Source organism: Miniopterus natalensis, chromosome 2, assembly GCF_054644295.1.
Source record: "Miniopterus natalensis isolate mMinNat1 chromosome 2, mMinNat1.hap1, whole genome shotgun sequence".
NCBI lineage: Eukaryota > Metazoa > Chordata > Mammalia > Chiroptera > Miniopteridae > Miniopterus > Miniopterus natalensis.
The window spans coordinates 163,273,959-163,850,674 of record NC_142082.1 but is presented as its reverse complement, the minus strand read 5'-3'; the positions used below and the strand labels follow the sequence as shown (position 1 = coordinate 163,850,674).

General features: G+C 42.0%; 1 protein-coding gene and 1 pseudogene across 1 annotated transcript; one reads left to right on the top strand and one right to left on the bottom strand.

The window, feature by feature from the left end:
- Nucleotides 1-99,586: 99,586 nt before the first annotated feature.
- Nucleotides 99,587-493,964, bottom strand: GRIN2B (glutamate ionotropic receptor NMDA type subunit 2B). The gene is made up of 14 exons (XM_087814778.1): nucleotides 493,700-493,964; nucleotides 492,245-492,682; nucleotides 378,860-379,288; nucleotides 273,438-274,036; nucleotides 203,379-203,493; nucleotides 147,884-148,086; nucleotides 146,846-147,017; nucleotides 146,380-146,533; nucleotides 142,765-142,890; nucleotides 140,065-140,294; nucleotides 108,669-108,829; nucleotides 106,524-106,711; nucleotides 103,829-104,067; nucleotides 99,587-101,443 (listed from the first exon to the last, which is right to left on the bottom strand). The coding sequence occupies exons 3-14, from the start codon at nucleotides 379,268-379,270 to the stop codon at nucleotides 99,587-99,589; spliced, it is 4,455 nt and encodes a 1,484-aa protein (XP_087670904.1). The 5' UTR covers nucleotides 379,271-379,288; nucleotides 492,245-492,682; nucleotides 493,700-493,964.
- LOC107525314 (small ribosomal subunit protein uS8 pseudogene) lies at nucleotides 177,870-178,250 on the top strand (annotated as a pseudogene).
- Nucleotides 493,965-576,716: the final 82,752 nt, after the last annotated feature.

The following is a 576,716-nucleotide window of genomic DNA, read 5'->3' as shown; positions in this document are numbered from 1 at the left end:
TTTAGTTGCCAGACCTCCTTAGTTTCTTTATTGACCTTGACATTCTCTCAGAGTACAGGCAATTTCGTAGAGTGTCACACAATTTTGGGTTGTCTGCTGTTTTCTCAGGAGTAAATTCAGGCCAGGCAGGAGTATCACTTTGGCAGGCCCATGGTGTCAGTTTGTTCCAATACTGGTGATGTTAAATCTGATTGTTTGGTTAAGGTGGCAGCTGCCAGTTTTCTGCTTAAGTTACATTTTCTTTCTTTGTAACTAATAAGTAATTTATGGGTAAATAGTTTGAGGATACGGAAATATCCTGTCTTTTGTCAAACTTTAACCCATTAGTTTTAACATCCATTGATTTTTTCTAACTCCTTTCTTTCTTCTATGTTTACTCACTGGAACTCTTTTTAGGAAATATTTATATCGGTAAAAACTTATGAATTCTTATTTTAGTCAATGGATCATAATCAGTTGTTCCTTTTGATGTTCACATTGACCTGATTTGGCCAGTGGGAGCTAATCTGAGCTGGCTTCTGTTTTCTTTTGCTGTCTCTCTACAATTCCTTGAAAAAAATATATATTTTCTTATGGAACAAGATGTCCCAGGCTCATCTTGTCCTTTCTTTGACTGAAATCAGCCTTTCTCCAGGGAACTCTGGTTCCTTTAAATGGAGAATGGTCATTAGAAACCAGGATCTGGGTTCTACATACATTTAGTGCTCCTGGTGTATCCTTGTTTCTAGGCTTTCTCTGGGCACAGAGCTAGAATATATACACATATAACAGAAAAGATGGATTCATAAACACATAGGTGGTAATGTGCCACAGGACACATTCTTTCTCCTCTTTTTTTGTATGTATGATTCTCTTCTCCAACAGTAAGAAACCTGGCTTATATTTACTGATTTTTTTCAAGCCTAAACAGAAAATAGTTTCAGAATTCCTAACCTGTACCACTGCTAAAACTAAATTTACTAATTAGAGTTCAAAATTTGTTTATATATTTTTTCAGGTAAAATATACAAACAGTGCAACACAGAGATATTGAATGTATAATTCATTAAGTGTTGACAAATGAATATATTTATATATATATTTCATACATTATGTATCCATCACTTCAGAAAATTCTCTCCTGCTCTTTCCCAGTCAATACTGCCATGTCCTACAGGCAACTATTTATTTTTATTTTTATTATTTACCAAAGATTAGTTTTGCCATTCTAGAACTTCATGTAAATGGAATAATAAAGATGTATTCTTTCATTTTTTAACTCAGAATAATATTTGTGAGAATCATCCATGTTGTGTGTCTCAGTAATCCATTCCTTTTCCTTGCTGAGTTGCATTCCATTGTAGGAATATACATCAATTTGTTTATTCATTTTCCTGTGGGTGGACGTTTGGCTTGATTGCGAATATTATAAATAATGCTGCTACGAAGAGTCATGTATGAACCTTTTTGTGGACATATACTTTCATCTCTTGGAGTGGGATTGCTGGATCATAGGGTAGGTAGGAGAGATTGCATTTTCCAAATGTGGTCATGAGAATGCCTTTAGTCCCACACATTCTTCTTCAGCCTTGCCTCTTCTCTATCAAGAGGTAGGGTCTGTGTCTTCATTACTTGAATCTGGGCAGAGGTGTGTGACAGCAAAACCAAAAGACACCATATGACACCATATGACTTCCAAGGCTAGATTATGAGACACCATGCACTGCCCATGTGTATTTCCCTTTTCTTAAGGATCACAGTCCTGTGCTTCTTAGTTTGCAGTGCTTGAAAGAAGTTGCTTTATGTATTTTTCTCTCATGGGTCAAATATGTATAAATATATACACTGACCTACTGGACAGCTACAACCAAATCGCTCCAAATCTGAACTGAAAATCTTTTTTGCTCCCAAAATGTTTTGGGTCCTATATTTTCTTTTCCTATAGGTAGGATCATCATCCAGGAATCTGAGATTTACCCTAGACCTTTCTTTTTCCTTAATTAATTGATAAGTCCAATTGATTTTATCTCCTCAAACCATCTTCTATGATTTATTGTGTCTATCTCCTTTGACCTTTACCATTGGTCACCTGGACTGTGACAATTCATCTAACTGCTGTCCTTGCCCCATTTCAAATCCCTCAAAGACATTCTCCAGAATGCTGCTATAGTGACCCATTAGAGTGTAAATCTAACCAACTCATCAAAATAAAATCCACATATACAATGGTCCTTCATGATCTGCCCCTGAATTATCTTTCTGGTCTCTCTCCTTCCTTTCACCCAAATGCTATAATCATCTTCATTTTTTTCATCTTCTAGCCCATCAGTGTTCCACAATAGTCCTCTAAATCCATCGTTAATGTCACCTCCTCTGTGAAGTCTTCCCCAACCCCTTCTCTGAAGACACAATAACCTTCAAATTTCTTGCCTGCTTGCATTTCTATTGTGGCACATATCACACTGTATATATTCATCATTTTATTCATTTATCCCGATCTACCAGATTGTGGCTTCCCAAATGGTGGACATTTTTTCCTTACCTCTTTTTGTCACTATTTTTCAGTGCCTGGTATGGTACCAGTCCATAGAGAGTGCTCATTCAGGTTTTTGGTGGTTGCTGCTAAAGTAGAGTGCTACTTCAAATACTGCTGTTCTACAATAATTAGAAACTGGAAATTCCAGCTTCATAAAATGAAAGTCACTGAATGGCGAAGAAGATCTGAAGGCTGCTTATGAGCCTTTTATGTGCTTTTTTATTAGGTCTGAGTACCTCCTAATTCATTAATAATGAGGAAAAGGAAGAACCCTGGCAGGGTTTGTTTTTTAAAAAAATCTAAAATCATGATTATATCAGGATACTTTTTCCAAAAATATTTTCTGTGTAAAACACAATTAGAGTTTGTCAGTACAATCAGTGTTCAGGAAATGACTTGGGTCTTGACCTAGTCCATGAAAATGGACTCATGGCGCCGCGTGGCCTGGGGAGCCCACTCACCGTCCTCATGCATTTTCCTGATAAAGAGTGGACTCATGCTCCAGGTGGAAAAGGGTGCATCTCCACATCTCAGCGTGTGCAAAACAGATTCCTCAGATTCCCTCTCAACCTGGCCCCTTCTGGGTAGCCTATTTTTGTTAATGGCATTGCCATCCTCCCTGCCACCCAGGCTCAAAATCTCCCCGTTATCTTTGCTTTTCTCTCCTTCCCTCCCATGCCCCACCCCCAACCTGTCTGTTGTCAATACTTCCTTCCTATTATCTCTCATGTCTGTCCCCTCCTCTGTTCCCATCGCTGCTGCCCTAATTCGGTGCTTATTACCTCTTGCCAGGACTGCAGCAATAACATCCCAAATGGTCTCTCCGCCTCACTCAATCAGCCTCACAGATCGGGTTAATCTGCCTGCAGCACGACTTCATCACGTCCTAACCTTGCTTCAAACCTTTCAGCAGCTCCTCTATTCCCTGCAGGATCAAGTCCACATTCATCCAAGGTGTGGCCTTTGCAACATGATTTCTCATTACTCCTTTCATGCTCCCTCTGCTTCAACTCAATCAAACTACTTCTCTATTCACTCACTCATTCATTTATTCGATTGCTATATATTGAACCACTGGACAAGGCACTGAGGACACAGACACTAAAGGCAGCACTTCTGATCTCCAGCAGCTTACCTGTCTGCCCTCTGGGCAATTAAACTTTCTGTCCTGACCACATGGAACACTCTTTTCCTCCACCCCACATCTACACCTGCTCAAGTTCCACCCATGCCTCAATGCCTCCTTTCCCCTGACTCAAATATCACCTTCTTCCTGAGGCCTCCTGCCCTCCGCCTCTTTCTCCAAGCTGGAGGAAATGAATTCCTCCTCTCAAAAGTTATGGCACACCACCTGCATTCTCTGAGGGCTCTGTCTCATTTTCCACTGAAAACTATATGTTCCTGAGGGAAGGCCCTGGGTCAGTTTCACCTCTGCATTGGAAAGAACATTCAATACAGTGCTATACAAGTATTAATTACTCAATTAAATATAGTTGAGTGAACCAGTCTCTTAGAGATGCACCGTGTAAGTGAGGCCTCCCTGAGTCGTAGATTTTAAAATTGGGAAATAATTCTTTTCTGTTCTTTGCTCCTAACTGTCAAATTTTCACTGCCGGTGCTTTGTGTCCCGGGCATAGTGCCCAAAGCCATGTGGACTGGAGAAAGTGCAGAGCTCTTGCTGGGTTCCTTAAGAAGCCTCCTGACTTTGCTTTCCTGGGCTGTGCTGGTTCCAAGCCATGTGGTGGCTTGGTTCCTCGGCGACCTAGATGATGCAGGGCTTACTCAGCCTTCTCCTGGGGGCATGGTGGCCTCAGCCTCATGGGGCTCTCTGCACCAGTACTGGATGGCGAAGGCAAGACTGTCTTAGAGCCAGGAGATGGTGCACAGTGGGGCCTGGGTAGATGCTCCAGCCTTTTGTGCAGGGCAAAGGGCCACTGTTGGCTGGCCAGAGCCACAAGCTGCAGTTGCTTCAGGGCATTCCAGAGCCCAGCAGGTCCCCAGTGAGAATCAGAGCCAGGGGAACAGCATGCTGGAAGGGGACCCAAGCTAAGTTTAGGGCTTCTGAGGGGTGAGGGAAATTCACTGGCTTCATCAGTAGCTCCCCAGGGATGAAGAACTCAGTTCACACCCCTTGCACTGATGGAACCTCTCTGACCTGGTCCCGGCTACTTTCTCACTCAGCACCCACATCCCTGGGCACAGCTTCAGTTGCCCTCATAACGGGCCACTCACGGTCACTCAAGCACACCCTGCTCATTCATGGCCCTGGGTCTTTGCCTAAATTGAGATCCTCCTGCTGCCTGCTCCATTCTCGGCCTGTTCACATCCTCTGCCTTCAAAGCCCTGCTCCAATGCCACATCCACTCAGACTCTGAACCTCAGTTGGAATGTGTCCCTTCTTCCTCTACCTTTAGCACTTATTTCATTGTGCTCTTATAGGCAAGACAGATGGTTGTTGATCAGTCTCCTTCAGTGGATTATATGATCCTTTGAAACAGGCACATCTTATTCATATGTGCACCCAAAATTCTATCACAGCTCCCAAAACACAGCAGGAGCCCTGCAGATAACTGACAAACGGTTAAGTGGATACAAAACTTCATCATGCTGTTCAATGGGATTAATATGCTTCCAGATGCTTTTTCTACTTTGCAGAAGAGCCAGGCAAAAAAGAACGCCCACTTTCCCTGGCGCATCTTGCCCAGGCCCTGGCCCCAAGGGTGTTTTCTGTTCTATTTAATGCAGGGCCCTCAATCAGATGTACATGGTTAGGTCCCCACTCAGTGACACAGTGCATTCCCTAGGTCTAAGACCCAACCGTGAGTTGTCTCTCTTCCCCGACTCCTGCATCTCATCCCTCCCTCTGACAGTTTGGGGCTCGCCTGGTCCCCTCACTGATTTCTTTGGACTTGGTAATCATCAGCAGGTAAGTGAAGTGTAGCTTTGCTTGGAGAGAGAAGGAGGGCAGGCTCCCAGTCCCCAGGGATAGGCAAGAACACAGAGAAATAAGACATTGCACTCAGTCCTTTCTGTCTGCCTTTCAATCATCTCCCTTGACTCACACATTTTCAAAGTGTTCAGAGCCCTTATTATCTATCCAGTGTGAGGATATCATGCTGCACCTTCTCACACAGCTTCCATACCTCAGCACATTTATCTCCTTCCAGGAAAAACTGCAAATTTCTTGAAGGAGAGAATGGTGTCCTACAATATTTTAGTATCCATAACACAATATTAACCATATCCTCACTGTGAACATTGCTGAATTTTACAAATTAAGCATCTGCATGAGTCACAGCCATCAAAGTGAAACACAATAGTCAGTAATTAAAATGTCTTCATTGCAATATTATCTATAACAAGACATAACTGGAAATAACTTAATGCCCAACAATGAGGTGCAAGACTCAGTAAGCGATGGTGCATCACTGTGAAGGGATATATGTGGTTATTAAAATAGCAATTATAATGTCTATGGAGCAATATGGAAAATATGATAAACTGGTAACTGATGAAAGAAGGTTGAAAAAATAGCCTAAAACCATGATTATAACTATCACTGTGCATTACAGCAAACATGGAAAGGTGATATGCAAAAATGAACCTGGTATTGAGTGATTTTTAAAAATGTCTTTAAGGTTGTGGTTATGCCATCTTTCGAATAAAAATTTAGGTATAAATATAAAATATATATAAATCATTTTGCTTGAAGTTTAGGGCCATTAGGAGTGAGAAGTCCATTTGGCAAAGGAACAGAAAGTGCAAAAAGGTGACTAATTAATGCCAATGTTCATTATATCTATACTTTTACCAAATGAATCTTGATAATGATGGTGATGGTACTGATAAAAGAAGCTTCTTTGGTCTCTTGTAATCTGCAAATCAGTATGAAAACTGAAGAAAATCATGGGGCCCTATTAAAAATATGCCAACTAATAAACTCAGGAATTTCAGGGAAGAGTGCTAATTCGACCTTGAGAACAACTGGTCCCTGACCATGTGGTACATCAAGACAGAGGGAGAGGAACAGTAGACAGAAATATTGGAAGGCTGGGTTGTAGTCCCAGTTCTGGAAATGTCACAACCTAAATAGGTAATTTCCTTCAACCAGCTGGTCAGCCAAAACCATTCAACACAGACACAGTGAGTTCCTACTGGGTGGCAGCAGCGAGCTCAGCGTCGAGCCGTCCTCGGTTTCTGACAGAGCAAGTTTACAGGGAGAGCGGGAGGGTAAAATGGAATAATGTATGTAGAGGCTGTGGAAAAGCGGCACTAAATAAATGTGGGCGATTATTAAGAAACATGGAAGCATAGCTGGTCTGGTGAGTGCCACAGTGCTAACAGCTGATTCAGATCTAACCAAAATTGAGACAATCAGTGACTAACAAAGCTGGGAAAAACAAAGCCCTGATTGAAATGGGCTGCAGCTGACTTTTGCAAGCTTCCCAGATGGACTAATTTGGGTTCTCAGAGCGAAATGTTTTACCTCCATCAGCGCACTGATCACCCTGCCTAGGGCACAGCTCTAGCCTGTGCACCTGCCTCCTCTCCTAAACTGTCACCTCGCCCCCAAGAACTGCTTAATAAAGGTTTGAGGTTTGTTAAATCTGAAGTCTCTCTCTCTCTTTTTCTCTCTCTCTCCTCATATGTGTGTGTATGTGTGTGTGTGTGTGTGTGAGAGCGAGAGATTGAGAGAGAGAGAGAGAGAGAGAGAATTTTCAATCTGGATGAATAATTTCTGACCTAACACCCAGGATGGGCAGGATTTTCTCTCTGAGCTAGCTACTTAACACCCTCTTGAAAGATACAAAATACCTTTAGAAGGATTTTTAAAAGGACTTTAGTCTTTTCCTGAATACAGTCCCCCTTCTCATCTGGGTGGAAATGAGATGAGGTAGTTTAATACCTCACTGAGGAAATGGGGAGGGGATAGAAAGGATCATACAAGCAGCAGAGAAGAAAAAGAAATTGACAAGAAACAGTGAGAAAGGCAGTCCAGCCCAAGCAACACACAATCTCTGGAGGTGAGGCACTGACCCTTCTCTGCACCTTCTCTCTCGTCCTCTCTCTGAGAAGTGTGGCAACAGGGAGCTGAAGGTGGTAGGTAGCTGGGGTCAGATCCTTAGACCCTCCTTCCCTGAGATAAAGGGCTCAGGAATATTATTCAGAGCTAAGGAGGTTCGATTTATTACATGAATAACAACTCCAGTTCTTTATTGCTGAGTCACTTATTGGCATGTTGGTCATTGAGAGCTTGTCATTCTCATTGCAGTGCCACAGTTAGCATCATGTAGGGGCAGAAGCAGATGGGTGTCAACTGCAGAGGCCTGTCAGCACCTCCTCAGTTCATCCACTACTCTGCATGTGTCTAAGTGCGCAAGGAGGTTCATTCACCACCTGGATGATGAGTCTGTAGAGGCTTTAGTTTTTAAAAGTATAAATTCCAAATAAGGATCATATTACTATTAATAGAGCTCATTAATTGATGGCTTATGATGTTGAGATAGAGTGTCAAGATTTGCTGCTGTAAATTCTGTAGGATCACAACATTTATAAGTTGCAGAGTGAGGATTCAGTTCCTAAGCATGGAACTATGAACTTGATAGAAATTGAGCATATTGAATATTTATTTACCCAGTTGGCAGATATTGTAGAAAAGTTCTGGGCCAGGCATTAGAAGGGATATAAAAAATTCTATATCCTGGTTCTAGTTCTCACCAAGCTTCAGGCTCGTAATACTCACTAAAGTAATGGATCAAGACTACATTTTCCACCAGCACTGTCACCAGCACTATGACCATCACCACCAGAGCCCTGCCAGCATTACTAGCACCCAGCGCGCTGGCCATCATCTCCACCATCACTGATGCAAAAAAAACTCCACACAAAACTACAAACAAAAAACAAAACACACACATTTGTGACATGTCCATTGTTTGTACATGGCCATGTGGCATTTCTCCAAAGTGGCAGCTGGGCCATGGCCGGGGCACGCTGAAGGGTTAGGTGGTGCCTGAGTGAAGGTGACATGTGACAAACTCTACTCTTAGCCTTGAGCAGCCTGCAGATGACAGTCTCCCGGGAGCTATCGATCCAGGACAGAACTCTGTGCTTGCAGAATGGGAAATGAGCATGGTTTACATAATGTCTTAGGAGTTGATGGCTGAGGCTTCAATCTCCCTTTCTGAGAGCCCATCTGTGCTGACTTCTCTCTTCTTGATCAAAGTTCCCACCAACCTGCCTCAAAGGGGGCCCTATCACATCAGGCAGCGCCTCACCTCTGCAAAACTAGAGGAGATGCTGAATGTACTCAGGCACTATGTCATGCCAACTGTAACTTCTTGAAATGCAAAAAACCCCCACATAAAACAAACAAACAAACAAACAAAAAACAAGGGGCAAATACAGAACCAGAAAGAAAAAGTGAGTCAGAATCTATGATGGGAGTTTATATATAAACAAATTTCATGTACACGGGCACATTCTTCAGATTCACTTATATTCATTATATCACCTTAATCACAGAGCCATGTGAAATCACTCTTTCAAGCATATGAAATCACTTCCCTTCCCATCTCCATGCCCTAGCTCATTCTCTGTCTATAGCCTGGTATGCCCTTCCTCTGAGTCTGCATGTCCAAATACTGCTTGTTATGAACTGGATTGTTTCTCCCCCAAAATACCGAAGTCCTAAAACCTAGTACCTTTGAATGTGACGTTATTTAGAAATTAGGTCTTTGCAAATGATTATGATGAGGCCATTGGGATGGATCCTAATACATTATGTCCTTATAAACATGGGAAATTAGGACTCATACATCACATACAGAGGGATGCTGTGAAAATCCAGGGAAGGTGTCATCTATAAGCCACAGAATGCCTGAGACCACCAGAAGCTAGGAGAGAGGCCTGGAAGATTCTGCCTCACGGGCCCCAGAAGGAACCAACCCTGACAACACCTGGATTTGGACTTCCAGCCTCCAAACTGTGAGATTATACATTGCTGTTTTAAGCCACCCCATTTTTAGTGCTTTGTTATAGCAGCCCTTGGAAACTAGTACATGAATCAAACCTCAGGACCAAGTTTCTTCCTATAGAACATCTTCTCTGAGTGTAGCACCTCCTGGCATTTTACACTCAATCATAACCGTTTGTAGACTGACCTGCTGTTTGACCCTTTCTTGATGAATGGCACCACACTAGACTCTGTGGCGATACAAATGTGGCATGGTTTCACTCTCAAGATTCTTCTAATGTTTGTGCATGACTACACATAAACTATGTGTGTAGCTATATGGCAGGATGGAAAGGTGTGAGACTGATTTAAGAAAATCTGAGAAGACGGGAACAGTCACAGGGAAGGTCTTATGGAGGAGCGGGAGGCGAAGTGACTCAGGTAAAGGTCATTTCCTTCTCCTTGACAGCACAGGGGACCCACTAATAATGTGATAGCCCCTGCCTTAAGTGGCCTTGAGGGTCAGAGTAGGTGCTCAGGGGTTCTGGGATGCCACTGACAGGCAGGAAGATGTAGGTGAGAGAATCCTAGGCAGTTTGTATGTGTTACTTCCCCTTCTGGAGACTTGTCTGATACCAACATGGGATTATGAAAAAGCTAAGTTTCAGAACAGGCCTGGGCAGTTCTTGCATAAAGACTGTGGAAGCTACATATAGCACCCATCACTTTTTCTTTGCTGCAGTGGAAACTCCACCATCAGAGCCTGGGCTGGGATGTGGAAAGTGGTATTGGCCATGACTGGCCCTCCAGCTAGTAGTGAATCCCATGGACATTTGTCATCAAGAGCTTTGTGATCCTCAAGAATCTGCCTTGGTCCATTTTCTAGTGTCAGAAACTTAGAATGTCCCAGGACTTGTCCATATGGAATAAAATGTAGACTGTGACAAGCATCACAAATGGGAAGGAAACTCATAAGAAGCAGAGACAAGAGCACTCCCAGTTGGTTGGCGGGGGAAGCAGGGAGGGTTGGAGGAACAGCGCCCCTTGTTTGCCAGGCTTTTCCTGGTGACCCTGTCCATCACAGAGCAAGTCCCTGCCCTACCCTCCAATACCAATAACTTAGAAAGCACAGGTGTCAGCATACTAGCAATATCCCTGTGGCTGTCACTGTCATGAAGATGCCCCCTAGTTGACCTTTCAAACAAGCCCGCTAACTCCTCCATGAAGCCATCCTTGATAATCTCAGGCAGAGCTAATGGCTTCACCCTGGCATTTTAACTCCTGTCATTTTGCCTTATATTTTAATTAAATGTTGATTGCAGCCCCCAGATATAAGTGCCTTTAGGCAAAGAAATATGTCCAATTCCTGCTCTTATCATATAAAGGCTGGCATAGTCCCATTTGTTCAATAAGAGTGGGAAAATAAGTCAACTGATACCTATTTATTGTGTGCCTATTAAGTGTTAGGCATTGCATTATGCTCTGGAGACCATTACTTTGAACATAAAACTATCAACTGATGAAATAACATCTGCTCTTATTTGTGACCCTATTTCTCTTCAGCCTCCAGGTCCCTAACATGACTTACTGACCGCATCTGTGGACTTGTGTCCCACTTGAGAAAAGGTACCTAAGATGCTCCATGATTGTCCTGGGCGTTGCCTCAATGTATAGGTCTGCTGGCTGTGATGATGCCTCCCTTATACCTGTGGTCAGAACAACTTGGGATGTCTGGGATGTCTGTCTGTCCCTTGCTTGTCCAGATCCCTGGTTCCCAAATGCTCACTTGAGATTTGCTTTCTCACATTGGCTAGACTTCCTTGACTTCTGTCTTCTCACCTAACTATGGCCTGAGCTCGACCTTGACCATTGGCTCTCAAATGTCCCCTTGAGTCTTGCTCACTAGAAGTCTTGTCTCACCATCAGCCCTGCATTTCCAGTCTTTATGACACACATCTGCCCTCAGGCATGTCTTCTTGTAAGAAGAAAGGAAGGACACAATTATAAATACATATTCCAATATAAGTGTACTTGACTATTGAAATAATAATGTCTTATAAAATCAAATAGAAGAAAAAAAATGAGAACACTCAGGAAGAATAACATGAGGGAAATTGGAGTTAAATGTTCTAAGGTTTTTATACTATCTGTAATAAACATCAGGGCATTGATTAATTTAAAAATTTTATGCATTAACTATGAATGTTGCAATTTCAGGGTAAATACTAAAATAATAGAAACAGAGTATATAACTCCCAACTAATAGAAGAAAAACATCAATTATAAAAACAAATACATCTAAAAGAAGGCAATAAAGAAAAGAAAAAATATGAAAAGTAGTTCAAATATAAGCACAAAATAAGATGGTAGATTTTTTTAACCCCAAAATATTAGAACTTACAAAAATTTAAATGGAGTAAGGTCTCCAGTAAAAACAAAAACAATGATAAAAACCCAAATGTTTTCTGACTATATTATATATGATTTATATTCCTGTACATAATATTTTTAGAAGACACAGCTAAGACAAAAGGATGCAAAGGGGGAAAGACAAAAGGATGGAAAATGATAGCAGACAAATACTCATCAACAGGTAGTTTAGAAGGGTTTAGGCAGTGAAAGAAAAATATCACATGATCTCGCTTATACGTGGAATCTAAAGAACTTAATAAACTGATGAGCAGAATAGATTCAATGACATGGAAGCATAGTTGAGACTGATGAATGTCAGAGGGATGGAGGGGGGCGAGGGGGTGGAGGGGGAGAGAGTAACCAAAGAATTTATATGCATCTATGCACAACCCAAGGACATGGACAATGGTGGGGAGAGTGACTGGGGAGGGGGAAGGGACGGGGGGGAACGGGGCATTGGGGAGAAAAAGGGACATCTGTAATACTTTAAACAAAAATAAAAATTAAATAAAAAAATAGACTAAATATTACTAGGAATAAAGAGTGTAATTTCACAATGACGTATTTTAATTAACAAAAATATTACAATTTAAATATGTAAAAATATTAAAAAAATAAGGCTTCAGAATATATAAAGTAAAACTGACAGAAGTACAAGAGGAAAAAAAGTAACAGAGTGGGAGATTTGAATATATCTCTCTCAATCATAGATAAATCTTGCAGAAAAAGTCTTTTGACAGAAGATTTAAACCAGACAAAAAATTTGACCTAATGAATGGATATAGAACATTGTTTCAAAAACTGCAGAATAAGGATATGAAAACATATTCTTTTCAGCCACACAATAATATTTATGAGAATCAACTATTTCTGGGCCTTGAGTCAATCTCAACAAATTTTAGTAAAATAAAATCATATGGGTCATGATCGTCAATAAAAATTCAATTAAGCTAGAAATACAAAACAAAAATTAACTAGAATATTCCAGTGTGACTGGGAATTTAGATACACACTTCTAACTAATCAAAAAGTGTGGTGAAAAAAGAAAATATAGTATTAATCAGAACATATTTTGAACTAAACAATTGTGAAAATGCTATTTAAAATTTGAGACATACAGCCAGTGGTGTGCTAGAGCTCACTTGTATGCTCACAAGAACTGACTGTTAAATATTCAGAAACATTTTCAGCTGAGAGTTAACCCACTAGCATCTTGAAATCAGTCATAGTGGAGTACTTACAACACAGATATGGAATTGGCACACTACAAATGAAAACTTTTCCTTTTTCTTGATCTTTCCCCCCCCCTTTTTTTTTGCAAGTTATTTGCCGGGAAGCCAAGAGATATAGTTAAAACATTATAAAGATAGATTAGAAAAAAAGAAAGGCTGCAAATTTCAACTTCAGAAACTAGGAAAAACAAAGGAATATAAAATCAAAGGAAGTTGAAGAAAGCAATTAAGAAGATAAATTAATGAAATAGAAAACTATCATACAAAATAGATTATAATAAAGAGAATGAACAGAACCAAAAGTTGGTTCTTTGAAAATATAAATAAAATTGACAGAACTCTGGTGAGACTGATCAAGAAAATAAAGAGGAAACTCACAAATAATAAACACCAGGAATAAAATAGTGGACATTTACTACTGATACAGCACACATTAAAATGATTATAATGGGCTATATGAAAAACTCAGTGTCAATATGTTTGAAAATAAATACAAAATGTATACATTCCTGGAAAAATTATAACATACAAATTTCTTCTCACGAAGAAATAAGAATTTTGAATCTTATTTTAACTAGTAAAACAAAAACAAAACTTTTTGTCCAGAACACTCTATGTCCAGATAATTTTACCAACAAGTTCTATAAGTGTTCAAGGGAGAAATATTTCTAATTTATATTCATTCCTTCAGACAACAGGATAAAAGGGCAAATCCTCCATTAGCCTTTATGACTTTACCTGGAATCTTGATTCTAACACTTAACAAAGGCAAAATGAGAAAGGAAAATTAGAGCCCAGTCTCACTCATGAATGTAAGTGCCAAACGAATAGTAGCCAATTCCAGCAATATACATAAAAAGTACATCATGACTAATTTGGGTTTATCTTGGGAATGTAAGATTAGTGTAACTTTGGGAAAGCAACCTATATAATTCACTACATTAACAGAAAAAAATGAGAAAACAAATGTCAATGCAAAGGAAATATTTGGGAAAAGTCAATATTCATTCATGATAAAACTATCAAAATAGGAATAGGATAAAATTTCCTTAATTTTACAAAGCGCATCTATTCCAATCTTATTGCAAACATCAAACTAAATGCTGAAACTTCAGGAGTTCTCATTTGAAAATTTGGAAGAAGAAAAGAATTCCCACTGTTGCTACTTCTATTCAGCCTTGTCCTAGAGTTCCTTGTCAGCTCAATAAAACAATAAAAAGAAATAAAAGATACAAGAATTGCAAAGTGGGGAAAAATAACTGTCACTATTCACAGATGATATAATTACGTGTAGAAAACTCAAAGGGATTTATTGAGCGATTATTATAATAATCACTAGGGTTTGGCATGGCTGTAGTATTCACATGCAATACTTAAAACAATAAATTTAATTCAATAATCGAGCAACAAATTGAAAATGAAATAAAAGAGCTACCATTCATAATAACATAAAACACATAAAACAAGACAATGTCCTTAGAAATAAAGCTAACAAAATATTTATGTCCAAGACATCTACGGAGAAAATTATTAAGTGTTACTGAGAAACGTTAAAAAAGAAAACTAAGTGGCGAGATACACTAAGTTTATAAATCAGACTAGATGTCACTCATCCTTGAATTGTTATAAATTTAATGCAAACCCAAGCAAAACCTCATGAATTTGTTTGATATATATTCCTTTTTACCTGGCAGGCTGATTTTAAAATTTATATGGCTATACAAAGGGTTAATAAGACTATCTACGGCACTCTTGAAGAAGAACTCACTGGTTATACCAGTGTGAAAAGCATTTTTTTATTTAAAATTTTTATTTTTAATATGTCTTTATTGATTTCAGAGAGAGGAAGTGAGAGGGAGAGAGAGAGAGATAGAAAACCTCAATGATGAGGGAGTCATTGATCGGCCGCCTCCTGCACGCCCCTGACTGGGGATCGAGCCCGCAACCCGGGCATGTGCCCTGACCGGGAATCAAACCCCGATCGATCTCCTGGATCCTAGATTGATGCTCAACCGCTGAGCCACACCCGACCACGCGGGAAAAGCATTTTAAAAGATTTTTAAAGAAATTGCTAGGAAAGTTAGGTATCCACATGGAAAAAAATGAAGTTGGATCTTTACCTTGTGTTATACTAAAAGAGTTGATTTCAGTGATTAAAAGGCTACAGGTGGAAGAAAAAATCAATAAGGAAAGATATTGGCATGATCTTTGGGGATTTCCTAAATGAGACAAAAAACCACTAACTACCAAAAATTTTTTATAATTCTTTTCTACATCAAAATTACGACAGTCTCTTTATCAAATGGCAACATTAATATGCTAAAAGTATAAACCACAGAGTGGGAGAAAATATTTGCAACATACATAACAAACAACAGACTAATATTCTAAATATGTAAAGAATTCTCCCAAATCACTAAGAAAAGGCAGAGAACTCAATAGAAAAAATGAGTAAAAGTCTAAAACAGGTATTTCACAGAAAGGAAAGATGGTTGTCACTAAATAGAAGATTTCTAATCAGTGAAAACAAATACGACGACGGTGGAATTCCTTCCATACCCACCTGATGGGCAAAAGTTTGCAGAGTCCGATAATGAAGAGGTGATACACATTGGGATCTCTTTCTGACTGCTGATGAGAGTATAAGTTGCTGCAACCACTTGGGAATCAGTTTGGCATTATTAAATATATGACCCAGAAAATATACATGCCCTGGTAGATTTTGTTCATAAGTGCAACAAGTTTGATACAACCCAAGTACCCACTGGGAACAGAACAGCTGGTTGCTTTGTAGCTTATTCACACAGTGGAACACTAACTACACAGGTGTATGGAAGAAGCTCACAAGCACAATGCCAGAGGACAGAACATGGACAGAACGGTTCCATCTATTCAAACATCAAGAACGGGAAGGAAAACTTCATTGTTTAGAGTTTGTATACGTGAGAGGTGAAACCACAAAAGAAAGACAAAGGAATTAGGACCATAAAAGTCAGCATGGAGGTCACCTCTAAAAAGAAAGGGCGAAATTGTCATTAGGAAGAGCCCAAGAGATTGTCTGTGATGCTGGCGGTCTTCCTTTTCTTGTCTTGGGTGGTGGACATGTGGGTGTTCTCTTTATTGTATTCATGTATATGTTAAACTGTATATATGTGTCTATGTGCTTTTCTTCACCACTTTTTTAAAATAAGGAAGGAAGATAAAATGATCATCACTGAATGGCAGTTTGCATTCACCGATCGCTGTGGAAGGCACTTGACCCACAGAAGTTGCTGAATGGCCTGGCTAAGCTTCCTAGTGAGGAGTACATGGGAAATACTCAAGACACCCAGAGTCTAAGACTTTTGGAGAGAATGGCTAGAGTAGGCTTTTTCATTTATCTTTCCAGCCTCTCTTGCAACAGTTCTTGGCGCCAAGCATTCACTTAACAAGCATGGACTGAGCACCACCTGTGTGCCAGGCACTGTGCTAGATGCTGGGATACAGAACCCAATAATATGTGGGCTTCAAAGAGTTGACCACCCAGAGAGGAGATGCAGGAGGACATCAATGTTTGCAGGAGGGGCAGGCTAGTCTCCAGGTGGGGATGGAGTGAGGGGTGGGGGGTCTTCAGCAGGGACATCTTCCCAGAAGAGATGACTCCTAAGCTCTGTTATAGACTATAATTGTCAGACAAATGTGGATTAGTGAAGAATGATTCAGGAGGAAGGATGACATGTGGATAAGTGAGAAACTAAAGCTGTGTTCTAGAAACAACTAACAGTTCTGGATGTGTTGAGTGTATATGTAGGGTCAATCTTATAACAAGGATTATAAGAGCATTTTTGGCATGTCACAATTATGGGTTAATTACATTATATATTTTCAGCTTTATGAGCCCTTAGAAGGAATATCTTGGAGGTGTAAAAATCAATAATAAAATCAGCATAATTTTACTATATACAAAACCAGTGCTGGACTGGCAAATAGGGGAAGTAGGATGTGGGAGAGTAAGATAAAAACTATTTCTTGCCTGGCTGGGCGTGGCTCAGCAGTTGAGCATCGACCTAGGATCCAGGAGATTGAGGTTCGATCCCTGGTCAGGGCACATGCCCAGGTTGTGGGCTCAGTGCCCAGTCAGGGGTGTGCAGGAGGCAGCCAGTCAATGACAACTCTCTCATCATTGATGTTTCTCTCTCTCTCTCCCTCTCCCTTCCTCTCTCTAATCAATGAAGATATTTTTTTTAAAAAAAAGAAAAGTGAAGATTGAATTTAAAAAAAAACCCAAACTATTTCTTTTGGGGCCCACAAACTATGACTGTGGTAATAGTGGTTTATATTTATATAGATTTTTTTAAATTTTTAAACCTTTTCACAAATATTTCATTTGACTTGAGAAGAGCCCTGACAAGGGGTTTTGCCTGATGGTTCTGCCTGTGACTGACGCCATGTCCAGCATTGGCAAGACATCTCTGTCCTGCGCTACTGACCCCTATTCCAGATTCATTAAAAAAAACAAAAAAAAAAAACAAAACAAAACAAAACAAAACAGATTCATTAGAGGACAGGGGACCATGAGACACTGTCCCTCATGCAGGGTTACCACAGGGACTGAAATAAAGTGGTTTAGCCCCTCAGGACCTGGATTTTCCCTTGGGTAAAATTGCTTTGAAATTCTTAGCTGGAAGTTTTGGTGTGTGTGTTTTTTTTAATAAGGAGTTATTACCAACCCAGTACCGTAGTAATAAAAAAGTGTAATCGAGGCTGAGTGAGCCACAAAAAAAGGTACCACATGAGATATTCCTTGATTACCCAGAAACGAAAGACTGGAGGTATGTAATGCCTTCTACTAGCAGCATGGTATCGTGAAAATAGCCCTGAGTTTGGAGAAAAAAGGTGTGGTTTTAGCATTGGCTTGATCATTTCTTAGCTGTGTGGCTTTAGGAAAATTATTAAACCTCTCGGAGTCTCAATTTTCTCACCTGTAAAATGGGGATGATAACTTTTGCCCCTCTCAGTGATTGCAGCATGAAATGAGATTAGTACGTGTGAAAGGTGTTTCAGGCTGAAAACCAGCTTGTCTCAAACCAGGAAACTAGTCCTGTTGTTGTTTACTGTTGTGACTTAGCCCTTTAGTAGGATCTGCTCTAGGTCTATTGTCAGGCAGTTTATTTTGAATTGTTTTGTCTCCTGCAAGGTAGCTCTATATTCTATCAAATGGCAAATCGCTATGTTGTTTCTTTGTTGTTTGACACTTAGTTCATCAACCAAATAGTTTGTTTATTAAATATTTCAGAGTCTCTTAGCATTTCAAAAGAATATTTTTAAACATTAGCTACGAAAAAGAACAAAAGGAGATAGAAGCACAACTGCAAATTTTTCTAGGCTCAGTAGTTAACTACTGAATTACACATATATATAGGCAGAGATGAAGAACAGAATTCATTTGGTTAAGAACAGAAATAGGAATACTCTATAAACTCCCTAATCCCTGCCTGCCTTGGTAGTTAATTTTACATACATAATTTCACCCACATGAAAGCCAGGTATGAAATGGACAGTTCCCAAGGAAAGCTTTTATCCTAAGGAGTAGTTCTGACGACGGCTCTTCCTCAATATGATAGTCCTGTTATAAGACATATGGCGACAGGAATTCCCAAAGCTTTGAAAACTGGAAACAAGGAGGTTCTAACTGACTGTGAATTCTAGTTCTAGACTTCTCTTTTCTTTTGTAATGTTACAGCCCCACTGTGTTCTGGTTCTAGAGGACATTTGATTAAAAGGTTATTTTTAGCCAATACATAATTTCCTGCACTAAAATTCAAACACCCAAGGGGCCAGCTTAGGCTTGTAGCTGTGTGATGCTGTTGCCACTCGTGTCCAACACAGTCTGAGCGAGAGGGAGACGGGGATGGGCAGGGGAAGAGCCACACACACAGTGTGCCCCCCAGGCTTGAGAAATGAGGTCAGAGCCCCAGTCTCCAAATATAGCACCTTCCTTGTTGTTCACCACAGTGCATAACCCCATGTGTGGGAATCTCCCATCCAAGTGACATCTTTTGCAGGGTGGGGACCGGCCCTGGAGAGGGGCTATAGCCCAGATGCCCGGCATAGGGCAGGTTGTAGGGAGAGAGGAGGCAGTGAGTTCCTGCCTTGTTGGGCACAGGCCGAAATGTGTTGCGATATGACTCAGAGAGTGTGCTGCCCAGGACACCACATGTAGTTGCAGCTCTGTGTCAGCCTCAGGCCCCACTCCCTCGTGGCTTTAGAAGCTGTGTGGGATCACCACTCCTCATGTCAGATCAAAGTCCTCATTACACTGACCTCTCATCATTAACGCATGCTTTCAAAGAGACACTGGCCCAGTTGGCAGGGACCCAAAAGTCTGTTGTCTGCTAAGTTTGAGTAATGAAGAGTTCTTTCTGGCTAACTTAGATTAATACAGGCTTAGATTAATCTATTAATAGCAGTTTATCATCTATAGCGTTAGTATATTTCCAGTTTTCAAGGGATTGAAATGTATTTTTTCTTCACTTACTGTGTTTCTAGCATTTAGGTTTATATATTAAAGATGTTGAAAATCTAGTTGGTAAACAATCAAAAACACATGAAACAATTAAAAGGCTTGACCATGAGGGAAACTGGGATTCAAAGAAAATAGCAACGATGGAGGAAGTTATGGTCAGAGGTCATTTTCTGGAGGAGGTGAGGTATCCTGGGCTTTGAAGGACCAGCAAGAATTACCTTGGTGTGAGCGAGAACAAACAGGAAGAGCGGGGGAGTGAGAATGAGAGCATAGTTAATACCAAAACAAGAGAGAAAATAATTAATCTTTGTTTGCCTGCTCAGAAGGCTTTACAGAGCTCCATGATCCTCCTAGATCTCAATGGGCAATGTGCACAAGCATTGACTGACAGAGTGCACCAGCTGATTCTCGGGACTCCTTTCAGAGACATGAAAACTAATGTATTTTTAAAAATCAAATAAAAGAAACTTTATCTTTTGGGCTAATGAAAGGAGCAGAGTATATGCATCTGGTCGAGGAACCAGCCTCTTATCCCCAGAGCCATCCTCACTCACTTGGTAGCCATGGGTCACACAGGAAATCACTTTCTGCGATTGCCTGAAAAATGGAACTAATAACAAGCCCCCTTGTGTGTAAATAAAACTGCATTAGGGACAAGCACTATGCATATTCTTCCTTATACTCTCTGAAAGAAAAGATTAAAATAGTTTCAAAGAATTATGATGATGATTACACATGCCTGGTGACTAGGGGCTGATTTTTCAATTCATTGATTTCATAAGTCCTTCCTGTTGTCTTAGAATTCAAAGGGACATTCCCATTGGAATTAGAATCAGAAGAGGCTAATTTACTGGAGAAATCGTGGGCTTTGGAATCAGAAAGGCTTGGCCTTGAATCCCAGATCACTCACTTACTACCTGCATCATCTTTCCTTCCTAAAGAAATATGTATTAAACTCTTTTTCTGTGTCCTAATAAATTAAGTTCTTGGAGCCTCAGTTTCTCAACAATAAAATAAAGATTAAAGTATAAATCTCTTAAGGTTCTGATAATGTTTGGCATACAGTATACCTTTCATTTATATTAGTTCCCCTCCTTCAATGAATGAATGAGGGAATTCATTATTAATTTAATAAGACATGGCTACTTAAAGAAGATGAAAGTATGTGGTAGCAGGAAAGACATGGCGAGGCCTGATAATGCAGCTTGTGTTGAAGATGCGATATAAATGAGCTGAGCGTGTCTGGAAGGACAGAAGGGAGTTTAAGGGACTGGGGCCACAGTGGTTGAATGGGGAATGTGGGTCCTGGTCTGTGGCTGTTGTCAGTGACCCATAAGCAAACAGGGTCATATGAGGTAACGTGAGAAGGTGTCCCAAGGCAAACTTTGTCTTGTTTATAACTTAGTCTAACATTGGCTTTTGGGGGAAGATACATGCAGGCACCCACCTTTTCCTCTACTCCTCCATTGAAGAAATGCTCATTGCCCTCCTTCCCCGTGTCAGGCATTTTCCTAGTGGGGGGGACGCAACCAGAGAGCTCACGGAAGAGTGGAGGAGAGAGGCAAGTGCAGAGGCCGTCATAAATCATTGTGCTGAATACTAGACGGTGATAGGACATGGGCCTGAGTACTCCCAGAGGGGCCCTCAAAAGCAGGTGTTGGCCCTGGATTTGCAGTCACCAGCCATGGTCTCTTAGGGAACAGGACAAATCCACTCTCCATGTCCCCTTTGCCCTCTAGCTTGTTGGTCTGAGAATCAATTGAAATCATGTACTTAAAAGGTCCTTGGAATCTGTATTATGCCTTATAATGTACATTCTAATATGTTCGTCACCCATGAATCCATCATCTTATATTATCCCACCAGACCTGACCATCGTTTTAATTTTTCTGTAATGAATAGTAGCCGACATGAAGGTTTTATTGTCAGCCCTGTCTTTCCTGTGTCTTGATGTAGCTTCTTTTTTGATGTGAGCCTCTGTAACCCTTATCTTCTAGTTCTTTCTCCCAATGTGGTTATGTCCGTACCTGCGTGTCCTGTGTCAGCTGGAATTTTAGGGAAAACTAATAAGGGTTTAAACTGTCTTTGGAATGGGGTCCAGGGACTGATCATTAATGAGGAAAAGACTAAGGCATGAAGATTAGAGGGGGGAGTCGCACGTCACAGAAAGATCATGGTAAGAGCATGGAGGGTGGGGTTTAACAGCACGAAAGGAATGGAGATGGAAATAAAAGCGAGAGGAATAGAATGAGCTGAGAGCCATAGGCGGAGGAAGAAACAGATGCAGCCCTCCGGCTGGCGGAGAGGAGAAAAAGGTGCCTCCCATTTTAAACAGCTTATCTTTTCTCTTCTATCTGCAGTATTTCTGCTGATGTCTGAATAGAGGGAAAAATGTATGTGTGTGCATGTGTGCTTGTTAATAACAGTCATCTATTTATAGGCCTTAAATTATACACCATGAAAGCCTCTCTGACACAAGATGTGTTATTTAGCTGCCAGAAGGAAAAGTTAAAGAAAAGAATGGGGGAGGGGCTTCTAGAGATCTTCCTTCCTTCTCACTGTCTCTGTCTATCTCTTCTTATGATTAATGACAGCTCTCAACTCTGTTTTGAAGCCAAACACCAAAGAGGTGAAGAGATTATGGAAGATCTTCCTCTAAGAGGAGGGGCCTCCATGGTTTCTTAGGAGTGACATGACCCCCAGATCATATTATTTTCCAGTTTAATCTGAAGGGAGATTAAAGGGCATTGTTTCCAAATGTCTTATGTTTCAGAGGATGAGACTGAGGCCCAAAGGGTTGTCCTGCCCAAGGCCACCTGGTGAGCTGGAGCCAGAGGAGTGCAGCTAGTGCCCTCTTTCTACCAGGATGCCCCCAAACCATCACTCCTATTTTCAACTTGTTCTCACACTCATATATGAGACAAGAATGTTCATCTTTCCAGAAAACTGTCCGAATCCCCTAATGACCTCAAGATGACCTTGCCGTAAAGAGGCTTCCTATCCTTGGTTCTAACTCCATAGTCAGAAGGGAGTGGTTAAGAACATGGTTGTTAAAGCTGGGTCTTCCATTTACTGTGTGACTTCAAGTAAGCTCCTCAATCTTCATATCTCAGTTTCCTCAAGAGTAAAATGAGGATATTAACAGAACCTCTCTCGAGGGATTATTGAGAAGATTGAGCGAGGTAATAGATGTAAAGTATTTATCAAAGGGTTGGATCCTTAATAATATATTGTTTTCACTATTGTCATATATTAGGTGGCTTAAAAAAACTAATACTTTAAGAATAAGAGCTTCAAATGCGATCCTCAAATGCAGTGGCCACCCCTTTTAAAGGACCTTCACATGCAGAATGACAGAGATGATGCCCAGCTAGTAGCCTATCAAGTCTTATTGAAGATATTAGTGACAAAGAAGAAAGACAGTGGGGGAGGGGGGTCACTGGAGGAAGGGGCAAGAGGCAGTCAGTGAGTATTAGAGGAGAAGCTGGGCCTCTCCATTTGACAGAAAAGAACCCAGGCCTCTATTTCCCTCTCTCTACAGGCTATGGGGAACTCCTATGTTATGCCAGGAAACATAGTTCTGTGGCCTGAAATACCTTCCGCATCTCACATACCAGCCCTCCAACCTTCCTCTATATAAAGTTTGGCCTATGCTTAAGTTATCAATCACCTTTTGCTAGAGAGTTAACATTTTATTTTATGAAATGTTTATGACTATTATTTTATTGGATTCAATGACTCGTCCATGATATGAGAGCAGATTATGATTGCTGCTTGCAGAGAAGTCAAATGTTTTTCCCAGGATCCTGTGTTTGGTAATTCACCTCCTAAGTTCTAAGGAAGTACAGGGATCTCCCTATTATATCACCAGGCTCGTTTATAATACCTTTAACCTTTTTTTCACTCTCATACTCACGCTTTTAAACATCACCAAAGCATTACATATTAAGAATTTATGACTTAGGGTTAAGCTAAACAATGTAGTTTCATCTTTTTTTCCCCCTAGGGGACCACAGGTCCTAAAAATCAAGTCTGAGAAGATGAATTAAGGGAGGTATAAATGAAGTCTAATATTAAAATCTAGCTTCTAAGCAAAACATCCCATCTGACATCCGTTGTAAACAATATAAGGATAGGGTTATTATCTTATATATTTTATCTCCTATAATACTTATGATGATTCTCTGAATTTAGTAGGGTTTCAACATGTGAAATAAATGAAACTGATGAAAAAGATCTTACCACTGGTGGGAGATAAGGTAGGGGATCCGCTGATATAGGCAGGAAAGTTAACAACATTGTTATCTCTAATTCTCGAAACAGCCCTGAGAGGTAGGTATTGTTTCTATTATATAGTTGGGGAAACTGAGGCTCAGAGAGGTTAAATAATCTGTCTAACTCACTAAGTATGTATGAGGCAGAAAAGGAATCTAGAATTCTCTAGGTTTGCATGCTCTCATGTGGCTCCACCACCATCAAGCCTCTGCCTTTCATCACATTGGTTCTAGTGCCGAACCTTGGCTCCCAAAATGCATTTCTCTCCATTGGTAGAACCAGAGCCATTCTTTCTCTCTCTCTCTCTCTCTCTCCCTCTCTCTTTCTCTCTCTCTGTGTGTGTGTGTATCAGTATGTGCTCAAAGAGACCTAGCTGAGAGTCCCTTCTGCAGCCTCAGTAGGGGATGCCATTGGCAGGCTGAGAGTTGGTAGGGCCTGCGTGGGAGCTACTTTTGGGAGAGCTTGAAAAGTGGGAGGGGGAATCTTCCGTTACTAAGCAAGGATCTTAGAGCTGTTGTCAAGGAAGAATCCCAGGCCTTCCATAAAAGGAGGGCCTCCCTTCTCCTGCTGGCAGCATGGGCTGCCTAGAGCAGTGAGTCTGACAATTTCCCTAGCCCACCTATACTCTGGCAGCTTTGGAAAGAATGTCCCAGGGGTTGGGGGCAGGCAGAAGCGACCTGGATGTTAATAGGTGGGACCTTTGCTTAAATGGATCTGGCAGAGAACATCATGGGAGGCAGGCTTGGCAAAGTACCACCTTCGAGCTCATCAGTAGAGCCATGTGACAGGTCTCCTGCTCTCCAATCTCATTCTCTCTGATCCATCTTCCAGGATCTACCTAGGAGATTTTCCAATTTGCCACAGTTTTGCCTAAATGTCCTTCAATGATCCCCTATCACTATTGGGTAACACCCACCTTATTTTGCCTGCAAGAAAAGGGTTGTTTCTCCCCCCACCTCCCTACCCCCAGTTTGACCTTTGCCTGTTTTATCGGCCCTTCATACCAGTAGCACCTTGGCCATTCCTAAGTGCTGTCTGCCTCAAAGCAGAGCAAGTTTTCTTGTGCCTCTGTGCCTTTGCACATGCTATTTCCTGTCTGGTGCTCCACCCTCCACACACGTACCCAAAACCCTTATTAGCCTGGAAGACACACTCAGAGATTTAGCACAAGCATTTTAAATCAAGTCCAGGGGCAGCTCTCCCATCAACTTGGCACCTCTTGGCAGCACTACCTCCTTTCTGAGCTCCTAACCTGGCACAACCCTGGAGGAGCTAGACTTGGAAGAGAGGTGAAATGATATGCTCCCAGTTTAGACTCAGCCCCTCTACTCCAGAACTGCTCATGGAAAACACAAGGTACCAGGGTAGAATCCCCCAACGTCTCCCTCCTAGCCTGTGTGGGCTGACATAACAAAGACACCCCAGACCGGGTGGCTGACAAACAACAGAAATTTATTTCTCACAGTTCTGGGGGCTGGCAGTCCAAGATCAAGGTGCTGGCAGATTCAGTGTCTGGTGAAACCCTCTTCATGTTCATAGATCACCATCTTGTCAATGCGTCTTCACGTGGCCCAAGGGTATGAGGGAACTCTCTGGGGTCTCTCTTTTTAGGGCACTAATTCCATTCATGAGGGCTCTACCCGCATGACCTAATCACCCCCAAGGTTTCCATCTCCAAATTCCATTGGGCATTAGGACTTACCATGTGAAATTTGGGGGCACACATTCAGTATATAACACTCCCTTCCCTCACCTCACCCCGAGTTTCCTGGGGAGGGCAGAAGTTATGAGATTTAAAGCAAGTTTGAGATCCAAGTTTTAAGCTCAAGTGATTGTTTCATACCCAAGAATGATAAACACACTCAAGATGTTACTAAGGAAAGAGAAAAGGAGATTGGAAGATGGTGTGTATCTGCAGGGTTGAGACATCCCCCAAACTGGCCACCCTTGATTCTCATTTCTGATTTGGACCAACTGACCATTCCTCTGGCTCTTCCACCAAGAAGGCACAAACAGCTGCGTGTACAACAGGCATACTTGTAAGGCTGCTGAGTCATCGCAAGCCTCCGCCATAGGTTTCCCTGTGGTATCACTCACGACAAGGGAACACCTGTGCTGACTGAAGTGTCTTCATTATCTCACGAAGTCGTCTCAGCCACCTGAGGTTTTTTTTATGATGCCCATTTGTGCTGATGAGGCTGAGAGTTATACAGTTTGCCCACGGTCACAAAGCTAGCGAATTCTGAGGCTGTCATGAAAGGCACATCTGGTTCCCAGGCCTATACTCTCTTCACTACACCACTGCTAAATTCAGGTCAAAAGAAGCATTTATCAAGTGCCTGCTGTGTACAGGCATTTGTACAGGAAATGCAGATGAAGAATGCTCAGTTATCCCTTGGTGCAGCTCACATGACCCTGGAGCAGGCAAGCAACAGAGAAAACATGCGATGTGTGTGGGAAAGACAGTGGTGGGAGCACAGAGGAGGGACGCTTATACCTACCACAAAAGGATGATGCCCGAATAAAGAGCTGAGTTTTAAGATGAGTTGATGCAGGTAAGGGGGTTGGGGAAGGAGATGCTTTGCAGTGGGAGATGACCAAGGAAATCAGGTTTGGTCATTCCACAGGTCAGATCGGGCGGCCTGGCTGCAATTTCGCCTCGCCCCTCCTGCTCTGAGGACACTATCTTGGGTTTGCACTTTAGTCTCAATCTCGCCATGCTTGGGGTTTCTATATTGCAACCTCTATCTCAGAGCAGGGAACAGAGCACACTGTCCAGAAGAAGAGTAAAGTATGCTCTGGGAGCGATGCCGGTGGAAAGGATTATGCTAAGAAGCAACAGGCCCATTTCCTAGATCCTAAAAACTGAGCCACATACATGAATGCTTGTTGCACCTGCCAGAAGGTGAGTCCTGCAAGGTGCTATGGGAGGAATGCACACGACCAGGTGATGAGACTGTGCTTGAAGTCTGCGTTAGGATAACAGCTGATGGAGGAAGTGGCTGGGCATGTCTCTTTAGCAAAAGCTCTATGTAATTAGAGCTAGATTTGCTCAGTGATGTTTGGGTTTTACAGCTACCCACTTACAGCTATAAAAAGGCTTTGCTTTAAAAGTTTCTGCAGGAAAAATTACTTTTTTTTTTAAATTAAAAGGTTGAATTTCTCTAGTCTTTAAACTGTTTTTCCCACTGAAACAATTGTTCCTGTGATACACCTTCTGAATTCAAGGTTTCTCATCCACATGAGTAAAATATTATAATTGAAGAGACTTTACAGGATAGAGCCCAGTTCTGAAATAGCTTACAGACTCGTTGAGAAGACAAGAGACACATGAAATCATTAAAACTGACTAGTGCTATTCACTAAGTGCCAGGGCAGGAACACTCTCGTCTTCTAATCACCTGTAGGCCCATTGAACGTGGTATTTCCCACATGGGGCATTGAACCAGTTTCCAGGGTGTGGCCTGGCACGACCCTTCTCTTAAGGTCACAGCCAGCTCTGAGGCGCTCACTTCCCTGGGTGGGACATGCTGCTCCTTAGGCCATCAGCACCGAGAGAACACATCACGAGAGGTTAAATAAAGGACAGTGTGTGGGGTGGAGGCAGAACAACCACAGTGCACAACTCTAGGGGGAGCCTTTCATGCAGAATAGAACACGTGGCAATTGATTCCTCCTGGGGTAGCCAATGTGGTGGCCGATTGTGGGACTGAGACAGGAGGAAGAGGGTGACGGAGGAGAGGAAGCCGACATAATTGGTTTGGGGGGAGACATTCTTTTCTATTCTCTCTTCTTTCCTGTCTCTGCCTCTCTTGGAACCTCACCAGCTGTCCCGCTTCCTGTCACCACTGCAATTTCTTCATTTACATCTCTTTCTTAACTTAGACCATCTCAGGGTCTCTCTTCTCCACGATTCCTCAGTAATCACTAATTGACTGCATTTCCCCCTAGGCTTCCATTGCTTTAGCCTTTCTTATTTCCCTCCCCCTGTACCTTTCAAATGTTGGCTAATAATTTTAGGCCTTACTACAAAAGAAAGATATAAATTGTGAATTTTCGTGCAAAAATGTGAAGCTAATCTAGTCAAGATTACCAGTAAATAACTTCTCTAGCTGAGAGAATTTCTCCCGGACACCTCCAACTCTGACTCATGTCACCTCTCTAAACCCATTCACTGGCCACTTGGGATGGTCAAGGAAACATTCAAGTGTCTAGCCCTAACTATTGTCTTCCCTCCCAAACAGGTGACCCAGGCTCTCTCTGATGGACGAAACATCCTCTCCTTTCAGGTTCCCCCGCCCTGAATCCCTTCCAATCACTCTCCCCTCTCTGTATCCATGAGACATCGCACTCCTGGACGAGCTGCTCAAAGCCACTCCCACAATTCAGTCTGCTCCTGCTGAGAGCCTCACATCTCCTGGTGCCTCCTGCTCAGGAGCATCGGTCTCACCCTCCGAAGCAGAGCCCCTTTGCCTCATGAAGTGTTTCCAAACAGCCTACTCACAAGAATCAAGGAACGCCCGAAGCCCAGATTCCAGGGCCCTGCCCAGGCCTGAGGAATCTAATGACAATGCCATAGTGAAGGATCCTGGCTTGGTTTAAGGTCACAAGGACATGGGGGGTAGGGGAGTAGCTGAGGTTGGGAAGAAGTGTTAGGAGTTGGTCTGCAGCACACTTCAAAGTCACGTCTTCCCATCTCGAGCCTTCCAGCATCAGGTTAAATTAAACTCTAGAGCTGGGGTGGAGGGAGGCCTGAGCCCAACCAAAGCCCAGCTGAATGGTTTGAGAGATCTGAATCAGCCGGAAGCAACTGCTCTTGTCCCCAGAAGCCGTGTCTCAGTTCCACCTGGCATCGCCAATTATCTGTGCCTCCGACATAGGGTGTTTTTTATTCCCTCGAAATAGAGCTATAATTAAATCCAAAATTGTCCTGGAGACTTGATAGTCATGGCAAAAGCAGAACACAGTGTCTGCAGACAAAAAACCTCTTTCAATAAAGATTAATTATTCGCAGCCCGTGTCCCAGGCCTGGACCATGTGGGGAATGAATATGAATGGGAGGGAGTACCCAGCTCAGAGGAACTGGAGGGGCTCCTTCCCTCCCCCCACAGTGCAGCCCCCCATCTTCATTCATGGCAACCTCCTTCCAAGTAACTGCTTGTTCTCTGCGGCCCTCTGGGTTGCTGGTGTTTTTGTTTTCACCCTTCAGGGTTTGAGAAATTGAAATCAGCCACAGGCGGGACTGAGAGAGGTGAGGCAGAGCAAACAGGAAACAGAAGGGGAGAATGAACCCGTGATTTGTCATTCCCACTCGATCTTTCTCCATCAAGAGTAGGAAGTCTTACTGACAGGGAACGCAGGAATTCCGCCAGCAGTGGCGCCTTATGCTTCCCGCCACCGGGGGTGGGGAGGTGGGGGTGGGGTGCAGACTCGAGGCCTCTCTCCTCAAGTTCCCACAGCGAGTGTGTCGCTGGGGGCAGCAATGGAGCTTTGAACCTGTGCCACAGAACACCCATGTGACAAAACCCACTACAGCCCCGGTCCCAGGACTTGGCCTTTCCTCTCATTCAGAACATGAGTAGGAAAGTGCAATAGGGCTTGGCAGGCTTGACTCAGGGGCTGAACATCAACCTAGGATCCAGGAGATCAAGGTTCGATTCCCAGTCAGGGCACATGCCCGGGTTGCGGGCTCGATTCCCAGTAGGGGGCGTGCAGGAGGCAGCCGATCAATGACTCTGCCATCATTGATGTTTCTATCTCTCTCTCCCCCTCTCCCTTCCTCTCTCTGAAATCAATAAAGACATATTAAAACAAACAAACAAAAAACAAATGTACAATAGGGTCAGGATAGGATGTGAACACGGACAAGCCTGCCATAGTCAGCAGAGTGAACCCAGAGGCAAGGGCGTGAAGGGAGGGGCAGTGTGGGAGGCAGCACTCTGTAAACTAGTCACCAAATTTGACCAGGAAAAAGCGAAAGGACCGGTGAAAATCAACGTAGGCAGCAGCACAGGGCTGGAAACCTTCCAATTCACCTAAAGAAGTGGTGACAGAGAAGTGGAAACCTGGAGCAGGCCACTCCACCGTTTTCTAGCATTTGCTCCTGCAGTAGATTAGGTCTTCGCCTTCCACTCTGCCTGGAGGAGGTTCCTGCCAGGCCTCGCTAAAAACTGGGATCATAATGCCTGGGGCTGCGTATGACCTAAACATGCTGAGGGACACAGAGGGTGACTCTGCAGGGTCATCAACTATAGAAAGTGACAGACAGGGGCCATGGAAGGGATGGTGGGATGTTACTGGAGATGCTCAAGTATGTGGAGGTGACCACAGTTGCCCTCCAACTCCAGGTTCTTCAAGATATTCCCAGGGACTCATGCCTTGAGTAGAAGATTGAATGAGATACTTTCTAAGCCTAAGAGTTCGTGATTCTGTTGATCCAGTCAGACTCTCTCATGTTGGGGGATTACAGAGTCTTATGTGGACTAGCACACCCTTATTTCCTGCTGAGGAGGCTCCATCTCCTCTCTCAATACCACAGGTCTCAGTGCTCAGACACGCAAACTGTACTAGTGGCACTATAGGTGGGCAGGACTCAGGCAGGCATGATAGGTCTGCCATTCATTCCATAGGGTTTTTTTTCTCCATTTCTGTTGATGTCCATTCTCCCTTCAGTGCCACCCCCACTGAACAGTTTAAAAACTTATCAAAAGCCCAGATTTTTTTTACTTGGGAAGAGGGGAGGTCTTGCTTTAGTTCAGGATGGTGAAAGTTCTGCCAAGGCTCCCTGATCCTGGAAATTAAACAATGACTGCCACTATCCCAACTTACAGTCAACATTGCATTACAGGTCCCAGCTGGGGCAATAAGACAAGAAAAGAAAGTATAAAATTGAAAAGGAACAAATAAAACTATTGTTACTTGCAGATGGCATAACAACTTAGGTAGAAAATTCCCCAAAAATCTACAGATAAACTACCTGAATTAACAAGTAAAACCAACAAATTGCTGCACTCATGATCAATGTAAAATTGTTTGTATTTAATAATTGGCAATAAATTTTTAACTGAAATCTTTTTAACAGTTACAATTTTAAAAAGCATCCAAAACATAAACTACCTTTGACTAAATCTTACAAAATTGTGCAATTCCACTATACTACATGCCATAAAACATTATTGAGGCAAAGTAAGAGACATAAACAAATGAGGAGATATATACCATGTTTTAAAAAATTTTTATTAAATTTATTGGGGTGACATTGGTTAATAAAATTATATAGCCTTCAGGTGTATAATTCTGTAATACATCATTTGTGTATTGTATTGTGTGTTCACCACCCCAAGTCAAATTTCCTTCCATCACCATTTATCCTCCCTTTAGCCTCTTCACCTCCCCTACCCCTCAGTAATCACCATACTGTTGCCTGTGTTTATGAGTTTTTTGGATGTCTTTTGTTTAATCCCTTCATTTTTTTCCACCCAGTCCCCTACCCCTCCTCCCTTCTAACAGCTGTGTCTTTTTTCTGTATCTATGAGTCTGTTTCTATTATTAGATTCCTTCCTTCCTTCCTTCCTTCCTTCCTTCCTTCCTTCCTTCCTTCCTTCCTTCCTTCCTTCCTTCCTTCCTTCCTTCCTTCTCCTCCTCCTCCTCCTCCTCCTCCTCCTCCTCCTCCTCCTCCTCCTTCTCCTTCTTCTTCTTCTTCTTTTATTCTTATTCTTATTCTTATTCTTATTCTTATTCTTATTCTTATTCTTATTATTCTTATTATTCAGACTCCTTAACATTTCTTGTAATACTGGTAACACACCCCTTCAGCTTTTTTCTTGTCTAGGAAGCTCTTTATTTCTCCTTCAATTTTAAATGATAGCCTTGCTGGGTAAAGTAGCCTTGGTTGCAGGTCCTTTCTTTTCATCATTTTGAATATTTCATGCCAATCCCTTCTGGTTTGAAACAGTTCTGTTGAGAAATCAGCTGACAGTCTTATGGGACCCTCTTCTCCTTGTAGGTAACTAACTGTCTTTCTTTTTCTGCTTTTAAGGTTCTCCCTTTGTCTTTAGCCTTTGGCATTTTAATTATGATGTGCCTTGGTGTGGGCCTCTTTGGGTTCATCTAGGTTGAGACTCTGTACTTCCTGGACTTGTGTTTCTTTTTCCTGCACCAGATTAGGGAAGTTTTCAGTCATTATTTCTTCAGATAAGTTCTCGATCTCTTGCTCTCTCTTCTCCTTCTGGTACAGGAGATATATGCCATGTTAATGTATTGTAATATTATAAAAATGTTTATTCTCCCTAAATTGATCTGTAGATTCAATATAATCATAATCAAAAGGTAAGTGTGTGTCAACAATCATAAGCAGAGGTAGGTGTGTGTCTAACCTGTAAAACTGAATCTAAAATTTATATGGCTATGCAAAAAGATGAGGAAAGGCAAGACAGTTTTGAAGAAGAACAAAGCTGGAGCCCTTACACTACTGTATATTGAGGCTTAGTATAAAGTAATATAATTAAGACACTGTGGTATTGACACAAAAATAAACAAATAGACAAATAAAACAGAATAGAGTCTAGAAATAAACCATACATATGAAGTCACTTGATTTATGACAAAGGTAACAATGCAGTGCAGTGCGGAGAAGATAATCCTTTCAGTAAATAAATGGTGCTGACTTAATCAGATATCTAAATGGGTAAAATTAGTTTTCCCCTACTTTACATCACACACAGAAATCAATTCTAGGTGGATTGTAGGTCTAAACATGAAAAGTAAAACTGCAAAGCATCTAGAAGAAAACATAGGAAAATACCTGCATAAGTTTGGTAGAGGGCAACATTTATTAGATGGGGAAAGAAAAGCACAAATCATAAAGGGGAAACATGATCAATTGGAGTTCATAAAAATTAAGGACTTGTGTTCATTAAAAATACTATTAAGAGAAATAAAATGCAAACCACAGAATGGGAGAACATATTTACACTATATTTCTATCTTTTCTATCCCAAGATATATAAAAGACCCCTATAAAGTGATAAAAATGGCAAGTGTTTACCTGAAAAAGGGGTAAAAGGCTTGAATAGTATTCCACAAGGATGTCTAAACGGCCCCTAACCATTTGAAAAGGAGCACAGCCTCAGGAGTTATGAAGGAGATGCAATTCAAAACCACAATGAGATTCCACTGTATACCACCAGAAGGCTAAGATTTAAAGCCCTGCAGTACTAAGAATTGTATGTAGAGCCATTCTTAAACACTGCAGGTAGGCGTGAACACTTATACACCACTCGTAAAGCTGTTTGCTGTTATCTACTAAAGCTAAACATAATATAATTCATAAACCAGCAGTTCACTTCTAGAAATACACATGACAAAATACAAGCCTATGGGCACCAAAAGAACATGTATATGAATATTTGTAGCATCACTATTTCCAAACTAGAAACAATCCAAATGTCCATCAACAATAGAAAGGATAAATATGTTGTACCATTCATCCAATGGAACATTACAGAAACTTTTGCTATTCACAACAATGGAAGAATCTCAAACTTAGTATTGAGCAAAAGAAGCCAGGCATAAAATCATATAAGTTCCATTTATATAAAGTAGAAAATAGGCGAACTTAACCTGTTCTACTAGAAGTCAGGATAGTGGTTACCCTTGGAGAGGTAGTAACCAGGTGAGGGTACAATAGAGCTTCTGCAGTTCCAGTAAGTTTTTATTTATTGATTTAGGTCAGTGATTTTCAATGTTTTTTTTTATCTCATGGCACACATAAACTAATTACTGAAATTCTGAGGAACACCGGAAAATATATTTTTTGCCTATGTGACAAAAACAATAGGTATAATTTTGATTCACTCACACCAGATGGCTATTGTTGTGTTGACTGCTGTCATTTTTAAAAATTTGACAACCTAAGGGGAAAGAGGTCAGTGCCCCAACTAAGAGTCAGGTAGTGCATGTTTTAAAAATTCTTGCAGTACATGGGTTGAAAATCGCTGATCTAGGCATTGGATATTCAGGGCCTGGAGTGTGTGTGTGTGGGGGGGGGTCTCTTTTTGAAAATTCATGGAGCTAAACTCATACTATTTGTACACTTCCCTGCAAGTATGTTATACTTCAATAAAGAGTTTACTTAAAAATGAAGAAAAAAAAAAAAACAACTGTTGAGGGAAGTCCTCAAAAGAGCATACTCACCTACTCACCCACGCTTAAAGGAAAAAAACAGTCAAGAAACTGAGGTTCAGGGAGGTGCAGTAACAGGTTCTGGCTAATGTCAAAAGAAGGCAGAACAGGGACCACCCACATAGTGTAGATCATTCTCACATTGTGATCATGGTGCCAGAAGTCCCACACCAAAAATTTATCCATTCCTTTGAACTTTTAAAAGCTGCCTGGAAGGCTTAGGCTTTATGCCATATTACCAGCTAACACCTCAAGGAGCTTCACTGACTGTCAGATGAGAGATGGCCCAAAATTCTTGGACATGAAATAAGCCCTGAGAGTTCTAGGCCAAGACAGGAGACTGTATGTGAATGGGCAACCATGTGGCCAGGGTCACCCTCCCTCAACCATTCAGGGCAGCCCCTTTCTATGGCTTACCAGATCAGATATTTTTTTCATTTATTTGCATTCAATAAATATTACAGAGAAGCTACTATGTATCAGCATTGTAGCAAATTTCAGATATAAACAGATAGGTGTTGCCCTTGCTCTCCTGCAGGTATATAGTCTGGTAGATTTCTAGGAGGCAGATAATCCTCAGCAGGCAAGAGCCGAGCTGGGCTTCAGTTCATAGTCTTTGGAGCCTTCACCTAACAAGTGCTGTGCAGTGGGACTGGCTGGAACCCCTCGCCTACCATCTTGTTCAAGGGGAACAGTCTTGACTGTCTCAGGATACAACTCGAAACATGAAAGTTTACTTTGAAATGGCTGAGACAAAGAGACATCCATATCTGCAAATGGATTCTAGCTAATATTATGAAATTTCCATAATCTCACTGTATGTCATAATTATAGTGTACTTGCTCTTTACTGTCATTAACCGAAAGAGGCTCTTATCAGCATATTTGTTATTACAAATGTTATGTATATAGTCACAGAAATTTGTCACTGATGCAGCAGAAGGAAGAGTAATCATATTCAGGACAGACATATTACCTACTATAAAGCACAGGACTAATTATGGGAAGAACATACCACAAACCCCGGGCTTCAGAGCCCTTCTTCACCAAGGCTCTCATGGCCACATTGGAGCCCACGGCCAATACTGCAGCCTAATTTGTCTTGGTCTTGAACAGTGAAGAGAAACCAATTATCAGAGAGAGAAATTCCATCAAAAGAGCCAGAATATACTGTGCGCATGTAGAACCCACATTTAACCACTGACATATATGCATTTGGGTTCCATTTTATTTATACATTCACTTCTTATGCTCTAATTAATACAACTTAGACATCTTTTGGTGAAAAAACAATTCCGTGGCCTTTTTCTGTAAGAAGACAAGAATGAGCTCTTTGTCTCAACAAATCATGCATCTTAGACCTCTTCAGACGGTGAAAGGAGCTGAGAAGAAAGGAGTTTGTGAAGTAACCTTGGTAAGGCACCAATGGGTCTCCAGTGACCCTCAGTCCCTGAGCTGACTCAGCAGCATCACTGGGCAAAGCTGATCACATTACTCTTTTTTCTTAGTTTAAGGCCTTCTGTCTACATCATTCCTTTAATAAATGTTCAAGGAGTTCCTTCCCTGTGTCAGACATCATGCCTATGACCACTCCACCAGGGCCCATCCTTCCAAGCCACCCTCCATTGACCACAAGGGCCATTTACACATGATCTCCAACCTAGCTCTATCCTTCCAGGCTTGCTCTCCTCCCTCTGATGCTCAGCCTGAGTCGTGTGCAAATACAAGTCTCGACGTGGGACACTCTCATTTCCCACCTTGCTCTTTCTTAGACCTCGTGCTGATTCTCACTAGCAGGTTGTTGTGCCAACAGCCCCTCAATGCATGTTTGCTAGTGTGTTCTTCACAGTGGCCAGATCCAGACACAGTTCCTTTCTCTAAGACTGTGTTAATAATATGTGCTTATGTCTTTGTTGGCAGTGTGGGCAGAACTTGGGACAGTCTGCCCTGGTAAGTCATGCCAAATCTAGATGAGACCTTGCTTAGGGGGAGTTATACATATAACCTAAGGGGCCTGCACATTGTTAAATTAGTACCTTACCAGGGCTCACTGTGTTCCTGACAACACGCCCCAATTCACAGAGAAAGAGTCCACAGCCTGTAATTCAAGAATCACCAGCAATATCATTTCTAATAACACCACCTGAGAAGTTTAATTGTCGAATCTCGAGGGGGGGGGGGGGGGAGTTGGATCAGGTGAGGTGCTTGGGGATTTCCTAAAGTACTTTGTCTTTTGATTTTTTCTGAGACAAAGAATCCCAAGCTGACTCAATGATTGGTGCAATGAGTAATGTGAAGAGACAGGGCTGTGTGCCCATTGACAGATGAAAGCAGAAAAAACTCACAGAAACAGAGTGAACCTTCCCCCAATTTCTGAGGAGAGGCCCAATACATGTCACACAGGCAGCCTTAAAGCTTAAGACAGACTCCTAAGTGCTCAGAGGAATGGTGGGGTTTGGGCTGGTAGCTATTCTCTGTACAAATTCATCTGGTGAAATTCCAAAGAAAAACAAGAATTGGGTTATACATGGACAAGGCTAGAAGACACTTAATTTTAAACTTAACCTAATCTATTATCACTATAAACAAAAGGCTACACAAGTTCTCAGACCAGATGATAGAAATAGGTATAATTTTTAGGAATGACCAAGGTCATTTAGGATACTGGAGTCTAATGCTGCATATAAATTATATAGTCAGCTTAAACACATACTAGAGACTCAAGAGCTAATAATTTTAATCTAAACTTACTCAATCACCTTAACCAAATAACCTCCAATGATAAAATTTTTCAGTTATACACGCAGAGAAAAATGTTAGCTGAGAATAATATTGACAAATAGTGATTAAGGTCCTAAGAGAGATGTGAAACAGAGGAGATTCACTGCTAGCCTCAGGAGAGAAGAAAAAGAAAGCTTTCCTACTGGACCAAGTAGGAGAACATTTACCCCCAACTGTCCTCTAAGATTATGCATGGGCTGGATGCCAGTTGCCTGCTGCAGGAAATCAAGTGAGCATTAAGAACCCAACAGAAGATGCCCAAAGCAAATATCTGGGAGGTGACTGAAAGAAAGACATTCAGCTGAGCTGGCAAGATGAGAGAAGAGTATATGAATATACATACTTGAACTCTGAAAACAGCTCTCAGCTAAAGCCCTAGATGGACTACCAAGACAGGAAGACCCCCTAGCTCTGCTTCTCCTTCTCTTGGCCCAAAGACTTGAACACTGATTGAAATGTACCGAGAGCCTGAAAGGATTATCAGTTTCCACATTCAGTGATATACGTATAATGTAATACGTAATACGTAATATTACATATATACATAAATATAAATAGACACAGCATATATATAGTTATTTATGACTTTGATTGACATTGAGGCAAAATCCACTGGGTACTGGGTCAGATTATTACATCTCATCATCGCAAAAGAATCCTTCCCTAGGCCTTGTTCCACATTCCCTCAAATACACTCCACTAAGCAAAACTCTATCCAAGCAAACTCCAGAAGCTCCCCACCAAAGTTCAACTCCCCGAAGTGTGATGGCCTCAAAAATGCCTTCTTTTAATTAGATTAACAATGGTATTAGATTAACTAGTGGCATATATATGTATAAATTTTTATTGATTAGTCTTGAGTACTAGCCACATGGAGTGATTGTTGGTGAATTCCATTTCTGGGGCATGGAAAGTTGAAGGTCAAGAAACTGCTCAAAAACTGATGGAAATGTGTTGAAAATACAGAGTATACAACTTTTTTTGTTTTTTTTTTAAATATGTCTTTATTGATTTCAGAGAGAGGAAGGGAGAGGGAGAGAGAGAGATATAAATATCAATGATGAGAGAGTCGTCATTGATCGACTGCCTCCTGCACGACCCTTACTGGTAATCGAGCCTGCAATCTGGGCATGTGCCCTGACTGGGAATAGAACCAAGATCTCCTGGATCCTAGGTCAATGCTCAACCACTGAGCCACGCCTGGCCACGCCAGAGTATACAACTTGAAGAAAGTCATAATGGCCAAAATTTGGTAAAATTCAAGCATCAAAAAGGATATTAACAGTGGATTATAATAATATACTTAAAACAAAGAATCTCTAAGTCCAGAATATTACTAAAAGTGGGGGGAGGCATAGGCTCTTCTAATACAAGAATGCCAGCTAATAGTATAGAAGGAATGATAGAATTACAATGTAAGCATTTTATTATAATCACCAAAATATGTTAGGCAAGTATCATCAATGGATGATAAAACCACTGGGTGAATGTTGTTGAAACAGGATATTCATACAGTCTCAAAGTATCACCCCACAGATGATATATTAATTACAAATGAAAATATGACACTTTGCAATGGAGAAATCCAGAAGGCACCTCCTCAACCAACTGAATGTACTCAGCATCACCAATAATGGGACGAGCTGACATTCTATGTGTCTTGATTTAATCTACTAAGGAGGTTACAACATCGCCTATGGTGTTCTTGGCAAAAATGTTTAATCTAATCATAACTAAACAATGATATAAATCTAAATTGTGCAATGATCTACAAAAGAACTGACCTGAACTCTTTAAAATGCCAATGTTTTGAAAGATTAAAAAATAGGCAGGGGACTGTTTTTGATTGAATGAGGTTATAGAGATGTATCAACTATATACAAAGTATCACCTTTAATTGGATCAAGTGAAGAATAAAAGCTCAGTTATACATGGGAGAATTGAAAAATTTAATGAGCTATACATTAGAAAATATTCTTACGTTAGTGTTAACTTTCTTGGGAATTATGCTGTTCTTAGGAAACACTTGTTAAAGTATTTAGGGGTAAATTTTAACATGACATCTGCGATTTACTTTCACATGGTTTGGTGGGGGACACGGAGGGTGTGTGGGGATGTGGAGAAGGCAAGCACACATGGCAAGATGTTAACAATTGGTAAGTCTGAGTGAAACTTAAATGAATTTTCACTGTAATATTCCTTCAATTATTTTGTAGGTTGGGTATTTTTCAAAATAAAGTTGGGGGAATTTGCTTTCAAGGCTATAGAGGAAATAGGAAGAAATAGCTCAATATAATTTATATTCTCAGGTATACTGAATGCAATAGGCTAGCAAATCGATCAAATGTGTGTGGCCAAAAGGAGGTTATTCATTCTTTTTCTTTTTTTAAATATATCTTTATTGATTTCAGAGAGAGGAAAGGAGAGGGAGAGAGAGATAGAAACATCAATGATGAGAAAGTCATTTATCGAGCCTGCAACCCAGGCATGTGCCCTGACCAGGAATTGAGCAGCGATCTCCTGGATCATAGATTGATGCTCAACCACTGAGCCATGCTGGCCAGGCTATTCATTCTTAATATTTCTTAAAAAATAATAGCTTACTTAGATATTTACACATGTACCTTGTACTATGCTAAGTGCTTTAGTCTCATTAAATTCTCACCAAAACCTTATGAGTTCGGCAGTATATTGCAGATGAGGAAACTGGGGCTCAGAGAGGTTAAGTAACGTGCCAATGTACAACAGGAAAATAAGCCAAAACACAACCATCTGCCTGAGCCCAAACTTGGCCTTCAACCTCTCCTTCACACCAACTCTGTGGCCAGTACTGGGTGCCCTCACCCTGTGTGGAAAATGAAGGAACAAGAGTTTTGTATGAATATTTGTATACATATATTCCTAGAAATAAACATGAATTTGTTAGAAATTGAGGATAAAGTCACTTAATTTTATGAAATTGAACTCTGAATACTGTAAAATGGTAGACATCAATTATGAAAAAAATTCTCAAGTTATTTAAAATTCTCTGTTACTTGGTGTTACCACTTATATTTATTATGTTAATTCAATATTCTGGTCAAGAGTTACCATAAAGCAAAAATGGGCATTTTAAAATTACTTATATAAAACTCTATCAAGCACAATAAGTCCTTTACAATAGTAGCAATTTAAATAATAAGACCATCGTTTACTGGAATGTTACTTTTAGCTTTTCAACATACATCCACAGTTATTATCCAATTTTTCATCAGTTCAAGAATGTCATTAATCTGAATGGAGTGTCAGTGTTGTAGGGATGAAGCTCTATATAAACTAATTTTATGCCCAATCAGGTTAGAAAATCTCTCAAGATTTTCTTTAAAAAATTTAGTCCTTGACTTGTGCTCTGTTTGCCTAAATATGGAGAAGACGGTGTATGCCTGGCTCTGCTGGTGAGTAGAGAATTTAGTTTTTAAGAAACCAGATAGAAGAATTTTGATAGTAAATGAAGACATTTGGCCTATGGCTGAGAAAAAGCAAATAAAAAACAATTGCAACAATTTTCAGAGAGACCTTTAGATTACCTGGAACAATGTACCCAACTCAGTGCCACTTCTGTTAACACTTTGGTAACAGGGACGTTCATGTCAAAAAACAAGAACCTCAGAAATATTTTCTTTCACCCAAGGTTATGAGATACCCGGAATCCCAACTGTATAGTACATATGGCTCAGTATGTCTAGAATTTTATGAGACCAACATTGGTAAAGTCTTTTGATGGTCATTCAATGGCAGCAGATAAACATTCTAGAAAAAGACTTGGACTATTCTGAGAGACCTCAGCGAGATTTGCAAAGTTATGATTCTTTGCTGAGATAGGCAATAGCTACCAGGACGTGGATACCTCATGCCCTATATCAAACTTACAGGAAACAATCCTGTAATGTGAAATCTCTGGCAGCATTTTCAGGGGGCAACATCCACTTCTTCCTGGTAAGACCAACAATATCTACAGGGCTATGAAACAAACAAAAAAATTGGGCTTACAATGTCATATAAACATCAGAATTTAAATTAGATGAAACAGAAAAGTGGGCAAAATCTCTCTTTGGTAATTTCTTTGTCTCCCCTCTCCAGCTCAACACCAGTAGCCAGAGCTATCTTGGTGCTCTCCAAATATGCAAAGTCCCCTGTGAGAGTAATCTCTGCCTCCTGCCCTATTAGGCAAAACCTGTGAGCTCCAATAAAGAGTAGTATTCTTTTAGCTAGTAGGAAAGCAATGGGATTAACATTATCCATAACATTGCAAGTATTTGATAGGTTTGAATTCAATAAGTTTGAATTTTTAAAAATTTTTCCTAATGAGATTAAGATGGGAAGGAGATATTTTAAGAGAGAGACTCTGGGCACTGTTGTAGGATCTACAGCTCATATGCACATAACCTCAATATAGGTGTAACTTCCCAAATTTGCCAGTCCTGCACTGGTTCATGGAATACCAAAGTAAGGCCCCAAATGCCTAGCTGGGGCCACATCAGGGCCACAATAATTTTACAGAGATTTATCAGCAACTAAGAGCGACTGTACCTAAAGGCAAATATTTTCACAAAGAGGTGAAATAACCTGGGTCTGATGAGTCGTACAATGCAGTGCCTTAGTTTATTTTCTCCAAGTCACCCACTGGGAGGCTAGTAGATCTGCACCAAGATGTTCTCTAAAAAGGTGCAGGACCCTGGTCGCTTTATCCTGAATGCTCGTCCCCAGTCCCCAATATTCCTGTGCTGATAACAATAAGGTACAAATGAACATTATGGACAGGCTGGAAGAGGGATCCGAAGCGACCAAATGGCAGAGGAGCCAGGAAGTGGTCGGGGCAGATGCGTGTCTGCCTGCTCTGCCTTGGTGATTTTAGGTGCATTTATAAACTAATGACATGTATATGAGCTTTTCTCTTCTTACTTGCGCCCTGTCCCTTACCTGCTGCTTCCTTGTATCCCTGCTCACCTCACAGTCTGGGCTGAAGGGTCTGCGCTTGGTTCAGCCCTGATGACAAAGGCCGAGTGCACCACAACAGTACTTCTAGCTCTATCAATGGTCTAGAAAGCCAGCCATGGATTCCAACCAGCTTGGCAATGCCTCGGCTGTGGCACGACACACTTGGACTTCATTTGCAATGGGCCCCTCGTTGAGCATGAAAGCTGGTTTCCTTTTCCCTGCCACAAAACCTGGCGCTCTCATTTGCCATTCATTTCAGAAACGCTCCTTAGCAGAGTCTGTCTCTAGGGAACAAGCAGCCCCTGAAACAAGGCAATGTTTCTCTGAGTCTTACTGGCAGCTGTGTGCAGGTGAAGGCAGAAAAGGCCGAGCCCGTGCGCCACACAACCTGACAGTGCAACTAAGCAACTTTCCACAAAGGCTTGAGTTGGGAATAGGGGCACTTAAGGGGATCTCCCTTGTGGCATTCACTTGGGGGAAAAAAATGTAGGCCATTTACCCACACAATGAGGCAAATGTCCTACTTGCTAAGCCTGGAGAGGTGGGTGGCACCCATATTTCTGAGAACACAGTTGGTCCCTTTGACTCCATTTCTTTCCTAGTATCACCTCTAGACAGAACCATCCTGGAATTAGAGGTCATAACCGAAGCAGTGTGAGCCAGAGTGATCTATAGGAGATAACCTGTAACATACTCAGTGAGGTTTCCTCAGCAAACGGCATCATTGACCTCACTTTTGTGCAGCCTAGAAATTCAGATTCAGTTCAGAAATCCAGGGAAACAAATGAAAGTTAGTCTCACAGTGTCATCTACTCTTAACTGTTCACTAAGAACTAGATAGGGGTTATCACAGAAAATATTGCCTATGTGGCTTATTAGCAGAATAGGTTTTGATCTCTTTTCATTGTGATGTTGTTTACCAGACTTTAAGAGAGACTTGAACACCACTCAAATTTCACATTTAATTTATAAAATATATTAAAAAGAAAAACCAACACATTGAAATGTATGAGTCATTTGTCCTGGGGCTGATACTAAGCATTAGTTGTAGAAGTAACATAAACTCCAGGATAAAATGTAAAACCCAACTAAAGATATCAAAATACTTTCCAGCACTCCTTGAGTTGGCCCCTCAGAATTACCTATATTATGGGTAGAAAGTATAGCTTCCAGCCCAGCTGGGCATGGCTCAGCAGTTGAGCATCGACCTAGGATCCAGGAGATCAGGGTTCGATTCCTGGTCAGGGCACATGCCCGGGTTGCGGGCTGCAGCCGATCAATGACTCTCTCATTATTGAAGTTTCTATCTCTCTCTCCCTCTCCCTTCCTCTCTCTCTAAAAAATCAATAAAAATATATTTAAAAAAAAGAAAGTATAGCTTCCAGTCCCTAAAATATCTGATACTCTTTATTAATTCAAATGTAAGTTTAAGAATATTAAATCCATGTAGCAACTGTCACATCCCTCCAATAAAGAGAATCAAGAGCTGAAGATATATGATTATTTCTGGGAAGGGTATTCTTTTTCCCTTTGTAAGCCTATTTTTGATTATGACCTTTGGCACCCCCGAATTATTTTGTTCAGCCCCCAAGTGAAATTGTTGAACAATCCATTGGTTTTTGGTGAATACATAAAAGAAGCACTTTTCTAATGGGGATGCTTCCCATTTTCTTGCTCTTGGTGTTTTTGAGAAATACAGGGTATCCTTCGACGGTTTTCACATATTCCTGGTTCTTAGTCCAGAATTCTGCAACCAACACATTCAAAAGCTTAGCACCAGCTTCCAGCTCCTGTTGACTCTCTGTATTATTTTACAAGTTCCTTCCTTCTTTTGCATGATCTCTGCCACCATTCAAGTCCAGATCCTCATCACTCCTCTCCTGGACAGTGGTGTCAGTCTCCTGACGCATGACTGCTCTCCAAGCATGGTAGACGTTGCTACTGTGCACCAGTGTCATGCCCCCTTGTGCTCGATGCCTCCTTGTAGTAAGGTGTGGACACATAGCTTTCCCCGGCCAATGAACTCTGAGCAGAGATAGGAACAGAGGGGCACAGTGTCTGCTGCTCCCTCTCTTTCCTGTGACGGAGTGTTAGTTATGTCATCCTAGGTTGTGGAGTCTGTGCCCATGGGGTCCTGATGCGGTGGTGGAGCCGAGGCCCTGCCAATGTGATGTAGACATGGACAGGGGTGAGAAAGAAACACTATCTGCTTATGCCACTGGGATTAGAGTTTTGTTTTGTTGTTTTGTTAGTCAGCTTAACCCAACTAATACATTCAGTCCCTTCCTCCTCAAATTATCTTTGTACCCACACCCTTGCCAGTACAATCTTCTTAAATCACAGGCCAGATTATTCCCTAATCAGAAGCCACCAGCAGCTCACCATTTACCTGCAAATATGAAATCCAAATTTCTGGCTTTCAAGAAATCATAAACTCTGTCCTTAACCCCCTTTTCCAACACTCTCACCATCCCCATGTTCCAGCCCAGGGGGAAGACTCACTGCTACCTCCAATGCTTATGTCTTGACTTGGGATGTTACCTTTGTCTGGGGTGCCTTTGCCTTAATCACATCATGTTGAAATCCTACCATCCTTTAAGCACAGGTTGAAATGGTAGGACTTTCCTGACTCCCAGAAGTGGATAAATAATGCCTCTCTTCTAAGATCCCTTAGCAAATTGTATCTCAAAAATAGATTATTTATAAATAATCTATTGCATAATGCAGCTTTTTGTGTATGTCTCACATCTCCTACTAGACTGTAAGCTACATTGGGACATTCACAGGTATTGTTACTTTTTTCCCCCAATTCCCTATAATATCAAGTTGTGTAGTTGCTCAATAAATGATTCATGAATTAAATATTAATCTTCAGGGGGTGATCATGGAGTTCAATTTTAAATACCAAATGATCATAGCTCAGTACATGACTAGAAATGTCACCTGTAGCTTGGACATGCATTTTCCTAGTAAGCCTGCAATTCTATCTCTGGGGGAGGCATTAGAGAGAACCTGATTCCCAGGACGGCCTGATTAGATGATTGGCCCAGAGTAGGGTAGATGTGTCTACCTTGCAAATAAGATTAAAAACTAGAGGAAACCCAAAGGCAATAAAAGAGAAACATATTTAAAGAACCAAAAAAGTCTTTGAAGAAAGACTTGGTGATTCTTGGTTTCAGAGGGACGGGCTATATTAAAGAAAGTCCATTTTGCCTGGGTTGTATTTCTAGAAGAGTACTTGTGACATTCTATTATAACAATAAGGATAATTATATGTTAGCACATTCTATACATCCTTCCTTCATGCTAAGTGCCCTACAGGGATTAACACCCCCAACAATCCAGTGAATGTGCTCTATTACTATTAACAGGTGTCCAGGAGGGAAATCTGTCATCTTCCAAAATCCATGCTCTTTTCACTACCCCACACTCTCTCTCTAAAAACTGAGGATTGATGTTTGATCCCCTGTACTTCTATTTATTTATTCAAAAATATTTATTAAGTGCCGGTATGTGCCAGATAAAGTACACAGTGAGGAATCATATGAAATCACGTCAGCTGACAACAAGCTTGCCTTCCAGTAACGAAATGCTGGTTTTCATATGGAATTACCCCAGCAGACAACAAGCTTGCCTTGCAGTAATAAAATGCTGGTTTTCTGAGAAAGAAATTTGGAAGGTTCTGCTAAGTAGCTAAGAATTTTGTATTTACATGTTGCAGACATTTATACTGGAGGCCATGCCTCTGATGTCGGAAATGTGTGGTAACACTCTCTCATAGCTAGGGTTTTTTCTTTTCTTTCTTTTTTTGCCATTACAATATTGTTTCATTCACTTGAGAGTTAAACTCCTAGGATTTCATCACAAACTCCACATATAAACCAATTTCACAACAGACAAAATAGGACAAGAGTACAAAATATTATATCAAATCTTCTAGCATATCATAAATTTTAAGGCATGCCATGATTTTATGTTCCAGAAAAAATGATTAAATTATGACATAATGCATTATCACATTAAATTTTTATTTAATATGTTTTAAAAGAGCTCCTTTAGCTTATTTAAATATAATTAGAATTTTTTATATTAATGATGCACACTTATACATCAAAAAGAAAACATAAGCCAAATAATCTGCTTAAGGAAATCCTAAAACTGCTACACATTGAGAATTTTACTTTTTAATATTGTTTTCAACTTTGAGTTATCAACATCTGTATTTTTTCCACACAGTGTCAGCTTCTGGGCCATCAGGATCATTGAGATGCAGAATTTCTTAAGAGATTTCTTCTGGGATTTTATTCTTAGCTGCTGTAACCCTTCTGCAAATTTTGAAAATGGTGCTTTCCCGCTTGATGTGTGTTGATTTTCGTGCTCATGTCAATGAACTGACATGACAAATCTTAATCTACTATTAGGCATCTTCTTTCCTATGTCTTAGAAAGTGTCCGGTGTTGCTTTGCAAGAAAATAAAGAATTGTGGTCATTTTTCTTTTATCAAACATTTGTTTCAATATTACCAGATTCATGTCTCACTGTTCTGTTTTTGTTCCTTCCTGTGTATACACAATAACTTTTTGTTTCAAAGCCAAATCACTGTGGTCCTCTCAGTGCACAATGAGTAACAAATAACCAATTGAAGCAGTAATGGTATAAAATAGCCAAGAGAAATTTTACACATCCACAGAGAATCAAAATGATGTCATAGGTACTGCTCGCTCCAGCCCCTACCCCCCTGGGTTTGTAAGATACCATGTTATCAGATGCCTGGTTTCAGATGTCATAAAATATGAAAAAAAAAAATTAAAAAACCAACAGCTATGCATCTTTGGATTCCAGTGACACTACGGATCAAGTTACCATCTTGTTTAACATAGAAAACTCCCCAGCTATGAGTCCTTGGAAGCAGAGACAGTGATGCCAAAAGCCTCGTGTTCCTGAAAGCAATGCTCTGTGAAGCTAAATGACTCCTCAAGTTTCATGGTAGAAGTTGAATTTAGTCACTTACTTTGAGCACTGAGAAGTGGTACTACATTCTACATTTCTGGCTTCTTTTCTGTTTTTAAACAGCTCTCACCCTTGTCACTGGATACTAGCGAATTTGTAAAGCAATAAAAGGGTATGTAATATTAGGTGTTGCTCTAAAAGATGACTTCTAGTGTTATACAATTATAGGCTTCTTATATTCATGCATTTAGTCATACATTCCAAATATGTTTCTTGAGTATCCACTGTGTGTCAGGCTTTAATGCAAAATAAACTCAAAAGCCTGCCTCATGGAGTTTCCACTACAGTGGAGGTGGGGTGAAAGGGGGAGGCAGATGGCAAACAAGTAAAACATACGCTATGCCGTATATATGCAGAGTCCATGGGAAGGACTACAGAGGGAGGGAAAGCTGAGAGGACTGAGTCTAAGGTCCTTTCAGCCCGTCACACCGGAAGGTGAGCAGCCTGGTTTGACCCCAGCAGTAGGCTGATCCCCTGGCTGCTGCTGAGTGGGCTCCAAATCCAGACAGGTGGTCACCCTGCGTCTTCTCCATAGGCCCGGACGCCGCCCCCACTTCCTGTTCTTGTACCTTTGTGACGGTTTTGAGTCTCTCCTCAGGCATGGGAACTGGTTTCGTCTCTGTCTGTCTCCCCTTCTTAACCTGCCTGCCCCTGCCCTGGCCCCCGGAGCCACGGGGAGCCGCACCTGACCTCCCGGCTGCCTCCCCATGGCTTCCGAGCACCTCCAGGCTCCAGAGCCGAGCCCTGCAGCTCACAGTCGTGGCACAGTCCCCGCAAGTCAGGCACAGCACCGAGGACCAGCTTCCGCACCTTGGTTATCTCCTGCTGAGTTCCACTTCCTCCTCAGTCAGGCAGCCCTGTTTTCACACAATCAGTATTCTTTTTCCTCTCAGGTGTTTTCTCGTGTTTCACAAAAGGCGAATAAACCGCCTCCTTGAGCTGCTGCAGCAAAGCCCGGCGTCCCCAGCGTGCTCGGCCCTGAGGGCCACCGGCTGAGCACTGCGGGGCCTCCCGCCACCCGGCTCAGCCTTCGGGCTGCGCTGAGAGAAGCTGCCTGCACGTGGACAGCGTGCTGGCCTCCCAGGGCCTCTGCTGGGCCCAGAAGAGGAGCTGACCCCTCATCCTCTGAGAAGCTCCAAGTCCTTCAGGCGAAATGACGAGCCCGCTGTGAAACTGAGTCGAAAGCATTTTTCAAATGAACAGAAGGAGCTCCGAGTTTCATCTCTCCCTGCCTGGAACCCTGTTGCACAGAAGGAAGGATGGGTTTCTCTAGATGATGGTCCCGGGGTTTCAGAGGCATGAGGAGGAGGAGGTGGGAGAAATCGAACCTGAGCGTGCATGCTGCCGGCCTGCCCTGGAATGAGCAGAGGCCGGAACAGAACTGGAAACCGGGGGTGCGCGGCTTCCCAGGGGAGCAGGCAGCTCTCCCCGCTTCCCCCGGGCTCCCTGGCTGCGGTGCAGCGCTCAGTTCAGGCTGCTCTGACAGCCCGCTGTCACTGTGCGTGCTGCAGGGAAGCACGCTGAGAGGAGGCTGCAGGCGGGGGCATTCTCAGCAGTGCAGCCAGGGGCAGCCTGCATAAGCTGGGCTGGGTCAGCACCCCGCACCCGCTCCCATTCAGGGGCAGGGCTGCAATCAGCTCCCTTTAAGCCCACGCAGCTTCAGCAGTGCTCTGCTTAGATGCAGGAGGCCTTGTGGGGAGGGTGGCAGTGGGTTGCTGAACGGGACAGGGGACGCTAAAAGGGGCAGAGGAAGCTCAGTGCCTTCAGAAAGGAAAGGAGAGGCTAGCAAGGCAAGATTTAGCTGCGTGGAGAGACAGCCTGGCTGCATGCTTCCTGCACATGGAGGGCATAGCCTTTCGGTGCAGGGTGAAGCACGCTGGTGCCCGACACTTCGTGTCTCTGCAAGGGAAGTTGTGGTATTGACCAGACTCTGATAGGAGCCTTGTGTGTTCTTAGCAGAATCTGGCCAAACAGGAGGAGACCCTGGAAGGTCTAAAATAGCGGCATCTGAAAGGTTAAGATATCAATGCTAATCAGGCTAATCTGTTGAAGGGAAAGAGGAGGCAAATATTGAAGGATTACACTGCCAGCTTCTTCAAGATTACCTGTGGCATTAGAGCTCAAGGGACTCTGTGCACCCGATACACCACTTACAAATAACAGACACAGATGCCTGATACCTGGCCACCTTATAGATGGATAAAAAGATAACCAGGAAGTTAAAACCACACCATAGCAGTATAGCCCTTAGTAAGATCCTTAATCTCCTCCATTTGAGACCAGAGCTGTGTCAGCTGTCCACTCTGCACTTCTGGCTGGGTAGAAGAGATGGGCAGAGGGAGTTTGGGAGAGCAGGTAAGCAGAGGTAGAAAAACTGGAAGGTGAGTCCATGGAAGGGGGTCAGGCAGGACTGCCAAGCCCAAGGACCAGAGTTGCCCTAAATAGATGACAAGGAGGGGATGTATTTGAGATCTAGGTCACACCTGGTGGACTAGGTTGAATAATGTCCCCCAAATTCATGTTCACATAAAACCTGTGAATGTGACCTTATTTGGCAATAGGATCTTTTCAGATTTAATTAAATTAAGATAGGGTGGGTCCTAAATTCTGTATGAGTGGTGTCCTTATAAGAACAGGAACATTTGGACACAGAGACACAGGCACCAAGACAGAAGCCACACTCCCTTACAACCTGCCTTGGAAGTGACATTCCATAACTCCTGCCATTTGCTAATGGCTACACAGACCAACTGTGTACAGAGGGAGAGACTACACAAGAATGTGAGTATCAGGAGGTGGGGATCTTTAGGGGCCTTCTTGAAGGCTGGCCACCACACCCACATACAAATATTTCCTTTGTTTCTTGAGTACGAGGTGGCAGACAGATTACTTATGAGTCTGGGAGCATGACCAACTCCACCATTTAGTTCCACCTGGAGGATTCAAGTTTTCCATTTTCCCATTAGCTAAAGGAAATAACTGCAATAGGGCTGGAAAAACAATGGCATTTTTTTATTTCTCCTTGGTCAGATGGCCTTGATTCAAGTCCTGCCTCCTTCTCTTACTAGCTGTGTGGTTTGGGCAAGTTACTCAACTTCTCTGTGCCTCACTTTTATTACATGTAAATTGGGGCTAAATTAGTACATACACCATAAATTATATGGTTTTAATGACATAATACATATAAAATGAATAGCACAACCCTAAGTGCTTCTTAAATTGTAGTTATTATGATCATTGTTGAGATATATCCTGTTTGAGGAATCAGAAAGGAAGACTGGATTACGGGGAGTGTTAAAACTGTAAATCGTCAAGGATTCTTCCCTGAATGTTCTACTGTGCTCTCTGTAGCCTCGGACATTTTAAGGCCACTGTTACTCCAAGCAAGTGTTCTTATCCTATTCTGCTCCTTCCTCTCATGAACATAAGGACATTGATTCATGTGTGTTTTGCAGGCTGAGCAAGAAGTCTTGTCCAATTGCAGCCCGACTTGTGCATCTGACTTGGTGAGGGTTATCTGCCCCGATACACGAACACCTTAAGTAAGGCTTTCAACTCAATGGAATTATTTTTTAAAGGAAACAAATTAGAAACCAATGAAGTTAATAAAATTTTGTTTAATTAAATGAAAACTCATTTATTAAATTCATTATTTTTAAATAGTCCTTTGCTGAGTTTGGGAGAGTCATATCTGCCAAATTTCAAGTAGATCAGCCCAAATGTTTTTATCTATAGCTTATTCATTAGTAAAAATACCCATACCCTGCTGTTTAAAAGCCCTTGCCAAAGTGTGTTGTGTGCTACAGATTTAAGCTCCTTGTCATTCACGTCTATGGAGACCCTAGTTATTGGATCAATGGCTTATAAACTAGTCAGCTCTGAATACTTGGTTGGACATTTCCTCATTCATATTTGCAAATCTAGAATTTGAAAGTGAGACTATCAGAAACAAGAGTAACAGGAACTCCAGGCTTGGCATTAGGAAAAAAACCAAGGTCAATTCTACAGGGGCCGAAAGAACAATGGTCAAGGATCAGTCATCTATTCTTCCTCCTGTTGCTTGAGTATGTTCTCCAGGATCCAGTGAATGGTTCTCTTGAGAATGCCTGAGAAAGGCTTTGCTTGACTGCTAATGCAGACCATCACGTCACATCTTGAGTTGAGTTTCCACGGACATTTTCAAGGCCAGCAACCATAGCCGTTCCTCAGTAAGTCATTAGAACAAAGAATCCAGAACTTCCCTTGCGTCTGGTGCTTATAGATTAAGGCAGTGCCTGGGGCAGGAATCCTTGAGTATCTTGTTAGTCTCTCAACAGCTGACCTCCTAGTGAAGAAAGCAGTGACTATTTCTCAGAAACAGAAGGTGTGGGACAGGTGGCTCAGACAATTCATGACCAAAAGATTCAGCAGTCAGGCAAGAGAAGCTCTGATAATAAACAGGATTCTTGCCCGGCCAGGCGTGGCTCAGCAGTTGAGCGTCCGCCTAGGATCCAGGCGACTGGGGTTCGATTCCTGGTCAGGGCACATGCCCGGTTGCGGGCTTGATCAATGACTCTCTCATCATTGATGTTTCTGTCTGTCTGTCTCTCTCTCCTTTCCTCTCTCTGAAATCAATAAAGATATATTTAAAAATAAAATAAAATAAAAACAGGATTCTTTGCCAACCAGTTATCTGCATTATGTACCCTTTTCTTCTCAGAGGCCCTGTGGCCTGATGTAGAGAAATTCATAATGGGAGTGGAAAATTGCCAAACTCAGCAAATTTCTCTAAGCAAATAACGATTCCAATAAAGAGTGTTCAAGTGTGCAATAAAAATAATAATGAAAATAATAATATATTATATACCTAAAGCACTTCTCATCCCCTAGTCTGCTATTTAATATGCAAAGTTCATATATTTGCATATGCCTATTGGAGAATGTGCACAGTGTCTATGGAGTACCTAAAATGATTCTACGAAACACTGTCAGTTGCTTGATTAATTTCGAAAATTTATTCATCTTGCCTATTTAAAAATTTTAATCCCAGATATCACATTAGCCTCCATCCAATCTCATCAATTTTGCCCACTTACATTTTTAGCATCAAAATTATTATCTATTAATACCATATAGATGAGTAGGAAGTTATGGGCACATTTCTTTGAGCATGTAATTTCCTACCCAGAAAGCTAAAACAAAAAGAATCTGGGGGTGGGAGCAAACAAAACATTTTGTCATGAAGGACTGATTTTACCTGACTTTTGTTATCTCTACCCAGTTTCTCTGGGGTCATTGGCTCATGAATCAGCACACACTAACCTGGCTTGATCCAAGTTTAGAAATGAAACACTAGAAACATCAAATTCTGCAGAGCTGAAGATTCCTGCAGCCACACTGACTCATGAACACAGCAAAAGAAATGTATTTGATTTGGGTTTTGGCCTTTAAATGTGCTACATTAATCTCTTTTTGGCCTCTCTTCACCTCACAGGGCTCCACTTAGGATAGCACTGTAGGAGCTGTAAAGCTCTGCAAGCTCTTTGAAGAGAAAGGCTGATTTTTGTGCAAAGCAGAGCTGTTGTTTTATTAAGGATGCCTGAGAAAATCTAACCAGGCTGCACAGAGTGACCAAGAGAGGCCACTGATGGGTTGCAGCTCAGCTCTTATGGCCCTTCCAAGATCTTTGATCCTTCTGTGAAGATCCAGGGGAAGTGGGTGTTGGGGAAGAGCAGGATGAGACCCATTAGAAGAAGAAGAGAGAAGAAATTTAGAAGAGGAGACAGTTCAGCAAGCAGTTACTGAGTTGGTGCTGGAGAGAATACTCCCTAAGTTTTCTGCCTCAAGAGGACATGCAAACAGAACATTTTAATATAATGCACTAAGTAGTATAGAGGTAGGTGTGCAGGGGAACCCTGGGAGAAGAGCATGGGGTCACTGAGGTTACCAGGGGAGGGGGTTAAAGAAGGCTTCCTGAACAACTGAAGCCCAAGCCGAGATCCAAGATGTACTGATAGGAAGAGTGGTCTAGAAAAAGTGAAAGCATCCAAGGGAACAGGAGCCTGCAGAGTATGCACTGGACATTTCTAGCACTTCATTCCTACAGGGAGTGCTGGGAAATGAGAATGGAGAGGTAAACAGGTCCAGGTCTCATGGGGCACTGCACGTCATCCTAAAACAGCTGAATGCTGTTCTGTTGGTAGTGTGGGAGCCACTGAAGGCATTCACCAGGGACACATGATGCCTGATCTGTGTTTTAGGTAAATCATTTCACAACCAGTAGATACTGAAGGCCAGCTTGCAGGTGATTGTAACAGTTCAAGAAAGAAGGGCAAAAGCCCGAACCAGGGCAGCAGTGATAGGGAGGAGACAGACTAACTTGAAGACAAAATCAATGGAATCTCATCAGTTATTTTTGGGTAGGACGACAGAGGAAAATGAGAAAGAAGTTTCTGGGACAGTGGTTTTCAAAGTGTGATAGCTGGACCAGCAGCATCAGTGTCACCCAGGAACTTGTTAGAAATGCAAATTTGGGGCCCTGTCCCAGACCTTCTGAGTCAGTTACTCCATCAGGATCTGAAGCTAGAGCCTGAGAACTGCCCACTCAAGTCTGAGAACCATCCGTTCAGAATAACCTCCAGCGTTCTGCCTTGGATTTCTGGGTAAATGAAGTTGCCATATGCGGAGTTAGGAAATACTCTAAAGGGAGCAGTGTTTTGTTTTGTTTTGTTTGGGGATGAGAAGAAGACAGGAAATTAAAGAAAGAACCAGAAGTAGGGTGATACTCAACAAGAAAAAACATAAAAAGAATTAGAGACAAAGACAGGAAGCAAGGGAAGGAAGGAGGGGGTGATTTTCAGACCCTGCTTGACGTAAGCAGTTGGCAGGGGGAAGACTTTGAAAGCTGGCTTGCTGCTCAAGAGGTAAGTAGTTAAAGGGTGAATGCAGCCTGAATGGTGAGTTAGCAATTTTTCCCCTGAATCATTACAATCTTTAAAATGTGGGTTTCCCAAACTATTCATTGTAAAGTACCCTGCTTTCTATACAATGCTTTCTATAGGCACAATTCAGCAGGACTGGATTGAGGTCTTCCTACTAGTTTGACTAAGGAGATGGAGAGAATATGTAGAAACGCAGGGCCCAGATTCACAAGGACCTGGGTCTGGGGCTCCCTTGTGCCCTGAGTGTGAGTAACACTATGTTCAGGCAACAGAGATGGTGGTTGTAGATCATGGAAAGACTTGGCCAAGGGGTCAGAAAAGCCCCTCTCACAGGGACAAGAGCCCTAGCTATTTGCCTCTAAAGTTGTCTGTCACTGTGCTGGGTTAGAGATCAAAGTACAGCCCGATGTGACCAATGGCTTAAGTTGACCTGCGAAGATGGCAGGCACGATGGAGGACGGTGGGCAGAGAGAGAAAGGGTGGTTGTCCTGCCTTGTGGAGTGCCCTGGACTGGGGTCAGAGAGGGAAGAGCCAACGCATGGGGGAGGTGGTAAAAGAAGAAAGGTCTGCCTGGATTCAACCCTACCTAACACAAAGAACAATGAAATAGCATCTTCATGCCTTTGGAATAGAGTTACTTGCCCAGGACATTCAAGTCTTAAAATAGAAGCTTAAATGCACCAAGGAGGCCACTAACTCAGTAATGACAGATGTATGGAAGCTTTTCCTTAATATAGCATCTGAAGGTAAAAGCAGCTCAGGGTAGGCACATATTTTAAGCGCTGTCCTGATACAAATCTATCATCAGTTAGCTGTGCTCTTTGACCGGCTTTTTTAGCAGCAAGAATGGTTTGTGTCGATGAATCCACATGTTTCGTGCCAACATTCCAAGCCCTTGGCTTCACAACACCATGTTCCAACCAACTGTTCCTTTCCCTGCTCCAATTTATTCTACATATCACTGCCAGATTGATTTTCGAAAGTAGGTCCCATGTCACCCTTCTGCTCCAAAACCTGCAAAGTCTCCCTCTTACCATACAAGCAAATACAAACTTTTCTACTAGGCCCAAGTATCTGAAATTCCCATCATTCATGTCTGTCTTTCCTCCAAAAGCCACAGTCAAAATGGAACTGTTATGACACCAGGGAAGGATAGCAGGGTCACTCATTAGCACCAACTAAAAATTCAACAGCTGGTACATTTAACAGATGGACAGAAAGCAGGCTCCTGGTGGACAAAGGATGGGCATTTTCAAATTAAGCTTTCTTCATACATGTAGGCAATTTTCATGATAGATGTTTCAGATGGTACATATTCATAGAGGGGGAGGAAGAAAGGAGCTCTGGACTAGAGCATGGTGTGCTGCTTAGGGCTGAGGAGATTTGATGAGCATCGTGAACAGCCTACTCTAAGGGCAGATGTGGCCTCTCCACCCATGATGGGGATGGACCAAGACACAATAGGAGGGGCCTCACAAGGCTCTGAATCCTTTTCAGTAAAGCGTGTGCAGCCTAGCTCCTTGTAAAGAGATCAAGTTCGGAATCTACCACTGCAGAAACGCCTCGTGAGGGGATGAGGCGACTCTGCTTCTCTCAGCTCCACACATACAGTTGTCCCCTCTTATCCACTGCTTTGCTTTCCACTATTTCAGTTACTTGTGGTCAACTGCAGTCCAAAAATATTAAATGGAAATTCCAGAAATAAACAATTCAAAAGATATTTTGAGAGAAAGATCACACTCACATAACTTCTATTCCTGTATATTATTTTAATTGTTCTATTTTATTATTAGTTGTTGTTAATCCCTTACTGTGCCTAATTTATAAATTAAAATTTATCACAGGTATCTATTTATGGGAAAAAAAATAGTATATATAGGGTCCCATACTATCCACAGTTTCAGGCATCCACTGGGGGCCTTGGAACATGGGGGCCTGTGGATAAGGGGGGGGACTACTGTACAATTAGTCAGCTGTTTGCAGTGGGTTCTGCATTGCCTTTCATAAATGGGCTTCCGGGCTTATTTTTGAATAACAAACATGGTAGTATCACGAAGTTGTCATGCATTTCCTTGCTAACAGGTGAACAATGAGTGCACACGTCTTGGCTCCAGGAGGAGAACAGCAGAAGCATGGTACTCTGAGAAGGCAGCACAAGATATTCCAACTTGCTGTTCCTGGTAGAGTGCTCAGTGATCTTGGTGGGTCACTTAACCAGCTTGTGCTTTAGTTTCCTCATCTGTAAATGGGAGATGGCATAATAATAGTGCTCACTGCGCATGCCTGTTGTGAAGGTTAAATGAGATAACATGTGCTAAATGCTGAGAACAGGATTTGACTGGTACTCAGTATGGCCTATGTAAGTGCTTGCCTGCGGTGGTTGCTGCTAGCATTGGTAGATAAGACTGGGTTCTGGAGTCTGGTGTTCTGGGTTCAGATTCCAGATTCCCCTTGCTGACCTTGGGCAATTACTTAAACTTTTTTCCATGTCACTGATTCTTCATTTGTAAAATAGGAATAACAATATTTTTCTCATAGGATTGCAGCGAAGTTAACTAAGTTAGGGCACTTAGAGCAGAGCTGCCTTGCCTATATTAACTCTCAAATATTCGCTATTATTCTAATTATCTTAGTCTCCTTCTAGCTCCACTACCTCTCTCTGCCACCTCCACCCCACACTCAGGTCGTTTTTTAACCTTTGGTATTGGATGTTTAGTAAGGGTCAGGTCTCCCTGAAGTCTTCCCTCCATCAAACCCATTCTGGTTCATTTCTTGATCAGTGGGTGATAGATTTAGGAAGTTATACAACCCTGGTGCTTGGATCCCACCCCAGAGACTTATTCAACTCAAATGCAGTAGGGCTTGGGCACTGATGTTTGTTTGTGTGTGTGTGTGTGTGTGTTTTAAGTTCTGTATCTTATTTTAATGTGCAGTTAGGATTGAAACCCACTATTCCAGACTGATTTAAATCAAAAGAATAGAAGGAGACGTGACATACTAGATCACTCATCAAACCCACCAAAGCCTTTCCAAAGGAAGTGATAACGGAAGCTTGAAAAGTACTCCAGACTGATTTTGGAAGAACTTGGTGGAGCTCATAAATCATCTCAAAGTACTCTAGGCTTCAGCTCATGGCCTGTGGAGATACTTACTGTGTAGCCTTGCTCAGGGGCTCTGGCATGGTGGGCAGCAGACACTACTCTACGGACATTGTCATTGAATTTATACTTTTTTAAAATCCTCACCCGAAGATATGTTCATTGATTTTAGAGCAAGAGGAAGGAAGGGAGGGAGAGAGAGAAAAAAGAGAGAAAGAGAGAAACATCGATGTGAGAGAGAAACGTAGATCAGTTGCCTGTCCTACGCGCCCCTACAACTGAGCTACAAAGGAAGGGAAAATAATTCATGTCAGAGCATTCCAGCTTCTGGATAAGAGACACAGTATTTCTTTCTATATGAAGTGGCAGCTTTCACAGTCACTATAAAGGTTTCTTTGGCTCAGGCTAAGGATTTTAACATTGTTCTATAAACTTTGGTAAAGCGATGGAGATTTGGGGTAGGAAAGCAATATGGTAACAACAGAAATTTAAGAGGATGAATGGTGGTGTGTAGAATGGACTGGATCATGGAAATAATAAGGGCAGGGACTGTCACTGGAAGACAATCAGAATTGTCTAGGTGAGAAGTACCGAGAGAGGAAAGATGGTGCCATCAGGTGAAAGGTCTGAAGTTCTGTGAGTATGATCTATCAGAGATGATGCTGGGGTTTTAAAGGAGTGGGGGAATGACACTCCTTTTAACACATCACTGGCTTCTCATAGCCCAGATTATAAAGCCCAAAAGCCATTTGTTTATCTCTTATGCAGCAAGAAATTGACTTAATCCCTAGAATGTGCTAGTTGGGGGCATTGGTGGTCGAGTGAGCAGTGAATAGACAGAAGAGGTTAGTGGGGAGGGAGGATAGACATTAAAAGTAAATACATTAGAGTTAAGTGTCATGCAGAGGATTAAAATAAACTGGAATGATAGGGTGACAAATGCCTACTTTAGATGTTGGTCATCGATGGCCTCACTGAGAATGTGGCAGTTAAGCTGAGATCTGAAGGGCAAGAAGGAGCTGGCCCTGTGATAATTGCTGAAAAAGCACTCCAGGCAGAGAACAGCAAGTATTCTTGATATAGGCATTGAGGTCTGGAAAAAGTTACAGGCAGCAATAAAGTTTAGGATAAAATCGATATGCAATGTAGGCGATGCCATGAGTCTGGGTCCCCTAGGAAGTCTCCTAGGAAGACTCTGTAGATAAAACAGAGATGGGGCATGGGACCAAGCTATTTGGCATGTCAGAATTTTGAATTGAGCACAGGAGAAAGAGTTGACATAGTTGTCTGTGAAGGAGGAGGAAATACCAGGAGAGTAGGTATCATGGAAGCTGAGAAAAGAAGGTGTTTTCAAACAGAGAAAGTGAGAAACTGTGGAACGCTAAGAAGTAATATGGAAACAGGCAACATGGGAGACACTGGCGACTTAGTCAAAAATAGTCTCAACGGAGTAGTGGGATTAGAAACCCAACAGAGGAGGGTTGAAGAAAGAACATGAGGGCAGGAAATGGAGAAAGTGACCTCAGGAAACTCTTTCAAAAAGTTTTACTATAATGTTGGGGAAAGAAATGAGAACGTCATTGATGAGGCCGTGGAGTTCAAAAGGAAGATTTGCTTTATTTCAAAGTTAAGTGGTGCTAGAGCATGCTTGTATACTGAACAGAACGACTCAGTGAAAGAGTAATTAGTGCAGAAGAGAGGGCAACGAGTTGCAGGCCTGAACTCCTTGAAGGTGAGAGCCCATGGTTCTATACCACAAGGGAAAGGCTGGCTCTGGGTGAAAGCAAGGAGAGAGGGAGAAGGGCACAGGTACTGATACTGAAAGGATGCTAAATTGCTGGAAGGGAGATAGAGTTGCTGTCCGATTGCTTTTATGTCCAAATAAAGTATGAAGCCAGGTCATTATGAAGAGTGAATAGTGAAAGAGAAAAGGGCTGAGGGTCTTTAAGGAGAGAAAGAAACACTAAGCATAGCACATATTTCCATTGAGCTTACTATGTGCCAGACAATCTACAAATGCTTTTCATCTACTAACCCATTTAATACTCATAACATTCCTATGTGGCGATTCCATTATTCACTCCATTTTAGAGATGAGGAAACTGAGGCACATTGAGATTAAATTCACACACCTAGTAAGTGACAGAACAACTGTTTGGACTGACTCTATGGACAAAGTGTGAAATAGCAATTTTGGGGATTGCAAGAGTAGAGATACCATGGTAGTGGTAAGATTGCTGATCATCAATGTTGAATGTCATCTGAAATTTGTGCTCATGAATTTAAGGTGAAACAACACAATATGTCTTTTTTTTTTTTTCAGAGTTCACCAGCTGGGGAACAGGCACAGAGTAAGCAAACAATTTGGTTTAGTCCTGGCCAGTGTGGCTCAGTTGGTTGAGCCAGCACCAAGAGGTTGCTGGTTCGATGCCCAAGTTGCGGGCTCAATCCCCAGTAGTGGGAGTGCAGGAGGCAACCAATAGATGGTTCTCTCTCATCAATATTTCTCTCTCTCCCTTTCTCTTCTCTTCTCTCTAAAATCAATAAAAACATATTCTTTAAAAAAAAAATTGGGTTTAACCAGGCTCAGGCTTTGCCTGGCAAGTTTTCTAGAGAGAGAAGAGGGCAAAGGCATTAGTGGTGTTTGTGAAGGAATGAGTATGAGGATGACGCTCAGGCACAGGTGGGATGGAGAAGACAAGGGAGTAACAGGGAGTGGGAGAAGTGGCAGGTTCTGTGGATGGGAAGCCACTCCAGGTCAAAGCTTTGCTAAGTGGCAGTGGGAGAGAAGTTGAGCTGGAAGAATGATACAAGGTGCTCGGATGTTGGACACTGGTGTTCTGGAGAAGAGGGATTATCAGTGACGACAAAGTGAAAGGCAACAAACCCAGTTCTCTCTCTTTCTATTCTTACCTCTTACTGTCCTGATAGTTACTTCATGCTGCTCTTTATATTAGCATTGCATCTCCCATCTCTCCTGGTCTGGGATATTCTTTTGTATGTTTTTTCTCATTTAAACTGTACTCATCCAAGTCCTTTCTCAACTGGCACATCCATTTTTATCCCATCTTTCCATATCCTGATGTCTTTAGCCACAAGTTATTTTCTTTTATCTCTCATGGCACTACTTATACCATTAATACAGTATTTATGTTCTTGTGTCTTAGCTACTCCACTAGGTCTTAAGAGCTCAGGGCAAGGACCATAACTACACAACTTGGTATTATGGTCCAGGCTTGGCTTAGAGACTTCCTGCCAAGAGGACCAGTACAAACCTAGAATCTAATCTCTGGAGTACAGGAATAGGTAGATGCTCCATATATATATATGTTCAATTGAACTAATGACTCAACATATTAGGATCATTTCATATTTATCACAGTAGATTTGTACTCATATATAGCTATGAACCAGCATTCATACAAATCTATGCTTTCTTCTTTATAAGGTTAATAGTTCAAGTCCAGTCTATTACTTCTTTATAGATAATAATAATATTAAAACCCATATCATTCTTACTCTATGACAAGCACTATTCCAAGTACTTTGTTTACATACTTTAACACATTTACTCCTCATAATAATGCTAAAAAGTGTTGTTATTATTATCATTTTATAGAAGAAAAAAGCAAGATTTAGAGAGGTTAAACAATTGTCCAAGGTCACCCAGAGAGTTCTCAGCAGAGTTAATTATCAATAAAATTCAATAAAGTTCATGCTCTTGACCAGTGTTTTCTAACTTTTGGACAGTGACCCATAGTAAGAAATATCACAGCATGACGTGTGAGAAATACACACACGCACACATACACACACACACACACACACACACACACACACACACACATACACACCCCTGAGAGTTTCAAAAACTAATACTTACCTTTGCTATGTGTGATGTTCTTTGGCATCTCCTGTTTGATTTTATTCTATTTTATTTCATTAGAAATGCTAGATAGGTCCTGGCTGGGTAGCTCAGTTGGTTAGAGAACCAAGGTTATGGGTTCAACCCCCAGTCAGGACACATACAAGAATCAACCAATGAATGCATAAATAAGTAGAACAACAAATCCCTGTTACTGTCTCTCTCTCTCTCCCTCTCTCTTAAGAAAAAAAAGGAAAGAAATAAATGCTAGACAGACCTCTCTAAATTGCTTTCGTAACTTACTAATGGGTTGAGACTCACAGGCTAAAACCTCTGCTCTAACCAATATGGTTTACTGTCTCCCTTGGCTGGAATCGGTGAATGACTCAGTCCTTCCCCAGTGCTCCCAAGCCACTGGCCGGTGTTTCATTTCTTTAACAAAGAAGATCCCTAACGTGTATACAGGGGAAATAACATGCACAGAGGCTGCTGTTAATTACACATGCTGAGCATAAGTTAAATGGCATATTCCCTTCTGAGTTACAAGTAACCCAGCCACGGAACAGCTGGAGGGTTAGTTAAGACAATTCTAATTGAAAAAGAAATATAATTAAGTTGAGGGAAGTCAACTGTCTCTGAGCCAAACTGCTCTCCTACCCAAGGATCTTTTCTCACTTATATCACAGTGACTGAACAACTTTCAGTAAGCAGAACCTTGAATTCAGTTTTTCTCATTCATTCCTTTGCTTAATTACTAACTTACTGACTCATTTATTCAAAAAAAGTGGAAGCTAGGCACTGTGCTTAGTTTTTACGATGGGCTTGGGGCCTACAAAGGTGTCTGGTCCCTGTCTTTAGTCATAGTGCCCAAAAGAAAAATGTGCCAGCTACTTCAGAAGGACAAAGGGAGGTGGCCACCATTGTCCCTGAAGTGAAAGGGCACAGGGAGACCTCGCAGAAGGAATGATGTTGGGACTGAGGAGTCTTGCTGATGGAAAGGATTTTATCTGGAGAGAGGAGCTGGAGAAGAGGGAGGTGGGGTGGGAAGAAAGGGGAGAAGGTTCTAATTAGAAGAATCTACTTGTGAAGGGAAGATCATGGGCCGTTCAATAAAATGAACTATAGTGGAGTGGATGGTGCTTTGGGGAGACTGATGGGACACAAGGCAGGGAAAGGGACAGAGGCTTCATGATGGATTTGTTCGATACAAGGAGTTGGGACTTCATTCTGTAGGTGACAGGGGTCTGTTAAAGAATGCTCGGTGGCTGAATGCACAGTGGAGTGTTTCAGAAAGAGTGGTGATAGGCCGTGGGGGTGGTAGGGAAGCAGGTGAGCAACACTGGGAGAGGGGAGAAGATGAGGGGTGTGTTTGAGAGCCAGTTAGCCAGCAGAGTGGACAGGAGGGAGGACTATTCAGTGTGGACAATGGCACCGGATTCTGCTGTGGGGGGCCCAGCAGATGGTAGTGCCATTGGCCAAGATAGGGGCTGTGGGAGAGGGGCAGGTAAGGGGACAAACTAATAAGTTCTATTTTAAAGAGGCTGCATTTGAAGCCACCAAGAGGTCTCCAGGTGTGGCACGTTGTTGGCAGGCAGGCAGAATTATTCTGGAGCTCAGACATAGGTCTGCTTACAGGTACAGATTTGGAAATTATAAGTTTCAGTTGGCAGTGGAAGCATTAGGTGTGAATGAGTGTGTGTGTGTGTGTGTGTGTGTGTGTGTGTGCGCAGTAAAAGTACGAGAGCTTAAGGCAGAGCCTCCCAATATTTAAGAGGTGGACTGAGAGAATAAATATATTTTCTACAAAGTTCCTGAACTATCAGCCAGAGAGGTAGGAAGGGAGACTGTCAGCGAGGGATTTTTAACAGTCAGGTAACAGAGAGGAAGCCCAGAAAGGGCTCACTGGCTTGAGCAGAGCATGTAGGTTCAGGGGTGAGACCAAGGGTAGGGAGGTGGGAGGAAGTCAGGCTGCAAGAATGGGCAGCCTAGCATTGCAGCACCTGGGAAACACACAGCTTTGTGATTGAGGAGGAGACTGGAGGCAGATTCATTCATTCAACTAATACTGATTGAACATGCACTCTATTAGGGGCATTTATCTAAGCCCTAGGGCTATATAATGAATAGCAGCAACAACAAAAGAGGAAAATCCTTCTTTTACAAAACTTACCTTCTCAGAGGACCTGAGTTTGAGTGCTGACTCTGACCCTTCTTACTTGTGTGGCCATGATAAGTTACTGAACCTGAGTTAGTCTTAGTTTACTAATCCATAAAGTGGGTATGATAATATTATCTATCTCATTGAGTACTTGTGAGAAACTAAGAAAAATAATGTAAGCCACTTGGCCAGTGTATGGCACCTAATTATCTCTGAATAAATGTTAGTATTGGCCACCTTTTCCAGAGACCTGTTTGTGGTGGGAATTAAGAGAGATCTGATTACAGCTAAAAGTGGACCCAGGACTGGGGGAGGGCATTGCTCAGCACAGGAGAGGCCTGGCTTGTTTATGTACATGGGAGAAGAATGAGCCAAGTTAGGGAGGAACATAATTTGTAGCATGAGCACAGGGAGGAGAGTGGAGGGACCGTGGGCTGCCATGGGGTGAGCAGCTACGCACAGATCTATTGCACTACCTGGAGGCTCAATCAAGTGACACAAAATGACCCCAATTTTTTAGTGAATGACCTTGCTCATGAATCCCCATGTTGCTTTATTTTTCACTATCTTCTTTTTAAAAATCTTCACTAGAGGGCATGCTTATTGAATTTAGAGAGAGGGGAAGGGAGAAAGGGAGGGGGAAAGGGGAAGGGAAGGGGAGAGGGGGAGGAGGAGAGAGGGGGAAGGGGAGAGAGGGAGAGAGGCAGAGAGGGAGATTAATGTGAGAAAAACATCTATTGGTTGCCTCCCATATGCTCCCCAGCCGGGGAACAAAGCCACAGTCCAGGTATGTGCCCTGACTTAGAATCGAGCCCATGACCTTTTGGTGTTCGGGACCTCACTCCACCCAATGTCACTCCACACTGGCCAGGGCTATTTCTCTTTATCTTCTTATCACCTATTCCTGGATCAGAGCTGCCTTGCTCACCTCGGGAATAAGACCCTCCAGTGCAGTTGGCACACTCCAAAGGAAGCAGCCCATTCCTAGGGTGACCATTCACCCCAAGGTTCCAACATGCCATTTTCATGCCAACTCGGAATCTCAGTTCTTCTTCCATTGTGTGGCCTCTTCTTGGAATTCGGGAGCAGGGGGTGTTGTAGGAGCACGTGAGCTGTGGAGTCCGACAGGCCTGAATCCCGGTTCTTTCGCCAACTAGCTGTGTAGCTGTGGGAAGGTTCCTTAACCTCTCAGAGCCTTGTTTTCTCCGTGAACATGAAAATAATAATACCGACCTCAAAGTGCTGCCAGGTGATTAAACCTGAAAACGGAAGGTACCTAACCCACTGTCTGGCACTCATTTAGTGCTGATCGATACTTGGTTTTCTCATCTCAGTTGTCCCTGAAGTATACAAGCAGTAGAAATGCCAAACACAAAGAATATTATACAGCCATTTACTTAATAGTGTCTCATCTACTAAATGGAGATAACAATAGCTACCCTCTGCCTCCAAGCATGGTGAGGACCGTCTGACAGAGGTATGTGGTTTCACATCTTTGCTAAGGCAAACGTAAAAATGCCCAAGGCTACTTCCTATCAGGTGAGAGATCTTGGTACTAAATGCAATGGGGTGAAAACTGAGGTGTGGTTCTTGGTCAAAGGCCAGATAGGAACCCTTAAAACTAAGGGACAATGTTCACCTCCAACTTCAAGCAGGGCTGTTTGCAGTCCAGACATTTCCGTGAGTGCTGACGTAGAGGCCTACACAGGCGGATGCAGTAACGCAGCGCTCTGGACACAATCATCAGCTTGTGCAATGGACCTTCCTAGACAGTGAGGTCGGTTTTGCCCCAAAACCATCAGTGTGAACGAGGCCGGGAATAAAAGTACATCCAGACAAGTCAAAGGTCAGGAGAGACATGGGCACAGCAGGCCACAAGTGAGATCTGCTCGCTTGATGTAAAGAAGGAACCCAGGACATAGACCCCTGTGGAGGTCAATGCAAGAACCCAGCAGCAGTGTGTGTCCAAGAAGCCTGGTACTGCTGCGTGGTCATCCCTCCTGTCACAGCCACACCTGCCCATCACTGGGCTGCAGGGATTTCTGCCCCTCCCTGTGGTTTCTCCATTCCTCTCTGATTTCTGTCTGCATCCAGATACTCTGTACCTGGGAATCCATCACAGGGACCAGATGTGGAAAGGCCTTAGCTAGCGAAGCTAAGCAGCCCTCCAAATGCTGTTAGCAATACAATTAACTGGTAAATGAGGACTTTTCAAAGAAACTAGGCCCTTTTTTATGTCCTAGGATGCCATCCAATAACCAGCACGCAGAGAAAGGGACCCAGGGTTTGATAACTCCAAGCTGTTGGCACTGATAATATTGATTATCTGCCACGATGGGGAGCATCTCTTAGAAGACAGTGAGGATAGAAGGGAAAAGGGAGACTGTGACATATACCATTCCTCCTTCCATCGTTCTCTCCCAGCTGTTTCCCCAGTGCACTGCACAGGTCCCGCCCCCTGAGCCTTGCATGGCCATTCCTTCTGCATAGATGCTCTCCCCAAGAGGCATCATGGCTCACTCCCTCTCTGCCCATGTGGAACCTTCTCAGGGACACCTTCCTGGCCACTCCCCCTGGACTCTCTCCCTCCTACCCTCTCTTACTTCTCTTCACAGCACTAATTACCACTGGACACACTAAATCTCTTCCCTGTTTGTTTACCATTTGTCTCCGCTGAGTGTATCTTAAGGGGAAGGGCTCTGTGTCAGGTCTGCCTGGTGCTATAGCTGCAGTAAAAGCTTGACCTGGCACATAGTAGATGCTTAAACATTTGTGAGAAAGAAGGAAAAGAAGAGCTAAAAAGGGAAAATAAAAATACAAAGAAAGCCAAAGTTGCATTGTTTTGCCCCAAACTTTCCATTTACTTTAACAAGTATTGTTTCATCTTGAGCTCCATGCTGAGACCCTGCTCACAGCCTTGAGGACAGAGCCACATTGGTGGTGGCCTCTCTCACTCAGGACCTGCCTGTAGGAAACAAGTGACCTGAGAGACATGTGGGCATCTCAGCAAGGAAGGGCCACTCATTGGGGTGACTGGAAAATGCTTCAGGGAAGAGGTGACATTTGAGGTGGTGCTTTGTGGGTTGCAGGAAGTGAGATACTGTAATTTATATGGAGTCTTCATCTCTCTCTCTGGTACAGTTTCTAAAACCCTTGCAATTTCCTAAGTGGTAAGAGATAAGGTGTCTTTTGCTGTTCACTAAAGCCCCTTTCAACCACACCTGTGTTTATGTTAACTCCTGAGTTTGGCAAAGCCCCTAGATAACCACAGGAGGAGGGCTCGTTCCAGGGCAACCAACCAGGTGGCTAGAGGGTTGGAACTTTCAGACCTACCCCACCCCCACCTCCATCTCTGAGGCGAGGAGCTGAAGGCTTAATCGGCAATGGCCAATGATTGAGTCAGTCTTGCCTACATAATGAAGCCTCCATAAAACCCTAAACAATGGTGTTTGGAGAGCTTCTGGGTTGGTGAACCTGTGGAGGTGCTGGGAGGCAGGGAGCTCAGAGGGGGCATGGAGGCTCCACAACCCTTTCCCATACCTTGCCCTGTGATCTCTTCCACCTGGCTATTTCTGAGCTGTATCCTTTTGGATAAACTGGTAATATAGTAAGTAAACTGTTTGCCCGAGTTCTGGGATCCACTCTAGCAAATTAATTGAACCCAAGGAGGCGGGGTCCTGGGAACCTTTGATTAATAGCCAGCAGCACAGGTGACCATCTGAACATGTGATTGGCATCTGAAGTTGGGGAGAGGGTAGCCTTGTGGGACTGGGCCCTTACCCTGTGACACTGAACGCTATCTCCAGGTAGATGGTGTCAGAACTGAATGAACTGTCGAACGTGCAGCTGGTGGGGAACTGCTTGCTGAGTGCAGAACCCACACGTCTGGTCACAGAATGTTCAGTGTTGTATTAGAGGAGGGACACAGGGGTGTTTCTTCCTAAACGGAGTGCAAATGGGAATATCGGAATAAAAGCTGAGCAGTATGGGGTGCGCCTAAAGAACAGTAAATAAACTGAGTGCAGGTCTTCAGCTCAGATTGTGTAAGGGAGCACTGGGTAAGGAGGGTAGAGAATGAGGCCAGACCAGCACGTCAGGGGCAGTGTTCACACGTCATCCATAGGCAGTAGGGAGCCATGGGTGGCTTGGGATGGGAAATGGCCAGGGTTGTGCTGTGTTGTCAGGTCAGGCTTGCAGGTTTGAAGAAAGAATTGGCATGAGAAGCTGTGAGGGAAGAGGATCCTTCAGGACACCACTGCCATTGTCCCGGAGAGACCTGGAGGGCCTGACCTGGACTGAGGGAGAGCAGGGGAGGCATTCAGACATTTCAGAAGCAGATTTTACAGGACTTGTTAACTGATTCACGCTGGGGGTGGGGACACAGGAAGAATAGAAAATGACCCGGGCTTTGAGCCTGAACACACAGGACAGTGAAAATGGGATATAGGGAGATAGAACTCATGCAGGTAAAGGGAGGGGGAGAATGTGGGGGGCGTTGTAGAGAACCTGTGTGCAAAGCTCCAGTCAGCTCATCTCCTGAGTTAGGAAAGCCTCGGGACTAGGATATTAAAGCAAGCACCTGTTTCCACTCTGCTCCTCCCCTTCGTGATCCTGCAGAACACCTGAGATGCAGAGCTGCCCAATTGGCTGCTCAGCCACGTGCTGAACAGAACATCCACATCAAAGTCAAAGGACTTATCACCACTCCTGAGCTCCTGGCAAGTCCCTGGACCAATGAGTGCCTCAGTTTCTCCTTTTTGCTGGAAGCGGGTAATACTGATTTTCACCAGCGCCCACTGCAGCCTTCATGTCTCAAGACAATGACTGTTATGCACTGGATTCCTAGCCTAAAGGGACTGTTGGAATCACGGTTGGTCTGTCCACACAGAGGGCCCATTATGTAAGAAGTGTTATTAAAGACCCCGCTGTGCTTTTCATAGATGAGGGAGCAGGGGTGGGTGGGGTAGCTCAGGAGCAGGCCAGATTCCAGCTAACGGAATTACTCTCCCTGTGGACGCTGCCTCGGCTGCCCTTCAGTTTCCTTTGTGACCAGCTCTCATCTTGCTGCCGGGCCTCACGGCTCGGCTCTGTTCCTGTGCCTGTGGTTCACCCCTGCCAGGCTCCATCAGGGAAGGCATTGCATTTGTAAGAGGACAGAAAGGGCACTAAGTGGGTCTAAGAGACATAGGCTGCGAAGCTCAAGGATACTGGGATGTTGCAGGGGCCTGAGCAAGGCAGGGTTATTATTTTACCTTTCTTAACCATCCAAACACGAAGCTGCCTGTGGCACCTGATCGCAAAGGCTAAGAGTGGAGCCTGTGTTGGACCTATTGGCTTTGAGTGATTGGGAAAAGAAGGGGGAGTCAGGCCGGCCCAGCCCCATGTGAATGCAGCGGCTGCTGTGAGGCGGGGGCTCACAGTGCAGTGGCTGTCACTTTCCCACAGGATGCAAGGGTGTAAAGCTCTGAGCCCTCTGCTGTGGAGATGGCAAGAGACTGTGAATATTTTGTGAACTGTAATCTGAAAACCAGGGCTCTAGTCTGACTGGCAGAGTGGCTGGGAACGTCATACAGATTGGAGGGGGCGTGGGTCCAGGCTGCACAGGGAGAGGCTAGTGTGAGAGGCGCCTGTGGTCTTCCCCGAAGCACTGACCGGTTGACATGCCTCCAGGCTCTGTTTTTATGAGCCAGCACTCCAAGGGCAAGCAGTTGGAGGGGCAAGCTGCGTGGGCCTGCGCTCACACGGAAAACATGTCCTTGAGGTCACAGGCCTGTCTGATTCTGCCACTTTGGGGAACTCCTGTCATCTTCCTTCCCAGGCCTTCTCATGCCACGGCGATGAACTTAAGCCTGAAGCATGTTAAAGACGAAAACTGAGACGGAAGAGAAGGTTCAAGTTAAAATAGAAACCTGATCCACGTCTGACATTCACCTTCATGTTGAACAGGAGAGGAAGGCTTGGCTTTCTAAGTTTTTGTTTTGTTTCATTTTGCTACTGGGAAGGGCGACTTAATCATAGGGGAGGGTGTGTGTCTGGGTCTGTATGTGGTGTCATTCTACCCTCCCTTCTGCCAGCCCTCACAGAATTGTGTAGCGAGGCATTAAGCCTTCCCCAGACTCTCTTGGGAAGTTCCCTCTCCCTAAGGGAGCCGTTGCCTCTGCCTTTCCCTTCCCTTACTCGTTCTTGCAATCCTTCCTTTAATCCCGCTTCTCTGCTCTTCACCCTGGAAGGCAGAGACCACCATGGCTCAGGGCCCTCAGAAGGGACAGCATGATGCAAGAGCTATGACACTGGGAGAAATAGGGAGCTTCACCTTCTTATAATTAGGACCGGAGTGCTTGTCACCTTGGTCAGTGTGGTGTGGGAGCATCTCAGTGGCCAAGGCTGGGTTCGGGGAAGGTAATGTGAGTTCCTGCTGTGGCTGTGTGGCATCCCAGATGCTTCCTCATTCACTTTTCTTTCCCATTTAGATAAGAATGGCCATGAGCTGTGGAACCGGGTGGGAGAGAGGGGGCTGCCACCTACAGACTCTACAGGGTGGGGCAGAGAGTTTAGAGCCTGGAGCACCAGGAGGTTATGGCAAGGCAGTGCCTCAGTGAGAATCTGGTCCATTTCTTGCCCCTCAGAAAACATCTGTACTTGTTGACTTAGCAGGATGGCGGGGGAGCGACACCGTGCAATCAGGGGCTCCAGTTCAGGCTCAGCTCTGTGGGAAACTACACCGTAGACCAGCAGAAATGTGGCAAAAGGGCAGCCCTCCCTTTGGTATTTTCTCAGGCTCCTTTGTGCAATTAAGTATCAGCACCATGACGCTGCCATGGTAAGAAGGAGAGCCGGAGCATGGTCTACGGATTCGCGCTGTTCAGTTGTTGCTGGTGGGTGTTTAGAAAGGATCTGCCGAGTTGTTTGCTTCATGTGAAGGTTTTGTAATAGTGACTAAATCAGAGACATGAGGCGGGGTGTGCATCTGTCTCTATTTGGTCCCATTTTACCTTCACTTCTGCCACATCATCCTCATTACCTTATGTTCCACGTTTTCATAAATTCCTGCAATTCCCCATGTCAATCATCATGAAAGTAGCATGGCACAGGGGAGAGGACACCGGGCTTAGAACACCTGGTATCCACCTTCTACTCACTGCATGAACTTGGAAAAGTCACTTCCCCTGTTTTCTCATCTGAAACATGATGATGAGACTCTGCCTTCCTTCCTGTCAGGGATGTTACAAGGCTGGAATGGAATTTCTCTTCCTAAGTCACTTACTTCTTTCTCTCTCTCTCCTCTCACCTACCACCCCAAGTCCAGAGTTTTTATACTCTTACATATGAGCGTGTCTGTTTCTTACTTCCATTCAGGCATGTTTTCCCTAATATGTGGTGGAGGCATTCCTCAAAATGAGTCTGTCTGAAAGGGAACCCCTTCTCTGAAGAGGTTTTCATGCATCCATTTCAGACTCACAGGCCCTTCCTTTGGAGCTGGCACCCCACACACAGGCAGCACTTTCTGGGATAAGTGACTGACTCTATATCCTTAAGTATGTCTGTGCCCTAGAAAACAACCCTGGGTTTGCTGGGGCCATGTATGACTTTTCAAGACACTGCCAAACTAAGTACAAGCATGAGAGTTCGTTGAGGGCAGGACCATTTTTCTGTTTTGCAAACTGCTGTATCTTTGACACCTAGAACAATATCTGGCATATGATAGACAATAAATATTTGAGTGAATGAATGAAAAATAATCAGAAGCAGTGGGAGCCCCGCTCTACCCGGAGAATCTTCACATAGGCCTTGCCTGGGAATCACCTCCATGGCCCCCTCCCACTGTTTGCGATCATTGTTAACTTGGAGTGGACCCACTTTATCAATATTTCCCAATAAGTTTACCCTAATTAAAAAAGACAGACAAAATAATTAAGGCTTCCTTATCTCTCCCCCACTGCCACCAGAATAACTATAGAATAAGAAAACCAATAAACATCTCCTTATATAAATTATATTATTAAACAAGCTACACAGAAAATTGATTATAAGTTATATATTATGTAACTAAGCTTATGTAAATATAATTGTCCCTATAAAGTTGTCAGGAAATAATGTCTCCTAATTATATGCAGCCTGCAAATTAATTGACTTGAATTCTCTTACCATGGTGACTTAGCAATGGAAGCAAAGCAAGAGTCCATTGTTAACTTAAAGAATTGCCTACTGAGTGATTGTTTACTGGGAAGGTGCAGCTCTGCAGAGAAGGGCTTCCACCCACGGGACTGAGGGAGGTGACAGGGAAGGGACTTCACAGTTAGAGGGGAAAGCTGCATGGCCGGGACTCAGGCACTGAGGTGAGAGCATGGCTGCTGCAGGAGCACGCCCGGCTGCACATGGAGGCGCTGGCTGGAGGCTGTTCTGGAACCATGTTAAGAGCCCGCTGCTGTGGTGTAGACGTAAGGGGCCAGCTGCATAAGAAGAAGCCTGCTTGCTGACTGAAAAAACCCTTCCTCCACCTGCCTCCCAGCGTCCCTCCAGTGCCCTCTACTGGCAGAGGCTGGCAAAGGAGAAATTAAGCTCGCAGAGACCAGCTCTAGTATCCACAGCAGGGCAAAGAAGGGTGCGTGTGGAATTTGGATGCCAAACTTACTGACACATCCCCAAAGGGGATATGGAGTTAAAAAATACTTCTGGGTTTTATGGATTCTAGCCATGAATCCTCTGTATTCACTGGGCTGTAGAAATCTATTCCATCCTCTCTCCCATCTCATGGCCATGATTTTATTCTCTGGCATTAACCAAAACCATTGTTCCCAACTCTGGCTCTGTTTTAGCATCACCCAATGGGCTTTTACAAAACACTGAATATTTAGTATCTGTATTTTGAAAATCTCCTCAGGTAACTGTAATATGCAGCCAGAGTTGAAAATCTTGGGACTCGTCAGTGGCAAGAAGGTTGCCACAAAAAGAATGGGTTGTGGGGTACTGTCAGCCTCCCAAGGCTCTGTGGGGGAAGGCTCTGGGGTGAGGCAGGTTTGTCCCACCTGAGCAACTCCAGGCAAGCTAAGAAATCTCACTAACCCTCGATTTCCTTTTCTGTAGAATGAGACATGGGGAGGGAAATAGGGTTTGTCCCAGCATTATTATGAACAACAAATGAGATAATATATGTGAACTACCTAGCACAGTGCTGGCAATTAAGTATTCAATAGATGATGTTTACAGTGACAGAGGTGGTGGCTGTTTTCACGGACAAAGACCATTTCTGCATGAATTTCTCAGAATGGCTACTCAATGTGACACTTCAGACAAGGTAGAGTATTACAGGGTCCAAAGGGACAAAATTTCCAAGACTGGTGCCTAAGTAAGTATATGTGACTAATGTTGAGTATCAGAATCAGGCAAGTGAACGCCAAGCCACTACTAGACATAATAGGATGTCGCATTTATCTGGAATAAAATAAACTGTTTATTCCAGAACAGTTTCCCATTGATAGTTTATTCTTTTCAATGCATCCATAAGGCTATTTGACTTCACGGTGAGAGTGGGCTGCACTGTGGGACCAGCTGTGCTGGTTTTGACTCTCTGGTCTTTTACTTAACAGTGTTGATATAAATTTCTAGGCCCAAGATGGAACAGCTCCTGCCCAGGGTGCCATGTCAGCAAGCCAAAACTTGGGTAACTTTCACGTCCCTGTGATGCTTTCCTTGGCCAGAAATGCAGTGCGCGTCAGCCAGTCCCTGCAGGCCACACCGACCCTGGGCTCTATACTAACTTCCGTGTTCTTTCTTTTTTGTCCTATTAAAGGCCCCTGTCCCATTGTTCAGTTCTCCAAATAGAGACCATCCATTTCTTGAAATGTTAAGTAAAGTTTGATTGTATCAACTAAATTGTCGTCTTCGATCATTTTTAACAATAATTGTGTGGCTTTGGGTAAGTTGATGAATTGTTCCAAACCTCAATAATCACATTTGTGAAATGGAGTTATTGGGAGGATTACATGAGCTAATGGGCCTGGAATATAATAGGTGCACATTAAATGACAGTCTCTTTTAGATGGAACTCTAAGGAAAACATGCCCTCTCCTCTGATGTCTGGGAGGTTTCTTGTGTATACTGGGATTAAGGAAGGATCTACCCAAATATTAAATATAATCTGGGAAAATGGCAAAAGCGAGAAAGAAAAAACTTGACATTCAAAGTGTCTGTGGTTATGTGTACCCAAATGGTGTGGATGGTCAGGTAGTGGGTCATTTTATTAGTCATTGGCAGGACCTTGGTACAAGGACTGAGAGCAGGAAGAAAAGAAAATATTGTCACTGCTTCTCCTAAACAAGAAACGCTATTTCACGGTGGAAACACAACTTTGTTGAGTATGCCGCAGCAGTGAGCAGAATGGAGCGTGCATGTGTGTGCTGAGGACAGGTGATGGGGAAGGGGAGAGTACTGCTGACTTAACTACCTCCTGAGATAAAGCAGGCAACGAAAAATGATAGGATTGTGCTAAATTCTAGAGCAGATAATATCTAGAGGGATTCAAATGTCAATATTCAAAAAGGTGTGCTAGTCTAGGCCAGCTGGGAGTGGCTCAGCGGTTGAGCATCGACCTAGGGTCCAGGAGATCAGGGTTCGATTCCCGGTCAGGGCACAGGCCCGGGTTGCGAGCTGCAGCCGAGCAATGACTCTCTCATCATTGATGTTTCTATCTCTCTCTCTCCCTCTCCCTTCCTCTCTGAAATCAATAAAGACATATTTAAAAAACAAAAACAAAAAGGTGTGCTAGTCCAAAAAAAAATCTGGTTTCCTGCTAGAACCAACCTCCAGGGCACCAGGCTCTGACCTTTGGATTAGACTATTATCTGGGGATGATACCTGGGATGCCTACTAGCCAACCAGAAAAAACCTGTGCCCTACTCTAGCAGGAGAACCTTAAAGAAGACTGAATGTGGAGGACTGAAGCCCACCTTTGGTTGTCCTGATGAAGCACCCTGTGATGTTAGAGTGGCTTCAACTGTTCAGATTATGGGGCATGTACTTGGGGGTTACCCTCTAGGATCACCCAGGAGATGGAAGGGGGCTAATTCCTAGACAGGATAAGCTTCCCTGACTGAAGGGGATAGAGAATCAGGACTCAAGCTGTGGAAGGTTGAAAAGAGAGGTACATCCTTAGAAGATGGAAGATTTTCTAAATTGTGGAGTAAATACAGGCATTCCAGTATATCCAGACACAACCACTTATAATAGGTTTATCTTTTTGGTTTTCCACCCATGATCATGGGAATAGTCATATAATGCCCATCTCAAATTTAAAATTTATGTGTGGAGGTTCCTTTAGATAGACAACTTTTCAGAGTGTCATCCTAACCACGGATTGGGGTGGTATACAGAATTAAAGAACTGGACTGCGACAGGGAATGGAGCCTTCCCTGAATTCATGCTGCAGCTCCAACTGAGGAGGGAAGAGGTCCAGGCATTCCAGAGGGCGACCATCCTGAATGAGTGGTGGTCCCCAGTGAGGCTGAGAGTGATAACAGACAACAGCTGCAGCACGGAGTTGAATTCGAAGTAAATATGAGACTCCTTTCCCCCCCACACACTGACGTTTGTAGTGGTAGTGGTTCTCATTCTGTGTATTAAGATCACCTGAGGAGGTTTCACAACGCCCAATGCCCAAGCTGCACACTAGAACAGCTCGATGAGAATTTTGGGAGAATGAGACTCAGGCATCAGCATTTTAAGAGCACCCCAGATGCCTCCAATATGCAAACAAAATCGAGAACGGCTCTAGGTAACCTTTGTCAGAGGAGGGCAGGAGGTTGACGTCTCGGCGTGGAGGTAAGACAGCTGTAGTGAACTGAAGTTAAATGATGTGTTAAACACCACAAATGACAGCTTTGGCATAATTTTTTTGGCAGGTTCCCAGAACCACCTTTCTGATATCTTCCCTTTCTCTTGGTTATTCTATATTTCTACAAGAAGTTGCTTCTTGAGAATGATTTATATTTGTGTTTGTTTTTTTAAAAAAATATATCTTTGTTGATTTCTGAGAGAGGAAAGGAGAGGGAGAGAGAGAGACAGAAACATCAATGATGAGAGAGTCATTGATCGAGCCCATAACCTGGGCATGTGCCCTGACCAGGAATCAAACCCCAGTCGCCTGGATCCTAGGTCAACGCTCAACCGCTGAGCCACGCCAGGCTGGGCGAGAACGATTTATATTTGTGAAAGGATTATTTGGGGTTTGTAAAAGGATAGGGGAAATAGTAATTAGTCAAGCCAAACGATCAGGGTAGGTGTTTGAGTGGCAGATGCTGAGAAAGTATATCAGTGCTGGAGCAACCTGGGAGGCCCATCTTTCTGAGGCAGTCAGCTGACAGGAACAGACAGGACTGAATGTCTCCTCAACTGTCATTAGACTGCTTTTGCTGACAGTCCCTTACAGTGGGACTCAGGGGCACAGGGACGTGAAGAACACAGGTGCTCTGAGCTAATTAATTTAAGAGGTCCCAGGAGGTAGGCAAGGCAAGCAGTATAAAGAGCTCACACCTGCTGCAGTCTCGAGACTTCCTACAGGGTGACCTGCTTATTTCCGTCTTTGTTTTTTGAGGCTGTCTGGTCATGATCTAAGCTTTAACTAAGTCCTTGCTGGTGTTTCCCACCAGAAATCAGATACCTGCTCTTAACTTTCCTTCCCCCTTTTAAAACCAGAGCCAAGCCCGGCCGGGCGTGACTCAGTGGTTGAGCATTGACCTAGGATCCAGGAGATCGGGGCTCGATTCCCGGTCAGGGCACATGCCCGGGTTGCGGGCTGCAGCCGATCAATGACTCTCTCATCATTGATGTTTCTAGCTCTCTCTATCCCCCTCCTTTCCTCTCTCTGAAGTCAATAAAGACATGTTTTTTAAAAAAATAAAATAAAACCAGAGCCAAGATTCGAGTGGAATTCTTATTGCCCCCAACTTTTTTTTTTTTTTTTTTAATCAAGTGTCAGAATTTTAAATCTAACCTACTGTAGAACTTTCAGATTTCTGTGAAAGCAATTGTATGGCCCAAGGACAGTTTGGGCTTTAAGGAAATATCTCCAGAAGTGGAGAGAATGAACTGTAACTCAAGAGAACTTAGGCTTTACGTCAGGGTTTGTCTACTTCCAGGGACGTTCAGGGAGAAAAAAGAGTTTTTGTTTCCAGTGCAGAGGAAAGTACAGGGGAACCATCACAGGGAATCCTGCGAGAGAACTACTCCAAAGAGCCACTGCATCACCTGGAAGGTGCCCTGAACCGGGTATCAGGACCCTGCCACACATTAGCAACCAGAGTCTCCTCAGCAGTGAGTTGGGCCCTACTAACGATTCTCTATACAAGTCCCTTCCAGTACAGTAAGTCCTCACTTAACTTCATCCATAGGTTCTCAGAAACTGCAACTTTAAGCAAAACGACACACAACAAAACCGATTTTACCACAGGCTAAGTGATACAAGAGGCAAGCTCCCACGCAGTACTTCTGGTCACATAAACATCACCAAGCTTCTAAATAAAGACCCAAAGCACTTCCAATATTAAACATTGAAATAAATGTGAGCTATACACACATTTAAGAAAGATTAATAAAAGCAAGTAAGATCATTATTTTCCAACCTGCTTATTCCAGTTCTGGGTCATGGGTGGCCGGAGCCTTGTCCTGGCAGCTCAGGGCGCAAGGTGGGAACCCACCCTGAGCAGGTGGCCTTCCTGCAGGGTGCTCACACGCACGCCCCTCAGCTGAGAACAGTTTAAATCGAACCTGTTGCCAATCCCCTCACGAACACAGCTTTGGATGTTTGAGAAAAACCTGAGTAATGGGAGAAAACCCACGCAGACATGGAGAGAAACCTGCAAACTCCACACAGACAGCGGCCCTGCTGGGAATTAATTATTTTTCCTCATGCACATTAAAATGAAACGACGTTATTGGAGGATTAAAGGAGGAGCACTTGGCTCTTAATAAAGCAGTGCTGGAATGTGCTTAATGATTTCCACTTGGAAAGCTAAATATATCTGTTATTTTTTTATTATCGGAAATATCATTTAACTTGAGTAATTTAGAAATCAAAATATAGTAAAAGAAATCATCCAGTACTAATGTATACAGTCAGTGACAGACTGGGACTAGAGAGAAAACACCATTCGGGTAAATGTAATGGCTCAAAACACAGGGTGAGGAGCCAGACCAAGGCTTCGTTGCTTGTCTTGGCTGTGCGAGGAGCTTAGTCACCTTGTTAACAGACCTGCATTACTGTTGTCCACCTGGAAGATGTGTGTGTGACTGGCTAATTCTTTTAACTGCACTGCACACTGGTTAAAATGAGGGCCAGTTTGCTTTCCTGAAACCTCTAAGCAACAGGAGAATTCATTAAAGAATAAGACAATGACCCGTTTATAAGAAATACAGAGGACAGAGGGACCTGTTAATTATTAGCATGGGGATGCCGCCAGCAAAATCTACAGGATAAAAGACTCCATTTCTTTAATAAATACGTTTCAAGGGGGGGGAAAAGAGTTGAGGGGTGAACCTACAGATTCAAAAGAAATTTAAGAAATAGCAACCAATTTATCTGGCTTACGATGAGAAAACAATTGTAAAACAGTACTATATTTGAGACAATTAGAAATTTGAGCAGAAATTAGATATTTGCTGTCAAGGAATTACTGCTAAATTTTGATGTCATAACAATACCGTAGTTACTCTAAAACAGAGCCCTTCATTTTTGGAGATGCATAGTGAAATATTTACAGATTAAATTATACAAGTATGGGATTTGCTTCAGAATAATATAGAAAGGGGAAATGGACAGGGGTGTGGCTGAAACAAGGCTCGCATATGTTGGTAATTGTCGATGCTGGGTGATGAACACACGGAGGTTCACTATACTATACCGTCTACTTTTGAATATGTTTAAATATTTTTCATGCTGAAAAAAAAAGGTAGATGACAGTTATTATGCACGAAAGAAAAATATTATGGAAACTAAGACATTACTGTAAGATCATAATCTTTTAATCTCCCCCAGCCCCTTACCAAGAGACTACAGCATCTGCTCGTGGAAACAGATTCCTGACTCAACTGGATCCGTCAGTCCAGATGACCACTGACAACTGGAAACCATTGGGAATGGAGTTTTTCCAAAACAGCATCTTGTTATAACAAGGTTTTCCAAGCCACAGTTAAGAAAGCACAAAGACACCACTCCTCAAAAAATACCCAACTCTGATTCTTGATTTTTTTTTTACCCTGATAATTTGTGGTAAGTTTCTTTATTTTTGAATATAAAGTGACAGAAATAATTTGCCATTAGAAAAGAGAAAGAATCTGACTATTTACAGCTTTTATACATCACAAAGTTTTTCTTGTTTTTATGTTGTGTCTTTTTTTAAATTCATTTTTATTTTTGTTCCTGCATCATTTGAACAAGTCCAAACTGGAAATCTATACAGCTCACAAAAAAGCCCTCCACCCAAAAGACCCCCCACCCCCACCCAACCCCATGAGAAACAAGATAAACAAAAGAATGAAATCAACTTATTTCTTTTTTTTAAGGTAAGTCATTTGCTTATATATATACTTGTGATTATTTTTTTTTCAAGTTCAAACACCAAAATCCAAGAGAGAAAGGAAAAAATAAAAAGACCCAGTCATCCGCCCCCTCCCCCCACTCCAGAATCTCAATTGATCCCTGCACGTCCAAAATAAGAAATATATATTTACAGAAAACAAAACCAAAACAAACAAACAGAAAAGAACTTGGAGGTGGATGGGCTGGGGATCTGAGAGTTAAGAGGAAGGAGAGCTGGCCCCAGGGAGGGGGTGGGATCTGGGCCTCACAGAGCCAAGGCGAGCCTGAGCCTTCTGTGTTTTCCCTGGGGAGAGTACCACACCGGGAAAGCTCTGAATGGGTCCCCTACGCCATGCTGCCTTGGGAGGGGTTGAGTCTGCAACCCAACCCCCCACTGGATTCATATTTTGTGGTTTCCATCATCACCCCCTCACACTCACTCACACGTGCACACACTCACAGGCACATACCTGTGCACCAGTCATGTGGCTAAGTATAATTATGACACTGCTGGAGCACTGTCCCCAGTCAACTGGGAGAAAAGAGATTTGCCCTTAGGGACAAGGGCTCATTGCCCTATCCAGTCCCTTCTCTGATCTCCACTGTGACCTGCCATCTAGCCCCCTGAAATGTTTCCACAGCATCAGGGTTCCTCTGAAGTATTAATGCTGGGATGGCCAGTGGGTAACAAAGTGCCTATGAAGACATGTCCCCCCCCCACTTCCTGTAAATTCCCTTAGCAAGCAGGTGCACCCAATGAACTAGGGGGGGAGGCAGCCTGAACTAGGGGAAATCTGAGGCTGAGGCAATGGAAGCCACGTTGATTTCTGTTCACCTTTGGAAGGCTGCATTCCCAGAGGTGAGGAAGCAGAGGGCATGCCAACACCATCCCTGGTCCGCTCCCCTTGCTTCCCTTCTTCTTAAATGGGCTTCTTTAGCTTCCAGTGCCTGAAGCACAGTATAGCCCCTTGAATTGGTTGCAATATCCTTCCAATACAAGAACTAAAGACGTGGCATGAGACAAGCCAGAGTGGGCACAACTTAATCTTTTGGGGGAAATGCCAGGCAGGGCATGACGAGGCACGTGGTCAGAGAAATTGAGCCAGTAGCAGCAGAGGTTGTGGTCAAGGTCATGCCCTGTTCAAGATTCTGCAGAGGCTCAGAGAAATAGCGCACTAGAAATGGTTGAACAGCTTCGGTCTTTTTTTCAAATTACGTGTTTTGGTTTTTTTGTTTGTTTGTTTTGTTTTTTTAAGAGCACAATAAATAAAATAGAATCAGCACACCCTCTGTGTGAGAAGTATGTGGAATGTTCCTGGGGTCAGACTCTAGGTTGTTCTTGTTAAATCTCCAAATGCAACACAGTGGATTTCCCCCCCTGTGTCCCTTGGCCAAATTTCTGATTTTTTCAGGCTCTTCTTAAAAGTCTTCATTTGTCCCTTTTCACGCAGCCCCACTCAAGTCCTTTTACCCCCCAACTCTCTCATGATCTTCCAACATCTTGCCCAGGGCCTTTGAAGACTTTTGATCATTTCCTTATGCTACTGTCCTACTGTTCATCTCTGTCCCAAAAGAAAATACTAAATAAAAATGATCAGTCAGAGAAAAGTTTCATTTAGCAGAACCGGGTAGAAGCAAAGCTCCTTTCCAATCCTTTTACTTTGATTTTTTAAAAAGATAAACGAGGAAAAAGGTGAACAAAGAATTGTGATTTCCCCAAGGAAACTAACTTAGTTGGGAGACTTGAAAATAGAAAGGACAAGATTTACTGTGCAAATGTGTTCTTTCCAGGGCAAATAGTCAAAATGCAGCCTCAACCCACAATCGCATTTTCTGACCTCTATGCTCGACCTACCTCAGATGGCAATAGCATTTTTAGTGGGAGTTAAGAAAATAAACATTAGGGTTGAAGAAGAGGCACCGAGTTCTGTGTGCAGCTGGTGAGACCTTCCCCCAGCACTCGCAGCCTGACAGTTTCAATCTGACAAAGAGATCATCTGGGCTGATCCAATTGTTCCCAAGTCTTGCCTGCTCCTGTCACCATGAGAAGCCCAAAACTTTCAGAATATCTCTCATCGCTTACACTGTTATCCCCAGGTGTCCAGGCACCTCTCTCACCTGTGCTCATTTCCCATCTTTTATGAACTCCCCAAATCCTTCTGTGAATCCAGTGTTCACCATCCTGACCATACATTTGACCTCCTTGCTCTCACTGAAACTTGGCCCTTCCTTGGGGATGCTCTCAGTGGCAGGCATCTCTGTCCCACATTCCCCATGCCACTGGGCCTAGAGGTGGAGTAGACACCTCCCTTGCCCCTCGTTGCCACTTTTGGACTATCTTCTCTTTCCTCTTCCTTAAAAATAAAGTCAAAACAACAATCCAATAATTTTGTGAGTCCAGCCTACAACTCAATCCCTTTCCCCTACCAGGCTTCACTAGTCCCGATTTCCTAAAAATCCTCACTTTTCTCCTCACGTAGCGTAGATTCCATGGCCAATCATAATCCCCACTTTACAGTTGCCCATAACTCCATGTCTCTTGCTGTCTTTGTTGGATTCACCTGGAAAAGCCCCAAACCTGCTTAAATCCAGCTCTCCACTCTATCTAAGCAACTGAAAAAGTAGCTGAAGAAAATTTCTTTCAAACTCATGACCATAGAAATCGCAAGTAAGTGCTTCATGCCACTTAGCATGTCTCCCACATATTCTTTGCCTTGTTACTCTCCTGTTGGATGGCTCTATGAGTAATTCACAACTTATTCTGTTCTCAAACCTCCAATACCTATTCCCCAATACTCCCTCTCAGTTGATGAAATCACTTTTGTATTTCACCACAGAATGATCGATCAGAAAAGACATACTCCCACCATCACTTTACCAATGCACTTGTATCTGTGCCCAAACATACTATCTGTCTGCTATTACTCTAACAACCTTAGTAGACTCCTAAAGCCAACCCCTCCACTTGTGCCCTGGCTCCCACCCTGCTCACTTCATCAAAAACATCACTCCAGTAAACTATCCCCTCTCCTTCAGCATCATTAATTTTCCTTCTCTATTGAATCATTCTGATCAGTATAAAACAGGCTGTTATTTCTCCCATCTTAAAAAAAAAAAAATCCCTCCTTGGACCTAACATTCTTTACCATCTACTGCTCTTTCTATATTCCCTTTACAGCCAAACTAAAAGGCTTGCCTATTCACACTGTCTTCACTGTTTCCACTCCTTCTTGAACCCACCCTATCGTGCTTTTGTCCCCACCAGTCCTCTGAAACTGCTCTTTTCCAGGTCATCAATGGAATGACCTCCACGTTTCCAGATAATCTGATTATACTCAGTAGAGACCCTGGCTTACTCTTGGTCACTCCTTCCAGTGCAGGTTCCTCCTCATCTCCTGGGGCTCAGAACGGACCCCCAGGTTCAGTCCTGGAAGCTCCCTTCTACCTGCACTCACTCCGTAGATGCAGTCTCATGGCTACAAATACCATCCAAATGCTTCTAAATTACAAACTATAATTTCAGGCTCTATCCCTTTCCTAAATTCCAGGTTCCTGTAGCCAATCAGCATTTCCATTTGGATGTTTGATGGACATACACTATAAGGCTCTCTTCCCCAATCTACTTCACTTGCGGGATTCCTATCTTATTAACAGTGACCCCAAACTTCCAGTAGCTGAGGCCAAAAGTTCTAGGATGATTCTTTTCTTGCTCTTGCTTGATATCTAATTCATCAGAAAACCTTTTAAAATATTTCCAGAATTCACCGCTTCTTACCATCTCCTCTGTTAGCACCATAGCCCAAGCCATAGTCACTGACCTGGATTATTGCAGTAGCCTCCTAACTGGTCTCGCTGCTGCCTTTTTGCCCACCCTCTCACAGTATATTCTCAATACAGCAGTCACAATGCTTCTTTTTAAATGGAGGTCGGGTCATACCACTCTCTATTCAGAACCTTCTAGTGACTTCTCACCTTGTTCTTAGCAAAAACCCAAATACTTACAATGGTGTACAAGGCTCATGGGTCAATAACACCTCTCTGACCTCACCTCTCACACTCTGTCCTCAAATATTGGCCTTCTGGCTCTTCCTCAAGTACTTCAAGCATGGGGTTTGACCACAAGACCTTTGTAATTGTTTTCTTTTCACCTGAAAAATCTTTCACATTGAAAGCCCCAGGCTCACTCCTTCATTTCTTTTAAGCCTTTGCTCAAACATTGCCTTTTCATAGAAGCCTTTCCTGTCCACCCTATAAAAAGTAACAACCCCACACACACCCATTGTAATCTCCTACTCCTTTGATCTCCCTCATTTTTCTCACAGCACTTTTCAGATGAAATATATTTATTTGTTTCTTGTCTATCCTTTCAGTATATAATCTTCATGAGGGCCTGGTTGTTCATTTTTGTATCCCTAGCATGGGGTTTCCACTCAATAAATATCAGTGCATGAATATGTCATCTCTCAAAAACATGTTCGTACACTGCAGGCCAAATCTCTCCAAAAGAGGAGTTTCAGGGAAAAAATAAAAATAATTCTAGATATTTATTCTAAACTTTAACCAAATATCTAGATGGGAAGAATAAAGCTCACCTTCTCTGCTCTCTTTTAATTTGAAGATTGTTCTTAGGCTTATTATTATTTTTTAATCATTAAAAAATGACCTGGAATCTCAGTCAATGGCTCTCTGCCCCTCTCCTTCTGCTGCCCAATTCCCAAATCCTTTGTGGATACAGTAGAATTTATAGAGACTCTAAGTATTTCAGAGGATTACTTAACATTTTAGCCTCTCTGGTTTGCTCAGAACATTTCATCTGTTGCCCTTCAATAATATTTTATGGCTTAAAAGATCATGTCTGAGTCAGTAAAGTCCATGTTAATATGCGTAGGACTCAGGATTAAATCAATCTGTAAATGCCTATTTGTAATCTAATCTACCCATTTCCTTCCTGAAGTAAATAGTAATCAGATTAGAAACCTGGTGTTTTCACTGGAGATGAGAAGATATAATTTTATTTAAAGATTTCCTCTCTCAGAAGTGACCTAACTTTGTGATCCCAAATCATTCCAAAATTGAGCAAAAGGTTCTGCAAACTCTATTCCCCAGATGTCCTTTGCTCCCCCCAGCGCCCTTGGCTTCCCAATTTAAGTAAGTGTAATCATAATGTGTCTAAGGCTCTTCCACTCAGAATAATCTTGACTGAAGAGTAGAAATCACTTGCAAGGAGCTGCCCTAAAGGTTTGTAGACAAGGTTTGGAAGAGTTATGGTGTGATGCTCATCAAGGTCCTGGAAGGAAGCCTATGCCTCTCTCCAAAGTCAGTCTGTCACCCTTTTCTGAACAGCCATCAGCAGCACAGCTTCTCCTTCTGCCCGAGCTGATAGGGAACAGCAAACATACCTCTCACAGGGTAAACCAGAGCATCTGGATGCCAGGGCCATTGCCTCTTAGCCCCATTCTGCCTTGACTTCTCCCTTCCTTGCTTCTACATTCTTCTCAGCTCTGTGAAGAGCACTTTTTAGAACAAAGCTTTCTGTCTGCTTGTCACCGAATCGGTTTCCTATTCCACCTTCTTGCTCTCATTCCAACAGAAGACACATATTAATGGTTTAAAAAAAGATCGTGCAACAACAGCTCATTGGGTGAAATATTTAGAAACACTGTGGATTTGGGGCTGTTCTATCTCCAACATGTTCAAAACGAAACCCAAGCCTCCCCCATCATGCAGAGCCTGTGCTTTGAAACAATAAAAAAGAGAAGACAGTAACAACCACAAAATGTCTCCATGCACATGACAGGCACCTCAGTCAAAGCCCTGGTGCCCACTCTCATAGGAAGTTGCTTAATATTCCACAGCACACCCCTTTCCACTAGCAAAACTGCAGACTATCACTGGAGGGCATGCACTTCCCCAGCCCTTGACCTTGAGCTGAAATATCTGGTAACAAAACCAGATGTTTGCTTGTCATTCTTTTTACCTTCTCCATCTTCCCAAGTGAAAAACAGTGAGAAACCCATGAGAAATTACTACCAAGGGTTTCTTTGAACAATCTAACAGGATAGATGATAATACAGCTTACGACATACATCCCACCTCCACAGGAAAGAAGGTGAGGCGGGAAACCAAGACTTTGAAAGGGAACCAGGAGAGCTGCCAAGAAGGCTGCAAGGTGAGGAAGAATTCCATGTAAGGAACCTGGAAGGCTATTCTCAACAATAAAACCCACTTTGCAATGGGGAAAAACATGGGTATTTTGGTCTATTTACTGTTATAACTACCATTCTTTTTGTGCAGCACCAACCACTGATATTTGTTTTGGAATCATGACTTTCCAGGAGAGGAAAAAGACAAATGCCTCAAAGAAGAGATGACTCTGGGGGAGAGACTAAGAAACCAAAAGACTATGAAGATTAAATAACATATATGGGTCCTATTTGTTCTCCATGAACTCCCAGCCCAGACTTTGCCAGTATGATATTTGACTGGGAATGGCCAGATGGAGGGGATTTCTCCATCATGTGGCAAAGAAAATTGAAAAAGTAACAAAGGAAATCACAATACAGTCATAACTACAGCAGGAGGTAGTTGTTTTGTTTTCGGTCTTATGTATCTTCCTGTCCTCCAGGCCTTATCCAAATAGGGTCATGCAGATTATTCCTTCATGTAAGTTATAGGAAGCAAGAGGCAAAGGAAAGATGTGAGCCAATGACCAAACAGACAAGCTTAGCTTGGGAAGAAATCAAGATCATAATATCAGAGGTGTTACATTCTGTCCCCAGGCTCAGTGAGAAGTTTGAGCTCATGTGGAGGCTACTGCTCAGCAGTCTTGGGCTCTAAAATGGACTTGAACTCCCTTCTGCCTTTCCATAGGACACCTAGTGCCCAGCACTAAAATCTACTCCAGATGGGAAGGTATCCTGATTTTATCTATACTATTGGCTTAGCAGTGGCTTTGGTCTTGTGCAGATAGGGATCTTTGTGAAACTGTACCTCCATGATGCTTTCCTAAACTGTTCTCTTGGCAGCTATACTTGAGGCTTGCTGTTTTCATTTCTACTATAGTCTTAAATACTAAGCCCAAGAGCTCTGTTATTTTGATTAAATTATTCTGTTATTTCGTGCCCTTAGGGTCCCCATGAATCCTGTTATTTCCCACTCCAATGAATACAGCTGTAGCATAACAGGGAGTGGTCATCTCAGGGGAAAGATGCCCCAAAGCTCTCAGCTGTTGGCCCCCTTGCTTGTCATCAAGGAACATCATGATCCAGGTATTTGTAATGACACTCATGAGAAAGATGAAGTCACCATGGGTCAAGATAGAATAGCCCTGCCCCTCTCTCTTAGCTTCCTCTGATACCATCAAGATTTCATGTGGCCTACTGGGAGGCAAAAAGAAGAGAAAGGATATTTATAATTGGCTTGATTCTAAACTTTGAGCTTCAGAAGGGTTCTAGTACCCTCCCTAACACTGTCCCCACTCATGGAAATAAAACTTAACTCTTCTCCCTGCCCATATCCTCTCCTGAAGCTGTGTTCCCAAACCAGGCTTTGGGAATGACTACGCTGTGCAGTTGATAATATAGAAGACTCCCCACTCATCCATTTAAGGACTTTTCCATCTTCCTACTTCCTCTCCTATTTTCCCTCTAGAAACAGGATGGACTGATGAAATGACAAAAAAAAAAAAAATCTGATTATGCTAGGACACTTAGAGCTCTTTCACTGCTCTTAGTATCAGCAGAATGATCTCTAAATAGAATGACCTGTGACACAAACTAAAGTTACTGCCCTCTTTGGAAAGACTATGATTACATCCTCAGCTTGATACCATTCATCAGTGAACAGGGAGATGACAAGAAAAGGTGGTTGCAGGATTCCCTGGCCCTTGGATGCTTAAAGAATTCACCATTGCAATCTTAGGGCAAAACCCAGATTTCATAAGAATTCTCAGGAGACCTTTATTAGTCTTCATAACACCCATGCCTCCCTTTCTTTGGGTTTTAGGCAAGCAATAATTATTTATTATGGGTCTGGGGAATATAGAGACTTCCTTTTGGAATTCATTTGTATGTGTGACTGCCTTATACTTCTATTTATGCTCCCAGAACTAGAATATACTAAAATCCAACTTGCTGTGTTTGAACTTGACTCAATTACATAGAGGTCTCTAGAAGATGAATCTAGGGGATGCTCCTGGAGGTGGCCTCCTCACTGTGGGCTGACCAAAACTACTGATACCTTCAGTGTATTAGGACTTTCTTTGCACACATTCCTGAAGGCTCCCTTCCCCATGTAACACTCTGGAAGAAATCCTCTGTCTTAGTTTTTCTTGAGCTTTTATTTGTGTGAGTTACATGCTACATATAAATTTTTTATTAAAAAATTTTCACAATGTCTTACCCCACAAAATTCAAAAACACATGTTATTCCACCTTCAACTTTTTTTATTACAGAAACTTTTCTACTCCTTCTGGTTTTCAAAGCTCTTGTTTTTTTCTTACTTGACTTGTTTCTGTAGACTCATGTGAAGTGTGTGTGTGTGTGTATGGGGGGAGGGGCGGTGTCTGTAAAGAAGACAACTTCCATGGGAAAGATTTGGATAAATCAGCTCACTTTCATAATTTTTCTCCAGTTAGATGATGAACACTTAGGGTGAGGTGGACAATTCAGGCACCATTACTCACTCAGTGGGCTAGGCTGAGAGTTGAAAATTCAGACACATTTTGGTTCTGCCAAGAATTTCCATATAACCTGCCAAGAATCACCTATATAATCATCAAATTTTGCTGTGCTCCAACATTTTCATATGTAAAATTAAAAGATGATCATACTTCCCTTCCCAAGGAGACCATTTTGTGGTTATGGTAAATTATTCCACATCCCCATACCAATGATTTAATTTACTCAGAATGTACCATAGGCTAAAGGTGGTGGAGGCCTAGGTGGGCTGCAGGTGATCCTAGAAACTCCCTCCTTCTTCAAGGAGGGGTAGCAGAGTCAGGCTAAAGACTGCCACCGCTCAGGGCCTTTTACGTGGGAATTAAGCTAAAACTGTTCAAGGAATGACTCCTCAAAACATTTCTATTATTCAACCTTTGACTTCTATTATGGAAAATTTTCTACTCCTTTTTTGGGTAGAAAATGCACTCCATTTCTTGTGCCTGCTACCAAGAGATAATCAATATAACTTCTCTGATCATTGAAAGTGTCCAGGAGTCTCAGGAGCAATCAGTAACAATGCTGTTCTCTTTTCTGGGATCCAAAGTACCCAGTTTTGCACAGCAGGCTCTGTCCTCTGTCATTAAAATACGGGAGTGCTGATTGTACCAGACTTGTTGGGCTCTGGTTTAAAAGCATTACATACCATATACGTGTTCAAGCTCTGTGCTTTTTCAGCTTCTCATTCTAACAGTGTGTGTGTGTGTGTGTGTGTGTGTGTGTGTGTGTGTGTGTGTGGTTTGAGCATAAGCTGCTTGAAGCTGACTCAGGTCATAGACTACCCCAAGATCCCTAAAATGAGAAACAGTAATAACAGAAGGCAAGAGATGACAAGTGAATGAGGGGAAACACAGCTTTAAGTGCCCTGGTTGACCTCCAATTGCATTCACATCAAAGAAGGGATATTTTTACTATTTTATGTTTTTATTAGTAAGAATTCTACCTGGATGTTTCTCTAGCCTCCTTGCTTCCTGCTGATGTGAAATCTTGCTACTTTCCCTGCTCCTGACCCAGGGAGAGAAAAAACAACTATATCACCCAAAGCACATATCGCCTTTCCCACCCCACTTAGGAGAGACCTCTCCACCCGCACTTAAGGTGTTGTCAAGAAGAGATGTGAGCACATGTGGATCTGAATGTGTCTAAGCAAGGGGACTGTCTATCCTTGGGAAGAATGGCTTCTGCTCCACTGTCCTCCTAGCACTGATTCATTAACATGACATCAGAAGACCACACAGATTCAGAGTAAAACAGTGACCATTGGCTGGACAACTAGATTGGTCCATCACAAAGAAAGAATGCTCCTTTCACATAAAGCCTGGATATATCTGTCAACCCTGGAGGTGTCAGTGATCCACAGCCAAAGTAGAGCAAAAGAGAAAAGACTGGTTCAATAAACTGTAATACGTCCACCCAGTTTTAAATGAACACTTTTATCTACCAAGAATGTATCCCTGTTCCTCCATAAAGTGATTGAAATGGGCAATTTGGGATCTATTTGTTAGGAGTGGGTGTGTGGAGTGTGTGTTGGGGAGATACACAAGGATGAGGGAGCTCATGGCAAAGAGATCAAATTAGATGCAGTTGTGCTGTTTGGGTGAATTTGTGGAAGCAATTTATAAGTTACTGAGAGCACAATGCCAGGAGAGGCAGAGGAATGGCCTAGTCTCTGATTTGCAGGTGGTTCTTATGTCACAGCCAAAGGAAGCATTAAAATAGCCCTTGATTTTAAAAAAATAAAATGATCAATTACAATTAAAATGTGACACTGACACTGGAAGTTAACCACACAAACTGTTCTGAATATGACTGAGGTTTCAGGTAGGCACGGTTTCTTGTTTTGTTTTGTTTTTAAATGCTCCCTCTGGAAACAGGTAATACCCATATCTAGGAGAAGCAGGCAGCCCAGCACACTCACCTTCAGTGGCCACATCTCCTAAAGCTGCATTCCTATCAGATCTGAGACTGAATCTTAATGCAAGGGGGACAGATTGAGTCATGGAGTAGTGGTTTAGAGTCTATGCATGGAGGTGGTGGGACAAGTCACACTCTCTCTGCCCAGGGCGATGATCAGGAGCTCTCTGGTGCTGTAGTTAGAAGGGCAAGGCCTGAGCACTGGTTCAGGACTGACATGTGTCCTAACTTCCTGGGGACAATCAGGACCTCATGGATGTGGCTGGATGCAGGTTCCTCACTCATTCCAAGACGTGCAGTTTTAGCTGAAGGCAGCTGTGATGTGGTTTTTGCTTTTCTGGCACTAAACATTGATCAAACAACCTCCAGTCCACATATGGGCATGAAGGTGGCCCTCAGAAAGTGATTTTTCATTTAATTTTTTTTCTCTCCTGCTGCATCTCAAGTTACAAGTGAAAATGGAAAGCAAGAATTCTATTCTCAATTGTGGCCAGGAAGTGAGCTCCAAGTTTGGGTGGGCTTTTGGTCCTTGGAAGTGACTGACGGAACAGGCAACTAGAAGGTCATCAGCCTTGGGTCTTGCTTTTTCTGAAGCTGTCCTCAAAACCATCAACCAGGTGGGAACCAGGAGACTCAGGTGCAGGCTCTTGGCTTTACTCATGACACGAAGGGAAGTGCCATTGTAGACTCCCTGTCTTTTGCTTCTTCTATCACCCCTCAACATCTACAGGTATTCATAGGCAGAAAATTCACATGGATAAAACTGCATTCAGAATATATTCTAAATTTCCCAAACTCTGCATTTCATTGGTCCAACAGAGACTTATGAATGTCTTTCTCATGAGGATAGCTGCCTTCCTACCCTTCCTCCAGCTATTATCAGACTATTTGTTTCAGGTGTATGTGTGTGTATTTCATTACACAACAATCTAGATTTTGCTCTAAAATGCTAACTCTCCCCAGAAGCAGAACTATCTAGACCTTATGGGACTTTTGAGAAGAAAAATTCTCCCTTTAGATTTACATTTTACTTTTCATTACAGTGTCTCAAAGTTGTCACATTTTGCGCCATCTTGCCAATAACAATCCCTCTACCCCCTTCCTGTCTTAATGAAGAGTGGACTTCACTTGCTTTTTTTTGAAGAGGCTTGTCAGTGCATGGAACTTATTTGAGTTCAGCTCTCCACAGTATGCTGTAACTTAGCACACAGTGGCAGAAGATGCCTCCTACAGGACAGTAACTGATAGTCAATGACTTAATGAGGTTTATCGAGGAAGGTGGCAAGAAGGGAACATTATCAGTTGCCAGCAGCAGTGAGAGGACAGTACCAGCTCCAAGAGTTTTTTAGGGGGACAAACAGACTGACACTGACTAGAAAGAACAGGAAAGTCTGCTAAGTGGAATACCAAGGGGTAGGGGAAGGGTGAATAGGGCCTAGAGAACAAGGGACAGGAAGGCCATCAGGTCAGAAGAGATGTTCTCTCCTCCACTATAATGAATCCCTTCACATTTAGGGAGAAATGAGTACTTTAGAGACTAGAATTTTAAGCCAGATCATTTGAATCCTAACCTGTTTTCATTTGAAATACACAGATCTGAACTAAAGCGCTCAATTACTTCAACTCTCATCTTCCCTTTGGAGAAGTCACCCTATAGGCGAAGCCTCAGAAAGGTTAAGAACCCACAGAAAAGGAGTATCACCAAGACAAGGTTGTGAGCAGCATAAACAGTTCCCCCATCTGGCATCTGGCCTAGCATAGACACAGATGTGGAAGGTGCCAAGCATGCAGCATCATACACTGCTCCTATCAGACCACCATACGGGGTCCATATTTATGTGATTATTGAGCCTGAATTGTGTAAGGTCCTCTGGTACTGCAAGTGCTAATAAATAAAAAAGGTTACAGATTGGGTCGAAGAGAGTTCAATCCCAGCATAAGTCGGGTTGTTAGAGACTCAGCTCGGGTAGTGAAGTGTCTGAAGACAAGCTACTCTCCAAGCATCTGAAAAGCTCCTGATACGTAACATTTAATCAATATCCTCCATGGTCTCTCCCTCTGTCACTTACTCTGTCTGCATACATGTATTCCAAGTATACTCTACTAACTATAAGACAGTCTTAGAAAAAATCCAAATTCCCACTTGAAATAATAACATGGAAATCAGGGCATGTAATGTATTGCTGTGATTCCGTGTAGGTGCAGAAATCAGGGGTAAATTCAGAGGGACTCATCCTTAGATTTTACTGCAGATCAAGTATCCTGAGGGCAAAATAAGTGACTCCTTTTCAATTATAATTTACAATAATATCACATACTTACTAGTGCCTTCGATATATAAGATGCTGTGGTAGATGCTAAGGAGATAAAAAGATGAGTAAATATATGGCCCCTGACTACAGGTTGTTTAAAATCTAGGGAGGGAGATGAGATAACCAATAACTATAAATTATGATGGTCTGTGATAGCTGTTATTAGAGAAATACAATTAAAGTATTATTAAAATGGGATTTGAAAAAGTGCCTACTTTTTTCCTGGATAAGAGATGAAGGAAGGGGAACATGGTGTTCCATTAGTTTTTTGAAGATTTGTATAGAGGGAGGCATGGGAGATAGAGAAGAAAGAATCTGGTCAGAAGTGAGAAAACAAGTCAGTACAGGAAGGTTAAAGGACAAATGCCTTACTCTTTGAATGAGGAGGAAATTCTTCCCTCCTAGACCCCACTTCTCACTTCAGCTTAATGTATGTATTTCCAACCACCTTTTGGACAACTGTGAGTCAAATTCCAAGACCATCTAGATCATCTCTGCAAACGAACGTAAGGTGGCCGAAGATTTGGAATTTATGCTCATTCAAAGGATTGCTGAAGCCGTGAAAGACAGAGATGCTGCTGCGGGAGCGTAGAGATGGGGATTAGTGTCAAACTCAGAACACCGTGGCAAGTCAATCTGAGGACACGGAGGAAGAGCAGAAACCAGCACAGGGGCGACCAGAGGGCCAGGATGAAAACCAGAATGAGCTGCTTTCCGGTTCATCTCCGCGAGGCTGAAGAGTAAGGGAAAAAAGGGGTTTGGATTTTGAAACAAGTCCATTGAAATGCTGTCACAGAGCACTTTCAGTAGAGTAGTAGGGTATAGGCCAACTTTAAAAGTCAAGTCGTGAGCACTGGATGGGAAAGTCAAAAAAGAAAGACTATCCTTTTGAGAAGTTTGGAAGTGAAAAAATAAATGGAGATAGGACATGAATTCAAGAGTCTCATTGGATTAAGAGAAGATTTGTTTTTCAAGATTGTTTCAAGATTTGCTTTTAGGGATGCTGCTAGGCCGATGTGTGGAAGAGATTAAAGATGCCACAGACAGAAGTACCACTGGCTGGAGTGGACCTTAGAAGAGGTAAGAGGGTGGTTACCAGAGACTGGGGGGGGGGGGAGATGGAAAAGATGACTGAGGGAGGACAGAAGAAATTTAAAATAGAGGGGAGAGGTCACATGAAAATTCATAAATCAGCTATCTCTTCCTAGTAGCACGGTAGAAAAGATTGCCTGTTGAAAGAGAGAAAAAATGAAAGGGAAAATGAAAAATAAATTTAACAAACACTTGGAAGGTGTGACATGGAATCAACATTGGAGAAATAAAAAGTGTTCAAGCTGGGTAGGGTTCAGGTGAGATTAAATGGGTCGACTTTGTGCTCTTCAGCATCGGTTTAAGACCTTGGAGATGGAAGGCAAGAAGAAGAGACTGCTGGTGAGAGTACGCTGACATGGGTATACACAGGATTAGACCAAAGAGGGAACTACATGAAGTCAGAGGGGCTTATGGACCAGAACAACAGAGGGAGCTTGAAGGAAGGCAGATAAGGTAGAGAAAATACAAGGTTGTGGCCAGAAAGGGAATTTCAGAGTTTTACCTCTGGGAGGTAGAATAATTCCCAAAAGAAGAGATCCAGGGCTGGCCATAATGGGAAGAGCTGAATCTCTGCAATATTTTTAAAAATAATATAATGGATAATATTGTTGATGCATACCCTGAAATCAAGAAATTAAGCCCACATGGATAAATATACTAATTTATGCACACCTATTTATACATACACACCGCATACATTTAAATATTTATACTTTTGTATTCATATCTTATATGAGTATAATACACTTAATTTTTAAATCTTTTACATTCTTCACAGCACCAGCCCAGGGGCAGAGTATGTGCTCAATAGACATTGGTTTAATTGAACTAACGTATTTAACTACACTAAAGAGCTTTTATTTTTTTCCTCTACTGCATAGCATTGGAATCTGCTCCACCTCCTAAATTACAATGCTAAAATAATTACAAATGAAGAGAGTTCAGAATTAAAGTGTGGAGACCAAATCTTTAAAGTAACAGTTTTATAATGGGCTTAGTGTCGTGCTTTTAATTGTACCTTAACTCTTAGACTGAGTTCCATTTCTCTCACCTTTGCCAAAACACAGATTCTTCCCACCAGAGTCTCAAGGCTATGGGAAATTCTACTCATTCACTCTGCTCTCCACCTTCAGTTCTCATCAGGAGTCCTCACCCTCCAACTCACACCAGCAATTATGTTTTGAAGTACCGAAACTTGCTGTGATGAGCTCTGAGATTATGCAAATGGCGACACTGGCAGAGAATGCGAATGATTTCCAACTGTCCCCACTTATTCCAGCACTGATATCCTAACTCATCACTCTTTGGGCAAAATTCCTTTTCCTTGCTTCAATATTGTAAATTAGAGGCCTCCAAACTAATCTACCTCTCCAAGGCATGGAAATAGCACTGACTTTCATTTAAGGTTTTTGGGGATTTCTTGGCCATGAGAATATACTTGAAGTTATAGGGCATGATTGAGTAGATGCGGTTGGAAAGGGAGAGATGGAGGTGGGATGTATTCTGATACTGTGATTTTATGTAATACTGGAATTCCCAAACTAGAATGGAATCCTCCATCTAGATCAGTATTAGATGTTCACAGAATGACAAATCTACGTTTTAGTGATATCCCAAATATCTGGTAGGTCTAAAAAGAATTGCCCACTGGTTAAGTAACACCTGGTAGTCCAGTAGCTCCTTAACAGTTTGTTAAGTGTGAGTTGGGATCATTGGGCACCCCCTATGGAAGCTGGGAAGTGTCATAAGACAACTCAGCTAAGTTGGAAGATTAATTGAACTGGAACAGAGAACAGATAATTACAGTAACTTTTTATCATCACAACATTAATTTAATTGATCTTTCTAGCTGACCAATCAGTAACCTGTAATGGAGGAGAAGCATCAGTCTTCCATTTTCTATTGAAAAAGTCATAGTCCTTAACCTGCGCTATAAGGTACTGAATTTAGAAATTCACAAACTACGTATTCATGTGACTGCTTATTGCAAATAGTTCCTAGCCAGGAGTCTTATTCCTGTGTCACATGAACCTTAAGTAAAAGTGGTGTAGGATGAGATGGTTTAAATGTCTTTATAACCTAGACCCTGTACCTTTACTTCTACTGCTACTCTTAGTGTTCTTTGCTCTCTCTGTCTTCTCCTGTATCATTATTTTATTCCCAGAAAAATAAATGAGAAACCTAATGTACACTAGGTGTTTCAGTGTATAAATCCCTAATATGGCTTAATATATCACCCTTCCTGGTTTCATTTAAATGACAGATGAGAGGCTCAGTGCTAAAGGAGTAAATCTGTCTGGGAAACCAGTAGTTGGAGAGGGATGGGAAATGAAAAGGGTAGGTCTCTCGGGACCTCTGAAATCACACCATGAACCACAGACCATTTGTAAGGCCAGACCCATTCCAGTATAACTACCCACTTTTAGCTGCTTCACATCCATAGAGTTCCTTGGACAGGAAGGAGAGTCTCTGACACTCAAGCAACAAAAGCAAATGCTCTACCAAAGTATTTGGCAGTCTCCTGAGCACACATTTCTTATATGGCTTTGGGCTCAGAGAGCACATAATTTATGGCCACAATACCTGGAAACGCCTGATGCATTCATCAATAGCACTGCAGTTGCATTATGTATGCACACATCTAAATCATTCCTAACACACCAAGCAGACACATACAGGGTGTCAAGCAATGACAGGGCTTTTTTTTTTTTTTTTTTTAGAGAGAGAGAGATGGGGATTAAAAAAATAAAGCGAGTTCTGGAATAGCTTTTTCCAAAGGCTATTGCCCAAACCATCTGATTATTCTGTCTATAAATCTTGAACTAACTGAACCAACTAACCAAACGAACAAACAAAAGAACCCAAAGAAACTTTAGTTCTTAAATGAGATGTGCAGGTGACCAGCACACTGCAGTTTTGGTTACATAGTTTCTTTGACTCTCATGCAGAGAATTCCCTCTTGGGCAACTTTAGATGGCCACGGGAGACTGAGTGGTAATACTCGTTTAATTATAGATGACTCCTATTTTGTCACACTACACATGCATTTTGGCACTACTGACACCACCATTTAATGGAATCATTAGGGATTTTCTCCCCCAATCACAGCATGGGTGGCCAGCGCAGGGGAATCCATATCAAGGATGTTTTCCCCATTCTGGCTGAGAAGACACAGTGACATACTTTGAAATTACAAGATCCACTATACATGCATCACTCTGAGGGGTGTGCACATTCTTGACTCGGGCACATTCAAGGGTCAGGTTATCTGAGGACAGTGGAAATGCTGAGGTTTAAGCATCCCACTGAAAGGAGTGATATAGGACCACACCCACCAACCTACTTCCAGAGTGGAAGGAAATGATACGAGGACGCAGAGATGGAAAGCATGGACTCTGAAGAAAATAGGAACACTTGCTGTTCCTGGGGGTGTCTGTGGAATCTCACAGTTTTGAATAGATTGGGTCTCTGTTCATCTGCGGAATCGATGCGGCTTACTGCTGGATTCACCCTTACGCATTTTACTGGTTTGTTATTTTGGAATGAAGTAAACACCTAGACCTTAACAATGCTCAGCCTCCTTTATGCTTTCTTGAGCAGGCCATGAATATCTTATTTGGTCCTGGTTCAAACATCCAATTGATGAGAGGTGACCAAACTGGGGCCAAAGAAGAGGTTTAGGAAAATAAAATTACTCAGCTGACAGCTTTGATGATGGAGGGTAGGAAACAAAGTAATGTAATATCTCGGGTAAATGGATTTGGAAATTTCATCCTGTGGTAAAGAGAGAGGGGCTGCCGTCATTCACAAAGCCAACAGTCCAGTGAAAGAAATTCTATTTGCCTGGCTAAGCCAAGGTCAGGTTAAAAATACCTGGCTTGAGGCAAACAGCCCCTTCTTGATGGCAGAAATGAGGGTGGGCAAATCTAAGGTCACTGTTGGCACCATCCCTTACATACCCACCCTCCTACCTCTAAAACCAACTTCTGCAACCTAAGAGAATGATGTGGCCACTGAGCTTTGAGCAGATCTGTAATCTTTCCAGAATAGCATGTGAATTTGTAAGACAGGCATCCAGTGCTACCTCCCTGTAAACAGATATTGTGTTTTAAAAAGGAGACCTAGTGGGAATTTTCTAGGTTTGCTGTCACAACTGATTTCTATGGAGGGGAGGAGGGGTCAGTGAGAGGGTTGGTGCCCAGGTACTAGGAAGAAGAGTCAGAGTGACTGAGAAGGTTGTAAAGTATCAGAGGGGGCTGCTGGGATATTCCTTAGGACTGAGCTTCCTGAAACCTCTCAGCCACACCAGGAATGACAGATTAACTTGACCTCAGTTCTTGAGAATCTTTCCTACCCTAGGTGCTGACGGGGAAAATATGGTGCTACCGGCTTGACTTTGCATGAAATGCTGGTGATCTATAGTCTACCTAGAAGATAAGAGCTGGACCCGGGGTTTGCTTAGAGCCAAACTGGACCCTGTGCTAAGTAAGCCCAGGCCAATGGGCATGAACACTTCTCACAGACCAGTAAGGCCAGTGAGGTGGGGAAGCATGGACACAAATTACTCTTCCTGACGTTTTCACCACAGCGGCCTCCGTTCGCATTCACTTGTTTCCAGACATCCTGAAGCAAAAGCCATACAAAACAACCTCCCCAATGGAAAATGAAAACCCGTAACAGAACACTTCCCCCGCTTCATTCCCATCCCCACCCCACTCCCTCAGCCCAACACCCTGAACACTCACAAGAGAACACTTTATCTATACAAAATTAATTAGAAAACAAAATATTTACATGTGAAATGAACACCATCTTGATTTCTGTCCCCAGTGGAGACCAGCAGAGCCCCCTTTGTTCTAGATTGCTGTTCGCTAGGTTAGTTGGTTTGGTTTTTTATTTGAACGGGGTGAGGTAAGAGGAAGAGCGAGGGGAGGAGCCCCTGACCTTGGACAGAGCCAGGGTGAAGCAATGTTTCTATGGCCCTTCCTCCTCCTCCTGGAGACACCTCACACCCTCTGTCCTCTCTCTCAAAGTCTTTCCTTGAATCTAAAGTAAAGCACTCCGTGCTCCTCTCTCCAAATTTGTGAGAGGTTCAGCCCCTTGCCCCCAGGTTCGTTTTAGAAAGAAAACAAAGCTTTACAAGGCCTTCGGTTGGCTTTAAAATGAAAGATACTGAGGTAAAAATCAAGGAAGAGGGTGGGGGCCGCAGTCGAGGGTGGGGAAAGAGGAAGGGTGGTGAGTCGGGGCAAACAGAAGGCAAAGAGCAGCCCTGGAGGGTGTGACTTGAAGAGACATGGCAGCTTCCTTCCAGAGGGGGATGAGCACCTTTCTGGTTTATGTGTCCTGTGTGCAACATGGAGGTCCTGCAGTCAAGCTTCCACACAGACCCGGGTTCTGTGGCTGCCACCTGGGTAAGGGGAGGGCGGCAGGACAGCGGAGCTGACCCAGAGTTTCAGGACCGGCAGTGACAAATATTCATTTCCCTTCTCAAGTTTCCGACTTCTAGTGAAAGGGGCATCACATCTGCCAGCACCCTCATTCCTGGAGTTTTTCTAGATGTCTATATTTTATTCTTGAATGGTACACTCTGGGAGAGAAAGGAGGCGTTGTTGCAGGAAGGTGGAAGGGCTTCTACGGAGGGTGTTCACACTGGGCTCAATGTCACATTCTCAGGGAGCCAGACCCAACGGGGTAGCGGGGGTGTGCCCCTCCCCTCCCCACTTCCAATCCCGTCCCTTCCCTCCGTGCCTCCTGAGCTATACTCATGAGCAAGCTCATTCCTCTTACCTGTCTGTTCCCTGTCAGCTGTGATCGATTCTGAGGGAACAAGCCTGCTCTCCTAGCTCCAGGTTAAGTAAGAAGGGATCAAAGCATTGAAAACATCCCCCTCTCTCACTTACCCTACCACAACCTACTCCTCCCTTTTTCAGAGCCTTACTTAGCTCCTCCCCGAACAAACCGTGACCAGCTGAAAGGTCCAAAGCTCAAGAGAGCTTTATGGAGTCTTTTGCTCTCTAGTGTGGGCAAAAGATCATGGCTACTTCTATTTCCCTTTAGCCTTCCTGGAAAGTTCTTGGCCAAAACCAGCTGGAAGTATTGGCAGCTGGAGAAATTCCTTTTGTACCTTGCTCTTGCTCACCACCTTTTCGTCTAGACCACACAACCTTCTCTGTCCATTACCTCCATTCTCCTCACCTGGGAAGGGCGAAGGGGCGAGACAGCCAAAATGCAGGTGACATGTGACCATCTCGGTTCGTATATAAGCCAAAACAAGCACACTGCTGAGGGACATTGAAGGAAACACGAGTCAGGGTTGCCTTGTCTGCATGTATAGGCCCCTGACTCCACGTGTGTGTAGATGACACGTGCGCCAGTGCACCTGGGCACACGTGCACACACAGCCCACCCTCTCTTGCCTCTAAGGCACTGTGAAAGATTGCCATGATGTCACCGGCTGCCGACCTTTCGCTTACTGAATGTCATGACATTGAAGCAAACACGGTTTTTGGCTTATATACCAACACAAATGGCCTCCCCGCCTCTGCTTGGCACATGATCCCCAAACAGATGCCATCAAAGCCACAAGACAAGACTTTAGCAAAGGCCTCCCTTCATTCACAGGCAAGTGTGCTAAACGGCCTTACCCGAGAGCTTTCGCTGCCCCGCCTGAACGTGCGGACGGGCTCGGGAAGGCTCTCCTGGGCGCACATGGCCTCCTTCGGCTTCTGCCGGCTTCACTCAAAGCGGGGGACAGAGTCCTTCCACGCAGGAGGAAGCTCGCCAGCAGCCCCTTCCTTTGCCCCCTCCAGGCCTCCCATCCTGAGCAGCCCACTGCGCCCTCTCCCAGGAACAGGAACGACCGGCAGAGGGGGAAGGAGGGAGCACTGGAAAGGGAGGGGAGATGGTGCTGGTCACCAGGGTTGCCCTCCGGAAAAAAAAAAAAAAAAATCAGAACTCCAGGATCCCATAAATACATTAAAACAACAAGAAAGGAGCAAATGGGAACCAAGTTCACCCCCGCCACCGCTGGCGCCGCTGCGCGCCCCTCGCCCCGCGGCCCCGCCCTCCCGTGCCCACCGCGGCCTCTCTTCCCTCTCAGACGTCAGACTCAATGCTGGACAGTTTCTCATACACATGCCCATTGCTGGAGCCATTGAAAGCCCTGGGGTTTTTGTTGTTAGGCACACAGGGGTTGGACTGGTTCCCTATACAGATGTCTTTCTGGAAACGGCCCTGCACAGCCCCGTGGAGGGCCGAGACCACCGGCTTGTTGGTGACAAGGGCGCGGAAGTCCGGCCTGGCTTTCGGCGCCCCTGGCACCGAGGGCTGCCTGAAGAAGTAGGATTTGCTGCCGTGGAGCAAGCACTGGTCGTCCCCGAAAGTGGGGATGAAAGGGTTTTGCGTGACCCGGTCGGGGTAGAGCGACTTGCTGAGCATGTAGCCGCCGCCGCCGCCGGGGTTGTTGCTGTGGTGGTGGTGGTGGTGTCCGGCAGTGGGCACTGAGGACTTGCTGTTGGCGAAGGCGCTCTCGCCGGCTGGCATCTCAAACATGTGGGCGTAGGGACTCCCCTCCACGAACCGGCCCTTGTCCTTGAGGCTCACGCTGCGCGGGGCCAGGGCGGCTTCTTCCTTCTGCAGGTCCACGAAGGTGTCGTAGGAGTGCTGCCGGCGCAGCTTGTTGCGGTTCTTCTTCTGGGCCTTGGAGTTAGTGGGGCTCTGCGGGTACTTGGCGGGGCCGGCGCCGGGCGGCGCGGCGCCCGGGGCGGCCGGCTGGTCCAGCTCCTGCAGGGAGTTGTCCTCGCTGATGTCGTACAGGTTGCCCGCCTTCTTGCAGGCCTCGCAGCGGATGCAGGCCTGCCGGCCGGGGTTCGGGCCCGCCGCCGCCGCCGCCGCGTAGTTGTGCAGCTTGGACGGGCAGCTGCGGCAGAAGCCGCCGGCCGCGCGCTCCTCCCACTCGGCGCCGCTCAGGCTCTTCTCCCAGGGCGCCGGCACCCCGCCCGCCACGCCGAGCTTGTCCCCCGCCGCGTGCTTGAGGTGCGGCCTGTTGGCGCAGGGCCCGCCCCCGCCCGCCGAGTCGCTGCGCTCCTTGTAGAGGTCGGTCAGGTCCACGTGCTCCCAGTGCGGCGAGTTCTCCTTGGGGCGGAACTGGTCCAGGTAGAAGTCGCGCAGCCCCTCCTTGTCCCGCAAGCAGCGCTTGTGGTCGGGCGAGCGCGGCCGGCGCCGGTAGGCCAGCTCGATCTCGTCCAGCTCGCGCCGCGACTTGGCGGACGCGGGCCGCTTCTTGAGGCTGTCCTTGTACTGCTGCTTGCGCCGCTTGGCCGCGTTGCCCTCGATGTTGCCGTAGGTGACCGTGTGCGTGGAGATGTCCGACACGTCGGAGCGGATGAGGTCGTCGTGGCCGCCGTAGCGGTCGCTCTTGAAGGAGAACTTGCCGTACAGGTCGCCCAGCGGGCCGTGCTTGGCGGCGGGCAGGCCGAGGTCCAGCGGCTTCTTGCCCGCGGGCCGCGGCTGCGTGGGGAAGGGCGGGTTGTCGCAGTCGTACAGCCCGTCGATGGAGCTGGCGCTGCCGATGCTGTGCGGCCGGTGGTGGTGGTGGTAGTGGTCCTGGTACACGTTGCTGTCCTTCAGCTGCAGGTTCCCGAAAGTCCTCTCCACCTCGCTGATGTAGTCGCTGAAGAGGTTCTCCTCGCACGGCGGGTTGTTGTAGGACTTGCAGTCCGAGTGCGTGAAGCTGCGGCGGTGCTCGGAGATGTCGTACACGGACGACTCGCGGCGGATGAAGTCCAGCGCGCTCTGCGGGGAGCCGTTCACGCCCGACAGGTTGGCCATGTTCTTGGCCGTGCGCAGCAGGCGCAGGATGTTGGAGTGCGTGTTGTTCATGGTGGCGGTGGGCGAGTTCATCACCGACTGGCGCTCCTCGATGGCCACCCCGTGGATGCAGCTGTAGATGCCCTGGGGAACAGGATGGGGCGGATTAGGGCTCCGGGAAGGCCAGAAAGCGACTGTGAAGAACCCCCGCGCCCCCACGGCCTCCCCGACTAATGGCAGATAAGAAAAGCCAGGGAAAACATGAAGTAGAGAGGCTCACATGCTCCTAAGAAGATGTGGCTAGAAGCTTGCGGGAGTCCTCGCCTTGCACTTTAGAAGTGTCCTATCATGAGCTAAGGGCCGGGCCTGGCTGGCTATTTGAGTGGGCACATGATGGCACCCACTGGAGCAAACAGGATAAAAATCACAAGACATGACATTCTTGCCTTGATGCCCTCATTTGCTTGCGTGGATGTTCCTTTTTATGTCCAGGTGTTCGCATCTTAAAGATGATGCCATGGTGTCAGCCAATAGCAATATATGTGTGTGTGTGTGTGTGTGTGTGTGTGTATGTATATATGTGTATATGTGTATATATGTATACGTACATATACATGTATATTGACAGCCTCCTGGAAATCAGTAGCAATGCTCCACAGATGTTGAGCCTGCTCCACCCTGGCTGGCCAGAAAGCACATTGGAGCTGGGAGCTCACAGTTGCCACTCTTTTCCAGCTCTGACAAATTTTGAGCAGCTTTTAGAATTTTGATCACCAAATAACAGCTGAGTAGTTCTCTTCTTGAGCCAAGCATGAACCAAATTCACAGAGAGAATCAGGAAGCCCTAGGGTCAAAGACAGATTTTTCTCCTGCTGTGGCCCACACAGTGGGAGGTTAAGAATTGGGACAGATACGGAGTACTAAATAGGAATAAATAATTTCCTTGTTGAATTCTCTCATTTGTTCTCTCTTTGGCTCCTGATTTTCTTCTTATACTTTCTCACTCAATCTTATCATAAATAATGAATATCTTGGCAAATTAGTATTGATCGAGAAATCCCTGTGTACAGAGCCTTAAAGAACACCACCCAGGAGAGGGAATGGGTTGGGTTCAAGTCTGAAAGTCAAGCCAAACTCCTACTCATATCTTGCTCCCTGCCTTGAAAGGTGGACAAATTTGGAACTTTCCTCCCTGTTATTTGAAGAGGAGGTTGTTTGAATTGTGTCTTTAAAAGAAGGGGAATAATTTAAAAAGGGAAGTTGTCCTGATGGATGGGCATGAGAGGAGTGAAGGTAGGAAAGAAAATGACACTAAGAGCAGAGAAGAAAGGTTTGGATGAGGTGAGCCTCACTGACCCAGAGGACACAGTGAGATAGATCTTCATGGTAAGGTTACTCTACTTTCTTTCTCAGGCCTCCTTTCTAACCCTCCGTAATTATGGCCGGGAGAAAATGCCAAACATTTGATTATGTAGAAGGGTTATGAATGGGATTCCTATTCGGGGTCACCAGCCCCATTGTTTCTGCCATCACCCTATCTAGGACCTTAGGGAAGGCCACACAAAGAAACTACATGACTCAGGGGCCACAGATTCTACCCTCCTGCTCCCATGTTATTGAATAGCCTGAACCGACTAACGGCCAGAGAGGAAATTGTTCTTTATCACTAAAATACTACAGGAAAATGAGCAAAAGATGGAGCAATTTGACAAATCCGTTTTCTTAAATAGCTCCATTTGAGCCAAAGTTGGTTATATCTGAAACCCAGATCTCTATTCAAAAAGGACATTTGAGTTCACCTCTCATGAATGAGTCCCATAACTTTATTAACAAAATCAACAGAATCCCTCCTCCTCTTTTCTTACTCTTCCCTGTGGCCTTCTGTTCATTCTCAAAACTGTTTTAAATCCTCAGTTTGGACTAGAAACATAGAAGAAGCCTAAATAAAGAACTGCTTCAGAGTTATGCTTTGCTCCAATTAAGGAAGTTTCTGGAATGTAAATTTCTTATGGGTTAGGACTTCTTTCTAAAGGTTGTTAAGTTCTTTAACTCCCCAAAACTCACGCATGGTTAAAATACAAAGAGGAACAATAAAACAACAATATGCCTTTGTCTGTTAGAATACGAGAGACATATTACATTTCTCTATCTGAATAGAAATATAATTTTGTTTAAAAATGATTAAATGATTATCACAGACTATACAGAATTAACTAATGGTGATGAAAGGTATTTGGTAAAAGGCCACATTTTTTATTTTGATAGATCTTCCAGTTCTCATTGAGAACCAAATGCCCAAACCCCACACAGAAAGCTGTTTCTTGAAGGAAGAAAAAAGTAGCATCACCTGATTTTTTTCAAACGACTTGAAATTATATCACGCAGCCCCCTGGGGAAACATACGTGATGTGGTTTCTTTTCTTTAGCAGCACGGGCTGGAGTTAGTGCCCTTCTGGGTCTCTCCACTTTGCACAGTGCTAGACTAAGCTGTCTTCTACAGGCTCCGGGCCCCTAAATCAGTCCACTTACTCTGCTGATGGAGAAGACCATGCCAGGCTTGCCGGAACAGACGCCCATAAAGCAGTGCCGGAACTGCCAATAGAAAAGGTGTTCACAGATGAAGGTGATGAGGCTGAGAGCCATGGCTGCCCCCAACATGTAGAAGACTCCTGCCATGTTATCAATGTCCAGCTGGCTGCTCATGACCTCATTCTTCTCATTGTGACAAATGCCAGTGAGCCAGAGAGCTTCCAGCTCCTCCATCTCCCCTGGAAATGGGGCAGAAAGAATAGGTAAAGAGAGAAAAGAGCAGGGGAGTAAAGACAAGGGGGAAAGAGGGGTATTGGGGAAGAGAGAAAAAACATAAGAGGCAGGGAGACATAAAGAAAGAAAATTAATAGAGAAAGTTAACAATCATTTTATTAATACCATTATATACATATAAGTATATATATATATATAAATATAATGTATATTCAACAAGTATTCATTGAAAAATTAATGATGGTACTGCAGATAATACAAAGATATGAGATATTAACTCTATTCTCCATTAACTATTCAGAGTAAATTAGTATATAAATAATCAATATGATAAGCTATATGCAGATAACAGGAGTTCAAATCAGTGAGAGTAATTTTGTGGGTGGGGTGGCCAGTAGGTGTTCATGGGGGAGATAAGACTTGGAGGTGGGAATGGCGAATGGGTGAAGTTTAATTTATACTGTATGAGAATGCACTCCAGGCAGCAGAAATAGCAGGGTCACTGGGAGGAAGGTGGGAAAACAGAAGGCTTGTTTAGGGAAAGGGATGCGGAGCAGTTCAAAGTAGAATACAAGTGGCAAAGGCAGCTGAATAGAAAAGGCTGATGCAGGACTGCTGAGCGCTTGAGCATCAGACCGAGCACTTAGCGCTTTATTCTATGGACAGTGGGGAACAACGTCATCAAACAAGTGATACAGAAAGCTGCTCTTAAACACATGTGCAAAGCCAGCTGGGTGAGCGGAGGAGAGACAGAGATCTGCAGAGGAGACCGACCGATTGCCTAGGGACCCTCAGACTCACTCGCCTTCTGTTGCAGAGGGAAGCGTAGACATTAGGAGTAAAGGGACGTCGGCATGAATAAAGTCAGACCTGCCTCCTTTTAACACTGTTCGAGGGGGCGTTGATAAACTCAACTCGTGTCAGATTTCGATAACCTTTACCCACTTCACTGGATGTAGGACTTAGAAAGGTAGAGAATCGAGGCAAATGAAGGCAACCACGCGCCCCGGAATGCATCTAATTCTAGACGAGCAACATTCTGAAAATCTCGTGAAGGAAATCGCTTGTTTGTTTCGGTTTGGGTCTGATTTGGTTAAAAATCAGAACTTTGTGTGATTTGACTAGAGCTTTGGTCACTGTTTCAAATCATCTCTACTGCTGCTCTTCCTCAGAGACAGACAGAGCTCCATTATTGCCTTTCAGTGACAGCTACGCTAAAATCTCAGAAGCGCTTACACCAAAATGTCCGGTTAACACTCCAGCTATTACCCTTCCTCTTTCCAACATTAATCAACTCATTTTTTATTCATTTCTTTGATCAAACTATGATTTTCCTAAGTAGTGGAGCAACGAACTTCACCTGGAGTCTTAAAATCCAGCTGTGCTCTCCTGCCTCTTATCTCATCCCTAATAGCAATGATTCTGCAAGAGTAATTTAGAGAACCTCTGGGCTGATGACCTGTGGGGCTAAGTAGAGTCAAGTTGCTCAACCGTAACTGAATTAACTTCTGTGAGGCTAACAGGAGGAGGAGGTCCTTTGAACAAAAAGTGAAAGGGGATGCAGAAGACATGCTATAATGAAATAGGAGATGAGATTTTCTCAAAGCAAGTTGGCTGCTTGGTCTGCTGCCAGAATGGCACTGGGGAATGCTCTATGGTGTCTGCCTCCCACCTCTTCCAGCTAAAAGAGCAAGATGGGAGAGAGGGGACAATGAGTAGAGGATTCCTCTGCCTTTTCTCTGGGCACATAAAGAGCAGAGACCTTTCCAAAGTTCCATCCACTTTGGCCACATGTGAGATGCTTGTTTGGAACATCTAATACCAGCCTCTCTTACTCCCTGGAGGTTTGATTACAGCCTGCAGTTGTGAAACATACCTCCTTGATCAACTACTTTAATATTCAGCCCCATCTTTCACCCTGTCCTGGGCTGAATTGTGTCTCCTAAATTCATCTGTTGAAACCCTAACCCCCAGTACCTTGGAATGTGGACTTTATTTGGAAATAAAGTCATTGCACACGTAATTAGTTAAGAGGAGGTCATTCTGGAATAGAGTGGGCCCCTAATCCAATGTAAATGATGCCCTTAAAAGGGGAGAAACCAGGCACATACCCATAAAGGAAAAGCATGCACACAGGGAGAAGCCACCTGAACTTGAAGGCAGAGGTGAGATAATTCTCCCTAGCAGCTCTCAGAGGAAACCAATGAACACTTTGATCTGGGACTTCTGGCCTCCAGAACTATAGGACAATGTATTTCTGTTATTTAAGCCACTCAGTTTGTGGTACTTTGTTGTGGCAGCCTTGGGAAACTAATACAGACCCCCAAATCTCATAGTGTATTGTGACATGCTTTTCTAGAAGTGCTAGAAACGCAGGGGTGAGAGGAATGGAGAAGGAAGGGCTGATGTTTTGGCCAGCCATCAGAAGAGGCCAAGAAGTCACTGTCTCTTTTTAACTCACCATCTCCGAAGAGCTGTAGGATAGCAAGGTCCACCTGGCGCTTCCACCCAGAATCTTTTTGGATGGCAATGCCATAACCAGTGGAAGCGAAGACCTTCCCGCTGCCAATGGTCACCAGCTTGCAGCCTTCATCTCTGCCTGCCATGTAGTTTAGCACTGCTGCATCATAGATGAAGGCATCCAGCTTCCTGTGCAAGAAAGAAGCAAACAAACCAAATCCAGTGGAGGAATTTTAGTACAGAACTACCTATGGGGCCATTAATATGAAGCAGCAGGGTTCCAGAAAACTATCGGGAGAATTGGTTCAAATAAAGGTTCAAGTTGGAACTCAGCCAGAACCTAAAGCCTGAATCCCAGGCTGTTCTTTATTGTGATTTCAAGTCAAAAAGAGGAGTTCTTTCCCTCCTACTGGGAATGATGAGAGTGTAAGTTAGGCCTGAAGCCAACTCATAAGCTGTGTCTGAAAGGGAGAGGAAGTAAAAAGGAATCAATAAAAATAATAACAGAAATAATGAAAAGTAACCATCACAATGATAACAACAAATAGCATGGGTTAGATTTATATAACATTTTTCATTTTCCAGTTCATTACAGTCCAGAGCAGGGATAAGTGTAGGTGTATGTGTTTCAATAGCTGTGCAATGCTATTTTTGTGGTCAGAAAGGTTTCAATATTCTGCTTTGCTGCACAAGGAAAAAGGAATAATTGAGGTGGTGGCAGCACAGGCTTGTGTTAAGAGCAAATGTGTGAAACTAACAAGAGAATGCAACCTATAGAAGAACTCAGATCCCTCAAATTCCTAAGCATATATGAGGACCTCATTTTATACAGGGGTGGGCAAAGGTAGGTTTACAGTTTTTGTATGGTAAATAATACAGTAATAAGTAAATAATAATACAAGAATAAACTATGTCTTCATGTGCTCACAACCCCCGTATATTGTGCTTTGCAAGAAGGGAATATGTAGGAAGGTGAGTAGACTAGGGCTAAGAGTGGGAACGTATAAATCAATATTTAAACCAACATGTAAGCACATTAAAGGTAAAGGAAGAAATTTAGACATAACCATATGGGTAATAGAGAGGTCTTCAAGAAAAGGGGAAAAGCATGCATTATCCCCTTTACTTGTGTAAGTAAATTTAGCTTTATTCCCCCATCAAGGAAAAAATAAGCTCTTTCTGGTATGATACGGTACACAACATATTTCAAAAAGCCCATGAGGACCCTATAAAAGGTGGCACACAAAAAAAACAAAGCTCTGTTATGATTAATAACTGTGGGTGTACCAAGGGCCAGACTACCCAACCTAGTCCCACCCCCAAGTTCAAATCCCATCTTATAAAATCTGCTCTGAGTTTATGGTGACAAGAGAGAGACATATTATAACATAACGAAATACTTAAATAACAGTACTTAGATAACCATGCACCAGGGTGGCTCTTCCAGAACGGAAGCCACCAGGAGGTCCAAGTGCTGCTAATTATCATGCAATATAGGAAATCAGCTATAGGACCCCTTGACCCCCAAACCACAACATCTTTAATGCTCAACTGTCTGTTTTATTTGACAGCTGTGGTTTCTGGAGGCCAAATGAGTAAAGAGATCAGTGTAGCTGGGGTTATGCAAGCCAGCACATTGCAGTTCATGAGCTCCTTTTAAAGAACAAATACTTTCTAGAGTATAGCGCCGGATCCAAGAAAAACCAAAAAGCCAGAACGGGGGATCAGTCAACATATTCTCACTGTTTGTTGTCTAAAAATGTTTTCTCCCTTGTCTCTGAGATACTAGAATCATCATTTTCACCTCTTAGTCCACAGGTCTTTATTTCATGCGTACCACCTGAGCCGTATCATTGACTCTTCGCTTCTACTTTTACACCTGTTTAACTCCTGTTTCATAGTGACACTGATGCAAGTAGAATATAATTTGTAAAAAAAAATACATATAAGTAAATAATAGCATAGGAATCTTTATGCACTGACCTAAAATCTACTATCAAATTTAATGTGAAAATACGTGAAGAGCAAGTGAAGTCTTCTTTGCTGTAACTTCGTATGGCACCCCAACATAGTACATCTGATTCAATGTGTGTTTAATAAATGTGAGGAAGATACCACAGACCCTGATCTTGGAAGCAGTTCTTACCCTGTTTTCAGGGAGAGCAACGCATCATCCACACCCCTCTGGTTGAACTTTCCCATGTAAGCATGCATTTCTGCGTAGTTATTGCGAATATTCCTCTCTGTGCTGCCATTGGGCACCGTCCCGAAGCGAAAAGGGGGTGAGAAGTCATTAGGTCTCTGGAACTGGAGAGACAGAAAGAGAGAGAAAGCAAATGCTTCAGAAAATGCGAAGAGATACTAAGTTAGCATTAGTGGATTTATAATGGAACGGACCCAACTATAGTTCACTAAATACACTAGTCCTCACCCAGAGCAACAATTGCTATCTAAAAGCGGACTTCAGTTCAACTCAGTTTATTACAGATTGCTGAGAGCTATTTCCCTGACTTTAATCTATAACCCCTGTGTGCTCCTTTTATGCATACTACACAATACCAGTGATGACGGAAACATGCTGTGGTGCATTAGTCACCTTTATTTCTGAACATTGTGTAAAATCTGCTTCCAGGCCTCTTATTTAGGGGCCTAAATATAGTGTCACTGCCCTATTAAGACCACAGGGCCTTGATGAGGCGAGCTACATCGTACTCCTGAAAATAATTTGTTTGGTATCAAATATGTTTTACTAAGAAATTTTCTCTTGACCTTCCCTGATGAATTTATAGTTCATATTTATCCTACATAAATTATAGGATAAATTTTAAAATCAAATACAGTTTTAATCAGGTAATTAGGTTCCTTACCTTGCTTAAGAACTGAGAGTGGCTCTCTAGTGCCTACCATAACAAAGTGAAATCTCTTGGATTTTCACCTTATGACATCAGCTTTATTTCTGGCTCTTTTCTGCAATGACTAAGTCTGTATGTTGCTCCCTGAACACATCATTTGTTCATTTGTATTTTTATAGTTGGTCCCCTCAGCACGAACTCACCTTTCTCTCTAGGTCAATTCATAGTCTTTGTCTCAAAATGTAATTCAAAGCAATTTCTCAGGAAACCTTCCATGAGTTCTTTCTTCCATTAAGTCAACCCCAAAGTGACCCATCAGTACTTGGTGTTCTTGGTTTAGAGCACTGTAATTCATACTACAAATTCCATTACTCTCTGAATGAGGTAGGTTATGAGAGCTAGTTTCTGATGTAGTCACTAAGAATTTAAGCTCCATGATTGAGACAGATATAAATTGATGACCAGCTCTGCCACTTACTACTGTGTGACCTTGTGCAAGTAACGTGAACTCTCTGTGCATCATCTCCTCACGTGTAAGAAGGAGACAATAATGTTGAGTTTTCAAGATTATTGTGAGGATTAAATGATATAATGTATAAGAAATTCTTCACACAGCACCTTGCATACAGTAAGTGCTCAATAAATAGCTCAATGAGTGTTCCTTTTATTATTTTAATTCATATTTATATTCTGTATTCCCTATCAAACTTAATGCTCTCCAAGCTTCTCATTCTATTAGTATAGCAATGAACAGATAGAATATAACCAGAGTAGCTCTGTTATTCCTTGGCATAAGAAGCGATGTAGATATTTTTAAAAGTCTTCTTGGTTTCAATACTATACACCACATACTTAGGAGATACATTTGAAAATCTAACCTGCCAACTCAGGAGTCCTCTGAACCTTTGGAGTAGCCTGGACTTAGAGCCATTCTTTCTCCTTCTTTTGATCTGAGAAGCTCAAGAGTTTCTCAGGATATGAGAGTACATGAGCCACAACATGTCACAGTACCAGGACCCATAAATGCCATCTTAATTGGTCAGAATTGGCCATAGTCAAAAGTAGAATCATGCAGTGGTATTAGGCAATCTAATGAATCAAAGATCATTACTTTCTGACTTCAAAAGCTCCAAGTCTGACATACCACTGTGCTTTTTGCCATTAAGAATTTTTGTTTAATTATTTTGAAAAGGGTTGTGATTTTTAAGTCTATAAGTCATTACAAAAGAGTCAAAGAATTTTTGAGTTGGATGAGCCACTCAAGGCTAACTAGTCCAAACCTTTAATTTTACAAACAAAGAAACTAAGGCCCAAAGAGGACAAGTAGTTTGCTTACTGTCACACAGTGGCCATGATGGCTAACATTATCGGGGACCAACTGGCTTATTAATAGTACTCCTCACTGTCTCTAGCAGATAGAAAATTTAAAAAGAACAAGGATATGCTTTGTTGAAAGAGACAGATACCAAAATGCTATGTACATCACTGTCAATTATTGAACTTCAGATATTTGAAAAAAGGTATCTTCCAAGTCAAAAGTAGAATAGATACCAGGGCAGGCAGCAACATAACAAAATAAATTCCCTTTAATCAGTAATTCTCCACTCTTCCAAGACAATGGCAACCAATGCTCACAATGACTAAGACGCTTTAGAACCCAAAGTATCTTCTGAAACATCAACGAAAGTTGAAATCATGTCCAACACAATTCAGGTATAAATTATTATAATCTAGTTTTTAGAAAATTAGCAATCCATGTAAGGTATATGAAACAACTTTTGATTAACCAAATGGAATCTGGTACCCAGAGTGCCTTACTTCCTGGAGAAGCTGGATTATGGAAAGTTTCCATACTACTCTTTAGTAACTTTATACTTTATGTTTAGATTTCTAAATGCTGTTTTATAATCATATGCCCAAATAAGTAAAAGCTAAAGAAATGATAAAGGACGTCAAATAGACAGGACAACTTTGAAAAAGAAGAACAAAGTGGGGGGACTTCTATCACCTGACCTCATGGCCTGTTATAGTACATGGCAGTGTGGCATTAGAATAGAAATAGTAAAGACATCAGCGTAACACAACAGCGTGCCCACCAACAGACCAACACATGCATGTGGCAAAGGTAATTCAGTGGAGATAGGACTGTCTTCAACAAATGGTATAGGAACAATTAGATACCCAAATGCAAAAAAAACCAGACAACAGAACTCTATTCCACACTTCACAAGGTATACAGAAATAAACTCAAAGTGGATTTTATATCTGAATATAATTCCTAAAATTATAACATTTTTAGGAGAAAAACCTTTGTTATGTTGAGTTAGACAATGATTTCTTAAATACAACACCAAAAGCACAACATGCGCACACACACACACAGGATAAACTGGACTTCATCAAATTAAGGCTTTCTCTTGAGAAACACAGGATCATGAAAAGACAGGCCAGTGACTGAGAGAAAATATTTGAAAATAAATGAAAGCAATTAAAAAACTAAAGGAATTAAAGAAGAACATAGCAAGACTCTTATCATTAAAGCACCTTCCCTAAGAAAACAATCAGAGAAACCAGGAGCCCTGGAAGAATAAGGCAGAGCCCTGTGGAAAGCAAACGATTTGGATCTGAATTTCAGCTCTGTCTCTGCTGTGTGAACATAGGCAAGTCACTTATATTCACAAAGCCCCATTTTCCTCAAAGTATTATTTTTAACGAATAATAAGATGATGTATAGGAAACCACTTAACACAATATCTGGCACATGGTGGAGTCTCAAAATTATTAACTGCTTTTATATGGATGAAATTCTAACATCTAAAATTGTCTTATGTTAGGCAATGTTCCCTAAGATTGAAAACTCTTGTTCTGTAATTTGTTCCTTAAACTAGGCCAGTCTGGGGACCAACAGGGAGGGAGTACATCGCCCCAGAATCAGCCAAAACAGAAGGAGAAGTGAGTTTGCCTTTTCCTTTGAAAATTCTTGTCCCAGCTTGGTGAGGTTTAAATAAAACACAGGTTTTTAAAAATAATCTTCCAAATAGCCAATGCTTCCAATAAATGCCCTGCAACAAAACACCCCAAGCCACGAGGCATTATGTGGCACTTCTCTAACCTGAGAGGCAGTCCATGCTCTCTGGGGTTTGAAAAAGACAAAATTTAGTACTGTCCAGACCCAGGAGTCTTAACATCCATTTAACAGGAAGGACCCCAAGAATCAATTCAGAAAAAGTTCAAACCCAATGCATCAAGGAGATCAGCATTGACTGATTTTAAAGTAATGAATTTTATACAGTACTTCTTTATTTTTTTTTAGTATTATTAAATTTATTAGGGTGACATTGGTTAATATGATTACATAGGTTTCAAGTGTATATTTCTATGATACATGATCTGTATATTGCATTGTGTGCCCATCACCCAAAGTCAAATCATCTTCTGTCACCATATAGCTAGCTGCTCCCCTTTACCCTTTATTCCCCCCTACCCCCTTCCCTCTGGGGGTTGTGAAAAGACACTCAACTTCACTACCCATTAGGGAAATGCAAATCAAAACTATAATGAGATACCACCTCACACCTATTAGAGTGGGTACTGTCAGCAAGACAAGCAATCGCAAGTGTGGGAGAGGCTGTGGAGAAAAAGGAGCCTCATTCACTGCTGGTGGGAATGTAAACGGGTGCAGCCACTATGGGAAACAGCATGGAGGTTCCTCAAAAAAATTAAGAGTAGAGTTAGCATATGACCTGGCAACCCCTCTTCTGGGCATCTACCCGAAACATTTGAAAACAATTATTCTCAAAGGTATGTGCACCCCTATGTTCATTGCAGCATTATTGACAATGGCCAAGACACGGAAACAACCAAAGTGTCCTTTGATAGGTGACTGGATAAAGAAGATGTGGTTCATATATACATTGGTATAGTACTCAGCCATAAGAAAAGATGAAACACTGCCATTTGCCACAACATGGATGGGCCTTGAGAATATCATGCTAAGTGAAATAAGTCAGTCAGAAAAAGCTAAGAACCAAATTATTTCACTCATATGTGGGATATAGAACTGAAGCTCATATGCAGTACTTCTTATGAGTCACCTGTGGCCAAAATAGGGCTTCCTTAAACTTGGAATCTGTTTCTAGAGTTACCCAGATTAGGATTGTAAAAATACAGATTTAGATAGGGAAATAAAAACACAAAAAGCAAGGTGCCGTAGGGATCAGTCCCATTTCAAGAGGAGGAAACTGAAGCCCTGAAGAGACCAAGTAAATTGTTCGAGGTCATGGGGTGAAGTAGGAGGACTTGAACCCCAGGAGCTGAGCCTTCCACTGCAGGCTCAAATGCTAGCCCACGAGCCCTACCCCTGCTTACCGGGGAGTGACGGCATATCAAATGCCAACTCCCACTCCCTCTCTGGATTCAACAGATGGCTTTCAGCATTTACTGTAAGCACACACTTGCACATGGGCAAAACAATGGATATTAAGAGAACTGTAATCTCACTTGCTCCTCTTGGAGAGCTGCAGGGAGCACAGAACCCAGCCCCTCGAGCTGTTTGGGTCATCATCTCAGCCCCCATCTTAATGACCTCAAAGTGAATTAGTCTTGGCAGTCATGCAAGGAGAAAGGTGCCAGGAGTAAAGGTCTCCGCTCCCACCCAAAGGTGATCAGACTGGAGAGCTCTGGGCTGTTATGGCTGCTGCCTTCTCCCTAGAGAGCCTCTTACACAGCCTGTTACAGAGAGAAAGGGAGAGGGGAAGAAGACAGGGGAGCGGGGATCTGCTCCATTTCATTTTATTTATTAAATAAATATGTAAACTGATTTTTCTATGTATATGGCATTATTAATTCAACACCTATGTAAGTGCTGGGAATAAGTCATATTATCTCCTTTAACTATAATAATTAAAATGCATTAATTCATTTGGCAAATATTTACCAAGCATCTATTAGCATAGATGACTGACTGTATCAGGAACTGAGGATAAAAGATGAAAAAAATATCAGAATCTGTGTTTAAGAAGTTTCCATACCAGGTTGTCAGAGATCTAAACATTAATTCAATTTTTCATTCCTTTACTTTTGCATTAATTCATTTGCCCATTCATTTATTCTTTCACTCACACAGACATTCAGCAAGTATCTATTGGCATCTACCACATATAGATACTTTTCTGGGTGCCGAGGATGCAGTGTTACAGAAGAGTAAGATCCTGCCTTCAAAGAATTCATGTTGTAAAGAAGGGGGACAGATAAGCCTGTGTGTGTGTGTTTTCATTTTTTATTTTAATGTAATGGGCTAAAGTCAGCCACAAATTCTTTGCCACTACTCACATCAAGAAGTGAGGTCTTTGTCCCCTGCCCTTGATTCTGACCTGGCCTTGGTGGCATGTTTGAACAATAGAATATGCAGAAATAACCCCCTGGGACATCTGAGGCTAGGTCATATGAAACTTTGCAGTTTCCACCTGGGCTTCTTGGAACCTCGCTTCGAGGGAAGCAGTCCACCCTCTAAGAAGTCCAACAACCCCAAGGCCACCATGCTGGAGTTGCCACATGTAGGTGCTCCTGTCCATAGTCCCAGTTGAGCCCAGCCTTCCAGCCTTTCCAGCCAGAGTACCAGACATTAGAGTGAAGTCATCTTGGACCTTTCAGCCCAGCCCAGCCACCAGCTGAACACCAAGTGGCCTCAATAGATGCCACGTGAAGTGGAAGAATCACTCAGCCAAGTTTTGCCTAAATATCTGACCCACAAAATTGTGAAATATAATGAAATGGTTCTTGCTTTCAGCCACTAAGTTGTAGTGGTTTGCTGTGCAGCCATAGATAACTGGAATACAGATAATTTCACATAGTGAAAATGAAGTGCTATGGAGAAATGGAAACAGCTATTACAGAGAAGAGAGAGTGATTGGGTTGGTAGGACAAGTTTCGACTTGCTGTCCTGAAAAGGCCTCTCCGAGAAGGTGACATCTATACAGAGACTGAAGAAGGAGAAGGAACCAGACATGCAAAGATCAGGGAATGTGTATCGGCCCAGGGAAGAGCAAACACAAAGGCCTGATCAGGGGACAAGCCTGGTGTGGCCAGGGGGCAATGAACAATGTGATGGGTGCGGAGCAACGTGCCCATTGGGCAATGGGTGCACGGAACAAAAGGCACTGTCCTGGAACAGGATCAGAGGCTGTAGCACGGGGCTAAGATTTGAAAGAAGAGCTTTCCAGTTAGACAAGAGGCGCAAAGAGGCTTCCAGATGGAGGCAACAGTCTGTGCAGACAGAACTGTGAGAGAGCCTGGGCATGATCACAGACCACGAGAGCTTGTCATTGCAAGAGCCTAATGAGGCTGAAGAGGGAGGCAGGGCTGGATCACAAAAGGAGCTGAATTCTGTACAAAGGAGTGTAGCATCCATGCTGGAAGGGATAAGAAACAGCAGGGCCTCTGGAGCCAAACTTCCTGAGATCAAATTCCAGCTCCGCTGCTTGATTGCTGTATGACCTGCAGCAACTCATTTAACTTCTCTGTGCCTACTTCCACATTTGCACAATGGGGTTAATTATAGTGCCCACCCATGCTTCATAGTATTCAACCAGTTCACCTGGGCAAAGTGTTAGCACAGTGCTTGGCACATGAAAAGTACACTATATATTAGCTATTATTATTAATGTCATCATCATCATCATCATCATCATTATAAGAAGCAACTGAAGAATTCTGGCCATGTAAAGACTGAGTTTTTGTATTAGAAAGAGCAGGTTCTGAAAACAGAACAAAAACTCTCCTAAATGTTGATGGCATCCAGGCTCTTGTACTGACCACCAGGTCCCAACAAGGTCAGTCAGAGTTAGATCCTGTGAATGACAGCACACAAATGAAAGCATCTGCACTACAATGAAGAGAGCAAGCAGATGCCTCTGCAGGTAGTTGGTTCCTCTGGAAAATGGCTCTTTTCATTTATTCAGAGTCCGATCAGCACATGCAGATTAGGATAAACCAGCACCGTGACCTTGCAGAGACCGATATGGTACATCCTGTTTGCAGGGTCCATCCGCAGGAGACACAGAATCTGGGGGCTTTTGTCTTCAAAGCTCAACAATTCAAAACATAAATATTCATTCCGTTACTCCTGGTTTTACATTCGAATCACAAAAAGAATCAATGCCCAAATGCCACTCAATTCTCCGAGGCACCCAAGAGAAAAAGTGGGGAGGCTTAGGATGCAAGGGCTGCTTTTGGCTGTGTTACCAATTATGAGGGGGTGGCAGAACGTCAGAATTCTGAAGGGACCACTCTCTCACTTGCCCAACACCCTCCTTTGTTCCCATTATTCCCACCAGTACCCTCTGTTTTCATAATGCCTTTTAATTATTGACGTACTGTTTTTATGTACAGTTCTATGACTTCTGTTATTCTATTTATCTATATACAGGGTGTCTCCCCAAAATGTATACACATTTTGAATAATTATTAATTCCAATGAGTTAAATCTGAAAAGAAACATCAATTGAGTATCAGCTGTTAAATGTGTATACGTTTTTTGGAACACCCGATATTTATTCATTCACCCATTTAAATTGTGATAAAATAAACATAACATAAAAATTACCATTTTAAATATTTTGAAGCGTACAGCTCTGTGGCATTAAGCGCAGTCACACTGTTGTGAGACCATCACTGCCACCCATCTCCAGGACTTTTCATCTTCCCCAACTGAACATGTGTTTATGAAACACTAAACCCCCATCCGTTCTATGAATTCCAACCATGCATAGAATCTTGTAACCATGACCACAATCAGGACACAAAACAGTTCCATCACCCCCAAAACTCTCTTGAGCTGCTCCTTTATAATCACCTTCCCCAGACCTATAACCTCTGATCTGTTCGCTAGCCCCATGGTTTTGTCGTTTCCAGAATGTCAAATAAATGGAATTACACAGTATGTGACCTTTTGAGATGGGCTTTTTTACTTATAAAGCCTTTGAGATGAATCCATGCTCTGCTTGTATCTGTAAGTCATTCCCTTTTATTGCTGAATAGAATTCCATTGTATGAATGTACCAGTTTGTGTATCCATTTACCCACGGAAGGACATTTAGGTTACTTTCAGTTTGGGGTAAATATGTATAGAGCAGCTATAACATTCATGTATCAGGTTTTGTGTGAATATAAGTTTTCACTTATTTAAGGTAATACCCAGGAGTGGGAGTGCTGGGTCATGTGTCCCCCACTCCACCCCACCCACCCCACAGTGCATAATGTTTTGTATTTCTTTTCTCTAGATCTTCTCAATTTTCCCATGAACTCTAAAGTAAGTACAGCAACTATTTTCTTATGATTTCTCTGCTACTCCATCTTCCCATAACAATACCCTACAGCCTAACAAGGATGCAGTAGCATGTGTGTGTGACTTCAGACTCTGAGCAATGTCTGAAGACAGGAGGAGGTGGCTGGAGGAAGTGGTCTCTCTCCTCTCCCCTCAGGATCCCTTGTTTGCCCAAAGGGGGAAGAAGGTCAGACCAGGCCACAAGCACAGACTTTCTGAAAGCTGATCTTCACTGTTCCACGGCCATAAATGCCCAGAGCAGATGGCTAAGTGGAGGTAGCCTGTACTCACATTGAAAGGGCAATTTAATGATAAAACAGTAAGTAAATGCATGAGTTATGGGTTCAAGAGATCTAAGCTCAAACCAGAGCTCCACCATTTATCTTCAGTAAGTGACTTACACTTTGAAAATGAATTTCAACAATGTCCTAGGAGGAGAAATAAGGTATAGCATTTCATTACAAATCCTCCATTTTAAAACCTGGGGCCCAGGCTAGGCACCCAGCATCCTACCAATGGGACAACCTGGCTGTAGGTGCAGCAACGGATTTGAAAGTCAGACTTACTTTCGTGAAAGTTAAAATTGGGGATGGAGGTGGGAGGAAAAATAATTATTTTTACATTTCATTGTACATTACTCACTGGAGAGAATATTGTTCAAATTCATTCAGAATAGGTGACTGAATTGTGATAACAGTAACATTACAGAATATGGTTAGAAGATACAGGTATAAAATAAAATTGCCAAAATGAACTCAGTTCCCTTCCTGGGCCCCTGGAGAACCTGATGGCATTTTTCTACTACCAGAAAGTGAGTTACCATATAGTAGGCACTCAATACCTTAGTCATTTCTGCTCCTTTCTTCTTATTATTGTTAGTGCTATGGTTGTCCACACTGGCAAACACACCTCAGTTGGCATGGGAAGAACCCTGCGCTTGGATGTGAGAAGCCTGGTAAGAATGTCTTCACAACTCTGGGTGCTGTGCTGCTGGGGAACGTGCCCCTCACTTCTCTGAGCTTAGGGTGGAGCTGGGGTTCCTATGGCAGGCTCTAGATGGGAGGAGATGATGGAAGGAATGGAACTTCCTCTTCTCCTGTCTCTAACCTCTCCTGCTGTGGCCAAAACAAGAGATTGTAGAAAAAAACACACCAGTTCTTCAGATTCTTGGAATTTAGTTAAGTACCAGTTTCCCTCATAGCAAAGCAATTATTTCTTTTATATTTTACAAAATTTGGATATATAGGCCTTAATAAATATTTCCTAAAGTATTTCATAAAATCAGATAATGGCATTATAGTTCATCCGAGTTAACTGAGCTTTGGTCCCTCAGCTAGTAGATCAAGTATTCCTATACTAATTTACTATGACATAACCTGGACCCTAAAGTCTTAGGTGTTTTGCAGAATCTTATGTCTGACCATAAAATATGTCATCAACATACACTTAATGGGTATAATCCGTGCATACATAAGTCACTGAGCTCTGTAATGAATATCTGAAATGAAATAAAGCAACAGCTATAACCCCTAAGTTACAGTTCAGTTGGAAATAACAATGAAAATATAATGACAGCAGCAGCTAACACATCTATGTTAATGTATCACACATTAAGTAACTCATCCATCTTCCCATTAACCCTATGAAGTAGGTATTATTATCTCTATTTAACAGACAAGGAAACTGATGCGGAGAGATAAGCAATTTGAATAAGGCCATAGAGCTAGAAGCTAACAGAGCAAGGATTCAAATGCAGAAGCCTCACACTTAGCTCTACAACACATCACAGAGTTCTAAGTACATAGAACAGCTGCTCAAGCAACATATATAGAATAGAAAAATCCCATGACTGAATGAGTATGCCAAGCTCCAAACGGGATGTAAGGGAAGCAGAGGCCATAGAAGTCTAGGGGAAGTGGAGATCATCATGCGAGGATGGTGATGGGGAGGCTACAGAGAGGCGCAGAGATGGAGACTGGCGGAGATGATACAAGCAGAGGTGTGGGCAGAGCACTCGGGGCAAGGGGAATGGCACAGGCTAAGATGCAGAAGGACCCAGGCACAGCGTCTTAACCGAAGTTGGAAAGAATGAACGTGGAACATAGCTGGTGCAGCGAGAAGCCATGCTGTAGAGCACGCTGAATGGTCAGGCTGGGGAAGGACGCCGTGTGCACACCACAACACTTAGGTATCATTATTCAGCTCAAGCATATGGTTTGGGGAACAGAGAAGCTGGAGCAGGGATGTTCACTGAGAAATGACTAAGGGTCCGGCTTATTTTCAGAAAAAATATAATGGGAGGAATATATGAAAAAGCCATCCAAATGGAAGCCTTGGCAGAGTCCGTTTCAGAAGAAGGCAGGAGAGGAAGTGGCAGGGCCGAGCTCATCCCCACCACCTCATCTCATAGCACTCTCCCTCACCCATCCCTCAGGGGCCTCCTCATAGTTTCCAGAAAACACCAGGCAAACTCTTGTCTTAGTCTGCTCTTCCCTCTACTTTGAAAGCCCCAGATATCCATCACTCCCCTACTAACTTCAGGTCAGACTTGATAGTCTTCTCATTGAGGCCTTCCCTCACCACACAATTTACAGTTGCAACTCCTAGGCCAACACTCACTATCTCCCTCCTCTGCTTTATTTTTTTCTGTAGCTGTTCACACCTTTTAATTGTATATAATTGCCTTTCTACCTTGTTTTCTTTGTCCCACCTCCTTTAGGATGTAGGTGATATGAAGGACAAGATCTTTGTCTGTTTTGATCACTGCTGTTTCTCTAGCAGCTAGAACAGTACCTAGCCCTTAGTAGGCTCTCGGTATGAATGAATGAATGAATGAATGAATGAATGAATGAATGAATGAATGAATGAATGAATTTAATAGCATTAATAGCACAAATGTAGATATATTTATTATATTAAAAAATAATTCAAGGTACCCTCCTTACTGGTTAATGCATAACATGCAACACACAGCTGAGCATTAATGTTTCTCAGATCTAGTGTCATTCTGTCATCCTTGGTGAATGAAGAGTTAATATGTCTTCATGCCAGCTGAGGACATCTTTCCTGGCACCTTTTCCATTTCCTTTCGAAAAATATATCAGATCTCAGATCCCAAAAGAGCTTGTCAAATTTAGGACTTGACAAAGCATATGAATATTTCTTTGGCACCAAAAATGTGACAAAGTTGGAGATCATTATGATAACATGGAGATGGAATGAAACAGAGGCTTAAGGACTAAGGCATTTGAGTTTCATCCTTAAATCATCCTGTGTGTTCCCTCAACCTACCCTTAAGGTGAGACTGTTAAAAAGATGTGTGGCTGCCACCACTCCACCCCACTGCACTGCAGACTAACCTGTGAGGGTGCAGGGATGGTTGTGGATACTTTATAAAAACTATGGGTGCTAGAAAGGAGAAATAGCCTTAAAAGAAGATTTTAAGTAAAGGGTACAGATGGATTCACCATGGAAACTGAGATTCCAGAACTTTACTACAAGCACCAACAGCTATATACAGTTTTGGGGAGAATACTGAAGCTTACTATCTGGGTTTCCATATGCAAGATGCCCCAGTGGATTATTCGTTGTTAGCATGATAACCTGAGGTTCCTATCACAGTGGCAATATCTTCAGATCATGAATCTGGAGTCGAGGTAAGACTGCCGAAGGTCTGTGCCAGGCAGGGCCTAGTGCGAGTGAGGATCCAGGAAGAGGGTGACTGGTAAACTCCTGCCTTCCTGGCAATTGATCGGATCAGTCAATTCCATACTGAGAAGTGGAAATGCCAGCATGTGCACACAGTCACATTGTGACCCATTTATAGCACAGTGGAACTTCCGGCTTTGGTCAATAAAGTCACCCTTATGTGGGGGCACTCATTCCAGCTTACAGAATGTCAGTGCTAGAAGGGAGCCTCAGGGATCCCACTGTACTAACTGCATCCCCTTCTGGGGCTCACAATGGCCCCTCACAGGAGAAGCCTCTGACAAGTCCTTTGGGGGGAAAAAATTATTTAACCTTGACACAGCATTTCTTCAACAAACTTTACCATATATATTTTTAAGACTACCCATTATGACCGTGAAATAGAGTTTGAGAGAGCTGATTGAACAAATTCCTCCCTGTGTGGAGCAGGAAGCAGAGGCCTGGACAGTTCATTGCTATCCAAGACCAAACAGACATCCTCTGTTCCTGTCCCCTCCATCCCCTCCTCTATCCAGTCACCATACATACACTGAGTGCCCACTCAGCACCAGGCACTGCACTAGAGCCAACGGCAAGGGAAGGCAGAGGCCTCCATGCCCCAGTCCTTTTGGGATCATGAAAGTCCAGTGTGCCTACATCATCCTTAATGGGACTCTAATTACAGTGCTAATTATTATTATTATAAGGTGACTGTTACAAAAGTAAGAGATCAATAACCTTATTAGTAGAGGAATGGAATTTAATTTTTCCAGTTGACTAAGGGTTAAGTCCAAAAACCCTTTTACCTTCAACCCTTCTGTTGAGAATCATTCTGAACTAATTCACACTCCTCTTTAAGGTTACCCTTCACTCAGACATATTCAATGAGCACCTGCTATGCACCATAAAACTGGGATGTGAATGCTACGCAGGCATTTAAATACAAAAGATCCTAGATGGCCCAGCTGGTGTGGCTGAGTGGTTGAGTGTTCACCTGTATACAAAGAGGTTGCCGATGAGGTTGCCAGTTCGATTCCTGGTCAGGGAAAATGCCCAGATTGTGGGCTTGATCCCCAGCAGGGGGCGTGCAGGAGGCAGCCAAACAATTTCTCTCATCGATGTTTCTATCTCCCTTTCCCTTTCCCTTCCTCTGTCACTAAAATCAATAAAAACATTTAAAAAAATAATCATACATGGTTTAAGAAATTGTGTTTAATATGTACTTACTCCAGGTAAATCTTAGAAACTGTTTTTACTTTTAATCATTCCTTAGGTAAGCTTCTTTTGTTACCATTTCTCTCTTTTCCCCTCTGAGAGTGGAAAGTGGCGCTGTGACGGTTATTCTACCTCTTGATAAATGAGTGATCGGAGAGGAGAAAGTGCTCCGTGAACACCTGGCTGACTGAGAGGCTGAGGTCTCGTTCAGAGAACAGTGCGGGCATGGCACATGGACACGTTTGGGGCCTACTGTACTCTTCTCACACGTGAGATGGGGAGCAATCGGGGGCTTCAAAGGAATCAAGGATCTTGCCAAATAAGTCCTGAAATCACTTTATAATTTAAAATTTGATAAGCTACAACAGTAGTATAGTTGGATACCCCATTTACTCAGTATTCTGTTTAAATACCTGCTCGAATTAGATGATTTAATAGCAGAAACCACAAGGTGAGCAAATTTTATCTGAGACTATGCATGTCACATATTTCTTATCTATATCACCTCTCGTCCTCTCCCTGTAACCATTAGTTACGAAACTAGCTCCCACTGTTTGACAAATTCAAATGGCTAATAAACAAAGAAAAGTGTTATACTATGAACACTATATGAATTATATAAGTGTCTTCTCATCTAACCCTTTATTCATTCATTGACTAAATGGTTAATTTATTAACTCTTTAACAAATATTTGAGCACCTATATTTGCCAAACTCTATTATAGTTACAGTGGATACATCAGTAAACAAGGACAAGAATTATTGTCCCCATGGAGGGTACAGTCTAGTAGGGAGAGACAAACACTGTAAATATGTTAACTATTAGTATGTCACACCATATAACATAATTTCCATTAATGCAAAAAAAAGAGAACAGCAGACAGGGTAGGATAAAGCTATTTTTAGGGCCCCTTCCAGATTTTAGATCAGATGCTTTAACTTTCACCATAAGATTTGTCCTGTCTCCTTTCATCTCCTACAGGTTGTCCTGAGCTTAGACTGTCTTCTAGGGATACAGCGTCACTATTCTCTGGAAACTCTTGTCTTCCACTTAAAACAAAATCCAAGGTTTGTTTCATCCCAGGGTTGGAAAAGATACTTTTTCTAGAATAAGCAAATGGATGAAGAGAGAGGATTATTGGCAGGATAGCTTGCCTATAAATTGTAACATATTTTGGAAAATAATTTAGGTGGGTCAATTCCAGTTATGTTTTTTAAATCTTTGTCTAGGTGGACATAATTAGAGAGAAATATGCATACTAATGGGGCTATTTTTTCTCAGCTCCCTGTAGGGCATTATTCAAAGGCTTCCTTAGTGAGCTCTGTGATGATTCTAAGATACCAGGCCGCTGGGTTCTTTGATGGTTTCAAATATGTGTGCCATGTTTATTTTGTCAATGAGTTATAAAGAAGTTAGTCTACTTTACAATTATTCTATAATTCTAAATCAGGAGCCAAGTAACAGAATGAGAAAAAGTCTGTAGCCAATGCCAAAGTAGGATGTAAAGAAAGAAGCGTCTCTTTATCAGAGGCCCCTCTGACGAGGCAGGTGGGATATTTGGTGAAAGGGTGGACATGAGCAGCTTGAGCTGGGAGTACGGGGGAACTTATGAAACACCCTGGGAAAGCTCTCGTTTTCTTAAATAATTAAGATGATCGGATAGAACACTTGCTCTTTAAATCTTCTTAGACACTAAATTGGATTGGATAGCTGGCCACCTGGGAAACAGAATTAAACAGCAAAACAATATGTCTAGCGTGATGAAGAGGATATTAAAAGGGTGAAGTCCATTAGGAAGCGTACAAAGCAACCCTCACAGGATGTAACTTCACGAGGCCCCAGAATAAGAAGAGACGGGAACTGGCTTTGTCAACAGCATGGTCAGAAAAGGCTGCGGACCACGAGCTGCGGGCGTGAACGACACAGCGCTGCCGTGCACAGAGCCGCCGTTTAAACGGGGAGCCTCTCCTGGGGAGCCGAGGACAACGTGGCAGGTGGGAAACGTGGTCAGGCCCTGTGCCGGTGGCAGGACTTTGTGTAGTCTCTTCTATAACCTACAAAACTCACAGCTGAAATTTGAGAAGGTTCAGAAAATAATTAAAGGACAGGGGACAACTCTTATGGTGAAAGTTTAAAAGACGGGCTCTATTTAACCCTGAAAAGAGCTCTCAAGAAAATCCCTTTGTCACTGACCCTGCCATCTTATGTTTTAAGAACCATGTCTGACTCCCTCACTGACTATGACACTGAAACCTTTTCAGCACATCTCCAGCACCTCACAGCAGGGTTTCCATGAAGTTTCAGGTAATATCGAGTGCTTAAAATTATATTCACAGTTTATCAGAAATTCAAATTTAAGTGGGCACTGTGTGTTTTTATTTGCTAAATCTGGCAACCCTACTCACAGGGTAACTAGTAACCATCCAATAAACAGTTGTTGAATTAATTGCCCTTATGTACTAAGTATTATGCTAAGTGCACAGAATATAAAAATTTAAATAAAAAGTCAGGCAGATGATACAACAGATGGCTTAATTAATCCAAAGAACTGTGGAGAGGGGCAGGATTCTGCTAGGAGGCAGAATCTAGGATGAACAAAGAGTTACTAATGGGTAGGAGGGGTTTTTGAGGAGACTATAGGTCTTCCTAATTCCAGGCCTCTCGGCCTTAGCCATGGACAGTGTGCCAGCTGCTAGGACTCCTGAGATGAACCGTGTGGTTGGGCTCTGAGCTCAGTGCTGACAGAAAGTTTAGAGAGAACGTGCTGGCACACAGTTGGTCTGATCTTTCCATCTCCTGTCTCAGTAAGTGGTGTATAGAAGCTGTTTATTAAGGTCTATCTTTTGAATGAATGAATAAAGATTAGGCGATGAGACTGAAAAGCAATGAAACTAATTATTTAGAAGAAAATATTACATTATAGTTGTCATACAGGTTTGCAGCGTAAAGCCCATTCACGTAGCATGTGTTAAGTGGGAATTGGCCTGCAGACCCTGAATGGTATGGGAAGAAAGCTCCCTGGGCTGGGCAGTGAGCTCCCTGGGCTGGGCAGTGAGCAGAAGTGCTTCAGGGACTAAAACCATTGAGTCTCAGGTTCTGCCAAACCCACATCTGACTTGACATTCTGGGAATTTTCCAAATGGCAAGGTCATTAGGGAGCCTCGGTGTTTCCTTCGTCAGTGAACAAATTATGATAGAGTGGCCATTATTTATGACAATAACAACATATTTTCTATGGTTAAACTACTTAAAATGGGCATTAATGATAAACTTAGAAATGTTATAAATTCTCTATTTCATCAATGATTTGCCGTGAAGCTAAAGCGCTTTTCTAAGTTTCCAAGAGAGGTGGAGGTAGGAGTAGTTAGGCTTACTTTTTCTAGGATTCTGAGAGGACAGACGATTCTTTGGCAATACAGACCATGCAGGCAGGAAAGACTTTAAGAGAAACCCAGTTCTGTAACTGGTCCACTCCTGGAAGAGACTGTTTGGGGGAGGGGCGAGTAGTCGTCCAATAAAAACATAATCGGAGTAATTGTTTTCTATCACAGCAATGGGTGAAAGACACAGATTTAGAAACTGTCACTGAGCTCTTACTCTGCACCTAGGAGGATGCTGAGTGCTTTCTCTCAAAAGAGCCACAAGGATGGTTGCAAAGAGGTTCCAGGTACCTGCTGACCATGGTAGATACCCTTCTTCCAGCACCCTTGGATCCAGAGCTGTTTTCAGGTAGTCTAAGCACTGAGAGTGACTCTTCCATTTTCCCTTGCACACCTTTCCAGCCCTGACATATTCACATTACTTATTCTCCCACGCCCCAACCTTTCCTAGAATCTCATTGAAACAGATATGTGCAGGGAGCAAGGGGTTGGAGTGAGGACTGCATGTGAGCTCTAGAGTAGATTAGGAGTGGTTTTGCTATGGCTTTCAAGGTACATATTAATGATAAACTGGAAAGAGCATGGGACTTGTGAGATGGAGTTAGGCACAAACCCTGGGTCTGGGGAAGGATCTGAGCCCTACCATTTAATGAGGGATTATTATGCATGGGAACAGTTTCTAAGCACTTTATGGGTATTATAAGTCTTTAATCAGCACAACCTATAATGTAAGCTACGTTTTTATCCCCATGTTATAATTAGGAAACTGAGGCACCAGAGGGGTTTAAGAACTCAGCCATATCACATATTTTAAAGTGGCTGAGTCTTAGTTTTCTCTTCTGTAAAGCAAAAGTAGCATCTGCCTAAAAGGTTTGGAAGGAGAAGTAAATAAGACAAAGATTATAAATCATCTAGCCCAGGGAATGCCACCCATGGTCACTAATGACTGGTCCACTCTCTGAGACTGTAACTATTGATGTGGTTTTACATAGCGATTACCCTGGATGAGGGCCATGGTTGCTAACACTGCAAAAGAACACCTCATACAGAGGTTAAATTATCTTTAGCTTTGGAATTACAGTTTTTAATAGGCAGGCTCCAACCTATGAACACATTGTCCTCAAGAGTTCACTTATAAATTAGCTGTTCAGAAACAGAAATACATTTCCCCAGAGAAACAATACTGTAAGTGGTTAGCTCATTAAAGGCAATTTCATCCATAAGAGAGAAGAACTTTCATATTAATATTGCTAGTTTATGTTCTGGGGACATTCATTCACTTGACATACTTCTATGATGGAGCAGGCACTGTCCTAGGAGCTGAATAGACATTTATCGAAGACACGTCTATGGCCTTAAGGAGCTTGCAGTGCAGGGAAGGAAATGGACATTTGATCAATGGTTGCAGTGGAGGATGATAGAGGTCAGCTCTGGCTGTTGTAGAAGGACAGGGCTGGGTAAATGGCGACTGGGGAGGGGCAGGAGATGGGTGATGAAGTACCATAAAAAAGGAGAAGGAATTTCCTGGCTTGGGTTCAGGGCTGGCCCTTGCACTTCACTTTCTACATTCATACCCCACTTCCCAGGCCCTTCTTCTTTCCTAAACTTCTCTCTAGGACATCCAAACCTGACAGTCTCAATTTTTCTACATGACCCATGTCCACAAAATCAAGTGCCCCATTTTTTTCTATCCAAATGGATCACAGATACAAAGACAACCTTAAAAAAATGTCTCATTGATTTGTGATTAAACCATCCCTCAATGTCCCCAAGGTATGTACATTTTAAGAAGCATATAGTTTATTTTTGGCTTTTTGTTCTTATGTAAATGCTTAAGCTAGAAGCAGAAGCACACGACAGCATTCCAAAAGTTGTGGCCCTGCAGACCAATCAGCCCAGCTTGTGGACAGCACTGGGAGCCATTTTCTTTCCCCGATCCCTCCTTCTTCACGGAACCACACAGCCCTCAGAGGCTGCAAGGATGCTGTGCCGTTCCTTTCATGTGTATACAGTAACCCATGTGGAGTGCTGGTACCAACAACGGGGGTGGGGGTGGAATGGCCACTGAAATGGGTCATCTGTATCCTGGAGGGACTCATCATGGAGCATGGATGTGTTAGGTGATGTGTGACTTCACTACACTTCAAACCAAACACTGAAGTCACAATATGTAGACTATTCAGGAGGAGCTGGAAAACTGCCCAGCTTCCCAACACCAAACTCCTCCTAGCCCTACTCCATGTCCCCAAGACCAGAGCTGCCCAGCAGAAATGCCCACACCGCTATGTGCTCTATCTGACTTGTACCATCCCCAGGAGAGAGGACCAGGGTGGCAATTACATAACTTTGTAAAAAGCCTCTTTTTGATGACTTGAGTTTGAGTCAAAGGCAAGATTGTAATTTGAATTCAAGAGGAGATTCTGAATTGGAGATTCTGAATTGGGACAAGGTAACAAGGTGAGGCAGGCAAGAGAGAAGCAAGTCCTCACAACTGTGATGACTGAGGAGTGAAATAACTCTTTCTCTGCATATAGTAGCTCCTGAACAAACAAATGGCTGAATGGTACTGGCCTTTTCCACATAAAATAATCTCATAATGTGAAGTATCAGTGTTCAATGATTTCTGCCTCTGTGTGTGCATGCCAGTGCGTGTGTGCACGCCAGAACGTGTGTGTTCACGCTCACGCTCATGTGCATGTGGATTGTTTCTGTGCGTGATGGGTCATGCTTGCCCTTGATTGCAGATATTCTGAGTATCGGTTCATTTATGGCCACACCTGACCCTATGCTTACAGATGCCCACCACATCCTGTAAAATGTTATTTATGGTTGTCAGAACACAGGGGTATGTAAAGAATCAAGCTATTCTGTCTAGACTCTTTGAACTCCAAATCATCCTGAATTTTGTTGGAGCTTAGTGGTGACCTTCGATGTCAGGGCCCAGTTCACAACAGAGAAACTGGTACTCTGGGAGCCAGCATGAAGTTGGACTCTGCCTCCATCACTACTTGAAGCCTTCTCGGCCCTCTCACCATCTTCAGATTGCTAAAGCAACTCCTCTGGCAGCAGCCTCCTATTAGCAGCCCAAAATCACTGAGGTGCTGAAGTCTGCATTGTTCTTCAGCCTTTGAATATCAATTTGCATAATGAAGTAGGTGAGAGCACCTCTTTCCCATCAGGCAGTCCTGATTGGCAGACAGAAAGGAATTTGTACATAATTGGCTGCAATTAATTTGGCTTGCTTTTATAAGGAAAAAAGGAAAAAGTAGAAAATTGCTCAGTGCTCCCGGTCAGGGCCACATCTGCACACTCTGTGGTGTGTGTGTGTTTTCAGGAATGGGTGGGTGTGTCATGTAAACGAATGTGAGTGGATAACCTTGTGTGTTCAAGTACAATTTCATTTTTTCTGGGAGCAATAAAAGGCTCACTCCCCAGAGGCTCCTCTGCCCAGGAGGTCGGTGGCTGCAGTGTCCTTTTATATCGCAATGCTGTTAGCCAGCTTGTTCAATTTGTATTTGGGGCCACTAGGAGACATCAATGGACATCACAGCATTCTTTCTTCAGTACCAGGATGACACCCAGCACAACATCTCTTTTGGACTCAGTCCAAAAAAGGCTGAGTCCCAGCCATCTCAGGGTCTGATGTCAATCAGTTCTTGCAAGAAACGGAACTGGCTTATACTTAACTCAGAACATACTGTAGTGCTAGTGATAAGCTGAGAGATGTGTGAGGAAGTTTTAAGGAATTAAGCATTTAGCATATTTAATATCAAGATGGTTTATAGACTTAAGCTACTCATGGTCTCCTTGCCAGAAGTACTTGAGAAACAATCAATACTGTTCTTGTTTTATTTTCCTCGGAAGATGAGATGGAGAGATAGAGTAGGGTGTGTTTCCCTCCTCCCCAATTCTTTCCCCTAAAGGGAAGGCTCCTGAGAGTGGCATTTTGTTCTTTCTAGCTGCATTAAGTATGTCTATTGGTTATGTCCTAGAAGAGAGGAAGCATGGCACCGGACAACATTCCACGTCTCTTGGTTCCATTCATCCCGTCAACTTTCATTAAATAAGTGGCTCTTAAATGTGCAGGAGGCCGTGAGTACAGAAATGAAGACTACAGAGCCCTTGTCGAGATACTCCCAGATTCTAGTGAACAAAAGTGTCTTCTAGGTTCCTGTGCACTCACAGCTGTAGAGAATGGTCTATGGGTCTATGGGGGTCCATAAGCACCCCTTGAGAATCCAAGAAGCCAGACCGGAGAAAGTCCCTATGGCAGGGGGCTAGGCTGGATTCTGCTGTGTCAGGCCAGTGCCTCTAGGACCATGCACCTCCTGCCTGTGTTCACGTGAAGCAGAGGGCTATAGCAGTGCACTACAGCGAGAGAGCTGTGGCTGTGGAGTCAGCTCTCCCTGGGTCGAATTCTGTTACCCTCACTTCCTAGTTGTGTGACTTTGGTGAACTTGCCTAACGCTTACATGTATCACCTCATCTGTAAAATGAGGTTAACAATACCTATCTCAAAGGGTGGGTATGAGGATTAAAAGCAGCAACAGATATGAAAAGTCTAACCATAGGTCTGGCACATAGTATACGTTCATTAAATACATCAGTAAATGTTCAGTGATAAGGGAAGAGAAAACCAAGCAGATGTGGCTCCAAGAATCCCAATGGCTATCAGCTAGCCAAGGTCATAGGCTCCACAGAAGGCCTCTCAGTGAGAACCTTGGTCTGCAGCTCCCTCAGGGCAGCTGGTCACTTACATTAGTCCCTTCAGCTCCTCTATCGAGGGACACCCCTCCAGAACAGTTCCTGTTTTGGTTGCCTCATCCGGGGCAGGAAGTCTTTTGGGCAGGGTACCTTTAAAAATACCTCCCTCTAATCCAGGCTCAGATTGACTCCCTCTGTCCCATGTGGCCTAATCTGGGCTTAAAAAACAGACTTTTCCCGCCACTGGTCAGAGTCTGGCCCACCTACTGGGTGATCTGCTCTAGCCAAGATCTGTCAGCAGCCTTGGTCTTCCCAGGTATGGGGCAAATGCCAGCCCCCCTCCATTTCAACTGCAAGAGATAAATACCACGCTCTCCAAATGGTCCCCTCAAAGCCCCTTCGGTAAGTTTCAGGGCAGTGGGAATAAGGGGGGATGTCATATCCTTCCAATAACTTCCCCCCAAGCACCAAAAGGGTTCTCAAAACCCTTTTTATACTTTTGGTTTCCTGGCTTCCTCCCAGCAGGCCCTGCTCAGGCGGCAGCTTGCACCACCTGTGCCTTTATTTCCAGCCAGGTGGGCAGAGGCCTATTTGATTTAAAAGGGTTCCCCAAATGACTGATATCAACACTCCGCTCTCCCCTACCCCTTCCTAGGCAGCCGCTCCTTCTTGCGTCCGCACAACAGAAAGAAAAACTCATACAGATTAACCCTATAATTTTTAAAGTGGGGGGCTGAGACCCTGATCTTCCTCCTCCTGGCGCTTCCTCCTGAAAGTCTAAGCACCTGAAGGAGCCGCCCGCTTGTTTTCTTCTCCCCACAAGGGCAGCTCTCAGGATCCTGTTGGCCTTAAGTTCGTGCCCTTGACACTCCAAAAAAAGCCCCGTGAACAGAACTGGAATAAAATACCCGAGGAGATGTCTAAGACAACAGTGTTTACAGAGAGTGAGTGGCCATGCGACGGCCCTCGGTGACCGTGCTGGAAGGGAAAACTTGATCTCAAATTGCAAACGAAATGGTTCGGTTTCCCCAGGCCTTAGGCACTCTCAGACCCCACTGGCCCTGGCATGCCCAGCTATGCAGAAAATTTCCAAAAATATAATAGGCTGTACACAGTCCATTGAAACACTTGTCTACTCTTCCCATCCTTACAGCAAGGAGGCATTGGGAGAGCAAAAAGGCTGAAACATCCACAAAAGCCCAGAGCCAGCCAAGGCCACAATTTTCACTGTGAATACAATTCTGACATCTCCAGATCAGACTCACTTTAGGCCTGATGGCTTTGGCCACATATAAAATTTCATAGCTGCATTAATGTGTCTCAAAGGACTCAAGCTTAGTTGTCCAGAAGTGAAACACTAATTCTTAAAAAAAAAAATCCTTAACCCACAAGCCAAGATTTAGTGAACATATAAAAACTTAGCCTCCTTGGACTAAACCACTTATTTCTAAATTTTGTTTTCAGTGGGAGAAAAAGGATGTTGAGAAACTCTCTTTTTTGATGTAAATAAACTTCAGAATGAAGAATCTGCCTTCGACAGTCAGCTAAATGGAATAGCTCTCTTTTCTTACAACCAGAGACTTGACTATGGGACTTCTGTGGCAGTCCCCAGAGCCACCTGCTCTTCCCAATCTGGGAGAGAGGGCCTGATGGGGAGAGGCCTCATAGGGAAGAAACACAGAAAAGTCCAACAAACTGGCCAGTTCAAAGAAATTCTCACTAGCTTCTACTCTCAGAGCACCTAAAGCTCAAGTGTGCATGCCATGCCATAGGTTGTGATTTTTGTTAACAAATTGTCTGTTGCCTATTGCTGGCTTTCATTTGGGGCCCAGTTCAATTCAATGCAGGTGGGGAAATTGTGAATTAATACTCATGCTAGTTTGTATAGTTACATTTAAAAACACTTTATGGCTCTAGGGAGGCTTCCATTCCTTTGATATCTTGCATAGTAACACATTTCTAAAAAGAGTTATACAGAGCAGATCGATCCCAAAATTGGGTTTTGATGTTTTTCTTCCTCCTTCCCTTACTTTTCACTTTGTTTCATTTCACAAAGATGATTCCACTAATGTCAGCAGAATGAGCCAAAACTTTCTTCTTTTTCCAGGTAAGAAAGACAACCTTCCTGAGATCCACTTTGCAAAACTTATGTTCTATGCACATGAGAAACTGGTGTTCCTTATGCAGCTCTGCAAGTACCAAGCTCTAAATCACCCAGTTATCTCATTACCTTTATGTAGTTTTGGAGGATAGAGTTGCATATGCACACACAAATATGTTGAGTGTTCATTGCTGTGTAACATGTTCATCTACACGGAGAGGACACCTGGTTGCCTTTGATGATAGAAAGTGTCACCTGTGCCTGGTAATCAACTAACGTCCCTTCCAGGTCTGTGATTTGAACAACACAGAACAATCCAGAATGTGAAAGGGGTCCATTAATAATATTTTCCCCAGAAAAGAGTTATGAAAAAAATATATCTTAAAAAACATGTCCTCAATCCCCTTTGCCAGTGACATTACTACTGAAAGGTCTGGAAGGTTGTGTGGGAAGTGTGCACACAAATAACACTACACACTGTGAGAAACAATCGTTAGTCTCAGAGTCAGAACAAAAGGGAGCACACAATGGCATTTAGGTTTTTTCCAGTCTCCCTAAAATTAATCAGCATGGAGAAGACTATTTCTGCATGTAAAACATGTCTCAGCAAATCTTCAGTGTGACGTGTAGATCAGTTCTTCCAAGCAAAGGAGATTAGTGAAAAGAGGAACTGAACCGGATCCTGCTGTAAGAAATACCCACTTTGGAAGCATGGAGCTGGGGGCTGGTGAAGGAGGCTGAGATGAGTAGAAGCACCAGAGTCAAAACGGGGCACTGAGCTCAGAGTTCAGGTTATAAAAGGAGTTGGTTTTAGTTCATGTGCTAGTTTCCTGTGGCTGCCATAACAAATCTCCGTGGTCTTAGTGGCTTAAAAACAATACACATTTATTCTCAGAGTTCTGGACACCAGAAGTCCAAAATCAAGGTGTCAGCAGGGCTGTGCTCCCTCCAGAGGCAGAAGGGCAGAATCCATTCCAGTCTCTTCCAGCTTCCAGTGGCTCCAGGCATTCCTTGTAGCCACAACAGCCCAATATCTGCTTCTGCTTTCTCATGGCCTTCTTGTCTTGTGTGTCAAATCTCTCTCTGCCTTTGTCTTATAAGGACACTTGTCACTGATTTAGCATCAATCTGTATAATCCAGGATGATCTTATCTTGAGATCCTTAACTTAATTACATCTGTAAAGTATTTTTTCTCCAAATAAGGTCCACATTCAAAGGTTCTAAGGGTCAGGATGTGTGGATGTATCATTTTGGGGGGCCACCAATCAACCTATTACAGTCCCCAACAGCATAGCAGAGCAGGGAGGTAAGGAATCCTGTGCAGGAAGTCATGAAATGTCAGAAAGCAAGAAGAGAGCAAAGTGAAGCCGGATGCTATGAAGGGGTGTACAAAAGGGAGGAAGAGGGGATTCTGGGGCCCCCTTGGGAGATAGTAGTCAATACCAGGGCATCATATCCTGGGACTGGAAGTGACCACTGCTAAGCCCCAATGGATGCTGAGCTGAGGGTAAGGATTTCCTCCTTCAGTCAAGACAGACTTAGGAATTAGGGTTCAAGAGGGCCTGTTGAAGAGACATAAGTAGTCCCATTCTCAAATAAAACTAGAGAAGTGGTGATAGCTGGCCTTGACTGACAGACATTGGCCTGGCCAAGCCCCAGGGCTTTGTTCTGGATCCATGTGATGGCGGCCACACTGGCAGGAATGAAAGAGCCTCAGGATGTGGGGCAGTGGTCCATGCACAGTGTCAGACTGGCTCTGCTAATCAAGAGACAGGGGCAGGCATCCCTTGCCCCACCTATGCATGTACTGTACCCCACATACTCCCAGGGTTTGGGGATTTTTATTTTCCTGTGACTTCCTCAAGACCTGCTCTTGGCCAGTGGTTACAAGATGACCAGTTGCTTGACAGGTCCAGACACAATGAATCACACTCTTTCATTTTGCTCAACTCCCTGGAGGTCCTGCCCAAGCCCTCATTTCTAGCTCCCCGCCTACTTAGTCATGACTGCATTTTCCCTAGTAAGTTATTTTCAGCCCACTATTGCAAGGTCTGACCAAGATGGTCTGGGCCAGGACCAGGTTGTGACAGATCAGGCTTGAGGTCAGCTGTCTCCCACTGGCTTTCAGCCTAAAGTTAATAGGGTGGAAAGCATGGCCCATTTCCTCACACATGCTCAGATACTATCCAAACATTTCAGTGTAGCTGTGGTGTAAAATGCGGATTTTCTTCCAAAATGCCTATTTACTTGTTTGCATGTTGATTAATCAAAGTCATACCCTGTCTGTATCCCAAAAGGATATGAGGGGACTTCCAGACCCTATGGGACTTCTCAGAAACTCCAAATAATCATTACCTGGAAAAGCCATGGGGTTCTCATTTAGTTGTTAGTAGGCCATCCTAATTGCACCTCCAATGACACAAGCAAAGATGCTGCCCTCATTAACTAGATAAGCACCTGTGTGACATTCTGAAGTTAATAAAGTTCTGCCAGTTCCTTACGGAAAAGAACTGCAAAATATAATATGGGTGTATGTCACATTGGTGGTAGGAATGTGTGAAGCAGGACAGAGCCACATACCCTCAGGAGCCCGATGGCCAGATAGCAGCCTCCAAGCCTCCAGCGACCTTCAAAGCCTTTGCCTCCCCTCCCTGCAGGCTTTCTTCACCCCTGACTTTATAGCTGACCCCTCTCTCTCTTACTGCCACCCCTCCCCCGCCCTCCAACAGTGCCTTAAAGCTCAGGGTCACAATAGGCCCAGACTAAAGTGAATTCCAGGGCCATTAGCTTGCCCAATTACTAGAAATCACCATTATTCTGTTTAAAGTAAAACCTCTGAAAGACTTATTATATAAAGTGCAAATGTTAAAATGCTATCTAATTATTTTGGACCTGTTAATCAGATAGCTGCGTTTCTAACTTGTTAAACTTGTCATGACAAGGTAGATGGGAGGGTAGGAAGAAGGGGGATTAACTGGAAAAGCTGTTGGTATCTGAACAGTGTGGCACACTGTCTAGGGGCTATAGGCAGCCAGGAACATCAGAAGGGCAAATTACTTAACCTCTCCAAGCTTCAGTTATCTCACGCACAGATGAAGATATTAATAGCACCAGTACATAAGGTTATCTATGGAATGTACTTGGCATTATGCCTGACTTGTAAGAGCTGAAAAAATGTCCACAGAGATATAACAGAGGCATGTTGTTAACTTTATTATTATTATCAGTAATGGTAGTAGCAGTAGAAGTAGGAATAGTAGTCTTGGTAGTGGTAGTGTGCTGTGCCCTCAGAAGGGAGGGCTGGATTAAGTGGAACTGATCCAAAAAGTAATTAAATGAGCATGTAGGGAATTAATTTAGAAAGTGGGGGCACGGGTGTCAATCGCAGTCCTTAGCTATGTCATAGCTTTGTCTGGGATTAACTACAAGGGAGATATCCTGGCAAAGTGATTTTAGAGCCAAACACACAGAGGCTCAAACCTTAGCTCTGTTACCTGATAATGTGTGACTTTAGGGAAGTCACTAAACTTCCCCGAGTCTCGGTGTCCTCATTTGTAAAGTAGAGTAATCACACCTGTATGAAGATTATACATATAACATATCTGTAACATAGTTAATGTACCCAGTGCCCAGCAAATATATCCCATCTTTCACCTGGCCAAGCTCTTTCCCCTCCACACTGTGGTTGGCAGACTGCAAAAGGAGAAATCCATCTGGATAGGTGAGAAATATGAGAATTAGCATTGTGGGCTCTTTGTTAGGAGAAGAGAGATGTCACCAGCTTCCTTACGCCGCCCTCCCACTGGGAGAGCTGATGGAATGTACAGCAGGGCTGCTACATGTTAGAACTCGCACCCACATTTAGTTACAGCAAGTAGTGGAATAATTCTGAATTCACTGATGTAATGAGCTATTGCAAAGTAGAAGTCATCCAGTAAAAAGGAGCCCAAAATAGGTTTTCATGGAGCTTTAACTCTGAACATTCTGATTTTGTACCTTAACACAAATGAGATATGAGAACATTTTTCTGCCATAAAATTGAAGATAACTCCTTTAAAATATATAAATGTATTGGCTACAAATATCTTCCCATCATAACTCTATGATATTTATCATTTGATCTGAGTTAATAAAAGATACATCATCCATGATAGTTAAGAGAAGTTTAGAAATCTTTCTCCATTTAAATGTTACTTTCATTGATGAAACTTTAATTACATTGAAAAAAATCTTCAAAATCACTTCATTTCTATTCTCAATATTATTGTTTTGATGACTTCATTCTTTTCTCTTTCATTTTCTAAATTCACAGAATGTACTTCCTCTTATGCAAAATCAGTCCCAAGATTGTTTTCTTTAGGTGTTCTGAAGTAAAAAACAAAACATTAAGAATTTTGACATTTTCAGTGTACTTTCAGAAAACTCTCTGATTTATATTACTGTTCCTGACACTGATATGCAGTTATATGTCGTTAGTTACTAAAATGTTTTCTATAATTATGTAAATTATGTTGACACTTTCCAGTAGGATGCTCACACTTTACTACTTTGTCAGTTGCAAAGTTCTGAAATGTATCAGATAACCATTTTGTAGCATTTTCAAATTAAACAGCTGCTAAAGGGTCCTGGCTCTCTTGTTGCTTTCTTTGCCTATAATGTTTAGTGCAATGTTCTGCACAAGAGGCTCTGAAGCAAATATACCCTCTCTCCCTCTCTCCTCACAGACTTTTTAAAAAAAAGGTTAACCAAGTTATGATCACTGACCTTTTGGAGCTCGTGGCCAGATAGGAGATACGGTCCAGTAGAGAACTACAGATTACTACAGTACAGTGTGGAAGACAAGTGTTATGATAAAGGTATGAATGATTGCCACGACAGATGAGAGAATGAGTAACTGCCCAGATGAGCCAAGGAAAGCTCCACAAATAAAGTGCTCTCTAATCTGGGTCTTGAAGTTCCAATAGGAGTTTGGTGAGTGAAGAAGTGAGGAGAACATCATCCTAGGCAGATGCACAGACAGAGGTGTGGTTGGGGAAAAGGCGTGGATGGTGCCTGGGATTGCAGGATGCGAGACCCTAAGCATTGGTGGTGAGACGGAAGAGCTGGAGCCCGTGAGGGAATCACCCATGAAAGCTTTGATGGCTGCATATGAAAAAATTCTTCTTTAGTCTATAAGCAGTGGAGTCACTGTAGTTCTTCAAGCAAAGAACTGACGGGATCCAACTTTTCAGATCATAACCAACGTGGTGTGGAAGACAGACAGACAGACAGGTGAAGTCTTTCTGGTTCAAGCAGCTTAGGACAATATGTCTTTCAATACCACAGAAGGGAGAACAGCTTCCCTCCATCCCAGTTATACTTAGTTCAAATAGAACATTCAGTTGCTGCTGGGCGGCCCATGAGGGTCTGAGAAAGATAAATACAGTGTCCTAAGCAATTCTCAGAGACATTTGAAGAAACAATGTGATAAATATGGTGGACTCAATGCTTTAGAGGCCAGAGCCCCAGGAAGGGCTGTTACCCACCACACCTCTCCCACGCTGTTTACTGCATGGAAACACAGTCCCGCCATACTCCACATGGGGACATGATCCACCACACCTCTGCCATATCCTGATGTGAGGACACGGTCTGCCTTCCCTCTGCCAAATCTATACGTGGGGACGTGACCTACCATGCTTCTACCACATGCACCTCCGCAACGCCACATCCCAGCATGGAGCCCTGAGGAAGCAGCTGTTTGTAGCCCCACTACTGCCCAGGTGACAGAAATAGGCACAAAAGGGAGTGGTTGTAACAGGGGGTGAAGGGAGATAATGATGAAGGAAGAATGTAGACAAAGAAACAGTGAGAAAAAGGTTTAAAAATAAATGAATAAGTGATTAAATATATGAATAAATGCATAATAAATCATGAGTTAGAAGAAGTAAAAAAATCTTAAAAATAAGGGAGAAAGAAACACAAGAGAGGAAATCGTTTTTAAAATAAGAAAGAAAAATAGAGTAGAAAGGAACACAACTCAGAAAATGAGATAATGTGAAGAGGTAAACATAGTGAATTACATATATATATATACAGACACACATATACATATATATATATATATATATATATAGACACACACACATACACCTGTGGCTTTTCATTCCCTTAAGGAGCTTATTTATCTTCCTCACATGCTTTTGAATGTTCTTGGTGAGTAGCGATGAGCAGATGGAAAAATCAGAAATGAGGCCCCAAAAAGAATATCTCCTCCTTTTCAACCTTCTCAAACCATTTGCTAAGTGTTTCAAATTATATCTTTGGGAAACCACACCCATGTGATAAGTCATTCACTGTCTGACCTAGAATAGACATCTCTCTCTATTTCATGGTTTCATCATGGTAGAAGGGATGGGAAATCAACATTTTCTAAATTTTACAGAAACAGAGAGTAGAAAATTTGCTGTAAGTACAAGTCTCCAGAATTATTTGGGGATACCCGGGAGCTTTACTGGACACTCCATAAAGGTAGCTCTTATCCCTAGTCTTGGACCACCTGGTTATCATGGTTTCAGGAGACAGAGCTCCCATGGAAACTGCGATGCTTCCAGCAGACCTAGAGAGTCAGATGTGCTTAGAATGGGTTTTGCACATCTGCACCCAGAAAAGATGGAAGCCAGCAGACACTTTCTTCCTGTCTCAACTGCAAGGGCCAGCGGGGAGGCCTGCAATTGGTATGAGGGCAGCCGATTCATCAGCACCACACAGAGCAATCAAGTTAAATAGCAGTTGCTTCTCTTCAGGACACAAGGAGAACAACCCTCCTGCTCAGCCCTGGGAACACACGAGTGTGCAGGGAAACAAAGGGAGAGCCCACAGCCAAACCCCACTGGGAGGAAAATGAAGGCCACAATGGGCCAGTGCCCTCAGTGTGGGTGCACAGAGCTGCCCTCTAATAACACACCAAAAGGCAGCCCTGTGTGGATAGGCCACCCAAGTGTATCCAACAACAAGTACCACGTACTCAGGAAGCTGCTAACACACCAAGCCCCTTATTTGCAGCCCAGGGCGTACTTATGACAACCTTTCACAAATCAGAAGGTGAATGTGAAGTACTATTATTTCAGTAGGGACACTGTTTTCTGCTCCCATTTAAGACCTCCTCCAAGTTAAGGAAACATAAGAAAGAACTGTGGATTCTAAGGATTTAGAAAAATTAACAGGTACATGAGAACTTTAAGTATGGTTCAGAATGGGATTGAGGGAAAGACAAAAGGTTTTAAGTGGTTCTCTTACCTTTTTGTCACTCAGGCCGGAAACCTGGTCCACATACTCCTCTTGGATCATGAAGGCAGCTAAGTTGGCAGTGTAGCTGGCCAGGAAGATGACAGCAAAGAAGGCCCACACTGACACCATGATCTTGGAGGTGGTCCCCTTTGGGTTCTGCACCGGGACGGAGTTGTTAAACACCAGACCCCAGAGTAACCAAATAGCTTTGCCGATGGTAAAAGACGGGCCACCTGGCTCTGAAACGCATAAAAGACAAACAGAGAAATTTAAGACAGAGTAGCTGGTGCTACTGACACCTACAAGTACACAGAGCTGGTAAGTTCCTGCTCAGAAGAGGAACACTCCAACTGAGCCCCAGCCCTTCCACAGAAAGCTTTTTAAGTTGAGAGCTTGTGTCTGTCTTCTGGGACCCCCTGGAAGGCATAAGAAAGTTCCTCAGGAGAAAAACCAGAGGCCTGGGGAGTGTGTAGGATCTTGCTCCAACTAATGGTTGTGACTCAGCCAGGGTACTGGAGGGGCCAGCTTTCTGCCCCCAAGATCAAGACCCTCAAGATCATATCAAGTCTGAATAATAAAAGCAACTAGCCCATTATCATCACACAAGCATCTCTATTCCCATTATTCTTAAAACTTATATTTATATCTATCAAGAAAGTATTTCAGCTTCCAAAAAAATCAGCAAGAACTGTGTGAGGTCTTTTTCTACCATTGCCATAGAAATTTTATTCACACTGATGCTGAATAGCTTCCAATGCACTTCATCCTGGTTTTTCTCTAGCTTCTAGCATTTAGCACTGAATGTTTCAAGGACAATTCTGACCCTACTCCAATGCCAACACTTCCCAAATGGTTTCCTACAGTAGCAGCTCCTGTGCAAAGGAATATCAGGAAGCCCAGACAGGTAGTCATAAACCCTGGGCTTGGCCACATGTCCCTGTGGGCAGGGAGGCAGGCTGCCTTTGACCTTCCTCCCTCCAACCTTCACACAGAGTGTCAAGACTTCTGCCAAGAATTTTCTTGTGACCTTACTGCTTTCTCTGCTTGGTGATGATGAAATCTTGCCTGATGCTTGGGTCTGCATGCAGCCCCTCCACTGCAGAAATGAACATCTGCCTGCACAGTTTTACAGCACATTAACAGAGGTCTTACGATACTATCTGTGATCCTACAGCATCTGCTCTGCCAACTAAATCATCAGTGACTACACATGTCGAGCCTAATATCTAACTGTGCACATACATCTGTGTGTGTGGACCTCATTTCATGGAACAGATGTGTAACTAAAAAGATGTTTATAAATCAAAGTTTTATACATTGTAAAATTCCTCAAGGAGACTTAGTATTTAAAGTGGCCCCATGTTGAATTCGTTTGTGAAGACAAAGCATCATTTGGTAAAGTGAGTAATTGTAAAGTAAGTTCTTGCTCTGAATTTTATGTCTGAATTTTTGCCTCCTTGATTTTCTTCCAGTGTAGGGGAGGGGGGCACACTAACTTTAGCTCTTGACATTGTCAACATATGTATATACTCATGTGCTTCTCAGATGTTTCACTTGTTACTAACGCCCATCAGGATGGGGAACAGGTCATGGCTTCTAGATGACCCTCTGGCACAGGCAGAAAGCCCGACTATACCATACTGTGGAAACATCCAAACTTCCACCCAGAATTCACACACCAAATGAGAAGGTAGGTCAGCACCTGGAAATACTTCGGCGCCGTGGCGGTTCACAGCATGGACTGTGAAGTCAGCAAAAGCACTAGGGAAGTTTTACAAAATACAGCAGCCTGGCACCCACTTCCAGAGATTCTTATTAAACTGTTGTGGGGTAGTTATTCTAATCTACATCAAGGTAAAGAACCACTGTTTTGAAGCATACAATGGTCTGAGCACTCTCTGGTCTTAGTGAATCAGAATATTTGAAAGTGAGGTCCATGCACCTTTGTTTTTCAAGTGTCCCATGGATAATTCTTATGTGTAGCCATGGTTAAGAACCTAAGAATCTTTCATCTTAAAGGCCTAATTCCAGGATAAAGCTCTCAAGAAAAGGTGTAATATTTTCTAACCCAGAGGTTTCAAGAAGTTTTAGAAGAGCTATTTATAAGGATCCCATGGCCCCCTTCATAAAGATAATAAACTTTTTGTGAAGTCTCAATAATGCCTCAAACACACGGACAGCCCTCACATCTCTGGCCCTAACTAGCGAGGAAACTGGACTTCCCCCAAAGTAGCTGAGGTGACAACTAGAAGGGTACAGGGGCCAGGTTATCTCCTGGCCACTGTATTGCAAACATCCAACTCCTAAACTCCTTCGCAGAGGATTAGGGCAGGACACGTGCTTTGGAGATCCTATACCTCAGGGGTGATCCTTTGGCTCTGGAGAACTCTCTCAGCTACAACTACTCTCTTAGTCTGCTCTTAGCCTAAGGTTATCAAAATAGCTTCCTCTTACATGTCCATGCAATAGATATCACCTGTCAGCTTTCCCTTCATTTTCCTGTGGGTGGAACTGGGTTTGGGGTCAGGCTTGAACCAGGGAAGGGGCATATAGATTCAAACTAACACTTTAATTGGTGACATACATGACTGAGGATTCATTTTCAGAAATGAGCAAGTTAAAGAGAAGGCAGACAGCAAATGGAAGGTACAGAGGTTCAAAATTGAGAACTAGAAAAACGCAGCAGTGCAGTGGTTGTAATGGCCTTACCTCTACCATCGGCGAGGCACCTGTTGTAACCCACAGGGCTGAAGTACTCAAAGACAAAGACGGCCACAGCTGAGACAATGAGCAGCATCACAAACATCATAACCCACACGTCAGCGCTGAAGGGCTCTGGGGAGGGAGGAAAAAACCAGTGCTGAAGGTTAAAATGAGAACAAAGAAAGTCTAATTAATTTACATATTTCTTCACTGATGTAACATGTATTTTTGGGGGAAACAAACTACAGATGCGTACATCTCTTCAGACAGCCAGGGCCTGGGCTGGGAGAAGTAAGAGGCTGTGCCTGAGCATCTCCACTTCCCTGATGGGCATGTCAAGGTTTCTTTCTTTCAAACATATGAAAAGGGCATCTTGCTTGTGAACTTTTGAGATTGTAGAGATAGTTTCTGCCATTGGACCAGTATCTGGGTCTTTCAGTAAATGGTACAACTGGAAGACATACTAGCTATAGAGTAAAGGGGTCATATTGGACTGATTCTTGGCTTATGGTGTCATCTATAATGACACCATGGAGACCTGGAAAAGCTTTCACTAATGCTTCCAAGCCTCATAGCCAAGTTCATTCTCAAAGCCTTAGTTACTATTTCCAGCTTGAATTGGTTCTGTAATAATTATGTACAACGAATAGCTTCCTTCCCTCACTTCTCTTAAACTTTCCTAGATTTACAGTTTTAACCCACTTTACTGTATATGTTTTATTAGACATTAGTAGGGTATGAGAATATATGTCAGTGTTAAAAAAATAATACATCCATATTGAATATCAGTATCTACAATAGTGGGAATTGAGCAGATGATGAGGAACATGCTTCAGCTATAATTAACCAAACAACTACAAGCTAGTCTCTATCATCAGGTCACATGGTCATGGGACAAGATCAGGCAAGAGAGCAATAATATTTCACAATGCTTTAGTTAATTTCTTTAATCACTTTTGCTGAATTCCTTCCAGTAGATCTAAATCTCTTGGGCTTAGAGGTGTCTAGAAATTGAATACTATATTCCAGGAGCAGCCTCTCTGAAGGCTTATAAAAAGGGAAATCGCTAATCTGTCCCGTGATACAATGCTCCCTCCCTCAATTGTGTCTCAAAATAGCTCTGGCCTTTTTAGCTTGTCATATCATATTGTAAATTCGTAACTAAGTGAATTAATATGATGCTTTCTCCATTTTCCAAATCATTAATAAAGATGAAGTTGAAAATGGAAAAAATAGCCGGAAATTAGAAAATATTTTCTTACTTGAAACCTTTACTTGTGAACTCCCAAGGGAATTATAAAAGCCTGGTCACTTAATCAATTTGAAAAGGACTTTGATAAGGTGCATGCCAACTGTGAAATGTAAAACCTTTCTGTGACAGCCAGAGATGGAGGCAGAATGTACAATTAATTCAAAGGCTCTGTGCAGTGGATTGGAGAACACCTCTCCCCGTTGGCTCCAATTGATTACAGTCCTACACTGATTTCACTTTTGTTTAAGATTAGGGAATAACTGAGTAAAAGTACTTTCTCTATGCTTTCTTTCTCCCCATTAGCCTAGGGAAACTTTCTGTATACAAAACAAACAAATAAACAAAAACAACCACCACCACTATATTTGTCTTTACAGTTTAGAAAGTGCTTTCCACACATATTTTATACAATCCTTGTAATGGCACTTTCATTATGGGATTACCATATTTATTTTACAGAGCAGTAAATTAAGACTCAGAGGTCAAGGCCCTTTCCAAGTTCACACTCAGAAAGCAGCAGGGCCAGGTTATGAAGTGAGGTCCACTGAGGGCAAAGGCCTGTGCTTTCCCATTGCATTATATCAAATCTTCGTCTCTGACCAGGGCATTGCAGAGCTCCAATGTGTATCAGAGCACAGGCTCTGAAGGCAGCCATATCTGGGCTTCAATCCTGGATCTCCCCGTTACTAGCTGACTGTTGGAAAATTGCTTAACCTGAGATCCAGTACTTATGCCATAAAATGAGTATAATGATAGTATCAATGACATAATGTAGTCAATGTTCGTACAATAATACCTGACACATCATATAGTAGGTGTTCAATAAATATTGGCTTCTCTCACCCTTATAATTAACTAATTGCTCTTCCTCCAAACTCTCTCTCTCTCTCTCTCTCTCTCTCTCTCTCACACACACACACACACACACACACACACACGCATGCACACACCCTGCTTAGCATTTCTATGTTATTCTAGGGCTGCCCCAATGTATCACTGACTCTTCCAGTTCAGAAGCTAAGTAAGGTTAGTTCTATGTTGACAGGGTTAGTATTAGAATGGAGTTTTGTTTGTACATCTTAATGTTCCAATTCTTTTTGTAAAGGAAAAAGCAAATAAAATACATAAAGCTGCTCTGAGGATTAATGCATACCTAGAGTGTGTGCTATGTAATAATATTTCATATAAAATTGGGAGAGCCAGAATTTGCTTCTGTGAGTAAGAAGGTTGGCTGAGAAACTTGATTAATTTATAGAAAACTTCTATGGAACCTCTAACACCACTTTGCAGTGCATTCATTGAATAACTCCCTCACCCCCCCTTGGATAGAGCTTGAAGAAATGTTAGTCACTGCTTATTCCAACATCCTCATTAAAAAAAAGTTCATGTCCCTTAGAGAGATCGTGACTTGTCCAAGGGCTTACAGCTTGTTTATGATCAAACCAGGCTTCCTGTCTCCTGGCCCAGTGTTCTGTTTTCAAGGTGACATTTTCTTTTCCAACCCCTTGCTCTCACAGCCCCTGCAAAAATATGGGATATGAGCTCACAAAAAAAGCTCATGTAATTGAAATCTTGGCTTTACCCAGTCTGATATCATATCTGAGGCTTCTGACACTTAAGCAATGCTGGAGAGTAGGGAAGCACTGAATGGAGTGGGATGGGGAGGAGAATCATATCAGCTTTATCTGACAAAGCCTCAGAAAAGTCATGTGAAAGCAGAAAAACTTTTAAGGCAGTACTGAGCTCAATTCTTGAAGAAAATTTAAAATCATTGGTATTTCACCCTGGCCAGGTAGCTCAGTTGGTTAGAGCGTGTCCGATACGACAAGGTTGCAAGGCTGTAGGTTCAATCTCTGGTCAGGGCACATACAAGAATCAATCAATGAAGGCATATAGAAGTGGAACAACAAATTGATGTTTCTCTCTCTCTTTAAATCAATAAATTTTAAAAATCATAGGTATTTCAATAATATTCACAATTAGAAATCATTAAAGCAGGAAGCTGCTTCAAAGATCAGCTAGGTGAAGTGTCTTCTTCTTTATCCTGAGTCCCAGGATAAAGCATATTTGCTCAAGGTGAAGTGATAAGTAGCAGGAATGGGACTAAAGTGGCGCCCCTGACTACCAGTCCAGCACTGTTTTCTTATAAGGTATCATGCCTTTCTCTTTGGGCGAGCAGGTGTTCTTCAGTTTTCACATTGGAGAAAAATCAATTTTGAAGTCCCCCCCAATGAAATCCTGGCTGAGCCTAGCTTCTAGCAAACCACCTCCTGACTGAAAGAGCCTGGCCATGTGCCCCTTCACTGTGCCTCATTCCCTCCACCTGCCCTTATGTCCATTTCCTTCACGCCTGCAAGCACATTACGTACCTAAGAAGGCAGAAGGTGAGACGGTCCCATTGCTGCGTGACACCATGACACTGATGCCAGTCTCTATGAAGGGCACAGAGAAGTCGACCACCTCAGATCGCTCCTCATTGATGGTGAGCGACCCCACTGCCATGTAGGCCCTCTTCATGACCACCTGGGGAGAAAGGCGCAACGCTCCAATTAGAATGCTCAGGAAGCGAAGGGACTCTCCAAGGAAAATAGCTCATGGCCCTGCCGTGGTTTCCTTTGTACAGTGAGAACAGTATATTCTACTTACTAGTTTATATTTTCTAAGATTTATAAGATGAGTGTTTTTGATATTGAAATGAAACAGTGTAAACGTGAATCTCCATTAACTAGCTGTCCTAGTCATTGAGACTAGGCAAGGCCAAAGAAACATTAGTATAGTTAACAAAAATTCTCCCAGGCCATGATCTGGAAATGACCCTTAATTCGTGACACTCACCTCTCCAATCATACCATTCCAGGTTCCGTTGATTTTCTTCCCATGCTTGCCATTGGTGACCAGGTAAAGGTCATAGGTGAACTTCACAGATTTGGAGATTTTCTTAAGGATGTCAATACAGAAGCCCTTGCAGCATTTTTTGATGTAACCTGGCTCTTCATCTGTTTTATTCCTAAGTAGTTAAAGAAACAAAAAAACAAGGCTTTATATAAGAAGCAAAATATTACCCTTTGCCATTACAACTCCAACCCCGTTCACAGCTCAGCACAATTTATATCAGACCTAAGCGAGGGAATAAGTTAGACCACAGAGCTGCAATTCTCTCATTAACTCACTGCAGCAAACTAGGTTTTCTCACAATTTCTAATCCTCCTTTGAAGTATAATATACATCAGGAAAGTGCACCTATCCTAAGGGTTTGGTTGGATGAATTTTCATACAGTGAAAGCATCTATTAAACCAGCATCCAAATCCAGACACAGAGGAGTTGCTGGCACCGTAGAGGCCCTTTTTTTTGGAGTTATAATATTTTTATTTATTTTTTGCTCAATCCCTTCACCACCCTAGCATCCCCTCACCATCACCACCAGAGCAGTCTGCCTGTTCTCTATCTATGAGTCTGCCTCAGAGGTCTCTTATGCTCCCTTTTAGGCACTTCCCACCCTCACCAAAGGGAACCATTGTCCTGATTTCTAAAATGTTTTTAAATCTCAAAATTTCAGGACGTGTTGGTTCCCCAAAACATATTTCAACACCAATGTAAACTCGAATCTCCATAAACTTGAGATTCTAGTTATTGAGACCAGGCAAGGCCAAAGGAACTTTAGTATAATTAGCAGAAATTCTCCCAGGTCATGATCTGGACAGAACCAACATCAGACCACAGGGCTGCCAGTAATCCCATTGCTCAGTGGTAACTGAAAATCAGGCAGTGCTCAATTCATTCTACACTTCAGGTCTCAGGCCAGCCAGGTGCTAATAGCTGGGTCAAATCTGACTATCCCATGCCACCCAAAGCCAATGGGGAAGGTGCCCTACTCAGAGACGATGCGTTTTTGACAGGGGACTGTGTTCCTCATGCAGGTTCCACTCAGAGGGTCCACACTCTCCACAATAACAAACGGAGCCTCCTCCAGGGTTACGATGCTCAGATGGTCATCCTCCTGTTCTTCTGTCTCAGGACACATTCGGGGCCACAAGTAGTACTTCATCTGCAGAGACTTGTCTTTCCATTTCCCCACCTGTACAGCGGTAAACAAAAGGCCCAGAAACCATTGGCAAAGACATAGCAGGCTCTGCTAGCCTCACCCAGGAAGATTTAAACAAAGGCCAACAGATGCAGGCATTGTATATAATTGAGAGAAGAATCGTCTTTAAACTATGGGTTCAAAATGAGTCTACTGTGTCCAAATCTAAGAAAGGTAATCTACTTATTTACTCACCTACTTACCAAACATTAAAAGAGGACCAACTGTGTGCCAGAACCTGCTAAGACCTGTGGCTCAAAGCATCCTTCTGTCTTTCATGAAGTTCACACTGAGTGAAGGAGTCAGAAATGTAAACAAATGTTTACAGCGCTGTGTGGTTAAGTGCTAAAACGGAAGCCTGCGCCCAGTGCTGGGAGGATGCCAGAGTTTCCCGCCCAGTGTGGCTGCTGGTTTTTTCTACTTAACTATGACAATGAACATGATAGTGAGAGCAGCAAATAGCTTTGAAAAGGTCAACAGAATGACTGAAACAAATGAGCCAGAAGGATGTGTTCGGCTTATAAGAGAGGTCCAGTGGGAAGCCATGTGGAAAGCTGGGTAGATCTGAATTGGAATAAGATGATAAGTCAGGATTAAAGAAATCTGACTCAGCTTGGCTGGGGAAGGGAGTGCGGTTGGGCTGGTGATAAATGCCACAGGTCAACACAGATATGCACCTGCTGGGCTGGGTGAAAGCCCGGGATAAATCATATAGGTCCCTCTGTGAGCTGCCACATATGGCCACGCAGGCTGTGCTCCAACTTCAGGGAGCACCATTGACACATACTCAAATGTGAAAGGCGGGTGCCCCCTGGAATCATGCTCACAGTGGCGTTGCTGCCAATCCTCAGGAGAAATGCGTGGGTTCCATTCTCTTTCAGAAGAGCCATTCATTTTTGTTTTTATAACAATCTGCATGACTGTGTTGGTGGGTTCTCGTTCTCACGCTGTCATTAAGTTTATTGAAGAAAGAGGGAACACCTTTTAATTTTCTATAACCGAACATCTTCAATTATCACAAGGAATTATGGATTGCAAGCTCTTGCATTTTCCCAATCTATAATTTCCTCCATGCAGCAATGCAAATTAAGTGCACAGGTAAGGCACTAGGACTACAAAACTACTTAATGTATTAACTCAATAAAATGTATTAAATCAAAAAGGAGCAAAAAATGGGCAGAATTTCATAAAATTTTAAGCAGGCTTAGATTAATGGGCTTAGATTTCCGTGTTCATACAAAACCAAAATCCCCTCCTTAGTTTCCACTTTTGTCTACACTTAGGTTCTATCTAGTGCCTCCCTAGGTGTGGTTTGTGCCTCCCTCCCACCTGTCTAGCGGGTGCTGCCTCCTTCTGGGCCCAGTTAGGCCTACACAGCCACTGCCCTTGTTTCACTGTGTCACTATAACACAGGCGGTGCTTGGTGTCCTGGGCCATCTTGTTTGGAATTAACCCTGCTGCTAGTTAGCCTTCTCCCAAGTGTGTGAGCCATATTTCTCTCCTGGGTTCAGAATGATACAGAACCAAGCATTTGCTTTCTTGTATATGTATAGTCTTTTCTGTACTGGTGGCCCTCATTTTCATGTAAGTCTGTCTTTCCTCATATTGCTAAGACTGCTTATTACTACAGCAGAAACGCTCAAATAGCTTCCCAGGCATATGGAGATATCAATGTCTTCTGCCTGTGGTTAGGGGAGATAGGACTTGGGGAAGAGAAGACCCTGCCCTGTGGACCCATGATGTTGGGGGACTTCCATCTCCAAGCAGCCCTTTTTACCCCACTGGCCAAAGTGATATTATTTTCTGCATATTCAGTGATGTGAAAATGGTTGGGAAGTCCAAAAATACCTATTTTTATTTATTTTTTTTCCCACTGCTATCTCTCTCCCTCACAATAGTCCCTTTGCACTTTTCCCTTTTAATTCCAAATTTATTCTCTTCATCTTTATTGCTACAACCCTAACCCCGTAGTCCAGCAGCCTGCTCTGGGATTATTGCCATTAACTTCAAACCTCACATAAGGTTCCTCCTGGAGTCCACTGTGGGCACTGCTGCCAGATAGCTCTCTTAAAACATCACTTCATCATGTGGCACCTACTCAAACATTTCAACAACCTCCCATCACCCTCAGGATTGTGTCCACACTTCTCATCTAGGTTTCTGCATTAAGCCTAATCTACCTTGATACAGTTAACTTCATTATTTTGAAACATGAACCCTTTGTTCAAGTTGGAAGAGTAAGTTGTTGGTATTGGGAGCTAACGTGGGTTCATCAGGAAGGTTTCAATAAGCCAGCTGCATTTTCTTTTCTGATAGACTTCCTATATCTGTGAAATAAAAATGCTGCAGACATAGCATTTTGGCAAAGTTTTTCATGACACCCTTATGAACATGATGAAGTATAATAAAGATGATTATATACTTTGCTAGATTTGAAAGGAGTGTAAAATCCATATAAAAAGGGGTTTTTAATGTATCAACGCCAACATTGAAAGACGTCTCTAGTGACATGTCAGGGAACTCTCTTCTCAGAAGTGGCCAGTATAGTGTTTCAGAAAACAAAATAGAAGTCATGATCATAAAACAAAGAAGACAGGCTGCATTGCAGAGTCAAGGTTGGAAGTAATATGAATTAATTGTTATAATGGAGTGAACCAAATGGAATGAAATTTAATAGTATATATACTTAAAGTCTAGCATTTAGATTTTTAGAAAGCAACTGCACAGTATTGAAAAGGAGATGCTGAAATTTACAGCAGACTATACAAGCTATTGCAACAAGTGGGCTGAGGGGAGGGCACGGATGATCCCACTCCGCTCTGTGCTCATCACACCACAGCTGGAAAACTAGGTTCTGATCCTACAATTCTATGATCTGCCGATTCTTATTTACTGTATCATGCTCATTTCCCTGACAATAACCTTTTTGTGCAGTCCCCTCTAGCATGCTCTTTCCCAACCTCCTGTCAAGCTAGCTGGATCATATCCTTGCTTCTCTTTAATGCAACTCAACCAACAACTGCACACCAATTCTGTGCCAGGCACTGGGTTATATGCTAGAGATGGCAATACCAAGTAACATTAACTGAGGGCTTAGTATGTGCTAGGCACTGAACTTATCTAGCAATCTCATTAATCATCACAGCAAATTTGTGAGATGGAGATTACTGTTTAATCTCTCATTTTACAGGTGAGAACAGAGGGTTCAATGACTTGTTCACAGTCTCAAGGTGAGTGAGTGCAGTGCCAGGAGTTGAAGCTGAAGAGCCTGGCTCCAGGGCTTGGGCTCAGACCCACCACACAGTATTGCTTCTCCGGCAATGAAAGAGTAAGACACTGTCCCTGTCCTCCAAGGACTGTCTAGTGGGGAAAGACGCTATCTATTGACAGTAATATCAAGTTAGGCTTTGGTATATATCAAGTACTCTGGGATTCAGAGTAGAAGTGATTAATTCTGAAAGGATTAGGGATAAGCTTGACAAAAATCCTTATCTTTGAGCTGGGCCTTGAAATGTAGGTGATAGCACATCAGGTGAAGAGCCAAGTTGCAGTCTTATAGCTGCTGGATGGGGAGACCACGGGTCCTTCAAACCTGAAAGATGCGATGTGTGAAGAAGAATGGTCTAGCTCAGTTCTCCTTCCCCTTAAAGGCCTGGTCACTCTGGCCAGACAATCTCTATCACTCTCAAGGGCCAATTGGATTGTACTCATCTCTTCTCAACTTGTTGGCATCAGGTTGGTAGCTTGAAACTGGCCCTGGACACCATGAAATTGGCAAACAGAACAAATCAGGGCTTCCTCTCTCCTCCCTGGCCTCCAGTTGTAAAACATCCAACAGTTCACCTCTGTCCAGAGTCACCAAATCATTCATTATTTCATGCTGTTGACTACTTTATTTAGTGACTTTTTAAATTTCAGGTGTATTGTCTCCTAAACAATTCTAAACATGGACACATTTCTAACACTCCCTGAGCCTCTGTTTCCACATCCACCAGATAAGGGAGTGATTTCTAAGGCATCTTCCGTGTAATCCCAGGATCTCTTTAGGACAGAGGCTCCCTGCTATACTTCCCTCTGATTAGAGCCCAGTAAGAAGAAACGTGTTCATAGTGGTTAATTCCTGAAGGAAGGGGAGTATCTGTTTATACAAAGAGTAGCTTGTCATAAGTCATGATTCTTTTTTGTTTCTTCATGGATTGTTGCAGTGAGAAGTCAAGTTAACAAATTCCTTGAGGATTAAAAGGAGAAACAGTTTGGGGAAAATAACCTGCTATGAATATAGAGTCACAACGCCAATACACAGGGCTCATGTTAAAGAGCATGTCTAACTACCTCATATTAGTTACCCCAACTTCTCTATGTGGCAAGACAGTTAGAAACAAGTGAACAACTAAAATTAAATAAAGTAGGAACTATTTATGTAGAAGAACAAGGTGTGTTTTAAGAAATTCTTTTAAGGGGAGGCAGCACAGTGAAAATATTACAAATGGGAAAGTTTTAAGAGTGACGAAGAACAGTAAAGAGAGAAGGAGAAGCCTGAGACAATGAAAGAAAATATCTTGATGTTTTTCTAGGATGTCTGACCCAGTGTGAATAGATAATGCTGGAAATGCAGTAGGAAATGGGGTTGACGGGAGGTCTTTCAGAGAAAATCCAATGAGAAAAACTGAATGAAGTTATAGTCACAATCACAATATGAACGGGAAAAAGACAAACCTTAAGAAATAATGAAGAAAACGGCTGCAAAGTGCCCTGAATTCCTTAGAGATGAGCACTAGACAAACATCATTACCACAAGCACATTTAACAACATCTGTCTATGAAAATGCAGTTGTCAGCCGTACTGACATTTACAAAGATCTCTTGAGGACCGAAATCATCTTTCTCAAGAGGAAAAAAAAGTCTCTGATTCGTTTTCTCAGAAAACCATGGAGTCATGTTAGGGTTTCTGGTTTGGTTCTCTCAGGACAAGCTGAGCACCTGTTCAGCGGGGACCTTCTCAGAAGGAAGTCTACTTCTCAAACCTACAGCATGCTCTTCCCTAAGCTTTCCCTTATGAAGATCCTAGAGAATTAATCTGTGCTGATTTTAGACTTGAAAGTCTCCCTTCTGCTGACAGATTTCCTCCATTTCTGGCAGTGAAACTGGCACCAGTGAGTACTCTGACAAGGCCACGCATAAAAAAAGACCACAGGGACAGGACGCCTTCCGAAAGCCCCTGCATTTGTCCGACCCTCATCATGGAGGAGAGAGAGGGGACCCCGGCAGGGCGGGGCTGCTGTGAATGCTGCCGTAGTCCTTGCACAGAGAGCAAAGGACATCCATCTCCCCGGGCTGCCTCTCATCTGCACAGAAAGTCACGTTTTAAGATCCTGGGACAAAAGCATTTATTAGAGCCTCTTTAGGCATCAAAGGTTATTTTTCAAAAATCAAAGCATTTTTGTTTCTTGCATGAGATGACATCTGGATCCAACACTAAACACTTGCTGCTTATTTTAAGCCTTCATCAGACTTTTAGGATGCAAAATTTAAAACTACATGCAGTTTCCCTGGGCAAATTGAAGGGACAGGCAGAGGCTCTGCAAGGCAGCCCGAGTAAGCCTGCATCCCAAAACAGCGTCCCCTCAGATGGCCGAGCCTGGCTGGCGGGTGCAGGTGCCGCCCGGTGCTCACACCTGAGACGCCTAACAGGACAGAAACCCGAGGACGGGAGGGCACTCCTGTCTTTCCTCCCCCAAAGCTGCACAACCCAGCTCTGTGGACTTTCAAAGGTTGGGTGTCTGATACTTCATTTTGCTCAATCTTTATTTTTCCGTATCCATCCCCCCACCCTTTGTGTGGCTACCAATTCTCTAGATTCATACAATATATATGTATGTGTGTGTGTGTGTGTGTGTGTGTGTATGCATAAAGGGATATGTATGTGTGTATATATGTATATGTTTTTCCACAATCAGATCATAACAGAAACATCTTTTCCCAACTTGCTTTTCCCACTTAAGTATACATCATGGGCATTCTTATAATTCAACAGAGGGTAGATCTAACTCCTTTTAATAGTGGCATAATAGTCCATTATAATGAATGTACCTCAGTTTATTTAGTCCTAGTCTTATTGATAAATATTTATGATATATTTTGGTATTTCCAAAGCATCATTTCCTAATAATAAAAAAGCAGAATAGGAAGATATTTGTGTTTTTAAATGTTCTTGATATTGCCAGAATGCTTTACCAAAGATGTACAGCAACTGAAATTCCTATCAGCAAAGCAGGAGAGGGCTCCTTGCTCACATTCTCACCAGCACTAGACTTTTATCACTACTAAACGTTTGCCAATCCGAGGAATAAAAAACAGTACCTAATGGCTCTCATTTTCATCTCCTTGATCGCAGTGAGCCGGAGCACCTTCGCGCATCTGTTCGCCATTTAGATTTCCTCTTTTACCCTCTGGTCACATCGCTCACCCATTTTCTATTGAGTTGTTTGTCTTTCTTATCTCTTCCTAGGGAGCTCCTGGTAGAGCATGATAGTAACACTGTACCTGTCAGATAGGCTGGAAATATTGTTTTCATTCTGAGATTTGTCTCCTGACTATTTTTGATATCTATTATGCACAAAATATTACTTTTACTTCTTTTCTTGTGAAGTAAAATGGCTTTTTATATAGAATGTTTGGTTCCCTACCTCACTTTAAAAAAAATGTTTTTACTGATTTTTTAGAGAAAAAGGAAGAGAGAGGGATGAGAGAGAGAAACATCGATGATGAGAGAGACATCGATCGGCTGCACGCCCCTTATTGGGGATCAAGCCCCCAACCCAGGCATGTGCTCTGACCAGGAATCGAACCAGTGACCTCTTGGTTCATGAGTCGATGCTCAACCACTGAGCCATGCAGGCTGGGCCTTCCTCCCTATTTAAAAAAAGATCTACTCCACTCTCAAACTGCTCTCTGTTCTTACTTGCATGTGCAGCTGTTTCTCCCGTGTGTGACAAACGTGCAGCTTTGCTTTCTGGGCGCACCGTCTTCCCTCTGCCAGCCCTTCCCATGCTTCTAAAATGCTCTGCATCCTTCTCAGCTCCTCTCAGGCCTCATCACCTCCATGATGCTGTCCTTGGTCACTGCTGCCCAGAGGAAAAGCTCTATTTGATTTGTAATAATTCTGTGGGTCAACTGCTTCCTTCGGCTCATACTAAAACGCTAGCCATAGCCGGTATAAAAATCCTGTCTCTGGCTGTCTTCGAGCACTCGGGGACAGAGACTATATTATTTTACCTTTCTGTCCCTTATACGGGCTTGAACAGGTGTGTTCTCGGTAATTATCGACTGATGTCACCAGAGGGAAAATGCATCATACCCGCCACCTCGTGTCCACTAGACACCACTCGCGTGTTCTCTCAAGAAGAGGCCGCAGGAGGCGAGGTTGGCCTCACTTCCTGCCCCTCTGCGTCCTGCCTCTTCAGCCGCCGGGACGGTACGTGGCCCCGGAGGGACTCAGGTCCGTGTGGGCGCTGTAAGTGCGATGGCACAATCCGCGGCACCTCATGGCTCACAAGGCCACTGCGCAGCCTGGTGCTCCTTCTAATCGCCGCACGCTCGTGACATTGAGAACAATTTCCATATTCAAACTTGATCCTTGACTGCCGTGGCCTATTACTGCTTCCACACGTACTGAGCTGGGGGCTGATGGCTCTGGGCACACACGCCATGCGGAGGCCCATCCACCCAGTCTCGCCTGGCACCTGTGCGACTCCCCCAGTGACACTAAGACATCGGTTGTCATCTCGGGCCTCAGCTGCTACCCCTGGCTGACCCCTGCCTCTCCAAGAGAGCCTGGGCTCCCTGGGGGCTGTGCATTCCCCACTCTGAGCGAGTGCCACTCGTTTCTCCCTCCACATCTCCTGATCTGCAGAGTGAAGGGCCGGGAAGTGGTGAGCTGGGGTAGGATCTGGTGCCAGGGACGGAAGTGGCTGATTCCCTCGGCACCAGAGAACAGGTATGGTCATTTCAGGTAACACCATGAACAGACCTGTGATGATATTAAAGTGTGGTAGCTGTAATGGGCCAGGTATGGCACATAGAATGATGGTATTTCATTGTCACTGCTTTCCCAAAAGGTAGATATTGTTATGACCACAACACAGACAAATAAAACTGAGGCTCACTGAGGAGCCAGGATTCGTCTCTGATCTGTCTGCCTCTAAAAGCTACGATTCTTTCACCATGTCTTGTGGTTAGAGAATATTTCTGGCCTCTATTCCTTACCTTACTGTGATCTGAGAGAGAAAAGTCTGTCCTAGCCCTGTAGCCTCCCATTCTCACCTCAGCCTCCCAGAAACTGAGACTGATGGCTGTGTCCAAAGGCTTCATGGCAAGTGGCAACCGAAGTCCACGTGGGAGCCAGACAGGCAGGATGGCAGCAGGTGACAGCAGGAGGCAGGGCGCTGACAAGATGTGTGGCGCTAGTGAGTTATTTCGTGTCTCTGTGCCTGGTCAATACTGGTCTTATGCAGCATGTGCTGCTTTTTCTCTCCCCTCTCCCCTCCCGGTTATGACCATTCCCCCTACTATTGAGAACATCAGTGCAAGGCCTATGTGCCCAATTTCCTCCCAGAAACATAGTTTTTTTGCTTTCAAGTGGCAAGGGAGAAATACTGAACAAACTCCAACTTCTCAAACTTTTACCTCAGTTTGTTTCAAAATGTCAGGGTAAGCTTCATGCAATTCTTTCAGTTTCGCGCATTATTTTTCCATTCAGGTGGGAAAAAAAACAGAAATCATAAGAAATAAAAAATGTTATGACCCTTCCAGATTTACCAAAGGCCTTGGGCTGAGTCCCATTGAAGGTGTTCTCTCTACATTAACTTCTCCCTAGGGCAGAATGGATGTTTCTTTTAGTTCAGAACATTTTGTAAACAGTTTGCTAAACAGACTCAGAAAGGCTAAATGATTCAACATGTCTTCCTGAAGTATCTGATGCCTTCCTCAAGGGTTTGAAACCTCCCAAGCACCAACTCCCTCCTTGTCCAGAAATACTCAGAGTCCCATTATGGGACTTAGAGCAGCTCAATTACTGAGAGCTGAGCTCAACTTTCTTTTCTGATCTACCTTCTTCCAAAAAGACCCCTCCCCTTGAAAACCAAAACTGAGTCCTGAACCATCTTCTGGAACATGCAGGATGCAGGCAGAGATCTCTTGAACTTGCTCTGAATCAACTTCCTCCCAAATCCCAGGGCTATAGACATGTTCACAACATGCCCAAGACTTCATCTTGCTCCAGAACACAGCTCGGCAGGGATGCTGACGAACTGACTGACAGATGTGGGTAGGCTCTAGGGATCTGGGCCCCAGACTTTGCTTACTGATATTACTCATCATCAGGTTATTTTCTCATTGCTCTCCACCCTCATCCTCAAATGACAAGTTGTCAGGACAGAGCAAAAGTACACAGTGTCTGACCATTCTGAATGTGACTTCCTGGATTTGAGTGCTGGATTGGCAAGGTCTTCACTAGCATTTATGTATATATGTATGAATGTATGCATGATTGCCTGTATGTATGTATGTATGTGGTATTCATTCATTCATTCATTCACTCCACTGCTTTGTTCTAATTTGTCATGTTAGTGAAGTGCATAGGCTTTAAAGTCTGAAAGGCCTAATTTGAATTCTGGCTTTGGCTGTGTGTGACTCTGGACAAGTTACCTAACCTTTTAAATTCTGTGTTGCAGATGCCTGCTGTTTTTCTACCAAACAGCCATCCTCTGTCTTGACAGCTCTAATTACTCTCTCTCCCCAGCCCCTTTCTTAGCTCAGTCTCTCCTTCTTTTGTGAACTGCTCCTTCCTCAACTCCAACCACATGGTCCTGTGGATCTGTCATGTAATTACAGCTTCCAGTCCATCCACTAACACAGCTACAGCTGAGTGGTTGAAGGGTGGGGCACCTGACCCACTGGGTGAAATCCCTGGGATTTGGGGCCTTATAACCAAAAAGAATGTTAAGTCAGCCTCATCCCAGTAACTTAAGCTATAATATGTAAAATTCAGAGGCCATGGGAAGCCACGTTTTATACCCTATGGAGGAAACTGGCCAATGGAGAGACAGAAGAATGAAGCCAGTGGCCAGAGAAAGTTATATATAAGTGAGAGTGAACAAGATAAATGGGAACATCAAAGTCCTGCCTTGTGGCTCTTCTAGAGGCTCAGCTGCATTCATGTTCTGGGTTCTGGTGAGACAATCCAGGATCCTTATAATAATGCTTTTTCCTTAAGCTAATTCAAGTTGAGTGTCTATCCTTTGTAATCAAAGCAGTCCACATAGTGCACCCTTTATCACACCTATAAATGGTAATAGATAATAATTATAACTATCTTCATGGGGTTTTGGTACAAAAGTAAATAAAATAATGCACACAGAACATTTTGTGAAATGCCTGGGATATGGTGAGCACAGAGCAAATGACAGTAGCTGTGGTGGGATCAACTTTCTATGAACGTATCAGGTACTAAGAAGTAGGTTGGGTCACCAGTGTCAGGCAAATTCCAAAGCCATTCTCTAACAAGTGCCTCCCTGCATGGAGCCAAGGCAAGGAGAGGCAGGAGGCCTCGACTCAAGTTCTCAGAGTCTTAGGTTTAGATGGGGCCATCCAGCTAGAGTTCTTGTTGTCAAGTCCAATAGTGACTTGTAGCTGCATCTCCTGCTAAGCCCCCGGGTCCCATGGGGATTACCTGGATAGTCACAGTGCCTATAGTTGCAGTCAATCTCACTCAGCAGGTCACTTGACATCTCTTGACAACTGGCTCATGTGCCAGGTCCAGTCATTTCCATTCCTTCTATCTCCCTTCCTACCTCCATGCACCCCTTCACAAATCCTTTCCCAAGATTAAGAGCTCATAACCAAAAGGTTCCTATAAGATCCATATGTAAGGGTCCCAAAGTCAAGCAAGCAATTTAAACCCGAGCAGTTTGACACCAGAGACTTTGCTTTCTGCCACTCTTCTTATTGCCTCAGATATTAGATAAGACACATTAAAAGCAGTGTCAGGCATGTGGTAATAATTCTCAACAAATGATCTAGACTAGCCAACTGTCCTATTCTCCTTAGGGCGCCCCACGTCCCTTGAGCCTGCCATAGCACCAGAGGTCCATGTTCAGAGTGGCAGGGGGATGAAAGGCATAAAATGGAAGGAGTGACACCATCTAGAAGGCTTCAAGTTATCAAGGAAGACCCTCGGGAGCCAGAGATGACCACATCGCTCCTCAAACAATGCTGACTGGACTGACCCCAGCTCACTCTACCCTTTGCCTCCTGATGAGTTTCACATCTTCCTCATGATCCTCCTCTGAATTTTAAATGTATGTAATATGTTTAAAGCCAAGGTTATCTGCAAAAATGCAGGAATCAACCTATAAATCTTAAACACACTAGGCTAGCATCTCTCTCAAGTGTATCTCAGGACACAAAGAAAAATGATGCCAATTGTTGCACATTCAGTAAACCAACCAACCCAACAAGCAAAATCAGGTCCTCCTACAAATTTTTAGGAGCTAGAAAAAACGGCCAGGCCTGGAGCAGGACCTCATCAGGTGAGATTGTGGAGAGCTGTTTTTAGCACCGCAGGGTGTTCATGCGCAAGGACCGAACAGAAAGTAATGGAAGACATTCTGAAAAAGGAACATATTGCATAAGTATAATGACAGTGTTTTCCAGACCACAAATCTGAATGTAAACGCTGATGATTGTGAATGTGTTTTCAGGGACAACTAAGCAGCACAGCAGAGAGCATGATCGCCCAGGAAATCCAAGGCACAAGGTTGTGAATATATATGAAAAGAAACAAGGCATAAACACTGAAAATACACATAAAAATTACTGAGGCAACAAGGGAACACAAAGAGAAGAGGTCAAAGTCATTGAAAATACATCATAATTTAAAAAGACTAGACCAAGAGAAAAGAAAAAAATCATAAGACGTGATGTGTGTTCAAAAAGGTACCTCGTAGAAGTCATAGAATTCAGATCTCGCTAAAGCCATGCAAAAGAGCACTGAATCTCTAATAACACTCACTCTAAGACTGTCTGATGTCTACCACTTCTCCTTAGCCAGAAAAGATCAATTTTGTAGACAAGCATATCTGTTAAGTATGTAGAAAATCATTTTTCTGGAATATTCTGGACTACCCTATTCCAAACTAAGATTACCAAGTCATTTCCTCTTTTCACTGAAATTCCTTCCCTCAGTTTTGGAGGGTAGAAATGGCAGGAAAGGATCTCATGCTGGCTTCAATACTCAGATATTCTATCTCTTGCCTGGATTTTTGGATTACTACTAATTGGCTTCCCCACCTCCAGTTTTATCTTTCTCCAGTTCATCTTCCACTTGGTCCCAAGAGACATCTTTTCAAAATACAGATCTGACCCCATCTTGAGCCCTCTCAGAGCCTGTCAGTGCCTTCTCATTCACCTACAGAATAGTATCCAACCTCCTGGGAGAGTATACATTTGTTCCCCACACTTTCCCTTTACTCCCCTCCCTCTCTCCTTCTCTCTCTTCCTCCCTCCCTCCTTCTCTCCCTCCCTCCTTCCCTCGCTTCTCCCTCAGCCCCCCATCTCTTCTCTCCCTCTCACTCTCTTGCCTTTCTGCTTTCTTTTTGTCTCATCTCTTTAGGATTCCTAGACTTTAACTGATAACGACACACACACCATGCTGTTTATTCCCTGAGTGCCTTTACTTATGTTGGAATTCCCTATTTTAAATCCGTACTGGTCTAGATGACATCCACTCAGCTTTTGAGATGCAGCTCATATAGGGTCTATTCAAGAAGCCTTTCCTCACTACACCCCAGGCTGGGCCAAGGATTTAGGTGTCCTCCTTTGATACTCCCCAAATACCTTGTGCATACCTCAGTCACTGAGCTTGCCATTGTATACTATATTTAATTATGCATTTAGCCTCCTCCAGTAGACTATGAGTTCTCAACAGCAGGGGCTGGATGTTATTTTTCTGTATCCCCAAGTGCCAAGCATAGGGAATAGTACCATGGTGGGTACTCAGCACATGTTAGTTAAACAAAGGAATCAGTGGGATTTCAAAAGGAGAACATGTTCTTGGCAGATAATAGATCATTGTGATTCTATTAAGACTAGCTAATATTTGTTGAGCATTTACTATGTGTTTGTCAGGAACCATGCTAAGCAATGCACAAGCATTATCAAATTTAATGATCAGAATAGTCTTATAAGGTAGATATTATTTTTGTACCCATTGACAGTAGGTTATATTAGTGGTACCCAATGAATCATATAACCCAATATCCATGCCCTTGTGACTTATACTGACCAACAGGATAGCAAAAAAATGTGTCATATGTAGAGGCTTGATGAGTGACAGTGCAATGGACCCTGCCTTCCTGGAATGCTGCTCGCAACTTTGAAAAAGCTTTGGCCATCCCCTTTGAAGATGAGAAAACATGTAGATGAGGCCCAGCTGATAGCCAATGCCAGCAGCTAGACACATGAGTGAGACCATTCTGGATCACGCACCCTTGGTTGAGTCACCAGAAGACTGCAGCAGATGAGTGACCCCATGTGAGATCAACCCAAGAACCGCCCAGCTTATCCCACCTCAAACTGCTGACTCAAAGAATCATGAGTAACAATATGGTAGTGGTTTCAAGCCCCTAAGTTTTGAGGTGGTTATTACATAGAAGAGATTAACTAAAATATATCCGCCTTAGGAAAAGGCTACACATACTGGGCCAAACTGAGGAAGGAGATAAGTAAGAAGGAAGACAAATAGAGATAGAATTAAAAGACAAAATAGCACCACGTTCTTTAGAGCCTTTTAATGTAAGTAAGCACAGTGCTGACGTAAGTCCTTAATTGCAGTACTGCTGAAACAGTGCTAAACACAGAGCTGGAGGTTCTGGAGCTCAGGCCCGGCCCTACCACTGACAAGCTCTGTGAATGTGACAGATAACTTCACCTCTTGGAATCAGAGTTTGTTTATCAGCAAAATGGAGAGATACGTATGTATGTATTTATATATGTATATATGTAAGCATGTACGTATATATATTTTACTACTACTAGGCGAATCAAATGTATATCACACCATCCAAATGTAAGTATTAATGTTATTGATATTAGTTAATAAGTTTGGGCTACAACAAATACTAACAATTTACCTATAAACCAACAAAAGCTAGTGGGACAGTGAGGGAGGATGTTACAGAATGGGAAATCCAGAAGATAAACGGTTTCCATGTCTCCATGTGTCAGATAATGTTTCTCTAGTAGCTATTTCAACACCTTTAGCTTCAGTGCTATCTCATTACTTTCTTTTATAAGATGCTCCTGGGATATCCTGAGTAACTCTCCCCAACCCCCACCTCCCCCACCCCACCCCCACCCCGGTGTCTATAATCTACTTTCACACCACCCATTAAAGGTCAGGGGAATATCTGTTCTCAAAACAAAACTAGTAAGCCAGGAATGCGAAGGCCAGGTCAGGCTCAGCCTCTAACCAGCATGGGACCACGTCCCCAACCTTGATGAGCCTGACTCTCCTATCTGTAAACTACAATGTAACAACATTTATCAAAACTCCCCATTGGGGTTCATGAGTGACACATCACACTGCATGTGGCAGTATCTTGAAAAGGGAAGTGTCTACTCCCTGCACGAAGTCAAGGTAGTATAAGTGCTCCCATTTAGCAAAAAACACCCAGTAATCAAAGGTGCTTATTTCTTTAGTGGTATTTATACTGACGATGTGCCAGACACTGGGCTAAGTGGTAGGTTTTGCAGGAGAAAAATGGGGAATGACATTTTGAGATGTGAGGCAATTTGCCTGTGGTCACATAATTAATAAATGGCTAAATTGGATTCAAACCCTTATCTGCCTCCCTCCAAAGTCTAGGCTTCCTGTACGATGCTGGGAGGCCTCCAAATGGAACCTCCTCAGCCCGTCGGAGAGCAAATTTATTGGCCAGGTAGTTTACTATTAAATGGGGTCACCAGCTTGTGGCTAAAAAAACAGATGATGAAAAAAGTGCTGGAGGAGAAAATGTCTGTTTACAAATACAGCTTAATTAATTAGTCAACTCAGATGAGGCCGAAGAGGCGGGTTTCCAGGTGCCTGACATGGAGAATTAATTAGCAGAAAAGCACCAGTCCCCGGCCTGGGATTCCTGTCCAGACACATGGTAGAATTAAATTACTAAATTTCCTCAGTGCCCCTCACCTTACCTAAACTGCCCCTCAACTTAACTAAAGTCATCTTATTGGGAGGAAAACAACAACAACCTAAAACAAAACTAAGATCTTATTGAAAATGACAGCTGAACTGAACAGGATCCACCAATGAAGGCTTCAAGTGCAGTCCAGAAAAGAAGGTAAAGATGTTTCCAGTGCTTCTAGCTCAAGTTACAAAGGGCCAGAATAAAATTAAAGTGAAGTTAGGTTATACCCCACTCACACTTGGGAGTTACAAATGTGTACCCCCTGAGCTAAATGCAGCAGGAAACCAAGCAACACTGGCGTTCCTACCCCCAAAGCCCCCCACCTCCCCTCCCTCTGGTGGCAGTGGAAGGGCCCGGGAAAGCCAAAGCGTCCACAGTCTGCCTCGGTTTTCCCATTCCTTTTGCTTCTTTAAAGGCTGAAAGGCTAGGAAATAGAGAAGTCCTCTCACCTGAGTTACTTGCTATAGATATGAAGTACATGCAAAATCTGTAGGCATCACCACGAACCGTGGTTGGGCCAATCGAAGAGAATGAAGTTCTCTGAGCCAGTGCTGAAAGAAATGTGTGCCACTCTAGCTCTCGTGTGACTGTGCAGCAAAGTCACTTTCCAGAAAGGGCACCTTCTCTGCTTCCACAGTCAACATATTTTGGGGGCCCTAAAAGCGATCCTAATTTTTTTTTTAATTCTCACCTGAGGATATTTTTTCCATTGCGTTTTAGAGAGTGGAAGGAAGAAAGGGGAGGGGAGGGGAGAGAAATGTCAATGTGAGAGAGACACATCGACTGGTTTCCTCCTGTACGCACCCTGAGAGGGGGCAGGGAGCAAACCCACAACCCAGGTATGTGCCCCTGACCAGGAATCAAAGCTGTGACCCTTTGGTCTGCGGGCTGACGCTCTAACCACTGAGCCAACCCGGCCGGGGCTGTTGTGTATGTTTCTATCAGTGAATTTCCACGCAGGCTACAGTTGTTTGGGACCTGTCCTCTGCCTAATTAAGCAGAGGAAGTTAATGAGGTATGAAGTGACTTTGTGCCACATGGTAAAGAGAATACAATGTGCACAGAGAGAAGCAAGTGAGGGGTCAGGGCAAAGAGCCAAGTGAGACCGGATAGCTGGGGGCTGGGGGCTGGGGTGGGGCAGAGGGTGGAGAGACAGCAGATCTGGAAGTGAGCTAGACTCTCAATGGTTTTCCAACCAGACTCCACACTAGAATCACCTGTAAAGCTGCTAAAATGCTCATTTCTGGGCCCTGTGCCAGACCAGTTATGTTAGACTCTCCAAGCAGGATGTAGTATGAACAACAGATTTGGAGGGATTTATTTGGTGATTCTAACGGGCAGCAAGACTGAGGACCATTTGTATTCATCTACAGCGATCTCTTCATTTTACTAGTGGGGAAATGAGGGAACGAATTTGGAGACACAAAAGACAGACCGTGAGACAATGGAGTTAGGTGACATTTCACCAAATTGCCCTGGGCAAATCTACTCTTGATTTGAAGCTCCCAGCTGGCTTTATGGGAAGGGAGACCTCACCGCAGGGGTCCTTCATCTCGCAGGGCTGTCTCACTGTGCATGTCCGTAGATTCCTTCATCAACATGGAGGGATGCTGAGGGGTTTAGACCCATGGTGCTCGCAGTGTGGTCCTAAGACCAGCAGCATCGGCATCCCTGGGGAACTTGTTAGAAATGCAAATTCTCAGGCTTCCCTCCAGACCCACTAAATCAGCAACTGTGGGGGTGGAACCCAGAAATCTGGGTTTTCACAAGCCCGATGTTCTCCAAAGTTTGAGAAGCACTGGTGTAAACCACCATTTTTCAATAGTGGGTCTTCAGAGACAGGGCGCAGACTGGGAGGTCCACAGAAAAAGGAGCTTCATGAGGACACTGGCCTCTGCATCTGAAGGTGAAGGCCGGCAGGGTCCCTTGGAGTAGCCAAGAACCACAGGGTCAAAACCATCTACAATGAGGATTTTAATATTTACCGTGCATCACCTGCCTGACCTGAAGCTAGTTGGTGGAAATAAAATGCCTTTCATTCCCTTAAAGAGATCTGGTGCCAAACTGACAAATTCCTGCTTTGAAAAAGTTCCCATTTTTTCCTGCAATGGGGGTTTATTCGGTACCCTACCTGATATTAACTTAAATATTCCTACCATCAACTCTTGATTATGCCTGAGATAATAAGAAAGATACATAGAACAGTAAAACAGATAATCAGCATTTTGTGTGCCTGCAGAATATAGTCACAACTCATACCCAGGCAGTGCCACAAGCACCCACCCCCAAACCCACCCCCACCTGCTTCTCACCCTCCCTTGGCTCAGGGCCCTTCTCGGCGCCTACCACACAGCTGTCGACAAGAGGAATGTGCCAAAACGATGAGATGAGAGAGTGGGTCACAGCAGATAATCCATTTATGGATAGCAAAAAATGCATGTCACACTTCGCTGACCATGTCAGTTCTGAGCTGCTGTACACACATAAGAGATCCTCTCTACTCAAGACAGATTTCAAGGCAAAACGAAAAACCCGTATGATTTGGCCATGTTCCTAACTCACGTCTTAACTCACCCTGGAATAAAAGGTAGAAATCAATTCTCTGACCAGTAACTACTATGTGTCCTGTGTCGGGCTCTGTGGGAGGCCTGCAGGGGGCACAGAAAGCACTGACCGATTCTGCTTTCGAGATGCTTATAATCAAATGGAGAAAAAAGAAATATACATATTGAAAGGCAACTTATAACGTCTGGTGTATTCATATGTCAGGCTACCTGCTGTAAAATGTATGATGATTCCAACACAATAGAATTTCATTTCCAGCTAATGAAACTGCATGAGGTTGGCAGGGCAGCCTCCTTCATGCAGTTATTTGGGGACCCAGGCCAATGGAGAATCGGTCCCCATGGAGGTGTCCCCATTCCAGCGACCCAGAGACAAAGGGGTGTAGCCAAGCTTGTGTGCAGTGCTTTATGGGCCAGGCCTGAAAGTGACACCTGTCACTTCTGCTCACATCGTATTGGCTATGCCTACTTGTAAAAGAAGGCTGGAAAACAGAGTCCAGCAAACACATTTTGGTCGATAGCTACAGTCTCTGCCATAGTAGGCACGGTTGGGGAGGGTATGTGAGGCATAGGGGAAAGTCAGTTATCGTGTTTCATTGTTTCCCACGATCACATATTACTTCTGTAATTTCTGAAAATCCTACTATCTGTGCTTATATACTCCTTGATTTTTCCTTGAGTTCTATGGAACACTAGGCAGTACAGTCCACTCCAGACATGGGTGTTATTGGGGGGTTATGGAAAATTTCAGCAAGAGAGGGGCAAAAACTTCAAATGATGCTCCTTTGGCCTCTTTTTGTCCCACATTTTAGCCAATAACTCACCGGTTAATACCAACTCATGAAAACCCCTGTGGTGCTAGCATCACAGGAAGTGATCGATTTTATTCCGCTGCCGGGACAGAGGGAGGATCCAGTAAGGCAGGACACCAGCTGCTGTACTGAGTGCGGATATTTGTTCTGGGATCTGATGGGCTGTTATTGGTAAAAGGAGGTTTAAAAGAATTAGAGAATGTAGAGGAGTATGGAGAGATTTCTCTTCACACTGAGAGGAGCAGGATGGTGAAACAAAGTCAGGAGCACTAAAGAGGGGCTGGAAATGGAGAGGGGGCCATTTGCATTTTCCCTCTTTTCTATAAAGAAGGGGACTCAAAAGACCCTCTTTAAGAGCTCCCTCTGGGTGACAAATAGTTACCTACCTCAATATCCCCCCACTACCCTACCAGCACTCTCCCAGACATTTTATTAGTTCAGGGAGGAGCAGAGGAAGCTGGAAAAGCATCACGCATCTGGACTTACAACCCTCCTGCTGCTTTTATGCAAAGATAATTTTCTAATTGGGATCGACATTCAGTGTCTGTTGGAAACAACAGATAAAAGTAGTAATCAAAAGGTTGAGTGTGAGCACAGAAGGTTGAGCAAATGTGTGAACCTGGGATCTATAACTTGGTGCCTGAATCTAGCCATTTGCTTGCTTTAAGCAAGACATTCCACTTCATTTAGGTAGTTAGCAGCAGTGAGGAAATGAGTATGCGTCTGGGTTCCCGCACATTATGTTGGAAGAGGTATTGTACACCTCTGGCATTTTATGGTGGAGGCAGAAGCTCAGGAACTTTCATGCACTGACACCTGTAATTAGAATGCAAGTTTTGTTCTTTAATCCATTCCTTCATTCAGTCACTCAACAAATATTTTTATATCCCCACTGGAAGAAAGGCACTTTTCTGGGTGCTAGGGATAGAAATGAACAATCCAGTCCCTGCCCTCCAGAAATTAAGAGTCTAGTGTGGGAGAAAGGGAATAAGAAGATATATATTAAAATGTCAGCTAGAGAGAGCTGCTATTAAGAAAACTAAACATGGGGCGGGGGGAAGAGATGGTGTGTGATTTACTCCGGGTGGTCAGCGAAGTCTTCCCTAAGGAGGTGACAGGGGAACAGAGACTTGAATGAGGAGAGAGTCATGTGAGTATGTGAAGGAGGATTTCAGGCAGAAGACTCTGCAAAGGCAAAGGTCTCGCGATGGGACCTTCCTTGGAGTGTGTGAGGAACCGCAAGTCAGCCAGTAAGGCTGGAGGTGGGAATCTGAGGGAAGAGCGGCAGGAAATGAATCTGGAGAGGGAGGGAGGAGACACACCATATAGTAAGGCTTTGAATCGTTTGTGTTTGCTGAAAGCCATCACATGGTTTTGAGTAAATAACTGACATGAACTGTTATGCTTTGAAAGTAGCACTTTGGCTGCTGCTACATGGAGAACTGCCTATGAGGAGCAAGAGTAGATGCAGAAGGTGAGTGAGGAGATGGTGGTGACTTTGTCCATCATGGTAGCAACAGAGGAAGCATGAATTGGGTGACTTCAGGATATATTTGGAAGGTAGAGATGACAGAATTTGCTGATGAATTTTATATTGAGTGGAGAGAAAAAGATGACTCTGAGGTTTGGAACCTGAGTCACTGGGTGAATCAGGTGGTGCCATCTACTGAGACCCTGTACAGAGCAGTGATTAGACTGTGGCCAATGAGGACACAGATGCCAGGTGGTCTGAGATTGATGCACAGATATGCTACTAATGAGCCCTGTAACCTCAGGCAAGTTCACTCTGTATCTCAGTTTTATCCTTTGTGAAAGGGGTTATTAATACTATCTACCTCATAGGGTCATTATGAAGATAAAAGAAGTTAATAAATGTAAAGCACTTAGAACAGGGTATAGGAAGGGCTCAGTAAATATGGGCTAAAATGAGTAACATGGAGGGTAGGGGCAGACCTGCAGAGAAAATCAAGAGCTTGATTTGGAATGGGTTAAGTCTGAATTGCCTATCCAACATCCCAGTTGAAATGTCAATGAGCAGATGGCCATTAGTGTCTAAATTCAGGTGAGAGTTCCACACTAGAGATAACATTTTGGGAGATATCCACACCTAGAAGATTTTGCAAATAAAGGGATTGGATAGTATAATCTTGCCCTTATTGAGCAAGTACAGACAACGAACAAGAAATAAATGTGTTCTGGAAGCTAAGAAGAAAAGGCAGGGTGGCAAAGCAAGGTAAAGAGGAGCTGACTTAGACTTGAGGGACAGCTAAGGCTTCCTTTCCATTCATAATTATGCTCACAGCTCCTCTTTGTATATTTCTAGTCTTAACACTCATGGTCCATACTGAGCAGGTTAAAAAATGTGAGTATAGAAAAGGACAATAAGAAATTAATTGTGCACTGTGTACATTTCCTTTCAGAAAACATCAGTTGGTCTTCTTACATGAGGTGTTCTGTCTTCAGTAAAGTTTTGGTATCTACCAGTGAAAGGAAATGTCAGAATTTCCATACATTTTGCTTTTTCAGAATGCAAAGAAATAATGCATGGCTTAGTCAGCATTTTCTCAAAATGATAACAATAATCATGACATAGGGTCTTACCTAAGCTAACAAATCATTATCCTTCCTAACCTAAGTGTAAACAGACCCCTGATGAAGACGTGTTCTTTGCTGTTCAGGACATCAGACCAGTGATATATATAGAGAGAAGTTGGATATATTAAGATGCCTACCCGTAGATTCCACCAAATATTTTTTTAATATATTTTTATTGATTTCAGAGAGAGGAAGGGAGAGGGATAGAGAAATAGAAACATCAACGATGAGAGTCATTGATCGGGCTGCCTCTTGCACGCCCCCTGCCAGGGATTGAACCCGAAACCCACACATGTGCCCTGACCGGGAATCAAACAGCAATCTCCTGGGTCATAGGTCAATACTCAACTGCTGAGCCACGGTGGCTGGGCAATATTTTGACAATCTTTTTCCTTTACCTTCTACTTTGTGTGCCAAATAAGTAAAGTCCACGTTGCATCAGTAAACTGAAACAGAGCTAGGCCAAAATGATGTCACTGACCTGTAAACAAGTGTGCAGGTCTGACTGGCAAAGGGGATTTAAAAGACATAAGATTGGATTTCCCACTGAAGTAGAAAGGAAGGTTTCTACTCTTCAGAAAGACCTGCTGTCATCTTTCCACTGTCCCAGATGGTGAAAGTTATGCACTCCTTGACCTGAGCCAAAGACAATATAAAAGAAAACAAAGAGACATATAAGATCAGCTCAAAGAAACTGAGCAAAAGCCCATTTCCAGTGGCTTTAAATACAGAAGATACAACTTCCCAGACGAGGATACTTCCCCTGACCATGTTTTCTACACTCTGCTCTACAAGGTAACTAAAAAACCTTGTAAGAGACTCGTCCAAGGTATCCCATAATACCTGGACATGACAGTAATATACTTAAAGGACTTTGAATTTTTTTTTTGCAAGGAATAAACCCAGGCCAAGATATGTCCATACACATGCTTAAGTGCATGCTGAATGACATGGGTGAACAAGTACACACAGGCAGAATGTTAGTAGCAGAGGCAATCACTGGGCACCAACCACTCATCTGAGGGAAAGTAACATCTGGGGAAAAGCTGTGCCTTCCTTCTTAAGAGAGTCAGAATTGGTGTTCATAGTTTTCAATTTGGCCCTCAGTCAAAAGCACAAGAACAGGTCTTTTTAATTTGCAAGTTAAACACATCTCCAGAGTGTAGAACTCCATCTCCATTTATGGGAGGGCACTTGAACTCTCATTTCAAAATGGTCTGTCTTAATAATGTAAGAATCAGAGCACAGATGTCAGCCTTTAACGCTGAAGAGCCACTTGGCAAGTGTGGATGGACGATCTTTTAGCAAGTCACAACCCTCAGAGAACTGTGAACTCCTAGTGACCTCAGTACAACAAGCACCATCCTATCCCCTGCTATAAAATGGAAATGGGTCTAAATTTTCTGGACATAGGACATTACCCCTCTTCTTACCCCAATTACCCTACTCTTGGCTCCTGCACTTATGACAGCCCATGGTGAAGATGAGGCATTCTCTTCACCTTCGCTGTACCCCGTGGGAAGGAAAAAGAAAGTGAAAGATAACATGTATGGAATACCTCCCATCTCCCAAGCCCTGAGGAAGGTCTACACACACAGCAAGATAAGTTATATTTTCTCCACTACACTGAGTGGGGAACGATGCCCAGGGTCATCGAGCCAATAAGTTGCAGTGTCAAGATTGAAACCCAGTTGTCTCCCCCAAGCCACGTGCTTTCCAGGGAAACAGTCTGGTTCGATCATGCCTAGCCTGCAAAAGGTCCTAGCAAAATTTCAGGAACAGTGCTTCTTGATTCATACACTGTGGCAACCAGTCAGTAGCACACCCTAGTGCAACTAATGTCTTGGACAGAGCATAAAAATGAAAAGATTCTGCAGTGGTAGATGCAGTAAAAGCTGTCACGGTGTTCACACATTGAGGAGGTCTGTTCTGCTACCGGATAAATTTTGCCGTTTTCAGCAGTCAACGTTAATAGCCTTTTCATACCTGAAGACCATTAACAGGTCACTTCTCAATGTTCAATCTTCCATTTTCTTTAAAGTTCCCACGTGTGCTCCATTTACTGCCCCTTTAATCATTCCCTTGTTACCCAATAGCCACTCACCAGATTCTCTTTAATTTCTGTGAATTCTGCAATTCTCAAGGAGACCCAGCACTCCAGGAAGATTGGAAAAGTACAGTATGTCTTGGAAGAAGGATGTCTCGGTCAACACTCAGAACGCTCTTGTCAGAAGCATACTGTGTCCTCTGCTGGGGTTTCACAATTCCTCTCCTTCCTTTCACTGCAGCCTTTTATTTCCTCTGTTTCTCACCTATTGCTCCCTGCCTTTGTTCCTTCCTGTCTTTCCTTTTACCCTGCCTCTACTCACTTTCTCTTTCACCTTCCTCTCCCTTTTACTTCTTAAATTTCCCACGGCCTTTTCCTCACCTCTCCACCTCTTATTCTTCATATTTTCTTCCTCCGTTATATTTTTAGAGGCAAATTATTTGAGTTGAAGTCACACAACCCTGGCTCAAATGCTAGTTCTTCCACTTAGAGTGTCCTTAGATGAGTAACCATCCTGCTCCTTCCCTCAGCCTTCCCATCCATAAAATATAGATGTCAACTGTATTTATGTTTAGATCTGAATACTAAATGAGATAACCTGTATAAATCAGTCCAGAGCTTTGTATGGAAGTAGGACATCAAAAAATCATAGGCAAAACCCCTACTTCCGTCCTGTCTCTTGTCCTGCTGTTGTTAATCCTATTTTCTCTCTGTGACTCCCCATAGCTGTTGTGTCTGGTCCTGGCTCAGCATCCAGCCCATGCACCCTCACTATGTTACAGTCTTTGAATGAATTCATCTCATGGCCTATGCTTCTCTAGTCCACCTTTATGCGGAAATAGACATTACAGCATTTGGGATGTAGACAAAATGTTCAAGCTCAAAATGTTCTGTGACATACTGATTTTAAGGAATGATCATAACAACAAGACAGGGTAGGGCAAATGCGGTCTACAGTTGTGAGTACGTGAAACACAGAGTTTATTCCTGTATTATTATTTATTAATTATTGTATTATTTTCCATACAAACAACTATAAACCTACTTTTGCCATATCCTCTATTTAATACTTCTGGACCATTCTGAACTATCTATTAAGAATTAAGAGCTTAGGGCCAAGAAATGGCCAGGTTGCCCTGTACCTCCAGGAACCAAAAGTGGACTGAGAAGGAGCCTATCTAGTCAGTAAGGATCACACTTGTTACCTACCCAGCCAGCCAGAAGATAATGAAGTTTGTTTTAATTGAAAGTTAAAAAAATTTCTGAGCAATATTAACTACTCTCTCTTATACCATATTACTTTTTGGTAGGCATAATTCTATCGTAAGGAAACTATTCAAGAGGTAAACCTTCCACAGAAACTTCCGTAGCTCTCCTTACCATAAAATTTAGGACTCCAAATATATACATTGACTTGCTTTGTCACAAAGAGCATCCTTTGCTATGTAACTGCCTCATGTTACTTTGAAGTCACTGTAACCCACATCTCTTTTGGTAGTTCTCAGCCTGACCTGCCATTTCCATGTTTCAGTCTTTTCTTGTCTTTATTTCCTCTGAGTTTTCGACTTCCTTTTGCCCTTGTCTTTACTGAACTTCATCCTGTTAGTTTCTGATTACTTGTCCAATTTGTTGAGGTCATTTCCAATTCTAATTGCATCCCCCAAGGCTTTAGCCTTCGCTTTAAATTCAGTCTCGTCTATGAACTTAATGAGGATGCTGTTGCGGCATCCTAGTCATTGATGACAATCTTAACTAGAAGTGGATCCAGAGCCCAGCCCTGTGCAACACTATTTTTATGTGTTTACTTGTCAAAATAAATGTCTGTGCAGGTGTTTTTAATATAGTTCAGTTTTGAAAATATAGGCCTCTCTCTTCAGAATCTGGAATCACCCAGGTAGAATTTGTGACATTTTTGGCAATTCAAGGTTGTAGCTCCATACAAATAAAATTAAGTAGCCAAAGTCATTGCTCAAAAATGTAACATTCTTTTTTAAAAAAAAAAAAAAAATCTCACTATTTTGAATGTAAAAGTCAGTACCTATTTTCACCTTTCTTCCCTGGGAATCACTCATATGTACACTATGCCCCACTGAGGGGGCCCTGGGAGGGGAGGGCAAGGCCCTGGCTTTTAGTTCCATCTCTGCCAGTCAGATATGACCATGGATGAGTCACCTTTGTAAATGAGGGGTCTAATCAGATGACCACAAATGTGCCTTCCAGACCTGAGAGGCTGTGATTCTCTCTTGATTAAAAACCTAATTATTCTCAGTAGCAAATTACTACATGCACTCTTTATTATAAGCTTTTCCCATGACACATATATAATATAACTTTGAACATATTTAAGAAGTAAGCGTTAGACTAGCTCTGCACAGTCTAGAATTTATTTGCCAAAAAAAATACATATTTATTTGCTTATGTACTCCTTCTCCATGCATTCTCACATATTTAAATGCTAGCTATGTGCAAGTTGCTCTGATGCATGTCATTTCCCTGTGATATCACTAACAACCAATATTCTGTTTCAGAATCCTCACTTGAAAAGTGAGGGAACTGAGGCCCAGGCTGGTTTCAGTAACTGCCCAGGGTCATAGAGCTTGCTTGTGGCAGAGTTGGAGCTTGAACTTGGGTTTCTGGGCACAGAGTTCTGAGCTCTTTCCATATGGCACGTACCCCTGGCCAACTAACTTATAATTCAAACAGAATAGCATAAGCTATAAAAGAAAATACTATCAATTATATCAACAATCAACTAAAGTGCCTGGTCACACAATGAAGGGCCATCTCTGTTTTCAATAATGAAGGACCATCAGCTCTGCCCCTGGAGACAAAAGTAATTCTAAATTTTCTTATACTGGGGCTATGTAAATAATTTTCTTTATGAAATATAAAAAGGCTATTTTCCAAAGATACTTGGCTCTAAGTCTGAAAAATAATCATAATTTTTCACAAAAATAGACAATTTCCTCCTTCTCTTGCATTTACTGTTCCTCCTCCTCCGTCTTATTTTTTTCTTTCCCCCAAGCCTTAATTTTTCATTTTCTTTCCCACTCGATTCTGGATTAGGCCTCCAGGTAGGAGGAATGATGTCAACAGCCCCCTTCCCTGACCTTCCTCGACATTTCTTCCCTCCAATTCACTGATTCCCTTGAATTTTCCTGCAAGGCAAGTTCTACACAAACAACTGTTTCAACAGCAGGGAAAAAAGGGGCAGAATCTGAAGACCTAGTGGAGGAATCTGGGGAAGAATAAAAAGAAGGACATATATTTGAGACAACGATTAGAAGAAACTCAAGAGCATCATTTCACCTCAGAAATGTGTTTAAGTTAACAAAATAAGACACTGAACGCTTTTTTTTTTCTTTTTTAACCCCCCTTCCCAGACTGTGCTCATTAATAAACAAGGGAGCAGTTTTCAGCAGCTACTACATGGAACAAAAACACAAGAACCTGATACAGCAGCAAATCATAGGGGGTTAAGGATCAGAAGCTCCTCTTCCCAAAATTACAAAAAAAGGACCCAAAGAGATATATGTAATGTTTCTAATGACACGCTTATGAACAGAGCCATCTGCCCTCTCCTTGCTGAGCTCTGCCTTTATTATGCGTTTTCCTGTCTCCAGCTCTAGCCATTGTCTTTGCCTCCGCTTCAGTCTCCTCAGACCACCTGCCTCCGTGTGTCTTCCAGAGAGCAAGACAGGAATGGATGGGTTTTTTACATATGTTTTACATACATTATCTCATGCAATCCTCACTGTAACTGACTGTGGGTGATGTTACTAAGGTTACTACTACTTTGTATAATCTCCTCCCTTATGACTTGTTTCTAATCAATATTATAAGGCAAAGATGATAGGGTGCCACTCCTTTGATTAGGTTATGCTAATAGCAATGGAGATGTGATTATCACTCCCATGATTGTGTTATTTTACAACATTTCTTAAGAACCTAGAGGGAGAAATTCTCCTACTGGCCTTGAAAAAGCAAACAGCCATGTCATCCACTGCATATGGAAAGGGCCACATGGCCAGGAGCTCAATGTGGCCTCTAGTCAATGTCCAGTAAGAAGTCAAATGACTACAAGCAAGTGAATTCTGCCAACAAAGCAGAATAAGCTTGGAAAAGAAGTCTTTCTCACCCATGCCTCCAGGTGAGAACTCAGCACGGCTGACCCTTTCATTGCAACCTCGTAGGACTCTGAGTCGAATATTCAGTTAAAGACATGCCTGAGCTCCTGCCCCGCAGAAACTGTGAGATGATAAATGTGCACTCTTAAAGCCACCAGGTTTGTGGAACTTTGTTATGCAGCAATAGGAAACTAATACAATTGTTATCTCTATTTCATGGAAGAGGAAAGCAAGCTTTGGAGAATGTAAGTGTACCAGCTTGGGAGAATTTAAGTGACTTTGTTCAAGGTCCTATAACTTAAGTCGTTTTAAAGCTCAAAGGTCAAATACTCTCCAATACACTATGTTGCCTTTCCACACTTCCCTTCTCATTACCTGACATTACTCATGAGATATTACCAGGCATTGGTTACAATATGACTCCGGGCTCTTACGACCTATAATGTACATGGTCTTGAAGTTAAAAATGAAAGAATTGGAGTCATGTGGTCCTCAGCCCATCCCCCTCCATGATCATCATGTTGAAGAAGGCTGCCCACTCCTCACCCCTGAAAGACAGGAGGGAGGAGAGGAAAAAGGCAAAGTAGAATAGAGGGAGCCGCCTGACTACTATTGGAGAGAGGTTCCCACCCATTCAAAAGGGAAATTAAAGGACTGTGTCCCCAAAAAGAACTGCACCACCTAGGACAAAGTCCTGAGGATACAATAATAAGCCTCCCACCAGGAATACAGAGAGAGAAGCCTGGAACTGACTAATAAGGTTCCACACTTTGGGGTGATGCTGGGCAGCAATGAACCCTGCAGCTCTGCTTCAATACAGTTGGGTTGGGCTGGGTGAAAGAACGCTGGCAGCAGGCTAACTTTGAGCTTGAAAGTCAAGGAGCACTGGTTCAGATATCTTAGGGGCTGTTTGCCTGATATGGATTATAAAACCTGAAATTTCATTAGTTAGGCTGGCTGGGCCTGTCAGCTGTTGGGCAGAGTTGGACTGTTACTTTATATGTGCCTCAGTTAAATTACTGAAATGGTAATACACTAGGTGTATCGAAATTTTGACATGCCGCATTACATGGGAGCATATTCAGGAAGTAGCATAAACCTGAGCTCTATCTAGTCCATCATAATGCTCAATTTCTAAAGCACAGCTTCAGAAACAACTCAACAAACAGTTGAGAACCTAATGCATGCCAGGCCCAGGGCTGAGTGCTAGGAGGAAAACAGGTGAAATATAGGCCTCAGCTTCCCAGAGTCTAAAATCTTACAACACAGAGAAGCATGTACATCAGTAACTAAGCAGCCTTCCAGACATTTGGACAAGACCAGCAGGCAGGTGGGAAAGGCCTAAGAGAAAGACTGTCATTTGCTGTAAGAAGTTCTAGAATTTCCAGTTCCCTCCCACTGCTACGAAGAAAACAGCTTCTCCTTTGATGAAAAACCTTATTGTAGTTACCGCCTATGATAACAGGTCCAGTTGAAAAGGGGTATGAGATTGATGGACACGTTTCAACTTTATCATCTTCACCTTTCAAGTAAAAGGCATGTATAGACAGGGCAGAATGAGGACCTTAGAATACAGATATCACATCCTGCCCTGAAGGATCCTGCGATCTAGTTAAAGAAAACTAAATTACATGCTAAATTAAATACCTAAGAGGCACAGGAGATGTAGGAGCCTTCTTGTTGCATCTCCCTTAAAGTCCAGTATCTCCTTTAACTTATTAGGGTATTGGTTTTAACATTTATACCTTGCGTGGTTGGCATTGCAAGGGAGGGAAGGAGCAAAGGAAGGGGTAAGAAGAAATCACCTGGGAAAAACAGCGCGATAGTGAAAAATACTAGCTTTCAAACACTGGTTTGAATCTGGGCTCTACAACTAATTTCCTTGTGTGATCTTGGGCAAGTTACCTACTATCTCTGATCTCAGTTTCCTCATTTGGACCTAGCCAGATGGTTGTGAAAAACAAGTAAAATGATATATGCAAAGCATAAATGTGGTCTGCAGACAGTGAACACTCAAAGGTTATTTTTTGAAGGAAGGAACGAAGGCAAGAAGGCAGGCAGAGAAGACAGAAAATTGAAGGAGGAGCACTGGCTTTTCCTCAACTCTCCTATTTTCCTTTATTATTTTAAGGCTTTCCTCTGAAACGTCTCTGATTTATCTCCCTTCTTCCTCTTGTAATAGGAGACCTACTAGTGCTGAGGACTGATTGCTCATGGCTTCTAGGGGCAGTTCCTTAGGATTAGAGGTGCTTAGTGGGGGGAAATGCCCCCCAAAATAAAAAACCATGGTGAAATATGTTTGGAGAAATGTTACAGAAAAATTAAACAATTTTCTTTACTATAAGAATTTTTAGGCCCTCTTTCCTCCATCTTTCCATGCCGTCATAATGGTGCGCATAAACATCCTGGCTGACGCTCTCAAGAGTATCAACAATGCCCAAAAGAGAGGCAAAAGCCAGGTTCTTATTAGGCCATGCTCCAAAGTCATCGTCTGGTTTCTAACTGTGATGATGAAGCATGGCTGCACTGGAAAATTTGAAATTACTGATGACCACAGAGCTGGGAAAATTGTTGTGAACTTTATATGCCAGTTAAACAATTGTGGAGTAATCAGCCCCAGATTTGATGTGCAACTCAAAGATCTATAAAAAAAGCAGAAAAAACCTGCTTCCATCCATCAGTTTGGTTTCATTGTACTGATAACCTCAGCTGGCATCATGGACCATGAAGAGGCAAGAGGAGGGAAAATCCTGGGATTCAGTTTTTAGGGATGTAATACATATGTGCAAATAAAATGCCTCCGTGAAAAAATAAAAAGAATTTTGACTATATTTTTCTAATGTGCATTTAAAGTCTTTCAGATGATAATATAGTAGTTATCTTGCAAGTTAACTTGCAAGAAACCAATTTTTCATAGTGGATCACATGAGGCTCGGGTTCCATGGCATACCTCTTGAGGAATACTGATGTAAATCAAATAGCATACCAGTAGGCACCAAGCTGTCTGTCTGAAGGGACAATGTCCCCAGAAGAGGCTGTTGGGGAAATAATCTGCAAGAAGAGCCCCATGTTCCCCATTAGTTAAACTGCATGAATTATTCAAACCTCTCTGTCCCTCTGTTTTCTCATTTGTAAAATAAGAGGTTGAAGATACATATTCTAAGTACCCTTCTAGCTCTAATAGTTTAACACTTCCATGTGGGCATGAACTACATATTCAGGATTCAACAACTGTACCCATTCCTATGTTCCTTCTTAGCTAACCAGCAATTCACTTCAAGGAAGCCTTCATGGTGTTCCTGAGCACCCACCACAAGCTGTGCTCTGTGATAGATGTTCCACACTCTTCAGGTTCTTTCAACTGATTACTAATGCAAGGACTCTCCTTATGAACAACATAGAAATGGAAAGAAATCACTTTGGACCGGCAGTCAAGACTTTCCAGAGTCTAGCCAATTTATGTTCTTCATCTCTCAATATCCTATGCCAACCTTGGGCACTCACTCCTTCTACCCCTCCATGGAAGCTCTCCTCCTGTTCGTTTATGCTACTCCTCTTCTCATTATGCCCCATCCACGTGCTTTCCTCCTTCTTTCACAGCCTTACCCTGCCTGCAATCCCCTACCTCCTCCCCTGTCAACATAAATTCCATTCTTTCTTAAGGACACCAGTCAGATCACAAGAAATCTTCCCTTATCACATAGGAGGGGGCCCCTCTCTCTCACTTAAAATTCAACAGACCCTAATATGTGCACTTTTCCTAAGAAGACAGAAAATTCCTTTTACATGATATTGATTTATCTTCCAATGAAATCTTAAGAACTAGAGATTTAGGTCTATCAGCTACCCCTTTTTTCCTCTAGAGTTTAAACAAGGAAGTGTATTCCATAGCTATCAAATTAGCAAACGGAGCAAAAGTGCTACTTCATTCAGTTCATTAACTCCCAATCCACTCCCTTGATTCCACAGATATACCCAGTCTCTTTCTCAGTGAGGTTTTCTTTTACTACTTATCTAAAACTTTAACACCCTCCCTGCAATATTTCATACTTCCTTCCTTGCTTTATTTTTATCTCTTGAACATTTATCTCTATCTAACATGCTATAAAATTTACTTTGTTCTAATGATTTCTGTCTCTCCAGATAGGATGCATACTACATAAGAGTAAAGATTTTTGTCTTTTTTGTTTGTTACTGAATCTTAGTACGAGAGTACTGAGTAAGGGCCTGATGTATAATATTGCTTAATAAACATTTTTTGAGTGAATAAATTAATACATAGAATGCCATTTAACCTAAAGGGCTTAATATGGCCTCTTACTCTCTGCTCTTTTATTTCTCAAATATATCCAGTAAGATGAGGTCTTTCCACTAAGTGAGAGGAAAGTCCAGTCTGAAACATATCCACCAGTGCCAGAGGAAAGAGAATGCGGGAGACAGCAAGAAGGTCTGTTCATCTGAAGAACCTAGACCCAAGCTGGCCTAGACTTCCTGACCCAAGGGAGGGACAGAACCCCAGGCCAGGATGGCATGTGATAGAAAAGAGAAAGAATGACAAGGTCTGATTTCCTTACAGGAGAAAGGGCAATATGGATCCAGAAGTATGAGAAGGAACCAGACAGTACTCAGGCAGAAGCACAGGTCTTTAACAGTGACTCTGTCCTCTGTTAAAAACAGGGCATGTGATTAATAAAATTAGTCATCAATCATGTGTGAACAGATGAATCTCCTACACCTTTCCAATAATCCAGTGGGGAGAGGAACCTAGGAAGAATTTTAAGTTCTTCTGAGGGAAAGATAAAAATCAGGAGAAGGGGAAGAAAAATATCCCAATGCAGACTTCTTCAAGAAATGGCAATAGTAGTTTTATATTCTCCAAAAGCCAAACATATAATGGTGGTTCAATGAATGTTAGCTGCTTAGTTGGCTAGTGTTGATTTTATAGGCATTTGTACAAATTCTGGGACTAAATTAGAGGCCAGCATAAAGTCCATCTGTTTCATTGGTCTTTAGAATCTACTGCTGGTTTTCCTGTTGGCCTCGCATTGACCCCAAGCTCCTTAATATAAACTCTTCCTAACGCTTTCCTAACCATGCTGGGAACTGTTCTACATCAGAAGTTGTTTCAGAATGCTAGTAGATAAAGTAGCGCACAGCTCATGCAAAATCTCCATAAGGTTAAGGTGGACCCATGGTGCTCTATGACCTGATATTTGTATGATCCTGTTATTTAACCTCTGCAGATCTCAGTTTCCTCATCTATAAAATTGGAATAATATTTACTCAATGTAAAGTCATGTGGATTAATTGAGAAAATGTAAGATTTCCTTTATTCATTCATTTAACATTTAGTGAACCTTTACCATGTTCCAGGCTGCATTATACACTAACGATATAGATGAAAAACTCAGTTCCTACTCTTCAGGAACTCAGAGTCAGGAGAAAAGAGACATGTAAAAATGAGCAAGTACAGCAAGTGTGATAGTGTATGGATGAAGGTATGTGTCAGTTGGTTCAGGAACATACACACTCGGTTTCTAATCTAGCCTGCAGGGAGGTCAGGAAAAGCTCACCAAAGCTGGCAACATCTAAACTGAGCCTTGAAGAGTCATTAAGAGTAGCCAAGTGGAAAAGGTGAGAAGTAGGATGAGGAAAAGTTGCCTCTTCTAGACAAAGAGAAAAGCATATGTAAGTGCAGGGTGGTAAGAGTATGGTAGATTCAGAGAACCATGATCAGCTTCCTATAGACAGAAATTTGGGTTTAAGTTGAGGAGCGAGAGAAAATGAGAATGAAGATGCAGGCAGAATTCTGCAGCCAGAAGATAAAAATCAAAGCTCCTTGGTGTGGTTTTTGAGTTTTTATCTTGGTGTCACTGGAGAGCTATTGCAGGGTTTTAGTTAGGGAACTGACATGAATAATTTTATGTTCTAGGAGGATCCCTCTGACACTGTGTGAAAGATAGATTGGAATAGGGCTAGATCATGGTCAGGGGAAGGAGGCAATTGCAATAATGCACATAATAAATGACAAAGGCAATAAGAGAGGAAATAAAGAGAAATAGGTACATACAAGAGAGATAAATGAGAAAGAGGAATCATCTAGAATGACTCCCAGGTTTCTACTTTGGAAAACTGGATAGATGGTGGTGCCAAGGTTAATACAAGGAAAGAATAACATTGGAAAGAGAAAGGAGAAGATGGGAGTCTAGTTTTGAGTTTGGTGAGCTTGGGGTCTCCTTGGGACATAAAAGTGAAGATTTTAAGAAGGTGGTTGGGCACATAAGTCCAGGGCTCAGGAGAAAAATCTGGATATAGAGATTTGGAAATCATCACTTTTCAGCATGGGTTGTCCATAAAGTCTGTGTAGATAGGTCTTTGAGAAGATCAAGAGTGGAACCCTGGAGCACACCAATAAATAAGGGCAGGCAGAGTGAGAGGAAGGATAAAAAGAAGGAGAGACAAATAAAACAGAGAGCACATTGCCAGAAAATAAACAGGGGTCACTTGTGTCAACTATCAAAGAGAGATCAGAAAGGTAGTAAGTCAGTTTCTTGGCCTGAGAGCTAGGATGTCACAGTGACACTAAGAAGGGCAATGATAATGGAAGCACATCGCACAGTGTTAACAGACAACTTCCATTCTGCTTATCACGTATATACAGCGTGACTTCATAGTAACCATTTTAACTAAGCTTGCCTCTTAAGACTTTTTTTAAATTTTAAATTTAAAATATTATTATATTGTGGTAAGAATACTTAACATGAGATCAAGCCCTTTAACACATTTTTAAGGCTTAATACAGTATTGTTAACTATAGGTACAGTGTTGTACAGCAGATCTCTGGGGTTTATTCATCCAGCATGACAGAAACTTTATGCCCAATGACTAGCAACCTCTCGTTTCCCACTACCCCCCAAGCCCTGGAAGCCACCATTCCACTTTTTGAATCTATGAATTTGACTATTTTCGATATCTCATATAAGTGGAATCCTGTAATGTTTGTCCTTCTGTAACTGGCTTATTTCACTTAGCATATGTCCTCCAGGTTCATCCCTATTGTTGAATATTGCAGAAATTCCTTCTTTCTTAAAGTTGAATAATAATCCATTGTTTCCAGAAAGCATGTCTTCATCCACTTACAGTGGCAAATGGTGTCTATAACCATTAATTGGTTATCGTTCCCCTTTTCTGCAATATAAGCCCATGTATGGTTCCTTTACACCAGAATTTCTATTTGTTGAGCCAGACACAGGACTAAGTATCTGATTTTGTCAAAATTCACCCAAAAAAATGGTTGTACAGCTCTGCTACCTTCCTCCTAAACTGCCCCCTGACTCTCAAAAAAATGTAAGAGCTGTACTTGTGTTTCCAGTACTTTCCTTTTATAACCCCAAAGCAGAGGAATGCCATACTAGTCATGGGGTTGCTGAATAGCCCTCACTGCTGGAGGGGCTCAATGGGAATCCTCAGGTAAAAGGCAATATAGAGAAGATAGATGTTATTTCTGGAATTATCATGATGAAAGAGGTAATGAGAAGCTCCCAGCAGGGCTAGATAGAGAGATGAACAAGAAGGTGGCAGGAGAAAGAAAAGTTTCCCTGGTGTCTTTGCAAAGAAGCTGTAGGAAAACACTTAGAATGTGTGAATATTGAGACGTCAGAAACTGAAGAATGAAAGTCCTCGGCAATGGTTAACTAATCCCATGTGCTTGTTTGTATATAAAAGACCAAAGTGAGACTCTTGACATAAAGCATATCTTCTAAGAAATCTGTCGCTGCCTCACAGACACAGAGAACAGGCTGATAGTTGCCAGAGAGGAGGAGGGTTGTGGGACTGGGTGAAAAAGGTGAAGGGATTGAGAAGTACAGATCGGTAGTTATAAAACAGTCACAGGGGTGTAAAGTACAGCCTAGGGAATATGGACAATAATATTGTGATAACTAGGCATGGTGCCAGGTGGGTACCAGAAATATCGGGGGGAACACTTTGTGAAGTATATGATTATCTAACCACTGTGCTGTCCACCTGAAACTAAGACAACATATAAACTGTTGTTAAAAAATAAAATTAAAGTAAATAAATAAAAATAAATCTGTTGCTGATGCTTTATACCTGCTACTCTCTGCTTAAACTTTCAGATAATAGCCTTCCAGGGTGATGCCAATTCGAGGATGTACAGGGCGTTCTTAGCACTGGCTCCCCCAAATTGCCTGCTGCCAGTGAGTCAACTGGTTCTGTTTCTGACAGTTTATTTTTGTTTGCTCCGAGTTCTTGTATGCAAGTGCTCACTCTGTTCTCTTTTGTAGTTGACACTGCTGAAAGCTCTGGAGTCCAGCTCTGGCCACCCTGCTGGGTGGGGTGTGCTGCACTTCTGGGCTGGGAGTGTCCAGACAAATCAGGCCCTGACATCTCTGTCCACCTACTGGAGTGGCAATTATGAGGAAGTAAAGCTATATTTGCCTCCAGTTCTGCAAAGCCCAGTCAGAGGCGTAAGAACAGTGCTCAGGGTGAGGAATGACATTAGGCCTCAAATTCCGACCACTTCCCTTAGTCTACAAATTAGAGAAACAGGGGCTCCCAAGGAGGGTAGGAACAATAAGAAACAATATTTCCACTGAAGAAATGGAACTGAAACTGTCAGGCTTCCATAGCCTCCTCCACTACCCCACTGAGCAAAAGAAATAAATTAGTAATAGCCTAAATAAGGCCACTTTTTTACTTGTTCAGTTGCACTACACTTTTGAGACAAGCAGAGAGACTAGAAATTAATGGGGAGTCCCTCGCATATCATTTTGAGGGAGTCACCATACAAACAAGTAAGAGCACCGGGCACAAGATATCCGAGGTATTCAAATGCCACATAACACACACTTCTCTTTCTGTGTACCAGCAAAACTGTGGGCCAGATGCCACGGCTTTGCTCGGGCTTGATCTTCTAACCTGCCTCGGCTCAGAACAGAACCGCAAATCCCTGACCAGCGGTGACTATACTCAACGCCTGAGGCAAAAGCAAAAAAGCTGACAAACAGTGATCATGAGGCTTGAATTTCAGAGCAGCAACGGAAAGGGAAGCGGGGGGGACACTTAGGAGCTAGTGTGCATGGTCCACACTGCACCCCAAGAGAATGGGCAGGGGACCAGACTTTTTCCTGTGCTACTACGTTCAGTGGCATGCCGTGGTCGACAGAGTCTCTGGAATCTGACTGCACAGTCTACATCCTGGCTCCTCTACCTCCTAGCTGCGTGACCTTCAGAAAACCACTAAACCTCTCTGGGCCTCATGATTTGTTTGTTTGTTTGTTCATCTTAAATACCGACATCATAAGGATGTTATAAAGATTAATGTGAGTTAATACAAGTAACCTTCTTAGGATAGTGCCTGACTTATAAACACTGAGCTATTGTAAAAGTGATACGTAGCTCCCACTAACACTTCATTATCTGTCAGCCAGGGTTCCTACTGCTTTAAAGAATCCTCTAAGGAAAAGGTACAAACTAGGGTTTTGACTCCCTAAATCTTCTGAGGCCTTTCTTTCCATTTCTCCTGCTTTCTGCCCTGGGTAGAGTTCTCACAGTTCCTTGCCCCTTTTGAGAAATTTCCCCCTTTTTTCTTCATTTCTCTTGGAGTATCTTTCCTTTTCCTAATTTCTCTCTTTCTCTCTCCATCTATCTATCTATGAATTTTCCCTCACACTCCTTTCTAGGAGAACAAAATCCAGCACATTGTAGGCACTAATTAAAGATGTGTTAGACAAATGGTAAAGAAAAGCATGAATATACAATTTAGCCCTGGAATACAATAATGACTTCAAATTATAAAAAGGAAAGAACAAAGCCTTATAAATCATTTCTAATTTTGAAGAAAGGGATTACGGAGAAAGATATAAATGATCATTTGTAAAACAACATCCAGAAACACAGAATAAAAAAATAATAAGAGCCCTGGCTAGTGTGGCTCAGTTGGTTGGAGCATCGTCTCATGCACTGGAAGGTTGCGGGTTCAATTCCCAGTCAGGGCACATACCCATGTTGTGGGTTCGATCCCTGGTCAGGGAATGTACTGGAAGCAACCAATGGATGTTTCTCTCTCATACTAACGTTTCCCTCTCTTTCCTCTATTTCTCTTCCTCCCCTCTCTAGAATTAATGAAAACATATTATTGGGTGAGGATTTTTTAAAAATAATAATAAGAGGCTGCTTTACGGTGGGAACTTTGGTGGTCTTTGTGTGTGCAACTGACACAGTGTCTGACTCCAATCACCAATGTCTCTTTCATGAAGGGGACACAAATGATACAACTGCATAAGGCAAACACAGTCGAAGGTTCCTCTCTGATTGCTCAGTAGCAAGGTCCAAAGAAGGCTGCTCTAGATTGTCAGTACTGCAAATTACTGGAGAGGCAACAGAAGCGTGACTAGAAAAATTCAACCTTCCTTCCTAGCCCCCTTCCTCGAAGGTAGCTGTTAGTAAAGCCCACAGAGCCAAATGACTGAACTGCCCCACCTACAAAATAAAGTTCTAAAAATAAGTAATTCCTATAACTAATTAATGAATAAACAGTTGTCACTAAAAATATGCCATAGCCAGAACAGTGTGGCAAATCCAAAAGTATACTTGAAACCACAGATTGTCTGAACTAGGAGGGACCTTACAGATTTAATGTAACCCTCGTGTTCATATATATCGAAACTGAAGCTCAGGGTTATTAAGTGATTTGCCCAAGGTCTTCCAGTAGGTTGATGGCAGAGCCAAGACTTGATAGGCCAAGGGGAATGGACTCCCTGTTTCTCCAATACTAGAACCAAATTGAGTACAGACGTCCTGCCTGAGTCAAGCAGCAGCAAGGAGAGGCAGAACAGAGCGAGCAGGAAAGGGGCCTGGGAACATCCCTGCCAGCAGACTCGTTACAAAGATTCAGTGAAAGTTGAGTCTAGGACTGAAAAAGCAACCCGAAGAGGAAATGGAGCAACAAGACCCACCAGGCAAACGGCTTGCTGTCCTGGAGTGAGCGGTTATTAAAATGGTGTCCTGGGGAATTGAGGATATTCCAAGAATTAGTTCTAAAGGGCCAAATAGGCTTTTCATGTTCTAAAAACTGCTTGAGCTCTCCCTCGTGAAGAAGGGCCCAGGCGCTCATCTATTATTGAGCAGGTTTAAAATGGCACTTAGGAAGGAGCACCAGGAGACAGATTTGCAACTACAACATCAGTCCCAGGAGAGCTGTGCTTGCTTCGAAAAGGAGCAGAGTTCATGTTCAGCGATACGGGACGAGCCAACACAGGCAGTGTCCTGGCATTCTCCAAAACACCTGTTGGTGTCTGTCTGCCCTTCAGCAGTTCCCGGGAAGTAAACGATACGGAGGGCAAATGCCAACAATAACAGACCTTCCTGTTGTCAACACACGCAGATCAATGAGCCATGGCCAAGATTCTGCACCTTGTGCAGGGGGTAGGGGCTGGGTGAGGGATTTTGTAACATACACATACATACGCAGCTTCTAAATAATGGAATAATATATAGCACTAAAAACTGTGTGATAAATAGATGAACAGAAATAGATAATTAGATAGATAGATACATATTTAATGATATATTTATATTTTTATATTTTAATGATACATATTTATAATGTACCATTCACAACATATTGTTAAAGGGAAATGTAGATTACCAAAAAGTATGTATAATGTCATCTCAATTTTATAAAAATATGCCTTTATATTTGTAAAGCACATTTATAATAGATAAGACCATAAAAGAAAAGAGACTGGAGTGATAGGAACCAAAATGTAAACAGAAATTATCCCTGCATGGTAGAATTTGAGGTGATTTTAATTTCTTCTTTATGCTATTCTCTACTTTATTAGCATTTCCTTAATGACAAAGTACTATACTTTTGGAATCAGACACAAATGAATAATAATTATTACATAAAAGCGAGGTTTATTACTCCAGATGGAACAGGAGTCCTCTGGTTCTGAAAAATAGAGCCTCATAACTTGGTGTGCGATACATTTAAAACCACAGTCTAAGGCATTTCGCTCCTCTAAGATCTTACATTTAAATACAGTATTTTAAGTAGCCAATAATTGATCTGGAGAATAAAAATATAGGTGGGGGCCTTTGGGGTCATCTTGGTAGCTGCCTACCAGTCATATTCTACCCTGTGTTATTTTACCTGTTTAACTTTCCTAAGAAGGCAAATTTCTTGAGAACAAGGTGTCTTGTGCACCTTTATTTCCTCTTAGCACCTAGCACAGGGTCCTTCATTCAGAAGCCCATCAGGATGTGTTTCTTGAACTGAACTAAAGCTGACTGATAAAAGATGTGATAACTCTAGATACAAGAAACAAAAGCGATGCCTTCTTCCAGTGGACTTTGAGATTTTGCTTTTACGTGGAAAGCAGAAACACCAGTGGGGATCAGAGAAGAAAGGCTTATCTGAGCTTTGCAGGGCAGAAGAAAACACTATATTCTCATGATTGTTCTTTGGATATAGGAAGTTCCATTCTGAGATGCAGTGTTTCTAACTTCTGGAGAGGGTGGGAATCTAAAATATTCCGCGTCTCCAGAATGGAACGAGACTGAGCACTTAGTTAGCATTTGCTTAAAGATAAAGGTGCGCATGCCATTACTTTCATTATTAACTCTCCTTTCCATCTGTCCTGAGTGCTCAAAATCTCATCTGAGTGCGGCTCTTTTTCTTGGACTTCAGCCTCCTCTCTTCTTGACTCTGCTGTTTCTTTCTCTCCGCTTTAATTTAATCAGATTGGTGTGCCTGGCATCATCCTGTGCTCTCTCTCCACTCAGGCTCTGTCACTCTCTCCTTAATTGCTATCAGCAATCAGTTTTCTGTTCTTAAGACGTGACATTTGTCCTGCCTTCATTTCTAATTTCAGTCTCTCCTATTCCGCACATCTCTCCTTCCATTTGCCCACCCCCTTTCCTTCATTTCCCTGCTCTCTGGCTGAGGTTTTCGTCTGCTGAAGCCTTCCCTTTTCTTTGCCAGGAAAATGCCCTTCACTCACTCAAATTCCCCTTGAAAGCTCGCGCCTATGCACCCTTCCCAGGATATTCCTTTACTAACGAGTAATTTGTTACTTTGTGAAGAAAACAGAGAAATTCACACCTTCCGTATGCCTAAGACCTTAAGGCATTAAAAGTTTATATTTCTGTATTTCACTGACAAATAAAAAGCCCCTTGACAGGTGGACTGGGGGATTGGGCATACTGCAGAGCTGAGGCATGAAGACGGCACTCAGAGCTCCCAGCTGTCTCCTAGAGGCTCCACGGTGAACTGCAGCGAGCCATCAAAAGGTAGCTCCACAAACACCTACCTCCCTGTGCCGGGATGCACTCATTTCCAAGGTATACATTTTACATTTTAAGCAAGGACTGAATCTTTCTGAACTCATCGCTATCCTGGGAGTTGTAAATTCCAATGTCTATAGGAACCAGGCAGAGGATTAACTGAAGGGATGGGGCACCTGGGGCTGTGTTGAACTGGAGAGCATGTGCTCCATCCAAAGGGAGCAATGCCGCCCCCCGGCCCCAGCAGAACGGGGGCCAGTGTCGTGGCCACTCTCCCGGTTTGCAGAGACTCCAGAAATGTGCAGTTCTAATGGAATCTCTAAACTTTTAAGTGCTAAGTGACAATTTAATCTTAAGTATATCTCTCTTAGGCCACACAGAACGTGTCTATGACCCAAAAGCAGTTTGGGGGCTGTTGTTCATGACCTCTCCTAAGCATCCCCACCAGGTCCTCACACTGTGACCACAGGGTCAAGTGGGGACAAATGAGAAGGTGAAATAATTGCCACAATAGCTACAAATGAATGTCACGCTCACTGAGAACAGCAGGTTGGGTAGGTAACTTACTAAATGCAGTTCTTATTAAACACTGAGAGTTAATGCTTCTTCATTTTTTGGAAAAAATTAAATATAAATATTGGAATGTTAATAGCCTGATGTGTCAAATTAGAAAAATTCACACTCCCATGTTCTAAAACCTAGCAGAAATAAAACTAAAAAGGAAGGTAAAATATACACACATTTCCCCTGTGGCTCAGAAGTGGGTCTGTAGTCTCTCTATAAAGTATATGTAAACAGTACCTACATAAAGTTTAAGCAGAGAACCTATGGAAATAATTTGAAAACTTTTTGCTATAAGTTACCAGTTAAAATTTTAACAGCAGCCACTGAACCAAGTCTTTAGAAATGTAACTGGAAACTCATTTAAAACAATAAAGCCATTTCCAAAAGCCCCTGTAGGGCTGGCATCCCGTGGTTGGGAGCCACCATGTCCCATCTTACTACCTAACAGCACTTGGTGTTATCTGAAATGACATTTATTTATTTGTTGATATGTTTGTTGTCTGATTCTCCTTGAGGGCAGAAAACTTGTTGGTCTTGTTCAGTACTATTCCCCCAACACCCAGAACAGTGCCTAGCACTTCGCAGGGGCTCAGGAGATACTTGCTGAATGAATAAACCCAGACAGTTGGCCTAACATCAGAGAGTTTCTACAGCCATTGCCGAAGACCACAGGTAATTCAGGATCTCCTGGAATGAATGGGGCAGGCTTTAACTCTTTCTTGCTGGGCTTCTGGCTCTGTTCTCCACTTTTGGAGGGATAAAGATTCAGTTTTATTTCGAAGTTAATGGCTGGAAAATAACATGAGAACAGAGAACAATGACAGAGTGGCAGTCTTAAATATCCATTAAACAGATACTTCTCCTTCTGAAAAGGAAATGACTGTGATAAACTATGCCTGCATTTTATAGGTCAAAACTCAGACTGTTGGCCCTCAACCCTAGAGCTTCTGGGGTGGGACCTGAGAATTGACTTTTCATATAAATTCCTGGGTGATGCTGATGCTGTTGGTCCAGGGACCACACTTTGAGAACCACTGTTGAAAACTGTAAAACACTCTTCACGTGTCAACTGTGACTATCACTCTCCATTTCACCGCCATCCCCTTTAAATTCAACCCTGATGATGACATATCTTTTGACATAAACCATTTTCCCTTGTGGAAGGAATTCCTTTCATGGTTGTGGGCCAGTCTGCTCGCCACACAATAAGGAAGCCAATAAAGGGGAGACTGGCCGTTCTTTATTTTCAACCACAAAGTTGTGGTTTATTAGAATGAAACAAACCCAAGGAGATCAGATGGCACAAGGACACATGACAAGGCTTCGAAAACTGTCATTACTGCTTAATGTGTGCTTGGTTGTTCCTTAATGGTTACTGAGAACCCACAATGTGCTAAATCTGAGCTGAGGCTTTTAATTCCCTGACTTCTGGGGGATGGGTCCAGGCACAGACTGCTGTGCTGTTTCGTAGACTTTGACATTATTTTCTTATTATAAGACTTAATTTTTTAAAATCCCTGTGCAAAAAGTTGTTCAAAGATAAAGGAAGAAAGCTTGTTTATTGCCAATTTATCACCAAACACAAGAATTCTATTTGCCGTTTCCTTGTTCCTTTCTTTTATTTTCATTTTTTAAAAGTGGAAGGGGTTTTATTTGAGTTATATATAATTGTCATTTCTTCTCTCGCTCCTTCTTTTTAGTAGCTGAGGCCAAACAAATCTTGTTCTGTTGTGTGGTCATTTTCCTCCACTTTCTTATTTATAGATACAATTTTGATTGTATTATCATTGGTTTAAAATACGTTCAAGTGAGCTAACTGAACAAGCCAAGACATGCAGGCACAAAAGTACAAGGTGTTAGGGAAGGGTTAGTTGTAATTACATGGGGCATTATGCTAAATGCAGAGAGATGAAGGGGCATGAAGATGGGAGCGTAGGTTTGAAGGCCATGTGTTGAGAGCCAGGGTTGGAAGCACACTTTGCCCTGTGGAAGCATTTCCCAAATTTCACTCATTCAATACCACTATAACAATTTTTTCCATACCTGTGTACCACCTACACCATTTTTTTCCCATATATCTTTATTGATTTCAGAGAGAGGAAGGGAGAGGGAGAGAGAGAGAAACATCAATGATGAGAGAGTCAATGATCAGCTGCCTCCTGCACGCCCCCCACTGGGGACTGAGCCCACAACCCGGGCATGGGCCCTGACCGGGAATCAAACCGCGATCTTCCGGGTCATAGGTCAATGCTCAACCGCTGAGCCATGCCGGGGAGGCCTACCTGCACTATTTTTAACTTAATACATGAAGTAACTTTCCTTTAAAAATGCATTTATTAAAAACATTCATATTACTGTAAATGTGAGATGTGACACTAGCCAAAGACCAAAAATAACTATAAAAATAAATAGATGGTTATTTAAATAAAAAAAATACTCATCCGTCTTAAATTAACTCATGTACCACAGTGAAACCCACAATCACTCTTGGGGAGATAAGGAAGTGGCAGTGAGCAATCACAGATCAGTGTTCCTATTTGTTGAGTTTTGCTCCTACTTTACATAATAAACATACAAATGAACCTTCATCTAGTTTTATGAGATCCCCAAATTCCTCTCCCTTAGCTAGTTGAGTTCACAAAATATTTGATTCGTATTTTATGAAAAACAAAGTTAAAATTTCACATCCCTCTCCTACTGAGATTTAAGGACTATTTTGTAGGTCAGCTATTTTAAATCCCCCCTGGTGTTTCCACATTTCTCTGCACCTCCAGCAGATGTCTGATCAACGGGGCTGTGTGGCTACAGTGGCACTGCTGTGGTGGGTGCATTTCAGAGGAGCTTTAAGGCAGAAGATAACTCTTTCTTAGAAAATCCTCTCTGCAATCAGGACCTAGACAGCTGCTTCTGTAGGTAGTTATGGCCTTTGTTATTGAAAGAAAGGTGTTCTCTCCTCACAGTGTGAGGAGATAGGTTCTTGTTCTCAACTGAAAAGAGAGGCTGTGTGTGTGTGTGTGTGTGTGTGTGTGTGTGTGTGTGTGTGTGTGGAGGTAGAGGGATGTAAGGGATACAGAAAAGCTTTTTCTGTTGGCCTTATGTTTCTTGCCTCTCTCTCTCCTTCCCTCCTTTTTTCATTTTTGTTAATCTCAGGAAAATGTTACACTGAAACAGCCAGTAACAATCTGGGCTAACTACTCCCCTTGCCCCAAGGACCATTTCTTGATACTTAAAAACTCTTAAGTGATGGGGCCCACATGTTTCCATGGTGTGATGTCTTCCAGTCTGCAAACTTATTCCCACTGATGATGCTGTCCTTTGACCCTGTTAGTCTGGTATGAGTAGTGCTCTCATACTCTGCATTAAGGCACAAAGTATACTGGACTTGAGTGGAGTAAGACATAAATGACTCTACCCAGCTCTGCCCCTCCTTAGCTGAGTGAATTTCAGCAAACCATGGGACTTCTCTGAGCCTCAGTTCACTTTTTTGTACAAGTATTTCTCAAAGATAGGGATCGAAATAAAATCATATATGCTAAAGTTCTTCATAAACCATATTGCTAATAAGGTGTTACATAAATGTCAGATGTGCTAAGGACCAAATCTTCCTAAAATCCCTTAATCCCAGGCTAGACTCTTCTAGAAATTGTATATCTTTCCCAGTTCCTATCAGGAAAATAGAATTTTTTCACTGTTCTAAAAAGAGAATGCTAAAGTAGCCTAAATATCCACCAAAAATTCTACCTGAAAGCTGGTATTCTGTTCCTTTGCCAGAAAGCTCCCCTTCCTATGGGATGAATGAAGAAAAATGACATACATTATTACAAGAACAGCCAAAGATGATGATCTTAGAAGATACCCTACACCAAACCCTTGAAGAAGAAGACTGAAAGGATGCGGAGAGGAGCCCGGCGTGAACAGGGAATGCTGTGCCCCTGGGAAGTACGGCAGAAAAGAATGGTTTCCTTCACCTAAGGCCTCTCCCTCTCCCCGACCACTGCCTTCTGCGTGTGCCCTTCTCTTCATTTGCCTCCCCAGGGTCACACTTTCCCTCTCACCATTCCCCTGGTGCAGATTCACTTTAAGTTTAAGCCTTCAGAACATTTGCTGACAGAGCTAGGACTGGAAATGCCTGCAGAACCATGAGTGGGACGTCCTTACTCATGTAAGGGCAGCCGACACCTGGATCCTGGATGGACCACAGGAGCGAGGTGAGAGCTCCCGAGCCATCTTAAGGTTCTCTCTCTATCATGAACATGATTTATATAAGTGTAGATATAATAGATAAATGAACTAAAATGTTCACCAAATTATGAACAGAAATAATTCTAATAGAGGAAATAATAAAATTACCCCAAATAATCTGAGTTCTATGGCTATTCTGGGAGATTTGTATCCGTGTTTTTATTAATAGCTTTAATTCTTAAAGACAATTTATTGTCTTAAGTGGCCAACACTTCCTTTCAAATCTTGTACTGCAGGCCTATTAGCAGAGTTAACATGCCAAGGTCGGAGCCTCTCTCCCTGTGTACATGAATTACTTTTACCCTGTTCCTGGCCAGCTCTCATAAATAGGGATTATAGAGAGAGACTGTGCATGGACTAGTAAAAATCTATCATCACTGTAGGAAAAACTCACAACAGATCTCCTGGTACTAGGTCAATAGAGGCTTGCTTATATATGAAGGACACTCAGATATTATACTTTAATGGAAAACTTCAGATCTCAGAGAAAGTCAATATGCTAGTAATATATGCACAAAGTAGCTTTATAATGGGGAATACATAAGGGTATGAAAAGATTAGTACCCTGTCATAAAGTCCCAGGCAGTCCTTTTTTAAAAATATGTTGTTATTGATTTTATTTTTTTATTTTTTATTATTTTTAATTTATCTTTATTGTTGAAAGTATTGTGTTTTTATTGATTTGAGAGAAAGAGAGATAGAAAGATCAATACATGACCATTGATCGGCTGTATCCAATACACCCCCTGCTGGGGACTGAGCCGGCAACCTGGGCATGTGTCCTGACTGGGAATCGAACCAGTGACCTCCTGGTGCATGGGTTGATGCTCAACCACTGCACAACACTGGCTGGTGGGATGTGAGTTAGCCAGGTGCCATTTCCACTGCTGAAAGAAGGGGATTGCTCTCCCCTCTTCCTGGGTCACTTGTGACAGAAAGAACAGAAATAGCACCATGGTTAGCATTGCTCAGTTGGTTAAGCATCATCCTGTGCACCAAGAGGCTGCTGGTCTGAATCCTGGTCAGGGCACATGCCCAGGTTTCAGGCTCAATCCCCAGGAGGGGGTGTGCAGGAGGCAGCCGATCAATGTTTCGTTCTCACATTGTTGTTTCTCTCTTTCTCTCCCTCTTTCTAAAAATCAATTAAAAAATCTTAAAAAAAGATAGCTTAAGAAAAGTCAAATACTCTTAAAAAAAACAAACAAAACAGAAATAGCACTAGAAAGATCACACCAAGCCTGAGCCCTACCAGTTTCTTGGGGACACGGGCCTAAATTTTACAAGCCTCTAACCCTCAAGAAAATAGTCCCAGGATGATGAGAATTGCAGACACAGAACACATAGCCAGTCCCACTCTCTGTGTGATGTAAATACCAAAGAGAAAATATTGTGATCAGCAAAGTTAGAGGACAGCACATCCAATCAGAAGATCAAAAAGAGAAAACCCTCCGTGACTCCTTAAATTCTAGGAATCACAGAGGAGAGCCTTCCCCACTGACTGCTTATGTGTCCACTGGTTGTTAGTGAATGGATATAACCCAAGCAATTATCAAATGAAGGACTGTCATTTTTAACACTTAGGGATATTAGACAACAAAGAAAGAGGCCAAACCTTGTTACCTTGAAAAGCAGTCTTATGGCATCAAAGCTGGACTATCGAAAACTCTGAAACTGCTTTCCTATGAGAACCAGAGCCTCTATTTAACACACATATGAATGTCTAATCATGAGGGATTTGCTTAAGGAAGGATGGTCTACCCTAATAATGTACTATTAGGTAGTCATTCAGTTTCACACTTTTGGATAAGGTTAATAAAAGAGGAAAATGTCTACCATATCACAGTAAGAGAAAAAAGATTGCAAACTGTTCACATACAGGGTGCGGCAAAAGTAGTTCTACAGCTGTTCATATGGAAAATAATACAATAATTAATAAATAATAATACAAAAGTAAACTCAATGTTTCACATACTCACAACTGTAGACCTACTTTTGCCCCAGCCTGTATTATGTTCCTGGTTCTATTGCATCACATTGTATTCATACATAAACACAACATGCACAGAAAAAAAGAACTGGTAAGGATTAGAATGAATATAAATGCTAATTCTTTGTAGGTAACTTATTTTATCTTTCATAATGCCTTTAATAAGCATCAATTACCTTTATAGTAAGAATATCATAAATGTGTTTTAACCGGTACATTAACACAAGTGTCCTCTAACCTCTACACTACTATTTCTTTCAATACCACCCCTGAAAAAACATTATCACCCTTGACTTAGAAAGATGGTTCAGAGGACTCAGGAGCCAACCATAGATAACTGTCACAAAATAGAAATCTCAATAAAATTTAAACAAGATGGATGGAAGCCATATTCTGGCTCTGAAGACACTTTCCTCTTTATTGTGTTTCGTTAAGCCAAGGTCAAGCCAACACTTTGGTCTCTAGGTTCAATTCTGTTTTTTCTCCCTATCAGCATGTGCAGATTTTGAAAGTAGAGTCAACCAATATTATCTTGTTGTTTTATCCCGTCATTCAGTTCCTGATGAGAGCAAAAGACAACGACCAGCCTTCCTGAATTATATTCCCTCACTACATCTTGCTCTTTGAATTATTTTACAAACGTACCTGGGGGCAGAAGCTGTACTTTGTGGATTAAGCCCAACAGCGGTGTTGAGAGCTTGTGAGTTAAGGGCACACCTCCTACTCCCAGGGGTGGGCCTTCCAATGGTCTCCTTATGGAACCCCAGCACCAGTGCAGGCAAAGAGGATGGGCTTGGCTCTTAGAGCTCAGGAAACAAGAAGAATGGGACACTTGGATGTGAGAACCTATGATAACCACAACTCGGAAAGAGAGCCAAAAATATGTAATCCAGTAGCCCTGTCTATAAGCCACTGTCATAAAGAAAATGTTTATTAGCAGAGTCTTTACTTACCAAGCAATATGAAAGATCTACCCAATTATTACTCCATATCAAATAATAACATTTAAAAGTCAGCCTAGGGTATAGAAATGTTAAGTGTTACAAATAAGCATTTTTCTCCTTGCAATGTCCTCTCCCCCCGCCCTCAGACACTAGGAAACTACAATATTACTCTGGTGGTGGCAATGCTTGGCTCATGGTAGATGCTCAAAAATTATGTATATAAGGGAAGGAGAGAGGAGGGGAGGGGAGGGGAGGGGAGGGGAGGGGAGGGGAGGGGAGGGGAGGGGAGGGGAGGGGAGGGGAGGGGAGGGGAGGGGAGGGGAGGGGAGGGGAGGGGAGAGGGAAGGAAAGGAGGAAGGAAAACTCTCAGTGCCATGTAGTCAGCACATTGGTTTCTGGGTGGGACTGTACATTACAGAGTGATGGGAACATACCCAACTTTTAGGACTTCCTGCGTCATCCCTCATGTTGTCAACAGTTCTGATACTCAACACTTCTCTCTATTAAAAGATTCTCCCTATAGCTAATATAGATCCTCTCTGCTTGATCTTAAGCCCACTTACTCTGGTTCTGTCTCAGAGGAGAAAGTGAAGAGCTGATCCCAACATTTGGAACAATAATTCTTCATACATTTAAAAAGAGTAAGTCATCACCTTAGTGCGTTTTCTTCTTCCCCTTAACGACTCCAATTCCCACAGCCTTTCTCCATGGATCCTGTTTTCTAATCCTTTAATCCAATGATGCATATTAGTGCTCGGTTCTAAGTCAGCAAAAATAGCATGTTGTCAAATGGCAGTACCAAGAGATCCAGAACAAACACCCCTAGCATGAGGAGCTTCTGTCTCACCTCCTCAGACATCTCTGTAGAGTCTGGAGAGAGCAGGGTTTCCCAGGCCTCTTTTTTGAGGCTGGGACGTGAAGCACAGCTTGTACAGATGTGTTTGGGCCATCACCACACACTTACTGGCCTATTTTATAGTCTCCCCCTGTGCTGGGCACAGACATATAGTGGAAAATCGAGCAGATGTGGTTCCTGTGTTCATGAGCAGTCTGCCTGTTTGTATTTGAGTCACTGTGCATGTGTGTCTGTGTCTGTGTCTGTGTCTGTGTGTGTGCACACATGTAGGCATGAGAAGATGGAGAGGCTGTTTTATTTTGTCAGTCAACAGCTTTCAAGTGGAATATGTCATAGCAGTGATTGTCTTCTGTTGTATTATCACCAAATGGGTCATTCTAGTCCTTAAGTGCTAGTATCACAGAGCATCCATACCTGGAGTTAGGGCTGTCTCCTGGATATTGCAAGCCTAAAATGATAACCCGGGCTTGGGAGGCCCAAAGAATGACCCAGACATGATCTATGGAGTGAAGGCCGTCTCCTGGTAGCTGAGGGAGGGAAGAGGGAGTGGGCTGATAAAGTACACATCATGCCCCTTTGGGGAGAAGACAAGCAGCGATGTAAACCATACATATCCTCCTGTGATTCTGGCCCAGGCGGTCCCTTCAAGGCCTGTTTACGTCTTACAGCCTGAAAATGCACCATCATCATTTCTTGATGTCATTACTCAGAACACACCCCCACTGCATTTCATTTTTATTACCCCCATTTTAGGAACGATTAAATGGAAGCAGAGAGCAGTAGCAATGAAGCAAATCATGAGAGGCTCTGATAAAGACAGAAGCCTGAATGCTTGCTGGAACTGCTTCTCCGTGCCAGACTATTTTTAATGCAAGTTTATGCGGCTGTCCCCCAGTCACAGATGAACCTACTCTGTATACAATTATTTTCACCATTCCAACTCTCTGTGCTATGCCTGCATGTATACGTGTGTGTGCGTGTGCGTGAGTGTGCATGCATGCATTCCCTTTTAAATGTTCTTCTCCACATTCTTACATGCCAGAGAGATGTACTGGCTTTCTGTGAAATAATTCTGATCTAGAGATCTCTTGGCTATGCTAGCCCCACCCCCATGCCTCCTTAGTGGCTACTTATATAGTACCTATTAAAGGTTCACAAGAGCAGGTACTACTTGTTTAAAAAAAAGGTTAATGAGTCAATGCATAAAATTTGTATATGCTCAGAATATCTTCAGAGCAAATACACAAGACATTGGCAATAATAATAGCTCTGGGAGGGGCCTGGAGGAACCAAGAATCACAGATGACAAGAAGACATTCTTTTCTCACCCTTTGACTTTTTTTTATACCATTTGACTTTATACCATGTGCAAATATTACCTTAAAAACTGCACAAGGAGGGTGGGTACCACCAATTGATAGTTGCTGGATACTGGCTGTATTTCAATCACTGTTACCTGTTGTCTTACTGTAAAATCTCCTTTAATCTTTACAACAACCTTACATAAAACCCTATTTTACAAACTGGAAACCGGCTCAGGTAATGTTGGTCGCTCGGTTTGCACAGCTGATAAATAGTAACATGGACTCGGCTCTTTCTGATTTCCAAAGCCATGCTCAGTCCCAGAGACTATGTTGCCTGGACTTTAAGTGTTTTGAAAGAAACCACATTTATACTACAGTAGCTCTGGGACGACTTTTGAAAACCCTCAAGGAATACTGTGAAATCCCACCCCGATTCACACCAACAGCTCAGTGAGCCTTCCCGGATCTGCTTGCTGACGCTGTTCAGGCCGCCCCCGGGCTGCGCGTGCACACTGCAGGCCGCCCGGGGACCTCTGCCCGCACCAGCCCGCACCCAGCCCGCCCTCACGCTCCGTCCAGTAAGCCACGCTGCCTGAACGGGAGACTCGCAGGAGGAAGCCAAGCGGCTGGTCAATATTCTAACCCTCCTAAGCGTACGGATTCGTCATGTATTTAACAATTATCTCTCGAGTGTCCGCTCTTCTTCGTAAGAACTACAGGAAGCAAGAACAAGGTCCTTGTCCCCACGGAGTGTTCATCCTGGCGTGAAGAGACAAGCAATAAACAAACAGCGGGCAAAAAAAGCAAACATCAGATAATAACTATACTGCAGAAAATGAAATAGGCTATTGTGATAGAGTGACCGGGCGGCCACTTTATCTCGGGTCAGCAGGGATGGCCTTCTGAGGAGGTGATATTTAGCTAAATGGCAAGAATGATAACTATGCCTTGGGACCTACTATCCTTAAAAACAGACTCTGGTTCCTTTTGCTATGCTCCAGCTCTCACTCGATTTTAACTCCAAGTGCCTATTTACTTACAGTGTTAATTTGTAATCCCAGAAGTTAGAGCTGGAAAGGACCCTACAAATCTTCTTAATCACATGCCATGATTTTAGACACAAGGAAAGAAAGTTCTAGAAAAGTGAAAAGAGCAGGTCACACAGCCAGTTAGGAGCATGACTGAGAGTCTGGTCTCTTAGCCCATGTTTCTTCCACAAATCTAGATTTTTTTCTTGCTTATATTCTTCTTCTTTTTTTCCTTTTCATTGAATTTATTGCAGTGACATGGGTTACAATTATATAAGTTTCAGGTGCACAAACCTACAACACATCATCTGCACACTTTCACCATCCCAAGTTATCTTGTGTCAACTTCCTCACTACAGAATCCTACCCTGGTGTCTGCCTCTCTGGAGTCTACAGACACTAAGTTTTTCCCTGGACCACAAGGGGTTACCTGCTGGAGTGGTATTAGGAATCCTGAGAATGCAGAGGGTGCTGGGGCCAGGGTAACAGTGGGAGAAAAGATACAACTCCCCACAGTGCAATTTCACCACATCTCACACATGCTCTGGAGCTGTGCCTGGCTCCTGCCACCCCTTCCTGCCCACAAGTGAGCCCTAACAAGGGCTCCCAAGTTTAGAAGCTGCGTGGCTCAGTGAACACAGAAGATGTCTCTTCAGCAGTGTTCCTTGATTTTTTTTGTTGTTGTTAATTCTCACCTGAGGTTATTTTTCCCATTGATTTTTAGAGAGAATGGAAAGGAAGGAGGGGAGAGGGAGAGAGGGAAAGAGACATCAATGTGAAAGAGATACATTGATTGGTTGCCTTCCACAGGTGCCCCGCCAGGGCAGAAGATCAAATCTGCAGCCCAAGCATGCGCCCTTGACTGGGAATCAAACCTGAGACCCTTTGTTCTGTGGGCTGACACTTTACCCACTGAGCAAAACTGGCCAGGGCATGTTCCCTTATTTAACCAAGTTGATATGAAAATGGTCTATTCTATGATTTCAACCTTTTCCAAAATCCTTTCCGAAAAGATTAACCACAGAGTTTCTTTAAATAATAAGTTCTCTTTAAAAAATAAGTTCCTTTAAATAATAAGTTACAAAAAGATTAACCATAGAATTTCTCTAAATAATAAGTTAGTACATTTAAAGTATGATCTATGAAAACTCAGCCTACATAAAGATCTAATTTCCCACCACAAAAAAACAACAAAAAAACACACACACACAAAAAAACCAACCAGCTACTGTTCCAAGGGCAATGGCATAAACTTGGATTCTTAATGATGGATTTTAGACTTGTATTATGTAATGGTTCTCATTCATTCGACACATATTTATTGAACTGCTCTATGCAACACACTCTTCCAGGTTGCTGAGGACACAAGAAAAATCACAGCCTCTGCCCTCCGGAAGCCTACACACATACAGCCCTAACACAGGCAGATGTGATGAGTGATACAGAGGTATGGACAAAAGCTACAGGGACAAGGGAGTGAGAGATTCAATTTCGGTCCAAGATCAGGGAAGGAGGCAGCAACATTTTAATTGGGTTTCAATACATGGTTATGATTTGTATAATTATACAATTCATCCCAGGAAAATAAAACATCATGACATGCTGTACACGCAGGGGCACACTCTCAGGACAGAGAGGGGTCCAATACAGCTTGATGGTGAGGAGGAAACAAAGAAAAAGAGAAAGGAGTTGGGAAGGTAGTCCAGAGCCTTGAACGCAAGAATAAAGCTTGGACCCAAGCCATAAGCCACAGAAGCTTTGAGAGGGTTTGGGGCAGAAAAAACCATAATCAGAATTGTGCCTTAGGAAGCCTGTTCTACAGCCACGTTTAAGGACTGATCCGAATGGACAAAGGTGGCATCAAGGACACAGAGGCACATCACACGGTTCCTGGGTCATAGAAAAATTAAGGAATACACTCAAGAGCTAGAATGTATTCATTTGGAGGGAGGGGATCCAAATTCCAGAGAAAAGGGTCTAGTTTTGGAAAGGGGTGGGGCCTGCAAACCTCAGATTCCAGCCTCAGAAAGAGAAGTCAGCACAAGTGACAGTAAGTGGTGTCTCTTTAAAAAAGGACAGTGTGAGATGCCCCATACTTGAGACAGTAATCATGAGTCTACCACAAAAAGCTACCCCAGCTGGGCATCTTCTGATCCATGCCTGAAGCCTCAGTTATTAATAACCCCTCTTCTGGAGATGTACAGAAGTGCCTGTTATACATGAGGGTCCCAGCACACTCCTTAAATTATTTTGTCTCTACAGCGGCAGTAAAAAGCAGCTTGATTGGAATGAAGAGCAGGAGCCCAGGGAACAACCATTTCTGAACAAATGATAATGCAGAGGAGGAGGGCAATTTTAATCAAGAGCACCAGGGATAGTGTAAGCCTTCTACTGTGCCTCGAAACGAGGAACGACATGACAGATGGAGGTCTTTCAACTTGAAGAATAAGGTCCTAGGTTCCACTGCCTGAGCCACTTAAGCCCAGTTTCACAGGTGGGCAGTCACATAATACCTGCCCAGGGCTCTCTGTGATAAGACTGTGAATTTAGAGTTTATCTCTGGCCTCTTTTGCTGGCTACTCTCGCTAGAAATATTTGTTTCCATCCTAGTCAGAGTCATGCTGACATCTTAAAGCCTGCTCTCAGCCAACTGGTCCATGGGGTCTGTAGAAATTGCCTTAAATCAATGCTTCCCAACGTGTTTCACAGAATGTGAATTTCAGGAACAAAGGAGTGTTGTGTTAAAATAATTTTGGGAAATGCCAAATTAAATAAGATGAAATATGTTTCTTTGCTATAAGATATTTCTGAACTTTCAAATGCTAATATGTTCTGAGAATCTCTCAGAATGAGAAAGAGTAGGTAGAATCTTCCAACCTTGTTTACCTGCAGAATCATTTTTCAGCAAAGCATCTGGTGGAACCAGTGCCCTGCAGAACACACTCAGGATCATTTGTACTTAACTAGGAATCAGGAACAATAACAAAAGTGAATACCTATAGAGTGTTTACTATGTGCCAGACACCTTTTTAAGTCTTTTACATAATAATATATTAGTCCTCATAACAACTCTGTGATATTGGTGCTGTTATTATTCCCATTTTATAGATGAGGAAGTGGAGGCACAAGTAGTTAAGACATCTGTACAAGGTTCTAAGTTGACAAGTTAGTGAGCAAGGGAATGGGGAGTTAAACCTTGGCCATCTGGCCCCTACAGAAATTAATTCTTAATGGTAGAATTTCAGACACTGTGACCAGCTGTCAGTGGGAGTAAATCCATACTTCCTGCTCATAAATTAGGCCTCCCCAGGGTACCGTGTAGGACATGACTTCTAAATTGTGCCACTGATACGGTTTCTTCACCAAATTGTGTTATATTGTACATGCATAATCTTCCATTAAAACAAAGTCATGATTCAGACAGCACCATAACCAATAAAAATGGCAATACATAAAGAAAATAATCGTTTGATTAACCAACGTAGCAAGAAAATGAAGCTGCAAGTCTGAGAAATGGCTTCTTCTGTCTTTTCAAAGTACCAATTTCTTGCTCCATGCCTCACACACCAACACCACGGAACTGTTTTCATTTAATGTATTGCAAAGTTTCCCATCCCTCCCCCTCCAGTGTGCTTGAGAATTGCCAAAGACATGTCCTACCCTCTCCCACTTCCTCTCCTTGTTCAGAAGGATTATCACCAGTTTCGGGTGCATCTGGTAGCCATCTTCACTGAAGGACAGATTTCTCCCCTCAAAAGTGACATTGATCAGATACCTGTGAAGATAAAAGAAAAGTTAAAAGTAAGAAGAAGGTATGTCAAGAATAAGATAGCTAGGAAGACAGAGAGAAAGGTGGATGGAGATAGACTCGTAGATGCACAGATACCATGTGAAACGTGGCACCCCTCAAACTCCCATTTGATTACTCACTAGAGTCATCAGGTTTTCACCTAATAAGAATAATATGAGAAGATAACATAATCATTTAAAATAAGCGTGCCGAGTTTGAGTTTAGTCTGTAGCTATGACTTTGAGGAAATTACTTAGCCTTTTGAACAACACTCTTTCCCTAGCTACCAAAAAAACCCAACGGAGTAATAAAGAAACCCACTTTATAAGTTTATAAGGCTTAAATGAGATAACTTGCCACGAAGCCTGGTGCACAGTAAACCCTCATTGTGTTAACAATTTTTTTTTTAAGTGGTGGATCAAAGGACAGAGTTGGTAGAAACAAGAAAAGAAAGTGGGAGTGTACCAAGGCAACTTTCTGCTAAGAACGGTGGGCTATTGGAGCTTAGGGTCTCTCCCCATCCCAGAGATGTGCATAGGCTTTGAACTCTTGCTAAGATCCTGCCTAGCCCATACTTCTAAGAGCTGAGAGATGAGTCCAGCAGTCAGAGATCTGGTTCCCCAAATGCATTCTGGGAATCAGGGCTATTGCACTGTGCATAGTGAACAGAAAATAGTGGGACAGATGGGGAACCAGGGGGTGGCATTTCATAGAAAGGTCTAGGCACAGGTTCATAAATTAGCAGAAACTCTGGAAATAACTAGAATCAGGCCAATGAAATTGTCTCCTTCCACGACACCTGCACCTCCCGCTCACCCCTTCTACCCTGTTGGCTGCTCTTTTCTGATGAGGAGTTCTCTCATTGGGAATTCCCACAGGAACGCTCATTACAACCAAATCAGTGCAACTGTGCTGGCAGTCCTTAATGTCTCTTTTACCATAATGGCCCAAGGAATCAATAATGATTAGCTCTGTGTCCACAGACATGCTACTCTGGAGCCTCAGCCTGATGGTATCCTGGCATTGCCGTGAAGGTTCTAAAGGGTTTCAGAGATGTGACCAACGGTGATTTCCTAGTACTACATTGAGGGGGAAAAGAAATAAAGCATCAGGAGGCAGCTTAAGGGTCCCTCTTTTAAGTCTTCTCATTCAATGAAACTGTGAAATTCTTCTTTGATTCTTCCAGGTAACATCAGATTAAGCAACAAGGTCGCTAGGATGTACATCCTTTAGGCAGAGATAAAGATGACCAGGCATCATGAGCCAAACACTCATGGACCACTTCTCACTTCTAGGGCTGCCTGGGATTTTTAAGCCTCTCATTCTCTGGTCTTGTTTAGCTTCACAAATGCAACCATGAAGAACTCTTAAGATCTCAGAGTAGAGATCCTTAGAATCTCAGAATTCAAAGAAACCTACATAATCAACTAGTACACCACTTCTCACAGTTTGTACTTCCCCTTGATACAGCATCATAAAATTGGGCCTCTCAGCTCTTCTTGAATACTCCCGCTGATGGGGAGCTTATCACTCTACCCTCCACCCTCAAGGTAACCATCTCACTGCTGCCCTGCAGGCCCTTGATATTGGTCTCCTCTTTAGATATTATACAATCTCGGTCTAATCCTTCTCTAACATGAGAGCTTTTTAAGTATTTGGAGACATTTATCATGTATCCCTTATAAAATAAATTTTAATCTTTGAAGAAATCTTCAGCTCATTTAAGTTGTATAATTTTAACTAGATAGATAAGAAAACTGAAGTACAGAGAGGTCGAATTATTTGCCCAATGTTCCACAGCTAATTGGGAGCAGAAATGACATTTTAAGCCACATTCCAGTTCTAAGTCCTCTCTGCTATACCACCCTGATTCCCATCTGCCACATCGAGTTTACTATCCCTAGTTCCTTCATGTAGTTGTCATATGCTATGGCTTTGAGTCCCTCCCATTATCCCCTTGGCTGCTCTCTCTGGACACCGCCAATCGATAGAAGTGTAGCATCCCTAATTCAGCCCAGCGCTCCATGTGGCATGCATCCTCTCCATACCCTGCAAGGCTCCTCGTCGCTCACTCAGTGATGCTTGCTCAAGCCCATCACTAGTTAGAAGACAACAGTCATGTCTCCTATAGTTTTCAACAATTTCAGCACTCCAATCAAATCCCTATATCATTCATTTCAGGGAATATAATTACAAAGGTATAAAATGAAATATTTTAAACAAACAAACCAGAATTTTAGTACCCGTCATAATTAACTCGGAAAATACACCGTTAATCCAACAATACTGCATTGCTTAGAATAATTTCTAGAAGTCTTCATAGAAGGTTGATGAGACACACAAAATATTTAGTCTCATCTCTTTTTTGGAAGAAAGCAAGAAAGGGGGAGAGGGAGAAGGAAAGAAGAAAGGGAGGGAAAGAGGAAGAGAGAGAGAAGGGAGGGAAGGAGAATGGGAGGGGGAGAGAGGGAAAGAGGGAGGGAGAGAGAGAAATTATCTCCATGGTTCTGAATAACTCTGACTTTATCTAAACCACCATTAATATTTAAAAGAAAGTGTCCACTTCAGAAGGCAATTATAAAAGCGAAGTTCAAGAAATAATTTAAGTAATAGGCAGCATGAATGGACTAAGTATATAGCCTCTCATGATAATTTCTTTGAAGGGGACAGAACTGAATTCGGTGTATAAGTTTAGAAGTTCAAACTTTGAGAAAATAAACCACACTAATGGGCAATGCATTAGTTAAATTTCTTTAGTTATTTCTGCTTCAGATCCTCCTGATTTTCCTTATAAATTTTTCTCTTTCTGGGATATTCACCTTCTTCCAGCTCTATAGGTTCATTTTAATTTACCTAGGCACTTCTCACATATTTTACACTAATCAACAATATTTAAACGTCTTTATGACAATATAGAAAATATTCTTCTCCAAAGTATCCTTTAATCATTAATACCCTTTAGCACTACTTAGATTAATCATTCACATTTTGTTTTTTCTGAGTAATTCCCTCTAACATGCCAACATTTAGTTATTAGTGAGGAGCTTGCAAATATCCACCCGCCTTGAGCAAGGATGCCCTTTGAACAGCAGAACAAACCATCCATTTGTCGGTAATGAAAGTGTGAAAAAATAATTGGGAGTGTGGTCACTTCTAGACATGTGACCTTGGCACCTGAAACTCAGGTTTTCCTTTTTAAAATGGAAACACCGTTTTTTATCTCCAGTTTGATAGGCTATTGCAAGGATCACATGAAATAGTGAATTTTAAAAAGTATATAAAATATGATATACATATAAGCTTATATAATAAAAAAAATTCAGAAAAAGAATATATTAGCATGACTTGACTACTTGCCTCATTTTGGACCTCAGGAAAAGTGTGACGATGACAGTTAACAAGACTCAATTATAAATGGAACACAATGGAGGAATGGAGATCACATTCCACATTTGAAGGATAAACTAGGTCAAGTGGTGATATTAATCAATTTAACTTCTGTAAGACATGAAATTCCCCAACTACCTTTGGCTCTGACTACATTTTGTCAATTCTGAATATTACTTAAAACCTTAAAGCTTCCATGTGTAAATCCTTGCTAAAGGGTTAAACTGTAAGTTTTAGAGATGCCACCACTATTATGTTTTATTTTAAATATGCTATCCTCAAGTATGCAATCAGAAAACGTAGCTTCAGGTGGCAGCCAAATTCAGAAACTCTGCCCATAAGACCAATCCCCTGAAAGCTCATCAAGGTTTGGTATATAAAAAACATTGCTCGATTTGCCTCTGGGATAGAGTTTGACCCCCAAGAAACCTGATGGCCTGTCTCATAAAGTTCTAATATTACACAAATCTCAGATTGCCAGAACTAGGAGAAAACTTAAAAATTACCCACTGAGAATTCTCATTTTAGAAAGGAGAAAACAGGTCCTAAGATGCTACCTTACTTTCCAAGGTAAACTTGACCTGCCTGTTCAGGACTGGAGTTCAAGTCTTCTGATTTTCAGTTCAGGGTTCTTTTTGCTGCATCACTACGTGAAGTCAAATCAGGTTTGAAGGGCCCTGGATGTGCATTTTAGCATTCTCCTATCACATATGCCCTGGACGAGGTAGATCCCTAATACGGACTGCATAAAATAAAATCCATCTCATGTCCTGCTAGACTCCTGCTTATTAAGAGCCTCAGAACCCCGATGGGCTCAGAGCCAATATCTTTGCTTTTTATGGCCAAAGTCATACTCCAGTGGGTTTAATGGGGTCAAGCTGAGGTAGAAAGCCCATGTGCCTCTTTGACTTTGACCATGACACTCAGACTCATCCACTGCACCACAATGATACCTAAAGCAATGATTTAGCAGTATGCCCTGCGTGGGAGGCCTCCCAAAGAGCTCAGACAGAATTTTCCCAGCAAACCAAGAGCCTTGGCACCATCAACTCTCATCATGCCCTCCATATTTTTAGAAGGCACTAGATTTCTGTTGTTGTTGTCAGTGTCTGTTAATGTAGTAATAAGAGGAATAAGTCACTTATCTCATCCAATCCTTTTATTTTCAGATAAAGCAAATGATGTCCAGAAGGGTTCTGTGGCTTTGCTGGAGGCAGGATCCAGGTGTCCTCACCCCCCAGTGCCGCACTCTGTCCACTCACCACCATGCCTCAAAAATGGTGAAACTTTTCGTCGCTCTCAGTTTCCATTCTCCAGTTATTAGGAGCAAAGTAATAAAGGAACCCAGTTCCCAGGCAGGAGACTTGAATTCTTGAGCCTCGTTTATAATTTTCTAGCTCAGAAAATTTACGACTCTGAAACTGAGCCTTCGGCTCCCTCACCTATAAAATACCATCGTACCTGCCTGATGAGGGATGATCAGAGATGCTCCTTTGACATGCTCTCTGTCTCTATATTTCATTCGATTAATACTGTTACTATTGCATTATTAAACCCCATCGCCTGAATCGTAAAACCACAAACCTTTCAAACAGTCTTTCTCTGGTCTCCTTTTAGAAATCATTCTTTTTGCTCTGGCCGGGTGGCTCGGTTGGTTAGAGCATCACCTCATACACCAAAAGGTTACAGATTCGATTCCCGGTCAGGGCACAAACCCAGGCTGCAGGTTCCAACACCGGCTGAGGTGCGTTCGGGAGGCAATGGATTGAGGTTTCTCTCTCACGTCCATGTGTCTCTCTCTCTCTCTCTCTGTCCCTTCCTCTCTCTCTAAAATCAATTTTAAAAAAACATATTCTTGGGTGAAGATTAAAAAAAGATTACTATTCTTGTGTACATGTTTTCTCTTGAAAAAGTAGAAACAATTTCCTGCAGGATTGGAAATAATGGACTTTAAATCATTTAAAATCTCCCTAATTAGAGACCAGTACTGGGGGAAAGAGGTAAAGATATTTAAAAATTAGATGTTTAATGTTACAGTTTAGTAAACTACGTAGAAATTTCTGGCTTCTACCCCAACTTAAAAATTCACAATTATTAAAATGAACCCAAAACGACCAATCCAGTATAAAGTGGTCACTGCAGCAGGCCACATTCAGGGAACAGCTCTCCTCTAGACTTACCGATGGGCTCTTCTGGATCAAACCCAGAAGAAATATCTCATTAGTAAGATATCATACACTCAAATGACTGACATTGGCAATGCCTCAAAATGCTGGTAGAAAGAAAATAAGGAGAAAAAGAAACAAACAAGTCACTTGAAGAGGACAGGAATGCAGGATGCACCACACTCTCCACCATCACCACCACCAGGAGCAGCAGCAGTGGGTGCAGCGAGGGATTTAAGGACAGGGTGCGGCAGTCAGACCACCTCTGTTCAAATCCTAGATCCGCAAGCTCCGAAGTTATGTGACAGTGTTTTTAAGGCACATGAATTATTCTTGCCAACAACAGTTTTCTTCTTAAGAAAGAGGGATTTGCATAAGTTTTAAAGGTTTCCTTTGACATATAATGTCATATAAAGAAACATTAAATCATCCTGTTGTACAAAATAATTCTAAATAAGTTTTCTAAGCTGTCAAATGCAGTCCTTTCCTCTTATTTTTGCAAGTGATACCTAGTAGAGAACCTCAGGAAAAACTAATTTAAAGAGCAGATTGTGATATTAAGTTATAATTACTGGAGGCAGGTTAAAAATAACCTGCCTGTGTCTTCCAGTGGATTAAAACTCTTCTCTGAAATAGTATTTATATCATTAATTTATTTTGGTATAAAATAATTCTTTGCAAATCATAAAAGGTTCAAGCTTGGGCTAGTCCACATCTTAGTTATTTAAATTCTAAATTCATAGTGTTAAATTAATGAAATATTAAAATATTTTGAAGACTGACACTTAAATTTAATATATTTCCTCTCTCCTGCTGGTGGTGAGATTGTGATTTGGCCCGTTAGCAGTCTAGGCTGAACTGCTGAAATCTGAGGGGCAAATGGTGATGTGTCCATTCACCATCTATTACGAGGAAAAAGTCTTCTCATGACCCTACGCCTAACAATGAAACATTTCTGAGAGTTGTAACCTGGATTCTGTTTCATGACTGAATGAATTACTTTTATCTGAAATGCAAGAACATAGAGAAGTATTGTGGGGAACTGCCCAACAGTCTCTGCTTGACTGTAAGAAGGTAGAATACATTAACCTTCCTTCAGAAAGATGTTAAATCAATGAGCATTCTGGGTGGCCCTGCCACCAGCTGTGATGGCCTCATATCTACCTATCTTCACCCTTTCACCAAATGGGATCAGTATGGCAGGTCGTGGCCAGGGAACAGTGGTCCTCTGAGCTTACCTTTTAGGTATCAACCCTAAAAGCTTGTTCTCATTAGTAAGATATTTACTACACTCGACTGAGTGTATGTATTAAACCAACACACACCAACAACGGGCAGTGTAGTAGGGTGCATAAGAGCAAGGACACTGTACTCAGATGACCTCTGCGTGAGTCCTTCATCCACCCACTCTGAAGCTGTGTTGTCTTACAAGTCATTTAACTTCTCTTTGCCTCAGTTTCTTCACCATAAAAATGTGAATAATCATAGTACCTACATCATAGGATAGTTGTGAGGATTAAATGATTCTCTATACAGAGTCCTTTGAACTGCACTTATCTGCACCTGTACTTAATGAGCCTTATGTTTTAGCTGTTGTTGTTGCTGTTATTGTGATTACCTTTCATTTTTTAATATATCACCTGGATATGAGAGAATGCTAGAGTTTGCAGGAACTTTTGGATCACAGCCTAACCTTTCATATTTAGAGCTGAACACACTGAGGCCTGGGGAGATGCTGCCAACTCCTTAGTACATTAAATTCAAGTCTCCTGATTCCTGGACCTCTGTTTTTCCATAATACAGTAGCTCCCCATCCCTTGCCCCATTATCTGTGGTTTTGCTTTCTGTGGTTTCAGTTACCCATGGTCAACTGAAGTCCAAAATAGTAAATGGAAAATTCCAGAAATACACAATTCATACGTTTTAAATTACATACAATTCTCAGCATCATGATGAGATCTCGCACCATCCTGCTCCATCCTGCCCAGGGTTATGAGTTGTCCCTTTGTCCAGCATATCCACAAGCTACACATGCTCTCCTCCCCACCCATTAGTTATGCACAGCAGCTGCCTCAGTTATCAGGTAGACTGTCCTGGTATTACAGGGCTTGTGTTCAGGTAACACTTATTTTACTTAATAATGGCCCTCAAAGCCATTCACATAACTTTTATTACAGTATATTGTTATAGCTGTTCTATTATTAGTTGTTGTTAATCTCTTACTGTGCTTAATTTATAAATTAAACTTTATCATAGGTATGTGTATATAGGAAAAAACATAATATATATAGGGTTCAGTACTATCCACGGTTTTAGGCATCCATTGGGGGTCTTGAAATGCATCCCTTGCAGATGAGGGGGGACTACGGAACCCCCAAGCCAGCACATGTCCCCTCATCCCCACAATATTCCAAACTACTAAGGCTTTGGGGAACATTTATTTTTTCTACTATGATTAGTGACCTCTGTAAGGTATTTTGCAGTGGGGAATCACTTAATCATACTACTTCAATATAAAGTTTACTTCCCGAGGAAGGCAAAAGATGAGCTCATACCCCCATCATTTTAGTCTAGAATAAATGACTTCTCAAAATGACCCATTCTGACCCCCAGAGCCCAGCTTTAAACACTATGTAATTCTCTTTAAAATTCCTTTGGAGGGGGCACACTCATCTTGCGTGTTCCTTAGAGAACTGGCAATGCCACATTTTTATGCCAATTAATCAGGTGTGCTGAACATCAAAGCTGTTTCTCATTCTGGGAATTCAGTAATGAGAAAGAAATCCTCCTGTCCTCACCCACAGTCCTCAGTCACCTCTGCTGTGAGCAAGACCTGCCAAGGTGCTACGGGACACCCACTTTTTAGAGGCAGTTAGGCAGCTGAAACTCCCCAATGGGAAGGAACCAAGTGACTCTTCTGGATAATGTTATTGCCACTGGATTTTTTTCTTTTAAGTTCATATTTCCATGCTATACATAAGTTAAAATCACTTTCTTTTTGAAAAGCACTGAATAAAATTCCTATTCTTTTCCATGGGTTAGGTGCCCAATACATTGCAATATGGCCCAGAGTAGTACCCAGACTCAGTGGTGAGCCCTTCCCAGAGAAAATGCCATAGCAGTTCCAAGGCTAGCTGATCACTAAGTACACTGCTATTTCTTTTTTATGCCTACGAATGATTTAAGGTGAAGATTTGCCTTTCTGACACCCATTTTAGCTCACGAGCTGGCAAAGCTACTCAGGGGCTGAGCCAACACCAGCCAAACAATGACTGGCAAAGATTTCTCTAGGACATTCAACTCTGCCTGGAGCCTCTTCCTTCTGTAAGCTTTCAGACTTATTGAAAGAAACCCTGAGCATAGACAGGGTGGCGCAGAGGTAGGTTTACAGTTGTTCATATGGAAAATAACACAATAATTGATAAATAACAATACAAGAATAAACTCTGCATTTTGTGTACTCACAACTGTAAACCTACTTTTGCCCCACCCTGTATACCCAAGAAACCCTTGGTCTAGAATTCACAGTGACCTGAGCATGATATCAAGAGATACAAATAAGGAGGCTTTTCTCTCCCTTTTCACCTTTTTCTAATTTCCTCAATTTGTTCTTCCCTGTACTGGAGCCCCTCTCTACTCTCTCTTATACCTTAGGCAGTCAACAAAATCAATGCATTGGCAATATCTCCATATTCACACCTCCTACACCCTCTGCAGCTACCGTATGCTTAATTTCACAGCTCCCTCCAACAGCTCTACTACAGGGTAGCAAAAGAGGTGAACAAATGAATTAGTGAGGTGGCTTCGGTTACAAGCACTGAGAATAGATGTTATGAGGAATTAACATTCATGGAAAAGGGGGTTATAATTTAGTCTTCCAGTCATGGTTGTCAGGGGATTTCTAGAAGTAATTCTATTGAATGTAGGGTCAAAAGAAGAAGGATATTCCAGAGACAGGGGATAGTTTCCAATAAACAGAGGACTCAGGATCCCTGGGTGAAGATTATGTCTTTGGGGGAGATGGGTGTCCCATAACTACATCATGCAACAGATGCAAGACAAAGAGTGGTGGAGGCTGATGACTCATTCAAAGACACATCTCTGTCTTCAAAAAACCCAGACATGAACCACAGTTGCCACAAAAATAAATCCCTTTCACATAGAAAATAAAATGATTTCTTGAGTCTAGGGTCCAAGGAAAGAGCAGCAAAACACAACACAGCATCCCAGCTGCAAAGTGGAATATAATATGGGTGCAGAGAAAGTGGTCAGGAAAGTTAGCAATGAGGAGTTTGTTAATGTGGCTCCTGTAGCATGGTCTGGAGAACAGCTTTCTGGGGCTAAAGGTCAGTGGGGGGGCCCATCCCTAAAAGTATGGCTGGGTTTGAAGATGCAGGAAATGTATACTAGTCAGTAGTAAAAGGGATATCACAGGCCTGAAAACAGTGAGATGAAATGTATTTAATCAAAAAGAATACACCAAGATGGAAACCATAATGGGCAGGCGCTGGTCAAACAACTTTCTGTGTTTCTTGAGTTTTTGTTTAAGTGTTGCCCTAAAATCACAATGGTTAGAACAGAGAGGTCGGGGGGTAGGGGGGGGATCAAACATGCTTGCTTATTTATTTATTTAATTTTAGTTAGTTACTTAGTTAAAGACATCTGTTGGTCTTTTCCAGTATCTAAAGTGGGCTTGGCCCTTGAGTCAGGTTTTAAAGCAAGGTGAGAGCAAGAGTGTTTCAAACCAAGCTCATTTCTCTCTTACCTCATCCTCAACTTGCACCAACTGCACCTTCCCAGGGAAGCTGAAAGAGACGTGTAATCGTCTCTTCCTGCTGTACCGTGTGGGGGACAGAACTCTGCTGTTCCTTCTTTGTCAGGGAATCCTAGCTCTTTCTCTCTCTCTGTAGGTTGATGTTTCCATGGAAACATGATATTTAATGTTTCTGAAATTACTGTGCATTTATACCATTAACTCTTTGTTGACCAGGGCAGGTCACAAAGAGATTTGTTTTCCAACCTGTGAAAACGAATTCCATTTTCTACCTCTTTTTACTGCAATTACTTTTTTAAAAAAGTAATTGACACCTCATGCCCCAATTTCCTCACCAGAGCTCACTCCTTTTGCCTCTATCACTCTATGGAAACTGTTCTTACAATGCATGTCATCAATAATCAAGGCAAAGTCAACAAAAATAAAATTAGTAGCCTTTGCGTCATCAGCATCCTCCTTGACATTACAGAGCTTCTAAGAGCCGACACTCTCAAGTTTTCAGCAACCCTCCTTTACCTTGTGTATTTGTTGTTTAAAGTTGGATAATTTTTGGTTCTCCTTTTCCATCCATTTTCACTTGAAACTCCCTAATTTCAGGGCCAAGACTCAGTTTTTCGCTCCTGCTCTCTCCCTCTGAGACTCATTCACAGCCATATAGCATCAACAACCACCTGCACACCAAGGCCTCCAAAATCTCTGTCAAAGGCCCATCTCTCTCCTGACCTTCAGTGTGATATATCTGATTAGACCATTCTACCTGAATGTTCTGATAGCAGGTCAATTTTAACATGGCCCAGACCAAGCCGGGTTGCTTTGTCTTTTGGCAATAAGCCACCACTGTTAGAGCTTTAAAATTCTGGCATAGAGCTGACTTCTTCCTCTCGGTTATAATTTCACCTTTACAATGTGAAGGAAAAGAATAAGCTGGCTGCTCTTATGAACTGCATTCTAACAACTAGTCAAATCAGTTAAGATGGCAGCTGTAGTTTGGCATTATGTAAAAAATAAGCTGATTGATATTTTCCCCCCTTTCCAGAGTTTTGACTCCCCGAGGTAAATATATCTCCTAGCTTTCTGGCCTATAAGCAATGTGAAACTTCTTGGAAGTCATATTTCTGCTCTGGGTCACTCAATTAAAAAAACAAACAACAAAATCCTCTAGCAATGTTACCATTTATCAAGCACATGCCAAGCTCTGTTCTGGATGTTTTGCATTATTTTAAATCCTCACAGCAGTGCTGTAAAATAATAGATCATATTAAAATGAACGCCCAAGGTTGGTGGCATTGGGAGTTGATCCCATTCAATTCCGAGTGATTATAAAACCCATATTCCTTCTACTGCTTCACACTAAGAATAATGTCAAGAGAAGTAGTGGTCAGCAGAGAGAGAAATAAAGAAGTCTGAAACTTCTAACATGGTAGAAATAAAATCTAAATCAAGATCTGAATGGCTCTGGAGCCTGGGCTCTCGATCATTGTTTATACCCCCAACCAGCAGTCCATCATTTGCTCTTAACTATAAGGGAGGTCTACAGGGAAGGAGGCTAAACACATAGGCTCCCTACAGACCCAAGAAAGACCTAGAGGCACACTGGTGGTCAGGAGACATGTTCATAGAATTACAGCAGAACCCCTGTCTCTAAGAGCTGTTGATCTGTCATATTTCATGAGCACTACCCCAAAAAGGTGAAGAAACTGAATTAATTTGCCTTATAAGAAAACAGGAGACAAGTCACAAAGCAGAAAGCTTGACTCAACTTATAGAGGAATTAATTCTCAGATCACGCTCTGGAAGGAAGTCAGTTATAAAAGTCTAGGACTATATTCTTTGAGTTCTTGTTAAAAGCAGGCAACAAGAGCTAGAATATTTATTTGGCTCAGTGAAGACTGGAAAAAAGTTTATTCTGGTTTGGCACAGAATATCCAAGCTCTCTCTGGACTTAAAATACAGTATCGAAGTATTTCTTTGGAGCTACAATCAACTCTCAATTACCCTCAATAAGGGGGGCAGAACCATACTTATGGACAATCAAATACATAGATGATTCTTGGTACTTATCTTGCTGATCTCTTCATGAGTTTACTCTGTAGAACACCCCCTTCCTCTGGAAATGCTTTCATTCCAGGTCCCATCACACTACATTATCTCAGCTTTTCTCCTTCATCTATGATTTACCTCCATTACCTTCTTTGCTGGATGCTTTTATTTATCTTTTCCCTTATTTGAGGTTTCTTAGGAAATTCAGCACAGACTTGTTCATTTCAGCCATTCTCAGGAGACCAGCTCTTCCTCAAAGCGGGCGAGTCCCAATTCTGTGCCTGCAGTCCTGACTTCGGCTTTCTCACGCCCCGTTCCCATCCCACGTTGGGCATTTCTACTTGTATTTCCCCCCGTTACAAACTTAGTACTGGACATGGATTTGCTTTATCTTTCCCTTCAAAATAGATGACTTTCAAATTCCCTCTCTCATTGAATTAATATTCACCAAGCATTTGGAATGGTGCTCAGCACATAGTAGGGACTCAGTAAATATTTAGCTTTATTCCTTTAATTTTGAAATTTCTTAGGTATCTCTGACATCTTCTTTGTCTTAGTTTCCCATGTCTAACAATTCCTCCCAAACATTCCTGTTTTTTACAAAATAATTATTGCATTTGTCCCTTCCTTTGTACTCACACAACCCTCATCCTAGACCAGGCCTTTATTCACATCATACCCAGATGCCTGCGACAGCCCCTTCTGGGCCATCTGCCTTATAGCAGTTGCCCTCTACATTCCAAATACCACTTGCACTTCATCTCATTATAAGACTTCTCAGTGCTATGTGCCTATTGTTCAAAAATCTCTAAGATTTATCTAGAGTGAAAACCTGCTCTTAGTCAAGGCCTTCTACATCCTGGCCCCATCTCTGTTTGGCGTTCGCTTGTCCTCTAAGGAATCCTTGCTGAAGACAAGTGGTTTCTTCACGGTCCACTGAACATTACTTGCACTTTCCTGTGTCTTCCATTTTCTCTCAGTTGAGTGTAATCCAAATTTTGCTTATGCTTATGAACTCAGATCAAAGTTTAGCCTTTCTCTACACCCTCTTGACCATTCAAAGCCCCTTTCTCCATCTCTCTTCCTGTGCTTTCAAGCCTCCAGTCTACATTTCAGCATTTCATTTATTGTTGACCTGGCCTTTTTGTTACTTAATGTATGTATGTGTGTGTTCCTTGTCCTCTGTGCTAGATAATATGCTGTTGGAAGGTAAGAATCAAATCTTGTCCTTCTATTTTCCTTTACAGAATACAAATTAATGCCTTGCTTGTGGTAAGTACTCAGTAAATGCTTACTGATTTGTTTGGAACTTCCAGGAGACTAGTCTTGAAAGCCTCTCCTCTGCTTTCTCACTTCCCACCCCCACATCCACCCCCTTCTGTGTCACTCTCCCTCTCTCTCCTCTCCCTCTCTTATACACACACACACACACACACAATTGACACTGTGTACTGATACCAGCATTACCTATTAATTCCCTGTGGAAGAAAGTAACTCCTTCAATAACTGATTTTTCAAAATAATAACCTCTAAAGAATATAGACCTATAATCTTTCTCTTTTTTCTAAAATCTATGAAACAAAAAGTTGGGCTGACTTCACTCTTACAAGGCCCTTTTAAAATTACTCCCCCTTTCAAAGTTCTTGGCATTATATTATCCATAAAAATATGTCTGTCTGTGAGAATCATGCAACTTACACAAATCTTATTCTGTAAGAAAGAAAAAGAAAGAAAACCTCTTGATATTGGCATTGCCAATAATGATTTTTTTTTAGTTTGAAAAATAAAAACATTGATGAATTCTGAAATATATGTAAAAATAATATTTAGACGTTTTCTACCCATGTAAATTCACTTTGTAAGTTTAGAAACACAGAAAAACAAAACTCATTTTGCTTATAACACTGAAATAAGAATGTCTTTTAAAAAGAAACCAGAAAAATTGGGTGAATTAATTTGTTACTTGCTTTCTAGGGTTTTTCAATTTTTGAGAAAAATTAAAATATGCTCAGGGGAGAGGAAGATAGTTTTCTTTCAATGTTCACGTGGTTAGGCACGCACAAAATCCCTTCCTCACTCCTCCCCACTCCCCAGCTCCCCCATCACCACAGCAAGAGCAGAAGAGAAAGTCAGGGTGAACATCAGATATTCACACTAAGATCTTGTCTTCATTTGGCCCAACTCTTGATAACTCATCATATCAATATCTACAGAGACGCCTATGGGTTAGTGCACATTATGAACAATGGGATTATTTCATGGATGGGAAATTAAGAGCTGAGGATAGTTCAGACTTTCTCCTTTGTAAATAACATGAGGACACAAAAAAATAGTCCAGGTGGAAATCAGAAAGGTGTGGTTAATAAGTATCTCTGGACCTCAGCAAAGGTTTCATCCCTGTGAAAACAGAGGGAAGTTAATTTGATTAACAGTTGCCTCAGTTCCCTCAAATTCTTGAGCATCCTGGCATAATTTAGAGGAATATAGCATTTGGGTGAATTGTCTTCTCTCTCTTCCAATTACTACCAGGTTGTTCTGATTATATGAAGTTAAGGCACATCCAGTGTGACTAGGCGAGAGAAGCAAAACAGCTTGAAGAAATACAGTGTTTGATGTTTTCTATTACAAAGGGGGTTAGGGTGGGTGTACAAAACTGGAGAGAAATTAAGAGAGGCAGAGAAGATGAAACAGCATGCAGCATGCTGTATAACATTTCCATGGCAACCACAGTACATGCACAGGGAACTGCCAAAATAAGTCAAGATCCAAGATCCAAGTAAGTAGGTGTTGGTGGAAAGGGGAGATAAGAACTCGGCAATGGACAGAAAGCTCCTAGAAGGGATTTTTTATCTTTGCAAGTTTAACTCTTCCTCCCTTTCCTTTTTCTAACCATACTCAAAGCTCCAGTTTAAGTGCGAATGCAACTCAAGTGTGGCTGCTGCCAAACTCAAATTTTATCCAGGAGTGTCTTGGGATGATAGGCACGAGGCTTAAGGGCCCCTAGTAAAGCCAAAAGAGAAAAATCCTGAGAGAGGTAAATAATTTTCCTGTAGCCAGTAGCTTGATTTCCCAACTTTTTCCAGCAATCTGCACAGGAAAAAAAAACCAAAAAAAAAACCAGATTTGTTTTCATTTTTCAGGTGGCTTAAGGAGGGGAAATAACATTGATGGAAATATTGTCGGGCATGTAAAGATAAGTACAAAGTTTCCGCATCAGTGGTCTAGGCTGCCTGCCCATTGGTGCTGTAACATGGGCAGAAGCCTGTTTGTAGACATAGTCAATATGTCTCTGGAAAGATTAGATGTTTGGAAAGATCTTTTCCTGAGATATCCAAAATCACCCAGCAAATAATGTATAGTCCTTCCTTCATACCTTTAGGGGTTGCATATAAGAATCAACAAGAAAGTCAGGACTTTTGTGTCTTCCCACCACATGCATGTTAGATGGGCTTCCCTACAGAGGTTCACACCCGGAGGCTGGGCTGGGTCTCTGACACTTGGGGAGCCTGTTAAAAATAAGGATCCCTGGACCACACCTCAGAGATAGGTATTCAATAGACCTGGGAGAGGGCCTGTGAATATGGTGGTTGTTCTGTGTAGACAGGTGTGGAAACCAGCAATGAAGCACACTCTCCTCTTCCTGCTCTCTGGTGACTCTCCTACTTTCTGTCTCACAGGAGAGTGGAGAGGTGGTGAGCCTCCCCTCACTCCCAGGAGTGCCAGAATGATCAAGCCTGGCAGACAGTTGCCCCTTGCATGCCCACCGGGCCAGAAAAGTGTTATTCTGCAGTAAAATATGAGTCGGAAGCCAGCACTGGTCGCCAACTATTCCTGTCTGGTAGACTTTGCTCTTAGGATCGCTCACCTATAAGTGTTGGGGGAGGGGAGAAAGGCAAACTAGGGAGAAAGATAGCAGCATCCTTTACACTTGTGGGCTTAGACAGCAGTGAGATTAGTTAGGTCTTAAAGTAAAAGAACAGCAAAATTTTGAATGAGAAATCAAAGCCTTATTTTTTATTTTCCTACTGATCCACAGCGGTACTTCCCTGAATTACAACCTGCCAGAAAAATCACGGAAGGTTCAAGGGCACCCTTGATATCACTTACCTCAAAGCTCAATTCTCTTACCTTTCAGAAACACTGCCTTTCTTCTGATTCAGATTTATGGGACAAACATGAAGAATAGCTTCCCAAGCTAACTAAGCAATGTCTATAAAAAAGTAAAATTTACTAGGTGAAGCATCTCCAAGAGCAATGCCAAGTTTGCGCAACATATGATCATCGAACCCTATTATAGGTCAGGCACTGTGACTAGTCATTAAAGTTGAGGTCAGTCTGATTTCCAAATTATTCTTTTTTAACCTGCCATGCTAACTCTTTCCCACAGTTTGGGGCGCAAACACAAATGTATATTAAAAATTAATGCTGTTGACCACATGTCTACTGTCCCTCTCTATTTCAATCTCCAAGTAGGCACCATGAACACATGGAACTAACATGAGAAAAAACAAATGCTCTCCTCTGAGAAGATCTGAGAAACTTCTCCATTCCCTTTTCCAGGGGTGGAGAAGTGGGGAAAGTAAAGAAAGTCTTTCCATGAGTTAAGTAAAGGATTATCTATCATACATAAATTATATATATATATCTTTGCCTTTCCTTTTATTCCTCTCTTTTCAAAAGACTTACACATGCCTTCTACTTGAAGAATGAAGAGGGTTTAAAGTAATGTCAAGCACAAGGAACTGCCCCAGCCAGTTTGGCTCAGAGCGTCGGCCTGGGGACTGAAGGGTCCCAGGTTCGATTCAGCCAAGGGCACATACCTTGGTTGCAGACTCAATCCCCGGCCCTGGTCGGGGACTGTGCAGGAGGCGACCAATCAATATGTCTCTCTCACATTGATGTTTCTCTCTCCCTCTCCCTTCCACTCTCTCTGAAAAGCAATGGAAAAAATGTCCTCAGGTGAGGATTTAAAAAAAAAAGGCACGGAACAAGGAGCCTGCAAAGGGATCCCTAAGGTTTCCACATTGTCCCACTCAGCTCACCAAGAGGAGACGACAGACAAGAAATAAGCATTTATTAAGAAAATAAAAGAACCTATATTTTCTGAGTGTGTCCCAACAGTCATATATAGAGTCAGGCTAGGAAATGTGTAGCACTTCTACTTAGCTGTCCGTCCTTCCCTCCTCTCTGCCTTTCCAAATACTGGCCTGACACTGTCATATCTCTCAGGAACATAATGTAGCAATAAGTACCCAATAAGGGGCACTGCTGAGGAGAGGAACACCCCACAAATATGACCTATTAAGTACTCTAACAACCTCATGAGAAACTGAGAGCACAGGGGACACAGAGAAGCTGTGTGGGGGAGGAGCATAGGGCTTCACAAGGGGGAGCTATTTTAGCTGGGTCTGAAAGAATGAGCAGTTGACTGAGCAGAGAAGAGAGAGGTGAAGCTATAGTTGCAGGATAGGCTGGAGAAAAGGGAATCAGGCCCCTGGAGCAGGGAAACACAGTGGAAGTTTTAAGTGAGAAAAGAGAGACAGGGCCATTTGTGAATGTCTGGAGCACGATGCTTTATCCCAGCAATTTTCAATCTTTTTCATCCCATGGCACACATAAACTAATTACTCTGCGGCACACCAAAAAATATATTTTTTGCCGATCTGACAAAAATAATGAGTATAATTTTGATTCATTCACACTGGATGGCTCTTGTTGTGTTGGCTGTTGTCATTTATTTATTTGACAATCTAAGGAGAAAGAGGTCAGTGCCCCTGACTAAATAGTTAGGAACTGCATGTTTTAAAAATTCTTGCGGCATGTGGCTTGAAAAGCACTGCTATATCCCCATGAATAAGTATCCAAGAAAAGTTTTCAAACAGGGAAGATAAGTTATCCAATTAGTTTTTCTAATTAATTTTTTTGTTAAGAAAAATACTGCTTGGCATGAGGACAAGTTAAAGGGCTCCTAGTCTAGATAAGAGAAACAATTTGAATTTGAAACATAGCGTTAGAAACGTTGATTGAAAGCTGGAGGACAGTCTAAGAGACTATTGTGAACAAAGTGGGCAGTTATGGAGTGTGAAATGCAGTGGATATAACTGCATAAATTGCTCCCTCTCATAACAGGGAGGAGAGGTGTAGCTCTGAATTCTGCATGACACCTTGCATTTATGACCTTTCTTATTTAACTACAACCTCCTTAAGATTTCAAGGTTGGTGGTGAACTAACTAGTTCTTATTAAAACTGGAAGAGGAAGGAGAAGGAATGGATAAGTCACGAAGGAAAGGGAGCTTGGAGCATTAATAAAGACCCAGAGGGGTGCAGCAGAACTATTCTGTATGTCGGAAGATCATGCTGGCAGGAGGGCACAGAACGACCTGAGGGAGCCAGCATCCCACAGGTAAGCTTTGACATGTCTGGCAAGTTACTTAATATTCTGGAAGCCCTCCTTTCTCCAGGTCTGAGAATTCTGGTTCCTTTCACCTGTCTTCACTATTCTTGCTCAGGCCCCCCTCAAAGCCACTGCCACCTCTTTCACGTGGTGGGATATAAGATTACATGCTTTTTCCAAAGTCCACACCCTGACCTCCTTTCAAATGTTATCATGCAGAAATAGCTGTGCATATCACTTGAAAAAGATGCCCAGGTGATTCTAGGCTCTATCCCACCACACAGTTGCACCCCCACTGAAAACTTCCACTTGAATGTGTGCCTGACCTATGCTGACTGAGAAGAAAGACTGCACACCAATTTGGCATTTCAATGAACTCATAGGGACTCAGGCTCCCTCTCATTACAGCATCATATTACAGGGCCATGTTTAAGTCATGGCTCACTGCGATTCTCGGCTCTATTGGCAGTCCCCTTCCATCCTGTTTTTCTGCAAGTCAACTCTTCATTATCAGCACTGATGGAGGACAGACAGGGAGGGCATACGTAACCAAACCGACAGAGAACTCCAAGCCTTATCGGAGGCAAAGGGTTCAAAATCCTCCCCCACAGAGCCTTCTGCAGAGCTCCTGTGATAAAGCAAAACTTGACACTGCTTCAGCTTTTCTCTTTGCTCCTCCACACCTGCTGATGGGAGTCCTAACAAGCTGCAGAATGACTGAATCTCAGCAGGAGGCAAAAGGGTGAAAAGCAAAAGACCTAGAAACTTCACAAAGTGGATAATCAGTGACTGAATGATGGGCTCTTGGAAAATCAGGCCCTGGTTGATGAGGCTTATCCCAACCCCCCCCCCCCCCCCAAACGCAACGAAGACAAATCATCAAGCAAGTTTGCTCCAAGATGTAAATTCTGAGTTGCCATGAATTACTCACATAACTCAGGAGAGAGGCAAAGAATGAGAAAAGCCTCAATTTTCACTTCTTAAATGTGCAACCATAACCTTAAAACTCATCCAATTCAGGAAGCAGCTTGTTTCTAAATGTGATGATAAAAAACAGTCTATTGAGTCTATCAGGGCTTCTGACACACTCACAGATGGTGCAATTAACATCTAGCTGAGCCCAGGTTCCTACCCTTTTCCCCCTTGTTACTCTACTAGCTTTGGGTAATGCCTGATTGCATCTTTCCTTTTGTTCCAGCCCATGTTTTCTCTTCTGTGGGCGCTGCAGTCAGTAGGGGGACTTAACTGCATTGGACAGTGAATGACATTCTGAGAACAAGAAGTAGAGTGGGGAGGTCCAGCTCCCATGCTCCAAGTTTTTCCCCCAAGATTGCATTTAGGGTGGAATGTTGTCTTCCATAAAAGAGATCTGAAGCAAATATGGCCAATGTTAACATCCATTAAATCTGTGCAGAGGAAGCCTGGTGTCTGAGATGGTATTTTCTGTACTTTCCTAGACATTGAAAGAATCTCACATTTTAAAAATGTTTCACCGTATGGAACAAAAAAGACAGCTAGGCTGTACCAACTCTATTGTTTTGTAGATAAAGAAGAGAATGTTGAGCCTAAGAAATGCATTTGCCTAAGTTCTATGGTGTTTACTACTAGTGGAAACTAAGACGCTTCCATGCCCAATTTAACAAGTGCTTTTGAAATATGCACCAAAGTTAACAGACGAGATTCACTTTCTCATCTCACATGTAGGATGATAATAGGCTCCACCCACTCTTTCCCATTAGGTATGTGACAGTCCTATATGGGAGCCTGGGACGTTATTCAGATGTAACTACAGCTGCACAGAACAGGGCCATTTCTTCCAGCTTCAGCGTTTAGCTGGAGGTCACCTCCCCACGTCACTACCAGCCTTGCTCCTGGGTTTACAGGCAATGAGTGCACGACGCGCGCTGCCAAGGATGCACATGCACACTGTTCTGACCTGGTGCAGCCCGACACGGGAGGAAGTCATTTTACCTTCGGAATGTCTCAGATTCCCAACAAATTCCTACCTTGTGGGAACAATGTAACCCCCCAAAAGGAGAGTCCCTATAGAAAGCAAACATCAGGAAAATGATTCCTCTGTGGAGACACACAAACATTAGCTGACGGTATTGTTTTGATAACATGATTCTACTTTTGTAGACAACAAAATGACATCTGTGTCTATATAAAGAAAATATATTTATGATATAATTTTAAAGCCTGGAAGAAAATACTGCAAAATATAACAGTATTATTTCTCTGTGTGATAAAAATCTTTGTATTCTTCTTATGCTTATATAAATTCCTGAATGTTTCTATAATGTACATGTATTACTTTTATATACAAAAAAATGTATATTTTAAAAACCAAAATATCTACCTTGGTCATCTGCACAGAATATTACATTGCAAATAAAAATTATTATTGTAATATGTAGACACTTGGCAAAATGTCCGTACATCAAAATGTTGGCGGAAAAATATAATGAAAAATTTGGTGTTTGTGCTGTGATGGCAATCGTATAAAAATATGTAGGCTCTAGTCAAAGGTTACTATAAAATAAAAATACTTGTGTTATGGTGGTGGAAATATAAACTAATTTTTTCTTGTTTTCAATGTTCCTATTGCCTCTATCTATATCTATCTATCTATCTATCTATCTATCTATCTATCTATCTATCTATCTATCTATCTATTATCTATCTATCTATCTATCTAAACTATTATCATTTTTAAAAAACGGAATCAGTACCATAGCTTTTAGTCAGTCATTAGAGACTAGAATCAAATGTCTCAAGAAATGAAGGTAAGTTGGCTCTGAGAGGTAAACTAGTAAAATTCAACTTATCATGTCAGATATGGGCTTACATAAGACAAGGAGTAAACAGTAGAGTTAAGAAGACCTAAGCTCATACCCTACCTGTGGGGCAGCACTTACTATGCAGACCTGGGGCCAGCTGGCCTCTTAGAGGTCCCTCTCCTCAAAAACTTACCAGTGTGGCAGTGTGCTAAGGACTATGGACAGAGTAGCACATATATACTGTCTGGCACTAATAGGTAATTATTTAAAGGTTGCTACCAGGGTCTCCTAAATCTGAGTAGGGTAAGCAAAACCTGGACCACTTATCAAGATAATTTTAATGGTATAAGGAGTATGCAAAAGAATCAAACCAATTAACATATACAACTTGTTTAACAGGAATCTCTGAAGAAAGATTTGATTGACAAGAAAACTTCCTGTCTGAAACCTGTAAAAGAAGAACAAATGTACATGAAGAACCAATGACTTCTCTACCACTGTAGATGTGACAAATTCACTTAGAAGAACATAAAACAAAACAAATTTTTGTCCAAATACATTAGGCAGGTAACACTATAGCCGAGATGAATACATCACAACTTTAGTGACACCAGCCCCTCTGACCTCATAATCCACTCCTTTTTCTGTTTCTAAATGTACCAGGGAATCTTCTTATAACTGAGCAGTGACAGCATAACCTAGTGTTTCAATAGGAGCTCCTCCAAGAGCAGCAATATGCTGTCTGCCTGGGGGGGGGAGGAGGTTAGCACACTGGGACTTTGCTTAAAGCATCATCTGCATAGTAAGTACACTGGTTTTACTTAGATTGCATGTTGATTTGCCAGGTTTGGAAGGGGAAGCGATGGGAATTTCAAGAAAGCCAAATACCATTCCCCTCCTCTAGGCTTATGTAATTTGGCTGTGAAAATTTTCTACAAGGGAGAGAATATAATGAACAATCAACTTCAGTATCAAATCTTTTTAATAGATATTTTTCAGTGAACATTTGGAATTCATTAAAATTGGCTACAAGTTCTTTATCACTTCTGCCATCAAGAAGTAGTTTATTTCTTATACCCCACTCCCTCTCTAAATCTAGGTTAGGTCTGTGACTGCTTTGACCAGGAGAATACAGCAGAAGTGACACTGCCAAATGAAACCAGCCACCATGCTTTGAAGAAGCTCAAGTAGCCAGGGTGCAAGGCTACATGAAGAGAATTGAGTCCTGGTTACTCCCAAATGACAGTCAGCACCAGTTAGCCAGCCACATGAGCCACCTTAGAATGAGATCCTGAAGCTCTAGTCAAACACTCTAACTGATGCCACTTGGAGCTAAAATAAGCTGCTCCTACCAAATCATTTCCAGACGGCAAAACTGTTAATGAAATAATTGTTGTTACTTTAAACCAGAAAGTTTGGAGGTGATTTGTTATGGAACCACTGATAATGGAAACTATATTAGTAACTGGCACCTGGTTTATACTTCACTCCCTTATGAGGTTGATTAGGATGGGTTATTGCCCTGATTCCAACCAACTCTGAGGGAAATAGCAAAATTGAGGTTGAGAGTCTAAAAATTCACAGGTCATCATAAACCTGTCAAAGTAATAACTTCCATTCATGTTCTGTTCAAGTACCCCACTGGCTTCCCTCTATAATATCTGCGTTCATTTAACTAATATCAAGCAACTATTATGTGGTAGACTCTGGGGATTCAGTGGCAAACAAAATAGACACAGTTACTGCCATCATCAGGTTCTCAGTCTAGTAAACATCTAAGTTCATCTCACCAACTGCAGCAGCAGCACCTGCTCTAACTGAATTTACAACTACATTCCTCAGGCCAGGTCACAATGGAGGTTCTGCTTTGGTGAAAGTTAGCCTACCACAAGAAGCCCAGGCTGCACAGCTAAAATGCACATTGAACTGCTGTCACCAGTTCCTCTGGCTTTTCCTCAAGCTCAGCATTCAAAGATCCGGGCAAGAACTCTACCCATCCTCCAGAACGCAACCACAGTTCAGTGGTCTGTGGGCGAAAGACAAGTGCAAAGCAAACCAGAGGTTTACAGGAGCTGTGAGAAGAATCCTTGAAGCCTCCTGAAAATTCACATGAAACTTCTTTACCAGGTAAGTATAGAGTCTTTGCTATACAAACCAATACTGGTCAACTCAAACCCCAAGATTTTTTTTTCAATTTGAATAATCTCAGCAATAACAGAATTGCGGCAATTTACCAACAAATAATCACATGAATTAAGATTTGTATAATGAGTGTTTTATAATTCATGGATCTCTTTCATGTGTGTCATAGTTCTTCCATTATTCTCAGGAACTACTTCCCACAGGACCTTATCCCCACCCCTCCTCAACTGCTAGCATCACATCCAGAATAACAGAATTATAATTGTTAAAATGTCTATAATTTTACTACTTCAAGAGTATGTTCCCCAATATCTTTCCTTTGCAGAGGGAATCCCAAGGTATTTAGTTTTTATTTGATAACTTTGTGTCCTGGTAACAATCAAAAATGCCTAGAGCCAAGAAGAGCGTCATCATATGACAAAACAGCCAGAGCATGCACATGACATCTGTTTGCTCCGAGATCTAGCAGTTTCCTGGTCTGCTCTATGCTCTTGACTTCAGTACATCAGAAATGTCTCTGCATCAAGGATAGATGAAAAGATCTAGAATAGAAATCATCATAAGTGGCTATAAACTAAACCAAGAAGCACAGTGTTAAATGAACACTGTGATTTGAACACAGGAATAGATCTGATTAATCTACCCTCCACAGGGGTCCACACATCATTATCACAAGTCTATCCATCCCTGGGAGGCAGCTCCATTATAAACCAGGGATTCAGCTCACTTCCAAGGCCCCATAAGGAGGAATCCCACAAGAATTAAAGGACAGCTTCCCATGTTCTCATAAACACAGGAGACCACAGGCCAGCTTTAAGACTTTGAAGTACACCTTATGGATTCTCATCTCTTTCCTTTCTACTCTCTCATGCCCTAGCCTTCCTGGTTCCTCTTTTTACCTAGTTTGATGTCCTACGTTATTTCAGGGTGCCCAAAGTTTCTGTATTCAGAAACTTTGCTCCTCCTTTCCTGTCATATCACGTAATCAAAATTCCCATTCCTTAAAGCTAAGGTCTCAGTCAAACTAGGAAGAAAGCAACCTACATGCTACTAATGCACACAATGGTGAAGTAATATTGCTCGTAAGTATGCAGGAAGGGCATTTTACAAACTTAGGAGGGTCATCATAGTATGAATATTGTCCATTAGTATTTTCACTGCAAATTTCCGGCACATGGCAATATAGTGTTTTGAGGAATGGATAAACTTCTTCCAATTTGCCCAAAGGTAACTTGTGGGATAAAATATTCTGTGAATCACTGATAAATCTTTATCTTCCTGGGGGGGGGCTATTATTTTAAACAAATTTCTATTTGGGCAGAACTTTTAGGAAGAGATTTCGTGCAGTGGGTGGGCTTTTTTTTTAAGTGATCCTATACACATAAGGCCAGCTAGAGGAAGAGGAAAGAAAGGCTGAGGCCTCCAAACCCCTCCCTTCTTTAATTGAAACAGTGGGTCTCTTCCTGTGTGCCCACTCTTTGTATTTGTGTTACTCCTAAAATTCTGTTGTTACCTCACGACTTTATATTTTTTATTATTCACATACTACATGTTCACTGTGGCAAATCAGAAAATGCAGTTAAGAAAATAATTTCACTTTCCAGAGTAACCACATTATTATTTTAGAAATTTTCTCAGATTTTTTGCAAGCATAAATATGTAAATGCAATAAAAAATATATCACATACACAACTGCTCTCACCTGTTTTCACTTAATATTTTCATTTCTTTCTCTACACACGCACATAAGAAATATGTAATATAATATTTCTATAACTCACACTATTTCTTTAAATAATTAACCAAAATTTAATGAATTTCCTCATAAGGAAATTGAAGACGTTTTCAATTTACAAAAACTAGATAATCACCCTCCTATGCATATCTTTGTGTAGTTAATCTTTTCTTTATTTTGAGTAAGGTTGACCAGACCATCCCTTTGACTTTAATCAATTTACTCCCAGCTGCCTCTTCCCACCCAGAGAACACATACACACTTATATAAATGGACACAAATATGCCCTTAATTCTGCACATCCCTTACACCATCACTTCCATTCACAATCACATTCAGATTCATATAGAAATCCACTGAGTATACAGGTTCATGTGTCCACTTGTCTCTGTCATCCGAATAGATGGGGGGCTGGGATGAATGAAGATGGGAGTGGGTTAGGAAAGGCATTCTGAAGGGCTGGGAGAAAGGAAAGTCAGGTCGAGATTCATCAGAGACATAAGAAAGTAATAATGGGGTTATGAGGGTGGCATCTCCAGTTATGGGGAAAGAAAAAGATATTACAGCCATCAGCTAGGACTGATATGATGTTGAGGCTGGGAGGCTGGCAGTGATATTCATGCTCCAAGGGTACGATGTGGTCAGGAGGATTTGAGCCACATAGGAAGCCACATGATAAGCTTGCATAGCCAAGGCTGGAGCAACAAGAAAACAGCCTCAGAGAGGTCCTGAAGGAGAACTGAATACTAGATGAGAAAAAGAAAGAATGGAGAAGAGCCCAGGCTGATGAAGAGAGACAGGATCTGATCCCTGTGAGCCACGTTGCTCAAATGGCCAATCCCTGCACGTGTTGCTGCTACCCAGCATCTCTCCATGACTCAAACCAAATCCAGACACAACCAACAGATATTTTTTACTCTGCACTCACCTGTTTTCAGAAATATGCCCTAATAATGTCTGCAGCATCACAGTCCATCTTGGTTATCACAGCATCCCCCAGTGCCATCCCAACCCCTGAGAATTATCCACACACCCACCTAATATAGTTCCCTCATCTCTCTAAATCCTGCTGGCACTGTCTCCAAGTGAACTCCTTCCCTGCCACTTACATCTTTCACTCCACATATCTCCACAAGCTTTCTTCTTTCTATTCATTTCCATCTCTGTGTCTCTTTTAAATGGTGATAAAACAGTATGTGCCTCATAACACCATGCCCACCAGTATTCCAAAGAAATGCAGATATACCACAATGATATTAAGTCTGGAGTCACCAACCACCCTACCTAAAACCTGGTTCTTACCGTCAGTCATTTTTATTTTCACCAAAAATGGCCCATGAGCATCTTCCCATTGCAAGTCATCAGTGAGAACTCCCAAAGTTATTATGCACTCAGTTCTGTTCACTATAGCAGTTATTTTAAAATAATGCAGAGGAACTCAAAAATTCAGAGAACTTTAATAAAGATAGCCAAAAATATGAAAATAAACCCTTTGATGAAGTGTGAAAAACTGGAATTGTTTAGTCTAAAGGAGGGGTAGAAAGGTGATGAGATTTTGTCTTCAAGCTCATGAAGTGTTGTCATTAGCGGGGCAGTAATCATTTGCTATACATGCCCACAGTGGATAAAACAGTAGCGAATAAATTAAATTACATCAAGAAGGATTTCAATTAGACATAAGAAAGAACCTTCTAGCTTTTTCATTACTAAAATGAACTACTTCGGGGAGTAGTTCAGTCTCCATCTCTAGAGCACTGCAAGGAGACAATAAACAACTCTATCTTGGTGAGCTTCGGAAATCATCAACCCATAGGCACAATGACCTCTAGAGGTCCCTTCAACTATTTGATTTGATGACTTTCACAGTATTTACTGGTACCTCATTCATCACATAAATATATTAGAACTGGCAAAAGACTGAGGATCAATAAGGCTGAGGAAAAGTGGGGATTAGAAGCAGAATTAACTACTGAATAGACAGCAGAAGTGCCATCCTCCAATACCATCATATTATAGCGCTGTCAAGATCAAAAGAAAAATGCATAAACTCATACTTTCCCAGCAGGAGACTAAATGGTTAGAAATGAAATAAAGTTTCTTCTAATGACCTAAGCAGAACTCAATTAGTAGAGAAAATAGAAAAGGTCAAAGTAGACTCATATTTAACCATATTTTCCAGTACATCAACATGCCTCCCATGGATCTAAAGCTCAGCTTTATGCTGTACTGCTTCATGGATAGCAGCATTCCCCAAAGAAGTCTCAAGTGATTCTTCCCCTAGCCGAAGCTTAGAATCCCCACCCCTAACATCCACGTCTGACCACCGAAGTCCTGACCACCTTGAATATCCCAGCTCAGATGCCACCTTCTCTATGAAGACTTACCAAATCCCCCAAGCCAAAATACACATCTCCTTCATACATCACTGCATTTGTATCTGTGTCACTGTATCCATCAGAGCTCTGTGATCCCTGCTTGCCTCAGCTCCAGATAGCCACAGAGACAAGACACTGGCAGTCAACTACAGTAAGAAGTAGTTGACTCTTCCTAGGCTCAGACAGCTTCCATGGCTGTCTTCTTTCCCTTTGATGCAGGCTCCTTTCCCCTCCTTCTCAGGAAATTCCAACACATTCATTAGTCCTTGTAAAACCTCTTTGCTCAAGCCTGGCTATAGAGTGGAAATCAGTCTCTCCAACCCTCCATTTCTTGTTGTCCATGAAGGCCAGAATCAAGTTATGGTCTGTTTAAAGGTCTTTTTCTTGATCACTAGGGGCTTACACCTAAGTGGACATAAATTTTTAAAACACAAGATTATAATAAAAATGAAAATGTTCTTATGGTTTTGTTTTGGCTCCTTAGTCTCCATTCCCTTCTGAGACGGTAAATGGAAATCACATTTTGCTTTCATCCCAGAACCTACCAAATATCAACCCTGTCACCTCGCACCCTATTCATGAAGGTTTTGCAGTCTCTTTTTCATCCTAGAGAGATTCATTCAAAGGAGGACAGCAGATCTACCCCAGCATCAGATGACATCTCAGATCTCCATACTAGACAACACCCAGCTAAGTAGGTCTCCTCACTCGCTGAAGGATATATTTTAAACAATGGCCTGTAGCTTTGGAGAAGAAGCATTCAGCCCCCTTTCAATATTCAATCCCTACATCCTTTCCCTGAATTCAACAGCTATGATGCCAAAGAGTAATAAAGAGAGCTGACGGTACTCATAGAGATGTCCATTTGTTATACATTTATATAACGTATAAGACATTAACAGCATCTTCCCATTGTCTTTAGAATATTGTGGGAGTCTAAAGAAAAGTTGAAGAGTATTCTGTCAATGAGCAGTTAATTCAAGGCAGTCAAGGCATATTTTCTGAACACTTACCAGGCTTCTTGTGTCAGTGCACAGCAATCATAAAGTCTGCAATTGTCATTTAACACAGATTTGATGCTGGGCATGGTCTAGATGGAGAATGTAAGGGTGTATAAAATATGGATGCCTGGTGGACAGCAGAATGAAAAAAAAATGGACTAATGTAGGTTTTTGGAAATGTTATTGGGGATATTTCTATTCAATACCTGAACAAATGAAAGAGATAAAAACCTTTGGTTGAGAAGTGGTGCATTGAGAATTATTAAAAGCTGAAATATTAAGCAGGGCTATTGGGCAATAATGCATGAGAGGAGCAGGCTTCTTGGTTTCCCACAGAGCTCTGGTAGAGAGTTGCCCTGCTATGGATCCAAGCTGAGTTTCCAAGCAAGGCTAGAAGCTTGATGGACGTGGTGTTTTGGTCAGCAGGCACCAAGGAAGTCACAGGCTTTATGCAGTAGGAGTAAGGTAGAGCAAGCTGTGACTCAGCAGACAGAGCGCTGTGTCAAACTTAGCCCAGCTATCCTGGACAAAAAGGTCAACAGAGCAAAAATGATAAGGCTGCCAATTTACCATGAAAATTGGCTTGGGAACTGAGCTGGCAGTTATAAGATTCTCTTTGACAGGTTGGGGAGAAGAGTCTATGTGCTCCCATTCCCCCCACATTTCCCCATAATTTTTATCCTGTTACCCTTAAAACAGCTCTGGGAGGGTAGATATTATTATGCCCATTTTATGGAGAGAACTGGGCTTAACCTGAGGAAGGTTAAGAAAAGTCACATATAAAGCTCATCTAACTTCAAAGCCCATGATATCATCCTTTTCCCTTTGAAAATAATTTTCTTTAACAAAAAAGATACTTTCATTTGTCATCTGTTTACATAAAACCAATTGCCTCATGAAATGAGCATAACCTTTGGTTATTCTTTTTACTCTAAATTTTGTTATCTTTATTGTTTCTGCATTTGAAAAGGAGTGGAAAGGAAATATGGAATCTGAATCTATGGGGAGGGGCTGTTGAGCATACACCATCTGCTAAATACTTTACATATTTTATTTTCTCCTACAAAGTAAATATAATTTCCCTTTTACACAGAAGACACAATACACACACAGAGATGTTAATCAACATGTACAAAGTCACAAATACTGGTTATTCTATCGTCTTCTTGTAAAACTATTCAGTGTCAACTAGTGTAGTCTTCCTTGTTTATTAGTTTCTTTTTCATTCATTTCAAAATATTTGTTGAACGTCTCTCATATTTCAGTTTTGGACACTGTGCTAAGTACTTAGGATACATTGATAATATAATAGAGATCCTTGCCCTGTGAAGCTTAAATTATAGTGGTGGTAACCAGACATTAAATGATAAACCTAGGGTCATAAATGAACAAGTGGGCTTTCTTTTATCTTTTGAAATTTAAGCTTGTTGGTTCTAGTTCCAGGTAGAATGTACTGTTCACATGCCAACTTTTCTCTCCCAATTCACACAACTATAAAACCTGGAGAGAATTCATAAAACAGCCATTTGAGGCCTCTGAATCACTCATTGACAGGCAGATTGGTAAGAACACCAGCATTCAGAGTACCACCGTACTACTGGCTTTAAACAAGTCTAAGAATCTCATAACATAATATTTCAAATACCTAGAATACAATCCAAAATTACTCAGCATACATAAAACCATGAAAATCTCAACTCGTTTGGGGAAAGACAACCAATAAACACCAATAATGGGATGACACACATGTCGGAATTATTGGATAAAGATTTTAAAGCAGCTATTATAAAAATACTCAAACAAGCAATCATAAATACTCTTGAAACAAATGTTAAAATAGAAAGTAAATTAAAATTTTATAACTGAAAAATATAATAGCCAAAATAAAAAAATACCTATCGAATAGACTCAGTGATCAGAATATTGATGGCAGAGGAAAGAGTCAGTGACTTAAAGGTAACAAGAGAGGTTGGGCAGTACTTGTTCCTTGGAGCTCTAAGTATTACACCAGATTCATGGGGCAACATAAATACCTTCCTCTAATCTTTGAAGTTCTGAGAACTAAAACTCTAGTTTTAAGAATAATAGCTATTCCTGTACCTATTATTTCAATGCAGTTCTTTCAGCCCTCCAATTTCCTATATTACATTCCCTGTGGACTAAAACATTCATACATTTATGGTGAAATGATATAACCACTTTGAAAAATGGTTTGGCCATATCTTAAAAAGTTAAATATATACCTATCCTATGACTTAACGATTCTACTTCTGGGTACTTACCCAAGAGAAATGAAAACATGTCCACAAAAGAATATGAACAAAAATATTTAAAACATTTCTATTCATAATAGCCAAAATCTGGAAACAACCCAAATTTTCATCAATATAAAACAACAAATTCTAGTATATTCACACAATGGACTATTATGTAGCTTTAAAAAGGAACACATATTGATAAATGCAACAACATGGATGAACCTCAAAACATTATATTGAACAAAGGAAGTCTGACACAAAATAATACATATTGTATAATTGCATTTATATGAAGTTCTAAAACAGGCATAATTAATCTTTGGGAAATAAATCAGATAGTGGTTACCTTTAAGGGTTATAAGAGGGGATTGACTGAAAAGAGGCATGAGGCAACATTTGATGACATGGGTTAACCCATGAAAGCATTTGCCAAAACTCACTGAATACATACCTAAAATATATGTTGAAATATCTAGTGTGCTTTGTTTACATTATAATTTTATCTTTCAAGGATATTTCAGAGTCTCTTAACATCAGATCAAGCCAATCTTTTCTATCAGCTTTTGAAATATCTTTCCATAAAGTACAAGTCATATGTTTTTTAACTTCAAAATTTTAAACCCTAATCTAATATGGTCAATATTTCCTAAGGTTCCAGTAACCTTCCCATCTTCAAACAGTTCTTGGACATAGCTTCTCTTGGTGCTTAATTAAAATTCAGAATATGTTACAGTATAAGTATTTCTTCATTTCAATGTAGCTCATTTCAATAATATTCGCTGAGCTTATCTGCATGCAAGGCAAGGTGCTAAGCAATATATGAAATCCAAGACAGATCGCATATAGTCTTCCCTTTCAAGATGCCTATCATGTAGAGTAAGGTAATGAAACACCAAACAACTAAAACAGATAGAATATAAATAATTTTTAAAAGCATAACAGGCAACAGGGAGTCAATAAGACATGAAACTTTTACAATACATTTGAAGAATGTTGGACCTTTCTTAACATCCTTGGTTAAAAGCCATTCCAAGTTAATAACATGACTTTTTTTACTCCCATTCCTCATCCATTTGATATGTTACTTTTATGGTCCTAGCAAACATAATTAGCAGGCTTTGATGATTTCATTGCACCAAACCTCCACTCCCATTAGCCCTAGTAATTTTAGCAAGTGATCTTCAAAGAGCACTGACCTTAGTGGCTTAAACCTCACATATTCACGAGGTTCCCAATTACACAAGACAGCCAGTGTGATTTCCCCCTAAAGAAGCACCAACTTCTTTCCAAAAAAATAATAAGATGTAATTGTCCTGAAAATTATCTAGGCAGAAATCAGTATTCATATTTTGCCAAAGAAAGAGCAGCCATAAAATACCTCTTTCCTAGGAATGAGCCATCAGTGTTTCTAACATATTCCTAACAGAACAAGAAATTGCGTGCGTCAATATCTCAATATCTCATTTCACATGTAAACGAAAATTCTGTAGGTGAAAACTCAGTATCTGGTTGTAGTTCTGCCTTGTTTGTTTCTTTGTTTGTTTTATATCAGTCTCACCACTGCTTAAGAAATAAAGTAGGGAGAGGGTGGGACAAAAGTTGGCACTCTACAGTTTCCATGTGTGGAAACCTGGCTTTTTAAGATCTTTCCTTCTTCTGAACAAATGCTTGCCATCATTACCAATAACACAGGGCTGTCAGGCTGCCTGGCTGTAGAACAATGCAGAGTGTTTAAGATGCTCTGTCACTAGTGTTTTGTAAGGATATTTTTTTCCTTCCTCTGAAGAACTCATTCTTACTGCTCCTTTGTGACCTAAAGGGTATGTAATTTTTAGTTTCTGTCTAGCATTGACAAGGTGGGTATTGTTTCTAGCCCTATATTCCAAAAGCAAAATCCCCCAAACTGCAACTCAGAAATGAAATTAGATTTCTAAAAATGGACCCTACATCACTCAACCGAAGTCTGTCTCTCAGAACGTGGGTGGGAGTAAGATTCTCTCCTTCCCGTTGTCCCTCCCCACCCATCACTGTTGATGGATAAGAGATGTCAGCTTGCCAAGTCTTATTGGGTGATACTTGATGTAAGTCCACACCAAGGAGGTAAAGATCTGTTTGCAGTCAGCTCTTTTAATAAGTCCCCACAAACAGGAGGAAAGCAGGTCTATTCAGTAAGATGCTTTCTTCTGATACGGTGCAGGGGAAAAACAGTCCAAGACAGAAGCTTGATATGGAGGAGAGTTTTAAACAAAAAACAGTTCTTTTGTTAGAGAAACTGTGGAGAAATAGTTTCCCTAGGGATTTTGTGATTCTAAGAAATATTGTTTCTGTGCTTATGATTTAAACCTGATCTAGACTCCAAGCTCTTTGAAAAGGAGGTCATATCTCCTCTGTAAAATGCATCCATTCCACAGAGTTCTGCTGGGTTCTAAGCATGCTGTGGGCTCTGAACTTTAATGAATAATATTGATGCTGGGTCTTAATCACAAGCTCAAGGGAAAACTCTAGCAGGGTACCCAGCCTTCCACCTATCCCAAAAAGGATATGGGAGACTGAGAAGATCAAATGTTCTGAGAATATATTTTATGAAACAAAGCACCTAATTCTTTAGAGAACCACAGTAAAGAGTTTTGCCAAGGGATTTCAGAATTCTAAGAAATATGTCTATGCATTATAACCACATTATTAAGATAAATTAGGTACCAAATGCCTGAAGACAGTGGTCCAAATCTTCCTATTCATAGTGCCTAGTGCATTGTTGGAGTTTCATGGGCCTTACAGATGATGGTGGTGGTGGTGGTTGTGGTGGAGGCTGTGATGGGGATAGTAATGAGGAAGACAGTGGTGCTTGCTAACAAGACTAAGCCAAAATTTTACAAAATAACCTAACAGGTTATTCTGAACTATTCTGAAAATAATTATTATGTATGTGTTCATTCATTCATTTTTTTTCCAAAGCCTCTCAGTTATCATCATCCATGTCATATTCCTTTCTCCTAAAATAATACTAATATGGCAGAAAGTAAATTCCCAGAATCTAGCTAACAGCATTTAAGTTAAACTTATTCATTGCTAGACTGAGAAATAGGGTTTTTTTCTGGTTGGAATCAATAAAATAATAACTCAAAGTTCTTAATAATATCAGGCTTTTTAGGGATTGTCTTGCATAGAAAGTTAAAGAATTATCTCCAATCCTCACCCTCTAGGACAAGTAGTATGCAATAAACACTTAGCAAATGTTTAAAATAAATGAATGCATGCTTGTAAAATGAATGAATAAATACATGACTGAGTATATTAATAAATGGTTCCTGGAACTGTATTTCTTTGATTATTAGAATATTTACTTATTGTACATATTTTAAGAAATGTGGGGCTTACGTTCTGAAAGAATGATCTCAGGGAACCTAACTCTGATCTTTCAAATAAACAACTACAGATTATCTGATCTCCAGAAGCATACTGCAAAATATGACCCCCTGATGACAAAGCAAAACAGACTGCTCACAATGATGTCATAAGAGCAAGTTCTTTTTTTTAAGCCATTATAATATTTCATGTCAATTTATACAGACTTTGAACCTGAAAATTTGTAGAAGTAAAAGAATTTGACCCCTCTGCAAAGTGGTGACAAAAGGTGTGTTTCTTCCCATATTTGCTTTCTTCCTTCAGAATATTTATTCCCAAATAATTACACAATCTATAATGATCTGAGTCCAAAATGACTGAGCTAACAGTCACAAAATTCTTTCTGTAGGATTAAAGAAATGCACCCTAAACCCGGCCAGCATGGCTCAGCAGTTGAGCATCGACCTAGGATCCAGGTGATAGCTGTTGGATTCCCAGTCAGGGCACATGCCCGGGCTGCAGGCTCGATCCCCAGTGGGAGGCATGCAGGAGGCAGCCGATCAATGACTCTCTCATCACTGAGGTTGCTCTCTCTCTCTCCCTCTCCCTTCCTCTCTCTGAATTCAATAAAGACATATTTTTTTAAAATGCACCCTAAAACTAAAGTATCAATAAATAGTTGGTGAGCTAAACCATCACCAGGTTGAAAAATCTTTGGGGATAATAATGTATCTAATTTATCTCTGTATCTACAGAAAACCTAATATAAAATTTTGAATGAAACTTCTTCTTAATGAATGAGTACTGATTAAATGCAGAAGTGTGACTAGGGTGATGCAACGGGCAATAAATACTGAGCAAGTTTAGTGACAGGAGAGCACAGTGTGGAAGGTGAAGTCAGAGCTGACTTCATGGAGGACAGAGGGCTTAAATAATATATTGAAATAAATGGCCGTGCCATGATCTTAGCTCTCAGGGTCCATAGCAGTCTCACAGTGGCACCTTATCCAAGATTTTCTTGATGTTCAATGTCTCACTCTTTCAGAGGGACCGTGGCTAACTAGGCCATGGATTTCACTGTCCCAGTGGACCATGGCAGATGACATATGAGATGTTTCCGAAGACAATGCAGCAAGAAGCATCACCATATAAGAGACTGATGCTGTTTTTATTCAAGAAGGGCAAAAGACAGGTGTATAAGATGAAGGCGAAAAAGAAATGGAGAGAGAGAAATGCTTTCAATGAAAGAAATGCTCTCTCTCCCCCAATTGCAGTTGAAGGATTAATCTGTCCTTTGGAGGTGAATGCCATAATATTCTTCAGGAGAGCACAAAATAAGGAGATTTAGAACTGTCAACTACCCCTGCCATTCTACTCCTGTCCTGTCCGCACATCTTGGGGTTAGTTCTACAGTCTTTGGTCTTTGTGACTGAGAAAGTCCTTCTGTTCATCATCTCTGTACACTGTGCCTACCCTGTTGTGACTAAACTTCTGATGGCTTGGTTATTCTATCATAAGAATAAGAACTATGGAATACTACTAAGTTTTGTGCAACCACATGAAATAAGAAGAGTGGATTCTCAACAGAAGGGGGAACAAAGAGGACTAGCATTTCCTACCCAATAAGTGTTTTATGCTTTATATTAGTTATCTATCTATTCACTCAATCATCGCAGAAACCATAAAAATTAGGCATTAATATCTCCTTTTTACAATTGGTAAAGCCAAGGTGTAGATAGTTTTATAGAAATTAATATTTTTTATTAAATGTATTGGGGTGACATTGGATAATGGGATCATACAGGTTTCAAGTGCACATTTCTATGATATGAGATCTGTATATTGCATTGTGTGCCCAACACCAAAAGTCAAACCATCTTCCCATACAAATTAAATAGTTAGGTCTCCTGGGGTTCTTAACCAGGTCTGGCTGACTCCAAAATATACCACAGTTTAGAAAACAAGCAGCACAGAGCAATTGCAGGTTTTAAAACAAAATTTTGATTTGAAATAAAAGCAAGGCAGTGCAAGAAGAAAGAAAAGATAAACTGCACCAAAACTCAGAAAGCCCTGCTTGGAATATTATCTCTATCACCAACCACTGGACAAATGACTCTGTTAGCCACAGTTTTCTCTTCTATACAATGGCATAGTAACAATGCGCAACAACATTGTGTCACAAATCCAGTGTTGTGGTATCTCTGTGAATGCACCCAATTCTGTGGCTGGGACAGGAGGGCTCCTGGCACAGAATCTGCACTCAGCAAATATTTGTAGGATGATAATGAAGTAAAAGTCAGGAAACCCACAAGCACCATCTCCTTTATGCCAAACCATGACAGATGGTCGACTTATTCTTCAGGATTTCCAGCGCCTCCACCAGCCTCAGACCACTCTACCTATGCCTTCACTGTCATAAGTCAAAAGCGAAAAATACAGAAGCAGTGGAACTAGAGGTGAAAGCTCAGCCTGGGGATGAGATGAGTAGGGGATTCAAAGTGGAAACAGTCTCTTCTTTTTTCTGCAAATCACAATATCTTTTTTTCTTTGTCCCCTGAGGTAGCTTCCCCCATGGCCACAATTTCCTTTAGAAGAAACAAACAAACTCCAGAGGGAGCACAGGGGCTTGAGGGCAGACACTGAGGCCCAGCCCTCAACCACTTTCTGCCCATTTTTTGTGTAACATCTTTCCCCTCTCCATCCTCCATGATCTCCTTCGTCTCTTTTGTGTGTGTGTGTGTGTGTGTGTGTGTGTGTGTGTATTTTTACTGATTTCAGAGAGAGGAAGGGAGAGAGAGATAGAAACGTCAATGAGAGAGAGTCATTGATCAGCTGCCTCCCGCACGCCCCCTGTTGGGGATCGAGCCCGCAACCCAGGCATGTGCCCTGACCCGGAATCTTCTGGATCCTAGGTTGATGCTCAACCGCTGAGCCACCCCCAGCCGGGCTCCTCTGTCTCTTGAATCTAAAATCTACAATTTTAAGGAGGAAAGCCTTTTGCCCGTCATGGTCATGGGCAACTAGCTTCCTCTTAGGCTTGACATGGTCACCCCAGCCTCTTCTGGGACTCCCCCTGAACACACCCACATCCATACCCACACACACCCACACCCACACACACGCATGCACGCACACCCGCACCCTCTCTCTACCCCCTCGCCGGGATTCGGCTGCAGTCACCGCAGGACGGTGCAGAGGGCGTGGGAGAACTTCAGCTCCCAGAACAGCACCTCGGTTGCCGGCCTGCCGCACGCAGTGCTGCTCCTTCTCCTCCTTCCCCCCCTTTTAAGGTGAGGAGACAAAGTCTCTCAGGCCGATCATTCAAGAAATTCAACTAAGAGTATTTTAAGGAGAGAATCACAACTGTGAAAGTCCACACAAGCGTTCACGTGCTAGGGAGGAAGTTCCAAGGAAAAGGGCAAACTCCTGGACCGAGGCAGCTTCACAGATGAATGGGTGGGGCGGGGGACATGCAGGGAGTTGTCGCTGGCTTATGCCCAAATGTAAATTGCTTGCTTTGCCCTACAGCAGTTTACGGTATTGGGAAGCTTCTCCAGGATGCTCCTGTGGGACTGCAGATGATAGAAATGTAAATAAGAGAAACTATAACGCTGCCTCACGCAGCAGCTCCTAAAGAGCATCTGGAAGGCCCTTCAGTCAATCACGCGACTTCCCAGGTGGGCAAACTCTGTCGCGGGGTTAAGCTTAGTAGAGATGAGAAAGTTCATTCACCACAGGGCTATCACTGAGTATGTGGTTTGGGTGTATTTAATTTTTTAAAACGGCACAATTACTGGTTCCCTTCAGCTATCAGTGGAAACACAAAAGAGAAAATATGCCTCACGCACAATGACTAAAGATGTCCTTACTACCACGGCTCCCATTCTAAAATATGCAAGAGCATTGCCCCCACCTACTCAGACACATGTGAAGTCTCAGCTAAGTCATGGTGTTGGCTGGAGGCCACCATCCACCCACCCACACACCTGCTCTCACACAGATCTTCCCCCACAGCCCCTCTGACACTGAGATCACATACACACACTCACCTCCACCCATTAGCACTCACCCCTTCCATTTCCAGAGGCCAGAAGCTGACCTCAGCCCACCACCCAACAGCAGAGGCTGCTGATCCTGCATACAACCCAACGGTCCTCCCTCCCTCCTGCACACTGATCCTCCCCTTCCCGAATCAATCCCTGTATAAATATGTGTACGGGGCACTCTGTCACCAATGTGTTGGCTTCTCCCCATTTGGATGAACTCAAGTGCAGGCCTACCCCTTATCTTACTGACCCACACTAATCAGACAGTACCAGTAAAGCACTCCTGTACTTCACTGTAAATTCCAAAGCATGGACATAGTTTCTGTTCAGAAAAAATGTTGAAATACACCAATAAATTTTAACAAATATTCGTTCTGTATGGAACCTCAGCCAAGGGAAGCCCTTACTAACAACCAAGACGACAGTTTGCCTCCATGTCACTGCAAGAAGCTACACAGGAACACCGAACAGACCATCACTGTACAGTGTGCGGGGATTTCAGTAAAACCATGCCAACATTCCTATTCACTGTCACAGGGTTTCCTTTCCACGCGTAAAAAACCTGTGATAAGCCCAAAACATAGATATCAAATTCACACCACTGCTTTTGACATCTTTACCTCACATCTGTTTCAGAAATCCATTCTCATGCTAACCTGTCCCTTTTGAAATGTCTGAAAGGTCGCTCTCTTAGGGCCACAGAGCAGGAGGCAATCCTTTTGTTATTTCATGTAAATGGCAGGCAATCACTCTTGCTATCTGAGGCTCCTGCCCATTGAGATGCTGCAGCCTCTGCTTGCAAGCACCCAAATTGGTGAATTGTAGCACTACTTTCTGAGCTGGGGGAGACCTCCAGTTCAGCTCCCTTCTGCACCTTTGAATGGATAGAAGGGACCATTAATCCAAACCACCGGTTCCCATGTGAAGCCAGGAAAGAGCCAGCCACAGGGATGATGTAACTCATTTACAGTGTGGGGGAAGAAGTGACAAAAAAAGAAAAGAAAGAAAGACAAGCCTGAGTCTCAGTCCCTGGGACTAATGGAGACATAGGTAATGTCGAGAGAGCCTGTTTTTGTCTAAGTTAAAAAATGACCTTCTCATGTCAATAATCCCTTGACTTATTTCACTTCCCAGGCACCTGTGGCCTGGCATCTGTCACAGGGCATCTGGCTCCTCGGTCCTGGCATATTTAATCAAGCAGTTTCTTTTCTTGCATCCTCCATACAAAATGGCATGCCCTTTCTAGCACTGTGTCAGACTGTCTACCCAGTGAACAGGACTTACTGGGATGGGAAAGGAGTGGCACTAATGTCCCTGAGAAATAAAATTAACTAGGGTCAAAAGTCACCCTGAATGTCTTTAAGGAAGGCATTTAATTCAGGGCAGAATTATTTCCTTGTGAATGTTCACCAACAGTACATTAAGCTAAGGTTCCTGCTGTTGTCAGAAAGAAAGTTGGTGAAGAAAACTAAAGCCCCTGATTCCCTTCCTTCCACCAGCAGATTTCTGAAGGGCTAGGAAAACCTAGGGTAAGCCCTCAACCTTATGGCAATTCTATCACCACTCTTCAAAGACACTTCATCCCCTGAAGTTTGTTTTGGTAATGTACTAAACAAATAGATTTAAAAAATGAACAGCTTACTCAGAGTAAGGGCTCCCCGAATTTCCACATAGGAAGAGCCTGGGGTGGGGTGGGAAGCATCAGTCTGGTCATAAGGAGCAAGACTAAAGTATTTATCTTAAAGTTGCTCTTGCTAATTATGCATAATTTTTACCCACTTGCTCTTTAACATATATTGTCTGATACGTATTCGAATAAGTGCTACAGAAACAGATATAAGCAAATCAGACATGGACCACAGACTCATGATACTTAAGTCTAAAGAGACAGACAGATAATAAATAAACAACCCCCATAAAACTGAGACAATGTACTTAATGATAGCAGCTATTTGAAGAATTAGAGCCATACAATAGAGAGTGAACATGGTGGGCAGGGAAAGGTCACTCTGAGCAATTAACAGTTAAGCTGAGCTCTCAGTGAGAAGAGTGAGCTGGCTAAATGACTATACCAAGAGGAGGCCGCGTGTGCAAGAATCCTGAGGCAAAGAAGCTGGACACATTTGAGGAAAAGGAAGCTGAGGGAGCTGGAACACATCAACCAAAGAAAGAGTAACGGACCAAGTACAGTGGGTAAGGTGTTGGATTTTTAACACCTTATTATATGTGTGACAGGAGGTCATGGGAGGATTTTTAAATGACATCATCTGATTTTTTTTTTTTCTTTTTAAAATTCATTCTGGATGCTGTGTGGAGAGGGTGACTAGGAGTCTCTTGCAGTAATCCAGGAAAAGGGTGCTGGCACCTTGGATGGGGAGGTTGGTGGGAAGGAGAGCAGATCCATTTATATGATGAGAAGGCAGGCTCAGCAGCTGCTGCTTATGTTTGGATGTGGGAGTGAGAAAAAGTAGTAGTTTAAGGAAACCTCGAGCAAAGTGATGAACTTGGCTGCCCATTTACTGATGTGGAAGACTAAAGAGAGAGCAATTTGAAAGGGGAGAGGGATTTCTATTTTGGCCATGTGAAGTTTTAGGTGTATTCCAGACACAGTAAAGAAATGTCTGGTAGGTAACTAGCCTAGTTTAGAGTTCTGAGAAGTGGTCCGAGTTGAAGACGAATATTTGAAAGTCATTGTGTATAGAGGACATGTAAAGCCATCAACTAGATGAAGTCACCTGGGAAACCTGTGTAAATAACAATAATACTAATAATAATGAGAATAATAATAATAAGGGAGCCCCAATAGGGCCCTTTGGACAGCTAACATTTAGAGGCTGGGAGGAAAAATGGAGCTAGCAAAGAAGACTGAGAGGAACTAGCCATTAAGATGGTAGGAAAATCACAAGGGTAGCTTCATGAAAAGCAAGAAAAGAAAGTATTTCAATAAGAGCTATCACTTGCGATCAAATGTTGCAGAGAGGACAAGATTGACAATGGATTGACTACTGTACTTGGCAACACAGTGATCACTGGTGACTCTGGCAAGAGCCTCAAGGGCCATTCTATTAATGTGGTATGAATGGAAACCCAAATGGAATGAATTAGGAGAGCATGGGAGGGCAGGAAGCTGAGAAAATGATTACAGACAACTCTTTCAAGAAGTTTTGCTATTTTTGTTGTTGTTGTTAATCCTCACCTGAGGATATTTATTTCCCATTAATTCTTAGAGAGAGTGAAAGGGAAGGAGGGAGGGGGAGAGAGAGGAACATCGATGTGAGAGAGACACATCAATTGGTTGCCTCCTGCATGCGCCCTGACCAGGGCTGGAAATCAAACCTGCAACCCAGGTAAGTGCTTTTGACTGACAATCCATCCCACGACCCTTCGGTGCACGGGCTGGCACTCTAACCACTAAGCAACATCAGCGAGGGCAAGAAGTTTTGCTATTAAGGGGACAGAAAAAATGAGGAGGTAGGGAGAGTCAGATATATGATCAAGAATTTTTGGTTTTGTTTTATTTTAATGTAGGAGGTATTTTAACTTTTTGTGGCTTGTGAAAATGGTAGAGAGGGAGAAATAACAAAGCCCTTGAGAAAACAAAAGGCTGGAATCCAGAATTTAAGAGATCTGAATTCAAGCTCTTTTGCTTTCTCAGTGACTTTGCTTTCTGTAAAGGGTTAGTCTCTAATAGACAGAGGGATGCTATCCACTTTCGCTGAGATGAAGGCAGAAGGCATGGATACTAATGCAGCTAGGCTGGTAGATCAGGAAGTTCCAGGCACAATAATTCCATTATCTCAATGAACGATGAGGCAGAATTACCAGCAGAAAGTGCTAGTTAGAGAAAGGGGAGATGCCATAGATTTAAAGTGAGAAGAAAGAGCGTGCAGTGATTTTGGAATGGAAGAACGTTAACTTGGTATGAAGCACGGCAGAAGGGCTGGGCAGGACAAGTCACAACTTGAGACCTGCGGCTTTGTCATCATGGTTGTGACTTCCCAGCTTGGAGGAGAAACTGCAGGTGTTCGACTGCTTCGAGTCAGGCATGAAATAGGCAGTTTGTTTAATGGGCTGTGCATCAGGCACCGCTTGGTGCACCACTTCCAATCCGCTCACCTGCCCTGCTCTTCAGTCATGGAAGTGGGGACCATTTGTGCTCCAGCTTCAGCCAGCTTCCTGCAGCACCTCCTCCTCGCAGGCACATCCTGACCTGCTGTGGCTTCTTGCCCTGGGGCTTCTCTGCTGCCCTGATGTGCTACATTAGTCAAGGAACTGCTATATGCAACCAGGAAGTGTGGGAAAGTCAATGGGAGCCTATAAATAAATACTTTTTCCTTTTATTTTTCAGCACAGTCCTAAGGCACATTTTTTAAAGACTCCTGAGAGGATTCTGGCAGGGTAAAGGACCACCTGCCCTCAGCAATACTCAAATCAATAATGTATGATTGCATCAACTTTCTCTCCTTCCCTGTCTCAGCCTTCTGGTCCCTAATTACTGCCTCCTGGAATCATTAAAAACACACACACACACAACTACCTACATATAAGTCTTTCCCCAAGGCTCTGCCTTTAAGGGAGCTCAAGGCAAGATCACTGGTATCGGGGATGGCTCCCGATGGATTCGTGGCATTCACAAAGCCCCTGCTGCTGGGGTAAGCGCGCAGGGGTAACTGCTGGCACGCTAGCGGCACAAACACTAAGGCTCTCACCGGTGGCGGCCTGGGATGAGGTGGAGGTGGAGGGTGCGGTGCCGGGTTGTATGATGGCCCCAGTATTGAGCAACGTGTGGGCAGTGGACTGGCTCTGTCAACATATCTGTAAGTCTTAAAGAAACTGGGAGCGTCGAGTCAGCCAACTATCCACTCAAGGTATTCTGTGAAATCTAGAAAGCCTTCCGGGCCATGGGTGGTTTTTTGTTTTTGTTTGTTTGTTTGTTTATTTTCCTTTTTATTTTGTTTTCACCCAAGGATACGTTTTTACTGATTTGAGAGAGAGGAGAGAGACATTGATGTGAGAGAGAAACATCAATCAACCCGTAGCTTCCCGTACGTACCCCGACCAGTGAACAAACCCGCAACCTAGGTATGTGCCCTGACAGGGAACAGAACCCGAAACCTTTTGGTGCATGGGACAATGTTCCAACCAACTGAGCCACCCGGCCAGCACCAGGCCATGTTTAAGGAGACTTACATCTCCTGTAGCCATAGGGAAGGCTACTAAAAATCAGACCCAAGAACTAACTGCAAGAGTAGCAGTGTTGTAAGAGACTAAATGCACAACCTTGGAATGTCCCCTATGTGAAAATTCTATAGGAAAAGAATAGGACCCTGAGACCCACATGGGGACACTTGAGTGGACAGTGAGGGAGGATTTTCCTGAAGCCTTAGAAGGCAAGAGAAGTTCTTCATCCCTCCCACCCCCCCCATTGCCAGAAGAAGGAAACCTGACAGGGACTCTACCTTTCGATAGGACTTCTGTCCTCCCAGATATGTGCTCCTGTCTCCCTACATCCCCTCTAGGCCAAAAACTAGAGTCAGGTCATGCATAAGCACAGCTGGAAAACACAGCTCCTAGGTGGGGACGGATAGCTAGGAGGAGAGCTTCCATACTTCAGGAACTGCAATGGAAAGGCCAGGCTAATACAGATCTCCAGAAAGCAGGGAGCACGTGTGGGAGTGGATATGGGGGAGTTAGAGTGGGGAAGAGTGGGACATAGCATTTACTGGCAGGACAGCACTTTTTTGTGAATTGAGGGTCAAGGTCCTGGCAGAGACTCCTCGAGGCACTCCTACTACGCCCTGGCTGGTGACCTAGTGAATGACGTATTAGATAATGGCATGATTTTCACAAAATATTGAAAAAGGGGTCAAAAGATTAGGGAGGGAGGTATGTTAAACTGGAAGGACTATGTGAAACTGAGCACTGACTATCTGACTCTGTCCTGAGATGCATTTCATAAGGCTCTCCCAGAAAGTGATGGTGGGATCAAGCAGCAGCCACCCACAGGAGTTATCCGCTCCACAAAAGCTTTTTTTAGTGGCTTTCCCTCCTTCCCTCTCACTCTTCTAGTCCCTAATTTCTGCTCCCAAAGATTGTCTGCCACATAAACTCCTTGCACAAAAGCTCAGACAGGTTGCTCCTGAGGAGCAGAAATTAAGGCAAGTTAAAGAATGCTGAGACTGCTCCTGGCGCTACCATTAACCTTAAAAATCACTGCTTGATGCTTCTACTCTAGTTTCTAGGACACAGTGGGTCCTCAAGAAGATAATAATTTCTTCTTTCCTTTCTCCTCCCTTCACCTGAATCAGTAAATTCAGGTGGCCGTTAAGGGCAAACAACTCCTTGAGATGGAACAATAATGCACATATATCAGTTGCAACCTCTTTTGTTCTGTGCCTACCAAAGCCCCTTCTGAACCCGCTCTTCCTTGGGCATGACTCTCTTTCTCATTTTCTAGAACACTGTTTTCCTCCCTTGTCACTACTAGCCTCAGGATAAATCCCCTGGAGAAATCAGACCCCCTTCTGGGGAAATCAAAGGCAGATCAGGAATTAGTACCAGACTATCACTTTGAAGCCAAGGGAAAAAGGAAGAATGACAGGAAGCAGGGCGGGAGGGGAAGGGTAAAGGAGGGTGGGCAGGTGAGAGGGGAGGGGAGGGGAGGGGAAGGTAAGGCAGGGCAGTGGGAGTGCTGTAGCTGAGTTCACACACTTTACTTTATTCAGTCATCACAACAGGCTTGCAAGGTGTTCTTGTGTCACACAGATGAGGAAGCCAAGGCTTAGGATCTCTGTTTTAAACAATTGATTCTTAAGCTAACCTGGCAGCTAGGAGTTGCAGGTTGTACCACAGCATGAGCAAGAGACAGGGCTTGATAAAGAATGAAGGAAACCAAGGTCAGATACACAGACACCTTTAGGCTTCTGCCTCCTTAGAGTGTGGATTTATTTGCATATACCAATTTAGGGGGGAACTTCATAGAACTGGAATGCAGGCAGCCAGAATATTTTCTTTTTGTCTCTTAATTTTGACAATTAACAGTCACGAAACAAATACATATGGAACAATTTCCAAGGAAGAGCGATTAAAGGCTTTTGGGGAGAAGCACCAACTTTTCTGGACCACACATTGTGACAGTGGCAGGATGAGGGAGCCCAGAACCAGGGCAGCTGCATGAATGGGACCAGGCGGAGGGAGCAAGCCAGGTGCTGTTAACTACAAAATGAACTTGACAATGACACCCCAGGCAACTGGACCAGGCCCAGGTTTCCTGCATATCTTCAGTTGTTCCGCTTTGTTTCTGGAAGGTCCAGAGCATTACACCACCTCCCTTTGCTTTCCTACTAAGATCTTTGATCCTGAATTTCCACCTGTATCAATGAAACGGCTAATTTCTTATTATACTATATCCTTTCCCCAAGTTTCCCGCTGAAGTCATCATAACTCTTAGCCATTTCAGCATTCTTCCCTTAAACCAGCCCCTTTGTAGGTTATACATTCCTTCTCTATGTCCAGTAATAACTAAGCCTCAAAGGCTTCCTCCCTAGGGCGGAAGGGACCAATTTTTTTTTTAACTCAAGAAACAATTATAGGGCATTTACCCTAAGCCACACCTGTTTAATCACTTAAAATTATTAACTTATTTAATACTCCTAACAATTCTACGTTAGGTTCTGTAGTTGTATAGTTAGCTATTATCCCAGTTTTTTTCATATAAGGAAAATGAGGCTCAAAAAGATTAAATAACTTGCTTCAGGTCGCAACTAGAAAGTGGCAGAGCCATGATTTGAACCAGGCAGTTGGGCTCCAAATTCTGTGCTCTTAACCATAGGGACCATTTAATACTTTCCCTTCATTGTACACAGGAGAAAACTAAGACACCAAGAAGCTAAGTGGACCGTGTAAGGATAAGGTAGAGTGTGGACCAGTATGCAGGTCTTCCAATTTCCAGTTCAGTGTTTTTATTGCTATAGACAGATCATGGCCATGGTTCCAGAAAGCAGTCTTCACCCCTGGGCTGCATTTCAATGGTGGTTCCCCATGAATTCTTCAAATGATCTGTTGATTTACAAAATCAAAGTAGATATTGAATTACCAAGGTTGTATAGAAAAACATTTGGGATTGTCAGGATCTACACACGTAGTCCTTTGGGGCTTTAGAATGAGCGGCCCAGGTTCTAGGGCCTCCTTATGAGCTGTGAGGCCATGTTCCCTCACCTCTCTGAAAAGTCTAGTTGGTATATGGGAGGGGAGTGCCCTGCAAACTGTAAGAAGCATCTAAATCCTGTTATTACAATAATGATGATGATGAGCCCTGTTAAAAACACACAGTCTTAGCTATTGTTTCTGCAGAGTTGGTGAAATAGTGACAAGGATACCGGCTCAGATGGTCATTGTTTCTCAAAGTGGGAGGACCAGATGCTGAGATCACTGCTGGGTAGAGAAAACTATGGGTAAAAAAACTAGGAGATGCAAACCACATTCCTGTTATTAACATCTCAGGATAACAGCTCTGTGGGACAAAATGTAAGGCTGTTAATAATGGAGAAACTGGGGGGTGGGGTCATAGAAACATACCTCCAAATGTTCCCCTTTTTCTGGGCACCGAGACACATGCCTTCACCTACTTTTTCACATCAGCCCTTACTGTGCATCACAGGCAAACCTCATGCGAAACGATCGTATTTGACATTTCAGCTGTTTTCTCAGCCACCTCTTCACTGGAGATCGTAAGCCCTTCAGCAGCAGTCTTTTATCTCAGTATTTACAAAGCAAGTGGCATGCTAGCACTCAGCAAATGGTGACTGAATAGTGAATGAGTGAAGGAATAAATGATTTTTCAACATCCTTGAATTGCAACCATTTTGCTTTCATTCAGGAGCCCAGGACTAGGGCTGTCCTCTAAGTAGCCCTCTCAGGATTGTGTTTTGAGCAGGACTAAAACTGGGAGGCAGAAGTCACTGCAATTTTTAGAAAGTGGGAAGAGATATTGAAGGCTGGAACTTTCTAAAATAGTTCTCCAACATTTCATCACCCAACCACCAAAAGGTGCCCACAATTCCTATGCATTAGAATTTTTTTCTATACATATTAAAAAATTAAAAATTAAACAAAATTTTAAAAATCTCAAGCCAGCATTTTTTCTTCTGGCACTTTAATCCCTAAGGAGACACTCAGAGAGCTGTAGTATTTAGATTCAAAGATGAGTTTAAGAAAGGGAGTGTGGAAAAAAGGCCCAAAACGGGATGTCAACTCATGCATTTTTTGTGTGTGCATCAATATTGAGAATATTGAGAATTCCTTAATAGCAGGAAGCAAGTGTAAATTTGGTAGATCTCCATAGCCCCTAGCATTGGCTATGTACACAGCAAATGCCCAATAAATTGGATGGACAGAATATAATTTTCTATTGCCAGCATTACCAACAGTCATCTATAAACTAGTGTAGTTCTGGTCAGAATGTCAAAGTAACCTACCGCTTTCTTACCCATGAATTCTCTCTCTGGACTTTTCTTTGCAAAAAACTGGTACCTACTTATTTTTAGTTCTTTATTCAGTCATTTAAAAGAAAAACCTGTCTCCCTCATCATCGAATACTAAAATGCTCTACATACACAAGTGTCTTCTCACACAAATCAAACAACATAATACAATGGTATTTTCATTCAGGGCATTGTGTCTCCATCTGAGAAAGAGATGAAGTCAGAGGTGTAGTTAAGAGTCTAAGACAGATGTTTTGCTTTTTTCTGTCATTTACTTGGCACTAGCTACTCTGTGCTTCAAAACAAGAAACCAAAATATGCTAACAATAACCTAACATTCACTCCCTGCGTGGGGGTGGGGCTGGGGCCTAATGTAAATTAGTCCCTGTGAGTCAAGTCATCTATCATAATTCTTTGTCCCGAACAATGCACTGCCATCCCTACAGCTGCATCTGGCTGTTCAGGTCACCTTTCCCCATGTCCAAACTTATCCTCAGAGACCTTTATTTCTTCTGTCCCTCCCATTTCTGTGTAGTTCTCTGCCTGCCCTAGCTTTTGAATGATGGAGGCTTCCAAGGTCAGATCATTCTTGGGCTGGGAAGAGCCGATTCATGGAGGGACAGTCTTGGAGGCGGAGGAGGAAGGAAAAGCTATTAGGGAGGAAGCTGGGGGAAGATGGAGAGAGAGGATTGTGGCCAGTGACTTATCAGAGGACAAGAAAGATGGGAGAAGCACAATAGAATATGCAGAAAAGACTCTTTCCCAGATCCCTAGCTCACTGCAGAACTTTGAGAAAAGCAATAGCTGAAGTGATGGAGAGCGGGTTTGGGAAAGTAATCCTCTGGCCTATGACAGGATTCAGTTTGTTACTGAAGGGAAATAACCTACGAGACAAGAGGGAGACAGAAAGAAACCAGGAGTAGGGTGGGCGTGACAAAAAGGAAGACATATGGGGAGGGGGGTGGGAGGAGAAGGGCGAGGAGGAGAGAACATGGTATGCAGCGGGAGCGCTGTTGGAAACATAAGAACCGCCCCCAGAAAGAAAATGCCAGCATCTCTGGGCAGAATCTAAACTGTCAGCACATGCATCTTGGCTCTCAGAAATACACACTTTCTCTTTTTCTCTCAGGATGGCTCTCCATTCCGACAGCGGCGGGGCCCTTCAGGCCGAGAGACTAGGAGCTTCACCCCTCGGTCAGCAGCCTCCCAGGCCCTTCCTCGGCGTCGCATCCACGTGCTCTCACCGTGCTTTAGGCAAACCCCTCCTGGGAGCCCGCGGCGGGAAGGGACAGGAACAAATAACTCCACATTTCACAGAGATTTCAGTCCTACAGGACCACAGGGAAAGAAATCTGTCCCTCTTGGAAAGGATAACATACAATGTTTAATGCTTACACTTCCTAAACACAGTTTTCTATTTCATTCTAGCCATTAGTGTCGATACGGGCAGAAACATATTTCTGGATAGTAGTTTTGTGGGACAAAACTACTTTAAAAAAAAAACACAAAAAACAAGTAAAAGAAGATAACAGCAACAAAAACAATTAGCATGTTTTCTGAGCGCTTTCTTGGTATCAGGTTCTGATAAACACTGCTTACGTTGGCATTTCACCAGCGTGAAAACAAGAGGGCACCTTTACTGTTACCTTTGTTTTTATAGATGAAGATGTAAGCTCAGGAAGGTTAGGTAACTTGGCCACGGACACTCAGTTAACAAGCATGGGGATGTTGAGAGACCCCTCTGGCTTCCATATTGGGCAGAGGGCCCAAATTTTACTTTACCAACAGTATTAAGGTCCTTCCCCACCAACCTTTCCAACATCTGGTAATAGGGAGCAAAAACGGTTGAATCCTTCCCTTCTCTTTAATTTTTTCCCTATGCTGTATAAAAATAATAATAAAATGATTTTAAAAATTAGGTAACTGACCTGAATAATCAAAAAACTAAACAATCAATCCTTGATCAATGATAGTTAATGGTATAAAAGAAGAAATAAAAGATATGCATGGTTACCAATGCCTGCCCTCTCTACTACATTTGACACTATTTATCCCCTTTCCTTCCTTAAACATCACTTCCTTTGGCTTCAAACACCTGCCCCTTACAGAGCTGACCACTACAGTCTTCCTCCCTGTCTCCTCCAGGGCTGTGGCCTTTGCTGAATATTCTGTCCCCTCCAACTGTACTGGGTGTTCAAGGTTCAGTCTACATGTCACTTTACTTTTCTCTATATATTCTTCTCCTGGGAGAACTGATCTTTTCTCAGCTGGTCACTGACGGTTGTACCAACACTACACTGATGAATTTCAAATCCGTAACTTCATATTCTGCACTGTACAGTAGGCGCTTCAGACATCCTCACTAACATGGCCAACCCTTATCTCAGAATTTAATGCTTCTTCTGTGAAAAACATGTTCCCACTTAAACTTCTCAATTTCTATTGATCCATCACCATCTTTTCCATTTCAAAACCTAAAATCCAGCCATAACTCTTTTATTTTCTGTATTACCTCTGTATAGGACATCACCAGATCCTAAAGAAATATCCTTCAAAATTCTCTTGCAATACTTGAGACCACCAAAATTCTGGCCCTTGTCACCTTGCATTTGGAGTAGGTCTCACTTTTCTTCCCACCTTGTGTCACTCTTCCCCATTCTCTTTGATAGTGGTACAAGATTAATCTTCTTAAAATACCCATTTCATCAAGTCTTTCCTATGGTTACCTCCCAGGATAAACTCAAATGACATTAATATAGTTGTCAAGGCTTTCCATGACCATGGTTAGCAGTGACACTCATCAGCCTCAGCCAGGGATTCAAGAACTAAATAGACTGTTCCACAGACAGAAGATTCCAAAGCACAAAGACATATTAGTGATGTCTATTTCAACTCCTTTGTAGAAACATAACATATACTAGCTCAAAGTTGATGTAAGCCTATCTTTTACTGCTGCATGCTCTTTAGCACATTTTTTAAAGGAGATTTGGACAGAATAAATGACTTGACTAAGGTTGCACAATTAGATGCCAACTCCCAATATGGTACCTCTCCAACTATAACATGTTGCCTTTTAAAAAACAACCCTGTCTCACTGTAACCCCACATTTATTTCCCACTACTTATCTATAATTCCATTCAGATTAAGTTGATCCCAATACAACCCTCATATGAACATTCATTGTCAAGTGTCAAGTCCGAATCTTTGTTCATGCTATCACTCCCACTTAGAGAAACGCCACCTTAGACCTCTACATTCTTCATTCTTTGAAGTCTAGGTCAAGTTTCACTACCTCCAGTCTCTCCGTGATGTTTCGAAGCTGCCACTTCAGCCTACACAGACAGCAATCCTTGACTGTGGGCTATGAATTGCACTAACCATTTGAAGCACTTATTCATATTCTGTCCCATACTTCTACTCAATATTTTTGTGTCCAGGCTTTGCTTCTCCAGCTAAACTCAAGTTCTGAGGAATAGTAGAACATGTCGTTTCTGTTTTATTGTCCTTCACACCAAGAACAGCCCTGTGCACAGAGCAAATGCTGCACTATTTATTGAAAACATAAAGAATCAAAGAATAGAGCCTGAAACAAAGTCTTAAATAGATAATCCAAAGACCCAGAGGAAATCAAGTCCATAGATAATTCAGAGCTTAATTTATAATTAGCTTATGTTAATTCACTCATTCAACAAATATTTATCGAGTACCTGCTCCGAGCCAATTAAAACGCTAAAACTAAAATGCAATGGTGAGTAAAACAGACACATTGCTGCCAACATGGAGCTAACAGTCTAGTCAGAGGAAGATACAAACATTAAACAAATAATCACACGTTGCGTCTGCGTGTGTGTGCGTGTAATTTCACTAGGCCTGTAGGAAAGGGGGGGGGGGGGAAGAGCAGATTTTAAATATATTTTGCCATAGAACCAGTAAAATCAGAAAATTGATTAGGTAAAGGGAGTGAGGGAGAGAAAAGAAAACAAGATGACTTGCAAATTTCTGATGCATGCAACCAGAAGGATAACAGTGACGCTTTCCTAAAATGGAGAAACGTAGTGAAGGGCAAGGTTTATGGAATCATATCATGAAAATTCAACGTTGGGCATGCTGAACCATTCCATTAGGAGAACCCTATCAAATAAAAGTTGACAAGAAGAAGTTTGAGGCTCACATCCTGACTTTTATCCTGTTTATCTTCAGGTGGTGTTTCTGAAAACGTGAATGCTCTACCAAAAACTGGGCCTGAGAAGAGGAAAAAGGATCAAAGAGCTCGGCCCAGAACTGGGTAACTGGACTGGGAATAACTGCAGGTTAGTGTTCGTCGAGAAACACTAAAATGTAAAATAAATCTTTTCAAAGGAAATCAAATCTGACCCTTTTATTTCCCTGTATTAAGTGAATCAAAAGCTTGGCGAAATGAAAAACTAAAACCTACCTGATAAAGGATGGCTTCTGGTGTTTGTACATCCATCTGAAAGGCAGGCTGAACAAAGAGGCCCTAGCTCTTCATTCTCCTTCTGACGTTTGGTCAGCTGCTGTGTAAGAGTGTGCTAGGAATGAGGCCAAGGTTCTGAATTCAAAACCTACTCAAGCTACCTCAGTGCTCATAGGGTTGGGAGGGAACGCAAAAGTTCAATACCTCATACAATAAAGAATCAAAAAATTTCAGAATCAGAAGGAACATGGGGCTCATCTCTTCCAAATTACTTCCAAGCAAGCATCTCTTCTAAGATATTATTTTACAGATGAGAAAATGAAAGTCTTACAGGGTAAAAGGACCTATAACACAGCTAACAGTAACAAAGCTAGAAACAGAACCATGCTCTCTGCCCCCCAGTAGAGTTCCCCTTCCACTCTACACAGAGAGAGTATGCCTAGGAAAGAAGACCCTTTGGAACGTAATTTGAGAACCAGCTTTGAGATCAGTACTTTGATATTCAGGGAGGATGACTGCCATGCTAAGTTTCAATATGGATAAAGGAAGTTCCCCTGGGTCCTTAATCACATGAATGAAATGTTCCAAGTGATACTTGAAAAATACAAACCTGATAAATGGGTAAGATAATATTTGTGATATTAAAGATGAGGGACACAGAGCAGCTAATATAGAAATCTAGACACAAGCTAACAAAGACTGTGACTACGGAAGTAGAGAGGAGAGAATGACTTAACTTAGGGGCACTGTGTAAGAATTGCTGGAGTTCTGACTATGTATAAAAGCAGTGAAGAACAGTAAGGAATCATTTCCAAGTACATTGCTGGTTATAAGGCAAAAAAGACCATGTGAGCCCTAACTGGTTTGGCTTAGCAGGTAAAGCATCGGCCCACCAACTGAAGGGTCCTGGGTTCGATTCAGTGGAGGGCATGTACATTGGTTGCAGGCTCAATCCCCAGCCTGGTCAGGGTACGTGTGGGAGGCAACCAATCAATGTGTCTCTCTCATGTCAATGTTTCTCTCTCCTTCCCTCTCTCTCCCTCCCTCTCTCTCTCTCTCCCCTACTCTCTCTGAAAAGCAATGGAAAAAATATTCTCAAGTGAGGATTAAAAAAAAAAAAATCATATAAGCACTCTCTGCACATAAAGCAAATCTGGGAAACTGGTTTGAAACCTACATTTTACTGCCAATGAATCAGAAAAATCACCTTCACACATGAAGGATAGCATATTTAATGTTTTAAAGAATAATCACTGTTCTATTCCACATGCCTGAATCCCACCTTTCATCTTTATTGACTCACTCAGATTTTCATTCAATAAAACATGTGTGAGTCTTCTGTGCAATGAGTCTTGAGATGGCTACAAAAGTGAATGAGATATTCCCAGCCTTAGATGCTCCCAGATATGCTTTTAATTTAAACTGTTTGCACATCTAAGTCTTATAATGGAGGTATGAACGCAGGCTATGCAAGCACAAAGACGGGAATTACTAATTCTGCCTAGAATTGTTAGAGAAGGCTTCATAGAGGAGGCAACACTGAGCTAGATTGTAAAGGGCATTCATGTGTTCACCAGGGGAACTGAAAGAGGAACCCATGCAGAGGCATGGAGTAGTAAAAGAAATGGTCGTATTTAGGGAAGCCAGCCATGACCTTTGATATTACCATATGACAAACAGTGTATATATTAGGGCAAGGTGAGGAGTTGGAAGAGAGGGGCAGATAAGACAAGCTCAGTCATGAAAGTTAGGCCCAATTATTCAAGGGTCTTTTATGGCTTGCTGATCAGTGGATACAAGAAAGCCATCAGAGATTTGCGGGAAAATTTCTGCTCTAGATATTCAATTCCTTATTTTTGTGCAGCATATTGAAATCTTATTTAATTCAATAAGGCATGTGTTACAATTTCCTCCTGATCCCCAACTTAATTTGAGAAAGACTATTAAGCCACTTTGAGGTCTTCAATGACAATGTCTTCATCTAAAAAGTACAGATAGACGCCAAGGCGTCGGATGTTTCATCATCCGGTGCAACCACCAGACACCAGCTTCCTGGAAGATGCTTGCCGGGGCCCTTGTCATGCTTTTGGAACTGATATCTGATCACGCCCTGATCCTTTCTCCTTTGTGAAGGAAAGCACAATATGTTTGCAGAACCTTGAGCACACGCCCCTTCAGGGAGACCCCCTCTTCACCCCTGAATTAGATTCACAGAGGCAGGGTTTTCATTTTCCCATCAGTGCATGACGCTGTGCTAGGCATAGTGTTCTCCTGCCGAATGCCGTCCCTCCTTCGGCAGCAATGGGCCAGTGCAGCCTGGACCAACGGCATGCTGTGGGGGCTCTGTGATCGGGGCTCAGTGCCTAGGCTTTAGAGAATCCTGCCCTAGCCTTCTTTATTTCTTAAGTGCCCCTTTTCCCTCAGATATGCTCTGTTCCTTCTTTACATCTCTTGTCAATTTCCTTTTTTACAGACATATTTCTTTGCTGCTTACTAATAACCAGAGTGACTCACTCGACAGCTGGTACAACCAAGTGTGGAGAAGTAGGATCCTTTCCCAGTGCTCAGAAGGAATGGAGAGACAGGCTTTTTTTTTTTTTTTTTTTTTGAAAGAAAAAATAAGCCTCACAATCTGAAGCACGTGTCCCTGCCAGGGCTGACAGACTTAGCATGTGTGTCCTTTACACGGGACCCAAAAGATTTCAAAGACTGAATCAAATGCTGTACTTGCTTTCTTTTCCCACTTTCCAATCTTACCTTTGAAATAGAAAAAGAAATAAATCTCACTCTTCCTGACACTGAGATATATGAACTATCATCTCCCACAGAAAAGGGAAGAAAAAAAACACCAGGCAGCCACTCAACTCTCAGATATACCCTTGGCTGCTCCAGGAGAGCATGTGATTCTTCTAGGTCACCCCTTTGAGCCAATGTGTGAGCATGAGCACGGTGAGGAGCGCTGGGGAGATTAACCACGTGCCCCTTCCCCCTGGCCGCCTGGTTCTTAAGACAATACTGAGCAGACAGGATGGAATGAAGTCACTATCACTTCAGGAAAGATGAAAACAATGCCAGCAATGGAAAGGAAATCCCTGTAAAGTACAAGGGACAATAAGAATGGCTATGGCTCTCAGTCACTAAGAGTCACAGGTTTGCACTATAGTAGCTACACCTTCTTTCATCTACCTTTCACCTCCAGACCCCAATATTATTTTGCGTGCCCCTGATGTAAAATCTAGAAAAATTTATATGTACTTAAAAACAAACAACTAAATACATAATCCCTTTACAGCACCAGTCATTGACAAATGCAAAATAAGGATTTGACTGCCTGCACAAGACATTTTCACTTCAACTGGAGGAGCCAGCTCAATATTAGAACATGCCTGATTGAGCCCAAAAGAGGAACACACATGGTATGACAATTGATAAGTGCTTCTTTATAGCAACTAGCTCCTCCCTCATGTTATGCTCTTGGTGAGCAAATGCCAGAAAGCTCCATGTAATAGCCCAGATCTGGAACCTGAAGTTTGGGGAAGAACAAAAGTGTTATGGATTCACTCCCCCAGCTCACTCAAGGAAGCCCAAGTCTGATGGCCTTATAGTACCTTCATGCTAAGTGTGTGAGAGATGGTTGGGGGTGGAAGACAGGGGTTAGAGGCAATGATAACAATCACCTAATAATCACATACCTGGTAAATGTGTCTGGAGACTGTCATGGTTCTCTTGTACAAATCACAAAAAGCATTAACAATAATGTAGTGTTTTCTTCTCTCCTTATTATTGCTTTGGACAAACTTAACGTTTCCTGTGCCATGCAAAGTCTTTAATCAGATAGATGGCATTCCTCTAGTCTGAAAAATTATGACCTCCCTTAATACAATTCCAAAGCGATGCCTTGGCCTAGCTTTCTTGTTTGCTCATAGCAGTCAGAACAGCAATAATGCCACACATTATGAAATCACCTGCAAACTCCTGCCAGAACATTGTCAAGCCCGACTCAATTGGTCTCCCTAAAGGAGGTCTCTCCCAGACTTCAGGGAAGAGCGGTAGGATCAAGATGACCCACCATAATGTTCTTACTTTGGCCCTCACTCTGTGTCTTCCTGATTCTAGACCCTGTTTTTCCTTTCATTCTGTAACACTTTAGGGAACAATTCCATTAAGTGTAATAACAGTGTAGTAATACAAAGAACATCATTTCCTAGTGCTAATAACTTTCATTTTAAAACCACTGTGTGCTCCAAAATTTAGCAAAGCATAGATTTCTCAGCAAGGCCAGCAAACATTGAATCTGAAGTTTCAAGATCTGTTTTTTGGGGGTCAGTAATCAGTCTATGTACTGGGGAATTAAAATGCCATTTAAAGTCAGATTTCTTTTGATGCCCATGCTGCCAGCTTTACTGATAGAAATTCATCTCTGCATAGAATAGACACGTAGAGTGTCAGCAAAAGGACTAAAATCCATATTAGAACATCATGTCCACCTGCAAGAGGGTCACCACTGATGAAATGACCACATCCTGTACTCACTCCAGAATCTGAATGGCATAGCGCTAACAGGGATCACAGTTTTGAGACTTGACATCAGGAGAGAATCAAAGGAAGGAATTCTTTCATTAGCACCAAGTTCAAATTTATGCAAATGATATCATTGCCCTTCACTGTATTCTGGTCATTGGGGCCACAAAAATAACATAAGAGTTGAGAACAGTGCTTTGCAACCCTGGCTGCCCTTTAGAATCAACTTGGGAACTTTCAATACATGTCTGTTTCCACGCCCTAATCCCCTTCCTGTCCAACTAAATCTGAATTTGGTAGGGTGGGACCTTGAGATCTGTATATAGTTTCTTAAGGCTTCCCAGGAAATTCTAACACACAGTCAGGACTGAGAAGCACTGACACAGGGAACTCAAAACACAGGGAACTAAAGACAGTACTGGAGTGGGTCACACATCAACACTTCCTGAGGCTGTGGAATCAGCATCAGGTGATACATTTGAGAAGACTCTTTTATCTGAAGAAGGAAAATGTTAGCTTCTGATGATCACAGCAGACATATTTTATCTGAATTACTTCATTTGCCATCACACCTCCACCACCCAGTTTCCCTGCTGTCTCTCAGTGTTTATGGGGTACAGGTCTCGTTTCCACAGCAAGAACTCCTGGAGAGTTGACCATAGTTTTGAGCACACAGTAAGTACCAACTGGTTTGTCACTCATGGCCGATGAGAAAGATTCTGCAAAAAGCTGATCACTTGGAGAGAATAGCTCATTGCACACACAAGTGTTCAACGTCGCTAGTATGGGTTAATTTTGGAATTGGGCTGAATAGTCCAAGAGGGAAGAACTTCCCTAAGGATTGAGCCACTAGAGGCCGCTCTGAGTCAGATCCTTGCTAAATCATGTTCAGAAGTGAAATCACATCAAAGGGAAAGAAAGGCTGCAGAGTGGCGCTGGGAGTCATGGCAACACCACGGTGCCTATTTTTAAACTTGTTGGTGAGTGAGCACACAAAGTGCATGTGTATGCACGTGGGAGAGGAAATGCTGATGTATTTCAAACGAATATTCTTTTATGAGGTTTTTTGAGTTCGCAGGTGGCTAATAATCTGCAACAATGAGATCACAAAGAATTGAGCCAGAATCGACTATATTGGAACTGTTCTTTCCTCCTTAAACCCACTGTCTTGTTCTCTAGCAGAAGGGACCCTCCATGGTCTTCTGTCAGAAGCACTAGGAAATTCGGAAATTCTGCCCTTGGTTTCTTAGGCTCATTCTGCTAGCCTCTTAGGCAATTCACTTTGGGTTACAAGAAAAATAAGTCCAAACCAGCAAATTAAAAGAATTTTCTGTGGATGCCACACTCTGCATGAAGCCAATTAAATGTATGATGTGTATTGTCTGTATGCCCAGCGTCTAACACAGGGGTGAGTACCTAATAGGAATCAAAATACCGACTGAATGCGTCACTAAGTCAACTACCAGTGAATGTAACATGGTGAGGTACAGAAAAGCGGCCTCACATGTCACATTTGTTTTACTCCCAATGGCACTGTTTTTACTTCTCTCCAATCTCTGGCAGAGTATCAGCCCTAAACAAATCCAAACTTATCTGACCTGTCACAAAAGAACAGTGGCCCTGTTCGACCTTTGTAAATCATGACAAAGACCAAGGTCCTGTTTTGTTTTATTATTATAAAACATTATTTTCAATGTCTCCATAACCTCCAGGAGCCTCAGCAGATTTTAGAACAGAAAGTCTGCTCTCACATCCATTCCAAGGACTTTCAGGTTTGCAAAGGCTGTAAGTGGTTGTTTTTCCCCATGTAAGCTAAAGGATTTTGGAATGTACAGGAATAAAATAAGAAAAAATAATCACCTTTTCCAATCAGAAGAGGAAGCATAAGAGAGATTACAGCAGGGCCAGTAACTAGAAATGAGATACACTTCAGGACGTAGGGGAAGTGAAGAGGCTCAGTCTGGGACACCCCTAACATGTATGCACCAGATGCTGCTCCCGGGCTGGGTTTATCATGGCTTCAGGACAAGAATTCAGCGCAGAGACTAAGAAAAGAAACTCTTTATTACAAAACCACTTTGTCCACAGGTTAATAATGTCTTCATACACATCAGTCATGCCTAACTGACTCAGCCTCCTCAGCTACAGAGATAGTTCTCAGGAGGATGGGCAACGGGGGCAAGAGTACACCCATAAAGCCTTGGGGTTGAAACCCAACTTTATCTGTACGTAAAGTAGGCAAGTGACTTAACCTTTCTGGATCTCAGTTTCTTCCTCTGAAAAATGGCAGTAATACTGCCTCTGGACAGTACTTTTGAGATTAAAGGCAATATATAAAGAACTTGGCACATAGTACTCACTTAATAACCTTTCTGAAGTAAATTTTCTAAATTGCTGAAGCTTAGTGTTTTTAAGTACCATGCTTTTTTTTTAATATATAAGAAGCATTTTGAGTGGAAAATTTCAGCAAGTTATTATGGAGTTCTCTGACTTCTTAAACCAAAGATAGTCAATAAAATTTAAGCTCTTATTGACGACCTACCAATGACTATGCTACTTTGCTATACAGGGATGTTTTAAAGGGGATATATGCCTTCGGGGAGTATATGGAACTTTGCCCCAAATGGTCTTAGACAAGCGTTCCCTTCAAGGTCTTCTGCTAGGTTTTTCTAGTACTTTCTGCACTTTACCTTTTTGTTGTTGTTGTTGTTATTTCTTAATGCTGTCAGTTTGCCTACCGAATTCTCATCATGTTTGTTATTTCTAAGCTGTTGTCATCTGGAAAATCAGATAAGCAAGTATCTTAGACACTACTGGCTGCCTACCAAAGATATGGCCTTCACTCTCTCTAGGTAACAGAATTTTTATTTTTAACTGCCCCAGTCAAAAACTAAAATAATCTTCCCAGCTTCCCTTGCAGCTAGCTGTGGCCATGGAATGATTTCTAACCAACAGCTATAAGCAGTGTGCAATTTCTGGATAATCTTCTTAAAAGCAAAAGTGCTTATCTTCCTTTCTTTCTAACTTCAATCTGCTGCTTGACACTGCACTTCTACAGCTGTCTTGGACTTGGGGGTGAAGGCCATATCTTATAAACAAAAAAGTAGAAAGCTAGCGGAAGTCTGGGTCAGGCAGGTACCATGCCAGCTCTAGACAGACCACCTAAATCTGCTTATGCATCATGTTGAAACTGGGTTACTGATGCTCTATGCCATATCTAATCCAACTCTCCACAAACTTCTTAGAAATATGTATAAAATTCAAGTAGATGAACTCTGAGTTAAAATAAACTACATTTACTTTAGGACAAAAATTTTATGTCAGTACTTTTTGTTCAAAGCCTTTGTCTGCTTTCTCCGTGGTTTGTGGTTATGTTCCAGATACATCAGACTGTTAAACAGGTAACCTCTCCTCTTCCAGGTAAAAAAAAGAAGTCTGTGTGTGAACACACATGAGATGTGGTTACAGAGCAATGAGAATAATGATCCTGTGTAGCCTCGGGATCACTGACAATTTTAAGTCATAGTCTATAACACACACACACACACACACACACACACACACACACACCCCTGGCTTTTCCTCTACATTCAATAAAGAGAGAAAAACTGACATATTGAAATCTATGAACTAAAATCTATTGTGCTATTTTTGCCTAAATAAAAGTTCCTAGATTGTTGTTCAAGGAGAGGGAAAATGGTTGTACGTATCTGGAAAAGCTGTTGGGAAAATTAAAGGAAGGAAGAATCCAAGTGTTCTCTGTTGGTATCCAGAGTCAATCCGTGCAGTGAATAGCAGTCCTCACAGGTTCATTGTAATGATCCAGTGAGATGACAGACATGAGGATTCCCTGTATGAAAATGCTCACTTTTTACAATTATTAATTCTAATAATTACTAATTCTAATAATGAACAACTTGAAGTTTCTGATCATCAGGATTTATGTCAAAAGCTAAATGTATGTTGACACATATCCTCATCTGGACTGCACCTGTGATCCTTTTTAGGGAATTCTGCAAAAGACCACTTAGGATGAAGATGATATTGTTTTACAACATGATATGATATTCAGTGTGGCTCCCATGGCTATTTCCATTGCTTTGTCACAGAAAACATTTCCTTTAGAAAAAGAAGACATTAGGGATTCTTGAAAGTATATAGAACCACTTGACTACTGCATCTACCTCCCTTGCCCAAACAATACATGTGATGCGGTTATTTAGCAACTATCCTTAAAGTTATCAAGACTTTAAAAGTGGAATCAGATTGGAAGGAAATACCTTGTTGATATTCACCAAAGCTAATTCCAGACGAGCCATTTTAAAGGCTTCCTCCCAACTTTTATCCCACACTCAACTTTTCTTATGCCATCAAATTTAATATGGAAAAGTGCCTTATCCAGTTCTTTCAATAATGCTTTACTCCGGCTGACAGATGCAAATGTGCATACATAAAGATGTGCTGTATGGACATATAATACATGCACATGTAAGTATGTGTATGTGCAAGAATCCCACGTGTGGTCATTTATGAACACAGAAAGCTAAAGGAAGGGAAGCTTTAAATGAAAGCTGGTGAGAAGAAAAGATGGGCAGCAAAAGATCAATGAACATAACACCCTATAGGGAAAGAGATGGCAAAGAAGAAAGAGAAAGGTGGGGGGCGGTGTGAATCAGTAATGAATGAGGGAAAGGAAAAGCCTGAGCGGCGGCGAGGGAGGCAGTAGGCAGCCCCCGGCCGGCTGCTGCTGCTGGAAGCTGGACAAGAGCGAACAGATTTCAGCAGTGGGGAGCTCTAATCTGTCAGCAGCAGTTCCTTCATGTGTGACCAGCCAGCCCAGCTTGGGGACCAGTGCCAGTCTGGGCGCACTAACCCCACCAGGGCTCCCGGAAGAGAATGCGCCACTGATCACAGCCTGAAAGTCAAGGGCAGGTTCCTCTGCCCAGCTCCTGCTCACCCTCTCACCAGCTTCTACGTGTGCGTCTGTCTGCAGTGCTGGTTCAGATCCCTTAGCAACCACTTCTGAAAACCAGGCAGGCTGAACACCCTGCTTCTTCTAAATCCTTATCAGCCACATCAGGTCCCGGAGATTTCTCCCAGCAGATGACCACCTATGCGCCCCTGACACATCCATGGAGAGGAAACAAAGAGACAGGCTCAAACCATTATTTATTTCAAATATGTGAGGTCCTATATATAGATGCAAAAGCCAGAACACCATCTCTGGTCTCAAGAAGCTCCTGTCAGTTAAGCTGACCTTGGTCGGCTGCGGTCTAGCCCTCGCTCAGGCTTCCGGCCCATGTCAGTAACCACACATGACAGCACTCTAGCTTTCTGGCAACTCGCCCCCATTCTTACCCCCACCCAGCCAGCCTTTATCTTCTGGTGGGGAGAGCGAGCAGATGGAGAAATGATCCCACTCAATTCCTAAATAACACCACCTTCAATTCCCATTAACTGAAACTGCACCCTTGCCTGGGTAAGAACCAAGGGAGCAAGAATCATGGGGACATTGCCAGGCCAGGGCAAAGGTTAACCGGAAAGCCCTGGCTGCCTGCCAGTCCTTCTGAGGACACAGTCAAGCAGCTAAGAGGCAGCATGCTCTGTGAAGAGCACTGCTCCTGCCATAAGGACACCTGGGTTCTGTGCCCGTCCAGCCTCTAATAGATGAGTGACCACTCTGAGATTTTGTTTTCACATTTATAAAATCCATTCATCACTCTATCGTCTGTTCTGTGAGAATCCATGTACTGAAAGGGATGGATAATATGAGCAGCAAGGACTCTTCCAACTCTAATGCTCTGATATTAAGGGAAGCTGGGATTTCTTCAAAGCTTGGCTAATGCGCACACAGTAAGGAGCTGACATCCAGGTCCCCCAGGCGGATCCAGGCATCATCACACAGCCTAAGCTGGGGGGGCTCTGGGCCTCAGGTTTCCTAGAAACATATAAAATGGGGATAATGATTCCTATCTTCACTTATGCTTTTATCTGACAGATATTTATCAAGATTACACAATCTATCAGTCACTGTGCTGGGAACACAGAGGTTAAAAGAAGTCCTGTTCTCAGAGCTTGAATTCAACCAAGAGGAGTGAGACAGCAAAATACGTAAAAATAAAATATATGCAGTACGTCAGATAAGAGCTACAGAAAAAATAAAGCAGGAGATGGGATACGGAATGCTTGGGAGGGTGGGAAGTGCAAATTACCCTTTTAAACAGGTAATCAGGAAATCCTGAGGACATTTGCATGGATTAAGATTTTCGCAAGGATCAAATTAGATCACTCACAATGCTGGTGTGCAGTTGACACTCAGAAAGGCAACCAATCCCGGAGTTAATAACTTCCTCACACTGACAACGGGGTGGCTTCTGAGCGCATACCTCATGACCCTCTTCTTAACCCTTACCGTCGCCACCAACCCATGTCCTTTGTGACCTGTCTGCTTTGTCCACTGAGCGTCATTGATCTACTCTGATCTTGCCTCTGTCCTCGAGACCATCCTATTCCTACAGTGTACCACCTGTGTCTTCTCTCCCAGCACTAAATGCATCTCCCTCCACCCAAAAAATTGTCTTCTGTCATCCTTTTCCCATTCACTTCCCCCCTTTGTCTCCTGCCCTCTCCTCCAAATTGTAAATAGTTTTTTGAAGGAAGAAGAAGCAGATGTAAAAGAGTGGGGGGGAGTGGAAGAGAAGGGACACAGGGCAAAGAAAGGGAAAAGAAGCGCCGAATATGCACGGCTAAGTTTTAAATTCGACAATTCGGCCACAGGATTAAATAGCAATTAGGGAAAGAACCATGTAGGGCTCTCAGTGTTAAGTTAAACACTGAGAACACTCTTCACAGGTTCGAATGTAAGGGAAAGAAGCAAAGATCACTTACAGAAGTGACCATCTATATATCTGATATGAAAAAGTGAAAGGCTGGAAGAAAACAAGAGTTTGAAGATCCTCACACTCCGTCATTCTTCCATGAACAGCTAAAGCTTGCTTTGCCTGAATTACAATGAGCATTGAACATGTCTTTTAGGATAGTTATTAGATTCTCTAGTTATTTCCTCAATTTATATCTCCTTCTGTAGAGCAGATGAAGTCTCTCTCTGTATACACAGGTGTTTCTTCACATTTCATATGAAAACGTAGCTTTCCTTAGATCCCAGTGGACTTCTTTAGTCAGATGAAGGGCCACTATGCCTGATGTTCCACTTATAATTATGCACTTACAGAGCCTTTGACTGAGTCACACATGTAAATTGTATTTAGTTCACCTACAGTACATATTTGTCTTACCATAAATCTGTCTATGCTGGTCACTCCATGAACATTTAATAACCACCAGAGATGGGTACTAACCAAGCAGCTTTGCCCATAGTGTCTAAAAATTTATGGACTCAATTCTTCATTTGTTTCTTAACTTCTTAGCATTTTCCAGGCCAAGAGAGTCAAGAGGGCATCCCACGGGTGCAGTCCAGCTAATACAAACGTTCCAAGGAGGGGAGTCTGCTCAAGGTTAAAGGAAGATCTGTTCATTGCAGCTCTTTTAATAAGAACCTAGAAAGCACCTTTCTTCACATCAGTTATCGCCATCTCTCAAAAGCTAGGCCAGGAAGAGGATTCTGGCCTTTTGAGATGGCAACTTTAATGAAGAAGGAAGAACTAGGATGGGTGGGTGCAAAACATATGTTGAGTAGGAAAACTGAGGACACTGGGGAAAAATAATTAGGCAAGATTCATAAGAGGTATGCTATGTTGAAATCCAGCCATTTCAAAGAGCATCTGCTTTTTCTACAAGTTTAAAAGTATGAAAAGTAGTAACACTATATCCTCAGGACAGAAGAGAGCCTAGAGGTGAGTGGCAGGTGTGCCATCACCCGAGTGACAGAAACAGACCAACTGAGTATTAGAGAGCACGTTGAAAAGGAAAATAACCATTAACTACCCCCACCCCACGAGGTGATAAAGGAAAAATACAGACGTGTGTCTACTAATAGCTAACAATTCTGCTCTAGCTCCAGGAGATAAGGAAGGGTTTAGACAACTGGCCTACTCTCAACACTTTCAGATCATCTGGCACCAAAAGGTTTTCAGACTTTTCTCAGGGACTAAGAAGGTCCTTACTTGGAAAATGCATGGCATTAGAAATTCTCTAACTCTTTCAATCAAATAAAGTTCCCAGTTGGAATAAAACTCTCTCAGCCTGCCTTAGGCTATGGTATAGGGCAGTGATTTTCAACCAGTGTGCCGCAAGAATTTTTAAAACACACAATACCTGACTATTTAGTCAGGGGCACTGACCTCTTTTCTCTTAGACTGTCAAATAAAAAAATGACAACAGCCAAACACAACAGTAGCCGTCTGGTGTGAAAGATCAAAATTATACCATTTTTTTTTTTTTCAAATTGACAAAAATATGTACTTCTTGGTGTGCCACAGAATTTTAGTAATTAGTTTAAGTGTGCCATGAGATGAAAAAGGTGAAATCACTGGTATAGGACACTGTAGTACATTTACTAATAAAGCATAAATGAAAGTCACAGAGTTCCAACAGAAAATTAATTATTAGTGTTCAAAATAGGGTTGTCATATTTAGCAAAGAATACAGGAACTTTGTTAAATTCGAATTTCAGATAAACAACAAATTATCTTTTAGTATCAGCATGTCCCAGACAATATTTGTGACAGATGCTTAAAAAAAATGATCCGTTGTTTATCTGAAATTCAAATTCAACTGGTTTCTGTATTTGTCTTACTACTCAGGTAAAAAGATTTGTCCAGCAGCCTAAAGCCTATTTGCAGATAGTCAGAGAGTCTATAGCTGAAGGAGCTTCAAGGAGCTAAGAAGAAGTCAGTAAGGAATTTGGATTGGCACATGATAAAGTTTATTTACTAGGGAACTAAAATAGTTCATTTTAAGGATCCACTCTGAGAATGTTTGTCATTTAAAAAATTTCTTCCTTCAGTAACAAGTGAATCCCTTCAAATATGCATCTCTTTTTGGCATTCAAGGATATCACAGAACCTCTTGTCCCTGTTCCCTAAGTCTAGACTTAAGAGTTTGCCTCACATGAAAAGAAAGCCATAGTCTGGTCAGGAATAAAGGAGGGTTTCACCTCCCCTTATAATGCTTCTGGGCAGGACAGGGCCTGGTAATGCTGCTGGGTGTCCAGAAGATAAGAGGACAACCCTTTCCTAACTCTGTATTCCTGGTGTCTTCCTAGGGCTGGGTCACTCCCAGAGGGGCCTTCCTCCCACTGCTGTGGCAGAGATGAGCAGCAGGCCAACAGAGGGCCATCCTCACAAAACAACCAACCATTTGCAACAATTTTATTTTGCAAAGATTTCCTGCTGCTGCTAAATGGTGTGCTGCTTGGTTTCTTATTTAAAAGAGTGACCCTAGTGAGACTGGAGCTCCGAAGGGAGGAAGAGTGTGCTTTCAGACCAGGATAAGTAGAAGGAAGGACTGAGGGCTTAATTGAATCCCACTGATGATTTTGAGCGTTGTGCCCGGTGATAACAGCTCAGACTTTGAGGAGGGTGCCTTCTTGTCCCCATTAGTCAACCCCAATCCTTTCTGGATCCTGATAGAAAAATATATTAATATATTTCCAAGAGAGGCTAGGGATTGGATTCAAGGATCATGAGAAGCTGCATTTGGGAGGAGAGGAAGGAAAAGACAATGAAGATGAGCGAGGGATGCAGGGATATGGACAGGGAAACGGCCAAGAGAAGATGTCCCACAGAGTTAGACACAGAATTCTAGAGAAATCATGGGACTGGGGCAGAAGAGAAAGTTCACAGAGGAAATGTCTTAGTGGAAAAGTATGTTGGTAAGTCTGAAGACACTTTTTACACTGTATCCTTGGGAGATCGAGTGAAGGTGGACTTTTTCTCTCAGCTCCACACTGGTCCTGGAGGGATTTGTGAATAGTGTGCAATCCCTGTTCCTTTTAAGACTGCTATACTTAGAAGATGGAAGTGGGCATCTGTGGCTATCTTGACAATAACCCCTAAGGAAGGAGTACAGAGAACCTAGGAAGGCTACCTTCCAGAGTGGCCATAAGAGATGGTAACCAAGGTTCAAACCAACTGTGGTTTTAAAGATACAGTGGTTAGAGGCCAGGCTTGAGAAAAAACATTTACATCTAATGTAAAGTAAGCCAGATGGGAAATAATAATACCTGCAGATCCCTGTTTTCCCAGAGGAAGTTTTAAGATAAAAGCAGGTACTCCTGGACCATATTTATGGACTTTAAAGTAACACCCACTTAATTTCCTTGTGTTGTTCAGCAAAGGCTTTAGTTTCAATATTCCTCCATAGTTAACCTTTTTTTGAAAATGAACTAACACTTGGTAAAATAATCTAAATCAGATTTAAATTTAACACCAAAACCAGGGGGAGAAAACATGAATGTACAGAACAGAATGAATAGTGGGTTATTAAAGGAACTCTCTATTATCTTGCAAAGGGGAGCAGAATGAGAAAGCTCCTGGAGGGAAGTATGCACTGGACAGCTCAGCATCTTGGAGGATGTCGCTCCAAGGGTCTTCCCTGAGACAAACACTGTGCTAGGATTGGGGGGCATAGAAATGAGTAAGACAGAAAGGTCACTGCTTTCTCAGAATTACTGGGGAGAGAGATAATAAAGCATGTAATTATAACAGTCTGAAGAGTGGCTTTATTGTTAAAGCACAAGATGCATTAAAGGCTTATTACAGGGTGATATTAGTCCAGGGTTTGGGAAAGCCTTCCCAGTGGAAGCGATGCCAAGAATGAAACCTGAATGAAGGGCTTGAGACAGGTAAAGGAGCATCTGCATTTGTGTACTGGCGGGAAGGGATTACGCAGCGCACACTGGCTGCAGGTGAGGGCGGACATGGTGTTCTCAAAGAGCTAAAGTAAGTTCAGTATTGCGGGAATGCGGCGTTTAAGGCAGAGAGTAGCATGCGGCAGTTTTGGAGAGACAGGCGGGCCCATGCTGTGGAAGACTTGGCGAACCATATTAAGGAGATGGGACTTTGTTACAGGGGCAATAAAGACCTATTGAAAGGCAGTGAGTAGGAGACTGATGGCATCACATTTTCATTTTAGATCACTCTGGCTGCAATGTAAATTGAAAAGAAGCAGAACTGAGAGCCAGGAGATATTGAAGAGGCCCTGCAGCAATGCAGGTGAGAAGAGGTGGACTGGGATATGGCACAGAGATGCAAATAAGTGGGAGTACTCCAGGGGCAACCCCACAGAAAAATGCTTGACTGGCTATTAGGTGTCAGGGATACAGAATCAGGGGCATTGGAAATTTTTATTATGGGAAACTGGGTAATAGGATGTAGCCTTTATAGGTGGTGCAGATTTGGCTAGAATAGGTGGGAGGAGAAAACCATCAGCTTTGGATATGGTGCGTTCTAAAGAAACATATCTAGTAACAGTTAGAGATACTGACCTGGGGCTCAAGTGAGAGATTGCAGCCAGATATATCAATTTGGGGGTAGTTTACAGACATTAACTGTATCCTTGGTAACGGATATGAAAAGAAGAGGGCCTAGGACAGAGCCCTGAGAAGCACTAATATCCAAAGATGTGTAAAGGAAGTAAAAGAGTGTGCCAAGGAGCCTGAGACAGAATTACCAGAGGGAGGAAGAAAACCAAGCCAGTCAATACCAAGCAAGCAGTGATAACGAGGGATGGCAGAAAGAGCCAAGTTCAAGGTGGGAGAAGATGTGGACTGGAGCACAGATACAGCTACATTAATACTAGTTTTAGTTTCAACTCTGAATTTAGAAGCCTAACTGAGAGGCAACAGTCCAACTCCTTTCCAGAAGTTAAACAAGGATAAGTAGGAACACATTCAGCCTCCACTAAATGTATGTCGACCTCCCCACAGTACACTTTCTCAGATCTTATTTCTTAAGCTGAATGGTGGGGACCTGAGCACGTACTGAGTTTTTCTGAATACCTTGCTATATGTCTAATATAGTTGTTAAATTTAAAACGGATGCCCAAAACATTGTTGAGGAAAAGAAAGTCAGGTTATTGAAAAGCATATATACATTTCCATTAACGTAAAATTATAGATTTGTATCCACATAGGTTTCCATGCACAGGGAGCTGTCTAGAAAGATGCTCACTAATTCTTTCAACAATGATTATTTCTCATTAGTCAGATTTAAGGTCATTTTTATTTTCTTCTTTGTGCTCTTCTATATTGTTCCGATTTTTACAACATGCATATGTAGCAGTTTTATACAAATAACTAAAATATAAATGCACCCTATAGAATTTCCTGCCCCACACGGTCACATGATTACCCCTTTGAGGATACTCTGCAATTATGGCTGGGCTATGAGGTGAGGTCAGAGAAGCAGAATTCCACCCTTATCTTCTTACTGAATAAACAAGACTGAGAGCAGCCATAAAAGCTGCCTCTACAGCAGCATCCTCACTCTTAAAGGCAGAGAGAGGAGAGGCAAAAGAGAGAAAAACCAAGGGAAGCATCCTGTTCATGTGCCTACCCACCCATATAACCTACTCTCCACTTCCTCCCGGCACTGCAAAGGGAGATCAGTGGGCTGGTCCCCCCTCCTTTCTGTGCCTGTGGTGTCTTTCCGAGTGATCACGTACATGATGACCAGAGAGGGTTCGACTCCCCATGAGCCTCCCACCTGCAGTGTGACTTTGGACAATTTATACCTATAAGCCTTACTCCGTTGTACTGTAAAATGGAAACAAATTTTAAAACCTGTTTACTAGAGTTGTTGCTTTGAGGATTAAATGAGGTAAAAACTGCAATATGCTTAGAGTAACTCCCAGCGCATATTAAGTGCTCAATAAGTGGGAGCTGTTTTGTATTTCTCAGAACGAGCGCACAGCCACAGCACGCTTCAGACCCGAAACACTCACACTGTCACGAACAACGGCCATCCCAGTGGCCAGCCTTCAGCCTGTGGCCTCCTGAACTGCTCTTCCCACTCTTTCCACGTGCCCAGCCCAGCCCTGGAAGCTGAACCCCGCCCCCGCCGACAGCGTGCCCGCTGCCACACTCACCTATTCAGCATGTTGGACTGGTAGATCCGCTTCTCGTGGGTGTTGTAGCAGCTGCTCTTGGGCTCCGGGATGAAGCTGTGCTCAGACAGCATGTCGGAAGCAGCGGTGGTGATTATGGCAATTCCATCCCTCACTCTGGCAGGGAGGCCATAGTCCCATTCATCATAGGACACTGAGATGAGCCCCGTGGGGAACTCCGAGGGCACCGTGTCCGTATCCCCTGCCACCAGACTAGGCACAATCCACGTGTAGCCGCAGCCGGTCAGCCCTACTGAGTTAGCGACTTCGAAGATGTAGGTGGCCTCTTCCTTAGTACAGTAAAGAAGAATGATGGGACTTTGAAGTTTCTTGAGCTGGTTCTGAATCTTAGAATCTCCATCATCCAGGGACATGTCCAGCAAGAGGACTTCCTCCAACTCCCAGCCCACAAAGCTATTCTCAATGGTGCTGCGAATCTTGTTCACAAAGTCCTGGTAGCCAGGGAAGTAGGTGGTGACGATAGAAAAGATGTACCAGTCATACTCTTCCATGATGTTGAGCATTACGGAGGCTTGCTGTTCAATCGATGGGCCAAACTGGAAGAACATGGAAGACTCATCCTAGAATAGTAAGAATGTAAAGAGAGAGAGAAAGAGAAATCAAACCAAAGATGGCAAGGGAAATTTTGAACCAATTGAATAGAAATGTTTGTGTCCATTATTTACCTTTTCACATAATGCCTTTCTAATTGAATATGTTTCAGCTGCAAACACTTGTAATACCTTTCTTCCCAAAGCTATCTCCTAGAGCCAGAGAAATTCTACATAGGTCTACACACACTCCTTGTCTGAAATCTCTGGGGCTACTGCCAGAGCCCAAGACAGCTTCCTAAGAATCTAATACGCTAATATTTCTATAGTAAAACATATGGAGAGTTTCATAAAGTGGGGTAAAGACTCTAAATGGCCTCATGCCAGTTCAGGTCAGGTTTTACTCTCCAAGAAATCATGCAAACACACGCGCACGCGCAGGCACACACACTTTCCATTTCTCAAGCCCTTCGGACTCTTAGTTGTGGATGCATATTACTCAGTCGGAGTGAACAATCCGAAATGCCATCAAGCTACAGGCAAACCTACCTATAAAGGGGGTGTAGGCACACTGGCCCAGCAGGTGGGCGGGATTCGGTATGCATATTAGGGTATGTACAGTACAAGATTTCATCGGTATATTTTCTATAAAGGTATATCTATTAAATTAAAGCACAATTAGTTTTATCTCTGTCTTCTACTCTGACAATGAGGTATGCAAGTTAGAGTAAGGCTCAAACAATATCTAAGCCACAAGTTAGAATAACTTGTATTCAAGCCCAGATGTGACTAAGCTTTATTTTAGAGCAACTTACAGAAGAGCATTCTTTCTCTTGCATGCATGATGCCCCAGGTCTTGGTCTGACCTCTGCATCACACACATAAGCCTCTGTCAGTTCTGAGCATCTTCTGCTTCTGCCCTCTTTTGAGGAAGGAGCCATTTTTAATTTCTCCCACCTGAAGTTGTGTTTCTCTTGCTGTTCTGAGATGCCACACCCTGCATTTTATCTCCACCTTCCAGCTAGAAGAATCCGAAAGCACAACATGAAGACCCTTGTCCATCTCTCAAGGTCCATTCTCCCCTGACATCATGCAGGGTGGTGGCATCCCTTTTCTTGGTCAGTGTGCTTATCTTCTATCTGATGGTTCATCTCCACTTTATAACAGTCAGGGCTAACAAAACCGTCTTTGTCAAAGTGGCAGTTCCTTTTTAATCTCCCAGACTAGAGCTTCAAAATACAGTGACAATCGACCAGGCTTTTAAACAGATTATACAGTTATTTCTTAGATCAGGAGCATATTGTGGTACAGGGGAGAGATTGCTGAGAGTCCTGGAGGCACCCACTATTGAAAAAAATGCAGCTGGTGTCCAAAGACACTGGTTCAGCAATGAAAGCTGCCAGCCCCTCTGCTCTGCCAGAGCTCCTGTTGCTTTGTGTGGCTTGGACTTTTCACAATTCCCACAGGCTATCCAGAAGGAAACAGTAGATGCTTAGTCATTGGGGATGAGTCTTTCTGAAAAGGGTAAAATGATTTTATCATGGCTTCCTCCCCTGGCTTAAACATGCAAAGAGGAGCCCCGCAGGACTATGCAACTCAGAAATGTAAAGAGGGTGGGGCACCAAGAATGGCTGGGCGGGGGAGTGGGAATAATTTGGAATAAAATAACGATTTCATGTGTGCCTATTGCAAACTGCAGCCAACCCCCTCTCCCGATTTTCTCCCGCTGCAATACAGGTTTTGCTTTTCCAGTGAAGTGGACCTTGTCCTTAGGTTATAGGCTGTAGTGGGGATCCAAAACAACAGTGTTTAATTATTCCAAGACTTGTCAGGGACTTACAGAGATCCACAACCACAGGACAGGAAGGCAAGTGACAGAACAACCCTCCCAGAATGACTATCACTTAAATAAATAGCCATTTGTTTTTCTTGTTGTACATCCAGCTCAAGGGATTTTGGGTGATTCTCTGAGACATATTTTCAGTTGAGTTTTCACAGTAGATATATAACAAAGTGACAAAGGCTTCCAAAAAATCCTTAAAATGTACAGGCTCAGGATGAAAGGGACCCCACTTGTAAAAAGTTTACCCATTCTATGATAAATGAACATGTCTTATCACAAGGACTTTCTTGAACACCCACATAGTTCCATCTACAGTGAAAACACAGCTGGTTCAAATACTTATGGAGAGGTAGCCGTGAGAGTAAACCCATGGAGGTCCATTGTAAATGAGCCTGTGCTAATGATATTGAATTTAAAAGAAAACCAATCTATTATATAAGCAACCTGACCCTCTCCTCTCTTAGTCTTCTGTTAAAACTCTCTCACAATTATAAATGAACTCCTAAGAAACTGCCAGCGACTATGTGAAGAAAGCCAATGCGTGGGGAAAGTAAGAAAAGAGAAAAAATAACACAGCTCCATCTCACCCCTATCATGTCCTCATCTTACTTCTAATTCCATCATCCCTAAATCACCCCTTTCCTGGCTCCTCCGCTCCCATCAATGTCCAGTTCCACCACTTTATCTTGACAATCTTCACTAAATAAGAGTGCCTTATTATCACAATTTTATCTGTGGCATCAAGAGGAGGTTAATGAAGCCAAACGGAAATTAAGAGACAGAGTTATAGCCCGGGCAAATGTTTCCTGGTATAATGAGTGGTCCCATGTTATTAATTTAGTTGACACACCAATCTGGTGTATGGTAATCGGGAATGGGACAGCTCTTTTTCAACAAAGCTTTGGGCTAACTATAACTTGCAAGCAGTGACAGGCTTTGCAAATTATGGCCATAGCCACAAATCAAAGAGTGATCTTCATGTGTGTGTGGTGTGGAAAGAACTGGTGGCCACACATCCATCCTTGCAGTCACCCAGCATGCATTATGATCACCACGAGAAGTGTCATCTTCTAGGATGAAGGACAGGGACATTGTTCAGCATGCAGCTTACTATATGTTTCCCCACTTACATTTTATCTCCCAATATCATTACAAAACGGTGATGTGCAGGAGTCCTTGGAGCAGTCTCCTTCTCCTAATAAAGAGTCCCAGTCACATTTTTTGCATGAATGTACTTCTTCAACTTGCCTTGAGAGCACCTTTAAAGCATTCCTATAGAAAGGGCCACCATGACTGAGATGAGCAATTGGCACAGGAAAGGCTCAATTGTACATTAGACCTCATCAGTCTACAATCATTATTTCTAACCCCCATCACATAGGTGTTCATGGTGTTTGGCTGCTAATAAGAAACAAAAAAACAGGTACTTTTTCATTGTATTACCTGTTCTCAGAAAATAACTGTCAAAAGAGTTAGCAGTGCATGATATTCTTCTTTTGCTTCACCCAGAGCCCCTACAGACCCACTTCAGAAATAAAGGATTCACTACTCCAGCTGCTGAGAGCACCCTGGCAATAGGTTTCAGCCGTCAGTGACTTTGGGGATTGTGTAAGCAAAAGAGAACCATCTTGCCCAAAGTCATGCCCTCTGGCTGGAGTAAACTGGCCCAATGACTGGTTGTCATGGAATTAAAGACCTGGTCTTTGCTCTAACTCTGGACAGCTCTGAAGGATCAGTCTATCTTCAGAACTCCCAACAGGGTTGGCTGGAATTTCCATTAAAACCACTTCCTACCTCTACTTCTCCCCTCTGCCCACTCCTGCTCAGTCTTCCCTTCCCTTTCACAGCACTGATCTCAAGAGCACTCCCCAACAAACCACCTGTACACCAACCTCATTCTCAGAGTCTGCTTCCCAGGCAACCCAACCTGAGACTATTCACTTCCCTCTTTATCAATATGGGAAGAGAAGACTTAAAAGAGAGCATAATATCTATTTTCAAATACAGAAATGACCTATGTGGTAAAAATGTAAGGCTTTGACCATTAGCACCAGAGGGGGAAACTGGGAATAATGAGTAGAAATATTAGAAGGCACTATTTGTCTCAATATAAGAAGTGGATTTGCAACAACTATAGCTATTTAAAATGGAATTGGCCTTATAACGTAGCGAGGTCTCTGTAGCTATAAGCATGCAAACAGAGCAAGCTGGATTATCATCTGGAAAAGGGATTCTCCCCAGCACTGTCTGGAAAACATCATGCTCATCTTTAAGATCTAGTTCAGATGGCAGCTTTTTATGCATACTGGTTTTTCTAACTTTCCCAAGTCAAGTTTTCTTTCCCCTGTGCTTTCACAGTATTTTGTATGTGCATCTATCATAACACTTATCACACAGGAAGCATATATGCCTGCTTCCTCCCACTAAAAATATATGTTCCTCAAGAGAAGGAATTATGCCTTATTCACTTCTGGATCCTTAGGTGGCATATGAAAAAAAAAAAAAAAAAGGTGTATTTGTTGTATTAATATTATAGAAAGATTCCTTTGTTAGGTGGGAGATTAACTGAAATGACCTTGTCAGGCTCATCTGGTTCCAAAGTTCTATGCTGATGGTACATAACTACTTCATAAAAACACAGAAGGCCTGAATAGTTATATATTAACTGCATTTGTATAAAATGTGAGGGATTCTCCTTGGAGCCAGCCAGAGAGCAGAAAATGCTCCTGGCCACTCCTCTACTCTTCTCTGCAGCAAAGCCCTTAAAAGCATCATCTGTACTCACTTCCTCCAGTTCCTCTTCTCCCATTCTCTCTTACACTAACTCCCACCAGACTTTCGACCCCACTACTCCACTAATACTCCTCTTGTGAAAGGCAAGGTGACCCTGATATTGCCAACTCCAGCATCCATCTGCAGTCACCCTTACCTACAAGCATTTGACATGGCTGATCCATCACTGGCTTCCTTCCCTTGGCTTCCAGGGTTCCAAATTTCTTGACTCTCCTCCTACCTTACTGGCTGCTGTTCCTCTGTCTCCTTTGCTGGTTTCTCCTCTTTCTTCCGTGCTCTTGAAGCCAGAGTGCCCCAGGGTCAATCCCTGGTCCTCATGTCGTCTCTATCAACATTCACCTCCTCAGAGATCCCACTCAGTCTCCTGATTTAAATTCTATTTATAAGTCAACCACTTTCACGCTTCTTTCTCCATAACTTCAGACTTTTATATCAAACTGCCTATTCTACATGTCCACTCAGATATCTTTAGAAAGATCTCCAACATTTCCAAACAGCTCAGCCTTTCCCATTGCAGTTAAAGGCAACTCTATCCTTCTAGTTCCGACTCCTCTCTTTCTCTGGAACCCTCTATCCAGTCAGTAAACCTTGACTGCTGATCTTCAGAGTGTATCTAGAATACCACCTTTCTTCACCAGCTCTGATGAGCCACCACCATCCCTCACCCAGTCCCTACAAGAGCCTCCGAACCGCCCTCCCTGCCTCAGCCCCAGCCCCCTACAGTCTATGCTCAACAAAGAAGCAAGATGATCCTTTTAAAACTTAAACCATAAGGCGTTATTCTCTACCTTAATGGCTGCCCAATTCACTAAAAAGAAAAGCCAACACCCTTGATTTGGACTCCCATTGCCCCCCAGAGCGCACATTTTCCCAGTCTCCTACACTCTGCTCCATGCAGCTGACCTCTCTTGAACATCCTCACTTTCCTGCTCCAGGTTTTTATTCTAGCAAGTTCCTCCCCCTGAAGCACTCTTCCTCCAGCTACTCAGGTATCCTCAGGGGTTACCCAAGCACCTGTTTCAAGTCTATGCTAAAACTCCACCTTCTCAACGAAGTCCAATCCTGACCCTGCAGTGGAATAGTAATACGTGCCTGATCCCCCTTAACCTGCTCCACTTTTTCTTGTGGCCATAGTAGTTATCACCACCTAACAGACCACCTGAGTACTTATTTCATATATTTAGTATGAACATCTTCCCAACTAGAGCTTAATCCCCAGAGGGCAGGGATCATCATTTGTTTGTTCATTACTCTATTTCAGCACCCAGGATGGGGCCTGGCTCATGGTGGGCTCTCAGTAGATATTTGTTGAATTAAATAATGTGGTAATTGATGTTGCAACCAGATAATCCTCAAATCTGATTTATCTTTGTTGGCTACTCAATTGAGATTATATTTTTCTGGTATCATAAAGCTTTTCACATTATTCAAATGTTAGTACTTTGTAACACCATAGGAATTATGATCCTGCTAGGACATCAATGTAGTTTTAGGTTAAATAAATCTGGTTCTCCTTCCAGTCTCTCCTCTTAGTACCTGAGTAAAGAAAATCCTTCTGTTTTCCTTCTAACTTCAGTTAAAGGAGGATCTGTGTGTCTGACTCAAGGCTAGAACTGCTAGGCTTTTGCTGAGAACTTTCTCCACTGCCACCAGGAGGCAAGTGTGGAAATGATGAGGTGAGCTATCCTAAGGGAAGTCCTGGGGATTTCTTTTTTAACTCTCCCACACTGAGCACAGAGTAGAAGCAGAATATGGGAGACAAAATCTCTTTCCTCTCCCAAAACAAGGAAAGGATTTTCCCTACCCACTTAATTCCAAGAGACTCCCTTTGTGGTGACTATAAATTCTGATTCCACACTATCATTTTTTCAGGTGACTGAGGCTGGTGTGAGCTATGGAGGCTGGTTTTGAATCATGTCTGAGTTTTGCAAGATAGAGAAAACGCCTGATATTCTCCAGCCTCATCATTAATCAGAAATATCACGACTGAAACGCTCAGTGGAAGCTTAATGGTGAAGAATCATGATCTTTCCTGCCTGTTAAATGCCAGACCCATTTAAAAAAAAAAAACAACAAAAAAAACCTTTGAATACAAAGGAGAACACATTGAGTTTTCAAAAGCCTATGCACAGAAATTCAAGCAGATTAGGCTAGTTTAAGAGCCATTCTGGATGACTAAACAACTCCCGGCAGAAGCCAGCATTCTTTTCATATTTGTTCTTTTGGAAGATAATTTTGCTTTCTCCTTGAATTTTGCCCCATTTTCCTTGCTGACTGAGTCTCCCTTTTGGATGTGCTTCAATCACCAACTTTCAGCCACAGCTGAGAAAAACTAAAGGTATTCACTTTGAGAATGCCTACAAGGCTCTTGCTATTCTGGGACTCAGTGACAATTTTACAGCAAGAAGAAAGCTTGTAAGCAACAGAGAGGGCAATGAGAGGGGAAGACTAGAAAGGCAGATCCCCTCTCCGTAGGATACCCAAATGAATTGCAGAATTAAAGTCCAGGAACAAAGGGCCTAGAAAATACCAAGAGAACTTCTGGAAGGTGCTTGTGCTCCTCTGTAAGGTACTGGGACTGCCAAAACCCTAACAAGGCTATTTCATCTCATCTTAAATTAAATGGCCTGCTCCATTATGCATATCAAAACAACTCTCAGACGGATTGACTTGTATTTTCATTAAGAGGTTCTTTTCTATAAAACAGCAAGCTGTCAAGTTCAGCAACAATCAAGTTCTGTGACTGAATAAATATACTTATAAATAAACACAAGGGAAGAAGGCAGAACAGAGAGAGCTGAATAAAATGAAATGAGTAGAGAAAAATAATGTAAAAATGAAACTAATGGTATTAATTAGGCAGTAGGGTTGTCAATATCGGATCAAATTTATTTAGACAAGTTTACAAAGTCAAGTGTGTTCAACACTAATATACATCTGGGCATTTATAAGATAAAAAAAGCCATCATAAAACTAAGCCATATTATTTAGGGAAAACAAAACATTTTTTACTATGTGTGAACTACCAAATCCAAAACTGTTTATGCCATCAGAATCTTCCCATTGAACTGAAGCCGAGAGGGTAGTGTTTACAGAAGAACTGTGATAATTATTAAAGAACAGGGTTAAGTACAAGCCCGTGTTGGTACTTGATGTACTAGCCACATTTTTCAAAGTAGAGATGTTCATATTTGTCTCAAATAAATTAACATTCCCTTCTCTTCATACGTATCTGATCAGAACATCACGTTCATATACCAATGGGAATAGAGAAGTGGGGAGGTGCCAGGAGAGGGAGAGCGTAGAAAAGGCATTTTATATTTGATCAAGCTACGAGTGCTAGCACCTCATTTGTTGCTAAAAATAACAAAGCACTGTTTCTAGATACTGATTAATAGACATAGGTCTCTGGAAAACAAAGATCTCTTTGTCCTTCCATCCCTGCTCCATACAGACAGACGAAGCATCACCGAACTTACAGTTTGGATCAATCGTGCTCATTTGGCCTGGGTTAACAAGCCATTGTTTTCAATGGCAAAAAGAAGTTTTTTGAGAAAGCTTTTCTCACCAAACATCCAGGGGTCGGTTTTCCTAAGTCCCTGAATTGGAAAACTGATTACCACTTCCTCACAGAGAGCGAAGTATGGCTGTTGACAATCAATGAGTCTTTGAATGTATTCACATCTCCCAAACCAATTTTGGTCCTCTGGCTAAAAGAGGCAATGCATTTTGAAGGGCTCCAGAAATGAAAATAAAATTGCATTCAGGCAGATTAAAAAATATGTATATATATCTTCAACAGTTTGTTAGCACCTGCCTGTCTTGGCCTCATTTGACTGTAGAACTTAAAACTGGCATGCCCTCCAATCTTTAAACAGGGACTGGCTAGGACTCACCAACAACATGTAAAGCTGTGTGGGCTACTCTAAGCCCAGTATTTGATGTACTTGCTGCCAGCCTGGCTGGTGCAAACATGCTCACCCAGAACCCTTCCTTCCTAACAGCCTCGCCATGTGCCCAATCCAAAGGACTAAGTTTATTCCTCATGTCCTGAGTTTCATTCCATCTCTACTGGATGGAGAGCCCTACTCAGAACTTCTATTTTGCACAGTCCCTGACAAACTGCTAATACCCTGATGCTGGACCCTGCTCCCTGTAACTGCAGACGCCAACTGAGATCTGACACCCCTTTCCTGCCCTTAACTGTGAGATGATTAGCACATTATTAGTATCAACAGGTTTATGTTGTTTTGTCCACTATTATATTAAACCCCTGCATACTCCACCAATCTGAATCACACCCAGTGGGTTGTTTGGTTAAAATTGGCTTCTCGAAGCTTGCTGGGCCCCGCCCTGTGGCAGGCAGCCTCGTGGCAAGGTTCAGTCCAGTCCTCCCAGCCTTCTGACCCTCCCCAGACTCACTGTTCAGATACAGGTATGTCTGGCCTCAATAAAATGAAAACAGTGTCCAGTATTTGATTGGTTGCATCTAAGTTTGTTTAAGATTTTCTTTGTTCATTTTATGCTGAAAATCACTGCGCTTTTCCAGAATTATTAAACTCTTATTTTTGCTGTGCCTCATTTATGACTGCTGTTTATTAGCACTAAAAATGAATCTTCAAGAGTTCAGAGCTCCCACAGCTTACCCTTTGATTTCTTTCCCTGATGCCCTGGGGTCATGGGTATGTGAAGCCTCATTGAAAGTAGAACACAATCTACTAGAACTGATACCCAGCTCCTAGCCTGATACAGGCAGAATCACACTAAAACTATTTTTCTTATCATATAATTTTGACTGTATTCCTAGAAAACAGCATATTCCTTTCTTTATCCACACACAGAAGGAATAGTTGGTTTAGAAGGCACAGGATACGGGGGATCAAGCTTCTCACACAGTCACAGCACTCTCTCTGGCCCAGCCTGTCCCCTCTGACTTAGCAACACCAACCCTGCCAACACTCCCGGGAAGCACCTTGTCACTGCTGTCACCAGCACTGCAGCCCAGGTTCAGGCTTCTTCTTTCTTTGTCTCCCTTCCTCACAGTCCTAGTTTCACAGATAAAGACCCCACTGGAGTGGCCTGACTGGCCTATACTCTTAGCCCAACCAGTGTTTCCATTCTCCCTTCTGGGGCCTTGGGGAACTGAACTGCTGTCAATATCTCAACCTGAGTCTGGAAGATGGACAAGCAGGGATGAGCAGCAGCCATCACTCAAGGGAGGCATCGATAGTTGGCAGGATCTTTCCTGCAAATAAGAACTTGACAAGGGATGGCCCATTTATTCATTTCTATTTTGAAGTTTGTTTATGTATTTGTTTTTAAACCACACTCAGTGGGCTCCCACATTTCTACAGTTCACAGAATTTCACTTCAATACTTTGCTCTGACGGAAGCACGCAAGCAGAAAAAAGAGCCCTTTAAAGAAAATGCCAATTGGCATTTCAAACACAAAGCAGCTCAGAGCTTATCCTTTCACCCATCCTCATCAGGCTCTCTGGAGGACAGAGCTATGTTACAACCAGATGTAGCATTTATTAATCTCTAATCTGGATCCCTTACAGCGGGGCCCCTGCCTACAGATGAATCATCGCAGACAAGTATGAGTCTTAGACACAGTCTCATTATCTTTAGAACTGGTAGTAAAAACTCACCTGAAGCGATCAGACTCACACTGGCTGGCTGTGAATCCTGATCTATGCTAACGGAACAGAATGGAGGTAACCTTCTGGCTCAGCAATGACATATTGATGTTAATCGGTTACTGCTGAAAAGTGCCCATACATTGATCTTTCATAAGCACAGTTTAAACTCTTAGATAATGGCAGCTCAAGAGCTCAAAGAATTGACATTAATCAGAGTGTCTTGAGACAACACTAGCCCAGCTCATAATAGGACCATGATTAAACCAGTTTGGGAGAATGTGAGGTGGAACTAGATTATTTCCAAGTCCTCAAAGAAAATTCCACAGTTTTTCTCAGTTACATAGGCCAATGAGTCCAACAATCCTGACTTTCAGAAACCCTTCCCTATGTGTATCTTGATCCCATTATGCTGCAGATTAAGCCCTTTGGCCCTCAAAATATTTATGGAACTAAACCAAACTGATGTCAAGATGGATGATGGTTGTCATAATCTTGTGTGAAACAACCCCCCTTTATTTCTCATTTAGTATGGTTCGTATCACAATAGTGAGTTGCTTATAGTATACTAGGTTCTATACATGCATTGTCAGTTGATTCTCATATCCCTATGAAATAAACCCTATTACTCTCTCCATTTCACCAATAGAGAAAGTGGGCCTTAGAGAAGTTAAGTAACTCACCTAGGGTCACTGCTGGTTTGAGAATCTAGCTCCGTCTGACCTCAGAGTGCAAGCACTCAACCAGTGTGCCACACATCCTCGAGCTTCCTTTGGTCACTGCCATAGCTCTCATCTGAACCAACTCCAACTCCAGTTTTAATTGTGAACCACAGGATGATCACAGTCATCTAGTAAAAGTCGAAGCCCTGCCTAGTAGTACAGTTTATTTTCATGAGTTCCTTAAGCTTCACTCCTATGCACCAGTCCACTAGCACACTGGCACTGCTCACCAGTGATGGACTTGGTACATGTTGCTACCCTACAGTATTCTTCTATTGGACATCATACCTCTAGTCCTTTATAATCTTATTGATTCTTTGCTAATCAATCAAATATTTATTAAATGCCTATCAGGTGCTATAGAAGATAGAGATGAAGTATAAGTCATCATCCTCATCCTTAGGGTGAGCTAACTGGAAAATAAGACCAAATTATGCAAAATAATTTATGACTATTTTAAGTTAAATGATAGCATGAGGTTTAGGATATGTGTCATAGAAATGATGCAAATGAAGGGCAGTATGGCTGGGCAACTATAGTTTTAAAGCTTCTTTCTACTTATCTCTTTCTTTGCTAGTTCTCCCACCAGTTCCATTCAGTGAGCAAATGAAGCAACCATGCATTTCAATCCAAATACCAGACTGTGGATAGAAATATAAGTGATACAGGTCTTGAACTCAGCCTTATATGTGTCCTCAGGTGGACAATGAGCCTCTGATGCCCACTATCTCAGGCATTTCACAGTCTAAATGAAATTATATATAAATATTTCTCCTTGATCTACCCAGCCTTTCATTTTCATCTCAAAGGATTAGATTAGTAGGACAGGACTGTCCTTTATGAAGTCAGACTACCCAGTTAAAAAACCCTTCTCTTCAAGTGATTGCAAATTGATTTTGTTAAGATTTCTTTTCTGTGTTCCTTCAGAAAAAGCTAAGGGAATGATCATTCCTAGTCTTTCCCTTCTCTCAATGTATTTGATTTCTTTACACCAGCCTTTTTCCTCTGGCCCTCCAACAGTTTTCAATAACTGGTTAGGAGATCAATCATTTTTGTGCTCCTTGTATAGAGATGACCTGGGATTGCGATGTAAATCCAAGCAACTCACAAAAGTTGCTTGATGCCAAATTTTCTTCAGTTCAATTTATTAGTCTTCGTGCTCCATTTATTTAAAAATACATAGACGACTACCTATATGCTATCAGTTCTCAAAACTGCCTCCATGTCTTTTAAAGAAGCATAATGTTCTCTCTCTCTCTTATTTTCTTACTGATAAATCAAAGGTATATTTTAAGATCTGCTTTTATTCTTGGCCCCATGAAATTAAATGACTATATAGTAGCAATGAACTCCCTGAGTATTAACACAATTTCTCACCTTTTGCCAAAAAAAGAGTCTGAACCAGAGGTGATTCCAGGTATAAATGGGGCGGGACACAATGTCCATGTCTGTATGTTGATGCCTATGTTGGTTACATATATAACAACTTATTAGCAAGTTACTAGAAATAAGCAGTTTAGTTTGCAAGTTATGTTCACACACACACAAAAAGAAGAATGTCTTGGCTTATAAGGATATATCTTCTTGTATTCATAATTCTGAGTTCCACATGGTGCAAAGATTATCCAAATTATCTAGACAAAGTCACAAAAGACCTCCTACCAAGGAACTCCATCAAATAAGTCACTTTGTTACAGTAAATTCTTAATTTTCACATCTTTGGTGATGAAGGGTAAGTTCCTCTCTCCTTAATTCTCTCAACTTCTTAATTCTTTTCTGCTGTAAGGAAGAATCACTCCCAGGTGTGCCTCTCATTTCCGTCACATAAAGGCCAAGATTCTCCTGTTTTGGCCACAGTAAGTCTTCAGATGCCAAATTGGCTTCATTTATTACATATGTTCTAGAAGAGCATTTCCATATTGCTCGGGGAATGACTTCTAAAGGTAGAATCAGTTAAGCTTCCTTCTTTGATATGTCAACTGCTCATATCTATTGTGCCCAATTTTTTTTTTTAGATTAACCTCCCCTGCCCACAGGCTCAGCCCCTCTTTGCACAGCACAGGTACTGTTAACCACAAGTAGGTACCTGAACAGAGCAGCCCGTCCTTAAACTGGCCAGTGCCTGAGCTCTGGGCTGATTAGAAAAAAGAGCTCAGTTCACCAAATCTCTCTCAGGAACCTGAACCCAAAACAATGAAAGAATGGGCAGGTCTTTCATCTAGAATGTGAAATTGACTGGGTGCCATGACAAACCAATGTCATGAGCACTCTGACACAATGATAAAACAGAAGCTATGGGATGCAGAGGAAGTCCAAAGTAGAAATCTTCAGATGCACAGGGAAAGTGGAAGGACTTTAAAATACAGACCAAGATATCCTAGAGAGAGACCAGCCCTGGGGGGGGAGGGGGGCTTAGTCCCTCCTCAGAGCTTTCCAGCTCTCTCCATACACATCCTCTTAATAACTTGCCTGGTATTTTGTTTCTGTTTTGTGGTTTGTTTATTTGTTTGCTTGTTTGCTCCTACCAATTAAAAGAGCCTAATAAAAATTAAAAGGCTACCATGAGTTACTGTTTTCTTGCTTTATAGCATCATCCTTGGAATTTACAGCTTCCTGTTTTCATGAGGGAAAGTCTTAGATGACTTGCACCTTGGGTCTCAGCCAGGCTGAGCCCCTGGCCTGAGACTACTGAAGCAAAAGGTGGCTGCACAGAGTTCCTTTCAGTAATACAAAGTCATTCACACAAGACCCTCTCCACCGAGGCCCTTCTCTTATTCCCATTCAGTTTTCATCCACCAAATGACTGCAACATTCATTCAAGCGTGGCCTTCTGTCAAGCAGTCCTGAAGATGGATGGCGAGCTGGCTGCATTGATACCCAGGACTTTGGACACACCTTCCCAAGCTCTCAGGCACATCCCTGAAAGGGCAAGATTACACACTGGCAGTAGGCCTCCTTCTGTCCTTTCATCTAGCCAGAACTCCTATTTATTCAGCACTTAACACCCGGCTAACGCACAGAACTGGGCACAGCAAGTAGGTACAATTTACTTGGTGATAAAGGCAAATCATTTACTTGATGATTTACAGATTACCTGAAGAAAAAGCCTGTTTGCTTTAGCAAGCTGTGTAACATATGCTAAAAAATCACATCCCTTTTACAGGCAAATGTGCCCCGAAATAAAAAATAATAATGATAAAGCTGGTGGATGATGTCAGGTACCTCCGACTGTACGCGGACTGCACGTGTACAGTGAGAAATGGGGAGCAGAGCCACGTAACTCACAGTAATGAGACGGCGGCTTCCATGTGCTCGAGGCCCCGGAGCCCACGCCAGCCTCTGGCAGGCCCTGAGGAAGTTGTTCTGCAGCGTGAGGCCATCCTCCAACAGTTCAGCAAGTGAGTTGTTTATTTTCTCTAAACTCCTGTTTTGTTTGAATTTCTGCTCATCTAAATGTGGCTCCTGCCTTCTAAAAATTTTAACTATTTCTCATTTTCCACAGAAATAAAATTTCTCCCGTCTTGTTCTGCTGTTTCAAGTGCTTTATCAATATGCCCTGAAAGAAGCCAAATTCATCCCAGTCCTCAGCTTTTCCAAGTTGCACATAAAGCTGATCTGCACTCAGTTCAAATTGCTTCCCATAGTCTTAAGAATTTAGGATGGAGAAGCTGGCTCCAACCGGCAAAGTAAGAGTTCTGTTTCCTCCGAATTGCCGAGCATTTCACTGACCTATCTGGCCTCCAGAAGAACTTAATGTGCCTGAATATAAAAAGGTAAAATATTAAGTTCACTCTCTGTAAAACGGTGGCTGAGTAGTTGTCAAAAGGTTAGTTTCTAGAATATTTAATGTATTTCACTGTAATTTGGTATGTGGGAGGAGGTTACATAAAATTATTTGTTAGTATTAAGATTAAAGGTCAAATAAAAATTAAGTTAGCTCTTGAGATTAGCATCTCAACACAAACCAAACACTCCCCCCATTTTAACCACACACAGAGGTAGATCTGTTATTGATTCCCGAGAATAATGGTCTAAAGAAATTCTGTGATGGTTTCTGTCTAATAAGAATGAGGGGCACCAACCTCTAGACAATTCTGCTAACTTTTACTCACTGAGATTCATCCTCAGGTGCCTCAACTTTCTTTGTGATTTTTGATAACTTGTTTCCTGTAGCTACTTCATAATGGCCTCCAAGTGAAAATCTAAAATTTAGATTTTCCTCTTTATAAACTTAAAGGGTTTCAAAAGAAAGATTTACAAGATAGCACAGCAGTAAGTACAAAAAAAAAAAGGGAGAAGAAGCATACTCTGTCTACAAAGAAGAACTGGATTTGGAATCAAATTCTAATTCAAATCTGAACACTTCGAGGTTTGATTTTTAGACAAATTATTTAACTTATCGAAGCCTTATTTTTCTCTAGAAAGCAAAAGTGCTTATTCTTCATTTCTATAGTTGTAAAGAGGATCAGAAGAGAAAATAATATGAAAATGCCCAATCCAGTGCCCGGTACACAGTAAATCTCAGATTCACTAAGTGTGAATCTGCTTATCACATATTATGGCCAAAAATATTAGCAAGGAAACATCATATCTCATACATATTTACAAACTGGAAAGTTGACAAATTCATCATCATTTTTATGGTCCTCACTGTATAAGAATCAGATTTATTTGATCAAACATAGCTTTCAAGTTTGACTGGACCTTCAATACAACCCAGAACAGTATGGGAGCATGGGGCTCTCAAGTTGTCTCCTTCTGAGTATGTGAGAACATTCTATTTTCTCAGGTCTTGACATGGGTCCCACTAATTTTTCTCTGACAAAATGTCATTCACTCAACTGAATGGTTGTTACAGTTTCAAGACCAAGAAACATAGTCTTGCCTCTTTCTCCTTTCTTACTGTCCAGTCATCTGTCTGAAGAACATTCACCAACTCAGCATTACATCAATATCTCAGTATTGATGATACTGCTTTTTCTGTTTCATAAAAGTCATCTTCTTCAGCTACTGTTCCCAGCTACCATCCAGTCTCAGAAGCTAGAGCTTCCACTGGGTCTGTTTGGCAAGTGCCATTTTGATGGCTCTTTACCATCAAGCTACCTTACTTTAGCAGATACAATTCCTCTTCATTATGTTAAGGAAAACTAATCTTTTCTTTCCATGTAACAATTATATATTTCATCTAGGCTAGCCCCAATCTGAGTTTCCCAAATTTAGGAATATCATTAGTTTTTGGCTCTTTTGCACTTAATGGTTTGCTCTGGGCATTAAAAAAGACTAAAACTACCTACTTCTCATTCTAATTTATGGCCCCTGCTCAGGCCACTAGCCCCACCCACTTCTCTTAGTTCTATTTGATGACTCATCAGCCATTGTGTACCCACTGAAGTATCCATCTAATGTCAGCTAATCAAAATCCTAGGATATGAAATTCTCTAGGTACACATGCAGAATATGCAAAATAATTCTTACTGAGAAAGAAGCAGTATTTAAATCATGTCTGCACAGAGTAAATACCTAAACTAAGAGCAAAAAGTGGTAAGGCAGAAATAATAAACTAAAATTCTAAATATCTGAATCACTTAACACACAGTACATTTCTATCACAGGTAACAAAGCAGCCTTGAAACAGAATTTTTTTCCATTTACAAATAAAATATCTTCATAGATCTACAAAAATAATCACATTTTCCTATGCTATTCTTCAACATCAAAGCCACCCTCAGCTCTCTAAACATATTCTCATTTAGCAAAATCTCAACCTGTATTCTTATCTATACCACTCAATGGTCAAATACATGCTCTAAGATGCATTCTCTGGGAGGGCCTAGTTATACCATGATTACAGCTGTGGGTGAATTTCATACTCAAACACTCTTAAACAACTAGAGTCCTTGGGTGTTAGGTTGGAAGGGATGGTTAGAACTTCAGAAGTGATCAGTGCTCACCCAAAGACTCACAGACACAGACTTGGTAAGTTCCTTCCAATCCAGCCATGTAGAAACTATAAAGCTCTATTAAGGAGACAGTTTTTCTCTATTTAGAGGTCTACATTTTCCTTGATTTTCCCAAATTTGATTTTTATATTATCTGAAATAGCTAGTTGTGGCTCATGCATGCACACACTTGCAATATATTTTATGTGCATGTGCAAGAAAGGCAGAAGGGAGTCAACACAGAAAGATCTAGATATACAGAGTACCTATCTATTAAATACACACAGGGAGGGTCATGGTGGCATGGAAAATAACATAGTTCAGTAAAAGAAGTTGTTAGCTGCTTCTTCATTAAGGTAGACACAGAGAAAGACTGGAAAAGAAATCTGCCTCTTCCCAGAAACTCCCAAAAGAAAACAAATACCTTCTTCCCTGGGAGAGAAGTAATAGAAGACTTTAGGAGTATAACAAAAGTATGTCTCTTGTTATGGACAATAGTGATCACTGGAGGAGTGGGGAGGGGGGCAGGAAGGAATCAAGGATTCTGTTGGGAGAAAAGAGACTGATGCCCCCAAACTCCTTCGAAATTACTAGAAACTCTTCTGTAGACTCATATAGGAAAGGGAAATGGGTGGCTCATTCCATGACACAATGGGAAATCTGCGATGTGAACCCAGCTCCACAAAAGGAACTAGAGGTCATGGAGGAGGACCAGTGTCGACACAGCCTCAGATTGAATCTGGAAATCCCTCCGGACGTACATACTGGAACACTGTCCTGTCATGAGAACAGTGGGTGAGCAAATGAATGTAACCGGAAACATCACAAGCCCAAGGCAATCTGGGGGGGGAAAAGCCAGGGTCTATTTATAGATAGCTCAGACTCCCAGTTCTCTCTCCATCTGAGGTTTAGAAATCAGGCTGATCCATATCTTAAATAAACTCTTAGAATTCTTGAATAATCTAGCATGGATATTAGAAAGACATTCAGAGGGTGAAATTGCTTTTCCTGCTAATATAGGTAGATGGGAGCTTTTTAACAGTAAATTAAAAGCAGAAACAAATCAAAGGTGTAACCCTTATTTTTACCAAGCTGATTACTGGTACAAATGAGTACAAAATCGGTTACACACATTAAAGATAGAACTGCTGCCCGGCTGGGCATGGCTCAGCGGTTGAGCATCAACCTAGGATCCAGGAGATCGAGGTTTGATTCGCAGTCAGGGCGCATGCCCGGAGTACGGGCTCAATCTCCAGTCGAGGTCATGCAGGAAGCAGCCGATCAATGACTCTCTCTCATCATTGATATTTCTTTCTCTCTCTCACCCTCTCCCTTCCTCTCTCTGAAGTCAATAAAGATATATTTTAAAAATTAAAAAAAAAAAAAAGAACTGCTCTGGGTCCAATTTGGTTAATTTTTCTAGGAGTTTTTTATCCAAAAGTGGGAAAAAAAGTGTAATAAGGTGAAAGGTGAACATCCAGATAGTTAATTAAAGCTCATTTGCCCAATACTCAGAAAACAATGTGGTTCCAAGCCAACTTTATCAGAGATGCTCAACCAGGGATGGGAAGTAGGAGTAATACGAATGGGGATAGTGGCTTTGCTCAGTCTAGAACAGACATTTAATCTGCTCTTTCAGGCCTTAACTGGAGTATTGGGACATAGCAAAAGGGATTAACACCCTCTGGGTTACTAATCTTGCCCAGTAAAACGCCCAAAGTAAGAGTTAATATAAATGGGCCATAACACTGCAGAGCTTTTTACTAAAGTCGTTTTGTTTGCATCAAGGGCTCTAGTTGGGGGACATGTTTGATGAATAGCCTAGCCTTATATACTTACCTCTAAAAACATAGCATGCATTTAATCACTTCTGAGCATGCACAGCATGCAAGACCTGTCCTAGGCAGTAAGGAAGATGCAAAAACAATGGGAGTTTATAGTTCTGACACTTAGAATATACGAGTGACAATAATGCAAAACATAATGTAATTGCCACAAAATGAATGAAAAAATGTTATGGGGCTTAGAAATAGAAAGAATCGCACATGATCAGGAATCAGAACACTCTCATAGAGAAGTAAGATTATGGCGGTGGTGGCAGGGGTGGTGGTGGTGATTATTATTGCCAGGTACTAAAAAGGTAAGAGGCCAACTGAAGTGTTGGGAGCAGTTCAAAGAGAAGTGAGGAGTTGGTTCTGAGGACAACAAAGGTTTAATTACACTATTCCTTCAGCAGATATTTATCAAACACCTAAATAACACCAGACACTGGGTTTGGAGGATGGATACAGAGACAGAAGATTCTTGCCTAAGCTTTCACGGGATCTAGCAGGGGAGCAAAAGGTAAACAGAAAAAACATACAATAGGTTAGCACTATACTGCATTGCAGCATGGGGCGGGGGGCGGTGGTTAAGAGCAGGAGCTCTGTGGTAAGACTGTCTAGGTTGGAAAGGACTTTACCACCTTCGGCCTGTTTGTTACCTTAGACTAGTTACTGAGCCTCCCTGGGTCACTAAAATGTATAAGTAATGCACCTGTCTCACAGGTAAATGAGATGATGTCTGTGGAGTACTTAATGTAGTGGTGGATACAGAGTAAACGCTCAGGAAATAGTATACATACATTTGTTTCCCTTCTCTGTCTGCACATCTGATGTCACAAAGACAGTCTCTCACAAGTAGAATTGGGGAAACATCGGTCCAGAACATTAACTTTTTAAAGTCATTAATACATATTTACACATTGTTTTCCCAAAATGCCACATCATTTCACACTCTTGTAGCTGTGTAAGAAAGTGCCGATCTCACTACACTCCATAGTTAATATATTCTTTAAAGTTTTGCCAATTTGGATGGCGAGAAATGTAATGTCATCGTTGTATTAATTTCCATATCTTTCATTATGGTGAGGCTAAACATTTCTAATGTTTATTAGCCACATGTATTTTTTCATCTCATTGTGAAAATGGGAAAACTGGGAATTCTGGTTGCCAAGTTTGGACTTAAACAGGTAGGAAATGTGAAGTCCTTGAAAATTACTGAGAGGGAACAAATTAATACAAGCTTATACTACAGTGCGCATGTGCTATTTCATTTCTTGTCATTTTGTTGGAAAAGAATTAAAACTAACTAGATTAAAACTAGTGAAAGTTTGTGGTTTTATTGGAGCAGGAGTTAACAGGCATTAAACTAGAGCAAATAAAATGAACAGAAAACCTGAGGATAGAAAGATGAACAGGGAATGAAATAAAGAGAAAAATAAAAGACAATGCGAGCAACATGATTATCAAAGCAAGGAATGGAGGTGGCAGATGAGACTCTCAAACCTTCTTAAAGTCAACATGCTCAGTTTTGTATGCTTTCATCCCCCCACCTGTGTACTTGAACAAATATGCTTTAGTTGTCCTGCTTGTTCTGCAAAATGTTTGATGATGTGGAGGGGGCGGGGGAAGGTAAGAATGGAAGGAGAGAGCAAGGGCACACTAATGGGAGTCCCAAAGGGGCACTGTTCCCAAAGCGAGGATCACCCTGAGCCCCATTCCATTAACCTGGTGGCCCTGTCTCGCCCTGACCTGGAAGGGAAAAAAGAACCTGAGTGAGAACAGCTTCTGGGTGTGGACGCTTCGGCCCCAGTCACCTTTGGAATGCCCCGTTTGGGTTCTAAGAACAGAAAGTCAACACAGAGACAGCAGAGAGTGAAAAACGAGACCAAGAATAGGAAGGAACTGGAGCCAAGAGCCTCCTCCCACCAACTTCGTTACAAACACTCTTTCTCAAGAGTGATCACCTACCAACCGCTCGTCTACAGCCTGGTCACTGAATAGTCTCCACCCCTCTGGACTTGTCTTCCGCGCCCACGCCAGCCACCTCACGTGTGCAGGAGCCGGCAGGGAAGGCGAGTCAGGATGGGGAGAGGAAGGGTGGCAGGAGGAAGAGGTCGGGGGAGTCCCGAGCCCGCTGCCTCCAACTGCTGCACAGCACCCCGCCCTCTGCAGGACAAAAAGTCAGGGCCGCGCGATCCGCCGCTGGGATAAAAGGCCCCAAAGAAGAGAAGGGGCCACGTCATTTGGCATCTTTCCATCACTAGCACCTGGGGTGATTCCTCCTCCAAAGCCCGGGGATTCATTAGCCTTTCTCCTTTGCTCCCCTTCCAAAGAACACTGATATGCAGAACCTACGCAACGGGCATTTAGGGTGCTAAGTATGTGCGTGTAGCCCACATGTCAGCTGGTGCCCTCTACTCCTGGGCAGTCCCACTGATTTTGGTCCAAATAGCAATTCTTAAGACTGACACAGTCAAAAATCTTTCCTAAATGTTTTGCAGCTTGTCTGTTACTTTCTCTTGGTCTCTCTCCGAGTACTTATGTTTGCCCTGATTGTCTGCTACTGTTCTACCCAAATAATTGAAATTTGAAGTCCAGCCATAACTGGTTTTTACATAAAGAGAAAAATCCATCTGTCCATCTATCCTGTGGGCTTAGAAATTTTGCATGTGATTTGGGTGGGGGCCACATTACTGATGTAGTGAACCTGAACCATCTCCATGGCTCTTGCGCACCCTTGGTCTTCCCCTTCTTCCTTCTTGAAGACTTTAGAAAGATGATGGATGGATGGATGGATGGATGGATGGATGGATGGATGGATGGATGGATGGATACAGATGTGGATGGATGGATGTAGATATACAGGTATATGTTTTTATACCTTCCTCATGCAATTCTTCTTATATCAAGCAGAACATTTTCCCCACTCTGAAGTCCCTCAAACTCAGTTTCCACCCAAGGTGGATTTTTCAAATGGTTTCTTCTGAAGAATATGTTACTCTCTCTGAAAAGTATTCTGGAAAATACAACTCTCTCTGTTCATATTACATGATGGTGCAAATTATATGAAATTAGAGAAGTTACAAATTATAGTTTCACTTAGGCATAGATAATGTACAAAATATTTAACAACTGGTAACTCTGCCAGCCAAGCAGAACTGACGGGCTGGAGCAGGGCTCAGGCCTGCTCTGCTGGGCATGAGCCCTTTAGGTGCTAGCTTTGTGGGAAAGCCTGGAGGAAAGGCTGGGTGCACTCACCAGCTCAGAGCAGCCACTATTTACCAACCGGCATGGAAGTACAGTTGACCCTTGAACAATGAAGGGTTAGGGGTGCTGACCCCCTGCACAATCAAAATTCCAAGTATGACTTTTGATGCCCCAAAAATTTTACCTAGAGTTGTCCCTTGGTGCCCTCGGAGCATAGATTCTAGGACTCCCCATGGACACTAAAATCTGTGAATGCTCAAGCCCCTTATATAAAATGGGACAATGCATACAGTCTGCCCTTTGTATCCATTTTTCCAACTATGGAAAAAATGCTGTTTTCAATCCATGGTTGGCTGAATCCATGGATGTGAAACTGGGGGAATATAAAAGGCCAACCATTGATTTATTGAAAAAAATCCATGTATAAGTGGACCCATGCAATTCAAACCCCTGTTGTTCAAGGGTCAACTATAGTGTAACAACTCTGCAACCACACTGGCGTTTGCCAGCCAAACCTTACTTAGTCTGTCTGGTGGCTCATCAGGAATGACTTTACTGATCCCACTCACTTAACTAAAAACACTGTTCTGTCCCTCCTCAGCCCACCTTGTGAAATCACCTGAAGCCCATTCTTTTAGGTCATCCTCCCCTTTAGTTGATGTTTCATTTCTGGTTTTTGTTTTGGTCCAACGTCAATGCTCTGAGATTTTTGTGGGTCTCAAGAAAGCCAGTTCCTTATTGACCAAATACTTTTTCTTAATTTCAGGGAGAAATTAATGACTGCAAAGTTGCCCAGAAAGGGCTCTGTGACCTTTCCAGGTTCCAGATATAACAAACCCTATAAACAGCTTCCTTTCCCTACATGACCCAACTCAACTCACCAAACCACTCTGTTTGGTAACTTTCTTCATTGCTTTTTAACTTTATGGATGTTGCCAAAACTGAAGTTTGCTTGTCTATTTGTTTTCAAATAAGCAGTTAATCTCTAGAATAGCACTATCAACAGAAATAGAGTATGAGCCACTTACGTAATTTTTAATTGTCTAGTAAACACATTAAAATAAGTAAAAAGATTTAGGTAAACATAATTTTTATATTTTATTAAATTCAATATATCCAAAATATTATTTTAATGTGTAATCAATATAAAAATTATTAATAGGCCCTGGCCTGGTGGTTCAGTTAGTTGGAGCATCGTCCTATACACCAAAAAGGCTACGGTTTGATTCCTGGTCAGGGCACACACGTAGGTTGCAGGTTCTATCTCCACTCAGGGCGCACATGAGAGGCAGTCCATCAATGTTTCTCTCTCACATGAATGTCTATCTGTCTCTCTCTCCTTCACTCTCTCTCTTTCTCTATCCCTACCTCTCTCTCTAAAAATCAATGAAAACATATCCTCAGGTGAGGATTAAAAGAACATCCTTTTGTTCATATGAAGTCTTCAGTTCCCAGTGTATATTTTGTACTTATAACACATCTCAATGCAGACCAGTCACATTTATAGTGCTTAATTGTCACAAGTGGCCAATGGCTACAATACTAGACACAGCAGCTCCAGAGCCAGACTGCCTAACTCAGCTACTTACAGCTCTCCCACTTCTTAGCAGTTTGATCTTGGGTATATAATCTCTCTGTGCCTCAGTTTCTCCTCTCCCAAAAGCTGATAGTAACAGTATACACCTCATAAGATTGTTATGAGAATTCAGTGAGCAGGCACAACTCCTGGAACATGGTAAGGTTTAAGTAAATGTTAGCTATTGTTATCACCAGGATTATTTAGCTATTTCTTTTCCCAATACTGTTATCCATTTTCTAACTTTTTATTCAATATCCAAAAGAACTGATGTTGTCACATCAAGAAACCTCTTTCTAGGAACTTGTTACCCAGCCACTGCCTTTACTTGGTGGAGAAATAATGACCTAGAACAGTCCCATGTCCTTAACTAATTAGATAATGCCTATCCCGGGCTAGACAGACCAAAAGCAACACACAAAGGTGAATTTGCCAAGTACAGCCCAAGTGCAGACACAGTAAGAAGCACAATTTTTATCTACCTGGTATCTAATTTCTTATTCACCAAAGAGCTATTTTTTAAAAACTAGTCTTCTCATTTATGTAAGCAGCTTCTATCTCTGTGCCTGAATTCTAGCCAGTACTTCATAAAGGTTCAGCCAGAGACAAGCATTCACCGTGACTTACCCTCCCAAATATTGCAGAATGTTATTTATGTGGCCTTTAAGCAGGTGCATATCCATCCCCAGCCATGGCCTCATTTCAACCACAAGAAACAGCAGATGCACCATGGCTCCCAAAACTCCTTTATAAACAACCCTAGATGCTAGGAGAACTGGAAATATTAAAGACTGGAGAGTGGGAATTAATGGATAGATGTAGAGTGGTGGGAAGGAAATCTAAAGAACCCAGTCTATTAAAGGTAAAATTATTAAAAGAGAGCAAGAATTTATAAAGCTACATGGGAGGAGAATTTATAAAGAACAAAGTCAAGAATCAGAAATAATCTAAGAGCAAAAATATTTTCAGAGCTACATTGTATAATACTATCTATAGAGGAAAATAAAATTTTTAGGGCTCAGAGAAGGCGTTGTAAGAGCAGGTTTCACCAAGAAATATATGTTTGCATAGGTAAGTGCATGGTGCATGAAACTTGCAAAAGAGGAGAGAAAAACAAGGGAAGCAATTTTGTACACATAGTATATGCCTAAACTTTATTTTTCTCAGGAAGGAATATTTTCTGATCACATATGTGGCCAAATATTTCAGCAGGAGGCTCAACAAAGACCCTTATGAAATCTTGGTGAAAAGATGGAAAAAGAACTTAAAGGGAGCTCTCTGCTGGATAACCAAAGGATTCTGACCAAGCCCTGTTTTATTCGGCATTTTTATCAACAACATGGAAAGAGTTCAACAAATTTACAAAATGTGCACATGACAGAAAGCTGGGAAGAACAGCGAAGGTGTCGGAGGGAAAGATCAAACTTAAAAAATATATGGGAAGGCTAGAAAGATGAAATCAGCCTAAAGAAATGATACTGAACTGGGTTAAATTTAATACCAATCGCACAAGGAGAGCATGGGGAAGGCTTGGCTTACTTTGGATCTTAGATAATTGTAGACTTGGGAAGACAGGCTGCCAAAGTAGCTAATGCAAACTTAACCTACTTTAACAGAAGGCTATCATGTCTAACAAGGGAGATGATAATTCTGTTGTATTCAACAGTAAACAGAACACAATGAAAAACTGATCACTGGTAGCTTGATCAAATGCCCAGCATGAAATATCTGATAATCACTGAATTGGAGTACCAGTTGGAGAAATTTAGGCTGCTTAGTTTGAAGGAAACTCAAGAACTGCCCAAGAGTCATCATAATGTACCTGGAGGCAGTCACATGAAGGAAAACATAGTTAAAAATAAAACCAGAGGATAGAATATGACTCTCACAATGGCAGTTGCAGCACAGTAGGTTTTGTCTCACTATAAAGAAAACCTTTCACAACCTGAATGGAGTGGATTCTCTTGGCCATCCAAGTAAGTTCCCTGTCACCAGAAATGTTTCAGCAGAAAGAGTCTCGGGGCCACATGTCAGGGATTCCTGTGCTGAGTGAGATATTGAACTAAATGACCTCTAAGGTTCACTCTAAGACCCTGTTAATCTAGTATCTGTGTAATAAAATATAGACAAAGTGAGTCAATTCTTCTGACACTATAACATAAATCTGAGGTGACTACACATACACACCCCATCATTGAGTACGTGTGTTATTACTAGAGTCAAACCTTAGCTCTTCAGTGTCTGTAGATCAATTGTGTCAACAGAGCTATGTGCTGGAGTTTGAGCTAGTGAGGTTGAACATAAAACAGGATCAGAATTTATTTGACTTGATGAAATAGGCTTCACTTTTTCTATAATTAGAAAACATAGGTCAATCAGCAGGCCTGTCGAGGGAAGGAAACAGACTACAAAGAAAAATGAACAGTTTTCAGTTCTTCTTCCTATGCTGGTGACACAGAGAAAAAGACAGGGCTGCTCAAGGTCCTCCCCACCCCCCTCTCTCTCTCTCCTGGAAGCAACCAGAGATTAGGCTTCTGTGGCTGTCAACATTTCTAAGCAGCTTGAGAGCAAACGCTCCTCTTCTATATCTGGGTGATCTTTGCCATTGAGGTTAAGAATAGTAATATACCTTTTCTCCTCTCAGAGAATAAATTTGTCATACTGTAAGATATCACTTTTGTCTTTGAGTTGAAGCTACAATGAAATACAGAAAGATTTCTAGATTATTTCTCAGCTCTTCTGGTTTTAAAACAGGTGATCCAGTATGGCTCCATTTCTGACAATAACATAATGAGACTTATTTCTTGCAGATCTGACAAAAGAACTGTCACTACTTTATAGTTCCACTTTGTACATCTGCTGTGAGCTATCTTTCATTTTGGTGAATCAAACTTAGGAGGCTCTGCTCTAGACCCAAGTCACCTATATATTTTCACGCCCCACCGCACTCTAGCTTCATCTTAGCTCTCCACTAAAGGTCAAACCTGTAGCTCAGTAGTAGGTTGGGAACTCTGAAGGTAGAGATATAGGTAGGAATCCATCCTTTAGTCTGCAGAGATGGGGAGGAGCTGTCCTGTCTTCATAGGAAGGGGCATATACTGTGTGAGGAATCAGAGCTCTCCCACATTTAAAGAGTACCAGTGATTTGACCAAGGCCACTGTTGTTTGCAAAAGAAACCAAATTACTCCAAAGACCAAGTAGAAAAATTTTTAAATGCTACTAATATACAAAAACTATAATTTATATACTCAAGGTTAAGTTAACATAATATAAAGATCAAAAATAGGAATAGCTTCACTTCACTCAATGCCTTTACTGAAAATTCATTTAGGTCTCCAATAATCAAAAGGGCAGGATAATGAAAAATAGAAGGGCTCCTACACCAGGGATAAAGAACGAAATAAATTGGTGATTCCACGCATACCTACTTTTGCTTATAAGCAACAGGATTCCCTATGTAATGAGTTGCAAACATTCTACCAATCCCTAAAATATAGTACAAGAGGAATACTAACATGAATAGATTTTTAGAAAACCAGAAACAGTAGGGTGAAATGTAGCCCTTTGTTCCAAGCAATAGGTAGAGTTAGGTGGGTGTTAACAGAGAAATATTTCAAAAGCTAAAACACCATGGTATAAAGACGGCATGCAGGATTTAGGCACAAAAATCTGGGGCACATGGACAAAGGTATCTGACTGAGGACTGAATATTCAGAGAGGCTGATGAAGGATTTGGGCTATTCCATGAGATAAAATATGTTTCATTGTAATGAAGCAAATGATCCAAGAAAAGGAGTGAAATAAGATTATTTTTAATAAACAAAGAAGCCTACTCCAAGCACCAAAACTCTAGAACCTACCTGCTGACCAGACTTGGTATAGATCAGCTCAAAAACTAGGAGAGGCGGAGTCTGAGGGTTCCAAGTCTTTGTTGAAGGTCGGGGAAGGCAGGAATGAACGTATAACTAGTACAGAACATATCCCTTTGTGTCCTAGCTAGCTAGCTAGGTGTTTGTCTCCCTACTTAATAGGGAAGCTTCCTGGAGGCAAAAAAAAAAAAAAGTCTGGAATAGTGACTCAGATATAGTAAGTGCTCAATAAATATTTGTCATGTGAATAAATCGTTCAATATGAGCTGTCCCCATGTGACAGACTACATATGCTCATGGTTTTGATCTATAGCCTCCCTGGATTAACTTCTTTGCAATGTGACTCCGTAGTTCCTCCCATCAAGAGGTATAGTCTATTTTCCTACCCCTGGAAATGAACTTGCCTAGTGACTCATTTTGGCCAATATGATGTGGTAGATTGTCAGTGTGCGAGTTTCAAGCTTAGGCCTCAAGAGGCTTTGCACACTTTTGTTTTCTCTCTTGGAAACCTGTCATAATTTGATAAGCCCAGGTTAGCCTGATGGAGGGTGAGGGGCCACATGGTGAAAAGCCCAGCTGTCCCAACTGAGGTCATCCTAAACCAGCCCATAGCCAGCCAACACTCAAACATGAGAGAACTCAGCCAAGATGTGCAGAGAAACCAGCCCATCCAAAGCCTACCACAGATACATGAGTGAGTTCAGCTAAGACCAGAAGAACTCTCCAGTTGACTCCAAGGGTCATGAGAAATAAAAATGGTTGCTGTTTTAAGCCACTAAGTTCTGGATACTGTATTAACACAAAAATAGCAAACTGACAAACTTCACTTAATGTTGCTTTTATGTTCTTTATTACTGACCTTGTTTTTAAATGTTATGCTGTTTTTTAACTTCTAATAATTTAATTCAAAATAAATTGCAAAAAACTCATCATAAATTCAATAATAATTTATATCTAAATGTGTCCTTTCTCTTTTCCCTTTACTTGCCACTACTTCTCTAAGTCCTCATTTATGCCTCAGTTTTTCTACCAAAATCAATCCCTGACGGTCTTCAAGCACCCATCCTTGTTCTAACCCATCTGTATAATATATGAGTTATCATCATAAAGCATGTATGATCATGTCACTCCCCTCCTCAAAAAGTTTAAACCTTTCACATGTGCACTGAACAGGATAAAATGCAAACCACTCATAAGGCCAATCACACCTGTCACATTTTCACCCAAATTCCCCTTCCCAGTCTGGCCTCACACCACAATCCCCCATGCCTTATGACCCAGCCACACCAGCCTGCCTCCACCATTCACCAAACATGTCTCCTATTTCTCCACCTTTATATTTCTGTCCAATTTGTTTCATATGCTTGCAGTTTCCCATCAATGAAAATCCCATTCAGCTGTCATATTGGTGTGAGATTTATTGGGATGATCACTTAGTAAGTTATGTAACGTCTAATCACACCTGAAACTAATATAATAATGTATGTCAAGTGTAATTAAAAAATAAAAATGATTATTTAAAAATCTCATTCAAAGCCACTCACTCTAGGAAGCGATTCTAATCTTCTACTGTATTTTTGTGTAATAAAAATGAAATACTAACAATACCACCACCAATAATATTTATTAAGCATGTACTATGAGCCAGTACTATGTTAAGCACTCTGTGCATTCTCTTTTAATTACACATCAACCCTATGGCATAGCTATTACTACTATTCATGTTATAGATGAGCCAACTGAGATTCAAAATGGTAACCAGTCCAGCATCAAATATCTATTAAGTAGCCAACTAAAATGTGAATCTAGGTCTTCAGGAGTAAATACATACTATGCTACATCATGTTTTAATTCGAATTTCCCATATTTATTTTAACAAATTAAACTAGAGCACAACGTAGTTCAATGACGTGCCCAAGGCCACAGTTATCAGCAGTACTAGATCATGAATCAAATATCTGAATCCTCCAAAATTATGCTAATTTTGTGCCACCCAGGAAAATATCATTGCTGAGAGTTTTGCCTTTGCCCATTTTTGTCCTTTAGAATGCCTAAACCAAACCTAGCAAGTAAATTTCATTTTCTCCTGCTACTGTAATCATCCAAGCTATTCAGCCAAGACTCCAAGACTAAAGGAAGAAATTACATCTAACACCAAATAAATATTTGGCTTCATTTGAATTCAAATGTCAGGAAAAGTCTACCTAGTAACCCTTTTAATATACAACTGAACTGAATTTCCCCTATTCTCAACTGTGTTCAATTCACTTGGGACCACATATGTAGAACTGATGCCTCAAACATGCTAATCTCATTCTGACCTCTTTCATGGACTTGTCTCCCGAAGAACGCCACAGAGCTGAACTCACGTGCTTTTGAAGAACCGCACTCCCATAAAATGTCAACCAGTGCAGTCCCTAGTCCTGGTGGACACACTTACACACAAGAAAGCAGGCCCGCAGTTGGCCTGTGTTTATTAGTTTCAGACGTTAGGGGCAAAGAAAGGAACCGTGAACCAGGAATGGACCAGATTTGCCCACAAGTATCAGGGATGGGAGAAAAGGGAAAAGAAAAAAAAGCGAGCAAACCCTGGTTGAATACAATCCCAGGTGAACCGTGTAAGCTTAGAAATAGCTCTTTCACTAACTCAAAGGGGAAGCGAGGGAAACTGACACAGCTTGTTTTGCCGCTGCGCCCGCGGCCGCTCCCTCGCTTTGTCGATTCAGCGGCTCGGTGTGGGGGCATCGCGGAGAGCAGCAGGGGCTGCAGGGGGAGCTGGAGAAAGGGCCTATTCAAGGGCCCTTAGTCCTCCCAGTTTGAGACTCTCCACAAAAGAGACACAACAAATGCGGACTTCAAAGGGGAAAAGAAAAGACTGCAGTGATCCACCTCCTCCGAGGAACCTTTGATAGACAGCTCTTCCCTGCTGCTTTATGTTCATCCTCTCCCTCCCCAAATTCTCATTCATCTGAGCGGTGTTATTTTTAAGACCTATAAAAACAGGCATAACAAGTAACTGGATGAAACACGGGGTCAGGCCTAACCGAGGCCTGGAAAAGTATCTATCCACTATTATTTGGAAAACTTTCTTGAGTTTATGAGAAGCCCCTTGGATAAAAGCTGAATTCCTCACTGCTTACACGAATTATCTCACATGTATCACAAGAAAAGGTAAAGATTCTATTTTATACAATCTAGGAGAGAGGGAGGTAATACAAGTAAGACGGGTCTTTGTTGCTAGGAATGCCCTTAAATAGAAAAGAAGTCTTTGAACTCTAGGGCTGTGCATCTACCTGCCAGAAACATCTGCATTATTTCAGATGTTCTTTCATCAAAGGCTGACTTAGTGACATTGCTTCAGCCCCTGCCCCCCCCACTGCACAATGCTTATTAGCACCTTTGCCAAAGGGCAGTCAGCACCAATTAAATAAAACACAAATAATAGCCAATTCAGTTAGAAAAAGATCTCATGGGGGAAAAGAGTAAGAAATACGAGCTTTTGTGACATTTGCAAATTATCTAAGGATTTCATATATCCTATTAGTCTCCTAAAGCTTATTACTAAGACTTCTACACAGTTGAAGATACAATTTAGGCTAGTGGGAGTAACCTTTTTAAATAAGATGCAAGCATCCTTTTATTTGCTCTAGATAGGAAAGAAAAGGGGAAGGTGGACAACAGGCATAAACATGAAACCCACATTTCTAAGAATAAAGATCTCACCTTCTTTACCTCACTAACTAGGTTGGTCAGTCCTCAATCTACAAATACATCACATTCCAAAAAAATTAACTCTAAAGTTATCACATAGAATCCCAAAACCATTCTCCAAATGACCCAATGTAATAAGTGGTGATGGCAATCTCAGGCCAGCCTGAAAATAGCAACTTATCTTATTACACTACAAAGAGTCTCGCCCCAGGCCTGTCTGAGCTATAAGCCCATGGAGCCCCCTTGAATCTTAAGTCCTCTTTGGACTAATAGCCTGACATCTCAGAGCCAAAGGAGGTGAAGGGAAGGAAAAAATATCAGGTTGCCTCTGGGTCATGACTGTGGCAGTTTGGTAGCTGGAAAGAGGTTCAGCTGGGAGAAGCGAAATGATAATATTTCTCCCAAAGTCAGGAGACATCAGAGGGAGCAAGATGGTATGTGATGAAGCTTTCTACTTTGTTCCTAAGAAAAGATGCTGAGTTTAGAGGACAGAACTGGACTCTTGGAACATTAGGAAGACCATTATAGTGTTCAAAAATGTTAACTGTGTAGGAAAGCAAAATTTGTACCCCAAAATGTGTTTCTTTGGCAAGGGAAACAGTTCCAGCTGAAAACAATCAAGGCTCAAAAGGCCCAGGAAGAACCTTTGGGCTTCCTTCTAACTGCCTAAAAGAATTTAGATAGAGGACCTGCTCCAGGAAGAGAGCTATCATCACAGGTAACTATAGTTGAATATGAACTAGTGTGTGATAGGGAAGAACCCAGTGAGACCTGTTTGGTCAAAGTCCTTTCTGTGTCCCACTGTTCTGTATGGCCCAGCAAACATTTGTTTACCAAACATTAACTCTTTCCACCTTCCTGTGAATTGCCTTACTTTCCTTTGAGGTTCCAAACTTCCACCTCCCTCTCCTAGGTCTAGAATGACATATATACCTCGTTTTGCCTGTCTTTGGAATCTTTCTCATTTTCCCATATGTATGCAATTACATTGGTCTTTTCTCCTGTTAATCTGTCTCATATCAATTTAATTCTTAGACCAGCCAGAAGAACTTAGAAGGGTAAGTTGTTTTCCCCCCTTACAATTACAAATATAACTATTTTCAGCCAATATAACTATTAAAATACTAACACATTTCTCTCATTTCTACAAATTATAACCATTATATACTAATTTTAGAAAGGTACAATTTAAAAATCTAGGTATAAAGACCTTATCAATACACTCAACTCTTGCCAGGAATTTTCCAGAACCATCAAGTTTCTGCACTTAAAAGCACCTTGGAAGTCATCTACCCCAACACCTTCATTTTTAAAATGAGGTCACAGAGGGATGGAAAAATTGAGTGATTTCCAGAAGGCACTCCAGCTACTTAGACACAAATCACCTGGTGCCCACTGGAAACACTATTTCATGTGCCTCTTCTAAAACTTTGGTTTCTCTTCTTTGAGGAGCCTTTAATTTCTCTGTATTGATGCTTCCTGCGAGAGTTAAACCCTGCTCCCAGACGGAGAGGTTGTTTATCCGAGGGAAGGTATTAATAGCTTCATCCCAGCATCTCCCTTTGAACTCCGAGGACTCTGCTGGAACTCACTTGGCTGCCAGTAGAGACCATTCTCCTTTTGTCTGAGGAAGGCCGTCCTTGGCCCTGACCATCGGGCCTTTTGCTCTCACTGCCTCCAAGCAAGTGGAAGATAAAACTGACAACAGAGCAATACAGCTCCTGCAAATGTTGAACTCACTTAATTTGCTGACCAACTGATTAATAGCTCATCTCCACATTTCAAGTTAGTCCCAGCTAAACCTCTAGCACTTCTTGCCAAAGGCTTCTTAAAAAGTGTCTTGATTTCCCCTCTATATACGCTTAAAGTCCTCATTAAACAAGAGAGAATGTTTTTAAAACCATCAAACAGTGTTTTATCCATAGCCCTGCATGCCGAACTCATATTCAACAACAGCCTCTATAACCAGGGTAACAAGATAAACCACTGCAATAATGGTATCTAGTAATTGAGATCTTAAGTGGCAATAACTGGAAAGGATGTTACTATTGAACAAAGTGTGTGCCTTCCTTCCACATGCCAGCAGAAAGATTTTAGAAGACGCTCAGAGTAGCTCAGAGGACAAAGGGTGCTACTGCTTAGGGTGCTCCCCTGGGCCTATTCATCTCAATCTCAAGAAGCCCTAAAATGAAGAACATTTTGATGGTAAATACCTTGGTGTGAAACTTGGGTGTCAGCCAAGATCAGCTTTTTAGCTGCTCTGAATATTTGGAGAAATTGTCTAACCACCATTAGCCTGAGTTTCCTCAGTGGTAAACTGATAATAATGGTGCCCTGGCACAAGAATGAAATGATTCAGGGCTGTGTATTAGAATTTGAAAAAGCAATGAGTACAAAAAGTAAGTGCTCAATAAATGTTAGCTGCTCTTCTTTTTAAAATCTGATTTAAAAGGATATCTTTCAGCATTCCCTAAAACCAGCGGTATCGATTGAAATTAACTTGCTATTACCATCACCCAGAAGTAAAATCAGGGAGAGGGGCCACAGTGGCGGTTGGGGAGGCTGTAAGTGGGAGAAGCAATCTTTCTCTTTTCCAGAAGAACTCCTTCCGTCTTCAGGCCACAAAGCTTCTGATGCAATGCATTTACGTGCACAACTGTTTCTTTTTTCTAAAGGGTGGAGGGACACTGGAACACACGACCGTAGAGGTGAGGCAAATCAGAAGAGTTTCATGTCAGTAAGCTTGTCATGAGTTTAAAGCATGAAGACACCTCATCACTGTCTTCACAGAGCCCTGATACACTTGATACTTCAGTTACCAGCTGGGGACAGCTCCGCACTTGAGACTTCTGCCCAGCTTTCAAACTTCTGAACTCACATGGAACTGAGGATGCAAAGTACTGTCTAGTCCAGGAGCAAAGCTATCCTCGACTCTACTAGCTTCCACCTCCCATCCATCACAGTACAGTCCCTCTGCAGTAAATCCCTCTAACCTTCAGCTTGCAGGGCCTTTGGTTCCTTGTATAATATCCCTGCAGGGACCTGCCCCCTCAGCATCACCCCCAACTTTCTGTACCAACCTTTGACCCTCCTCTATCTTCCTGTCTCCTCTGGTCCTGGCTCCTCGGGCCTCACTGTCCTACTCACCCCTACTTACCCCCAAGCCTTTCTGATATGATCTCTCTCTGAGCTCATTATCTCCACTTTCCTTGAATACCAGATTCATTTAAAAAGGGGAAAATGACCTTCATTTTTAACACTGTTCCCTAATCACAAGTCCTCCTGAACCAGATGAAGAAGTTTTTATTTCCCTTTAGAAAGATCCAAATACATATGTGCAGTAAAGGACAGCACCAGCCTGCCCACAGAAGTCCCTCATTATTTTTTCCGTAATTTTCAGGGCTATTACTTTTTATAATATTCATCTCCCATGAACAATCTGTGGAGAATTATTTTTTTCTTTCTTTTTTTTGGGGGGGGGGTGGCATGGTCACTTCCCATTGATGCTGGGAAGTGATTTTACAAAATATGTAGTAGGAACCCTGGGCCTAGAAAAGATGCCAGCTCCTGTTGTTCAAGCTGGTCAAGTGAAGTTAGAACAATTATTAGGGCCCAAGTCAGTGCTGCAAGCAGGTTGGGCAATACTAGAGTTGAGGTAAGGACTCAGAGAGAGACCTTCGGCAGAGCAAAGCCAGAGGTTGGTGTTGGAGCAGGATGGCAAGGCTGGAGCTCTGCCCCAGGGACAGAACAACAGCTCCAAGAGGGCACAGGGGATAGAGCCTGGGCTCCACGTCAGGGAAAGGAGAAGGCGGCTAGGGGAGCCCTACATAGCAGCTCTAGGAAAAAATGACGGTGCGGAGAGAATGAGGAGACTCCACGGAACCTGCTCGTGACAGCCGCGTTAACATTCCACCTCTTCTGAAAGAGTCACGGAATTTTTAATGACAAGGTGAACCGCAGACTGTAGCGTGAACCGTATACTACACTCCCTTTCTTATTAGGGGCCTATAATTTTCTTACAGTTGTCCGAGTTAACCATAAGAATACCACTCTCTATTACTTTTTCATTTTCTCAACAGCTTTGTGAGGTGGGAGTTTTTCACTGAAATGTTCAGATGAGGCAACTGAAGCTCAGGGACGCTAAGGGCCCCCCCCCGGGCCTGTAGGGCTGGGAGGAGTGGGAGCTGCGATGAGAAGGCGCGCTGACTCCGTGGCTACTCTCTCCCGTGAGCCTCAGCTGCCCTCCCACCCGACGGCAGAGTCTGCCACCTCCTGAGGGACGGCACTGGCCTGGCACCGTGAGGCCACGTCCCGCGGTGAGCAGGCCCTGGCGTTTTCAGTGCTGGGTATGTCCTGGAAACTGAAGGGGTGGGCTCTGCAGAAGCCTGTGTTCCTGAGAAATAAAGGAGCAGCCTGCGGGAGAATGTGGCACAAGGAAAGAGGGAGTCAGGAAAGGGCAGTCCACTAACAAAGCTATGGCCCCCGAGGCAGGAGCGGTGTAGGAGCCGCCATGATGCCACCGCTCAGACCCCTTCCCAGCCTCACCTGTGGGTCCCTCGGGGAATGGCGAAGAGGAGATCTAAGTACACACTGAAAACCTGTTTCATTCAGACCTTGGGAAGAGTTTATGTCACATTCAGCTTTGGTATCGTGAATGACAGACGTGATGGGGAAGAGGCATCTTCCTCCAGATACGTCACACAGACCAAGGTGAAGCGTCAGCATCATGAAGGCTCAGTGCCCCTGAGGAACGTGCCCGGCGGGAAACCGTGAGAGCCGGAGGGACACTGTGGTGTCAGTGGGGGAAGACAACATGCAAAAAACAGAGGAAGTGACAGTGAAGCCAAGGGAAAGCCCAAAGCCCACCGAAGCGGCAGCCACGCCCAGCAAACATGGCACCGGACTGCTTGCGAGCCTGTGACACACCTGCAGATGACGACCTTGTGAGGGACTGTGGCCTTCAATGAGCAGGAGGAAGCAAGTGCCAGTGTGGTTTGGACTCGTGCTGATACTACCCGCGCGCAAAGCGGAGGGGCCTGGGAAAATCAGCGTTCCATGTAATATCCCTAACTGCATTCGTGACATCTATAATACAGCCTAATCCCAAGGTGGGCCTGAATATTCTGGATCAAGCTATTAAACTCGCTCATCTTCAGTCCTCAAGAACATTTCAGGGCACACTTGTCCTCCAACCAAAAATGTTTGGGACCCTCCCTCCTTTCCAAACAGAATGCACTTGGCACTGAGGACCTTGCAAATGTGGTTGTTTTCCTCACACTCTTCTTTGGCCCACATTTTCTTATTTGAATCCACTCTTCATAAATTCCCAAAGGACTCTGGTTACCTAGCCTCGGCACCTCCCCTCACTGACAACCACAGGCTGGATAAGCCCTTTCTGACCTTGGCTTTCTCCGTGGTTTGGCCCCTTATTTGAATGGAGTGTCCCAATGGGGCTCTTCAAAACCTGTCTCAGCAGCTGAGCACAATCAGTAAGTTCCTCTTCACATCAGACCTTTGGGGAGGTAGAAATGGAGAGGGGGAGGTTTTTAATTCCTTCGAAGTCTATGTCTTCAATTCCTTAATGAAAGTGGGAAAAAGATGAAGCAAAGGAAAGGAGAGTAGTTTACATACTTATATGTTCCTAAGTAAGGACCCCTTCTGTTTCTACGGCAACAGGCCAGTAGATGCCTCTACAGCAGCTGGTCCATTTCAGTGCATCTGCAAAGGAACCTCTCTACTAAATTAAACACTGAGCTAGGATGAGCTATCACCAGAAGAAACTATCATCCCTCAGCAAATACCATTATTGTGACGCCTCCCCCTTCCGAACCCAAGAGGTCACAAAGATTCGGTGACATCCAGGAAAATAAAATATTTTTGCATTGGTACAGCTCCCACAAGAAATTCCTCTATAATAGTCTGACAGAGATATCGTTTTTCTCATGAAGTTGTTCAAGACAATTGAGTAATCAGAAGAAATGAGGCTAAAAATAAATAATGTTATCCATGGAGTGGGAAGATATAATTCAGCAAAATGCTGGCAAGTGCTTCTCTACTCGCCAAGCCTCAGAATACACAAGTGCCCTTTTCTGCTCAGCCGTGACAAGCTAATTCAGGTTCTGTCCTCCCAGGAGGTGATCACTGAGTCCAGATGGACACTAAGCCGCCTCGTCGTCCTGGGCACAGAAGCCAGACTGCCCTGCAGGTACGCACTCCAGTCTCCACTGCCAGCTCGCCTGGCCAGGAGCAGAGCCGCCCCACGCCTCGAGCCAGCTCCTGGGACGGCTGAGTAAGGCCACAGAGCCCTAGAATTCCTTAGGCCAGTCAGATGTTTCTGGACTTAAAGGAGCAATTAGAACTCAGCTCTGCTCACCCACCAGAATTCGAAATGACTGTAGTACATAATCATGACATAGAACGAAGAGAATAACATTAACAGAAGCAAGTGCTGCTTAGTATAAAGAATCTGAGCCAATATGAGGTGAGCAGAGAAAAAAATCTAGGCACATTTAGTGGATATTAAGCTAACTGAGTTAGTGATGTAACAAGGTAAGAAAATGTTATATCGGGATATCTGTATTTATCATCATTAAAGCATGGGTTAGATCTTTTCAAAAAATTAGGTTGGTGCAGTGGCAAAAAAGAAAAAGAAAATTGTTTTTACACTCAGAAGAACTGGATTTGACCTTGCTATGTACTTCTGCTATGCCCCCAGCATAAACTCTCTGAACCTCAGTTTTCCCACCTATAAGATGAACATAACAATACACAACTCATTAGGTTTTTATAAGAATTTAATGAGATGATGCATATAAAGTATTTTCCAATACACAGCAAGGAGTAAGAGTTCAGTGAATGTTAGCTATTAATGGCACGTTTATTTCTGATATTGCCAAAGAAAGATAAATGGAAATGGAGACCTTCTTGGGGCACAATAAATGCTTTAAATGTTGTAAAATATGTCCTTTTCTGAAAACTTGACCAACTACAGACCCATGAAACTAAGGACCAGAACCTCAGGCTTTTAGTCCCTACCCCATTCCCTGAGGCTCTGACTAGCTGAGCCAGATCCTTGGCTTTCTCTCTCTTTAACTTCACTTTGTCAGTGGAGGAAATAGGGCCAAAGGGGAGCATAATTGTGACCACGGGGCACAGGCATGGGTCGACTGCAGCTGGGCTTGCAAATGACCAGACAAGCCCTTCCCCAATTCAGAAAAGCTTTTAAGGACAATTTGAAATTGAAATGTCCATTAACCTTGAAAGCAGGCAATTAGTAATGCAAATATTAAGTCACCTTATAAAGCAAAAAAAAAAAAAAAAAAAGGATCAACTTATTTAAAAACCCTCTGTGAGATAAACAGGCTTTTTGAAGCAGTCCGGTTTCTCCCATTTGGTCAGCTACACCTTCCCATCCATCACTCTACCACATGATTGGACATTTCCCCTGCAGGCTTGGAAGCATGAACAGGAAAGACCTGAAGGTCCACCCAGTCCAAACTCCTCATTTTAACAGATGAGGAACTGAGACTTGAAGAAACTAAGGTGTTTTCCAAGATACAAATTTAGTGGCAAAACTGGGACAAAAGACCCTAGTTTTCCTAATTATCTATCATATCTGCCTTGTTCACTGGCTCCTCAAAGATTTTAGTATGATAAGGCATCTGATGCCTTCACTTTTCTCTATTTGGACAGTAAACTCCCTAAAGGGGGATACAGCATCCAGATTTTGTATTTCTCACTTGCAGACATAAATAGATGATTAAAAATATGTATAAGCTCGGCTGGTGTGGCTCAGTGGTTGAGTGTTGACTCATGAACCAGGAGGTCACAGCTCGATTCCTGGTCAGGGCACATGCCCGGGCTGCAGGCTTGATCCCCAGGAAGGGGTGTGCAGGAGGCAGCCGATCAATGACTCTCATCATTGGTGTTTCTATCTCTCGCTCCCTCTCCCTTCCTCTCTCTGAAATCCATAAAAACATTAAAATATATATATATGTTATCAATTGTACATTTCCTAAAATGACAGTGAAAAGTAGAGAAACCAGTTCCCATTTAGGCGAGGATTGGTTTAGTCTGCTGCACTCATGTTAGGCATAATTATACTAATAATTTTGAAAAATCCCTAATGGTTCTCAGACTATGGGTAGGACCTGTCTAGACATTTTCAAATAAGCTCAGCATCATACAGGTAGGTAGAAAACTATATATTTTGAGTAAAGTGACAAATGATTGGTCTCAATCTCATAGAGGATTAAAAGCTATTAAATAAACTGAAATGAGAGTTTTATGATACAGAGGTAATGTCCTTATATAATGGGTATAAAACTCTAAAAAAAAATGACTTGGTATGCTCTTTATTCTTAGAAATCTTATAAAATAATGCTGTGCAATTTGAATGATTTAGTTGGATAGATGCCCTCCTGTGATCCTTTTTGTCTTCTCTTACTTTCTGCTACTTTATTACAATAATTTAGCAATACTTAATTCCTTATTATCATCATATCTCCTACCTGCAATAACTTTCAGGTTTCAGTTTGTAAAAAGTCTCTCTACCTACTCAAACACATCCAACTCTTCTTTTAAGTCACAGCTGTGATTCAGAAAGTCTGGGGTGGAGCCCAAGATTTTACATTTCTAACAAGTTCCCTTAAAATATTGATGCTATAACCAACTACACCCAACCTTGACCTGAGATGTCTCCCTGTATTCCCAGGGTGACTACTGTGACTTGGGATGTATCTCTAATTACCAAGGCATGTCTAACCAAGTCCTTAATAGAACACATGTGTTGACTTTAACCCACTATGTCTACCTAGTAACCCATGTTATTCCTAATTCATCCCCCTTCCTCAGTAACCTCTCTACTAAAATGTTTTAAATGCTTTTTGTGTGTTTATTTTTAAATGAATATTTGAGCCCTGGCTGGATGACTCAGTTGTTTGGAGTATTGTCCCATACATTAAACGGTTGCAGGTTCAATTCCTGGTCAGGACACATATGGGAGGCAACGGATCGATGTTTCTCTCTCACATCAATGTTTCTCTCTCTCCCTCTCTCTCTAAAAATCAATAAAAACATATCCTCGGCTGAGGATTAAAAAATTAATTAAATTAAATAGAATGATTATATGATAGCAATGTTATGAAAAAGAACGAATGGTGTCTTTCATTCATTCAGTTAAAAAATATATCAGTTTTACAACATGGCATGCATCATACCCGCCCCTCGGGATTCAAAGATGAAAAATACACAATCTTGTTTGGAGACAGATATCCCAGTCCCACAATTTACTAGGTGGTTGATTTTCAGAAAATGATTAAATCTGTTTGTGTTAGTTTTTTTCTTTTATAAAATGAGGATGGTGATGGCCATCTCACATGGTAGTGTAAGTACAAAATAGAACTACATATGTGAATGCACAACATACTCCAAAATATACTATAAAAATATCTGATGTGCTCCTTATTATCTGTTCAGGCTCCCCTCTTATACTGTAAACTGCCTTAAGAATTATCACCTTGTCTTTTCTACCTACACTAAGAGTTCAGCATAGTTCCTCACACTTTATGGAATTTAAATTCTCTTTCATTAAATGTCTTAACTGTTTTATTCCCATCCTTGGATAAGGAGTACATCCTAGAACATCTCAACAGGAAAAAACTGAACCAGATGGATATTAGGACATGTATTAATATGCCAGAAAACCTCAATTTTTAACAGTTTATCATTCGAATATTAAGGTCTGCTTTGAATATAACAAGTTACTTCATTTCTAGCCCCTTTCTTCCATTGATTTCAGAACAATCACTGGCACTCAATAAATATTTATTGAATGACTGAATTAGTGGGTTTGACATTTGTTAAATCTAAGAAAATATTGACAAACTTGAGAACTAGAGCCAGAATTGTAGCCTTTCTTTGCTTCATGAACAACTTCATCAGCTGGGGTCAGGGCAGCCACCCCATCACATCCCTGGAAGCTGTCTGAGTTCTTTATACTGTGCCTTGGAAGCACCCATGATTTATACACCTGTTCCTTAAGAATCGGTGGCACTCAGGTAGTTGACATTAATTAGCCCTTCCCACTCCAGCCCCCCACCCCCGGGGCCAAAAGCTAAAGCAGACCAAACACATTCCCCCCTGAGGGTGGCGGAGGGTGAGGGACGGTTGGCAGAGCAGGAGAGGAATCTGAGGCATTAGCCTTTGTTCACCCTGCCTCTTTTGCTCTGGAATGACGCTGTGCTTACATTTCTAGGGACTGTCAATCCAGCACCAAATCCACTTAGGCGGAGGTATAGTCACCGTGAGGCTGAGTCCAAATGCCTTCAGATCATAGGGCACCTGAGAGATTGCTAAACCGTGATCTCAGGGTAGAACCCTAAAGCATCTCTCGCCCATTGCCTCCTTCTCCAGGTGCTGTTCCTGCTGCCAGCGCAGACAAGATTAACAAGAAGGTTATATTTAAACTTCCAAGAGGCGCTGCTGTGCCATTATGGGTCTATTTAAAATCCTCCAGGCAGCTGCAGTACATAATAACAAATCAGCAGGAGAGAGGGAGGAAAGGGAGGAGAAGGCAAGGAGGAGGGAAGGTGGTCAGGAGCGTCCTGAATTGTCTCTTCAAGAAATTGACTGTCAAAAGATGGCAGGGGTGCAGGCAAGTTAAAGATGCCCCCCATGGTGAGAGAGCTGGTGAGAGAATGCCTCAGGAGAAAGTACTAAGCAGGGATAGGGAAGGTACTTAGGATCCTAGTACAAAAATCTGCCAGACCTGAGAACTTGCTGCTTGCCTGGAAGATGTCACCTCTGGAATACTCTGTTTCTCCCAGGGGACCCTACTGAACAATACAAGCCTTTCATTCAATGTCGATGAAAGATCAGCATCAGAATATAAAGAGTTCTGATAACAGGAACACAAAGCAGCTCCCTCAGACCAACCAATGCATGCCATTTTACTCTTCCGACTGCAACAGGGCTTACCTGCAGCTGGGCTCAATTTGACCTTGAAGACCCACCCCACTTTCTGCTGCCTTTTTAGCCTCTACTTGCCTTCTCCCATCAAAGTGCTGTGGGTACAATGGTATGTTTACAATATTCACTGAACACAATAGCATACATTTTCTTATCCCAGCTCTATCTTTATTGATGGTATTTGTTAACCTTAGTTTGACTCACATTATCCAAACATCTAATCATTTTTATCATTCATGTCTAAAGTTGCTCCGAAGTTGCCCTGGCAGGGTGGCTCAGTTGGTTAGAGTATCGCCTCATACATCAAAAGGTTCTGGGTTCAATCCTGGGTTGGGGGGCATATGGGAAGCAATGGATCAATGTTTTTCTCTCACATCAATGTGTGTGTGTGTCTCTCCCCCTTCTCTCTCTAAAATTTAAAAAAAAAAAAATTCTCAGGTGCGGATTTAAAAATATATATTTAAAAAATAAATAAATAAAAATAAAGTTGCTTCAAAGTTATTAGTATTTCTCATGATTTTTCTTCATGTACCAGTTTATTTAAATCTCCACTAATTGTCTAAAGTATCACTCTATGCCCACTCCTGGGGCTTCCATATGGTATAAACATCTCTGGAGTCATAAGCACAGAAATCACAAGATGAAACCAACATGGTATTCCTGGGCATCACATTCTTAAAATAAAATAAAAAACGTTATTATCTAATTAATTGTGCTCCTATGGATGACCAAACTGGATGTCACAGGTTCAAAAAGCATTCACCATGAACTTAAACCACAAGACTTGCAAGTCCACAATGATCCAATAAACCAAGTAAATGACAAAAATTCACTTGGTACTGCATAGACATATTTTAAATGGCTTGTTATATTCTAATGTAAATATGTACTTAAATGATGTAAGATGGTAAGGTCTCTATATATTATTTATCTCAGAGAGAATATTCTAGTAGGTTGGCAAATGTTAACAGTTTATACAAATTAAGAATGTATTCCTCAAGGAACTTTATCTCCTTTTTCTTTTGTTTCTGGTTGAATGCCTAAAATAAGTGGGAGATTTATAAAACTATGTGTCCCTACTAAGGTAACAATCAGCAAACAATACATACAATTTGTAATAAACCAAAATCTGCCATATCAACATATACTTATTGATGGCAAATACAGATTCAGAATTAAGTTCTATATAAAAAGTGTAATCAATGTTTATTAAGCACATGTGGAATATATTGTGCAACTATCACCAACATCAAGGACTGTATAAAACAGCCTGACATAATATGTTCAGAACCCAATCTGTGACCCATATATCAAAACTCTGTAGGAATCTATAAACAATTTATCTAGTGTCAATGTCTTTCCTTCTTTTCATTCCTATAACTTTTCCTGTAAATATGGGGAGCTAAAAAGACATCCAAGAAAGAAAGCAGAAAGCAAGAGAATACCACCAGGAGGTGTTACACAACCAGGTCCAACCTCTCAAATGACTAAAGGGACAGAGGACTTTGTGACAACATGCCAGTGAAGCATGTAGAAATGGCTCCACTATCCAGTATGAAACAAATGGTCTTGGCCAAATGAAAGTGACCTTTTCAATAATAAATACAGCACAGATCCTTTATACTCCAAAGAGTTCTTTCTGGCCCTGCTGGTGTGGCTTAGTGGACTGAGCGTCATCCCATGCACCAAGAGGTCACCGGTTTGATTCTGGGTCAGGGCAATCTCATCAATGTTTCTGTCTCTTTTTCTCTCTCCCCCTTTCTCTCTCTCTAAAAAATCAATAAAAACATACATATATTAAAAAAAAAGAAATGATAAGAATGAGATTATGTGGCTGTGGGGCTTTAAAAAAGAAAAGAGTTCCTGCTGGGTCAGATTATGAATGAGGAAATCAGATATAACAATTTCAGGGTGTCAGACAAGAAAAACATTGACAAAACAAGAGAAATGTAGCCCTGTTGACAAGCTGTCCCTCATTCAGGCTTTACCTGAACCTGTACTGACCACTCTGCCCATGATCAGAATTCCTGCCCTCTTTACTCACTACCTTACATGTTATCTACCTTCGGTTGGAATAAGCCTTTTCGTCTGGTCCTGGCAGCAGCTCTGCACTCTGCTCAGGAGCATGGCTTAGACTTGCTGACTGCGCTGAGTCTGGGTGAGCGTGTGGGGAGGGCTCACTCGGCTCATTTTCATATACCATCCACCCTTCCACTTGCTCGACCCATCTATTCACTAATACCTACTAGATGCTTACTGAGTCCTTCTTAGGCTGGGTGCTCAGGACAGAAAAAAATAAGATATGATGCTCCCCTGAAGGAGCTTGAAGTCTAGCTGAAGAAGCAAACATGTAAACAAAGAGTAATACTTAAAATCAAAATCATGAAGACAGACACAGGGGGACAAAAGAGCTGCCACTCAAAAGTACCTACCAGAACAACAGACAATTCATAAAAGCAAAGTAAAAAGCAAGTGGCTAATAAGCATAATTTAAAAGTTCAACCTCACTAATAAATCAACTAAATAGAAATTTAAATGATAACATTTTACCTTCTTAAATATGCAAAAAAATTTTTTTCTTCATTGCATATGATGCAATGGATACTCTTCATACGTACACACATATACTGTACAAGCACACATACTAGTTTAAAATATCTGGAGATCAATTTGATAATATACACCCAAAGCCAAAAAAATACTGATATTATTTGACCAAGTAAATCCAGTTCTACAAATTTATACTAAAGAAATAATTAAGGATAAACAAAAAGATTTATCTACAAGGATATCCATCATTATATTATTAGTAAAATCCTTCCATTTGAAAATAATGTAAAGTGCTGAACAATAGAGAATTAAATTGCAGAATTCTATGTAGTCATTTAGAAATTATGTAGAAGGATGTTTTGACAGGAAAGAACGATCATTCATATAAATAAATAGAAAAGACTGATACAAAACAGTATGCATGGTGTGACCCCATTTTTATTTTACATAACACACACTGAGAGACGTTTATAGTGCCACTATCTGGGGAGATGATGTCTGTTTTAATTTTTCCCTTGTCTCCCAATTTTTCACTGCTGTGCATATATTGCTTTTGTAATAAAAAAATAATTAAAGTTGTACTTAATTTCAGAAGAAAATAAAGTTCATGTCCTGTGCTAGGCACTGGGCTAAGTGCGCTCTGTTCATACACCATCTGATTTTCACGGTCTTGCAGAGGATGGCAGATTAAGTGACTCACCTAGTCCAGATAACTGGTAACTAGAAGAGTTGAGATTAGAAACCATATTCCAAAACCCACATTTCCCTCCCTGTTGGCTAGTCCATAATACTTGTTCTCTAAAATTAAGGCTTTTTTCAATCAATCTTACGATGACGTATAAAAAAAATTCTTTATTTATAAACCAAAACAAAACATATTTTTAAACCAAAGCAAAAACTGAAATAAAATGTGGGGGATTGTGAACAGGTACAAAAATACTTTTTAAAGGTTTCTTTTGCTTTGTATCTGAGTACACAGCAAAGCACCCTAAAACCTACAGTGAGAGAGGAAGGGGGTAGGGACTGTGGGGGGCCAAAAACCAAGACACACTCATGAGGGAAGAAAATTCACACGGGATTACCCGCAGCCAAGTCTCAACTGAGGGAGAAAGCAAACCCACACGGGCCTCACCTGTCTGCCTGGGAACCTGCGCTTAATGTTTGTCCCGACCAGTCACTTATGTCCCTGCTTCCGTGCAAAGTACAGTGCATAGAACGACATCGTGCTCAGTATGAACTGTCATTTCACTAAGCGCTTTACTCATTACTTACCCATTTTCATCTCTCTCTGAACCTGCCAAATTATATCTTTTCGCTGGAACATGCAATCAAGTATGAACCTGTCAGACTTTTGCCTCTTCTTTCTAATCTCACTGTATCTTGAGCTTTCTTCAGATTCTTTCTGTTAGGAGACGTTATATTTAGATAAGGCATCTTAAATAGTTGCTTCGGTCCTCAATAGCCTATTCCGTCCAACCTACATTGCGCATTACTTAGATTTTGTTAAATTGATTTTCAGTGTCTGCTGTGATCGCATCCCAGGAAAATCAGCGCTTCGTTAGTGTTCGGGGTCTTTGTTCCTAAACTTTTTAGTTTTATATATGCGTATGCCTTTCAGGCTCTCCACAGTCATTTAGGGCTCTGGTCTACTCACACCTATTGTTGAGTCCTTTCTCGTCAACCCTTCAACACAAATTCAAAGAAAGACTCCTGAATTCCTCTTTCTTGAAAATGACTGCACTTCATTCTTGGCCATGCTGGTGCTTCCACCTAGACTGCCTCCTCTTTGCCTCTGTCCTTACCCATGGAAACCCGTGGAATTCAAATGCCACCTCCTTCAGAGTGCTTTCTCCGATCACACTAATTAAAATTTCCCTCTGCATTCATACATGACACTTAGTTTTACAGCTCCTGCAGTGTTCACACAGAGATTTATGTATATGCTCTCAGATATTTCTTACCTCCAATAAATTCCAGACTCTGTGAGGTCGTGTAGAGTGTCTTGAACCAATAATGCCTTGCCCATAATAGGCACTCAATAAATATTTTTAAATGAATAAACAAATGATGTTTCTCTAAGATACTGGTCGTAAGGGCTAGAGCTCACGTGCACAGTGGTGTCTCAATCCACGAGCACCTGGCTGTGCTAACCTAGAGTTCATGGATTTACAGGACATTAAGATCCCCTCTCTCTTTCCTCAACACACACAGCCTTTCTTCTTGGCTGTGAGTTTCAGTCTCTTCTGGCCTTGATTTCATTTCCCCTATATACATTTTATTTAGGGGTCAATTTATTTCACTGTTTACTATTTATTTAGTACTTTGTGTCTGGGAAGAGCATTACATACATTTGTTAGTTCTTCTGTGAGGCAGATCAGTATTAGCATCTTCATTTTACAGTTAAGAAACTGAAGCCCGGAAAGATTCAGCAACTCACAGAGGATCAAAGGCAATGTCAATGTTAAAACAGACAGCTCTTTAGCTTCTTGCCCACCGATTCACCCACCTGCCACATTTCCCACCAGAAACCAGGGCTCATGGATCAGCATAAAATAACCTCATAACCTAAACAAGACTGGATGTAAGAAAGCCTGAACTAGGTAAGAATTCCAACTAGGTATCCCCAAATACAAGATTGGTGTATTTTTTTCTTCCTTGAAAGTAATCCTCTTCAATTCTAACTACAGCACAAGAGAAAAAAAGATGCTTGAATCCCCATTGTAAGGTGTTTCCTTTTCTAAGAAACATTAAGCATTCAGGTTATTATCATATATTATTAAAGATCAAAAAACATCCAGTTCAAACTCTAATTTGAACAACACAACCTGTCACTTAAATGTACTAAAAATGCCTTGCAAACAATAATACTATATACAAATACAGGGTCTATCGCTGTCATCGTTTATTTCCCTGCAAATCCTGAGATTGCTTAACCTTCTTAACTTTCTGTCCTGAAATTGTGCTTGGTATTAATGAACGGGCACAAGTTCCTTAACATTTCTGGGGCTGTTTTAAGAAAAGAGGCTGGTGGATTGGAGGTTGCTATGGAATTCTTCTGCCCAAACATGCAACGACTGTATGAATCTACATTCCCCAACTGAAACACTTCAGGTCGGCGAGTCATTGTGCAGATAACTGCATGAACTGATTCACACCACTTCTAATAAGAGGCCCTGGGAGAATTCCAGTCCCTTTTCCGCATTTGTTCATATTTCACTTGATGCGATGCCCTTTCCCTCCCTCTCGGCTTCCCTCCTCTCCCCTCTGGCCACAGTCACCTTGCCTCCCCTCTCCAGTCCCAGTAAGTAAGCTTTACTAGGCCAGGATAGAGTCTCACCACAGCAAAATTTGCCTCAATTTCAATCAGCAACACAGAGGGGGAAGATGTCCAAACGTCTAAATTAAGCTGCTTGATTACGGAAATTAATCTTGTCATTTAGCATCCCTGTTCTGCAGAACGAGGCCTTTGATTAGTCTCCTTGTTTCAGAATATTACAAGCAGACGTGTATTAAGCAGAAGGCATTTTTTTGTAGTCAGACAAGTGAGAGGGAAAGTAAAAATGCCAAGAGGCTCCTGAAAAAGGGCACCAAGTCGAGGACCCTCAGCCCGCTTCCTCACCCATGTCCTCCCGGCAAGACTGCCACGGAATCAGGGCTTCAAGCAGTTCACCCAGCTCCAGGCTGCTCCTCTTGTTACAGGGTAGGAGAGGGGCTCGCAGAAGTGGGGTTCTTGGGGTACCACTGGAATAAGCATTTCCAGAGGCCCCTGAGATACAGTAGAAAGATTTATTTCCATGGAATTACAGCCCTGGGTTTCCAGAGTCCCATTTCCCTTGGTCCAGTCATAAAAGAAGTATAGCTGGGGTTCCAGTAGAGCTAATCAGAGCCAGTGTCCAGAGTTCCCTTTCCACGTTGGGGCCGGGCCCAGTCCAGCATCAGGCTAGCTTTTACCTTGTGTTTCCTGCTGTAGCCCATTAGTCCATTGCGTGTGGGGTCAGCATGGCCATGGTCCTTAGAGGCGAATGCAAGAAAGCAGGAGCAAAAGAGGCCCACCAGCCAAGAGTCAAGCACAACGAGAGCCCAGGAGGGGGAACTCCTTTGTTTAGGGGACTATGTATCCCCAAATGTTCACTCGCTTGCAGTGGCCACGCCCATTCTCTGTTCCCAGGTGTGACTGACAGAGAAGTAGTACCTTCCCTATGTCACCCCAACTTTACTGGGCATATGTCTAACTTCCCTATATGATTCCCTGGGGAATACAAAATTGCAGCTTCCTGGTAAAGCTGCCCAAATGACATGCCTATCATGTCTGGCCTTTGTTCCTTTTCTATTATTAATAACTAGCTAATTACAACGATATCATTCTGATGGGGAGATTAAGAAACAGAAAGATAATGTATAATATGTTATCCTTTAAGTATTATTGCAATGAGCCTCTTGACCTAGTCAGAAATGACTATGGATGACTTTATACACTGTAAAGATAAAAAAATCAAAAGTGTGGAAAACTTGCTACCTTTATAGGACCATCACTGCAGAGGCTCTTAATTGTGTTAGTGTCTAGATTTAGAAAGCCATAAAGACTATCTGTGCGATTTGGGGGGTAGGGGCATAGTGATCATTCTGTCTTCCCATCATGTGCATCAGCATCTTTGAACTTAGAAGGTGTGCTACCTGGCAGAGGGCAACTTGTTTAGTAGATCATGTTCCAAATTTCAGAGCTTCTGGGCTCACTTTGAGTTTGGTAGCAGGAGGGAGTTAGGACTGACCTGCTCCCAATTCCCACAACATTCTGTCAGAAGGGCTTTTTCTAGTGCTGATAGCCTGACCCACCCTCCTCCAAAAGAAGCCCAGCATGGAGCAGTGGGGCAGTTGAGTGCAGAAGCCCAGGATTTCACTAGACTGGAATAGGAGCCTAGGCTACCAGCAGCCAGTAGATAAAATGGTGCTAGGAGACAACCATTCACCGAAACATAACAGCTTGACAACAGAAGTCTTGCTTTTTCAGTTGGATCCTAATTTTTCCTTAGAAAAAGAACAAAAAGAATATAATCTGAGTGATGATTGATGATCTAGGAGATGTATAGTAATTAAAGTTATGAACAGACCAGAAATGCAGAAAAATAACTCCAGAACAGGATTTCTGAACCTTGGCACTATTGGCATTTGGGGAAAAATAATTCATTTATTAATTTGGGGGCTGCCCTGTGTACTGTAGGATGCTAAGCAGCATCCCTGGCTTCTACCCACAAGATGCTAGGAGCACTCTCTACCCCAACTTGTAACAACAAAAATCTCACCAGATGTTTCCAAATGTCACCTTGGCACAAAGTCACCTTCCATTGAGAACCACTGCTCTTAAATAATACCAGTCTCAGAAAATCCAATTTCCTGACTTTACCAAATAAGCTCATCATGTCCTTCAACTATAAGACATAGCATGATGTGGTAGGAAGGCCATGAAGTTTGTAGACCAAGAGGCCTATGATCAAGTCTCAGCCACTACATACTAGTGTGTGGCCATGACTGAGGCATATCATCTCTCTGAACTTTAGTGTCCTCAATTGTAAAATGAGAATAATAAGAATTTTATTGCAGAGTTTTTGTAAGGATTAAAACAGATAATAATATATGCCTGACATCTGGCTATATAGGAGATATTTAAAAATAGTGACAATTATTATTACTCAAAATCCTAAAATCCTAATCTCAGAGGGAACCACATGCCAAAGGTAAAGAAAAAGCTCATAAGGTAAAACATCAGCCACCTTAGCTGGTCACCATGAAGGTTTGTTTAAAAAGGGTTTAAGGAGGGAAAGAAGAGAGAAGTAAGCAAGGCCCACCAGCAGATGAGCTAGCTCCTCAAAGGCGGGAGTCGGTTACGATGCAGTCGTACTATAGGAATACTGAAGCAATGAGTAAACCCACCTAATTTGGCCGCCTATTCCACTGCTTGTGCCCCCATCTCCACCACCTAATATCCATCCAGCACTGCGTACTCTTAACAACGTAAAGCCCTCTACTTCCCTCTCTACACACTTAGAATTTGATCCAGGCATCTCGGTCTGGTCTGTGGGGCCCAGTCTACCTCCCCGACCGCATTCGCTGCCCCCTCCCCTGCTCTGCTCCAGCCAAGAGGTCTTCTCACTCTTTTTCCAACTGCCGAACTCATCCTCACTTCAGGGTTTCTCTGTTTATGGTTCTCTTAACCTAGAAAGCTCCTGGTTCCTTCTCATCCCTCAGGTCTTGCTCAAAAGCCATCTCTTCGAAGAGACTTTCCTTACCCATCTTCTCTAGGTGAACCCCCCCATCCTCCATTATTCTTTATGCTCTATCTTGCTCTACTTTCTCCAAAATACTTAATTCTGTCACAAACTATACTGTTGTGTTGTCTGTTTTCTGTCTGTCCCCATCGTGAAAATGTAAGTTTCAGCAAAGCAGGGATTCTGTCTTGTCCAGCCCATAGCCCCAAGGTCTAGCCTACAATGGGCACTCAGTGCATATTTGTTGAATAAATGTAGTTGAATGAACACATGGTCATTCTAAAGGATTTTCTCACTGGAGTGTGGAGCCTGTGCACTTTCCCAGCAGCCTGCCTCCCTTCACACTGGCCCTTGAGAAGCAAAATAATCCCCATTACTGCTGAATGAACAGTCAGTTTGTATGTCATTATCCCATTCTGGGCTGTAAGAACCTGAAAGGCAAATTCTGTTTGCTTTCTAAGAGTTTTTATTTTCCTGATGCCTTGTACAGTGGCTGGCACACAGTAAACACTCAAAAATGTTGATTGCTCCAACTATCAGATGAATCGGAGGAATAAAAAATAACACTATTTCTCTGCTCTGTCAGTATATCCAAATCCTGCGCCATTTGCTCATACTGTGTGAGAAGAGGGTCCTGGGAAGCACCTCTTTCCCAGCACCCCTAAAACATCGCCACAGACACCCCTAAAACATCGCCACAGACACGAGTCTCCCAATGGGTAGGGAAGCTTGACTACATGAAATGGATTAAGGTACCTACGGACAACAAAACATTAGCTACTTGTCACAATGAGGTGATTTGTCAGATCTAGCAGTAAGATTTATTCATCTAATCATTAGCCATTGCCATCCAAGGTAACGAGCCATAAACAGCAGACTAACTTCAGTAAATGGACACTGGCCATGTATAACTGGGGAAGGAGATAATGAGGAACATGTTGGAAGAAAAATAGAGCTGGCAGTATAAAAGCCAAACCCTCCCTGTTGCCCCTTCCCATTCTGCAACACACAGGCTCTACTTACAGATAACCCAGTCTTGTAAAAAAAAATTGTATATATATATATATTCAGTACTGCCATGGAAACATCAAGGAAGAGTCTCCCTATGCGTGCACAGTACCATTCTGGACACTATTACTTACCTGAGTTCTACAAGAGGCATTTTCCATCATAAGATAGTATAATCTAAGCTTAATATATGAAGCTGCAAGATCTGGGAACTAACACACTAGCCTGATTGTAGAGCAGAGAGTGGATAAGCACACTAAGCCTTCTGGTTTGGAATTGGGCACAGAGGCCATCTCTGAATGCAGATAAGGAACAGGGAAGACATAAGGAAAATACATGAATATGGAGTGGAGATGCTAAACCTGAGGCTCATGAACTGGCCTCAAAGGGATCCAGGAATTTCCTGAAACTGGGGGTAAGATTTGATATGTAGGTACTTTTCTGAATACAGGGTGTACAGCTTTCCTTAGATTCTTTAAAGGCTCCATGATCCATGGTCACTGTTTTATAGAAGTCTTAACAGACAAAAGCAAGTATGCCCTGTGACTCTTAAGATATAGTAGCGTTCATAGTTAAAGTTAAATTTTTCAGTTAGTCAATCTATCCAACCATAAATATCAATTCAACAAATATTTGCTAGGCCCCAAACTGTGTGTAAGACCCTGTAGCACCATTTCTAGAGGTCTGCCTAACAGAAAAAATTGCAAGACTATGTTAGCATTCTTTTCTTCTATGAGGGAACAAAATTCTTAGCAAAATGATGATGGAAATAACCTCTGGGGTCAGGCACTTGTACTGAATTTTATTCACCTATTACATTGCATTTCCCACTACTTACTCTTCCCAATTTCTATTTTTACCTGTACATACCTTCTTTTCTTTTTTTCTTTTTTTCACTTTTCCTCTCTTATCTACTACTGAATCTATTTCAACATTGAACATTTTCCACAAGCAAAATTCTGCTATAGTACTTTGCATTCAATAAAAGAGTATAAAATCCAACAAATAAAAAGTGCAAATGAAATAAAGAAGTCTGTGTTTCTCTCTATTAAATCTGAGGCAGCTGCAAGAAATTAAATCACAATGTCTGAGAGACATGGAAGTGAGAAAGCAAACTAAGAAAATTAATAGTAAGATAGATATGTTGATCAGGGTGTTCATCATGGACACCTGGATTTAAAACCATGAAACCATTTGCATTAGAAATGGAAAGATAATGGACTTGCCCTTAAAGTGGCCACTGTGGAGAACAGTAAAGGCGTTTCTTGAAGCATAGAAAACTGGGATCCGGACTATAATGAGGTAAGCGATTGAGAAGTTTTGGGAAATTTTATGTAAAACTGGAAATCAAGAAAAGTAAAGACCAAGCAATAAAGCTATTTAAAGAGTCATCCATTTGAATACCGAATATAAGAATTATGATGTAAGGATAGAATGAGAGTGGGCAAAAATGAGAGCCAGATGGCAAAGCAAGCATGTGAGAATATTGTAGATCCCAAACATTACTACACTCCTGGGGCTCTGGGTATCAGGAATCTGGGTATCTGAGGACACAAAGTTTGGAGGCAGAAATAACAACAGCACCAGCAACAAGAGTAATAATAATAATAACTAAACTTAATGAGTACCTATTTGCTGGTGCTTTTCACATATTCTTATCCTAATGACCAGTCGAGAAGGTTCCATAACAAATGAGGAAAATGAAGGTCAGAAAGAATAAGGCACCTGCCAGAGGTCATATATAGGACTTAGACCCAAGCCTGCCTAGCTCCAAAGTGTTAATTCATTCAATAAGGTGTACAGTAAATGTAGTAAAGAATTTAGAATGCATTCCTCTTTTGAAGTGAGTACATCCAAGTCAGTAAAGATGTGTCCAATCTCACAGAACAGGTAATGACATCTTCTCGAGATGTTTTCTGTTTTTTCTCAGCTTTGATTTAATTAAGCTGTAGTGCCTCGCCTTTTAGGATATTTGAAAATTACAAGGCTGACAGTGTTTCTGCTTCTATCTACATGTGTTCTCATGATCCATCGGCTGACTCAGAGTCAAAAATGATGGAACATGTCACCACTTCAGGATTCCCTAAAATGGCTCCTTTCAGATGAAATAAGAAACCTACCATAGATAAATAGTCCTAAGAAAGGAGACAGCAGAGATACAGAGCTGAGTTCAAAAATTTGAGGTTCTAGAACCTTAATGCCTAAAGTACAAAACTCTTTCAAAAGATGATAGCAAATGACAGCTTTCCTCTTCTGCACAGTCCTCAGGGTGCGCTAACTCTCAGCTAGAGGGACCATAAGGAGAGCAAAGAGCCAGGTCAGACCTCAGACGTCACAGTTAGCCATTAGGACTGGCTGAGATGGCCGGCAAAGGAGAGAATTTCTACAAGGCAAGTGTTTCTTTTTTTAATGTGATGCTTATTTTATATGTTCTGGGATTTGTGACCAATTTCACTGTGGCCATTAACAGTTACAAAACAGCCACAAGGCTTAGCACCCAAGAGGAGAACTAATGAATTTCAGTGAATAGCCAGAGCCTCCCCCAGGTCGCCCCACCTCTCCTCTACCATTACAGATATTCATAAGGAAGTTTCCGTTCTCCCAACCTCCTTTTTCTCCCATGGCCAATTTCCTCTCTGCCTTGCAGCACTGGCCAGTAGAACTTCGGGTGATGACAGGAATGTTCTCTACTTATGCTGTCCAAGATGATAGCCACTAGCCACATGCAACTATTGAGCACTCGAAATATGGCTCATACTACTAAGGAATTGAATTTTTAATTTTATTTAACTAATTGGAAGTTGAAATAGCCACATGTGGCTAATGACTACTGTGTTGGTGGTCACTGTAGAAACCGAGAAGGCCTGGACTCTTATTTTTTAGTTCCTCCTGTCTCTGAACATTATTTTCTACTCGTCTGTTAACTTTCACCTCTCTGATTTTTTAAAATCTATCTTTAAATGTCAATCTTGTTTTTCTAAGTCTTTTTATGCTGTACCCTTTATCTTAGGTTAAAGCCTATAAACTTGCCCTTTTACAGGTCAAACGCAGTAGACTGCCAGAAGTCTCATATGGTTCAGCCTATATAACATATCTTAGGCTTCTTTGGTGTGACTGATCCATGGCACAGTGTCATGCACAACAGAACCAGCCGTGGTTAAATGAATAAAAAAAGGATGAATGAGTGAACAAACAAATGAACCAATATTGATTGAATAAATGAGGGATAATGTTAGGTGGGCAGCAAATATTTAAGCATCACTCAAGGTACCTTTCCTCAGATCAATGAGCAAATATAGTGATATTGATGTTAAACCATAAGGCAAAAATCTCTCAAACAAAAAACACATGACAGGAATATGTTTCAGCACTGAATCTAATATTAGGAACCATTCAGAACAGAGAATAAATGTGTGTGTGTGTGTGTGTGTGTGTGTGTGTGTGTATGAACTTCTGACACCATAAGAGTAAAACAAACCCTGAGTATCCAGGAATTCACAAATTCCTTGAGTGGAAAATGATAAAAAATTATTAAGGGTGGGTTGTTTATTGAGGAGGGAAATGGAGTCATTAGAGAAGGGAGATTTGGGAATATATACTACAGAAATTTAAAGATATTGTAGAAAAGATGTATTCACAATCTAGTAATGGTCCTTTGAGAATGTTTCTGTGTAATATGAAAGCTGGAGAAGTAAAAAGAAAATCTCCTGTTTTTAAAGTCTGACAAAACAAGCTGTCATTGCAAACCACCTTACCGGGTGGTGTCCATTAAAGCCCACTATGCCTATCTTTGAAGTGGAAAAGTGGATTAAAATACTCATGTATTTTCTGTCTCCCCTTCTAAAAATGTGCCTGTAAATGTTAGCATTTTTTCTTCTGTTACTTGTATTCATGGGCTTCATCTGACGTCATTCCTTATACAATCATCTTTCCATTAAAAGAACACAAGCAGGTGATAATTGAATGCATAAATCAACAGCCTATGTCAGGAGGCCCAACACACATACAAACACACACACAAACACACACACACAACTGCAGTTCTCCATGTATGAAATGATGTCACCAGCCCGCTGCCAGGAGTGTACATACTCGAGAGGCACTGACAGAGTGAAGATGAATTATCAGTGGTCTTTCATCTGGTCACCATTTGTGATACTGAGCACACATCCAAGTCATATCAAGGATAAGACCACCATGTGTTCTTTTTTTGTTGTTCTTTTTTTTTAATATATCTTTATTGCTTTCAGAGAGAGGAAAGGAGATGGAGAGAGAAAGGCAGAAACATCAATGATGAGAGTCATTGATTGGCTGCAGCCCGCAACCCGGGCATGTGCCCTGACCGGGAGTCAAACCCTGATCGCCTAGATCCTAGGTCAACGCTCAACCACTGAGCCATGCCCGGCCGGGCCACCATGTGTTCTTAATATAAGAACTGTTTGGTCCCAAAAGGGTCAGCCACTGCACCCTTAGTCCTACAGATTCTGGGGGGAAAAATTGTTACAAGGAGCTGGCACCTATAATACTATGGGATTTGACAATGCAATAAAATGAAACCCAGAAAAATGGATGTATATGGAAATTACAACTGATATACAGTAAAACTAATTTTTCTCTCCATCCTACTGGAAAATGCACAGAAGATTTAAAGTTTAGAGTTTTTACCAGGGTTCGGAAGTGGGCTCCTATTTTTTTTCCATTTCCCCCCACTTACAAGAGACCAGAACGATAGGTTACAATGAGGTCAAGACGATAAAGTCCCAGTTCAGAAAAGACAGCAGCATGCTTTTCTGGAGCCCATGCCATATGAAGCATGGAAATTCTACTCTGGGAAGGAGTGAGCGGCAGAACCTGGTTTCCATAGCACTGCCATGGAAACCGCTCTCTGTGGCTGCCTCCGGCCCTCTGAAACTGAAGCATCTCTTCCCTTTCCCTCTCACACCCACCTCCGTATCACATGCCCCGCACCCCTCACAAATGATTAAAGGGCACGTTGAGAAAGTAGAGCCCTAGCCAGGCATTTTCCTGTTTATATTAATATACATCAATGTCCTTGAGAGAAGAGAAAAAAAATCATGTTTCTTCCTCTTTTATTGGGGGTGGGAGGGAGGTGGCGAATAAAGAAGAGAAAAATAAAAATATAAAGGCCAATAACCCTAAACCTGAAATTGCAAACATAAAAATCTTGCCAAATAGTATATTAAAGAGATAAGCCTACTAATCCCATGCATGGATTCTTTTACTGTCTTTCGTCTTCCTGGGATGCCATTATACAAATATGAAGAATTTCATTAACTATTAGAATGTACAAGCAGCTCTTCCCTAATCTTTATCATTGGTGGTCAATTGGAGGTTTGGTCAAAATTTGTTTTATCGGTTTCCAGTTCTTGGTCATGATTTTGAAAGTAGAATAAAAGTTTGGAAATAGCTTAGAATCAGGTAGAAAATTCCAACAGAAGAAAGCACGGGTTATTTAGCAAGCTTTGATCCCCGGTGCCTCTTTCTCCAGTCCCTCCAAGGGGTGAGTGACAGCCAGCCAGCGGTGCACTGGTCCGGAATCTAGCTCTGCAACGTGCACTCTAGCCGAGCTGGAGCCATGCCCACTGACTGGGAGCAAGGGAAAGGTCAGGAAGCCTGTTAGCCAACAGATGCCCGGGAACTTGACAGGGCACATGAGAAAGGCTCCTGGTGCTGCCAGAGAACTGCAGCTAGCCCCTCAGAGTCCCACTCCTGTTTTCAGTTCTTTCTCTACCTGATAGAATGAACTTGGGACACATGTAATGCACAAATGCACAAAAGCACTACACCTGAGAAGAACCTGAAGCTTCAGTTGCTGGTTAAGCTGTTGAAAGAAAACATAATAAAAGGAGGGCTTCACAATTGCTGATTAGAAAAAGGTTGTTATTTTTTAGCCATAACCTGATGATGGGTAGAGAGTAAATAAAGCCCACATATAAAAGCAAAGTGGATTACAGTCAGTCCATGAGTTCCCAGCAGCTCAGGAAGGGGCTCTTCCAGGGCAAACACTAAACTGCTCTGTGGCTGTATTTCCATACCTGAAAATCCTCCTCTGCTCGCCTTCCTGAGTACTGTGCAATGGAAAGCAAAGCTGGATCAGTCAGGCAGACAAGGGGGAGGAAAATAAGACAGGAGCTCTGAATTATTCATTTTTATTTTTATATTGTAGTGGCAATTGTTACAGTTTTTGTTTCTCCTGGATGTCAAAATTGTAAAAAGGGGACTGAATAATTCAGCATGACTCAGGAAAATATAAATGGAGTACTGTCTGGGCAGTGAATGCTATGAAACAGATACATTTTGTCGTTATTCTTAACATTTGTATGAGGCACTGGTTTACAGTTTAATTAACAACCTACGACGCCTCTAATAAATATGATAAATTCTGTAAAGCATTTCAGTGCTCTGAACAGGAAAGAGACTGCATATTCCCACTCCCTTCACATTTACCAAAGGGCAGGAAGGAGCAAGGGACCCAGTGGGAAAGAAAAGGGGACATGCTGGAACCAAAGGCCGTTCCAGGAGACGTCAGAGCCCACACATGCCAGAGGCACATTTCTGGGTATTAATTTATGCCCTGGTTGTTTGAGCACTTGTCTAAGCTCTGCATGCAATTTTATTTCATACTGCTGTAAGCCTAGAGGCAAGGCAGGATTTATTTTTAAAAGGGGGTGTTATTTTAGTCTAAGAGTCTAAGGTGAGTTGGGGAAACATAGAAAGTGTAAATTTCTCAATTTTCCTAGAGAATGAGGAGCCAAGACTCCAACCCAAACCTCATGTACTTAAATCTATTTTTTTTATTACATCTGCTTCACAGAGTCCAGGAATGGTGCTTGAGGGAACCAACTAAAAAGTGAGTGAAGAGGGGAGAGGGGAAAGTTGATTTGAGAAAATTCATTACCTAAAGACTGCCAGGCCTCAACCTTCCATCAAAGACCGAACCATCGTGACACACCCCACCCCCAGGACTATTCCAAGTCCTTCTTTGGACCCTCCCTCAGGGTCTCACACGAGAGGAGTTGTTGGCACTTTGGACAGACAATTCTTCATCATGCAGGGCTCAGCCTTACACTACAGACTGCCTCGCAGCTCTGGCCCCTATCTATCAAGTGAGAGTAACACTCAGCAGTCATTATAACCTCTAAAAAACACATTCACGTATTTCCAAAACCACCATGGGCATATTATGGGCACGATTGTGTCCTTCTAAAATTCACATGTCGAAGCCCTCATCCCAGTACTTTAGAATGTGACTATTTGGAGATATGCCTTAGAGAGGTGATAAAGTTAAAATTAGGTCATTAGAGCGGGCCCTAATCTAATCTGAACAGTGTTCTTTTAAGAGAATATTTGGACACACAGAGACACCAGAGGCACGCACAGAGGAAAGATCATGTGAGGGCATAGCACGAAGGCAGCCACCTGTAAGACAAGGAGAAGAGGCCACAGGAGAAGTCAAAACTGCAGACACCTTGATCTTGGTCTTCTAACCTCTAGAACTTTGATTTTTTTTTTTTAATTTTTGTTGCCCGGCCAGGTGTGGCTCAGCGGTAGACCACTGACCTAGGATCCAGGAGATCACAGTTCGATTCCCAGTCAGGGCACATGCCCGGGTTATGGGCTCGATCCCCAGTTGGGGGTGTGCAGGAGGCAGCCGATCAATGACTCTCATCACTGATGTTTCTCTCTCTCTCCCTCTCCCTTTCTCTCTCTGAAATCAATAAAGATTTGTTTTTTTTAAATTTGTTGTTTAGGCCACCCAGTCAGTGGTATTTATTATAGCAGTCCGAGCAAACTAATACAGAGGATAATGCTACCTCTGGTTGGGAAACAAAACAAGGTTCTATGCATCTTCAAAACTCAACTCCCACCTATCTTGTTCAAAAGCCTTTATTAATCTCTGAAAGGAAATATAAATGTACAATCCTTTACCTAAAACTCTAGGAGAAGAATGTACTTGATAATTTAATTCAGATTTAGCCCAGCCAGGGTGGCTCAGTAGTTGAGCATCAACCTATGAACCAGGAGATCAAGGCTGGATTCCCAGTCAGGGCACATGCCCTGGTTGCGGGCTTGATCTCCAGTGGGGGGTGTGCAGGAGGCAACCGATCAATGACTCTGTCTCATCATTGATATTTCTCTCTCTCTTTGCCTCTCTCTTTCTCTCTCTGAAACAATTTTTAAAAACCATATTTTAAAAAGTAATATGGTGGCACATCATCCTAGATAACATTAACATTTCTCTGTCAAAACAAAAAAATAGAAACACTTTTATGATTTAATTAAGACCATAAGTAGCTTCACATCACTTTAGGTCAGATTTTGCTGCCAAATGAATTCACATTCAGTTTTTAACAATAATTGAACTACAAAAAAATGTCTGGTTTATTAGAATTTGTTGGATTTCTTAGTTGCAATTAAGCGATTGTAGGCTCAGTCGATCTCCCTTAACAGAATGAAATCCAGAGCTTCTGGAGTTGAGAATTAAATAGAGATTCTTCTGGTGAACAGGAGAATCCAATAAGCAACATAAACTTCCTGCCTTGAGGTTTCACCTTCCTCACTGGAATCTCCCATTTAGCCCTGTGTGTACTTCACTCCTTAAGTCTCCAGCCCAAATTTGAATACAGCCTCTCTCTTAGAGAGTTCTTATCTCTAATACAATAAGCAAGGATTTCCCAAAAGACTTTGCTAAATCACAAGGGCTAACAAAGGGGAAACAGAGTTACTCTGACCCTACTCTGGGTAGCTAGCTCTCAGAGGCCTACAGTCACCAATATACTCCACATGAGCCACAAGAGAAAAGAGGAAACAAGGTCCATAGCCAAGTACCTAGTGCTATCCTAAGCCTCACCACCTAGGGACACAGTCCTATATACTTTGAACCATCTGTTTTCAAAACCTAGAAAAAGATCCCTTCTCTAGTCTACAATAAAGTAGAAAAGTTGTCATTCGCCTACCCTTATACCCACCCACCCTTGCTCAAATATTTATACAATAAATTTTTATTAAGCACCTGGTAGGTTCCTTATCTCAACTACATGAGAGGGACACAACCATGAGTTAAACACTGAATTTACCTTCATGGAGCTTCTTAGATGCCTTTTTTTTTCTCCCATATTCCAACAGCACACATTGCTTACCTCTACTATAGTACGCACTGCATTACATTTTAATTGTTAAATGTCAACTTTTCTTACTAACCTTCGAGTTCATTGTGGAAAGGAGCCATGTCCTACACATTTCTCAAGTATTTTGCACAATGGTTGGCCTATTTAGGGGGCCAGATAAATGTTGATTCAATTAATGAATAAATAAACTGGGTTGAGGATGAGAACTTGGTGACTAAATATTATCCATTCTATCTTTTAGTTACCTAAAAGGAAATCCTTCTTTCTCTTTTTCCCCATTGCTATGCCTTTACTATCTCTTGACTGATTACTCAACAGCTTGATAATTGGTCTCCCTGTCCACAGAAATTCACCTTCCATATTGCCACCAAGGAGAGCTTTCTAAAATAGAAATTTGATCATTCCTCCTTTTCTAGTTTTTGAGAATAGAAATCAGATCATCCCACTGCCCACAGGATAGGGTCACACACATGGCCCTTCACAATCCAGCCCAACTTATGTTATTTTGTTTCTTCTTGTTTGTTTTTATCCAGTCTCCTTCCACTTCCTACCATGGAATATTTGCCCCATTTACCCAAGACTATTCAATGGTCCTTACATACACCCTGCTCTTTCACCTCTGTCCCTCTGCCCATGCTGTCGTTCCATTTTTTTGTAATGTTTTATTTTTGCCCCTCTTTCTCACCTCTGCTCCCTACCTCAAATCACCTCTCCACTGGAAAAACTCCTTGTCCTGGGCCCAGCTCAAGTGTCATTTCTTACATGGAGCTTCTCTCACTCCTCAAGCAAAATCATCCTCTTTCAATGAAACCAGGCAAAGAGTAAGGAAGGGAAGGCTCTATCCATCCCTTATACACTTGGTCATGCAGCATATACCTGATGAAGGTCATTCCTGGACTCAAACTTGAATTTTGAAATTCATTCCTCTGCCCTTAAGAGGATGTTGTTATAAAATGCAAATATCTGAAAGATGCATCACATAGAAAGGCTAACCTGATGATCAGTTCATTGTTATCAAGGATTTGTTAATGGCTCCTGAGCAACAGAAATGGACTGGTGCCAGGGAAGAAAGCAGACTTCAGAAAGGAAGAAAGATGCTACATGCATGAAAAGAAACATAAAAACAAACTTTCTTGTTTTATCATTTGCCCGTGATCAATCCTGGCCCCTACAACAACTTCGAGTTTGTTATGGAAAGGAGCCATGAGACCTTTGATTACTTAATCGTTTAACAAAAATTTAGTACAAGCCACTGTGAAATGCTCCCTTGGAGCTATCTACAACTAAGATATGGCCACTCTCCTCAAACAGCTTGCAATCAAGAGAACTACTGGATTCACAAGAATTGCAAGCCTACCACCCTCTTCAGAGCCAGATTTTCTCCACCAACCCAATTTAAAATGAAGGAAATATATTCCTTGGAGTTTCTAGCCATTCCTGTCTTGATTATACAGAATAACTAAGGGAGGCAATGAAGCAGTAAGGAGCTGCCCATACACATTGTCAATCCTAAGTATGAAATATGTCTTAACTCTTGTATGTATAAGATAACAAGTGAAATGAACATCAAGGAATGAGATTCAAAGAAACTGACTTTGCTCTGTCTCGCTATTTCACTTTCTGTATTGTATTTCTTAAAGGGCTGGACCAAAAGTCTAATGCATTATCAACACAGGAGCTTCAGAGGGGAATTTGGATGTACAAAAAGGTGGGGGGAGAGTTCTATGAAAAAAATTATGGAACCGCACTTGTAATATATTTGGTTAAAAATAATGGTACCACCTTTCTAATATATTTGGTCAAAAGAAGCCAATCTGACAGATTCTGAAAGACGTCTATGAGGCAGTGCTCCCCTTTCAGTCATTTAAACAGCAGTCAAAGCTCTAAATGGATCAGGCCCTGGAGGATGATTGTAAGAGTTATAAATAAGTACACAGCCCATGCACTTTTGACCTATTTGGTAAAATAAAGTTTGCCCATGAGGAAACATAATTAAAATATGACAGAATCAGATAAAGGTTGATGAGGTGAATAGCTAAAAAATGGAAGTATGGAGTAATATTATAAACTTTTATTTATCGAGAAGATTCTGTGTGTCAAATAGTTTACTACATGCCTATTAGGTCCATTACCATATAAAATCACTGTGGTAGAAGTCCTCTTATCTGAAAAGATCAGGATAAATAGAATGTCATATTTTAGGCTAAAATATATAAATGTGCAGCTACTTGCTAATCTTCTGATACAGAGACAAAGCCTTTTTTGAAAATGTTTCTATTGATTTTGAGAGAGAAAGGGAGAGAGATAGAGAGAAACATCGATCATCTGCCTCCTGTACGCCCCCTACTAGTGACAGAGCCCACAACCTGGGCGTGTGCCCTCACCAGGAATTGAACCAGTGACTTCTTGGTTCCTGGGTTGACGCTCAACCACTGAGCAACACCAGCCAGACCAGAGACAAAGCCTTTTCTTTGATTATTGATTTGATGACTGGAGTTCCAATCTTTTTCACATAAATGACACCCAAAGTATATAATCTACAATTTCTGATTTCAGTTCCTTAAAGATACCTATAAAGGTCGAGGGTCATGTCTTTTTCCGTATGGATATCCAATTGTTCCAGCACTTTTCACTGAAAAGCCTTTCTCCATTGAATTAACCTGGAATGTTTAACAAAAATCAACTGAACAGCCCAGCTCGTGTGGCTCTCAGTGGTTAAGCGTTGACCCGGGAACCAAGAGGTCATTAGTTCAATTCCTGGTCAGGGTGCATGCCCGAGTTGCGGGCTCAATCCCCAGTAGGGGGTGTACAAGAGGCAGCCAATCCATGATGTTTCTCTCTCATCTATGTTTCTATCCCTCTCCCTTCCTCTCTCTAAAAATAAAAAATATATATATTTAAAAAATCAACTGAACATATAAGTATAGGTCCATTCATGAACCCACTTTGTTCCATATCTATCTGTATGTCAATAGCACACTATCTTTATTATTGTAGCTTTACAGTGAGTTTTGAAATCAAGTAGCTTAAGTCCTCCAACTTTTCTCTTTCTCAAAATATTGACAGTACTCTTAATCCTTTGTATTTCCATAAACTTTTTATAATAACGTGTCAATTTCTACCCAAAAAAATCCCACTGGGATTTTGATTGAGATTTAGATTAATCTAAAGATTATGATGAAGAGAAATGAATCTTAAAGTATTGAATATTTTGATCCACGAGTACAGTACATGTTTCCATTTACCTAGGTCTTCCATTGTTCTGAACAATGCTTCATAGTTTTCAGGGTAGAGGTCTTACACAATATTTTATTACATTTTCTCTAAGTATTTCATGTTTTCATTGCTATTGCAAATAGTGTTTTATTTAAATTTCTTAGATTCCCAATTGTTCTCTGATAATATATAAAAACATAATTGATTCTTGTATATAGATTTTGAATCCTGTGACCTTGCTAAATCCATTTGTTTGTTCTAATGATACTATGTATATTTTTTAGAATTTTCTACGTAGAAGACCACATCATATGCAAAGAATGACACTTTTGCTTTTCTTTTTTATTTCTTTTTCATTATTTATTGAATATGCTGCAACTCCTGGTACAATGCTAAGTAGAAACAGTATGAGTAGACATCCTTGCCTTATTTCCATTATTAGTAGAAAAACATTAATTCTTTCACCATTAAGTATGATACTATCTATAGGTTTGTCATACATGTTTACTAAGTTGAGGAAATTTCTTTATACTCTCGGTTTGTTGAGAGTTTTTATCATGAACAAATGTTGAATTTTGTCAAAGTGTTTTTCAGCATCTATTAAGATGATCATATGGGTTTTCTCTTTTTCTATCAATATAGTATATTACAATGATTTTCAAATGTTAAAACAATATAGCATTCCTGGAATAAACATTTATTAAACATGATATATTATCCTTTTTATATCTTGTTAGATTTTTATTTGCTAAATATTTTGCTCCTATGTTCATGAGGAATATTAGTATATAGTATTCTTCTAATATCTTGTATCATTTGGTACCAAGGAATATTGGTTATAGGTTCAAAATATTTCCTGATTGCCCTTGTGATTTCTTTTTTGAGCCATCTATTATTTAGAAGTTTATTATTTAATTTTCAAAATTTGCTTATTTCTCCAGAAACAGTTCTGTTTAATTCTGATGTGGTCACTGAATATATTTTATAAGACTTCAGTCCATTTAAGTTTATTGAGACTTGTTTCATGGCCCAGAATATTGTCTACCTTGGTAAAATATTTTATATGTACTAGAAAAGAATGTATTTTCTACCATTATTGAATGACATATTCTATAATCAACTAGGTCAAGGTGGTAGATAAGTCACCTATACCTTAAATACGTTTTGCTGCCTGGCTGACACGGCTCAGCAGATGAGCATGGACCTATGATCCAGGAGATCACAGTTCAATTCCTGGTCAGGGCACATGCCCAGGTTATGGACTTGATCCCCAATAGGGGGCGTGCAGGAGGCAGCCGATCAATGACTCTCTAATCACTGATGTTTCTATCTCTCTCTCTCCCTCTCCCTCTCTCAGAAATCAATAAAGATATATTAAATATATATATATGTTTTGCCATACTTCTTTTATAAATGACTGAAGAGGAGTATTGAAATCTCATATCATAAATGTAGTTCTGTTTACTTCCCTTTTCTATCAGTGTTCCATCAGTTTTTGCTTCATGTATTTTGAAGTGATTAGGTACACACACATTTAGGATTGTTACATCCTCTTGAAAAAAATGGGCCCTTTTTCAGTATGTAGTATTCCTCTTCACACCTAGTAATATTACTTGTCCTAAAGTCTATTTTGTCTGATATTAGTATAGCCCATTCAGATTTTTTTTTTATTAGAACTTGTATAGTATATCTTGTTTCATCTTTTTATTTTTGATTTATCTAAATATTTATATTTAAATTGGGTTTCTTATAGATAGCATATAGTTGACTCTTAGATTTTATCCAATCTGACAATTTTACATTTAGTATTATTATTAATATTTTGGGCTCTAAATCTACCATTTTGCTATTTGTTTTCTATTTTTTTATGTCTATTCTTTGTTTCTTTTTTGTTTTTGCTTTTTCTTGGATTGACTGCTTTTTATAATGCCGTGTTATCTCCACCATTGGCTTATTAGCTATATTCTTTGTCATTGTTTTGAAGGTTTCTTTAGGATTTATAACGTACGTCTTTAAATTATTACACTCTTTCTTCAAATCATGTTATATCACTACACAAACAGTATAAGAAGCTCAGTAGTAACTTTCACCCTTCCTCTCCATTCTTAGGGCTCTTGTTATAGTATTTTTAATTTCAATATATATTATAAACTCCATAACACACTGTTATTATTTTTGCTTTAGACAATCAAATATACTTTTAAATGTTTATGAATTCCCACATATTTACTATTTATAATGTTCTTAATTCTGTTGTCTAGATCCAAATTTCAATCTGATACCATTTTCTTTTGTCTGAAGAACTTTCTTTAATATCTCTTAGAAACAAGTACCACTGATTAATTACCTCAGCTTTTGTTTCTGTAAAAGTCATTATTTTACCTTCATATTTAAAAGATATTTTTGCTGTATATAGGATTCTTAGTTGATGTTTTTCTTTCAGTATTTTAAAGGCATTGATCTATTTCTCCTGGCTTGCATACTTCTGATGAGAAATTTGCTGTCACTCTTATTTGCTCTTCTGAACTTAATATGCCTTTATTCTCTGGTCGTTTCTAAGATTTTTCTCTTTATCACTTGTTTTCAGAAATTTTATTATGATGTGCCTTACTGTGGTTTTCTTCTTGTTTTTTTTCTGTTCAAGCTTTATTGAAATTCTTGAATCTGTGGATTTATGACTTTCATAAGTTATATTAATTAAATAGTTTCATATAGTTTTCATCAACTGTGGAATTCTATTTTAGGCATTAATTCTTTCAATTTTTTTTTTTATTTGCCTCTCTCTTCTAGGCCTCAAATTACATACAATTTGTACTGAATGATATGATCATACAAGTTACTGAAATTTTTTGTATTTTTCTGTCAGTTTTCTCTCTGCTTCCTCTTGAATAGTTTCTATTGCCATGTCTTCCAGTGCCTTGATATTTTATTACAATGTCTATTCTACTGTTAATCCCACCCAGTTTATTTTTTAATTCAAATATTAAGGATTTTCCCCCCCTTTCAATTCCATTGGGTCCTTTAAATATACCTTCCATTTTTCTTCCTCACTATGTTCATGCCTTCCTTTACATCGTTGAACATATTTATAATAGCTCTTTTAGTATCCTTTACTTATATTTTGAACATCTTGTTATTTCTACATATGTTTCTACTGTTTTATTGTGGGAGTTTTTTCCTGTTTATAGGTCATATTTTCCCATTATGTATGTGTGTGTACAGTAATTATTAAAATTCTTTAAAAATGTAGGCCTTTTTCTAGCAAGAAGTTACTTGTAGGTTAATTTGTTTCTTTTTATGGCATTCCTGAATAACCTTTATTTTAGCACTAATTTAACCCCACTTCTAAGACATGGCCCTTCTGAGATCTCTATTGAATGCCCCATGTATTCAATGAAGTTTTTCCACTCTGGCTTAAGGGAACTAGAATGATCCCTGACCCTGTGGGAGTTCTGAGAATTTTTCTTTTTATGGCTCCTTGATAACTGTTATTTCCTCAGAGGTTGTTCTTGTCCAGTCTCATGTAGTTTCACCTCAAATATGCACAAATTGATATTTGGACAAATACTCAAGAGAAACCTTATGCATATCTTTGGAGCTCTTTCTCATTTTGGATATTCTGCCCCACAAAAATCTTGCTCAGCCTCCAAAAAGTCTGACTCAGTGAGACTGCTGAACTTGGTGTAGGTTACTCTTCCCTGTGCCTCAGGTCTGGAATTATCTTCAGGTAAATAGCCTAGGATAACGTCATTCCCCTTTCTCAGAAATAACAGTCCTGTGCTGCTTGTTTTCCAATGTCTAATATTAGCTGCTTCTTTTTCTCCTTTACAATTTTCTAGTTATTTATGGTGGGAGGGTAGTTCCAGATTGTTTTACTCCCTAATGGCTGGAAGTGAAAGTCTCATACTTTTTTAAATTTTTAATATTAAATCAGTTCCTATTGTCTCTGCTTATAACTTTCAATGGCTTTATATTACATGTGGAATAAAATCCAAAGTTTTCACCATGTTCTATAAGGATATACATAATCTGATGCCTGTCTTTTCTTCTGGCCTCGACCCTTATAATTGTTGTTTTGTTTACTATGTTCCAGCCACATCTGTCTTCTCTACAGTTCCACCTCAGAGACCCTTTCATTGCTGTTAACTCTTCTAGGATATACCTACCACAGATCTTCACTTAGGTTGCCCCTTGTCATCTAATCTCAGTTCAAGCTTTACCTCCTCAGTAATATCTTCAATGATGCCATCTAAACAAGCTACTCCCTCAGTCATTCTACATTAAGATTCCATTTCATTTCTTTTATAGAACTTATCACTATCTAAAATTATTGTGTTTATTGATGATGTGTTTATTATCTGACCATCTCCAAGATTTTGACATGTGAACTCCATTAGACTTGAGACCTGTTAATTCATCCCTGAATATCCACCACCTAGAAGAGTGCTTCTATGTACTACAATAAGTATTTGTTGAATTAATATTATTCATTTTTAATTAGAATTTAGAACACAAAGAAAGGCTTGTGGTCTAGAAAGAAGAGAAAAGACAGGAAGAAAATAAAGCACTAAAGGATGCTGAAATCCTTTCTCTCTAATTGTTCTTTCAATACTCCCACTCCTGCTTTATTATCTGCAGTCCTGGCCTACAGATAAATTTGAGAAGACGTAGTGATGATGCAGATTTTACAAAGTTTTGGTTGGTTGAATATTTGAGATTTATCTTTATCCAAATTAAAATTGGAATCCTCTGTGATGTCAGTCTCTAAGAGGGAGATGTGGGAGGTAAGAGAACACCAGCCCTGGCAAGTCCACCTGTTCAGATTTCAGAAATCTTTCTCTTTGTTTCTCACATGAGAATATCCCTAAATTTAGTAGAAGAATAGGAAGATCATCTTTACAGAAGTAGCTGTCCCATGCTTATACTATGGAGTTCTTGTGACATAGCTCCCCATCGTAAAGAAAGGAGCTACTTCAAATAAAGTGTCCCCCCTCTCCTCTTCCCAATATGCTGTGAGAAGGTAAAGGAGTGAGAAAGTGGTGTTGTGTGCTGGTGGTGAGGGGTTGAGGTGGGGGATGAGACAAGAGTATGTATGACAGTTCTAATTCACTCTACAAAGCACCTGAAACCCACTATCTGGCCAACAGAGATGGTGACTCTGTCATTGTTTCATCAAAAAATGTCTGAGGTCTGTCAATAAGCCAGAGTCCTTTTAAACTCCTACATACAAGATATTTGACAAAAGGAGAAGCCCTTGTAAAGGAAAGTATCTAATATAAGGGATTATAACTCGGGGAGAGGTCTAAAATCAAAGCAGGACAAAGTAAGTAAACTCACTCTTATACCTTCTATTATGATCAAATCATATTATTTTTGTGACTTGGATTATAACTTATTAATACCATCAGTGCTACAAAAAATGAAATAAGTAAGGTTAACTTACTCATGCTTGTACCTTAAGGAATAAGTTTGTTTTGTTTGTTTGGTTTTTTATACATGGCTTCTAGCATTATGATGCTATAAAATACCCAAAGATACCATTTCTTTCATTTCTTTTTTTTAAATATGTATTTATTGATTTCAGAGAGAGGAAGAGAAAGAGAGAGAGAAACATCAATGATGAGAGTCATTGATCAGCTGCCTCTTGCACGCCCCCTGCTGGGGATCAAGCCCACAACCCAGGCATGTGCCCTGACCAGGAATCAAACCTCGATCTCCTGGATCATATAGGTCGATGCTCAGCTGCTGAGCCATGCCAGCCGGGCCATTTCTTTCATTTTTTAATAGAAATGAGAGTTGTAGAGAAACTACAGCGAATATAATTGAAGAGAAAAAACAAATGCTCTAATCTTCTCTGGAGCAAATACAAACATTAGCTCATCTTCACAAGACCATATCAAAGGAAGAAAGAAAAAATGTTTAAATATATATGTAATATATGTTATATATTATATGTAATATATTGTTATATATCATATGTAATATGTACTACATACCATATATATATATATCAAACATTACATATACATTACATATTATATCTCCCCCCCAAGTTAAGCCTCGGGATAGTCTCACCCTACAGAGTGAAAGCCTCTTCGCTTTTGAGGGAGGCTTAAATAAATGTCCCTCTTTTCTTTTTTCTTTCTTTTCAAGAGGAGGAGAAATGAGACCTGGTAGGGAAGTCCTAATGCATTTGCATATAACATTGTGGTCATCACCACCTCTGCATCCATGCATCACAACTATATAGTGAAAAACATAGGTAAGTTAATTTTCTGGTTCCCTATCAAACCAGTGCAAGTAAATTCTAAATAATTCCAAATGACAATGTCAGAGGTGGGAGAGTTCTGTGTTTACTAATTGCTGGGGATCCTCTCTTCTAGATCAGGAGCCGACACCTCTTCTGGCCACTGGATATGCCATTTCAGGCCCAAAAGACATGAAAGCACAGAAGAGGTGAGCAAAGCCAAGGGCAGAGAGAGCTGAAGCTAGCATTATGCTGAAGCACAGCAACACTCAATAAATATGATAGATTTAAAGGGACTGAAATTGAGTAGGATAAAGTGAACAAACTGGGAACAAGCAAAGAGAGGAGAAAGGAGAAAAAGAGGCTTACGTGGGGAAACCCCCACAATTCGCTCTAGACCCAGTCAAGCAGGCCAATATTATAAGCCCCTGTCTCTGCACAAGGCCAGGCAAGGCCAGGCTATTTCCTTGGTTAAATATTTTTTGTCTTTTTTCTTACTCAACCTTATAAAGACTGTGTGCTGACATATCCAGAAACAAAAAGTAATCAGGCTGGGCTTAAGAGAAACAAGTCAGCAGGCCCAAAATAAATTCAATAAGCAATACTCTGCTTTTCATTAGATTTTTACAAGGTTTTCAGGGGAATCTGCCTTTATAGGAGAAGGCTTTCATGCATCTGTCCCCAAAATACATGCTTCTATTTATAGAGGTGGGCTATTTTTCTGATAGAGTGACATTTTTCTTGTTAGTTTATTTTTATTTGTTTGCCCAGTAGAAGCAGAGGAACAAACTTAAAGAAAGGTAGTGTTTGCAAATGAAAAGGGAGTCCATAAAAATGTAGCAATTTCCCTAAGACCTCTATGTTTCTTTTTTTATAAATATTTATCCTTGTAAGAGGAACAATATCTAGTAATTGGGGAATTATAAAGAATATAAAGAACACTTAAAACATCTGTACTACTTTCATTCAGACATAATAACTTACTGCTTTTAGTGTCTATAGAGCAACCTTTTTTAAACACTCGTATCTTCACAGCATACTCATTTTTACAAACAATCACCACACTGGCTATTGTATATCCACTACTGGATAAAACCTTCAGATTGCACACTCCCATCACTACAGGATATAACTTTCTAGAGTGTAAGGTCTATCTTATTTATACTGTCCTTAGTCTCTAAAACAGCATCCTAACTAAGTAGGAACTCAATAAGCATTTGTTGACTAATTATTACAACCTACTTTTTTCATTTATTTATAGAATATGACATTTTCCCATTTATTTAGATATTTTTTTCTTCTATAATGTCACTTTTAGTGGGTTTATCCTTCATGCCACAATGTAATTTAAGCAGTCCATCACTGAACATATAAAAATGTTTCAAATTACTTACTATGATAAATAATATTGTGATGACCATCTTTCAGACAAACCTTTGGCAATGTCATAGGATCAGTTTCTTTAAGTAGAATAGCTGGAATGAGTATACATATTTTTGAGGCTTTTATGGCCAAACTGTCTTCCACAAAGGTCATTCCAATTTACATTTTTACCCTGAACTTATGAGAGTGTCTATTTCCCCATACTCTCACCAACTCTTAGTATTTTAATTTTAAAAACTTGTCACTCTGATGGATAAAATATAGTATCTCATTATGTAAAAATTTGGATTTTTTGCTGTCAGTGCTACTGAGCTTTCTGTATTCTTCTGCAAGGTTCGAAAATGTGCCGCTTCCCAAAGAATAAAGTCAAGTCTCCACTTTATCGTCTTTGTCATCTGTTACTACCCCACATCTCACAAGAGAGCCAGGATGGAGAGCTGCCGGCCCTCCCTGGCATGCCACGTCTTGTATGTAGCCTCTGCCCTTCCTTCTGCCTGTTTCCCCTCCACTCCATCCCCACTTACAGAAAGCCTACCCATCCTTCAAGGCCCTTCTTCAAAAATAATGCTTTTATCCGCTCAAGTAGCACTCATGAAGAGGTTCCTTGCTGTTCTCCACCAGCTGTGGTCTCTCCATCACAGAACTCTGAAAACACTCCGCAGGTAATGACCATCTCCTGTTCTGTGTTGTAGTTCCTTGTATCCTTGATTTCCGGCTCCAGCCACACTGGCCTTCTTCTGACTCTAATACTTGACCTCATATGCACCCTCCTCCAACATGGCCATTGCACATGCCATTTCCTCTGTCTGGAATGCTCTTTTCTCCTCTCTGTGTCCACTTAGTAACTTGTAACAAATGGTAGGTGTCAACATGAGACCTATGGAAACAACATCCTTACAACTAAAGAGACCCTAAAGGCCCCACCACACTCCATCCCCACTCCATTACACAGGTGAAGAAATAAGGTCCTGACAAAGCAGCTATCAGACCCTCCCTACATCCCTGGGAGTCCTTCCTAATGGAAATCATAAGGAAAAACAAACAAACAAACAAACAAAAAGCATGGTCATTCTAGTGATGTTTCCTCAATGCAATCAAAATTTTGTTATTTGAAGGCTCACTACCTTTTGTTATACTTGCTCCCACTGCCCACAGGCAAAGGCAAGAACAAGCAGTTAGATGAAAACATAGCTTCCCTATTTGATAATGTCTAGAACTAGAAAAAACCCTCCATGGGAAGTTCCATCAGCAGCTTTAGGTCAAGTTCCAGAAGCAAATAAAAATGCCAAGGCTTGTTTCCTTCAGGCTTACCATGAAGAGCATCATCTTTTGACCTTAGTGTGACCACAGCAGCACTTATTTCCCTCTCCTTGCCCTCACATTAGCCACCCTGACACTACCTATGTTCCCATCTTCTTACCTCCATCTGCTGGTAGACCTTGGCCCTGTGACAGCTCCCACCTATTTACCTGGTTAATTGTCTCATGTTCTCCCTTCACCTCTTTCACAGGTCAAGGAATGGTCATGTTTCATGAGGACCTCCCATTTTCTAAAAGTGATATGCAGGGAAGGGAGGGGAAGGTTTGAACTAACAAAATCTGAGAATTATGTTCCCCTTTTCTCCAAGGATTTCAGATATGGCTACTTTATAACCAAGTGTGTAGAAGCCATGATTACAACCTTCCAAAGCCAATCACCATCTAAGGCAGTAAACCTCAACTTCAGTTTTACATTATAATCACCCAGAGAGCATTCCCCCAAAATTACATCAGACTTTCCGTGGGCGGGATCCAGGCATCTGCATTTTTCACCCCCCAGGTGATTCTAAAGTGCACCTCTGCCTAAGCATGGCCCAAAGGAACTTTTTCTAATTGACCTTCACATGCCAAGGACAGAGCACCAGGAATAAAAGTGAGAGAAGAGAGTTTAATCTTTCTCTTTCCTTGTTCTCTTTCTTCCCCTATTTTCATCACAAACTGTAATTCAAATGGCTCAAAGAGGTAAGGAAGAGCTATCTATAACCTATGGAGCAGAAAAATTCTGGAGGAAAAAAACGCCTCCATCTACCCACCCAATTTTTTTTAATTTTTTTTTAGGCACTGACCAGCTTCTGTCCTTAAACTCAGATTATAGAGCTTTCTTGATTTTAAGCTCCTATTTTCCTAGGACCCTAAAATGAGTTGTAAAGGAAAAGACAAGGTGCCCGCACCTTTGTTTATGATATGTGCACACCCCTAAATCAGGGGTGGGGAACCTTTTTTCTGCCACGGGCCACTTGGATATTTATAACATCATTCGCAGGCAATACAAAATTATCAACTTAAAAATTAGCCTGCTATATTTGGTCAAACATTTCATTAACTCACCCCTAATGTGATGGCTGGAACTGTGGTTGCCTTGGCAGGGCCAGGCCAAACGATTTCTCGGCCCTTTTAGGGCCCGCGAGCCGGACGTTCCCCACCCCTGCCCTAAATGATTATGCCTAGGAAGATGGTCCTGAGAAATAATACTTAACATCCAAGCTACAGCTATCTCTTCCTTACCTCTTTCCATTCACAACAGGTTTTCATATAAAACAGAAGCTCATTTGCTATTAGTCCCACCCAGACAGAAGAGCAGTCGGAGCAAACCTAGCAGAAAAGTCTTCCTAAACACCATCAAAATGGCACCTGCAGTCTAGCCGGGTGTGGCTCAGTGGTTGAGCATCAACCTAGGATCCAGGTGATCAGGGTTCGATTCCCCGTCAGGGCACATGCCCAGGTTGCGGGCTCGATCCCCAGTCGGGGGCGTGCAGGAGGCAGCCGATCAATGACTCTCTCATCACTGATGTTTCTATCTCTCTCTCCCTTCCTCTCTCTGAAATCAATAAAGATATTTTTTTTTTTTTAAAATGGCACCTGCACAAACACAGCCCCGCATGGAGAGGGATGGGGGGGGCTGTTCAGGAAAGTGTCTCCTTAAGATGAGGACCTATCCAGTTCTGGGGACAGGTACTTAAATTAGCATTCTGGGGGAGAAAGAAAGACAAGGATTTAAAGAAGTAAAGGAGTTGAGTGAGAAAGAAAACATACCACATTTAAAAAAAAAAAAAGGCAGCAGGAATATGTCCTAATTTGGAGAAACAGGCCACATTACCATGGCAACTCTGAATCTCCACAAGGCAGCCAGGCATGTCTTCAAACATCATGTGAAATAGTTCAGCTATGAAGAGGAAGAAGGGTAGAGGGGCTCTGAGAGAGAAAGAAGAGGCCTGAAGCCTGCCGTGGGCCACGGCCGGGCTGCCCGAGGCCTGCCCATTCTTCACGGGAGGCTTCAGACGGTGAAGCGAAGGTTCTGAACTGGGCCTCTCCTCTCTGATTTGGGCAGGTTGCGGACCGTATTTGCATACCGTTAACCTGTATCTTAAGATTGTCCCAAAGGCATGTAGATGCTAAACTAACCCAGTACTTCTCAACCTTCTTCCTCAGCACCCCTGCCCCAGGGTCAAGGCTGCCTGCTGCGTTCAGACCCCCTCCCGGGACCCCTCAGGGGACTGTGATCTTGAGCCAAAGAGGCAGGGGACCCGGCACCTCCGAGTGATGAGAACAATAATTTGGCCACATCTGTAGCCCACTCCACTGGCTGGGAGTTCTGACCTAAATTTAAAACAAAACGAAACAAAAAAAAAAAACTCATTTCATTTATAAACAAGTTTAAAAGCCACCTGGAAACCATGCCTAAGTGAAGTTATACCATGTGTGGTGCTTTGGGATCAAGCCAGTTATGACAGGAATTCAGGAAACAGTTTAATGAGTAGCTCTGAACCTTTGGAAAATATGAATAAGAATGTAAAACTGTTCTCCCATCTGGAACATTAATTACTCAAATTATGCACTTAATGTTCAGCATTTATTTTACCTTGCAACTAATTCTCAACCATATTGCCTCCCACGCTACTTTGCGTCCTCTCCTTTTAAAAAGTCTCTTCGGGTCCCTCCTCTGCCTGTTCCCAGTCGTCCTCCGACAGCAGAGTGGACAGGGCGGCTCCTGCAGGCGAGGGGCGAGCGGCCTGTGCCCCACGCCCGCCCACAGGCCAAGGTGGGAGCCGTGTGCGTCACACGTAACCTGCCGAGAGTGCACTTTCCTCTTAGCTTAACAACAACAAAAACGCAAAGGCAGATGTATATTGTTATCCCCAGGCTTACCCTCTCTCCTGTTTTTGTTACATCACATCATTCTCTCAAGATCTGTTCTCAGCCTATGAAGCTGAAATGGCCACTTGCTCTCCTGGGCTCTGTCACAAAGTCTTCTGCTCCATGTACATCCCACAGCCCAAAATGGGCCCCATCTCATCTTCTGTGGCCTCGCCTCAAGGCAGAGGCCTTGAAGGCCTTAGGTGGACTCACTAGATCCCAAGATGAAGGAAACCATGCCTCCCCCACCATGAGAACCCTCCCTCCACCCTACCCCTCCACCCCAGAACATGCCTTCTCCGAGACATGCCCTCCTCCTCCACTTTACACGGGCATGGCCTGGCTCTAGCCACAATCCCCGGAGCCTAAATCTCTCCACTTGCACAATAACCTCCACCTCTCAGGACTGTCGCGAGGACTGAATGAGACACAGGTGGAGGAGTGAGGTCCTGACCCATTTGCAGGCTGACATTCAAAGGGTTCCCATCTGCCAAGCACTATAAGCCATTTCCTTCTCTGTCAACCCCACAAGGTTGGTATTATTACCCTAACTTAAAATGAGGAGCCCAGGGTTGAGAGGCTGTGTAATTGCCTAAATTGCAACAGCTAGGAGTAGGCAGAACCCGGTTTTGACTTTCAAAGTCACTGCTCAACCACCACCCTCCTCTCAATGGTGGCTCGGGATTTCCACATAGAGGGGCGTAGAGGGGCGCGGGGCTGGCAGTCTGGTTGGAAGGCAGGGCCTGCGAGTATGCCGGGGATATGTACTTCACAGCAAACAGTGTCTGCATTTATTACGTATGTTTATTTGGGGTAAGTTATTTGGGGGTGAGGGGCATAGCTGATGGAAATCTGTGAAGGGGCGACAGGCTGACCCCAGTCTCTCTCGGTGCTGCCACGAACACACTGCCTTTCTCATACATGTGAGTAAATATTTGTGTAATAGAAAGCCCACCGTGTATTCCTTGATTGCAATTCCGCTTTTTCTCCAGCTGGATCTCCATGAATTGCCACAGATTTAAAGATTTAGGAGGATGCAAGAGGAAAGCGAAACCATTCACTTTTATGAAAATTAAACAAGGGGAAGGCTGCCTATCGGAGGGATGAGAATAGGAAAGAATGAGATGAATGTCAAATGCAAAACAAAGAGGAAATTCAGAAGTGCTTAACAAACTCACTACTTAAAATTCCACTTAGAACCAAGCCTGGAACACAGCCAGCACCTGTGTGGTCCATTTTCCACCCTTAAAGCCCCTGATATTCCCTCAGGTGCCTCACTCTCCTAGGAAAAAGCTCCCAGTCCAAGTCCACCTGATCCAGAGAACCCCCATATCAGGAACTCCGCAGTCCCCCAGACCTCAGACGGTTCTCACCAGACCCTATTCTTCCTTTCTTGCCTTCCCAGCTCTCTCTCCACTCCTGAGTTGAACTGAACTGCATTTTTAAACTAATTGAATTATCCACGCATTGTTTCATCACAGTACTCGAACGGCCCTGTGTGATTACACTGCCACCCGTTGGCCTCCACCTCCTGTGAGATTCCTGTCTTTCTCTCCTCCCCCTTACCTATTCCCCTCCTGTCACCTTGTTAAGAATTAATAGGGTCAAAACACTCTTTCAACCAGTAGTCACTGATGATCAGGCATGACACAGGAAAATGTCTAACATGGCCTCAACGCTGCTTAACAGACAAGACGTGGAGGGGGGAGTGGATGGAGAAGCCAGATGTTCCCCTCAGGAGATGGGCGTATTTCAGGGGAGTCATATGAAGGGAATTGCCAGCTTGATCTTGGCACCCTTCAATGTTATTCGAGGGACCCCAGCACTCACATACTCTCCACAACCTGACATACTAGGAGGCACCCCTCTGGGGAGCTCATTGAATCTGCAGTCATTTAGTGAGGCCCCAATGCCTGGGCCACTTTTTTGTCAGCCTTTCACCCATCCACTCTGCCAACGTGTGGCAGGAAAGGTGCCATCAAGGACTCTGTGCGTAACGTTTACTCATTGCCCCCTGAGGTGAAGTCAGCTTTGGCAAGGTGAAGCACACACGTGCAAAATGGTGAATGAATCTACAAAAGCCCCAGCAAAAAATCCAGCAGTTTCCACAGTAGCCTGATTTTCCATCCTTTAAAATTAAGTATATGGCATGATATGCACAGACACCCATGAACCAAGGGAGACAGATTAGAGAAGAGCTCAGAAGTAACTGAGCGACAGTGATGGGCCCAGGAGCAGCTTTGCCATGATTTAGTCACACAGGGGAAAGGTGTGGGCTAGACCCGTTTCCAGATGATGGAAATCAGAAAGTGGTTCAGCCAGGTAAAATATAACCACGCGTATAGTCATCACGGCAAAAACCCCCGAGTCTTTTTCAATTCTTTCTAATAAGAGTAATAATATCTAACCCTTGTAGAGTGCTTGGCACTTAACAAAGCATTCTCGTGTATATTACCTTGTTTTAATTATTACATCATTCGTTATGATTTATGAACAAAGAAACCTTGGCTCAGAGATATTCAGTGATCTGCCCAAGGTCATGCAGCTGGCAAGAAGCAGAGCCAAGCGGAACACCCAGGTGTCAGACACAGGTCTTGTGACAACATGCCTCTGATTTATGCCACTGTTGTCCACTCTCCTCAGAGAAATAAGGACAGGCAAAATAAAAGCCTAAAAACCAAGAATAATGTGCTTACTAAAAGCCACCCAACGGCATCAATTAGCTATTGAAAATTCACCTTCTTTAGTGAGTAACAACCAGGACAAAGTTTTGACTTTATTGAATGAACCAGTATAGCTCATTCAATGAACATAAAACATCTCTGTAATAGAAAATCTGAAATGAATTGGGAGGGATCTGCATGTGTGTATATATTTATATTATATAGAAATCCTGGAATATTTTTGTACCTGAATCTATGTAATAAATGTTTCTCCCACCTCGCCAAAGAAAGAACGCACTTGTCCTCTCATAAAGCACCAAACGGCTTGCAGCTCAGTGGCGAGGTGTGTTCCACTTCAGCTCCAAGAGGACACTCCGCTGCTCCCGCAGTGCACAGTGCATGGCTCTTTCATTCAGACCTCTCAGCTCTGCCCGCTGCACCGCCCGCTGCACCCCCCGCGTCACTGGGCCCACCTTCGCTCCCTCGGCACCTGTTCATTTGGTAAGCATCGAGGCATTCTAGAAGAATACAGCTGGAAAGGAAATCAAGGTCATGGCATTGGAAAGGATAAAGGAACCAGCAGGATAAGACAGGTAGAGAATTCCAGGGCTAAGGAAAGCGCCTTGGACACTTCTTCTGCACTGGGAAGTGGCAGAGAGTGAGTGCGTCAGTGCAGGGGCCAGAGACGCCTGGTTAAGTCTCAGCTGTACCTCTTTCCTGATGTGCAACCTTGGCAACCGTTTAATATTTCTTGGCCTGTTTCCTCCTGTATAAACTGTGGGTAATAATATGTCACAGGGTAAGAGTAAACTCAAAGTGATATAATTAAGGTAATATGTTAAACAATATAGTATAATTAAATAATATAATCAGATGTAGTAAAATAAAATATAAAGCACTCAGAAAAGTACCTGTTCAGTTCAAATGAGATCATTTCCCACCTCTGCCTACAAATCACTGGGTATTTCTTAGTTGATTTAATTTTAAAATAATACTATATAGCTGACTTTTATCTTTGATATGCTATATCTTCAGTTTTTTGTGGAGGGTTTCCCTCTCTGAGACTTGAATTATTTGCCCTATCATATTTTACACATTTCTAAAAAAGTAAATCTATGAGTAACACCTTGATTCTTTAGGGGCCAGAAGCAGGAAGTAAAGGAAAACCATCCCTCACTATAAGTATGACATAATACCCTATATCCAGGGGTTTATTAAGACATTATAGTTTCTTCTTTTTATTAATAGGTATTGGAGCAGCATGTGATGACCCTACATCAATGAGCTGATATAATGTTAACTCAAAGCAAAGAAACATTTTTCTTGGCCTAAGCTACCTAGTTGTGGGTAAATGGAAAGTTACTGTTGGGTTGTCTGAACAGTGAAGATAACTTGGTGAGCCCCAGGGGATATGATTCTCATCTTATGCATGAGGAAAGCTGGACTCAGTGGATGAAAAGACTTGTCCTAGAGCACACAGCCGGCCATGACAGCCAGAACTCTGACCCAAGATGTCTAACTCGCAGATAAACCCTTTCTTCTCTACACCACAATTTTAAAATAATCTTCCAACCAGAAAGCTGTGTACAGATTGTATTTTCTCCGATTATTGATGAATATGTCACACGGGACAGAAATAGAAGGCTTGCTGAAGAGAAGACAGAGTACATCGATCACTACCCCCGTCCCTGGACCTCATCTGTGAGTCACTGAAGGGAATTATGATATCCCGGGAACCTCCATGCAACACTCTCAGTTGTACTGCAGTTTCTGTCAGCTAGCTGAAAGGATATCAGCAGAGCCCCAACCTGTCAGGCTCCAGACCAGCAGTTCAGGGCACGCAGCTGGAGCCACAGCTCCTAGGAGTAATCTCCTTGGTAAAGCTGCTCTGGCCACAATATCTGCACCAGTGCTTCCCAGACACTGGTCCATGGATCAGTGACAATCCATGATAAAGTTATCATGGGCCCACACAGAGATGAGAAAAATAAGAAGAGTGCAGTGGTTGTTGATACAGCTAAATGTATTCAATTTAAAGGAGTCTGACCTTTATTTTCTACTTTTGTTTAGTTTTTAATGTCCGTTTCCTTCTTTTTTATTAAAAATAAAATGTGGTATAGGGCTTTTAAATGCCTTTGACTGGGAGAATAAAAACTCGCCAAGCTACATCATGTTACCACTGCCATCACCATCAAACAATTAGTTTGCAAATCAAGAAACCAGGAAACCTTCTCTAAGCAGTGGTCACCAGAGGCTCCGTGCCTGGAAGCACTGAAATCTCCGCTGAGACTGAAGCACGCCCGGTAGAAGGAGGGACTATCACTGCAAAAGTCCAAGGACCTGAGGGAGCTTCGTAAAGCCACAGTCCAACATGACACTCACCATTCGAGTATATTCTAAATTCAGTCACGTTGAATTTGCATTGTACTATATATGAGATTTTGTTTGCACTTCTTTGCTTCATTTTTCAGCCAACTAACATTGGTGGTAACCACTTACTAAGTGCCAACATCTATATCAGCAGTTTTACATACATTATTTTTTCTTAGTCTTGTGCAGCAAGCCTTTAAAGGGTTCAAGGTTACTATGCCTGATTTTTGTAGCTCACTGCTACACACTTCTCATGCTGGCCTCTCAGGTCTTAGTTTCTCAAACTCAGTCTTCCTCACCTAATTCCTGTGCCATTTTGTCCTTTGGTGAAGCATTCTGCATGTTACTACTGATTAAAATCCTGCCTATGTCCATGCATTTCCTCAACTTCACTATTGTACTCTCAGTGATAATGGATACTCGATTATATTTACTGAATGAATAAATTAATCCTAGACCACTTTCCAAGAAGCTAATCTTTAGATAATTCAATAAAATTATCAAAATGTTAACACTTTTTGTGAAGATCGACCTCAAAAGAAAGCTAGCTCCTATAGTTCATTATGGAAATAGAGTCAAAGTGAGGTCTAGGGAAGTGATGGGTTTTCACCAGCAAAAATAATTAAGAGAATTACAATAAGATAACACATAAAGTTCTTAAATATAGCAAGTGTTCCATAAATGGTAACCTCCTTCTTTTTCCAATGCCTCTTCTGATTGGTTACTCATAGGAAAGCTGGGGTGATTTATTTTTCCTTTTTTAGAAAATCTGCTTTTTTGCAGTAACACACTGTTTTTTAAAAAAACTATATAGTATCAACACAGGGCCAAATAAAAACACCTTGAAAACACCATTTCATCATGTTACATTCTCCAGAATATATACACACACACACTCTCTCTCTCTCCCCCCTAAAATTTTGGTTGATATCAGATTGCTCATTACTCTGAGTATAACCTTCCAGCTAACCGGGTGCATATCAAATACTTCTAGGGGTCATTCACATCTGATTCAGTTTTTAAATTTTTCCAGTTTTTCATGGCTGATCAAAAGTTTCTTCAAAATAAAGATTAAATATACTTTTTTCCTCTTAAACTGTCTGTACTTTCAGGCTTTCATTGTACATTAAATCAGTGTGACAGGACTTTTAGGAACACTAGGAATGCTACTAGAAAGCGAGCACTATTTAACTCTAAGAACACCTTGTAGTTAATAAGTATTAAACAGCCAGACAACATCGATTAGGGCTAGAAGCACCAATATCCTGAGTCATACAGATTATTATGTCTGTTTTTGAAAGAGGCATTTTTTAAAGATAATGGGTACAAGTTGCAAATCTATCAAGATCCTATCATTTGCTAAGTCCAACACAACTCAGATTTTTATAATTCATTCACAGCAGATCACCAAATCTCTCTGAAATGTGTCATGTTATATTGGCGTACACAGCTCATTCTGTTTGTGCCTATGTTTGCTATTTTCACTGCTCAGTGTAAAATGATGTTTAATATCCATTTTAAAGCCAATGTTATCAAATATATTTTAGCCTACATTCAACAATTCTGGAGTAGGCCAAAAACCGAGTACATTTTCTCCTCATTATCACCTCAGTAAGAGCGCCTTGCCAGGATCTGGCTAGGAGGCTTATATCTGACAAAGCTTAATGAAGTGTTAATGAAAGGAAAATGTCCCGACACTCTCTGGGCTTTATTCAAAATAAGTTTACGTGGACCCTGGTAAAAAGCTTTAATAGTGGCTCTTTTACTCTCTAGGAGAAGGCAGGTAAGGTGAGAGGTTATAGACTTGGGCTTACCATCTTTTGCTTGAATAGTGTTGCTTTTTGCTCACTAATGTTGAGTTTTAATTCTCGTGTCCTTATTTAAAAATTCCTCTGTATGAGTCTTTACCTATGAATTCCCATCCTAGCTGCCTGCCCAACCTTTCTAATATGTCTAGGTTCTTCATATAGACTTAATACAGCCATAGCCTCCTTTTCTGCCCTATAGGTAACTTCTTGAGCTTCTCCAGTCCCATCTGAGCTCTTCCATCAACTTAAATCTCATCAGCCAAGGTCTACAAAGAATTTCTCTGCAATCTGACTTCCCTGTCCTGACCTGACACCATAGATTGTTCATTGCCATGAAACACTCTTCAGTTTGATTTACCTGGTTCTCTTCTCTTGTAGATTAGTGGCCAGAAGACCTAGACTCTAGTCATAGACCTGCCACTTATACTTTCTTGGTCTTTGATATGTCATTTAACTTCTCAGAGTCTTAGTTTTTTATATGGACAATGGGAAAGATAATTACAATTACCTTCATTTTTCAGAGAGACAATCTAAGAGTCTAGTTCCCATCTTGCACAATTAAATTATCAAATTAAGACAAAGTACATAAATTCACTTTAAAAATTGCCAAACATCATAGAAATTAAGATTTGGTTATACTTTTTTTATCTCCAACCACATGTACTGTGGAGTTTCTAATCTCTCTCATGCTTTCCCTCTCTGTTCTTTCTGGAAGCCTCCCTGCTCTTCCAGTATGAATCCCCAGGAGCATACAAATTCCCTCACATACTTGAGTCCTTCTGAACTCAGTATCTCAGTTAGAGGGATGCTTCAAGATGAGAAGTAAAAGGAGTAATCTCAGGGCACCATTTTTGGAGAAAAGGAAAGACCTGTCTGTAGCCTGTAGATAGTTGGGAGACACCAGTTTCTAAAGCTTTCTTTGATCACTGAAGAGTCTCAACCAGATAGAATTTACTTTATCCAGATTTGCTTTCCACCTGCCTGCTTGTCATTTTCATAAATTCATACAACAACCAATATATAGGGCTTGTACCTTAAAATAGTCCAAAAATTCACTCAATGATATTTACTTTTATCAATATTTGACAGATTTATTAATGTACTTTAAATCAGTTATTTCATAGCACATTTAGTGCAGATACAAGAGAACTAGGTTTTAAAAGAAGTCATTCCCTCTGCCCCATCCTAATTTCAATTTGCTCTTGTCATTCACCTCTAGTCAAGAGAGGAGAGAGATGGCAATTCATGATATCATATTATCTGTAAGACTGTAAAGTACTGGACAGAACTGGTATTTTGTTAAGGTGAAAGTCCTACCAGAAGCTGACCTGGTAATCTGGAAAATTAGGCCAACTCCAGGAGAGAACTAAGGTGTGACTTCAGGCAAGTCACTTAATCTTCCTTGGCCTCAGTGTCTTCTACCATGAAACAAGGCCATAGCACTAGCCTCTGAGATCCCTTCCAGGCCAAATGGTCTTTGACACAGTAGAGCAAGGTAACACATTCATTGGACTTCTGTTAAGAGGTAAGGCCTGGGATGGGGTGAGGATGAGAACAAAGTGCTCCTTTTCAGGAACCCCAATCCCTTCTTCACTGCATGTAGAGAGCTACAACATTCTCTTTGTATGCCAAACCTCAAAATTTGTGACAAAGGATGTAGTTTAAAAACTCAAAATTTGACAACATGTTTTCACACTGTGCCCCTGTTCCTCATTTGCTTTGATTATTTATAATCTACTCATGCTGACTCCTGTACCTTTCTTTGCCTTCCCCCTAGTCAATTGCTCACCTCCCCTTCAATCCACACCTTCTCTGCTTAGGCATCATATCAGAAACTTCTAGAATGGATTAGCTACAAAAGTTCATTAGTACAAACTTTCCATGATGGTCTCCCACATCTTAATTATCAACTTGGCTCTTCCTCATCTGATTTCTGTGCCATTTTCTCCATTACTGAAGTATTCTTCATGTTATAAATCCCAATCCCTTCATTTTTCAGATGAAAGTGAAACTAAGAGAGATTAAGGGACCTGACCAGTCAAATAGCTCTGGTTGGTTATAAAGCAAGGATGAGTACCAGGCTTCCTGACTCTGTAGTTCAGTCTAGGCTCTTTCTACCATAACCCCAATTGCTATTAAATGAATATTTCCATTCAATCTCATGGAGTAGCCAGAAGGGGAAGAAAGTCTCTCCCCACCACCACCACAAAAATGAACACTAGTATTCCATCCCTATACTGCCTATATGATCCAAAATATTTTTTTTTTAAAAATTAGCCCTATCTCTTTCCTTAATTCTGATATTGCTGACATGTGTCTCTCATTTTATATAACCATAGCTGTATATAATTGCCTATTGTGTTGGGTGTTTTTTTCAGTTCTTTCACAAATGAGATTAAATCTCCTATAGACACTTTACATCTGCATCCCCACCTCAAACCCACTCAAACCAACCCTTTCCATCCTATCAAATATTCCTGCTTATATGCTCCAACTCCACCGTCATCTAGTCCAGACAGTGCTATTAGGATCTATGTTTAAAAAGTAATTAAATCATTTCTGTAATTATTCTCTCATGCTTATAAATAATTAAGAGCTGCACATTCTCCCAGAACCACCAAGGGCCCAGGAACAGTGAATGACAGGGGGAAATGGATCAGGAAACATGCCTTGGGAAGGAAGTGAAAATTCAGTCAGAGGCTGATAAAGGAGAAAGCAAGAAACTAAGAATGAGTGACAGCAAAGAGTCATAAAAATGTTTAGAGAAGCACAAACTAGGAAGAGAAGAGGGAAGAAGAGGGGAGGCATGGAGAGGAGAGAAAGAGGAGAGGAGAGAAAAGGAGGGGCTGGATTTCTAGAGGCATTGGTAAAAATAAAAGGACTCTTACGCACCAAAACAGGGTAACGGAACAGACCTAGTAACTGAAGAGGGAGCGAAAGGAGTACAGACAGAGGGAGGCTGAAAGAAACCAAACCTGTGTTGCAGCTGTTATTGTTACTCCATCCATGAAATGGAGGGAACTAGCAGGGTCCTACAGAGCTAGGACATATACCCTTAACTGGCCCCATCAAAGGCCAGCTCTAACCAACTGAACCACGTGCCGCAGACTAGAAAGCTAGTGTCCGACAGCCTCGAAAGTCAAGAGCAGACCACCTGGGAACTTTTAACTATGCCAGGCCCAAAGGTAGGCCACTGAGGGACCTGGGCACTGACAGGATGAAGCATGAGGACGGCTGCGTGTACCACATAGAATGTAAGTCACGGGGAAGAGCGGGTCACAGGAGACAGGGGAGGGGACACGGTGAGAGGAGGGCAGAGAAACACGAACCAGAAACGAGATGATGGGGAGCAGTGAGCAGAGACAGAGGGAACAGAGGACAGAGAGGAGAAATCAGAGAATCTAAGAGGGAGAAACAAAGAAGGACACAGACCCAGGCAGCTAAGAGTTCTTCGTTCAGAAAGCAGGATTTGAGCCCCCTCTGTTCATATGGAAAAGTAAAGCAGTCTAGAGTCCATTGATCAATCTGGAAATCCCATTCCTACTGGATTCTCTTCTACTCCCAGAAGGAGCTCCATGAGGCCTTCTGCCTGGATAGCCGTAATACTCTCCAAGGCTCCAGAGCAGGTCCTGTGCTGTCCCCTGCTCAGGGAGGAATAACTGCCACCTTTCTCAAATGGCTGCCCTTTACTGATTCAGTTCACAGCAAGGTCTCCCAGTGAACCCTAACCTCAAGCTAGGACTGATGAGGCTCCCTGTGAATGGCATGATTTGGGGGAGTCAGGAAACTACCTTCTGTTTTAAATATATATTTCCCTTATGGCCTAACGTGATATCTGAAATTCCACCAGTACAAATTTCTTCCTCTGAGTTAAAATATAAATGTCCTTGGAGGGGGTCAAACAGTTGCTCTTGTCTTATTTAGATTCTGGCAAAGACTTCGTTTTATAGATTGTCTCCCAGTTTGAAGTGAAACAGGGGCCTGTAAGAAGGACATATTGGGGCACTACATGGAAGACAGACCCAGGATTGAATCACACAGTGTTTCTTGGGGAAGCTCCATCGGTGGGTAATGCACAGAGTAGGGAGCAGTCAGTCAAGAGGCAGAAAAAGAGCACCGGACGACTAAAGGACATGGCAGTTGTCAAATGGGAGCGAGCAAGATGCGGAAAGGGAATTTTTTAAATGATTAAAAATACATTCTTTTCCAATTGCATAACTTTTCCCTGGGCTAATCATAGAGATCAGGATGGCAAAGGTGCCCAGGGCAGCTACTTGGAAGTCCCAGAAACACAGAAAAAAATCCTATTCAAGTCCTAATGCTAACTCCCAGCAGGCACAAAACCAGCTCCAGATATTTGCAACTCTTAGAAGTTCAGAGGCCCCTACTGTAGTGACTAGGAGCAACTGGATCAAAGGGAGCACAAGAGTGGGATATGCTGAAGGAAGAGGAAGAGCCCTTCCATTAGAGCATGTAGAGAGTTAGACTTGCGTCCGAATCCCCCTCTCTGCTTAACAGGCTCATTTTCTAATAATCACTGAACTTGTCTCCAAAAAGAACAGGAGCCCGGCCGGGCCTGGCTCAGCGGTTGAGCATCGACCTAGGATCCAGGAGGTCACTGTTCGATTCCCGGTCAGGGCACATGTCCGGGTTGCGGGCTCGATCCCCAGTCGGGGGCGTGCAGGAGGCAGCCGATCAATGACTCTCTCATCACTGATGTTTCTATCTCTCTGTCCCTCTCCCTTCCTCTCTCTGAAGTCAATAAAGATATATTTTTTTTAAAAAAAAAAAAGAATAGGAAAGATACCATCACCACTTTATGCTAGGTCCCTCTCATTGAGCTTCCGCTTGGACACAGAAACTACAGGGCAAATGGGAGAACTCACAGAACCCCAAAGGCTCCATTACTTTTCCTGGTAAAATTAGCCCCCAATTTAGTCTTAGAGAGTAATAGTGATGAGAAACCAAGGCGTTCACCAGAAAAGTGTTCCTGTCTCAGCCTCTGATACAGACGGGCCAGCTGTCTCTGGGAAAAGGTATGGCAGGGGAGCCTGAGGAGAACCCGACTCCAGCCGCTGCCCTCATTCTCTTCCCAGCAGAGCAGCCTTGTCTTGGGTCCTGCTGCTCAGCCTGTGCCCATATTTGGCCTGAGGAAAGCTTCCAGGGGCCACGTAAGAACAACTGGAGCTGCTGCTCTTTCTGCCTTTGGTCAACCTCAGCTGATGTTATCTGAGCCATTCCCCACTCCTCTCCTGCCCAGTTCTGAGAATTGTGCACTCACACTTTCTGCCCAAATTCCCATATCCCTGGGCTCCAACCCCAGGATACAAGACCTTCTTTCTTGCTTTCAGTATCAATTTTGGCTCCTAGAACCAGCCATCCAGAGTAGGACACCCCCCTGTGATCTCCATTCAGAGGGGCTGGGGTGGGAAGGGCTGGCAGAGATTCCAGGCAAGCAGCCAGCCAGGGCCAAGGGGGAGAGAGTTATTCACAGGATCACAGATGTTAGAGATAAAAAGAACTTGCGAAAACACATCTCACTCATCCATCCCACCTTGCAATGTAGGCCCTTTTCCAAGAGCATATGGCATATTCCCATCTGATTTCAAAGGATCTATCATTACCAACAAATATGTACCGAGTGTGCCTTGTGTGCTCTGTGCTGTCCCAATCATGAGGAGGAGACAGAGGGGCCTTCTTCCTTTGAAAGGGCTCTCACACTGCAAGATAAAGTTGCCTCTCACATGCATTGCCCCAGGCCATCCAGATATCTGTCCCTCTACCCTGACATGGAAAACTTTCACACCTGAATACCTGCTTGCACAAAAAAACAGTTCTCTGATCATCTGGTCACTGGGGAAACTGACAGGGAGAGTAGGTGCTGAAGGTCCAGCAACAACAGGGGTATGGGGCTGAGGAAGAGGCCAGTTGAAGCAGCTTTTGGGTACCACCTCTAGGTGGTCACGGCAACGACAGTTACAGCTGACTATTCAGGAAGTAGGAAGAGACAGTGTATTCCCAGAGCTACAGTCACCCAGGACAGTGAGGCAAAGATACTATTCCTTCTTTGTCAACTTCTCATCTTCTGAGATGGAATCTTGGATTGACGTATAACTGATTTCACCTTCTCCTGATATACAATAAGCTAGAAAAAAATATCTCCCTAATCCCAGAAATGTGACTGAAGAGTTTGATCTGATCCAGGAGACAAATCCCAGGGCATCCACCTGAAAGTGGGGGGGAGCTTGAGGGGGTCAGGTCCACTCTTGGACCTGGGGAAGGAACTGGAGCTTCTGTGCAGCTTCAGTCCAGGCCCCACCAGACTGGGAATCAGCCCCGCAGTTTTGCTCACCCCCATGTGTCCTCTTCAAATGCTCTTTCCCTTTTCACTTCTTGTCTCTCATCTCACTCTCTTTTGTCCTTCAGAGCTGTTCTCTTGTGCTGAATATTTAGGTCCTACTCAAGATCCACTGGGGGAGGGGGAATCCACTTCACTCAAGTCCAGCTGGCTGCTGTTTGGACAGTTGGGCTATTCCCTTCCCAGGCTAAGCAAGATGTCCCAAGAAGACTGTGAAAATGAAAGTGATCAAGAGAAAGCACAGCATACTGCTGAGGTCCATGGGTGTTATTGTCATCACACAAGGGGTCCCAACAGCAAGAATGTGGCCAGTTACTTTCCTTTTCAATCCTCAGCTTCTTCATCTGTAAAAGGAGATAATACCCCTACTGCCTGCATCCTGGACTCCTTCGAGAGTTACACTGGCTAAAGGCAGGTAAAGCAATATCCCACATAAAGTGTAGCACTAACACGTAGAGGGCACTTGCGTTTTTTTAAGAGGGTAATAGAATGGACCTGACTAATTCTGGAATTCCAGATCTAGCCTGCCCTGATCTCTCAGTAACTAGGAAAAATTCAGGATTGAAAAGACACCCAGAAGAGCATGTTAACTGATTCTAGACCAACTCTTATCCTGCATCCAACTGAAAGTCAGAGGCAAGACGGTCCTTGAAGCTAACATCTGATGGTTGATTGTGCTCATCTCCAATTCTACGGCCTCTACTTGTCACTGTCGCACTGCCCCCTCCCTTCTGTTTTCCTTCGCTCTCCTCCTCATCATGGCATTTAGCTTCTTCCCATCTTTCTCCTACTCCTTTTCTCCTTCTCAATCATTATTAAGCAGCCACATGAGTACAGTGCATCGGGGACCATAAAAAGAAAGCCCAACAGATAGATCCTCAGAATCCCTTGCGGGAACTCTGTGAAAACAGCAAGTACTGGGGCTTTACTCCAAACCTATGAAATCAGAATCCTTGGGAATGGGACCAGAGGAGATATATAGAGATATATCAATATATAGATATACATATATATATATATGTGTGTATATTTTTTTAAATAAAAATTTTAAACTCCACTGTCAATTCTAAGGTCCACTCAATTTAAGAACCACTACCATACAACCCAACTATAGAAACTATATCAAGCTCATTTCCCCCTTTCTTGATGTTTTCAAACCCCTTCATTCTTATCACCCCTCAACTTATTATCTCATGCAGCTTTATTTTTTGAGAATTTACAATATTTGCTTTTGCCCAAGCAATGAGAACATTGGAATGGTAAAGGAATGAAAGGCAAAGGGGTTGGAGGGAGCTGAAAGTATTATACCGAAATGGACCTATGAAGGCAAAAGAAGAAAGAATGCCGCTGGAAGGCAGTGGGGATGCCGATAAGCAGACGGAGCAGGAGGGGGCGGGCGGCCACAGCACACACAGCCCGCGTGGACGGGCCACAGTGAAGCCTGGCTTCCCGTGGAGTCTGTTGTCCTGGCAACGTGATACTGAAAGGTTGAAGGCTGCTGCTCGCTACAGCTCTGGGCCACATGTTGTCAAGGCAACAGAATACATCAAGACACATGATGGCAGGCCACGAGGACCTGGGGGGTGCCAGGGATCTTCAGTCCAAGGCACGCTACACGCTGGCTGTGCCATTCCACTACCTCCCACTGTCAATGCCCACGCCCCTCACCCCAAAATCTTATCCCTGTGCCATCTTCTCAACGCCATCACCCCCATTTGGAAAGAGGGGAAATCGTAACAGGCTGCCACTACGTAGACAGAAGTCTAGGAACTGGCCATAGGACTAGTACATGGGAATTCCAAGAACTCAAAAGGAGAGGCAGCTATTTAGTTAGAATAATGCCAATCATATTGTTTCTACCTTCCTATATTGCTTTGCTAATTTGTTTTCAGTTTATAAACAAATTTTGTAAAAACAACAAAATTTAAACATTGTATAGTTCATAGACATAGCAAAAGGAAATGATGCCTGATTCAAGAGGAATCTGTATTTCAATACTACTAGAAATAACAATAGCAGCCATGTACTCAAAACCAGGTATGTGCCTGAAAGAGTAATGAGTCCCTTAAAGGTTATTTCATTTGATCTCATAATAGTGCTTCAAGGTTGGTGTGTATTAACCCCATCATAGACACGAGGAAAAAACAGACCACACAAGTCACACAACATGGCAAGAGGTCACCCAGCTTCTGAAAGGTGGAGCCAAGAGTCAAAATGGCTCCAAGGTATATATTCCATCCACTGTACTAACTGCTGCCATCTAAAAATATGCTAAATCAAGTTACATCATTCCCTTCTAGGATGAAATTTTAAAATATCCAACTCTGTGCAAGACTCTCAGGTCCCACCTGATCTGCCCTAGAGTACCTTTCCACCTTACTTTCTGTCATTGCCCACATTGCCCACCACCTTCCAACTCTACTGAACTTCCTACTACTCATCAAAAACAAACAAAAAAACATATATTCAAGGCCTTCACATCTGCTGTTTTCTCTGCCAAAATGCTGCTGCTCTTCAGGTCTTCACACATCATCATCCTTCTCATCAAACAAATCTCAAGTGCTACCTCCTCTGAGACTGTCCCAACAGCCCTTCCTTAGAGTGCACAACACGCCTTCCTGCTCTTTTTAGTAAAGCATTTACCACCACCTCAAATAATATTGTTTAATTTATGTTCCTGTGTTGTCAGTCAAGGCACCACGAGGACATGCCTCTTACATTGACTAAATCTCCAGGGCCTTACGCAGTTCCTGACACCCAGGACATGTATAATAAATATTTTTTGAATAAATGAATAAGTAAATGAGAAAGAATATTGTTTGCCACAGAAAGTTTCAAAATCTCTTGCTACTACCTCTGGAAACTTCATTGCATTGATTAAGTTAGTTGGTAATATCTTGCTGATTAGCATGTCAGATAATTTGCATATTTTGTCTTTTGAAACTTTAAAAACAAAACAAAACACCTTTATTTCTGCTTCCTCCTTTGAAAGAAGGCTAATAAAGTCGAGATTATCACTGGCCCCCGAGTGCTTTGCATGAAAGAAATTGTGTCCTGCTACCTCAGGCTGCACTCCTAACGTGAGCTAGCCCCTTGGCCACGTCTGCCTGCTAGAAAGTATACATGAGCGTTGCAACGAGATGAGTGTCAAGTTGCTGATTGCTGGTATCGGGCAGGGGTGCAGAAGGAAAAGGTTATGAGGGCAGAAGCCTAGAGATAAGGAATGTATGTGCCTATAACCAGAGAGGAATCCTACCATCCATTTTATTTGAGATTAAAATACTTTACTCTTAATTGCAACTGACACCTGCTGCCCTGGAATAATTAATCCATCCACACATTTAATAAATATGTATTAAGGGCTCACTATGTGCTTAGCTATATGCCAGGATCTGGGAGTACAAAAATGAAAAAGACATAGTCCCTGCCCTTATGAAACTTGTAGTCTAGTGGGACAGACAGCTGGTAAATAACCTATTATGATTAATTTTGGTGGTGACAAGAACTCTGAAAAGTACAGAATGAAAGGAGCTAAAAGGAAAACAAGCAGGAGTTCTGAGTTGAGAGCAAATAAGAAGGATACCCTGACAACATGAGGGCTCTGGATCGGGGGGCAGCCTCAGGTGAGAGGCACCATCCTGGGCACTGGAAAGGAGAGAAGTACCAACAACGACATGTGAACACACACATACACATGCATATGCACACAAAACAAAGAATCAAAAACAAAACAAGGAGAGAAAAGTGCAGAAAGCGAAGAACTAGCCCTAAAGACAGACTTCACTGCCTGGTAGTTCCACCAAGGCCTCAGTGGTAGGACAGCTACACAGAACATTAGCAGAACATTAACACCTCACCTCTCAGCATGTCCCAGGCCTGGGAGGGATGAGAATGTCAGAGTGCCACCTTTGGAGAGAGCTCCCAAAGAGCATGCCCAAGTACCACAGAACCCGGGGACTTTAGATCCTATTGTTGACAGCTTGTGTTTCTTTTTACATCACCCTCCTCGCTCATTCATTCATCCAGTGGAAACCTACTGAATACCTCCCACAGACAGGCGCACACTTACTGATTCCTACTCTCTGCCAGGTCTTTCCTATGCACTTTTAATAACTTTACTTAATAACCTTAAGAAAGAATCAACTTTTATCACTACCTTATAGATGAGGAACCTAAGGCTCAGAGAAGTTAAGTAATTTGCCAAAGGACACACAGTAAATGGTGGATCCCGGAAACAACCTAGGCAGTGAGATCCCAGAGATCCTCCTCTTAACTGTGGTGTGTGTATTACTTTCCTAGGGCTGCCATAGCAAATTGCCACACACGTGGTGGCTTCATACAACAGAAGTATATTATCTCACAGTTCTCGAGGTCAGAAGCCTGAAATCAAGGTTGGTAGGTCACGTTCCCTCTAAAACCTCTAAGGGACAATCTTTCATTGCTTCTTCTAGCTTTTGGTGGCTTCCTCTGCCTCTCTTTATAAGGACTTCTTTATGTCTTCTCCTCTTCGATCTCTCCCTCTCTTTTTTTAATCATCACCCAAGGATATGTTTAGAGAGAGGAAGGGAGAGAGAGAAAAACATTGATGTATGAGAGAAACATCAATCGGCTGCCTCCAGTACGCAGCCCAGGTATGCGCCCTGACCGGGAATCAAACTTGAAGCTTCTTTGCGCATGGGACAATGCTCCAACCAACTGAGCCATAGGGGCAGGGTGCCTACTGTTCTATCTACCATAAGGACATTTGTCATTGGATTTAAGGCCCACCCAGCTAATCCAAGATGATCTCATCTTAAGATCCTTAACTTAATTCCATCTTCAAAGACCCTTTTTCCAAATAAGGTCACATTCACAGGTTCTAGGAGTTGGGACATAGACATATCTTTTTTTTTTTTTTTTGGTGGGGGGGTAACATTTAGCTTACTGTGTTTATAGAGAGAGCACAGTTGAATAATTGTTAATTGTTTAATAAAAGTTAGCTATTACTATGCTCCCAATACTACGGTATGTGATGGTAACAGAAAAATCAGTAAATCATCGCCCTGGCCCATAATGAGTCTATTGAATACCAAGTGAGACAGATAGGTAAACAAGACAATTACAATAAAAGCATAAGTAGGGCACAGGTGAAGTGCAAACATAGAAAGAGAAAAGAAAGAAAGAAAGAAAGAAAGAAAGAAAGAAAGAAAGAAAGAAAGAAAGAAAGAAAGAAAGAAAGAAAGAAAGAAAGAAAGAAAGAAAGAAAGAAAGAAAGAAAGAAAGAAAGAAAGAAAGAAAGAAAGAAAGAAAGAAAGAAAGAGAGGGAGAGAGAGAGAGAAAGGAAGGAGGGAGGGAGGGAGGGAGGAAAAGAGAGAGAAAGAGAGAAAGAGAGAGAGAGAGAGAGGGAGGGAGGGAGGGAGGGAGGAAGGAAGATAAATTCTGTGACGATGAGAGTCAGAAAAGGTTTCACGGAAGTGCCATGACCTCTCTCCAAAAGAGAGTAGGTGCTTGTGGGTGGACAAGAGAGGATATTCTAAGGAGAGGAAGTAGCACACACAAAATCACAGGATATAAAACGGCCAGGACCATTCAGGGAGCTGTAAATAACTTTGTGTGACTTGACATTGCTGTTCAAGGGCGGGGAAGTTAAGAGAAAATCCTGGAGAGGTGGCCTGGGACCAGATCAAAGAGGAAGTCATATTCCAAGCTGTGGGAAGCCAGTGCAGCGTTTTCAGTGAAAGTGTCGCAATCAGACTTGATTTTCTAAAGAAACACACAGGTAAACTGCCATGCAGAAACAAAAGAAGTGCAGCACTGAGGTCATGGGAGTGCAAGGGGGGTGGGGGTGGGAGCTAACGAGGCTTCCTTCCTGGGTGGGTGACCCTTGTGAGGGGAAAGGAGTGGTCTGGGTGGACCCCAGGCTGGTTCCCTACTCCCTTCCTAGAACTCCCTCTTGGTTTCTATAAATGCCCCCCTTTCCTTGTTCTTCTGGTTCTCTTCTTATCTCTCTAATAATTCCATCTTAGCTCCTTTATTGTCTCCACTTCCTCTGGCCCTCCCTCAAATGGTGGGGTTTGACTTTTATGGCTTAGAATAAAAAATTAGGTTTTGTCCTTGACACACTTTTCTCCTCAGCCCACGTGTCAGCTCTGAGCCACCTCACCCACCCTCCTTGCTTCGACTACCCTCTCCCTGCTAATGAGGCTCACGTCTACATTTCCAGCCCAAATCACCCTCTTTCCTCCAGCCCCAAACCCAGCTGCTTACTAGACATTTCCACTTCCATGACCCACCCATATTCTAAATTCCACTCTTTCTCATTCCCACTGTCACCCAACTTGTGACAAACATAATTACTCTTGTCATCAAAATTGCTGGAATAGCACTAAAAGGGTCAACAGTGTTCAGTGCTGCAGGAGGTCAAGAAAGACTTGAAAAGTCCATTGGATTTGGCGTTTTATAGAAAGTGAGGGAAGGGGCAGTGAAAGCGGCAATTCCAGGCTACTTTTAAAGGAGCTGAACTGTGAAAAGAAGGAGAGAGAGGAGGGAGAACCCGCGTCAAGGAGAGCTTTTATCATTTATTCACTGAGAGAGACCTGAGCATGTTCAATGAGGGCAAATTGGTATTTCGGGTAAACTATTCTTGACTGCTAAGTACTATCACACACATTGCAGGCCACTTAGCATGCCTGGTCTTCAGGTTCTAAGTGCCAGTAGCACACACACACACAGGCACACATGCAAAACCAGTCAGTATGAGAACAAAAAAACTCCCCCAATACATTTCTAAACATCTCCTGTGGACCACTAAGCTAGGGAGAACATGCCAGCAGGGAGGCATAAATTGGCAATTACGGGGAAAAAGTAAAAAACTGATGAACTGAGGTCCAAGTTCTGGAGGACATGTGAGGAGACTGGGCCAAGGGCACAAAAGCAGGCTTTGGTGTGAGTCAGGACAAATGACAGATGAGAGATGTCTGGGATTTAGAATTGCACGAATATTGGTTGAATTCCCAAGCCATCACTTACTTTCTTTGAGAAACACTGCTGACTAACCCCAAAGCTGACCCCAACCCTTGCCCACTTCCCACCTCCACCAGAAAGCCTCGCACCCCTTCCCCCACCTACCCAGGGTTGGCTACTAACACTGGGCTCATGCGATCAAGGGATCAAGGATATGGGGAAGACTTTTCCTGATCTACTACCCACCCCCAGGCTTTTCCTTCTTTGAGTGTTGACAGGATGCCTAGAGCTAGGGCAGAATATTGCAACCAGGACAAAAATGCCGAGAGAGTCCCAGAGGTCAAGCCTGACATCACTGCTTCACTGAACCACCCCCAGCAGTCTGTCTCCAGGCGCCTTGTTCTGAGATAAATCACCTCTTTGTTTAGGCCACTGTAAATGAATCACCACCTAAAGGTCTTGGGCAAGACACTTAACCTCTCTGATCTACAATTTCCTCATCTGTAAAATGGAGGCAAAACACATGGCTTGTAAATTCAACGAAAGAATTAAATGAAATAGCATATGTAAAGTAAGCTCATGTAAGGACTAGCTTAGAGCTTGACAAAAGTAAATGATCAATCAATTTTACTTCTCTTTCTCATTGTAACCTCATACCAGCCCATGATAATTTGGGTGGGGTTTTTTTGTCCCTGTGAAATAGAATTGCATCAATAAACTCTTTTTGTCCTCAAAAAAAAAAAAAAGAAATAAAAATTGGCTTTCATATTACTCTCATGCATGCTGGACCCTTAAAATCAAATCTAATTTTTTGAGGTTTTATTTTTTTCCTTGTTATTGAATATATTGGGGGTGACACTGGTTAACAAAATAATACAGGTTTCGGGTGCACAATTCTACAACACTATCTGTACACTGTATTGTGTGTTCACAACTCCAAGTCAAGTCTCTGTCCATCATCAGTTATTCCCCCCATGCCCTCCTCCCCTCCCTACATCTCCTCGTCCCCCACCACATTGTTGTTCCTGTCCGTGAGTTTTTTCTCTTTTATTTCTTTTTAGCTATAATCTCTCCACCCCCACTCAGCTCTCCTCCCCGACAGCTGTCAGCCTGCTCTCTATGAGTCTGTCACATTTTGCTTGTTGGTTCATTTTGTTCATTAGATTCCACAAAGAAGAGAAACCATGGTAGATGTCTTTCTCTGACTGGCTTATTTCACTTAGCATAATGCTCTCCAGGTCCATCCGTGTTTTTGCAAAGGGTAAGATTTCCTTCCTTTTTACGGCCAAGTAGTATTCTATTGTATAAATGTGCCACAGCTTTTTTATCCACTCATCTACTGATGGACGTTCGGTCTGCTTCCAAATATTGGCTACTGTAAATAATGCTGCAATGAACATAAAGAATGCAGACTGGTGCAGCCACTGTAGAAAGCGGTATGGAGTTACCTCAAAAAATTAAAAATGGGCCTGGCCGGGCGTGGCTCAGCGGTTGAGCGTCAACCTAGGATTCAGGCGATCGGGGTTCGATTCCCGGTCAGGGCACATGCCCGGGTTGCGGGCTCCATCCCCAGCCGGGGGCGTGCAGGAGGCAGCCGACCAATGACTCTCTCATCATTGATGTTTCTATCTCTCTCTCTGTCCCTTCCTCTCTCTGAAATCAATAAAGATATATTTTTAAAAAATTAAAAATGGAACTCCCTTATGATCTAGTGATTCCCCTTCTGGGAATTTATCTGAAGAAACACAAAACACTAATTCAAAAAAATATATGCACCACTGTGTTCAAATATAATTTTGATGCCATATTTTTTAATTCTATCACAGAATAAAAATATAATTTTGAATAAAATACAAAATCTAATTTTTTATTCTAAACCATAAAATCAAAATATAATTTGGAATACACTGTAAATCTAACAAGTATAAATAAGGCAAAAGAATCACCGAAGTCTCAGAAAGGGGAATGAAAATATACTCTTGGTGTAGAAATCATATTCCAAGGAGTTCTTCAAAAATATCTGTGTAATCTATTAAAAATTAACTCGTGACATTTAATAAATTAACTGCTTTCGTGTACCTACAACATAGTACCACTTTCTAACTAGTACCTTTAATATCTCATTTAATAATTCACTTTTTCTTATATATCAACACTTCCAAATCTATGAGTGACCCTGGATTCAAACACTATTTTATGTTGCTATGCTTTCTTTGGTACTGCTCCTGACTAATCTTCATTATATCCTATGTGTATCTATTTATTGAAATCACTGTATGCCTCTGCTTTGAAAATCTTGATAAGTCCTGATCATGTCACAATCAGTAATTGCATCACCATAGAGGAAAAACCCACTGAGCTGCTGTTTATCCACCAGGCCTAAGATGAAAGGTATTATCATCCCGAACTCTTCTCTTTCAGTCAACAGGAAAGCATTAGCATCCCATTGTCCTCAATGATTTAGGTAATGGCTGGTATACGAAAATACAAGATAGTGAGTCCTGAGGGCCTGCTGTTTACCCAGCACTGGGGACAGTGCTTCATACAGCTCACAACGAACTAGGTTTTATTCTGTCCCCATCTCATGAACCGAAAATTTGAGGCTAAGTGTTTAAAAGCACAATTAATGTCCCATGGCTAGGAATGCACACAGCTCAAACCTACTGGCTTCACAGGCTACACGTTCTTTGCACGGTGCCACAACCTTCCTGCAGACACTTCTCTGCCTTCCTGCAGGATGTCTGAAAAAGGATGGCTCGTGTGTTACCTTCTAGCAAGGAGCGCCTTTATTTCTATGAATGCCTAAAGCAATTTTGGGGGCCTTAGTTTTTTTAAAGCATTAACACTGTACCTGGACTTCAAGTGGCCAGTCTTTTGAGAGCAAACCTTAGCTCCAATTTTAAAAGAAAGGATATGTTGGCCAACAAGAAACACATTCCACAGAATCAGGTGGAAAGACTGAAATTCAGATAGACCTGAGGGCTGCATCACTGCAATGTCACAGTGTTTTAGAGAGAACTGCTCACCCATCTTCCCCCAAAGCTTAGTTCAAGAAAGTGGGGGAAATGGGAGAGGAGGAACTGACCTCCAGGCAGGCCATTCTATCCTAGCCTTTTTCTGGTTGCCTCAGTGTGTGGACTGGGAGGTTTAACGGCAACCAAAAAAATTTTAAGGTCAAAAATACTTGGAATCAGATCCTAGTCCCACTATTTCTCTAGCTATGTGACTTTGGCCAGGGTACATAAACTCTCTGATTTAGCTTCCCCATCAACCAAAGAAATACTACTCCTTACCTCACAGCATTGCCTAAGAATTAAAATGGTCATTGACATCATGCCTGGCACAAAGTTGGCAACTATACTGGCTTCTATATTCTCTTGCCTTTCCCACCTCTATATCTCAACTCTCCTCATCAAGAAATGCCAAAATGTCACAGTTTGCTCTGTCCCAAGGAATACCATGTGACAAACAACTGAAAGAAAAACTAAAAGACACCAAAATTGGCAAAGAGGCACAGAGTAATGTATGAGTGGCACAGCTAACTTGGTTTCAAGGTTGTTTTGGATGTGGAAACCCACATGAGCAACTGGAAGGCAATAGGCTATTTACAGTGTCACACATTACTGCTAGCTCATCTCTCTCCAAACACTTTGCCATTTGGTGTTCGTGAGGGGAAGGGTGGGGAGAGAGATGTGGGGAGATGGGGAAAAGATGGGGCCAGTTTGATTCCAACATGTGGCTCTCTGCACAGGAAAATAAGGGCTCTATTCAAAGCATCAAGTCTCAACCAAGCAAGTGAGAAAGAATCATAGCAACAGATTCCAGAGTAAGAGCAATAGATTCCTCCAGAGTAAGATTATTTTAGCATGTCCTTTAATGAGGAACAAGGTATGGAATATGATGCATATTTTAGCTACTGTTCTTCACTCTCATCAAGCCATCTATTTCCAGGCCCTGACTCTTACTCAGCATACCCTTCTCTCTTCCATTCTTGCAGCATTAAAAAATGGACCTCACATCGTTTTGCCTGATCCTACTGTAACTTCCATGTCTTGTTTTCCTTCCTATCTCCTGCCTAAGCCACTTTCATTGGTCCTAATGCCAGTAACAAAAGAACTGTCAATAAGCCTGCCTTTCCTTATTACCATTCCTTATTTCTCTCACCGAAAGTATATGTTTGCACAGTGCTTTTCCATAATTTTCCACATATTTTACTTCATTTTCTCTTCAAAATGTTGTAAAGTGAGTAGGGCAGAAAAAAAATTTAAATATTATAAACTGTAAACTGAGTATCAGTTAGCTTCAGTGATTTGTTTGCCCCAATTTCCAAAGCTCTTAAGAATGGAGTCTACAACTCAGGATTTGTAATTCTTAGTTAAATGCTTTTTGAGGCAAACTTGAATAAATAGAAAGCACAGGCTTCAAAATAGGTATTTCTGGGGTTGGAATCCCATCCCATTGCTGATAAACTGTGATATCCCAGATTAGTTACTTAACCTCTCTGAGCTAAAATCTGAAAAGCCAAGAAAGATTTCAGCAAGTCAGCAAGGAACCGCCTGGAAAGAAATGGAAATACAGCTAGCTTTAGTTCATTATTTGGATTCAGATGGGCATCCTAAGTCCAGGATCTCAGGAAGTATAAAAGTAATTATAACAAGAAAAAATAAAATATACTCCTTATACTCAGGCGGGGAATTGCCAAAAATCACCCCATACATTTTTCAGCTGTCTCTGTTACTATTGTAAAAGTCTTTTTATTACAAGGGCCTGGCAGTTCTTTCCTTATTAAAGCTCTTCTTTAACTAAACGTGCCCTTTTGGTAACTGTGGCTGTATCACTGATGAGCCTCAGCTGCCCTTAGGGGACAAGACCATGGCTCCCACTCATACCACTCAGCCATTGCAGGAGGCAGGTAACCGGTCTCCAGTTCAGAAATGACTGTATCATGAAACCTTCGCCCTTTCTTCAAACTGCACAATACAACCTTCAGCTTAGCCTGCTGAATGCTATGCTGGATACTTAGTGAAACACTTGCTATGTATTATCTCAGTTATTCTTCAACAACCCTATAATGAATATATTATTGTCCCCATTATACAGGCAAGGAAATCAAGGTTTAGAGCGGTTGGTGAGTAGTCCAGATCCTCACATCTGGGAAGTGATGGTTGAAAGCCACTCTGACTCCAAATTCTGAACTTTGAACAGCTCTACTCTGCTGGCGCCATGCTTCTTTTGGCCATGGGTGAAGGTGCATTTCCTCACTGAGAAAGCAGAGCGCTAATTAACGTTTGCCCTGATTAATCAACATATACAGAAAAAGTGAGCACATGCTACTTGACCAGATGCCGAGCCTGTGTCTCACTACTTTTGTCAAAAATCTTTATAATCATGCTCTTTCTTCCATCACCAACTCCTTGAATCAGGGACTTCATCCCTGCATGCAATCTTCCACAAGCACACTTAATAAGTAGATTCTATTCTAAACAAACAAACAAGCAAAAACTAAGTTAAAATAAAGAGGCAATTACCTATCTCCTAGAAGAGAAAAGCCAAATGGAAGGCTGACTGATCATCTTTCAGATGACAACTATACCTTAAAGACTACGCTTCAAACACAGTGAAGCTGTATTTCTTAGAATTTCTGCATCAGTTCCATTTTCAAATGTTTTGTCCTGTTGCCTCATAGTTGATTCATGGTCATCAAACTCTGTGTCCTCATTCTACGTTTGTAAAATGTGGTCACGGTGCTTAAAAATAAACTTCTATTTTTAAAAACTGGCCTTCGAATTTGAGGTGTTTTATTTTTGAAACTTGACCCAAAAGCTTATTTCTCTGAAATCTGGGAGATTCTTTTTACTTGCCTTCATGCAAATCCCTGTGAACGTTCCTGTGCACAGCTCCCTGGAATTGTGGACCTGCTGCCCTCCCAGTCCTGGTGGTTCCTGCTGCTCCTTTCTCTGCAGCCACCAGCTACCCATTCAGGCATCTAACCCCTTGTGACTGAGCCTTTAGCTTTCTGGCTTCCATGTTACCAGGACCTCCTTCTTTCCTCCATTTCTTCTTCCCACCTACCTTTTAGAAGCTCTTCTTTTTAGGTCAAAAGTGACACATTATTTAGGCTATTTTAGGAAACTGCCTAAAAATCATTGCCTATCTCCCTTTCATGGTGGAGAAGAAAAGACAAGATGGGGTATTTGGGTTGGTTGCAACAATAGGAGGGGTTAGGGGAAAGAGATCAGGGGGATCTCACTACGCTGACCTGGGAAGAACCCACCTCCCTGGCTTCAATCTTCCCTTTACCCCTAGAAGGAGTAGCCAATGAATGGGCCCTCTATGAAACTGTGCTACCCCTAAATGCTGTTCATATTCTCATTCATTCTCTCCTCTAGTCAGATTCCAGTATTGCCATTATGATCAAGGGGCAAATTACATTTAGTCAGATAGCATCCACCACAGAGGAGAAAGTAGAGAATAGGAAGTTATGTAGGACCCCAACAGCCTCTCCAGTTTCTTGAGAGGCAATAGAGCACATGGCCTTTGGAGCGAGCAACCAACATTAAAGTCCTGGCTGCAACTTATTAGCTACATATATCATTTTGTATATGTTATTTAACCTCTCTGAGCCTCAGTTTCCCCACCTGTCAAATGGAGATAAATAATACCACTTAGCTCACTGGGTTGTAAGAGTATTAAATAAAATCATGCATACTAAGCACTACATGCCCGGCATATGGTAGATAATCTAAAGCACCTAGGATGTATCCGTGAACAAAAGTGCCCAATCTCCCCACATGATCTGCATCTTAGTTCATATTTTTATATTATTGTTATGCATTTGTAAGAGACACAACAGAGAAGCAACCAACTGATTTAACCAATAGCCACTTATAGTAGGGCTGGGGGTGACGTGAGGTGGACCTAAGATAACATAGGTTGCACAATAGCCCATATAAGAAAAAAAAAATCATTTTTACCTGTCTTGCTCTCAAAATAAATATGCACTTATTTATGTTTCAAAAATTTGGCTCACTCACCTTCGCATCTTTCAGTGCCATATTGTGCCCTCAAAATACCACTGCTAAAATATAATTTGCTAAGGAAAATGTTAACCAAAAAAAATCTAGCTAAAGCAAAAAACTCAGTAGGTTTTGCCATAGTTAGTCTATATTTTCCACTGTGCTTAAGCTTATCTCCATTCCCTTAGCATGGGCTTCTCGTGCCAGCATTTGTGTCTAACATCTTTACCTTTCAGTGTCTTTCTCATATGCTACCGAAGTTCTCCACTTAGTACTTTCCACTTGACCTTTCCTGGATGGAATAAAGGAAGCTCCGGAACAGATGCTCATCATCTCCGCCTGCTGCCGACAGATGGCAACAGCGATCACGCAAGGTTATTTCACTCTGTTAAGCTCTGCACTGTGATGGTTCTCAACCGGCCCAGGAGCACGCGTGTGGTGTCTGTGCTAGGTGCTGAGGTGTTTGCAAACATCATTAACCCTACAGCATGTCTTTTCAGTAAAAAACTAATGGCTGTTTGAAAAGGATGTTAAGAAATATGAGATGACAATGACAAGGTAGAAACAATTTTAAAAACCTAAAGTGATTAAAAAAAAACCCCACAATAAATATTGTATTTGTGAAATGAATCAATCTGAGATACAAATAACTGTGAAGGACAATACGTAGTGAGAGAAGTGCTGTACCTAAACAAGCAATCAAGCAAAGAAAAATAGTGAATAAGTAGAAAATGTGCAAAGCAAACAACAAATGTGCAAACAAAACAACAAAACATTTTCTGTGGTTAGAGAAGAACCGTCGATGTCAGGGAACAATGTCATATGACCACTAATATTAATGTAGGAGAGGCTAGGATTTATCTGAGGCCTGAAAACAGTGGTTCTCGGCCTTAATTGCACACCAGAATCTTCTGGGGAGCTTTTAAAAATCCTAGGCCCCAGGCAATACCCTCGGCCAATAATCAGAATCTCTGGGGGCAGGAGCCAGGCATTGGTAGTGCTTAAGGCTCTTCAGGTGATCCTAACGTGCAGCCAAGATTAAGGACCACTGCCTTCAAATGTAAGCATGGGGAAATGCAGCTGCAATGGTTCTGTGCATTAAAATCCATTCAAAATGCACAGACCAATGTGTGATGGGTGTGGACACCTTAGCAAGTACTTCTCTGTGATAATTGTACCTTCAAAGAGAAAAAGTACCTGCCTCGAAGGAGTTTTCATTTTAGATCCTTGAGACTGCTGCGGGTGAACAGTATGTACTACCAAGGAAGATTGGAGCACACCTTATCTTAAAACTTTGAAGGAGCTATTCATATGCGTATTAGAAGAAAATGGATCACAAAGCTACGAGCTTCAGTATCTCTTAGTCATTTCAATGAATCCATTTACAAAGAAATGGGCACACAAAGCTGTGCAAAACTCTATGAGTGTCTAGAAAGAAGCCTCTCTCCCTCCCTTTCATCTCCACGAAATTAGACTAATCCCTGGTCTATCTACTCACTCAGTGCATTCTGGTTACTACCTTCCATCTTTTATAATTAAGTTTTACACTAAAACAAGTGGATCATTAAGCTCTCAATTCAAACCAACCAGGCTCTTCTCACTGCAGCCCCCTTTTACCTTATCTGCCATTATCATAGAGGATCCCCCGTGGATGCCCAGGATGGGGGTGAGAGTCTGGGCTGAAATGAAGTCAAGGATCTGGGCGATGGCTTCCTGGTCAGTGTCGTCAGCAAACACCACCCCCTGGATCTTCCGATCAGACATGAGATCGCAGATACGGGTGATGATGCTCTTTGGATCAGTCTCATTCATGGCTACTAGCTCCACACGGGGCACCACGGAGAGATGATGGAAGTCATCTTTCTCGTGAGCATCCTTGATGGCCACCTCGTCTGAAGTGCCCACGAGGATGACAGCAATGCCAATGCTGGGGGGGCTCTTCTGAGAACGAGCTCTGCTGCCTGACACGGCCAGGACAGCCAACACCAACCAGAACTTGGGAGAACAGCACTCTGCTCTGGGCTTCATCTTCAACTCGTCGACTCCCTGAAAACACAAAGACAAGAGTGATTAAAATACAACGCACACTATATGACCAGTCTTTGAAGAGGCTGGATACTGCAAGTTGAAGGCCTCTACTGGTCACCAAACCCAACTTCTATCCTTTAGCCAAGTCTCTTATAATCTCTTGTGTTTGCTCAACAGAGAGAGAGGGGGGGAAAAACTTTCAAAAGCATCAGAAATCCTTGAGCAAAAAAATAAAAGGTGCTATTGCTACAGCCATTAGCAGCAAAGACAGAGACAAATGAGGCAAAGAGGATGCAAGTGGTCCAAGCAGTAATGCCAAGTGCACAAACGCAGGAGTCTCCAAGAGGGGGTCTTGCTGTTGCTGCATGATCCTTGGCACTCCTACCACAATCCACCCTTGAGCTGCTCTTGGGCTGAGGGGATGGCATAGGCCAGGCAAAATGAGCAGTAAAATGGGCTTAGCAGAGGCTAGCAACAAAACATGGTCTGGATAAGCTAGATACAGGGAGCTACAGATACGTAAGTCCCACATTCTTGCTGCCTCTGGTTCATGATCACCTCAAAGACAAGGGCCTGAAAATTCTTTAGCAACCCTTTTAGTATCTAGCTCGTAATACTAAATCAAAAAACAACCAACACATAGACAGTACTTCTAAAAAGCACCTCAATTGATCCTTACAATAAACCAGTGGGGGGCAGGGAATAAGGAAGGTAATCTTATCCCCATGTTATAGATGTTGAAGCTAAGGCTCAAAGAAAATAAGAAATCCAAAACCATGAACCACTTAGGTGAAACAAATGTGAATCTAGATCTTCTGACTTGAAGGCCAATTTGCATTCCATTGCATTATATCACACTGCTTCACCCATTAATATAAGGAATAGTTTTATTTTGATTTGTTTATGCATCAAAGTATGGTGGTTTCAACAAATACTACTGATAGCTGCCATAAAGTTAGAGCCACTTTTTTCTTTTAATCTTCACCCAAGGATATTTTTTCCATTGCTTTTTCCCGAGGGGGGGGGGGGAGAACCATCTGTGTGAGAGAGACATCAATTGGTTGCCTCCCACATGTGCCCCAACTGGGGCCGGGGACTGAGCCTCCAGCTGAGGTACGGGCCCCCTTGACCAGAATTGAACCCGGGGCCCTTCAGTCCATGGGCCAACACTCTAACAACTGAGCCAAACCAGCTAGGGTACCACTTTTTTTTAATCTTCACTGGAGGATAAGTTTTTTTTGTTTTGTGGGGGTTTTTGTTTGTTTTGTTTTGTTTTGTTTTGTTTTGTTTTGTTTTGTTTTGTTTTGTTTTGTTTTGTTTTGTTTTTAAGAGAGTGAGGAAGGGTGAGAGAGAGTCCTTCCTGTACTCGCTGTGACTGGGGACTGAACTCGTAACCTAGGTATGTGACCTGACCGAGAATCGAACCCGCAATCTTTTGGTATATGGGACAATGTTCCAACCAACTGAGCCACCTGGCCAGGGCATATTAGAGCCACTTTTGAAAAATTTTCCATGGCATCCTTTAGTAGTGACTTCCCTGAAATGACTGGCTCCATATTTCCATACAATTCACCACCTTTTACCTGCAACAAACTCCTAGTTTTTATTTCCACATAAGCCCCTGAATGTTACACTATGCACTAGACTGAGGAAACAGTTCTATATAAAGCATGGTAATTTCTCAATGTTTTCCAAGAGCTCCTCTTATTTAAATTGAACTGGTCCTGCTTCTGTTGTTTTGATTTGTTTTAAATAATAATTTATTGTACCTCTATTATGCACTGTGTACTGTGTTAGGCATTTCCTCATATGGCGTCTCTTTGGTCCTCACTGAACCCTATAAATTAGTCATTTTATCCCCATTTTTCAAATGGAGAAACTGAAGCTTAAAACAGTTACATAATGTTCCCAAGGTCAATAAATACCAGCAAGCCAATACATATACTTAGCATCTTTACAGTCCGAGGAAATATTCTACAAACTGCACCCAAAACCAGAATCAGCAATTCTCATTCTTCTCCAGAGAGAGAGCGTAATCAAGGATGAAATTGCCACCTAATACCTCCTGCTTGTTTCCAAAAAAAAACCATTAAGATATCAGGGATCTAAAAACTTCGAGAATGTAGCTAACAAAAGAAAACAATGATGCTGTTGAATAAAGAGCGAGAAGGATGTTCGGGCTGAGCAGGGCGACTGCAAAGGGCATTAATGATTTGGGAGTAAGATGCTGGGGACATTTTGTGGCTGTGGAAGCACAAAATCCAATCCAGTTCTTGGCAGAAAACACCTTGGAAGTCTTGCTGTTGGAGTCATCCCTCCACGCTGCCAAGGAGGAGACCTGTATCGATCGCCTTGTCTCTCTGTTGCGAATAAGACAAGTAGCTCAGTGGTTGACACCTCGGCCAAGCTTACTCCTGCCGGTTTTCTGGTCCGTGTGTCTGCGCGGAGACGGGGGTGACTGCAGGGGCCGCGGGAGCCCAGGGGATGGACTTTCCCAGGGGAGCAGCGGGCCTGGGCCTGAGTCCCCCTGGCTTCAAGCAGAGCGCGCTCTATAGGGCACTCCATGGGGCAGCGCTAAATAGTCAGAGTAAGACCAATGGGTTCAGCACCTCAGCGAGCTGCTGGCAAAATAATAATAATAATCTGTTCAATTTCAAGGACTGGTTCCCAAGGAGAACCAAAAGATTTCGAATTTGGCAAGACCAGCGGCTAACTTCATTCCGATGGGATTCTAATCATTTAGTCGCCAGTCACTAAATCAGACTCCTTCACACTGAAAAGCGGTCCACTCTGCCATGACAGCTTATTAACTTTAATGCACTCTCCACTCTCCCATTTTGATGTTTTATTTACTCTGTTTAAAATATCTCTTGAGTTCCTCTATTTCTTCTCACACAATATATTACACTTTGTTATGCAATGCCTAGTGTGACACTCAAAGAATGGAATCTGGTTTTCCTGGGCATCTCTTTTATACTCAGAATAGAGCGAAGCACTTTACAAAGCAATACATTATGGGAGATACCAGTAACAGAGGGACTGTGAGACACACAAAGAAGCTTCTTTGAATACAAACTCAATTTCACACATTAGAAGGGGCTTAGTTGAGAGAAAGCATGTAGTTCAAGATAAGCAAATTGGTTTTGCTCCCTTCCACAGACAGGCCACGGTTAATCTTAATGCACCTGCTCTGTGAAGCTTTGCCCCCTCCTTGCCGCTGCTCTTTACCCACCCCCTGGTAGAATTGAGCATTGTTTCATTTTTACTTCACCATAGCCTGTATGTGTCTACCTAAATACCTGTAGAAGTTTACTATAATTATATGATTATATGTGTTCTTATCTTAACTAGTTGGTAATCTCCCAGTGGGCAGGGACCTTTTCAGTTCAGAAAGCATTTACTGAGCACCTACTACCTAGCAAACATTGTTATTAGTGTTGATGATGTAACTAACACAGGCTCTACTTTCCATAACCACAGCCTAGTAAAAGATACAGAAACACAAAGAAGGCCTTGTCTCATTTCTATTTGTGTTTTTGGGGTCTAGCAGGGCCTCATATACAATAGGAAAGGGTTCAATAAATAGTAGCCACTGAATTTCTACCATTATAAAGTTGTCAATATTTGACCTTTTTTAACCTATAAGAATAACCTATTTTATATATTATATACTTACAGTAACATTTTACCTATAACCTACCATATGCCAGACATTATTATTGCTAGGTAATTTATAATGTTTATATGCGATTGAACACTACATGAAAGTCATAACCTTATATTACAAATAAGAAAACATCTTCTGAGAGGCTAAGTATATGACCAAGGTCACATAGCTAATAAGGAATGTCATCAAGTTTCAAACCAAAGTGTTTCTGTCTCCAAAACCCTTGCTCTTTCCATTCTGCTGCCCCTCAGTATGAGTATATGAATGAATGGGGGGAAAATTAACCAAAAAATGAATGAAATCACCAACCAAGAACAAAGTGTGTTCTAATACCAGTTGCGCATTAACCAAGCACCTGAGGATGGGCAAACCACTTAATCACAGTCTCTCTATCCTCACTGGTGAAATCAGGATAATGTACTAACCTACATACCTGAAAGAGGTTTTGTGAGGATCAAATAATAATATGGAAGTGCTTTGAAGAAAAGGATGTTACTTTTAAGCTTCTATAGAAGTCGTTCAAGGATCCTAGCTATTTATGAAAGCACAAAGTCAGCATGTGGGAGGTGGGGTGACAGAATGGTAGACAGAGGCTGAGAAGAATGTTAAGAGGAACCTCACAGGAAGCAAACGATATTAGTTCCCTGACGGTTATAACTCCCTGGAGAAGATGTCATATAGGGCCTCAGAATAGCAGCAAACCCCACTGACGGCTTACCAGTTGTGTAGCAGAATTCAACAGTCACTCGGGTCAGGGTCAACAGTGAGAATCAGTGGTGCTCCAGACCCCCCCAAACCAGGCCCTGTATTCAGGCACTAGGGTGTACAAACAGAGCCAAGAACAAGGCAGCAGGATCAGAGAGTCAACTGTTCATTTCCTGGCCCTCTGCCTCCTTGAAGCCTGAGGTGAGTGGGCCCCAGATCTACAGCAAGCAGAAGACCACAGGAGCCTATGTTTACGCCCACAGTTGGCGCATGGTAACTATAGCAGGAGCCAGTCTACATTTTGCTGCCCACAGGAGGCTCCAAAGGAAGACACATCTGAATGAGAAGCTGGGACAGCTCTGGCCAGGACAGAATCCTGGGGCAACCCCAACAGAAAAAATAAAATGTGATTTTAATAGGTGATTAAGTCAAGTTTTCCAAGTACTCTCCTTTAATGCAGTCAGGACACTATTTGAAATAATCCAATGAAGGAGCCTACGGTTAGAATATGATAGGCAGTGAGTAAAAGGAAGATTAAAAGTGCCAGAACTGTGTATCAGGTCCAGTTCCCCAAGCTACCCATAAAGACAGAAAGCTAGGATACATAGGCCTAAAATTTGTCTCTTTAGAGAATATGGGGACAAAAGGAGTCTCATATAGTATAAGCCAAGTGAAGTAGAAAGAACATAACCTTTTTGGAGGGCAATGAGATATCTATTAAATTTTTAATATTAAGACAATATAAAATTCAAAGGTGAAAACATAAAATGTGACAATGAAAGATGTCACATATTAGTACCAAAAACATACAAAAACCGTGAACATATATGAATCTAAAGATATAGGCTTAACATGTGGAAACTAATACCTAAAATTACCCTGGGGAGTAACAAATAAATCCAATAGACAAAATATAAACAAAGACATAAATAAAATTCTAAAAAACAAAGCATGAGTAATAAGCTTGAACTAGTTCAGAGATCTAGAAATTCATATACAACACAGACTACATATCCTTTTAATTACATAAAAACTACTGTATCTACAAAAATGCCTCAATAAATTCCAAAGAATCAATATAAAACAATTGCCATTTTTCTATAACATGATTAAATTACAAATCAATTTTTAAAGGTAGCTAAAAATATCACATACAAAACTTTGTAAAAACTTACTATTAAATAACACAAAGGTTAAAGAGGAAATCATAAGAGAAACTAAAACATTCTTTGAACAGAATGACAATAAAAATATTAAATATGGAAAGTGCTAGTATACAACTAAAACAGTTTAAAGAGAAACCCATGCCTTTAAATTCACTTATAAGGAAATTTTAAAATAAAAAAATTATTCGTAACTAAATTTTCACTTATTGAACAATTAACAGAGTCAGCCCTAAGAAGGAATTAAATAATAAAGACAAGGACAGAAATTAATGAAATGGAAGGCAAAGAAAGGAAGGAAAAAGCTGATCCTTTAAAAGACTGCAGTAAAGTTCTGACAAGACAACCCAAGGTAAAACAGAGAAAAAGCAAATAAAATTTGTAATGAAAAAGGAAAAACAGCAACATATACAATAGAAATTTAAAAAAATAAATATAATGAAAAATGATTGCTTTAAAATTTAATGTATAAATATATAATAAAAATAACAAAAGGGGGTTCAAAAGAAAATTTGAATATAACATTAACCATTAAAGAAAATAAAATGGTTATCAAAGGTCCCCAATCATAATCCACCAATAATCACCTCCCACTCCTACTCCCCACTCAACCACACCACTTCTATCAAAATACAAGGAAGTAAAACAGGTACACATGGTTTTATAGAGGAAGTCTACCAAATTTTTAAGGAAGAAAAGAGCCTTGTTCATACAAGTTGAACAAAATAGAAAAAGAAGGAAATCCAGATAATTGTAATACAAGAAAATATTATCATAGGTCCCCTTCACTTATCAAAATAAAGAGGGGAAAAAAAACCTAAATAAAATATTGGCTAACCAAAATAAACAGTATCTTTTAAAAATAGCATGATTAAGTGTGACTTATACCAGGAATGCAAGGATGGCTTAACTTTAGAATATACATCAAGATAATTCACCACATTCATGGACTAAAGGAGATATTTCCACAAATATCTCAAAAAATGAAAGAAACACATTTAATTAAGGGAAATATCTAGTCATGATATAAGTGTTAATATATGTCTTTTTTTAAAAAAAAACTTGATAACAGGAAATGAATCAGGTCATCAACCTTTACCTGGTTAAGAGTATACACCAAAAACTCTTGATCACATTCTTGTTGATACTGATCAAGAGGCAAGGTGAGTGCTGTCACTGCTATTGAAGATGCTGATAAATAAAATAAATCAAGAAAATAAAAGTTTTAAGAATGGGAAGGAAAGAGAAAACAACTAGCATTATATGAAGGTAATATGGTTATCTACATAGAAAATCCAACAGAATTTAAAAACTATTGATATTAATATGAGTGGAGCAAGGTTGCTAGATAAATGATACTATTAGAAAACATCAATTACTTTCTTTTAACCAACTAAAAATATAATAGTCATGATAGAAAAAGCAACCATAAATTATTTAGCAATTAACTTAAAGAATGTACAAACCTTCTAACAGAGAAAATTGGACACTCTATTAAAGGCAATAAAGACGACCTGAACAATGTAATCATATACCATATTCACAGATATGATAACATAGTATTTTAGAGTTATATTTTCCCCTGAATTCACCTGTAACTTCGAGGTAACTGCTATAAAAATAACAGTAGGATTTTTAAAAGAATTTTATTAACTTATTCTAAAATGCATTTGGAAGAAGAAAGGTACACAAAGAACTAAATAAATAAACAAGATGTCCTTAGATGAACCAATAATTAAAGTATGCCATGAACCAAGAAGTATGATGAACTCAACCCTGCAGAACAGATCCAAAATACATTTTTAATTAACATATTTTTTATATTTTAAGTTCCATGTCAATCTGGAGTTTTATGTTATATTTTCTAAATTAAAACTTATAGGCACAAAGCAAATATTGAACCAAAGAGGTGCTTTTGAGTCATAATGCATAGCTTAGGCAACACATGTGTTCACCAACCACCTGAAGCAGGAGTGTGAGTATTACAGATGTCAAACATCTACTACCTAATGTCATTCTGATGTACAAGATCAGTATCTATTTCTAGCACATGACATACAATGCCATCTATACATACAGCTTTTTTGGAAACCCGATTTCAATCCTCCAAACGCACTGAGGGTCTGCTAAAGATCATCTAAACATCATCTAACTCGGTAAAAATAACACATAAAATGTACCAACCTTTGATTTCAATTGACTTAGAACCTAAACCTTCTCTCTGCATTGTTACTCTCCTCCTTCTCACACTATTACCATCATCCATTACTCTTTTAGAGTTCCCTTGCCCCTGCTCTTTCTTCAGAAAAGAACAAAGAAATCCGGGTACTTTGGGGAGTAGAGACAGGTGCTGAGACTGTGTACCTATAAAACCAGCAAAGAAAGAAGTCTACCTGGACATCTGACAAACATGATGAATCCATTTTTAATGTAGTGACTGACATGGCAATAAACAGTGCTCCTCGGTCCTGTTGGGGCACTTACTTATCTAAATACACTCCTGTGCAGAGCCAACCCCAAATGCATTTCAACATACCAAAGCCACAACAAATAACGTAAAGAGAAAATCAAAGAAAGCACAGCCTTAGATAAGGCACTTATAGGAAAGTGTTTGATCAGAGAAGAGTGGGACAGATGGAAGAGAGTGAAAAGATACAGGTAAAAATGATCCAAACCCTTGACAATCAAGTCCTCCTACACAGTGCAGGCAAGGATGCCCCTCCAAAGACCACAGTCCCTTAGACACCTATAAGAAGCCGGCCTCATCATTGCAAAGGCCAGTGGGCATTTAATTCCTTGGCAGAGAAATTCTTGTGCTGAAATAAGAGCCTTCTTGTTCATACTGGGTCCAAGGAGACCTGAGCTCCTTCCTTGTTCTGTAACACAATCAGTGGCTAAATTCAGGCTCCTCTAGCTGAGCTGTTCTTTCCTGCTGTCTGCACAAAGCAGAAGCATCTCTTCTACAGTCACCCAAGTTCTTGACACAAGGGTTGCACAGATAACTAGTAAAGGATTATGAATCACTTCATCTGTGTACATTTTAATAGAAGTTTGTAATACAAACGTAGATGCTTATCTGTATTCTCACCAGCAACAGCCACTCATGTTTTCTTTAATATTCTGCAAGAGCAGGCACCAAGACTGTTCAAAGTTTCTCTTCTGACATCTGCACACGGTTCTTAATTATAATTAATTTATATGCCTCAAAGGACATTGTGGGCAGCCCTGTTGAAATCCAAACCTTTTGAAACCAGATTCTGATTATTACCATTTGGCAGCAGATTAGGGCAATTGCATGTATTGGTTTAACAGCAAAATAGCATTTTCAAGTGTTAACAAAAATTATTAGCTTGTCACTGACTATTAAGGGGGGGATGAGCGTGAAAATGGGTGGTGGCTGATAAAATGAGAAGCACAGGAACGAAGCAGCAGAAAAATCTCAATTGGGGAGGAGTCCTCGCAAGGAAGAGATTGAGAGGGCAACAGTAAGCCAGGGCGCGACAGGGACCACCAGCCTACCCAGAAAACACTGCTGTTCTGAGCTGTAGATAAACAGCCTGTGCTAAAAGAGGTTTAAAATTGAAGTGTTGAAAAAGGCCATTTCCAAGTCCCCCCAGGTGATCTGCTCTACTGCCTACATATATTCCACACCACTGTAACCCTTAACAAAATCTCTTCTGCAGATGCAGTAATGATAATGGTGCTGGTTTTGGTGGAGAGAGCAAAGCTTTGGAATTGAGAACATAGGTTTTATTTACATTTACTCTTAACTTACTGTTCGACCTTGGATCAGTTTCTTTACTTCTCTGACCCTCAGGCCCTCATCTGTAAAACATGAGATAATAACTGCTTTCACAGGATTACTGTGAAGACTGACTCACTTGATAAATATTTATTGAATGTTTTCCATGTATTAGGGAATGTGATAGGAGATGGGATCCAGCACTGAATGGGATCCAATCTACAAGGAGCCTTTAGCCTAGTGGCCAAGGCAGATAAACAGGAAATCACAGTTTGATGTGATTGGTTATAACAGAGCATGCCCTGTGCTCCACTGGAGGCCACCTAATCCCATCTGGGAGATCAGGAGACTAACAAGCTAAGTGCTAACAGAGGAGCGGGAAATGTAAAGAAAACAATAGACCGACTGCAAAAATACTAAAATATTAATTAGAAGGGTATTATGATACAGTAAAGAAGGCAAAGACCTAGAAGTCAAAAGATCTAGACTTGAATCTTGGCTTTAACACTTCCCTTGAGAGGAGGGGAGGCAGTAACTTAAATTACCTGGACCTCATTTTCTTTATTATAAAATGGGGATTATTATCCTCACATTACAGAATTAAACAATTTACTTGAAAGCATCTAGCAAATAGCAGGTACCTGGTATTTTTCACTGAATGTGAATATACTTTGTTTAGAGGCAAATAAGGAGCTTCTCTTGCCTTGAATTAAGTAGAAGAGTAAGACTCCTTCCCTCCTACCTCCCTAACTTTAGTACAATTCTACTGACCTTAGAAATAGGTTGTTTTAAAAAGTTAGTCTATAAGTAACAACCTGATATTCAATATAAACAATTATTAAAATAGAGTTTAAATCTCAAAGCCAGCCAGCACCTACTCCCCCCTTTCCCACCAGTCAACAAATAGCCACCAAATTTTGTGCAAAGTAATATGACAACTTCAACTACATCAAAATAGTCATTTATTATCTTTGAAATCCTATCTTCACTCATCAATAGTGATTCCCCTGCACAGAATATAAGAAGAACCCATTCTCACTACTTTGGCTAGTAAGATAGATTTTCCTGGAAACTCTGATGAAGTAAGGGCAAGGATCACATCTGTTTTCCTTATCTACCTCCAGTACTTAGCAGAGTGTCTGGCATATGGTAGGTGCTCAATGAACATTTGTTGATGACATTAATGAATGAGCCAATGAATAAGTACCTAAGAATACCAATAATAAGCTGCCTCTCTCCATCTCTGTTGACACATAAATAAAGACATTGTTTCAGGTTCTTCACTCCCAAGGGTTATAACATAAAGGGAAATACCATAAACACCAATACCATTTCCAACTTCTTGATATTATGTAGGGGTCATTCCTGGGTCAGTGTTGTTAGCTGATAATTGCCTATTTATTTGCACATGTACATATGTGTGCAAATCAATGCCTATACAAGTGATATGTTTATGTGCGCAAATTAGCCCTCTTTCCCTTGGTCTCTGAGTTCTAAGACCGTTCTGCTGATGAAGCATAAACATGATTTGGTCTTCACTCAGAATCTAGATCTAAAACAAGATTCTGAGACCTCACAGAGAGCATGGTAGCAAGGGAAGAATCAATGGGAAACAAAAGCCACACCACTGAGCTACCCGGTTATCAGGCCAACTCTAGACACAGTCATACATTCCTTACTATAAAATGCCATCAACATACATATCTGTTAATCACACAACCTATCCTACCTGAATCCTGAACTCGTTTAAACCCCTCTAATATGTGGAATTGAGCACCTAATCAGAGAATTAATCATAAATTGAAACATAACCTCTCTAATTTCACTTGCCATTCCTCCTCTCTCCCCCTTCCTCTCAAATTACTGTATTAGAAGACTGCTGTAGTACAAGGGGCAGAGCTGAGGACCAGAAAACCTCAGGCCCAATTACAATCCTGCCACTGACGAGCCACAGGACTTAAATTACTCAACCTTTCTGCGGCTCAATTTCTTTGCTGTGAAATAAGAGAAATGAACTGGTTGTTCTCAAAGTCTCTTCCCACTTTAAAATTCTGTGACTCTTCCTGTCTTCCATTCCCCACTCAAGTTCACTTCTCTGCTCTACTCTGAACGCTGAGAGGCAGACCTGTTTGGAGCATGTCAATGGGCTTCCTAGTCCTCTGGCCTCCAGTTGGGTTTGACTAAGAAAGAGCACAGGCGGGAGCTCAGAGGGAGCGGGAAGGCTACGACTGGGGTACTTACTCTCCGTGCTTCCTCCTTGGGGGTTCACTGGGAGTTGAACGTATCACTTGACTAAAGGCCATAGCTTCCATGAACTGTCCCTCTCCACATAGCTCTCTCCACACAGCTCCCCCTACAGATTCCAAAAACTGCTCCCACTTTCCTCCTTTGTTACCACAGGTGGTGCTGACTCCATCCGGTTGCTTCTAGCTCCAGGACACTGCATCTCTTCTGTGGTTTCTGTGCATTGCCCACCACCTGGTAGTCTTTTTTCTAAACCCTCTTCAAATTAAACAAATCAAGGGTGCCATCTGTTTCCTGCTCGGACCATAAATGAGAACAGGTTCCTCCTGCATTCCGCAATAATGCTTAGGAGTCGCTCAGGTTCCAAATGGCAAAAGCAGGACCTGAATCCTACCGCCACCTGCCTCTGAGTAAGGTATGGGCTCTCCTGCTAATGCTTCCTGCTTGTCCGCAGACCCTGGTGGCAGCATTGTAGGTAGTAATGCTCTCCAGGTGCCCGGCCCTCTGCGAAGAATGAAAACACATCTGTAGCGTATTTCAAGAGAAAAGCCTTGGGAAGCCAGCATTTTGAGAGTGAGGGACGTAAAAGGATTGGGAATCAGAAAAATACACCAACCAATTATCAGGATGACGACAAAGCACAGTCCATGAAAGGCAGAGCATTTTCATGAAAGAAAATATCTTCATTCAATGGGACTTTACATTGCTAAAGAAACAGACTGGCAATAAAGCCCTTGCTTCCTTTCTCTCTTCTCTTAGGTATGGTCAGAACCCGCTTCAGGAAAAAATAAAGTTTTAGAATCAGTTTTCACTGTGAAATTATAAGTCAATGTATAAACAAAGATACAGCAGCACAACAAAACATAAAGGTGGCATTTCTAGGAAATGATACGACAATTAACATTGTAGTTTTTCTTAATATAGTATGTGGAAAAAATTAAATAGTGAAAATGAATAAAAAATATTTGTGAATCCCTTGCTGTATTGATAATACTATAGTTGTGATTTGGCCACCCTTCACATTTTATATTGTTTTTAAAAAGCAAGTAGCTGCTCTCTCTGAATCCAGACTTTACACTGTTAGAAGAGCATGTCCATCAGGCCTAAACTGCCATGTTCACATCACCACAGAAATGGCAGGGTGGGGACAGCCGGCACCTCCTTTTCCGTGCCCCGTGGAGGCCAGATGAAGTTCCTCTTGACTCAGCTCAGCCACAGGTCACACCAGCACACATGGGCAGAGACCTGCATTCCCGCTGCAGGGAGTGCTCAGGCGATCGGCAACTTTCCCATTTCAAATTAAATTTTGACATATGAGATGACGGATGTCAACTAAACTTATGTGGTAATCATTTTGCAATATAAGTCAAATCATTATGCTGTGCACCTTAAACTTACACAGTGCTGTATGTCAATTATGTCTCAATGAACCTGGAAAAAAATTAGATTTTGAAAGCAAAAACACCTGAGTTACGACCGCACACCAGCTCCTACCCCTTTCTCCTCAAAAGTCCAAATCCTTACGGAGGGCCCATGGTGCGAGTCACAGCAAAGTGTTCCAGGGAGTCAAGACTGGGTGTCTGTCCTCAGGACTGTCCACTCCAGCACGAACAGAGGACATGCACCCCCCCCAACAGTGCATACACCCCCCCCCCCAACAGTGTACCTTCAGAAGGCATGAAGGGGCTAAAGGAATATGAAGATGATCCGAGAGAAACGGCCCTGAGCTTGAAAGTGAGGACAACCTTATCTGGGCTAAAGAGCTCTGAGGGCATCTGAGGTGAAGACGCTGGTTTGAGCCAAGGCGCAGAAGCGACAGCGCTAAGGTGGGAAAGCAGCGAGGCACAGCGCTTATCAAAAATGGTATGCAGCCCGGCCTGGCCCGAAGCAAGAAGAGTCCATGGAAAGAGGTGTGGTGAGATAGAGCTGAAAAGATATGCCGAGGAATCTGCATGCGTGGCTAAGGCACTCGGCTAGAGAAGTGACAAGAAATGATGGAAGAACAGGAGGAGGAACAGATCTCTGACCGCCAAACTCAGTTTATTTCCAGCTTCCAAGGTGAATGAAACGGCAGCGCCTTAAAGGCTGTTTGGGAGCCAGCGAGGCTAGCTGACCACAGCAGGGAGGGGCCTTGTCTGCCTCCCGATCACAGCTGCCGCTGTCGCGAAATTAAGACCCCAATTTTATTATGATTAAGAAACAGAAGCGCTTATGAAATGCCATTCGCCGAAGTGTTTCTAATTGAAGCAGTATTCAGGGAAACAGTTTTCTTCTCAACATGAGCATTTCCTGGTGGTGACATGAACCTAAACACAACGACCCTGGGCCGCTGCCCGAAAGAGACGCCCCTCTCCCCTCTCGTCTCTATCCTAAGTCTACTCCCTCGGCTGGTCCCTTTATTACTTTCACTCGCTCATTCAAAGGCTGTCCCTTGTCACAGCTGTACCGGAGACGAGGCTTGGGGTGATGAACACACAATAAAATACACAGATGATGTATTGTCGAATTCTACACTTGAAACCTATATAATTTTATTAACCAATGTAACTCCAATAAATTCAATAAAAATATATTTTTTTAAAAAAAGCAAAGGTTATCCCAAAGCCTCCTTGAAACCCTGCATCCTTAGGCAGCCTTTTTGCAGTTTTCAAGTTCTTTCTTGCCTCACTTTGGCGGATGAATAGGTGGAAGGTTTTCTGTGGATACGTGTGTGTTGAAGACAGAAAATACCTCATCTTCATTCATTTTCCCTCTCTTATTGCAGCCTCTTCATTCCTTTCCTCACCTTGCTTCTGAAATCTGTCTTCTCCTTTCCTTAAAATTTCCTCTCCTAGAATCCTCTCTGCGTGACTCCACACGCTCATCCATGCCATCTTACTCCAACCACCTTGACACAAGCCACTAACAATACGTTCAGGAGGGGCCCCAGCTGCCGCTCCTGCTGTTCTGATCGTCCCTGGCTGTGCTTGACAAGAGCTGTCACCCGCTTCTTCCCCATCTCGCCGTCTCTGGCTGCTTGACCTCTCTGCATCCCCTCGATCTTCCTGCGCCTGATGCTCTCCGGGGGCCTCTTCCTCTATTCTCTCGCTTTCTCGGCCCCATCCTTGTTTGTTACTCATCCTGTCTCTTCACAGGGCTTCATTTCTGCCCACATTTAACCACAGTCCCTACATTTTCCTGTCCCCCAACTCAGCAGTGATTCAAACCTTACTGATCCCTAACCTTTACAGAAAGGCCTAGTGTTACACCTTGATACACCTGTTTAGTCGCCTGGCATCACTCCGCGGTTAGCACCTCTGAACGTTTTCACAGCTCTTCCTGTGCCTTTGTCATTCTCCTTTGTCTAATTTATACTCAGGTTGAAGTCAAACCTGCTACTCCCTCTACATTAGCAGCAATTCTTTCTGCATCAATTGATGCAGTGTCCTAATGTTTTCATACAACCACCTTCCCTCTGGCTTCTTCTTTCATTCCACATAAAAATATCCCCCATCAGAAATGTCTTCTTCTCCTACACCAAACTGTAGTTTTCTTTCTTTAAGCCTGACATCTTCTTTCCTAGTCTCCTCTGCCTGGCGGGAGTGACTCAGCTGGTTGAGTGTCGTCCTGCGCACCAAAGAGCTGCTGGTTCCATTCCCGGTCAGGGCACATGCCTGGGTTGTGGATTGGATCCCGGGTTGGGGCCTGTATCGAAGGCAACTGATAAAAGTTTCTCTCTCACACTGATGTTTCTTTCTCTCTCTCCCTCTCTCTAAGCATGTCCTCAGGTGAAGGAAGGTTAAAAAATAATAAAAATCTACATAGAGATGTAGTGATACAGTTTGACAGAAACCTAACTGATCCACTCTGAGCTCCACAGAGCTTAATAAAAGGAGATGCTAAGTCTACCCCTACTCCTAATCAATCATTCATGCCTTGAAATTCACTCATTCTTCTACCGGCCATGTGCTCCTTGATTCACAGACCAATTCTGCAAATTTCCATTTGTCTCCTCACCCAAAGTCAACAGCCTCTTTCTAACACAAATCTCTCCAACACTTAGATGAAAAATAACAGAGAGATCAACTAGTTACACACGACACAAGCTATAGTATGTATAACATCTGCCAAGAGGAAGATGACTTAATGAGATTCCGAGGTGATTCTGGGCTTGTCAAGAGCATTTTCCCAGGATATCTGTACTTTGGAGAAAATGGAAGAGCTCTGGCACAGGCCGTGTGAGAGGGGAGGGGACTGAGTGAAGCACCAGGAGGCTCCCTGGAAGTGGCCTGGACCAAGGCAAGAACCCCCAGCTCATGGAGGGGGAGAGAACCCAAGTCAGCCACAAGGAAAACCAACCATTTTTTTCAAAATTGGCAAATGCAATCTTCTTTTTTTTAAGGCGTTAACAGTGGAAAAAGCCCTAGATTTCGAAAAGCTGTATTATGTGACCTTATGAACATCACTTAGCCTCTCTGAACCTTGGAGCAGCAGCTCGTCTCTAAAATGTGAACAGGAATGCCTGTTTCACAGGGTTATGAGGCTAACCTGAGAAAATACAGATGAACGTAGCTTATAAGTTGAAAGGTGCTATGCAAATGTAGAGATTTGTTATTACTAAATGAAACTGACAGATAAATAATTCATGCATGCATGCATCAGTATGTAAACTTTAATAACAAAATTCTTTTTTTTTTTGGTCTAGTTTACTGAAGTATAATTTACATACATTAAAATTCACCCTTTTAACTATACAGTTCTGTAAGCATTTACAAATGTATACACTATGTTACCATCACCATAATCAAGATACAGAATGTTTCCGTCACCCTAAAATCCCCTGTACTCCTTTGTAGTCAATTTCCTTCCCCATAGAAATAAAACAGGCCCAAAAAACTGATTTAAGCATCAACTAAATGAAGATGAAATCTCTCTCTAAATTGAAATCCCAAATATACATAAGATCTTCCTATCTGCTAGGTGTAGTTAGAAATTCCCCTAAAATAACTTTTTCTCCCCATCAATGTGCAAATTTTCCCCCCTTTTCCTTCATGTCCACTTCACTCTCCACATAAATTCTCTTTTACTGTGTGGGGGCCTCCATCTCTGTCCCTTGCCTATGATCCACTTCCTGAGCCCAACCTCACCCCCGTGCTGCCAGCTATAGGGGTCTGAGAATTGGTGACGATAAAATCTAAAGGGAAGTTTAACTAGGCTTTTATCTATAAAATCTACCAACCTTCCTAAAAAGGCAATATTCTTACATTTTAAACAAGAATCTCAGAAACTGACTTTTGGAATACAATTTGTTCATTAGATAGTATTTGTCAACAGAGGGGGGGAAAGGGCAAGGTATATAGTTAACTAGAGAACTCATACCCACTGCAGTGTTTCTCCAAATATGATCAGCAAACACCTTGGCAGAGAAACACCTGATCTTGGCAAAAGCTGTAGATACCCAGGCCTGACCCCAGATCAGGTGACACAGAGTCCCTAGAGATAAAATTTGGGAATCTGGCCCAGCCAGCATGGCTCAGAGGTTAAGCATCGACCTATGATCCAGGAGATCGCAGTTCAATTCCTAGTCAGGGCACATGCCCAGGTTTCGGGCTTGATCCCCAGTGGGAAGAGTGCAGGATGACTCTCATCATTCATGTTTCTATCTCTCTCTCCCTCTCCCTTCCTCTCTCTTAAATCAATAAAAATATATTTAAAAAACAAAAAAAAACAAAAACAAAAACAACTTGGGAATCTGCATTTTTCACAAATGCTCAAGTGAGAAGCCTCGATTGGAGGAATGCAGAAAAGCCAACTGTTCCCCAGCCCAATCCCCAGTCTCAGAGCAGTATGTTTTCCAAACTATGGTCACAACTAGCATATTTTAAGGGAATAGAATAGAACAGTTCGTCTCATGCGCAACTCTTTTTACACATGTTCAATTTTATTAGATTTTAAATCTAACTTCTTGCTTCTATATGAATAAAAAAAAAACAACTTAGTTTATATATTCTGCCCCAAGAGCTAAAAGACTTCTATTTTAGCAAAGCCTAATGAACTGTACATTCTGACCAAAACAATGATAAGCTGTGGCCTACAGCACTAAATTTTTATATTTTACATATCTCTGCTTCCCACAAATGGGAGTTTTGGGGGGGTTTTCATGCAGAACTCTTCAAAATCAGTTCATCTCATCAGTTCATCTCCTGGCTTTGAAAAGCCACAGAGAAATTCATGTAGAAGATGCCTTCGAAGAAGCACACAGTGTATCACCTGTCCCCACAGCACTGCATCAGCCCACTTACCTGCTCACTGGACCAGGGCTGGGCCCCTGTCCAATCAGGAAAACTGGAATTTGAATAGAGAGAAGCTAAGTAAGTTATCTGTGGGCAATGGGCTTGCAGAGGCTGAATAGACCGGCAGGCTAAGGCTATCATTTGGGGTGACAGGTTTTGAGCTGAGGGGTGCTGATGAGAAAGCAGGAAGGCCATGTGGCAAAAAGAAACAGAAGATTGGCAGAGACAGAGAAGCAGAGAAAAGATGCCCAAAAGTTCCTATAGCCAGTGGGGAAAGAGACACAGGGAATAGCTGCCTTGGTTCCCACAGGTTGTCCAATATTCCCCCCAATCCGCCCAGGTTCCTATTGAGGACCATACTCCTTGCTCTATAATAACCCCCCTCCAACTCAAGCCAGCTCCAGAGGCTTCAGTGTTTCTCAACCAAATAATTTAGGGCATGACAATGCCATAATAGAGGCGCACAGACAAACTCCTCACTCCTTGGTGCTTATACACTGTGGGATACGCTTGCTCCAAGTGCTGTATATGTAGTGATACCCTTAATCTTACCCAACCTGAGGAAGCAGATGCTATTATTAGCCCCATTTAATAGATGAATAAACTGAGATATAGGAAAGTTAAGTAACTAGGTCACGGTTACACTGTTTCTAGATGGAGGAGCTGGGATACAAACCCAGGCAGGTATCTCTAGCATTTATGCTCTTAATCTCAACCCTAATACAGTCTCTCAAATGCCAGCACAGGAAAGCAAATTAAATTTCAAACTGGAAAATTATTACAAAAATATGCTGAACTGCTTCCGGATAAACTTTCAACGCTACGGAAGAAACAAAAACACAAAGAGAGAAGAAAACATTATAAAATTTTTAATAAGCCACTTTTTAAAAACTTTTATTAAACAGGTAACATTTACACAGACAAGTATATCCATTATACGCGTATATGCCGCTCAATGAACTCTTATAAAATAAACCATTGCTGATGTTTTTAAATGCCTTTATAATTAAGTACAGAGAAATATTCATTAAAAAAAAAGAATGCTTGCTCTCTCTACCCCTAAAACTAAATCAAAAAATTAAACTAACATATAGGGGCAGGAGGGACAAATCACAGAATTCAAAAGAACTCATACAGAAAGATCAGCAAAGGATAGCATGAATGGAAGCAGAAAAAAATTAACTAAAGAGAAATCAAACTCCAAAAAAAATAACTCTTAGCCAAAGCGACCTGCTTTCAGAACCCTTTTGGGATTTATTTCCGTCTTACTTACACTTACCCACTCATCTAGGACAAGTAATAATTATGCAAAGTGAGTAATGATTATCGAAGTGAGTAATGAAGACTGGGGGTTTGCAGATCTCACGTATTTCACTCCTTTGGAGCAATCTCGAAAAGGAGAGAGGGCCAATCAGTGCTTCCCTGGGCCAACAGCTCTCAAGCATTTACTTCTGAAGCCTGTTGTGTGGCTGGGTATCGTATTTATATAGCACCTTCCCTCTGAAATGCGAAGGAAATCATGTCATGTCCTCAAATGCATGGTGACGATGGCCCTCTGAGTGGCCGTGAACTTAGCCTTGGCCTGATGAAGTTCACAGTCCACCTTCATTCACTTTTACAAGCCTGTTGACGCACTGTCCCAATTTCAAGTCAGTTGAGCAAACAATAAAACAGCTGAATTGGCACAGAAGAAGGCGGACAAATCAGAGAGGAAGAGGGAATGAGTGAAATGAGTATAAAAGGAGACAAAGAGACAGTTATGTTTAACCCAGAATGAATCTATATAACATCTCCAGCAAAGAAAAGGGCATAAAAAAACCTCTGATATTCGAGTCTGCTGAGGAAGTTTTAGGTAAGCACAGTGTAATTACCAGCTTAACACAGTGCATCTTCCAACTCCTTTATAACCTTTATCTAATTATTTTTCTCAAAATCTCTGTAAAGTGTGCATGTATTAAAACACCCATTTTATACATGGACAGAGTAAGAGGATAAGTGACTAAACATGAAGAGAGAGGCTGGAATGTGAAATCGGAATGTGAATAGCAATGAAGTATTTCTGTTCCCCAAGACCATGCCAAACCCATATTTTTCCAAACTGCTTGTGTTTGCTACCTCCTAGAGCTTATGGAATGGCACCAAGGATGGATTTGGGCACTGGTAAAATGGGCATACACCTAGCTTTCATTCAAATGACCCCAAAAAAGAAGTGCATTTCTCACAATAGGAGCCTGGGAAGCTAAAACACCCAGTGGTAACTGGTACAGAGATGTACAATCGGGGGAACAAAGCTCACCATCAGTCACTGTCCTTCTTCAGCCTTGTCGGTCAGTGGACTTCATCTTCTCCAAGCTCCTAAGCAAAGCCTGATTCAGGCAATAGTCTGAGACTCTCCACTTAGTGAGCAGTGAAATGGTGTTCTTAGCCTAACTCTGTCCTTGCTGCCTGGGAGAAACTGAGACCCTGCTGTCCACCAGCAGTCTCTGCTGGGCTGATCCTGACCACATGGCCGGCCGGCCTTGCCTCCCTGATCTACGACCCCCTTCTACAGCCAGAAGCTTGCCTTCAACTCTAGCCCACCAGCTAGAGCCCTGGCCATCCGCTTGCCTCTTGCCAGTTTCTTCCTTCTAAGAGACCACAAGGGTCTCCAAATTCTCAGTGAGGGATGGGTCCAGACCTGAGTTTCTTGTGCCTATTTGGATCCTATGATTTGGAGCATCCTCAATCCCATGTCTTTTTTAAGCTATCTCTACTGCTGGATCAGTCTTACTTTCCCTGATCTCACCCACCATCTCCATCCCCCATTTTATCCAGTGCTTACTAGCTAAGGCCCCATGTCAGTCTTCAAGGACTATGGACTTTAAACATTAAGGACATTGTTTCAACACTGATAAAGAATGGATGTCCTTCTTTCCTGGATATTTTGCCATTCCACGTCACCATTGCTGCGCTGCCTCTTCCAGCAATTTCCTCTGGCCCCATCCATCTGTTCAGGCCCTTTTGGTTTTAATATCCTATGAAGTTTGCTCACCTGCCTATCACTTCTAGAAAGCAAAATATGTCAGGAACTTGTGCGCTCTGATCTCCTACCATTAGAAGCTATACTGGGGATTGCTAAACTGCAGAGTCTACACTGGGTCTTGAAACCGGACTGTCTGCTGCTGACGGGCCGGTTGGTGCCACCACCGCCACTCCATCTGCCCGGAGGCAGCAACGGAATGCCTGCTTAAGAGAGGCTGAGGGGCACCAATCTGGTTGGGAAAAGAAGCTAGGGGACTTGTCATAAAGTAACATTTACATAGCAAACACTGGAGTGTTTAGTGTTTTGCCTAAAGTATATGTTTACTGAGGAGAGGGGCAGTGTAGGAAGGCTTGTAGATATTACAGGATTTTGTTTCCCCACATCACTCCTTATCTCATTGTTGTCACCTGAACCAGCTTAAGTGTTTAGGTCTCCTGATTAAACTGGAAGAGCCAGTGAAATCCAGTGGATGGTGGGTATCTGGTACACAGCCTGCTCACCAGTACCCTGTACACAATGTGACTCCCGCCCAGCTCCGTCAGTATTTAAGAGAAGGCAGTGACATTTGAGCACCATGCAGACTTCCCAACATGGGAGGGAGGCAGTCCTCTGGGCACCATGGGCTCTGAAGCTGTGGACTCCATGGGTCCAGGCCCACCCGAGCGGAGCAGGCTTCCTCTGGAGGTGAGGACACTCGGAGGGCAGTGGCTCCCCGATCCTGCGCTCCTGCCAAGCCAGGCCATCTCCGCTCCCTGTCAGTATTATTGATGTGCAGCCACCTGTGGCTGATTGACATCTTTCATCTTCTGAAATGGGATTTTTAAACATGTTATGTATTTCATTTGCACAATGCCCTGGAGCCTGAATTGGAACACAATTGCGGCAGATTACACTATTTATTTTACATACTTGAAGATAGAGCCTCTTGAACTCAATATGCAAATAAATGTGAATAATATGCAAATCAGTGTTTTCTGCCAAGACTCTGGCATTTTTCTGTTAATAGGACTGTGATTCCTCCTCAAGAAAGAAGAGCATCTTCCTTGAGTCCCCTGCATCAATGCTTTCCCCCCCCCCCCCCCCGTCCTTTCAAGGTCCTGACCACTTGTATCTTCACTAAGCTTCAGAGCCCTGAGAAAATGACAGGCTCCAATGAATTACATTTAAACCTATAATGGTCATTCCAGACATTATTTAGTGCCTTTCGACAGGTGTGCTATAATTGCAAGGAGGGTCCACTACTTCACTGCCAATTTGAATTTTATCTGTCCTTAACCTCATGGAATCTGACAGTCTTCTTAGTAATTCTAAACTTAAATGTTCTCATGTACTGTACAGAAGCAGCCACACAACCTTTCTAAAGGAGAAAAAATGCAGTTTACAAAGTTTTTTAAAGTAAAATTTACAATGGTGCTGGTAAAAGGTATCAGACTGGCTCCTGAAAAACTGAATCTTCTATTTAGCCTCAGAATAGTAAATTACATGGATCTTACACATGCTGATGGGGTCACCACCATCATCACCATAACCACCCACACTACAAGGAAAGACATGCTCAGATCCAAGACAAACTACTGGAGAAACTAATCAAGTCTAACAATTATTGGCCTACCATGTACAAGGCACTCTGATAAGTTAGCAAAAACATAAAGGAAACATAAGCTTTGTCCTTTAGAACTGTACAATCTAATAAAAATAATGATAATAACTAATACTCACTTAGCACTTATTTTGCACCAAGCACCACGCTCAGTGCTCAACATGGGCACATCACCGGTTCCTCATGACAACCATACTTGCCCAAGATCTGACAGTTAAAAATGATAGAGGTGAGATTCAAACTCAAAGAAACCATCCTAGTGACTCACGTACAAATTAACTGAATTGAAATTTCGTAGGCTGAACACAACTGTCCCAAAGAACCAAGGTGAGATCCTTAAATTAACGCTCAGAAAAGGTTTTCTTTCAGGGTTATAATAACACAGGGGAAGAAAGGAATCAGAAGTTCCATCTCCCAATGGCCCAGTCCTAATTTGCATTTTATGCTTATATGTCAAATTCAATAAAATAGCCTCATGGTTCTCTAGTCCTAGTCCCTTCTTAAAGAATATTATTTTTAAAAACTATTTCAAATTGTCATAATGAAGTACCACATGGGCTGGATTATCCTTCCTATGATGGGAATAAAATAAATGAAATTCTCTAAGTGATTCAGGGGGCTGGTAAGGGCCCAAGGTTCCCAGGCACTGTGAGCCAAAACAGCACTCAGACCAGAATGAAGCCATACCTCCTGTTCTCTCTACTTTCCAACAATTTGTTCATTCCTCTGGTCCTGCAGAAGTGGTAGAGGCAAGGCAGAGAGCACCACCTTGGATAAAGACACTTCTCTTGGTAAACACAAAACACTCTCAAAGCCTTGTGGTATATGAAAATATAGTGAAGAGCCAGGGCTTCCAATGAGAGTCCCAAGGGCCAACTATGGCCCACGTTAATTGTATAGTCAGCCCTCTAGGTGAGTGAAGGTTATCGCATTAGCCCCCTCAGAAAGACATAATATTGCTAAGGCTTAAGAGAATGAATCCTAAAACTTGATCCAAGCTGATTCACCTGACATCCTGAAAGTACATTCTTTTTCATAGAACTAGTGGATTCAACACTCAGAGCAACAGTCATCAGGGATGAGTGAGTTGAGCTCTGACTTTACCAAAAATATCCACCCCCATCCCTTGAGAATCATTCAGTTGGTTCTAGGCTTTATTCAATATTCAAATGACCTGATCAACATTGATCAATGACTAACACTTGGCCCATATCTAAGTGCTTTTGTACAAATAAATTTGATTAAATTGTTTCAAACAGCTTTTGAATTACATCTGAGAAGCCATATTTTTAAAAAGCGAACACACTATTTCACCACTGTTATCAATAAAATATTCATGGGGTCTGTACACACATTGATTTCTAATCACATGGCCAACTACCAAAGAAATGTGTGCTCCCGCTTTTCCTGTGCTGGTGAAGAATGATGCAGAAAACAGATGGTGGGAGGTGGAGAGTGGGAGCAGAACCATTAAAAATTCTATTTCCAGCCCTAGCCAGTTTTGCTCAGTGGCTAGAGCATCGGCCCTCAGACTGCAGGGTCTCAGGTTCAATTTCAGTCAAGGGCACGTACTCAGTTGCAGGATTGATCCCTGCCCTGGTCAGGGCACATGCAGGAGGCAACCAATTGATGTGTCTCACATCAATGTTTCTTTCTCTCTCTCTCTCTCTCTGTCTCTCTCTCTCCCCCCTCTCTCTTTCCCTCTTTCTCTCTCTCGCTCCCTTCCACTCTCTCTAAAAAGCAATGGAAAAAAATATCCTCAGGTGTGGATTAAAAAAAACTTTTTTAAATTATATTTCCAAAAGAGTGTTTAGTAACATAGAAAAATCCTTAACTTGCGATGTTAATGAAAAAACAACAACATGAAATTCCAAATCAAATAATCCACAAAAATAAAGAAATATAACAAATCAGGAGATGAAAAGCATTCATTAAATTCTTTGTTTAATCATTATTAACTAATGTCAACTTGCGAAAATTTAAGAAGGTTTCAGACTCCACACATGAGCTACCTGGAAATCTGTGAAATGAGAGGCATAAGCATATCTCACTTTATTTGGTAGACATGTACTTGGAAACCTACATAAAATTCAATTCTATAAGTTTATTCCACGAATATCTAAAAGCCATTATCAGAAGCACTTCATGAAGCTTGCAATTTAAAACCGTGATTTTGAGAAACTAATGATCAATGGGGGGGGGGGGGACCAACAAGAACAAACAAAAAAGCAGCTTAATGTAACATTTTTAAAGGAAGGAGGTTTGCAGTCATATGGTTTATATACTGATAACACAAAATTATGTTCATAAATATAATAGAAAACTTAAACTATACTACGTATGAGCAGAAATTTCACAAAAGAGAAGCTACAGATGACAAACAAACGTGAAAAATTGTTCAATGTCATCAGTAATTATAGAAATAAAAATTAACACTGCAGTGGAGTATAATTTTTACCTATCAAATCATAAAGAGTTTTTATGTAGTGTTTAGAGAGGAATAGCCAAGGGTATGGTTGAAAAATGCACTCTCACATATTGCTAAAGGGAGTGCAAAGTGATTTTTTTTTAAAACCATTTTGGAAAAGCCATTTGGCGTTATAGATCAAGAGCCTTAAAAATGTTCATACCTTTGACCCTGTAATTCAATTTCTGGGAATCTATCCTAAAGAAATAATGTAAAATACAGACAGAAAAGCTTTGTACACCAAAATGTTCACTGCAGCATCATTTATAACGGTGAAAAATTGAAAGTAATTAAATGGCTGACAGTAAGAAGGTGGTTAAGTAAATTATGCTATAGCTATATGACAGAATGCTAAATAACCTAAAAAATTATGTTTACCAATAATTGGAATAACATAGAAAGACTCTTACACTGTGATGTTCAATAAAAAGGCAGCACAAAGGATGGTATGATTCCACCTATATAAAAATGCATGGAAATTGCTGGAAGGAAATATACCAAACGTTAGCAGCAGTTACTGTTAGCTGTTGAGTGATTTTTTTTCTTCCTTCTGCCAGCTTTTCCATTTTTTCCCACAGTGAGCATGTAACATTCTACAGTGAGCATGTTACTTTAATAATCAGAAAAAAAATAATTTATTTGTTATATATTATATATATTTCAAGTATTTATAACAGTAATTTATAGAAAAAGATAAAGAACATTGAACTAAGGTAGAGAAACAGTATCAGCCTCTTCCTGTCCCCTTTTAGGTATTGCCACTAAATTTTTTAAGGCCACGTTGTGATTTAGCAATTGCAAGCATATGAAATATTTACCCCATTAGCTGAATAAAATTAAGTGCATAAATATGTCTAGAGTCACATACTTCCACTCCTAACTTAAAGAAATCATACAATGAATCATTTTGGAAAGAATCATTTCTGTAAAGTGAGAGTTGTGATCTAATTTTGAGGTCTCAAGTTTATTTAAAGCATTGTACCCTCATCTGTGTGCATATAAAGGCATGTGTATACTACGTAAGCATTGTGAATGTGTGCATAGCATGTAGACACATACTAAAGAACATAAGAGCAACTAAGAGTCTCTTGCCCAACGGAAAAACTGAGGCCCAAAGAAATTATAAGGCTAAAAAATTTGCGCAGGGTCATTTGGCCAGCCAGTAGCAAAGCCACTGTGGCCGGGCTACCTATGTGGAGGTTTGCCACTCATTTACATTGCCAAGTTTATACCCCAAGTTGCTACCCCAGTAAGAAACTGGAAAGTTGAAATAAAGTTGCAGTAACACTGGACTCTTCCCCTATTTGGGAAATGAGCACTTCAACCGTAACCATTCTGCAATATGAAGGGACTTCAAAAGCTGCTGGACGTGTGTGGCTGAGCTCTTGGCTTTGTGTATAACTGCCCTGAGTGGTCACTAATCGCTCAATTAGCAGGAGAAATTGAAAGTAAAGGCTAAAGCAGTGTTTGTTTTGTTGGTATTCTAAGATCAGAACAGCTCCTTCCAAATTTGAAAGGTCAAAACTTTTGTAAGTTCTTGAGAAATGAGAAAAAAGTTGGTTAATAATGTAAACTGAACTCTGCAGATAATAAATATTTTACTATCCCTGCTTTGTGATTCTTGGTGGCTGTGATTAGCATATCTAATGTTTCAAGGTGACTTATTAAGCTTGTTATCTGAGGGCTTCAGAAAAATGTAGATACTTAGATCTTTTTATGCTATATCAGTTCCTCTAACTTTGAGGTGTAAGGAGGTGTCTTTTGGCTTAAGGTCCTTCTGCTTATTAATCAGGGTATTACTGTATGTAGCAGAGGTTGACTGAAACATGATTTAAATCACTTTGGCAGGACACCTAAACTCCTTTTGTGTCCAACGGGCTTTTATTAAATATATGTATGCATATTATGGTACATATTTTATATTTCATCTACACTATTTAGGCAAATTTCATATGCAAGTATTTTCTACATATAGAAACTCAATATTGATAACACAGTAGAAAATAATGTATGCAAACAGAGGATCACAGTGTGATTTCAGAGGAGAGGTGAAATGTGTAACAGAGGCTCTACCAACACAAAGGCTCCTTTAACTGGCAATAACCTCAGAGCTGAGAACAGCAGGATTGTGCCAAGGGAAATGAGTAATAGTGAAGAATATTGGGACAGGAGTGCAGAGCTGATGAAGTATGGTGCAGGATGAGCTTGGCTATGACAAGTCCATGGAGGACTGTAACTAAAGATCAAGGCAGACATTTGGAATAGAATCAAGAAGACGGTAGGGTGTTCAATCGGGAAAGCAAAGCAAAGGAGTTAGTCCTTCAGAAGGTCTGCGGTATCACCGCTGGCAAGGGAGGGCATGCAAAGAACCCAAAGATATGAAAATACGGATGATTTAAGAGAGCTATCATTAGGGCCATAGTGGTGGGTGTAAATTTGAAACACATCTCCAAAATGAATGTAATGTAAAACTACATGGCAATGATTTCCATGTCATACTAAAAAAAGCCATTCCATTCTTTTATTATACTTGCATGGTGATCTCATGGCTCTGTGAACAACTGTAGTCCTTGAGAAAGAAAAGTCCAGAATATAAAATGTGTTTGGGGGAGCTATTATTGCTTTATGGGCAAGCTGAGTCATATACTACATATTGCGCTATTTAGCAAGGACCATAAACAGAGCTAGCCTGGCTTTGACACAGACTAGCTGAGTGACCCTGGGTAAGCTGTTTAAACCTTCTGAGCCAAAGTTTTCTCATCTCTCAAATGGAGATAATAATATCTACCTTGTAGAACTCACATGAGATTTAAATGAGATAATGTATATAAGCTACCCAAAAAGATGTCTGGCACTTCTGCCCCCATAACAGATACTATTTATGTTAATGATTATGATGATAAGAGTGTTACTTATTTAAAATATTACAAACATTTAAATTTCTCCTTCCCTCGTTCTTTTCAATTGCCCTAAAAAGAGGCATCCTTTCACTGCCTCCCCTCCTCCCCAAACTCTCTGAGGAACAAGAGCTGGGGAAAAGCCTGATACTGAAAAGTGTCTCACTGCCAGGGCGAATGTCCTCGGAGCTTCTCGTGTAAGTCTCGCTCACGCCTCTCTCACACAGGAACGTCTCAGCCTCAGCCAGAGCCCTGCTGCAGAAATTATTAAAAGACTCCCTACCCTTAATCCCAGTGCCCTGGTAAAGCCAAAAGTTACAAATGAGCAAGCACAGAGGAGAGAAACATCATTGTATAATGAAGAACACAACTAAAAAACCCCCAAATCTTGAATATTTGACAAGAGTACAAATTAAAATATTAATCTCCTTTACCTATTATTTCCCAAGAAAGGTCTCCTGAAGCCTCCTGCATTCTACGTGTTTTCAGTCTATAGGATTCATAGGCTCGCCCATTAAGTCAGGAGCCCTTCACCCCTTGCCAGTAACTGACTACAAGACAAGACAGTAACCTCCCTGGGCCTTGGAATACCCCTCTAGGAAACAAGAATGTAGTATTGGGTAATTTCAAAGGACCAAGACAGATAGATAGGTAGATACATAGATAGATATTTAGATAGGTGATCGATAGATGATAGATATATAATGAGACATTTTTATGGGGAAAAATCACTATAATTGAGTATGGCTTAATTATTTAGTTCTACTGGATACTCAGTCCTGGATCCAGATTATTTTAATAACTTGGTCCTTATTGGAAATGAAAACACTGCATGCCAAAGCTTACAGGATGCAGCAAAAGCAGTACTAAGAGGGGATTTTATTTTTTTAATTTATCTTTATTGTTGAAAGTATTACAGATGTTCCTTTTTTCCCCCATTGATCCCCTCCACCCCGCATCTGCCCCACCCCAGGCCTTCACCACACTATTATTGTGTCCATGGGTTATGGTTATAAACATATAAGTTCTTTGATTAATCTCTCCCCACCCACTCCCCTACCCCCACCTTCCCTCTGAGATCCCTACCCTTAATCCATGCTTCTATGTCTCTGGATCTATTTTGTTCTTCAATTTATTTTGTTCATTAGATTCCACATATGAGTGAGATCATGTGATACTTGTCTTTCTCTGACTGGCTTATTGTGCTTAGCATAATACCTCAGAGGGAAGTTTATTGTTATAAACACTTAGATTATAAAAGAAGAAAGATGTCAAATAAACAACCCAATGTTACACCTCCAGGAACTAGAAAAAAAAGAACAAACTAAACCCAAAGTTAGCAAACAAAAGAAAATAATAAAAATTGGTGCAAAAACTAATGAAATAGAGCATATAAAAAACAGCAACAAAAATCAATAAAACTAAGAGTTAGTATTCTTAAAAGATCAATAAAATTGAGAAACCCTTAACTAGCCTAGAGAAGACTAAAATAACAAAAATCAAGTGACATTATAAGTGTCACTGAAATAAAAATAATCTTTAAAGACTACTACAAATAATTATACACTAACAAACTGCATAATCTAGAAGAAATGGATAAATTCCTAGTAACATACAAGCTACCAAGACTGAATCATAAAGAAATAAAAATACTACAATATGGATGAGCCTTAAGGACACTATGGATGAACGTTGAGTACAATAAACCAATTGAAAAAAAGACAAATACTGCATGATTCCACTTATATGAAGTATCTAAAGTAATCAGACTCTTCGAAACGGAAAATAGAATGGTAGTTGCCAGGGGTGGGGGGTATGAAGAAAGGAGAGTTGTTGCTCAATGAATATATTTTCATTTTTACAAGATGAAAAGTTGTGGAGACCTGTTGCACACTGTGTCGTATCATTAACACTACTGTACTGCGAGCTTAAAAATGACCAAGATGATGAATTTAATGTTGTATGCTTTTTACCACAATAAAAATAAATAACCTGGTCCTTACTGTCCATTCTTCTAGCTTCCACCCCCCACTGCCATCCTCCTCATAGTAAACAAGGAGGCTACCTTAAACCAGCACTGGCTCCGCCAAAAAGGCTTGTTTTTAAAGAGGAGAAAAGAAAGATGGGAAGGAAAGAGACACCAAATACACACAGGTGTTGATTGTGTACTCTCCTCTCGTTTCTGAGCTAACCAAGTCCACAGGCCGCAAACGGGACCTGTCCGTCAAGGTCAGACACTGAAATGGAGGGATTTTCCAGGTCAGTATTCCTAGGTCCTTATGTTCTTGATTAACGGAGCTATTTCCAGGGGAAATAATAATAATAAATAAGCATTTATTGAATAATTGATTATATGTCAGCCACTATGCTGTGTCATTTATACATATAATATTCATCTAATAGTCCAAGCTTTTTAGAAACAGGTTACTAGCCAAAAGTTGCACAGCTAATAAAAGTCAGAGTAAGGATTTGAAACAAGGCCTGTCTGATTCCCAGGCTGGTGCTTTTAGCCACAGGGAACTTCTCTTTGTTGCCATTTTATAGTCACTACGTGGCCACATCATCCTGTTTGCTGGAAGAAGTCACCACGTGGAGCACGACCATAGTCCCTCCTTATCTGCCCCTTGCATTTCCTGGTGTACTCCCTAATGCAAACAGTAACAACTACTATTGGGACTACCTATTACTACTACCACCACTTACTGATCAATATGTTTCGTGAGATACTGTGCTAGGCTTGCGTAAGAATTATTTTCCTCATTTTATAGATGAGAAAACTTAAAATTCAGAGAAGCCAATAATTTGCCTCAGGCCAAATTCACTTACAAGGTAGAGACAAATTTAGAACCAATATGGCCTGACTCAACTCATAATTATGTTATGTTATCAAAGGTTTGGATGCTGGAATCAAGACCACATTAATTAAATTGATGACACTAATTTGTGCAGGGCCCCTAACTCTTTCAAAGTAAAAAAATAATAATATTAATAAAATAGTAGCTTCTTTAAAATGGGTAAACAACCCTAAAAAAAAAGGAATGGGTAATGGTGAATAGAAAAAGGGCTAGACACTATGACCTCACAGAAGGAAGTGGATCGGAGCCAAGCTGAAGAGCGGGCAGACTCAGGGCAGGGGGAGTGCCTCACACAAACCGTGCTCAATCCAAAGGAAAACGGGCGGAATGGGCAAAGGGGTGTCTTCTTTTGCCCCAGGCAGCTCTGCTGGGCAACACAACATAGTGGTTAAAAGCACCAGATACACATTAAGAAACTTACAAATATTTGATATGATTCTTTTCTACGTCAAAATGATTTATGTGTAATTAAATAAATATAACAAGGAAACTGATAACTACTCACTTCCTGTTCGGTGGTGTAAATAATAGCATTTTAAGATGTTGAAACTCCTTTTATTCTGTCTGATGGTAATGGGGATATAACTATGATCATGTTTTGTTTCAAGAAGTCCACAGATGTGCTTTGTAGAAGATGATGTGTCTGAAAAGAGGTTTATTTTTTAAAACTGAAGAATAATTTCAGAACAGTTCTGAATGTAGGAAGATCTCACATGGTATAGCCCTAACCTATGCAAGTGCCTTGTTTTCCGCCAATTCCCGACCTTCTCCTAAAGGAAACAGGCGATAGGACCCAAACAGGCATGTCTTCCCACTTTCATGCTATTTTCATGATGTTCCTACCCTAGAATGCCCTTTCCCTGTCTCTGTTTGTTGAGTCAATTCACACCACTCTTAAATATCATTCTACATGTTTTCAAATATACTGAAAACGCAAACAGCCTAGGACTTCCTTTCTTTATTATTGTGGAATAGACATACAGAAAGTTCATAGAATGTTTATGTACATTCTTCCAAATAATTCTAGAGCAAATACCTCCTATAACCATCATCCAGATAAAAAAAATAGCATATTATGCATATTATAACTACCCCAAAAAGCCCCTCTGTCATCCTTCTCATTATAACTTCCTCCTAACCAATAAAGGAAACCATCAGCCTACAGAGTATTGTAACAATCATTGTCTTCTCTTTCTTTATAATTTCACTTACTGACAATCCCTAAATAATATGGTTTAGTTGTTTATCTTATAATATTACATAAATAGAATAACAACATATGTATCATTTTACTGTATCACAGTTAGGAGATTTAGCCATGACGTTGGGTGCAGTTGTGATACATTTACCTTAATTGCCATATACTGTTCCTTTCTATGAATACACTTCAATTTATTTATCTACATTAGAATGTAGATAAGTCCTTTGAGTTGATTCCAGTTTGGAGCTATTCTGTTATGTCAATTCTAATCCAAGAATCCTGGTACAATAATGCATGAAGTTCTCCAAGATCTTTACCTATATGTGGGATTTATAGGGGACATTATACATAATTCCCGCTATTATATATAATAGAAAATCAAACCCAACAATCTTTATTATCACTTCTAGATCATGACCACGCATCTTCCCAGGAAAGCAAGGTTGGTTTAATATTAGAATTAGCTTAATTCTCAATATTAGTAGTTTAAGCGAGAAATTTATATTATCACACATAGAGAACTAGGGATTGTCATCTCTTTTAATATTCTTTAGAAGAATTTATATGAGAGAAATTTTTCTTCCTTTAAGGTCAAAAAATTGTCAATGAAGCCATCTAAGCCTGGTATTTTCTTTAAAAATTTATTTAACTACCAATTAAATGTATTAAAGGTTATCATGATCTTTAGGTTTTTCTACTTACTTGTGAATCAGTATTAGTGAGTTATATTTTCTAATAATTTTTCTATTTCAACTAAATTTTATATTCATCAGCATAGTTTTTATACTACTTATTTTTTATGTAGCATTTATAACGTTATCCTCTTTTTTAATCCTTACACTGATTACATGTGCCTTTTATCATTTTTTCATGACCAGCCTTGCCCAATGTTTGTAAATGTGTAAAAATTTTTTTCAAAAGAACTTTACACTTTGTGAATACTTTCTTTTTATTATCAATTTCTTTCATTTATAATCTTATCTTGATTATTTCCTTGCTTCCTTCCTTCTATACTCTTCTAGATTACTTTATTTTCTTTTGTCTAACTTTATAAAACAGATGTCTAGCTTACTGATTTTCAGTATTTTTCTTTTTAAATATAAGCTGTAAAGACCACAAGTTTCCTTCTAAGGAAGGTTTTAGCTGTATCCCACATATACTGACATGTAGGACTTTTGTTATTGTTCAATTCAAAATAGTTTCTCAACTTCTATCATGATTTCTCCTTTAACATGAGTTATTTACCCTGAGAACTTTTAGTTCTGCTTTTGCTATTGATTTCTAGTTAACTATACTGTGATTAGAGAGAATATGGTCTTTTTCACTTTGATTTCAGTTCTTTGAAATTCACTGAGATATAATTTATGTTCTAGTAAATGATCTATATCTAAAATGTTCCACATATGCTCAAAAAAAAAAATGTATTCAGCAGTTTTTTACTGCAGGGTTCTGCATATATCTTTTATGTCAAGTTTTTTAATTATATTAGTCAAATCTTCTATATCCATACTGATATTTTGTTGGCTTGTTCTACCAGTGATTAAAAGAAGTATTTTTTTTAAATCTATCATAATTGTAAATATTTTTATGTCTCCTTTTGCAATTGTTAATTTTTACATAATATAGTTTGAGGTCATGTTACCAGGCTCTAAAGTCTATTTTGTCTAATATTAATACAGCTATGTCAGCATCCTTTTGGCCAATATTGTATGGCATATCTTTTTCCAACTTTTTATATTCATGGTTTCAGTATTCTTATGTTTTAGATACATCGCTTATAAATAGCATATCATTAAATTTTTTAAATGCAATCTGATAATTACTTTTTTAATTAGAACATTTTTGTTTCTGTAATTAACAGGCTTAAATTTATCATCTTATTTTGTGCAAATGTCAACATAGTGAAAAGGCAAAGAGCATCTTTGCATTATTATTAGTATTGACTCCCAAACTCATGAGAGAGGCTCTGGGGAACCCCAGGGGACTAAAGACTACACTTTGAACACGGTTACACTAAGGCAAGGCTTCCATTTTTTTAAATACACATTTATACACAACACACAAAAATGTATGTGTACATGTACATATAAACTCCGGTTAGTCTGTGCTGAAGTCTCAGATCTATCATTTGCCAGCTGTGTGACCTTGAGTGAATTACTTAACCCCTATGAGATCTGTTTCCTCAACTATGAAACCAGAATAAAAACAGTGCCTACTTCATAGGAACATTTAAGAATTAATGTATAGCATTTAGCACAAAGCCTTACAAATATTAACAACTCAATAAATATTAATTATTACCATTAGTTTAGCTATTACTTTTTTAAAAATATTTTTATTGATTTTTAGAGAGAGAGAAAAGGAGACGGAGAGAGAGAACCATCGATGTGAGAGCAAAGCATCAGTTGGCTGCCTCCTGCACGCCCCCTACCAAGGATCGAGCCCACAACCCAGGCATGTGCCCTGACCAGGAATTGAACCAGCAACCTTTTGGTGCCTGGGACAGGGCCCAACCGTGTCACACCGGCCAGGGCTAGTTATTACATTTTAAGTTGGTTTTTTTGAACTAAGTAAACTATGAAGGTATATTTTCAGAATAAAAAGCTACAATAGCATCTCAACAATTTTCCTAATTAAGAACTAAGAACACTTGGCCCAACTTGCAATCTTAAATAGTATGCATTATGCAATGTTCATTCCCAATTATACTTTCATTCATGTTTTGATAGCACAGTTTTCAATACTATATCTATTTAAGCATATAACCTGACTCATGAACAGGTCGGGCAGTTAGTTCCTGGTTGTGCCATCATAAAGATGGTCATATTTTCTGGTACTAATGATGCTTCTACTGGATGACCACCCACAGTAGTCAAGAATTTTGACTGGGTATTGTTGATACTGATAAATAGAATCCAATGTATCCTTCAGCTGACTATGTTGTTTCAGAAACACAGCTTTAGACAAACACTGAACAATAACAACTACCTAAAGATCTAGATTGAGGATGAAAACTTACTGGCGAGGCAAGCACCGGATCTGATGTCGGGTTCACGTAGTGTTGATTGCAGGCTTCAATGCAGCAGTAATACCTCCACTGAGTGTGCAATTCTTTTATTCCTCTCGAGCATGATCTGGGATTTACTGTGTCCCAAATATTTGAAATTGCTGGTTTTCGACTGATGCCTCTCCAACAAGGATGGGCTGCTCCTCCTCCTCAGCCTTTTACTTCCCTCTGCCATTGTTCCAGCTCTTCCCATTTTATAAAGAGTTCTGCCATTTTTTAAATTATATTTTGGCTGAAAAGGGTTGTCGCCCATCAAGTTGCAGAGGTGACTTTCTCTAAGTTGTCACCTAAGTGCATGTGACTCCAGACAAGGCAGCAACTTATATCTCAGTTTTCCCGCATTTTCTCCTCTTAACCTGTCTTTTATCAGTTTCATCGCAGGTCCCAGACACTTAACTGTGAGCAGAGCGGATCCACCTGGTGGGACCTGCGGAGCAGGAGAAAGAGCCGGAGGAAACAGAAACTGCAGGCAGCTCCACGCGGGCAGCAGCTCGCCCTGGGTTGGTGATGGTTCTCGCAGAGCAGACGCTCTGCCTCATAGGTAGGATCCGGGTCAGCCTCTGGGCACCCAGACTCCCTTCTCATCGGACCCATGCAGGAGGCAGACAAAGGCATGCACACAATGTTGCAGGCCCTGGAAGGCCAGGGCACCAGGCCGCAGCCACCAGTGGGCCACAGCCAGGGTCACCTGTGCACTCTGGGTGCCCGCCTGCTCGCTGGACAGCCTGGGCAATAATTCTGATATCCCTAGTTGGTTCTTTAACAAATCTTCTATGGGTATGTTTTATACAGCCCTAGTTCTTGGAGATATCTTTAAGCTTGCCTTTTACTTCTACGCTAAGTATACAGTTGACCTTGGAACAACAGAGGTTTGAACTGCACAGGTCCATTTATATGTGGATAATTTCATTAAATACATACAGTACTATAAATGTATTTTCTCTCCTCTATTTTCCTAATAACATTTTTTCTCTAACTAACTTTATTGTAAGACTACAATATAACATACAAAATATATGGTAATCAACAGTAGGCTATTAATAGTTAAGTTTGGGGGGAGTCAAAAGTTATAAGTGGAATTTCCACTGCATAGGGGCCAGCGCCCTTAATCCTGGTGGTGTTCAAAGGTCACCTGTAATTTTTTCGTAATGTATGTCTCATGAATCCAAAGTCTAGAGATGTTGCTGGTCTGTCTCTGTGCTCTGTGGTTTCTGCTAGTTCGTGGTGGTTTTGTTGTGTGCTGGTGATCTTTGACAATACTGCTCACCACCCTTGCAGATGGAGGTGGGAGGTAGTTTCCAGTAGTCCCTTAGGACAAAGATGTCTTCCTCCAAAGAAGCTCTGCATTTGCTTCTGCCAGGTGCCTAAGAATACTACAAATCCAGAATCACCTCAAACTAAGTCCCCTGCCGGAGGATTCTTGACCATTTATGCAAATATGGGTCAAAAGTAATCTGATGGGCTGAGACCCAGCTGTGATTACAACTTTTCATGGATAGATTTTCTTTTAGTTCCCCCCGCCCCCCCTTCTGCATTGTCTCAGGCAGCTCTCCACGGAGTTGTTTGGGGACATGATGCTGGTTACTCTGGCTCAGAGACCCCAGTAGAATATGGGAGGGTTTTCCTTGGGCTGAGTTCCAAGCTTTGTTTTCAGTCCTCTCCTGACAGTCCATCAAAACTACAGCTCAATTTCCAGGATCAGCAAATACCATTGGGTAAATGGATCTTCCAATACTTTTCCCTCTCTTGAACTTCAGCCTCCTGATTCCCCAGTTTCTTATAGAAATTTGATGCTTTTATTTATTTTAATTTATCTTTATTGTTGAAAGTATTTCAGATGTCCCCCTTTTCCCCCGCTTGATCTCCTCCACTCTGCATCTAGCCCATTCTCAGGCCTTCCCCATACCAATGTCTGTGTCCATGGGTTATGCTTATAAACATATAGGTTCTTTGATTAATCTCTCCCCACTCACTCCCTCACCCCCACCTTCCCTCTGAGATCCCTCAGCCTGTTCCATGCTTCTACATCTCTGGATCTATTTTGTTCATCAGTTTATTTTGTTTAGGTATATTCTGCAGCTTTGGGGTGAAATGTTCTGTAAATATCAATTAAATCCATCCAATCTAGTGTGCCATTTAGAGTCATTGTTTCTGTGTTGACTTTTTGGCTGGAAGATCTATTCAGTGAAGTCAGTGGAGTGCTAAAGTCCATGACTATGGCTGTATTTCTGTTAATCTCTCCCTTAAAGTCCTTAAGGTTATTATTGATAGGTCTTTATTTATTACCATTTTAATTCTTTAAGTCTATGTTTCTCTCTATATTTCTTATTATTATTACAGCAGTCCCTTTAACATTTCCTGCAATGCTGGTTTGGTGGTGATAAACTCCTTTAGCCTTTTATTTCTGGGAAGATCTTTATTTCACCATCTATTTTGAATGAAAGCCTTGCTAGATAGAGTAGTCTTGGTTTCAGATCCTTGTTTTGCATTACCTTGAATACTTCATGCCATTCCCTTCTGGCCTGTAGAGTTTTTTATGAGAAGTCAGCTGACAGCCTTATGGGAGCTCCTTTGTAGGTAACAGATTGCTTTTCTCTTGCTGCCTTTAATATTTTCTCTTTGTCTTGAATTCTTGGCATTTTAATTATGACGTGTCTGGGTGTGAGCCTCTTTGGATTCTTCTTGCTTGGGACTCTCTGTGCCTCCTGAACTTGTGTGACTTTTTCCTTCACCAGGTTAGGAAGTCTTCTGACATTATTTCTTCAAACAGGTTCTCTAACCCTTGCTTACTTTCAGCCTCCTCTGGCACTCTTATGATGCAAATATTGTTACATTACATGTTGTCCCACAGCTCCCTTAGATTGTCCTCCTGTTTTTTAATTGTTTTTTCTTTTTTGATCTCTGATTGAGTGATTTTTTTCTACCCTGTCTTGTAATTCTCTGATCCAATCCTCAGCTTCTTCTAATGTGCTGTTCATTCCTTTCAATGTATTCTTTACTCCTGCTATGTCATTCTTCATTCTTGACTGGTCATTTTTCATAGTTTCCATATTTTTTCATGCTGTTGAGCATCCTTATAATCAGTATTCTGAACTCCATATCTGATAGACTGTTTATCTCCATTTCATTTAGCTCTTTTTCTGGAGACTTCTCTTGTTTTTTCATTTAGGGCTTTTTTTTTTTCTTTCCCCATTTGTTGCCTATTTGGGTTTGTTTCTATGTATTAGGTAGGCCTCCTAGGACTCTCAGTCTTTTTGGACAGTCTCTGGTGCAGGGCAACATTTGTGACTGGCCTTGAGTACCCTGTTTGGAGCTATCAACAACCCATGGCTTGAGGTCCCCTCTGTTGGGGCTGGGTGCATTTGGGCAGGACCAAGATGCACACCAAAGTCTGCTTTTCCAAGGCCTGGATCCAGAGCAGATCAGGCAAAGACTCAAAGCACTCTGAGTTCTGCCTCTGCCTGCAGTCTGATTAATCTGATTTTCTTAATGAGCCTCAGGTTGTAGAAACCCAACAGGGTAAGGCCAGAGGTTTTCCAACAGGGTGGGGAAATTGCTTCCCACTCAGGCAAAAGCTGCTTGGAAGGTAAATGTCTGCCTGGGAAAGATGTCCTCTGCAGTTTGGGGGAATGACTTGGCACAGGAATCCAGAGGGGTGCCCTCTGAGCTCTGTCTCCAGAGCCCACAACCCTAGATTCTCCTCACACAGCTCCAGTCAACTCTGCCCTCCCTCTGCTGGAGCCCAAGGTGAGTGGCTGCATACAAAACTTTGTGTGTTGGCTCTTTAAGAGGGTGCCTGCATTTCCAGCCACGTCTCCCTGGCAGACAGAAATCTGGCTGCTTTTCACAGCCAGATGTTATGTGGGCACCTTTCTCAGTTCTGGTGCTTTTGGCTGGGAAGCCCAGCCTGGGGTTTAGGCCCCAGAGTCCTCAGTGGGAACCCCCCACATCTGAGATCTCCCTCTGGACCTTCAGCTGCTACCTGTGGGAGCCCAGCCAGCCCTCTCACACATCTGCACTTCCTCCCAGTCTCTATGTGGTCTCCACTTTTCACGCTTGGTTATGAGGGTGCTCTCCAGCTAGTCTCCAGTTGCAGTTGATTATTCAGGGTAGTTTTTCTATATTTTAGTTGTAATTCCAGCTTGGTCCTGGAAAGCGGCAGTGTAGTTTCCACTCGGTCTGCTGCCATCTTTAATCTCCGAAATTTGATGTTTTTAAAATAACATCTTTTTCATCCAGTATTTTAATTAGTTTTTAGCCAGAGGGTTAGGCTGGATAGCCAGATTACCATATTCCCAGAGATAAAATAGCATCATTTTGTACTTCTGTCATGCTCCATCTTGTATCTGGCCCCATAGCTACAAACAAATCCACAGGCACTCCAAGCCTTACCTGCTGCCCTCCAGTATCAAAGCTGAATGTCCCCTGCCCATTCAGCTGAAGGGCAATTCTTTACCACACTTATTATACAGTTTAACCTCCTCCCATCTCCTTGTTATACACTTTTGCTACATTCAATCAATTCCAAGAACAACATTTTGAATTTCAGAAAAAATAGGGTTGTGGAGAGACAATTACCCTCTTGATGATATCAAGATGAATGGTTATCTCCTAGAAAATGTGTTGGTTTTCGCATGGTCTATTATATGTGGTGTATGTGTGCTTGTGAGTGTGTGTGTGTGTGAGAAAAAGAGACAGAGAGAGAGAGAGAGACAGAGAGAGAGAGAATGTGTGTGCTTAAGATTTAGTCTGGCAAAATCAATTACATTTTGTTGTACATAGGACTTTATGACTTGTGTGAATAGACACAATGACAATGATTTCCTTAGCTGGACAATTAGAATAAACTGTTCTAAAAATGTCATTGTCAAAATGTGTATACAAACCAAGAGGCTAGTCTAATAGTGAGTAGGATTAATTTGTAGCAGTAATTTGTAATTTTAAATAATTTATATTTTGTACGTATAATTCAGACACTATGTTTATGACTCTCACTGAGAATAATGTTTTCAGTAGATCTGCCTTCACAAAGATATTGCCTTCCATGGTACTTGGCCATTAGTTAACTTTGCAAGTTAATAAGTTATATTTTTTAGTGTCACATGCTTCATTCATAAATCAAAGCTCATGGACATAAAGTTTAGTAAGACTTCTTTCAGCTTCACATTTCTTCCAAAGATTTATTTGTAATATGGAAAACCATTTTAAAATGAGAAGCTTTTTGCATAAACTAGTTACATGCAACAACACAAAAGAATCTCACAGACAAGATGTTAAGCAAAAGCTGCCAACTACAAGTACATACAGCTTAATTTCCCTTATATTAAGTTCAGGAACAGGCAAAATTTATCTAAGGTTGACAGAAGACTGAATAGTGGTTACATCAAAACAGGGGTGGTATTGACTAGAAGGGAACACGAGGGAACTCTCTAGCTTGTTGAAAATGTTTTATATCTTTATCCGTTGTCCGTGTGGTGGTTGAGTGGGTGTAGAAATTCATTGAGCTGTACACTTCATTCAGATTTGCTCACTTTACTGTGTGTCAAACCTCATTTTTAAGTGTATAAACAAGGACTAAAAAAGATAAAAACGACTTTATTATTTCAATATTTCTTAAAATTCAAGATAAAACAATTCTTCCTCTTCTTTAAAAGAGTGTGCATGAATGGCATTTTACTTATCACTGCTTATGAATGCCTTAGTTGGAAATGTGTATGATATTTTAAAATCCTAAAAATTCATTTTTTTTATTTTAAAAAAATTCTGTTTCAACTTTCACCAGTTCAGAATGGCATTCAAAGTCATCCTATCCCATGTTCCAGTTATTTTGAATTCATGACGCTATATACTTTCATTTTCCTAAATATTACAGGAATATCCCTGCCATTTAAACTGTTGTGGAAGCTAAACATTCCCAGTTCTCCAACCCTTTCCAGCCAAAGGAAAAACAAGAAAACCATACATAAATATTCTAAAGAATTCCAAATTTTGAAACAAGTTATAATTCTCACTTGTAATAGGAAATGCTGAAACTGTTATACTCACATACTATCCTGAGACCGTTCAGATTGTCAATAACTGCCAGCATTATCAAACATTCACTGTGCATCAGAATAAGAGCACTTAACTGGCATATGTCATCAGATAACCATAACAATTCATGACAGACACTAAATATTATTACCATATTATGGATGAGGAAACTAAAGATTAGAAAAATTAAAATTTTACCCAAATTTCTAAGGCTAGTAACTGGCAGATGACAGATTTAAACTCAAGAAGTTTGATTCCAATGCAAAAATTCTTAACTATCACCTTTAAAGCCCTTGCATATAATGAACAGAACTCTGTCTTTCTCTGCCTTATACCTAGTCCTGTTCCTTGGGAAGACATAAAAATGTTAATCTTCTTCCATATGACAACATTTCACATGCTTAAAGAAAACTGTCATGTCCTGCCCTGACCTTCTCTCCTACAAGTTAAATACCCCCACTTCCTTCTACAGTTTTTTATGTGAATTTGTTTCAAGTCATATCCTCCTGCATGAGATTCCTCACAGAATGCACCCCAGTGTATTCAGCAATTGCCTGAAATTGAAGAAAGTGCATTCAAAGTGATCCGATAAGTGCACAACCCAGAGCACACCGCTGGGCTGCTCCAAAGAGAAGGGCCACTCACTCTAATGGAATCGAGAAACGCTTGGTAAGCAGTGGGAGTGATCAGGAGGAGGAGCCTTGGGCTTGTGCGTATACACCATGCTCAGGATAAACAGGCGCCAGCGCCGTGGCCTTCTCTCCTTTCTTCTTCCTGAAGCTAGATCAAAGCCACTGATCCTTGGGCAGCGCAAAAGGCAAAATTCTGGAGCTCCAAATGCCATGGCACAGGCAGGCCATGGTAAATAAGGCTTCATCTAAACTTGACTTACTGCCTCTTAAAGGCATAGAAGTCCATTCGAAAACCACGGACTGGCTGTGAGAACAACCCAAGTACGTAACAATGAACACTACTCGCTCATGAGCACTTAGGTTTGATAAGGACCACCTGGATTTAACACAAAGAGGTCAAAAGTCTATTGTTCCTATTGCAATGCTTAGTAATAATAACCCTCAGGTTATGTCCTAGAGATACAGTGCCCAAATGTAGAGGGAGAGCAGGAAATATTGAGCTTTTGTTCTGAAATCCAGTAAAACTTTCTGATCAGGCTTATCGAAGTCTTGGGGAAAGATATGAACTGGATGCATCATCATAACAGACAGGGGCACAGCACTGTCTGGTGCCCAGCACTGACACATTGAGAAAATACATTGTATGCAGCAGTCTGATGGCTGACTCCTTCCTGGTCATCAAATTGGGACAGAGACTAGAAAGACTCAGGAAGAGAAAGGAGAAGAGGGCCGTCAGGTGTGGAGAAATACCCAGGAATAAGAAAGATAAAGGTGACAAGGAAGTGAATTTGAGAGAGAGACTGATGGTGGCTATTCTGATTTATATAGATATCAAAAAAAAGAGAAAAGATACCCAAATTAGAACATATGAACCATCTTTGTAAAAAATTCTATTTCTAAAGATACATTGACTGATCGTTGGAGATTACTGAACAACAAAGAAAACCACCTCATATATTTTAAGAAACAATCTACAGTTAAGCCAAATAAAATATTTACCAGGAAAAACCAAGAGCAGATGCCATTTTATATTATATTTCAGGAATGGGTTTTAATATGTTGAAAAGTTCATATAATTGAGAATTTGTTTTTTTATAAAATTTAAACTTACACAGACTGCTTCCAAACCTACGTATTCCTTCACTGACAAATGTAAGAATGTTCCTGGGGCTCAGATCTTATTATTATTAAATACTTATTAAGCATCCCTGGTGTGCTGAACACTGCACATAATAGATGGATAAATTATATTGTGTGCCCTCCCTGGAAGAGCTTAGAGTCTTATAAAACTAATAGGACACACAAATAAACACCTCCAATTTCTTCCAGAGAGTATTTACAAGAGTCAGTGCCATTATAATGCTTTGGTGTTAGGTGCAAGGGTGAAAATTGAATTGGACATGTTGGATGAAATGGGAAAAACATGTGGACATAATTATTCTAGCAATATGCAGTCTCTTCCCTTCCTTCTCTCCGGTCTCAGAGAAGGTGCAGCTGCTTCTGCCCATAGCAAATCCCTTTACCCAAGTCCTCCCTCGGCCTCATCTCCCTCGACCTCACCTCCCTGCTGCTGCTCTTACACCTTCGTGTTTGTGGCCGGGATCACTGGGAAGGCCTCTCAATGAGCTCGGCCACCAGTTCACACCACTCTGAGCAACCCTCCCGCATACTGTTTCCCAAGGAAGCATTTTTTGTAAAATGCAAATCTCACTGTGTCATTACTCTGTTTAAAGATTCTTCAGTGGATTCCCTGCAGCTCACAGGATGTAGTTCGAATTAATCCCTTAGCATGACAGAAAATGATCTTGGTGGTTTGCATCTTTCATAGATTTTCACTTTCCTCTCACAGCATGGCCGCTCAGGAACCCATCCACTCCTCACCCATGACCCCTTACTAGAAGGTTTCCAAATTAGTTGTGTATTCTGACACCTCCAAGCCTTAACTCAGACTGAAAGGAGCTTAGGAAAACCCTTCCTTTCTCTCCTTCTCTAGCCTGTGCAAGCATCCCCTCCACTTAACAGGCATTTCCAACCCTTCTTGCACTTCCCTGGGCCGGCCGTCCTCCAGGCCCCTATCTGCTCTGATATCAGACAGATATAGGTGCCTCCAGGCCCCTATAGATACTTCCCTCTCCTCAACTAGACCAGGAGCAAGTCCAGAGAACAACTATATCCCATTCCTTCCTATATCTTTAGCATCTAGCACAGAACTTATTAGAAAAAAATTAAGAGACAATGAGCATGAAGCAAAATAAAATGATATTTTTGAATAAAGGAACGAATGAATGATCACATAGGTGACTCAGCCTCAAGGACCTTAAGAAAGGATTGGATTCTCAAGTAGAGATTGTAGGTGGGGAGGAGGGATGGGGGAGAACCCCAGAAGTGAGCTGCACGGGGGCCTCAGCCAGGAAAGTGAATTAGTCTCAAAAGTCTGCTCTGACCTCACAGCGTGGGAAACCCGCAGCCATTGTGGGGTTTGTGTCAATACTTATTATTTTTACACAGTTCTCCTTGGCTACCTGCTCACCTCAGACAGTAAATCAAAATCCTATCTCCTGGCTTCCTGGAGGGTCCCCTGCCTTCCCAGCTTTGAAGGAAGATGGCCTCTTCTCTCTCCCTGTCAGGTCTCCTAACCTGGGCCTGAGGCTCCTCATTCCCCACACACTGCACACACACACACTGACAGGGTGGTGGCGGGGGTTCACACAGGATGTTGGGGGTCAGTCGCTGGGGTCTCTCCCTTGCAGGAGGCGTAGGGGCTGCAGACACGCCGAGGAAGGTCCTCAAGTGCCTGTTCACTTCCAGCTCCTTCACTGCCCTGCTTCTCTGTGCTCCCACCTCCTCATGAAGAAGGCCTGTGGCTGGAAAGAGGCAGAGCTGACCGCCCATGCTGTCAGGGCCGGGAAGCTCGGCCACTGCGTGGGGGCAGGCAGGCGGCGAGGGCGACAGCCCCCGCACGCAGGGCTGGGGTGTGGGCCACTAAGGGGGCAGAGGTGCACCACATGCCACATAACCCGCTTCCCACCTCTCCCGTCAGCAACTACCCCTGACCAGGGGGGCACCGACCAGGGGGGCACCGACCAGGGGGCACCTGACCAGGGGCACCTGCTGTGACTGGCTCCTCGTGCCCCCCACCCAGTAAGCATGGGGTGGTCGTGAACAGGAGCTGATGCCGCAGCTCTTCCATCACAGGCTGCCATCCACACTGGATATCGTTTAACAACTGTGTGTGGGGTCTCTAGCCAACTGGGTCTCTTGCTACTCACAGAGGAACAGGAGAAAGAGAAAAGCAAAAGAGAGGGAGACAGTCAGGTTAAAGAAGAAAGGAGGAAACGAGTGGAACATGGAGTGCGAGGGGCAGCGACTTACTTTCCATGTGGTTAGCATTTACGGGAAAGGATGCTAAGGAATGAATACTCCTATCGAAGCTGTGTATTAATATGACTGGCAGGAAAACCACCTTCCAGGTCTCAGAGAGGCCAGCAGGTCTAGGAGAGGAACAGCTCCCCCGAGCCTCCTGCCCAGACTCTGAACTCGTGGGCACAGGGTGAGGACATGGCCAAGCGGAGGCGGCCTGGATCTGCCTGAATTTGCACAGCCGTCCACAAGACTGAAGGCGACACTAGTGTAGAAGGAGCATGGCCTTAAGATTAGGGGGTACTGGGTCCAAACTCCTTTTTTCTACCAGACTTGGTATCTAAGTATCTCTGTTTCCTCATCTGTAAAATATGCTGACTATAATATCCTTCCCAGATTTATTCGAGAGGAGTCAATGCAAGTACATTTTGTAAAGTGCAATCTAAGCCTCAGTTTGGGTGGCTCCCAAGATGGGGACGCAAGAGGCAGAAGAGAAGGAGGGTCAGGGTGCCCATAATAAATCCCTGGTCCCGCCTCCTGGCCTCTGCTGAGCAGAGGAGGCGGGCAGGCTGCCGCTCCCACGGCCCAATCAAAGCCCTGTGCCTCGGTGGGTTTCATAACATCTCACTTCGCTCCTCAGTCCTCCCATCACAAAGAAATGACCGAGCCCTCCAAAGCAGCCCTCCACTTTCCACCAGAGCGAGAGTAACAGTGGCGGTGGGTATCAACAGGCCCATGCAAAAAAAATACAAATTAAGTACCCAGAGTCCATGGCCTGGACAGAGGATCCCAGATATATTTTTAGTCCTGAGGGCAGCATGGTTACCACATTTCCTTTTCTTTTCTAAAGCAATTGTCTCATTCAAGCATGGGAAGGAACCAGCATTAAGGACATGGTTTTAAAGACTAGAGTCCTCTAGTCAACACTCCTGAAGCCCTTCTTATATCAACTCTACTCCCACACCACCCAAGACACATGTGAAATGGCAGAACTGAAATGGGTGACAGAGGACAGTGTTTATACTCTGACTCACACGAGAGCCTCCAGGGACTTCTAAGCAGCATCCCCTTTCAGAACCAGCTGTCCCAAGAAGGGATTGGACTGCAGACCAGAGGCAGGGGAAGGTCTATAACGGGTTCCGGGCAGCTGGTCCTGCCCTTGCTGTGTGAGGCACCGAGTGAGTCATGTCATCCCCGTAGGCCTCTGCTTCAACATCTGACAAATGAACGGTGGCGAACTCTCCGCTGTCTGCAATACGCCACCTGCAGGGGAGTTTTGGGCTGCGCCTCACAGAGGCGGTGCTGCTGCTGTGTCATGTGAACATGAAACACTAGCCTGAACACACACTCCAACTCGCCGTTCCCTGCTGCATTATATTCAGCGACTTTGAGCACCTACATCCCCAACTTGCCCTAAGGCCATCTGAGTTGGCCACGAATGGGCATAATGGCTTCTAAGGTACCTCTTCCTCACTCTGTGATGTTGGACAATTTATTTTATCTCTCCAGACCTCAGTTTCTTCACCTATAATAATCACAGTACCCACTTCACAGGGTAGTTACGGGGATTAAATCAGTTAACTTATAAAAAATGCTTAGAACAATATTTGGCATAATTAACAGTACCTACCTACTACATAATAATAATTGTTGTTGTTATTATATTTTAATCTTTGAATCTAGATTCAGCAATCTTCATTCCATTTATTAAGCTTCCCATGGGAAAAAAGTCCACATCAGCATTAGCCCAGGACAACAGACGCTGAGCAGGTAGCTGAGCACTAACCAGGCTCCAAGGGATTACTGGATAAAGCAACCAGGTTGATTTCTTCACATTACCACCTCCTCTTTTAACTACTGGTCCTTTGCTCACCTGCTCTCTGCTCCCTCCCCGACCCTTAAAGCCACAGACACAGCGAACTGAAGAAGCAGGAGGTTCCAACTTGGACCATGCCACTGTGTGGCCTTTTACGTTTATTTGATGCCTCTGAGCCTCAGTTTTCTCATCTGTAAAAAGCAGGCAAGTAGCCACTATCCTAGAGACAGAAATAAAGTAACAAAGGTTAAAGCAACCAGCATAGCCCGGCCGGGCAAGGCTCAGCGGTTGAGCGTCGACCTAGGATCCAGGCGATCGGGGTTCAATTCCCAGTCAGGGCACATGCCTGGGTTGCGGGCTTGATTAATGACTCTCTCATCATTGATGTTTCTATCTCTCTCTCTCCCTCTCCTTTCCTCTCTCTGAAATCAATAAAGATATATTTAAAAAAATAAAAATAAAATAAAATAAAATTAAAAAAATAAAGCAACCAAGCATAGGTCCTGGCACACATTAGTCACACAATAACTTAGTTAGATTTCAATTTGAGTCTAAACCACTCCATTTCCTCCCTCTCCACTAGCTACATTCCAAATCTGCTAATTGTGCCCAAGGGCATCACCCAACCCCTGGCCACAGGCAAACCAACACTGTTCCTCACCCCTCTCCCTATTTTAAGCTACGCCTCCCGGGACTGCTTCTGGCCATTCTGGAAAAGTCGGACATCCTGCAGATGTAATGTGAGAGGCTTCCAGGTCTTTGGAGTAGCATAACCCAATAGGACTTTTCTGCAGTGATGGCAATTTATGTCTGAGGTGTCCAACATGTGGCCACTGAGCACTTGAAATGCAGCTTGGCCACTAAAAAACAGAATTTGTATGTCATTTCATTTTAATTAATTTAAATGTAAAGAGCCAGTTATGACCTGTGGCTACTGTATCAGACACAGTTTTAGAGCCACCCCTAGTTGTTGCCAAAATGATAACTCCAGCCACTCTTCAGAGCAAGGCATCTGAACCTTCCAACCAGCTGGCTGGTGTCTGCATTCGGACTTCCATCAAGGCCAGCTTGGTGGAGCAGGACAGTGAGGTCACTCAGAGGCTATTCCCATTGCCCCTTCAATCACTAGGCAACTAGAAGACTTGTTTTTAACATTCAGGTGAAATCAACATTTCCTCTGTTTTGCTGTATTTGGGGGAATGTATGTAAATTGCAAGTCTCTTTTTAAACAGTCTTTGAGGATTTTCCCCTGTGGTGGGATTACTTTGTGGGGTATCTCACCAAAGGGCAGAGCTTTCAAGCCAGCACCTAAAAGCCTGTGCATGGACTGAAGATGAGGGGCACAACGCCGGGGACCTTTTTGAAAATGAGATCCCTGGCATTTCCATTTCGCTCAGTCCAAATTCCACAAGAATTACCTTACTTCACCATATTTTGTACAGTAATCTTGCCAAGATCAGATTCCAAGAAGCAATAAAGAATATTAAGTTAGCTTTTACTTTAGATCAGAAAGTTTGTTAGGTTTGAAATCATACACAAATTATCATCTTTGCCAAACTGAGAGAGGCCCAAAGGGACTGAAAGAGAAGACTCAGCCTCTCACTTGATATTCGCGAGCCTTGCATAGTTTTATGACTTTCATTCCAGGGTGTAAATGTGTGGTGTGCATTGTTCTCAGCTCTGTACCCTAGACCAAAAAAAAAAAAAAGTACAAGAGAGTTGGAGACCGGAGGGAAACCCATCTGCTCATTTGATAAATATCTATCAAGTCTTTCCTACGCTCTGGGAAGGCACAGATGACAATGGGACTCCAAGCTCAGTCAGAGACAAATCTATAAACAAGTAATTACCACATACAAGGTACATGGCCCGCACAAGCTGTCTGGGTACACAGGGAATGGAGCAGCATGTGCCACAGGAAAGTCAAGGAAGGCTTTCCCCAGGGAAGCCTTCGAGCTGCGACTAAGGAATAGACAGAGCTATGCCAGGTGAGTAGAGGAAAGGGGGAGGGCCAAAGCACAGAGGTGAAATGAGCCTTCAACCCTGGGGACAAGCATAAGAACTGGCCCCATTTTCATTCTGGAGCCTCTCGGTCTTCCTGGTCTTTCCTGGCCCCGTGGTCGTCTTCCCAATCCATGCAGCCAGTCTGAGAACAACATGTTCCTCTGAGTCATACCCCATTATAAAAAGGCTCCCAATCAGCCCCTGTAAACAAAATCCAGGGTCCTACTCATCGAGGCTGCTGTTTCCTTTACAAAGCCCCCGCAGTCCACCGTGTATGGGAACAGCGTTTGCTGTTTCTTGGAAGAGACCCTACGCTGCTACTGCCGGTAGCCAGCTCGTCAAAGGATGATGGAAAGATTTCAGGGGGAGCTGGTGGCCATTAGAGTCGGCTGGCTGTGTTGGGAAGTGTTGCAGTACTTTAAAAAGAGAAGAGAGATGCTAAATGACAGTAAATTTAATGAAAGGAATGTCAGGAGGCTAAAAGCGGCTGTAAAGTACAGTACAATAGAGTGATGCAGAAGATAAAGGAGACAGCAGTGATCAAGGTAAATGGGGGCCAACTGGAAGTTTTTCTGACATGTCATTAGATTCTCAACATTGATCTTCTAAGCCATGCTTAGAGGATTGAGTTTTAAGGAGGTGCATTTATCCCAAAGTGCAGAAAGAAGCTAGAATATTCATGGGAAACTAATATTCCAGATAAATATATATGCAAAACTAATCTATCATTGTTGGATGAAAAACATTTGTTCCATTATGTGAGAATATCACATTTTAAGTGACAACTGCAAAGCATACACAAATGCTTCTTTCTGCTTTCTTATTATTTTATAATCTAGAAAAATATCAGATTTTCCAGTAGGGTTTTTTTGTATCCTCTTATAAATTAGGTCACCTCACCAGGCTTTTTGGGACATGCTGGGTGGATTTTCCCAAATAAAGACATCACAGTGGTCAGCTGGCAATATTAATGATACAATTCAGGTCCCCAGAAACTGGAACCAAGTAGGGCGGCACAGTGGGGGAAAAAAAAGCATTGGATTTGCCATCAGACATCATCAGATTTCACTTTTGATATCAAGTCCACCTTGTGTACACTTAAAAAGACAAGTCTCTTAACTCTTCTGGACCTCAATTTTCTAATCTGTAAAGGGGGTATAGCAATACCTCAGGGGATGGCTGGGAAGATTAAATACACTGATGTAAGTGAAAGCATATGAAAAAGAGTAGTTAATAAACCTTAATTTAAATGAAACTGATAAATATCATGCATTTATTCATTATAGGAGTTTGGTGGCCTGAAATCTGGACATGTTAAGTAGAATGTCCAGACAGCTATCAAAAACCCTGGTTTCTGATCCCTCACCTACTTATCAGTAACAAACAGCACTGACCAACCCTAGTTCCCTTTCATTTCCTCTTCACTTCACATTCTGCAAGGAGATGCTGATTAAAGGAAACAAGCATATATTAAAAGAATGATCACACTCTACTTCTTCCCATAAAAGCCTGTGGGTAATGGATTCATAGACTACTCATTATGAAATTGGGGTCTCCTTTTTTACACAGGATTTGTAGTTCCACAATGAATGACTTCATCAAAATAAAGCTGGAAACGAATTCCTTAGCTGTCTCTTCCTGTGATAGATTTTTGGACCAACTGGCTTGAAAGTCAGCTTTCTTCCTCCAGGGTCCTTCTCAATCTTTCCACCATTCAAAACTATTGCTTGCTCCACCAACTTATTTTTATTTATCTCCCTTCCTTAGTTAGTAAGACTTCTAACTCCAGCTGATAACAGAGATTCACCTGCTTCCAAATCTCCATTCTGGGGAATTCATGGAATGAGCCTGAGATCCTTTTTCTCTACATACAGAACCCAAAAGCTCTACATCTCCCTAATTTTAATGTATTGACTAACACACATAAACAAACCTTCCCTTAAACAGGCATATAGACCTGAATGTCCTTACCTCCACTCTTCTGAGTCAGTGTGTCTAAGTTTGGTATTTGGTGACCTTCTGTATGTAGTTTAGAACATATAGCTCTAGGAGTTCCAATGTATAAACCACAAAGAAAGCAAGCAAAGCCGAGTTTAAGATTATAAACTACTATTCTTCATAATTCTATTCCAACTATTGTAATGAAACACTCACCCATGTAAATTAAATCACCTTTTTGCTCGCACAACTTTTCTAAAATTCAAATCCTTTTATAAACTAATACTCCCTAATGCACACTTTTGGAATGGTCCCAACATTTTGGAAATAATGGCCTTGTCTGACATGAAAGATGCCAGTAGAGGCCATATGGCATTTTTCTTACAGGCTTAATGACAACTCTAAAAATAACTAAAAGCATGTGATACAGTCTTTTAAGATGGTCCATCAACTTCAACTAATTCATTTGAGTAAAAAGTGGTGATGTCCATTTACAGAAAGGTAGGGATGCACCAAAATGGACCCAAGAAAGCTTTTGGTCAAAATCTTGCTTGAAAATTGGGAGCTGAAGAAAAGAAAATCTTCTTGGATAGGAATGGAAAGGTTCCCCCATTCTGAGGGCTGATGGGAGGTCAGGGACTAAAAATTTAAAAATAAAATAAAAACCAGACCTTCTTTGGGTTCATATCAGGAGCATCTTGAAAATGAGATCAGTGATGTTGCAGATGAACTGGCTGGAGCATTTAATCCCCTTTACCCCAGGAGGAAGATCATATTCCCACGGGGGAATCACTACAAATCCTTTCAGTCAACTCAGCTTTCCACCCTGAGTCTCCCCTAAAGAGCTTATCTCCAAAGATGCCCACAGTGATAAAAAGCCCCCCAGAGGAATTCACTCACAATCCTGAGACAAACAGCCCTTCTCCTCCCTAAAAGAAGGGAATGGGAACACCAAGAAGGGGAAGAGTAGGAAGGCGAAATAAAAAAGGACAGTCGATGAAACTAAATTTTCCAACTTTGTTATGCTTCTCACTGAAACATCAGTCCACAGCACTTAGCTTCTCGAAGGTTTAAAGGGACAGGACTGAGGGGGGCTGGGGGAAGGAGCGGGATGATTCTGCCTTATCCCGGGCCAAAGGCGATGTAGTAAAAGTGCAGGATGCAGTCTGTAGCCCTCGGCCCCATTCTCACATCTCTAAGCTCTCCCTTGCGCCCAGGTCTCCAAAGCCTAGGAGCTGCCTTTCCTGGATGTCCTTGCTGGCAAGTTTCTGGTGAGACTCCACCACTGAGAGGCACTAGAGTAGGGAGGGAAGGCGGCGAGAAAGAGGAGCCACTGCACTCCAGGCACACCCAGGGCAAGCACCCGGGCGTCGGCACGCGACAGGAGTGGGCGTTGGCCTAGGACATCGGGCACCTCTGAGAATCACCCACTTGCTTCACCGCAGTCCCTGCACTTATTTTTTTCCTGAATGGGGCTTCCTCAGCCTTCACCCCACCCAGCCTTCCAGTGGTTTCGAAAGCCCCAAATTCCCACCATTAAACCACTCCCTGTTCAAAATACGAATGGTGCTGACTAATCCCTTGGTCTCTTCCATGCTTCCCAAATCAGAGTGCATGCAGCAGCCCCTGAGGACACTGAGGGCTTATAAACACACAGAGGAACACGGTACATAAGCTTGAGTCATACTACTTGAGCTGTCCTTTCACAGCGGCTACTTTTAGGAATTCACTTAAAATAATCATTGGTGTATTATGGAGAAAAGGGCATTTTAAAATAAAATTTTAGTATTTAAATACAAAACTTACGAGCAAGTAGGAACTCCTGCAGAACTTTACACTGCACTCTCAGAACCTGAAGGATGTTTCCATCCTCTGCCATTATGAGTATCTTGATGGAAGAGTTAGAGACACAAGGCACATCTGTCTATCTGTCTCTCTGTCTATCTATATTCCTATCTCCTTACCTTAGAACACCTACGCTTCTCCTGTGCACCTGTTCTAAAAGGATTCTAGATGGTACAGCAACATCAGGCAGGCTGAAAGTCTGCACACCTTCTGTGAACAGGACAGTCAGGGGAAGCAGTGTTCAATGGATTGAGTTTCCATACGCATCTTATCTTACCTACTAGACTGCAAGCTCCCACGTGGCAGGGAAGGTTACACGTCTAATCAGCTGTGTCTTCTGCACCACATGCCTGCACCAGTGCCTGGCCCACAGTTAGTACTCAATACATATCCTAGTCACCTAACTGAGGAATCAATGACTAGATGGGTAGGTGGGTAAGTATTTACCATGCACAAGCAGCGGCATGGCATAGAGGTCACAGTACATAAACATATAGTACTAAAGGTATAACTTTGGACAAATTATTTTGCCTGTAAGCCTTGGGTTGTGCATCAGGAAAATGAGAATAATTGTACCTACTTCAGAGGGTTGTTAGGGTGAAGGTTCAAGAGAGATGATACAGGCAAAGCACAAGTTGTCTGGCACGTAGTAAGCTCCCCATAAATATTAGCTACTATCATTACCAATTTTCCCTGGATTGGAATAGCCTAAAACATGCTTAGATTACACAACTCTATTGAGTCTAATTCCATCTTTTCTCAGTGGTTCAGGGAGCACTACCGGGCTTCAGCAGGTCATCTGAAATAGAAATTGTGCCTCCAGTTCATTAGTCAGAATAGCAGATAGCAGGATGCCCTGGTTGTCCACGCTCAGACAACGGAAGCTGGTTAGGAAAAGCTGCTGTTTTGGCCACATGGCAGTCTTCCAAACTGAACTGTTATTTGGGGTAGGATTACAAGATTAGTAGAGAGGCGCACATGGTGAATGAAGTAATACATTCTGACTCTAGAAAGGAAACTGATACAGCAGCTCATGAAAGTTTAGCCTTTTACATGAAATTCAAACTGGCAAGAGCGTGAAGCTCGTCACAGAGGCTAAAACCTGACTGAAGGCAAATGAACAATTATCGATGATAATGCACATAGTCAGAGGAATGCCCGGTGGGGAGCCTCTGGCACCCCTGGTAAGTCCAGTTTTATTTAACATCTTAGTTAATGATCTGGAAGAGAGATAAAAGGAAGACTAAAGAGGGTGCTAAAGTGGGCATCTGCTGGCTTTGCCTGCCAGGCACCCATTCTCCTGTGGGTGGTAACAGCACCCAAGTGGTATTCTGAGAAGCAACCCTTTCCCTCTCCCAGTGGATAAACCCTTCCCTCTCCCAGGAGATAAACTCTCCAAGGGACTGTCACACAAGGTGGCCCGTGCTGGACCAAAAAGGTACCCTCCCCCTGAAATTTGAATCTTAAGCAGAATATCATAAAGACTTAGAAACCTAAGCACCATCAAGCATCATTTGTTCTAGCAGTATATCCCTGGGAGAAAAAACGGTATTTATTAATTCTTGCTATTAGATCCTCAGAAGCACTGTGGCTTTCCCCTCCTTTCCTTTCCCTTTAAATCTAATCTATTTCGTTGTCTTTCCCCCTTAAATTAGGCAATATCGTCTTCTGTGGACAGCAACCAAAAAGCCCAACTAATAGAGATGCAGCTTCTACTAAGTCTGGAGCACACATTATTTACCTGACCCTTCAGCAATTCTCAAAATACTTTTTAGACATTAACGTAAGAAACACATCAAGTGATTTAAAAATCACAGTGGTTTGGTTCAACTTGAATAAAATACACATTGACATTTTTCTGGGAAGAAGAAATGATTCTAATATTCACACAACAGAACAAATCACCTAACCTTAGAACTAAAGTGAGGGTAGAGAATCAGACATGAGACTGCAATGAGATGAGGCACTTTTAATGCCATTAGAGTTCTGCATTGCTTAAAGTACTGCATTGCTTAAATTGGATATTAGCAAAGTACAACCATGTTAAGTGACCTCTATGGTACTTTGTCTAAATGATTAGGTACATACTTACTTTAAAAAGAGAGAGTAGAGAGAGAATAAACTCCAGTGAAGTTTGGAGAGGTGTAATAAAAATGAATCAGACTGTCCAGGGCAAAGGGATGATGAATGCTCAATATATGCTAGCTTTGTTTTCCAACAGCCCTGCTCTCCTGAGTGGAGAGTGTGTAAGGAAACCACCCTCTTTGCTTGAGGCTAAGAGCTGCTCCAGTGCCATACCTGTTGATGACAAAAACTCAACCACCCAGGCTCAAAAGAGAGAGTGAAGACCGAGAGTGATGTCAGCTTAGCCTCATCCCAACTGGATGTTCTCTGTCACCCCCAAAATCTTCCACGGCCTCCATGACAACTTGCCTACACTGCTTTTGGGCCAGGAGAGGAAGCTGCCCTGTCAACAACTAAAAAGGCCACTCTCTTACAGGGAGAATTTGGAAAAGAAGGCGGAATTTCCTTCTCAGTATTGGAGTGAATTGAGAGCCATACAAAGAATAGGAAACCTGACCCCTATGGTTCTTTCCTCCCAGAATCTCAGAGCAATGCCTCTGGGGGAACTCGCTAGTGCAGTGCCAATAACAGTTAGTGTTTTAGAGAGACGTACACACTGCATACAGCATATAAAGGGGAACATGGTAGTAGGTATGTTATATCTAGGTATAAGGTATCTAGTACCACATCAGTCAAGGTCCCAATAGAAAAGAGATGGCAATCCCAAACGGGAGCTTGAGGAGGGTTTAAAAAAGAGACTGTTTATAAGGCGTGAGCAGAGTCAAGGGAAACCAACAAGGGGTGCTGGAAATCCCAGGGTCTGGCAACACTGGGAGCTGGTGCAAGCCCTGGGTCCCTGAATAGGCAAAATAAGGGAGCTAATAATGGAACCCAGCGGGAGTTAGGGGGCCACCCTGAGGGAGCTGCGGTCTTTGGGAGAAGAATGCAGCCATTCTCAACCCACAGCACAGGATGAACGAGGGAAACCAGGGGAATGGCCATCCAGCCTCGCCCTCCTGGTGGATGCTCCCTCTTGCCATGCATCCCACTGGCCAGTCCTCACCAGGTCAGTAGGGAGCCCAGTGATCTGATTAACCAGGTGCAGCCTCATGACGGTCCAAGCAGAGTGAAAGGATGGGAGATGAACCTGAAGGTGCAGAGAGATATCCACCTCTGCATCTCTAGTCTCCCTACATTGAATCTTTCACATCATGACAACTTTCCACACATTCCTCCGAAGCACACGATGTTTGTTTTAACTCTTCTATTTCTGAGGAAGGTCTTCTGACCGCCTCTAAATGCTAACCTACATGTTTCTTAATCTTCTCAGTTATAGAGTTAGGGGCAAGGGTACAAAGGTAATATTCCTCATCCTGCACCATCCATACCCAGGCACGGACATGGACAAAGCCTTCCTTAAGACCATAACGACAGAGGAAAATGAAGACGACAATAGAAACGCTAACTCCCTGCCCCACCACCTCAAAGGAAAAGGAAAACCTTCGCTGTAATGACATGAAGGGCGGAATCCAGGTACCCTCTGATGTACGCCTGAGGCAAACCCCCCCTTACACTAAGAGGACTTTTCTGTTTAATGGCCCAAACAGCAGCATTGCCTTCGTCTAGCGTTGCCCAGTTTCTCTGCCTGGCTCCACCTTAGCAACAGCTCGCAGCACCTCCCAGTCTGACTACAGACTAAGTTCAAGGCCTCCTGTGTGACTTGACCCACCCAGGACTCCGGTTTCTGCAAAATCCTCCTACACAGCCCACGGCAGAGCAGGCAGGACGGGAGGAAATTAAGGGGTGATTTAGGAGGACGGTGTTAGCAAAGGCTCTAACAAAATGAGAGCTGTTATGTCATGAAAAGACCACGAAAGTGGGACAGCTGTCATTTTTGAGGTGACTGCTGACAGAATCTTCAAAGCAAGGCTCCTTTCTGATCCCCACCATTGTGAAAAGGAGCGTGTGCGTGGCTCAGCGGGTCACATTTCATCCGCATGATCGCTGCCCTGACAGCGGCACCAGGAGATGCTTTATGAGCAAACTCAATTCACCGCCTTCCACAACATGAGCCTCACACTTTGGGGAAGGACCCCGAACACCCCGAACTTCCCCTTGACACCTTAAAACCAAGGGAGTCCAATAGTCATTTGCTCCCCCTTTAATTCCTGACTGAGGAGAGCGTTCAGAAACAGTTTTCAAGGCTATTAAAGCTATTAATAGTCAGATTTTGATGAGCTGGTTCCATGTCAGCACTAATGACCTGTTGATGGTTTTAATGGTTCTTGCAGTAAGTACTGTGAGTGACCTATTGTTAAATACAGAATGACTGGCTTTTCCATTAATCCACTAACTCTTCTTTTCTCACTATTCTTTTCCAGACTAAAATATTTTCTTCCCTCAGTTTGAAGGGTTCATGGACAAAGAAAACTAAGGTATGCAAAAAGAATAAATTTTAGTGACGGAGAATCAGAGGAGGGGATGACAGAGGCAAGAATAAGCGAGCTCCTGCGTGAAGCCGAGGTTTGGAGGAGAAACAAATCGGCTGGGGCACACTCAGAGGGGAGAGGGGGTGGGAGGGCGTGCACACAGAAGGCAGAAAATGGGAAGCTCGTGGAAATGGAACAACTGGGTCCGGGAACGGCTAGGGTCTAGCATTTTTAGGAAGCTGTGTCAACTGCAAAAAGCAATATCCAACCCTGGTTTGTATGCGTTGACTTCCAGGGTTCTCTCTCCTGTTCCGGGCCTTGCTTAATGCTTGGATTACTGCCCCCTGCCTGTTGACCTTCTCTTAAGCCACCATCCACACCTAAACAACGTGCCCTGTCCTTTGTTCCCAGGTAGCAGGAGCAGCTGCACTCCCGGCTAGTGCTGCCCTTCTCCAGCTGACACCCTACACGCAGAGGCCTCCTGGTACAATGACCCTCTTGCTCCAGCTCCTCCCCAGTGCCGTGCTGCCCCGTGGGTGGAACCTGGATGGGAACAGAGTAAGATGCCCAACAAATGAAGCAATAAGGGGCAGGGCAAGGCTGTGGCAAACGAATAAAGTCCAGGACTTTACCTCTGTCCTGGCTCTGTCTGCATTTTAAAAAAGACCAACTTGAGCAGAAGGCATTGAAGGAGGTGTAGACTTATATGGAAACTCACGAACCAGGATACATGGCTGAGAGCATTTGGATGGAAGATTTAAAAAGACAAAAAATAATATCACAGTAAGAGCAGACCACCGAGCACCTTAGCCTGACAAAGGATATCAAAACTATTTCCTGAAAGAGATCACAAAGCTGGCAGAAAGGCAAGATATGTTTGCGATACGAGATTTCAATTATTTAGACATGCCAGGAGTTTAATTCTTTTAAAATGGGGCATCTGATTTTTCCTTCTGACAGCAGGATTTCCCAGAAGGTTAAGGAATCTTTGAGAGCTACCGCAGGGGTTTAGTGTTCCTCCTCAAGGGAGCCCTAGCAATGGACCAGCCAATTCTTTTCTGTAAAGTGACAGTAAAATATTTTACACTTTGTGGGCCCCACGGTCTCTGCCTCGGTTATAGCTATTCAGTTTTGCCCTTGCAGTGCAAAAGTAGCCACAGACAATATGTAAACAAATGGATATGGCTGTGTTCCAATAAAACTTTATTTATAAAAACAAATAGCAGACCAGCTTGGCCTGCAGGCTGTAATTTGTCTGTCCTTGATCTAGTTATGTATATATAACTGATGATATTCCCGTGAGACTATCCCACATCCCACTGGGATTTATACTAGCTAAGAAAGAGAATGCTGTGGGAGAGTAAGATGTGTAATGATTTCTAAAGGAAAAATTAAAAATTGGAAGTAACAAAGTTGAGCCTATGGACATTTCTAAAACGTCAGTTTGATTCCAAAGAGAGGCACTGCTTTAAATGACTTGCTTCTGGCTGTGTGATAGCTAATAATCCCAGTGCCGAAGGTATTTCAAAGAGACATATGGGTACCCAGAAAGTTCTGTGATTAAATCAGATTACACAACAAAATGTATAAAAGATACGGATGTATTCATAATATATAAAAACAGGACAGTTATAAAAAAAACATAAGAGTAAACTTGTAAGAAAAGTAGCTAAAGTTGATAAAAAATGGTAAAAGACTTGTCAAAGCTGTGTTAAAAGCAGAGCGATCCAGGAAGTGATAGAAATAGCTGTGTATGGTGATGGAAAGTTAAAAGATGACAGAGAGAAGGCAGAGGCACTCAACTTTTATCTTGCTTTCATCTCCTCCACCAAGGAGAATGATCTTCAAACTGAAAAGGGTAAGGCAAGCACGTCTAAGATGAAACTAAATCCTTATATGGGGGAAAATAAAACAGTAAAGAAGCAGTCAATGATTTAAACTAATACATCAGGTACTGACCCAGAACATCTCAGCGACAACAGCTAATGTCTATTGATTTCTTAGGATGTGTCAGGCACTGTGCTAAATACTTGATGTGCATGAACTAATTCAGTCCCCACGACAACGCTATATATAGTATGTATTATCATTTTTCCCCATTTTACGGATGAATAGGAGGTTAAGCAACCTGTGCATGTTTCCAGTTAGTAAATATAGAATTAGGTCCTGAACTCAAGTCTGACTAATACCAAAGTCTTGATTTTTAAGGATATTTAAGTAGCCTGACTATTTGTTCAAGAATCACTATCACTAATCCTTTAGAGGACAGAACATCGAAATTGGAGACTGGCATATGACCAGCTCTAACTTGCACAGGTTCGCAGAAAAGCTCTGAAACAGACTGTTACACAAATGATGTAGTTGCTTTAAAAAAGAAAGATGGAAGGAGGAAGGAAGGAAAGAGGGAAAGAAGGGAAGAAGGGAAGAAAGAAATGAGGGAGGGAGGGAGGGAGGGAGGGAGGGAGGGAGGGAGGGAGGGAGGGAGGGAGGGAGGGGGGGGAGAAAGAAATCACAGGTTCACCACTGGTCCATTTGGCCCTAGCCCCACCCATCTGCCAGTCATAATAGCATCCTAACAAAATAATCTCTGCTGGGCTCCAACTCCGAGTCTGGGAAAGTCAGGCCCATGACATGCTAAAGAAGAGCTTCTCCACTGGTGAAGGCCATCTGAAAACAGTCTTCTGCCACATACCTGGTGTTACTATGCTAGGCCTGAACCACGCCCTGAGTGTCCACAGGAGCATCAAGCTTCAGCTTTCCTCTACCTCCTATCACCTGTGATCAACAGACTGCTTCAATGGCCTGCCTAGGTCTCCATTTCCAGGCTCCCATGCCAGTGGTTTTCATCCTAGTTCTGCCATTATAAACAGTCATGAAAACTAGAATAAGATGCTCAACTTCTTTGATGATCAATTCTTCATCCGCAAAATGAAGCATCCTACGTAACACTAGATTATTGTGATGGTTAATTGAGAAAACATACATTAAAGCACTCTGAACATCAGAATATGGTGAATACATATTAATGGTTACAAATTATTATTAAACTTGTTCTTTAAATAGAACCTTATAACCTTTGTTAATAAGATTGCTAGACCGGTGATTCAGAGAAATGTAAATGCACGGAATCTTGATTTCAAGGGGGCATTTGGCCAAGTTCCCATGAGATCTTTGAGGCCATGACAGAGAATCGTGGACAGCAGAATGGTGCAGACAGGAAGGGTCACAACTGGATGAGAGGAATGGACCACAGTACCCTGGAGAGAGCTTTGGGGAGCTGGTGCAGACACATCCAGGTGATTACAGCATCCTCCTGGCTCAGATCTTAAGCAAGTAAGAACCAGACCCTCTAACTCTGTGAGGCCTTCCTTACTGTTGAATTGTATTTTGAAACAGCCTTTGGCCTGTCAACATTTATATTTATCAGTAACATAATTTATACCACCCACTTCTACAAAATATGTGAAGTAACTAACATGTTTATTATTGAGTTGGATGAAGGCAAAGGAACCTGCTTATAGAAGGATGACATCAATCCATGAGTGACAGGATTTGGACCCAAAATAGACCTTGGAAAGCCAAATCAAACACGAGGAAATGCCACAGTGACAACCATGAGGTCCAGCATTTGGATTTTTTTTTAAGTCTATATAATAATAGAGTAGAGAAGTAGTTTTGAAATAGTACATGTGTTAAAGATTTAGAGCTCTTAGACGGTAACTTAATATAAACCAAAAGTTCAATGTGGCTGTCAAAAAAAAGGAAATGCAATCTATCTTAGGCTACAATAATAGACATATATGTAGACTTCTTAGAATGAAGGAAATCATTTTCCTGATATATTCAACATGGGGCAGATCACATCCAGAGTACTATAGCCAGTTCTGGCTATTTCCTAGAAACACTTGAGCTCATTTAAAGGTGGTTTGACCAAGAGGAATTTTTTAAAAATCTAAAAAGTATACCATGTTAGAAAAGTTAAAAGAATCAATATGTAGAGTGTGTACAAAAGAAGACGGAGACTGCAGCATTCATCTCCTAACACTTGCAGAACTACTTACATTCCATTCTTCCTTTAGCCTTCTACTGAAACTCCTTATATAAAGGTCACCGATGATCCCCATATAAGCAAACCCAATGCTAAAATTGACCCTTCTCATCTGCAATCAAAAGTGTTGACTATCCCCGTACTTGGAAACACTTCCTTTGCTGTCTTCAATAACACTGCAGTATCCTAGTTTCCTCCTCTTAGTGGCCAGTCTTTGCTGTCTCCTTTCTGCCACTCCTCCTTTCCGTAACTTCTACAAGTATAATGCACCAGGATTCGCTGCCTGAATTTTTTTTCCCCAGCTATCTAGGCTCACTCCCATGATCACATCCAAATTCATGGCTTTAAATACCATCTTTTTATGCTGATGACTCTCAAATTTACATCTCTAGTTCCTGACCTCTTCCAACCTCAAGACTCAAATAGATTTCTAACTCAGAAATACCTCAAAATAATTTGGATCAAAAAATACTGCAGTTTTTCTGCACCAAATTTATTACTCCTTAAATCTTCTGCACTTCAGTAAATAGCACCACCATTGCCTCAGCTGCATATTAATCCACAACTCCTCTCTTTCCCTCACCCCCTCCATATGTAATCCATATGCAAGTCAGCTCTATAATGAATATATATCTAGAACCCCACACTGCCCACCATCTCCACATCTACTACATTAATCCCCGTCACTTCTCACCTAGACTATAAAACAGCCACCTAAATGTCTCTTGCCCCTTACAGACTGTTCACACTGTAGCTGGATTAAAACATAAATCAGAGTATGTCCTCCAATGACTTTACATCACACGGGATAAAAATCCAAACCTCTTACCATAGCCTAGAAGCTCTACATAATTTGGTCCCTATCTGCCTCTCCAACCTCAACTTTTAATATTCTTATGTTTATTACACTCCAATCACATTGACCTTCTTGCTACTACCCAAATATGTCAGGCATGTTTCTGTCTTTGGGCACTTGCCCTTGCTGTTGGTTCCCTCATGGACCACTCCCTTTGATTTGGCAGGTATCTATGCAAATGTCACCTCCTCCAAGAGGTCTTCCATGACTACATTATCCCAAAGAACCCTGAGTGCCCCCTCCCTTTATTTTATTTCAGGCACTCAACATTTTCTAAAATTATGTTTTTACATGATTAATATCTATGCCCTCTACTAGCAAGTCAGTTCTGCAGAGCAGAGCTTTTGTTTATTTTTTCATCGCTGTCTCCACAGTGCCTAGAACAATGCCTACCACTTAGTAGACAGTCAAAATGTCTGTTTGATGAATGATTCCCATATAAAAAGGGAATCAAACTAGCTCATAAACTCAGACGCCAATCATTCATCTGGTAACTTCCTATCATCTTACCCAAACTTTGAACCAACTGCATCTTTATTTGTCTCTATTCTTTTAGGAAAAAACCTAAGAAGTCCTTTTTGGAATCTCAGTGTTTATGCTTCTTTGAGCACACAGCATATTGTATACAATAGGCACACGAAGTTTGTTAACATGAACTGAATTGAATTGAATGAATAACTTATTCTATACAGAGGGAAAGTGCAGAACCAGAATTAATGGATAAAGAAGTTGGAAGGAGGCTGCTTTGGCTCCATGTAAGGAAGAATAGTCAAGTAATTACTATTACCTCACCAAGTAGGGATCTTCCTTGGAAGCATTGGAGGGGAGGCTGAATGACCATCCATGAGAGGTACATACAAAGGGCTCTTGCATCGGGAGAAAGGTGATACTAGATGACGTCTAACATCCGAGCTGACCACTGCTCAATCCTCTGCAGGATGGAGAAAGAGAGGTGGCGAGAATGAGCACTGTGACAGTGCCAATGACACTTAGAGAAGAAGGGGCCAGCAATGACAGCCAACTCCGTTTCAATAAACTGATGGGAGCTATGGCTGGGCTGTAAGTGATTAACAGGTGAATGGATTGAGGAAATAAATGCAGCCAAAGTAGATGTTTGTTGGTGAGAGAAAGTAGAAGAGAAAGATGACAGCTCAAAGGCAAGGCCAGGTTTCGGGAGGTTTTGAGAAGGAGATGCAAGAATGTTCAGAGGCACCAGAAGAGAGGAAGCCGGTGGACAGAGACAGCCAGAAGCGCAGGGAAGGAGCCTGGGCTCAGAGCTGTGGGCAAAGGATCGGCCCAGCGAAGCCTGGACTCTGAGGCCAGCACTCCAGAGAAGGGGTGTGTTGAGTCATGAGTCTCTGCAAAGGTTTTCTTGGTTTATTATTCATTTTGTTTTGTTTTGTTTTGTTTTAATGATAGTCCCTATTTTAGAGATATTGCTATTCAATTCAAGAAAAGGGTGGGAACATGGAAGAAAAGTCCTGAGGGAAGGAAGGTAGAGGAACCTCTCTTGGATGCCTCTCCTAAGCTTCTACCAGAAAGAGGAAGACTAGTTTAGGGAGATTTCCAGAACTGGGAAAGATCCAGAGGAATCTGAGTAAAGAGTCGAAGGGTTGGAAGAACTCTGGTTTTAGATACAGCAGTAAAAATCAGGTTGAAGTAGAAGATAGTCATGCATTAGACTATGAAAGCCCAATTTCTGTGATATCCTGATCCGGGATCAAGTGAATAAAAGGGCTGCATTTAAAACAACTGATGCCCTACCTGGTGTTGCTCAGTGGTTAGAGCATCGGCCTGGGGACTAAAGGGTCCTTGGTTCAATTCCGGCCAAGGGCATATATACCTTGGTTGCAGGCTTGATCCTGGCCCCAATAGGGCACATGCAAAAGGCAACCAATCGATGTCTCTTTCATATCAATGTTTCTCTCTCTCCCTTCCACTCTCTCTGAAAAGCAATGGAAAATATACCCTCACAGAGGGCTAAAAATAAATAAAATAAAACTATTGATGCTTGCTTTTTGGTTCTTGAAGATGATAGTAGAGTGTTTGTACACAAAGGGGCCCATGGGTGTGTGTGTGTGTCCACAGCTCCTGCTAGGCAGCCCCTCTCCTGTGGCTACAGCTCTCACCAGTTTCCTTAAACATGTTTCCCTCCCCTTCTTCCTTCAGCGGGGGGAGTGATAGCAGCTTTCAGCTGTTGATAGTCCCTGGACTGTTACTCATCAGTTCACATGGAATCCCTTATTTCTTCCTGTAAATAGTCCCTGTATTACACTCTTTTCAATTAAACCCTTTGAGCAGGCATGATCCTAACTGGAACAATGAGTAAGGCCTGAAAGATGGTTCCTTTCCTGGGGCAGCACTTTGTATCCAATCAGCTTAATGTGACATCGGTTTATCTCCTTTACTGGTCACTACTTGAACTCCAAGACCAGCAGATTACTTTAACAACAATCTGTCTTTGTTTCCAGATAATTACCCATAGAATCACAATTTCCCCAGGCATCTACCTAAAACAGCCCCATCCAAATACCCTTACATTTATAATTCATCCTAATTTCACCCTCCACTGACCTTGGCTTCCCAAATGCAACTATAGTTGACCCTTGAACAAGGTGTTATGGGAGCTGACACCCATGCAGTCAAAAATCCATATATAATTTTTTGACTACCCCGAAACCTAACTATTAATAGCCTACTGTTGGCCAGAAGCCTTTCTGATAACATGAACAATCGATTAACACATATTTTGTATGTTGTATATATTATATACTGTATTCTTGCAATAAATTAAGCTAGAGAAAAGAAAATGTTATTAAGAAAACCATAAGGAAGACAAAATACATTTACAGTACTCTATGTATTTATTAAAAACAATCCACGCAGTTCAAACCCATATTGTTCAATAGTCAGCTGCATATCCATTCGCTAGCATAGCTCAGATATTGCTGGTACCTCTGCAGAGATGGTGTCAACCTAGCCAATCAGCTAAAGTGCAGAGATGGGCTCCTGGCCCTGCACAGAAATTAGAAAGGCAAGAAAACAAAGTAGAAGCCCCATAGTAGGACTAGACAGTAAATGCTGAAGGAAGGCTGTAGGTGTTTGGCCCAAGCCTATTCAGTCTGTCAGACCCCAACCTTGGAGCAGCCCAATTTGTGCCAGATCCCACGGGCTGGCCGGTACAGAACTACCAGCGTTGGAAAAGCCCAGCTTGGGAGAGGAACGGATTTAAGCTGATAGAATGAGCTTCATCCTGCCTGGAGGTGAACAGGTCTGGTAGAGGTAACAATGAATATTTATCTCCTCCTCGAACCCTCCCTTGATCCCTCAACATCTCCTACTCGCCAACCTACTCAAATTGCTGACTCTCTGGAAATATCTGTTACTATCATCCAGTCTTACCTCTTAAAGAGATTATATGCCCAAAGAGGGTATAAACTTTGCCTTCTATTTCTGCCAAGTTCTCTGCAGCATCTGGCACAGTGCTGAGCACCAGGGGGACTTCAGAAAACGTCTGCTAACTCATTGCCTCCTCTCGGCAGCCTCTTTCAGTTACTCTCATAGACTCAAATCCAAATACGCCTTGACAATCATGCTGGCCCATTCTCTTCCTCTGCGATGTCTTAATCTCCCCAGCCAAACTGGTTTCATTTCTATTTTTTCCAAAAATCAGAACGTGCACAATAACTAAATTGCCAAAAGTTGCGTGCCATTGACTCTCTTACTCTCAGAAATTATTTACAAACGAGGTTAGATAATATAGTTTTCACATACATTATTTCATTTTCCATAATGCTTAAGGTTAGAGACAATAGGCATTATAATTCCCATTTTAGAATAAATAAAACCAAAGCTCAGAAAGGTCATTTACCCAAGAGGACAGGGCTTATAAGTGATTTTTAACTCAGATGAGAACCCGGGTCTCTGTCTGCTACCCCACACTGCTTCTCTGTTAGCACATCTTTCTGCCCAGGTAACTCTCTCTGTCCTCCAAAGGCTACTAAACGGCTGTAACTTGGGAGACATAACAGGGCATCTGGCCATCACGCACAGCTGCACCACTGGTGCTGGGCCGAGACCCCAACCCACACGGCTGAGTCCTGAGCCTTGGGTTCCCCTTGCTGCTGCACCCACTTGGGAGTCAGGCTCGCCAGCACCCTGCAGGGGAAGCGTGGCGCTCAGCTGTGATGTGACCGAAGCCCCGAATGCTCACACGTGCCCGTCCCTGGTCATCCGTCAAGGCAGCTGTGAGCAGCAGGCAGAAAACGGTGTCCCACCTGCTTCTGGGACTCTCTGATGTCTCCAGCTTAGGAAACAGAACAAAACAAAAACACAAGCGGCAGCGTGATGCCTTATCTCTCCTCTTATTCACCTGAATAGGTGAAATATTTGCTCCCATTTTCCCTCTGAAAGAAAACCCAAGACATCTAAGAAGGGACATCCAAGAACTCCTAGGACTTTAAAACAGAGGTGACAAAAGCAACAGGTGGTCCATAGATAAGAAAAGCATATAAATGCACAAGACAAAACTTGGGATTTTTAAGAGCTATGGCTTAGTGAGCTTGGATCTGCCTCCGCTATTCAAATGACTAGTGTGTGTGACAAATAAGAAATTACAAGCCTCACGTATCATACAAATCTTGCATATAAGCAATAGTTAGTCATTGTTATGCTAAAATAGGACTCACAGAACTACCTGACTACCCATCAACTTCAGACTATAACATGGCAACACCTTCTTTTGGGGTTCCCACGCAAATAATCATATTTATATTAATGAAGCACTGCATCCCATTCTTGGAGGAGGAAAACATAGTCTATGTGGTAACAATGGCGCTGAGTGACATTCCCAAAGCACTGGCTACCATCAAGTCAGGGAGTATGTGGTTTAAAAGTATGAACTGTTATGTCAGATTGTCTGGATTTTAATGCAGACTCTGACACTCGCAAGTTGGATTTTTTACCACAAGTAAATTGACCCCTCTGCACATTAGTTTTCTCACTTATAAAACTGTGATACCTAATTCATGGCACTATAGAGATCATTAAAGAGATAATGCATATAAAATAAATAGAAGAATATCTACACAAGGTACATATTCAATAAGTACTAGCTGTTATTAAGATAAAAGTAAGTTGAAGGTTTCTGCTTTTTTTTATCCTTGCCCGAGGATATGTTTTATTAATTTTTACAGAGAGAGAGAAACATCAATGCAAGAGAGACATCAATTGACTGCCTCCCATTATGCACCCTAATCAGGGATCAAACCTGCAGCCCAGATACGTGCCCTGAGCAGAATAGATCCTGCCACCCTTTGGTGCACTAGATGATGCTCCAGCCAACTGAGCCACACCAGCCAAGGCAAGGGTTTCTGCTTTTTGATGATGGAATACCTGGTGTCAGTCTAGTCCTCCTACTGGAAACAAGTAAAAAACTGGAGAAAATATATGTGTCAACTGTTTTTCAGGCAGTGGACAAAAAGCAGCATAGGGATTCAATTCCTGCAAAAAGGGAAACTCATGAGATCAGTCTGTGATCACACTGGCTCTTTGCCTAGAGCAGCAATTTCCAACCAGTGTGCCACAAGAATTTTTAAAATATGCAATACTTGACTATTTAGTCAAGGGCACTGACCTCTTTTCTCTTAGATTGTCAAATTTAAAAGATGACAACAGCCAACACAACAATACCCCTCCAGTGTGAATAATTCAAAATTATACTTTTTTTGTTAAATCAGCAAAAAATACATTTTTTTGGTGTGCTATAGAATTTTAGTGATTAGTTTACATGTGCCATGAGATGAAAAGGGTTGAAAATCACTGGCCTAGAGATAGCTTCTTGTCTAGCGTAGAGAAAGAGTTGAAGTTCAAGCACAGCATACTGGTCATACTATGCTGAGAAGGCAGAAGTGAGAATTCCTGGCAGCTAAAGAGGCTGAAATTTGCAGAGTGAAGTATCAGAGAAAAATGTACAGAGAGGGACCCCATAAGTTCAATTTGAGATCCTCCATGAGTCTATGGCTGAGGGCTAGGTAAATATCTCAGGTTAAGACACTCAGTATTTTCTAAATAGCAGCTACTACAGGGTTGAAAGTAAAAAATACATACTAGAAGCTGAGTACTGACGGGAAAGAGATGTTTGGGTTCCAGCCCTGTCAGAGTGGAGATTCCACTCCTTAGGAATAAGGACCACAGCCTAAAATAAGACTTACTCTAGTCTCACCCTAATAAAGACTAAATCCAAACCTCAACAAGATCTACAAGAAGATAGAATTTAGAGACTGAACTTGAAAAAAATAATCCAGTCTCTGTAACACATTATTCACAATGTCCAGTATTCAATTAAAGAATCACTTACACATACAAAGAAAATTTTAAAAATATAATCCAGATTGTGATCCAAAAATTTTAAAGTAGCTATTACAAATGTGTTAAAAGAAATAAGAAAAATATGTTCAAATAATTAAAGGAAAATATGATCTTAATGAGTGCCCAGATAGGGAATCTCAGTAGAAAAATAGAAATTACAAAAAGATGCAAATGAAATTCCAGAACTAAAAAGTACAATAACTTAAATGAAAATAAGAAAATCACTGTATGAGCTTAACAGAAGATTGGAGGTGGCAGAGAGTTGGTGAACTTGAAGACAGATTAATAATAATATTGATTTATTATTTCCCTTTTTTCACCCTGGCTCTCTGCCTAGAGACAATTTCCTGATGCACTAAAGATATCTAGAGTCCAAGCACAGCATAAAAATAAAGGGGTGGGGGAGGTTGAATAAAAATGAAAGAGCTGCACATTGATATTTGGCATAATATAAAATGATCTAACATGTATATAATTGGAGTCTCAAAAGATAAAGAGAATGAGCTTAAAGCAGAAAAATATCTGAAAAAATAATAGCCAAAATCTTCCAAATACAGTCATGTGCTACATAACATTTCAGTCAACAATGGTGATCCCATAAGATCATAACGGAGCTGAAAAATTCCCATGGCCTAGTGACGTTGTAGCTAGCCATAGTAACATCAAGGAGTAACACACTACCCATGTGTCTGTGGTGATGCTCTTGTAAACAGACCTACTGCACTGCCAATCACAGGAAAGTATAGCCCATACAGTTATGCATAGTACATAATACCTGACAACGATAAATGACTACGCTGCTGGTTTAAGTATTTACTATATTATACTTTTATCATTATTTTAGAGTGTGTTCTTTCTACTTATTAAAAAAAAAGTTTACTGTAAACAATATGCTGCGTTAGGATGGCAGCAACCTCATATAGCGAGTTTGCCAAGTGTCTTGATTGCATCATTTTCTCTTGTGCTTGATTTAATAGTGTGTAATTTTGTACAGTAACATGCTGCACAGGGTTTTAGCCTAGGTGTGTAATAGGCTACATCATCTAGGTCTGTGCAGGTACACTCTAAGATAGTCACACGATGACAAAATAGCCTAAAGACACATTGCTCAGAGGTATCCCCATTGTTAAGAGGCATGTGACTGCACAGTGAGAAACAGTGACTTGTAGTTCCAGAAACTCAACAAACCCCAAGCAGGATTAATATAAAGGGAACCACATGTAGATACACCATAATCAGACGTCGGAAGGCCAAACTAGAGAAAATGCTGCCAACCAGAAGACAACGGAAAGACAGCTCTAAAGCACTAAAAGGAGGAGGGGAAAACTGCCAACCCAGAATTATATTATTACCAAAAGTGTCCTTCAAGAATAAAGTTGTGCCCTGGGTGGTGTGGCTCAGTTGGCTGAGTGTCATCCTTCCAAAAGGTCGCCCGTTGCTTCCCAGTCAGGGCACATGCCCGGCTGCGGACTCCACCCCTGTTTGGAGGGCAGTGATCGACGTTTCTCTCTCACGTCGACATTTCTCCTCCCTCTCTCTCCCTCTCTCTAAAATCAATAAAAACATATTGTTTTAAAAAGAATAAAGTTGCGATAAAGACATTTTCAGATCAATGGAAGCTGAATGAAAGAATGGTCTTCAGGCGGGAGGAAAGGATAGCAGGTGAAAAAACTCAGATCCGCAGGAAGAAATGAAGAGTGCGGAAACGGAAAGTGAGCGAGTCAATATGAGACTATGTTGCATTCTTCTCCCGATTTACATAAAATAGCCCTGTTCATTAAAGAAACAATGATCCCAGGACAAGGCAGGGTTTACAGTGTATGTCGAAGTAAAAAATCAGATGACAACCTTACAATGGACAAAGCGGGCAGCTCAGTGCAATTTTGTCCCTGGGGTGATTACACTGAGGTGGGAGGCACGCGATGGATTCACCTCCGAACGCTTTACGATTTATGGGACAAAACAGAAAGTGGGAGTCGTGAAGTGACAGGCACGCAATGTCACATGTGAAGTGTGAGGAGATACATATGACTCTAAATTGACTACCATAATTAAGAATGCAGCCCGGCCAGCATGGCTCAGCCATTGAGCATCGACTTGGGACCCAGGAGATCAGGGTTCGATTCCAGGTCAGGGCACATGCCCGGGTTGTGGGCTCCATCCCCAGTGGGGGGCGTGCAGGAGGCAGCTGATCAATGACTCTCATCATTGATGTTTCTCTCTCTCTCTTCCCTCTCCCTTTCTCTCTCTGAAATCAATAGATTTTTTTTTTTTAGAAAAAGAATGCATAATGTTAGCCCTACTGAAAAATATAATAAGCAGAGACATAAATTAAAAGTCAACAAAGGAAATAAAATGGAAAGCACTAAATATTTTATTAACCTTAAAAATTAGAAAGAAGCAACAGAGACACAAAGAAAAGCAGAAGAGACCAATTAAATCCAAGTTTCATGGCAATAGACATAAACTCAACATCAAAATTACATTGAATATAAATATACTAATCCTTCAATTAAAGGGCAGAGAGTTTCATGCTAGATAAAAAAGCAAAACCCAACTATATGCTGTTTATATGGAATGCATTTTAAATATAAAGGCATATTTAAATATAAAGGCATGCAAATAAAGGGGGAAAAATAACCTATACCATGCCACTATATGACCAGCATTTCTACTCCCAGACCATTGATTTTCAGCCATTTTCATCTCATGGCACATAAACTAATTACTAAAATTCTGTGGCACATCAAAAAACATATTTTTTGCCAATCTGACAAAAAAAAAAAATAGGTGTAATTTTGATTCCTTCATACCAGATGGCTATTGTGTTGGCTGCTGTCATTTTTTTATCTGACAATCTAAGAGAAAAGAGGTCAGTGCCCCTGACTAAATACTCAGGTATTGCATGTTTTAAAAATTCCAGGGGCACACCTGTGACACCAATTAAAAATAGCTTCCTAGACATAAGCCCATGAAAAGATTTGGACATGAATGTTCTTACATATTTATTCATAATAGCCAAAAGGCAGAAATAATCCCTGTGTCCACAAACAGGTGAATAGGTAAATTATGGTATATTCATGTATAAAATACCACTAGATAAAAAGGAACTACCAGTATGTGCAACAACTTGGATAAATCTTACTGATACTTTGCTGAGCAAAAAAAAAAAAAAAAAAAAGCAGATTTAAAGATTACGTAATGCCTGATTCCATTTATATGAAGTTCTAGAACAGGAAAAACTAATCTGCAGGGACTGCGAATCAGACCGAGAGCTGCCTTGGGTGGGGAGTCGGGAAGTAAAACGAACTGTGGGGGGGCACAGGAAACTTTCTGAGGAGGTGGAAACGCTCTATTTCTTGATTAAAGTCGCTACATGGTTGCATATTTTGTCAAAAGTGACCTGTACACTTAAAATGTGTGAATTTTATTCTATGTAAATTTTACTTCAACAAAGTTGGCTTTAATATAGGTAATGACATGTTTCCTCTTTTTGCCATCACCATCAAACCCGACAAACTCACATCCATCCCGGAGGGAGGGCGACAGAAGTCGAGGACAAGAATAAGATAAAGACCCGACCCACCTCAAAACCCTTGGGCTGCTCCCCACACCCTCTCTACTCTGAAGGCAGTCTTCGAATTACCACCTAATATTATTATTATTGCTACTGATCAATGTTACTGATCTATAGCAGAGTTCAGTTGCCTAAAATCTAGTTTCTATTAAAATTCCCTCGTCGATACAGAGCAGTTCAAAAACACAAAACGTGCTCCTAATCCAAGAACCACCCCCACCCCACGTGGGGTGCACACGATACAAAACTAGGAAGGGTTGAGGGTGCCTCTGGGTTAGCACCAGCCTCGAGGGAGCAACAACAGCGGCCTGCAAGCCCAGGGACGCAGGCTTCTGTCTGGCAGAATGCTCATGGGAAGCGTATGACTGTGGAGAAAGAGCTTGAAATCCGCAGATTCTATGACCAACGTTCACCAGTCCCCGCTAGTCACAGCTTGGCCATTACGAACGAAACCGAGGCTTGGATCACTCGCACAGGGCCTGCCCATCGGCGCCGTCCCCTCTGTTCTCCCCGCGCGCCGCGGCACTGCGGGAGGCGGCGCGGTCGCTCAGACGCAGTGATGGATTCACCTCGGCCGCTTTATGATTTATGGGACAGCAGAGCTCCGTGGAGCACAGCCGGGAGGCATTTCTCCCCAGTGGGGTTTTGGTGTGTTTTTTGTCACCTTCCCATTCACCCTCCAACCCACCCTCCTCCTCCCCTTTCACTGGGCGCCCCCCCCCCCCCCCCCCCCCCCCCGAAACAGATAAGGCTCCGAACTACCAAAACAATCATGTGGGAAAAGAGATTGATTTATGAGGGTGGTACAAAGGGGTAGAACTAGGAGATAATGGGGTGAAATTGAGCAAAGGGAAGCGTAGGCTGAGTATTAAAAAACATTTGAAACTCAGCAGAGTATGAAGCAAGCTCCCAGGAGAAAGCAGGGAAGCCCTATGGCTGGATATCATTAAACACTCAACGGTGGGAAACAATGGCTTGTGACCTGGCTTGGTGGAGAGAAGGGAGCAGAGATGAAGCTCACAGTTCATAATATCCTAGAAACACTCTGCGAAATAAGCTATTCTGTGACAAGTGAATGTTACACTTACACACACACACACGCATGCACGCACACACACGCACACCACGCACATATACACACGCCCATCTCACAAACATCCATACTCTCCACACACAGTGACCGAAACCAGGTGACTCACCACGCAGCTTGCACGGCCTGTGAGGTTCCAATTCACACTGATTCTTCCTCTCCTGACCACCCACCACTTCATCAACAGCCTCACCTCCCACCACTCGCCCTGTCTACCCGCTCTTTCTCAGGGTGCTCCTGCATTGCTCATGTTTTCTTGCATGAACCATTGCATTTATGCTGGAGCCCCTCTGTGGGTACCTCTGGCCCAGGCACACCTACGAGCAGGGGGGTTAGAAGGGGTTATGTAGGGAAGAGATTCATATTCTTGATTCTGTGACTCTTGGATAAGCTAAGCCAATTTCCAAGAATGTTCAGCACAGTGTTGCTAGATATTGAGGATTACCTTATATTCCAATGCCTCCTCCTTTTTTAGTACTTTGAGACTACATTATATTCTCATATTGAGCCTGGTCAAAAACTAAAATTGCCTACCACTAGCACGCAGCTTCCCACTTGGGGTCAAAAAGTTCTTCCAAAGAAAAGCCAATAACCGTAGTCATATGCATGATAAGGCTGGGGCAGGCAGCCAAGTCTTCCTGCTGTGAACATGGACAAGGGGACAGGAGAAAAAAAATAATGGTGCTCTCATTTCAAACCTGTGTAAGGCCGGAGACTGGGTATGAACTTCTTTCAAAGTCTAAGATATAAAGCTCTACAGTAGGTTAGAGGATGTAAACTCTGGCCAGCAGGCTTTGCGAGTTGGGGGTAGGATCGTCACCTCGATGGCCGAGACAGAGCTGGGCGTCACCTGCCCTTAAGCTTGACCCACTGGGAAGTGGCTGCAAGGCACGCAGCACTCAGGGCATCACACACAGCCCAGCACCACCGCAGATTTCCAGTCCGTTAGGATCCTATGAACGGACGAAAACGTCACCTCTGGATCTTTGTGCATGCACACCACGGCAGCCAAAGGTGAAAACAGCTAAACAAAGATCGAACGTGGATCAGGGGAAAGTGAAAACGAGGCACGACTGTGACTGGCTCTATACTGGCTCTTGCAGTGTCTATTAAGGACAGTTGGGAGAGCTTGAATGTTAGCATGTTACTGCCCTCTCCTGGGCAAAAGGTCAAAGACTGTACACACATGCACGTCACAACTGGTTTGAGTTTCTGTGCCCCGAGGGAGTCGATCTTTAATCCACTGTTACAAACCTTTAAAAAGGTGCTGCCCTTGACCACCTCCCACATGCAAGCCTCTCTCCCCGTGTACCACCATTCCGCCTCTCCCCCTGGACCCGAAGGCTTCATTAGTGGATCGTGGGTGGGTGTACAGAGGGCCTGGAATTGCCCACCGGACCAGCTGATGGGATAAGGGGTAGGAGGGACAGCCCAGAACTTCAGGAAGCCCCACTGACCCACTCTTTAAGCATCTGCCCCTTTCCCTGTTTACTGCCCTGGAACTGTTCACCTGGGCCTGAGAAAAACTCCTCCCAGTCCTCACCCCACCACCCACCTGCCAACTCTTCAGCTTCACAACCAAGCACTTACGATGTTGGAACCTAACTGTGCAACCGAATAATGTGATTAAGTTTAATTCATCTGCGGTTTTTAAGGGCTAGAATATCTTATCAAAATTAATAAAAACGCAAATCTTTTGGAAATAATTATTTTACGACTTTTAATGACCGTACAAATAGCATTTTAAATGAAGATACATATGAATAACTAGTAAAATAAAATGAGGCAAATTAATCAGCAATGTCCTGAAAGGCCTACATTAGGTAATATTTTATTTTTTACCAAGTCCCGAGCTAAGACACTGACTTCCAACTCCTCACTTCGGACAAGAAATAAGGATCGGATCCGAATTTATATGAATTCAAGGAACCCAAATTAATGGGAATGTACAAGACAGTGTCTTTCAATTGAGATGATAATCACTTTAAAGGATTCTCATCCTCAACAAATATTTACCCAGGGCCTGCTGTGCACACAGCGCTGTGCCCAGGGAGAGAGCCCAAGCTCATTACCACACCTCCCCGCGCGGCTAAATCACAGAGGATCCTGAGAGCCACTGCGGGAGTCACCTTGCTCGGCTCACACTTTGATCGGGCCCCCAGCCCTCAGGTCCCTGGGGAGGCCCTCCCCACCTCCGCCCATGGGAACAGCATCTCCTCCGGGCGGCAGATATGGGTGGCGGTGGAGCGGGACAGGAGGCCTGACTTCCAGTCTGGGAGCGGCTGTTTCTCCTTTCGGATACAATCAGCAACGACCCCTAAGCGCTGAACACGGCTCCACGCACGGACCTGGCCACGCGCCAGCACCTCAGCAATATCCCTTCATTTAATCCTCAAAACAGCCCTGTCGATACATCTTAGTATTATTCCACCATTTTAAGAGTGAGAAAAGAGAAGTGTGCCAAATTTAAACATTTTACCCAGAGTTACAAAACCTTAAAGAGTCGAGTCAGGATTTGAGAGCAAGTCTGTCCAAGCTTAAAGGCCAGGCCAGTGCCTGCTGGGCTCCATTACTTCCTTCATGTCTGAAAGGGAACCAGCCCATCAGGCTCGCTATGCAAATCGAACAATCATTTATAAGACGGCACCTTCTGGATGATAACTTGCTTACATAAAGGATCATTAAGTCAGGTCACATTACGCCCTGTTCAAAATTCTCCACTGGTTCCCCACTGAATTTAGAATCAAATGCCAAGTTTTTGCCATGGCCCACGAACCCCTACATGGAACTGGCCCTCGACCACTTCTGTGACTGCCCCCCTTCCCTATTCCTGCCCCATGCACTGCCCTCTCGGCACAGCCTCCTTGCTTTTTCTTAAACAAAAAATGCGTATTTCTGCTTCTGGGTCTTTGCATTTGTCATTCACACTGTTGGACATGCTCTGAGCCCAGATGTGTATGTGGCCCACCTCTTCACTAGCTCCAGTTCTCTGCTCAATGTCACCTTATCCAAAAGGCCTCTCTGGCCCAGTCTATTTAAAATAGAACTTCCTTCACTTCCTGTCCCCTCATCTGTCTTCAGTTTTATGGACAACCCTTATCACTCTCTGATATCATTATACCCACATCTGTTTATTATCTCTCCCTTTACAGAGAAAAAGCTCCATGAGGGCAGGGAGCTGGCCTTGCCTGCTCACTGCGGTATTGCTGGCACTATAAAAGCTCAAGGCACATAGTAGTCAATAAATATCTGTTGAATTCATGCATAAATAAGTGAATATCAATTCTTTTATCAATATATCCAGATTTGCCTACTTTTTAAAATATTTTCATTTGTAAAACAAATCTAGAGAGGACAACCTCAATTTTATGCAGATGGGCCTATTAATTACCCACTTGATCTAATTTGCTCCCTTCCCATCTAGGTCTTCTCAACATCACTCCTCAAAGTCAAAACATCATGTTCTGAACTGTCACACACACGTTTCCCATACGTGCCTTCAGTAATCTAAAACCCTTCTCCAATCACATACTGCTGAGTAGAGGTGACAATTTCAAGGCCACTATCTCAGTCGCATAACCCAACATTTCACAGCCTAAATAACCAAATGACTACCATGTGCTGCTACAGGTGGAATGTTTGCCTCATTATAGCTTCCCAACAGCGGTAGAGCCCTGTAAGGCAACTTCGGATAGCTGGGTGGTCTACCATCTACCTCCTCATGCCAGCTTCCAGCTGGCCCCTGGTACAGGATACTTATTAAGATGCCTTGCAGGAAAATGGTAATAATCTAACTACTTTGCATTTCACACTCACTTTCTCTAGTCCTTTCAACTACAAGGGTAGACTTTGTACTCTTCAAGTTACAAATGATAAAAGTATCAGGAAGATCAAATAATTTGCCCAAGGTCACAGTTAGTTAGGGGAAGTGATATGAACCCAGATCTGACTTGAGTCCAAGGACGAAACATTTCTTTTAGTTTTAAGAGATAAATATTAAGGCTTTTTCCTAATTACTCAAGTATTTTTCATGCAGTTACTATGTGTCTTGGACCAGGATCAGGTCATCTAAGGTTCCCAGCTGAGAGGGAGAGTTGTGGGACATCGGTTCAGTTCCCTATTTTTTTCACTTGCTCATAGCTTTAATTTTCCCACAATCTGGATTATTGGGTAAATTCATTTGTATGGTTCTTGTAAACTGTAAATTGTTTATCATACATGTGTTGCTTCGCTTATTAGATGGCTATGGCTAGGAAAATGAACTGCATTTCTAGTATTACCTGTTTTCAAGAATAGAGGGATTCAATATAAGTTCCTAAATTGACACATTAGTAATAAATGCAGGCTTAGGAGTCTAAAGTCTGAAACAAATTGGGGCAGACAAAAAAAAAAAAGGCTACCAGCCCACCAAATCAAATGCAGCTAAATTCCAGCTGCTTAGTCCATTGAAGGTATCATTGTTACAATCTAAGAAAGAGTGAGAAGTGGCAGGGTGAGCATTTTTGTGAAGTGTTACAATTTTTAACTAGCTTACACTTCCTTTTTGAAGGCTGTGTTTTCTGCATCGCCACAGATTCTCCTTGCATTCCTGGGTGTGACTGCTCAAGCCTGGCTCTGCCTGTGTGATGCTGGAGAAAGCTTCTGTAGGAACTAACTACAGTTGCTAACACCTGAACCTCTGTCTTACCTGTTAGAACAGTGCCAAGCTCCTGTGAACCCTATGCCAGCATATTTCTCTGTTCCGCCTTCACGTTTCTCTCCAGAATTCCCTTTCCCCAGAACACAGTAGACAGCACCGGTACCGACAGGTGTGGCAGACGTGCAATCAGACGGGCTGTGGGAGAGCCCAGAGGGCGCAGGCTCCCATGAGTGCTACAATCGTCTATTTTGTCAAAGGAACAGAATCAACAGGATAAGGGCAGGAGCAAAACAGGTCAGCCCAACCCTCAGCTGGAGTCTAGGAGATTAGGTGACATGAATAGCTGATTTTGGTTTCAGAACCATACTATGAGACATCGGTATTTGAAAGTTAACCATCTATCGCTAGACTTAATTCCACGGAATGACTGTGCAGACGTCAAAGTGCTGCCCGTATTATAACAACACAGACACGCAAGGAGGTAGAGGAACACAGCTAATTTGGGAATGGAGGTAACTAGCTCTGTGGAACATTCCAGAGAATGGTGCAGGCCACTCCATGCAGATACTGAGTAAAAATACTGGTGGGTCAAAGGAGGAAGCAAGAAAAGTCAGGTTATGCCCGGCCAGTATGGCTCAGTGGTTGAGCATTGACCTAGGATCCAGGAGCTTGTGGTTTGATTCCCGGTCAGGGCCCATGCCCAGGTCACAGGCTCGATCCCCAGAACGGGGTGTGCAGGAGGCAGCCGATCAATGACTCTCTCATCATTGAGGTGTCTCTCTCTCTCTCTCTCTCCCCTCCTCTCTCTGAAATCAATAAAAACATGTTTTTAAAAGTTAGCTTTTGAAGTTAATATAAATACATAAAAACTGGGAGAAGGGGTTTGTGTGACTAGCACCTTCAAATTTTTTTGCTGTTACTCACTAAAAGGAGTCTTTAAAATTGTGTACCCCTGTGCCTATTTTTAAACTAACACTTAAATTTTTTTCACCATGATCTGAGCAGTTGCAAAGGATACAATTTCTGGCATATAGTAAATATTAACATTTTTTAATAAACTGTAACATCACTCTTTTAAATGTATCCAATGGAATATAAATACCACAGTAACTTGATATCTACCATCATCCACTGTTTAAATGTAAGATTAAGCTCTTCGTTAAATGTCATAAATTTTATATCATTCCTTTTCCCCCTGAGATTACGTTTTGCTCTCATTTCTCCCACAAGACTCTGTGGTGATCTAACAGGTATAATGCTTGAAACTACTTTAATGATCACCCTCTATCATACTTCTCTGCAACCAAAATATGTATACGAATGGAAGTTTATGGTTATTTTGTATTACCTGTAATCACAGGCTCTAAGTGTTTAACTGTTCCTTTCTAGATTGAGATAGTATTTCAATTATTATTTGTAAACCTTTGGTGAAAATAACAAATACTTTCCAATTTTGGACAAATGAGTATTAAGCATAAACAGTAAAATCTTATTAGACTTTATATTGTGTATTTTACCACAATTTAAAAAATAAATATAAAAATCTTATTGGAGCCCTGCCCTGTATGGCTCAGTTGGTTGAGTGTCCTCCTGTACACCAAAAGGTCACAGGTTCAATTCCCAGTCAGGGCACGTTCCTGGGTTGCAGTTTTATTCCCGGTCAGGGAACGAACGGGAGGCAGCCAATCAGTGATGCAAGAGAGCTTGCAGCAATGTTTCTCTCTCTCTCTCTCCCTTCCTCTTTCTCTAAAAAAAATCAATAGAAGCCTATCCTCAAGTGAGGATTTTTTTTTAATCTTATTAGAAGTCTATCTCTTAATAAGCTGGATACGGGGGTAGTTTATGATGTCTTAAATAAAGGAAGTTTCCCTTATACCAATATTTCTAGTGATCCCTTTATGTGGCCCCCCTATAAGTTTTTCCACCCTGGGGCAATGTATACAGTAAAATTCTGGGTAAGTGAGAGATATGCCTTTCTTTTGCAAAGTGAGAAAAGGGCAACCATGAGAGGGGAAGTAGCATTTTCTCAAGTAGATTGATTTTAGGAAAGAATACACTAAAAAACTGAAGATCTGGAAATTGAGTGCCTTGAAATTATCCTTGGAAAGTCTTAATAAACTCATGGAAGTATCTGTTTTCCTGTTTGAAGGATGCTGCTTAAGAAGCTATGGATTACTGCAGACCTGTTGCTTTTCCCACTATGGGCTGGTCAGTGTCACTAAAAAATCATGGCCTTAGTACACGTATCCTGTTGGTGCCCACACCCCAGGAAGCAGGAAAGGGCTGAGGCTCACTACGTGAATCACCCTGGGATTACACCAATCTAGGATGCACTTCGCTTTCCTCTCCTTGTTATCTCCCAACCGAGGACAGTCAACAGCTTGGCCCAGCAAGCAGCAGAGCCCGCAACCCAGCCTTTGTCGGGGCTGTTGCGACACAGCTCAGAAACGGCACTTCCCCTCACTGGAGGACAGTGGTCAATGATGGGAACGAAGATGGACACAACCCCTCACGCAATTTTCCCACACAGCTAAGAGCAACCCCACCCCACGCCCTGCAACATAGTAGTTCAAGGTCTCCTTGAATATTCTCCCTCCTGCACTGTGTATTTTTAATAATCCGTCCCATCTGTCCTTCTCACCTTGAAACCCTAGCATAGAAAGTGGTCGTAGATCCTATAGGACCCCACCTGTGGCTGGTGGCTCGTTTCCCAGCTGCAGCCCAAATCCTCCACTGATGACACCAAAAACATCACCATGGCAACCATCACCGACATACAGCATACGGCCACGGATGAAGCATGAATTCCTCTCCAAATCGCCTCCACAATGTTAAACTCACGTCACCTCTCACCCTCCAGGCATACTGGCCGGTCCCAGACCAAGAAAGCAGCATGTTTTAAATTGAAATTCTTCGTTCTCTCTCCTCGGCACATCTCTGCAAGAAAACTGTGACAAAAGTTGCCATAGTTCCACCTGGACCCTGAAAGATGGCATTTATTCTTTCAAAAGCCAACTATCAGTTAAATGTAGGAGAAAAAAAAAAAAAGTGGTATTAGGGGAGGAGAAGATGATACCCAAAACTAACACATGGGCAAATATAATACAAAATGCCAAACTGATGTTAAATGGGGACAAAAAAGGAAGATTCTGGGGCAAATACAGCTACGTTGCCTCAGTGAAAGCCTAAAGAAAGTCTCTGCCACGGGGGGTGGGGAATCCTTTGGGAAAATGTTTCTTTTTTTTTTTCATAAGGATCAATCCAACCCTGCCCCACATGTCTAAACACTAAATTTGGAAATGTACGGTGATGAAAGAACAGCAAACCTTTGTGAGCCCTGTGAGGGGCCTACAGATGCTGAACCGTGTGCCTTGCTGAGTCGACACTATAAACAGCAAAGAAGCCCTCCTTCCTTTTGTTCACAGACAAAGCTCAGTTCTACGGATTTGGTCTTAGGTTTTCTTTCTTTAATATATATCCTCTCACACTCATTTTTGCCAGAGTCATCCGGTTCTGCTCTGATGCCAAAGAATGTAGCACAGCTGGTGGTGGCACAGCCAACACTGGTGACTTAACAAAGACTGTTCATTCAAAAGCCATGTCTCTGAAGGCAAGAGAGCGCAAACTTAAGAGGCCCGGATTCTGTGAGGAGCAGCTGCACCTCTAGCTATGAAATATTAAATTCCTCTGAATGTAGGTTACATCAATCCCATCAGCATACCAACCTTGCTGCGTCTTGACATAGTAAAGACTCAGGAGGTGTGGTTCTCTGATAGGCATCCTGAATTTAAGACAGGCAACCAGTGACCAATGGGAATTTTGTAGACAGATGGACCATTTGGAGTCATTAGCGTCTTGGTCCCTCTAAACTCATAGGCAGGTACCCAGGAAACTCAGGAGCCACCAAACACACCAGACCACTTTTTCTTTGAAGAAACAAGCACTTGGGAAAGGAGGCTTTGCTTAAATACGCCTTTAGAAGGCTCCCTGTGGTGTTAGCACTTTGCCTATATCTCAGGTTCCCAGCGGGGCAGGCCATTAGTCCCTGCAGCAGGCGATGGCAGATATATCTGTGTGGTTGCTGGACATTGGGGGATCCTTGCTTCAATCCCAAAGTACTCAGGGATACAATTCAGGGCCGAGTCCACTGGCTACAGAACCCGCAGCTCTTGGAGAGAAATCAGATGCTGGTCTGAGTTTCAGCCTGGATTGTAAGAAACCCCAGCTAGGTGAGTTCTCAGAGGCATCTCAGAAGCTTTTGGCTGATGTGGAGAAACCTCAAAACAAGAGTTCACAACTGTCCCAACTCCAAGGCTCTCCCACAACCCCAGACTCTCTGGGGTCAATGGAAGAAACCTTTCCTCGCCCTTTCCTGTTTTCTTCCCCAAAGCTGTGACAGGTTTCCAAGACCCTCCATTTGAACACTTAACCAGAGGATACCAGGGCTTCATAAAGTCTGGAAGGACGTAAAGTTAAAGCGTGAAACCTGCAGGGGCATTCTGCCAGCAGCTCAAAGCCACCGACATGGGGTGCTTCCCCTGCGAGGAGCTCTATGGTTGTACGATCATACTTCGTATGACATCCACACAGTCACCGGCCTCTGCACCAGAGAGGGCGTCCCATCACGGACACAGCGTTGTTAACAAACCCTTTTACTCATGTACATGTACTGGTGTTAGTAAGATCATAAACCACACTATCAAGAAGAAATTACATGCAAGAGAGTGGATATTGATGGGCACTGAGGCAAACAAGAGATGGACACACCTCGAAGGAAACCAGCAAAACAATCCCCACCTCACTATGTACCAGGCTACGCAGCCTGCAAACACCAGACCAATCAAATCCATATGTATTATGCACTTACTACATGTAATCGAGGAGGAATTCAGTAGAGAGCACAAAGAGTGCTAAACATTAGGAAACAGGCACTTGAATTATCTCTGATCATGATGTTGATTACAGAACCTAAGAGGACAGACTGAGAGGTGGCTGCAGGAGCACGAAAAGTTGCCACTTTATATAGATGATCAGGTGGCTCCTTCCCCTAAAGCTGAGCGATGGTTTTATACGGCAGAAGAAGGACATTAGATTAATATATAGAAGAGGAGCCTGTCAAAATGGGACATCGGGCACTAGAACGGCTACTGAAGAGGTGGGAAAGGACCCTTCCTTGTTAGAAATCTTTAAAACAGGGTAAACAAATCAAATCGCGAGTGTCTGCTGAGATCCCCCAGCCCAAGCTGTAGCGTTGTGGTTGGAAGCGGGAGTTTTGCCGTCAGACTGACCAGGGCTCAAATCCCCGTTTGGCCGCCTACTGGCTAGATGACCTCAGGCAAATTATTTAACCTCTTCAAGCCCGTTTCTTCATTCGGAAAACAAGGGTGATAAGTGTACTTCACCGCATTAAATTTAATTGCGAGGATGAAGTGAGAACAAGTATGGAAAGCACTGAGCACGGTGTCCGGCAGGTAGAGTGCTCAGTAACCCGCTGCTGTTCCTTCTGTTTGCCACCTTGCCTATCTGGAAGTTACTTGCCCAGGGATCTATTTTACCGGATCACAGTCAACAATGAAGAACTGAACGAAGTGGGTTTCTGGTCTGTCACAACATGTCTCACGACAGCGAATGCCCTTTGTTCCGAGTCTACCTACACCCCTGCCTCTGACCCACGCTTTAGGCACAATCCCTTATAAAAGAGTTTCCACTTCAAGTTCGGGGAGCAGAACAAGTTTCAGGCACCCGACCACTTTGGCAGAAGCAGTTCAACCAAAGGCCAGATGCTGAACATCACCAGGGTCCGCATCAGAAACAAGCGCAGCACAGTGGCTCTGACAGACTGGCCGAGCCTGACCAGGATGCAGGAGACAAGGGCACGGTCTCCACTGCAGGGGGCGCTGCTGGGGATGAAAGCTGCAAACGCTTCCCACGCCCTTGTGAACGTTCCAGGAAGGGCGAGGCCACAGGAGAGTGGGGGTGATGCGGCTTTCCAGATAAGAAACAGGACACCCAGTTAAATTTGAATTTCTTTTCTTTTTTTAAACATGAAATAGCTTTATTTTTCATAGTTTTTAATTGCTTTAGGTGGAATATCCCTTTCTTGCACTTTGTGGGGGTTTTTTACTTTATTTATTTTTATTTATTTCCATCACCATTTATCCCCTCTATGCCCTCTTCTGCAGCCACCCACACTCACCTCACCCCCTCCCCATAATCTCCACACTATTGCCCATGTCCATGAGTTCCCTCTCCTTTTTTTTTTCTCAATCCCTCCATCCCCCATAAACAAATGTTTTCAGTGTAAGTATGCAAATATTGCAATACTTGAAACCTACCTACACTAAAAAATTACTGTTCATCAGAAATTCTAATTTAACTGAGTATTCCATGTTTTAATTTGCTGAATCTGGCCACCCTAGACACGGCAGAGCGGGCCTCCTGTGTGCAGATTGACCAAGGCCAGAAATGAACTAGATGTACTGAGAAACCAGAGTGAGCCCCAGTCTCTCTGCTTCGTAGACCAGCTAGAGAGAACTCATTCCAGGGAAGACGGGAACCCTGCAGCTGGAATAAGAAAACCCAACGTGAAAAGCATTTAGCTTAAACGTAAGGGGTGAGGAGATCCCCTTGGGCAAATTAGCTTGTCTCATTAACAGGATATTCAAGTCAAATAATCCAGTCTGTTTGCAGAAAGCTCGCTATATCCAAAAGCCAGGCACGTGCAATTTGGTTGGGAGAGCTGTGTAATTGCCCCCATTTGTCAAAACTCTAGGAAGACTTTGTGGAAACTAAGTGTCCACCCCACGTGCTCCTGAGCACACTGTAGCTGCTTCCATCACAGCACTCAACACACAGAATGCAATTATCCACTCATCTGTCCATCTCTCCCTCTAGATTGTGAGCTCCCCAAGGGCAGAACAGAGTCCATTTTATCTGTGAAACCACACCCTTAACAGTGGCTGCCCACCACACACTACAGCTGGCTGACTTGCCGAGTTCTTATAAGGGAATTCATAGTAAGAAAGTGGTACACAAAAGTTTATTAGGAATAAGTCAGAAAAGAAAAGGGGGGAGAGAATCCAGTTTTTAAATTAACTCCCCTTAAAACTCTCAATAGATTATATATGTTTAGTTGTACGGGTGTTCTATATAAATGCATTTTATGTTAACAGATCTGTGAATATACAGAAGAAAGAAAGAAAAACTCCAAAGACCTTTATTGAGTTTTGGAGTGTGTGTGTGTGTGTGTGTTTGGAGTGTGTGTGTGTGTGTGTTTTTGGGGGGGGGAGACAATGAAGGAAAATATCTACCTATATACATTATGTAAGAATTAAAATGTACATAAGAACCTATATGTGTCTATTTGTGCATATTGTGTGCACATATGAAATACACTAAGGGTCTCTTACAGGGAGCAAGAGATATTAGAAAAGAGACTCAACTTGATCTCTTCCTAAAAATATTCAGATCTCTGAGGCACTCAATTCTAGAATCAGCTCTCAGTAATAATTCCCATTGTGTTAATGAAACGTCCCTATCGCTAAGCATTACACAGTATCCACAGGAATCCACACTGGATGTGGTGATGGTCCTGGTGAGTGGCATCCCAGAATGCAACTAAATTACTCTCAAAGCCTAACACTGCTTCAGGACAAATCTCCACCGTGTCTAGAGGTCCTGTTTTCCATCTCACAGAATCTGTCCCTCACCTACATTTACCTGTCTCTCTCCTGACTGCACTCTTTCCCCGGCACCTCCTCAATATGTTCTTCCCTCTCTATCACTGTCTCCCAAATCTTTCTTCCTCAGAGATCGTTGAAGTAGTCACTGGCTCTTTACAAGACCAAAAATATCATAGTCCATTCTCTTCTGGCCACGTATATAATGTAAAGAATAATGTGTGGTCTCCAACACCCCAGGAACTGGGCAAGATCATTCTCTAGGTATGGGAAGAGAATGTTAGACTTCTATTTATATTTAATTTTATCTCACTCATTTTTAATTTCTGGTTTTCTGTGAGCTTTATAGTGGACTCAACATATTAGATAGTATACACATATAATTATGTACTGAATAAACATCTTGTTCACCTGTGTTCCAGTTACATATGGCAACATAGCAAACACCACTCCGAAACTTAGTGGCATAAAATAACAGCCATTTTATCATGCTCACAATTCGGAGGGGTAGGAGTTTGGGTAAGGTGTGACAGGATGCTTGTCTCAGCTCCACAATTTTCAGGGCCTAGTTGGGAAGATTCAAACAGCTGGCAGGTGACTCCAAGGGCTGGGTGCTGGAATCATCTGGAACTCCTTAGCTTGCATGGCTGGCACTGGGCTCAGCTGGGACTATCAACTGCAGCACCGACACTTGGTCTCTCCATGTGGCCTCTCACAGCATGGCAGCTGGGAGGTACAGAGAGCAAGCATATCAAGGAAACAAAGTGGAAGCAGTGTGGCTATTTGTGGCCTAGCCTCAGAAGTCACCTAGAGTCACCTTCTCCATGCTCGATTGATGGAAGCAGTCATAAAGCTGCCCAGGGGCAAGGGGAGGGGACTGGGCTCCACCCTGTGATGGGGAATGGCCAGGTCACATTGGAGAAGAGCATGTGGGGTGAGAGGTACCGTTGCAGTCACCTTTGGAAAATAATCTGCCTCGATTTCCCTGTTTGCTCTAAGATGTTTCCACACACACACACACACACACACACACCCAAACCCACCCCTCTTCACTGCTCTGCATTGCAGGGGCAAAAACCTTACAGACCACATTTCCCAGGCTCTGTGGTCACATAGACTCTGGCTGGGTTCACACAATGAAGGTACTGCCAGGAAAGTGAGAGGATGCCAAAGAGAGGAGAAGCTAGGTCAGCGTCTCCCCATGGCTGTATCTCCTCCATGGTTTCCATCCTCTGCTAAGCAGCCACCACTTGTTCCAGTTCCCAAAGGACATCCGTGACCCAAAGGCCAATACTGACTTCCTGCTTTGCTGATCTGGGGTGCATATGGGGTTGGCTATGCCCTGTTTAGCTTTTCAGCTCTCCCAATCCCTTTGTAACTAATTTCCAATATTAAATTCTCCCACTCAAACAAAGTCATATGGACTCTGTTTCCTTGACTATGTAATAAATCCACACACATTGGGGATAAGCATTCCAAACCGTTTTACTAATCAAAATGTGGGATCAATAAAGTATGTAGATATTTGATATAGTTTTAAAAGCCCTGGAACAAGAGTCACGTTGCCTGAGTTCTGGCCCTGGATCAGGCACCCCCTACATACTTGGACATTCGTTGAGTCTATGGCCTTGGTGTTCTCAGCCTCACAGTGAGTTGTCCCATTTAGCAATGGCATTCGATAATTCTGTCTTTCAGATAGAACCTGCCCACTAGGTCCAGGCCTGAACCACAAAGACCTTGAATTTGGAATGTCTCACCTCAGTACTTAAAAAAAAAAAGGCCAGCATGCACATACACACACACACACACACACAATTCTGCTACATGACTCAACAAAAGGAACTGGCCAGGCTGGGTGTAGGAGAGCCAGGTCCACGGCAGTGACCAGTCTCCGACGCTGCGCTGAGGGTGAGAGAGGGAAGATGGGGCCAGGCAGCAGGTCAGCTACCACGAGCTCCATTACCACGCGCAGGGCAGTTCCGACGCCTCAGTGCTCCATAAAAGCGTGACGGTGTCTGTAAGCCGACCCTTAAAAGCAAGCCTGGCCATCTGAAGACTGAGCCCCATCCAACTTCAGGGGAACCACGTGAGGACATTAAACCACATGAAAGAAGAACTTTTTCTTCTTTGAAGGGAAAAAAAAAAATCTTATGAAATAAAAGACACAGAGTTTGTTGCAAAAATGAAGAAAAATTGCAACTGGGATGGGAAAGCTTCCATTTCAGAGAAATTCCTCCATGATAGAGCTGATGAGGGACACAGGCAGGCTGGTACCTTTTTTTCTTTCCGGTGCATGTGAATGATCCTTCCTCCCAACTCGCCCATCCCCTCGTCTCTTTCCCATCCCAGAAGAAGATTCAACAAAATCGATTATGGATTTAGCAAAACATCTTTAAAATATGTGAAGGAAATAAAGCATGGCGATAAGCTGTAAACAATTTGGCCATAAATTTTAAATCCAAAAATTCTTTCAATTGAATGTTATTTGAAAAAAAAAAGTGAGTTAGATGTTTAAACCTAACATCCTTTGGTAGTAGAGAGATTTTCATTTTCAATCTACTTCTTATAACAGGATTTGACCTGTAAAGAAATCTAAGCACTGCTCAGGAACATGAGTGAGGAAAATGCACATTCAAAACCAATACCCTGAAATGATGTTAAAGATGCTGGAGGCCAACAACTAAAGCTCAGGTCTCACCACGCGCCTGCAGCCAGCCTAGGATTGGGCCCGAATCGCTACCCTAGTTCTGTTGGAACAGAGTAGAACCTGCGAGGCCTTCAAGTCTGAAACTTCACTTTGATGATTTAAAAGGGTGAGAGACAAGTTGAACCAGTTCTAATTAAAGCAAAATGTATTTATTCTTCTTAGCTAAAATTCCTTGTGCATCCAAACGATTTTGAGAAGAACTGGGCAACATTCATCATGTACACTGGGCAGGTTTCTTCCTTGCCCATCCACATGTGGGCCTGTGCAGATTATACAACACTTCAAAACGATGAACCAGGTATAAAAAGCAAATGAGGAGCCCCGGCCGGGTGGCTCAGTTGATTGGAATGTCGGATACCAAAGGGGGAGGGTTCGATTCCCAGTCAGGGCACATTCCTAGGTTGTAGGTTCAATCCCCAGTCCAGGCAGCTGATTGATGTTTCTCTCTCAGATCAATGTTTATCTCTCTCTCTCTCTCTCTCTCTCTTTCTCTCTCTAAATATCAATAAAAACATATCCTTGGGTGAGGATTTTTAAAAAAAGCAAATGAAGAGATGAAGAAATAAAGGTAAGCAGCCAGCAGTTCCAGTAAAGAAACAAAGAACAATTCCATTCAACATACCTACTGCATGCACTTTTCTAGATGCCGCGCAGAGTATGAAAATGAACTTAACACAGCCTGGACCTCCAGGAACCCACTGTCCACTGGTGCAGTCAGACATACACATTAATAACTGAAACAAGACTTGGCGCTGACAAGTGCTAAGGAGAATATAGTGACACATAAAAATGCAGGCGGGAGAAACGTGCCAGCTGTTTGAAGGATATGGGAAGGCTTCCTGGAGGAGGTGAGACTGCCATGGACCTTGAAGAATGGCTAGAATTCTGACAAAGCCGGACAGAGCAGTGCGAAGGACACACCTGACTGAAGAAACGAAGGAATGGTTTGAGCAAAGCCAAGGAGGTCTGTGAAGGGTGCGTGCTGAGGACACAGAGGACGCGCGCAGAGAGCGGAGAAAGCGGTGGGGTGGGGCAGGAGGCCGCACAGGCCCAGGGGAGCCAAGCCTTGGGTACCCATGACTGCCAATGGGGGGACAGCAAGGACTTCATTCTGCACGCAATAATGAGCCATTAAAGGTTTCAGAGAAGTCAGATATGATGAGATCTCTGATTTAAAAGACAGCTCATAGCAATCTGAGTTATGTTCTTAAAATCCATATACCTCAGAGAAAAGTTTGTCAAAATCTCTTATCAGGGCAATAACTCTTTCTCCTTGTCACAGCTGCCCTGAATGCTCCTAGCCTCACTGTTTTAAAAGCTTCAGTCTGAAAACAAGTGCCTTGTTCTCCAAGTCACTGCCTCCAACTGTTCCTTCCGTATGGACCCTGGGTGCCCTGGGTGGTGTCACATCTGTCTGCCCAACAACGAGCTGCGGCATCATGAGCAAAACCTGGAGAGTCTCCCGGGGGCTCACCGGCAAGCCCGTGAGCTGTAAAGGAACAGACTTCTATGTTCCTATAAATGTACGTGGCAATAAAGAGCAAAGGATACATTGTTACCTGGATGAGCAGCATCCGCATCCCTTAAACAGTTAATGTTAAGGTTATCCAGTTCCACAATTCCCCTGGACTCAAAGAATCAGAGCTCATAATCCTCCTTCTAGTACTATAGTTAAAGACTGACTTTTTTTAATTGTATAGAATATAACTTTTATTATATTATAAATACTGGCATTTTAAAATTAAATCAAATTAAATCAATACAGTACTTTAAAAATATATAACCAATGTGATAGAAATTCATCGTCATCTGAAAACCAGAGCCATATATTTAGTCAGTAATTTTGGTTTTGTTTGTTTGTTTGTTTGTTTTGGGGGGTTTTTGTATCTTTATTGCTGAAAGTATTACAGATGTCCCCTTTGTTCCCTCATTGAGATCCTCTCCACCCCCAGGCCTTCCCCATACCGATGTCTGTGCCCATGGGTTATGCCTATAAACATGTAAGTTCCCTGATTAATCTCTCCCTCCCACTCCCCCGCCTTCCCTCTGAGATCCCTCAGTCTGTTCCATGCTTCTACGTCTCTGGATCCATTTTGTTCACCAGTTTATTTTGTTTATTACATTGCACATCTGAGTGAGATCATGTGGTACTAGTAAAGCCTGGCTTTCTAAGGAAAGTCCTTTCTTCCACTATCCTTCATTCCCATGTGGAAACAGACTCAATTTATCGAGGACGAGAGCTTCCAGTGCCTCGTATCCTATAGGTTAGAGAGTTCAGGGTTTTTTTCTTGTAGGCACAAATAATAAATTAGATTAAAACTCGAGTTGAACAGAATATGTGAACCAGAAAGGGAAACGAACAGGCAAAGACAAGGTCAACCCACCCCTTTCATTAGCTATGAACGCTTTGGGGGTTTGTCATTTTTTTGATGCATTAGCTGGACCCAGCAGTAACGTGTGTCATTGGGAGCCCTCCTGAGGGCCAGCCTCAGGAAAAACAGTACCTAGTACTTTAGAAGCAATACCAGATATGACAAGAAAGGGGTGTATGTACCCAAACTGACACACACAACCACACAGGAGGCAGAGGAGGGGGGGAGCTATAAAGAGAGGCTTCAACCGCAAGGTACTTCTGAGGTGTTTCTCTGGAAATTAAAGACAGAAACACCAAATGAACTCACATTTCCTTGACTATCTCCTCCTGGACCACATGGAGAAGACACCACCTCAGAGCCCCGTCCACGCCAGCCTCTGAGAAGCAGCTCAGCTCCCTCCCCGGCCTGTGTGCTGTGGGGAGAGGCTGAGGCCCCGCAGGTTGAGCGTTGGGCTCTGGTGAGGCTGCCGTGAGGGAAGAGGCCCGGGAACTGCCTGCTCCGTGCATGCTGCCCACCCAGGACCACAGTCAGCTTTCTCATCTCTCTCGTCTCTCGTACAGACGACCCAGGCTTAATGCCGGCCTCAGGGAGCCCCCACACTGGCTCCTCCGGGTTCACCGGGACCGCCCAGTGAGAAGGGAAGGGAGAGGGGGTGAAACCCACAGCAGGCAAACTACTCATTCTGACAAGTATCAGCAACGGCGAGCCTACAGCTGCGATGTCCAACGTGGAGACCGCCAGCAGCCCTGATTATTTAAATTCTCTAGTCTCATGGTCACACGTGGCTGGTGGCTACTGCACTGGGAAGCAAAGCCAGAGAACATGTCCATCATGGCAGAAGCTCTACTGGACAGCACTGGCCTCAGGGTTGTCAGGGAGAGGTCTACTTGCACTGTGGGTTAGGAATAAAAGGTAACGTTGGCGATAAAATGAAAAGAACACTAATTAGGGGCTGAGTTGAAGCCCAGCTTTACTTATCATGGGCTTTAATGCCATCAAGGAATCACTCAGCAGCCTATGTGTAAAACAAGGGTATTGAATGGGTGGGTACCCCTTAAAGCCTTACCTTACAGAGTAGGATGAGGTAATGGGGTGCAATGGGGAGAGCCCCAATTCACAATAGCATGAGCACCAGGGGCAAATCCCCGAACCCTCCTGGCCTTAGTTTCCTCAGCTACAGAATGGAATGTGATCGTCCGCCTCATAAATCAAATGAGATCCTATATTTAAGATTCCCGTTTGCTACAAAATGCTAACCAAGAGGTTGGTGTTACCCTCATAAACAAACACACCCAGAGTGCACAGTGCTTTAAGAGCCCTAGTTCTCTCCTTTATCCCCATGAAGGATCTCCATCAGCAAGGGCCGGGGCCGGGGCCGGGGCCGGGGCCCAGGAGTGGTCTCCTCACACCACGTCCTCGCTCCCGCTGGCAGCCTCCTGAGCAGAGCCATTCCGTTACCTGTGCTGGGCGAAGCCAGATTTCCCTCCACCTCCGTCCATCCACCACCAACCCGACCACGAAGAGAAGAGCAGGTCACCCATACACTACTGGGGTTCCTCCTGGGCTTTGAGGGGGGGAAATAGACAGTTACAGAGACATCATCCCTTGAAGCCCTGCTCCAACCAGTGCATTTTATTTGGGCTGTGGGTTAGCGCTTTTTTTTTTTTTTTTTTTTTTTTTAAGGTCACAGCAAAAGGAAAGGTTTTAAAATACTTAGGGATTCTTTAGAGGCATCAGCAGGCGTAAATTAATGTAGGCTGGGTCTAATAAGTACTTAAAACCAAAATGAGATACTGAGTAACAGGACAAGGAGAATCTGATGGGTTATTGGGGAAGGTTTCCTGGGGGAGTTCAAACCTGAGCCAGCTTTTTGCTGTTGTTGTTTGTTTCATTTTGTTAATCAACCCTGGAGAATATTTTTTCCAATGATTTTTACAGAGAGAGGAAGGGAGGAAGGGGGAGGAACAGAGGGAGGAGAGAGAGAGAGAGAGAGAGAGAGAGAGAGGAACATCGATGTGAGAGGGACACATCGACACATCAATTGGTGGCCTCCTGCACCCGCCCTGACCAAGTCTGGGGATGGAACCTGCAACCCAGGTACGTGCACTTGACCGGCAATCAAGCCTGCGTGCAACCCTTCAGTGCACAGGCTGATGCTCTAACCACTGAGCCATACCAGCCAGCTTTGGAAAGAAGTGACAGACACAGTCTGGCAAAAAGGAGAGAAGAAGGCTTTCCAGGGATGGAAATTACAACACCCCGAGGTGTAGAGACAAGGACAAGAGGAGCTGAGACAGGTGGGCACCCAGAGACCTGTAGGGAGTCATACAAAGGCTGGAGGCCGCTGGGGCGGGGCCCAAGGCGAGAGGGAGGTCAGGCCGTAAAGGGCTTCATGGGGGATTTCCTTTCGCTAATAAGTGTTAATGGAGAGCCGCTGTGGATTCTTGAGCAGAGGAAAACAGTGTTTAATGAAGACAATTCCAGCAGCTGTGTGGAGAATGGAGGCAAGGAGGGGAGCCGGGGAAGCCAGCCAGAGTCCTGCACTAGGCAGTAGCCATGGAAATGGAAATGAAGATGAAAGGGAACAATGCAGAGCCAGAACCGGCAGCAACTGGTGTAGAACGAGGTGCGGCTTGGAGACAGGGCCGGGGGCCAGCGCCAGGACAGGGCGCCACTAGCAACAATGGAAATGTTGCGAAAGGGTGGCCATTTGAATGGAGAAGAGAGAGAAACACTGGTTCTTTTTTTGTTCTTTTTTTTTCATTTAACATTCTCCAATATCGGGAGAATGTGCCCGGGGGGAAACCGCTGGAGACATAATCAGGATGCTGGAAATGTAGACTTGAGAACCATCGAAATCAGCTTATAACAAACCATGTGATAAAATGGGCCTTCCAAAGAGTTGAGAACTGAGAAAAAAATAGAAATGGGCACTAGTTTACACCTTGAGGGAGTGATGGCAGCTTCTGGGGCCAAGATGTACAGCAGTGTTTCTCAACCTCGACACTATTGACACTTGGATGGATGACTGTTTCCAGGGGCTGTCCTGTGTACCATCGGATGTTTAGCAGAATGCCCGGTCCACCCACCACATGACAGTAGCCTCCCTTTCCCCTAGTCCTGAAATTCAGAAATGCCTCCAGACATTGCCAAATGTCCTCTGAGAGGCAAAATGATTCCTGGTTGAGAATCACTAATACATAAGCAATAAATAACACCTAACATTTATTGAACGCTCACAAGGTGCCAGGCACTGTTCTAAGTACTTCATAGGAATTCATTGATTTAAGCCTCAAAAGAACATTTTGAACCAGCTGTACTATTATAATCCCCATTATATGGGTAAGGAAACCAAAACTCCGAGAGGTATGTGGTTTTTCAAAGGTCCCACCTCTAGGAACAGGCATCTTCAGGGAGTTGGGCTCCAAGGTCCATGATTTTTACCACGAGGCAGCACTGACACTTTGTGGGAGGGGAATCATGTGCAAAAGCCCTTGAAGACAGATTCCACGGGAGCCACCAGGGGCTGGGAGAGAGTATCAGGAAGATGTACAGGACCCCTGAATCCAGGCCGGAGGTACTGGGAGAACGCTGGCACTAGCCAGAAATAGAGACCTCCAAAAGAAGGGGGGGGGATGACTTTTGGGGGGGGATAAATGAAGGATTTAGGACAACCACACTGCAAGCAGCTGGGTAGGAGCCATGGGAAGACAGATTTCATGGTATCAGGAAAGGTGAGAGGCCTCGAGTGTGACAGAGCAACTCCTCATGAAAAGATAAACTGGGTCAGAAGCAAAGGCTGTCGTTGTTGTGAAAGATGGAACAAAGGCCCCTCTGAAGTTTCGAGCAAATGACAGATGTTTATGTTGAAAAGAGAATGATATGGACACCGACATCAGAGAGCGCTGATTTTCTCAGGCAAGTGTAACGAGACCATCAGCGGTGAGCAGGAGTGTGGGGGAGAGCAGGCATGGGCTCTGGGAGGTGATATTTAAGAACTGGGCAAGCATGTGATTCCGGGGATCATTAACAAAGGCTAGTCACCCCATCTTTCGGTGATGATGGCATCCTGGAAGGAAGGACACGGAAGCCGGCCAGATGAGCTCCCTTTTGGGACTTCTTTCATCTGCCCTTAGGAGCGTGAGCGACAGGACAGAAAAGCAAATATGACTGTAAGTTGATGGGCCAGTAATGGAGAAATTAAATTGGAGTGTGATGAAACATAACATGGCGAGTAGGGAGGGGAGGGAAGCAACCAGGGATTCCACGTTGACAGGTCAAGGGTCAGTGATCTAAGTGAAAGAGAGGAAGCAAAGCCTGAAGTTCACAGGAGGGCGAATCCAGGTCTTCTGGGGAGAGGCTGAGAAAGACACTATAACTTAAGGAAGGAGCGCTGCTGGCCATCTAACTGGAGGTGAGTGCAGATGAAGTGAAGGATGCACTTCAGCTGGTACGTGGTGATGTACAGTGGAAATGTGCAAGAATTTGTGATCCCCGCATACTAAAAAGTTTCCTCAGTGCATATTTTAAAATATAGTAGAAAATGGAATAAAGAGTGAAAATGTTGACTGTTTTAACTGCATAGCTAAATAAACGCTTGTTATATTAAAATTAGAGAAAGTTCTTTCCCTCTGGGCAATCTGAATAATCCACTCACAATGAAAAAAATCTAAGAACAGTTATTTCCACAGCATGAGGAGCTGTGTGCTTAAAATTACAGGGTTAAGAGCATTTATTTAATCAATCCACCATGTCTTCTAGAAACACGGGTCTATTGGTAGGCAGGCAAGCATGGCCAGGAGTTTCAAGAAACCGGGGACTGCCTCCCTCTCTCGGCGTGGCTGTTACGAGCAGCACTGCTGGCAACGAAGCATAGCTCTGCGCGAGGAGACAAAGGAGCGGGCGTGGGACAGCCAGGGCAGAGGGTCTGGAAGCGCAGTGCTCCAGCCCGGCTGCACACGACAACCACCTGGCAGCGTTTCAAAGGCGCTGGTGCCGAGCAGCAAATCGCAACCGGTGCCCTTGTGAGCATTCTCTAAAGTTGCCTGCACCCTGCAAAGGAATGATTTCTCATTCACATTCTCATATTCTCTGTCGCTTTCTCTGTCTCTCACGCACACGCAAAACACACGCAGGCACACACACGTGCGCCGAGCTGGCTCTCCCACACAGCGAGCAGCGGGGAGCACGGCTTTTCCTGGCAGCAGCTTCGCCCTCCAGCTGCATCTGGGCTGGAGCCCAACTGCACCGAGGAGCCAGGCGGCAGCAGAAGGAGGCTCTTCTTGCCTCCACACCCACCCCATTCCCACCCGATTTCGACAGCAAAGGGAGATCAGGGCCCCGCGCCTGAAATGTACTCCATCCTTCCTTCGACAGAAGGCTTTGCACAAAGACCGTAGCCCACCGGCCTGCCGTTCTTAAACTCAGATTTCAGCAAACCGCATTCATTTTGTACAAAATTAACCCTAAATTGCCGATGGCGGGCACCACGGTATGAATGGCAAAAAACCCAGGTAAATCCAAAATTGATTTATATTTGCCATTTGAATGTTTGACATTCTGTGAACTCATGATGCTTAATTCCTTCCCAAAATGTCTGTTTGCCACCATTTAGAGGCAGGAATAAGACAAAGAGATGTACGTGGAGCGCGTTACAGACAGCACTACCTGCTGGGCAGCGGACTGGGTTATCACGGGGACTGTGACACCCACCTGAGCCGGGAGGGGCTGTTGGTGGGCGGATGGGCTGCCGTCCACAGCCAGGTTGCAAAAACTCCCCAGAGTCCGGACAGGACTTCCCGGGGTATAGGGGCAGCTGTGGCTTTGACTCTCCCCCGGTGTGTCAACGCTGCCAGGGGCTGTCTCGGGCAGGCGGGGGCGGCGGGCGTGGCGGAGGGCGCTGCTCCTCCAGGGACAGCGTTACACAGGCTCTCTGCACTAGCCCCGTCCCCACCGTCTGGGAGGCGGACCCTCCCAGCCCACTCACCCTCTACCCTTTCCTTTCCGCCCTCTCTCTGCCTTTTTCTCCCCGCCCTGCGTTTCCCTCCGCACACACAAAGGCGAGGAAAAGCCAAAGGGCCCGACTTAAGCTGAGTCCTGGATAAAGCACTTTACTGTCCACCAATTTCTCCTTTCTCTCTCCCTCTTTCTAGGCTATTTCCATTGTCTCTAATAACACGAGGCTCTCAGCCCCTGCAGCTCTCCGGACGGCCCCCTTGACACTGGGGGTTTATTCCGAAACATTGCCCATTCCCCGAGGTCACCCTGGGCCACTGGACTGCTTGCCCTTCACTCAGTGTCCCTCATAAGCAGAAACAAGCACACCCAGCTTCCCTGTTTCCCGTCTTCACGCTAGAGCCGCGGTGGGGGGCCGCTGAGGGACAGGGTGGGGTGGGCATTGACGTGCAAGCACAGAAGATGGAGATGGCTGGCAAGGATCATCGCTTTTTCTTTCTCCTGCCCTCCTGAGAACTCGCCAGCATTGCTCACAGGATGTGAATGAGAGACGTAAGGGAGCAACGTTCCAGGCACTTTATATACCTTACCTCACCTGACTTTCACATTACCTGCCTTTTACCGGAGAGGAAAGCCGAGGGCCAAAACGTAACGTGCCTTCCCCAAGGTCACCTGGCAGTAAGCGGCAGCCTTGGGATTCCGAACTCAAGTCCCTGTGACATCCAAGACTGGGCACTTCTGTGGACAGTGGCACTGGGCCTTCAGTCTGTATGTCCAGACGGACACTATTCAAAATCTCGGTTTGCCTTGGTTTAAAAGCCACAGCAGGCCCGATTCCACAGCAAAGAGATCCCAGAGCCTAGAAATCCTGAGGATGCTGGGACCGAGGCACCCTGGAAAGGCTCTGCCCAACACCCAGCAGAAAGTAAAGCCCAAGCTCCCACTGTGAGAGGGTAAGGAGGGGATCACAAAAGGTCCTCTCCATCAATTGCCCACTCTGTTGGAAGAGGAGGGGGATCCTAACAAAAACCTAAGAAATTCTCACTCTGGGGTCCCACAGGAAAAGCCATCTCTGGCTAGAATTTGTCCTCAGGGCCTTAGTCAAGGGTCAAGGAGTCAGCTGTGTTAGGTTGGGAGAGGATGGGCATTGTAGGGAAAGTAATAAAACTAATGTTCTTTTATGCCAGTTTCATCTGAATTACATCCACCCCTTTAAAGCACTTGAATCTCTCAGCTCCCAAGCGGCTGAGCAGGCTTGCTGAGGCTCACGTCCAGAGCACTTGGTGTAGACCACCTTAAGGTCACGTCCATTCTGCCTGTTTCTCCAGCCTTCTCTGCCCAAGTTTCAGCTCCTGGTCTGTTGGCTCTTGGAGGACAAGCATTACGCCCGATTCCACAGCAAAGAGATCCCAGAGCCCTGCACTTGGTGGCACGCCTTCACAAACACCCTGTAAATGAAGCCATGAGGCTGGTTAATCCTGGAAGGACAAAGGAGTTGGGACATCAAGGAAAATTCTTCCCCGTGGCCCCCACCGTCCAGAGGGAATTAACTGGAGGAATATCTGCCAGGATGTGCCCTAGACACATGGTCTAGTGCAAGGGTTCTTAACCTGGCATCCATGGATGCGCTTCAGAAATCCTAAGCCCTGTAATACCTTGGGTATAATTTTGGGAATTTGCATAAAAGTGGGTTTGTAGAAAGGTGGGCACACATTTTAGGAATCGCTGATCACATGCATTTATGGACTGGGAGTGGGAGGGGTGGCAAAGATAAAGCAGGGGGCGGGTCAGCGGCATGGCCTGCAGGGGCTGCAAATTGGGCTGTTCCCCATCCCACAGCTGCAAAGCCAACCCCGCACCCCTCAGCCAGGAGCACAGCCTTTCTTCCCTTGGCCCTGAGAGGCGGGCATAGTCCTTCACTGCCCACCTTGCTGGGAACGTTAATAGAGGCTGAGTTCAAGTCCCCCCCAGGTGAGAGCCAATCACACTTCTCTGGCATCACCCTAGCCGGCAGCCACTGCCCATCACTCCGTTTGAGCACCAGCTATTTAACCCACCCGACTTCCCTGTGTAAAAGGTAGAACCTCAGAGGAAGTCAGATCTAAAACTTTCATCACTTTGTCTTAATTACATATATCGGTTTTCTACAGCCTGCCAAGCCTGTACTCCTCCTAAAACCACAGATCTAACAGGGTTTGTTCTCTAAAAGTCATTTTGATGGTTACTACACCCTGGTCTCTTCAAGGGGTCAAAAACTGACTATTAGGCTCAATATTTTTTCCAACTTAACACTTATGCTTATGAGTGTGTAATTTCCAGCCATCATCTCTTTTTAGAAAAGGTTATAAGCTGGCCCTCAGATATCCTTCCCGTCCTCTGTGATTCCCTCAAATGGCAGCCTTTGGCCCAGCAGTGACCACTTCCTTGTTGAAGGCATTTTAGAGTCTGTCATTAAGACCTGAGGTTATTTATTTGACTCTTCTTAATGAATGCTTCAGAAAGCTCTCCAGTTTTAACTTGGCTTTGTGTTCCCTAACCTATGCTAGAATCAGACTGTACACACATACATACACACATGCACCATAGTCACATGCACATATGTAACTGTATGTTAGTAACCAATTCTCAGTTATATTTCTGAGAAAGTAAGGATACACCTCGTGCCCTTATGGAGATGTTTACCCTTTCATCTTTATCTAATTCCTGATGTAATTGAAGTTCTTAGTTTTTTATATCTTACTTCACCTTTTCTGAATATGAAAATAAGGCACCTTATTTTGAAAATTTTGGCATGTAAAGAAAAATACAGAGAAGTAAAATAATAATAATTCTCTTGCCCCCAAACCTTTAACATCTTTTGCATAATATGTTGACCTTGCCTTTTCAGGTTTCACAAACTTTTCTATTTCTAAATATGCTCACCTGCCCACCAAACACATTTTGCTTTTTAGAGTAAATTCCTTATTTATCAGCTGAGGCTTCCTCCAAGCTTCCTCTACCAATATAAGCTGCTCTTCTAGGCCCTCTCAAAGCAGAGGCAAAGCAGAAAGAGCCTGGACTTGAGACCCAGAAAAGCTGTGACTAACTTCCATCTCTTTCTTCTTCTTGACTATACAATTTTGGAAAATCACTAGAGCCCTCTGTCCCTCGATCTCTTCATCTGTAAAAGAAGGGTAATAGTTCCAGCCCAGAATTCCCTGCAGTGGGTTCCTAGGAAGATGAAAATACGTGTTGGGGAGAAAACACACGAGAAAGCCCATAGTAAACTACAAAGCACTCCAGACATTAAGTAACTGTTATGACATCCAAGTTGGTTTGTCTTTGTGTCTGTCACCGTCTTTCACTAACAACTTCCCTTTCTTTCTCAAAATGTGTTTGTTCTTTACAGGTTTCCTTACTGATTTTCAGTTTAGCCTATATTTGATCAGTTCATGGCCACTCTACGGAAAGCTCATTTCAACCTTGAAATCCTTGATGAACTGGTTCCTATTTGTGGGCACCTTCTGCCTTTTTCTGTACTGAGAATTAGTGTTCTCTCGATATTCTAGGAATATGTGAGCTCTTAGACATACTTTCTTCTCTTTCCTGCTATATTTTGATGAGCTACTCAAAGAAGGCAGTGCCAATCCTGACCTGGAAGCCTCTAATTCAGGTACAGCTATGCATTACACCCTCGCCACCCAAACTGGCCCTGACTAGGCTGGGACCAGGGGCCATCGCAGTAGTCAATATTTATTGAATACTTACTCTGTGACAAGTACCGTTCAAAGTGAAATAACTCACTTAATTTTCACAATGACTGGAAGGCCAGAATTATTAATAACTCATCTTAAAGTGAGGATTCAGAGGGTACAGGTAAGTGGAGGCATTTGCCCAGTTAACTAATAAGGGGCAGGACAGAAACCTTGGCCATCTGACTCCCAATTCTTGCTCTCAACCACTGTTTTTAGAGTAAATTCTAAACAAAAGTTTCCTGCCACCAAGTTAAGTGAGCAAGGACCAAAGAGGATGCAGGCCTGCAGGCTCCCCAGCAGCCTGAAGTGCCCCTGAAGGAAATGGTAGCCAGGGACATGTAAGGAACCTAAAGGTGACAGCAAGCAGTTGAGAATTACAAGTACCGGAAATACAACCCACTTCATCCTCTGCAAAACCCAACAACCTTTACACCAATCGCATTCCCGTGCATTTCTGGAAGACGGCCCTGGGTGTGTCCTAGATCTAAAGGGCACATCGGGAGAATGAGATCCCCAAAGTTCATCCAAGTCCAGTCCTAACCACCTTCAAGTTCTGCTGTGCATTCTCCGCTCTTCTTTCCACCATCCTCATTACATAGAACTGGACACACAACATGCTGCTTCTAAGTCTCTGACGTTCAAGTCAACCATAAAGATTTAATACAATGCTGCAGAGCATAAAGCTTAAGAGTGTGAGCTCGTGAGCTCAAGCCAGGCGGCTGGGTTCAAATCCTGGCTCTGCCACTTGAGCTAAGCAAGTTTTAACTTCTTTGTGCCTGAGTAGCCTCATCCTTAAAATGTAGGAGATAATCATACACACCTCCTAGGGTGGCTGGGTCTGTTCAATTTGTTAATGCATGTAAAGCTCTGAGCGCAGGGCCGGCAGGTGCACAGACCACGTTAGCAGTTATTTGTTGCACGTGTGCCATGTGCCAGCACCTGTTAGGCACACACGGGGCACAGGACAGAGGCTGCCTCTGCCCTGGAAAAATTCACATCATGGGGAGGGCAGGATAGAGACACAGGAGTCATTTCAAATCGGGGGCCGTGGGAGCATGCAGAGGGCACTGACTCCAGCTGGGCGGGGCCAGGAGGGCCTGGAGCAGAGGATCGCTGAGCTGAATCTTGAAGGCAGGATAGGAGGGACGCAGGCGAGGCAAGGTGAGGAGGGCTCTGCAGACGGAGGGAGAGGCGTGAGCAAAGGCCTGGAGTGCGGCACAGCCCTTCACATTCCCTCCTCCGTCTCTACCCTTCTCAGATCATGTAGAGATACAAGATAGTCCTGGCAAAAATAGTTGTATACAGAAAGCTAGAAAGATTAGTCTTGCTCTCCTTTCTCCTGGAAAACGAGATAAATTTGTTACAAGAGAACCTGAGATGGAGACACAGACCACAGATTAAAAACCACAGGTCGCAATGCCTGGGCGCTGCCCTGAGCTCCAAATACTGGTGGCTCTGTCGCTGCCGCCTGTCTCCCCATCAATTATTTTGTTCTCCTGCCCACGGGAGGAGATGCCCTGCACTGAAGGCCATTGAAAAGCTGTTATTTTGAGCAGGATGGAGTAATTAATAATAATGTATGTATGTGTATTAAACTTACGGTTCGAGGAGATTGAGTTTCCTCATTTGACTCGCAACACAGTAACTGTCTCCCATAAAGACCTGACTGTACAGGTGAGGAGGTGAGTTCAGTGAGGTTGGGGGCCTTGCCTGGGTCACACAGAGCCGAGGTGGCGCTGAGGCTGGACCTGGTTTCCCGGCCCCTTGGCCAGCTCCTTCCTCAATACCATTGTACCTCAAATTACTGAAAAGTAGTTTTAAAACATGCATGTGGTAAAAAGCTAAGGCACCTGAACTCTACGGGGCACCACGAGATGGCCTATTTTCTTAGAAAAATAAAGACATAGGAAATTTAACCTTTGTATTATATGTTGATTTTCTAAAACTGCCCTCTGAGTCAATAGTTGATGCAGATATCTGAAACAAAACTAGCTCCCTCAGATCTTTTTTGGAATGAGGCAAGTATAACTCATAGAACAATAACAATAATCCCTGTTAGTAATAAAACCCTATACCAAAGCAGTATCCCTCACTACCATTCTCTTACTCAACCATTAGTCTCCACTCGAAGTCGTAGTTTATAAATGGGTTTGAGAAAGGAAGAGGTACAGGAAAATGGGTAATCTTCAAAATGGCCAAGATTAAATGAGGATATTTCCTCCTAAATGAAGGAGAGTCCTAAGTTTGGAGGTGAAGTCTATTTCCAGAATGGTAGGAACAGGCTAAAAAAGACGGTGCCCACGCCTTACCCATCACGTGAAATAGAAGAGATGCCGATTGCCAGTGCCATGAATTCCTCACCTTTTGCTCTCACTGAATTAAATTGAGGTCCCAAAATTTGCTATTTTGTAGGCATGCGTTTTTCCTCTTGAGAAAGGATTTTACCTTTTGCCAAGAGCAAAGCCCAAAGGGAAGGGATCTGGAAGAAAGAGACTTTCGCTGAAGTTTCAAAGTGCATGCTGTTTACGGGCTCCTCTACATACCACATAAACCCTTATCTTCTTTTACAAGGAGGCGGCTCAGTATGATTTAAAGAGTCAGGGGTTAGAATCAGAGGACGTACGTTGAAATCCTGGCTTGCTGCTTACAGCTGTGTGACCTTGAGCTCTCTAATCCTTACTCTCTTCATCTGAGAAACAAAATAACAATGTCAGCCTTGTGGTAAGGATTAAATGAGATAACATATGTTAACATAACCCAAAACACAATGGGCATACCATAAATATTTATTGCGAATTCAAGGTCTAATGTCAACAGAAAATTCTCTTAAGCAAAGGGAAGGCAATTCCTTTTTGGATAACTATTATATTTGAATTGACAGGAATAATTCTTAGCATTTTTATGCCACCATTTATTTCTAAAATGATCTACAAATTCTGGCTACCTAATTCCTAGACCTTCCCATACCCTTCCCTAACCCCTGTCTCAGTTGCATAAATGCAGATTTATCAATAAACTATACTCCCTGCTATGGTGACTGAAAGACCATTCAGACATTCAGAGTCAACCTTGAGTTTTATGTTGAAATCAAAGCCTCCTTGTAAATAGGTACAGAATAAAAAGGAGAGGCTGAGAAAGAGAGTAGCCATTATCCTATGTTTGCCAGAAAGCCCAGCACAGTGAAGGTGACTGGGGAATCCAAGATTTAAAAAAACCCTCAAAGAATCTGTCCCAGAAACCAGCATAAGAAAAGTGCTACAAACAGAGGCGAAATAAACATAGTATGTGGACAAATAACTCGGGAGGGCTTATTTCTAGTTGGGCAGATCAAGCAAGACTTTGTGGGTGAGACAGTCTTTGAAATGGATGGACTTTGAGGAAGGGCCAGTATTTAAACGGAATTTGAAGGGAAGAGGAAAAGCATAATTAGTAATGAATGAAAGCTTTTGAAGAAATACCCTTATTAAACACAGTGTAAAATGAAGCTCAAAGAAGCGAGGCACTAAGAAATGGGTATATTTTCATCCTGTCAGCCTATGGCTAGCACTAAAGATACTCTCATCTATTCAACTCTAGTAAAATTCAACCAAAGCGTCAAGAGGTGTTTGGATGGCAAGGAAGTAGAAATATAAAAGGCATAAATATGTCCACTTTATCCTCAATTCACATTCATTTCCATTATCTCCTTTATCAACACCCAGCATTTTCTGAGCACGGCCCATACGCAGAGAGTGTTCTGCTAAGCTCTGAGGACATAAAGTGACATAAAGATGAATTTTATTCTCATGGAAAAATGACAAAGTAATCAACAAACAAATTACTTCTCTCACATATGCAGGCTCTAAGAAAACCCATCCAGTATTTTTTCTTCAAAAAGCAACGGGGTCAACATTCTCCCACCCAAGAAAGACCTTTTGAATCTGAGCACCTAAAATCTGAGCAATTTGGCCAGGACAGGATTTCTTCTGCAGTCCTTCCTCTTATGGGGCCAACCAAGAGATATTTGGAAATTCAGAGCAATGAGTACACTTCCTAGGTTTCTCCTAAAAATTTAGTGCCTCACCCCTCTGCATCTCCCAACAAACACCAGTGAGAGTCCAAACTACACTCACAACTTCCTCTCACATCTGCAACCATTATTAGCAGATGTCCAAAAAAGAACTAGTATTTTTACTTTCTTATGGTTTGTCTTCTTAAAAGAACATAGATCCATAAACCTGATTTTTTTCTCACCGCTTACATTTAGGTTCACATTTATTTTAAAATGGGGAAGGGAGGGAGCCAAAAAAGTAGGCTGTGAAAAAACTATTAACCTGGCCAGCCTAATAATCAGTGATTAAAGTTACAGTCAGAAAAGAAAGAAGTTTAATGCCTCCTACCCTCGTCCTCCTCTTCTTGCCTTTAATATTCCACTTCAGGCACTGAGAGGGAGGGCAAGGCGGTTAGTGAATTCCAACCAGCACTAAGATAATTGCACCATTCACACCCCTCACCAGTCAATCAGGGTCTGCTCACCCAGCCCCATTTATTAATAGTCTTCCTACATTTACAGTGTTACAAAGGAGTGAAATGAGGCTTCCTCTCCCAAACAAGAAATGGGGCACCCTCAAATAAGACTAAGTGGAACAGAGGATGCTGGCGGAACCAAGGGCCACTCGCCCTATTTCACAGCCACGCCCGTCTCAAGGCTGTCAAGGAAAGCAGCTCCCTAACTTTCCTAACTTCCAACGCCAGGCCCACGGCGGTGTCCACGGAGCTCAGGAACGGGGCAAACACAGCCCTGCCCTTAATTCAACACCAGTCCCACCCCTTGTGTGCGCTCCATGCACTAAAACCTCTCCTATTCCAGCGTCTCCTGACCTCTCGCTCAGGAGCCCTCTGCCAGTCCTGCGACAGCGTGACAGGACAGGGCCTCGCTCTGCCTGTCGAAACGCTGGGCCTGCGTGACGTTCGGACTAACAGGGGCCTTGTCAATCAGCTCGCCTAGAGGTTCTCAAATATGGCCCAACATTAGAGTCCCCGGCGGAATTTCGAAATGACCACAGCCTGGGTCCCTGCCTGAGAGGTTTTAATTTAACTGTTTGGGGTACAGCCTGGGCAAGGACATCATCGTTTTTGTTGTTGTTGCTACTGCTGCTGTTTAGGGCGGGGTGTTTTTTGTATTTTTGTTGAAGCTCTGCAGGTGATTTTGTTATTGAACTTGGGGAAGGAGCACTCACTGCCTCAGCCCACCTCGCTGTTTCAGAAATGAGAAAATCAAGGTCTGCCGTCCATGGCTTGGACATGGTCACAAAGTAACGTAACACAAGCAGAAACAAAGAGAAGGTTCTCACTGCCAAGACCACCACCTCCTCCGTTATCATCTAGGCAGCTCCTGGATACCCTGGAGAAACTCAACATTTTTAAGACACATTATATATCAAGGGAGCACCCTGGGCTCTGAAGACGTGTGGAGGAGCAAACGCCCATCTCTGGCTGACACAAGGGACCTGCATCCCAGGGGGCCGCAGTGGGGCAGGGCAGTGGGCGGGGGAGCACCGAGGAGAGACTCGGGGGTATGGCTCTGTCGTGTGAGTGTGGCTTTAGGCCATGTGGCTAGCCTCAGAAGTATTCCACAGCTTTCAAATGGTGGTTGTGGAGGAGAACAGACAATCTTCAAGGTGCCTGTCATCATTAATATTCTTCTTATCCCATATCTCTCCTTCTCCCTCTCTCCCCTTCCCCCCCCACACACATACACACACACAACACTGTACCTAAATTGTACAAACACATTTAATGCACTTAAGATTATTTCTGGCCCAGCCAGGTGTGGCTCAGTGGTTAAGCATCAACCTAGGATCCAGGAGATCGGGGTTCGATTCCCGGTCAGGGCACATGCCCGGGCCGAGGGCTGCAGCCGATCAGTGACTCTCTCATCATTGATGTTTCTCTCTCTCTCTCTCCCTTCCTCTCTCTGAAATCAATAAAGAGATATATATATATATATTTTTTTTTTTTAAAGATTATTTCTGACTACTGTGTTTGGTAGGCAAGTCACTGCACAAACAGGCCCATCCATACACAAGTCTAGTGTGTGGGGTGCAGCTGGTGTGTATTTGGATACACACAGAATACACTGATCTCTAATCCAACACGCCAGCTACCGTGGTAGCTCAGTGACCAGACTAAGGCCCCCAGAAGGTAGGAGCACTGCCTTCAAACACCTCGGCATTTTCAGAGTACAGGTAGCTTTGAGGAAAGGATTAATGGCATCACCTACGCTGCAGGCTTCTTCTCAGACTCTCCTCTCCCCTCCTCTAACAAGGTAATGCTTTCATCCAGCCAGTGTTCTTAAGTCCAACCTCCCTCTCAAAAAAAATAATAATAAGATCTGATTTCCTTAGAAATTCTAACCAGTTGAAGCCCTGAGAGGGGCTTTATGAAACTTAAATAAAGATTAATGAGAAATTTAAACCTGAATTTCTTTCTAAAGAAGGAAACGCATGCTCTGAGTGAGGCGACGAGCAGTCATGGAGGATGGCTTATGTGGAGCACAGTTTGGCATTTATATGAGTCAAGTGAGTTAATTAGTCGAAACCTTACATTGTCCTAATCTAGGAAGCTGTCTACCGCAGATGTCCCCCCTCCTTACAACGGTGGGTTCCAAGCAGGGTCAAAACCTGTAGCTTCTCTCTGCTTCCAGCTCTGCCACTCCCTCGGGTCTGGTTTGCTCGTCTGTCTCTCCCCTCTCCTTGCCCCTCCAAGCACGGCCTCGTGCTCATGCCTCCACTACCCTGCCCCCAAAGTCACCTTGGAATAAATGTCCTTCAGGTCAGCCAGTGGTGGCGTTTGCTAAGCCACATGCCTTAATACCCAGGATACTCTCTTTGTATGTGGTGGATCTTTAAAAAGTCTTCGGGCCAAGCTTAGGCACCTTTTGCTAATAAAATGAATTAAGCCACAATATGCTGAGAAATGGTGAAAGTGGAGCAAAGTGGGCAGAAGACGGAGAGCAGAAAAAGATGCAAATAAAATTTAGAGAAACATGCGTTTCAAATCCATCTTCCCTTGGGCACCAATGCCACTTTAATCAAGGGGTGGCTAAACCTTTCTTTCCATCACCTCTCCACCTGGGCATCCCCATGAAGAATACTTCTGAAACACCGGGCCACGCAAAAAAGGCTACCAAAAAGGATTCTGTGAATTCCCTGGGAGTAATCGAGCCCCCTTCTCCCATCACCTCCCTTTCCCGTTAAAGAAAGCAGCTAGGGTCTGAACGGCATGGCAACTCTCTGCCTCGCTACTCTAGAGACATGTGGGGCTAAGCTGGTCCTTCACTCTGAGTAGCTTGGCCTGGGCTAGGATCCAGCTCTCTCCTTGGCTACAAACCAAGTAGCAGCTGTCCCTTTCTTTATAATGGCCATCAACAAAGTCAGCTGCAATCCAGTGGTCTAAAATGAAAATTGTGGCATCCGTTCATTCTAGAGGCAAGCCTAATACACAGGGCGAGGAGCCACTGAGGGTAGAATCACTACAGCTAAAGCAGAAATTAGGGCCTCTTCTGTCTCCTTTTAAGAAGACCCTGATTTTATTCCCCGCCTCAGCCTTTGGAATCTGAAATTCCGATTAAATGAACCTGCCCTCTCCCGTGTTGATCTTCTCCCCAAGTTAAGGGAAGCAAGGGAGAGCAGGAGGCTTGGCCTTTTACACCAGTGTGCCTCTCCATCTGCTCTCCAGCCTCCTAAAGTGACCATTCTCTCCTTCTGCAAAACTCCCATTTATTCTTAAAGACATAGTTTAACTATCAAGGGCTCCATGAAGCCCACGTCACTCTCCCAGGCTTCTCTTTTACAGATCCTACCTAAATATAAGATGCTCTCCTTATACACCTCCCTCCTTAAATCATGAGCTGCTGAAAAGTACAGACCAGAGCTGATTCTTTTTCATCACACAGCCTTTGACAAATATTGGTTCTTAACAAACGTGTGTTGAATAATTGAGCAGGAAAAAAGGCATAAAATAAAGTTAAAAGAAGAGATAGTGTGGAAGAAGAGAGTCTAAGAGACATTAATGAACAGATAAATCCAGAAGCAGGAAAAAATAGAGATGGATCAGTACCTGGTGGAAGAGCAATTCAGGAGATGGGTGAGCATAAGTTCCTTTCTGATTTTTCTCTTTTTACTTTCAAGAACAAAGCAGGAATGCTGGAAGTCCCGAAAGTAGAATATATATATGGAACTGCCAATGTTAGCCATGATATAGAATTAGGTGCAGGAATAATACAGGCCTATGAAGCATGGTCCAGCAATTTGGGCATCACCTGGGAGCTGGCCAGAAATGCAGAGTCTCGGGAACCACGTCAGACCACCTCAGTCAGAATGTACAGTTTCAAAAGATCCCCAGGTGACTCCTATAGACAATCACATCTGAGAAGTGCTAACGCAGGTACCTGAAACCCCCAGATAAACTCCACGTGCCACCGCAGTCAACGGTGTGGTGCACAAAGAGCTGGCACTAAGCTACACAACCTTAAGCAAAAAAACTCAATGTCCTTGGGTCTCAGTTTCTTCACCTATTAAATGAGAAGGTTAGAGAAGTTGCTTTCTCAAGTGTCACGAAGCTCGGAGACTCTTGATCTCATCGAGCATCATAACTTCAAACTGTTCCTATGCCTATGAGAACAAACAACAAAAAACATCATCTACTAATTAAATATTGCACTTCCTCTCTCCATTCATTTAATATTTTTAACTGTCTATTATGTGCCAGTCACTGTGCTAAATTCAAATGATTCCAAATGAAGACACATCCCTCCCTGCCCTTGAGGAGCTCACAAACTTCTTAAAGAAACAAGGCACGGAAACACAATTAGGATAAAGTGTACCAATAACTGCAAACAGGTGCTAGTGATACACAGAAGGTAGAGCAGTTATTCTGCTCGGGGCAGTCAGGGAGGATTTGGACAAGGGACCAGCATATGCTCCATCTAGGTCCCTTTTCTGCCAACCTCAGCTGAGAGCACTAAAAAGTGAAAAGACAAAAATAAGGTGGTTGGAGAGCAACAAGGAACCAACCAAAGGTTCCTGAACACACCTCTCTGGGTTCACAGAACCCCAAGAGCTCCTCTACCCAATGGACCTGGTGTGATAGCTGCAGACATACCACTAACAGCCACAGGTAAAGCTCAGAAAGCTACCTCCTCTGAGTGACGCCTGCTCCCTCATCTGTTCTTCTATCCTCTGCATCCTTCCGAAAGATAATATCAATTCAACCGCTAATCTACTCTCCCTGGAGACTTCTTCTTGTGGTTGCAAAGAGGGGATGCACTTTAATAAATGGGAACAATTCATTAGACCAGCAACTCTTTTGATCTATATTTATTTACAGAGATCCCATTGAATGCACAGTGCCAGACACTGAAAATGTAGTTTACTGAAAGGGCGAAATTTCTAGAATGCTTACAGATGGTGTAGGGTGGCAGTGAGGAAAGGGAGCTTATTCTCTCCCGACCCCAGCAAGTCACAGGGGACGCGGTGGTCCATGAGCCCGGGGCTTCGTGGCTGAGGAGAGGCCATCATTCGGAACAACAGTCTTCCACCCTCTAGAACCCTGTTCGCCCCGGCTCCCTCACGGCCCTGGCTTCCACAGGCTGATTTTTTTTTTTTTTTGGCTATGGTTTCTTCCCATACACCCTGTCCTTTCTCCTGCCTCCTGCATTTTATAGTCCATAAATATTAACGAAATGTTTGCTTTAACCTGTTAGTAGCAGTGGACATGTCACCTTCGTTCTCATGTTCTTAAACAAGAAAATGGGAGAGGGAAACCCCACATCCTGCGCTCATCGTATCCAAGGAGGAGATGGAAGAACATTTTACAAGTTAAAGGTCATGTGGCCAAGGGCTGGATCAGCTGGGGCCTTTCTCTGTCGAGAACCATTCATCCCACCCACCAATTTCAGCCCGTGCGCCCACCTCCCCGGGGCCCACTGCCCCTCCACGCACGAGGCTGGGTGCATGCACGCGAAGGTCCAAGAAGATGGTCAAGGTTCTGGAGCCATCTTTCTGGAGGTGAGGCAGGAGGAGTGCAACACCAAGGTGCCCGCTGTTCCCCCCGTCGCCAGAGGAAGTCGCTCTTCTCGCTCAGCCTAAAGGAAAGGCCCTGGGTGTGCAAAGTAGGGACTAGAGAAATGTTTTTCTCCCTTCTCCTTTCCTGTCATTTTGTCTCACTTATTCTCCTCGCCTGCATCCACCCCTGTCATAAATCGCACACATACAGTGGCCAAGCAGGACCCTTCAGACAGACAGGATTCCTAGGGCAGGAACCAGTGGAGACGACCCGGGGTACACCCCTGCTAACATCTAGCTCTCAGATGGCTCTGTGTTCACAGGCCCACCCTGCTTTGCAACACCTGAAACACGCAGATAGAAGACAACCGTGCTATTCTGATTTCCTTGAAATTACCCATCTAACATCCTCAACCGTGCTTTCCTGGGAAGTCTTTATTTCCCATTAATTTTTTTTTTTTAATTGTACATCATGAAGGCTCCTTGATTAAAACTGAATTCCCTCTTCCTCCCTCCCGCCAGCAGCCACATCTCTTTCCCACGTAACCCACACAGTAAGCGGAGGAGGCAGGGGTTAGAAGGAGGGAAGACAAAATAGAGCCCAGTCTTGGTGCTTGGGGACAAAAAGAGAGGACAACGGCCCTGAGGCAGCCCAGGACACCACTGCGTCACCCAAAACCTGCTCAGGAGCACAGGACCACCTTCCTCCCCCCCACCCCCACCCTCCAGGGTCTCTAAAATGGCTCAGGGTGTGGAACAGGCACAGACCACCTGTGGTGATTCCTCCTAAAACCCGAAGGAGGCCTCCCAGTTGGAACTCCATTCCTTTCTCTCCTAGCTTTCCCATCTCCTGGTCCGCCTCTTCCTCAGCACCCTCTCCTTTTAACCTCTTGTCCTTTGCCTAGTCTTGGGGACAACCAATGGTGGCCTGGAACCTGGCTTAATCCCATGAGCAGCCAAGATAAATGTAGCTGAGACCCTGTCAAAAGGACTTCTGTCAACCTCGTCACCCACAAGCGTGACGAAAAACCTACTCGGTGCAGAGCACTGTCGTAGGCACCAGGAATGCAGGAGAGGGCACGTGCCCTGTGGCACCCACCTCGCCTTGCTCGCCTGCACCTATGAAATCCTCACACCTGGAGCTGTACTTCTCACCTGAGTCTCTGTTCTATTTTGAAGCAGTTTTAAGGCTCAGCCTCCCACTTGAAGGAGTGGAGGCAGGTGGGGAGCCAGCTCAGGCGCCTCTCAGGTGAGCGCACATCAGTTACCTCAGCTACCTGTGGGCGTGGTGAGAGCGCGGTTCAAAGGGAGATCCCACCCTCTCGCTCGGATGACACCGTGGTTACAGATGGGTGGTTAAGCAATAAGCGTCCAAAGGGATGAAAACTGGGGAGGGGAGTAGGGAATCTGGATCACATCCATCCTTTTTGGACAATGAAGAACTATCTTCTACTGTGATGCTGAGAAACAAGGACCTTCTGCGACTCCCCACCGCATCCCTTCAGTAGCTCAGATTATTTCGAAGTATTATTAAAAAAACAGAAAAAAAGATTTGGGGAGGGCAGAGAATACTTTAAGAAAGATTATTGATGCGAATGATTCTGCTACATTATTTTGAAGATCTTTGTCTCGACCTGATTGCTGCATTTGGCTGCCTTTAGAGTTTGGGGATATATGGCCAGTGGACCAAGGAAAGGAGCCGCCAGCTCACATCATGGCCCTTCAGCACATGGACATTCTGGTTTCCTCAGGAGTTGTCTTGGATTACATGAGTGACTAGCTGAAGAGTCATTAGCTAAGTCTTTTCCATTTCTCTTGCTATTTCTCTTTTCAAGTACATGAAAATACTGCCAAACCACATTTCGCATATTGTGAAAAATGATGAGAGGGGGAAAAATTAAAGTATCAATTCTATTCTGAGGGTACAAGACTAACACATGCAAATGGCACATCTCTTTGTTTAACACAAAGGCTCACGTGTGAATTCTGCACCCCTTCCACATGCACAGCATTTTAGAACTCTGCAAGATAGCCATTTTGCAAGAGTGTGGAAGTAACAGTTTGCTTGGAGGATGTGTGGGTATAAATAGATGTGTAGACAGAAGGAGAAATTTATAGCTCAAAAATAATAGCCCATGGAAAAAAATACAAATTAAAAGCAGAATATTGACAGAATTCCTTCTTCCCAAGCTTCAGATTTCAGTCTTAACCTGCAGCATTCTTCAATTCCAGGTGTTCTTAGAGCAGCCGGATTCCCCACCTAGACCTGTCCCTCTGCAGTAGGCCTCCCGGGATCTCCGGGCCCAATGTCAACCCCTTAGACAGCAAGTGGACTTCAGGGCAATAACCACAGGAATCTCAGTCATTGTCTTCATTTTTTAAAGGGCACGGAAAGGATGCCTAGGAAGGTAGAGACAGGAGATAGAGAGAGAGGCATGGAAGAGGCAAGGGGGAAAGCCAGCCTAGGGGGAAGAAAAGAAAAAGGTTTCTAGATTCCCATAAAAATCAAAGCTTTAGTCCTGGGTGAATAAAATGATATTTAACTCAAAAATCACACAGGTTTCCCAGTCGTGTCTGCATTAAAAAAAAAAGAAAGAAAGACAGAAAGAAAAAAGCCTCATGCCTTTCAACATCCTCTGTTCCTACAGACATCCACCCCCACTGCCTCCAAAAAACCCCAAACCTGTTTGATGAGGAAGGAAAGGAAAAAACAGGGGAGATTTCCCCCTTTGTAATAAGGCTTTTCCCCCAAACCAGCATTATTTTAATGTCCTGTTACCTTTTCTTCCCAAAAATACATTGGAGGGACTTGGAGAGAGATAAACAAGGAATCCCTCAGCCCAGGTGAGAGGAAAATACAATAGGATGTGCCTTACCTTGGTTTGTAGAAGCCAAACCTCTAGCCGGTCGGATTAAGGGAGCGAGCATGTTGGGAATGTCCAGCCTCCGCTTCTCGCTTGCATATCCACATAAGAAAGGTGCGGGATAAATGAAAGGAGGATCATTTAAAATCCAATTTATCGTGAATTCTGTTTGAATCTTGTGCCTTGAAGAGATGCAAATTCAAAGAGAAAAGAGACTGAATTCAAAGGTAAGTCAGGGTATGGAGAGCAGCTCACGATGCAGAATCCAGAGTAATTATTCCGTGTGCATGTGAGGTTGGTGGCTGGACTAATTTTTTTTTTTTTAATGATTCCTCTGGCAATTACGGTTTTTTGATTTTTGGAGCTTTAGTGGAGGAGGCTCGGTGTAGAGGAGCTGGGGGCCGGCTCTGTCCCTCCTTGGAGCATGGTCATTCCCAAAGCGTCCCCTTCCTAAGGGGGAAAAAAAGAGGCAGTCAGGGTTTGATTCGCGTGTCCCCCGGAGGGTGAGAAAAATGCATTCTGGAAAAAAAAAAAAAAGATATCAATTCGTTTTAAGGAAAAGAGGGTTGGAAACCCCGCATTTCCCACAGAGTGCACACGAGAGGAATTGGAAACAGCTGGCACCGCTCTATAAATAATTCAGAAAAGGTCTGGCTCTACCATTCCCGGGACGGGCACGGAGGAGAGGTGGGAAAGCCAACCTGAATGGAAGCGGAGAGAGGGCGGAGGGAGGGAGCGCAGGAGGGAAGTGGGCAGGCGGGAGGCAGGGAGGGAGAAGCGGCACCGCACAGCAGCGCACGCTCACACGCACGCAGGAGCACCATCCCCACTTAACTCGCCAGCGAGTGCGGCCCCCAGCCCCATCTGCAGTGCTGCCGACGCGTCGGCCTCGCTCTCCCCATCGCCTCCAGCGGCCGCGCCTCCTCCCACCCCGCGCCGGTGCTGAATGGGTTCCGATCGTGCACCGGGTGCACACTGGGCATTTCTTGGAAGGGGCACACTGACACGCGCGCACACACGCCCCCGCCGCGCACGCGCCCCCGCGCGCGCACTCACACGCGCCCCCGCGCACACTCGCCCCCGCGCACACTCACGCCGCCGCCGCCGCGCTGATGTGCAGCACACGCGGGGCTTCACCTGCAACGTGTCGATTGGACGGATGGTCGCGGCGCGTGGCTCCGGCCCGGGGCACCGATGCCCAGCCTCTCTTGCTCCGTGAAGGGTTTACCGCACCCCACACCCCCCCAAAAAATGACCAGAGAAAGCCCTACCCTTTCATCCTAAAAAGAAATCTTTTTTTTTTTAAAGCCACGTCCAAAATGAGCAATTGCCAGGGTTTGGCTGGATTTTAGAGCTTCACCTAATGCCAGGCTGGTTAACGGCTGCACGGCTTCGACCCTTTCTCTCCCCGACACCCAAGCCCAGCCCTGAGCCGCGAGACTCCAAAGCGAACCAACATCCACGTACCGGCTCCGCGCGCCTCGGCGATGGCAGAGCCTCCGGAGAGGGTGGCGGGGGCCGGGGACCGAGGGCTTTCCTCGCCTGCCAAGCAGGATTGAAAATCCGTCTCGAGGGTTTGGAAGTTCACGGCTCTTCTTTGCAAAGCCGAAGAAGCAGCCCTTGGACGCCAGCACTTCGGGATGGTGGTGATCAGAAAGCACCCTGACGAGCGCTTGCGGTAGAGCAGAGCCCCGAGATTTCCTAGAGGTGAAGGAACCGAAGAAAGCGGTTTTAGAAAGGGGGTGGGGGACCTTCCTTTCTAAAAAAAAAAAAAAAAAAAATTAAAAAAAAAAAAGGCGGGGGGGTAGAGAGGCAGGAGCCGAGATCCCAGTTGGCGAAGCTCGGGGCCGGGGAGGGGAGGGGAGGCGGCGGGGGCAGGGGCAGGCTGTGCGAGCCGAGCGCGCGGCAGCCGGAGACGAAAAGCAGGGAGGAGGAGGGGAGAGTAAGGAAAATGGGCATTAATCACCGGGGACGGTGGGGAGCGCGCGAGATCACAGGTTGCCTGGTCTGGATTTGGGTCTCGCACTCCAAAGCGTGCCGCCCCCCCCCCCAACACACACACCCCCCTACCTACCTCTCACACCCTCGCTCTGGTGGGAAGAGAAACCCACGAAGCCATGGACGATGTTTCTGCTCCCCGGCGGGGGGAGTGCGCGCGTGGCCGCGTCCTCCACACCCCCCACCCCTCCCCACCCCCAAACCCCTTCACCCCCTCACTCCTATTGCAAAGGCTCTGGCAGAGGCAGCTTCCCACATCAGGTGCTGGGGGAAATGGGGTAGGAAGAGGGGGTGAGGCTTAACCCGAGGCCGTGGCGCCTCCTGCCGGCCGCAGCGGGGAACAGCAGTGAGAAAGGGCTGCTAAGGGGTGGGGGCACCGAGCCCGTGCTCCCCCGGAGGGCTGCCGAGAGCATCTCAAAGGCCGAGCTGCAGTTTAAAATATAAGATTCTTGCTTTATATTCCATAAATCAGCCTTCGCTCCGTACGCACGTCTCGTGGGCTGGGCACAGTTTTAAAGCCCGGCTCTTGCCTTCAAGGAGCTTAAAATCTATTCTGAGCGCAGGAGGCTGAGGCGCAAACTAAGGGAAACAAAGCAAGGTAATTGTAATTAAGCGCTACATTGTATCATACAGATCCTACGTGTGCTTTGCCGACTGCTGGTGAAGGTTTGAGGAGCTTGGGGTTTTTTATTAAAGTAGATTCTGTTATTTAATGACCATGAGAAGACGAGACAGATGAATAATCCCTAAATAAAACTAGATTTCATGGCATTTACAACCCCACCCTCTTGTAAAAGGCAAACATCTGTTTCTCACCCTCTTCAGCTGTTTTCTATTTTAATAGCACTTATCACCACCTGTAGTATTGTTTATTTTTTACATTAATATCATTGTTCTTGCATCATTTTACTTTGATGCATTGTGCCTTCAAAGATCCAGAATATTACAGTGGTGGAGAATTTTCAGATGGGTTATATCATGAGCTTTTCATCGACATTCCGAGAAGCAGCCAGGTAACAATCCTGTGTGAAGCTGTTACACCCAGTAGCTTGGCACTTTGATGACCTGGGATACACCAGCTGTGTATTGCAGGCCTGTAGACCAGACAGCAGTCACAATACATTTGAACTAATTTTCCTGTTTTCTAGTTTTTGTTAGTCTTAATCTTTGAATTGAAGTTTTTAAGACACACACAAATATATTAGCATTATATTAACACACAAATACGGCCCTGGCCAGGTCGCTCAATTGGTTAGAGCATTGTCCCCATACACCAAGGTTGCAGATTCAGTCCCATCAGGGCACATACAAGAAGCAACCAATGAATACATAAATAAGTGGAACAACAAATTGGTCTTTCTCTTTCTCTCTCTCTCCCCCCTTCCTCTCTGTCCCTAAAATCAATTTTAAAAATTAAAACACACACAAATGCAGTGTCCACATGCAAATTATTCTATCTCAGTAATGGTTCTGCTATTTTTCTAAGCTGGAGTAAGGCTGATCTTCCACCTCTTCGGAGAACTGCAGAACCACCACAGAGTCACTGTGCCCCTTGGCACACAACAGCCAACCCCAGCCCCTGTACGTGCAGATTTCCCATGTGAGAATATGGATTCCAGGAGGAGTGTAGGATGCAGAGAGCAAGGGCCCTGTATTTCCTGAAACACTTTTTCCTGAGTCTTCCAGGAATGCCCATTACCTTGGGAATAAAATCCAATTCACTCAAGGGCCAACCTTTAATCCATTTTTTTAACCTCATAGCTCACATTCCCCTTTCTATCCCCAATTCCCTTTACCAAAACTGGACCCTTCTTTTCTGTTTTCTTTTCTTCCCTTCCTGGACCCCGCAATTCCGTTCTAGCCTATTCATTCACTTTTGCAAGTGTAGAGGAAAGAATGAACTCTCAGACCCCTCTCCCTAATTAAGTCCATACCCTCCTTTAGTTTCTAGCTCAAGTCCCACTTCCCTGAGGATATTTTTCAGTCAACCAAAACTGGATTGATTTCTCAGACAATTTCGAGGATTTTTAAAGGAGGTATGGCACCTCACCACCATGCCCCTGACTCCCACCCCCTGCATTTGGAAATGTGTAGAAGACTTTCCATGATCAATTATCAAGTGCCTGGGTGATGCTACTGGGATGTATGGCCCAGGCACCAGAGATATTACACAGACATACCTGTATTATGAAGCACTGGCCCAGAAGGAAAACAAGACTTTCATAAGCTGTTTCTGTTGAACCATATGGAACTACTGGTAGTCAATCATATGAAATTGTCAATCATATAAAATAACCCATTATTGGCCTATAAGAAAGGGGCAATTTCATAAAATTTAACTAAAAATTATATTCTTATGTGTATAAGATATATAGATAGACCAGCTAGGTTATCTGTGTATATATTTCCAGCAACTGGCTATTGGCTCTCAACCTCTGAAGTTCCCAGGGCAAAATTTGAAATTGGCCCCATACACAAAGGTAAAGGAGAGACCAGAGAAAGAAGGAAGGCCACTCCAGATTGGTAGGTGGCAGTGTTAATAAGCAAGGGAACTTATATACAAAGCTTGTCTTGGGCAGTTGCAATACAAGTAGATCTCTATACCCACCCACAAGAATGTCAAGAGTTTATATAGAGGCCTTAACAGGGTTCAGTCACATATATGGTCAGATGGTCTCAACAATACCTTATTCTCTCAAGGCTGCATCCTTGAAACTGCTCCTAGTGCAGAAACACTGGGCAGAAGGTGCATTCCAAGGACAGGGAAGGGGGTAAGGAGCCTCAGACTGTCCCGGTCCAGCTCCGGGGTCGACAGGTGGTCACGTCTTTTCAACGACCTCCAAAATGGGCACAATTCCAGACATGCTGTGGAGGGTCCATAAATGTTAAGGTTTTTAAATGACTATTAAACACTACTTTCCCAAGCAGTCTTGCTGATTCTGGGAGAGCTCATTCTCAGGACCAGGCCGCTTGTGAGTGGAAGGTGAAGCTTTTCTCCATGGTATCCATTGTCCATATCCATTCAATGGGAGAAGATCTCTCTCCTTGTTCTCAGACTCCTGTAACTCCCTTGCACTTCTCATGAACAAGCTTTGCCTCCAAGGACCACAAATCTTTCAATAAAACTGTTTTCAAGGATCCCCCAGATTCATGAAATTGGAAACACCATTTCTCAATATTGCAAATAAGTATTTTCTAACTCCTAGTCAGTCAGCACAGGAAGTAACATTCTAACAAGATAAGATGTTGGATTACATTTCATAGCATTATTTATTGAGGCAGAAGCTCTTTACCAGGGCTGCTGATGACACTGCTATCTCATTTGACCCAAAGAGAGGATCCCAGGAGAAGCAAACACTCTTGTCAATGGCCCAATCAGCAGTTGCAAAGCCCATGCCTTGCCTGGCCAAAAAACAAGATATTTTCTTTCACAACATCTTTCAAACCAAACACTGGTACCGAAGAATACAGACTGAAACTTATAATTTAGGGCTTCTCTTTTAGGAAAATGATGTGAATATGCATATTTACTTAAAACTGGAAATAAATCACAACCATTTAAAAAGTCTTTGATACTTATAAACGCTACAAATTTTTTTAGTTAAATAATAAAATTTTTGTTAGTTACTGCCTGACTCTTTTGTAATACTTTTCTATATTTTTTCATTTATTTTTATTGTTGAAAGTATTACAGATGTCCTCCTTTTTCCCCATTAATCCCCTCCACCCCTAATCTGCCACCCCCAGGCTTTCTCCACACTATTGTCTGTGTGCATGGGGTTATGCACATAATTTCTTTGATTAATCTCTCCCCACCCCCACCCACACCTTCCCTCTGAGTCTATATTTTTTTACTTCACACTCTTTGAGCACCTCTTCACATTATGATTAATAATATAATTTTCTATGGAAATAACAGAATTCAGTCTGTTCTTCGCCATGGTTGTTCAAAATTGTTTTTCATTATTGATCATTTGATCATTTAGAAAAATATCTCACTTATTGGTAGTAGTGCAATGTTCATTTTTTAGAATTGTTGTCAAATTAGGGGAAACTGTTATCAAACTTCTCCTATGCATAAGTAGTAAGGTTTCGAGGATCTCAAGTTTTCTCATATAGTGACTAATCATAAATATCCCTTGACTTGAGAACAGTCATTAACCAGTTTGCAATGTATATATAAACTTTACATAATCTTCATCAATGTCAGTATTTCGTCTCAAGCCAGAAATTTAAATCTTTTCCCAATGTGTTCACATGATTCACCCCTCTTCATTAACTGGATTATCAAACAATCCAGAAGCCTGTTCCTTACCTCTGTTCAAACTTTCTCTTTTCTTCTTAAGGAATTACACTTTTGGTAGAATCTGAGAAAGAATGTAGCAATTTGCCCCTAAGTGTCAGAGTGATTTCTATCGTGTCAGTGTTGCTCTTTATCTCTTTCTGTTTCATATTCTGTTAACTATTAATCTGAATCTCCCCTTGGTTCCTTAATATATAAACGTACATAATAAAAGAAGGGACTCTTCAAGCATGTCCCAAGCAACAGAATGTAATGTCTCACTTGTTTTATGAAAATGTCCCAAATGTTTTTTTCCAAATTGCACATAAAGTAGCACAATCAAGCTTTATCAACTCTTTGAATAAACTTTTTTACACGTCTACGTTTGGGTATCTCTTCCCAGCCTATGGCAAATTTCAGAACCTTAATTTTTTCTGTTTTTATTTCATTTTATTTTATCTTTTCATCACCATGTATCCCCTGCATACCATCTTCCACCTCCCCCTCCCTCCCTCCCACCTCCACTCCCACCCCCGCAATCACCACACTGTTGTCCACCTTCCTGAGTTCTTTCTCTTTCATTTTGCTCGACCCCCCCCCCATACCCCCAACACCTCCCCCCACCAGAGCTGTCGGCCTGCCCTCTATCTACGAGTCTGTTTCTGTTTTGCTTATTAGTTCAGTTTGTTCAGAACCTTGATGTCGACGGGCATGTGTTACAAAGCTTGAGCCGCTTTCCAATGGGAAACATTGCACTTTGAGTCTTCAAAGAAAATTCTGAATTGTCATGTACTCTATTTGTGAGACAAACCTGAAAGGGAGAAAATGTGTTACGAAATACAAAAGTGGTCAACAGCCTCAGGAAAGTTGGAGGCGGCTTCTTCTCCCGCTAGGATAAGGGGATGACCCACAGAGCACATGTTCTGTGACACCTCTGTGTCACGATGCCCGCCGAGTAGGCACAAGGGGCAGGTGGAGTTTATTGGGAGCTTTCCCTCCATTGGATCAGCTGGCGATAACTTCACAGTACAGGAAACTGATTGCAAGACACATAAATATATCTCACTAAACCCAAGTTAAATTATTCCCAGTTCAACTTCCACTTAGCTTCGTCTCAAAAATGTTCACCGCCACTCCAATGACACCCAGTATGTGGGGAAATCAGATAGAGAAAGATGGAGTGGAAAGAGACAGCAGTCTTAAATGATGGCAATTAAAATACACTACTTCTGCAGATTTTACTAAAACATTTGGACACGTTATTAGGGCCTCTCCCACAGCCTTAGAAAAGGCCCCAAGTGAGGGGCTAGGAATCTGAAGCTGCATTAGCGTCAAAATCATTCTGCCTCTGCTTGTTACCTAATGTAAAACAGGCTTCCTGGTTTCCAGAGAAAATATTTGAATGTTTTTATCTTTGAAAAAATAATTCGTTAAAGGCTCAGTTGACAACATGCATATTAATGCCTTCTGCTGAATCCAATCCATCTTCTTTTGCTTGCAATTCCTGGAGTGTACAGGAAACACAGGCAGAGCATTCAATTTTAATAACTTTCGCAAGCGTTCTAAGACTCGGCCATCATTACTCTTTTAAAAGAATCTCTATTTTGTTCTTATCATAATGACATTAATTATTCAACTCGGACAGTCTTTTTTCAAAGTTAAACAACCTTCATCCCCCTTTCTGAAGACCTGCCTATCTTCCAACAATGAAGAAGCCATCATTAGCCACTGCAACTTACGGAGCCTGTTGTGTGCATTGTAACAATGCGCTTCTAGACATTTACATTGTGTACTCGGAGAATCGTTTCTTTAATACTTCCCTAGATGTGCCCCTTTTCTTTTCAAAATTACACAGTGGGGACGGAAGGATGAGAGGAGTAGATAAGACTTTCAGAGAGAAGAGTTACTGAATCTAGAAAGTAGGAATATCGGGTGTGATGCAATAGTGAGCATTTTCTGTAACAGAAAAAAGGAAAAATTTGCATGATGTTATTTCTAGCATCACTCAACTCCTGCAAGAACATACCCTACGCCCGGCCGGGCGTGGCTCAGCAGTTGAGCACTGACCTGGGATCCAGGCGATCCGGGTTCGATTCCCGGTCAGGGCACGTGCCCGGGTTTCGGGCTTGATCAATGACTCTCTCATCATTGATGTTTCTATCTCTCTCTCTCTCCCTCTCCTTTCCTCTCTCTGAAATCAATAAAGATATATATATATAAAGAACATACCCTGAATAGAAATAACCCCTTATTAAGCATAGAGTTGGCACTGCCTTATTAATTGTTTCTTCCTCCAACATAGCAGAGATAGACAACACTGTATCTGACCCAGCTGGTGTCTCGTTTTCTTTTAAGGAAATCCTTTAGAATCCTGATTTTTATCTACCTGAATAGGTCTTCTTTTTCCCCCCACATCCCCCCATCTAAACACTTTGGGGGGAAACTGTCTCTGGTCTCACCACTGTGGTGTAGAGAAGACACTCTTCCAGCGTTTCACTATCAGATGTTCAAGCTTCTCGAGAAACGTGCCCTAATTTCTCTGACTACAGACAATATGGGTGAGAGGCTCCGTCTCCATCTGAAAGCATTTTGAAACATCTTATTACCAGAGGCAGTCAGATATCAATTCAAATGATAAAACAAAGTGGAGATCAACTTTGTATCTCTTCTCTCACCCGTTCCCTCCTGTCTGGTCACTTCATGCGCATCTCTGGGGTTTTTTTAAGGTTTTCCTCTGTGAGTCATGGGCCCCAGCATGACCCTTGCACTTGAGTTTCTGCGCCTTCCACTCTGCCTTTGCCCCGGAACAGTCACTGCCATCGTCCTCCTGGGAGGCGCCGCCTTTTTCATCCTCCCCGCAGAGAGTCCCTCGATCTTCCACAGTAGCTTTATTGGCTGTGACCTCTGCCCACTGCACACGGCCCCTCTGCTCCTGTCACCCTGTCCCCTCCCCACTGACAGCCAAGAGACCTTGTGTGGACCCCAGTTAAAGGAATAAAAACAAAGCTTGAAGCGGTGGAATGAGACGGAATCCACGGAGCGCCAGTTCCACAGGCGGGCCTCAAGACGCCCGCGCGCCTCTGCTTGAGCTCCCGAGCCCCTGTCGCGGCAGGTCTGGGCTAACGGCTGTCCCAGGAGGAGGGAGAGGCATGCAGAGCCAAACGGAGCCGCCCCACCGCGCCCAGCCTGCTGCGAACCACCTCGACTCAGCCTGTGGACCTGGGGAATAAAGGCCTGGTGTGTCTCAGCCACTGAGGTTTAGGGTGGTTTACGGTGCAGCACTTTTCTGGCAATAGCTAAATGGCATGCGGAGGGATGAAGGAAATCTTGTACCTCAGAGGGTGTGGAACTAGTTCTGAACTTAGTAGTAGACTTTTTTATTGAGATATAATTGACACATAAAATTATATTACTTTCAGGTGTACATCACAGTGATTCAATATTTGCAGATTGCAAAAAGATCATCACCATCGGTCTAGTTAACATCCATCACCGCACATAGTTACAATTTTTTTCTTGTGATGAGAACTTTTAAGACCTCCTGTCTTAGCAACTCTCCGATATTCAGTCGGTATTATTAACTATAGTCACCATGGAGTGAGGCCTTTCTGAGCTGAAGGAAAAGCACAGCCAGAAGAATCTCAGACGCGCAGCCCAGTGATAACAGGAGGTGACTGACTTACAGAGTCCGAGGAGGAATTAGCAGCATCGAAGCAGGTTCTGGGGGCTACTGAATCCCGTGCTAAGGAATCTGTGCCTAGTTGACACTCTGTGGTTCTGGAGGAGAAGAGGAATGTATCTGGCCTTTACTTCTGGAAAATAATGCCGGGAACAATTTGGGCCAAATGCAGTGGGGGAAAAGGAGTCAAGTTAAGAATGACTGATTCCTGACTATGTACCGAGTGCTTCACCTTAATTATCTCAGCTAAAGCTTTCAACAATTCTATGAAGTAAATGTTGGTGTCCTTTTACATAGATGAAGGAAAATAACATGGTGGGATTAAGTAACTTTCACCAAATCCACAGCTGGCAAGAGGCAGAGCCGGGATTCCAGGTCAGGATGCACGACAAAAATGTGGGCCGTTTCTATTACGATCACTCGGCCTCCCAGATGTTGGACGCAGGCGGACAAATGAGAAGACTATTGCTGTCCCCTAGGCAGTGCTAATAAATTCGCAGTAGCAGTGAGAAAAGAGAAGAAGGAATACACTTTAGAAAGATTGTACAGTTGTGTTTGTTTGTGTATATTGCAAAGTAAAACTGCCAGGATGCAGCAACTGGCCAAACATGCGTGGGGACAGAGCATGATCAGAAGATTCCGCGTTTTTGAGAATGACTCACTGAATTGTTAGAATCCCACTGAGACAGGGACACAGGAAAAGCAGGTTTGATAGTAAAAAAACAAAGACACTATTTTTTGTTATAATCTTGAGAAACTTTTCTGACTAGTAATAATAATAGTAATAAGAAGTCTCACTGAGCACTGTTATAAGGCACTACTCTTAGTGCTTTGCATTCATTCATTCTTTCATCCACACAACAGCCTTATGAGATAGCTGCTGTTATTATCCCACATCACTGATGAGGAAACTGAGGAACAGAGAAGTTAAGGAACTGGTGACGGAGCCTGGACAGGAACTCGGGCAATCTGGCTCTAGGGCCACACTCTTGACAACCACCCTCTTGAATCAGACCATAAAGGCTCTCCCAGCATGTCAGACCCCTGTCCCGATAGCTGCGTTAGTCAGGGGAGTCCAGTGGAGAGTCCCCAAACCACAGCGACTTCAACGCAATAAAATACCACTTCTTCCTCTCGCAAATCCACTGCAGATTCAAGCAACTCTTCAAGACGTGGCTCTCTGTGTGTTGGCAAAACATTCTCTGTTGTCTCAGTCTCACGTCCCTCTCACAGCAACAGGGGCTACCAAGAAAGCAGCCCTCAAAGAAGAAGAGGGGTGGCATTTCTTGAACAGGCACTTAAATGTTTTGTCCTAAAAGAGATACATCTCGCCTGGCCGGCGTGGCTCAGCGGTGGAGCATCAACCTAGGATCCAGGAGACTGAGGTTCGATTCCGGGTCAGGGCACATGCCTGGGTTGTGGGCTCCATCCCCAGTGGGGGACATGCAGGAGGCAGCCAATCAGTGACTCATCACTGTTTCTCTCTCTCTCCCTCTCCCTCTCCCTCTCTCTGAAATCAATAAAAATGTATCTAGAGAGAGAGAGAGAGATCCCATTCTGGCTCACAGCCCATCAGTCAGAGCTAGTCCTGTGGCTAAGGCCAACTTCATGAGTAGGGAAGCGCAATCCTCTCTAGAAGTGGACCCATAAATATTGTTGAGCAGCAGTGACATCTACTTCCTCAACTGTATGGTCTCTCAGAACATACCAGTAATTACATATGTGTGTCTTAAAACTCAAAGTCAATGCCCTTATTTGAAATGTACTTGGATAAGCGTATGTATATTTATATATCCTAATCTCTCCTTTCCTTCTCAGGATCCAGGGTCTTTCTAGTCTGTTTCTTGTCACCACTCACATTCCTGTCCAGGGGGAATGAAAAGACACAATGACAATCCGTATGATTTCCAAACTTCATTCTTTTTGATGTGAGGATCTTTATTTACCCTCATTTATATTAGCCTGGCTTTCAGTGGTCATGAAGCACCTAGACGAGAGGCATTCCACCGAGCGCTGCAGAAAATACAAAATTATTTAATACCTATCCCTGCCCTCAAGGAGGTGCAGTTGAATTTAAAAAATCAGCTGTGTCCATGAAATGTTAATAAACATAAGCAAAGCATCAGAAAACAAACATGTGACCATGAGCGCTTCCAATAGGAAACACTATCCCAGAGGTCCCTGAAGGAAAAAGTATGGAATGTTCTGAAATGGTTTTATGAGAGTCTTTTAACTGTTAAAGAAGTTGGGAACTCAAATGTATAAAGTAGCCAGACGTAAGGCTGGTGGGGGCTGCAGTGAACTTAAAAGTATATACTCTAGCAAAAGGCTTTCAAATTCCAAGGGGGGAACACAAACAGTGTGTGGCTCAAACTGAACACAACTTCTTGGCAGTAGCTAGACTGCGACCTGTAGTTTAGAGTGCTTCCTCCAGGTTCATGTTTTTGTGTCAATTGATAGCAAAGCCTTACATAAAAAAGGTAAATTTCAGACAGTGACCCTTTATGTGGACACACAAGGGATAAGGGAGATTGGAGAGGTGTGGTCTTCAAACCTGTCTACTGTCCTGAGAAATTTTGCCATGGGAGAGTTTGCCTGGTCTAGTAAAACTGGTGAGTAGGATGCTAATGTGCAGAGACATGAAACACATCTTACCTAAATTATCACAAACTTCAACTTAAGTCAGAATTAATGAGGTCTTCCTGTACCTTGAAATCATATTTGATGGCATGATAAATGTTAGAAAGGAAAACTTAACAACTATCTGATAATGTCAACATCTACAGGAAGAACAAGGAGGAACAATTAAAGAACACGATTACAGAAGGAACATTATATCTTGGCTTAATTAAGACCTGCCAAAGAAACATGCTATCAAGACTGCAGATTTTCTGGGTTTTTAAAAGAGTGCACATTTACCTTTGACACCCAGATTCTTAGAATTTGCTTTTGCAGAATATCTACTTTTATGTCTTATTTTGCCCTCTGATCCCTAAAAAGATTGACTATCCCACTTAATAAGAAAAGAACCTTCACTTAAAACTACTAATAAAAATGCAAAAATATTTTCTTCTGTATTAGTATGTCTAATTACTTTTACATTTAAAGAATTCTCTAGCCTACATCTTGATTTTAAAACACTATCATTTGTTTTGGTTTTTATAACTATTTATGTATTTATTTAAATTTTATATAGTTGTAATATATGTGATTGTGTAACTTCTATCTTTTTTTCATTTAAATCTGCTTTTTATATCATTTTCTAGGTATCCACATAGGTCATATACTTATCAAGATAAAGGTTGTAATTTGCCAATCCATCCCTTAAATTCTTTTTCCAATTTGTCAACATAATGAATAATTTGCTATTAATACATCTGAGTATAAAAAAATTTTTTTTCCTCTTAGAAATATTTACTTGGGATGCATTCCAAAAGTGGTATTACTGATCATTGAATACTATCATATTTATTGCTTTAATTTCCAATGTTCTTTTCTAGGAAGATTTTTATGAGTTTGCAAAATCTTACTTTTACCTCTTTCTTTAGTCCCTACAAATTTTATTTTTATTTTTATATTTGTTTATATAGCATGTCAAAAGGAGCATCTCCTGTGGTCTTTAGTGTGTTTTTCCATAGCTATCATCAACCTTACTGATTTACTGTTCATTGTTTCTTGGGTACAAATAGTTTGTTCCTCTTCTTTGGCCAACCATTATGTGGTAAAGAAATATAATTGTTCTCTTTATATTTGTATATTCAAATTATATCCATCACATTTATTTTATGTATTTCCCCTAGTATGAAATCTTCATTTTGAAGATTTTTCTATTAGAAATATTTTAAAATATTTATCACAAAAGCACTTACAGAAACTCCTAACTACCATATTCCAAACTCCCAGGAACTTTATTCACATTGGCCTAAGTTAGTCTTAATTCATTGCTGAAAGCTTGACCAATTCCAACTTTTCTTGCAATGTGACTTTAGCATTTAATTTTGTGGATTACCCAGGCAGACGAGTATTATAGATGTTGAGTAAGGTTGAACCTGATACACAGCCAGGGTTATGCTTTTGTAAAATTGGCAAATATAGTGCAGAAAAAGCATGCCTATGGTATCTTTCCAAGGAGCAGAGATCATAGAATTTATGATACCACAGAGCAGCCTAAATCCACACAATATTCCAGGAATACATTATTGGGCAATACTTTCAGAAGTCATTTTAGAAGCAACCTGGCCAAGATCTCACTAGAAGTAGAAATAAATACAAATTCACAATGACTGAGCACTGTTGAGGAACAGGCCACATTCCTTCTTGCAACAATGTTAACTATCTTTTTCCCTCACAGCAATAGTCATTTACCACATCAAAGTTAAAAGAACAATGGCCTCATCTTGAGAAATACCTTGTGCTTTCTGAAGCTTCATCCTTATTATGGAAAGAAATACTGCATTAGGAAATTCACTTTGCAGAATTCATTCCTTATTGATCTCGTCTACACCCATGGTTTCAAACACCAACTATACAAGAATGATTTCCAAACCTATATCCTAGGCCATCCTAGGCCAAACCTTTCTTCATGACCTGAGATCCACATTTTCAAGTGCACTGGAGATTGCTGCCTAGGGGGCACTTATGTCTTTTAGACACTGCACACTCAGCATGTCCCATACTTAGCCATAGTCTTCTCTGTGAAATCTGCTTCCTCTACTATATTCCCCACACTGCAGATAATATCAACATTTACCGACTTGTCCAAGTCAAAATTTTGAGGATGAATCGGACGTGTCCCTCTGTCACACTTCTTGGACTATTTCATTCTGCCTTGTAAATATTTCTTGACTCCATCTCATCCATTGCTTCCCTCCCCTCCCCTATTTCATTCCAAGCTCTCCATAGCTTTTCCCCGAGTTATTGCAAGACTCTTTTTTCTTTTTTTTATCATTCAAAATATTACAGATGTCTCTTTTTCTCCCCATTGACCCATTCCACTTTGCCCCACCCCCTCCCTAGTCCCTCACCACTCCATTGTCTGTGTCCTTGGGTTATGCATATAAGTGCATAAATTCTTTGGTTAATCTCTCTCCCTCCACCCACCCGCCCCCCCTTCCATCCCTCTGAGATTTGTCAGTCTGATCTTTGCAATATACTCTTAATTATTTTTCCAGCTTCCAGACTCAAGCCCCTCCCACCCACCCAGCACACTGCATCAGAGGGGTCTTTTAAGAACACACATTGGTCAAGACAACTCCCGCTTTAGAATCCTTTAAATATCTCTCGTCACTTATAGGATAAAGTCTAAACTGCTTAGCTTGGCACCAACTTCTGTAGGATTTTTCTTATTTGCAAAATCCCTCTTCATTTTACCACCAAAGGCCTTCCCCTCTTCCCTCTCCCTTCGTGGAATCTTGTTTCCTGAGAATGCTAAGAATTTTCAGGAAAATCTTCCTGCAACACTTTCTTTAATGCAGGCAAAGGCCAGCAAACAACAAACAAACTCTGAAGGAGTTGGGTAGCAAGCTTCCCCAGAATCGCAGAAATCCCCTTGAAAACGAGGGAGGCATTTCTGCCAGGAACTGAAAACAGATCCTTATGGATCTGGGAAGCTTGCCCCCAGGAGGGTCATGACCTTAAGGACAAATGTGAAGCATTAGCACAAAACAAAGCCATTTGTTCATGCGCATTTTATAGTTCCTACTGATCACTGTCTCTCACACCTGCCTTTCTGTGGCTCACAATAAAATTCGCTGGATGGTGAGAGGGTCCCGAGCCTCAGGCCTCTGCATCTCCACCTCAATTCTACATTCCCCGCGTCTCCAGTTTCTTCGCGTTCCACGAGCACAACACCTTAACACTTATTTTACTCTCTAAATGGTGACTTGAGGCTCAATTTTGTCAATAAAGATATAATATAAAAATTGTATCCAAAGATGGAGGCATCTTTGAGGTCAAAGGTCATATTTCCATTAAAAAGTATGTAAATGTGCACTGAAGAGTGCTGGAACTAACTTCCCATCGGTCCTGAAGATTATTCTCTGCAACGTAAAACAACTGTTGCCTCAGGTCTGAGGATATTATCTCCCTGGTCATTTGTACCACTGCACAGATGTGAAGAATCACCAATACAAAGTGTCACAAGCACTGCCTACGCTGCATGTGCGTGAGAATTCCAACGTAATTCCTGAACGAAAGAGCTTACGGTGAGAAATGAAGCGCGCACACTTTCACGCCATCCCAGAGTTTGAAAGCCAACTGGCACTTAAATGTAATCAAGACCGACAGAAATATTAGTTCACACAATAAATTTTATAAATCTTCTCCTTATAACAGTTCTCTTTTTCACTTATACGCTTCATGGTAAATGCTGATTTTATATTTAATTTTAAAAATGAAAAACATGCCAGTGACAAAAATAAAACAATTGGCAAAAAGGACAGCTCTGGGCTTGTAAACTACGCAACAGGATTTCAACAGGGTGTTCAAAAAGGCTACAAACTCAGGATGGTTACTCATGTTCAATTATTAAGGCCATTTGGGGGGGGGAGATAATTTTCAATAATAGAACAGTGTATGCCATTTTTCCAAAGGAGTCAGTAGAAAATCTGGCCCTGTCACTGTTCTAGCTAATGGCTTGGGGAGCCATTTTGCCTACTTTTACTTTTAGGATGTTTTCAAAAGAAGAATTAGACAGAATCACGTGGATCCCTTTCCTCCTAGAAAAGAGGGGCACCGGCAAAATCATGTCCTCTCCTCTCTCCTTCTATCTTCTGAGCCCCAAAGTTATTCAGACTTGAGGGAAGGAAAAGAAGGCAAGGCTTTCTCACGTCAGCTTTAAGGTCTTGCCCCCATTCACCCTGCCACAGCCTCACATACGTGTTTCTTTTCTGCTTCCACCATCAAAGAAAGTCCTGGATGTAAGAATACCATACAGTGGCCAAGAGAAATGCCCGAAAGCAGTCAACGGCCGCACGCTCATTGCTGGAGCCAGCTCACTAGGAACAGCAGGTGCTCGCTGTGCCCCCTGCTCTGCGGAGAGGAGCACCGAGGCAGTCCCCAGGCCGCCCACGCCAGCTTCCAACCGGGCTTCGAGGTGCCCCCGGGGGCTGCGCCTCACTAGCCCCCCAGCCCCCCGGCATTCCTAGCGGGCGCCCTCAGCCAGTTCCCGAGGGACAGACAGGTTCCTTGGGGCCTAACGAATGGTTCCTGTGCTGAGTGCCCGGCCCAGCCTCCGAGCAGTTCCCGGGGCCTAGAGCGAGTCTCTGCCCTGCTTCCTCCCTCTCCCTTAGAGAAGTGCGAGTCATGACAATTTTTTAAGAACTCTCAGGTTAAAAACATGAAACTCAATATTGTCTAGGCTAAAATAGTCTTTCCTAATACCTTACGTCTCCCTTTAGCAGAAGAAATAAAGATTTTTATTATATTTAATTCAGGAAGCTGTAAGATTGGCTAGATTTTTTTTTCTTTGTTTTATTTCTCCATGTCTTGCTTACCTCAGCCAGATCACATCAAGTTTGGGGAAGACAAAGGGGACATGGAATACAATGAGGCAGACAAGTTCCTAGAAATAATTGATTATTCTAAATGGTACATTTATAAAAAGCTCTATTTGTTATGATTGAATATAAATAAAATTCTGCTCCATAAATTAAAATTTCACAAAAATACTCACTGGATTTTTTTTTTTTAAATATATCTTTATTGATTTCAGAGAGTGGAAGGGAGAGGGAGAGAGAGAGATGGAAACATCAATGATGAGAGAACCATTGATCGGCTACAGCCCACAACCCGGGCATGTGCCCTGACCGGAAATCGAACCCTGATCGCCTGGATCCCAGGCCGATGCTCAACCACTGAGCCACGCCCGGCTGGGCTTCACTGGATTTTTTTAACTGAAGAAATACCACTCTAGCTCAGCATCATGGATTAAAAATGTTATGATTAAAGAAATTGGGGGATTTAATGGGTTGTTATCATGCTCCAGTGTGTGTAAGTTGCTCCTGAGCCATTAAATTGATGCTCAGTGAGAGGAAACTCTTCAGCAATAGCAGCAAGCCGCCGGTTAAGAGGAGGCAGTGCAAAGCAGAGGCAGGAGACAGGTCATATTCATTTAATATTATTTTACAGGAGCAAAAGGAAGGCTCAATAGCTTTATGGTACCAAATATGTTTTCAGGAGCTTTTTTGAACGAAGAAAAAGCTTGCAGAATATTCAAATGGAATGAGAAGTTTAAGGCTAACCATAAGGAGTTTGAGAATACGGTATTTGGTTGTCATCAGTAGATTTGGACACAAAGTTCCCCTTACCTAATGTTTACATCAACTTCCCATCTTCTTTTGGGGGAGGGAAGTGAATGCATTGGTGTTCTAACAGCTGTTTACTGGACATGTGTCCTTACATCACCTCTTCCATATATATCTCTTCTCTTCAGAAAAGTTTCCACGCAATAGGTGTGAGGCCAACTTACTGGAGACAGCCACCGAGTTAGCAGAATTAGGATGATCCCGAAGTGTGAAAACACAATTGTTCCTTCCTCTCTTGCCCCTCCTCTGCTCCTCAGTTCTGCTCAGGGCCATCTCAGCCTACTGGTTGGCATGAATAAGGAAACACAGTACCTTTTATTTTTTTTCACATAAAGCTAATCTTTTAATTAGACAAATGTATTTTATATTGGCATTGGCATTAGTTGCTATTGCTACCATAATTGTTTATATTATATACAAAAGACCCACATAATTTACTGTGTGTTTTACTCAGAGGTGGTAGCAACTGTAATAGCTACAAAGTAAAATATTCCTCAGACATTATCTTTGTAGACAATAATAAAACCTGAAGATCACTGCAGATGCAATATTACCTTTCTTTAAGCGCAGTTGCTAATACAGAACCCTCACATACATACTCAATAGTAAAATAAAGCTAACCTGGTTTAAGATTCTGGATCATAGAGTACATTCTGAAACAAACAAAAGCAGTCCAATAACTAAGAGATCAATTACTGATAGGTTAACAAAGACATCCAATGACTGAATGTCAAACAGAATTAAAGTCAACACCTGCCTAACACTCATCATATAACCACTTCTAAGTACTCACGGAGGAAATGGTCCTTTATAGGAGAATATTCTGATGCTAGGGTGAAGGCCAAACTAGCATTTCCACAGTGCCTTTTTCTCCTTCCAGTTGGGATGTGGGATCCAGAATAGGTGGCAAATGTGACATGAAGGTTCTTCTCTTTCAGGCCACTTTGCCCTTGTTACACATGCACAGAGAAACAATTCAAGTGTGTAAAGCACAGACTAATTCTCAGCCATTCCCCCCAGTGCAGCTGATCCTTCTTTCCACTTTTTGGTGTGCAGTCCTTATGCCGAAAAGAATCACAGTCTGTTCATTTCCACACAGATTGAAGGGGACCTTATCACTTGGAATATATCCCCCTTTTTAGAAAGTACTACTGGAACTAAAGTCTTTCAGGAGAATAAAGTATTCCTAACATTAAAACTAGTCAAAGACGCCTGGCTGGGCGTGGCTTAGTGGTTGAGCATCGACCTAGGATCCAGGAGATCGAGGTTCAATTCCTGGTCAGGGCCCATGCCCGGGTTGTGGGCTCGATCCCCAGTGGGGGGCATGCAGGAGGCAGCCAATCAATGACTCTCTCATCATTGTTTCTCTCTCTCTCCCTGTCCCTTCCTCTTTCTGAAATCAATAAAGGTATATTAAAAAAAAAAAAAACTAGTCAAAGATACAATATCACACAAGTACATTTATATAATGGAAAATGTGCTTGAGCAGTAACTAGAATGTATCTTACAAGATAATAGGTCCTCCACTCTGGTTCACTTATCAGTGAATGTCACATCCCATACACCATTTAAGCCACAGGTCACTCTTCACGTCAGAAGAAAAGGCCAAGATTTTAAGTATCTTTAGGTTTTCAGTTTTCTGAAGTGCAAAGCAACCTGATTCCACTATTCTGTTAAAAAAAATCCTTAATTTCTTTTTTTTTTTTACTTTTTCATATTAAATTTATTGAAGTGACATTGATTAATAGAATCACATAGGTTTCAAGTATACAGTTCTATAAACATCATCTGTGTATTGCATTGTGTGTTCACCACCCCAAGTTTGTTAAAATTTTTAAAGTGTTTTTAAATCCTTCAAATGGCACCTGGCATGTGAAAATGGTATTGTTATTACTGTAATCCTTTCAATATTTGGATAAATACAATCATTTCCTAGCAATTGCTGGGGGAAATAGTCCTCCTTCTCTATTTTACCTTTTAGTGCTATTTCCTGAAATAGAGAACCCCACTTTTGTTCCCCTAAAGCTTACTATGAACTTGACAGCATTCCCTAGAATTAGATTATTTCACCTTTGGGAAACAGCATGAAGGCAAATGAAAAGAACTAGATCATTTTTGCACAGTAACAGGCTAAGAGATGGCTTAGTAACAGTATTCAAGTATATATATGTTTAAGTTTGAGAAAGATGATGACAAGCTTAACTTTACTTCACTCAGGGCAGGATTTAAAAAAAAAAGGACTTTCAATTAAACCAGAAAAATTTGTTGCATATGCATAAATATTTACATGCACATACACACATATTGGGCATGCATGTATGTACACATAAATACATGCAGAGTCTTCATAAGACTCCTCCTTTCCTCTCTCTGAAATCAATAAAGATTTTTTTTTTTAATTAATTGAATGAGAAATTACACAAGAAAGTGGAATCTAGGATGACTCTGAGGGCTCTGAATGAAGAAATCAGGGGTTTGATGGTGCCATGCATTGAGGTAGAGACTGGAACAGAAGCAAAAGTAGAGGAAAAGAGGAGCAGAGCATATAACGGAGAAATAAATTCTGTTTTGATGTCTTAAATGTGAGTTGCTTGTGGGACACTCATAAAGTTGGTGTTCAAGGAAAAGATGGATTTTAGGACACCACTTAGAAAATCTCATGTCAGCAAAACCGAAGCCCTAAAGCTGCCCCTCAGAGCTGAGGTCCCTGACATCACTCTTGTGAAATGAGGAAGGGCACACTCCTCTTTTTAGTCCACACCAAGGAGCTCCAAAACCTTCTGGATTTTACTATTATGCCTCTTTTACTTCACACACATACCCACTTGCTCTCAGAGTACTCCTACTTTTCAAAGAACCTAGATGTGAGAATTAATGTCAAATTGGGTAGACTACAGTACCCACTTATTCCATTAAACATTAATCTAGATATTGCTGTGAAAGTATTTTATATATGTAATTAATATCTATAATCAGTTGACTTGTAAGTAAAGGAGATTATTCTCAATAATTGAAGAGTGGGGGCTACTCCAATCAGTTAGAAGGCCATACAAACAAAACTAAACCATAGCTAACATCATACTTAGTGGTAAAAGACAAGATGTTTCGCCTTAAGTTCAGGAACAAGACAGGATGTCTGCTCTCAGCTCTTCTATTCAACATATTACTTGAGCTTCTAGCTATGAGAATTAAGGAAGAAAAGGAAATAAATAGTATCCAAATTGGAAAGAAATAAAACTATCTCTATTCACAAACAGCATGCTCTTATATATAGAAAAATCCTAAGGAATTCACTAAGTAAAAACTATTAGAACTAATAAATGAGTTAAGCAAGGTTGTAGAAAATCAATCCATAAAAAAATAAATTGCATTGCTATACACTTGTAATGATCAATCTGAAAATGAAATTGAGAAAATAATTCCACTCACAATAGCATCAAAAAGAATATAATACTGAGAAATAAATTTTACAAAAGAAACACAAAATTTATGCTCTGAAAACTATAAAACATTGTAGACAGAAATTAAAGATCTAAGTAACTGAAATAACATCTCATGTTTATGAACTGGAGGATTTAACATTGTTAAAATGGCAGTACCTGTCCCCTAAACTAAACTACAGATTCAATGCAATTTCTATCAAAATCCCAGCTGACTTGGTACAAACTGAAAAGCTGATTCTAAAATTGATATGCAATTGCAAAGAATTCAGAATGGCAAATCAATCTTGAAAAAGATGAATAAAGGAGAACTTACACCTCCCAATTTCAAAATGTATTTACAGAGCAATGACATATAACACAGTGTGGACAAAACTAAACATATAGATCAATGGAATAGAAGTGATTGCCCAAAATAAACTCATATAGCCATGATAAACTGATTTTCAACAAGGGTGCCAAGACCATTCAATGGAAAATAATGGTTTTCTCAAGAAATAGATAGTCACATGCAAAAGAATTAAGTTGGAATGTCACCTCACACAAAAAATTAACTCAAAATGAATCAAAGACCTAAATGTAAGGGCAAAAACTATACTTTTTAGAAGAAAATGTAGGAAAAAATATTCATGGCCTTGCATTTATCAAAGGATTGTTAGATATGACATCAAAAGCACAGGAAACAAAATAAAAAATAAATTAGACTTGATCAAATTTTAAAACTTTTGTACTTCAAAGGATGCTATCAAGAAAGTGAAAACTCCACATAATGGGAGAAAATATTTGCAAGTCACATCGCTGATAAGATATTTTATATGACCCATAAAATACTCGTACAGCTCAATAATAAGACAAATAAGCAAATAAAAATGGGTAAAGTTTCCAAATAATCATTTCTCTAAAGAAGATATACAGTGGCCAATAAGCATGTGAAAAGATACTCAACATCATTAGGAAATTGAAACCACAGCGAGATACCACTTCACATGTAATAAGATGGCTAGAATCAAAAAGTCAGATAACCAGCAAGTGATGAGAAGGTGAAGAAACAGGAACCTTCATACAGTGTTGGTAAGGATGTAAAATGGCCCAGCCACTTTGGGACACAGTCTGGCAGTTCTTCAAATGATTAAAAATGAGTTACCATAGGATCCAGCAATTTCACTCCGAGGCATATGCCCAAGAGAAATGAAAACATATGTCTACACAGAATATAGTACACAAATGCTTACAGCAGCATGATTTATAATAGCCAAAATGTGGAGACAACCCAAATGTCCATCAACAGATGAATGGATAATACATTTGACATTCTGACAATCCATTCAATGAAATATTACTCAACCATAAAAAGGAGTGAAGTATTGATACATGCTACAGCATAGAGAAACCTTAAAAATATATGCTAAGTGAAAGAATCCAATCACAAAAGACCACATACTATATGAGTCTAAGTATATGAATGTCCAAAATAGGTAAATTTGTAGAGATAAAAAGTAGATTAATGGTTCCTGAGGGCTGCGGGTCAGGGAAAGTAAATTCAGGGAATGAGGGAAGGGGAAGTGATAGCTAAAGAATATGGGGCTTCTTTTTGAGGTTTGAAAATATTGTAAAATTGACTGTGGTGATAGTTACACATATGTGCGAAAATTCTAAAAACCATTGACTTCTACACTTTAAGCAGGTGAATTGTCTGGCATGTGAATTATATCTCAATACAGCTGTTTTTGAAAAAGAGTAAAACTGGTATTTCCCTGAGGAAGGAGAAAATCTGTCTATGGCCTGCAGCTTCAGCTCCTATCCCAGGGTTTCTGGGCAGCAGACGTGCCCTATGATTGGGACTTGCCCGCCAGCACAATCACATAAGCCAATTCCCTGAAATAGATAGATGACAGGTGATAGATAGATAGATGATGATAGATAGATAGATAGATAGATAGATAGATAGATAGATAGATAGATAGATGATAGATAGATAGATAGATAGATAGATAGATAGATAGATAGATAGATAGATAGATAGATAGATAGATGATAGATAGATAGATGATAGATAGATGATAGATAGATAGATAGATAGATAGATAGATAGATAGATAGATAGATAGATAGATAGAGAGATAGATGATAGATAGATAGATGATAGATAGATAGATAGATAGATAGATAGATAGATAGATAGATAGATGATAGATAGATAGATGATAGATAGATAGATAGATAGATAGATAGATAGATAGATAGATAGACAGATAGATAGATAGATAGAGAGATAGATGATAGAGAGATAGATGATAGATAGATAGATAGATAGATAGATAGATAGATAGATAGATAGATGATAGATAGATAGATAGATAGATAGATAGATAGATAGATAGATGATAGATAGATAGATGATAGATGATAGATAGATAGATAGATAGATAGATAGATAGATAGATAGATAGATAGATAGATAGATGATAGATAGATGATAGATAGATAGATAGATAGATAGATAGATAGATAGATAGATAGATGATAGATAGATAGATAGATAGATAGATAGATAGATAGATAGATAGATAGATAGATGATAGATAATAGAACAAGATTTCTGTATTTCCTACTGTTTCCGACTGTTTGTTTCTCTGACTAATACAGATTTTGGCCTTGGGAAGCAGGGTGCTGCTGTAACCAGTACCTAAAAATATGGCAGTGGCTTTGAAATTGGGTTATGGCTAGAGATTGAAAGAATTTTGAGGTGCATGACAGAACAATCCTACATTGCTTTGAGGAGACCATTGGAGGGAATGTGGGTATTAAAGGTTACTTCTGGTGAGGTGTCAGAAGGAAATGAGAAGCATGTTATTGGAAACCGGAAGAAATGTGATCCTGTTAAAAAGCAGCAGAACTTGGCTGAACTGTTTTGTGCTTTGGGACAGCAGAATTTATAAGTGATGAACTTGAGTATTTAGCTGAGAACATTTCCAAGCAAAGTGTTAAAGGTACTGTTGTTGAAGGTCCTTGTTGCTTACAGTAAAATGTCAGAGGAACAAGATACACTGAGGAAAATACTGTTAAGCAAAAAGGAACCAGTATTGATGATTTGAGAGGGTCTATGCCTATCCACATTACAAAGGATGCTAAAACTAGGAAATTTACTAGTGAGAAAGCTTGCTCTGGAGAAAACCAAGAGTGTAGCTGAACAACATTTTGTTGAAAATATTAGGCGTGTCACTCAGTTCCCAATCAACCATCTCAGCAGAAGCCAAGAATAGAGATAAAGTTATCCAGGGAGAATCTATCGAGAACCCTCTTGTCTGGTGGTGCGGACACACAGGAGGCCCACAAGGCTTTTGATAAAATTATACCAGCACAAATATTACCAGCTTGGACTAATAGGGACAGAGACAGGGCAAAATGAAGGAAGGTTGTCTGCTCCTAAATTTCTAAAATCAATAAATGGACTCATTGAGCTACTCGGCTGCCAATATGTGCTACCTTCAAAACAAAGAAAGAATGACTGAGAAGGTGAGACTGCCGTGGGCCCAGGGGCCAAGGACAGTGGAGTCATCCTCGCCGCACAGAGCACCATGGAGCTGCCCCTGAGGATGAAGAGGAAGAAGGGGCCGCAGGTCCAGAGGGAGGAGCCTCGAGCTTCAAAAGATTGTTCTCAAGCCTTGCAACCTAACGGGACTGGCCTTGCCAGAGTTCAGGCTCCCTTGGTACTGGTGACCCCTTTACCTCTTCCCACTCTCCCTTTCGCAATACAGATGTCTGTATTATGCCTGCCCACCGTTGTATTTTGGAAGCACATAATTTGTTTCCTAGGTTCACAGGTTCACAGGTGAAGAGAAATTCGGCCCCAGGATAGATGATGCTAGAATCTCACCCATACCTGACTTAGATGACGAGACTTGGGGGCCTCTGAGCTAATGATATTTACATGAGACTTTCTGGCTAAGAGTTGATGCTGTAATGGGCTAAGACTTTGGGGGATGCTGTGATAGAGTAAATGTATTTTGCTTGTGTGGCGAACATGAATTTTATGGAGCCAGAGGGCGGGCTCTAGTCAACTGAATAGTAGTCCCCTCTCAGATAAACCACCTGGAGTCTGGATATGTAGCCTTATTTGGAAAAAGGTCTTTGCTAATGTACTTAAGTTAAGACTCTTGAGACAAGATCATCCTGGATTAGGTGCACCCTAAATCCAATAACTAGTTCTTATGATAGAAGGAGAAACAGACACGGAGACACAAGAACGAAGACTGTTAAGACAGAGGCGGAGATTGGAGTTACACTGCTAGCAAATGCTAGAGGGGGCGAGGGAGGAATCTCCTCTAGAGCCTTCCAAAGGAGCAGGCCCTGCCAACACCTTGATTTCAGAATCTTGGCTCCTAGGCCTGTGAAAGAATAAATTTCTATTGTTTGCAACCACCAAATGTGTAGTAATTTGTTATAGCAGCCCTACAAAACTAATACACAGCACAAGGATGAATTTTACACCAGTCCATACTCTGCCCAGAACCATCACTCCCTTCTTACAACCTTTATCTAGATATGGAACCCAGTTCTCACTGCAGACCCACCTCTACATTGTGAAAACTTTATCCTAGGAGGCCCATTTTCCTATCCTGCCACCAGCCTCAGAGCCACCACCCCATACAACAGGTATGATTTTATATATTTGAACTTCAGTTAGAAATGAAGTGCTCAGGGTACCAGCCGACCTCCTCCTAAGAGAATCCCTCACTCATATGCATCTGTGGGTGCAAAAGAGACCTGGGTAGAGTGAACCAGTTTCAGATGCCAGAGCACCTAAACCCAAGTAACTGGATGTGTTAATCCAAAACCCTACAGTACCTGAATCCCAGACATCCTCTGGTATTAGCTTGAGGGCATAAACTTAATTGTATTTTAATTTATCTTTGACATATTATGATTATGACTCTTCTTATAGGCCAATGACTTGGGCTATAAACTTAAGACATAGCTCTTATCTTCTGGGAATTAATAATCTGGTTGGAATAACTGACTTATTAACATCAACATAATTTTTAAATAAAAAAAAGAGACCATAATATACTAGGCATTATAGTAGGCACAAAAAAATTCTTTGAATAAGATCTGAAAAACTAATGTATAACATGGTCACTATAACTGATAACACTGTATTATGTAATCAAAATTTGCTAAGAGAGTAGAATTTAAATGTTCTCACCAGAAGAAAAAAAAAGGTAAAAATGTGAAGTGATGAGTGTGTTAATTAACTCAATGGGAGGAATCCTTTCACAATATATATGTATATCAAATCATCATGCTTTACGCTTTAAATATATTACAATTTTGTCAATTATACCTCAATACAGCTGGAAAAAAATCTTAGTTAAGATCTATAGAACAGAATAGATGGTGGTTTTAGTGGTTTTAAGGATACCTCCTATCCTATTATTGTTTAAATTTCTTATTATGTGGATTACTTTTTAACAAATAAGTAGCCCTCCCTTAGAGGCAGAAGAATTAAGACAATTGGCATATGGCAATATGGGATCCATTCTGTGGATCAGAATTGCGGTTTATTTAGCATTGTTCCTGCCAAAGGCCCCCCGAGACAGCATGAGAAACAGAACTGTGCTCTCTGACTTCAATTCAAGAGGTTCGGTATTTAGCCCAGCTTCATTTCAGAGCCATTTAGGACTCTGATTCATAAACATAAACATTTATTTTTAACTAATATTTGAAATGCTTCAGATAAACTGGATGCTGTAGCAGCTGCTCTTTTGAAATGTTGTTTCATAATGGGAACCATTCCTGCATCAATAGAAAATAATCAGGTGCTTTATGCTTCTGCTACCAGGAATATTTCCTCTTCCTCTTGTGCTTATCAAATGTATTTTTTAGAAATAACGCTTGACTATGTATTCCAGAAAACAAAACAAAAAGTGCCTTAAACAATATAGAACCTTGTTTCTTTCTTAAACCTAAAAGAAAATGCATGGGGGCAGACCAGAGCCACCAGGGTGACCTCCAAGTCTTTCGAGGCCCGCACTCATTGCATCTTTCTCTCAACCCTCCTAATGCTTGGCTTCCATTCTTAAGGCTTATTCGCAATTCCAATACAGCTGATTAATTCCAGCTATCACATCCTCACGAAAGAGGAAGGCAAAAAAAGAATGTTCATCCTCTCACTTTGAAAGAGTCTTTCTAAAGCACTTCCACTTGTATGTCATTGGCCACATCAGTGTGCAAGGGAGGCTGGGAAGTGAAGTTCTCCATGAGCCCATGGCAAGGACTAGGTTACTAAGGAGCAAAGGGATGACAGACTTGGCGAAGCAAATAACAGCCTGTGACAGCAGAGTTTCCACATAGGCCTTAGGTCAGGTTCTAAAGGTCACACTTAGTCACAATGATTGTGCAAAAGATACCTCTCACTGCGACACAAATTTATGTTCTGTTCATCATCTCGATTGTGCGGCCACAATCCAGAAAAAGAGAAGAAATTCTTCCCCTATCAAAATTGTAAATAATATTTGTTAAAATAATTTTATATTTTAAAATTCTGATATGTAAATAAAGATAATTCTAACAAGGTAAAAAGAAACAGTAGGTCCAAGAGGTGTTTTTTGTGTGTTTTTTAAAGTCCATTGTCCAGGGAGCTGTATTTGAGAGCTTTCTTAATAACAGTTGTCAGGTTCCAACTACATAAAGATCACTGTTGAGCCATAACTGGTTGCTGCATTTTCAGGAATGCCTGAATGTGCCTGTCAAATTGAGGAAGTAGCCTGATGAAAGTCTATTTTCAGGAGGTCCTAGAGAACTCAGTAGCCAGGAAGGATACAGGCATGATAAAACCCACCTCTCAAGTGGGAGGAAAGCAAGGATTCTGAGAACAGCATGACTGAGATTATGCAAATCTGTCCCAAACACAGCTCCTTTGGTGCAGGTCTGGAGCCTAAGGAGAAAGAAGGTTCGGAGCAAAACTAAAAATCTCTCTCTAAACTAACACTTTGAGACCCAAGCAGCCCTGCCTTAGGGCACATCTAACACAATGCCACCCTAAAGGTAGAAAGGCATCCTCTCCATTGCCACAGTAGGGCACCTGAGAGCTTTGTCCGCTGAGAGTTTGGTGCATGCATCATCAATGCAGGACCGATGTGACCATCTCCCAGTCATATGACCACAGACTAACACAGTACCTCCCCGTGGCCATGCTGCCAGGCCCAGCTGTTCGGTGACCCCGACTGGTGGCACATGCTCACAGCACGACAGAAGGCCAGCTGAGAGGCACCATCCGCCACACCTGGAAGAGTGAGAATAGTCCCAGGCAAGGAAACCACTCTGTCCAGAGGGCAGTAAGGGTGTCAGGGGGACGAACTGGGCTTGAACACACGCGAAATATCCCCTGGGCTGCTGGGACTTGATAGGGGGCGAGAGGCTGCAGGACTCCCTGAGGGTCTAAAAACTAACATGGTTAGTGGTCCACAGCCAGGATGATCTGAGTTACATAAGTATTTCTCCTGGCAAGAATACTCAAACATCAAAACTGAAAGATAAAATGTAAGAGAATATTTTTAAATTGCAATGCAACTTGATATAATACTGAAATATGGAGTGTGGCTTTTGCTGCATAGTAGATACCAAAAATTACTATAGCGTTTCAAGACATCCTCACTTCATGTCATTCAAAAAATATTTATTAAGCATCTACTTTATGCACTGTACTAATTGCAGTGGTGAACCACAGAGATGTGAATGGTAGTCTAGTTGAAGCCAATATTAGATACGGGTTGTAGAAGCTAGTAATTCAAATTTGACTGCCCCAAGAAATGCACCAATATATTTTATTTATTTGAAATCTGGTTACTGTGGTAGATTGAATTATTGTTCCAATTTTTTCACTTCCTTGTTATATAATGATATATTTTATACTCTTTGTCATATGACTTCTTAACAGGTTTATTGAAGTATAATGTATATACCATAAAATTCACCCACTGTAAGTATATGATCAGTGATTTTTGATAAATTTATACAGTAATGGAACTGTCATCAGAGGGCAGTTTTAGCGCCTTCTCTTTACTCCAAAAATTCCCTCATGCTGTATGAAATCAATCCCTTCTCCCATCCCCAGCTCCAGGCAATGTTCGCTCTATGGTTTTCCCTTTTTAAAAAAATTTGTATAAGTGGAATCGCACAATGTACAGTCTTTAGTGTCTGGGGTTTTTCCCCCACTAAATATAATGGTTTTGAGATTCATTCCTGTTGCTGCCTTTTTATTGCTGAGTAGTATTCCATGTGTGGATATATGAACATTTGCTTATCCATCTCCCAGTTGATTAACATTTGGTTTATTTCCAATTTTTTGCCTATTAAAAATAATGCTGCTATGAATGTTCATACGCAAGTACTTGTGTATCTTCATTTCTCTTGAGTAGATACAGAGGAATGGAAATGCTGGGCAGTGTGGTAAGTACATGTATAATTTGCCAATAAACTGCCAAACTTTTTCCAAAGTGGATGTAACATTTTACATTCTCGTGAGCATTGTAGTATAAGGATTTCAGTTTGTCCATATCCTTATCAACACTTGATATTGTCAGACTTTTTCATATTAGCCGTTCTAGTGGGTCTATAGTGAAATTTTATTGTAGTTTTAATTTACCTTTCCCATATATTTTCTTGTGCTTATCAGCCATTTGCATGACTTTGATGAAACACCTATTTAAATCTGCCCACTTTTTTTTTAATGTCTCTTTATTGATTTCAGAGAGAGGAAAGGAGAGGGAGAGAGAGAGAAACATCAATGATGAGAGAGTCATTGATCAGCTGCCTCCTGCACGCCCCCGACTGGGACCGGGCCCGCAACCTGGGCATGTGCCCTGACCGGGAATCGAACAGAGATCTCCTGGGTCCTAGGTAGATGCTCAAGCGCTGAGCCACGCCAGCTGGGTAATCTGCCCACTTTTTAATTGGGCTGTTTGTCCTTTTATTATTGAGTTTAAGAGTTATAAATTTTGATCATAATATCACAAAGATTTTTTTCTTATGTTTTCTTCTAGAAATTGTATAGTTTTGACTCTTACATTTAGGTCTTTGATCCATTTTGGATTAATTTTTTTTATACAGTGTAAAGTAAGGAACTGAGTTCATTTTTAAAAATTTTACATACAGATATCCAATTGTTAAAAAGAGTATTCTTTCCCTGACTGTATCACACTTGCACCTTTTTAAAATCAGTTCACCATAAATGTTAGATATTATTTCTAAACTCTATTCCATTACATTGATCTATATGTTTATCCTTATTTCACACTGTCTGAAGACTGCAGCCTTATAGTATGTTTGAAATCAGCTAGTTTAAATCCTTTAATTTAATTTTTCTTTTTCAAAATTGTTTTGATAATCTAAATTCTTTAAATTTCCATATAAACTTTAGGATCAGCTTGTCAAATTCTGTAAGAAAAAAAGCCTAATGGAATTTTGATATGGATTGTATTAAATCTATAGATCATTTGGGGGGAGAATTGCCATCTTAATAATATGGAGTCTTATAGTCAATAAGTGTGATATATCTCTCAATGAATTTAGGTTTTCTGTAATTTCAGCAATTTTTTCTATTATTTTAGTGTATAGCTTCTACACTTCTTTTGCTATATCTATTCTTAAGATTTTTTTTCTTTTTGATACTTTGGTGAATGGAATTTCTTTCTTAAATTTATTTTCAGATACCTCATTTCTAGCAAAAAGAAATAAAATTGATCTTTTTGTATTGATTTTATATCTTGCAGCCTTGCTAAACTCACTTATTAGTCCTAATACATATATGCATACTTACATCCACACATACAATCTCAGGATTTTCTACATACAAAAACATTTCCCTTGCTTTGTGACACCAGCTCGAACATTCAGTAAAATGTTAAATGTAAGTTGTGAGAGTGAACCTTCTTCCCTTTCACCCAATCTCAGTGGGAAAGCTTTTAGTTATTCACAATAAAGTATGTTAGCTGTAGATTTCTCACACATGCCTTTTATCAGATAGAGGATGTTCCTTTCTCTTCTTAATTTGTTGAGAGAGTTTTCATTATAAATGGCTATTAGATTTTGTCAAAAGCTTTATCTCTGTTCATTGAGAGAATTACGTAGCTTTTTCCTTCACTCCATTCACATAATATATTATATTCATTGATTTTCAGATGTAAAATCATTTTTGCATTCCAGGAATAAATCCTACTTGGTCATGGTATATAAGCCTTTGTGTATCATGCTGGTTTCAATTTGCTAATATTTTGTTTAAAATTTTTGCATTTATGTTCATTAGAAATAATTGCTTTATAGCTTTCTTGTGATATCTTGTCCAGCTTGGGTTTCACACTAATACTGGTCTCATAAAACAAGTTGGGAACTGTCTCCTTCTCCTCTTTTTCCTGAAAACATTTGTATAGTTTGATACTGTGTCTTCCCTAAATGTATAATAAAATTTACTAATGAGGTCTTCTGGGCGTGGGCTGTTCTTTGCAGGCAGATATTTAATTACTAATTCAATCTCTTTAGGCATTTCAGGTCTATTCAGGTTTCTATTTTTCTCTTGAGACAGTTTTGTAATTTTATCTTTCCAAGATATTAACCATTTCATCTAAGTTGTCTAATTAGTTGGCATAAAGTGGCTCATACTATTCCCTTATAATCCTTTTAATTTCTGGAGGATCTGCAGTGATGCTTTCTATTTTATTCCTGATTTTGTTAATTTGTCTTTTCTCTCCTTCCCTGTGCTTTGTTAGTCTAGCTAAACATTTATTGATTTTGTTGATCATTTAAGTGAAGCGATTTTTGGTTTTCATGAATTTTCTTTACTGTTTTTCTTGTTTTTATTTCCCTTATTTCATGTCCGGTCTTTATTTGTTCCTTCCATCTATTTACATGAGGTTTCATATGCTCTTCTAGCTTCTTAAAGTGGAAGCTTAGATTATTGATTTTAGATCTCTTTCCTTTCTAATATAAGCACTTAAATAAGTTCCCCTCTCAGCACTGCTTTAGCTATGTTTTATAAATTTTCATATATTAGGGCTCCATTTTCATTCAGTTCAGAATATTATTTAATGCATCCTGTGATTTCACCTTTGACTCATTCTTTTTACAAAAGTATATTGTGAAATTCAAAATATTTGGGCAGTCCCAAATCACTTTCTGTTGTTGATTTCTTATTTAATTTTTTATAGTCAGAAAACATATTTTAAGACTTATTTTGTGCCCCGTAATATGGTTTATCATGCAGAGTTCCATGTGCACTTGAAAAGAATGTATATTCTGCAGTTGTTGGACGGAGCATTTTGTGTTACATCCAGTCGGTTGCTTGTTCAAGTGCTGCTCGAGCCCAGATTATCCCTACTGATATTCTGTCTAGTTCTCCTATCAGTTAGAGAGGGAAATATTGAAATTTTCAACCACTATAATATTGAATTGTCTATTTATCATGTATCCTTTAATTCTGTCTAGCTTTGTTGTGTGTATTTGGGGGCTCTGGTGTTAGATACTTACACAGTTATAAAAGCTATTTCTTCCTGATACACTGAAAATCTTATCATTATGAAATATTCCCTTTATTTCTTGTCTTAAAGTCTATTTTGGTATATTAATAAAGCCATAATGATTCTCTAATGGTTACTGTTTGCTTTCCCAACCTTTTATTTTCAAGCTACTTGTGTCTTTGAATAGAAAGTGTGTCTCTTATAGAGAACATATAGTTGAATCTTGCTCTTTCCTATTAATAGCTTAGTTAAATTTTTTAAAAATTATTTTCTTATTAATTCACATAAGGATTACAATATACATCTTCCATTTATCACAATCTGCTTCAGGATAATAATAATAATGATAATAATAATAACAATAACAATAATAATAATAATAATAATAATAGTACAAAATACAGCAACTTGCTTTAATGTATTTCCATTTTTCCTTTTATTTTAGTGCTGGTATTGTCATATATATACATCTATAAATGCAGCAACACACCTACCCCCCAAAAAATAGAGCATTACAATTGTTGCCTCAAGTACTATTTGTTTTTAAAGAAATTAAGAAGAAAAAAGGAAACATTGCATACAGTTCCTAATGTTTCTACTTAGGTTTTGAAATTGTGTTTTTTAAAATTACTTCTCAGCTTGCCTTATTAGGGCTTACTCATGTGTCACTAAACCTTAGTGGTCAGCTAATGATTTACACAGGAGTTTGCTGAAGCACCTTAAGTCCAAAGCACTTCCACCCTCTGCCAATAAAAATGTGTGTAGATTGGGAAATGCATTCAAACCTCAGCTAGTTGTCAAGTATGGCTTGGCTATTATTTTCCACTAGATTCTTTTTGGTCTCTCTGGGCATGTGTATAGTTCACAGTCCCAGTCAGCCAGGAGTGTGTGGAAAGCTTATTGTGTGCTTCTATGTCTCTCTCATTTCCAATATCTCCCCATTAAGCTACTGGCTAGTCTGCAACTTCACCTAAATAGAATCCGGTCAGCAAAGCTGTAGGTTTTTCTCACTTATTTCCTACTAAGTTTGCCACTTTAGATGACAATGCCATGGGTTTTTGTCTCTCCCCCCAAGGTGAGTCTGCCCACTCCGGAAGCACACCTGCTGGAGTTCATGACCAGCGCTCCCCTGGCAAACTACAGACTTCACCAACCAGCCTGGGCTGCAGGAGGCGTGGAGGCAGCTCCAAGCAAAAAAGCTGCATATTCCCAGTTCTTACGAAAAATGTTTGCCTTTGTTTCAAGAATAAATACTTCTCAATTATCATCTGCCTTTGGTCTATTTCCATAGCCCTGAAATGGTTGTTATTAAAAATTCTGTCCAGTTTTATATTTGATTTGATTTTGCAGAGAGGATTCACTGACTTCACACTACAATAACTGGAACTATCTGCATCGTGTGGCTTTGTAGTAACTCTCCCTAAATAGCAGGAGGATAATTCTTTGCCTCATTGATGCTGTGCTTGGCCATACAAATTACTTTATCCAGTGATATATTAGCAGGGCTTTACATGTACTCTCATGATTTGGCTTCATTTTTGTATTACTGTGATCCATCATCAGAAGAGCATAACTCAGATAATCACTGGTCCTAAAATAAAGACACATAAAGTAGATCTATATCCAATCTTGAGCCTAGAACTAAGCCCAGCTTAGCTTAGCCAAGTTCAGCCACACCCCAGCTGAAACCCACCCGCCCTACAAACACATGAACAAGAAAATATATATTTGTTATAACGGGCAACTGAGATTTGTGACATTGTTTGTTACACAGCATTGGTGACTTACACAGTCACCTAACAATGGATGACGTCCTGTCTCACCTGTTCCACATCACCAATAAAACAAAACAGTACCATACTCTGTTCTGTACACTCTTTCCAATGGATCTAGGCTGAAGGGAAATGTCTAAGTTATAGCATCATCAAGTGCTATGGAGAAATAATGAAGCAACTGGCATGGATTTATCATGAAATTCTTTACAGAGTCAAGAGAGAGCAGTAGACTGACATACACGTAAAAGAGCCATTTTCTTCTGGGGTTTATTGACAAAGAAGAAGGGAAGCACATGAAGAGAAGCCATTGTGTCTTTTATGAGCCTGATAGACCAAGTGTAGAGCGAATTCAGCAGTACACTCTTATTCTGGCATCACAAAATGAGGTTCCATAAGAATACATTCTAAACTTCAGTTTTGCTAAAACTGCTGCATCTTTTGCACACACCACACAATGCTTCTTAAGCAGTTTCCTCAGATCGGTCAACATCTACAGCAAAATGCCCATAACACTATATAGGGAGCACAGGGGATCCTAGAGGCCCTCCCTCAAGTGATAGAACTTACCAATAAATAGATTTTTATAATGCAATGTTACATGGATCATAATATAGGGTGTCCCCAAAAATGTATACACACTTTGAATGATTATAAAGTCAGTGTTTATTAACATACAGTTCATTTTCAAAATTTAAAAGAATCTACAGAAATGAGTAATTTTTTGTCAACGCCTGTCTTCAAACTGATGGCCGTTCTGGTCCAGGCACTGCGGATAGTACGAAGCGATGGAATCGCAAACATCAAGAATCATTTCGTTCGGTATTTGTGTGCCCTCAGTTCTTCATCTGTTGCTAGTTTTATACTGTGAACTTTATGTTTTATGTATTCCCATAAAAAATCTAGTGGATAAATTTTCTTTGTTCAAAGTTTAGTCTGGCTTCACCCATTATTTCAAATCAGTTCAACTAGAAAAGAAGTGAAGATTCAGTGAGTTATCAGCTGTTGAAGTGTGTATACAGTTTGGGGGGAACATTCTGTGTCCCAAAAGATGTATACACGCTTTGAATAATTACAAAGGCAGTGTCTGTACTTCAACTGCGTTTTCAAACTTCCAGTAGCATTTCAGGATGAATGTCCTTTGTTCAAAGCTTAGTCTGGCTGAAAAGAAAGAAACATCAATTGAGCTATCAGCTGCTAAAGTGTGTATACACGTTTTTGAGACGCCCTGGAGATTTCTATGTGTTAGGGAACAAGACCACCTCCCAGATCTAAGAATGTTAACCTAAAAATCAGATTTCTCCCCGGCATCGTAAAGAACATTGTCACTGCTGGCACTGAAATAGTCCTCATGCTGATGTTCCCCTGGACTGTGTACGCAGAGAATGGAAGACAGCAGGACACTCGAGCAGCTATTGTACAAGAAAGCTGATGTCGGGAGAATCACAGGCAAGGAGGGCAGGATAAATGCTATAAGAACATATCGAAGCACAGCATCAAGCAATGCAGCCGAGCTTTGGGCTGCTGGGAAACGGCAGCAATACACAAGCTAGCCCTAGCTGCAGCTGCGAGGAGAGTGCAGAAAACACCAGGGGAAATGCCAAACAACAACAGGCTGTCCCTGCTAACCCAGGCTCACATTTCACACGACATAGTACATTCCACGTCTGCCTGCTTAGCCACACTTGGACACAGCAGCTGGGGCTTGAACCCACGGCATTGTCTTTAAAAACAGAAGTCAACAGAATAATTTTAGCTATTGCCTATTAAGTCCTTATGCATTTTAATGTGGTTTTTCTCAACAATTGTGTACATGAATTCTAATGCCATTGAAAATGCCACACACTGCAGGTAGTAGATTGGTAATAAGACTTCTGGCGGCCACAGATATCTCATTCATAACCACTAATCCAGAGGCCTAAAAGATGTCTGCCTTGCAAGAAAACCAGCTACAATAAAGCCCGTGGACTTTATTTACAGAAGAAGCAGAGCCTGCCGTAAGACCTCAAATCTGAAAAAGTTTACAGACCTCATAAGCTGCTTGTCTGCTTTCTCTAGAAAACTGTTAGGTTTTCTTCAGTTATAAAGGACATACAGGTTGCATTAGAAAGGGTATAAAGGTGTGCTTAAGAAGCAATTAAAAACACAGGAGAAAATATAGCCAAATTCCCAACTATAATCACACACCACCCAGGGGCCATTTTCCATGAGAGCAATAGCCCTATAATCTTCATTAACTCATGAGAACATCAATAAAACACAGTATTTTAAAAATTGAGCTTCATAATGATGACATTGACCTATGAAGAAAATGCTACACTGAGTTGCTTTCTCTGATGAAGAAGATGCAGAAGTGTAGTACATTTAACAAGGCTTTCACAAAAATAATTGACACTGAACATTTTAGTGTTTAAATGTATCTGGAAAATATAAACATGTAAAATGCTTCATTGCACAATAGCTCTAGATCACCACTGTTAAGCAGAAATATAAATGTGAAGCACAAATTGAAGCACATATGTAATTTCAAGTGTTCTGGCAAACACGTTAAAACAGTTTTTGAAAGAGTAAAATTAATTCCAATAATAAATATATTTAATGTGGAATCTAATGCACACAATAAACTGATGAATAAAATAGAACCAGGGGCATGGAAACATGGAACAGACTGACAAACCTTAGAGGGAAGGGGGGAGGGGGACATGAGGAGATTAACCAAAGGACTTATATAGGCATTGCCCATGGACACAGACAATAGGGTGATGAAGGCCTGGGGTGGGCTGGGAGGGAAGCAGGGGTTAGGGAGTAAGGGGAAAAGGGGGAGACATCTATAATACTCTCAACAATAAAGATTTTTAAAATGTATTTAACCCATTATAGTAAAATCCATTACCACTTCAATATGTAATCAACCCATTAATCATTAATGAGATTATTACAGTTTATTTGCACTAAGTCTACGAAATCTGGGATGATTTACAGTCTGGCACGTCTCAGTTCATAGTAGCCACACATCAAGTGCTCGATAGACACATCTGGCTGATGATGACTACCAAACTGGACGGCACAGCTGTCAAAAAAGGAAGCTTTGCTGAAGAGCTGAAACTGATGCAATCTGTGACCATAGCATCCCAACCCAATGTTCAGAACGACAAGAAGAAATGCAGATATCAAGCTACATGTTTCCTGGGTTTCCCCGAAAGCTCACTCAACAAGGATGAAAGAATTTAGTGTACTTGCCTGGTAACCATAACCAGGGCAAAAACGTTAGTACTAATTCCTGGTGAGGGGAAGGGGAGAGTTGTAAGACTCAGAAATTTAGATTTAGGAAGAAACTTTCTCAGTAAAATGTTCTTGAGCATTCAGAAATTAAGTGCAGCCATTGATGCCACAGTTCTTTTCTTGGTTGGAGATGAGGAAGGAGAGTAAGCCCTTAAAGCCATACCTATGGCCACTTATGAAATTAATAAGAGAAGTTTAATCTTCAAAACTACAACTCTAAAATAACCAAGTTTTCAAAGATTAAGCTTCAGCTATGCCTACATCACAGTAAGAGAAACTCTACTAAATAAAATAGAGCTTTTTAAAATTTTTACATCAAACGTCTATGGATTTAGTGTCATTCGACAATATGATTTTGAAATTTTGTGAAAACTTGATGTTAATACTTAATAATTATAATTTGGGGCTACTAAAATTGCATGCGGGCCCTAGCTGGTGTGTCTCAGTGGATAGAGTGCCAGCCCACATATCCAAAGGGTTGCAGGTTCAATTCCTGGTCAAGGGCATTACCTGGGTTACAGGTTCGATCCCCAGCTCTGGTCCAGGCACGTGAGGCAACTAATTGATGTGTCTGTCTCATGTCGATGTTCCTCTCTCTCTCTGTCTCCCCCCCCCCCCCCCGCCCTGCTCCTTTCCACTCTCTCTAAAACTCAATGGAAAAAATACCCTCTGGTGAGAATTAACAAAAGAAAGATTAAAATTCCACGTGGACTTCCTTGTGTTTAATTGTACTCTTTCAAAAATAACAATAAAGGATAAAGCCTTATTAATGCAACATTAAAATCAAACTTTTATGCACAAAGGACAGGAAATGCCAGCAAAATGTTTCTTAGGAAAGCATGCTTTTTCTTTGAGATGAGTGCTCTCTCTAACTCAGATCTTAGGTCATTCCAAATTTTTTCTTCAAGTCCTGGTCTTACTGAGAACTGTGCCTATAGAATTCGCTGCTCAATCTCCTCTCTTACCTCCAACCTCCCCCCCACAAAAATGGGTGGGAAAACCCCTTCTTTCTCATTAGATGAGAACAAGGGTGAAATTTAGCAAGAATTAGACAAAGAGGAACTGTGGGCCTAGGCCAAGATACACTGTGAGAAGGAAAATTCTTAAATGTCAGGTCCTAAGAAGCAGATGGAGAACAAATCCAGGATCTTACTCCATGGGGTGATAATTAAGAATCACTGGAAGATGAAGAGGGTCTAGGAGGTTGAAACTGGAGGCAGAGTATTTTAGAGAGAAAAACTCTAAGTAAATTGATGACTCAAAGAAGGAAGGGTGGCAAAAATGAAGCCTACATGGCTATGACGAAGTTTATTTACCGTTAATTTAGTTTGTCTACATGTATTAATGTTTAATGAATTATAGGAGTTTATTAGATGTTTATATGATAATAATTACATTATTTCCTTAAGGGTAAGTGATTCTATATCTTTTCATCTTTCTCCTTGACTCCCACAGTACAATACCTGATTATGCTTTTTTGAGATTTCTCTTCAGAGTTCTTGAAGATTTTTAATGCAAATCACAATACATATTAAAGTCTAGCTATAGCTGAGTGCAAGAAGAGGAAAACCCAATGGTTCTAACATTAACTTGCTCTTATAAAAGATCTTTGTTGATTTTTAACATAAAACTAGTACGTGCTATTTTGGATCTGTTTTCAGCCCTTCTTAGCCCCATATTCTCTGTAAGCTTTGAAGGAACTTTTTATGATCAGTAGTATGAATGCACTTCATAGTAACCATGTAGAGTAGATTGATGCTATTATCCATCAGTTGGTTGATAGGGGAAAAAACAAATGAAATGATTGCCTAAGGACACAGAAATATGTGGTAATTTTAGGTCTTCGTTTTGATGTTTAGCTTCACGATCCACTCATCTCTCTCACAGTCCAGGCACCTGCCATGATTATCAGGCCACCAGGACAAGAATTTGGAGTCCAGAACTCATCATTATTTTCTACCTGTCACTCTGGTAGTAAAGTTCTGGCTACCCTTCCTTTTGGAGAGACTGGTGAGTAGACAGGCATTTGAAAGTAAATGGAAGTTGGGTGACAAATAGATCACCTCACACTAACTAACTAAAGGCACATGAGACAAAGCAAACATCAAAAGGCTGGTGTGTTAATTTACAGTGAGAAATAGAACACTATACACACAAGAAATATCACGTTGGCCTGATCAAAGCATTTTTTTTCCTCTTGTGGCCCAACCACATGGAAATCAGAAGGTGGTTTTGTGAACATGACTCAAAACAACAGGAGGCAGATAAATCAAGTCTTCAAGGCATCATTCCCGAAAACGTGTTATGTGCTGTGAGGCGTTTCAATAGATCTTTCAACAACAACAAAAGGTTCAGCAATCAAATAAATTTGGGAAACGCTGGATTAAACTGAGTTAAACAGGTTTCATAACTGCATATTTCCTTTGATCTGCAGATGTATATCATGAATCCCCAAGGGCTTAAGCAACTTTTCTAGAATGAACTTGACTCTTGTCTATATAGAACTCCTATCAATATGTCATGAAACAGTATTATTCTCAGATATAATTTAGGATTCATTGTCCAGGTTCCTTAGCCTGATCTACAATCTTACCATCAGTATGGACTTGCCAAGGGCCTTAGTGTCCTTGAAAGGCAAGGACTAAAGCCCTGCATCAATTACTCTTGATGGGGCATATTTACCATGAGAATTGAAATAGCCGAAGTCCAGTATCTGAGTCTCCCTTTTCCCTTTTAGTGTTTGAGTGAACACTGCTAGTATGTACCTGTCCTATTCCCTCTTTTCTTTCATTTGAATTAATTCTACCAGGGATTCAGTGAAGACTAGCTTGCCTATAAGTAATCTTGTCTTCTTCAGACGATGTTGTATCCCTTTATTGTAAATTAGGTGTTGATTTTAAAATACTGCTTTAATGACTATTTCCTCTATTTTCACTTTTTAGAGTCCTGCCACACCATAACCACTAAATGCTTATTAAAAGCATGGAAACTTATTAAAAGTATGTAGCTGTGGTAGACAGAATATTGCCTTCACTAAAGAGTCTACAATCCTAATCTCCAGAACCTGTAAATATGTTACCTGAAATGACAAAAAGGACCTTGCAGGTGTGGTTAAATTAAGGATTTTTAAATGGAGAGATTATTCTGGATTATCTGGTTGGGCCAATGTAATCTCAAGGGTCCTTACAAGTGAAAGAGGAAGGCAGGAGAGTCAGAGTCAGAGGAGATGTGACAATGGAAACTGAGTTCAGAGGGATGCTATCACTACCTGGAAGGGGCTATGACCCAAGAAACATGGGCAGCCTCTAGAAGCTGGAAAGAGCAAGAAAAGGAATTCTCCCCTAGGGTCTCCAGAAGTAATGCAGCCCTGCTGACACCTTGATTTTAGACCCATGAGACCCATTTCACACTTCTTACCTTCAAAATGTAAGATAATAAATTTGTGTTGTTCTAAGCCACTAACTCTGTGGTAATTTGTTAAAACAACAATAGGAAAGGAATACAATAACCACAACTTTGGGAGACACCTGCCCCCATCCACCTGGTCTGTTGCTACATATCCCAAACATAATCCTCTGGGTTCAACCTTAACGAATACCCTAAGCTACAGTGTCTCTCTATCCTTTAAGACCTATTTAGAGATTCATGTGAATCTCACTTTACAGAGCTATGGAAACTTAAATCTAAGAATCTCAAGAAGCTTCAATAAGCATTAAATAAATTACTGAATGTCTCAGAAAAAGATCAACATAGTTAGAGAGCCAAAAGATGAAAGCTGTTAACTGAAGGTGACAGCTACTTTGAGAAATGTGAGTTCTTAGAGCCTCAGGAGAACTGACCCATGCTACGCAAACACACAAGAGACTTGATATAAACTGTATTAGTCAAGGTTCTCCAGGGAAACAGAACCAATAGGATATGTATATAAATCGAGATTTATTTTAAGAAACTGGCTCACATGGTTTTGAAGACTATCTGCAGGGTGGGCTATCAGACTGGAGACCCAGGGAAGAGCCAGTGTTGTAACTCAAGTCCAAAGTCTGTGTGCTGACAGAACTCCTTGCTTGGGGAAAGGTCAGTCTTTTGTTCTATCAAGGCCTTCAACTGGTTAGATGAGGCCCACCTACATTATGAGGGCAATCTGCTTCACTCAAAGCCCACCAATTTAAATATAAATCTCATCCAAAAACACCCTCACAGAAAGATCCAGAAAAATGTTTGACCAAATATCTGGGAACCATGGCCCAGACAAGATGGCATATAAAATTAACCATCACATAAACCAAAATGTCAATTTATTAATTTATGTTTAGGACATTTCTTTCTAGTGACTAAAGTATCTATGTCTGCTAGCCAGGAAATCCTAGGATCAGAGCATCTGGTACATTAAGTTAATAAGCCTTAAGCTATTTGATGAGTATGAATCAGAACAAAGTTGTGGGAAATAACTCACTGTACTGGTCCAATTCTATTAGGTGCTGCCAATTTTACCACCCTCCAGAGAAGCCTCCAAGGTCTTACTTTTTGAAATTTCCCCTATGGGTAGATGTTCATCCTTTCTTTCACTTGATCTTATAGGGAGAGGCCACCGTCTAAAGGTCTAGGACTTGGCCTTATATTAGATGGCAACGTAGAGCATTTCTCTTTGGGATTTTGAATATAAACCATATGGTAAGAGAAAGAGAGAATAAGTTAAAACCTTAAGACATATCAAACAATATTTTAGTAGAAGCAATGATACAGAAAAATGGAGACAGTTTCGTTTGGTGAGAAGAGCAGGAAGGAAGGTGGGAAAAGCAGCAGAGCCAGAAGCACTGAGTGCACCCGGAAGACCAGTGGACTGAGAAGCCTCCAGCCCATGGGCGTCATTCTGATGTCCTGAGTATAAACCATCTACCGGTTTTCCCATGGATCTGACAACAAATCCCACTGGTTGAGATACTGTGACAGTCTCCTCTATACGTATCTTGTACCCCAAAAGTCAAACACACTCACCTAGGCTCTAGGAAAGCCAGATAAACTTTCACTACCCCACCAGAGAATGCACCTCTCCCAATAACCAAAATCTTCCTGTGCCCTAGATCCAGTCTCTAGATCCTAGATTCTTTGAACAGTGTTGGAGACTTAAACTCCTTCTGTGGGGTTTTATGCCCCCTCTCATCACCATAACATTACAACATAAAAAACAGAGATGCCCACACAGGGCAGCAAACAATTGGGCGGGGCAGTGGTCTGGCCCTGTTATTACTCTAGAATAGAATCTGTGTCCTGGCATGGTCTGGGTTACACTTTCAGAAATGGTGGTGTCACTTCATCTTCCTAAGACTATACCCTAGTCTTGCTATACGTTCCACAGTGTTGTCCTCTAGGCACCAATTTCTTGATTATTTCAAGCTGTGTAAATTTTAAAGACGGCTGATCTCATCCACTATGTGTGGATTTCTTTAGTTTTGTTGTTACAATTTAATCTTATTTTCCAGTCCCCACATGACACCCCTCATTTCCCCTTTCTGTGCTGACAACAGTATCATGTGAATTCGAGTCTATCACTGAAAGTTTAAGAGCTTTAAGATTAATTACATAATAAACGTTAGGCACGGGCAGAATTATAATGTAAAAATCCAGGCTTATTCAATCAATTTTAGCATGTTCACGTCAAGGGAGGAACAAGAATCCAAGAGCTGATGTCAAGGCATTCTCTCACCTTTTATAGTCTCTAGCTTTGCAAATGGGTGAGCAGGAACAGGATCCCGCAGGCTGGAGGGGGCAGGATGGGTGGTCTCTGAGTCGAAGCACTCTGGCAGCTGCCAACAAACCCTTCGGACCGGAGCCAGTGTCAAGTCATAGAGGGAGGACTTGGCAGATGCCGTGGACTCAGGCAGCAAAGAGGAATCCTACCCAAGAAGAGAAGGACAGCCAAGTGTCAGAATAAGACTGTAAGGCAGCTCTGGTCCCAGCACAGAGGCCCTCTGTCCCCTGCCCTGCCTTTGGGATGGCTCCATAGGGTGTGGGAGACTCTGAACTTCTAGGGGTTGTTTCTCACTAGAAAAAAGTGTTGGTCTGCAGTGAATCCTGTTCCTGGGTGACACCTGGGAGTTCAGCTTGCCCCACTTTCTTGTCACAGGAAGTAGGCTGCCACAAAAAATTCTTTAGAACAGTGATTCTTTTTCTAATGGTTAGCAAAAGAATCTTTTTTCAAGTGAATTTTTTTTGGTGGAATGTCAAATATATAAAAATAGTTGAAAGCATATCAGCCCTGAACAGCCCAGAGCCCAAACACAAGGCCTCCCACTGTGCTCGCCCCCACTGGCAGCCTCTGCAGCCCCTCCATGGAGCTCTGGGATTCGTGGGACACAGTGTGAAAGCCACTGCTTCGGAAAGCCAGGCAGTCTGCCTGTAACAGCCTGGAAGCATAAATTCAGGGAAATGTGAAAAATGTAAACCATGTAGCATGCTGACAACTTAAAACACCTATCAACATTGAATCAACTGGTCCCCGGGAAACTCAAAGTGCCAAGGGCATCCTTGAATCCTACCACATCAGCAGCTGGCTGCTAGAAATGCTCCTATTGGAAAGACACCTAAAAAGCCACGCATTGCCTTAGAACATGTCATTTTGAATCCTAAACCCTGAATTTGAGTCACAACTCTGTTACTTACTAGCTGAGTGAGCCTGAGAAAACGTCTTAAACTCTCTGAGCCCTGACTTTCTCACCAGCAAGGGAAGGCTAAAAGATTTCTTACTCACTTTACATGGTCATGAGGATCCAATGAAAGAATGCATTAAAGAGGTATATAAACTGTAAAGCTCTGTATGTATGAAAGTTCTTGACATTATAAAAATCATGTCTGTTATGTCATTCATTCACTCTGTGCATTTTTACTAAATAATACTCCATATACCTTAAGACTAATATATTGAGTTGATTTGGGTGTGACTTGTCTGTATCCCTCTGAATGAAGCAACGGTAAAGAGAAGCAGCTTGCTCTCGTGAGCAGTGATGGGATCCACTTGGCCTGTGAAGGCTCCTCCCATTCCTGCCTGAGCTCCCTGGCAATGCTAGTGAGCTTACTCAAGGTGGAGTCTACTCCTCTCAGTCACTACTATACTCAGTAATCTCCCTCAAAGCTGGGGCGCTGAGGTTCCTTGGTCCACACCCCTATGCAGAAAGCCGGCTGACCTGGTCATTCACTTCATGATGGACAAACATAACTTTCACCACAACAGAGATTCCGGCAGCACTGCCCAGCAGGACTCCTGTAGTGATGGAAATGTTCCATATGCACACTGTTTAGTACATAGCCACTAGCCACATGTAGTTATTGACCCCTTGCAACGTGACTAGTATACCTGAGGAATTAATGTAATTAATTTAATTTAAATAGCCACATGGGGCTAGTGGACAGCACAGCTCTAGAGAAATGGAGCAGAGGTCAAGAGGGACCTTTCCAGTGAAATTCGGGAAAATATGGGAGCATCCATATCATTTTCAAATATAAAAATTTGTTAAATAAACAAATAATGGTTACCACATTCAAATGCCTTGTTAAGAGCAGGTTGAGCCCTGGCTGGTGTGGCTCAGTTGGTTGGGTATCGTCCTGTGAACAAAAAGTTGCTGATTCAATTCCTGATCAGGGCATATGCCCAGGTTGAGGCTCAGTCCCCGGTAGGGGGTGCGCAGAAGGCAGCAGATCGATGTTTCGCTTTCACATCAATGTTTCTCTCCCTCCCTCCCTCCCTCCCTCCCTCCCTCCCTCCCTCCCTCCCTCCCTCTTCCTCTCTCTAAAAAAGAAAGAAAATTAAAAGAAAAAGAAAAAAGAGCAGGTTGAGTTCCCTGCCCTAATTCAGTCTCCAATCATGCTTCTCCTAATTACTGAGAGTTGTGAGCAGAAGCCAATGTCAGCCCAGAAGACTGAGCATGCATCTAAGGATTTTCACATTGTGATCAAATAAAGCTTACAATAAAATTAATCTGACACCTATTAATGATGTGCATAATAACTATAGTGCATGTAGCAATTAGTTATAAAGGGTAAGTCATTTTCATACATTATAAAATTAGCATAATTTTTATGATGTTTGTTCTCTGGTATTAACAGATTACACCCATATTCCTAGCTTTTCATACACAGCTCATTCCCAGGGTCATTAAAGGACCAGAATCCTGACTCCTAAGCTATTGCTCCTTGTTGTCCTGTCTCAGCGTCCATTGCCCCCCATACAACCCACTGCTGAGGCATTCGGTGATCCTGGCCACATTGCAATTTCTCTCTGTCCCATCCTTGAGATGTCGCTGAGCAGGGCGATTTTCACTCCTCCTTTCTTAAAGTTCCTGCCGGGGTCCAGTGGCAGAACTTTGCGGTAAATTGTGAACAGACAGCTCTACCTGATCACCATGCATCAAAGAAAAGGGGGGGAGGGAAGAGGGCAGACGGGCAGGAAGGAGGCTGGAAGCTAGGCAAAGGCCACCATTTCAAGTGGTGAGAGGAAGTGCTGAAGGTGGACTCCGGGTAACGGACAGACGGCCGTTTGGGGGCAGAGGGCACAGCACGGAGTAAAAGAGGACAGTGCAGGAGTCAGATGGAGGACCTGCACCCTTGAAGAATGGGATCCTGGTCCTGAGGCCACACCTGACAGGAGACTCAGGGCACATGTACTAAGGTGCCCTATGGGCACATGTTGTCCTGAGCCATCCCTAGAAATATGCTTATAGAGGCTCGAGCTCTGACACAGCGTTCATATTGAAGAACAAAAAATCAGTAACATCACTGCAGACTTGGCCTACTGGAAGACTAGAGAAAACCCAGGAAATAGAAAGTCCATGGTTTCCTCCTAACCCAGAAAATTGCAGATTCCCTGCCACGTTTCCAGGAAATACTAATTTCCCTGGCAAGTGTGGGGTTAAAAATGCCTCAAGTTGAATCTGAGCAATCCTACAGGCAGATTGCATGCTTTCCAGGTTAAGGAGGTTGGGGCTTTGAGGGTAACTAAATGGTGCAGTTCCCTCACTGAATTTTCTACGCAAGGGGTACAGACATATCCTACTCAAGATATGCTTTTTGTAAGGTGGAAGGTGTCAAGTTTTGGTTTATTATTCCGAGGGAGGGAGGGAGGGAGGGAGGGAGGGAGGGAGGGAGGGAGGGAGGGAGGGAGGGAGGGAGGGAGGGAGGGAGGGAGGGGAAAAAGAGGAATTCAGGAAGGTTGAACTAACCACAACCTTTTCTCTCCAAGGACCCTGTCTATTGCCACAGTTTTCAGTGTGACCAACACAAAATACCAGCGACAACACCAAAACACATCTGTTGAGGGATCTGTATAAGCTTCACTTAGACAAACATTCCCACCTCAGTGCCTCCCTCTCTCCCTCTCTCTCATCCTTTCCCTCTCTCCTTCTCTCCCCTCCCACATCTCTCTCTGACTCCCTCAGACAGAGGGAGAATTATCTACCCAGCTTGAATTAGAAATCAATCTTGGTTAATTCAGTGGATACCAGGAGCTCAGGTATTTTTGGAACAAGCATGAATTCTGGGGGCCACCTGAGGAAGAACTAGGATGGCAGCCCTCAGAGAAGAGAGACGGGGGCTGGACAGACACTTGGGAATGTGTTTACTGCAGTGCAATCCTTCAGTGCCATCAGCGTGGACCTTCCTTGACCTTGGGAAGAGTGGTCATCACTGGGGGTGAGGAAAATGCTGACACAGGGACTGGGTAAGGTCTAGCTCCTGCACGGTCTTACAAAGCCTGCCTCAGTTACCTCCCACTGACCACAGCAAGTGACAGCTGGTGCAGAGGAATTGGCTCTGCCTGGTCACATGCACATGGGGCCGCAGAGTCACAGTCTCGTTTTGATAAAGTGCTACTTTTGATTCCTCAGAAGCTAAGAGATCTGTTGGGAGATGCTCCTGATATCAAAGTCCCTGAGCTGAGAGATTATTGTGTTCCCTTCCTTTCAGAGAACCTGTGAAAACCTGGTGGGAAGAAATGGCTCAGAAGGCAGCCTGTGGAGCAACTATTTTAGAGACTGTATAGAGCAGGCCTGAGTGTATGGTCTCCCAGTGGGTCTACTGTTAGGTTCCTGTCCTAATGATAGGTGATTAAATAACTAAAATGACTATGGCAGTAAGTATTATTAGTCACCTTTATTAGGCTCCAGCACAGAAAGTAAGGACCAAAGGCCAGAAGATTAGGCTCACCTTGGGCAGCTGCTGATGGAAAGTAATTCTGAGCCGCTTCTCTGGTGGTGAACTCTTTATGTATGACTAAGAAGAAGACACCAGCACAGAAATCTTTCTGTGGAAAAACTTTAAATAAAAAAAGAGCCCTATCTCCTAGGAAACCAATTTACTCCCCCTCATTCTCTGTTCAGAAAGATGGCCAGCTTTCCTTTCCCCACCCCTAACCCCATTACCATTTCCTTCTTCACAAGCTCACCGCCTAACAAAGCAAGCAGGCATTCAGGATGAGTATGCCTTTTCTAAAGCTGAATTATGTCTAGCCAAGATCCAACGCCATTTCCAAAATCAGAATCCATTTGAAAAGATATTTGGGGATGTAGAAATACAGGCAGCTGCCGGATAATCCTTTCATATGACAAGGAATACAGGCTGAATGGAAATACAGCTGGAACCTACCTGTGTAACCCTGTTTTCCATAGTGTAGAATTGAGCAAATAGTGTCTGTTATAAGATGTCTGGTTCCTCATGTCTTTTGTAAGCAATTTCACTGGTACTATGGCCTCAAGGCACAGTGCCTTATAGAAGCTTTCATCTACTCAGTTATCCATGTGAATTGAGCACCTATGATAAGTCAAACACTAGGCCGGCCAGTAGGGGGCTAAAGGGAAAGAGGAAACAGAGGAGCTCCAAACATAGCAAGGACGCAGGCACATACATGAATACTGTAGCTACGAAATAAAACAGTGGGTGCAAGGCACAGTGCTGATACAAGAGAGGGTCAGCCCTACTGGGGATAAGGAAACTTCACAGAAGAGGAAATCTTGACACTGGGGTCTTAAGAATAAATAGAAGTCATAAGGGGACACTTCCTGGAGAAATTTCTTCATCCAAGAATGTTTAGTTTCAAGAGCAAACACAAAATGTAATCATTCACACACTCCTCATGTGAGCTAAACGAGTCCCTGAAAAAAAAAGGAATAATTAGAAGTTTTCCAAGAAGGCCACTGCGGGAATGCAGGAGGACTTCCAGACCTGGGAAACAGTATATGCCAAGGTACTGAAGCACGAAACTATAAAGCTCAATCATGAAATGGCCAAGAAAGTGATTCAATAAGATGACACAAAGGGAGGAAGGGGATTGGAGAAATAGGGAGTCCCTGGCTCACAAAGCAGGTGGTTTGTCATGGGTTGAGCAGTTTGAATTTTATCCCACCAGTGATAGAAAGGGAATGTATCAGATTACCTGTGGTCCTCAGAGCCATTGCCACTCCTTATGCCCTCTCCTATATCACAGGAGTTGGGAGTCTGGGATACATTTCCCAGATCTCGTCAGTAGTATTCCAGGTTCAAGCCCATGAATTTAGAATCCTGCCAGGTTCAAAAAGTACAAGAAGGAAATCAAAGGCCACCATTACTCCGCAAGTAGTGGTGGGCAAATGTGTGAGCTTCAGCAGACATTAGGCTGGTCTCAGAACTCTACTGTGAGTGAAGCACCCACTTTCATGCTACGGAGAGCTAGGAGCTTCAGCAGTGTTTTCATGAAGTCCTTAGCCAGGGAAGCAACAGCCACTTTCTGGTGCCTGGAAAGCTTACTATCACATTGTAGACCTTCTTGGCAAGCTTCAGAGCCTTTAACAACCTTCTCTGACCTACAGTCCTACAACTTTTCATAAGCACCATTTAGCAGTGTTAAATCCATCCCTCCTTAAAAATACTCCATGTGGTTTCTGTTTCCCTGGCCCAAACCCAGACTAGGTATTTTAGAAGATGACCCTGGTGGCTTTGTAAAGAAAGAATTGAATGGGGAGAGACCAGGGGTAGGGAGGCCAATAGATGGATTATTTCAGTAGTACAAAGGACAGATGATAAAACTCAAAATTAGTACATTGTCAATAAAAATAGAAGAGAAGAATGACTTTAAAAATATTTAGGGGCCTGGCCAGGCGTGGCTCAGTAGATGAGCATTGACCTAGGATCCAGGAGATGGCGGTTCAGTTCCCGGCCAGGGCATATGCCCAGGCTGTGGGCTTGATCCCCAGTAGGGGGCGTACAGGAGGCAGCCGATCAATGATGACTCTCTCATCTTTGATGTCTCTCTCTCTCTCCCTCTTCCTTCCTCTCTCTGAAGTCAATAAAGATATATTTTAAAAAGTAATAATATTTAGAGCACATGACCTTAGATGGAGGAGGAAAATAAAAGTTTAGAAATGTCCCCAGACTCTGGTCAAAGTGATTGTACTGATGGGGATGGATAGAGCACAGAGAAGCAGAGAAAGAGACCTGGTGGACATTACAGATGATGAGTTCAGTTTGGAATGCATCCAATATGTGGTCTAGATCTTAAGCAGGCAGTTGGGTAAGTGGGGTGAGAAGATTTAGGGTGAAGGTATTCATTCATTTGGTAGACCAGGAGCATAGAAATGGTCGTTAAACCATGAGAGTGGGTGAAATTGAAAGGAAAGTGTATAGCATGGGAAAAAGGGGGAAAAAAAACACACACAGAAAGCTAAGAAATAATCCCTGGAAAACATAAGAGTTAAGAGCAAATACTGGAAGGGAATCTGGCAAAAGGAGGAGTAACCAGGGAGGTAGAAGAATCCAGAGAGTGGGGTGTTAAGCAGGAGGAGGTCATCTGAAATCTTGGGTAAAGACAGGGAGACAACATAAATTATAACTGATGGAGGACATCCATTTTTTGTTGCTTTTACACATGGGTGCAGTTTTATGCAACATGAAATGGAGAGCTGTTCTGTAGTTCTCGGCATCTTCACCTTCCCAGTGGGTTTTATCTCTTCTCAGTCTCCCTCCTTCCTTGTAAAGGCAATCTTCCCTTTCCTCACTGCATCACCCCCTCATTTCATTCCCTTTGGTCTTCTTCAAATGGAGCTAATGCATTTCTGCCTTCACTGATAAGCATTCCCGATCACATCTTCCAGATACCTAATCTGCATTTCTTTAGCCAGGCAATCTGGATGAAAGCCTTGTGGACCCTATGCCCATGCATTTGGCTTGTGGCCATGCACAGACCTTTGGGTTCAGAAACTGGTAAATAGACCTCTGGGGCTGTGCTGAAATCAATGCAAAAGGTCATAACCAGACTATTTTTTAAGTGAAATATCAGAGAGTAAAATGGGATAGAAAATATAAGCATATGTTACTGACAGCAAAGGTAAATATTATTTCAGAAAACATTTGTTTCAGTGGTAGGTTATATGTGTGTTTCAGTTTTGCATGGTATGAATGATGAATCACAAAGTAAAATAATGAAGCAAAGTCTCATACGTGTAACATGAAGAAGAAACACTGAGGAGGACTGAGTCCTATCTTGGTTTGTATTTGGAAAGTGATCGTAGAAAACAAAAGTGAGGGAGTAGGGAAAGAGAGAGAAGAAAGGGCAAAAAAGTGTGCATTAATGCGCTGTTTACCACTGTGGGTAACTGGGTCATCTTGCTGGGGGCACTCTGAGAAATCACGTAGAAGGTGCCTCAGAATTGACCCACTAAAGTGAAGGTAGGCAAATATTTTCTGTGAAGGGCCAGATACTAAATATTTTCCTCTTTGCAGGCCATCAGTCTCTGTCATAACTACTCAACTCTGCCATTATAACATAGACAATATGTACACAAATAGACATCGGCTGTGTTCCAATAAAACTTTATTTACAACAACAGGTGCGCTGAATTTGGCCCATGGGCCAATTGTCTACTGTTGCATTAGAGCACAGGGAGGCTGGGCATTCCTTTTTCCACCCGTCCTGATGCCCAATAGTTGAGGATTGCCCCAGGGAATGATAACGGTCCACTCATAGAACCCCGGGTGGGCACAGACACTGAGAAAGCAGCACAAATGGGCATCCAGTGTGTGTTTGATGAAGGACACCGGCTGGCAAGGATATAGGGAAGTGTACTGGAGTCAGACGGACGAAGGGGGTGTGATGAAGTGCATCACAGATGTGTGCTATCAGGGACCAAATGAGCTTACAAAACTCTGGAAAATATATTCACATTCTCATTTACTTGCTTTGACCTCACAAAGCTCTTCTAAGTCTTCACTAATCCTACCCATACCACCTTTTCCTCTGGGAACATTAAAATCTGGTTTTATATTCACCAAGATCCATTCCCTAAAGAAACTAGTTTTTGTATTTTAGAGAAGTTTTTTCTTTTACTTCTTCAAAGTTCACTGTATATTCAGCTCTCATTCTGAGCTTGGCACACACTCTACCATATTTAAATCATTTTCTCTTAAAACTGTCCACACAGAGGATCCCATCTAATTATTCTTACACAGTCTAAAAGACACGGTCTCTGTTATGCTTTTAAGCTCATTTTCTTTGCCACACACTTTCCTTTTTTCCCCAAATGGATGCATCCAATTACTCTCCTCTTGGGTGTTTTAATTTCACACATTTTTGTACAGTCAGAAAAACCATCGATTATACTACATTCACTGGCAAATCATCTAAAAGCATTTAGATAAAAGAAAGATTTTGTAAAAACACATCTTCTGTAGCCACATAAGCCTGAGATCTTCCCTTGTTTTGAACCACATCACTAGAGGAAAGGCAGAAAACAAGGTATCACAATTTGAATTCTTTTTCATGACTTTTCATTTGGATAGCACTTTTACATCTCACAGGGCTCTTCCTCATGAAAGTCGTGTGATTTATGCATTTTCTTATTTGATCCATAAGGAAACTGAGCCTCAGAGGTTAAGTGCGTTATAAAATTTACAGAGAAAGTTGGTAACAAGACTGGGTACATAACCCAATCCCCCTTCATCTCAATCCATCATGCTATCCAATGTGCATTATCCACAACTGTCACGTGAATAGAGAACCTTCAGTCTTTTTTTGTTGTTGTTGTTGTTTTTGGCTACTAACATCTCACAGGGCTTTATAATACCATGTCATTCAACTTTTTCCATGGCTCTAAATGCTTGAGTGTGTGTTTGGGGAGGGGGGGATTAATGCAGTAGGCCCCAAACATGGTAGATTATTTGAAAAAATAACTATAATAATCTCTTACCCCTGTAAACTCATGACTTTGCTATTCTTCTTATAGACAGATAGAGTCTATTTTCCCTGTCCTTGAGTCTGGGCTGGCCTTGTGACCTGCTTTGAATAGAAAAGTACAGCAGATGTGACATAGTAGAACTTCTAAGCCCAGGCCTCAAAATGCCTCTTAGAACATGATGATGCCGTGTGAGGAAGCCTGGCTCTCCTTCTTGAGGATGAAGATATGTGGGGAAAGGGGACCAGCCAAAAGCCAATACCAAATGGCAGGTAAGTGAGTGAAGCCACCTTGGACTATCCAGCCCCATTCAAGCCTCCATATGACTAAGTCACATGAATGACTCTAAATGACACCAAGAAAAAAACTGTTCAGTTAAGCACATCCCAAACTGCTAACCCTCAGAATGATGAGCACATAAAACCAGTTGTTGTTATTTTAAGTTTTGAGGTGATTTGTTCTGCAGCAATAACTAACTGATACACTAACGATGAGTAATTTCATAGCCCATTATTTCATGGAAATAGTGGCATTCCCCAAAAATCTGAAGCCATCTTTAATGCTTCATAGAATGATGAGTTTTCCTTCATTTTTAAGGAATTTTATCTCTATTCCTTAGGCTTGTTGCATAGTAATAGAGACTTAGTAGCATAAATGTATTGTTTTAACTTCTCACAGAAGTGCTCAAGCACTCCATAGAGGGATTTCTGGTATCATCTTTCTGTTTCTTGATTCTGCCACAATGGCCATAACTAATTAGTCCTAGTTAGAATAGATACCTAGTACAAGCTGGGCAATGAGAGTCTCTCTGTGGTGAATATGAAATATTAAGTGGAGACTCAGGTCCTGGAAATCTTTGAGAACTAATACTGTTTAACAGCAGGGCTCTGGAAGAAAGGCTATCACTACTCTGAGGCTAACCCCAGAACTGTGCTGGTTCTCACCCTTGCTGAAGAGTGGGTGTTCAGCTCTTCATTAAACCCTGTGACATTTTCTAGCATTCATCCAATAAATCCTCTTTCCCACCTAAGCTACCTTAAGTAGGTTTTTGTTCCTGGCTGCTAAAAAATAAAAATCTGTATTAATGCAAGCCTCATTCCCACCTTTGGCTGAATGAAAGCCCATGGCTGGCTCCTCCAGGCTCCTTGGGGGTCATTTGCCCCACCCTGCTCTTGTACCATATGAGGGCCAGAAGGAAGCTGCTACCCAGGAAGATAATCTCATTTTACAGTGAGATCAGGGAAGCTGGTGTGTTAAATTTCTTCATGGTTTCACCTACTGCACAGATCAGTGCTAACATCAGATATAAGCAAGTCTCTGTCGATAATGATTTCACTGATGAAAGCTCTCCCTGTCCCTACCGTCCAGCGCTCTTATCACATGGACATCAACTCTGTACTGTCAGGATCAGCCCGCTGATGGCAGTAGGAAGAATAGAAAGTGTAGACAATGATACCTGCAATTGATTTCTCCAGAAACTGGGTATTTGGTGGTCTGTGGCACCAACTACGAGGTCTTTTTCCCACTATCCACCTGGGCAGCTTTGGCCATTATATAACTTTGTTCCCTGCATCGTTAAAAATCTATAATCCTCCACAAATTACTATGCTATCCTAATTTTATATGAGAAATCTTAGTTAGAAGAGGTGGGATGTTACATAATCACCACAATTCAGGTCCCAGAAAAAGTCTGCAGGTAATAAAGACATTTTGTGTTACATTTGCACAGGGAAAGGTAATGCTGCAGAACAGCTCCTGGGGGCATCTTGTTTTGAGTGAGAGCTCACACAGTCACGTGGCTGAATTCTACCTATTTCATTCAGGACAGGTCTGGGAATTGATTCTGTTTTGCTACTGAAAAGGAAAAATGATTTCAGTAAATGTCCAGCAAATAAGGGCTATAGAACTTCACAATGTCATGAGTTTTTTGCAAAGGATAAATCGAGGATAAAATTAAGTGTCACTGCCGATGTCATTGTGTCTGGGTCTCTTATTGGTTCTCTAAAAAAATATGAACAAGGCTTCTGAGTGCATTTAAATCTAAGTAAACATTTTCAGGTTATAACTTGCACATTGATAGTGAATATTCACCTTTGGAGAGGAGCAACATCCCTCGTTCTGATCATATTAGAGTTTCTTCCTCCATTTTCAGAAATCAAAAGGTTGAATTTTTCACAAAGGTTACCGATCTAAAGAAACAAACACTTTTATTCTGATTTCTGGTGAAATAGAAAAAAGAGGTAGAATTAGACAGATGTAAAACTAAAAATGGTCTCTTAATCCCATTCTCTAGGTCTTGACGTTTACAAGACATTTCTTGAAACTGAATAAAAACTTGCATAGGTTTTAGTTTTAATAATCCTACAATTAAGACCCCTAGGGACCACAGAGCTCCATAGCGCACTAGTCAAATCTTACCACGCTGACCACTGGCCCACCTGATGCATGGCAGGAAGGGATGGCCACCCCACATGTTACGCATGGGGTTGGCCAGAGAGAGGCTGTCAACTGGACAGCAGTCTCCAGTGGAAAAGCCTGGCTGGACGCAAGTCGAGATCGATTGCCTGATTCTGTCTTTATCTTTGGAAATTAGTGTCAGCGCAGGGTCCTTCTTGGCTAAGCATAAAATGGCATCTGACTTGAGAATGGAAGATTCAAGCAGAGACTTGGATGCCTTAATGTAAGCACTATATTTTCTTTTTTCGAATAACAATTTTTTTTTTCCCTTTTTATTGACTTTATTAGGGTGACATTGGAAGTAATCACTATATTTTCTGAGGAAGGGAAGAAACAAAGAAGCTTGAGGCACATTGGATACACATTTCTCTGGAAAAGAACTGACAATATATCATGTTTGGAATTAGCCTTTTCCACTCCCAAAGTGTTTTCATATAACTTCAGCCTCTCACCAACCCTGGGAGATGGCTTGGGCAGCTGTAAGCAGCCTCCATTTTCCACAGGTAGTAAGAACAGCCCAAGGCCTTGCCAGAGATCCCACAGCTCATGACCGGCTTGGCCTCTCCTGGAGCCTCTCCACCAGCAGCAGGGCCCCTCCCAGTGCTCTGTTCCTTCCCATCACTGAAGGGATTGCAATATAAAACTGCTTGCTTTGATTTTATTAGCTTTTTTTTAGCTTCCATTCCTGTCTTGAATTTGTCACTTTTTTTTTTTCCAATCCTCACCCAACGGTATTTATTTTCCCATTGCTTTTCGGAGAGAGTGGAAGGGGAAGGGGGTAGAGAGAGGGAAAGAAACATCAGTGTGAGAGAGACACATCCATCGGTTGCCTCCCTCACGCGCCCCAACTGAGGTATGTGCCATTGGTGGAAATCGAACCCGGGACCCTTCAGTCCGGGGGCAGATGCTCTAACCACTGAGCAAAACTGGCTAGAGCTGAATTTGTCGCTTTTTATCCCTTCCTTCCCACCTTCATATACTTCCCTCTCCCTCCCCCACGCTCTCTCCTAACTTGTCTCAGGTGCTGCTTCACTGGTGCGGCTTTGGCTGCAAAGCTCTCAGCTTCACAGTCAATCCTGGAGCTCGCAGATTACGGAGCCGTATCCTCAGACTGCCTGCTGCTTCTCCTGGGGTTGGGAGAATAATTTTTAATGGGGGAGGGGTGTTCGAGAAGGCGATGGAAAGAATTGAATACTTTCAGAACGAACAGTGATTGCTCACCTAGTAACCCCACTAAGATCCCAAATCGTCTCAGTCTAACTCTCCAAGTTTGTGATAGATAATTTAGAGACATGTTAGGAGTAAATATTCCAGGGATAAATGCTTCCAGTGTTGCAGCATTTTGATCTCCCTGACTGGTCAACATCTTGGCATCTAATAATAAAAAAGATTATGACCAGAGGTCTCAAGTGGCTCCCCTCCTTACTGCCACATTGTGAGAGACATGGACAAAGGGCGAGGTGTCTGGGAGCCGGGAGCTGTCGATTCGGCCTCTCTGCCTAGCACTAAATTCATGATCGCACACAAAGCACAGATGAGCAGCGAGAAAGGAACAAGGGGAAAGCTGAAGGCTAAATTGTCATTCTGCTCAGAGAAAAAAGAATCCTGAAATTGTCAAAGCGAAGTTTCAACCTGGCCCTCCCTTTCTTCCACAGCAAAATTGTTCAGGCAACTCTCGTCATGACACATTTCCACTGAGCTTCTCAAGGGGGAACCGCGACCTGGGCCTCCTGGTAATAACGATTTTTACCAGTTGCACTGACTGTTGCTGTGGAATCCAACCATGGCTGTCAGGCTAATAAGAGAAAAGATTCACTGTTGTGAGTCAAGTAAATAAACATGCCTGGGAAACACTGCGGCAGCAGATAACACGGAGAAAAATGAAGCTGGGTGCTATTTTTAGTGCTAGCTTTCTGATTCTAATTGTACTTGAAGAGCAACTAGCATGAACAATATAAAGGCAAAGTTAATTTCAGATCCTGAGCTTGCTGCACAGTTCTTAGGTTTTTTGAAATGCAATGTGATCTACAGTCATTTTTTTCAACCCTGTGACGAGGAAACTCACAGATATCTAAGCAGCTGCTGGGGGGCTCATAGGCAAATGGAAGTTGATTACAGAAAGATTTTTTACTTTTTAAAAATCTTACACAGAGTACCCCTTACTCCCTTTCAAGCTAACGTTTACTGAAGACTTATAATGTGCGAGATACTGTGTTCATTGTCTAATGAAACTAATCTCATTTAATTATCACAACAACCTGTGGGGTAGCTTCTGTTATTGTTTTCATCTTATGGAAAACATCCAACTGGTAAAGGTGGAGCTAGAGTTGGAACCCAGTCTCTCTGACTCGAGAGCCAGGTCACTGAGATATTGTAGGTGAAGAAAGGAAACAGCTCACAGCTGGACCCCTCTCCCATGCTGCTTCACTGGTGACTGGCTGCAAACCGCCCAGCTTCCCAGTCAACCTTGGAGCCCACAGATTACAGAGCTGTGTCCTGTGTGGAAGATCAGGAGAGAAAAGGAGAGTAGGAACAAGCTGTGTCCCTCAACCAAAGGTCATAATGCCTACCAAAGAAGCCCTTTCTTCGTGACTCTCCCTCTGAAAGTTCCAGCAATTGTTCCTTCCTCTTGTCCCTTCAGGCCTGGGGCTGGTAAAGGAGCCTTCAGCTCCTACACCATCCATTGTGGTTCCCCTGTACCTTCCCACACCTTTGTAAATAGTCCTTTTATTAAACTCTCCTCCAGTGTTCCTAATTTTCTACAGGGACTCTGATTAATACAGTCTGTAAAATTTAGATGGAGAAGGGGAGCAGAAAGGAATAGATATGGTGACCAGGGACTACAGATCAAGTAGACCTAATTAATTATCTGACAAACAACAAAATACTATAAATGGCTCCAACCAATTTCATGTTTGGATTAATTTACTTTTCATTTCAATAAATCCTTTAAACCCCCCACATTAGAGATGGAAACCACAAGACTAATATCAATAGTCACTGAAAGTTTTCCACCTCAGGTAGTTTTAGCACATACCTATTCACAAGTCTCTTAGCTACATTTTCTGTGAACCAGAGAGGTGAAAGGAATGAAAACGATCCAGGGAAAACAGAAGGTTTTGGGTTTGGACTCTTCCTTTCTGCTCGGTCCTTTCACAACAAGTGCCATTCACAGCTCCCCACATTCATTCCCAACTCAGAGGAACCAGCTGTTTCTATCAGAATAATTAATATTTTTTGGAGTGTTTGTTCCCATTGCCAAAGTTCAGAAATGATTGAAATTGCAAGAAAAGAGGCAGTAAGGGAAAGAGAAAATTCTAGAGGGGTGTGAAACGAAGTTAAGAATGAGAAGATGGGGGGTGGTGAGACCACCAAGGAGAGGTGGGCGCTGAGAGAGCCTGATGGCAGACAAGAGTGAGGCTCTATAAGATGGAAGAGAGACGAGAGAGAAGCGAAGGGGTCACTGGATATTATGCAAGGAGATTCATTTGAGGGGGAGGGGCCTGGCAAAGACTTCGTGGTTGTTCAGTAACCAGAGAACAATACCTAGAAGCTATCCAGCCTACACCCCATTGGAAACGAGGGCCGGGGCACAGTGTGGTTCTGAGAGCGCACTCTAAGAAGGGCTGACTTATCCCTACCTGCCTTCTGTTTGGCAGATCAAAAGATAGTTTCCATTTCTCAACAGAGGGAGTTGGCCTGTTGCCTTAGATGATCTAATGAACAACAAAAAATGGGGTAAAGGGAAAAATCAGAGGTTAGCTTGAAACCCCACCTCCCATGCCTTTAACATGCAACCCTTTTTCTATCAGTAGCTCCCTCTCCCTTTACCTTAGGCAGGGGAATCACTTAAAAAGTGGAACCAGTTGTACTTACCCTGGTTTGCAAGTCCCTGCTGCTGCAGGAGATTGTTTGTTTCTTTGTTTTCAGTTATTTTTTTAAAGATACTGGTAAGAGAACCAAGGAGTGAGAGAACATATTCACATCTTACCGCCTGCTGGCCTTTCTTAAATCTGATTTTTTTCCCTGTTCCTATGAGCGGTGGCTGCTTTCAGTTGCCCAATTGACTCTGCAAGTTCATCTTCTTACTATCTGGTTTAGGATCATTGCTGCCCAGGCAAATCGTTATAACCAAGTTCAACTTAAAAGTGAGAACCCACCTGCAACCACATGTTAAGACTGCCTTTGGATAAGAAAATCTGTATTTTCATTTTGTCCTAAATGCAAAGGTATGCAACAGTAAGAAATTTTCAATGGAGATAGTTAAAGAAACCTGCCTCTTTTTTTAAATAATTAATTATAATTCAGATGTGCCTGAAAAGAAATTACTTGACTCTTAGAAAAACATTTTCATTAAATGTAACTATCATTGAGCAGACTTCTATCAAGTAGAAGAATTGAATCTGGTATTGATGCAAAGAAATAAAGTAATTGAGATTTTTTTTAAAGGCGCTTTCAATAGATACATGAAATGAAACTGAAACATAGAGGTTCCTATAGAGAAAATTGGACATAATTTGGCTCCTCAAAATCCTTTCTGCTTCCTGAAAGTGTTCTGAATTTCCTCTGAAAAGCTGTTTTCTCATTCTCACCCAGAGTTTGGAAGAATCAGACCCTTCCACACCAGGGGCTGGTGTGACTTAACCCAGTCTGCACATTCCATTCGCCTGGCCATAGTGATCAGATAAGGGATCCGAGTCAATAAAATGTTTGCTAGAACTTCTGGGAAGAAAAAAATTCCTCTCTCTTCTTCAGGAACTACTTAAAGAGGCATTCTTTTTCTGAGATGTTTAATTTGAAGATTCAAAATCTAGAGCCATTTTGCAATCTAGAAAGGAAATCTAAAGTGTCAGGGAGCCCTTTGCATGAAGCTCTTACCTAAGAAGTCAGAGCAATGTGATCACCTTGGGGACATCACCTGAGCCATTAGATCAAGCGAGTGCTCACCCTGGGTTTCTTAATGATGTACACCTACCTTATTGCTTAAGCTAATTTGACTTGAGTTTTCTGTTATTTGCAACCATGAGAATCCTGGAGGAGTGAGTTCCCTACCTGTACTGAGGCAAGGTCAAATGCCCCCAGTCTGTGATACAGTAGAAGAAATACCAATGCCTGTGTTACTAGGACATTGTATTAGATCTGGTGTTCTTAGGACTGCCTTATCACCTGAATCACCGGGGAGCTTGACAAAAATTCTTGTAAAAACTTGAAGATCAATAATTTTAGGAAATCAGTTTTAAGAAAAGGAACTAAGATAAACATAATTAATGAGCTATATCTAACAGAGAAGAGAGAATGTTAGAAGGTACAGGCAAATTTCATTTTCTTATTCAACTGTTATTTATTTAGAGTCATTTAAAAATAAAGTACTATGATAGAACTTGATGGAGATCATTACAAAACTGTATAAGAAAAATTCCATCTACTCAAAGAATTTTTTTAATTTGATAGCAGGCTACACATGTATGCTTAGAAGCCCACTGCAACTCAGTACAAGGCAAGCACTGAGAAATACTTTCTTTAGTCTTTAACAGCTTACTAAGCATATTCACACTCATTATATCATTTGATTCTCACAACAACCCTTTGAGACAGGCGGTTGCACTTCCCTATTTGGCATACATAAAGAAACTGAGACTCAAAGTGTGCAAAGATAAATGTAAATGAATGTCACTGTGGCATTATTTGAAAGAAGAGAAAACTGAAAACTGCCTAAATATCCATCAATAATGGAGGAGCTAAAGAAATTATATTTCTCCATGCAAGGGAATGGTAGGTAGCTGTTAAAAATAATGAGGCAAAGCTCCTGTTCCGGGTAAGATGGGGTAAGCACACTCAGCCCTGTCTCCAACCAAATTAAGACTGTCCAATTTAGCAAATAAAAATACAGAATGTCCATTTGTATTTGATTTTCAGAAAAGCAATAATTTTTTTTTTTGTATAAGTATGTCCCATACAATATTTGAGATAAACTTATACTGAAAAATTATAGGACATCTTGTATTTTATTGACAAGCCTAGACTGGATGCAAGTAAAAACCTACACAAAATGCATGGAGAAGTTATATGAAGACTCTGAAAAGAGGATAATAGCAGGTAGATTGAGGAAAGAAAACTTGAATTATGAACAATTAGGTGGTGAATTTCCTAGGCTGATTTTTTTTTCTTCCTAATCTCCCAGCCTGCTTCTGGCAAAGCAGCCCAAATCCAGAGCTGCGGACCCGCACAGAGAACAGCTCCAAGAGGAGGTCTCTTTCTGGTCTGAGGAGTAGGAGGTGGGCCACTCTAGGACAGAGAGAATGGAAAAGATCCTCTTGTTTTGCTTCCTTCCTCTTCCTTCCTTCCCTTCTTTCCTTCTTTCTTTTTTCCCACTGAAGATCGCAAGCCACAGTCCCAACGCAACTGAGTGGTAGTTGGCCAACGGCAGCGGCAGTGGCCAGGCAGGAACCGAAAACTCTGAGGAGAATTCCTCCTCTCCGGCAAAAGACACTACAATCTGAAGAATGTAGGGAGAAAGCCCGTATTTTTTCCTTTGTACAGATATCTTCCCACTGCATGGATGTGGAGGTGGACTCAGCCTCAGGACCCAGCGTGGCTGGGTGAAGTGATCAAACACTCTGTGTTTTAGCCAAAGGACCAGAAAGAGGCACCTTTGAGTGCCAAAGAGTGTTGGGAAACTGAGTAGGGGAAGCTCAAAAAAGGATCCCATGTAGCGCTGGTGAAATCCTAGGAATATGAAATAATCCTAAACCATATACCAAAGCTTAAGAACTGAACTATGGGGTAGACCACCCCCCAGGACCCAGGTTGCCCAATGGGATGGATTCAAATAATACTGCAAAGGCTTTGAAAATTGAACTAAATTGCAAAGACAGTCTACGGAAAACATAAACATAACTGTACTGAACGCCTTATGTGGTAGATAGCCAACTTCCAAGCGGCCCCCAATGACCCCACACCTGGTATTCACTGTGTTATTCTCTCTTACACTGTACCAAGGTTGGTCTGTGTGACCAATAAATATGGCAGAAGTGATTATTTGCCTCTTTTGAGGTTATAAGGACTGTGGTTTCAGCCTTGGGTTCACTCTTTCTTGGATTATTCTATCTGAGGGAAGCTAAGTCATGAGCAACCCCAAGAATTAGCAAGGAACTGAAGTCTCCTGTCAACATCCATGTGAGCTAGAAATGGATCATCAAGAGCCAATCAAGCCCCCGATGACTGCGGCCCACACTAACACTTTGATTGCAGCATCATGAGAGGTCCTAAGCCAGAACCACTCAACTAAAACACTCTCGGATTTCTAATACCCAAAAATTGTGAATTTGATACTTTCAACAACTGGGTTGGGGGTAATTTGTTATGTAGCAGTATATGACTAATATGTTTACCAAAATAAGCAACAACAAAAAAGCAACATTTTCCATAAGACTCAAACAAGACAGAGATTTTCAGAACAGTCAAAATGTCAATGATGCAACCCAAATTAATTGACATATGAAGGACTGAGAAAAATCTCAATAATTTGCAAAGGAAAATACAATAAACAATAAGAAACAAACAACACAATTTTAAAGTGCTGGTAAGTATTCTAGATTTATACCTAAGTATTTCATCTTCTTATGGAGCTATTGTAAATTATATTTTTCATTTCATTTTCCAATTGCTCATTGCTAGGATATAAGTATATGATTGTTTTTTATGTTGAACATGTATCCTGTAATTTTGCTAAATTTGTGTATCAGTTTTAGAAGCTGTTTAGTAGATTCCTGAAGATTTTCTGTGTAAATGCAATGATGCAGAGTAAAAGCACCCAGTCTCAAAATCACATACTGCATGATTCCATGTATATGACAGTCTGGCAAGGCATAATTATAGGCAGAGTTGCCAAGGTTATGGGTGGGGAGAGGATTTACCTACACAGGGACAGCAGAAGAGAATTTTTGTAGTAACGTAAATGTTTTCTATTCTAAATATGGTGTTGGTTACACAAATCTATGTGTTAAAACTCATAGAACTATATGCCCCAAAAAACTCACTGTGTGAATTTTTTTAATTTTAAAGTAATAAAAACCATTGAAAAATTAGAGATGTCTGTAATATATATTGCTTACTATAAAACTTCACAAAAGTTGTATAATATGAATTCAATATTACAGGGAAAGTGTGTGAATGTGTTTGTGTGCATAGAAATATCTTTTTTTAAACCCTCACCTGAGGATATTTTTTCCTTTGCTTTTCAGAGGGAGTGGAAAGGAAGGAGAGAGGGGGAGAGGGAGAGGAAGAGGGAGGGAGAGAGAGGGAGGGAGAGAGAGAGAGAAAGAGAGGGAGAGAGAGAGAGGGAGAGAAAGAGAAACATTGATGTGTCACATCGATTGTTGCCTCCACATGCGCCCTGATCAGCCTGCCACCAAGGTACGCTCCCTTGGCCTGAATCGAACCTGGGACCCTTCAGCCCATGGGTTGATGCTCTAACCACTGAGTAAAACTGTCTAGGGCTCTTTTTTATTTTTAACAAAAATGAGTACAGAAACATCTTTAAGGATCTGAAGCAAAACCTTAACAGAAGTGAAATTGGGGAGGAGTAGGAAATTTTACTTATATAGAGTAAATTTTTTTATTTTTTTCAATTGAAATGAGATTGACCTGCTTTCAGCATTTGCATGAAAATGAGCATGAATATCACAAGACAAAGTAAGGCCCCCTGCTCTCCTGAGATTCTATAATTAAATGGGGCCTAAAATGAGATCTGAGGGATAGTACGGGTTACAAGGAGGTCAAGGTCATAACTAAATAACTGAAGTTGTGTCAATTAAATTTTAACTTCCTCTTGGTTTGACTTAATCTCGTGAGCCATTTAATATCTAGTTAGCTTGAGGATGGACAGTGGCTAGCTGTAACTTCAAGAATAGGTAGTTATTTCCCAAAAATGTATTATAAAGTTTGGCAGGGTTTATTTGCAGGGAATAAGTTTATATTTAGCCCATTTAAAGATCAATTTTTATGTGTTTAGTGTTTGAAAGAATCTTTGGCATTCTGAAAACTGAGAAGTGTCCTGACATTGTCATTCTTATCAGTTATTTAGCAATAATCTCAGCTGTTTGGGAATGCTTATTTCCAGAGCTTCCTAGCACATAATAGTAACCTTTGGCCCACACTATGCAATATATTAACTAAGAATAAATGGTGCTCTTTAAACATGGGTCTATTAGTTGTTTGGCAACAGGATGCACCAGCCTATCAGCACTATTTACTAATTATAATTGGATTTATGATTTTTACTTGGTTTTAGTGGAGCCAGGCAGATTTGACAGTTAAGTCTGACCACATAAATGTAATGGGCCTACATAATAAAGGACCTGGACCAAGAGCAGTCTTATGGCTTCCTAGTAGTAAGATTCTTTGCATATACAATATTGGTGGTTTAAGGCCTGGAGACAAAGTATGTCTTATTTGACCCAGCAATGGGTATACAAAGAAACTTGGACATGAAATCTTCAGATAATTTAAATGTAATTCTTTTCTTGATATGGTCGTACTGGATCCTTTGCCTGTAATAAAACTGTTCCATGAGTATAAATGATTTGAGTCCTGTCAGTCTTTTCAGCAATCAGTATTAGAACTCCTAAAGTAATTAACGAACAGAGCAAGAAGGGTAGGAAGGAAAGAAGGAGATCCCTGAGAGAAAAACTCTTTTATATTCAGCTTTCATTGAATGTTTATGGTTCCAAAAAATCTCATTAGGCAATTGGCAGACAAAAATGACTCAAGCACGACTTTTGACCATAAGATGTTCACATTGTGAGGAAAAATACAGACATTTAACAAAAGATCGCAACCAGTTGTAATAACTGCAAAAATAGGGGTGTGTAAAAGCAATAAGGGAAAAAGTAAATCTTTGTGAGAAAGTTTACTAGAACTTTGTATTTAAGCTTACTCATAAAGAATGGCAATGGGTTATCAAGAGGTAAAAAAAAGAGAGAGAAAGGCAAAGGAGAAATTTGTTCAAAAATAGAGGTATAATAAGCCAGTCAGAGAAAGACAAGTATCACATGATCTCGCTTATACATGGAATCTAATGAACAAAATAAACTGATGAACAAAATAGATCCAGAGACATAGAAGCATGGAACAGACTGAGGGATCTCAGAGGGAAGGCTGGGGGCAGGGGGGGAGAGATTAACCAAAGAACTGATATGCATATATGCATAACCCATGGACATAGACAATAGTGTGGTGAAGGTCTGAGGGGGTTGGGGTGTGCAAGGTGGAGCGGCTCAATGGGGGAAAAAAGGACATCTGTAATACTTTCAACAATAAAGATAAATTTTTAAAAATAGAGGTATAACATTGTTAAATTTTCATTGAGAGAACTATTTCAATAAATTATAGCAATACTTATGCAACTGAATACTATATAGCCATTAAAAATAATAAGAAAATTCTCTAGATACTAATAAAGAAAAATATCCACCAAAATGTAGAATACATCTTTATGCTTCTAGTCCTAGAAGAAAAGTATGTCCAAGGCATAGTCAAGATCATGTCTTGATGATCATCAAGACAATGAGCAGAAGCAATAGTTTAAGAAACATTGATGGTAATTTTCCAAAACAGATTAAAGATATAAAGCCACAAGTTAAAAAGTCTTATAAATACCAAGTAGAATAAATATAAATAAAACCACACTCAGGAACATAGCAATAAAACTAATGAAAATAAAAAACAAAGAAAAATCTTAAAGGAGGGTATAGGAGGGATAAATGGTGGTGGATGGAGACTTGAGTTGGGGTGGTGAACACACAATACACTGTACAGAGGAGTCGCAGAACTGTGCACCTGAAACCTGTATAATTTTGTTAACCAATGTCATCCAAATAAATTCAATTAAAAAAAAAAAAATCTTAAAAGCAGCCAAAGAAATAAGACTATCTTCACCAAGTAACTATTTGACTTTCATATGACTTCTCAACAGAGATCATAGAAGCCAAAAGATATGGAGTTCCATCTTCCAGCTGTTGAAAGAAATAAACAGCAACCAAAAATTATATAGCCAGAAAAAGTATCCTTCAAGAACTCAGATGCAATAAACTCATTAATAACCACTTGGAAATAGTAAAATATAACCAAGCTAATAGAGGGGAGGAGGCAGAAAAAAAAATAAGTATTCAATACAAAAGAAGTCAAGAAAGAAAAGAAAAAGGAATACAGGATAGGTAAAATAAATAGAAAAGAAGTAGTAAGATTGAATAATAAAACACAACATATAACCATAATTAGACTGTAAGTGGCTTAAATGTTTTCATTTTTTCAAAAATAGTTTTTCTTAGGATGGATTTAACATTAGCAACTATATGCTACTTACAACTAACACATGTAAAATATAAGGTTATGTGGTAACTAGCCACCAAAAAACCCTCCCAATGATTCCCATCTCCCACTATTCATGGCCTTTTGTAGTCCCCTTCCCTTGAATCTGGGATAAATTTGTGGCTTGCTTTGGACCAAGAAAATGTAACACAAGTGATGCTTTGTGACTTCCAAGGGTAGGTCAAAAGAAGCCTTGTATTATGCACATTAATTTCTTGGAAAATGTATTCTGGGGAAAGAGTCACCATATAAAAACAAATACTCTAAACTGATCATGCTTTCAGAACTATCAATTTTAAAAAACTATAACCAAGTAAAGTACTCAACAAGCCTCATCTGTACATGGACATAATTCAGATGGTGAGACCCTAGACTTTAAAGCAGAACCTAACACCACAATGGAATGAGACTGTGAAGATAAAAACAATTGCAGGCCAGAGAGAAAATTGTGGCAACTAGCTTTTCAAAATTAGCCTTCCAGTGAATCATACCTCCCAGTATTTACCCTTCTGTGTAGTCCCTTCCTCCTTGAACCCGAGCCAGCCCTCTAACTCACTTGGACTAACAGAATTTGGCAAAGTGGTGCTACATGACCTCCACAGCCACATCACAAGAAGCCTGTAGCCTCTGTGTTATTCTCTTGGAATATGTACCTGGGGGGGGGGGGGGCAGCCACCATGCAAGAATTCCAGCTGCTCTGAGCTTGACATGCTGTGAGGAACTCTGAGATACCCATGATGGGAGGTCCTACAGAGAAAGAGAGATGACTGATCATCTCTCACCTACTTCAGTCATTGGAGCTGAGATGCTAAAAAAGTGAAGAAAAAAGATATTTTGGACATCCAGCCAAATCAAGCTCTCACATGATTCCAGCATGAGCTACCATATGATTGCAACTGCATGAGGAATTTCCCTTCCAAAATGAGAGCTACTGAGCTGAGCCAAATAAACCCACAGTACCATAAGAGATGATAATACATTGTTGTTTTAAGCCACTAAGTTTTGGAGTGGTTTATTATGCATCAGTAGATAACTGAAACAGAATTAAAATGTTTAAAATAAAGGGATGCAAAATAAATATCCTACACGAACACTAGCCAAAAGAAAGTTGCTGTAACTATATTAATATCAAAGTAGACAAAATGCAAAAAGTATTATCATACATTAAGAGGCAACTTTCACAATGATAACATATTTACTTCACTAAGAAAATAAAAAATTTAAATGTGTATACATCTGACAACAGAGCCTCAAAATGTATAAAGTTAAAAGTGATATAACTCTAAGGAGAAATAGACAAATCCACAATCACTTTGTGTGACTTGAACAATCCCTCTTATTAACTGATAGATTAACAAGAGGAAAAATTAAGGATAGAAGATTTGAATAATACAATTAACAAATTTGACATACTAGATATATAGAACAATGCACTCAACAACTATAAAATGCATATTCCTTACAACTGTGCATAAAACATTTGTAAAAAAAATAGATTATAAACGGGAACACAAAAAATATAGATCTCAAAAGAATGATAAAATATGTCTAGTATTATAGTACAATGAAGCTAGAAATCAACAAAATCTTTGGAAAGTATATGTTTGGAAATTAAGAAATATACCACAAGTAAGATACATGTTAAAATGTCATAATAGAAGGTATCTGAACTAAGTAACAATTAAAATATTATACTTTGAAATCTGTAAGATGCAGCTAAATCATGCCTAAACAGATATTCATAGGTTTAAGTGTATATAAGAAAGGGAAAATGCTGAAAATCAATTATCTAAGCATCCATTTCAGGAATTAGAAAAATAGCTGTAATTTATTCCTGAAAACAGCTAAAGAGAAGAAATAGTACAAGATAGGAAATTAACGAAATAAATTTAAAGTGTACAGTCATGAATCCACAAAGCCCAAAATTGGTTTTCAGAAAAAGCTAAAAAATAACAAGGTCAAAAACCTTGCAAGATCAGCAAGGTTGCAGGATACCAGATCAATACACAAAAATATGTTGTCTTTCTTTTTTTTAAATATACCTTTATTGATTTCAGAGAGAGGAAGGGAGAGGGAGAGAGAGAGAGAGATAGAAACATCAATGATGAGAGAGTCATTGAGCAGCTGCAGCCCGCAACCCGGGCATGTGCCCTGACCGGGAACCGAACCCCGATCGCTTGGATCATAGGTCGACGCTTAACCGCCGAGCCACGCCCGGCCGGGCTATATTGTATTTCTATAAAGCAGTTATAAACACTCTGAAAATCAATTCATAATAGCATTAAAGAGTATAATACTTAGGAATAAACTTAACAAAGAAATACAAAACTTGCACACTGAAAACTACAAATTTAAAGCAGCCTTAAATAAATGGCAAGATAGTCCATCTATGCCCCTTTGCCAGGTGACTGCATTTCTCAGGGTTTTAGCCACATGACTTGCTTTGACTAATGGGATGTTAGCAGATGGGACATAGGCATAACCATGAAAAAGTGCTTCTGTTCTTCTGCTTCTGAGGTTGGCACCAGAACCTCACGCAGCATTTAGGTGGCACAAGAACCTCATGCAACTGGCCTGCTGCAGCATTTGGAGCCTAGTGGCCCAGTGGCCTCAGTCACCAGTCAGCTGACCCCCTGGCAAGGGACACCAGCTGAGATCAGCAAAACTGCTCAAACACACAGTCTCTGACCTGTGGATTCATGAGGTAAGTGAATGCTCTTTACTTTAGGCCACTGATTTGGGGTAGTTTGTCATCAAGGCAGGAGTTAACTGACACAGACTTGTACCTTGAGAGGGAAGGAACACTCATTCTGGGAAAGTGACCAGTTGTTCAGTAAACAGACGCCTTCAGAACACAAAATGGATCCCCACCCACTCTGGAGAACAATCAGAAAATAACCTCTAAACTTAAAGCAAATTAAAACAATAAAAATACATGAAAAATAACTATAAACTATACCATTTCCCCACTTTCTAACATTTCCTTGAATAATGAAGATGGTATAAGGACCAGTCTCCACCCTTGTCACTAAAAATGAACCCCTTGGTTTAGATTCCCACCCCATCCTAAAAAAAATTGAAAAGAAATTATCCAATGTGTAAGATTTTATGTAATTTTTTACCATAATTATATATGAAATTATTAGTAGCTTCTCAAAAAAAAGACCTGGGAGCATCATCTATTTTGGTGACAACTGCTACCTTTGATAACAGCCAGAGTGCACACAGGACATAGTTTTTTTCTATCACAATAGTAACAATAATCACAAAGTGTTCAAGGCGTCCTGGGAGAAAAGCAAACATAGTCCGCGTGTTTTAATGAATGGTGAGTGAAGTCTGCCACGGGTCAGGCACAAGGAGGACACGTGGGATGGAGGGCCACAAGGACCAGTGCGCCACTGCTCTAGAGCACAGAAACCACAATCTAAGGGGGAAGACAGACGTGTACAGTGCCAACTATAACGGAAGGTCAAATGCAGCAAGCATTTGGTCAGGTTACAAGCTGTGGAAGATCCAGAACACCTCACCAAATTTATACAGATATTAGGAGGGAGGAACAAAAGAGGGCAACTGTCTTAAAATTTTTCAATACAAAAGTAAAATTTTGTTTAGCCCTGGCTGGTGTTGCTCAGTGGTTAGAGAGTTGGCCTGTGCACCAAAGGGCCGTGGGTTCAATTCCTGGTCCAGCATGTACCTGGGTTGCAGGCTCGATCCCCAGCTCTGTGTCGTGGAGTGTGCAGGAAGCAACCAATCGATGTGTCTCTCTCACATCAATGTTTCTCTCTCTCTCTCTCTCCCCCCCTCCCTTCCTTTCCACTCTCTCTAAAAATCAATGGAAAAAATACCCTCAGATGAGAATTAACAAAATAAATAAATAAATAGTCAATGTTTGGTTAAATAACACACTGCTTCTTCATTGCATTATGTACATCTTGGTTTCTGTAAAAGTAAAACATAATGCATTAAGAATAACTCTAAATGATCATTATTTTCATGTCTGGGTCTCCCTATAATGGAATTACATGAAGTTGTGGGTGAGAAGTAATTTCTTTTCAATCTTTCAGAAGAGAGATGGTAATCTAATCCTCCCTCTCCCCTAGACTGTGCACTCCTTGAGGGAGTAAAACATGCCTTTTATTTTGTATTTCCCAAATGCCAACATTGTCTAGCATGTGAACAATTTTTGAGTTCTTAGTGAGAGATTAATATTATATACGACATGCCCTAACATATAAATTAGCTGTCTTAAACATGCTTGTTTAAAGTTTGTGGTTTTAAACTCAAAATGCATTTTCCCACGGAAGCAGGCTATAATGGATAATAACTCCTAGGTTAGACTCTCTCCCCTACACCCTCTCCCGTACATATACAAAAACCCATCAGTGAGTGTAGCTGCAGCACAGCCTTTCGTTGGACAAATAGCACCGTGAAAACTCTGCACTGGAGTGCGGACAGCTTTCTGCTGGCATTTGGATCAGAAGCCTCCCTGCCACTCTCCCTCCCCCAGTTCCACCTACTGAGTAGTAAAAATGCACCACTCTGCTAAATCTAAGCCACTCTTAGCAGGATCCAAAGTGGGGGGGGGGGGGGGGGGAAGCATGAGGCCTGGGGCTCAGTTGTTCATTTCTTCACTGAATAAACATTCTTGAGCACATAATATGTGTGGTTCACTCTTACAGTTGGAAATAAAACCGTAAGTAAAACAGACACTGCTCCTGCCTCATGGAGAAGATCTTTTAAGTAAATGAAAAATTACAAGTTGTGGTAAGAGCTATGAAGGAGACTAGTAAGGGACCTGAGGCTAAAAGTGGGGACTTGCTTGAGCCCCAGGGCTCAGGAAAGGTCCTTCTAAGGAGGTGGTAATTAAGATGAGTCTGGCCCAGCCAGCGTGGCTCAACAGTTGAGTATCAACCTATGATCCAGGAGACGGGGGTTCAATTCCCAGTCAGGGCACATGCCCTGGTTTCAGGTTCCATCCTCAACAGCGGGTGTACAAGAGGCAGCCGATCAATGACTCTCAGCATTGATGTTTCTATCTCTCTCTCCCTCTCCCTTCCTCTCTCTGAAATCAATAAAAATATTTTTTTTAAAAACCAAAAAGATGAGTCCTATAAAATTATCTCCCAGTTGAGTGTAAACACATGTATGGGGAACATGTGGGATCTAAAGGGTACACTGTAAGCCCCAACTCTGATCAAATTAGTGGGATCTAGTTCTTCCTGCCCCATGGGCAAGTCTAGGACATACCCACAACTTTTCTAATCTCACCCAAAAATTAAAATTTCTTCCTTCTCTTAAGTCACTTCAAGTCATGCTCTATTCCCATTTCAGTAATTAAAGTGACTATTACTAACATTTATTGCATACTTATTTTGTGCCAAGCCCTGGGCAGGATGCTAGAGGTACTAAAGTGAATAGGAATGGCCATTTCACCCCCAAATGTTCCTATTCCCATTGACAAACAACTAATGGGCAATTGTAATTAACGTGACATTATTTACCAGATCTATATTCTTGGCTAAGTTAGTCTTTCTGTGCCTTATTGTCCTCATCTATAAAATGGGAATACTAAGAGTGCCTACCTCACAGGCTTGTAAAGATTTGGAAAGAAAATATTTGTAAAGGTCCTAGAACATAATAAGTGCTCAGTAAACACTTTTTAAAAACTTGCCCCAGCCAGTGTGGCTTAGTTGGTTGGAGTGTCATCCTGTACACCAAAAGGTGTTGGGTGTGATTCCCAGTCAGGGCACATACCCGGGTTGTGGGTTTTTCAGGGTGCATGTGGGAAGCAACAGATCAATGTTTATTGCTCACATGGATGTTTCTCTCTCCCTCTACCGTTCTTTCTCTCTCTCCCCCTCTTTTTCTCCCCCTCTCTTCCTTTCCTCTAAGATCAATTTTAAAAAACAGCCCTGTGGCCCAGCCGGGTGTGGCTCAGCGGTTGAGCGTCGACCTAGGATCCAGGCGATCGGGGTTCGATTTCCAGTCAGGGCACATGCCCAGGTTGTGGGCTCGATCAATGACTCTCTCATCATTGATGTTTCTGTCTCTCCCTCTCCCTCCCCTTTCTGCTCTCTGAAATCAATAAAGATATATTTTTTAAAAATTTAAAAAACAAACAAACAAAAAAAAAAACAGCCCCGAGTGATTGTCAAAATTCTACATTTCAAGGATACATATAAGAAGAAAGAATAATACAATGACTACATTATATCTATCACCTAGACTTTAAAGAATTTAACAACCAATATGGCTACACTGTGTGTTCAGGCTGAATATTGGTCCTACATCCAGACTGAAGGGCGGGGAGTGGGAGGAAAGAGGGAGGAAAACAGCGGGGCAGAGGTTACACTCATTAAATATTCCATGTGCTCCTCCCCTTCATTTCCAGCCTTTCTTACAGTTAGATTTGACCCATGTGACATTCTGGCCAGTGAACTATCAGTGGAAATGACGTCACTTCTGGAACAAGGCCATTAAGAGTCTACGTGTCTCCTCCCTCCCTGTGTCTCCTGCCATGGGATGCAGGAGAGCCACCTCAGCTGCACAGATTTTGTGTAAACACAAATACAACCATTACTGGGTTAAGCCATTGAGATTTAAGGGTTAATCTGTTAGCAGAGCTGGCCTGGCCAGCTGCACCACAGGCAGGGAAGGTCTGATGTGACCGGCAGTGCTGTGAGCTGGCATCGGTGCTCTGGGACTGGCAGGTGTTTGAGACATTTCCTCTCATGGCATTTTCACATCAGAGATGCTCCCACACACCATGGGAATGGCTTATCTGCAGTTCCTTTCAAGCAAGAAATGCATCTTCCTCAGATGGGTCACCAATGTTTCCTCCCTTAGCAAGTGGAAGCCTGATGTTACACTTTCTGCTGTGGTTTCCCACCCCTTGCAGGAGCCCTCTCAGGTAGTATAAACAAAAAACCCCGGCCAGCTTTCTCTCTCTGCAAGGCTCATATCTGGTATACATATGATCTATAGAAACTCGGCTTCCCTCTTCCACCAAGCTCCTCATGAACCACCTCTCCCTGCCCCACCAGCCCAGCAAGCACCCCCAGCCACAGCCACCTGCCTTGAGGTTTCTCAAGCAGAAGGCAGACAAATCCGTAGTTCTCCTTTTGGAGCCCCCTAACGAGGCTTGAGTGGAGAGGAAGTGCCCTGGCTCCTCCCCACTGGCCAGGTGTGTGGTGGCTGCTAAGCTGTAGAACACCAGTTCTCAACCCCTGCTTAGGTAGCTCAACACTTCCCGTTAGAATGTGAGATACTGTTGACCTATTATATTTGCAAGCCTGTTCTCGACCTAGGTTTTTAGGCCTCAGGTAAAAGAGACATTAAAAGAGTCCCATTTTTACATCCTGTTCCAGCAGGATAGTCAAGAATACATCTCTCTAGGTTAGTACTGGATCAGGGGTGGAAAATGAGACCAGGCTTTGTGGTGAAAAAGGCAAGGCAACATTCATCTATTCACTCAACGATATTAGTGGAGACAGATGCTGGGCATTCATCTAGATGCTGGGTACAGAGGGTGAATAAAGCAGACGAGGTGCCACGGCTTCCACATTCCTTTAAGGAAATGCAAGAGACAAATAATAAATAAAAAAACAAATGACCAAGAGAGATCTGCAGAGATGAGTGATACAAAGAAAATAAAAACAGGGCTACTCACTAAAGAGAGCAGCAGGTCAGACGCACTGTCATCTAGCATATAGGTCAGGGTTCTCCAAGGAACAGCAGAGAAACAGACCAGAGAGAGGGGACACACACACACACACACATACACACACAGAGAGATTTTTTTTATCTATTTCAAGGAATTGACTTATGCAGTTTGGAGACTGGCAAGTTCAAAACCTGTAGGATAGGCCAGCAGGCTAGAGCTCTGAGGCAGGAACTGATGCTACAGTCTTGAGGCAGAATTTCTTCTCCCTCAGGGAAACCTCAGTTTTGTTTTTAAGGTCTTCAACTGATTAGATGAGGCCCACTCACATTTTAAGGGAAATCTCCTTTAATTAAAGTCAATTATTTTAAATGTTAACTCTACAAAATATCAACCCAGCAACACCTATATTAGTGTTTGGTTGACTAACTGAGCACTATAGCCAAGGCAAGTTGACACATAAACTAACCATCACACTGAAGATGTACAAATTAAACTGAGATCTGGGTGACAAGACAGTGCCAGCCATGTAAAAAATGGGGAGGGGCATTTCAAGCAGTGGAAAGAGCTAATATTAAGGCCCTAAGGCTGATATGATCTTAGTGCATTGTTATGAACTAAATGTTTATATCTCCCCAAAATTCATATGCTGAAATCTAATCCCCAATGTAATGGTATTCAGAGGTGTGCCCTTTCCGAGGTGATTGGGTATTGAGGGTGGAGACTTTATGAATGGGATTAGTGCCCTTATATGAGAAGCCCAGAGAGCTAGCTCACTCTCTCTTCACCATGTGAGAATACAATGAGAAGACAGCCATCTGGGATCAGGAAAAGTACCTTCACCAGAACCTAACCATGCTGGCACCTTGATCTTGCACTTCCAGCCTCCAGAACTGTGAAAAATAAATGTTTGCTGTTTAAATCACACAGTCTATGGTGATGTTTTATGGCATCCCAAGCTAAGACACACATCAAAAGGCAAATGAAAGGTCTACACTAGAGTGCAGTGTCTGGGAAAGTAGAGATGAATAAGAGAAGCAGGCAGGGCTCTATCATATAGGGCCTTGTAGAACATTATTTGAAAATGCATTTTATTCTGAGTACAATTGGAAGCCTTGGCAAGTTCTAAAGGGGAATTATATCTGGTTTTTGTTTTAAAGATCAGTCAAATTGTCAATGGAGAATTGATTGTAGGCATACCAGAATAGAAGAGCCAGGCGATGATTTAGAAAGCTATTGAAGTTATTCAGGCAAAAGATAATACTGGATTAGATAGTAGCCAAAATTGGAAAGAAGTAGATGGATTCAGCTGTGTGTTGATGGTAGAAGCCACAAGACTTATTGATGTTTAGGATGTAGAAGTAGTGATGTGGTGGTGGTGGGAGCCAGCTGCATACATGAGTTTGGAGTTCTGTTTTGTGGCCCAGCATGTAAGGGGCTTGGAAGTCATTACTATATTCTAACAACAAGCAAAAAACTGGACAAACTGAAAAATCAACTACCCTTCTTATGTCCATTAGAGAAGTGAGGTCACAGGGGAAATTGATGCTGCCTAAATTGGAGAGATAGGTGAATACAGAGAATCACAACTAACCAGAGCAGAAACCCACAATCAGAAACTTTTACAAGAACCAGTGCTATAATTGACAATTTGCTGGTGGCTCAGTGTGGACAAGTCTCAGAGTTAAAAACACCAGGGGACCAGTCATGAGGGCCCCTAAATTTTGTATTACCTCCAGCAGTTCTACCAGATTCTTACAGTGAATATTGGGGGGAAATCCCCTTGTGTTTCTGACAGAGGGACAGTCATACTCCAGAACACTCTGTTCTTGACAAGGCTTGTCTCCAAGAGAAGTTATCTAACCTGCTAGGGTTTTAACAGAGCCTAACCAACCTGGAAGAAGGGAAATACCCAACTCCATCCCACTCTAGCCATCCTGTCCCATCTTAGAAGGGAGGCAGGGGGGGAAGAGTGAAGAAGTACTGGTGAGTTCAGGGGCATAGGCTCCCTAAAAGACTGAGACATAATCATAGGATGAGAGAACATTTCCCAGCCCCCCATACTTTAAGACTGTTTACTGCAGTTCTTTTTAGTTAGTACATCACGTCCAGCTATCAAGAATAAACTGAAAAGCATACTAAAATGCAAAAGCACAATTTGAACAGACAGAGCAAACATCAGAACCAGACCAATATGGCAGCAACATTGAAATTATCAGAGAATTTAAAACAGCCATGAGTAATATGCTAAGGGATGTAGTAGATAAAACAGACATCATGCAAGAACAGATTGGCAATGTAATAATAGAGATGGAAATTCTAAGAAAAAAATTTTAAGTTAGAAATCAAAAATACTGAACCAGAAATGAAAAATGCCTTTGATGGGTTCATTAAGAGACTAGACATGGCTTATAAAAGAATCTCTGAGATTGACGACATGTCAACATAAACTTCTAAAATGGAAAAGCAAAGAAAAAAGGACTGGAAAACACAAAATAGAATTGAATATTCAAGAACTATAAGACAACTGTGAAAGGTGTAACATACAGATAATGGGAATACCAGGAGAAGAAAAAGAGAAATGAATGGAAGAAATATTTGCAGCAATCAAGACAGAATTTTCCCAAGTTAATGTCAGACATCAAACCACAGATCCAGGGAGCTCATAGGACACCATAGAAAACACTGTGGCTGCTTCCTGCCCCTTCCAGCAAAAGGCAAGTGAGAAGCCACAACTTCCACCCTCTACAGTCTATAATGAAATGGCCCAACATCCCCACTGAGATGGTGTCAAAGAAGACCAAATAGGGACCCAGCACTTTCATCCCTACCAGGTGGTAGCAAACCACCCTCACCTTGGGAAAGCAAGACATTCTTGGGTGAATGAAAACTAAGAGAATTTGTTGGCAGCAAATATATCCTAAAAGAAGTTATTTAAAACGAATGAAAATTATTAAAAATATAAACCTGGGAACATCAGGAAGGAATAAATAACACAATAAGAAAAAATGGGTAAATACAATACACTTTCTCCTTTTGAGTTTTGTGTATGTTTTATGGTGGAAGCAAAAATTATAACACAGACCCTGGCCAAGTGGCTCAGTTGGTTGGAAAGTCACCAAAAAGTTCAGTGTTCAATTCTGGGTTAGGGCACATAGGTAGGTGAAGAGTTGGATCCCAGCTCAGGAGCATACAGGAGGCAACCAATCAATGTTTCTCTCTGCCCCTTCCTCTCTCTCTAAAATCAATAAAAACATATCCTCCTCAGGTGAGGATTAAAAATTATAACATGGTCTGATATGGTTTTAAATATATGTAGAGAAAATATTTAAGAAAATTATATTATAAATGGGAAAAGTAAAAAAACAAAAGGGAAGTAGAAAAAAATTAAAAACTTCACTCAAACTATAATATGACAATACTAGTATGCTGTGAAAAGGTATTTATATACAATGTAATACTTAGAGCAACCACTTAAAAAGATATGCAAAGAGATATACTCAAAAACATTATAAATAAGTCAAGCTGAAATTCTAAAATCAATGTTCAACTAACCTATGGGAAGGCATAAAAAAGGAAATAGAGAAACAAAAACAGTAAAAAAGCATAAAATGGTAAACATATGCCCTAATTTATCAATAATTATTTTTAATGTAAGTGACTTAAAGACATCAATTAAAAGATAAGAGATTAGCAGAGTAGGTTTAAAAACATGATCTAACTCTACACTATCTAAAAGAAACTAACTTCAAATAAAATTATATAGGCAGGCAGAAGTGAAAGAACGGAAAATCATGTACCATGTAAACATTATCCAAGGTAAGCAGGACTGCCTCTATGAACATCAGGTAAAACAGACTTTAAAGCAAAGAAAATTAAGAGATAGAAAGGGAAATTATATAATGATAAGAGAGTCGCTCTATCAAGAAGACATTGTAATCCTAAATACATATGCATAAAACAACAGAACTGGAAAATGTGTGAAGCAAAAACGGACAGAACTGAAAAGAGAAATAAACAAATCCAAATTACAGTTGGAGACTTTAACACCTCTCTTTCGACAATTGGTAGGACAATTACACAAAAAATCATCAAGGATATAGAAGCACTCAGTAACACCATGAACCAATAGGATCAATAAACATTTATGGAGCAGTCCACCAAACAGCAGAATATACATTCTTTTCAAGTGCCCATGGAACATATACTAAGGTAGAAAAAACCCTGGAGCATAAAACAAACCTCAACTAATTTAAGATAATTGAAATCAGAGTGTGTTCTCTGACCACAATGGAATCTACCTAGAAATCAATAACAGAAAGAAAAAAGAAAAACTTCCAAACACTTAGAACCCAAATAACACACTTTTCAATAATGTATGGGCTAAAGAAGAAACCTAAGGGAAATTTTAAAAATACACTGAACCAAATAAACATTAAAATAGAATGTATGAAAATTTGTGGGACACAGCTACAGCAGTGCTAGAGAGAAATTTATAACATTAACCGTGTATATTAGAAAAGAGAGAAGAGTCCAATCGATAATCAAAGCTCTCACCTTAGGAACCAAAAAAATGAAAAACAAAATAAACTCAAAGTAAGGAGAAGAAAGGAGATAATAAAGACAAAAGCAGGAATCAATGAAATTGAAAACAGAAAAGCAATACAAAAATCAATGAAAAAAGACTTTTTCTTGTTTAAATCAATAAAATTGACAAACCTCTAGCAAGACTAACAAAGAAAGAGAGAAGATGGAAACTACCAGGATCAGGAAGGAAACCACGGCTATTACCACAGACCCTGCAGACATCAGAGATGACAAGGAAATACTGCCAACAGCTCTCCACTCATACCTCCGACAACTTGGTTGAAATGCACCAATTCCTCAGAAAAAAAGGCACAAACTACCACAACTCACTCGAAATCAAATAAATTATGTGAATAGCCTTATAATCCTTAAGAAGTTTGAATCCATAATTTGAAAACCTCCCGCAAAATGAAGATGGTTCACTTGGAAATTTTATCAAACACTTAAAGAAAAATAAACACCAATTCCACACCATCTTTTCCAGCAAATACAAGAGAAGGAAACACTTTTCAATTCATTTTATGAAGCTAGTATTAGCCTGATATCAAAGCCAGAATATGACTATTAAAAAAAAAGAAAACTAAAAAGCTATATACAGCATGAATAAAAGACTCAAAAATCCTTAACAAAATATTACCAAATAGAATCCAGCAGTTTATAAAAAGAATTATACACCATGACCAAGTGAGGGTTGTTCCAGAGATGCAAGACTAGTTCGACATTTGAAAATTAATAAATATAATTCACCAAATTAGGCTAGAGAAGAAAACTCGCATGACACATCACTCAATAAAGAAAAAGTGTTTAACAAAATTCACCACCCATTCACAATAAAAACTCCAGAAATATGGAATGAAAAGGACCTTCCTCAATTTGATAAAGAGCATCTACAGAAAAGCTTCAAAATTACAGTAAATGGAAAAAGATTGAATGTTTTACCCCTAAGATCAAGAAGAAAGGATGCCCACTCTCACTTCCCTTATTCAACACAGTGCTTGAAATTCTAGTCAGTATAATAAAGCAAGAAATAAAAAGCATACAGATCAAAGACAAAGAAAGAAAACTGCCCCTATTTGCAGAAGACATGATTGTGTGCATAAGAAAGCCTAAGAAATTTACCCAAAAAAAATCCACATAGAACTAATAACTGAATTAAGCAAGGTCACAGGATACAAGATAAACATACAAAATTCAAATGTATTTATATATACTAACAATGAACACATGGATATCAAAATTAAAAATACATATCATTTACAATAGCTAAAAAAAGAGAGAGAGAGACTTAGCTGTAGATCTAATTAAACACATACAGGACTTGCATGCTGAAAACTATAAAACACTGATGAAAGAAACCAAAGACCTAAATAAATGAAGAGATATATTGTGTTCTTGAATGGGAAGACTCAACATGGTATAGATGTTAATTCTCCCCAAATTAATATAAAAGTTTAAAGTAATTTCTATTAAAATCCCAGCAAGATCTTTTGTAGTTATAGACAAGATTATTCTAAAATGTGTATGATATGGCAAAGAAACAAAAATCATTAAAACAGATTTGACTAAAAAATTACTGTATTCAATTTTTTTTTAATTAATATATTAGTCTGCTTGGGCTGCCATAACAAAATACCACATACTCAGTTCCTTAAACAACAGATATTTATTTTCTCATAGTTCTAGAGGCTGAAAAGCCCAATATGAAGATTCTGGTGAGAACGCTCTTCCTGGCTTGCAGAGTGGCCTTCTCAGCGCATCCTCCCATGGCCCTTGCTCTGAGTGCGCAGGCAGAGACAGTGAGCTCTCTGGTGTCTCCTTATAAAGACACTAATCCTATTCGATCAGGCCCCACCATAATGACCCCATTTAACCTTAGTTATCTCCATTTAGGCTCTGTCTCCAAATACAGCCACACTGGGGGATTAGCACCTCAACATATGAACCTGGGGGAAAGGGGACACAAACATTCACTCCAAGTCAGTTTACCTGATTTCACTATTTATTATCTAGCTATGGTAACCAAGACTATGCGGGACAGGCAGACAGAGAAACACATAGATCAGGAGAACAGAATAGAGAACACAGAGATAGACCCACACAAGTTCGCCCAACAAATTTTTGACAAAGGTGTAAAAGCACTGCAAGGGAGAAAAGATAGTTTTTTCAACAAAGTAGAACAATTAGACATCCATAGGTGAAAAATAATAATAAAGTTTGACCTAAGTTTCACTCCTTATACAAAAATTAACTCAGAATGAATTACAGACTTAAATGTAAAACATAGAATTATAAAACTTATAGGAAAAAATACAGGGAAAATCTTCAGGATCTAGGGCTAGGCAAAGAGTTCTTACACTTGCCAGCAGCAGTATAATTTGTAACAGGAAAAATTGATAAATTTGACTTTATCAGAATTAAAAATGTACTCCGTGAAAGGCCCTGTTAATAAGATGGGGGGAAAAACAAGCTTTTAAATTGGAAGAAAATATTTGCAAATTGTACAACCAACAGAAGACTAGTAGCTAGAACATAAAGAACTCTCAAAACAAACACTCAAGTACCCTATGACCCAAGCAATTGCAATCTGGGTATTTACATCAAAAAAATAATAATAATAACTTATGTTCACACAAAGCTTGTACATGAGTGTTTATTGCAGCTTTATTCAAAACAGCTCCAAAATGAAAACAACCAAGATGTCCTTCAATGGATAAATGGTAATTGTGATATACCCATACCTCAGACAGCTACTCGGCAATAAACAGGAACAAACTAACTGTTGGTACACATAATTCTCCAGAGAATTATGTGGAGTAAAAATAGACAACCACAAAAGGTTACATACTGCATGATTCCATTCTAGAAATTGCAAAATTATAAAAACGGAGAACAGATTAATGGTTTCCAGGGTTACAGAGAGGGTGGGACAGAAGGGGGAAAAAGCATGGCTATAAAAGGGCAACATGAAGGCTCTTGTGGTTATGAAGATATTCAGTGTCTTGACCATATTGATGTCAATAACCTGACGGTCATAGTTTACCATTGTTTTTGCAAGATGTTACCATTAAGGGAAACTCAGGGAAGGATACACAGGGTTTCTCTGTATTATTTCTTACAACTGCATGTGAATCTACAATTTTCTTAAATTTAAAAGTTTAATTTAAAAAAGGTATTCGGCCCTACCTGGTTTGGCTCAGTGGTTGGAGCAACGGCCTGTGGATAAAAGGGTCCTGGGTTCAATTCCAGGCAAGGGCACATGCCTGGGTTGCAGGCTTGATCACCAGTCCCAGTCAGAGCGCGTGAGGGAGGCAACCAACCAATGGGTCTCTCTCACATCAATGTTTCTCTCCCCACCCTTCCCACTCTCTCTGAAAAGCCATGGAAAAAATATCCTCGGGTGAAGATTAAAAAATAAATTAATTAAAAGAATGTTTGGATATTTCTAAAGATTCTTCTGAATCTGACATTCTAATCATCACCACTATATGTGTAGATGCCTCTATGACAGTATTTTCCAAAATATGATCTATGGAACATGGGTCCACCTCAAAACGCTAATAAGTAGTCCGTGGTTAAGAGGGCTGGTTCTACGGTCAAACAAAAGTGGACTGAACACTAACGTAATAAAAAATACATATTTTAACTAATTAGATTTAAGCCATAATTTCCAAAACATAACCAGAGTCCTTTCCTTCCCCTTTCTTTCCTTTTCTTTCATCTCTTTTCCTTTTTCTTTTTCCTTAGGAGCATTCTGTCTTCCTAGTAGCATCTAGTGGAACACGGGGTCCCCAACACCCAATCTGAGATGTGATGCTGTATAAATGGTTGGTTCCTTTGACATTGGGTACAATTTTTGGTTTTCAGTTTCAGTCCTCTCTCAGTTCCTTTCTGGCTGTGTATGCGCATGTTGACAGATCCCTGCAACTCCACCTTTCTTTCTCTTTGTGTTCTTGGTCCTTTCTCCTGCTCTGAATTCAGAGCTCCCTGAGGGCAAGAACCTTGTCTCCGTCCTCAGAGTCAATCAAGAACTTGCCCTGTGCCTGCCTCTTCTCTCCCCAGGGACTATTCTGAGTGTCCAGGCAGGACTATCCTCAGTTATTCTTCTGAAGGAAACTCTGTTCTTTCTGCCTTCCTCCAGCATTCACCTTCCTTTGGGGAACTGATCTTCCCCCAGTTGAATCATGTCCTTCTGGTGGCTCCCCATCACAGACTATCACCTCCCTAACATGAGACACACATGGCCAATAACAGTACCCCATTCTCATGGTCAAAGTGATTAGTCCAGGGTGAGCAGAAGACGCAAACCGAGCTAACCAAAACCTTTCTTTCCCTGGAATTTTCCAATCTGGTGTTGGAAGAGAGTCATGCCTCTTAGGTCACAGAAGTTGGACACATGTAAATTTGAAACCATGTTACCAATTTTGAGAAAGCCTGTCTGTGGTAAGCAAGGACAAAGCCACTCAGAGAGAAGCAGGGGTAAGGGGCAGAGAGAATCTGATGCTAGCTGCTGAGCCTCCGGAATCCCTGTGGAGATCCACTCCTGGCTTCCCGTTTGCTTTAGCTCATGTATTCCTTGCTTAGGTGACTTCAGGTTGGATTCTGACCACTGCAAGTAAAAAATGATTTCTAATACACTCCCATTCTGTTTCTTATTCATACCTGATCACCCTAATAAGAGTACAAATTGGAGCTTTTCATGTATCATTTTAACCCATGTAGATACACTGAATATATTTTTACATTTTCATTTAAACCTGATTTTCTCTCCAGGTACCTACTGGGCTCTTTATGAATGGAGTAGATGAAAGATGCGTTTTGATGAAAAGGAGTCGTGAAAGGTCTGAAGCATGGAGGGGTGCCATGTGAGGACACAAGGCCACCTTGTGGACAATGAGGACGATGGAGAGGGGTAGAAAAAGATTCGGGAACCTGGATATGTGCCCACATCAGAGG

Coding starts and splice junctions, on each gene's coding strand:
- GRIN2B (XM_087814778.1), bottom strand. CDS start 379,270: ATGAAGCCCAGAGCAGAGTGCTGTTCTCCCAAGTTCTGGTTGGTGTTG. Junction 147,018..147,883: donor CAAAAACGCATCGTCTCTGA/GTAGGGCACCTT, acceptor TTAACTACTTAG/GAATAAAACAGATGAAGAGC. Junction 140,295..142,764: donor GTGCCTCGCCGATGGTAGAG/GTAAGGCCATTA, acceptor TATGCGTTTCAG/AGCCAGGTGGCCCGTCTTTT.